This window comes from Botrytis deweyae (genome assembly GCF_014898535.1).
Source record: "Botrytis deweyae strain B1 chromosome Unknown BDEW_001, whole genome shotgun sequence".
Taxonomy (NCBI): domain Eukaryota; kingdom Fungi; phylum Ascomycota; class Leotiomycetes; order Helotiales; family Sclerotiniaceae; genus Botrytis; species Botrytis deweyae.
The window spans coordinates 1,416,628-1,963,897 of NW_024066208.1; the positions used below are offsets into that span (position 1 = coordinate 1,416,628).

General features: G+C 42.2%; 167 protein-coding genes across 167 annotated transcripts; 87 read left to right on the plus strand and 80 right to left on the minus strand.

Moving 5' to 3' along the window:
* Nucleotides 1–22,010: 22,010 nt before the first annotated feature.
* On the plus strand, nt 22,011–23,516 carry EAE98_000418 (uncharacterized protein; the record flags this gene model as incomplete). The annotated part of the gene is made up of 1 exon (XM_038948036.1): nt 22,011–23,516. The coding sequence occupies one exon, from the start codon at nt 22,011–22,013 to the stop codon at nt 23,514–23,516; it is 1,506 nt and encodes a 501-aa protein (XP_038815713.1).
* Nucleotides 23,517–24,111: 595 nt separating this feature from the next.
* On the plus strand, nt 24,112–29,196 carry EAE98_000419 (uncharacterized protein). Its single transcript, XM_038948037.1, has 8 exons — nt 24,112–25,673; nt 25,750–25,973; nt 26,036–26,310; nt 26,373–27,006; nt 27,096–27,363; nt 27,452–28,296; nt 28,398–28,553; nt 28,668–29,196. The coding sequence occupies exons 1-8, from the start codon at nt 24,720–24,722 to the stop codon at nt 29,122–29,124; spliced, it is 3,813 nt and encodes a 1,270-aa protein (XP_038815714.1). The 5' UTR covers nt 24,112–24,719; the 3' UTR covers nt 29,125–29,196.
* A 2,586-nt stretch (nt 29,197–31,782) lies between these two features.
* Nucleotides 31,783–33,286, minus strand: EAE98_000420 (uncharacterized protein; the record flags this gene model as incomplete). Its single annotated transcript, XM_038948038.1, has 3 exons — nt 31,783–32,496; nt 32,561–32,757; nt 32,809–33,286. 3 exons carry the CDS (start codon nt 33,284–33,286, stop codon nt 31,783–31,785), a joined length of 1,389 nt encoding a protein of 462 aa, XP_038815715.1.
* A 2,428-nt stretch (nt 33,287–35,714) lies between these two features.
* Nucleotides 35,715–37,969, plus strand: EAE98_000421 (uncharacterized protein; the record flags this gene model as incomplete). The annotated part of the gene is made up of 5 exons (XM_038948039.1): nt 35,715–35,793; nt 35,845–36,786; nt 36,837–37,053; nt 37,110–37,410; nt 37,481–37,969. The coding sequence occupies 5 exons, from the start codon at nt 35,715–35,717 to the stop codon at nt 37,967–37,969; spliced, it is 2,028 nt and encodes a 675-aa protein (XP_038815716.1).
* Nucleotides 37,970–38,731: 762 nt separating this feature from the next.
* On the plus strand, nt 38,732–40,438 carry EAE98_000422 (uncharacterized protein; the record flags this gene model as incomplete). The annotated part of the gene is made up of 2 exons (XM_038948040.1): nt 38,732–40,118; nt 40,173–40,438. 2 exons carry the CDS (start codon nt 38,732–38,734, stop codon nt 40,436–40,438), a joined length of 1,653 nt encoding a protein of 550 aa, XP_038815717.1.
* A 216-nt stretch (nt 40,439–40,654) lies between these two features.
* Nucleotides 40,655–41,743, minus strand: EAE98_000423 (uncharacterized protein; the record flags this gene model as incomplete). The annotated part of the gene is made up of 1 exon (XM_038948041.1): nt 40,655–41,743. One exon carries the CDS (start codon nt 41,741–41,743, stop codon nt 40,655–40,657), a length of 1,089 nt encoding a protein of 362 aa, XP_038815718.1.
* Nucleotides 41,744–42,649: 906 nt separating this feature from the next.
* On the plus strand, nt 42,650–44,985 carry EAE98_000424 (uncharacterized protein; the record flags this gene model as incomplete). Its single annotated transcript, XM_038948042.1, has 6 exons — nt 42,650–42,730; nt 42,795–42,874; nt 42,931–43,679; nt 43,732–43,888; nt 43,944–44,105; nt 44,157–44,985. 6 exons carry the CDS (start codon nt 42,650–42,652, stop codon nt 44,983–44,985), a joined length of 2,058 nt encoding a protein of 685 aa, XP_038815719.1.
* A 461-nt stretch (nt 44,986–45,446) lies between these two features.
* On the plus strand, nt 45,447–46,631 carry EAE98_000425 (uncharacterized protein; the record flags this gene model as incomplete). The annotated part of the gene is made up of 3 exons (XM_038948043.1): nt 45,447–45,625; nt 45,683–46,122; nt 46,177–46,631. The coding sequence occupies 3 exons, from the start codon at nt 45,447–45,449 to the stop codon at nt 46,539–46,541; spliced, it is 984 nt and encodes a 327-aa protein (XP_038815720.1). The 3' UTR covers nt 46,542–46,631.
* A 1,211-nt stretch (nt 46,632–47,842) lies between these two features.
* Nucleotides 47,843–49,471, plus strand: EAE98_000426 (uncharacterized protein; the record flags this gene model as incomplete). Its single annotated transcript, XM_038948044.1, has 1 exon — nt 47,843–49,471. One exon carries the CDS (start codon nt 47,843–47,845, stop codon nt 49,469–49,471), a length of 1,629 nt encoding a protein of 542 aa, XP_038815721.1.
* A 558-nt stretch (nt 49,472–50,029) lies between these two features.
* Nucleotides 50,030–51,806, minus strand: EAE98_000427 (uncharacterized protein; the record flags this gene model as incomplete). Its single annotated transcript, XM_038948045.1, has 2 exons — nt 50,030–50,196; nt 50,249–51,806. 2 exons carry the CDS (start codon nt 51,804–51,806, stop codon nt 50,030–50,032), a joined length of 1,725 nt encoding a protein of 574 aa, XP_038815722.1.
* Nucleotides 51,807–54,075: 2,269 nt separating this feature from the next.
* EAE98_000428 (uncharacterized protein) lies at nt 54,076–58,636 on the minus strand. The gene is made up of 4 exons (XM_038948046.1): nt 58,369–58,636; nt 55,486–58,317; nt 55,325–55,437; nt 54,076–55,275 (listed from the first exon to the last, which is right to left on the minus strand). The coding sequence occupies exons 1-4, from the start codon at nt 58,395–58,397 to the stop codon at nt 54,410–54,412; spliced, it is 3,840 nt and encodes a 1,279-aa protein (XP_038815723.1). The 5' UTR covers nt 58,398–58,636; the 3' UTR covers nt 54,076–54,409.
* A 597-nt stretch (nt 58,637–59,233) lies between these two features.
* Nucleotides 59,234–59,618, minus strand: EAE98_000429 (uncharacterized protein; the record flags this gene model as incomplete). The annotated part of the gene is made up of 2 exons (XM_038948047.1): nt 59,234–59,368; nt 59,430–59,618. 2 exons carry the CDS (start codon nt 59,616–59,618, stop codon nt 59,234–59,236), a joined length of 324 nt encoding a protein of 107 aa, XP_038815724.1.
* A 381-nt stretch (nt 59,619–59,999) lies between these two features.
* Nucleotides 60,000–62,570, plus strand: EAE98_000430 (uncharacterized protein). The gene is made up of 4 exons (XM_038948048.1): nt 60,000–60,265; nt 60,331–60,699; nt 60,890–61,135; nt 61,266–62,570. Exons 1-4 carry the CDS (start codon nt 60,217–60,219, stop codon nt 62,087–62,089), a joined length of 1,488 nt encoding a protein of 495 aa, XP_038815725.1. The 5' UTR covers nt 60,000–60,216; the 3' UTR covers nt 62,090–62,570.
* Nucleotides 62,571–63,356: 786 nt separating this feature from the next.
* Nucleotides 63,357–65,348, minus strand: EAE98_000431 (uncharacterized protein; the record flags this gene model as incomplete). Its single annotated transcript, XM_038948049.1, has 6 exons — nt 63,357–64,165; nt 64,218–64,284; nt 64,337–64,689; nt 64,739–64,806; nt 64,853–64,951; nt 65,005–65,348. 6 exons carry the CDS (start codon nt 65,346–65,348, stop codon nt 63,357–63,359), a joined length of 1,740 nt encoding a protein of 579 aa, XP_038815726.1.
* Nucleotides 65,349–68,946: 3,598 nt separating this feature from the next.
* EAE98_000432 (uncharacterized protein) lies at nt 68,947–70,953 on the plus strand (the record flags this gene model as incomplete). The annotated part of the gene is made up of 3 exons (XM_038948050.1): nt 68,947–69,026; nt 69,157–69,765; nt 69,867–70,953. 3 exons carry the CDS (start codon nt 68,947–68,949, stop codon nt 70,951–70,953), a joined length of 1,776 nt encoding a protein of 591 aa, XP_038815727.1.
* Nucleotides 70,954–72,188: 1,235 nt separating this feature from the next.
* On the minus strand, nt 72,189–73,677 carry EAE98_000433 (uncharacterized protein; the record flags this gene model as incomplete). Its single annotated transcript, XM_038948051.1, has 3 exons — nt 72,189–72,953; nt 73,066–73,304; nt 73,659–73,677. 3 exons carry the CDS (start codon nt 73,675–73,677, stop codon nt 72,189–72,191), a joined length of 1,023 nt encoding a protein of 340 aa, XP_038815728.1.
* A 537-nt stretch (nt 73,678–74,214) lies between these two features.
* EAE98_000434 (uncharacterized protein) lies at nt 74,215–78,838 on the minus strand. Its single transcript, XM_038948052.1, has 4 exons — nt 78,147–78,838; nt 76,118–78,048; nt 75,148–76,062; nt 74,215–75,093 (listed from the first exon to the last, which is right to left on the minus strand). Exons 1-4 carry the CDS (start codon nt 78,352–78,354, stop codon nt 74,671–74,673), a joined length of 3,477 nt encoding a protein of 1,158 aa, XP_038815729.1. The 5' UTR covers nt 78,355–78,838; the 3' UTR covers nt 74,215–74,670.
* Nucleotides 78,839–80,070: 1,232 nt separating this feature from the next.
* Nucleotides 80,071–81,346, plus strand: EAE98_000435 (uncharacterized protein; the record flags this gene model as incomplete). The annotated part of the gene is made up of 3 exons (XM_038948053.1): nt 80,071–80,185; nt 80,238–80,357; nt 80,412–81,346. 3 exons carry the CDS (start codon nt 80,071–80,073, stop codon nt 81,344–81,346), a joined length of 1,170 nt encoding a protein of 389 aa, XP_038815730.1.
* Nucleotides 81,347–82,154: 808 nt separating this feature from the next.
* Nucleotides 82,155–85,197, plus strand: EAE98_000436 (uncharacterized protein). Its single transcript, XM_038948054.1, has 7 exons — nt 82,155–82,363; nt 82,510–82,584; nt 82,681–82,704; nt 82,991–83,028; nt 83,152–83,220; nt 83,272–83,888; nt 83,957–85,197. Exons 2-7 carry the CDS (start codon nt 82,550–82,552, stop codon nt 85,010–85,012), a joined length of 1,839 nt encoding a protein of 612 aa, XP_038815731.1. The 5' UTR covers nt 82,155–82,363; nt 82,510–82,549; the 3' UTR covers nt 85,013–85,197.
* Nucleotides 85,198–86,683: 1,486 nt separating this feature from the next.
* Nucleotides 86,684–88,446, minus strand: EAE98_000437 (uncharacterized protein; the record flags this gene model as incomplete). Its single annotated transcript, XM_038948055.1, has 2 exons — nt 86,684–87,861; nt 87,933–88,446. The coding sequence occupies 2 exons, from the start codon at nt 88,444–88,446 to the stop codon at nt 86,684–86,686; spliced, it is 1,692 nt and encodes a 563-aa protein (XP_038815732.1).
* Nucleotides 88,447–89,504: 1,058 nt separating this feature from the next.
* Nucleotides 89,505–92,986, minus strand: EAE98_000438 (uncharacterized protein; the record flags this gene model as incomplete). The annotated part of the gene is made up of 2 exons (XM_038948056.1): nt 89,505–89,825; nt 89,882–92,986. The coding sequence occupies 2 exons, from the start codon at nt 92,984–92,986 to the stop codon at nt 89,505–89,507; spliced, it is 3,426 nt and encodes a 1,141-aa protein (XP_038815733.1).
* A 648-nt stretch (nt 92,987–93,634) lies between these two features.
* Nucleotides 93,635–94,681, minus strand: EAE98_000439 (uncharacterized protein; the record flags this gene model as incomplete). Its single annotated transcript, XM_038948057.1, has 1 exon — nt 93,635–94,681. The coding sequence occupies one exon, from the start codon at nt 94,679–94,681 to the stop codon at nt 93,635–93,637; it is 1,047 nt and encodes a 348-aa protein (XP_038815734.1).
* Nucleotides 94,682–95,213: 532 nt separating this feature from the next.
* Nucleotides 95,214–97,362, minus strand: EAE98_000440 (uncharacterized protein; the record flags this gene model as incomplete). Its single annotated transcript, XM_038948058.1, has 4 exons — nt 95,214–95,326; nt 95,380–96,972; nt 97,031–97,218; nt 97,268–97,362. The coding sequence occupies 4 exons, from the start codon at nt 97,360–97,362 to the stop codon at nt 95,214–95,216; spliced, it is 1,989 nt and encodes a 662-aa protein (XP_038815735.1).
* Nucleotides 97,363–99,683: 2,321 nt separating this feature from the next.
* On the minus strand, nt 99,684–104,064 carry EAE98_000441 (uncharacterized protein; the record flags this gene model as incomplete). The annotated part of the gene is made up of 10 exons (XM_038948059.1): nt 99,684–99,801; nt 99,855–100,332; nt 100,375–101,144; nt 101,193–101,316; nt 101,372–101,671; nt 101,720–101,882; nt 101,930–102,678; nt 102,733–102,966; nt 103,019–103,298; nt 103,354–104,064. The coding sequence occupies 10 exons, from the start codon at nt 104,062–104,064 to the stop codon at nt 99,684–99,686; spliced, it is 3,927 nt and encodes a 1,308-aa protein (XP_038815736.1).
* A 2,273-nt stretch (nt 104,065–106,337) lies between these two features.
* Nucleotides 106,338–107,527, minus strand: EAE98_000442 (uncharacterized protein; the record flags this gene model as incomplete). The annotated part of the gene is made up of 3 exons (XM_038948060.1): nt 106,338–106,440; nt 106,525–107,230; nt 107,344–107,527. The coding sequence occupies 3 exons, from the start codon at nt 107,525–107,527 to the stop codon at nt 106,338–106,340; spliced, it is 993 nt and encodes a 330-aa protein (XP_038815737.1).
* Nucleotides 107,528–107,780: 253 nt separating this feature from the next.
* On the minus strand, nt 107,781–109,633 carry EAE98_000443 (uncharacterized protein; the record flags this gene model as incomplete). The annotated part of the gene is made up of 2 exons (XM_038948061.1): nt 107,781–109,516; nt 109,579–109,633. 2 exons carry the CDS (start codon nt 109,631–109,633, stop codon nt 107,781–107,783), a joined length of 1,791 nt encoding a protein of 596 aa, XP_038815738.1.
* Nucleotides 109,634–111,834: 2,201 nt separating this feature from the next.
* On the plus strand, nt 111,835–112,410 carry EAE98_000444 (uncharacterized protein; the record flags this gene model as incomplete). Its single annotated transcript, XM_038948062.1, has 3 exons — nt 111,835–111,889; nt 111,953–112,138; nt 112,235–112,410. The coding sequence occupies 3 exons, from the start codon at nt 111,835–111,837 to the stop codon at nt 112,408–112,410; spliced, it is 417 nt and encodes a 138-aa protein (XP_038815739.1).
* A 435-nt stretch (nt 112,411–112,845) lies between these two features.
* On the minus strand, nt 112,846–113,989 carry EAE98_000445 (uncharacterized protein; the record flags this gene model as incomplete). Its single annotated transcript, XM_038948063.1, has 2 exons — nt 112,846–113,454; nt 113,507–113,989. 2 exons carry the CDS (start codon nt 113,987–113,989, stop codon nt 112,846–112,848), a joined length of 1,092 nt encoding a protein of 363 aa, XP_038815740.1.
* Nucleotides 113,990–114,637: 648 nt separating this feature from the next.
* Nucleotides 114,638–116,166, minus strand: EAE98_000446 (uncharacterized protein; the record flags this gene model as incomplete). Its single annotated transcript, XM_038948064.1, has 3 exons — nt 114,638–114,847; nt 114,902–115,752; nt 115,845–116,166. 3 exons carry the CDS (start codon nt 116,164–116,166, stop codon nt 114,638–114,640), a joined length of 1,383 nt encoding a protein of 460 aa, XP_038815741.1.
* A 246-nt stretch (nt 116,167–116,412) lies between these two features.
* Nucleotides 116,413–117,834, plus strand: EAE98_000447 (uncharacterized protein; the record flags this gene model as incomplete). The annotated part of the gene is made up of 1 exon (XM_038948065.1): nt 116,413–117,834. The coding sequence occupies one exon, from the start codon at nt 116,413–116,415 to the stop codon at nt 117,832–117,834; it is 1,422 nt and encodes a 473-aa protein (XP_038815742.1).
* A 1,047-nt stretch (nt 117,835–118,881) lies between these two features.
* On the minus strand, nt 118,882–120,264 carry EAE98_000448 (uncharacterized protein; the record flags this gene model as incomplete). Its single annotated transcript, XM_038948066.1, has 4 exons — nt 118,882–119,274; nt 119,323–119,521; nt 119,568–120,025; nt 120,109–120,264. The coding sequence occupies 4 exons, from the start codon at nt 120,262–120,264 to the stop codon at nt 118,882–118,884; spliced, it is 1,206 nt and encodes a 401-aa protein (XP_038815743.1).
* Nucleotides 120,265–122,131: 1,867 nt separating this feature from the next.
* EAE98_000449 (uncharacterized protein) lies at nt 122,132–124,236 on the plus strand (the record flags this gene model as incomplete). The annotated part of the gene is made up of 5 exons (XM_038948067.1): nt 122,132–122,485; nt 122,552–123,046; nt 123,096–123,316; nt 123,365–123,528; nt 123,623–124,236. 5 exons carry the CDS (start codon nt 122,132–122,134, stop codon nt 124,234–124,236), a joined length of 1,848 nt encoding a protein of 615 aa, XP_038815744.1.
* A 1,826-nt stretch (nt 124,237–126,062) lies between these two features.
* On the minus strand, nt 126,063–129,536 carry EAE98_000450 (uncharacterized protein). Its single transcript, XM_038948068.1, has 7 exons — nt 128,953–129,536; nt 128,599–128,844; nt 128,318–128,408; nt 127,319–128,242; nt 127,229–127,262; nt 126,984–127,152; nt 126,063–126,922 (listed from the first exon to the last, which is right to left on the minus strand). Exons 1-7 carry the CDS (start codon nt 129,070–129,072, stop codon nt 126,425–126,427), a joined length of 2,082 nt encoding a protein of 693 aa, XP_038815745.1. The 5' UTR covers nt 129,073–129,536; the 3' UTR covers nt 126,063–126,424.
* A 589-nt stretch (nt 129,537–130,125) lies between these two features.
* EAE98_000451 (uncharacterized protein) lies at nt 130,126–132,695 on the plus strand. The gene is made up of 6 exons (XM_038948069.1): nt 130,126–130,454; nt 130,517–130,581; nt 130,650–130,843; nt 130,896–131,654; nt 131,711–131,808; nt 131,862–132,695. Exons 1-6 carry the CDS (start codon nt 130,341–130,343, stop codon nt 132,048–132,050), a joined length of 1,419 nt encoding a protein of 472 aa, XP_038815746.1. The 5' UTR covers nt 130,126–130,340; the 3' UTR covers nt 132,051–132,695.
* A 1,908-nt stretch (nt 132,696–134,603) lies between these two features.
* EAE98_000452 (uncharacterized protein) lies at nt 134,604–135,771 on the plus strand (the record flags this gene model as incomplete). The annotated part of the gene is made up of 3 exons (XM_038948070.1): nt 134,604–134,829; nt 134,964–135,636; nt 135,717–135,771. 3 exons carry the CDS (start codon nt 134,604–134,606, stop codon nt 135,769–135,771), a joined length of 954 nt encoding a protein of 317 aa, XP_038815747.1.
* A 2,669-nt stretch (nt 135,772–138,440) lies between these two features.
* Nucleotides 138,441–139,908, plus strand: EAE98_000453 (uncharacterized protein; the record flags this gene model as incomplete). Its single annotated transcript, XM_038948071.1, has 3 exons — nt 138,441–138,821; nt 138,881–139,194; nt 139,641–139,908. 3 exons carry the CDS (start codon nt 138,441–138,443, stop codon nt 139,906–139,908), a joined length of 963 nt encoding a protein of 320 aa, XP_038815748.1.
* Nucleotides 139,909–143,205: 3,297 nt separating this feature from the next.
* On the plus strand, nt 143,206–145,456 carry EAE98_000454 (uncharacterized protein; the record flags this gene model as incomplete). Its single annotated transcript, XM_038948072.1, has 3 exons — nt 143,206–143,524; nt 143,607–145,187; nt 145,236–145,456. 3 exons carry the CDS (start codon nt 143,206–143,208, stop codon nt 145,454–145,456), a joined length of 2,121 nt encoding a protein of 706 aa, XP_038815749.1.
* Nucleotides 145,457–145,875: 419 nt separating this feature from the next.
* EAE98_000455 (uncharacterized protein) lies at nt 145,876–146,964 on the minus strand (the record flags this gene model as incomplete). The annotated part of the gene is made up of 4 exons (XM_038948073.1): nt 145,876–146,092; nt 146,223–146,384; nt 146,499–146,574; nt 146,709–146,964. 4 exons carry the CDS (start codon nt 146,962–146,964, stop codon nt 145,876–145,878), a joined length of 711 nt encoding a protein of 236 aa, XP_038815750.1.
* A 785-nt stretch (nt 146,965–147,749) lies between these two features.
* EAE98_000456 (uncharacterized protein) lies at nt 147,750–151,985 on the minus strand (the record flags this gene model as incomplete). Its single annotated transcript, XM_038948074.1, has 5 exons — nt 151,481–151,985; nt 148,938–151,422; nt 148,634–148,890; nt 147,910–148,577; nt 147,750–147,840 (listed from the first exon to the last, which is right to left on the minus strand). The coding sequence occupies exons 1-5, from the start codon at nt 151,520–151,522 to the stop codon at nt 147,750–147,752; spliced, it is 3,543 nt and encodes a 1,180-aa protein (XP_038815751.1). The 5' UTR covers nt 151,523–151,985.
* Nucleotides 151,986–152,038: 53 nt separating this feature from the next.
* EAE98_000457 (uncharacterized protein) lies at nt 152,039–153,079 on the plus strand. Its single transcript, XM_038948075.1, has 4 exons — nt 152,039–152,269; nt 152,338–152,351; nt 152,424–152,449; nt 152,509–153,079. Exons 1-4 carry the CDS (start codon nt 152,261–152,263, stop codon nt 152,823–152,825), a joined length of 366 nt encoding a protein of 121 aa, XP_038815752.1. The 5' UTR covers nt 152,039–152,260; the 3' UTR covers nt 152,826–153,079.
* A 400-nt stretch (nt 153,080–153,479) lies between these two features.
* Nucleotides 153,480–155,243, plus strand: EAE98_000458 (uncharacterized protein; the record flags this gene model as incomplete). Its single annotated transcript, XM_038948076.1, has 2 exons — nt 153,480–153,629; nt 153,690–155,243. The coding sequence occupies 2 exons, from the start codon at nt 153,480–153,482 to the stop codon at nt 155,241–155,243; spliced, it is 1,704 nt and encodes a 567-aa protein (XP_038815753.1).
* A 3,196-nt stretch (nt 155,244–158,439) lies between these two features.
* Nucleotides 158,440–160,575, plus strand: EAE98_000459 (uncharacterized protein; the record flags this gene model as incomplete). Its single annotated transcript, XM_038948077.1, has 3 exons — nt 158,440–158,463; nt 158,888–159,248; nt 159,322–160,575. The coding sequence occupies 3 exons, from the start codon at nt 158,440–158,442 to the stop codon at nt 160,119–160,121; spliced, it is 1,185 nt and encodes a 394-aa protein (XP_038815754.1). The 3' UTR covers nt 160,122–160,575.
* A 6,432-nt stretch (nt 160,576–167,007) lies between these two features.
* EAE98_000460 (uncharacterized protein) lies at nt 167,008–168,072 on the plus strand (the record flags this gene model as incomplete). Its single annotated transcript, XM_038948078.1, has 3 exons — nt 167,008–167,181; nt 167,248–167,313; nt 167,374–168,072. The coding sequence occupies 3 exons, from the start codon at nt 167,008–167,010 to the stop codon at nt 168,070–168,072; spliced, it is 939 nt and encodes a 312-aa protein (XP_038815755.1).
* Nucleotides 168,073–168,339: 267 nt separating this feature from the next.
* EAE98_000461 (uncharacterized protein) lies at nt 168,340–172,194 on the minus strand. The gene is made up of 2 exons (XM_038948079.1): nt 170,078–172,194; nt 168,340–170,028 (listed from the first exon to the last, which is right to left on the minus strand). Exons 1-2 carry the CDS (start codon nt 172,162–172,164, stop codon nt 168,639–168,641), a joined length of 3,477 nt encoding a protein of 1,158 aa, XP_038815756.1. The 5' UTR covers nt 172,165–172,194; the 3' UTR covers nt 168,340–168,638.
* A 1,033-nt stretch (nt 172,195–173,227) lies between these two features.
* On the minus strand, nt 173,228–174,940 carry EAE98_000462 (uncharacterized protein). The gene is made up of 3 exons (XM_038948080.1): nt 174,685–174,940; nt 174,413–174,622; nt 173,228–174,358 (listed from the first exon to the last, which is right to left on the minus strand). Exons 1-3 carry the CDS (start codon nt 174,889–174,891, stop codon nt 173,582–173,584), a joined length of 1,194 nt encoding a protein of 397 aa, XP_038815757.1. The 5' UTR covers nt 174,892–174,940; the 3' UTR covers nt 173,228–173,581.
* Nucleotides 174,941–175,173: 233 nt separating this feature from the next.
* On the plus strand, nt 175,174–177,809 carry EAE98_000463 (uncharacterized protein; the record flags this gene model as incomplete). The annotated part of the gene is made up of 3 exons (XM_038948081.1): nt 175,174–175,374; nt 175,424–177,100; nt 177,159–177,809. 3 exons carry the CDS (start codon nt 175,174–175,176, stop codon nt 177,807–177,809), a joined length of 2,529 nt encoding a protein of 842 aa, XP_038815758.1.
* Nucleotides 177,810–179,257: 1,448 nt separating this feature from the next.
* EAE98_000464 (uncharacterized protein) lies at nt 179,258–181,870 on the plus strand (the record flags this gene model as incomplete). Its single annotated transcript, XM_038948082.1, has 4 exons — nt 179,258–179,356; nt 179,411–179,788; nt 179,847–181,493; nt 181,556–181,870. The coding sequence occupies 4 exons, from the start codon at nt 179,258–179,260 to the stop codon at nt 181,868–181,870; spliced, it is 2,439 nt and encodes an 812-aa protein (XP_038815759.1).
* Nucleotides 181,871–183,590: 1,720 nt separating this feature from the next.
* On the minus strand, nt 183,591–184,473 carry EAE98_000465 (uncharacterized protein; the record flags this gene model as incomplete). Its single annotated transcript, XM_038948083.1, has 5 exons — nt 183,591–183,707; nt 183,763–184,008; nt 184,078–184,280; nt 184,382–184,397; nt 184,453–184,473. 5 exons carry the CDS (start codon nt 184,471–184,473, stop codon nt 183,591–183,593), a joined length of 603 nt encoding a protein of 200 aa, XP_038815760.1.
* A 2,117-nt stretch (nt 184,474–186,590) lies between these two features.
* On the minus strand, nt 186,591–188,183 carry EAE98_000466 (uncharacterized protein). The gene is made up of 4 exons (XM_038948084.1): nt 187,709–188,183; nt 187,576–187,628; nt 187,373–187,527; nt 186,591–187,317 (listed from the first exon to the last, which is right to left on the minus strand). Exons 1-4 carry the CDS (start codon nt 187,872–187,874, stop codon nt 186,864–186,866), a joined length of 828 nt encoding a protein of 275 aa, XP_038815761.1. The 5' UTR covers nt 187,875–188,183; the 3' UTR covers nt 186,591–186,863.
* Nucleotides 188,184–188,629: 446 nt separating this feature from the next.
* EAE98_000467 (uncharacterized protein) lies at nt 188,630–190,176 on the plus strand. Its single transcript, XM_038948085.1, has 3 exons — nt 188,630–188,948; nt 189,026–189,297; nt 189,352–190,176. Exons 1-3 carry the CDS (start codon nt 188,765–188,767, stop codon nt 189,961–189,963), a joined length of 1,068 nt encoding a protein of 355 aa, XP_038815762.1. The 5' UTR covers nt 188,630–188,764; the 3' UTR covers nt 189,964–190,176.
* A 244-nt stretch (nt 190,177–190,420) lies between these two features.
* EAE98_000468 (uncharacterized protein) lies at nt 190,421–191,626 on the minus strand (the record flags this gene model as incomplete). The annotated part of the gene is made up of 1 exon (XM_038948086.1): nt 190,421–191,626. One exon carries the CDS (start codon nt 191,624–191,626, stop codon nt 190,421–190,423), a length of 1,206 nt encoding a protein of 401 aa, XP_038815763.1.
* Nucleotides 191,627–192,041: 415 nt separating this feature from the next.
* On the minus strand, nt 192,042–193,316 carry EAE98_000469 (uncharacterized protein; the record flags this gene model as incomplete). The annotated part of the gene is made up of 2 exons (XM_038948087.1): nt 192,042–193,058; nt 193,113–193,316. The coding sequence occupies 2 exons, from the start codon at nt 193,314–193,316 to the stop codon at nt 192,042–192,044; spliced, it is 1,221 nt and encodes a 406-aa protein (XP_038815764.1).
* Nucleotides 193,317–194,239: 923 nt separating this feature from the next.
* EAE98_000470 (uncharacterized protein) lies at nt 194,240–196,045 on the plus strand. The gene is made up of 3 exons (XM_038948088.1): nt 194,240–194,958; nt 195,086–195,330; nt 195,494–196,045. Exons 1-3 carry the CDS (start codon nt 194,896–194,898, stop codon nt 195,555–195,557), a joined length of 372 nt encoding a protein of 123 aa, XP_038815765.1. The 5' UTR covers nt 194,240–194,895; the 3' UTR covers nt 195,558–196,045.
* A 481-nt stretch (nt 196,046–196,526) lies between these two features.
* On the minus strand, nt 196,527–198,311 carry EAE98_000471 (uncharacterized protein; the record flags this gene model as incomplete). Its single annotated transcript, XM_038948089.1, has 1 exon — nt 196,527–198,311. The coding sequence occupies one exon, from the start codon at nt 198,309–198,311 to the stop codon at nt 196,527–196,529; it is 1,785 nt and encodes a 594-aa protein (XP_038815766.1).
* A 273-nt stretch (nt 198,312–198,584) lies between these two features.
* On the minus strand, nt 198,585–198,874 carry EAE98_000472 (uncharacterized protein; the record flags this gene model as incomplete). The annotated part of the gene is made up of 2 exons (XM_038948090.1): nt 198,689–198,874; nt 198,585–198,633 (listed from the first exon to the last, which is right to left on the minus strand). Exons 1-2 carry the CDS (start codon nt 198,832–198,834, stop codon nt 198,585–198,587), a joined length of 195 nt encoding a protein of 64 aa, XP_038815767.1. The 5' UTR covers nt 198,835–198,874.
* Nucleotides 198,875–199,447: 573 nt separating this feature from the next.
* Nucleotides 199,448–200,626, minus strand: EAE98_000473 (uncharacterized protein; the record flags this gene model as incomplete). Its single annotated transcript, XM_038948091.1, has 6 exons — nt 199,448–199,534; nt 199,585–199,839; nt 199,890–200,309; nt 200,368–200,409; nt 200,463–200,500; nt 200,554–200,626. The coding sequence occupies 6 exons, from the start codon at nt 200,624–200,626 to the stop codon at nt 199,448–199,450; spliced, it is 915 nt and encodes a 304-aa protein (XP_038815768.1).
* A 1,186-nt stretch (nt 200,627–201,812) lies between these two features.
* EAE98_000474 (uncharacterized protein) lies at nt 201,813–204,078 on the minus strand (the record flags this gene model as incomplete). Its single annotated transcript, XM_038948092.1, has 4 exons — nt 201,813–202,988; nt 203,045–203,788; nt 203,898–203,960; nt 204,070–204,078. The coding sequence occupies 4 exons, from the start codon at nt 204,076–204,078 to the stop codon at nt 201,813–201,815; spliced, it is 1,992 nt and encodes a 663-aa protein (XP_038815769.1).
* A 353-nt stretch (nt 204,079–204,431) lies between these two features.
* Nucleotides 204,432–205,998, plus strand: EAE98_000475 (uncharacterized protein; the record flags this gene model as incomplete). Its single annotated transcript, XM_038948093.1, has 4 exons — nt 204,432–204,698; nt 204,775–204,949; nt 205,005–205,852; nt 205,903–205,998. 4 exons carry the CDS (start codon nt 204,432–204,434, stop codon nt 205,996–205,998), a joined length of 1,386 nt encoding a protein of 461 aa, XP_038815770.1.
* Nucleotides 205,999–206,334: 336 nt separating this feature from the next.
* Nucleotides 206,335–206,735, plus strand: EAE98_000476 (uncharacterized protein; the record flags this gene model as incomplete). Its single annotated transcript, XM_038948094.1, has 3 exons — nt 206,335–206,366; nt 206,477–206,591; nt 206,658–206,735. 3 exons carry the CDS (start codon nt 206,335–206,337, stop codon nt 206,733–206,735), a joined length of 225 nt encoding a protein of 74 aa, XP_038815771.1.
* A 534-nt stretch (nt 206,736–207,269) lies between these two features.
* EAE98_000477 (uncharacterized protein) lies at nt 207,270–210,380 on the plus strand. The gene is made up of 7 exons (XM_038948095.1): nt 207,270–207,451; nt 207,503–207,652; nt 207,717–207,784; nt 207,833–207,961; nt 208,013–208,243; nt 208,296–208,748; nt 208,808–210,380. The coding sequence occupies exons 1-7, from the start codon at nt 207,418–207,420 to the stop codon at nt 210,038–210,040; spliced, it is 2,298 nt and encodes a 765-aa protein (XP_038815772.1). The 5' UTR covers nt 207,270–207,417; the 3' UTR covers nt 210,041–210,380.
* A 1,288-nt stretch (nt 210,381–211,668) lies between these two features.
* Nucleotides 211,669–214,698, minus strand: EAE98_000478 (uncharacterized protein; the record flags this gene model as incomplete). Its single annotated transcript, XM_038948096.1, has 9 exons — nt 211,669–211,848; nt 211,997–212,074; nt 212,357–212,637; nt 212,690–212,826; nt 212,896–213,980; nt 214,037–214,156; nt 214,214–214,428; nt 214,496–214,577; nt 214,642–214,698. 9 exons carry the CDS (start codon nt 214,696–214,698, stop codon nt 211,669–211,671), a joined length of 2,235 nt encoding a protein of 744 aa, XP_038815773.1.
* A 1,185-nt stretch (nt 214,699–215,883) lies between these two features.
* On the minus strand, nt 215,884–216,240 carry EAE98_000479 (uncharacterized protein; the record flags this gene model as incomplete). The annotated part of the gene is made up of 2 exons (XM_038948097.1): nt 215,884–215,992; nt 216,041–216,240. The coding sequence occupies 2 exons, from the start codon at nt 216,238–216,240 to the stop codon at nt 215,884–215,886; spliced, it is 309 nt and encodes a 102-aa protein (XP_038815774.1).
* Nucleotides 216,241–216,506: 266 nt separating this feature from the next.
* EAE98_000480 (uncharacterized protein) lies at nt 216,507–219,737 on the plus strand. The gene is made up of 6 exons (XM_038948098.1): nt 216,507–217,250; nt 217,357–217,854; nt 217,902–218,689; nt 218,740–218,935; nt 218,985–219,311; nt 219,369–219,737. Exons 1-6 carry the CDS (start codon nt 217,083–217,085, stop codon nt 219,414–219,416), a joined length of 2,025 nt encoding a protein of 674 aa, XP_038815775.1. The 5' UTR covers nt 216,507–217,082; the 3' UTR covers nt 219,417–219,737.
* Nucleotides 219,738–220,497: 760 nt separating this feature from the next.
* On the minus strand, nt 220,498–221,400 carry EAE98_000481 (uncharacterized protein; the record flags this gene model as incomplete). The annotated part of the gene is made up of 1 exon (XM_038948099.1): nt 220,498–221,400. One exon carries the CDS (start codon nt 221,398–221,400, stop codon nt 220,498–220,500), a length of 903 nt encoding a protein of 300 aa, XP_038815776.1.
* A 1,291-nt stretch (nt 221,401–222,691) lies between these two features.
* Nucleotides 222,692–223,467, plus strand: EAE98_000482 (uncharacterized protein; the record flags this gene model as incomplete). The annotated part of the gene is made up of 2 exons (XM_038948100.1): nt 222,692–222,986; nt 223,058–223,467. The coding sequence occupies 2 exons, from the start codon at nt 222,692–222,694 to the stop codon at nt 223,465–223,467; spliced, it is 705 nt and encodes a 234-aa protein (XP_038815777.1).
* A 931-nt stretch (nt 223,468–224,398) lies between these two features.
* Nucleotides 224,399–226,366, minus strand: EAE98_000483 (uncharacterized protein; the record flags this gene model as incomplete). The annotated part of the gene is made up of 2 exons (XM_038948101.1): nt 224,399–225,949; nt 226,010–226,366. The coding sequence occupies 2 exons, from the start codon at nt 226,364–226,366 to the stop codon at nt 224,567–224,569; spliced, it is 1,740 nt and encodes a 579-aa protein (XP_038815778.1). The 3' UTR covers nt 224,399–224,566.
* Nucleotides 226,367–227,111: 745 nt separating this feature from the next.
* On the plus strand, nt 227,112–228,685 carry EAE98_000484 (uncharacterized protein; the record flags this gene model as incomplete). Its single annotated transcript, XM_038948102.1, has 2 exons — nt 227,112–227,939; nt 227,984–228,685. 2 exons carry the CDS (start codon nt 227,112–227,114, stop codon nt 228,683–228,685), a joined length of 1,530 nt encoding a protein of 509 aa, XP_038815779.1.
* Nucleotides 228,686–230,167: 1,482 nt separating this feature from the next.
* EAE98_000485 (uncharacterized protein) lies at nt 230,168–233,310 on the plus strand. The gene is made up of 3 exons (XM_038948103.1): nt 230,168–230,734; nt 230,789–232,789; nt 232,881–233,310. The coding sequence occupies exons 1-3, from the start codon at nt 230,314–230,316 to the stop codon at nt 233,027–233,029; spliced, it is 2,571 nt and encodes an 856-aa protein (XP_038815780.1). The 5' UTR covers nt 230,168–230,313; the 3' UTR covers nt 233,030–233,310.
* A 5,781-nt stretch (nt 233,311–239,091) lies between these two features.
* Nucleotides 239,092–240,303, plus strand: EAE98_000486 (uncharacterized protein; the record flags this gene model as incomplete). The annotated part of the gene is made up of 1 exon (XM_038948104.1): nt 239,092–240,303. The coding sequence occupies one exon, from the start codon at nt 239,092–239,094 to the stop codon at nt 240,301–240,303; it is 1,212 nt and encodes a 403-aa protein (XP_038815781.1).
* A 1,366-nt stretch (nt 240,304–241,669) lies between these two features.
* On the minus strand, nt 241,670–243,201 carry EAE98_000487 (uncharacterized protein; the record flags this gene model as incomplete). The annotated part of the gene is made up of 2 exons (XM_038948105.1): nt 241,670–242,720; nt 242,795–243,201. The coding sequence occupies 2 exons, from the start codon at nt 243,199–243,201 to the stop codon at nt 241,670–241,672; spliced, it is 1,458 nt and encodes a 485-aa protein (XP_038815782.1).
* Nucleotides 243,202–243,619: 418 nt separating this feature from the next.
* Nucleotides 243,620–245,347, minus strand: EAE98_000488 (uncharacterized protein; the record flags this gene model as incomplete). The annotated part of the gene is made up of 5 exons (XM_038948106.1): nt 243,620–243,685; nt 243,738–243,991; nt 244,055–245,026; nt 245,088–245,166; nt 245,228–245,347. The coding sequence occupies 5 exons, from the start codon at nt 245,345–245,347 to the stop codon at nt 243,620–243,622; spliced, it is 1,491 nt and encodes a 496-aa protein (XP_038815783.1).
* Nucleotides 245,348–247,450: 2,103 nt separating this feature from the next.
* EAE98_000489 (uncharacterized protein) lies at nt 247,451–256,157 on the plus strand (the record flags this gene model as incomplete). Its single annotated transcript, XM_038948107.1, has 6 exons — nt 247,451–249,881; nt 250,040–250,353; nt 250,597–252,189; nt 252,441–253,581; nt 253,637–253,853; nt 253,994–256,157. The coding sequence occupies 6 exons, from the start codon at nt 247,451–247,453 to the stop codon at nt 256,155–256,157; spliced, it is 7,860 nt and encodes a 2,619-aa protein (XP_038815784.1).
* A 647-nt stretch (nt 256,158–256,804) lies between these two features.
* EAE98_000490 (uncharacterized protein) lies at nt 256,805–259,161 on the minus strand. Its single transcript, XM_038948108.1, has 3 exons — nt 258,679–259,161; nt 258,027–258,628; nt 256,805–257,976 (listed from the first exon to the last, which is right to left on the minus strand). Exons 1-3 carry the CDS (start codon nt 258,952–258,954, stop codon nt 256,980–256,982), a joined length of 1,875 nt encoding a protein of 624 aa, XP_038815785.1. The 5' UTR covers nt 258,955–259,161; the 3' UTR covers nt 256,805–256,979.
* Nucleotides 259,162–259,232: 71 nt separating this feature from the next.
* EAE98_000491 (uncharacterized protein) lies at nt 259,233–263,397 on the plus strand (the record flags this gene model as incomplete). Its single annotated transcript, XM_038948109.1, has 2 exons — nt 259,233–259,580; nt 259,642–263,397. Exons 1-2 carry the CDS (start codon nt 259,506–259,508, stop codon nt 263,395–263,397), a joined length of 3,831 nt encoding a protein of 1,276 aa, XP_038815786.1. The 5' UTR covers nt 259,233–259,505.
* Nucleotides 263,398–264,242: 845 nt separating this feature from the next.
* EAE98_000492 (uncharacterized protein) lies at nt 264,243–265,097 on the minus strand (the record flags this gene model as incomplete). The annotated part of the gene is made up of 2 exons (XM_038948110.1): nt 264,243–264,793; nt 264,857–265,097. 2 exons carry the CDS (start codon nt 265,095–265,097, stop codon nt 264,243–264,245), a joined length of 792 nt encoding a protein of 263 aa, XP_038815787.1.
* Nucleotides 265,098–265,531: 434 nt separating this feature from the next.
* EAE98_000493 (uncharacterized protein) lies at nt 265,532–265,986 on the plus strand (the record flags this gene model as incomplete). Its single annotated transcript, XM_038948111.1, has 2 exons — nt 265,532–265,700; nt 265,793–265,986. The coding sequence occupies 2 exons, from the start codon at nt 265,532–265,534 to the stop codon at nt 265,984–265,986; spliced, it is 363 nt and encodes a 120-aa protein (XP_038815788.1).
* Nucleotides 265,987–266,921: 935 nt separating this feature from the next.
* EAE98_000494 (uncharacterized protein) lies at nt 266,922–268,591 on the minus strand (the record flags this gene model as incomplete). The annotated part of the gene is made up of 3 exons (XM_038948112.1): nt 266,922–267,291; nt 267,340–268,265; nt 268,337–268,591. The coding sequence occupies 3 exons, from the start codon at nt 268,589–268,591 to the stop codon at nt 266,922–266,924; spliced, it is 1,551 nt and encodes a 516-aa protein (XP_038815789.1).
* Nucleotides 268,592–272,279: 3,688 nt separating this feature from the next.
* On the plus strand, nt 272,280–273,877 carry EAE98_000495 (uncharacterized protein; the record flags this gene model as incomplete). The annotated part of the gene is given in 2 exon segments (XM_038948113.1): nt 272,280–272,513; nt 272,531–273,877. 2 exon segments carry the CDS (start codon nt 272,280–272,282, stop codon nt 273,875–273,877), a joined length of 1,581 nt encoding a protein of 526 aa, XP_038815790.1.
* Nucleotides 273,878–275,174: 1,297 nt separating this feature from the next.
* EAE98_000496 (uncharacterized protein) lies at nt 275,175–276,440 on the minus strand (the record flags this gene model as incomplete). Its single annotated transcript, XM_038948114.1, has 2 exons — nt 275,175–276,316; nt 276,380–276,440. The coding sequence occupies 2 exons, from the start codon at nt 276,438–276,440 to the stop codon at nt 275,175–275,177; spliced, it is 1,203 nt and encodes a 400-aa protein (XP_038815791.1).
* A 2,486-nt stretch (nt 276,441–278,926) lies between these two features.
* On the minus strand, nt 278,927–281,252 carry EAE98_000497 (uncharacterized protein). The gene is made up of 2 exons (XM_038948115.1): nt 280,292–281,252; nt 278,927–279,618 (listed from the first exon to the last, which is right to left on the minus strand). The coding sequence occupies exons 1-2, from the start codon at nt 280,544–280,546 to the stop codon at nt 279,130–279,132; spliced, it is 744 nt and encodes a 247-aa protein (XP_038815792.1). The 5' UTR covers nt 280,547–281,252; the 3' UTR covers nt 278,927–279,129.
* A 3,482-nt stretch (nt 281,253–284,734) lies between these two features.
* Nucleotides 284,735–285,935, plus strand: EAE98_000498 (uncharacterized protein; the record flags this gene model as incomplete). The annotated part of the gene is made up of 2 exons (XM_038948116.1): nt 284,735–285,228; nt 285,284–285,935. 2 exons carry the CDS (start codon nt 284,735–284,737, stop codon nt 285,933–285,935), a joined length of 1,146 nt encoding a protein of 381 aa, XP_038815793.1.
* Nucleotides 285,936–286,744: 809 nt separating this feature from the next.
* Nucleotides 286,745–287,551, minus strand: EAE98_000499 (uncharacterized protein; the record flags this gene model as incomplete). Its single annotated transcript, XM_038948117.1, has 1 exon — nt 286,745–287,551. The coding sequence occupies one exon, from the start codon at nt 287,549–287,551 to the stop codon at nt 286,745–286,747; it is 807 nt and encodes a 268-aa protein (XP_038815794.1).
* Nucleotides 287,552–288,930: 1,379 nt separating this feature from the next.
* On the plus strand, nt 288,931–291,175 carry EAE98_000500 (uncharacterized protein; the record flags this gene model as incomplete). The annotated part of the gene is made up of 4 exons (XM_038948118.1): nt 288,931–290,055; nt 290,108–290,270; nt 290,326–290,545; nt 290,605–291,175. The coding sequence occupies 4 exons, from the start codon at nt 288,931–288,933 to the stop codon at nt 291,173–291,175; spliced, it is 2,079 nt and encodes a 692-aa protein (XP_038815795.1).
* A 525-nt stretch (nt 291,176–291,700) lies between these two features.
* Nucleotides 291,701–294,416, minus strand: EAE98_000501 (uncharacterized protein; the record flags this gene model as incomplete). The annotated part of the gene is made up of 3 exons (XM_038948119.1): nt 291,701–292,602; nt 292,652–292,754; nt 292,872–294,416. 3 exons carry the CDS (start codon nt 294,414–294,416, stop codon nt 291,701–291,703), a joined length of 2,550 nt encoding a protein of 849 aa, XP_038815796.1.
* A 577-nt stretch (nt 294,417–294,993) lies between these two features.
* On the minus strand, nt 294,994–297,154 carry EAE98_000502 (uncharacterized protein; the record flags this gene model as incomplete). The annotated part of the gene is made up of 2 exons (XM_038948120.1): nt 294,994–296,985; nt 297,032–297,154. 2 exons carry the CDS (start codon nt 297,152–297,154, stop codon nt 294,994–294,996), a joined length of 2,115 nt encoding a protein of 704 aa, XP_038815797.1.
* Nucleotides 297,155–297,566: 412 nt separating this feature from the next.
* Nucleotides 297,567–298,099, plus strand: EAE98_000503 (uncharacterized protein; the record flags this gene model as incomplete). Its single annotated transcript, XM_038948121.1, has 3 exons — nt 297,567–297,587; nt 297,700–297,889; nt 298,029–298,099. 3 exons carry the CDS (start codon nt 297,567–297,569, stop codon nt 298,097–298,099), a joined length of 282 nt encoding a protein of 93 aa, XP_038815798.1.
* Nucleotides 298,100–298,912: 813 nt separating this feature from the next.
* EAE98_000504 (uncharacterized protein) lies at nt 298,913–301,497 on the plus strand (the record flags this gene model as incomplete). Its single annotated transcript, XM_038948122.1, has 5 exons — nt 298,913–299,042; nt 299,177–299,200; nt 299,290–299,964; nt 300,014–301,175; nt 301,227–301,497. The coding sequence occupies 5 exons, from the start codon at nt 298,913–298,915 to the stop codon at nt 301,495–301,497; spliced, it is 2,262 nt and encodes a 753-aa protein (XP_038815799.1).
* A 990-nt stretch (nt 301,498–302,487) lies between these two features.
* EAE98_000505 (uncharacterized protein) lies at nt 302,488–305,954 on the plus strand (the record flags this gene model as incomplete). The annotated part of the gene is made up of 4 exons (XM_038948123.1): nt 302,488–302,498; nt 302,582–303,461; nt 303,514–304,546; nt 304,606–305,954. The coding sequence occupies 4 exons, from the start codon at nt 302,488–302,490 to the stop codon at nt 305,952–305,954; spliced, it is 3,273 nt and encodes a 1,090-aa protein (XP_038815800.1).
* A 1,341-nt stretch (nt 305,955–307,295) lies between these two features.
* On the minus strand, nt 307,296–309,597 carry EAE98_000506 (uncharacterized protein; the record flags this gene model as incomplete). The annotated part of the gene is made up of 2 exons (XM_038948124.1): nt 307,296–309,503; nt 309,562–309,597. The coding sequence occupies 2 exons, from the start codon at nt 309,595–309,597 to the stop codon at nt 307,296–307,298; spliced, it is 2,244 nt and encodes a 747-aa protein (XP_038815801.1).
* A 2,911-nt stretch (nt 309,598–312,508) lies between these two features.
* Nucleotides 312,509–314,297, plus strand: EAE98_000507 (uncharacterized protein). Its single transcript, XM_038948125.1, has 3 exons — nt 312,509–312,741; nt 312,868–313,482; nt 313,538–314,297. Exons 2-3 carry the CDS (start codon nt 312,915–312,917, stop codon nt 313,681–313,683), a joined length of 714 nt encoding a protein of 237 aa, XP_038815802.1. The 5' UTR covers nt 312,509–312,741; nt 312,868–312,914; the 3' UTR covers nt 313,684–314,297.
* Nucleotides 314,298–318,318: 4,021 nt separating this feature from the next.
* Nucleotides 318,319–322,077, minus strand: EAE98_000508 (uncharacterized protein; the record flags this gene model as incomplete). The annotated part of the gene is made up of 3 exons (XM_038948126.1): nt 318,319–320,940; nt 320,994–321,251; nt 321,304–322,077. 3 exons carry the CDS (start codon nt 322,075–322,077, stop codon nt 318,319–318,321), a joined length of 3,654 nt encoding a protein of 1,217 aa, XP_038815803.1.
* Nucleotides 322,078–323,574: 1,497 nt separating this feature from the next.
* On the minus strand, nt 323,575–325,155 carry EAE98_000509 (uncharacterized protein; the record flags this gene model as incomplete). Its single annotated transcript, XM_038948127.1, has 2 exons — nt 323,575–324,589; nt 324,638–325,155. The coding sequence occupies 2 exons, from the start codon at nt 325,153–325,155 to the stop codon at nt 323,575–323,577; spliced, it is 1,533 nt and encodes a 510-aa protein (XP_038815804.1).
* A 1,049-nt stretch (nt 325,156–326,204) lies between these two features.
* EAE98_000510 (uncharacterized protein) lies at nt 326,205–327,290 on the plus strand (the record flags this gene model as incomplete). Its single annotated transcript, XM_038948128.1, has 1 exon — nt 326,205–327,290. One exon carries the CDS (start codon nt 326,205–326,207, stop codon nt 327,288–327,290), a length of 1,086 nt encoding a protein of 361 aa, XP_038815805.1.
* Nucleotides 327,291–327,824: 534 nt separating this feature from the next.
* EAE98_000511 (uncharacterized protein) lies at nt 327,825–330,025 on the minus strand (the record flags this gene model as incomplete). The annotated part of the gene is made up of 3 exons (XM_038948129.1): nt 329,697–330,025; nt 328,203–329,435; nt 327,825–327,994 (listed from the first exon to the last, which is right to left on the minus strand). Exons 1-3 carry the CDS (start codon nt 329,890–329,892, stop codon nt 327,825–327,827), a joined length of 1,599 nt encoding a protein of 532 aa, XP_038815806.1. The 5' UTR covers nt 329,893–330,025.
* A 1,563-nt stretch (nt 330,026–331,588) lies between these two features.
* EAE98_000512 (uncharacterized protein) lies at nt 331,589–333,681 on the minus strand (the record flags this gene model as incomplete). The annotated part of the gene is made up of 2 exons (XM_038948130.1): nt 331,589–333,546; nt 333,609–333,681. The coding sequence occupies 2 exons, from the start codon at nt 333,679–333,681 to the stop codon at nt 331,589–331,591; spliced, it is 2,031 nt and encodes a 676-aa protein (XP_038815807.1).
* Nucleotides 333,682–334,382: 701 nt separating this feature from the next.
* On the plus strand, nt 334,383–336,080 carry EAE98_000513 (uncharacterized protein; the record flags this gene model as incomplete). The annotated part of the gene is made up of 6 exons (XM_038948131.1): nt 334,383–334,495; nt 334,560–334,693; nt 334,758–334,959; nt 335,120–335,205; nt 335,347–335,952; nt 336,025–336,080. 6 exons carry the CDS (start codon nt 334,383–334,385, stop codon nt 336,078–336,080), a joined length of 1,197 nt encoding a protein of 398 aa, XP_038815808.1.
* Nucleotides 336,081–336,404: 324 nt separating this feature from the next.
* EAE98_000514 (uncharacterized protein) lies at nt 336,405–337,259 on the minus strand (the record flags this gene model as incomplete). Its single annotated transcript, XM_038948132.1, has 3 exons — nt 336,405–336,552; nt 336,651–336,989; nt 337,153–337,259. 3 exons carry the CDS (start codon nt 337,257–337,259, stop codon nt 336,405–336,407), a joined length of 594 nt encoding a protein of 197 aa, XP_038815809.1.
* Nucleotides 337,260–337,927: 668 nt separating this feature from the next.
* On the plus strand, nt 337,928–338,985 carry EAE98_000515 (uncharacterized protein; the record flags this gene model as incomplete). Its single annotated transcript, XM_038948133.1, has 3 exons — nt 337,928–338,218; nt 338,280–338,666; nt 338,719–338,985. The coding sequence occupies exons 1-3, from the start codon at nt 338,114–338,116 to the stop codon at nt 338,983–338,985; spliced, it is 759 nt and encodes a 252-aa protein (XP_038815810.1). The 5' UTR covers nt 337,928–338,113.
* Nucleotides 338,986–339,708: 723 nt separating this feature from the next.
* EAE98_000516 (uncharacterized protein) lies at nt 339,709–341,480 on the plus strand (the record flags this gene model as incomplete). Its single annotated transcript, XM_038948134.1, has 3 exons — nt 339,709–340,007; nt 340,064–340,286; nt 340,341–341,480. 3 exons carry the CDS (start codon nt 339,709–339,711, stop codon nt 341,334–341,336), a joined length of 1,518 nt encoding a protein of 505 aa, XP_038815811.1. The 3' UTR covers nt 341,337–341,480.
* Nucleotides 341,481–342,836: 1,356 nt separating this feature from the next.
* EAE98_000517 (uncharacterized protein) lies at nt 342,837–345,446 on the minus strand (the record flags this gene model as incomplete). Its single annotated transcript, XM_038948135.1, has 5 exons — nt 342,837–344,407; nt 344,460–344,935; nt 345,077–345,194; nt 345,249–345,313; nt 345,436–345,446. 5 exons carry the CDS (start codon nt 345,444–345,446, stop codon nt 342,837–342,839), a joined length of 2,241 nt encoding a protein of 746 aa, XP_038815812.1.
* A 4,376-nt stretch (nt 345,447–349,822) lies between these two features.
* EAE98_000518 (uncharacterized protein) lies at nt 349,823–352,055 on the plus strand (the record flags this gene model as incomplete). The annotated part of the gene is made up of 3 exons (XM_038948136.1): nt 349,823–349,898; nt 349,967–350,590; nt 350,668–352,055. 3 exons carry the CDS (start codon nt 349,823–349,825, stop codon nt 352,053–352,055), a joined length of 2,088 nt encoding a protein of 695 aa, XP_038815813.1.
* A 3,259-nt stretch (nt 352,056–355,314) lies between these two features.
* On the plus strand, nt 355,315–358,194 carry EAE98_000519 (uncharacterized protein; the record flags this gene model as incomplete). Its single annotated transcript, XM_038948137.1, has 1 exon — nt 355,315–358,194. One exon carries the CDS (start codon nt 355,315–355,317, stop codon nt 358,192–358,194), a length of 2,880 nt encoding a protein of 959 aa, XP_038815814.1.
* Nucleotides 358,195–358,871: 677 nt separating this feature from the next.
* Nucleotides 358,872–360,119, plus strand: EAE98_000520 (uncharacterized protein; the record flags this gene model as incomplete). The annotated part of the gene is made up of 1 exon (XM_038948138.1): nt 358,872–360,119. The coding sequence occupies one exon, from the start codon at nt 358,872–358,874 to the stop codon at nt 360,117–360,119; it is 1,248 nt and encodes a 415-aa protein (XP_038815815.1).
* A 1,054-nt stretch (nt 360,120–361,173) lies between these two features.
* Nucleotides 361,174–361,908, plus strand: EAE98_000521 (uncharacterized protein; the record flags this gene model as incomplete). Its single annotated transcript, XM_038948139.1, has 1 exon — nt 361,174–361,908. The coding sequence occupies one exon, from the start codon at nt 361,174–361,176 to the stop codon at nt 361,906–361,908; it is 735 nt and encodes a 244-aa protein (XP_038815816.1).
* A 747-nt stretch (nt 361,909–362,655) lies between these two features.
* EAE98_000522 (uncharacterized protein) lies at nt 362,656–364,128 on the plus strand (the record flags this gene model as incomplete). The annotated part of the gene is made up of 1 exon (XM_038948140.1): nt 362,656–364,128. The coding sequence occupies one exon, from the start codon at nt 362,656–362,658 to the stop codon at nt 364,126–364,128; it is 1,473 nt and encodes a 490-aa protein (XP_038815817.1).
* Nucleotides 364,129–364,245: 117 nt separating this feature from the next.
* On the minus strand, nt 364,246–364,863 carry EAE98_000523 (uncharacterized protein; the record flags this gene model as incomplete). Its single annotated transcript, XM_038948141.1, has 1 exon — nt 364,246–364,863. One exon carries the CDS (start codon nt 364,861–364,863, stop codon nt 364,246–364,248), a length of 618 nt encoding a protein of 205 aa, XP_038815818.1.
* Nucleotides 364,864–366,410: 1,547 nt separating this feature from the next.
* Nucleotides 366,411–367,707, minus strand: EAE98_000524 (uncharacterized protein). The gene is made up of 2 exons (XM_038948142.1): nt 367,339–367,707; nt 366,411–367,277 (listed from the first exon to the last, which is right to left on the minus strand). Exons 1-2 carry the CDS (start codon nt 367,425–367,427, stop codon nt 366,557–366,559), a joined length of 810 nt encoding a protein of 269 aa, XP_038815819.1. The 5' UTR covers nt 367,428–367,707; the 3' UTR covers nt 366,411–366,556.
* Nucleotides 367,708–369,851: 2,144 nt separating this feature from the next.
* EAE98_000525 (uncharacterized protein) lies at nt 369,852–370,691 on the plus strand (the record flags this gene model as incomplete). Its single annotated transcript, XM_038948143.1, has 3 exons — nt 369,852–369,857; nt 369,996–370,391; nt 370,515–370,691. The coding sequence occupies 3 exons, from the start codon at nt 369,852–369,854 to the stop codon at nt 370,689–370,691; spliced, it is 579 nt and encodes a 192-aa protein (XP_038815820.1).
* A 287-nt stretch (nt 370,692–370,978) lies between these two features.
* EAE98_000526 (uncharacterized protein) lies at nt 370,979–372,856 on the minus strand (the record flags this gene model as incomplete). Its single annotated transcript, XM_038948144.1, has 2 exons — nt 370,979–372,677; nt 372,771–372,856. 2 exons carry the CDS (start codon nt 372,854–372,856, stop codon nt 370,979–370,981), a joined length of 1,785 nt encoding a protein of 594 aa, XP_038815821.1.
* A 392-nt stretch (nt 372,857–373,248) lies between these two features.
* On the plus strand, nt 373,249–376,936 carry EAE98_000527 (uncharacterized protein). Its single transcript, XM_038948145.1, has 2 exons — nt 373,249–374,149; nt 374,198–376,936. Exons 1-2 carry the CDS (start codon nt 373,708–373,710, stop codon nt 376,570–376,572), a joined length of 2,817 nt encoding a protein of 938 aa, XP_038815822.1. The 5' UTR covers nt 373,249–373,707; the 3' UTR covers nt 376,573–376,936.
* A 1,249-nt stretch (nt 376,937–378,185) lies between these two features.
* Nucleotides 378,186–379,157, plus strand: EAE98_000528 (uncharacterized protein; the record flags this gene model as incomplete). Its single annotated transcript, XM_038948146.1, has 1 exon — nt 378,186–379,157. The coding sequence occupies one exon, from the start codon at nt 378,186–378,188 to the stop codon at nt 379,155–379,157; it is 972 nt and encodes a 323-aa protein (XP_038815823.1).
* A 438-nt stretch (nt 379,158–379,595) lies between these two features.
* On the minus strand, nt 379,596–380,375 carry EAE98_000529 (uncharacterized protein; the record flags this gene model as incomplete). Its single annotated transcript, XM_038948147.1, has 2 exons — nt 379,596–380,191; nt 380,306–380,375. The coding sequence occupies 2 exons, from the start codon at nt 380,373–380,375 to the stop codon at nt 379,596–379,598; spliced, it is 666 nt and encodes a 221-aa protein (XP_038815824.1).
* Nucleotides 380,376–382,154: 1,779 nt separating this feature from the next.
* On the minus strand, nt 382,155–384,578 carry EAE98_000530 (uncharacterized protein; the record flags this gene model as incomplete). The annotated part of the gene is made up of 3 exons (XM_038948148.1): nt 382,155–382,576; nt 382,631–384,269; nt 384,330–384,578. 3 exons carry the CDS (start codon nt 384,576–384,578, stop codon nt 382,155–382,157), a joined length of 2,310 nt encoding a protein of 769 aa, XP_038815825.1.
* A 753-nt stretch (nt 384,579–385,331) lies between these two features.
* Nucleotides 385,332–386,063, plus strand: EAE98_000531 (uncharacterized protein; the record flags this gene model as incomplete). Its single annotated transcript, XM_038948149.1, has 3 exons — nt 385,332–385,587; nt 385,640–385,653; nt 385,722–386,063. 3 exons carry the CDS (start codon nt 385,332–385,334, stop codon nt 386,061–386,063), a joined length of 612 nt encoding a protein of 203 aa, XP_038815826.1.
* Nucleotides 386,064–387,163: 1,100 nt separating this feature from the next.
* Nucleotides 387,164–388,349, plus strand: EAE98_000532 (uncharacterized protein; the record flags this gene model as incomplete). The annotated part of the gene is made up of 3 exons (XM_038948150.1): nt 387,164–387,616; nt 387,686–388,168; nt 388,293–388,349. The coding sequence occupies 3 exons, from the start codon at nt 387,164–387,166 to the stop codon at nt 388,347–388,349; spliced, it is 993 nt and encodes a 330-aa protein (XP_038815827.1).
* A 511-nt stretch (nt 388,350–388,860) lies between these two features.
* Nucleotides 388,861–389,812, minus strand: EAE98_000533 (uncharacterized protein; the record flags this gene model as incomplete). The annotated part of the gene is made up of 3 exons (XM_038948151.1): nt 388,861–388,933; nt 388,996–389,422; nt 389,506–389,812. 3 exons carry the CDS (start codon nt 389,810–389,812, stop codon nt 388,861–388,863), a joined length of 807 nt encoding a protein of 268 aa, XP_038815828.1.
* Nucleotides 389,813–390,376: 564 nt separating this feature from the next.
* Nucleotides 390,377–392,314, minus strand: EAE98_000534 (uncharacterized protein; the record flags this gene model as incomplete). Its single annotated transcript, XM_038948152.1, has 4 exons — nt 390,377–390,937; nt 390,990–391,364; nt 391,418–391,865; nt 391,923–392,314. 4 exons carry the CDS (start codon nt 392,312–392,314, stop codon nt 390,578–390,580), a joined length of 1,575 nt encoding a protein of 524 aa, XP_038815829.1. The 3' UTR covers nt 390,377–390,577.
* Nucleotides 392,315–393,743: 1,429 nt separating this feature from the next.
* Nucleotides 393,744–396,178, minus strand: EAE98_000535 (uncharacterized protein). Its single transcript, XM_038948153.1, has 6 exons — nt 396,001–396,178; nt 395,912–395,950; nt 395,810–395,862; nt 395,638–395,752; nt 395,357–395,586; nt 393,744–395,304 (listed from the first exon to the last, which is right to left on the minus strand). Exons 1-6 carry the CDS (start codon nt 396,001–396,003, stop codon nt 394,425–394,427), a joined length of 1,320 nt encoding a protein of 439 aa, XP_038815830.1. The 5' UTR covers nt 396,004–396,178; the 3' UTR covers nt 393,744–394,424.
* Nucleotides 396,179–396,399: 221 nt separating this feature from the next.
* EAE98_000536 (uncharacterized protein) lies at nt 396,400–398,230 on the plus strand (the record flags this gene model as incomplete). The annotated part of the gene is made up of 5 exons (XM_038948154.1): nt 396,400–396,447; nt 396,502–396,553; nt 396,604–397,259; nt 397,308–397,427; nt 397,508–398,230. The coding sequence occupies 5 exons, from the start codon at nt 396,400–396,402 to the stop codon at nt 398,228–398,230; spliced, it is 1,599 nt and encodes a 532-aa protein (XP_038815831.1).
* A 487-nt stretch (nt 398,231–398,717) lies between these two features.
* Nucleotides 398,718–400,622, minus strand: EAE98_000537 (uncharacterized protein; the record flags this gene model as incomplete). The annotated part of the gene is made up of 1 exon (XM_038948155.1): nt 398,718–400,622. The coding sequence occupies one exon, from the start codon at nt 400,620–400,622 to the stop codon at nt 398,718–398,720; it is 1,905 nt and encodes a 634-aa protein (XP_038815832.1).
* A 693-nt stretch (nt 400,623–401,315) lies between these two features.
* On the plus strand, nt 401,316–404,247 carry EAE98_000538 (uncharacterized protein; the record flags this gene model as incomplete). Its single annotated transcript, XM_038948156.1, has 6 exons — nt 401,316–401,426; nt 401,500–401,576; nt 401,635–401,923; nt 401,996–402,660; nt 402,740–403,875; nt 403,988–404,247. 6 exons carry the CDS (start codon nt 401,316–401,318, stop codon nt 404,245–404,247), a joined length of 2,538 nt encoding a protein of 845 aa, XP_038815833.1.
* Nucleotides 404,248–404,524: 277 nt separating this feature from the next.
* Nucleotides 404,525–405,061, minus strand: EAE98_000539 (uncharacterized protein; the record flags this gene model as incomplete). Its single annotated transcript, XM_038948157.1, has 1 exon — nt 404,525–405,061. One exon carries the CDS (start codon nt 405,059–405,061, stop codon nt 404,525–404,527), a length of 537 nt encoding a protein of 178 aa, XP_038815834.1.
* A 782-nt stretch (nt 405,062–405,843) lies between these two features.
* EAE98_000540 (uncharacterized protein) lies at nt 405,844–407,376 on the minus strand. The gene is made up of 2 exons (XM_038948158.1): nt 406,765–407,376; nt 405,844–406,686 (listed from the first exon to the last, which is right to left on the minus strand). Exons 1-2 carry the CDS (start codon nt 407,026–407,028, stop codon nt 406,123–406,125), a joined length of 828 nt encoding a protein of 275 aa, XP_038815835.1. The 5' UTR covers nt 407,029–407,376; the 3' UTR covers nt 405,844–406,122.
* A 1,425-nt stretch (nt 407,377–408,801) lies between these two features.
* EAE98_000541 (uncharacterized protein) lies at nt 408,802–410,428 on the plus strand (the record flags this gene model as incomplete). The annotated part of the gene is made up of 6 exons (XM_038948159.1): nt 408,802–408,876; nt 408,932–409,063; nt 409,147–409,464; nt 409,522–409,554; nt 409,621–409,773; nt 409,841–410,428. 6 exons carry the CDS (start codon nt 408,802–408,804, stop codon nt 410,426–410,428), a joined length of 1,299 nt encoding a protein of 432 aa, XP_038815836.1.
* A 552-nt stretch (nt 410,429–410,980) lies between these two features.
* Nucleotides 410,981–414,814, minus strand: EAE98_000542 (uncharacterized protein). The gene is made up of 8 exons (XM_038948160.1): nt 414,312–414,814; nt 414,022–414,251; nt 413,654–413,962; nt 413,329–413,602; nt 413,151–413,275; nt 412,850–413,103; nt 411,956–412,799; nt 410,981–411,899 (listed from the first exon to the last, which is right to left on the minus strand). The coding sequence occupies exons 1-8, from the start codon at nt 414,460–414,462 to the stop codon at nt 411,252–411,254; spliced, it is 2,835 nt and encodes a 944-aa protein (XP_038815837.1). The 5' UTR covers nt 414,463–414,814; the 3' UTR covers nt 410,981–411,251.
* Nucleotides 414,815–415,432: 618 nt separating this feature from the next.
* Nucleotides 415,433–416,532, minus strand: EAE98_000543 (uncharacterized protein; the record flags this gene model as incomplete). Its single annotated transcript, XM_038948161.1, has 2 exons — nt 415,433–416,099; nt 416,150–416,532. 2 exons carry the CDS (start codon nt 416,530–416,532, stop codon nt 415,433–415,435), a joined length of 1,050 nt encoding a protein of 349 aa, XP_038815838.1.
* Nucleotides 416,533–417,159: 627 nt separating this feature from the next.
* EAE98_000544 (uncharacterized protein) lies at nt 417,160–417,639 on the minus strand (the record flags this gene model as incomplete). Its single annotated transcript, XM_038948162.1, has 3 exons — nt 417,160–417,300; nt 417,350–417,495; nt 417,567–417,639. 3 exons carry the CDS (start codon nt 417,637–417,639, stop codon nt 417,160–417,162), a joined length of 360 nt encoding a protein of 119 aa, XP_038815839.1.
* A 1,374-nt stretch (nt 417,640–419,013) lies between these two features.
* EAE98_000545 (uncharacterized protein) lies at nt 419,014–420,072 on the plus strand (the record flags this gene model as incomplete). The annotated part of the gene is made up of 2 exons (XM_038948163.1): nt 419,014–419,121; nt 419,173–420,072. The coding sequence occupies 2 exons, from the start codon at nt 419,014–419,016 to the stop codon at nt 420,070–420,072; spliced, it is 1,008 nt and encodes a 335-aa protein (XP_038815840.1).
* A 1,423-nt stretch (nt 420,073–421,495) lies between these two features.
* Nucleotides 421,496–422,320, minus strand: EAE98_000546 (uncharacterized protein; the record flags this gene model as incomplete). Its single annotated transcript, XM_038948164.1, has 3 exons — nt 421,496–421,787; nt 421,858–422,059; nt 422,209–422,320. The coding sequence occupies 3 exons, from the start codon at nt 422,318–422,320 to the stop codon at nt 421,496–421,498; spliced, it is 606 nt and encodes a 201-aa protein (XP_038815841.1).
* Nucleotides 422,321–423,212: 892 nt separating this feature from the next.
* EAE98_000547 (uncharacterized protein) lies at nt 423,213–427,382 on the plus strand (the record flags this gene model as incomplete). Its single annotated transcript, XM_038948165.1, has 4 exons — nt 423,213–423,369; nt 423,833–424,216; nt 424,361–426,378; nt 426,429–427,382. The coding sequence occupies 4 exons, from the start codon at nt 423,213–423,215 to the stop codon at nt 426,999–427,001; spliced, it is 3,132 nt and encodes a 1,043-aa protein (XP_038815842.1). The 3' UTR covers nt 427,002–427,382.
* An 855-nt stretch (nt 427,383–428,237) lies between these two features.
* Nucleotides 428,238–429,365, plus strand: EAE98_000548 (uncharacterized protein; the record flags this gene model as incomplete). Its single annotated transcript, XM_038948166.1, has 1 exon — nt 428,238–429,365. The coding sequence occupies one exon, from the start codon at nt 428,238–428,240 to the stop codon at nt 429,363–429,365; it is 1,128 nt and encodes a 375-aa protein (XP_038815843.1).
* Nucleotides 429,366–429,863: 498 nt separating this feature from the next.
* Nucleotides 429,864–432,037, plus strand: EAE98_000549 (uncharacterized protein). The gene is made up of 5 exons (XM_038948167.1): nt 429,864–430,084; nt 430,247–430,305; nt 430,365–430,674; nt 430,731–431,233; nt 431,282–432,037. The coding sequence occupies exons 1-5, from the start codon at nt 430,070–430,072 to the stop codon at nt 431,763–431,765; spliced, it is 1,371 nt and encodes a 456-aa protein (XP_038815844.1). The 5' UTR covers nt 429,864–430,069; the 3' UTR covers nt 431,766–432,037.
* Nucleotides 432,038–434,468: 2,431 nt separating this feature from the next.
* Nucleotides 434,469–435,272, plus strand: EAE98_000550 (uncharacterized protein; the record flags this gene model as incomplete). The annotated part of the gene is made up of 1 exon (XM_038948168.1): nt 434,469–435,272. One exon carries the CDS (start codon nt 434,469–434,471, stop codon nt 435,270–435,272), a length of 804 nt encoding a protein of 267 aa, XP_038815845.1.
* A 762-nt stretch (nt 435,273–436,034) lies between these two features.
* On the plus strand, nt 436,035–437,172 carry EAE98_000551 (uncharacterized protein; the record flags this gene model as incomplete). The annotated part of the gene is made up of 2 exons (XM_038948169.1): nt 436,035–436,654; nt 436,719–437,172. 2 exons carry the CDS (start codon nt 436,035–436,037, stop codon nt 437,170–437,172), a joined length of 1,074 nt encoding a protein of 357 aa, XP_038815846.1.
* A 1,169-nt stretch (nt 437,173–438,341) lies between these two features.
* EAE98_000552 (uncharacterized protein) lies at nt 438,342–442,703 on the plus strand (the record flags this gene model as incomplete). The annotated part of the gene is made up of 4 exons (XM_038948170.1): nt 438,342–438,567; nt 438,716–438,855; nt 438,966–440,319; nt 440,368–442,703. 4 exons carry the CDS (start codon nt 438,342–438,344, stop codon nt 442,701–442,703), a joined length of 4,056 nt encoding a protein of 1,351 aa, XP_038815847.1.
* A 919-nt stretch (nt 442,704–443,622) lies between these two features.
* EAE98_000553 (uncharacterized protein) lies at nt 443,623–444,807 on the minus strand (the record flags this gene model as incomplete). Its single annotated transcript, XM_038948171.1, has 2 exons — nt 443,623–444,584; nt 444,639–444,807. 2 exons carry the CDS (start codon nt 444,805–444,807, stop codon nt 443,623–443,625), a joined length of 1,131 nt encoding a protein of 376 aa, XP_038815848.1.
* Nucleotides 444,808–445,104: 297 nt separating this feature from the next.
* On the plus strand, nt 445,105–446,362 carry EAE98_000554 (uncharacterized protein). Its single transcript, XM_038948172.1, has 3 exons — nt 445,105–445,397; nt 445,450–445,665; nt 445,730–446,362. The coding sequence occupies exons 1-3, from the start codon at nt 445,234–445,236 to the stop codon at nt 446,139–446,141; spliced, it is 792 nt and encodes a 263-aa protein (XP_038815849.1). The 5' UTR covers nt 445,105–445,233; the 3' UTR covers nt 446,142–446,362.
* Nucleotides 446,363–448,086: 1,724 nt separating this feature from the next.
* Nucleotides 448,087–449,930, plus strand: EAE98_000555 (uncharacterized protein). Its single transcript, XM_038948173.1, has 7 exons — nt 448,087–448,298; nt 448,426–448,606; nt 448,756–448,839; nt 448,918–449,037; nt 449,089–449,145; nt 449,213–449,415; nt 449,479–449,930. Exons 1-7 carry the CDS (start codon nt 448,177–448,179, stop codon nt 449,747–449,749), a joined length of 1,038 nt encoding a protein of 345 aa, XP_038815850.1. The 5' UTR covers nt 448,087–448,176; the 3' UTR covers nt 449,750–449,930.
* A 416-nt stretch (nt 449,931–450,346) lies between these two features.
* On the plus strand, nt 450,347–451,144 carry EAE98_000556 (uncharacterized protein; the record flags this gene model as incomplete). Its single annotated transcript, XM_038948174.1, has 4 exons — nt 450,347–450,498; nt 450,635–450,899; nt 450,999–451,045; nt 451,096–451,144. 4 exons carry the CDS (start codon nt 450,347–450,349, stop codon nt 451,142–451,144), a joined length of 513 nt encoding a protein of 170 aa, XP_038815851.1.
* Nucleotides 451,145–451,402: 258 nt separating this feature from the next.
* On the plus strand, nt 451,403–452,132 carry EAE98_000557 (uncharacterized protein; the record flags this gene model as incomplete). Its single annotated transcript, XM_038948175.1, has 5 exons — nt 451,403–451,431; nt 451,484–451,516; nt 451,571–451,695; nt 451,748–451,844; nt 451,904–452,132. The coding sequence occupies 5 exons, from the start codon at nt 451,403–451,405 to the stop codon at nt 452,130–452,132; spliced, it is 513 nt and encodes a 170-aa protein (XP_038815852.1).
* Nucleotides 452,133–454,033: 1,901 nt separating this feature from the next.
* On the plus strand, nt 454,034–456,852 carry EAE98_000558 (uncharacterized protein; the record flags this gene model as incomplete). Its single annotated transcript, XM_038948176.1, has 5 exons — nt 454,034–454,466; nt 454,522–454,976; nt 455,037–455,067; nt 455,131–455,435; nt 455,485–456,852. 5 exons carry the CDS (start codon nt 454,034–454,036, stop codon nt 456,850–456,852), a joined length of 2,592 nt encoding a protein of 863 aa, XP_038815853.1.
* Nucleotides 456,853–458,821: 1,969 nt separating this feature from the next.
* Nucleotides 458,822–460,108, minus strand: EAE98_000559 (uncharacterized protein; the record flags this gene model as incomplete). Its single annotated transcript, XM_038948177.1, has 1 exon — nt 458,822–460,108. The coding sequence occupies one exon, from the start codon at nt 460,106–460,108 to the stop codon at nt 458,822–458,824; it is 1,287 nt and encodes a 428-aa protein (XP_038815854.1).
* A 649-nt stretch (nt 460,109–460,757) lies between these two features.
* EAE98_000560 (uncharacterized protein) lies at nt 460,758–461,599 on the minus strand (the record flags this gene model as incomplete). The annotated part of the gene is made up of 3 exons (XM_038948178.1): nt 460,758–460,953; nt 461,016–461,369; nt 461,418–461,599. The coding sequence occupies 3 exons, from the start codon at nt 461,597–461,599 to the stop codon at nt 460,758–460,760; spliced, it is 732 nt and encodes a 243-aa protein (XP_038815855.1).
* Nucleotides 461,600–462,057: 458 nt separating this feature from the next.
* Nucleotides 462,058–462,744, plus strand: EAE98_000561 (uncharacterized protein; the record flags this gene model as incomplete). The annotated part of the gene is made up of 3 exons (XM_038948179.1): nt 462,058–462,362; nt 462,431–462,560; nt 462,622–462,744. 3 exons carry the CDS (start codon nt 462,058–462,060, stop codon nt 462,742–462,744), a joined length of 558 nt encoding a protein of 185 aa, XP_038815856.1.
* Nucleotides 462,745–463,106: 362 nt separating this feature from the next.
* Nucleotides 463,107–464,524, minus strand: EAE98_000562 (uncharacterized protein; the record flags this gene model as incomplete). The annotated part of the gene is made up of 2 exons (XM_038948180.1): nt 463,107–463,917; nt 463,971–464,524. 2 exons carry the CDS (start codon nt 464,522–464,524, stop codon nt 463,107–463,109), a joined length of 1,365 nt encoding a protein of 454 aa, XP_038815857.1.
* A 634-nt stretch (nt 464,525–465,158) lies between these two features.
* Nucleotides 465,159–468,546, plus strand: EAE98_000563 (uncharacterized protein). Its single transcript, XM_038948181.1, has 4 exons — nt 465,159–466,179; nt 466,249–466,855; nt 466,995–467,432; nt 467,561–468,546. The coding sequence occupies exons 1-4, from the start codon at nt 465,778–465,780 to the stop codon at nt 467,695–467,697; spliced, it is 1,584 nt and encodes a 527-aa protein (XP_038815858.1). The 5' UTR covers nt 465,159–465,777; the 3' UTR covers nt 467,698–468,546.
* Nucleotides 468,547–470,118: 1,572 nt separating this feature from the next.
* Nucleotides 470,119–471,672, plus strand: EAE98_000564 (uncharacterized protein; the record flags this gene model as incomplete). The annotated part of the gene is made up of 4 exons (XM_038948182.1): nt 470,119–470,278; nt 470,332–470,522; nt 470,581–470,827; nt 470,876–471,672. 4 exons carry the CDS (start codon nt 470,119–470,121, stop codon nt 471,670–471,672), a joined length of 1,395 nt encoding a protein of 464 aa, XP_038815859.1.
* Nucleotides 471,673–473,769: 2,097 nt separating this feature from the next.
* On the minus strand, nt 473,770–476,000 carry EAE98_000565 (uncharacterized protein; the record flags this gene model as incomplete). The annotated part of the gene is made up of 4 exons (XM_038948183.1): nt 473,770–474,298; nt 474,461–475,538; nt 475,583–475,702; nt 475,763–476,000. 4 exons carry the CDS (start codon nt 475,998–476,000, stop codon nt 473,770–473,772), a joined length of 1,965 nt encoding a protein of 654 aa, XP_038815860.1.
* Nucleotides 476,001–477,532: 1,532 nt separating this feature from the next.
* On the minus strand, nt 477,533–480,313 carry EAE98_000566 (uncharacterized protein). The gene is made up of 6 exons (XM_038948184.1): nt 479,841–480,313; nt 479,714–479,788; nt 479,183–479,661; nt 478,724–479,058; nt 478,459–478,665; nt 477,533–478,402 (listed from the first exon to the last, which is right to left on the minus strand). The coding sequence occupies exons 1-6, from the start codon at nt 479,923–479,925 to the stop codon at nt 477,691–477,693; spliced, it is 1,893 nt and encodes a 630-aa protein (XP_038815861.1). The 5' UTR covers nt 479,926–480,313; the 3' UTR covers nt 477,533–477,690.
* Nucleotides 480,314–480,677: 364 nt separating this feature from the next.
* Nucleotides 480,678–482,580, plus strand: EAE98_000567 (uncharacterized protein; the record flags this gene model as incomplete). Its single annotated transcript, XM_038948185.1, has 3 exons — nt 480,678–480,937; nt 481,068–481,291; nt 481,346–482,580. The coding sequence occupies 3 exons, from the start codon at nt 480,678–480,680 to the stop codon at nt 482,578–482,580; spliced, it is 1,719 nt and encodes a 572-aa protein (XP_038815862.1).
* A 716-nt stretch (nt 482,581–483,296) lies between these two features.
* Nucleotides 483,297–484,105, plus strand: EAE98_000568 (uncharacterized protein; the record flags this gene model as incomplete). The annotated part of the gene is made up of 2 exons (XM_038948186.1): nt 483,297–483,660; nt 483,693–484,105. The coding sequence occupies 2 exons, from the start codon at nt 483,297–483,299 to the stop codon at nt 484,103–484,105; spliced, it is 777 nt and encodes a 258-aa protein (XP_038815863.1).
* Nucleotides 484,106–485,252: 1,147 nt separating this feature from the next.
* On the plus strand, nt 485,253–487,352 carry EAE98_000569 (uncharacterized protein; the record flags this gene model as incomplete). Its single annotated transcript, XM_038948187.1, has 8 exons — nt 485,253–485,460; nt 485,511–485,543; nt 485,591–485,830; nt 485,887–485,982; nt 486,034–486,109; nt 486,164–486,347; nt 486,400–486,493; nt 486,544–487,352. 8 exons carry the CDS (start codon nt 485,253–485,255, stop codon nt 487,350–487,352), a joined length of 1,740 nt encoding a protein of 579 aa, XP_038815864.1.
* Nucleotides 487,353–488,933: 1,581 nt separating this feature from the next.
* On the minus strand, nt 488,934–489,833 carry EAE98_000570 (uncharacterized protein; the record flags this gene model as incomplete). Its single annotated transcript, XM_038948188.1, has 2 exons — nt 488,934–489,528; nt 489,592–489,833. 2 exons carry the CDS (start codon nt 489,831–489,833, stop codon nt 488,934–488,936), a joined length of 837 nt encoding a protein of 278 aa, XP_038815865.1.
* Nucleotides 489,834–490,443: 610 nt separating this feature from the next.
* EAE98_000571 (uncharacterized protein) lies at nt 490,444–491,285 on the minus strand (the record flags this gene model as incomplete). Its single annotated transcript, XM_038948189.1, has 2 exons — nt 490,444–490,811; nt 490,988–491,285. 2 exons carry the CDS (start codon nt 491,283–491,285, stop codon nt 490,444–490,446), a joined length of 666 nt encoding a protein of 221 aa, XP_038815866.1.
* Nucleotides 491,286–495,895: 4,610 nt separating this feature from the next.
* On the minus strand, nt 495,896–497,770 carry EAE98_000572 (uncharacterized protein; the record flags this gene model as incomplete). The annotated part of the gene is made up of 4 exons (XM_038948190.1): nt 495,896–495,911; nt 495,966–496,879; nt 496,933–497,522; nt 497,584–497,770. The coding sequence occupies 4 exons, from the start codon at nt 497,768–497,770 to the stop codon at nt 495,896–495,898; spliced, it is 1,707 nt and encodes a 568-aa protein (XP_038815867.1).
* A 1,257-nt stretch (nt 497,771–499,027) lies between these two features.
* On the plus strand, nt 499,028–499,619 carry EAE98_000573 (uncharacterized protein; the record flags this gene model as incomplete). Its single annotated transcript, XM_038948191.1, has 2 exons — nt 499,028–499,037; nt 499,099–499,619. The coding sequence occupies 2 exons, from the start codon at nt 499,028–499,030 to the stop codon at nt 499,617–499,619; spliced, it is 531 nt and encodes a 176-aa protein (XP_038815868.1).
* Nucleotides 499,620–499,821: 202 nt separating this feature from the next.
* Nucleotides 499,822–501,783, plus strand: EAE98_000574 (uncharacterized protein; the record flags this gene model as incomplete). The annotated part of the gene is made up of 1 exon (XM_038948192.1): nt 499,822–501,783. One exon carries the CDS (start codon nt 499,822–499,824, stop codon nt 501,781–501,783), a length of 1,962 nt encoding a protein of 653 aa, XP_038815869.1.
* Nucleotides 501,784–502,333: 550 nt separating this feature from the next.
* Nucleotides 502,334–503,251, plus strand: EAE98_000575 (uncharacterized protein; the record flags this gene model as incomplete). Its single annotated transcript, XM_038948193.1, has 1 exon — nt 502,334–503,251. One exon carries the CDS (start codon nt 502,334–502,336, stop codon nt 503,249–503,251), a length of 918 nt encoding a protein of 305 aa, XP_038815870.1.
* A 1,512-nt stretch (nt 503,252–504,763) lies between these two features.
* Nucleotides 504,764–507,206, plus strand: EAE98_000576 (uncharacterized protein; the record flags this gene model as incomplete). Its single annotated transcript, XM_038948194.1, has 10 exons — nt 504,764–504,974; nt 505,085–505,221; nt 505,278–505,360; nt 505,565–505,662; nt 505,713–505,833; nt 505,887–506,265; nt 506,322–506,452; nt 506,527–506,860; nt 506,949–507,054; nt 507,139–507,206. The coding sequence occupies 10 exons, from the start codon at nt 504,764–504,766 to the stop codon at nt 507,204–507,206; spliced, it is 1,668 nt and encodes a 555-aa protein (XP_038815871.1).
* Nucleotides 507,207–508,079: 873 nt separating this feature from the next.
* Nucleotides 508,080–508,721, minus strand: EAE98_000577 (uncharacterized protein; the record flags this gene model as incomplete). The annotated part of the gene is made up of 1 exon (XM_038948195.1): nt 508,080–508,721. The coding sequence occupies one exon, from the start codon at nt 508,719–508,721 to the stop codon at nt 508,080–508,082; it is 642 nt and encodes a 213-aa protein (XP_038815872.1).
* A 1,515-nt stretch (nt 508,722–510,236) lies between these two features.
* EAE98_000578 (uncharacterized protein) lies at nt 510,237–513,195 on the plus strand (the record flags this gene model as incomplete). The annotated part of the gene is made up of 2 exons (XM_038948196.1): nt 510,237–510,848; nt 510,910–513,195. 2 exons carry the CDS (start codon nt 510,237–510,239, stop codon nt 513,193–513,195), a joined length of 2,898 nt encoding a protein of 965 aa, XP_038815873.1.
* A 2,310-nt stretch (nt 513,196–515,505) lies between these two features.
* Nucleotides 515,506–516,582, minus strand: EAE98_000579 (uncharacterized protein; the record flags this gene model as incomplete). Its single annotated transcript, XM_038948197.1, has 4 exons — nt 515,506–515,661; nt 515,807–516,124; nt 516,297–516,454; nt 516,537–516,582. The coding sequence occupies 4 exons, from the start codon at nt 516,580–516,582 to the stop codon at nt 515,506–515,508; spliced, it is 678 nt and encodes a 225-aa protein (XP_038815874.1).
* Nucleotides 516,583–517,121: 539 nt separating this feature from the next.
* On the minus strand, nt 517,122–519,193 carry EAE98_000580 (uncharacterized protein; the record flags this gene model as incomplete). The annotated part of the gene is made up of 2 exons (XM_038948198.1): nt 517,122–519,096; nt 519,144–519,193. The coding sequence occupies 2 exons, from the start codon at nt 519,191–519,193 to the stop codon at nt 517,122–517,124; spliced, it is 2,025 nt and encodes a 674-aa protein (XP_038815875.1).
* Nucleotides 519,194–519,489: 296 nt separating this feature from the next.
* Nucleotides 519,490–521,326, plus strand: EAE98_000581 (uncharacterized protein; the record flags this gene model as incomplete). The annotated part of the gene is made up of 3 exons (XM_038948199.1): nt 519,490–520,267; nt 520,313–521,207; nt 521,257–521,326. The coding sequence occupies 3 exons, from the start codon at nt 519,490–519,492 to the stop codon at nt 521,324–521,326; spliced, it is 1,743 nt and encodes a 580-aa protein (XP_038815876.1).
* Nucleotides 521,327–522,185: 859 nt separating this feature from the next.
* Nucleotides 522,186–522,636, plus strand: EAE98_000582 (uncharacterized protein; the record flags this gene model as incomplete). Its single annotated transcript, XM_038948200.1, has 4 exons — nt 522,186–522,204; nt 522,267–522,369; nt 522,418–522,554; nt 522,617–522,636. The coding sequence occupies 4 exons, from the start codon at nt 522,186–522,188 to the stop codon at nt 522,634–522,636; spliced, it is 279 nt and encodes a 92-aa protein (XP_038815877.1).
* A 646-nt stretch (nt 522,637–523,282) lies between these two features.
* EAE98_000583 (uncharacterized protein) lies at nt 523,283–524,101 on the plus strand (the record flags this gene model as incomplete). Its single annotated transcript, XM_038948201.1, has 3 exons — nt 523,283–523,425; nt 523,480–523,773; nt 523,867–524,101. The coding sequence occupies 3 exons, from the start codon at nt 523,283–523,285 to the stop codon at nt 524,099–524,101; spliced, it is 672 nt and encodes a 223-aa protein (XP_038815878.1).
* Nucleotides 524,102–537,005: 12,904 nt separating this feature from the next.
* On the minus strand, nt 537,006–539,881 carry EAE98_000584 (uncharacterized protein). Its single transcript, XM_038948202.1, has 10 exons — nt 539,275–539,881; nt 539,094–539,138; nt 538,883–538,978; nt 538,718–538,825; nt 538,376–538,613; nt 538,196–538,289; nt 537,883–538,100; nt 537,676–537,783; nt 537,401–537,571; nt 537,006–537,202 (listed from the first exon to the last, which is right to left on the minus strand). Exons 1-10 carry the CDS (start codon nt 539,509–539,511, stop codon nt 537,015–537,017), a joined length of 1,503 nt encoding a protein of 500 aa, XP_038815879.1. The 5' UTR covers nt 539,512–539,881; the 3' UTR covers nt 537,006–537,014.
* Nucleotides 539,882–547,270: the final 7,389 nt, after the last annotated feature.

The following is a 547,270-nucleotide window of genomic DNA, read 5'->3' on the forward strand; positions in this document are numbered from 1 at the left end:
TTAGATTACTAAATTCTTTAATACACAAGAATAAATATCCTTTACTTCTTATCAATAAAATACTTATACAATTTATTAATATAAAGATATATACTAAATTAGATATTCAATAAGCATTTCATTATATATACATAAATCCTACTTTTAAAAAATATATTATCTTTTGTATTCAATATAATTTCTATAAATATAAAGTTCTACCTTTTAGATTGATAAATAGTTTTATGACTTATTAATAATATATAAATAATATTCTATTCAATTATTTAAATGATTTTTGTATTACCTATCTCAATAATATATTAATATATTCTGAAAATAAAGATAAATATAAAGAATACGTTAAGTATATTTTCGAATAACTTGAGTTTGTTAAATTATAAACAGATTTCAAAAAGTATAAATTCAATATTAAATATATTAAGTATTTAGATTTTATTATTTCTATTAATAAAATACAAATCGATTTAAAGAAAATCAAAGTAATTGCTATTTAGATTTATTCTATTACTATAAAAGGTATTCAATTATTCTTAGATTTTTATAATTTTTATTATTGATTTATTAAAGATTATGGTATAATAGCAAAATCTCTTTATAAATTTATAAAAGCAAATATCAAACTCTATTTTGATAAAATCTATCAGAATATATTTGATATATTCAAAAATAGATTTATCTTTGTTTTTCTTTTATAGTATTATAATTATATATTATTCTATATACTGAAAATCAATGTATCCAATAATATAGTTATTAGTATATTCTCTCAGAAATATGATAATAAATAGTTATTAGTTATCTACTTTTCGAAAATGATAATTGTTGTTAAACTGAATTATGAAATTCATAATAAAGAAATACTTATAATTATCAAATTCCTAGATTATTGGAAAATCAAACTTGCCGGATTCCTATATTAAATTAAAGTATATATTAATTATAAAGCTTTTGAGTATTTTATATTTATTAAATAGTTAAATGCTTGATAAGTATATTGGGTAAAATTATTTATTAATTATAATTTCCTTATTATATATTGTACTAAAAAGAATAATTTATTTATAAATATACTTACCCATTGTACTAATAAATTAGATTAATAAAACAATATTAAAAAAAAGAATTGATTATAATAATTTATAAAAAATAATCAGATAAATACTAGGATTATATATAAATTTCTTTGATAAAAACCAAATACTATTACAAATCTCGATATAAATGTAATATCCCTGTTTTTCGATATAATTAATTATATTATTAAAGCAAATAAATCTTATTCAAATTTAGAAATTTTATATAATTATATGATTAAATTGTATAAACATTTTATTTTTATAAAAGAACTATTGTTTTATAATAATTACCTATATATCCTAAATACCAATAACTTACGAATTTATTTAATTTATAAAGTTTATGATTCAGTCTCTATTATATATCCTAGCATAAAGAAGACCTATTCTCTCTTAATTAAGTAATACTATTGAAAGAATATGATTTTTATAATCGATTAATATGTATAGAATTATTATAAATATAAGTATAACTTTGTTTTTAGAAATTATATCCCTGGTTTATTTCATCTACTCTCTGTTTCTATAAGAATATAGTAATATGTTACTATGAACTACTATAGTTTCAATAAAAATAAATACGATTATAACAATATATTCATTATTATCAACCAATTAATTAAATAGACTATTTCGATATTCTATTATAAATCAATTGATTTAAGAAATCAGGCCTACTTGTATTTATATCATATATACAAATACTATAGTGTTTTAGAGTCTATAATCTCTAATTACAGTCCTCAATTTATATTAATCTTTTGATAAGAATTCAATAATATCTTAGGAATATAAGTTAAATAATTAACTACTCATTATCCGCAAACTAATGATCAAATCGAGATTTATAATCAATATCTTCAATAACACTTATAATCCTTTATAAACTATTATTAAAACAATTAATCTGAATTTCTATTAATAATAGATTACACTTAGTTTACATTTTCTTATAAATTATTAGGTAATTAATCTTTATATAAAACTCTATATAACTATCTATCCCATAATCTCTGAAATTAGAAACTCGATTCTACTATATCTATCGATAATCTGAATATAACTAATACTAGAGAGTATACTAAATATAATAAATTAATATTTAATCAAGTAAAAAAGAATATCTTGTATATACAAGAAAAGATATTTTGATTAATTAATTTATATTATTATTTAATTAATTTTGATATAAGAGATTATATATAACTCAGTATAAAGAACTTTTCGATATAATAATCTTTAAAAAAACTAGATTATTTAATCTAGAATAGATTCAAGATTATTAGTTAAATTAGAGATTCCTTTTGATTAGATCTACCATCTACTATAAAAGTCCATTTTATATTTTCATCTAGCAAATTCTATAAAGTAATAAATAATTCATTTTCTAAATAAATTATCAAATCACCACTTTTAATAAATATTACTAATAATACTGAATAGGAAATGAAATATATTCTAACTATCAAAAAAATATACTAATAGCTCAAATATAGAATATTATAACTAAATGCTAATAACAACCTTACTTGATATCCCATTTCCAATCTCAAAACTATTCTATATTTCCTTTGCGATTTCTATTTATAAAATCCCTCTCTACTAAAACCTCCTGTATACCTATTTGAATAGATTTGTTTTTATAAGAATAAAAAGAATAATTATAATTTCATAAATAATAATTAATATATAAATAAGAAAAATCAAAAAAACTTTTTTTATATATCAAAATAATAAAGAAATTATATTTTTATAAATAATGGAAAAACAATTGAATAAAGACTAAATTACTAAAACAATAAAACAAAGAAAGTCTTTTTTCCTATCTTAATAGCTTTAAAGCAAGCTAAAAAGAAAGCCTCTACAGATATTAATAATTATAATTGAATAAAATACAAAAGTAAAAACTAAATGATTTAAATTGAAATATTAACTAAATCTTTAATTAATAGTAATAATAAGAATATACAGAATAATTATAAGCCAAAAAGCAAAATAACTTTTAGTTATAATATATATAATAACAAAATCGAGCTTATACTCAATTATTTATAGTTATTTATAAATTACTAAAAGCTTTATTTCTATTCGTATTATAGCAAGCTAATACTATTACTCCAATTTATTTCCTTATTTCATAGTTTTAATTATATAATATTCTATATTCTTTTGAGTAAGGATAACAAAAAGCATTTTTTTCGAAATATGGTTTTTTAATGTTTTCTGTAAATTAAACTATCAAAAAAGAGTTAATTTTGCTAAAAACCGATAAAGTTATAACTTATTTCTATTATACTATTATATTTAATAATAGCTATTTGGTATTAAAAAAATATCTTATAAGTTTTTTTGAAGGGTAAATATTTATATTTATATTTATTAATGAAATAAAGTAAATAATAAGCTTAATTAAATAATTAATTAAAAACTTAATAGTATATACTATTCTTTTTACTAAAGATATAGCTATATATATAGTTTATATAAATCTAATTATTTTTCTGAATATATTATTCCTATTATAACACTATCTTTTTTAATAACCTTTTATTTAAAGATCCTAGTTTATTAATATCAACAAAATTAATATTTCTATAATAAAATATATTAAAATTATAACCAGATTGATTTTGATATAAGATCTTTATAATCTCTTTTTTAATAATTTCTTATCTATTATTTTCGATATTATTAAAATAATATACTACTATAACTAACTTGTTAGTAAACTTTCTTTTATAATTATTAATATAATCAATCAAAGAATTATATTTTTTCTTCAAATTCTATTTGGGAATATAATAAAATGGATATATTTAATAAATAAATCAAAGATTGATTCTATTTTTAAGAATATTATTCTCAATAATTATAATTATATTTGTTAAACAAGCTGATTATATACTGAAGATAAATAAATGAAAAATCTTATTTATATTCTTTATTAGAATTTAATTTATTATTTACTTTATTAAAATCATAATTATTTTTATAAAGGGACTTTTTCTTTTTGATAAACTGTTTGCCTCGTATAATAAAAAAAGTAATTATTTTCTTTTCCATAAACTAAATAAAAGAATAAATTAATAAAGCAAATACAGAAAAAACTATAAATAACTTATTGTTATATATATATTCTCTTATTACTGAATCTACATTAATAATAGTTTACTTTTATTATTATATCTTCTTTTTAGAATTGAAGGTATATTAATTAACAAATATAAAAGAATTAATTAACTAAAAAAAAAATTTGAAAAAGAAAAAGGATTCAATCGATCTATATACTTTATAGGATTCAATTGATTATTAAACTATAGAATAGTTTTTTTTACTTTATATATACCTTCCCATTACAAAAAAGAAAAATCTATACACATATCTATTTATCATATTATTCTAATTAAATAATAATAATACTATCTCAAGATTACTGATTTGATAACTAAAATAGATAATTATAAAACTTAAGGATAAGCTTTTTCAAAAAAAGAAATAATATTACAAATCAACATCTAATTATAATTGCAATCGTTTATATATACATACATATACATATACAATTATATATATATAATTGATATATAAATGCATTCAACAAATACTTTACTCCTAATTCTATAATTGTAGATTTTAAGAACAAATTATACTCTGCTCTTATAGTTCTTCTAAGGCAAGACGTCACAGAATACCCTTAAATAATAAATGGTTTTATTATATTACTAGAATATATTTATTAATTAGATTAATATAAAATATATAATAAAAAGAGATTCATATCTAAACTTTTAAACTTTTAATTCTATATCTTTAATAACAAATTATAATAAATTAAGATCATCTCTCTCAATATCTTCTTCTTCTATTATTACCAACTCCTAAGTCTTATAATATAATACAAAATCATTTGGAATATTGAACCCTTTAGAAAGCTTATTATACCCTTTTCATTACTCAGCTAGCCCTGAAAATTCAATCCATTCTGTATTTGAGAATAAATGAATATATAATAACTCTAAATACTAAGATATTAAATTATTTTATAAATTATATTCTAAATATATGAAATATGTATATAGATATATAAGTTAATAAATAGATCTATTAATATATCAAAATAAAAGATTAAAATAAAGATTAGAGTAAAAATATAGTGATTTTAATACCTAGTTTTCAATATATTCTTTAAATATAAAATCCCCAAATTGAAAATATTAGAATCTAAAAAGCTTTCTATCTCTTTGATATTTTTTGATTTAAGTTTTTCGAGTTTTACTCTCAATAAACAATAGATTTGAAACTAATAATACTACTATAATCAAAATATAATGTAAATTAAAGGCTTTAAATCAAGATTTTAGAATTTCTTTAAATTTTGAATCTCATCTCCTATTCGAACAAATAATTTATGATTATTCAATATATTTACTTCTATTACTAGTACTTTATCCTCAATATTTTCTTTTAATTTATTAAAAAACAATTCATTATCCCACACCAGATTTCCATTATCTTAAAAAGCAAATACTTTATCAAGATTATCAATATCAAGATTTTTAATTATAAAATCAGTATCTTTTTGAGCTTTTTGTTTACTAATATCAATATAACAGGTTGAAGCTTAATAATAACAATTCATTTACCTTTTAATCTTAACCTCAGATATAATTATCTTTTTTATCTATATTTAACCTTATAAATCTGCTTATTAAAACTCTAATAACTAATACAATTTCTTTATATAATATTAAATAGCATTTTTATCATTATTCCTCACTTTTTTGATTTATAATGTAATAAAATCTAGTGTATTTTTCCTGTCATATATTTTTTTAATATTTGAATTCTATAAAAGCTTCGAAAAAGCTTTTCTTTTCCGATTCGAACTTATTCTAATATACTACAAAACGAATTAGATTCAAAAGAATATAAACAATAAGAGTATTGAAGATAATTCATAAATAATAAAAAAATAATTTATATATAAATAGATAGTTATATATATATTTGTTTATATATTTATTTACTTTTTATAAATAACTAATCATTAATCTTTTTATATAACCTTATGATTTACCTCTTTTTAAATTAATTTTATTATATAAATCAATATCTATAATAATTATTGAGATACTAAAAGTTTATCTATTTAAGACAATCTCTATTTTAATGCTTTAAAATCTCTAAATAAATTATAATTTTAAAGAATCATTTATATAAAGATTTCCTATACAAAAAAAGGAATATTACTTTTATTTATTGAAAAGATAAAATTATTAATAAAACTTTTTAAAAAAATCCTTTTAAATTAATTATTAATAACAAAGAATTACTTTCTATTATTAGTAAGATAAAAGTAGGTATTATTAAAAAAACTTGCTAATACTAATCAAAAAGTAAGTTGATTATAAAATTAAAATAAAAATTAAAATAAATTATTGATAATTATTTAATTATTATATTCCACGAAATTCAGAAATAATAAAAATATTCAGAATTAATTATACTACAAATACTATTTCAATACTTTGTATATAAAATTATACATAATAAAGGAAATACCACAAATCTTTAAATTTAATCTAATATTTTAGTAGCTCTTCAAAAAATCACAAAGGCATTTATAATTACTAAATTTAATAATAAGTTTAATTCTATAATATAAATTATATACTAATTAATATCAATAACCAATCTATATACAATTTATACTCATAGAGTTACCATTATAAATAAAGATATACATTTGATACAAACACTACAAAAGTATATAACAGAATTTAAAATTCCTGGGGATAATAAAAGGGAATAATATAAAATAGAAAAATTTCTTTTTCAATATCAATCAATAATAAATATTATATTTAATATAATATTGAAATCAATTCAAATTTCATTAAAACCTAAACTTAATACAATCTACCTTCAAATAAAAATCAATACAATCTATTTCGAATATAAAGAAATATTTATTATTCAATTCTATACCTCTCGATCTTTTAATATTATTTTCATTTATTCATTATTTCTCTATTCTATATTCTATAATATCCTTCTTTACAATTACTAATCCAAAATATTATTATCCTTAATCTTTTTAATACCCTTATTACAAAGTCTAATAATTAACCTATCATTATCTTTAAATAATTGAATTAAGAATCGATAAACTTCGAGGCTTATAGAAAATATATTCTCTCATTAGCGTTTTTTGGTATCACAAACTTGATTAGAAATATAGAATATTAAAGTAATAGCTCCAAATACATTATTTCGAAATTGGAGTATAAAAGATTTTGGATTTGAACTTCTTGAACTTGGAATAGGGATTCCAGAGTTGGAATCTTGATTAACACTTGATATAAGATTAATACTTGTACCAAATCAAATAAATAATCGATTTATCTCATTCTCTTTATTATCCTATTTTATTTTCGATTTCTAAACTACTTCTTTCTTGATTATTTCCTTCTTAATTACTTTTTTCTTAATATCTTTTTTAACAAATACTAAAAGTTTATTATCATCGGAAATTGTAAAATCGATCATCTCATTCCTAATAAATAACCTAAATATTCTAGATACAAACTTGTAAATATCTTTCTTAATCTTAATCTTGATTGAATACTGAAATATAATATCAAATTTATCCTCTATATAATCAAATAGTCTCTTAACTATCTTATATATTATTTGATATAAACTTTGATATATACTTTGATATATAACCGATTAACTAGATCTAGCTTTATCGATTATTAAAAACTTTATATTAACTATAGGAACTCGAATATACAGCATAATTGCAGTATTCTTCTCTATATCCAAATATATAGTTGTCAAATTATTAAAAATCTTTCAATATAACTATAGTATTAACTTAATGAATCCTTTGTATATCTTTCCTATTATTGAAATCTTAATTATAAAGATACAATAATTATTCAAATTAATTATAATATTATACTTTTTTTTATAATTATTCTAATTAATAGATTAATAAACCCTTTTACAAGCACATAAATATCAATTAGAGATAAGCTTATCGAAATAAAAAGTCTGTAAATTATTATATTTAACTATTTTTTCCCTAAATTTGTCCTCGAAATCCTTTGTTATATAAATTACAATATTAACAGACTTAATTCAAGCGAATTTATTATATATAATATTGTATTTACCCACTCCTATATTTCTATAATAAATATCTTTTTGATTCACTTTAACAACTAATACTCTATAATCTAATAATTCTTTTAAACTTTATAAAGCTATTAAAGGGACTACAATCAAACCATAAGCTATTGTCGATTATGTAGATAATACATTATATTGATTAGAGTAAGGGATAATACTCCCATTCCAAGAACCCTATAGAGATTTATTATATATTATATATTTTGATTGTATAAATAGAGCTTTAAAATCGATTTCTATTAAAGTCTTTATTCCATAATAATAATACAAAGTGTCAGAAATACGATTAACTTGATCTTAAAAAAGTAATAAAAATAATATCGACATCTTGAAAGGAAATAAATTATTTTTAAAATCTCAATAATTAAAGAGAAAATTAATGTATATAAATTCATTACAATTATCAGGATCTTCAAGCTTCATAATATACATTTGTATTTACTTATTACTATATCAATATAACTCTTTTAATATTTAAAATTAAATAATTAAACAAGTAGCAAATAATAAATAATAAATAAATTAATTAATTAATTAATCAACAAATAAGCAATAATATATCTAAATAACTAATTAATCAAATAATCAATAATTCAAATATTTGATTCGAATTTTTTTTCTTGAAAAAAATAAATAAATCAAATAAAGAGTATAAATCTAGAAACATTCTACCTGTTAGAGTAGATAATAGCAATAAATCAACTAGGTGTAATGTAGTATAAAGACTTTTCATTAATCCTTCTAAACTATGAAAATTCTACAATTTATAATTGTGCGCGGGTTGGCGTCGGCTTGAAGTAGCCCTGTAGGGGCTACTCATATGCTCTTGCTAGTCTTTATACGGATTGATTGTAACAGAGCCTTCTATATTGCATATTGTGTCCTGAGATGTGTATATTTATCTCCCGAATTTAGCTTGTGTAACACAAGAAAATGGAATGCTAAGTGATTGTGTCTGTGCTATATGTCAAAAGGAAGTAAGAATACTATAAAACTACAAATAATCAATAAACAATATTCCAATATGTTTATTATTTTTATTGGCAGATTATTAGGGGTTCTATAAGTTCCCTTCAATTTCCTGAGTTCGTTTTCTTTTTTAGTAGATTATTTTTTATTATCTTTTTACTAGTTCTTATCTTATCATGGCTGTTCCTTAATCTATCAGCCTTTAGGTGATTGCGGTTTGGTTTGTAGTAGATTCTGTTGGTTTGATTATTTCTATATGTCTTTATTGTTTTAAGTGTATTATATCCTTTGCTCCCAAAGATTTCTATTATTATGATAAGGATCCTTATATTAAATATAGTTATTGTCGTATTTAGAAAAAGGTCTACCAGTTAATACCTCCCTGATACATTCCTGATATTAATTTGTTATATCAAATCCAAGCTTTTTGATAGACTACTTTTGTTAGTAGTCAAGAGAAAGAGAATACTAAGACTATAATAATATATCGAAATAAATATTACATCAGAAGTATAAAGGCCTTTTTACAAAAGGAGAATAAACAGAATGGTACTAAAAAGCCAGAGTTATTCAAGGTATTATCTCTATTTATTATAAAGAAATTGGATTGAATAAGTAATTTTATGAAGCGTTTTGTAGATTCTTATTGAGCTATCATTGGTTACCCTTTGTCTCCCTATAGTAATACTCAACTGACTTTTTTGGATTTTAGAATAATTTGCTTACACTGGATACCGCTATTCCAGACTCTATTATAAAACTAATAGCTATAGTAGATTCGGATAATAAGGGCGATTTTATGGCTTTAGTTGTTTACCCCTATACTGTCAATACCCTTGCTCCGCCCCCTGTTCCCCCAGGAGATAAGGCTTTGGGTGTTATAAATATACTAGCTGATTTGGAGAATCGTATCCCCCTTCATATTGATATTCAATCATTATTTTATTCTCATTCTTATACTTATTTCTTTATATCCAAAAAGGATTACTTTAGGTATCCTAATAAATCCCTTTTTGATTTTAATAGTAATAAAAAGGATAATCCTTTTCTTTATCAAGTTATCGATACCCTTCAATATTCTGATATTTCCCATATTTCTAAAAGTAACATTAATATTACCACCTCTTAAGCAAAGAAGTGTATTATCAGAGATTCGATAGTTTCTACTCATCAATCCATTATCAGGAGCTTGGCTATTCAAATTATTCTTTTTCTTTATAAAGCTTTTTATATAGTTTCGAAACAAAAGATAGTATTGGTTGTTATTGGTTCTCTTTCTGATTTTCGATATTGGAATACTAATATTCCACCAAAGGCTAAGGCTTTTTGTATAAATTATTCTGTTTATATTGGAAAGTCTAATGCTATTATGAATTCTCTTGAAAATATTCAATTCTGTAAATACTTGTGGATTGCCGATAACCTGTTGATAGAGGTTTGAAAATCTAATAAGATTCTTATAAAAATAAAGGAAAAGGAAAATGTGGATAAAAATAAAGTAGATATATCTTTAATAAATAAGGATAAATGAAGCGATAGTAATATAAATAATGCTATTTTTGGAATTCTCCTCTCTACATCGGATCTTTTTGATATATAGAGTAAAAGAATTAATTCTTGTTATAGGATTCTTTTAATATGCTAATATAGTAATATCTTTATAATAGTATTCTTGTGTTAATCAAAAATATACTTTTGCTAGGGATAAGGTTTTATAAAAAGAATAATAATAATCTTATTAATTAAATATTAATAAAAATTCAGATAATATCGATCTTGATATTTATAAATTAAAATCTAAAGTATTCTAAAAACATTAGGATAAGTTGATATGTTTGACAGTAGTATGCGGTATGCTGGTAAGTGAAGGATTGTGTTCTTGTTTTTATTAGGGTAGAAAGAAATGGAGGGAGGAATGTTGCGAACAGTTTCGTATTATTAGTGGTTTGCTTGTGGGTATACAGTGGAATCTTATTATCTTATAGCTTTTTTCTTTTTTTCTTTTAAGTTATATATTAATAGTTTTCTTCTTTTATTATATTTTTCTAATACTTTTTTTACATTATTAAGATTATAGGGGGCTTCCCATATATCTTCTGCTAATTAATAGTCTTTCTATTGGATTAAATATTGAATATTTCTACTTTTTTTTTTATATACTATAATCTTCTCCACTTCATATTTCAAATGATTGTTTATTTTTTCTAATAACAATAAGTCAACAGTACCCTATTGTTCATACCATAGTTTTAATAGGGAAATATAAAAAATATTATAAATCTTATAGGTAGGTGGTAGCTTGAATTCATATATTTAACCATTAGTTTTTATATTTATTATTTAAAAAGGATCTATAAACCTATCCAAAAACTTCTTTTTAAATTGAAATTACTTGATATTTCGAATGCTTAGTATTATTTTATTTCCGATATTGTATTACTAGGTTATTATATTATTTGTATCCTTTGACTTTCAGTTTATAGTTATTTATTATAATTCTCTTAATTTTTCCCTTTTTTTAATTGAGGAAGGCGATTTGCTTATATACTACTAATACCCTCTCTATAGCATTAATATTCTTGTCGATGTAGTGGAATATTAGTAGAAATTTGTATATTGCTTGAAATAGGTTTGTATTTATTATACTATATTATGTAGTATTATAAGTAAACTCTATAAATAATAGTAATAAAAACCAATTATTTTGTTGATAATTAAAATAATAATTGATATAGTAAATTAGATTTTAGTTTTATTATTCCATTTGCCCATTAATTTAAGAATAGAATGTAATAGATAACTTATATTATATTTATAGATAAAAAAGAAAACTATTCCAAAACTTATTTATAAACTGTAATCCTCTATTTGATATAATATCTTTCAGTACCCCAAAGTTTTTAAATATACTCTGTATTAATATTTAAATAAATTTTAGTAAAATAATTATTTTATTAATGGGTACATATTAGGCAAGTTTTGTAAACCTATTAACAATTATTAAAACCGTATTATATATATATTTGCCTAATTTTGATAGGGATAGATCTATAATGAAATTTATAGTTATTTTTTTTTAAGATCTATAAAGAATAGGGAGGGTTTGTAATTTACTATAGGGCTTATGCCTTTTAATAGTAGTATATTGGTATATTATATATATTTTAATATGTGTTTTTATATTCTTTCTTATTAAAAACTAGAAATATTTAGATTTTAAGATTTCTAAAGTTTTAGAAATACTTCAATATTTATTTGTAGGGTTATTATAATAGGCTTTTAAGATCTCTACTCTTAAAATAGAGTTTGATAGTATATAGATGTTTTCATTATATCTAAGAAATCTATTGGTGTTTATCTATTAAAATAAAACGATTTTAGTAAAATATAGTTTTTAATTCAGATACTCTTTATTTTTTATAAAATTATTATCTGCTTGAAGATATAATAAAGTATTTTTTATTATCTCTAATACTAACTCGAATACTGTTTTGTTTTCTATTAAAATATAAGTTATTCAATATGATATTGATTATTTGTAATTAGTTTCAATTAATGAATACTTGAGTTTATAAAATAATAAACCATACCCTTCTCTTTATAAAAGGCTTATAATATTACACAAAGACTCTATCTTCTTGACAGGGGAATTTTAAAACAGATTTATAATTATTAATCTATTCTTTAGTTTATTCTAAAGAATTGAAAGCATATTATTTATATTATTTATATCAATAGTGTAATCAGAACGGTGCGATAATCCATTTATAGGATTCAATCTTCCAGTTCTATATACTATCTCAAAATTATATATAGCTAAAACCTCCGCCCACCTTGTTTATTGGTTATTCAGACTTTTCTTTATTATAAAATGCTGAAGGCTGTTGTAATCCGATTTAATTATGATAGTATATCGATTCCCTATCGTATAATAGTGTTATTATATAAAAGTAATATATATTATTAATAATTCTTAATTATAAATAAAATATTGTTACTCTACTAGATTCAGCTTTCTTGAATAGAATATAATAAAATGTTATTATTAGATTAATATCTTTTTGGTTTTTTTCAAAAAAAGCTGTAATAACATATAACTTAAAGCAAAGATTAATATATTGATTTCGATTATTATATAGAGTAAGGAATTGAAATACCAGAAAATAGGTATCAATGTAAAGGCTTTCTTTAACACTTTAAATACTTTTTGTACTTTGTTAGTTTACTTGAATTTGATTACCATCTCTCCTTTCTTTATTCCCTTTAACAATATAATTATACTATAAACCACCACCGAATAGATTCTGATAAATTGTTGATAAAAATTCATGAAACCAAAAAACATCTGTATATCTCTAAGGCTATTGGGTATTGGTTATTCTATTATAGTCTAAATACAGCCTGGTTCCATAATAATACCTGTAGGTGAAATGATGTATCCCAGGAATTCTATTTTATTAGTATAAAAGACGCATTTCTTTAATTTTGTATAGAACTTATATTCAATAAGTCGCGTAAGAATCTTTCAGATATTCGTTGTATATATAGTTTTATCTTTTAAATAGATCAGAATATTATTAAGATATATTATACAGATACTATCTGTCAAGCCGGATAAGGCTTGATTGATATATATCTGAAATGTTATAGAAGTATTAATAAGACTGAAAGGTATTACCCTATACTTATACTGGCTATATTACATACAAAATATAGTTTTCCACTTATCCCTTACTTTTATATAGATTCGATAATAAGTATTCTGTAAATCTAATTTGATAAATATAATACTTTGTCGGAATCAATTTAGGGATTCACTAATAAGAAATAGGAGAATTCGATTCTTTTTAATAATCCAATTAAGCCCTTAATAATCAATATATAATCGATAGCCTTCCCTTTTTTTTAAAACAAATATAATAGGCACCCCTATCAAGCTAATAGATCTTTTTATTTATTCTTTTCTTTAATATTCATTTAAATATTTTTGTAATATTACTGACTTTTTTTTTAATAAAGAATAAATCAGACCTCAAAAGGGGGTCGAATTGGGTTCGAGGTCAATGTAATGCTTTATTAGATAGTATTCGGGCAAAAGGCTATTTTTATTTTCCAAGAAAGCCTTTTTGTACTCCTAGAATTCTTCTAATATTTTATATAAGATTAATACAAATATTAAATAGTCCCTTTTTATTTTTGATTATAAAACTATTTTATTTGAAAAGATTGTAAAGACTATTTTGTTTTTCTTTATTTCCCAATAAAATTCTTTTACAGAAATAATCTCGAGATTATTCAAGATAAAGTGGTATTGGAGTGATATTGACTTCCAATTAATATCAGAATTGACTATTTGTAATTATGGGAAATCTAGGATAGCGTTTATTCGTGGTAGATCTAGTATTGTTGATGTGAAGCTATAAATGTAGATTCTCTTTTCTCTTTTTTTATTTTTCATTTTGATAGGAAATTTATGGTTTCTGTATAATATAATTGCGGTATTATTTGCCGATACAAAAAGAGTGCTTTTTTTGGTAGAAATCTAATTCTATTCAATATACTTGCTTTGCTGTATAATATTAGCTTGTGTTCCTGAATTAATGAGGTATTGGAGTATTATTAGCTTGCTATTATTATTAAAGATTGCTGTAATTATAAAGATTGTCCATTTTTTTTTGTATGGACTTAGTATCAATAGGATGTTTATTATAATTATTGAATCTAGGCATTTCTTGTGTAGATAGCCTTAAAAGAGTTATTTTAGCATTTGTTTTCTTTATACCTTCCTCTATAACGTTTATACGCAAAGTCATTCCAATAGTTCGAAGCGATGTGCTTTTTTTGTTAGTATTTATAGTATATAGTGATTTATATATACTCCGTATATAATATATTGGTGGAATATTTTGATATCTTAAAGGATTTCTTTTAAGAAAGTTAATTTGATTCTTGGATTTTTGTTTTAATAATTAGAGTTAAGTTGTTTTTTAGGTAAGGGCGTTTAGATAGATTTCGATATTAAAAAAATAATTAATTATACTTATAAAATCAATATAAATTTCTTATATCTTTTTTTCAGAATAATTTCTTTATATTTTTCAATCTATAGACTTATCTTATAAGTTTATTATACAATTCAGATTGTTATAGGGATTTCAATATTTTCCTAGCTATACTAAATAATAAATCTGTTAAAAACCTCTCAATCCAAACACTCTCTATTTCCTGCTCAATATCCTTTTCAAGGTCTTTTAGGTAAATTATGAATATATTTACAATTTCTTCTTCTTTTTGCCTCACATATATAATCTTTTGGATTGCTCATTGCTATCTAATCCCTTTATTTATAATAGTATTATATATATATTTTCTAAAGTTTTCCCAGTTTATCTTTTCATAACTTGATTTGCTTATATATTAACACCAAATTGCCAAAGACTATTATTTAAAGTATTAAATAATATATTCTATTTTCTTAGTATCGATAGGAAAATGGTACCCATTATTACTTCGAAACATGATTTTTGCCTGAAAAAAGAAATTCTTAGCTTTCTCAATATTCTTTTCTTTATATTATTTCAATCTCTGTAACTTTAATAGTTTTCCCCAATCAAGGTTAGTACCCTGATAGATTGTATTTAGTACGGCTGTGGGTTGGTTATGCTCGACCGGGGTGGTTGTATATAAAATGCGATTTATAGTTACCCTATAAACCTTTTTTATAATTGCCATTTCTTTTTTCATTTTTTTAAATTGTTAGGCCAATAATATATCCTTATTATTACTAGAAGAGTATAATTGGGCCGAGTAGACATCACTACCAATACTTTATAGGAATTGATTGATAGTTTCATCAAATTAGTTTTGAATCACACTACGGGTATCCCACTCTCCCCTTAGGATAAGTATTCTTCTTATTAAAATCATAATAATATTAATAATTACTCGATTAAGAAATAATTGATGGATTACTCTATATAAAAAAATGAAAAGAATTATTAAAATAAATAATAGCAATAAATCAATTAGATATAATATAGTACAAAGACTTTTTATTAATCCTTCTAAACTATGAAAATTCTACAATTTATAATTGTGCGCAGGTTGGTATCGGCCTGAAGTAGCCCCGCAGGGGCTACTCACGTGCCCTCGCCAGCCCTTACACGGATTGACCGTGACACTACCAATATATAGAATAAGAAGACCATACTTTTATTAAATAATAATACTATATAAAATAATAATTATATCCATTAGATGATCAGTTATTATATTAAATAATAATATATTAAACGAAAGAAATCATTCTGAGCAAAAATGTCCGCATGACGCGCCATACCTAGATCGCTTAACTAGCTACCTATTCGCAGGTGAAAACGCAGACTGGGATAGACCACCGGTGAAGTCCTTCAGCAATCCGATTTTTCCCTTATAGCCAAATACCTACTTTGTACTTGTAATCCCAATCCTCATTCTTTCTAGATTATCTCGATGTTCACTATTCACTAGGTATTCAGCATAGGCCCAATAAAAAATAAAAGCCAGCACCTCCAATATTCTTTCCCCAAAACCATTATTAAATTAATCTTCATCGATACCTAATATCCTGCAATTCAATATCAATATCAATATCAACATCTCCCCACCATCCAATTCGATACCAACTAACGGTCGCTCCTCCTCTGAAGAACTATATTGTGAAAATCTCGACCACGTTGTTTTTTAATTCACCACATTGTACCGCATAATATTATCATCCTGAGTGAAAGGAGATTGTATCAATTGAGTCGACAAGTATCCGTTGGTATTTGATAGGCGATGTGGATATACATACATATACATATACATATACAAACATACAAATCCTCTTTATACAAATCTACATTTAGCAAATAACGAATAGTAACATATGTACAGGCAAAGAAAATTAATCCTCACTGCAAATCATATTGCATACTCCCTCCCTCTCACCTTGTTACAACGATTCACAAATCTATATCCACCAATCTATGAAATATTACGAGAGTGATATGTCTTTGAATAAAAAAAATGTTTTACATCTTAATATAGAGGGAGTATTGTTGTTTTATTGCTACTGAGTGATAATTATATTATCTATTGTGTGTATTTAATGGAAAATTTGTATGTGTATATGTGTGTATGTGTGTATGTGTGTATGTGTGTATGTGTGTATGTGTGTATGTGTGTATGTGTGTATGTGTGTATGTGTGTATGTGTGTATGTGTGTATGTGTGTATGTGTGTATGTGTGTATGTGTGTATGTGTGTATGTGTGTATGTGTGTATGTATACGAAATAGCAGTACCTTCCAAACCAACAATAATCCCTAAGTATCACCAATCCCAGTAATCTATCAATCGATATCGTACATACAGTAACAGTAACAATAACAATAACAACAATAACATCCCACACCCCCCTCCCCAAATCCCACAATCCACCTCCATTTCATTCCTCACAAATCTGAATACTACAAACAAGAAGATTTCCAGCACCGTTAGAAACAATTTTATAACTCAACTCTCAGTTTCCAGCTTAGCCATGACATCCGTGACTTGAGATGGTGTTGTAGTTTGTGAAGAGGAGAGGGAGGGAATAGATGTTGTGGTTTTTATCGTGTTTCATGGAGTAGAGTGAATTTAAGGTTGGGGTTTCTTTCTTGGGTGATTCCTATAAGAAGGCCGGTTCTCTCCGTCTGACTTCTTCCCCGCCAAAACACACACACACACCGTGTCTCCGTTGAGGAGTAGGGTTGAGATTGAGAGGTGATGTGGTTATTGTGTTTGGCTTGACCGAGATATCTTCGCCCGTATTACAATCTACCAAACCGCTGAGCTCTCTATCTGCAAAGCTGATTGTAGAATTCTGGGTGCGAGCTATGGAATTGTTGTTTCTAATAAAAAGAGAAAATAGATTAAAAGATATAAATGACAACTATAAAAGGAAATAAACATACAAGATAGCATTCTTTTTGTCCAAATCATCAAATCCTTTCTCGATCTTCTATTCTACCTCATTCATCTGCTGTTGTATCTCTTGTATTTGCCGTTGCATCTCTTGCATTCGTTGCTGTATTTCTTCTAACGTGTGTAGAATAGCAGCGCCTTGATCGAAAGCAGGAATGGTATTTGAATAGTATCGATGGTGGTTTAGTTGTTGTGGCTGTAATTTGATGGATTATTGAGGTGGAAATAGGAGTCTATAGAGTATTCAATTGACGGTATCTGCATAACGGTGATGAGAATTGAGAGAGAAAGACGATGAAAATGGTGGGTTTGTAATGATAGTGATATATAATCTTTCGGATCTGCTACATAAGTTGAAGCAATTGAAAGAAAGAGCGATGATGAAAACAATCAATGACAGTAACCTTCACCCTGGGAAAGAAGAGAGTGACCCACGAACAGCTCGAGAGAAATCTCAGAGTTCAACCAAATCATGGATTGGTCTGGACCGTCGATAACATGTGTATGATCTCCCTTCTGCCTCACCTCGAATGTCTGGCGTAGTTTCCTTGATCTTGATCAAGACAGGATTGTTCGTACAAAGTTTATCGATTTATACATCCTTTAAGATCCGTCTTAGGAGAATTGATGTGCCGACTCCAAGCTATCTTGGGTAAAATTGTAGACCATGAAGGGCAGAAATCCCAGAGACCAAAATCACAGGATGCGAACCCAAGGAAAGATAGCATTCTGCTGTAAGTATAGATAGAGATCTTTCTTTCCCGGAGATTGTAATCTCACCTGCAGGTAAAGAAGTCTCTTGATGATACTTGAGTAAGAGTCTGGCATTGAGTTGCAGAAGTCGCTCACTTGAGAGAGTTGAACTTTTTAGCATAGTTACTTACTCAGTTGGCCTCTCAGTCTCAGTCTATGCTAACCATTATCTTCCCCATTGATTGTCCACCACATTATTATAGGTGATTGGCGAAAGGCACAAAAACACGATCTTCCGTTCAGATTATGAAGCCTTCAAAATATCAGACTTATGAGATTTGGATATATAGGCCAAAGTCAAGGTTGGACGCCAAGCCATCGCATCATTAATTTATATGGTAGCGTACTTGGAAACTTTCACATGTTGTGAGGAGCTCCATAGACCAAATAATCCGTACGATAGACTCCCAGCAATCATAAATAGAATCCACGCCGCTCAAATCCCAAATCTAGAATCCTACACATGAGCAAAGCATAAAGATCCATAGAAATCGTGAACAAAAGCTGTTCCAAAGGGTCGACCCTGAAGTTGTTGCGCGTTTCGATTTTCGGTGGAGAAGTACCGGAACTGGAATCGTACAGTGACGATTTTTGGGATGGATTTCGTGATCTTCCCTGTGGATGGAATCATGCATGTGCTCCCGGCCCTTGAAACAAATGGAACAGAGGATTTTGTTTGGCCGAATTGAATGTGTTGGATGGTGGATGTTTACATGTCTATCTATTTAGGTCCACTGCACATTTGTTTATCGTCCAGAATTTGTCGTAAATTCGTGATACAAGTATGTGTCTAAATTCATGCATCCTGTAAGATCTCTCGGCAGAGCTTGAATTTCGATGTACTCCGAGATTCTTGGAATCTGGATAATCTCCAGCTTGGGAGCTTGGCTAGGGACAGAGCAGTTATTCGCTGTGCTAGTCAGTGAAGATCAGCATGCGATCTGTGAGTGATAAGATGGAGCCATCGTTGCATCCACTTTTTCAGGTTATTTTGGAAGAAGATCCGGGACGCTGTCAGCGTATCTCTCTCTATGCTTAAATGGATAAATGGATAAGCATAAACCGACCACTTTTTGTACCCGTAGAATAGATATCTCTCGTATGGAGTAGAGGATGGTAGGGGGCTTTGAATGGAATTTTGGGGAGCAATGAAATGTTGGTGCGCTCTTACCATTATCAAATGATGTGAATGAATGTAGCAAAGCATGATGTGGTAAAGCATATTAAAGCACGAGGGATATATGAGGTCAGCCAAGGAGCAACAAGAGTTCTCCTACTTCCATTTCGAGGGTGTATTTCTACAATGTAAGTAGTAGCATTCGTAGTAGTCTATTAGTATTAGGTAGGAAGATTGTAATTGCACCTTCCAGATCACAAGAATTGCCTTGTAGATCTCGTTAATCCTTTCCTCTCCATCGGCTATGGATAACCTGATTTCTTCTACCTGAAACAAACTTTACCACGCCCTTACTGCATGTTCCCCGAAAGACTGACTGGTCAGGCCTCTTTCTGCTGCATTGATGGATTTATATCTGAATGAAATCCTCATTCTCACCAATGGTATTGTAGTTTCTAACGGGACATGATTTCAGTGTATGTATGTATGTATGTATGTATATATGTATGTATATATATGTATGTATGTATGTATATATGTATGTATGTATGTATGTATGTATGTATGTATGTATGTATGTATGTATGTATGTATGTATGTATGTATGTATGTATGTATCCATGGATGCAGGTGCCTATGGTGGCCGTGGCGCCGGGACGATTCAGTGGCTGCATGAATGAATGCCTGGGACGGAACACTACCTTGACGAGCTTGATAAATCGCTGATGTTGCTATCACTTATTATTATAATTGCCGCCAACGAAAGAAGAGAATGCGAGAGAGATGGGAAGCGCAGGCAACCTACTGTTTGTTGATTTAATTTGGTATCCCGAATTGAGTCGATCGTTTACTCAAAATGAGTGTTTGTGAAATGAAGGGTCAAGGTTACATACATGACTGATATCTGACAATATGACAACCTCGCAACCACTATCAAGAAGTTCTGATGTTTTATGAATTGTATCGCAAGGCTGATCGTACCAGCCAACATCGAATTCTCATTGGCCTTACCTAGGGATTGACGATGGCCATTTTTCCTTGAAACCGACTTGATCACATCGTACTTAGGCAGTAGGTAGTGACTTTGACTTTTATTAGTTAACCTTACCTAGCAATTCCCCACTGAAAATCCGTAAGGTCCCTGAACTCTCGAGTCTCGACATCATCACCAACAACTTATTTAGTAACCAGAACTTATTTTCATCATTACAATACTGTAGAGTAGCTCTTTCTCTCAACCCCTCAACCTCTGAACCTCTCAACCTCTCAACCTGTCAACCTCTCAACTTTCTTCTCAGGCTTTTGTTCTTGCTTCCAAGTTCCAATCATACACATACGGTGCCTCTCTACTTCCCATTGCTGGCATCAGTTTCGCTCGGCATCCATCTCTTGGTATATCTACGATTCCTAACACTGATCATACAAACACCTGTCTGGTGGCGGGGCAATCTCTTCAATATTAGATCTTCCCGTTCACTCCTCATTACAATTACATTTTGAACGGCAATTCCACATTGATCTCCTCTCCAAATCTTCTCCACGGCTGTGTGTGTTTTACACTCATCTCAAACTGATTGAATTTCACGTATTACGATCATCCCATCCCGTACAGGGTCTGAAATCTGGTGGCGTCAGTGTATTCACCTGGGGTGCATTTTCCCCTGCAGCAAGTTACATCGATCCAATTTCGAAAATACCTGTTTGTAATTCTCCATTCGTCCAATCAAAAGTACTACGACTGGGGAATCAGAACAGTTTGTCCAGCGTTCTACAGATCTGATTTGAAAAGGATAAGGACCATCCCATCCATTGACCAGACGGAACACTACATAGATGAATTATCTCTAACCTTTGACTTGTATCGTCTGGCTCCAATACACTAAAGACACAGCGACGTTTATGAGGCGCCATGTTAAGATCACTTCGAGGTTTAGTGGCGGGTCTGTTACCATATAGCAATGAACCTAACTACGAATTAATCCATTCGAATGGAAATTCTTCACCGATATCAACGATTTATACTACCAACGACGATACTCTTTCCCATTTAAAACTCTCTTTCACACGATTCCTCTTCTTCCTTATACCTTCGCCAATACAACGTCGACTTCAACCGGCTCATTTCAAGCCTCAAAGATTGTACGCAACGTCCTATCTCGATGGACTTCGTGGAGTCGCTTCCTTGATAGTGTTTTTCTGTCACTACACCGAGGGAAATGTACAATTTATGATTCCTTCATATGGCTTGCCAATAGGCGACCCAGTTCCATCCTCTTTCATGCAGCTACCTTTCTTTCGAGTACTTTATAGCGGACGACCTATGGTTCATATCTTCTTCGTCATATCCGGATTTGTTTTATCGTTGAAACCGTTGAAGTTAGCTCGAGCTCATAATTATGCCGATCTCCAAACGACCTTGTCATCATCTGTCTTTCGTCGGGGAATGCGATTGTTTCTACCTACCACCGCTTCTACGTTCATGGTCATGATATTCATTCGTATGCGTTTGGTTAGGATTGAAGGATTCGAAACAGCCTCACAGCAATTTATGGATTGGCTGCATGCAATCTGGACGATAGCTTATTCTTGGGATTGGGATAAGATCTGGTGGCCAAAATACGACGTTCATGTTTGGACGATTCCCATTGAAATGGCTCAGTCCATGTTTCTCTTCGTCACGATTACCGGTTTGGCGAGATGCAAAGTATGGATTCGTCTCTTCATGTTCGTTGTCATTATGCTATACAGTCTCAAGTGTGGCCGATGGGCTGCGTTCGAGTTCATTGGCGGGGCGCTGGTGGCAGAAGTGGGACTGATTCAACAAGCACGAGCTGAACGAAATTCCAACAAAGAGATGCCAGTCTCGGATGAAGAATCTTCCAATTCATGGCAAACATCGGTAGTTTATGCATTCTGGAGTATGAACTTTGTCTTTGCCATGTGGATAGCGGGATGGCCAAATAATGATGTACTGAGAACTCCTGGGCTCAGTGAGATCGCACCTTATACGATGGAGCCATACTGGTCTCAGAGGCGACAGGAGGAACAAGCATTCTCTTGGTTTGCATTGGGGGCCATGCAAGTTGTCTTTGCTTGCCAACAACTTCCTCTATTACAAAAGTTTTTTACCTCTGGTCCAGCGCAATATCTTGCAAACATTTCATATGCACTCTACCTGATGCATGGACCGTTTCTCGATGTATTCGCTCACCGATGGATGCCAATTGTTTGGTGGATAGTAGGTGGGCGTGAGAATAGTGGCATGTGGACACGAACCTTTGCTTGGTGGGGTGGAATGCTCGGGTTAGCAGTACCTATATTTTGGGCGTCAGATATATTTTGGAGGGCTGTGGATATCCCTTCTGTAGAATTTGCAAAATGGTTAGAAGGGAAATGTATTGTGAAGGAGGATTGATATTTCGATACGAAGTGGGATTGAAAGACAATTTTGGAAGCATTTGCGAGGCGTCATCGATATACTGGGATTTACAAACGGGCGTATGATGGATGGATGGATGGATGGATGGAGAAATCCCAATGTTTTCTGGGGGGTACGAAATAAAAGTTTAAATGTCGGCAGTACCCATCACAATATGCTTGTTAGCGGGAGTTGGGGATTATCCGATAGAGGTCGATCTGGATTCGCCTCACACATGAATATCTAAAAGGAAATAAAACCTTATGACAGAGCAAAAGGTGTGACACGGTAACTCGGTGAGACATTTATTACTTCTTTCTTATTTGAGATAGTGCCGAGTCTTATCGGTCAGCTGAAAGGCACAGAGGCTTATTTTTGATTGTGTGACGATCCGTCCCGACACGGATAATAAAATTGAGGCGGGGGATGCTTGACGGCTCGTGATTTTTATGCCGCTGAAGATGACAATCCAGGTGATTTGTACGCCACCGATCAACCAATGAACACGAGTAGATCACCAGATATCAAATTAAAATCCTTCGCAAACTTGTTTGTTTTTCGTGACCAACAACCTAGGTAAATTGAAGATATGCAATCAGCTGAGAATGGAGATGTATGAGGGGCTCCCAAGTACGAAAGTAACCTCGGGATTTGCTCCTAGTGTTGGTGTGAAGATTTTGACAAGAGGTGAGAAGGGCCATATTCGGTAGGTAGCACAAGCGATACAAGCGGGGCGATCATTAATTGTACGAGCTAGGTATGTGATGGGTTATGTTACATTTGTATCATGCTTTTGCATCGCTACATACTTGTCTCATAGGGAACAGTTTGAGATGATCTAGAACTCGGCTTGATCATCAATTAGTTTCTAGCTGAAAGTTGCAGCTTTGTGGCAGCGATGGATCGGTATCTGAGTCGTGATGGGTGGATAAAAGGGCTGAGATACCTGGCTGTGTTTGTGTGGATCATGATACCTTGCTTTTCTGCCGTACGAAGTTGTTTATAAGAACTCTAGTCGGGGTTTTCATAGGACGAGTGCAACGGGGTTTGCATCCACCATTACGCATTGCATTTTCGGGCATTGTTTTCTTGCAGTAGTAGTACAGTAACACCTTTGGTGTAAGGCTGTACGAGGGTATTTTCCTTAGTTAAAAGAAGTGCTTGAATACCAAGCATACATTGCCAGGGTGTCAAATTGTTATGTCATCGAGAGACGAGGAAAATTTAAATATGGAGGGTGTGAACGCGGGGAATGGAGGGGACGAGAAGAAATTTGTGAAGGAGAAGACTAAGTTGGGTTCAAAATACCGAAATTATTTGACGGGAAAATTTCAAGGAATATCTAGGAAAGGTGAGAAGTCGGATCAGAAACGTCCACAAGAAGGAAATACTCGATCGAATTCAGAACCAATACCAACGCCAGTACCAACATTGGAATCCAGGTCAGAACCCCCGTCAGAACCAACATTGGTACCAACATCTCAATCACAGCCTCGACCACAATCACATTCTCAACCGCAATCTCAATCCAAAACCATAACCACAGTCACAATCATGCCTCCCAAATCATCTACATCCCAACCACGTTGGACCTCCGACATTCCCAAAACAACCCCGACGGTGATTTCCGATATCGAATCCGCAACTCATAGTATTCATTCTATCTTTCATGACCTCAAAAGCATCACCCCGGAAGATGCAAACACACTTCTCCAACTGTTTTCCTCTCAGATCAAGGGTGTCCAAAATGACAATACTCTCCTTCTTGAAAAGACAGTGAAACTCCTAGCGTCTCAACCAGAAGATTCACAGATTGGAAAAAGTCTAACAGCAAGTTTTGTCAATACGCTATGGGATGCTTTGCCGCATCCACCTGTGAGGAGTTTGGATAAGAAGTTCATGTATAGAGATGCGGATGGAGGAAATAACAACATCTTAATGCCGGATTTGGGAAAAGCGGGGACGGCATATGCAAAGAGTGTTAAACCTGAGAGAATGAGGAAGAAGAATCTACCAGATCCCGGCGAGCTTTTTGATGGGTTGATGAGGAGGGGCGGATTGGATGGAGAAGAGGCTTTCAAGGGAAGTCCGACCGGCATCAGTAGTCAGCTGTTCTATCTGGCTACAATTATTATTCATGATCTTTTTCTTACGGTATGAACAAATATCTCTTGGAATTTGGGTCTCGAAAATTTGAGATATGGATTTAGGACTAACAGAATGGCAATAGGATCATGAAGATATGACGAAATCGAAGACTAGTAGTTATTTGGATCTCGCACCTCTCTATGGTTGTAATAAAGAGGAGCAAAACGCAGTCCGAACATTCGAGGATGGAAAACTAAAACCAGATTGTTTTTCCTCGAAGAGAATCTTAGGATTTCCCCCTGGTGTGGGAGTTTTCTTGATCATGTTCAACCGATTCCACAATCATGTGGTTGGAATGCTTGCTCAGTCAGTACTCTTCATTTAGTCTTATCCTCTTTGTTGAACATAAAATCTAACTGAAATCTCAGAATTAATGATAATGGCCGCTTCACAAAACCCAAAGCAGACGCGGCAAAGTCTGCATTCGATAAATACGATAACGATCTCTTCCAGACAGGCAGACTCATCACTTGTGGCTTATATGTCAACATCGTTTTGAAAGATTATGTTCGTACAATTCTAAATCTCAATCGTACAACTTCAAAATGGGATTTAGATCCAAGAGTCTCTGAGACCAAGACCCTCTTGAATAATCCTGCTGCCGAGGGCGTAGGAAATCAAGTCACTGCTGAATTCAACTTGAGTATGTTTAATCTCCCCTGAAGAGGCAAAACTCCATGATGAATATACTAATTCGGTAAAAAGTCTACCGCTGGCACTCGGCCATCTCCCAAAGAGATGAGAAATGGACCAACGCAGAATACGCCAGACTATTCCCTAACAAAAACCCGGCTGACGTTACGCTTCCTGAACTTCTCAGGGGTCTCCACTCAATGGAAGCAGAGCTTCCTACCGATCCATCTCAACGCTCTTTCGCAGATCTCAATCGTTTGCCCAATGGATCATATGATGACGAATCACTTGTCTCAATTTTCTCATCTTCAGTAGAAGATCTCTCTGGTGCCTTTGGGGCCACAAATGTCCCACCTATCATGCGCTCCATCGAGATCCTATCTATTCTCCAAAGTCGTTCTTGGAATATGTGCACCCTTAATGAATTCCGGTCATTCGTCGGATTGTCGCGTCACACGTCGTTTGCGGATATCAACCCCGATCCTGTTATTGCGAAACGACTCAAAGAATTCTATGGAAGTCCTGATGATGTGGAATTTTATCCGGGAGTCGTGGTTGAAAAGATTAAACCACCGGTGGTGCCAGGTAGTGGATTGTGCACTGGGTATAGTATCAGTTATAGTATTTTGAGTGATGCGGTAGGGTTGGTCAGGGGAGATAGATTTTATACTACGGATTATACGCCGGAGAGTCTGACTAACTGGGGGTTAGTTTCATCTTCCTTTTCTCTCCTTTCTCTTTGCATTCTCCTCCATTTTCAAGAAGACAAAAAAAGTTACTAACATGATAAAATAGATACAATGAAGTCCAATTTGACACCAATATCGACGATGGCGCTGTGCTTTACAAATTAGTTCTTCGAGCCTTCCCAAACCACTTCCAGGGGAACTCTATATACGCACATTTTCCATTCGTCACACCGGAGACTAATCGTGAAATCCAAAAGGATTTGGGAAGAGAGAATTTGTATAGTTGGGATAAACCTAAGAAGAAGGCAGATTTGCCAACAGTGGAGGGTTGGGAAGAATGCAAGAAGATCTTGGATGATAAGGCGAATTGGAAGGTTAGTTTTCCTTTCCAATCTCAATTTGTGGAATTTTAAACTTCTGGGAGGAGTTACTAGAAGGATAAATACTAACTATGGATAAAAGGTAACATGGGGTGCACCAATTGCTGTCCTAACTTCACAATCGCCTTCTGACTCCACAAAGACTACGGGACCGCCAAAAATCCCTCCGTTCTGTCTCGCAGGAGATGAATCTATAAATACTACCTCGCGCTCTCTTATTATATCTTCTTTCCACGATCTTCCAACCGGTCATGGCGACAAGCATGATAAAGAACATCCTGATTGGCAATCCTCAATTGCACAATTTTACACAGATAACACGGCCGATTTGTTTGATAAACATAAAGTTCTCATTCCAAACCTGAATGCGTACAGCAATACCAATGGTAACGGAAGTGCTACGAAGAATGGAGCTGCAGCATCCAGAAAGACTTACAGAGTCGACATCGTATCCGACATATGCAATCGCGTCTTCACTCGTTTCGCAGCCGGCGTCTTTGACTTTCCCCTTAAACTCGGGATGGGCAACACCGTCGATGTCAACGTAACTACGGATATTGAAGATGGATATACAGAAGAGGAATTGTACACGGCACTTTCCACTGGTTTCATATGCATTTTCAACAATTTTGATGTCACAAAATCTTTTGTGGTGAATCAGGAAGCAAGAGCTGTGGCTAAGAGGTTGGGTGATATCTTGATGGAGCATACCAATGGAGGTAGGATTGGAGGGGTAGTGGAGGGATTGAAGGATAGATTGCATAGTTTGGTTCATGATGATGAGACGGAGAGACATGCTGAGGAGAAGGTGGAGAAGGAGAAGGCAAGATTGGCGTTGAAGGGGTATGGGAAGGCAATGCTACAGAGATTTGTGGACAAGGGGAAGAAGGCTGGATGGGGAGTTGAGAGGGTAGTTTGGGAACAAATGTTCGTGTTCCTTTTTGTTTCTTTTATTTTTTCTTCTCTCTCATGCTAATTCACCTACCCATGCCTATATGTTGAATTTTCACGCTAACTCATTCACACAGTCTTCCAACATCGGCAGCTATGACGGCAAACCAGTCACAGCTTCTCTCCCAAGTTCTGGACTATTATCTCAGTGATGCCGGATCATCGCATCTACCAAAACTCTACACTGTCGCTCATGAAACTAGCAAAGAGTCTGACGATTTATTGTTGCACTAGTATGTTCTCCTTTCAAATCTTCGTCTCCCCCAAAATAACCTCAATCTCCCCCCCCCCCCCCCCCAAAAAAAGAAGAAAAAATAAAAATAAACATAAACTAACACCATCCAAAGCTTCCTCGAAGCAGCCCGACTCCGCGGCACCGTCGCTCTCTTCCGCCTCTACTCACCCTCCCAAGACACTCAAACCACCACCACTGCCCACGCCCCCGGAACCGTCGTACTCCTCAACCTCCCCCTCGCCCACCACGACCCCGTCGCCTTCCCCAACCCCGAAACCATCGTCCTCGACCGAAATCTCGACTCCTACCTCATGTTCGGCCACGGCCCACACGAATGTCTCGGTCGCGATATCGCTTTAGCAGGGATGGTACGCGTGTTTCGAATTATCGTCGGGTTGAAAAATCTAAGATTGGATGCCGGGTCGAGCGGGTATAGTAGGAAGAGCACGGCGGGTGAGAGTAGGGGAATGAAAACTGTAGAGACGGAGTTTGGCATGGCGTATTTGGATGATGAGTTGGCGACTCTGGGACCGTTTCCCAAGGGGTTGAGGGTTTGTTGGGATGAGTAGGAGGGAGAGGGAGAGGGAGAGGGAGGAGGAGGGGAGTTTAGTGTGTGATTGGTTGTGGGGGAGTTATTCGATTTTATTTATCTAGCTATCTCGTTATTTATTTATTTGTCTACTGGGAAAGGAAGTAAATCAAGACTAGGGTTTATAGTATTAATCATCTAACAGCAATCTGTCGTTAACTTAACAAGCGAGTTATATGTCAGAAACACACTGGATTTTTCATCCATCATCATATCTTGTCTTGTCTCCTCTCCACAGTATCCGCATTACTAAATCCCGTTTCGGATACTTCCAAGTTTCTCTCGTACTAATTATTCACTATCTACCTACACATATCCTCTCCCGCGTTTTGTAGCTCGTGCATTCTGATTTTTAATTCGTGTGGAAGATGCATGATGCATGTGCTTGCTTACCTGTCTTTTAATCAAATAGGTATAAGTAAGATTAGGTATAAGTAGGTACCTACCTACGATATATAGCATCTGTATTTCTTAACATTTCGCCCAGATAAAAATAAAGCAACTGATAATTTTGAACCTTACAGGATGGCTCACTAACTTATGAGCTTAAGTTGCTTGTGTTTATTTGTTTATTTATCTTTCTGCAGCGGGGAGGCGGGAGATTGTATATATATACCTATGTGTATATATATATATATATATATCGGAAATAGAATGGAATGGGTAGAGTGGATGCAGTTTATGGAGAGATTGGTTGGGGTGGGAGGGTTGCTGGTGTTGCAGTAATGTTTTGTTTCTTGGTGGTGGTGGTGATTGTTGGTGGGGTGGTTGGGATGCGAGGATACGGGGAGTTGATTTATGAGGTTTTGTTGTTAGTTATTTATTTATTCATTTTTATTATTATTTACATTATTATTATTATTATTATTATTATTATTATTATTATTATTATTATTATTATTATTATTATTATTATTATTATTATTATTATTATTATTATTATTATTATTATTATTATTATTATTATTATTATTATTATTATTATTATTATTATTATTATTATTATTATTATTATTATTATTATTATTATTATTATTATTATCATCATCATCACCATTATAACTTTTCCACATCTTCCTACTTTAATCATTATAGATCATAAAACTGCAACCAGAATTGAAAATCCAGATGCATCCTTAAATTACTCAATATTCCCTTTATAGGCTATAACAGCAATATGGATTCTTAAGTTCGTTTGGATGAAACTAGCTAGCTGGTGGTTTTGGAGGATTATTGGGCTTTTATATTTGGCTTTTTATACTCGTATAGAGATAGAGTGATGCGGGGTTGAAGGGTTTGAGGGTTGAAGGGTATGGGTATGGGCTTGGGTTTGATTATGAGTGGGACTCTGTTGTAATGGGCGAGATGGTATTGTTTATAGATTCTGGGAGGAAGGATAATGATTGGTGTATGTGTATTTGTATATGCGGATTTTTCAGTTGTAGTGATGATATGTGTTGAGATATATAAATACGACATTTAATTCCCAAGAATGGCGTTAGAAATAAGAATGAATTACCATGGGTTTGAGCTATCATATTGTGACACTCTTGAAGTTTTCAAAGAATCAGAATTCTTGGTCTTTAGGTCTGGAAGAGTGTTCTTTTCTCAAGGTTTTATTGGCGAGTGAGTGCTGTTGATGTTATGGTTGACGTTGTCATTGATATGATGTTTAACGATAATGAAAGTATTCGAAGACATCTTTTCGTTGCCGTTTTGTTCTTCAAGAGTATACTGAGAAGATGCATGTACCTATAATGGATCGTCGTTTTAGATGGTAGATTTTGTCGAAGAACATGCAGATGCCAGTGGAAATAATGGAAATAGTTTTATTTTACTCGCCATGTTTCTTCTAAAACGTGGCGTCAACTTTTCCAAGATAGAGTTGATACTTGGTGGAGCTGGTGGTTTTATACTCGGAAGAGTGAGTGAGAATGGATGAAAAGAGAATGAGGTGGGAGTTTGGTATATTCACTCAGTTTGTAGTTTATCGTATTGAGTGGAAGCTAAGGCGTCAGTTAAGAGAATGTAGATATTGAAGAATAATAGAGTGTTTGATTGGTGACATCTTTTTTTTCTCTTTATCGAAGAGTGTGATCTCATTCTGAGGTGATTTTGCTTGTTGATGGGTTGCTGGGCTTTCGATACCGGTTTCTTTGAAATCGGGAGGAGGAGTTAAGGTCTTTAAGAGAAACTCTCGGGGATATGGCAGGATGAGCAGTGGATTGGGAGAGAGGGTAAGCGACTCTTTAGCGAGATGAACACCAAGTATCCAAGAAATAAGGATGAATTCTTTCCATCGTCAGGTACATACAAAAAGTTAGTATCATTAAACCAAACAACTTCTACTTATTTAGGTAGATCAAGTGATTATGACTGTTATTGAAGGAAAGAAAATGTTCATCGGAAAATAGGATTTGATATCATAGATTCGTTAACATTATATACATTATAAATAGTAGCCAAGCCCATTTTAAACACCATATGGATGACCTCTAAGTAAGAACGCCACCTCCAAACAAATACCGCTATATACATGCGCATCTAAATGCACTTTTAGTCATTATTCATTAAGCGTTACCCATAAAGACTCTCATCCCAATCCTGTGCTCTCGGTATCCAGTAGTCGACCTCATCTCTAGAATCTAACATTCAATTTCCATCCGCCACCATAACCTCTTGCACATGCCATAGCAACTGCGCTAGAAGCATAGCACAGACCAGTGAACAAGATCAATCCCCAGTAAGCACCCCCGCAGGCCTCAATTAGAGCGCCGGCAATTGGAACACCGGTCAAACATCCAATACTGACAACTGAATAACAAGTTGCATAGTATCTGCCATAATCCTTGGTATCGCACAATTGGCCTACGCAAACGGGGGTTAAACCGACATTGCTACCGCATGCAAATCCAAGTATTATGACGGTGCAAATTAAACCAGCGTAAGTGTTTCCGAAAGGAAGCCAGACGACAAAACAGGCAAATACGGTAAGAGAGAGTGCCATAATAATAGTGTTGAAACGGCCAATCATATCAGCTACCAAGCCCGGGAGGAAACGGCCGACAACAGATGCAGCAGATAGGATGGACAGAGATTGATAGGAAATTCCTGCATCAAATCCTTGATAAAGAGCGTAAGATGTAATATAAGTGACTGGAATGAAAAAACCCCATTCAAGGAGATAGACACCCAATACCGTGAAGGCGAAATCCGGCTTCTTGAAGATTTTGATATCTGGATGAGGACTTTGAGCAGTTTGGGAACGTGGGAGACGAGGTTTGATGAGGAGGTTGGCTAGAGCGGTGATGAAAACGAAGATGAAGCCCATTACACGCATTGTCCATGAGAACTAGATTGAAATCGCTTAGTAATGTTCTGTGTTGAATGGAGAAGTTTGGAGAATGAATACTTACACCAATCTTTGGAATGAGATTTTCCAAGAGAAGCGGGAAAACAATGCCACCGACAGCACCACCAGTAGCTGCAATTCCAGTGGCATTTCCACGCTTCTTATTGAACCAGTGACCAATCACTGCGACTGACGGAGTAAAGGTCAGCGAACTTGCAAAACCACCAAGTATGCTGAATACGGCGATCCAATGCCAGTACTCTGGGAACAGTTAGCTTTGCACGATCTTGCTTCTTGGATTCAAAAACTTACCAGTACACTCCCCAAAGAGGAAGATGGAAAGGACGAGTAAAATGCTTCCTGGCAGAACCAAATATCTTGGTCCATAAACGTCGAATGCAGGACCAATGTAAATGCCGCCAACGAACAAAATGAATGAGTATAATGAGAAGATCCATCCAATTTGAGAATCAGAATAAGACGCCAACTGATTCGTAGCTAGGTAGGCTTGGAATGAACCTGTGGAGTTTGCAATACCGAAACTACAAAACATGCCACACCATGACCCAAAGACAACTAGCCAAGCTTGCAATCCGCCCTCGGGGTACTTATAATCATCCTCAGAATCCGAATCGGATTCATCTATTAGTGGATCAGGGAGTGAAGTAACAGTAACAACGACTGTTTTCTCTTTCTCTAAGCCGGGAGCTCCAGTTAAGGAGCCCTCGTTTGCATTCTTTTCAAGATCGATTGTTGAAGTGGAGTTTTCGTTGACCTGGGATTGGTCCATGATATGCGGGTTGAGATGTTTGAGGGATTGTGTTCTTATCGTTGTATCTGATGCGAAAACTCTGTGCCTAGCAACAGATATGAAGTTTTAAGAATCAAACGCGAATGGGGGGAAAAGGGTACAAGATCCAAGAGAGTGGTAAGAAGTATGGGGCTAACTGTGATGCTGAGAGACTTCCTGTGTGCATTTAATGAAGATGTGATGATTTACTGTAAAATACAAAGGAAATAACGACTTCATATATGAAATTTGCGCCAGGGTGCTTCAGCTTCAGTGAGGATACTTTCTGGTTGTCAATGCCCAACGTTACCACTCAGCTTGACTGAACGCCATCCCTTTCGAGATCTAGCCCTCTTCCCCAGAGCCGACAGCAAATATGCTCTTGGTGTGTGATCACTACAAAGCTCCATTATGGCACACACTAATAACTTCACGATGCTAGCTTGCGATGGTAATACACTCAAAAAGTCTTGCCAACTCAAAATCTGGAACAAAATCCGCAGTGCCGACGCAGTACTTCGAACGCTCTGGAGCATAACGTTGGGCTTATGTCACTCGTGATACCCAAGAATAACGAAAACAGTAGACGAAATTGCGCAAAGGAGAATAAAATTTGAAGAAAAAAAGAAATAATTCTCCACCATTTTGCGGTCAACGGGGAACCTCTACTAGCTCACCGTGAAGCTTGAACTTGTCAGGTTTTGCGGGGCGGAAAAGGTTTCCAAATTTGGAAAAACAATGCGGATTTCAATAGATCACCTCCATTTCAACGGTACCGACGGTATCCATTTTCTCACAGACAAAGTCAAAAATATGATGTGAAAATACTGATGTGCTGGAGGTGACAAATGAATCGTTGTTTGACAATGGAAAGATTGTGAAGGGGTAAAATAAAAGAGAATGATTTGGCGACGCAAACGAGAGTTAGCGTGGAAATTCTCGGCAGAAGTTTCTCCGAAGAACCTTTTCCATAATCTCCACCTTCACCTCAACTCCCTCCCTCCATCCTCGTCTTCATTTTTCACTCTCAATCACAAATTCACCCAGCGCTCCAAAGTCTTCGTAACCTTAAGAGCATCTGTTCAATAAAATCTATGAACGTGTCGATCCCCTCTCATGATCTCGATCAAAGCGTCATTTCCCTGAATGTCTCGTATACCAACGTGTTTGATAAATTACCACACCGAGGAACAACGTTCTCAATGCAGTACCTCGAGTACATGCAGGGACTATGTGTATTTGTTCTAGAATGATTCGATTGGGCTGGAAAGCTTCTTTGCAGGTGAATTTGGAAGCTATTAGCAAACAGAAATTAAAAAGTCCATCTTATGAAGCGCTTAAGATGGATCCGGGTCGTGCACAAAGCGTTCTTCTTGTGGGGATAATTGACATCCCGGTTGTCATGAACACGGTTGGATCCGAGATGTCTGTCTTCTCCACTTGTTCCACTTCGCTCTGGGCACATCTATCACTTTGAATGCGAATCCAAAGTCTGAATATGCTCACATGGCATGCAAATGTCCCCTATCGGTGTAGCATTACCTACCAGTGTAAGGTTAAAGTTGCTTAGTATAGTGGAGAGCTTTTTTTTTTTTACCAGCAGAAATCTATATCAACCGGCAGGCGACCTAAACCTTAAGAAAAATATGCAAGAAAATGGACGTTCTTTTTTTCATGGTTTGCTACAGCCTACAGCCTACAGGTACGAAGAAAGCGGGCTGATACCTGGTCAGTTCCCATCTCTACTTCGGGGCTATAAGTCCCAACTGCAAATCCACAATTTTCATAGCTCACTTGCACATCTATATATATATACTGAAGCTTGGGCCAAGCAAAGTTGCAGACTCACGCTATCCACGGAAAGAACCCAAGCTCTGAAACGTTAGAAATAAACAGGGTATCTCAAAGTTTGATGGTGGCATGTGCTGTCTAGTCTCCGGTACATGAACAGTGCCATCAGTCCTACTTAGTATTTTGGATGTGAGTAGTTGAAGTAAAATGTTGATGAAGAAGATATCGTCCATATCTAAAGGCCTCTAGCAACCTGGCCCAAAGTTTAATGAGCGTCGTAACACTGTAGATGACGAGCTGTGTGACTCTTAGAATATGGGAATCACCTCTAGTATTCTCAATCGTGCGAAAATCTCTTGATTCTGTATTCCTGCCAGCCCTATGCCTTTCAACAACTTCATGAATGAAACCCCTTTATTCGCCAATTCGAATTTCGTGAAATTCGTTGTATCTCCAAATGCAGATGATTTAGGACAAAGAGGCACCGGCACGGGATGTGCTATCAGTCAAAGAACAACAACCCTTTGAATGGAATTATCACCATGAAGAATGAAAGTTTTGTTTTCCAAATGTACTTATTTTGTCCATCTTTTATACCCGCAAAGTATGGTGATATCAATAATCGAATTCAATAACAATGGAGAATTCAACAAAATTCAGCGAGTACGAAAGCAACCGAGCGAAACTGGTCGCCGATGAACAGAAGTATAGAGGAGGTGAGTCTTCCGTTCATTTTTCAACCCAAATATGGCAGACTAACGTTGTAGACTATGGGTTTGTTAAATCTCTTTCGCCTACAGCCCAAGCCGCCAGCACTATAGTTTCTCGCCTTCAACAGTTCAACCGGCAGGTTCTTTTTGATCCATTTGAGTCAATGAGTCCCTTACGTTCAGACTCTGGCTTCCCCCGCATCAAAGAATCCATGGCAAGGACAGCTTTATTAGAGATAATGAAAAAGTTACCAAAGGGAGCAATTCTTCACGCCCATCACGCTGCTTGCGTTTCGATTGATTTTATCATTGAGAAGATGATCGAGACCCCGGGCATGTATATCAGCGCTTCAAGGCCCCTTGACGAATGGTGGGCAAAAAGAGAGAAGAGAATAAAAATAAAATTCACATACAGTTCTTCGCAACCTCGACAGACTAGAAGCTCAGTGAATAATATTTGGGATCCTGATTACATACCCAACTCACTTGTTCCAGTCTCTCTTGCGGCGTCTACATACTGCGATTACCCTTCTACTGCGAACTATGACAAATATCGTATCGCACCTGGTTTTGAAAGACAACCTCTTCGGGGCAAGTCTTACTTCATCACCTGGTTGAGGACTCGATTAACGAAGACGGAGTCCCAGCCTCCATATGTCAGTGGAAGTATCAACGAAGCTTGTAATACATTCCAGAGTGGGAAAAAGCTACTTGATACGATAATTCACAACGAGCCAATTTTCCGACCATTACTCAAGCGAATTTTTGAAGGGTTGGACGAGGATAACGTTAAGTGGATAGAGATTAGGATGGTTTTCAAAGTTGAATTTCGATTAGAGTGGAGTGATAAACCATCTGGAGAGGTTGAAATGGCAAGAGTAATCTGGGAAGAAAGAGAAAAGTTTGCAATCGCGATGAAAAAGAAAAACAAAGAATGGTGGGGACTGCGGATTATCTGGACAGGCTTGAGACTGTGGAAAGATGAAGAAATCAAAGCCGGTATGTTTCCCTTATACGTATCTCTGGGAAAAGCTGACTCCATTCAATAGATATGGAGGCTTGCATGCGTGTGAAGGAACGATATCCAGATTTGATCTCAGGATACGATCTAGAGGGACAAGAAAAACTCGGTCGTACGCTCGAAGATCTCGTACCTATTTGCCTCTGGTTTAAGCAACAATACGAAAGCCGCAACTTAAACATTCCATTCTTCTTGCATGCAGGAGAATGCTTGGGTAATGGTGATGTAAATGACCATAACCTTTAGTAAGTATGCTTGAACCCTATTTCATACTCTTGAATGCTGATCGTTGGCTGTTTAGCGATGCCATTCTTCTAGGTACTCGACGTATTGGTCATGGATATTCACTTCCTAGGCACCCACTGCTGGAAAAGATTTGTAAAGAGCGACAAATTATGATCGAGTCCTGTCCACTCTCAGATGAAAGTTTGAGATTAACAAATTCTGCTAATGCTCATACTCTACCAATGCTGTTGGCAAAAGGTGTAAGTGCTAGTTTGAATTGTGATGACCCGTTTTTATTAGGTCAAGAAACAATAGGCGTTTCAATGGAATTCTTCATGTGCATCTGGTCATGGGATAATCTAGATCTGGGTGGTCTGGTATGTGTACTTCCTCTATGGATCGATTTCATCATTATGAAAGAGCCTGCAAGCTAATTTATGATAAAAGGGTCATTTGGCGCAAAACAGTGTGAGGTGGTCACAATTTGAAGATCAGACTGACGAAGATTGGCAATCGGGAATCCGATCAGGTGAGAAGTCAAGGAAAGGATTAAAGGCACAGAGAATGCGAGAGTGGAAGAAAGACTGGGAAGAATTTTGTGCTTGGGTTGTTGAAAGATACGGAGAGCCTTGGGGAAACGAAGATACTTTCAAGGCTACTTTGGAAGAGAGAGCGGAATTGGTGGAGCAAAATACGGCAGATGAAGATGCGGTAGAAAAAGAACTTGATAGAATAGCAGCCCGGTTCAAGGAAAAAGAAGAGTCGATAAGAGAATGGAGGAAGAAAGAGATAAAGAGAAGGAAGTTCATTACTAAAGCGAAGGAACTGATGGCCGAGGAAAAGTTACAGAAAAATATGTCAAAAGGCTTGAAGGAACCTCCTGACAGTCCTGATAAGACTCCAAAGATGGTGTTGAAGAAGCTACCAAAGAGTTAGAACTGGATCTCGGATGCAATTTCGAGATTCATTACCGCTCGAGGTATCAAGGAGATTTTATATATAAATCTAGAACAGCAAAGAAGACTGATCAAAGCTATGTGTATTCAAGTTCTCGATTATTATGTCAAAGATAAGAAATAGTACCAGATCACACTGCTAGCTTCTGTGATATGTATCACTGTATGATGTATGATTAAAAAGGGATACAATGTTAGTCAGGAGTTCCAACAATGAAAATGAATGTTCTTGCACCATTCGACTATGGAAAGTGGGAGATGATTAAAGTAAGGGGAATCGAAATACATCCTTTACTCCATCTGGGCAAGTTTCAATATAGCAATAAGTAGCTAAGTCTTAGGGAAGGAACGGGCCGAAATTTTAGCTTCCTTATTCAGGTTCCGGTACTTATCATTGCGGGGCAATGTTGACTGTTATCGTTGAGATGATCCACACAATTCGATTTCCAAAGCCATACTTTAAAATTGAGAGACTTTCATTTGATATAGGTAAGGCAAACTTCGATAACGATATCATTCGCTTCCGTACGTAGATCCATGTAAGTGAAATTTCATTGTATTTAAAGTCCTGTCAGCCTTTGATCTGTTTCAATATTCAGAGGAACAGACAGTTTCAAAGAATTGTGGCCTCTGTACTTAACAACATTCAAAAAAAGCTCTTCAGTCTAGACTAGGAACTTCCACAATCTTTAATTTACTACTGTAGATAAAGTTCTTCATCACCTGATGAAGATCTGGCACGATGGATGCCCAGACTGTCCCCGTTCCGCCGTCACTGATCTTGCAACAATCGAGCAACGAAGAACCAGCTTCCACCCCGAGCGAGAATGCTCTCAAGAAAAGAGGTAGACCGTTCAAAAGCGTTGTTACAGCTGCCCCTACTTCTGAAACAATCCATGAGACAGAAAATTCTAAAGCTCAGGATGGAGGAGAATATGTTCCTATGAGTGCAGATTCGACAGTTGCGCCAGCCGATGGCACGAGGCGCAGCGGAAGATCGAGAAAAGCTACACTTTCGTATCAAGAGCAACTTGAGTCAGATGGAGAGCAGCCCGTCGTTAAGCGTCAGAAGAAGAGAAATGTCACGTATGATGACGATGATCATCAGGAGCCTAGTAATCGTATCGTTCCACCAGCAGAACCTGCGACGCCTAAGAAAAAGAGAGCCCCTTCATCTTCTCCAAGGAAAGCAGCAATACCCAAGGCAAAAGGCGTCAAGGTCAGAACCGAATATACATCCGACCCTTCTGCTGTATTCATCGAGCCCCTTGTCGCCGATGCTTCAAGTGATAGCATGGTGGGATTTACTCGCAATGGATCAGGCCAATTAGCATATCATGGAGAACCAAATGAAGGGGATTCAAAGATAAAGTGGTGGCTCAATCCTCGGATCAATCCCTACACTGGCAAATACATGATGGTGCCACCAGCGTTGACGCAAAAGAAATGGCGTGCATATTGCGCTTTCCGAAAGTTGGACACTTCTGGAAAGGCTGCGGAGATGCAAGAACGACTTAGAGATTATATCAAGGCCAAAGAAGCTCAGGTGTATTCAGAGTCTTCTAGTTCATCTGAAGGCTTTGTAGTTCATTTGGTTATGGCACCCCAAGTCAGTACATCTCAACGTGAGTGGCAACAACGTAATGAGGCTGAAAAAACCAAATTATGGGAGGCATTGCCAATAGAACAAAGGCTCCAAGCTGATATTCTAGGTGTTCTTAAAGAGACTGTACTTGCTAAAAACCCTGTTCAGGATGTCTGGAATTTCAAAATTTGCTTGAAAGTTCCAACCAAAAAATGGTTGGAAGTATCGGAAGCTCTGGAGTGCAGTGACATTGGTTTTATTTTCACAACTTATCCGCAACTGCCAGACGGTCGCCCAGCTGATACAATATATCAGAGAGGTATTATAGATGGGGTTCCTTGGCTATCAGACGAAGCATCTGACTTGAAGGATCGTAAATTTCTGGGAGGAACGTGGGCCGGCAGTGGATTTGAGAAAGGAATCATTTTTGGAAGAACTCGAGCTTTGGTAAAGCAGAAAGTTGAAGAAATGTGTGAACAGATTGAATATGAAATTTTTAAGGGTTATGTCAAAAAGATCAGAGACTCGGAGAGAGAAGGAAGAGGTAGGTACCATTCGTGATTATTTTTGTCTGATCAAATACTCACCATGGAATTAGATATCCCTCCACAACGACATTCACCTGCTCTCTCAGATGATACCACCTCATCACAGAGTGAAGAAGATTGGACGGAAGAGGAAGAGGAAATTGCTCAAGCCGCCTGGGATTATGATGAATCCAAAAAGAGGACACTCAATCTCGACACATATACTTATCGACTGGGAGAGCTTTGCTCTTTCATGGTTAAAGATCCTTTTGTCGACGACGGCCAATACACATATTATTCCGATGGAGAATTTGTGGATAATGCGCCATATACCTAGTATTGACAGTTATGTGCTTAGGGTTCATCCATCCTCTCTGCTTAATGTACATCCAGAGATGAGTAAATTTTACCATTGAATACTTCGGGTGTAATTAACGAATTATTGGTGGATGCATATTCAGAACAAGGTGGAGGACTTTTTATCAGAGGATAGAATATCTAGTTAACATCTGTCTTTGGTGATTGGCGAGGGGATTCCTATTAATTTCATAGTTTACTGCAAATTAGCCAAATACATCAAACCCGTGCCTTCAGCGCAACCTATGTACTCAGCGTCCAAATCTCCTGACTTCAAAATACACAGCTCCACAAACAATACCGACTTTCCCTTTTCCAACTGACCCCCAGGTCCATAAAGATTCATAACCGTCTTTCTCAATTCCACATGACTCTTATGCGAACGACCTGCTTGCTCAAAATACGACAGATCCAAGAAATATGCAAGTTGGTTTGTCTCTGCGATAGCTTCGGTATCAAGCTCTAAATCTCCTTTGGCATCAAATTTTTCATTCACAATCTCCGGGGTGGGGTTCTCGTGGCCTATGTGTGTTGTAAATGCCACTACGCCATTTTTGTTGCGTTCAGTGTCGAGATGAGATATCCAGGATTGAGCATGTGGATTTATTTTCTTGAGCCAGGCTTCTGTTTCTGCGGGTGGGATATTTGGCTGGCGTTGTCCTTCACGGACAAAAATGAGATTATCGGGTGGGCTGGAGATGGTTACTCTGCCTAATTTTATTTTGGAGCTACGGGTCTTAGGTATATCGATAGTTTTTCTCGTGTCGTTTGGTTTTGCTTTGGTGGTAGTAATATAAGCAGAGGTAAATGTATCTTTAGGATCAGTATGTGAATCTGGCGTTTTGGATATTCGATGACGGTATACGCCCCAGTATCCTTCGTCGGAACTTTGTTTTAGGGGAAGAAGAGTGCCCATTGCTGAGGCGACGGGTTGACTTGAGGCGAACATGAAGCGCGATTTCGGGACGGTCATTACTTCGCGCCAGACACCTGCGTCTGGAGGGAGAGAATTCCAGAATTCTTGAACTGGAGAGGAGGCTTGGAATGATTGGTAGGAGGAAGAGGACAACCAATAGGCGATGAAAGTTGTGGATTTGGGTCCATGACGAGGAAGTCCGTGGCTTTCGTCTTGAAGATGGTCGACACGGTTGGCAGACGAAGAGAGCAATTTGTACAGGGTGGATATAAAAATTGCTTTTTCTGGCGTAAGTTCTTCGTGTTGGACGCCAAAAATCCCATAGGTAAAGATGTAGTCCTTTCCGTCCATATCAAGAAGAAAAACCATGATGGGCAATGTTTATGAGGCTAATAGTAGTGAATAATGGCGCGAAAATTGACACTTGTCTCCAGAAATCATGCAAAATCTTGACTTTTGAGCATTTGAGAAAGTACTAACATGAAAGCAGTAACCTTACGGAAGGATCTGAAAGATTTTTTATAATGCATTTTACTATGCCTGGGGAAAATTTGCCCATGCATGGGTGCCCCTTAATTTCAGCATGGCTGGCTCTTATCTTCATGTTGCGGATGTAGTATCCGCCCGAACGACATAGTTGTGAATTGACGATGACATCAAATATATGGTAAGACTACCTATGTTCAGATAATCTGGAGCCACTTGGCTGCGGAGATAGGCTACTGAGATTGTCCGATATTGATTCTTTGAACAAATCGCTTAAAATACGGCAATTTTGTAATGACCGTTTTTTGTATGCAGGAGATTAGAATTCAAAGAAGTTGTCCAGAATATGTACGGTATGTTAGTCCTAGGAAGTTGCCGGTACGCTTCTACACTATTGATGTCTAACTAACCACGTTTTGCATAGCTCAAGAGCTCAGACCATAAGTTTATTACTACCTATTACCTGTTGACAATGACAACGACCTGAAAAGTTGCAACAGCAAGTGATATACATACCTTGGTACCGGGAACCAGCTTTCAATGTGAATCTTTCTGTATCTCAGTACCAAGAGAAAGGTCTCCATCAATCATTAACCTTGTTGACCGCGGAAACAATTCCATTGCGGATTACAAATGTAAGGTCCACCAGTGGGGAGAAGACAATGACATTCCCACATGCATGTCATATCGTATACTAACAGCATTCATTTAGCTTATTGTCCTATGTAGCATATTTCAACTTGCAAGAAGACTATCAAACGTGCGGGTTCATGTTGTGTATCCGCAGTCATGGAATCCGTGGCTTCCAATGAGCAAACACGTCTACGAATCAAAGTTGCTTGTGAAGAATGTCGAAAGAATAAACGAAAGGTATCTATTGACACCATAATATGACCTAGAATACTCCGTAGAATTATATACTAATTGTGATTAGTGCCAAGGCCAGAGACCAACATGTGCTTTATGTGAGAAAGGAGGGAAGCTGTGCTATTACCCCCCAGAGACCTCGCGAAAGTATGTTCTCAGTTGACCGAATCAGTCCACACCACCAGCTTAACTAATGCTTACAGACGTAAACATTGTGATGACAGCTATGTCCGTAGTCTCGAAGACAAAGTGAAAGCTTTGGAGGCCCAGTTGGCAAATTACCAAAGTTCGGAGCCTCAATCTCAACACAATGAAGAATATATGGGCCATGAGATCTTGCCCGTACGCAGTCCTGCTACCACGAGTTCTCTTACTTATGAATCTGAGGCCATAACCCCAGAGAGCATTGATGAGCCCAATGATCCGCGCTCGCAGGTTGCAATGAAGGAGCTTGCTTCATTGATGCTAACCATGGATATCGAGGAGAAAGGTGAACCGTCATTTACCATCCCAAGGAACAAGTCCTCCTCTAGACAAAATTCGGTTTCAACCGAGAACTTGAATCCTGATACTAGCAGTCATGATACAGACTTAGGCAAGATTGGATTCTACACAGAAACACGAACGCATCTCGTTGAATGTTTCATGGCTGCATTCAATATTTATCATCAATTTATAGAACAAGGAGAGCTTCAAACCATTTTATTGGAGACCACATTCTCAACAGAGCTGGATTTTGACTTTCGTAATCATGCTTTACTTTCCGTGGGTGCCTTTCTTTCTCCAAAGTCGGATGCAAAGAAGTTGAGTATTCACCATTCCACATCTGCTGAGAACATCCTATTGAGATGTATACGGGAGCATCCGAGTGACTTGGTTGTTCAAGGACTTGCATTGTTATCGTGGCGAGAGTTGATGCTGGAGAATAATAGCATGGCCTACACTTACATAGGTATATCTTCTCTCATATTTTGCTCAAACATTTATTGATAGAATTATGGCAGCTATGGCCACAGGCTTGATATTGCATCTTGGGCTTCATGTGAGTAGCCTCGGACCAGGGAAGTTGCCAGACTTGACTTTGAATCGCAATTCCACGGTCGATGACTATGTTCGTAAACGCCGAATAAGGTCATTTTGGGCTTATTTTTCGGTGGATCGGTAAGTCTATCTGTACGCGGACTACGATGTATAATGTGATAACTCATGTGTGTAGCATGGTAACCTCAAGTCTCGGGATGAATTGCACCATACACTGGCAACGCATTCGAATATCCTCATTCTTCAGCGTCTTGGATCATAACCCGTCACCTGATGAATTAGCTCATGATAAGTTCTGCCAGCTATGGCATCTTTGGGACTCTTTCATGGACCAAAGGTAAGTTCTCGTATCACAATTAAAGAACAATGAACTCAAATTATTAATTAGGTATGCGTTCGAGTGGACCGGTTTGAAAGCCAAGCAACGACAAAATCTTTTGAAGCGCGCGCATCAAGCACTCACAGATTTCTATGCCGGTACCGATGATAAGCTAGCTCTGAGTAAGACTTGCATGCCTCAAACTTTCCTTCTTTTCCAGTTGGCATATCACACTGCAATATTGCTCATTCATCGTCCCTTTTTAAATGAGCCTAAAGGCTCGGAAACTCTGAGCTTTGCTTTGAGATCAGCGACAAACGCCGCTGCCTCGATAGCTCGAATTGTTCGAGCATATCGAAAACTTCGTGGTTTCGCTGATGCCAATCCTCAAGTCATAGATTACATCCTTAGTGCTGCCGTAATACATTTATTAAATGCAACTTCTGGTCGCAACTTTCTAGGGAGGCAATCTGCCAATAGCCTGCAAAGTTGCTTGGATGCTCTAGTCGAGATGCAGACTACGTGGATGCCACAAGCAAGCAGAGCGATACAAGAAATCCAAGAGCTCGCAGCCAAATGGAAAGTAGTCTGGGCATTACCATTAAAATTCAGCCAGCGCCTACCAGAAAAGGAAATTCGTCAAGACTGCAGTCGAATTATGGTACCGATACAAGAATTTTCAAATGTCCTTACTGGTGGCGCTCAAATACCCCATGTATTTGATATGGGTGAAGTCGCGAACAAGTACATACATACTGGTTTCAATAATGACTGCGTGGCTCTGTGGGATCCAAGCTTGTTTGAAAATGCTTTGGAGCATGTCAATCTGCCTGAACATATTGCGTATCAATCAAGTCTTGAGTGGCTTTTCGACGAAAGCAATCCTGGTCTGCAGTAGTAGTCGAGGAGATGTTAAAGACAAGAGAATTCCCGAAATTTGACCATCAGTCGGAAGATGGATGTAGTCGTCAATTGTGCTTGCACCCGAGTACAATTTGCTTCTCCAAGGAGAATGTAAATATTCAGGCGGAATTAGTACCGCGAAATCTTTATTTTTAGCGGTATGTCAGCAACCAAGCCACTGTCTTATCGGCCGGCGGGGGCTTCATCCGCAAGATAAGAGCTATCAAATGCGGGGAAAGCCATGTAGTATCTTACTGTACTTTGAAATTTCTCTTTTTGGGTATTCATGCACAACACCTGCATCACCTGATATAATCTCACCAAAATCATGGAGTTTCGGGATATCACAGGTTGCATATTTGGAATACATAAGAACAAAGAAAATGCTCACTGTGGTGTTCACTTTGTTCATCTTATAATTTCTCTACCAACAATTTTCATAATTCTACTAAAAGCATGACTATCTCTACTTCCACGAAATATCGCGTAGCTGTCACTCAGCATGAGCCGGAATGGTTTGATTTGCAGAAGTCGGTGGAAAAAACATGTCGCATTATCACAGAGGCTGCAGAGAACGGTGCGCAGTTAGTTACATTCGCAGAAGCATTTATTCCAGGCTATCCTGCTTGGATATGGTGAGAAACTCTAATATCTAAAACCCTATTCCAATTCCGATACTAACCGAACAGCAGGACTCGCCCAGTCGACCCAATTCTCTCTACCACATACATCAAGAACTCCCTAGTCATCGATTCTGATGAGATGAGAACGATCCAAGACTGTGCCGCGAAACATGGAATCGTCGTCTCTTTAGGATTCTCCGAAAACGATAATAACTCATTGTACATTGCGCAAGCTATCATCGATGGCGATGGAACGATAGTCATGAAAAGAAGGAAGATAAAGGCTACGCATATGGAGCGTACAATTTTTGGAGACTCTTCTGGAGACAGTCTTATGAATGTTGCTTCGACTCGCGTTGGAAAGGTTGGAACTCTAGCGTGCTGGGAACATTGTCAACCCTTGTTGAAATATCATACTTTACATCAAAGGGAGCAAATTCATTGCTCGGCATGGCCACCAATTGTCAATCATACTGGTGGACCTGAGTTATGGTCAATGTCTCTGGAAGGTAAAGAAATACAATTCTCTCAACTGTAGGGTGTCACTAACACGCATCTTCCAGGATGTCAAGCCCTTTCCCAAGTATATGCCATTGAATCTCAAACCTTTGTTCTTCATACCACCACTGTCATCACAGAAAAAGGAGTTAATGCCAATTCTTCAGAAGGAGGATTGTTGATGTCAGCGCCAGGAGGTGGTGCTTCGGTTATTATTGGCCCTGATGGCCGGGTTATGTCGACGCCTCTCGATTCTAGAACTGAAGGAATTGTGTATGGAGATATTGATCTTGATCAAGCGCTATTTGCGCGAAGTTTCTTGGATGTCTGTGGACACTATAGTCGGCCGGATCTTCTATGGCTTGGATGCGATACTCGTGAACGTAAATTGAGGGTCGAAGAGAAGCTTGAAGTTACCGAGAAGTGCTGAATTTTGTTGCACTGCTCTTTATGAAGCATCTTCACAAATGATTAGTTAATGTTTATTTATGGGTACTGCTAATTGATTCTGTTTATGATGATGTGATTTCCTATCCAATGCTAATCTGCAGGCTCTTTTGAATCCTGTATACTTGCAAGAGGAACCGGGCATGTCGAGGCTAAAATTAGATGACTTCAAGATTGTGGGAGTTCGTCTCAAGTTCCCCATATTCATCTCAAAATCTCGACTGTTCTTAGCAAGTTGAGATGACTTCGGCTGGTGGAGAGTTAAGGAGTGGGAGAAGTTTACGGAGTGATCAAGTAGGTTATTTCTAGGAGCTGTGGTCCCTTGAAAAATGCTTAGTGAACGCTGAAGATCTAGGGCTCTTAGGTATCGAGCTTTGAATCTGGCGATCCGTGCTTATTAATAATTTGTGAGGGGCTGAGCGTGACGTTTTTATATTAAACATCTTCTTCCTCCTCACCACCAACCCTCATATGTTATTCATCACCAACCAATAATTTGAGGACAGCCAGATGTTTCGTGAGAGACTAATTGTTTACCACATATCAACTGGATCAATGAGATAATCTATTGAGCTTCTCAGCTCACATTTTCCACTCGTCCCACTGTCATCTCTCGCGGTTTCGAAACCTCCAAAAAGTAATTAGATGCTTCACGAGGCATAGCTCTATCCATCACAAATGGGTTGTACGACGCTCAACTCAAATTTGAGCAAGATGATTACCGCAACAGGACAGCTGTTGTTCCAAATGGCGGGATGATATATCTGAAAGGCTCTTGAGCATGCAGAACAATATATACAGCTGCGCATGTCAAGATTGAAAAGCCACTTTCGATGATGTCTATTTATCTGGTATAAGTTTTATCTCGCCATTGCTTTACGGCTTCTCGAATCCCGGCTAATCTTTTCCCACGTGGAGGCTCGTTGTAGTCTTAATATGTATTCCAAGCCAAACTCCTCTCTTACCGAGATTCTGAATATTTTGCGCTCGCTGCTGTGTTCAAGTGGTGCTGACCATCACTGTGGCCATCCATTGGCGGTTGCTGGAATATATGCAGATGCATCGTAATAACGTCGGGCTCATGACACGGGTTGCTTTACCCCGCTCCCCCTTGTTTACTTTTGAGGGATCCAATGATGAAGAGGTACCTAGTATGTCAACCGACTTTTGGCCCCGCTAATTATACCTCATTATCTTCATATAAGTAGCTGTTTATCTCCAATCTCTCATCATTTTTCGTGTCTTTTTTGGTCCATTGACCATCGAGCCAAACACTCCCTCCCGATGGCAACACAAACCCCCACTGAAACTACCCCGCTGCTCAACCCACCACCAGAACCCCAATCTGAAATCCTCTATCCCAATGGCGATACCTCGACTACCAATTTTGCTGTCCCAGACGATCCCTCTACACTCTACGTATGGATCCTCATGATCGGACCCTTCCTTTCCGCCTTCGTAGCAGCTGTTGATTCCTCCATGATTGCTACACTCTCATCACCCATAACTTCCTCATTTGGTTCATTGTCTCATCTTCCTTGGCTTGCTTCTACATATTTCATAGCCAATGCTGCAGTTCAGCCTTTGTCAGGAAAACTTACTGATATTTATGGGAGACGGAGCGGACTTGTACTTGCGAACATTGTGTTTGCCTTTGGGAATTACATGTGCGCAAGTGCGAAAACGGAATGGGTGTTGATTGCCGGTAGAGTTGTAGCAGGGTTAGGAGGTGGAGGAATTATGGCCATTGCAACTTTTCTCTTGTCTGATTTAGTGCCTCTGAGAGATAGAGGTATGTGGCAAGGCATTGGAAATATGATATTGGGCGTAGGATCCGGTATAGGTGGTGTACTTGGAGGATGGATAAATGACTCTCTAGATTGGAGAGCTACATTTTTATTGCAAATTCCCGTCACGCTGTTGGCTACGATATGGACATGGTTCACTATACGTATACCCACCGTAGATGATGGGGAGGGGAAATCAAAGCTCAAACGGATTGATTACTTGGGTTCAATCAGTTTATTCACAACGCTCGTTACATTACTCCTTGGTATGAGTGCCGGAGGTAACACAGTATCGTGGACCAGTTCCATCGTTCTAATCAGTCTTCCTCTATCCTTAATATCCTTCCTGGTTTTCATCATCACCGAACTCAAATACGCCAAAGAACCAATTATACCACTTCCTCTTCTCTGCGATCTATCTGTTGCAGGCGGCTGTCTCACGAATGCTTTCTCCTCCGCCTCCCGCTTTGCGATGATATTCTATCTCCCCCTCTTCCTCGAAGCCCAGGGCTACACCGCCACAAAAATTGGTCTCCGTCTCATTCCCGGTTCAATCGGCACAGCCATCGCCTCTATGATTGCTGGAATCATAGTAAAAAGTACTGGGAGATTTTACAAACTCGGTATCGCATCCCAAGTCATCTATATTCTGGGAATGGCGTTTATCTGTACATTTACATTACGGACATCTGTCTGGCCCCCCTTTGTCTGTTTTTTCATCATTAATATTGGATATGGAATTACGCTTACCACGACTATTCTCGCGCTTTTGTCGTCGGTGAAAGCGAAAGATCAGGCGGTTATCACATCCGCACTTTTTGCCTTTCGTTCAACCGGAACGGTATTGGGAATTTCAGCAGCGGGACTTACGTTTCAAAATGTGCTGGGCAAATTGTTATGGGAGAAACTGGGGGATATAGATAATGCAGCAGAACGCATCCAGCGAATTATTGATGATTTCAGGGTAGTTGATGGTCTTGAGGAAGGTTTGAAAGAATCGGCTCTGCAGGCTTATATGGGCGCTGTAAGAGCTGTTTTCTTTCTAATGTTGGCATTGGGAGGATTAGCTTTGGTGTTTACGTTGTTTATTAGGGATCGGGAATTGTCTCAGAGGATGGTACGATGATTGGCTTCTTGCGTTTTGAATTTGATTGGACTATTGAAATTACCTGAAAATTAACGTTTACTCAGACACTGGAAATCTCATTTAATTCATCCTTTCAGAATACCAGACGACAGCAGTCTATCCTTGTTTATAAAAGTTGGAATCAATGTATCAACAGCTTATTACAACCTGGTGTAACTGCGGGTTAAGCATCATTAAAACTCAAGTCTGAGACCACCGATCGTTATCTAGGATTCTCTTCTAAATTTTCAATAGTATCCATATGGTCTATAGTCCCGTCTTTCGTAGCAATCAAGATAGCCAGAACAACATTCTTTCAACATACCTAAACTACCAACTCTCAAAGGCAGGATCTCTACACCATCCAGCACGCACCCCCATTAAATATATCTATCTCCCCAAAATTTCCACATCACATATTGAAATCAGGCCGCTGTAGATAACAAACATACGGCAGATTAGCCAAATTTCGAACATTAGAAGTCATATGTCGTACTTCTTAAGCCCACAATTCTCATTCGCATGGCGAGCATTTTAAAAATACTCAATGAACCGCGCTTATGCAGCAGCTGTAGGAGATGAAACCTTCTCTTTCACTACTTTTCCGAATTGATATGTGAGATCCGAACTTCTCTTTTTTGCATCCTCGCGATTCCACAGAGCTTGCGCTTGTTCTACTTCTTTCGCGGTCCACGTGCTCGTAATTGGGGACTGAGATGAGTTTGCTACTTTTAATGTTAGTTCGGGAAAGGGGATAATTGTATACATCCGACTCACCAGATATTTTTCCCGCATTTCGGAAATCTGTGATATATCTCCCAAGGATAATTTTCCTGACCTCTTCGCACATTTCCTCGAGTTTCTGCCTCACTAGTGTCTGGGTCCTCGCGAGTATCATGCCCTTTTCGAAACCGGTCGCTACCCATGTTCCTCCCCAGTAGATTTTGGAGAACGGTACTGCTACCATTTTTCCTCGCTGATATTTCATCTCGAGGGATTTATCTTCTATAAGTAGAGACTCAGGCGGAGTGGTAAACACCAATCCAATATCTAGAATCCGATTTTTCTCAAAAAAATTGAACCATTCAGCGACGGTAAACTTGGGGCGTGTATTGAAGACCCACACGTCGTGATCTTTGGAGTTAGTTATGTTCTCAGTGATGAAGAGCGATACATTTTTCTCGAATTGCTGTTCTGTGGAGAGGAGACTCCATAATCTGGTTCTTTCGGCTTCGTTTTGGATGCGCCAGGAAGGGTCACGTGGGCGATATCTTTCTTCCTCGATTGTTCCCCTTAGGCGTTCTGGTTCTGTAATTGCTTCATCTTTCTCGCTAATCTCATCTCTTTCATCCTGCTCGGTAAGTTCAGTACGTTCAACAGATTCAAAATAAGCCTTCAATCTTTCCTGCATCTCGTTTCTAGTACCGCAGGTATCCAGGCCGCGAAACGCACAATACGCACGCCATTTTTTCAACGTCTCTCTGGGTGGTTCAAAATATTCCGCTTCGGGACGGTCATATTTTTCGCAGACTACTCGGTGATTCAGGGACCAGTACAGCAGACCATCATCTTTGTTTCGTTCTCCTTGAAATACTAATTCGCCTTCTCCGTCGAGTGTAAAGTCCGGAAGGTTCCCGTGGGTAGCTTCAATGGGGTGAATAAAAACTGCTGCGGGGTTTGCGACGTATTCGGTTCTGATTATGACGCCCTTGGGAGATTTTACTTTCTCTGGTTTTTTGGGCGTGACGATTTTTGGGGGCACGGGAGTCTTCGTTTTCTTTGATTTAGGTGTGGTGGTTTTCCGTGGGGATTTAGGAGGATTAGTTTTCCTTTTCTTCGGTGTGGTGAGAGTTTTACCAGGACTAGATGATGATTTTCCATGACCTGATGCAGCGTCGCTTTGTTTCTGGCGTTTCGAAGGCGGCTCGTCTTCTTCCAAAATTGGGTTACATTTCGTTACTTCTCTCTCTTTGGAGACTGAGTCTTCCGCTGATCCCAATATATTTTCAAAGCCTAGTTGATCTTCGGATCCTAATATAGCTTCTGACCTCAATTTATCTTTTGCTCCATATGATGCCGTGATGTTCGTTGATTTTGCGCTACGCAACCAGTTCATTAGTGTTGATGTTGATGCATTGGTATTGGTCGATATCCCTCCGCGATTTGCTCTTTTTTCTTTCGAGGTAGTTGTTGCAGCTCTTTCGCCTTGCATGTGTTTCTTCTTGGGAGTATTCTCATCTGGAGCCGGAAGCAATCCTTTATTTGATGATTGGGGATCAGTTGATGACACTGAGTTCCCTCGTTTATTGGAGGCAGAAGCCTCGACAGTGTTCATCTTGGCTAGTTAATTGTGTATATAAATATGATCAATAAACAATGTGTCCGTTTCGTACGAATATGTGAACTCAACAATCCGACGATTTTTTTGTGATCCTGATTTACAAACTTAGAAAAACAGAAAGTTTGAAGCCTTCGGAGAAGGAAGTTATTTCAGGAACGCATGCAGCGGGGTACTTCAATCCGGCCTTGATGATATACTAAGCTGGTGAGCACATGAACTAGCTGACCACCCATCACACTGCGTAATGGAAGAAAGTGGGTAGATGATGCACCTTAGATGCGTAAATTCCTAGTTTCTTATAATCAACAAATTGACCACTGAAATTCGCATTGGTCAAAATACACAATTGGATGAGGCAGAAGGCAGATACTTATAATAATGCCCTACTGATCTTTGTTCACTTGTGCCTAAACATGTGGCGCTATTGTCCATCATACTCTGAGCCAGGGTTATAATATGCATACTCATGCATATATGAAACTGTAGAACTTGATACTTCATCCACACATAAGAAAGGAATAAGAGCAATGTAACACTGATAGAAAATGACTCCGAGATTGTCACGCTTAAATCTGCTTCATCGAGCAGTGCGAAAGAATCTGTGGAGGCCCGATAGAATATATACTGAGAATTTTGGCGAAAGCAGTTGAGTTAATGACATGTTTTTGAATCGAAAACGAGTAGGTATTAAGTATCTTTAGTGGGGTTAAATACTTGCTAGCCCGAGAACATGCGAGTGACAATGTGACTTGCACCAGCATGAAATAAAACCAACTCCCATTGGCCGAGAACAAATAATCCACTATTCCTACCTTACTTTCTCCCGCCATATGACCTTACTAGCTCACCGGTCCGCCCAAGCCTGTTTGTATTCTAGATAGTGTCTTCAGCAAACTGCGACACCGTCAGACTAAGATCTTGCTAGGCTCGCTCTACGTAGGAGAAAAAACAGGCCGGAATTGATTACTTTTTAATACTTTCAATAAACCAAATTCTTCTCCTTTTCTAAAATAAAATAATTTTTTTGATAAAAATCAGTATAAATAAAAGATAATAAGTAATTTGATATTTTCAGATTTATTTGTTTTGTTTGTAATTGATTTATAATTCAATTAATTCAAAGATTTCATTAAAGATTTTATATGATCAAAATCGGCCTCTTTTTTCTCTTACGTAGAGGCTCGGTACTTATTATTCGTGTTAAAAAATGCAAGATATTCTTATTCAATACTCAATAATTTATTGAGAATTTCCAAACAAGCTGACAATACATGAGATGAAGTACAACCTCAAAAGTAGAAAACATCGAATCATTGAATCGTGGAGAGTATAACCTGTCAGCCCAAATTGGTCACGCTCCACGCTACACTTTTTCAACACATCTGAATTGCATTTTTGCCGAGATGTCCGCTCACTCATCAACGAAACCTCGACTAGGCATTTGTTAACACTCGTACGAGTTGCGCATCATCTATCAAAATCGCGCTTCTGATAAGTCTATTATATTGAGCAAACGCTTCTTTTACATTTTCCCACAGGAAAAATCGCTGATGAAAGTCTGACGCAAATGTTTTCTCAGTACAGTGCGTTAAACCTAAATCAGTTGGTTGCGTTTCCTTGCCAGGTAACTAGCAGTTGATCAGGTATATATCGCAGAAAAGACCTCTTTTTCGCATCGACTTTGCCTCCAGTGATACTCTTGCGACTCAGAGAACCTTCCCACTTATACACATGCACGCTCCTACGTTTCTTATCGAGATAAATGCCTGCAGCGCAAAACTAACTATTCATCTGGTCGTCTGATATTTCCATATTTGCAAATCCAGAATATCACGCAAGTATTATTTGGATTGCATACGCAGTCTTGGAAATGAATGTCCTCTGTAAAACTCAATATACACATACTAGTTCCACGTACACATACAGTATGAGAAAAATTATGCATAGATGCCTAACCCAGACATGATCATGGGCAACCATACGATCAATTGATCGCCAAGTTATTTCACCACGAAAAACACAAGTGAGAACGAATCGCTTTCTACAAAAATCTGGAACCCAGCAAAAGGTATCGATGCAAACTTGACGTTGACACTTGTCCATTTTTGTGCTACGTTTCGATGACTGTCTTACGAATTGTGGAGATATACTTGGGGGTGTCAGACGTGACAAAAGTCCTAGACTTGATATGTAGGTGCAACGAAAAAATTGGCAAGTTCCATAAAATTACATTCGCAGGGCTTTTCAAGTGCTGCGAATTTTAGTGGTAACAGTCGCAAAGAAGCAGAAAATTGACGAGTACATATTCAGTACCATACTAATAGATGTGAGGTAAAGACATTGCATTTTGTAAGATGCTCGCTATTCTGAATTCGATGCAAGTAACCTCCGTCATTATCATCATCAAATCCCCGTAATCTAGATGCCAATATTTCACTGTATATTATAGCATATACCTATGAAGCCTTCTCGCCATATACTTCCTTTCTGTATTACATGTATCTCCACCCCGACAGCAACTACAATCCCGATATTGCTTACAGATTCGGAAATGCCACCACTGCCTGCTTTTAGTCTGCTATATGCCGCCCACCTGATCAAGGTTTTTTAGACCGCCTGCTTCCAAATATTTCTATCTTTGGGCCAACCTCATACTCGAAGTCATCATCCGCTTCGAGCTGTGCCCTATCCTCCAATAATTGCCTGCGAGTCATTGGTTCCAGCATGTCGAACTCGAGACTTAGAGATAGATTTTGCATATGAGCAATGAGATCTGAGCTTCGCGTAAGGCTCGGTAGTATTGAAAGGGGTTGAGGTGCCATGTTTATATGTAGATCATGCTGCTGTCGAGCTTGGTAGTATGGTAGTAAGGCTTTGGTGCCATCTTGATCTTCGTGTGCATCGAGACGATAAAGACTAGTCTCGTGATAGTTTGGACCTTGAACTGCACCGATAGCAGGATCTGGATTTATGGTTATAAATTTATTCTGAACAAAATGGTTTGAAATCCCAACCCCTGTGTCGGGAAATTCTTGTGTGATGTGGTTGTCCGGAGGATCAGGCTCCGGATGGTGCTTGATTAGCCTGGGACCTCTGAGATGCGAAAAGAAATGATTATTTTTGCCAGGCTGCACCCTCGATGAATCATCAGGCTCTTCGAAGTCCGAATTCTGCAATTCAGGATCATCTTCGCTTCGTGTCAATAAATGAACTTTTCCTGTTGCATCACCAATAATAAGCTTGGAAAAGTCCGAAGAAAATGCGCCGGCGCCGATCCCACCAGAAGCTGCAAGTACTTCACGAACAAATGCTTTTCCGGGCGGTCTCTTTATGTTCCAGGCTTTAACTCTGCCATCAGAAGCACCAGTATAAAATCGGTCAGAAGTTTCCCCCCAAGCAGCAAATTTAACACCGGTGTCTGCAAGTTCACGAGGAATATCATGGTAGGGGTTATCAAGTGATTCTTGGGTTCATTAGCATGCTTAATTATAAAATGAATTGTCGATCCTCACCTCCATGTGGAAGAACATGAATTGCATCGTCGCCAATGGCTCCAGTGTCCCAAACATAAGTATTGCCATCTGTACAGCTAGCTGTTACGTAGCATTGATGAAAGCTGTTTGGCCTGTGATTATATTAGTCGCTGTATCAAAGATTGAAAACGCCTACTTACATGACTGTTAATTCGTTGATATCCATGGCTGGGCAATCAAGAACTCTAATTGGATAGAAAGCGGTATAATTATCATTGTCGGTTCGTGCTGCAAATAATCTAACTTGTGTTTTTGCCTCGCTTTTGAAAAGACCGTAAGAAGAGGTGGCGGCGATGAAGGTTGGCTTGGTAGGATGCCAGACAACTTCAAACACATTCTGGGCACGAGCAGAAGCAATAGGAACCTTGGAACCATCAGATGCATTCCATAAGCATAACTCTCCGCTATTTCTCTTGTCTTCTGGGATGTCAACCTCGTCATTGCTAAATGAACGGGGTGAGTAGCCAACGAGTAAGAGATTCGAAACACTATCTGCTTTACCCCATTGGACGGTAGCAGGGTAGTATGCCCATAAATTGTTATCGTGCAACTCACGGGCTTGCTCGGCGGCTTTCTCGCCATTGTAAGTGTGGAATGTCGATTCACTTATGTTGTCATTGTCGAGGCGGTAAATACGGACAGCGTTGTTGTAAACATCAGATGCTGTAGCCACAAGATCATGGTGCTCCGAGGTTGTGACGAAATTGACTTTTCCCTCGTGCGGCCAGGTCCCCAATATATCCATTGACGATCCAGTATCAGATGGTGACACCCTCCAGACCTTCACAGTTCCATCAAAGCTTGCGGTGAAAGTGAGGCCACTATTGTGGCTATGGGATATTGCCGAAATAGAGGTGTAAAGCCAAGGATCCTGAGTTTGCCTCATAGAGTCAAGAGCATTCTCAGCATTATCTTTCACATTCACAATTGGCCGTGCAATACGATGATCTGGCATTGCATCCAGGGTCTCTTTGGAAACAGAACCAACTACGAGATTACCTGGTTTGTTGTATTGCATATTGTGGCTATCAGAGTGTGCAGTAGCACCACATACAAAAGCATCACTACTTGTCCAACTGATGGCCCAAATGTCACCGCAACAATCTGTCCACTCAACCTTTCTTTGCAATGAGTCCTCGAGGGCAGAATTAATCTCTCGTACGTATGATTTATGACCACCGCGGGATCGAATGGGGGCCATGCCGTGTACTTCACGTTGACGTAAAAGCGCTGAAAACTGTCTAGGAGACCTTTTAGGACCTACCATAAGGGTTCTTGAATTCATTGATACTTCGCCATTAGCGGCATCTCTGAGAAAAGCAGCCAGTGATTCTGGTCCACGACTCTGAATAAGGCTCTGGCTAGGATCTTCACAGGGCTGCGATATCAACAACGAGACCAGTTCAGGTATTTCAAGCGTCTGCTTTTGCATGAGTAGTGCCATGCCTGGCTTCCCTCTTAGTTGTGTTTGCGATTTCAAAACTTTGCGTACAATCGATAGTTCTTCCTCGCAAAAGTCGATGTGGTAGATACGCCCGAGAAGCACCTCTCTTTCTTGATCAGAGACGCGTTGGAGGCCGAGGCGGATTCTCTCACGGCCCCTAGCATCGATATATGGCCGAGGTTTTCCATCAATAGTTTGCCCAAATGAAACTGTATCATGAGAAGATGTTATATCAGCTAGATCAAGGGTTGTTTCAACGTGCACAGTGTTGTTGTTAGCTTGCTTGAAGGAAACAAATCTCCCACTCTCTGTCTTGGGCAGAGAGCCATTTTGCAGAAACTGAATGTCTTTTGAAGAAGAATCTAACTCTGTTTGAATATTTTGAGTTCGAGATCGCGTACCTCTTTTCGGAAGAGAAACACTACTTGTTTTATTGACTGTTCGTTCGTCCTCATATGTGCCAGAAGCATCAACATCCTTGCTGAAGGATGTTGCTGGGCCCAGACTATATGCAACAAACTCGTCTACGTAATGCTTGACTTTCTCTGATATCGCGATCTCATCCTCGTGCGACAAACCATATTTATTGAGATTTCCGAACATAGGACTGTCCACAAGTACGCCAGCAACTGAAGTGCCAATCTCATGGAGTTTCTTTGGGTCTATCGTTTGCTTGTGGCGTACCATCGCAGCATTGATATGAAGAAACACCTGGTCATGGATCGTCTCTGAGAACCTATCGTTGGCCTGTGAGGATACAGAAGTAGATTGAGAGACGGGGGATTTCAAAGACTCGCTGATGCTTGAGGTGGCTCGTTTAGGAGGTAGTATAGCTGGCATTGAAGCTCGTCGGGGTGTAGATTCTTCGATATCCCGAGTGTGTCTGTTATTGTGCTGACTGGAGTCCTGCTCCGTCATCCCTCTCGTCGACCGCCTAACTTTGGAGGCATTTTCAATCGCAGGGTGCAGCTCTTCATAAGAGACATTTTGTTGACTTCGTCCGTTGAGATGTTGAGCGTAGTCCTGACCAGCCATTCCGCTCTTTGTCCACCGCCCGGGGGCTACATCTTCGATTGTGGGTTGCAGAACCTGATTTGAGCTAATCTCCCCCGGGGCCCTCGAAATCCGCCTTCTCTTCGGGGCATGTTCTATTTCAGAGTGTGGCTCTTGGTTAGACCGTGTGTTAATGTCTTTGTTCCCTTCTCGATCTCGTCTTTTTATCGCAGATATATCGGAGGATAGTGCTATATCTCTGGGCTGAGTAGTTCTAGTTGCGACGGTAGCGCCTGGTAGTATCGGCGCATAAGTGAGTCCATTAGAGGTAGGCATTGAAGCTCCTTTATACTCTGGATTCTTTGGTAGGATTGGCGCAAAGCGATTGTCTGATTGAGAGTTTACATATGGTCGCGAATTTCCAGTTGAAGGCGCTGAAAATGTCCCAGGAATTATCAGGCCATGATTTGAAGGCAACAGATAAGGCGCATTAGAGATTTCCTCGTCGTCTCCCGTCAAATCGATCACCAAGGGACTAATATTCTATAAGTCGCGTGTGCGAAATTGAAAGGAAATATTGACTTACGGTTGTCGCGTCATGGGAGCCGGTGCCATGGAGCAAGAATCAAGACGCGGTCTGCAGGGAGATACCGAGGTCCCATGATATACGGCAGGAGCAAAAGAGATTCGCGGAATTCAAGAGTTGAATTCGAATTCAAGGGTGTTTGCAGATGTACATGGAACAATAGGGCTGAGAATCATAACACTGATGTTAGCCAATACCTTATCGTTATCGACAAATACATCTAGAAACCTTAGGGAAAGGAACCACCGAATGCGGGGATCACCTGATCTTAACGAAATGCAGCCTTGCTCTTATAAATGCAAGGCTGACAGTTCACCAATCTCACTACCAACTATTGTATTATCTACCAGGTTGTTTATGCCTTCTAGCCAGCTTGGCATTGTTATAAAAGTCTGTCTTTGGTGATGTTGCGATGGCATGTTAGATACAACTAAGTGTTGACGCAAAATCAAGACTTCGCACGATGATGCTTCTTGGCTTGGCTTTACGGTCTCTCTGAGAAATACAAATTTGCCAACACAGACAAACAGAGCGACACAATAATACCTGACCTTTTTTTCAGAGCTACCTATAACCATCAGGCTAAGGATAGTTCAGCTTGGGGATAGAAGTCAAAGGTATTTGCATAGCACCAAGAACTAGAACATTAACACTCTTATAGATTTCACAGTATTACTTCACCGATCAAAGCCTGTGGGCCAGAGATATCAATCAGAGAATCTCACATAATAGTCCTATTGCATTGACATCTCATAGTAGAAAGCTCTAATATCTGAAGAGTAGTTCTAGAGTACAAAGACAAGAGATGTATCCAGCTGTCCTTGTGACCGTATATGGTTGATGATTTGGATGCTAGGTAGATCCTTTAAGCTGGAACCTCAACTTCCTTGCTGATATCCAACTCCTCGTGTCTTCGGAGATCCATTGGTTTTCCAAGGAGTGGAACGACGTATGGGTCGAAAGTCTTCCAGTATGGGTTCTCGAGGTGGTACTTTTGACTCTGCAATGATAAATTAGTATCATGTTGATAGAGATATGGCATATGGGACTACTGCACATACACTTTCCTGTTCGAATCTCTCTACAATGGTAAATGCTCTAGGGTCGTGGACATCTTGCATGACAATCCAGTCAACAGTTTCCTTGTCCTGCTTGTAGACTCGGGAGGCTTCAATGAGCTTGGCCTTGATGCGGGGTATAGATTCTGGGTGCTCGTTGGCATAGAGATGAACGGTCAAGGTGTAAACCATTTTGAAGATGTTGCTCTGTCAGGGCTGTTATGAGCGGTTGACGGTATATGGCTCGCAAATGTTTTGAGTTCAAGAGTCGAGTTGTTAGTTTGTGGAAGGTAAAGAGAAGTTTTGGAGGGGCTGCATTAGGTTTGGGCTTGTAGCTTAAATGTGGAACAAGAAAGGAAGGGCCGATGAATGGAACACCGAAATCGAATATATACTTTGAACAGAGTATGTTTATCCCCCAAGGAGACGTCAAGCCGAATACTTTTTGCTATTCCAATGAAGATTCAGTATCAATCACGGTTCATCAAAGCTCCAAGAAAGCCTCATGCCATGTCTCAGAAAACATTCACACTTTTGGAGTCCCATGAGCCAAATCTTTAATTGTGATATCACGTGACATACAAGAACTTTTTATTCGTCGTTATTACTGCCGTCGATACTCCGTAGGGCGTGCCAAATTGGTTTAAATACCTGGGTACCTTTTTACCGTTACTCTACGTCACATACTCAAAAATTCCACAATCCCAAATGTAAAATCCTGTCTACTTCTCAGACAAGCACCCAAAAGTTACCTAGATATCTACATAATACATACGGTGACGTTATTAATATGAAGCCCAATACTTCTCAAGTACCAGAGCTTCCTGGATACTATTACGGTACCTCAACCTCATCTAATTATCACAATATCGATTGACGCGCAAATTACTAAAGTTACTTTTAGATAGCGAAAAGAAAAAGTATTTCAAGATACAGGCAAATGCACCATCAGGTTCTGCATACTCATCTCACGACGTGAAGAGACGCAAGCTTGACGACGAGAACAACAAAGCCGAATCGTTAAGGGTTCAGCGGAATGTTGGCCGTATCAAAAGAGCAAAGATTCTTGAGTCCCCTATGGCTGGCGGCTTTCTATCTAGAGAATTCGGACAGCCTTGCTTGAACACTGCTGCTGCTTCTTATTATGCTCAAAGTCTCTCCACGGCGTTTGCGGTTGATTATTACCCACAGGACAATCGAGCAAGCGGCGCCTACCTTTTCGACGTGAGTGGTTATACTAATGCGTCTGATCCCAAAGTTCTTATGTCTTATGGTAAGTTTAAATCTTCAGTGTTTCAATTCGGATTCGGCAACCAAATGGTCGTCCAGGCTTGAATGCTTCCTTCTATGTCTCAAGACAAATTTGATAATCAAACTATTATTTTGGCGCGCACTGTCACGTTCATCGCGTAGAGCTATTATAATTTCATTCATAACCTACTTCTCAGCTGACAATTCCTAAGCTGCCAATAATACAATCCTACACCTATCGTACGACTATGGAAAGAAAGCAAAAGACAAACCACGAGTGCCTAATGTGTTCGGATCTCATTTCAGATTTCAGAGGTCCTACAATCTGGGGTTTCCACCGGGCCAATCTACTTCTATCAGTGCTAATGAGTCAATTGGGCACGTTGTAACGACATGGTCAGGTGTACCCGCATCTAGAGCAGTCGTAATTAGTCCTTTTCCCCCGCCTGAACTCCGACGTAAGTCATTCCAGAACTTGTTTGCGTGTGTACAGATTGAAAGGCCAATATATTCATTACTCTGTTCCGACCGTCCGGCTTCTATTCTTAATATGTAAATTGTATGCGGACACGGTTAACATGACCTCAGCTCATCCCATGAAATCCGACATTCACCTCAGTCCTGGGACTAAGCGAGGTCCAGTCGATGTCCTCTCATCAGCCTCAGCGCCTACAAGTTCCCCAGATGCATTTGTCATTGGTACGAGCAAAGGCATCCTTCGGATCAATCAAAATATGGATATGTCCTGGATTCGAACCCTCAACACAAAGGACCAGTATTACAGCGATGTATTCGCAGTGCAGTATCAGTCAAATCACAAGGATATCCTCCTAACGGGTGAACGAAGAGGTATTCTTAGTCTCTTAGATCTCCGGACATCCCAATCTGGGCCCATAGCAAAGATTCAACACACAAGCGGCATCGCGGAAATCAGGTCTCTCGACGAACACCGCGTCCTTGTTGCAGGGTGTGCATCCGATCTTTGTCAGTACGATAGACGATTTACCAAGCCAAATACTCATCTCACACACACATTAAAACACACCAAGAACACTACAGCTCCTACAACAGCTTATCTAAATTACCCCGATTACCGAAACAACGGCCGGCTGAGCATTGGGCTAGACGTAGACCTTGAGCTTGGCATTATCGCAGCCGCAGATGACGTTTCGACAACAGCCGTCGAAGCAAGAATCAAGATCTTCTCTCTACACGGAGCGCAAGTTTTACACGAACACACGATTCCAACCGATGTTCCCAATATGGGTTGTGTAAAATTCGTACAGGATACATTCAACGAACCCAAAAGTATCTGGGCAACCTTTGCACAGAAGATCGTGCGGCTCTCGCTCGATGATAATCATAACATCCCATCGTTCAAAGCGAGCACGACTTGGCTCTCGGGATCATGAAAGCCTTTCGGAACTTACTCAGAAGATCGATGCGTGCAGAGAAGAGTAATAGATTCTCCGGAAAATAACATGGAGTTTTGGAAAATACGGAGTTTCGGGAGTTGCGGAGCGCATCGGAGTCTTTGCGAAAGAATGAAATATGGACTTCTGCTACTTTATCTATTCAATCTTGGTCCGCATTGTGTATATATTACATGCGACATATCGCACGGAACCGCAGGAGTTTCGGGAGTTACTACCTAATCACTTACTTACTTACTTGGAGGAGGATTGAGGTCTCAAAGGAACACGGAGTTCTCTTATTCCACATCCATACATGTTTCATTCACAATCTGTACATCCCTCATTTTCTCATCCCTCATTTTCTCATTCCCTCATTTCCTCATTTGCTCGTCTCGAAGATGTAGCGAGAAATGAGAATGGGCATTCAATAATTTAAAAAAAAAAAAAAAAAAAAAAAAAAAAAAAAAAAGTGTTTCTACGCTGGCGCAATCTTGAGATGTCAGCCCGGACTTGATAACAGTACATAATTTTGTATATACCCCGCTTTAGAAGGGCTCTCATGACTTCTATTACTAGAGCCTTGTACGGAGCAACTGCTTCCCATTTGTGACAATAACAAATCGAACCTTTGACGAAAAATGCAAATCCATACCTTCAGATATTTTAGTAGTGGCTGCAATCATTCAAACACCATAGCACGCACGGAGAACACGATAAAAACAACTAACTCAAATCAAACATATGCATCGAATGACACACTTCTTTACGAATATGACAATTATAAGTTTGTAAGAATTTTCAATCATTGCTGTTATACACTTTTATTTCCATGGTTGTGCATGAAATGCTGCACCTAGTCTCCATGTCCAATGTATGCTAACCATAACCGGCCCCAACCATCGTGATATCTCCAACTTTCCATATTACTTTCCACATCACTATCTGTCTCTTCTCTCTTTCTTGTCTCGCATACACCAAACGTCCATTCTTTAATGCAAACTACTATCCTCCACAGACGCTTGCCGTAGCCATTAAACAAAAGCTTGAGTTGATCCAAGTCTCCAAATTCCTCCTCTTCGTGTTCCTCTACACTGTTTCTTGATGTCATTTCTGTTTCTGCACAAAAAATTTAAAGTTCAAGAACTTGACATCCATCCGATCTTTCCAACATAGGTGATAAATGCCAAGAACATAACTCAAGGGGCATAGCCTCGCTTGTCCCATATGGTTCAGTTTTACAAAATAAGTGTATTAGTATTCGAAATTATTGAAGACGCTTTCTTTTGCGATCTTCTTCCCTGAGCATTTCTTCCTCGTGTTCTTCCGCGCGTTCCGCAGTTTCGGCTGGATTCAAGATATGTGCCATACTTCCTCGCCGAGTAGGGGGCCCTGAATTATCTCTGAAGAGACCTGGTCTTTCTCTATCCTTGGATCCGCCCCAGGACCAGCTATTTAGATGCTCTGCCGCGTTTCCGTTGGTGTATGGAGGAGTTGTTGGGCGAGATAAGCTGTGGCCATGTGTTGCTCCGGCGAGTGAGTACATGCTAAAACTATCGCGAATTCGTTGGTCCTCGTTGGCCATGTGCGTTGCTGTTCTCTTGGGAGATGACGGATAGTGTGACGACGATTGACCTGACGCGAAAGGGGATGAAGCAGGTTGCCATCCGACTACGTTACGAATATCAGCAGAAGTGTGGCGGCGTGACAAATTAGACGGTGGTGATGATGCGTTAGCGAGTGGGTGGGGTGGGGGTGCGGGTGGTGGCGCTTGGGCTCTCAGTGAACTTGGTGAGGATTGTCCCGTACCTGTACCTCCAATCGAGCCGTACCCTCTGCGGGCAGAGAGAGACAAATGCGACGGAATAGGAGGTCGATGGAAATTTTGGCGAGGTGGAACTCCAAGAAATGACGAGCGACGAGGGTCGTCTTGGGGTACTTGGCGAGGTGATGGGGGATTGTCCAATTGCAGATTCGAGAAATATGGTCGACTACTTGAGGCTGGGGGTTCGCTCACTTCTTCCATGCCTCTGATGGTTCCCATGTGTCGCTGGATCTCGTCTTGCATGGCAGCAACTACAATGCGTCAACAATCAAGGAAGTGGCTTGGTAGTCACGGAATACATACCGTCGCGATGTAAACCTGAATCTGGACCAGATAAAGAGGCTATCATCCTAGACAACTCATAATTCATCTACGCAAAATCAGTCATGGCTCCTTCTTGTTTCGGTGCCGTTGGTAGTTACATGTAGGACACGAGTCAGAATATCCATCATACCCTGATGTCTGACGTGGAAAAATTGTTGATTATCGGCTTCTCTCGACTGTTTAGCATGCATATCAAAAAGACCATGTTCCAATTGTATCAGTCTAGACTCCGTTGATTCCTGAATTGGTTGAATTGGTTCGCCTGGAGTTCCGGGTTGCGAAAGCGGTGGTTTAGGGGCAGAGTATGAGTCTCGGTGAACGAGAGATTGTCGCGAAGCCCGTCGTCTAATCTCCCTCAAACCGACGACATCTCCGCGCTTGAAGCTGTTTTGTCCATGTTTAAATTCCCATAGCGGCGTTTCCGGCGCATTTTGATGGAAGACATCACTGACTGAATTTCTATTAGCGAAAATAACCGATGACTGATATGGATAACTAACCTTTGTGAAATCCGTACATATTCAGCTGGCGTACAAAAGAGGAAATGTTGGTATGTTTGAAGTATTGTCTACAACCCATGAGCAAATGATACAGCCCAAAGTGCGTTTACTTACGAAAGGACTTTTGAGAAATCGCTGGATGGTGACATTACAAAGCTGTCCTGGGTAGCGGACCAGGAGATAAGATGTCGAATATTAACATCTTCCAACATGCTGGTACACAATCAGTACTTATAGACTAGTAGTAGCTTCTCTTGAGCTCCAACCTGTATAATTTGTGAATGAATGCAGTTTGCACTACTTTTGGCTGAATTCCTCCCCCAGCTGCAGCTGCGGCAGCTGCACTAGGAGTCGCCAAGCTGCCTGAGCTAGGTTGATCTTCCACCATCATATGTTCTGGAATGCTGTTTGCTTCGTTATCGGGACTTGTCCTCGAAGGGGGTCCCATCATCGCGCTACCGGGGGGCGTAACATCCATTGCGTCGCCAGATGGAGCGGGGGGTTGTAGAGTGGGTTGTTGAATGATTGGAACTGTTCGAGCGGGAATTTGGCCTAGACTGGGGCCATTGATGTAGGAGTGCTGTTGCGCTCGATCATCCATCACGTCCATCTTCGCAATATCTGAGTACTGCAATGTACCTCAATCTTTTGTGTAATTAATGAGGGTCGAGCTTCTAGACACATCGTGCTTGATTAAAACCAGAACGTCAAGGCGGCGCACATGAAATGCGAAAGGGGGGGGGGAACATACCTCATCGCATGCGAAAGTTAATGGAGCTCTGAATTGCCAGAAATTCCGATGATGATGTTGAGAATGGCTTCTTTGTCCGATGCTACTTGCTATCCTGCAACTTCCCGAGACACCTCAGCCTCGCTGCACGCTAAGATGGTAGCAAATGGCAAGAGATATGATATAGGATGATATGCGAGTCTTATCAAAAGAATCTTGAGTAGCGACGGCAATTAATTCAGATGTTATCAAATTGATGCTTGGAAGTGTGTGGGTGAACTATCTCATCTGGTGAGTTATGAAGTAGTGAAGTAGTAGGGAGGTCCGTTGAACAAGTGCCGATTACAGATAATGATATCCGAACTTTAATGTGCAGAGACTGCTTAGTTAGATGATAGATATTTCATTCAAATGTGGAATCAATTGAAGGGGATTATTAGAGTGAGGACAGCGATGCAAAGAAGATATAAAATATAAAGCAAATAAAACAAAATACTACAATCGAAAGCCGGATGAGGGTACGGATGGTATTTCAAAGCACTTTGGGATGCAGGTGGTGAATAAATGTTAATAAGAAGTGTAATAAATGTGAATGTCAAATGTCATTTGTAGATCTGGTACCAGACGAGTAGATGTGGATGGGTATGGATGGATGGGTGGTGTGGATGGTAAAGAACATTGAATGATGTTTAACCAGGATAAGCTATACCGGATATGAATTAAAAGCCCCGCTGGGAATAAAAAAAAAGATTGTCTAGTTCCCCGATATCGTCTTGGGTCGTTCTAGGTATTAAATTGAATGGATGGAGTGAGAGCTAGTCATTTTGTAGTAATAAATGCTGCATGTAGAAATGTATAATGTCACACTATATTTTGTAAATGAAAAGCAAAATTTGATCAATTTGATCAATTTGATGAATTCGATAAATTTGTTAAATCTCGAGAACCTCAAGGTTTATTACCACCCTAGATATTGGGATATATATATATATGTATATATCGTATATGTATACATATGTGAAAAAAAGGGGGGAGGGGGGGAAGAAGAGGAGCCTCGGTCAAAAGTTTCAATTGCCATGAAAAAAAAGTAGATATATACGAAGGATGTGTACGGAGGTTCTGTACAAATTTTAATATGGTTTATATTGTATTGTATTGTATTGGTCATGATGCGTACCATGTTAAATGTTCAATGTACATGTTCAATGTGCAAAATACCTAGTAGCCATGGTGCCGGGTGACGAGTGACGGGTTACGGTCATCATCCTTTCTCTTGCGATCGATCGATTATGCCATGCCATCGCATGAACATGCACAGAATTTTCTTTCTTTCTTTCTAGAAGCATACAAACACCATCGAATACCACATCGTACGGGACATGGAAGGAGGAAAGAAGGAAGAGGAAGAGGATGCGGCGGCTATGGTAGCTAAACGTTAAGAGCACGGATGAATAAGGGGGCTCGGGGGCTGTTGTTCCTAGACTTGCATCCATTTCTTTACATGGACTTCTTGGTGCGCGCACGCATAGAAAAGGTGGAAAATGTGGAGACGGCTGACGGAGGACGGATCGTAGCAATACTAGCACCTCGCTCTCTTTCCGTAAGGACTCAGGAGTGCGTGAGTAGCGTGAGATGGCGTGGTGGATAGGAATTCCAATCCGGACGGGATCTCATGGTCGAAAGACAAATAGGGGGATCCAAATTCTAATCCTTCAACTTTCTGGCCCCCAAAGTATAATCTACCCAGGATACCTAGACCTTTCCAGTAACATCTTACGAACATACGAACGCCCACTGAAGTTGCCGTGTTGAGTGTCGAGTGTCGAGTGTCGAGTGTCGAGTGGTGATTGAGTGCGTGTGTTCCTACAACACACCACACATCTCTACTGCCAATCTGGACAAATTAACCTTCACGATCTGTTCGTCCTACCCTCCAATCCCGAATAGCGCATTGGTCATGAAACAGCTTGGGCATCACAAGCACGGTCATCATAACGATTCCTGGAGACTAATACATGTTTTACCAGAGTGTATCTTACTCGCAATGAGATTCCAATAACTCTAATAAAGAACGGCTGGCAGGTCATCTGTGGTCATCTGTATTGCCCAGACCTCAAAGCTTAATAGAGTTCAGACCAACCGGTCTCATATTATGTTCGACGCGCCGCAATTAGAACAAAATGAAGTTCATTCCAGGTATCAACTCGGTCACATGTGTGAAACGATACAACTAGATACCTACCTAGGAAGGTACTTTACATGTCGTGCTAAACCTTCTGCAGGTCCAAATAAAGGCTCCGAATGAGATCGATACCTATGAAAGGACCTCTCTCATACACCGTACCATGTGAACTCATATGTAAGCCTGTGAATTCTCAATCACCCAATATCAGAGATAGAGTATATTTGTCGGAAGTATCAGGAGCCGTAGGTATTCAAATCTCGATCAATCGTGTAACATCTTTCTGGCGCGGTAATATGTGGAGAGTGGTTCTCCCGTCATCAATTCATTCGTAACAGGACGTAATGTTTCTGCCATTCTCGTTGGTTGCGTGGTTTGATTCAGCTGCTTCCTGATATTACATGTACTTGACATATACAGTGCTCGTCCAACAGCCCCTGGGCTGACGGTGATACTGGTATTGATTTGAACGACCGTCCTGAAGTTTGAAAAGGGGCTATGCGTCAAACATTGGTCGAAACATAATAATGAACGTGATGTAGATTGAAGTGCCAATACCTTGAACACATTAATAAGTTAGTAACTTCAAGAGCTCTTATAATCCTGTAGCTCAATATTCGGAAATCTCAATTTGATGATATTAATATCATAGTATATCCTCAACTCAAACTTTCCCGGAGCTTGGTATGCGTACACCTAGAAATAACAAGATGGTAAGGTGCACGCACATACATACATCCATACTATTTCCATCATCCGTTTCCAGCAAAATGCCAACCTTGGAGATCTCGGAATCAACTGTGGCTGTTATGCTGTTGTGGCTGTCGTGAACGTGACTGCCAAGACCACTAAGACGACTAGTGCAGTCTAGCACGTGATTTAAACCACCCCATTGTCATTGATTTACACCTAAGTGGCTTTAGGTACCTCATTAGTATGACACCTCATCGTCATTTATATACATCTCTAGCTATAGGTACCTCATTAGTATGATTGCCTAGCTAATAGATACTCGTCTAGAAAAATTTTCAACGATAGTTCGTGAATTTAAAGCTTGTCTAGTTCTCAAGTGTCAAATACAATACATATATATATATATATATATATATATATATATTGTGGGAAGCATTTGTGACTTCTAAGACACTTGACACTTCAATCTTCTTAGATATTCAATATATTTCAGACACCCAAGCAATCTCATACACCTATCAATTCATATATCGTCATCACTATACTTAACACGAAACTCTTTTAATCAGACCATCCTACATCTCATCGGTTGAACACTTCATCATGGCAAATGATTTGAGCCAGGCCCTCGACGGCATGAAACTCGAAGATGGCAGGCCAGATGTTCAGTTACGCACATCAGCGTAAGTCAAGCAGTTTATTACTACCTATACCATCAAGACAAGTGCGGAATCTGGTCAAGTGATGGGGGCTAGAAAATTTATATCATTTGCAGATGTCCTTAAAGGGAGATGTATGCTCACATTTTTATAGAATACAATATCTCCTCAATAGCTCAACCTTGACATTCGGAGAAATGCGATTACTCAAAGCCCATTTTGATCGAATGAAATTTTATTATGATGGCATTGCTCAATTACCAGCCGAGATTCTTGTGCTTGTCATGGAGTATCTCGATCTCGAGGACTTTATGTTTATGCGTTGCGTGTCGAAGTACTGGAGAGCGAAATTGTCCAGCGAACAGCTTTGCACGTCACTACTCAAGATCCACTTTCGTAAAACTTGGGAGATCAAATTCAAGTCATCGCAAGATAATAACAGGCAGCTAAAGGTTGATGATTTCCTTGGCATGTGTACCGGACGACTTAAGAGAGACCGTGGCATGTATGATCAAATAATGCACTACGATTATTTATCAGACCCAAACAACGACAGGTTCTATTCAAAATGGTGCCACGAAAGCTGTTATAGAAGGAGGTTTCAATACAAAAACGGAAGAATAGCAATGAGAGAGGATCCTAGCACCATTCAAGTCAATGATCTCCGTACACATGTTTCAAGACGCTATTTGCATGAGTCTCGATATAGCTTCGAACATTGGTTACTTTCAGATCAAATTCTCGTAGCCTATTTTGATAGTCCGTAAGTCAATGATCCCTTTCAAGAGTTGTATCCAAACTTCCACATGCTTTATATGTACGGGAAAATGTTAAGAGTTTCATACTGAAAGTTTTTGTGTACAGAAAACCACGATTCAACGTATGGCAGCTTGATGAAGAAAATGACCCAAAGGTAATTCATCTGGACTGTCGTTATGAGATATTGGGCGCCCATAACAAAGAGATTGCTTTCGGTGATAAGAGTCTTTCGGATCACCCTGTTTACGTCTGGAATGATGGCCACGTCAAAAAGCTTCCCCTTCCGGAATTCGGCGATTTATACCCTAATTATGATATTAAGTTCTGCGAAATCTACTTCCATCCCACTCAAGAGAATCACCATTTCTTATTCTATCACGCGTCTTGTTCACCCTTGGATGGAACTTCACGCGAAACCGGGAGAGATTTAATTATTGTTCAAGAATACATCGCAGGAGTACCACAAGGACAGTGGAATGAAGTGCTTGGATCATGCTTCGTGAAAACCATGCTCAAGTTTCAAATCATTAGCAACGACGGTGTTGTTGCAATTCTTTCACGAATAATTCGCTCGCCAGAAAAGAGAGCTTCCATTCATCGAACACCTTGTAACCATGATATATCATCAGCTACAAATGCTGGCGCTTACTTCCTCATGACCTTCAACCTCATAACTCAAAAGTTTGGAGCCATCTCAACTCACCTCGAGCCGTTTCTGGAACCCGTCCCTACTCCTCTAAACCCGTTGTTTTGGCGTGGTCGGGCTACTGTTCCATACGATAGTAGAAACGCCGGTACGTACGCCGAGCGTTTGGAGCCCGACACAGAAAAGATGCCATATTCTCTAGTCTCCTCAAGTATCTGCGATGCGACGAAGAAGAATCCGCAATGTGTGGGAAAGCACAACTTTACTCCAGCAAGCGGCTTGAGCGCACTTGCCGCCTTCTGTTTACCCATCGACATAGAAGCAACTACAACGTCAAATGAATTCAACAAGGGAGCTGTGTGGGGCGATGATGACTTTATAATCTATAGTCATCACAAAGGATACATTGTATGGAGTTTTAACCAAAGGAACACCTTACCCATCGGTTTGGAGGACTCCTCCCCAGTCTCCTCGACCACAGGAAAATCGATCCAGAAAATATCAAAGTGGAGTAGGAATAACGAAGTGGCAATTTTCGAAAGATGAAGAGAATCATAGTCACAACATATCTTCAACAATTGGCGTTGGCGTTGGCGTTGGCGTTGGCGTTGGCGTTGGCGTTGGCGTTGGAAAGAAACGAAGAAGACAAGAGAATTGAACAATGAATTCTGAAATGTGGGAAATGGATATTATTCGTCTTTGCTTTTTGTATAGTTACCTAGTAATGTCTAAATTGATAATCATAACATCCATAATAATAATAACAAAAATAAAAATTGCAATAATCCATCTAATAACCTTCTTCTTCTTCTTCATCACCCCCTCGAAAGTATACATATCAAATACACAATCTCTATGCTATTGCAAGTTCCATCACGACAAAAAAGGTTAATCTATAAACCTAAGATGAATAAATCTATAATCGAGACCATACTATCCTATCCTATGCTATACTTGGATTATTGTGATTATCGTGATTATTGTGATTTGGGTACTGGGTATCTGGGTATCTGGGTATCTGGGTATCTGGGTATCTGGGTATCTGGGTATCTGGGTATCTTATTATCTTCTTATTTCAAGTTTAGATTTCAAGTTTTATTCTTAATCTCAATCTCAATCTCAATCTCAATCTCAATCATATCCGTTGTAATCTTATATACAATAATATCTATACTTCAGGTTCGGGTTCGGGTTCGAATTTGGATTCTTGTGTAGATAGGTATAGATATAGATACATACAGATACAGATACAGATACAGATACAGATACAGATACAGATACAGATACAGATACAGATACAGATACAGATACAGATACAGATACAGATACAGATACAGATACAGATACAGATACAGATACAGATACAGATACAGATACAGATACAGGTTCTGTTATATTGTGAAAGAGAAGAGAGAAGAGAGGAGGAGAGAGGAGAGAGGAGAGAGGCTCTGTTTGAAAATTTAGCTGGAGTATAAAAGCATAGTATAATGTGAAGACTTGAGGGTTATCTTTATTTATGTATTGAGTGTGGGATTGAGATCATGGTATTCATGATGGATTACAACACGACGTGAGAAAAGAGGGAGATTTGTTTGATTCAATCAAAGGGATTGTCCATCTTTTATTGGGAGGGGAAAAATGATATATGTATAATTGTCTTGTATTCTTAATCTTGGTCTTCGTCTTCTGTGATCCTTCCCTACTTCCTTCCCCTTTCTTCCCATCTCAATCTTAACTCTCGTTTTTCACTTCCACCCACCCCCTCTCCTCCTCACAAGGGCTCAAACACCCACCTCCTTCAAACTCTTCACCAAATCCACAATACTCTCCTCCAACCCCCTAAACTCGATCCCCAACACACTTCTCGTCCTCCCATTATCAAACTTATAAACCCCTCCTTCCGGATAATCACCCCCCTTAACCTCCTTCCCCGGCAACTCCTTCTCATACTCCGAGAAATTCTTCCGAATAATCTCACAAATCTCCTTATTACTAAAATAACCCTGCGTGATGAAAAACCTCTTCCCCGCCGCCTCCGCAATCTCAATCGCTTTCACATGCGCCAATGCCAAATCCCTCACATCGACCCAGATAAATATTCCTGTGTCCGGTATTTCCTCTTTACATTTCCCTTGCAGGAGATTGCGCACGCGCTGATTAGACGTGTTTAACGCATCTAGAGAGTTCATATAATGCACAATGGGACCTAATACCAAAGGAGGATTCATAGTGCTAAGTGTGAAATTGGGTTTCTCTTTCTCGACGAATTCCCACGCAGCTTTTTCGGCAAAGGTTTTGGAAGCGCGGTAACCGTTGGATGGATTTTCAACCGCTTCCGATAGGGTGATGGGATTCCAGTCTTCTTCGGTGTATGTGTGATCGGGCCAGTTTCTCTTCGAGGCATCAAGGACAGCGGCGAAGGAAGAGGTTACCACGACGCGGGTTACAGAGGGGGCAAACTTTTTGATAGCGTGAAGGATCGCGGTTGTACCAATTATGGCGGGATCGAGAAGGTCTTTCTTGGTGTCGGTCACGTTGAAGTGGAACTTCAGGTTATGTCAGTGTGTCTTTCTCCTCAATGATATCACATTCACATTGAATCATCTCTCCACCATAAACCCTCATTCCCATCCCTAAAAATCGAAAATACAAACATACCGGACTAGCTGTATGCAACACAGCCTCCAATCCCTCCCCAAACTTCTTTAAGCAATCATCAAAAGCATTTTCCTTTGCAATATCTTCCACAATGAAGAAATCTAATTTGGAAGCAGGAACATCCGGATGGGCGGCTTTGATAGCATCGATTTTTTGCTGAGAACGGACGGTTGTGATGACAGTGTGACCGCGGGAGAGAAGAATATCGAGGATGTGAGCGGCGATGAAACCGGATCCACCTAAATGGAGTGAAAAATGTTAGTTTTCTGGTTTGATGCGATACGTGCTGAGGGAATAGGGTAAAGAGAGACGAGGAGATGGAGAATGAAGAATAGCTGAGCAATTAGAGGAAGAGAGTATATCTGAAACTTCAAATATTCAACTCTCTCCAAACCTCCAAACCTCTCCCTCTCAAACACAAAATCCACAAGTCCCAACCAAACAAATCCCCAATCTATACACATCCCTAACAACGCGGTATCGCCACCTAATCCCATTCTATCCCATTCCGTCCTCCATGCCCAACCCAAGCCCAAGCCCGAACCCACAGAAGACAAAAAGATCCCATATCAGAAAAGTAGATAACCACATACCAGTAAGTAAAACCCTCATATTTCCAATCAAAACTTAAAAGATCTATAATTTTCAAATCCCTTTATCTTTATCTTCAACTTTTCCAATTCCTTTGCCTTTTCCTTTCCTTTTCTCTTAATCTCTATATCTTTCCTTATTATTCCTCAATTCTACAAACAAACAAACAAACAAACAAACAATCCTTCAATTAAACAAAACAAAACAAAACAGACAAAACAAGACAAACCCAAGTGCGGAGTCCGATGACGTTTATATAGATATCGAGTACCCACCCCACCTCCCACCCCCACGCTCCATCCGTCCCTTCCCTTCTCATCTCAAATTATCAATCACATCAATCACATCAATCACATCCATCCATTCATCTTCAACTTTGAACCTCCAACGGAATTTAGCTTCGCTCTTAATCGGAGTTTGTGGTGTCGTGCTCACGGTGGGGTAGCATGTCATGTCATGTTAATAATACCCATATCGGAGATGAATATATGTATATATAGAGATCAACAATGCATTCTCACCTCAAGTGTCACCAATACATGTGTATGAAAAATCCCATTCTCAACGGTAGTAAGCGGAGATACACATTAAATCATTCATGTACCTGATTTATCTACCTAGGTACTTTCTAGCTCCCTTATCTCGGCCCATCTTATCTCATCTCATCTTTGCCCACTACTTGTACAGATGGGACTTAACATACTATCTACGTTGCCATAAATGAGCTCTTCAGAGCAGATTTTCCATATGAAAAAAAAAGGCGAATTTGTGCAAGGAAAATGTAATATGGTATCAACGCTCACAAGATTACTTTTGAAATCTCGCGTGTTGCTACCATGGCCATATCCTCAACGCCGGCGCTCAAAGATATCACAAGAGAGGCAACATTAAGAAAGAAAAAAAAAAATCAGAAGAACGAAAAAGCAAAATATCATATCATCCATCTCCAACACCCCGCCCGATCCTATCATTATTTTCCCCGGTAAACTCTGTGTAAATCTTTACAGAGAATCATTATTGTTGAAAAGCATGTCCTGACTTGCCTCTCCCGATAGTTTTGAAACTGCCTCCTGATTCCATAATATCAAAACGGCTTGCGCCCATAGCTTCGAGATCCGTCATTCCCGAGAACCAGAAGCCGACAATGACAACTAGATAACTAAGAAGAAGAATAGAACCTTTGAAATAGTTGCTCTTTCCTTCACCATACATGTAACTTAGCAAGAACACACAAAGGATGACCGTCACCATATCCCACTGTGGAAATATGAGGCTGAAAGATTTATCGACGAGTTCAGAACCTTCTAACCATTGGCCGTTGATGGCACTAAACAAAACCAGTGCCGGAATCTGTAGTAGACATACTTGGAGTGCATACGCAGATCCGATCTCCATAGACAATGCGATGTTGCCATTCATTGCAAATGAAATCGCGTTCTAGACAATTCATGTTAGCTTTTTGCATACGAGCTTGAGAGTAAAGATACTTACAAGAAACTCGGTTGTATTCGGAACAAGTGCGAATAATGTGATACCGAGGAACTTCTCGTCAATTGCTACATTTGAAAGAACTACATCGACTGTGTTGACTAAAATCTCTGCAATGAGAGCATAAAGAACAGTAGCACCACACAAGATCACTGAACTCTTCATTCGGCTCCAATTTGGCGCATCATGACCACCACTTGTAGCATGAGCCTCTGCGTTGACAGCCTCTTCAGGTTCCGTATGCACAGCAGCTGTTCTCAAAGGAGGCAACTTGTGCGCATGGGCAGTAGATGCCCTTCGATGAGGTGGTCGGGCTGCATCTCGAGCAGCAATTGTAGCAGCGGTTGCAGCCATTTCAGCTACTTCACGAACAAATGTCGTATTTTGAGCCTCTGTGAATCCCGGTATTTGAAAATCAGATTTTGTACTATCACCTGCAGCACTCTTGGGTGGCACCAAATGAGGTGTCTGTACTGAACCATTCTGATTAACGTCTTCGGGAGTACAGTCCTTAGGGTTGATGCCGGCTTGCTTTAAGGACTGGCCGAGGATGCGTTTATATAGTTGAGAGTCCCGAATTTCATTTCCACGAGTATCGGAAGCAGCCTGAGCGTGTCGTTGCGCGCGGGTTTGTGGGGCGCCACCTGAATGCTGCTGGGAAGTAGTAGTATTGACTTCCGGCTTTTGCTTATCTTCTGATTCATTATTCCATATGACTGCCGCGTGAGTTCGAAGAGTAAACCATAGTCCAATGACATACGAAAGAAACAAAAGCACTGCGGCAAACCAGCAGTATGGGCGGACAGCTTCGAGATAAAATCTGTCGTTCAATGCCGGCGATTGTGAAAAATAACAACGACGGCAATCACGACTTGTCGACTCATACGTGTCGGTGCATGAGAGACAGTTAAGTTCGTGCTGAGCATAGTAGTTAGCGAGGGGCACATGGCTATGAAGATATTCATTAACTTACGGTTCCGTATATTTGATAGAACAGAGTAGGACCAAATGCAGCAAGGACAGCAAATAGTAGCATCGTCGAAGTCACGCCAGCAGACTTAACATTGAAACGTTGAGTTTTCCTCTTGATGGCACCAAAACACATGGATAAACCAGGCAAGAACAATATACCAGCGAAAATACTACCGATAATACTTCCTTCAACAAGCTGCCCTTTACCTTGATTCAAAGCGATGCAATACAAGAAGACCTCTACCAACGTAGAGAAGAAAGCATTGATTGCAGCGCCGAGTCCCATAGATGATTGAGCAGAAATAGAAGCTACAGCTTGTCCTATGAAGTAGGCAAGAGGGATAATGGAGAGTAGGGCCATAGTGAACAAGAATGCCGGGTGAGTGATTGTGATTTTCATGTGAAGCATCTCCAGAAGAACCCAATAGTCAAAGATGACGAACAAAACGACAGCCATGAGATTTATCAAGAAAATGTTTGTCCCGTCTACTGTATATTTCCAGTACTTGCTGCCCACGGCGCGGTATGTGCAGACGAGGATCGAAGAATTTGGAATAGATCCACGAGAATATGCCGAATCTGACTGGAAAGACAAAGCTAAGGGATGTCGACGTAGGTGGTCAAATAGTAGCATTGTAACCTTACCCATGGGGATCCAAAAGACAAGGAACCAACATATACCAGAGGCGATGAAAAGTAGTGGCGTGATCAGTCCGTAAAAGAATAGAAAGAAAATAACTCGCCCAGTATTCCACTGACCCCTTCCAAAAAGTCTTCTTTTATTGGGGCGTGCTGAATCTTCTCGATGAGTACCGCGTCTTGAACGACCGAGTAAACTATCCGTCTCGCTACCACCAAACGAGTCAATGCTTCTCCGTGATCGGCCTACGATTGATCGTGGATGATGAGGCCCAAAGAATAGTCTCCCATCCTCAATATCTCCACTTTGCCATTGTTCATATTCCGTGATGGTACGGCCCTCTCCTTCATCTTCGTGAGCATAAGCTTCGTCTTGTTCGAGTCGAACGAATTTTCCAAAAGGATAGAAAAGATAGCCAGCCAGATCTAAGAGAACGCGACCATATGCAATAGCACTCGGCGCTGCTCCGAAGACGAAACATACCAATGCTCCAGTCAATGCTGCAAGTGCCAGCCACCAACCAAAAACTAGTGTCCAGATGATGTTGAAGAAGATCAGCCACTTGTTGACACGACCACCAGGAGATGAATGGATATCGCCTTCTGCTGTCTTTTGAACTGAACGGTTCTTCTTATACAGGGCAGGCTTCCAGATTCTTATACCGAAAGGATGGGTTTGGTTTATTGCTTGTTGACGATCCTTGAGTGTGAAACTTTCCGCATCACTTAGGGAATCTTCGTCCTCCTCCTCCACCTCTGCGATACCATCTTCGCCCTGCAAAGTATCTTCGCCCGATGTAGTCATTTGATCATCTTTTGTCCTTTCACCACTGGTGGAGGCCGCCGCTTCAGCTTCAGCCTCCGCTTCCGCTTCTTCTTCGTGGGAAGAATCTAGTCTTGGTAAAGTTGGTTGAGCTGGAGCAGGTCGTCTCCTCACGGTTCCAGGACCATGTCTGGAAGGTCCAAACCCGGATGCTATACCCCCAATTCCAAGTCCCGCCTGTTGCTTGTTCATTTCTTCTTCCATCTCAGTCACATCATCATCTACCGAGAATTCTTGCCCTCTATGAGGCGCTTGTACGTTCGATGAGGCTCTACGCGGCATAGGAGGTTTCTTTGGTCGCTGACCTGCTCGACCGCGATCGGAAGGTCCTAGCATGGGAGATCTGGCTGGCTGGAATGATCGTGAAGATTCTAAACTGACAGGCTGGGGTCGCTCGCCGGTCATGGACGATTCGCTATTTCTATGGCCGTCGACAAGTTGTGGAGTCTGAGGAGTCGATTGAATAGTCCCTATACTTAGCATTAGTAAATCTATAATCTAGCAAACCTGTAACAAACAATAGCTAAGGGTGGAAATTGATGTGCGGGCAAATTTCAGAGTGGCGTACCATATCCTCCTGCATTTTCTGGTCTCCGTCGAATTGTGTCCGTAGACTGAAAACTTTCGGCCAGGCCATCATTTTGTTGTGAGATAGATCTTGATAATGGATGCCGCGTATCTGTGGGACTTGTTGGTGTTGACATGCCGGAAGGAGTTGGAGTTGTGTCTTGAGTATCTTTCCCAGATTCTGAAGACTCGCCGGGAGTTCGAGACATTTTGTAACTCGAACCTTGTACACCGACTTGAATTTTATCTGCCAACCAGTCAAAGAGTATGATGCGATCAGTCGCACATCGGGTATGGAAACAAGCTTAAGGCTTGGATTAAGTTGAGTCCTTTGGTTAGTATGATTGTTAGTTCCCGCGTTTGTGGAAGCTTGAACATGCGAAGAATACGAGAGGAGTAAGCAGATGGTGATGCATTCAATATGAGAGAAAGTCTTGAGTGAATGATCGAAAAATGATATTATGTTTACGGATGTATGTGATTGTAGTAAGTAGGTATCTTCAACTATTAAGAGATTTAGAAGAGAGAGAAAAGGGAAAGGGAAGGAAGTTGGGAGGGTGAGAGGATGAGAAGATGAGAAGATGAGATGATGAGAAATATTATAATTGTTATATTATTTTCTCCAGGTTGCGGCGCTTGGGTTGCGACTTGTGCTTAGATACAGTAGCAACAATTTATTTGAATCATCCTGTGAGAAAAAAAAGATCAGGCGGATGTGGAAAATAAAGTTTGATTCTTGGGGTTCTTATCGAATGGAATGCTACTACGATACATTACATTACATCGTACTTTCCAATGTTTGGCTGAATTGTGTGTGTGGAAGCAGAAAGTCCTTCATGAGCTTGTCTGTACGATCAAGGCATCTTTTGATCATGTACGATATGCATGTATGGTAGTAGACAAGGAAAGACAAGACGGAAAGGACGTTTTCATGTGCAATGATGACAGTAATAAGTGAGGACCTACCTAGTAAGCTGGTCTTTCATTGGCGTGTGCTGAGTTGTACATACATCCTCCGCCCACTCAAACAATTGTTGATATTATTATTAATCTTCATACATCGTACATCAATATATACACTATGTCATGATATGATTATGATGTGCTACATGTATTTGTACTTAGATATCTATCTTATCCACTTATCGACAACACCTATCAAATACCTAGGGATGTATCTATCTAGATAGATCTTTTCATCATTCCCGTCACTCCAGACTATATGGATATGGATCCTGATGAAATCTGGAGTCTGGAGTGCATACTCTGTAGTGCTAGGCAAGATTTAAGAATTGAAAATCTCCGTCTCCCGTCTCTCATTTCCGTCATGATTTGTGATGTGCACGATGAATGATTAGATTGGCTTCCTTGTATCAAAAGTTTCTCTGGTGCGAGTAATACATCGTAAACGGGGATGTTTGATAATCCCACTTCTGGTGGAAATATCCGCCGGTGATACTTTGTGGATAGCTTCCAGGTTCGTTAGCTTGATTCGAGCTTCTACATATTACTAAGAGAATGTGAACCTTGGGAGTTAGGTATGAAGTTGGAAAGTTATGAAGTTATGAAGTTATGAAGTTATGCACTTGTGAAATTGAACTTGTCAACCTTGGAACTGAGGAAGGAAGGAATCCGACGCGTCTACGCTTGCTACCTAGAAAAATAAAGTGTAAGCCTTACCTTATGAGCTTACCTACGAGCCTACTTGACCCGACCGAGATTCTTAGCGTCCTAGCCTCGTGTGTGCACTGTGCACAATACCAGCAAGACGAGAGACGTACACTTGTGATACCTTAGGATAAATCAACAATTTATCAGCCTTGAAGAAACAACAACATTACAAAACTTCGAGCCACCCATAATTCCATCACCATTCGAGATCTCGTTTCCTCTTTCCAACCTCATCCCCCGCGAACTCATCCATCATGGCGTTGGATAGCTTCTTCCATAATAAGATTGAGAGCATGAAGCTCGAAATCATTCAAGGTCAAGCGGTTCTACGAAGATTAGAAGCTCAGCGAAATGACTACAACTCAAGAGGTACTTTTGCTGATCCTGTCGCATAAGAAAGAGTAGCAGCTAATCATGTTAGTGCGACTTCTACGAGAGGAGCTCGGTTTATTACAACAACCTGGATCCTATGTTGGTGAGGTGGTAAAGGTTATGGGCACAAAGAAGGTGTTGGTCAAGGTGCACCCAGAAGGCAAATATGGTATGGAATCTATCACAGACGTATAGATATTCACAATACTGATTTGGGATGAAGTCGTCGATATTGCGGATAGTGTCGATATTTCAAAACTTACCGTTGGAAAGAGGGTTACCCTTCTATCGGATTCCTATAAACTCGAAAAGATGCTCCCATCATCCGTCGATCCTCTCGTTTCCCTCATGATGGTCGAAAAGGTCCCAGATAGCACATACGATATGATTGGTGGTTTAGATCAACAAGTAAAGGAAATCAAGGAGGTTATTGAGCTTGGTCTTAAGCACCCGGAACTTTTCGAATCTCTCGGTATCGCACAACCTAAAGGTGTTCTTCTTTACGGACCTCCGGGAACAGGAAAGACTTTGTTGGCAAGAGCTGTCGCGCATCACACCGACTGTAGATTCATTCGAGTTTCTGGTTCTGAATTGGTTCAAAAATATATTGGTGAGGGTTCAAGAATGGTCAGAGAGCTATTCGTCATGGCCAGAGAACACGCTCCATCCATCATCTTCATGGACGAAATCGATTCTATTGGATCTTCGCGTGTGGAAGGATCTTCAGGTGGTGATTCTGAAGTTCAAAGAACTATGTTGGAACTACTGAATCAATTGGATGGTTTCGAGCCAACCAAGGGAATCAAGGTCATCATGGCTACCAATCGTCTAGACATTTTGGATCCGGCACTATTACGACCAGGGCGTATCGACAGAAAGATCGAGTTTCCACCTCCAACTGTTGAGGCCAGAGCCGACATTTTACGAATTCACAGCCGCAGCATGAACCTGACTCGTGGTATCAACTTGACCAAGATTGCGGAGAAGATGAACGGATGTTCAGGAGCTGAGTTGAAGGGTGTTTGCACGGAAGCTGGAATGTACGCATTGAGAGAACGCAGAGTTCATGTCACTCAAGAGGATTTCGATTTGGCGACAGCTAAGGTATTGAACAAGCATGACGACAAGGAAGTCAGTTTGGGCAAGTTATGGAAGTAGACGGTTGGGTAATGGTCGGAATGGCATTTGTACAGTACAACAGCATGAAGAGCGAAGAGATATCAATTCAAACATATTTGGTGTTTTAGCTTACCCCCCTCGAGCCTCTCGAGCCGATTTGAAGCTTCACGATTTCGGAGTTCCCCTTTTTAGTAGCCCGATCCGAACTGCAGGAAGCCGGGAAAGTTGCCGAATTTTGAACTTTGTGCTTCCGCTTGAGCGATCCTCACCTCGTTTTCAAAAGGACAAGCCCCGATCTGCGTTCTACAGTACCCTTTTGCCATGGTTTTTTTTTGCCACCAGAAATGTGAAGGATTTGAAAATGCTGCACGAAGGGTGCAAAGAGGTGGGTCTAAGTGACAATCGATTGACAGACTGCCCTTTTTTGTTGCCCATGAGACCAGATCGTGAATGCCCCAGACCCAGATAGCTACTTGATGACGAGAGATTAATACCATAGAATTGATATTGTTGTTATGGCTTTATTCAAGATCACACAGCTCCAGATTCCATAAATCTTAAATCTCACAACATGGGAATATTCGAGTACGCTCGAGTATTATATACTAATAATTCTAGCTTGGAGTCTAGAATAATGGTTGGAGAATGCTACAGCCACGATAAGGTTTGGGTCCAGTGAGGAGATTCATGAGAATTGCAGTTTCCCCGTTTGGGCAGACGGTGAGCCATTCTATACTCTATTTGGTAGGTTTACGCTTTTCAGTGGGGAAGGAGGGTTAAAAATGAAAGTGGGGTCCTATGACGATAAAAAAGCTGGAGCTTCCAACCAGGAGAGGAGACCAAGCTTCGGAGAGGTCTACATCGTGAGCTACCATACGAACACTACCAGGGACTTTCAATATAGATTAGAAATTTCTTTCCTCTTTTCTTTCTTCCTTCATACCACCATACCATTCACATCTCAACTGCCTATCTCACCGCGACGACATCATATCAATATATTTTTGAATATAGAGAATCAGATTTACGTTAACCCTCCCACATTATATCACTGATGTCCGTATTCCCCCTCTTTACCCCGCCGTGCCCAGCTCTCACATTCTTGAGACTATTGGCACACTCAACAATCTATGCCATATCCAATGGAAATAGCTTCCACCAAGGACGTCAAACGTCGTAACACGTACTAATCAGGATTGTAGAGACAAATAGACAAAAGCATTGAATACGAATACCGGCATCATGAGTCACTTGCCTTTCCGTCAAAACTACAGGAAGTAAGTGGATTCATATCCCCCTTCCAAAAGTTCTTACGCCAATACTGCTTGTATTCGCGCATTACTAGATCTTTGTACTGATTATGTATCTTTTAGACCATCGCGTCAAGCGAGTATGGAGTGAGTACTTCTCCTTTTATCAAGAATTTCAATTCGTTACCTGGCATGTTCAAATGGTTGTGCCGAGCTCGGGTATTGGATGTGGTGGATGCCCAACACATCTTTTGTTCAGGGCCCAACCAAAGCTTGAACATTTCGAATCGAGTCCCAAAAATTGGATATGGAAATATAAATTCATAGGGTGCATTGAATTGATTTGAAAAATGAGAAGCTTGGGGGTCGAATGAACACCAATTGTTGCGTCAATGGCAAGAATGGGTGGCATCTAATACTGACATGACCATAGTCCACATAACGATTTGAACCCTCATGTAGACCATTTCAGTAAGTTTTCCTCAAATTTCTTAACAAATCCGTACTCCAGAATCACTCGAAAGACGTTTCTGCCACGTTTAACACTCAGATCATTTTTACTCGTTGACATTGGCTAATTTTTGTGATAAACAGTCGGAATCGATGTTGGAACTGGATCAGCAAGAGCATGTATCATCGATGCTTCAGGAGATATCAAGGCCTGTAAGTTTTATACACCGAGAATACATTATAGCAGGCCCTAACGTTTAATAGTGGCTACAGAAAACATTGGTTTATGGCAACCGGAAGTTGGATACTATGAACAATCCACAACAGACATCTGGAGATGTATTTGCATGTGTGTGCAAAGAGCTCTCAGCCAACACAACATTGATCCAACAACAATCCGTGGTATCGGATTCGATGCTACCTGTTCCTTGGCAGTATTCTCAGAAGATACCGACGAACCAGTACCTGTCACCGGTCCAAACTTCGCAAACGATGGCAATGACCGCAATGTTATTTTATGGCTTGATCACAGACCAGTCGAAGAGGCGAAGAAAATCAACGACACAGAACACAATCTACTACGATACCTTGGAGGAAAGATGAGCATTGAGATGGAAATCCCCAAGGTTCTATGGCTTAAGAACAACATGCCACCTGAGCTCTTTGACCGCTGCAAGTTCTATGATTTGGCAGATGCTTTGACGCATATTGCAACTGGAAATGAAAGCAGATCCTATTGCAGTACTGTCTGCAAGCAAGGATTTGTCCCAGTTGGTGTTGATGGAAGTGTAAAGGGATGGCAAGAGGACTTCTACGAAGCTATTGGTTTGGGTGATCTAACCAAAGATAACTTCAAGCGAATGGGAGGAGTAGATGGAGTAGTAAGCCCGCTTCTAACTGCGAATTATGATTTTCAATCATCCGAATAAACGCTAACATAATCGTACAGAACGGCAAGTATCTCAGCGCCGGTGAACTTGTTGGTACCCTCAGCGAAAAGGCCGGTAACGAACTTGGTCTCCCAGCTGGAATTGCTATCGGAAGTGGTGTTATTGATGCTTATGCCGGATGGATTGGTACTGTTGGTGCAAAGGTTAACTTGGGACAAGATTATCTCGATACCGGAGCACCCAAGAACGACATTTCCCAAGCATTCAGCCGTCTTGCAGCTGTAGCTGGAACTTCCACCTGTCATTTGGCTATGTCTCGCGAACCTGTCTTCGTAGATGGAGTCTGGGGCCCTTACAGAGACGTTCTGCTTCCTGGCTACTGGATGGCAGAAGGTGGCCAGTCTGCGACTGGTGAACTTCTCAAGCACGTCTTGGAGACTCATCCAGCATATAATGAAGCCATGTCCATGGCAGAATCATTCAACACCAGTATTTACGATTACCTAAATTCCCATCTTGAGGAACTGAAGGAGAAGGAAAATGCTCCAACCATCTCATACCTTGGACGTCACTTCTTCTTCTACGGTGATCTCTGGGGTAACCGTTCACCGATTGCCAACCCAAAGATGACTGGTTCAGTTATTGGTCTTACCAACGACCGCAGCATGGACGGTCTAGCCATTTATTACTACGCAACCATGGAATTTATTGCAATGCAAACCCGCCAAATCGTCGAAACCATGAACAGTGCCGGTCACTCCATCACCTCTATCTTCATGTCGGGTTCCCAATGCCAGAATAAGATTCTAATGGAACTTATGGCTACTACATGCGCTATGCCAGTTCTGATCCCAAGATATGTACACGCAGCTGTCGTTCACGGTGCCGCCATGTTGGGTGCTAAAGCCGCCAGTGCAGATAAGGAGGGCAAGACAGAAGAGTTGTGGAGCATCATGGATAGAATGAGCAAGCCGGGCAAAGTAACCAGACCAGGAAAGAACGCCAATGAGAAGAAGTTATTGGATGTTAAGTACAAGGTATTCCTTGAGCAGTGCAACACTCAACAGGTATACAGAGACCAAGTTGATGAAGCAATTGAGGGCTGGAGCGAGTAAATTATCTTGATGGGAAAAGCCAAAACTTTTGATTACGAATGAATGAAACTTTGGGATGGATGGTTAGGATTGATGAGGGTAGATAGTTGGGTAATAGGTTAGCGTATTTCTGCATAGGACCTGCAGAAATACATTACGACATTAGAATAGATAGTCTTCCTTTCAAGTTTCGCTCCCCCTAAATTGAGTATGTGAAGAAAGAAAGTGATAGATGTCGAAATCAGCGGTCATCTCATTGCATCTCCGCCCAGCCCAAGCTCAAACAAACTGTAGCTACTAGGTAGCATCATCTCGACTTTATGAATGAATAGAAATCACTCAGCAACTTCAATTCTTTGAACAAAATCTAAGATTGACATTCACTCACTCTCTCACTCTCATCTCAGATAATCCAATAGAAACACGCATTCTTCCCTCCCTCCCACATGTAGACTCTACACTCATCTAATCTAATTCCTCTCCACAATATCGAAATATCAAATACATAAATGAATAGCTAACAACACCAATTCATCTACAAGAGATCTACCCCTCTCATCTCATCTCATTTTATTTCATCTCATTTCACTTTACTTTACTTTCCTTCTATTTTTCCATTTTTCTATTAGTACCTAGGTAGATAGACAATTCTATATTCGTACTGCATTACTATTGCAGCTATGCACACGTTCATTTGTTCTTCATTTCTCATTTCTCATTTCTTGTTTCTGGAATCTGGAATATGATTTGATTTGATTTGATATGATATGATATGATATGATATGATATGATATGATATGATATGATATGATATGATATGATATGATATGATATGATATGATATGATATGATGATATGATATGATATGATATGATATGATATGATCTCGCTGTAGGTAGAGAGGGAGGGAGGGAGGGAGGGAGGTAGGTAGGTAAATATTCGAAAGTGATTGATTCATTCATTACAGATATCATCGCAAGCCAGCAAGCAAGCAATTGGGAGTTCAGAACTCAATCATTCATTATTCAACTTCTTTTGATTACTTAATTACTCAACTGATTGACTGATTATTCTTACTCGTATAAATGCTAGATACCTACCCACACCTCATAATTATCATCTAGGAATCCCGATACTTGAATCCCCCCCCTCTCTTTCCATTTCTCGTTTCCCTTCTCCGTGTCTATCTCCTTGCCATCTGTATGTGTATATCTTCATCTCTACCCTTTTCAGTGAAATAAAAATAAATAAAAAAGGTGGAATAATATCCAACTATCACATCAATATATATGTGTATATACCAATGTATTTCTATCCAACCATTTCCTCATTTTCTCGTTTTCTCGCCTGTAAATACTCGTATACGCGTATACATGTTCAAACATGCATATTTCAATTCAAATCCAAATCCAAATCCAAATCCAAATCCCATATCCACTCCCACTCCCGTTTCCAACATACCACCCGAACCCCAACTCTTAAAACTTCTCGAGAAACGTACAGACACCTGCACAAATCTAGTACGCCGTTTTCATGGTACCCCTTCCCTTTCCTCATACTTGCCTTGCCGCCCAAGCTAAAATGTACGATGGGCCAATCTGATACCCATTCATCTGTTGTACCCCTTACTCCAACTCCAAAAATATATTTATACAAGAATCTTCTCCACCTCAAGAACCTTTCCATTATCCACTACCTTCTATCCCCCTCCATCTTAACGCGATACGTATCCCTCAATCCCGGAAACGCACTCGCAAATTGAGGTCCCAAACTCCAATTTTCCAAGCGTCTCAGATGTCTCTCAAAAACCGGATTAATCAACAGCTCTCCCTCTTCACTAAGCCCCAGACCCGATCCCCCACTCCCACCCCCAGAATTTAGAAGTGCATCTGTAGGTTCATACGGCCAATTGACACTCAATGTACCGGTAAAGGGAATGAAAAAGTTATCAAATAGATAATCCCGCGGATTGTAGTCTCTAACGAGAATATCCCGCATCTTAGGCCAAGGGAGATGATCGATCCATGCTGGATGCGGAGTGAAGAGCTGAGAAGGGCGAGGAGTTATCCAGGAGGGGAGACGATCATAGTTTGCTTGGCTGGGATGAATTTGCCAGCGCATCAAGAGAAACATTATATAGAGCACTGCTACTCTTTCGGGGAGAGTAGAAAGGTCGGGAAATGTGGCAAGGATATCGGTGAAGACCTTTGAGACGGGGTGGGAAGTAATGCCACGAGAAGGGTTTAAGAGGCTGGAAACGGATGGATAGGCTGGTCCTACGAGTTTAGGAGTAGGTAGACCTTCGAGAGCGGCGGCCTGACGCTCTTGAAGGAAATCCAGAAGGAGACTATCTAGAGGGCATGTAGGAGGTCCGTTTCGGATAGGAGCGCTAAATCCGTTCATTTCCGAGCCTGAACCCGAGCCCGAAGAATTATTTGGAGTGTTGTAATTCGTTGTACTGCTAGCTGTTGAATTGTTGCGCTGGTGTATGGGACTCATACTATCAGCTGGTCTTTGCATTTGCTGAAATCCAGTAGTTTCTAGTGGACCAGGAGGAGGGATGGGTATCTTCCCACGCTGTCCTTCGTCGAGAAGAAAATCTAGACCAAGTCTTTCCGGGCCCAATTCAAGATTATGTGCCATTTCATGTCGTTGTTGTGCTAATTGTTGAGTTTGCTGAGATTGGATAAAGGGTCTGGAATCTTGCGTAGGGGCAACTGGCATTGATGCAGAAGAAGCTGGCCATGAGGGTCCGGCAACGGTGTTGGGAGAGGCTATACTATTAGGCGTCGATGCATTGCGATTCGCGGAATTTGGTCGATTGGGCGGAGGATAATTTGGCTGCGGTGGTAATTGAGGAATTTCGAATCCTGCATCGCAAAGTTAGCTATCTGCTGAGCTATTTCTGCGAATTTGTTGAGTCACAAACCCATTTACTGACCATGAGCACCAAGTATTGGTGTGATAAGTGCAATGACCTGCGATAGCCTCTTCTTGATATCTAGATTCTCTTGCTCTACCATTTCCTTCTGTCGCATTACTTGCTGTAACTCCTGATAGGGCTGTTGGCTAGTCAATTCCCTGATCCTCCTCTCGTACCCCTCCATCTGATTCTTCGTCCTCTGTCTTATACTCCTCTGTGCCTCTCTATCATTCGCCCTCTTCTTCGCCAACTGCTCTGGCGTTAAATTCGCAACTCCTCTTGCACTCGACCTCCTCTCTTCCGTTGGCGGGATTTTTCTCTTCTTTGACGATTCCCCCCCACTAGTTCCACCTCCACCCACACTGCCCTCGCCTTGCTCAACCGGAGTACCTCCCTCCCCACCATCACCCGTTGCATTTACATTTTCGCCCTCCTCCCGATCACCCGGTGTAGAATGCGCGACGCTCACATGTCGCTGGTCGGACGATGGAGATGTAGATCCCTGCTGAGTTGCATTTGCATCAGGTGTCATACTGTATCTGCGAGAACCCGTGGTTCTCGCATGCGATGCGGCCTTCCGTGGGACTTCCTAATCTTAATGCTCTAAATTTCGAGAACAGACACAGCACAATTCGTCTTGCTAGCAATAGATAAGAGACATCAAGTATTTATTTCGCGTTTGGTAAAGTAAATGGGGTCGAGGGATGGAGGGGTTCTTTCATATATATATCGTCATGTACATTTGAATATCGGGGTTCGCTCGAGTCATGTACTCCGTAAATTGAGGAGAATAAACAAACATATGAAAGCTCGGAGAAAACAATGGAGAAAATCTGGGAAAATACCGGGAACGTTGATGTCAAGAAAGATCATTTTGGAAAGAGCTTACTAGGTATATTAATTGAATGCCAATCATTACGGAAGTGATCAGCAATATAACCTTTATCTACATTTGACAAATCTTTACATATCATGGTCTTTTGAGCGTTTACAGAATAGCTATCGTAGTTGTGCTATGTTATTCTAGAACCCGTATGCACTGATCTGCTATTATTTAGTAAATATTCGCTTGTATCTACCATAAGGGGTTTATTGATATCAACTTTCATATTAACCTGCCACGAGCTTGCTATCAATGCCCCCAAACCATATAAACATTGTAATAATCCCCTGCGAGAGTCATGGTGTCACCAAGCAATCAGGGGACGGACAATTCCCAGATTACTTTCTAGTGAAGATTCTGAAGAAGTATTTGCAATAACACGGGGAGATGCCCCGATTAGTATTCATTCCCGCATAGGTGTACCAATCAAAACATCACTTTGGTCATATATTTGAAAGCGAAATCTCGATGTTCTATATTCATTAACCACTCATAATTAATCTTCTAATAAACAACACAATTCATTCTTCATCTATGCATTTGCTCATGAGAAACGGTAAAAATCAACTACAAAAGTAGTAGACAGACCCCAATGTTTTCATTTCGTTCCATCCAAATTAAAACTCAAAATGCTCTTTCAATCTCTTCCCACTGTGCTATTCTAATATACATTCAAGCTTATAAGCTCATGTCATATGTTCATTCCCTTACTCCGATTGAGCCCTCGCAAGAGCTTCATGAAGAGACGCAGGAAATCTGTATCTCAATTGACTAGTATAAGTCGTCAAGTCCATGTTTTGTTGTCTCAATTGATTTATCATCAGTCGTCTGGTACCCTCATTACCTCCATATTGGGCATTCATGAGGGAAGTTCTTTGGTTGTTGCAACACAAAACTGTCCATGTCAAAAGACTAGGGATAGTGTTTGCAACTTCTTGGGAGAGCGATGAAAATTTGGTGGCATAACTTCGTACTGCACTTGGATTGCCCTCGGCGCTCAAGGGAAGAATGTCAAGATTCTGGACAACCTATAGTGAAAATAAAATTAGCTTACGATCTAAACATGTCAAAGGTCGAAACTTACATCTAATGCTTCAGCCCATTGTCTGTTTTCAACAAATTCCTTGGCACGACAGATATTCAACAAAGCCTCGCAAGCTGCACGGTTCTCTTGCTTAATCTTGTTGAGATACATGCGATTATTTGAGTAGAGCTTCGTCATGATGGTAGCCAATTCGAAAGGATCATCAATTGACGTAAGACTGAGACTGGTGTGGGCCTCTCTTCCAGATTTATCTCCAGGCCTTGGCTTGAGTGGTTGTAATCGCAACGGGCTATGGCCTACAGGCACGGCAATAGCTTCGCTAAGGGCTCTGTTAAGGATACTAACGACGGTGTCATACTCTTCCGCCAAATGATAAAGTAGGACTGCATCGGTGGTTCGCCCATTATCGTCCGCGACACTTCCCGCCTGTATCGTAACTGTTCTCATGAAATCATCCGCGCTGCTGAGATTGATAAGTTCCAGGCGTTCTTCGATAACTCCCTTTAGACGCTTTCCATCTTGTCTGATATCTCCAAGCAACAAAGCAAATTCTCTGCTTTCCAAAATCAGCTCTTGGAGAGCTTCGTGGCATAATGCGACTTGTTTTGAACCAGCATCGCCTTTAAGGTCACTGTTAAGACAGATCAAGGTGAGATAATCCACGGCAGCACTGACATTAGCAGCTCTGAATTCTGCAGTGTAAAATCCCATCATTAATCCAAATGCTATCTGAGGTTGCTGTCTTATTGTGTAACTTAAGAATCCACCCTCCGCAACATCTGGATCTGAGACTCGGAGCAAACCGTAAAAGTCAAGTGCCGTGGCGAAATGAACACAATCAGAAATACTATGGCGATAAAGAAGGTCGATTGCATCTTCGAATAAGCCTGAAAGTACCAACAGCACAAAGTACACACTAAATGGTCCACTATTTTCATTTCCCTTGGAAAACATACGGGCACCAATATCTTTGAAAGTCTTTTGTACATTGGCGAGTCCATATGCATCGCTGGCAATTTCATCGACTCGGTTGGCTTCGCGCGCAAGGACAAATTGTATCCAGACAAAGTCATCCTGGTTCTGGACAATGTTTTGATCCAGAGCGCGAACGTGGAGTTCGCAGCGACCGATTATCTTGTAGCATGCCATTCTGAAAGGATCGATAGAACCCTCAGGGGAGATTCGATTTCGCTGGCTGTATTCGCTTTGAATACGATTTTGAAGATCATGACTTAATTTTCTGTCTGGACTATTGGCATATTCTGCGATATAAAACATGAAGCTTCGGTCAATTACTCTAAATGCTTCCCTATTCCCTTGGACATAAGCATTGGCTTCCTCAACGTGGCCAGATCTTAGGAGATAAAAGACAACTGCCCAGACGTAATCATCATTGACAATTTGTAGAGCGGAGATATCTGTAGCAAGGTCTTTACGGGCTGAGCGCAGACGAACATAACCTTGGATTTTTGTGAGAGGACTAGGCTTACCACCCACAAGTGCTTCCCTGGGATTTTTGGCAACAATGGTTTCTACGTTCTCGAAAAATTCCTTTTCAAGATATCGAAGTGATCCACTGAGTATCCGCTTTTTCAAATCGGCCGCTTGAGCTGAGTTTGTATTGTCATCCAGGTATGCAGCTGCAAACTGTCTCTGTTTGACGGCGCCAGGGAGTTGTAGTCTGTCCGGGTCGGGATCTTCGCCAACGATTTCCATCAAGCACCTATATGCCCTGTAAACATCTGCAGAATGCTGTTCACCACCTTGGGCCACAACAGTTGAGAATTCGTTCGCAATTGGGAAGTGAAGATTCTTTAGTCTAGCACCATTGAGATTCTGGACTTTCTCGATATATCGAGCCTGCTTCTCGCGAATAAATCGGTCACTTGGAACTGGTGCCGACCCATTCGTATCTGCTTTCTCTATATCGGTAAATAGTGTGCGGTTTGCGGTTCCGCCTGGAGTAATAGCTCCTATGACAGATCTCTGCATGCTTGATTTTCCAAAAACACTAGCCCGCGGAATTCCAGGTCCTTTAGATGCTCCAGGAGCAAGTCCTTTGCCGCGTCTTGATCGACCAAAACCGCCCATAGATTCTGTAGCTGTAGCTGCAAAGCTTACTGATGGCCCCGTTGTCTGTTCTCTTCTGGGCTTAATTCCAAAATGTTCGTATATTCTCTTGCGTTGTGCGCTCCATTCCATGGCAACATTCTCCTCCAGGAAATCATCAAAATCTCGAACAGATCGTGCCAGCCCTTCAGATATCATGCTCATTGTGGTTTGCGTTTCCAGGCGTGTAAGGTATGCTTCGACATCCGCATCAACGGGTGCTTCTGCAGGCGCTGTCCTATCGAGTCTTCCCGTGGCAGCGGTGAATAAATTCAAATCTCTGAGCGCAGCGCCTGGATCTACGCCAGAAGCTGCCAATAGATAATGAGCTCGTCCATCGACAGAGCCATCTTGGGTACTAGGAGCCAGTCTCTTCATGCGCTGGCGAATATCCCCCAAACCTAATTGTAAGCCCAAAGAATCCTCATCGTGTGCTCTCTTACGACTCTTCTCCAATATAGCATCAAAATAGGCACCGCTCGTTCCATTTTGTTGTCGAGATTGCGAGAGAGGTTGAGTTTGTGGAGTAGGTCCGAACATTGATCCTGAAGGGTTGGGCTGTGTGGTAGTATTTCCGAAAAGTCCACCAGTGTTTTGTTGCGGCTGCTGTTGTGGTTGTGCCAAAGAATTACCAAAGAGACCTCCGGTTGTGCTGCTTGTAGTTTGTGGTTGTGTAGTCGCACCAAAGAGACCGCCTGTTTGTTGTGGTTGTGTTGCTGCTGGAGTTGCTCCAAGTCCTCCAAATAAACCACCGGATCCTGTCCCTGATTGTTGTTGAGGTTTAGCTGCACCAAAAAGGCCGCCAGTTGATTGAGGTTGGCTTGTTGTTGTTCCAAAAAGGCCTCCAGTCGATTGTGGTTGACTTGTAGCTCCCATTCCACCGAACATTCCTCCCGATGATGGCGCCTGACTAGTCGCAGTCGTTCCCAAACCACCAAAAAGACCTCCTGCACTCGCACCTGTAGCCGCTCCTGTTGTCTGCGGTGCACCAAAGAGTGATGGCTTGTTTTGATTCGTATTCCCGAAGAGCGACATATTGACGGATTCCAATTCGTTACAAAGTTCTAATTGAGATGAACTTAAAGGGAAAAGAAAGAACTCTTGATGAGTGATAACAAATCAAGAAAGAGCGCAATTTAATGCTCTTGGAAAGGGAAAAAGTTAAAGCTTAGAATAAGCTTATAACTTTTTGGTAGAGACGCGACTTTTTTTGAAGCTGTTGATAGAAATTAAGTTTTGCGCTAATGTTTACAGGCTCCAGCTTCCTACTTACCCTGAAATCTTTGATTGGTTGTCGCCAAGGAAACAGAACTACCTATCAATATCAATATTCACAACTCGCAGTCTTTGAAACATGACAATTGTATCAATTGATGATGTTTTCAGATGTTGCTTCTCAATCGAAAGATTATAAAGTGTTAAAATTCATGTCATTAGAAAGTTTAGAGGATCTTAAGTTTTTTGATTCTTTTTTGATTTTTGATTTTTGATTTTTGATTTACCACCTGTGGCAGTGTGTATGCAGTACCCGTGGGACCGTATTCAACAATTCAAAGCAATTCCATCTCGACTTTACAAGGCGATTCAAACGCCAATCCAATGTATTCACACCAAGGTATGGCAACGTTCCATGTTTGCCTCCCACCAAAACGCCGAGCAGATCTCAAAGCAAAAAGACCTATCCTAAAAGACTTCCGTTCCCACTGAGCTTCCAAACCATGACCCCAGCTCATCCGTATCCTTATCTTTGTCCGCACTGAAGAAATCCGTTAACCTACTCGTCTCGTCGTCTTCCTCAATTGGCCAATCGACTTTAGCCGCAATCCCTTTGAGATCTAACATGTCTTTCGTCGTCCCCCAACTAAAACGACATTCACTACCCCATCCAAATATGGGATCCATGTTGCGTTTTAGCCATGCAGTTGCTCTAGCATCAGATGGATATCCCGAGCCCCAACTGTCCTCTTCCGTTCCGCCCATCTGATGATCCCCGTCTTCATTCACGTAGCTTTCATAAAGTGACTCTAGGGCAGCATCTCTGGTAACCTTTGCACATACACTTGCCGCGCTCACACATGGATACAAACTATCCGCCTTCTTAGCAACTGTGATTTGAGCTGTCGGGAAGATCCGTTCCAATTTCTTCTGATATGTAACTGTATTTCCCAATGCATCGATATAAATTTCCTTCACATTGACACCTTTATCCATCACACCCTGAATCAATGCGATAGTAGAATCCATAGCCTGGGCATTCAGATTGTATGTTGCCGGTTTCATCATGTTGGCACCAATATCTCTCGCCGACATAACGTCGACCGCCCAACCACACTGTGTATACAGATCTGAACCTGGCGTGCAGAGTTTCTCCATAAGCTCGGATCGAACGGTCGGTGTAAGGACTTTACTATCATCGAAATGATGTGTATTTCGTAGCAAAGGATCGGAGAGAGGTAATGGTAAATAAAATAGTCCGTATACCATGGGGCCAAGAACAGGGCCACGCCCAGCTTCGTCAATTCCTAAAGCGCATGGTGGGCCAGGAGCTGGAGGCGCATTAGGTTTCGAAGCATCAGTATTGGGTATAGGAAGAAGTGACGGAGGAACATCTGAATAATGTTGATATGAAGCACCGGATAGTAGTAAAGATTGGTTTATCGAGGGGGCTATGAATACATCGGATGCGGGGGTTTCAAGGGCAACATCTACTTCCATCTGGGAGTCTGCCATATTTGAATTGATTCTGGTAAGTTGCAAAAGTTTGTCGATTTTGGCGTTCTTTTGATTGGGAATCTGAGGAAGACGCGTTTCGCGATGATTTCGCGTACATTACTTTATTTCATGAGTCTACAGGGGTTGGCGAGCGAACAACTCCCGGGGCTCAGGTCATGGTTACACGTTGATTTTAACACCCCAACACCGCCTATTGCACCCATTAATTTCACGTCCAATCTAGCATGATGTCATTATAAAAATAAACGAGGCATTTACGTTGTGAGACGTTTCTAGAGTTGGGTAAAATCCCTTCATTCGCTACATAGACACCCCAAAGGATGGACATATCAGTGCACTTGATGTCCATATGACAATGCTGACGATGATTAAGAAGCATGGTATCATCAAAAAACCTTCAACAATTAACTCCCCAGCCAGACGTGAGAACATAAGCCCATTTTTCCACCCTGTCATACCACAAACGTGAAAGCACAAGTTGCAAAAAGACGAGGGAAAACAAGTAGACACCAATTACATTATTTGTACATTACTGACTTGCAGGTGGAGCAGCGCCGCCTTCCGAATCTCCAAGTTCACAACCTTGCGCGAAAAATATTCTCGCTGGTTTGTCGTAATCGTTGGTGATGCTATAAAAGTTCCCTGCATTGTCTTAGTATTTGAGTAAATGAGTAATTAGTGAAGTTGATGCTTACCTCGAGGGACTTGCCACTGTCCACCTTTGCCGATTCTGAAAGTCGTCTCGTTGACCGAAACTTCAACTCTGCCATAGAACACAAAAAACACCATCTGCATCTTCCTCGAATTCTTTGGTTTCTTGACAGCGCCAGGTTCGAGGTCAACCATACCTGAACCGAAAAAGGGCAATGTAAGGGTTTTGGCAAATTTGAACGAAGCATTTGGAATATCGCGAGTCTTGATTGCAGCTGACGAAAAAGCGACATCTTCCACTTTCTCTGCAGCATTTTCTCCAACTTGATCTTCCGGATCCCATATTCGTACTGAGCCCTCAATGCGACCAGGTTGGGATTCCCATTCTTCTGTCTCCGAATCTTCATCCAATTCCTCTCGCGCCCTCTTCTTTGATTTGCTTTTGCTAGATTTTTGATATTTCGGTTTCGAACGCTTTTCTTGCTCTACTTCATCTACACGAACAACCTCCTTAATGCTAGGTAACAGAATCTTTGCACCGTGGGTTCCATCTGGCACCGTTCCGTCATCGTCATATTCGACGTGTTCACCCTTCCAGAATGCGAGAGGCTTCATTGAGTTGCGGCCAGATCTTGTTCGTAGCATACCAGTACCACCCAATGCGGTTTCGCGCCGAAGAATATAGAGGCCATTTTTCCTGGGAATAGGGGGACCACGATGAACTAGAGGCGAGTCCACCTCAGATATTGGGGCCATTTTTGGTCGACCTTTCGGTTTCGCCGCTGCTTTGGGTACAGTGGTTGATTTCGAGGCATTACTCGGTCTTCCAGGTTTTCCAGGGTTTTTCTTTGTAGGTTCGGGTGCTTCGACAGCTTCTGCGGATCGTCGTGCTTTCTTTGTAGGTCTTTCTTTAATTTCCTTTCTTTCTTCCTCCACAGGTTCGATTTGTGGAGCCGAATTCTTCGGTTTCCTGCCTCTGCGTTTTGGTGCGGGCTGCTCTAGTTCCGGTACTTCCTCTGGCTCTGGCTCCTCAACCACTTTCCCTTTCCCTTTCCCTTTGTTCTTACTTGCTACTTTTCTGGGCGGGGAAGGTTCCGGTTCTGGCTCATCCTCTCGTTCGATCTCTTCTTCCTCTTCTTGTTCTTCATACTCTTCTACTAAGTCTGAGTTTCCCTCGAGCGCATCGACAACAGCATCGTCATCATCGTCATCCGGAGCGTTGTTTTGATTTGAATCATCTTCGAACTCCAATGCACTGTCGTCTTGATTCTCCATACCGTCGCTACTCTGGTTTAAAGTTTGCGGAGGGCGTCTGCCAGGTGACAGTCTAGTGCCATTCGTGAGATTACCTAGTGCTGGGCGTCCTGGCTTTCCTCGTCCATTGGGAGCACTCGTTGCCTGTTTCCTTTCGACTGCTATATCTTCGGCTGAGAAATCTAACTTTCGTCGGACAGGACCCGTATTATCGGCTTCACTAGACGCTTCTTTGGCGGGGGAAGATATGCCGAATGATGGATGCCTGCGGGCTGGCGACTGTAGGTGTGTTTTTAAAGGCGACCTCGATCTCGGTATAGGCAGAGCCAATCGCGCATCTTGTCTTCGTTGATTCAAAACTTCAGTAGGTTCCGGGGCTGTATCTAGAAGAACATCAATATTGCCAATCGCGCTGGCGCGTTTCTGGTTATGTAAACATACTTTCTCCATCCATATCCATATCCTCCTCACTAGATATTGTCGCGTCTTCCAGCGCGTTTCTCCGTGGTCCATTTGCGCTTCTAGCAGTCTTAACACTTTCAGGTTTATCGGGAGAAAATAAATCATCCATTGGCTCCAAGCCATTTGCATCGCGAATTCCAGTATCTGGGAGTTCAACACCAGTTTTCCTAATCCTATTTTAATAATGTATAAACAAAATAACAATTAACCACTAACCTTCCCTTGACTCCTAAGTTAAACAAATATTGATTCTCCCTATTTGCACCTGTTCTCCGCCTTCCTGGCGGTGATGCGGACTGTTCGGGTGCCATCTCGAAATCAAAGTTGAATGCTACGCGTAAACAGACGAAAGGGAGAACGCGTTTTTAGCTATCGTGATTGTTAAGGTGAATGTTATCAAAATGCTATAGAGCCATATGCGACAGTGATTCTGTAGGAATTTCCTAAGATTTCACACCTTCGAAGGATGTGTGGCGTGAAGTATTTTGTTGATGAGGGGAGTTGTAAATTGAAGATATGCCAGATTCCTTAGTGTCCTCGAGAAACAAATCCCGGCTAAGTGACCCCAGGTTCAAGGGAAAATCACTGAAACCGAAACTCACCAATACCACCTACCTGCCTATATAAAATGACCTTTTAAAACATGCTATTATATTTATTTTTCATGTATATAAATGTGTTATAATTATTACCTATCTACAGGTGAGTTTCAAATGACGAAGTTTATTGATTTTGATATCTGATAATAAATACGTAGTCACTTGTTATATTTTATTCCCAAAGTTAATAAGTTTAATTAATAGCAAAATATCTACCTACTTCCATCAAATAAACGAGGTTTCTTCGTCCCGAGGTCGTTATTGGCACGGTTTCACTACTAAAGAGTGAATCATTCTATCAATCACCGAATGACGGGGGTATGATCGTGTCGGTGTCGACAGTGATGGTAGTTGATGATATGATATCGTCACAATGTTTGAAAATGAAAGCAGCCAAACGGCAAGATTTCCATATTGGAACGAAATGACAGAGTAGCTCCTGCGTAGCACGTGAACTATACTCCAATCTAGTTCGGGACTACTGTGTGAGTATCTTGCTAAGGGAACTTCGCACGGAGAGGCTATTCCTGTACATGCATTATTGTCTTCTTCTCTCCCCCATGAAGAATTCCGCTCCAAAAAGGTTCTTTCCATCTGTCTCGTTCAATGAAGAATTTGGCTCGAGTCCACTCCTCTGCACCACAAGTGAGCAAAAAGCCTCGAGATTCGCAGAACCTATAATGTCAAAAATCGTCATATTAGCTCTCGACTTCCTCGAAACTAATCTTAGAGCTCCATGACAAGCAGCGAATCGACATAGTACTCGTAGAATGGTATCGAAGTATCGATATTCTCGGTCGGCACCAACAATGGAGGGTACTACCTGAGCTGGCTCGGGTCGCCACACCTGCACCTGCACATCCCATGGGTCTGTGGGTGTCGACACGTCCTCGGGTCGTGAGCAGATCAAGAAAGTTGACACTGGCTGATTTGACTTTGATGTCGATCTCCATTGGACCCAGTGGGTGGTTTGTTGGGGTTTTCAACCTGGGAAAATAGAATGAGTCAAGAGACCCGGGAGATGTAATTTTCAAAGTGAGTGGCGATCCAGACTCGAAAGATTTTGGCTTCAATTCTTGAGGCTGTGTCTTTTCAATCGAGCTCTGAGCTAAAGCAGGCGAGACAAAAAAAATATTCTGTGTACTTGGAATGCTGCCCAAGGCTGTTATTCGGGACTCGGTCCTTGAAAATATGAGATGATCGTTGAAGCCTGAGATCTCACTGACGTCTGAAGGTCTTGGAGCCACAGGGTCACCACTGAAAACTTGGTTGGCTCGCTCACAGCGCGATCCGCGGTGCAAAAGTGCAGGTGAAGTGAAAGAGAGAGAAGCCTACATATAAAGCCAGTCTCGCTACACTTCCGACCCACCTAGTAGCGAGTCCAGTCAATCCAAATTCCTAGGAAGTTCATTGAAGGGTGAATGCTGTCAAGCTTCACGCCGTCTTATCATGAGGGAATTGATGCACGAAGTCGAAAAGTCATGGACTACATTTCAACTTGCACTTAGAGTATGAGCTCTTCCTGCAGTATGGATACCCTGAGTTGGGTTTGATAGAGCGTCGCTGTAGTTTTCAGTAATATTAAAGGAAACCCCACTGCTTTTGGCGAGTCTCTCTGCAAGTTGTTTTAGTGGCAGCATTTTTATTTCACCCAATGGCTCATTGTGATACGTTAACTCATGATAAATCTCGATTGGCAAGGTTACCCACAACATTCTACGCTATAGAAATACGAAATAAATCTCTCTAGTAATCCTCATAGCCCAATTCCCTCGCGGTCTTGGACGTCTTGAATCACTCAAAATCAACTACAATAGTTCTTCTGCAAAAACCCAACCTACCTTGAGGGACAAAGAGTAAATATTGGGCCCGCTCAATAATAACTACAAATGTCGAAGAGATACAATTTTGTTCGTATGCTAACACAACATCTTCCGAGCTCAACTTCCGTTTCTAAAAGAAGAAAATAAATCAGAATCTCTAATAACCTCTTCTGGAGGTCCAAAATGTGCCACTTCGCCCTTCTCCAATATCTAAATTTTGTCAAATTCAACAGCGGCCTCGAGGCGATGTAAAACTGAGATCACGGTCTTTCCTTGCAGTCTTTTGGCGACGATATTCATTATTTTCCGCTCAGTGTCGACATCAATGCTTATCAGTCTGTTAGTTCCCACTAATTTTCAATGAAATTGGTGGTCTCTTACCTGCTAGTGGCTTCATCAAGTAGTACGACACCTCCTTTATTAGAGTCCTCGATTCCAAGAATAGTTCGGGCCAGGACAAAAAGTTGGGTTTCGCCAACCGATAGATTTACATCACCCAATTTGGCAGAGAGAGATCCTGATGCATTGATTTTGTTCAGCAAAGCACAATCACGTAGGGCGTCGTTGATGGTCTCATCAGACAATTTTCCAGCCGGATCTAGTGCATCGCGAATAATTTCTCTATCTGTGAACGCGTCTTGCGAGATAACATGGAGTTTAGATCGTAAAACATATCGTTGAACTTTTGAGATGTCGATACCATCAAGATATATGGTACCTTTTGTTGTTTCAATCAGGGCCAAGAGAGATAGTAACAAAGTCGACTTTCCAGAACCACTACGACCACAAATCGCAATCTTCTCACCGGAGTTGATTTTCAAAGTTATTGCTCGTAAACTCCACGAAGGCTTTTCTAAATCTAGATTATAGCTTGTCCAGACGTTTTCAAAACTCAGCTAACCCGAAGTTGGCCACGTAATGGGTACATCAGTTGGCGATGCAACTTCTGGCTCTACAGGTGTTTCTTGCTCAAAGGCTTCAATTCTGGCGATAGCTCCAAGAGACGTCTCCAAAGCTGTCCAAGATTGAATAGTCTGTGTCAGTGATTCTCCCAAACTCACCAGATTCAAAAATGCTACTCCAATTCCTCCGGCACTTGTCTTGTGGCGCAAACCAATAGCCACACCAACCATTAGTACTGCAAGTCCGGCAACTACTAAATTCAGCGTCAACTGAAGCCAAGTTTGTACCATGTAGAGAAGATATATTGGCTCTTGTGATCTGTCCAGCTTCTCGTAAAACTCCCCTTGCATGGTGTTCTGCCAGCCATGGGCCCTAATCGTTACCAGTCCTTCATATATCTCTGCGATCATTGTGTGGAAGCCAGCCTTAGACTCTAAATCAAGTTGTCGCAGTTGTTTTGATGTTCGTAAGTAGAAGTTTTGGATCAAAAAAAGCACAGCTACCAGAACAGGAAGGATAGCAACGATATAAACAGCAGAAATGGTAATCAAGATTGCCTGGAGAATGGCGGCAAATAATCCAGAAACAGTGTTCAGAAGTTGGAATGGAAGTTGGGTATCAACAAGCATAAGGTCTTGGTTGAACCTGTTTATGAGGCTTCCGGAATCGATGGTGCTGATGAAGGTGAAAGGTGCATCGAGGACAGATCGGAGTAGTTTACCGTGTAATCCAACACCTGAAGTTGGAATAATTATGAGCATGAGGTGACTACAATGAATTAGTTTAGAAGCATTTCTAGGCCAGGGATAAACGCACGCCGCCCAAAGGCTTATGGTGACCAGTGGAAGCAGATTTAAGAATGCGTAGATACCCATCCAGTATTCGACGCTTTTTGTCGAGCTACCAGTACTTGCATCAGACCACCACTCTGCCCATATATCTTATTTCTGTTAGTGGATATGATAATTCAAGTAATCGCTCAGAAAAAAACCTACTTGGGAACCTAAAAGTGAAGGCAAACATGATGGCACCAATGAAGAAGATGATTATGTTTGAACGCCCGATAGAAAGGAGATACGTTTGATAGACCCTTTTATCTGCGATTTTAGTTGGGTTCGCATGATTACTTTTCAATCGGGATTGAGGACCAGGGCGGGACTCTGTAGCATTGATTGGTTTCCCCTCAACTTTGTCTTCCAGCGCGGACTGAACTGTGCAAGCTACGGGCTGCAACTGCTGGAGGTTTCCTGCACCGTCTATTTGAAGAACCATATCGGCAGCTTCTATGAATTGTTCTACAGAGGATTAGGAGATGGCATAATTTTCGTCAAAGGCCTGCTTACGGTCTTGAGTAACATGAACAACTGTAGTTCCTTGCTCGCGTAAGATACCTTTCCGTCCGAACAACTTTTCTTGCATAGAAGTCTTTGTAGTTTTATCTATAGCACTGAAAACGTCATCTAGTAGTAAGATTGCAGGTCGAGTTGCAATCGCACGTGCTAAAGCCTAAACTCTGTAAGCCGTTGTCTCATTCGTGCAAGAGAGCGACTTACTATTTGCTGGCGTTCACCACCACTTATTTTAGCTCCACCACTTCCGACAGTCTGATGCGAACTTTCTATACTCAATAAGCCGCCGAGATCACAACTATCAGCAACCAAGTTCTCCCATGATTTGTCGCTGGGTGCGCTTCTAAATGCATTTTTGTGCGCGGAAACATTTTCCAACCACGGATTTTGGCTGCAATACCCGATGCCTACACCTCCAACGTGCATAGTTCCAGTCTTAAGTTCGACTTCACCAAGTATCGCTTGCAACAAGAGCGACTTACCGCAGCCGACAGGACCAGTCACGGCGACGTGTTGGCCTGCAGCAATTTCAAAATTTATATCGTGCAGACTTATTTCAGTGCCCCAGCCAAAGCTCGCGTGCTGCATGGATAATACTGAAAGATCTTTTGACTTTACCGCATATTCTTCCTTTTCCTTGTTTAATACTTCTTTCCCATCTGAAAGCTCAGTCTTGCTGTCACCTTTTCCGTGCTTGGTCCCATCGACTACAATCACTCTGGGGTCAATGACGTCTGACTTCTCAAAGAAGTCTTCTACACGAGAGAAGCATCCAAGCGCGGCCCCAAAATGCGGGAGAATTTGTAAAATGCGTATGAGTGGTGATGCAAGCAGATTGATGAGAATAAGAGAACCAAATAATCTTGAGGCATTAAAGTCCCCATTTGTAGCTCTAATGGAGCCGATATATGTTCCAAAAGCAACAACGGGCGCCAATGTGAGACTGGAGTACGCTTTTGACAAATGTTAGTCGACGCCTCAAGAAGCCTGAGTATCGATGCACTCACATGAGATTAAACTTCCGATCAAAAGTGTACGAAATGACTTGGAGGCCACGAATTCGAGATCCCGAAATTTCTCGATGGTCATTCGTACACGCTGACTGGCACCCATCATTTTAATTGCCTTTAGAGAAGACAGCATTTTCCTTGTTGCTGCAATTCTCTTCTCTGTGCCTGCGAGCCAAGTTTGCTGTGCCTTGCCAAGGTGCTTTCCGAGAAAGATTGATCCCATGGCACAGACTAATAGAGAAATGTCAGAAGATACACATGTTTTTAGGTGATGGAAACTAACTCAACGCGACTGCCAGGACAGTCAGGCTCGAAGGTCCAATTTGTCTCCAGAGCAGCCATGTTGCTAAGCCAGTTTCTAGAACCGCCGCCCATATTTCATGTATATATGCGGAAGCACTGATTATTTTATCGACATCTGCGATGACGAGAGTGAATACTTTCGACTCAAGACCTGTCTCATGCCTGAGCCTCATCAATTTGTCAGAGATTCTTGCAATTAAACCACCACGGAGTCTTGTGGCATATTTGTACGACATATGCCAATACCATCCAGTAGATATCTATTCAAATCGATAAGCATCATGCTAATCAGAAAGAGCGGATACGCCTGCCTACCGCAATTCCAGCATATGTAAGGAAGGAAGCTCCGATCAATCCATACCCCGCATTCAAAGTGGTGGATCCTTGATTTTCAAAATACGCAATCAACGATGTGGCCAGGAATGGTTGTGCAAAGCTGAAGCCAGTGAGACAAATTCGTGGTAGCACAGGAAAGAATATGGATGCGCCCGAGCATTGTAAAATTATGCCTAGAAGACCGAAGCGCCTAACTGGGTATGAAAGGTCAGGGGTGGTGATCAGAGGAAATGGCTCAGATGGGTACTCACGCTTTGGACGCTTCTGGATGTCATGAAAGTCATTCGCTAGGTGGAATGTACCTAGGGTTTGATCAAGCGGTTGTAGATCAAGCAATGTGAGGTTTTGTCTATATCCGTGAAGGAGTAGCTTGTCAAGCCAAACGAATAGCGAGCGATCCACAAAGCTAGCCAACTCTTCGGCCGCAATTTTTGCATTTTCAAGAAGACAATGTTCCTTGCTCCAGCTTTCAAGAACGATGATAATAATTTGGATGAGGAGTGCAACCGAACTCGCCTCGGCAATGTGTATGTAGCCTGTGTCAGTGTTGGCAAGGAGCCAATAAGTCCGCGTAGTTACAGCTTTAAGCAGGACAGTGGTGCACAAGTATGAGCCAATTGTGAATGAGGGAGAAAATGAACGCGTATGCTCAAAATGCGACAAAAGCGCCAAGGAAATCGCGGCAACCATTGACAATGTGGTCGCGGGTATCGAAAGAAAAGTTCTGACATGATTACTGCAAATCAATACTAGAGTGGCGAACTGAATTATCGCGAAGATTATAACTGCGATCTTTAAATATATTAGCTACTTCCAATTGGAGTATAATATGACTATCTACTAAAAGAAATCTGAGGGACTTTGACTGACAAGCTTAAGGGAGTGAAGTGTACCCCGTCGGACTATGAGAGGTTTGTTGTGAATTATAAACACTCTTATAGTGGCAAGAATTAGAAAGAGACATGACGGGAGTATTGTGAAAAAGATTTCCTCAAAAAGAAGAGTGAAGTCGAAAGGTCTGCGACACTGAAGAACGGCGGGCCCGTATGCCAACTCCTGTGTGAATGAACACGGCATTGTGACAACAAACTAATACACTTGGCAGTTGTCAGAGTATACATATTGTCCTGTGTTTGAATGGCTGCTTGTTTATTTAGTTGCTATCTGAAGCTTATCCGAACGAGGATCCGATCCATGCACATAAAGCTCGCTAAAGCACCAGGAAGCTTGATAGACGCAAAGAAATCTCGCTTGTACCTGGCAGCTAATGAATTTGTAACCGATTGTTTGGTTCTTATCGCTGTCCAATAGAAGACACAAAACACTACCTGCCTCTTCAAGAGAGTTGTATCAGCTTGTGTTGGTCGCTTCTTTTGTTGTCAATCAATAATGTACGATACAATGTACGAAGTATAAATGACACTATTCTTACACATGAGCTGCTATCAAAGATCCCTATAATTAAAGATTTCTTTTGTAATTCGTTTCATACAATATGTCACAGCGGACCGACAGCGGGTGTTGGGCGTGTCGTTTACGGTGCAAAAAGTGCAATGAGGGTGGTCCCCTGTGTGTGTGTATTGAGAAGCACGGGCCATGAATTGTCATGGATAGGTATGGGTTGACTGGAAAGACGGAGGCAACAAAGAAAGACAAGAAGCAAACCGCCAGAAATAGCCGGGTTTTTAAACAATCCTCGGATGAGTTTTGCAGAAACAACGGCTAAAATTACCCAAAAAAATTCCGACAAATTGCCGATAGCTGCCACAATTGTTATCAATCAAGCATCTGAAACAGATAAATGCAGGAAAGGTGTCTGGCACAGTCAGTGCTAAAAAAGCTTGAATAGAGCTGGCTGACAAACTCACGAATGAGGATGCTCGATCATCGATGAAGAAGTCAAGAATTACCTCAAGACTCGTCAGCCAGGACTGCCGGTGACAATTAAAGTGTTTTGTGTGTCGATTGTAATCTTTCCTGCCTTTGATAGTGGCAATATCTTTCACATACGTCCCTGCAATCGGGCAACTACAATCGCATATACCAATCATATATACCAATTCTTCTCATTTTCATACTCTACATTGTCTCCATTGTTCCAGAAAGATTACACGAGCACTTGAGCATGAAATCAATGCGATTGATGGAAAGTGTGATTTTAATGAGCAGATCGAGCACTGTTCAGGGTTTATCGAAACAAAATGGATGGAAGAATCTGTTAGGCCAACGAAGCCAGTGAGAGGAGAATATAATCTGCTCTACTACGACTGTGTTCCGCTTAGAACACTTCGATAGATTTAGTTTAACAGAGTGGAATAGTGGCTTGTTCGATGTCACTTGAGATGAAATAGTTTTTGCAATAAGAACATCCTACAAACGCTATTTCCTTGAATCCCCGCTACTACTTGTAGAGCATTTTTTTGTGAACAGAGTCTGGAGGTAATTCGATGCAGGCATCATCAAGAGGAACAAGAAAATCTAGGGTTTCTTGGAGATAGTAGCAGCAGAAGTGAGCAAAATTTTGTTTAGTTGCGCGGGGGTCACTACAACTTCTAAGCGGTTACCATTTGGTTGACTCAACTTTCTAGGTATTTAGAGAAAAGACATTGGTGCCAGCCAGTTTTGATTGAATGCCAAGTGCCAGGTTTGAACTACACTTGGTTACGATTCAGCATCACCTGATCTTCAATACTGATAGCTCAATAACCCATGTTCAGTGTCCATCACTTCATGCATTAGACAGGAATATCGATAATAGATTTTGCTTAAATCAAAAAGCTGTCCACACTCGCGTTCTCCCCTGGAGAGTTACAGCTTCTATGCAGCTACATGGTTCATGGCGAACTTTCTTTCCATGTTTCTTTCGGGTTTCAAATTTTTTTTGAATGTCTTTAGATTTTATCTGAAATATTGTTACTTCGTTGTGACAAAAGATTACCACTTAATGAGTGCTGATTCCTGTATCAAATTTTCTCTCCATACTTGTGCAAGAGTCTCCTCATAATATTCATAGCACCCCCCTTATATCCACCTCCAAACATTGCATAATGATTTAGATGATGATACCTAGATCACGAATCAGCAACTTTGATCCACTTTATTCCCAACCCACAAATTACAAATCACAAAAACGAAAATCACTATACTCACAATTCATACAACGCACACCTATCATCCCACTCCTCTTGCGGCTCATCCTTCGGCCTAACCTCATGATACTCCCTCCAAAACGCACTCCCAAACCCTCCAAACATCCTCATGATTCCCGCCTCAAACTCCGCATGACTCCAACTAGCACTCGAATCATAAACCACTTCCTCCACTCCTCCCTCCCCAATCCGCCCAGTCCCATGATTCCCACTCCACAAATCCCCATGCACAACCACCGGTTTGATCTTCTCTCCATCACTCCCTCTCAAATGATTATCCCCTAGCAATCTCGGCACAACACTTTCCACAACCTCTTCCACCAATTTCCTTAACTCTCCATCTTTCCCAGTATCATTCTCCGCCTTCTCAACAATCCCTTTCAGCCTATTATTTCCATAAAACTCCGCCCAACTCTCCTTAAAACTATTGTCTTGTTTTGTCTCTCCACAACACGTCGTAACAGGAAATCCAAATTGCGGCTCCTGATATCCTTCTGGGATCGGTGCAGAGACACTATGCAACTTTGCCAATTTTCTCGCTAGAGATTGACCTGAACCAGGCGTAGATTTTGCATTTCGTGGGTTCAAATCCAAGAAATCTGTCGCAAGGAAGAATCCTCCTCCAGCTTCTAGGGGTCCATGGGCATAGGATTGTGGACAGAGACTTGGAACAATGGAGTGGATTGCGTTGAGGGAGGCGTGTTCTCCTTGGATGAATTGTGAGCACGTGATTGAGATGCACATCGAAACGTTGAGAAGTTATAAAATTTGGCCCAGAGACTGGTGGACCAGAAAAAAAGTAACGAGTTTGCATACATACCCGTAAACATCTCTTCACTATCCGTCCCCCCAGTCTTCACAAAGAATAATTTTTGCATTCCATCAACGGTACCACTTATCTTGAATGTTTTGGCGAATCCACCGCCGCCATGTTTGGATATCGTTGCCGAAGAAGGATCGAGAGAGAGAGCTTTTAAGATGGCTGGGTCGACTTCTGAAGACATGATTGTATGTTGTTGACATGCTTTGATTTCTGAAGTTCAGAACTAATAATGAAATCATGTCATGTGAATATGACGTAAGGGGTCCGTCTAATTTAAGGTTCCGGAATTGGTACAGGGCTCGCCAATCTTTCACGTCTAAAATTTGTTGAAAGGGAATCAAAAGCAATCACAAGTGACTTGCGACGGGCACATGTTAAATATATACAATTCAACTCTAGCTATGCAGTCTATATGTTCATATATACTATTAACCCTAAGTTCTAGCTCGCCTAGGATCCATCGCGTCACCCTTCTTATAATCTCTAACCTCCTTAGTCCCCATACTTCCCATTCCACCTTCAATTCTTCTCTCCCAGCCCCCAAGCCTAACAACCAAGCATGTTGCATTATCTCCTTCTTTACTCACTTCTGTGGAAAAACTAACAATATCTTTCGCCCCTTGTTCTGGTGTTTTTGCCTCCTTCACAACATCCACAATTTCTTGGTCGCTCAATGTGCCACTAACACCGTCGGAAACCAAGACCAAAAAGCTGTATTCAGCTGGAGATATCTCTACACGTCTAATTTCCGGCTCGGCAGAAACACCTATGCGCTTGGAACGCATATCACCGAATGCTCTTGTATTAGCCAATCCAGACATGCGCTCTTCACCAAATGAGTCTGTGACAAAGGTCGCAGCATATCTTCTTAGTCTTCCTCCTTCAACTGGTGAACTTGGATGATGATTGGTAGTCACAGGTTTGGCCAACCCGGTCAAAGTCTCACAAAGTATTATACGAGTATCGCCAACGTGGGCGACCATCAGTGTCGAAGGAGAAGATGGATGCCAGAAAGGAGTCGGCGTTGGAGTAGATATCATAGCAACTGAAGCAGTTGAGCCGCCAACAAAACGCGTAGGCCCTCCAATTCGATGTGGAGAGGAATAACGCGCAGGCTCCCCTAGGATTTCATCCGCATTCAAAGGCGAATCGGTGTTATTATCATCCGGACTAGGTTTCCGAGCTTGTGCTGATATAAAATCTAAATCTGCTTTCAAAAAAGCATACATTAAGGCTGCTTCGATCGAGACAGGTTTCCTTATTGGCTCTCCTTCCATAGAATCAAGGAGATCGAAATATTCCGGTTTGAAGCGGCGGAAATATCCACCGACTGTTATTTTCCAATCTGAAACAAGTGATTTTTCCAACTCAATTGCTTTAATTTTATTAGAAATTTGCTGAGAGATCGGTGTTCCTGATCCATCATCCTGCCCTTCTTTGCTTGCCACAGACGTGCCCGAACTGGGAATTTTCGCCTTCTTGTCCAAACTTGAAGGAAGCTTAAATATTTCTGCAGTCGACTCGATGTATTTGTGTAACTCCTCCCTCAAAAAATCACTACACTCATTTCCCCCATGCCCATCAAACACACCAAAGTAGAATACTTGCGGATCTCCACTCGCACCATCTGCCGATGTACCACCACTTGTGATGCTTTTGGAATTCGAGCGATTTAGACTTATAGGAGCTCGCTTTGCAAATGCTGGGATCTCTATCGTTCCTGCCTGGTATGCATCTTCATTGTATGGTCTCGTACCACGGGAAACAGAAACTCCAAAATGATGTTTTGCGCTCCGTAAAGGTATTCGCACAACCGTAAGTTCTCTAGATGTTCCAATGGTTGGAGGAGCGGCAGCTGGAGAAGGACCTGAGCCGGGCGTATGTGGTGTTGAGGCCGATCTTGGCAATTTGTGATGCGGGCCGCTCGACCGAGAATCAGGATGAAGAGATGAAGAGGGAAGATGCGTTGTGAAGTAGTCGTGAAACCATCTGTTCTGTCCTTCCTGATGCAGACCTGTTTGTTTGTCTGATCTGCGAGATCTGATACGATGCCTGGGAGATGAGTGTGACGTGCTGAATGCCAGTCTACCAACTTGTGTTACGGTACTGGGGCTCGCGGTCGAAGGACATCTGCGGGTTATGGATCCGTTGAGGAAGGTGGATATGAAGTCTGTAGATGCATATTAGATGCGGTGGTTGGGAATCGCATAGAACAGCAATTAACAAACATACCATACGAATCTGCCAAGGACCATGGGCCCCGAGCCATTGGCTTTATTCTTCCCATGATCCACCGTCAAGCTCTTCGAAACCCAAGAGAAAACTCAAGCACAATTGATTGATGTTTTGAAACTCTATACCATCAAACGAGATCAACGATGTCTTATGAAGAGTTGAGAGGAGCAGCCGAGGTCGGCAATATGGACATATTTAGGCACAATCCAACAACAGCACCTAATTTCCCCAAATCGATTACCGTATTCGATGTTTTTCAATGAGTAACTCAGAAACGGGGCCCGCGAAGAAATTGATATAATATATTGGGATATCTTATTGAAGTTACTCAGATCATGTTAAAGGAATTGTTCTTTTGTCAAGATCTTGTCTAGCAAATTCAACATCATCGCAATGTTCATATGCTCAAGTTGGCGATGGATGAACATAAGGTTTTCCCCACAATTTCCGGTACTAGACAGGGGCACGGATAAGTAGCCTTGCCTTGTTGTTCAAACTGCATCATCATTTCATGCCACTCACATTTTCATACAATACCCACGCAATATCTGATATTGGGAATCCTACGATATGATCTCGAGATAAATATCTTGCGAAACCCAGTGATCGTGTCATTGATGTGACGACATGACCTTATTGAGTTGTTGGCCATACACATGGCGTCGTCACTAAATATCATTTGGTGACGGGCATAAACGATTTAGAACCCCTACTTTACCTACCGCAATATACGACGGCAGGTTGGCCAATCTGTTAATATATACTTTAGCGGACCTCTTACAATATGTTATCCTCCTTTCCTCCTCATCTTCCTTGATCATAATATATACTCCATCGCATAGCCATTGAGATAATTTGCCCTTTTGGCAACAGCACATGAAGCCGTCCTACCACGTAGACTATAAACTATGATGTGGTGCGAGACGACGACCACACAACCCCTTATTGAAAGGCCTGGCTGAAAAGGTTTTAACTGAAGTAGTTCAAACCGTGCCCATCCTCCTGAGACTAATTAGATATATCAGCAATAAAGAAACAAAAGGTCGTTCTCATTTGGAAATTGTCTAAAACACCATATGAAGGTGGTTTGGTGGTACTTGAACACCGTCAGACTTTTCGCCCACGGAGAGTACTAGTATGTACTTTACTTCATGCTCAAGGTGTTCAACTCAAAAACATACTTTGAAGAACATCAAGGAACACTATATCTTTATAGCTAACCAATTTACAATACAATTTATCATTCAGCTCTACCCTGTCCTCTACCTTCCTCTCACCTCCTCGATTCTAAACCTAACAACTCCTCTAGCCGTAAACCGAGAAGACAATCCTGACAGGAACAATAATAAGCCACATTCGAAACAGTTTGGAATATCATTCCATCTTACATCTGAAGTAATTACTTTGGTCTTCCTACAATATCAAATAGTAAGCTTACCTCGCTTACCATCTAATCCCTATCCTACCTACTCGTAGTAGTACCTAGGTAGTTATTCTTAGGTTTGACATGAGGCTGAGGTCTCCTAACTTGCAGATATCTATCACTCTCCGCATTTCATACCAATGAATCTCTGTTGCATACCTTTATCGATTTCTGTGGCAGTGAGCAGTGAGCATAAATTGGAGAGTAACACGCCATGTTATCGTCTCTCCCTGCCAACCATCTAATCAGAGCTGTCTGCTGTGAAGTGCAGGTACGATAATAATAAAAACTTATCATAAGTTTCACAAATATTCCTTTTCCGGCCCATCCTTCAAGCAGAAAGCCGAGTACAATAATCAGGGGCTCATGATATTCAAAGCAACACCAATAATTGATTGGACCCCCAATCCTTCACTCCTTCGCTTTATGCACCAATCCCAGCCCCCGCTCCCGAAATGAGAACGAGGCATTGCTTTTCAGCCTTACTACACCTTTCCAACTGTTATATTCTTTTTATAACTTTGCCCTTGTGTGAGATGCATTCACTAATCTGGTGGAGATTTTCTTCTGCTCTAATTGTGAAGCCCAGTGCATCAGCCATGCTGTATATGGAGGTGAATCCTTCATGTAATGCCTGTATGGGAATGTGTAGTTGACTTCAAATATATAACCTGTGATCCTCCATCTTCGATTTTTTCTAATTCCCTCAGACAATTTCTTCGCAGTACATAAACTTCTCTTCCTTCATCAATCGCTCGTTGATATTTCTTCTGCAACTTTACGTACAACTTTTAATACAACCTCCACATCACAATTCTCTCATTACCACCATGCCTACGGAATACAAGAACTCTTTCTGGGCTTGCTGCTCCCCATTCGATCTCTGTACGTTTCCCAATCTCAATTCCAAGTACCATTCCAAATCAACATACTAATAACCCATTCCAGGCCTCAAAGCATGCTGCTGTCCCTGCTTCGTCTCCGGTCGCAACCACCATCGTATTGAACATGGAAATGATGATGATTATTCGACATGTAATGGCTGGTGCTGCGGTTGGTACGGTCTTGCTGCCATCGGAGGATTCTCATTCGTATTGCAAATGCTTGATCGTCAAAAGATGCAGAAGCAACATGGTTAGTTCCTCCTTATTCATGTTTCCACTTCGTCCATAGCTCTCCTTTCCCATACCCGCCTTCCAATCAAGAAGTCAAAACTAACACAACCCCAAGGTCTCGAAGGAAACGCCTGTACCGGCTGCATGGGGTCCTGTTGTTGTGCCTGCTGTGAATTGATGCAAACGAGCAAGGAACTGGACTACATTCTCCTCGAGAAAAATGCTGGTGCAAATGGGTACCAACCTCAACCTGGAATGGTTGCCGGTCCCCAGGCTGGTGCTTATAACTAAGCTTCTGATGAGTAGATGATTTTTGAGGTGTTTCTTTCCGGTTAAATTCTTTTCTGGGCTGCTTAGGGTTAGAGAAATATGGGGAAAATACCATTTTGTGATAAATAAGGAGTTTGTTTATACCATAATTTTATTACACTGAAGTTCAAACTTATTCCTTAAAAAGGCTGGCTGCTCGTTAAAATTGAAGTATGAAAAAAAAAAATACTAACCTAGTCACAATCAACGAGGTGTGAATGCAATATAAATCATAGGTGTAAAAGTGTCTTAATGTATAGGATAATTCTAATTGGAAAGAAGCCTGAAGACTCTTGAAAACAGGAGGGAATTAAGCACAATGGACTCTCGATGCACCAAACGAGTGGAAGCTATCACAAACGCTGTTCAAAACCATGCAATTCTCCACTCCACACTCTGACATATACACAAACAAAATTACGAGACTGCCGCAATTGGTTCGTCTTCGTCCAACCCTTTTCGTCTACGAACCTCGCTTTCTTCAACGCTGATCTTGATTTTGCCATTGGCACCAGTGCTCTTCATGGCAATAGCTTTGTCCTTCTGTCTGCCTTCTTTGGCGGGCTGGAATCTCTTTCTAACGGCCTCGATCATTTTTCCGAACCAGTAAAAGTTCAAGGTGTTGAGCACAAGATTGCTTCCCAAATACGTAAACCCTAACCAAAGAGGAATAAATTCGTCGTCGGCGAAGCGCATAATGTCATTTTTGAGTGGAGCCGCACTATGACCTGCTGCTGCATCAACTGCAGAGGCAGTCCCATTTGTGAGTGCATCAATGTTGATAGAAGCAGAGAATGCAGGCTGGTTATGCATAGATCTCCATACATCTTGGTAAACACGAACTGACTGATATGTTCCCCACACAAGTCGGCAGCAGAAAAAGGTAAAGAGGAGGGCAATTCCATTGTAAAGTTGGGGCTTAGATCCGGTCATATCGAGTTTGTCGAAGAACCAATGGAAGTTGAGGAAGGGCGAGGAGAGCTCGTAAAGAATAAATGTGCAGCCATAAAAGTTAACAAATGGTCTCTGTAGGGAATCTGTTAGCAATGTTCATTTCTTGGGAAATGCGTGGACTTACAAAACCAAAAGAGAAAACCAATAGAGCACTAGTCGCATGTGCCAGCATTCCTATTCCAAAAACTCTGAGATTCTGGAGGGTGATCATCAGATCCCAGAGGAAATAGCCAGTCGCAAGACCTTGGATCATGCCAGCAGCACCCGTATATCCGTGAACACGTTCCTGTGCTGTCATGTTGCTGCGCTCCTCATCCGCAAACATTACCCATAGGGCGAGGACATTGATAAGAGAACTCTGGCATAGTGAGACCACATGTACATCCCAGTTGAGCTTTCGTTCTGCCGAAAATTTGGAGTACTTGTCGGGGAACAAGAGCATGGAAACTTGGGGTGCGATGACTTTATTTATAAAAGTGTATGCTAAAAATGATCCGACAACTTCGTGAACATGGAGAGGTAGTGTAGTTAGGTGGAAGTAGTCGGCGAAAGGCTGAACGGCCTGGCTAAGCCATTGCCATGGTGGGATAGGGAATGGATCATGCATCGAAAAATGATGTGTCGAAAATTAGGGTAAATCTGAAAGGGACGACAAGATAGTAACCTTAACACACAACGAGTGTGTTTAGGAGCGAATCTAACTCTCCTCGTTGTAATGCGGAAATCGAGATATTTATGTACCTATCTATGTACGGTATGTATGATGAAGTAGGCAGCTCTGTAACGACCGACCGAGAGTGTCAAATAGTAATAAGGTTCCACTTTCCTGTCCCAACAAATCGAAGGTGTACTCTGTAAGATCCGGGAGAATTAACCAATTACACTTTAAAGTTAAATCTTAGCATCTTTAACCGAGACAGATAAGTGGAACAGGGGTGATGTGTATAATCTTTGTATGGGGTATTTATATTGAACTTACTCGAGAATACTGCAGAACTATTCTAGATGTTTATATTACGGTTTGTATTACGGCCAGGTTCAGTTGTAATAGACTAATAACCATGTTGTTGCACTTGATGAATCATTGCCTTGTATTTTATCATGTTTCAAATTTCTCTCAAGACCCTATCATGAATCAATTGACTTCAGCAACAAATGTCTTGCACGGTTGCACACGTGAATGAAATGAATGATTAGACTGCCACGTGGAATCGATATACACATGATATGATAACGAGATGAATGATCCGTAGCATCATGTAGAACTGACCTCCTTTCCTTCAAAAATAGTCGTTCGTTCAACGCCTGCATCATACACCAGCTCCTGTATTGACTTTCTTGCTCTGAAATCCCGGGCTCCGTTCTTACCGAAAATAATGAAACTCGCAGGAGCTCCAACCTCCAACTTAAGACTGCGCGTGATATCAAGACCTATTGCTGCTCTTGCTCTTGTAGATACACATTCCTATATTTCCTGATTAGTGGTATTCTGAATTGCTGTCGAACGAGGTACCATTACCAATAAGATCTCGGCATCTGCCTTTGTGCCTGTTTGATAAATGCCCATACCCAGACTTGTGAGACTCATAGGGTCACAACTACCGTAAGGGGTGAAGGCATTGCCGACGTTATTAATTCCTATAACTGCGTTGAGATCGTATTTCCTTATCATCTCAATCACTTGAAGTGTGCCCCTTGCTCTGCTACTCCCACTGGCACCCTTCGCAGGCCGACCCATCATGAATAAATCCGATGTAGGTAATCCGACAAACGCGATAGGTAAATCGCCAATCTCAAGACGAAGATCCCGCCAGGCATTCTCATCAAAGAGTGTGAGTCGGGTGCAATGTCCAAGCACAACAGTTCGAAATTTCAAGCCCGCGATATTTCTGTCGGTAAGCCACTGGACCTTACGGAGTTGTTCAATTACCGTATGAACGGCAGGCTTTTGGTTTGAATCTAGATTGTAGTCGAGGTGAAAATCCAAATGTAATGTGTGTGATTTCGCCGTTTCAACGGCCCATTGAATGTTTTTCTCTTGGAGGGCAAAACTTTTCTCGACGTATGGGGTACTTCCAAGCACCTCGACCCCGGGTCGTTTGATTGCTTCCTCGAGCAAATCTGACATTGATCGAGGTCCATGGTCGTGACTGAAGATTGGGTCCTGGGCAAATACGCATATCTGAATATGACACTTGCCATTAAATTCCGCTTTCAATGCCAATCCAGCATCCAAGCATTTCATCCCAACACCAAAGTCTACTTCAACAAAAGCTCGCATATGAGTGACACCGAATCGAATGCTCTCCTCAATCAAAGCCCTCCCCCTTTCCACAAGATCATCATGTTCGAAACGTGACTTGGCTTCACCTAACACATACAGAATTTAGAACAAGTCAAGAATGTGTTTATGGTGGCAATATCAACTTGATGATTGACGAAACATTCAGAGAGAGACAAACTAGTTAATTTCATTGCCTCGGAAAAATCACCGTCGTTGATTTCTAGATCTGCATATTTTGGATGTGATAATAAGAAGCATTTATCGAGATGGATGTGAGGGTGACACAAGCCAGGGACTATGAGGCGATAGTCCTTTTGCTTCGCGGAATCTGATGTAGAGTTGTCTGCACATGTAATTGAGCGAATAGAACCTGTCAAACAGTCGACATCATGACATGAATCCGAAGGATCTCCAGGAATATGAACATCTTTGAAGCTTGAGATTTCATTATCCTGTAGCTTCTTCGGTTGCTCAACATTTGGCATGAGGGTTTCTGACATTTTGAACATATTTTCGAAGTGATGATTTACTCCTCTCCATTGGCAATCCGCAGATTTAAAGAAAGCGATGTGGGGAATTGTGAAGGTCCCGCCCGCCAGGTCTCGGAGTGCAGTAGCGTACTTTTGGAGCTCTTGGAGTGAGCATCGATCATTGCTCTAACATTTTATTTTATTGTATGTACTCGTACATCAACCACGAAACAAAACTACAAAACAACCTGAGCCGGTGTCATTTTTGGTGTCAAAATGGCAGATCCGTTATATGAGCTTCTCATTCCATATTTTGATAAACCGTCGCCACGACCAGCACCACCGTCGACTGATCCCACAACTGCCACCTATTTGAATCGACTCTCTACCCTTCCCCTCTCCTCACTAAATACTTCCGAGCCTCAATCGCTTTCCCAAACATCCCACTCTCTTCTTCTATCTCTACAAGCTCTGTCCAAGCGCTCTCATAAATCAGTCATCGCATCTTCCGACCATTTATCAACACTTACTACTACTCTCCCTACCCTTGCAAAAGCCACCGCAGACTTACGAGATGCCCTTCCCAAGCTGGACGATGCAGCTATTCATTTCAGCGAAAACTACAACAATCGAATTGAGAATGACGTCCTCGATCGACGTCGTAAAGCTCTTTTATTATCACGGAACGTAGACAGACTCGCGGACGTGCTCGACTTACCTACCTTACTCTCTACCGCGATATCCTCTTCGAACACAATTCCTAGCGGTACGACTGGTAGAGAAAATAACACTTTAAATTATGCTTCTGCATTAGATCTGAATGCACATATCAGACGACTACACGCATTATATCCTACATCCCCCCTCATAACGAGTGTATCCTCACAAGCGGAGGAGAAGATGCAATTTATGGCCACAAATCTCATATACTCCTTGCGACAACCCTCTCTCAAACTTGCAGCTGCTATGCGTACAATCTCTTGGCTACGGCGTGTCTCCCCTGAACTCGATCCTTCTACATCCATACCAAGCTCTTCACAAACACGAGAAGGGGCGTTAGGCTCTTTATTCCTTGTTTGTCGCCTTGCCAGTCTTACAGCTATGCTTAATGCACTCAGTCCTTTGCGGGATCTCGCTGATCAAGAATCATTGCGGTTAATTTCGTCGACTGGAAAGGCAGGAGGGAACAAATTCGATGCAGGGCAACAGACAGAAAAATATTTAAAACGCTACATTGAGATATTCCGGGAGCAGAGTTTCGCAATGATTTCCATGTTCCGTTCTATATTTCCACCACCGACAGCTCAAGTCACAATAGAGGGGCTTAAAAACAATACGGAAGGGAAAGAAGATAACGATTTACTGGGTCCATTACCCAGTGCCTTGACTACTTTTCCTCTTCAATTGGTGGGAATGTTGGAGGAAACTCTGAAACTTTATCTGCCTAATGTCAGGGACAAAAGTGGTAGAGATAGTTTGCTCACTCAAGTTCTTTACTGTGCCGGTAGTTTGGGACGATTGGGGGGTGATTTCAGTCTTGTTCTTGCTGGTATGGGAAGTAAAGTCGACCAGGAAGAAGTAGCCGAGGGGGAGCCTGATGAGGATGAGGATGATGATGAAGAATGGGCAGAGGTTATCAAAAAGCATCGGGTTTTGGCGGGCAAGCTGGAATCTATGGTAGGGTCCAGAGGAGACTAAAGACCATGTGGTATGGATTCAGGCCATTTCGACCAAGTTTATGATTTTATATTTTCCAAGATACCCAAGTAAATTAGAATTGTCGCATTTATTAGTACTTTTACAATGTACATTATTAATACATCAGACTGACAACTAGGTATCCTCCAAATAAGTGAATATCAACATCTAGAAGTAACAATCCCATAACTGGTCGGAACCGAAGCCACGCTAAGCATGGTCTTGGCCAATTAGATAATCCTTGATTGTCATCCCTCAACTTTCAAATTATCAAATCCCTTCCTTACCTACGTACCTAGGTAGGTACCTGAATTATCTCATAACAACAACAATACACCATCTTTCCCTCCAGACGGTCATTCAAGCTTAACAATATGCACACACACTACATCCAACAATGGCTCATTGAATTCACGAATCTTAAACTCCAAGTCTCGTTTGGCTTCCATTAATTATCATAGGGTTCCAAGGTTCGTATACCGAGCTCTCGATCTGGGTACATATACGTATAATAGTATATTTCTGATTTTCGATGATCGGTAGTCAGTAATCGAGTTGCTTTCTAGAATGGGTGTTTTGAGGTATATGTATATCCGGATGGCAACTTGCATTTGGAAGATTCTCATAAGCGATGTATAGATTCAGTGGGGATAGTGGGTATGCTTTATACATTTCTGGTTCAAATAGGCTCTTTGTGAGTTGGGCTCGTGTCTGAGGATGTTGAGGATGATGTAGCGATAGATCGACAGTTGATGGAGGTTGCAGTTGTTTGACTTGTATGGAGCTTGAATAGGTTCGACAATGAGTGCTAATGCTCATGTAGTATGCAGCACTCAATCTCTGGGGAAAATCAACATTTTGAACACATGCATGTCATGGAGGTTCTCAATAATATGTTCCATCATCTCTGAATATGGTTCAGTGTTTCATTAATATTCCCCAACTTCATCATTGCAAGATTCTGTATCCGAGAACTTAGCTAGTGCTACCAGATCCAAATTTCACGCACAGGGTAGCTTTCATATGTTCCCCGAACAGCCAAGCCATTTAGTCCGAAATAGTGCGGACTGGTACCTCTCTCACTGTATCTATAGCCTTCTCAGGATCTTTAGCCACCGATGAAGTTTCACTGCTGGTTCTTCTATATTTCTGAACATCAACGCTCGGTGTGACCTTTTCATCCTTGTAGATGGCGCGTTGCTTCATGTTTGCGATATGTCCCTTCACAGTTGTGATGGGTGCAAAGTAAGGTCTTAGTGTTGGGGCAAGTGGGAGATGGCCCTTCACTTCCTTATATCTCATTAGAAGGAACCCAACAATGACCACAAGCCAATAGAGGTTGTATGAGATGACGGAGCCATAGGTTGCGGAGTTCTGCCAGCCGAGAATGGCATTGAAGATTCCCCATCCGCCACCACCATTTAATTCAGGGTTGCCAAACTAGAAGTGTCAGTAGATGCGTATACTGATAGTGTCGATTTAACTTACGTTGACATGCCACACACTCTGCCTAATATCATAAGAACCCGGACCTGCTCCAGTCTCTGCTGCGTCGCCTCCGGTAGCATCATTCCAATTCTGTGCTTGAAAGAACCATACTGCTCTTGAGAAAAGACCGGCAGCTACGAGATATAAGAGACATGTTGATATAACCAAGAAGAATTGAAGTTTCGATGTTGCTCCACCTCTGCGTCGTGTTAGTCTGACCAGCAGGATTGACGAGCTTGACTTACTTATATATGACATATCCTGCTGCTAATCCAGCAATCAGTCCAATGATGACTGGGAGTGGGATACTTGTTGCAGGCGTAGAGAAAGAAACACCTGCCACGAAGACGACGGCCTCAAGTCCTTCTCTAAGAACGGTAATGAAGGGAAGAACAAACATGAAGTGTTTCTCTCCCCATTTCTTGAAGTCAAGCCAACTAGCGTACCATCTTCGTTTTCTTGTATCTTCTGATGGCTCTAAATGTTGACGAAGCTTAACCGTCCACTTTTCCTTCATTTTTGACACACGGAGTAGCGCAGCTCCCATCAAAGTGATGATAACAGAGGCGACGATAGCAAATGAGCCCTCCCAATAGTATTCAGTAGTGGACCAGGCATCTTTACCAATTCCATAGAAAGCCCCGATCAAACCACCGCCGATGATCAAGCATAGGAGGAGTCCTGATAAAGCTCCCCAAATGACCTAGAAGCTATTCGTTAGAATCATGATCAATATTCTAAGCCAATATGGGAAAGATCAAGCGGATGGATAATCAGATATCTTACCTGTCGAAACAGCTTCTTGCGCAATGTCGCATCTTGATCAGAATTGCCCAAACTCTGCTTGATGAATGCAAGAAGAACGGAAACGATGACGACCGTCTCTAAAGACTCTCGAAATACGACGAAGAATACTGGTACCGAGAAAACGCTAGCAGTCATCTTCGCTATAATTACCTGTTGTATTTTCTGTTTCTCTGAGGGATTGTGGAGTTCCAATTGCGCGCTGCAACAAAGGGAGAGAAAAGACAACTTTTTGAAGAGAAATCAAACTCTCAAATCATGGAAGGATGATGCCGTTTATCCAGTATTTCCATCAAAATCGAAAGATGGAAAGAGGGAAAGGGCGGAAGGATCTGATAAGAAGAAACGAGGATCTGATAACAGTTAGACACTAGGGAGGGTCTGAGCGATCGAGTAAAATTCTTCAATTTTAAGCTAGCTAGTAGCTAGTGAATTGCTCTAATCTTTATTAGAAAAAGAACCCCCGAGATGAAATCCAGGGTTTTATTGGTCGGATACGGAAACTTTAAAGTTTGCTAGCCTGGTATTGGCAGGTTGTAGATTTGGAATGACACCCGGGAACCTTGATTGGTTGGTATAAAGAGGTCGAGGTTACAAGTCATTATTACTCTTGGTATGGACTCCATGTACATACGAGGGCGGTACGACTTGTTACTTGTTACGAATTCAAATCGATACCTACATGTGTGTACTTGGATGAACTTATGTATGGAAAGTTGTCACATTTATTGATGATCGTATTATCAATAACAATTCATGTCCACCAGTCCTATCGTTTTCCTTTTTGCGGAACTATCTGGGTTATTTCCGCAGTAGGCGTTTAAGCTTTACGGTTAGGTAATACTGTACGACCCGAAAGCTTGAGCTAAAAGCTTGTACGCCCGTGGGGTTATAGCTGGTATCCTGGCTCGAGCCTGGTTAGTCTAACCGTTTTCGTACTTGGTCGCACAAGCTAGGTAATTCGATGATTTCGATGAATTCCGAGTCTGTAAGGTGAATGAATAATTTTTGGTACGATGGGGAGAAATGAAACGAAACGATGTTTATCAGATCATCAAAGATTTCATAGATAAGGACTCGATGTGGATTCAATTTGGCTGAAGCTGGGTTTGAAGTTTGAATATACCTAGGTAGGTTGTATGTAGTAGGTACGAGTTATTGGACACCACTTTGCATCGAACATCAAGGGTTTCTCCCTGCAGCTACCTATTCCTTCTCTTTCTTTCTTTCTTTCTCTCTTTCTCTCTTCTCTGTATGATTTTATCACTCAATTTGCCTCCACTTCTACGTTTCATACTGATCGTCCGAGGCGTTGGAACAGCAATCGTTGATCTATCAAATCACATCAACACATGCTTCCTTAATTCCGTCTCATCGAGTTACATTTCGGCCTGAGTGACTTCCGGGATATCTGATCATATATCATCAAATACAGCCGTGATATCGATCACTTCAGCTTTTCTCTCGCACACGTATTCGGCTAGAGCTTTGCCGTATGATTTTCTCTTGTCATTTGACTGCAACGACCGGGGGTAAAAAGCTTCTTGCGATTAAGAATATTTACCGCGACTTGGTAAACAAGCTTGGAAAGCCTAGATTTTCTCTTAGCTCGATATTCTCTACTACGCCTGCCCTGATTCGGAACATACTCCACTCAAGCTCGTGTCACCCGTGACCCATCAATTACGGTACAATATCGTTTGATATTTAATCAGATCATCTTATCAATCATTAGCTTTTCTTAGGTAGCTACCTAGCCCTTGCGAATTTACTCCCCTCTTCAACAGGGCTTTCGGGTATCCACTTTCTTACTTCACTCCATCCATCCGTCGACAGCTACCTTCTCTCATTACCTTGGTTATCTGGTTATCAATCTCTGTTTTGGGTTGATATTGGGAGCTCTCGAGTATTCACTTGCAAGATAATTTGAAGTCTTGAGGAAATTATCTCGACCAAAGTTTGATCCTCACCTCGTTGGCAATTTCACTCATTACTTGATTTGAAAATGGCAATTTCTCTATCATTTTTCCCCATCTTATCGGCGCTGCTTCTTGCATTTTCCCTCCTCGCAGAAGCAGCGACGGTTACTTATGACTTCAACATTACTTGGGTACGAGCAAATCCCGATGGCGCTCATGAACGTCCAACCATTGGCATTAATGGACAATGGCCATTGCCTATTATAAGGGCAAATGTTGGGGATCAAGTAATTGTTAACGTTGATAATCAACTTGGCAATCAAACTACAACACTTCATTTTCACGGTCTTTTCATGAATGGCAGTACTCATATGGATGGACCTGCACAAGTATCTCAATGTGGAATTCCCTCTGGTTCACAATTTGTTTACAATTTTACTGTAAGTTGGCCATAATATATGAAGAACACATACGGTTAACGTGAGCGCTCACTAAACTTATCTCAGGTTAACCAGCCAGGTACTTACTGGTATCATTCCCACGACAGAGGGCAATATCCAGATGGACTTAGAGCGCCATTCATTGTCACGGATCCAGACTTTCCATATGCGGATGATGTTGACGAGGAATTTGTCCTCTCGGTCTCAGACTGGTACCACGAGGAGATGCAAGTCTGGATTCCTAAGTTTATCGGAGTTGCAAACCCAACTGGAGCGGAGCCTGTTCCTCAAGCCGTTCTTCTAAATGATACTCAAAACCTTACTCTATCCGTACAACCCGGGAAGACCTACCTATTTCGCATGGTCAATATTGGTGCTTTCGCTGGCCAGTACATTTGGTTCGAAGGCCACAATATAACCATTGTCGAAGTTGATGGCGTCTATACTGAAAAGGCAGAGGCAGAATCTATATATATTGCTGCAGCTCAGAGATACAGCTTTTTACTCACCACCAAGAATGACACTTCGGCGAACTCTGCTTTTGTCACAAGCATGGATACGGTAATTACAATGTTTGATTAAAATTAGAGTCTTTGCTAAAACATTCTAGTCCCTTTTTGACACAATTCCTGACGGCTTGAATTGGAACGGCACGGGATGGCTGGTCTATGACGATAATAAAGCCCTCCCGGATGCCGCATTTGTTGACGAATATAACGATTTCGATGATTTCAATCTAGTACCTTACGATCGCATGGCGCTACTTCCAGAACCTGATCAGGTTATTAGTCTCGATGTAGTCATGGACGTGCTTGGAAATGGTAAACCATAGTAGGTGATTTCGTATCATTTTTATATCGCAATTCTGACTCTTGATAGTGCATTCTTCAACAATATTACATATGTTTCCCCCAAGGTTCCCACCCTATATTCAGTTATGTCCACTGGAGATGATGCTGCAAATGCTGCTGTTTATGGAGAGTTCACTCACTCTTTTGTTCTTAATTACCAACAAACAATTGAAATCGTCGTAAACAACCTTGGTAAGTACAAAAACATGATGAGCAAAACCGACCACGTGGTATCCATCCTGTCGTCGCGAACATCACCTCCGAGTACTCCGCTAATGCTCTCTAGACTCCGGCAAACATCCTTTCCATCTCCACGGTCACAACTTTCAAGTAATCCAGAGATCCGATGAAGATGCTGGCACATTCGACTCTACCAACACAACAGAGACATCCTTTCCAGCTGTTCCCATGCGTCGCGACACAGTCGTTCTTCGTCCATCCGGCTACCTCGTTCTCCGTTTCCAATCCGACAACCCGGGAGTTTGGCTCTTCCACTGCCACATCGAATGGCACGTCGACCAGGGTCTCATCGCAACCATGATCGAAGCCCCTCTGGAGCTCCAAAAATCTCTCACTATCCCAAAGGATCACATCACGGCTTGCCAAGCTCGTGGTGTACCATATGCAGGTAATGCGGCTGGTAATACGGAAGATTACTTGGATCTGAAAGGTGCCAATGTAGCCCCTGGCCCGCTGCCTGCAGGTTTTACGGCAAAGGGAATTGTAGCTATGGTGTTTAGTTGCTTGGCTGCGCTTTTGGGTCTAGCTACCATTACGTGGTATGGGCTTGCTGAGATGGGGGATGCGGATAAGGAGGCGGAGAAGAAAAGATTGGCGGGAGATGGAAGTGAGAGTCGTGAAGGCGTTTTTGTTCCGGAGAGTGTTATGGTGGAGAAGTAAGGTGATTTTGTAGAAGTATGTGGTTTGGCTTGCGACCCTAGGGGGGGGGGGGGGGTTATAGTGGGAGGAAACGAATAAAGACTCTGAAATAATTTTCGAGATGAACATCGATTTCATAGAGTTAACGAGGAAATGTACATATGATAAATGATTAATACCCTGCTGATACCAATGATTATCTTTTTTTGTTCAAATACCACCAAACCTTTCCATGCCTAGGTCCATGTAAAAATTCTGATCTCTTTACATGTATCCCACTTTGAGAACCACGCTGCTTACCAGCTACCAACTAGCATTTTTCGAAGTTCCATCTCTAAAGATGGGAAGGGATGTTATAGTTTGTAAGATTACTTGTTTGCGTTTCACCATCACATCGTGGAAATGAATGAGACTGTGAACTTTGAGCTTTAAAGAGTCTTGTTAATGAAGAGGTATATATACCTCTTCAACGAACTATTCCATCATAGCATGAACCCTGGGGTGAGACTACGAATGGAACATGGGTCTGCTTTCTTTAGGTTGACGCGAACTAGAACCACATAGAATCCAGTGAGAACTACTCTTTTCCCGAAAATGACTCTGTAAAAGCTACTTAAATTCTCAACATTCCTGCTCTCCAAACTTGGAATCGAAATCGCTATACGATATGAGATAAGGTAGATGAAATTCAACGGTCATGATACGTGAGAATGAGGAATGCTACTACTACATGCATTGATGCCGTTACGTTTTCGGGATATCTGATTCTATAGCCAGGAAAGAAGTAGTGTGTTGTATAGACTGTAGGTACTGTGACAATAATACGTAGTCGTGCAAAAAGAAACAACAACAAAAATACAAATCCAACTCATATTGAATTTACTCACCACTGGGCCATATCGACAGTAATACAAACACCCCTTATCTGAGGAACCACCAGTTCAACCCGCACCATTTCCTAGTAGAGGAATCACTTGATGAAAAGTTTTTTTCACGTGAAAATTGAAAGATTGGTTGGTCTCCATGATAGATTGGTTGGTCTCCATGATAGATTCTGCTCTTCGTATTTTGAAGTGCATATGAACAAAAACAAATGTGATATTGAGTCCTTGTATACCAACCTCCAGGATAATTCGACGGCTAGTAAGAGCCATTGACTTGACAAAGAATACTCTATCTCAACTCGACATCTCAAAGGACAATCTCACAGAGTGTGCCACATCACTTACTTTCACTTGCGAATTTGTAGTATATAACATCTCCATTCTCCTTCCTTTCTCTTTCTCTTTCTCCAAAACTTTTATAAGATGCCAGAAAAGCCCCCAGAAGGTGAATATGAGTGGGATGGACGATTAAACCTTACCAAACACTAAATCACCCCTCTAGTCACAAGACCGAAGCCAAGAGAAATAACAGAACCAATGAAGAAAAATAAGCCTGAATCTGATGTTGAGTGTATGAATGAAACAGGAGTGACAACAACAGCTACTCAGCACTCCAACTCAGAGTAACAACAACAAAATTCTCGACGATCAAAACAGCCAAATGGTAAGAATATCGGAAACAGACACTTCAGTTCTTCGCCCCTGCAGAGGACTATCTGCGTCGAGTCGTGTTGATCTCCGAGGATACACTACGCCTGTCTACATGGCCTTCAAATTCTCGGCTGTCTTCGTTTCTGTTTCCTGAGTTGTGAAAGGAAATCCTGGGCTCATTTTATATAGCAACTACCCTAGTGCAGATAATTCAAAAAGTAAGGGCTCCACCGTCCCCGCCACTCACCAGACATTCACAAGGCTGGCCTATTGGCCTAGAATTTTCACAAGCTCTTTCATTGAATCACTATAGCACATAAAAGTGTTCATAAAATTGGGTATTCGTATTAAGTACACACCAGAAAAAGGCACCAAGCTAGCTACATAAACGAGAAAGAAGAAGAAAAACAATAAACGCAAGAAGTGTACATATGTGCCGTGTCGGTCACCCAAACAGTCCACTGCCCCAACTTGCTGATTACTATAATGATCCTGTTTGCTCATGAATTCAAGACCCTGAGTTTTTGTTTTCGAGGTGGCAAACCAGAGCCATAATCGAGGTATCTTGAACGCCTAAACGCCACAGAAATGCGTGATATGAATCGTGTCAATAAATTACCAAAGGAATTGTTGTGCGAATCGCCAGCACCATGAAACTCATCATTTGAGATGAACTATGTTCCTGGTGGAGGTGGTGGAGGTGCGCCTGGGAAAGTGAATCCTGGAGGAAACATTGGCATTCCATTAGGAAGTGTTGGAAGAGGATAAGGGAACGAGCCTAACGGGAATGGAGGCATGACTGGCGGAACAGTATTGGCAGGGAATTTATGACCTTCATCCCGATGGTCATCCCGACGATCTTCTCGATCACGACGATAACGAGGTCTCTCATCCTCCTCGTAATCGCGAGCGCCAGATTTTGGACCATTCTTTCCACCGTTGTCGGTTTGCATGCGACGGCTAATTGCCTTGGACGAAACACCTTGACCGATTTCAATATCAGGCTCTTCGACAACCATACCAGGTTCAATTTCTTGGCCACCACTGCCACCAAATTCTGCATTGAGCATCCACTTTCGGTCGGCATCCGTGAGTTTGCTGATCGGAATGATGCTGATACCTGTTTGGTAATCACTGCAATCACGTGGTCCGAAGCCAACACCCCAACGAGTCTAGAATTAAGAGTTAGCAAATTGTTTGAGTATGGATGGCATTTATATGTAATGTACATACTCTCAATGTAGACTCGGGACTTCTGTTCTTTTCCATGGCCTCCTTAGCTTTGACAGCATGCTCGCGACTGACCATCTTAACGAAAGCGTGGCGCTTTTCTTTGTTAACAATGCAAGTTTGCACATCACCATATTGATTGAAGAGTCCTTTCAATTCATGCTCGGAAGAACTATAGATAGTCAGTATGAACGGCAAACTTTCGAAAAAGGACAATTCGAATGATAAAGACTAATGGCTTGACTTACGTAACTCCACCAACAAACAAAGTGCGACTGAGAACTGTAAGTTTTGTTAGAATAACTTCAAACATAAATGCAGACAGATTGATAATTTACCTTTGATATTTCCTTTACCAATTGAAGCATCGTGTCCAACCCATTTAGGTCCACTAGTATTTGTTCTAGGAGGTGTATTGCTGCGACGGCGTTGGGGGCTACGTTGGCGGTATTCATTACCTCGGCCGCGTCCACCTCTACCACGATCATCGGAACCTCTCATACGTGCTGGAGATTCCCTATCAAAATCATCACGACGACGAGCATTTGGAGAATCACGACCACCCCAGCCACGTTGAGGAGATGGGGATCTAGAACGACGACGGTAACGTCCAGGTGGTGATCTCATAGAATCTTGGAAACCATTTCGGTCACGTGCATCATCTCTGACACCCCAATTATTTTGAGCATGAGCATTTTGATTTTGAGCAAATGGAGGAGGAGCAGCGGCTGCAGCTCCTTGATTACCCATGGCTGCCAAGATACCAGCAATCTGTTCGGCTGGAACACCCGTAGCTGCAAGTGCCTTGATTAAAGCTACCTGTTGTTGCGTAGCTGGGTCGAGATTACCGGGAGGGTTCATTGGTGCTGCACCTGGGAAAGGATTTGGATTACTGGCAAAGTTCGGCATTCCATTACTTGGACCTTGACCATAAGCAGGCATCGAGGTAGCTGGGGCATTTACAGGTTGAGGAGCAACTGAAAATGGCAAGCTTTGGTTTACTGCTTGAGGTGGTTGAATGGGATTATGCTGCGCATGTGACACATTGTATGGATTAACAGGTGGGGTAGAAGCAACTGGCGTAGGTGTGGCATTTTGACGGGCAGTGTTTGACATATTTGCGAGAGCTGCTAATATCGAAGATGTATTAGGGGGCACAGAAACTTGTTGTGGGGGCGCCATGGTCGAAGTTGCTGAAGTTGGTTGTAAACCTAAGGCTCCTTGAAGATCTTTTGGGGGACTTCCTGGAGGTGTTGTAGATTCTACATGGCCGATAACATTATGGTTAGATATACGGCAACATTATTTTCTCTCGGGATTATATGTGACAATCTTACCAGCATTCAACTTGTCTTTAAAGCCATTCAACATTTGCGCAGGGAAGGTTTGTCCCTTCTCCCAAATATCAACTAATTTTTTAATCTTGTCCTACAAAAAACAACAAATGTCAAGTAAGTAGGAATTCATATGGAGGATTGGTGAATATAGAGAAGGTGCACAATGATATCTCGGGTTGAGGAACATATATGATATCTTGGAAGCAAATTTTCACGCAGACATAGAACATAGCTATGCTGGAAACGACTCAGTTCGAGCATTTTGAATATACTGGGCGTACCTTTTGATCATCGGGAGCAGTTTGGATTATGTCGTTCATAAAAGCGGGGAGCAATTCCTTTACTTTATGTACACCAGCAGCATACGTGCCATCCGGAGCAGAACTATTTATGGTTTGTTGAGCAAGTTTGGCTTGTTCGGTCCATTTTCGAGTTACAGAGTCTACGACGTAGAGGGTGCCAAGCTTGTGTGTGCCAGGTGTCTTTTTAAAGTGCACATATAATTTCTGAACCAAAGCGGATTCTTGCTGCAGAGAGAATGAGATGTTAGTTAGAGCTCGCAGGCAAGGAGGGAGATGGGGAGAGATGCAGCCGTGGTGGCAATGGAAGCAGCGGAACATGAGACTATCGCATACCTGGATATTTTGGGTGCAGAGGTTTGTAAGGCCTTGAATTCGAGATCCTGATACACCAGGAGGTCTTAATTGTACCATGGCTTGAAGGCCGGCTTCTAATTCTGCTACTGCGGAAGACATGATGGATATGACTTCTCAACCACTGAAGATATGAACTCAGTTCTTCAAATCAACGCGACGAATTGTTATCGACGAGGTGACAATTAAATCTAGATTACTCTCTATGATTTGATCTTCACCAGCTCGATTCCAGATTATGGGCTACGATGAAAAATTTGATGAACGGATCTATCGCGACTACGGATCTGCGACCGTCACGTAAGGTCTAGAGCTCTTCAGAACTCTGATAATAAACTTGGAGAGAGTTGTGGCAGAAGGTAGAAGTCGCTACTAATGTAACGAGATTTTGATTACTTTGATTTACCTCAGATTCAAGTAGATGGAGATTAAATGAGTTAAGGGATGTTCGAAGATGTTGAAGTTGTCGAAGTTATCCGAGTTGAAAAAGGTTGGGGTTTATGTGTAGGAGCTTCGATCATTCGATTAATCATGGAGCTAAAAGGCAAGGTCTTGTTTTTTACGCCCTAGTTAGTCATCCATCAGCTGTAAAGTCACGTGTGGGACACGAAATTATCAAATTACGGTTTCTTTGACAGAATCTCATTTCTTGTTTCACTTCTCCGAGGCAAATGGGGTGAATGGAGAATCTGATTGGTTAGATGGAAGGATGTGAGAAGCAAAACACAACAAAGTGAATCCTGACATTGGTTGAATGGAAGGTCATGAAATATGAACAACATGGAGAAGAAATATGAATTATAATTAACTTGTGAAACCTACCTATTTATGTCGACGTGCGTACCTACCTACCTACTTATGAATCAATTGCCGACCTCTTTCGTCGGTGCCCGAGGCAAAGAGCACAGAACTTGGAAGACTTGAGAATTGGCGGGGAGTTACCGATCGGGTATTGCCCAGGTATAACCGCCCTCGAGCCGCCCATATCTACTTTACCACGTGTTTACCTCCCTAGCTGGAGTACTCTGTTAATTTCGCCCCGCCATATCTATACAGTAAGCCAGATCTCCAGTTGAATGGAGTGAATTAATCCATATCATTCATTCGCGTAACCAATTAAACTAATACAATTATTGAAATCGGTGGGGATTTCCGTCTTACATTCTCGGAATAACTCGCGTTTATCAAATACTAAGGTTGACGTAGTTAAGGTAGGGGAAGCTTTCTGCATGTATTGGTGCATTGGTCGGCCTCAACACTAGCGGGTCTCCGACCATTTTTTCCGTCCACGAGCCGGAATCTGTTCTTAAATTTCTATTCTATCATACCTACATTTTTGCATTTCTACTGCAATTACAACATCTCTCACGATGGCATCCCTTCGTATTGGTCAAACCGCTCTTAGAGCATCTATGAGAGCTCCAACATTCGGTGCTAAATCCGCCGCCTTCAATGGCTTGCGATGCTATTCATCGAAGACTCAGGTATACTCCAAACTTTTCTCCATACGGCACAAGCCAGCTTTACTGACTATTCTTCTTTCTAGACTTTGAAGGAGCGTTTCGCCGAGCAGCTTCCAGAGAAGATTGAGCAAATCAAGGCTCTCCGCAAGTAAGAAATATCTTATCGATTTAAAAAATCGACACTCACTTTACATCTACATATACTTATTTCCGCAGGGGTTACGGAAGCAAGGTCATCGGCGAGGTTACTTTGGACCAAGTCTACGGTGGTGCTCGTGGTATCAAGTCATTAGTTTGGGAAGGTTCAGTTCTCGACTCTGAGGAGGGTATCCGTTTCAGAGGAAAGACTATCCCAGAGTGCCAGGAACTCCTCCCAAAGGCACCAGGTGGACAAGAGCCTTTACCAGAAGGTAAGACCTCATATGACGCTTGCTGTTATGCGCAATCACTAATTTAACCAAGGTCTTTTCTGGCTCCTTTTGACCGGTGAAGTTCCAAGCGAGCAACAAGTTCGCGATCTCTCTGCCGAGTGGGCCGCTCGTTCCGATGTACCAAAGTTCGTCGAAGAGCTCATCGACCGATGCCCAAGCGATCTCCACCCAATGGCACAATTCTCCCTCGCTGTCACTGCTCTCGAGCACGAGTCCGCATTCGCCAAGGCTTATGCTAAGGGAATGAAGAAGACCGAGTACTGGGGTCACACTTTCGAGGATTCCATGGATTTGATTGCCAAGCTCCCAACCATCGCCGCTAGAATCTACCAAAACGTCTTCAAGGGCGGTAAGGTCGCTGCTGTCCAAAAGGACAAGGATTACTCCTTCAACTTTGCCAATCAACTCGGATTTGGCGAGAACAAGGACTTCGTTGAATTGATGAGATTGTACCTCACCATCCACACCGATCACGAGGGTGGTAACGTTTCTGCCCACACCACTCACTTGGTTGGATCTGCTCTCAGTTCCCCAATGTTGTCCCTTGCTGCCGGTTTGAACGGTCTCGCTGGTCCTCTTCACGGTCTCGCCAACCAAGAAGTCTTGAACTGGCTCACAAAGATGAAGGCTGCTATTGGTGACGATCTCAGTGATGAGGCCATTAAGAACTACTTGTGGTCTACTCTTAACGCCGGTCAAGTCGTTCCAGGTTACGGTCACGCCGTTCTCCGCAAGACTGATCCCCGTTACATGGCTCAGAGAGAATTTGCGGAGAAGCATTTGCCATCGGGTAAGTTTAACCGAGCACGTGATTTGCGTTTTCAACTCTAACATTATAATTTACAGATCCTATGTACAAGCTTGTTAGCCAAGTTTATAAGATTGCTCCAGGTGTTCTCACCGAGCATGGCAAGACCAAAAATCCGTTCCCAAATGTTGACGCCGTGAGTACTTCAACTACAAATATATACAATTTAATAACTGACGCTTTTCATAGCACTCTGGTGTCTTGCTCCAATACTATGGTTTGACTGAGGCCAACTACTACACCGTTCTCTTCGGTGTTTCCCGTGCCATTGGTGTCCTCCCACAATTGATCATCGACAGAGCCGTCGGTGCCCCAATTGAGCGCCCCAAGTCCTTTTCCACCGAGAAGTGGGCCGAGATTGTTGGAGCCAAGTTGTAAAAAGGATTTCAAAAGTGTAGTGTGGAGGTAAACTTAGTGGTATACACATGGACGCCCTGAATTAATGACCAAAGGTGTAGACTGGATAGAGCCAACCATTATAAAATTGTAGAATCATTTTTTCAAGAAGTTGCAGTAAAGGAAACCTAGAGCAGGAATACGTACTCATACTTCTCCTCATGATGATTCAGTGTATAATATAATGATTTGCTTTTGCTAGAAGAACAAAGACGAAGGGAACTCCACTATCAATCTGGTATATCATGCATCCTTTTGCTTACTGACATGTGTCTCATGCCATTAAACATATACACGGATCAATTGCACCATTCCTTTCTTTTCAATGATTCAGATTTACTGGGACATTCAATCTCTTGCAAGTATCCAACTCTCTCAACTACAACCCTTAATCTTGACATAGGAAAGCGGCCCAAAGCGATCAAATGCCCAACCCATCTCAATCCCATCCAGATACAAATATCAACATCATCCCAACTATGTTATTCAAACCTGACTAGACATCTCTCGTACACATCTTGTTCGCGTTATTTCACTGTCGAGGTATTACTAATTCTTTATCAGATTGTTCAGTTTTATTGAGGGTTGTCGGTACGACGCTCTCTAGATGGATTTTGATGTACGTGATTGATTATAAGAAGACACCCCTGGAATCTGGCACTGGAGTTTGGAGTTTTCTTCTTCTTGGTGTTAGGATTGGGAGAATTGGGGGTTAGAAGGATGTGAGGGGTATGGGTGCATGAATTTATGAGGTGGTTTGGAATACTGTGGATTTTATGGAGGGGATATCACGAGCGAGGTCTATGGTGTAGGTTGTGGATTTGGGGCCAGAAATCAGGAGCCGTATTGGAGTTTGCCGAAAGAACAGGTCGGCATTGTTAACTTAGGTCATTGGGTTCATCAATCAATCACAAATTGAAGCATAAAAATCGAGATCAGTTGATGAAAGTTTAGCGTCTATTCACTTTCTAGTTTGTTCACAAAATAAATGTATTGTAAGAGTTGGAAGTAACGATTAATTGTAAAGAGTTCTCAAAAGTACTCGAATTCAGCCTATTATTTCGGCTACGTAGAGGGGAGGGGCTAGACGAAACTAACAAGTCATGTCAATGAGCAGGCCGGTGTGGTCGTATGCTTTTGCTACCTAGGTACTTGGTTGGCCCTTTGAAAATAGAAATCATTCCATTAGCTTGTGAAGGAAGCTACAGTCCTGAGACTTAAAGATGTTGGGGAAAATGAGTGAGATACTGTCAGTGTATAGAGAGTCGTTCAGAAAGTAAGGGATATGCTATGGCGCTTCATAGATAAAGGTCGTCGTTATCTCGCATCGCAAGACTGAAAAGTCTAAGAGTATCTGATTTCAATAAACTCAGCTATCACTCGTGTAGAAGACGGGGATGAGATCATCAACACAAACAATAAGTGTCCGAACCAAACAATGTTCGAGTCAAGAATGCATACAAAGTATACTCATTATTGACAACAAGATGTCGTACTAGCAAGCCGATCAATTCAGCTCGAGACTCCATCCAAAGAGGAAAAAGCAAAACTGATACCAAATTCCAGACCGCTTTTAAAGTCGGAGCGGACTTCCCCAATGAATCAACAACACATGCAATTCGTTGAGCTTGAACTTCTCAACAAATGGCCGAGGCTTCCAAGGTTGTTCCATTCTTTTTCTTTAGGGTTGCCCGAACGGTATTTAGTAGGCTTTAAATAGCAGTAGACCCTCTGTACGGAGGTAAGAAATAAGGTTGTGAACTTGTTATGTGTACACTGTACAATGATTGATGGGTGGAGAATGGACAAGAGACAGTGGACATATGCATCAGGAAAGCTGGGCCCGAGTATGATTGATAAGTGATTGATTGATAGAGAAGAGAAGTTTACTTTCTGGTGCTGCACCAGCTGGTACAAAACACAATCGAATTCATTCATTCATTCAAGACCAAGACCAAGACCAAGACTTTCTTTCTGCTGACCCCGATTCATTATCTTGCAGGAAAGAATGTGATAATACAAGACCGGTGAACAATGAATAATTTGGTAATTTACATAGCACAATACAAATAAAAGAGAGGTTTCTTTAAAGTAATTTTTATATAATTTCCAAATTTCCATGTAATTTCCTACCAGGTAAACTTTTTCTTTTATTGCTTTCTTCACCTTCACTCCAAATAAGTTTTCAGCATTATCAACAAATTCCCACATACCTACCCTTGTATCTTATCGGGGCCCGAAGACCCCAATACCGAGCACCACTCAAAAAATTAGGGTCCACCTGGTCTTTCATTAGCTTCCTATCTTTCGCGAGAACTGTGGCAGATCAGCTAAGCTCTCCTTTCAACAAACACATATCTCTTCCTCCTCCTCCCTCGCTCTCATTCCCTTTTCTTTCCTTCCATCCATCAAATCTTCCTTACTTGGGTACTTTCCAACCACAACAACAACCCTCAATCTCACCACCCTTTCCTTTGCGAAGAAGCAACCTATTCCCTTGGTCAGGGCCCCAATACAAACACCATCTACCTTATCATGTCCGCTGTTACCGCCAAAATGCCCATTGTCGGCAAACCAGCCGTTCCAGAGAAGAAACCCGTCAAGTTCTCCAACTTGCTTTTGGGGGCCAGTTTGAACTTGTTCGAGGTAACCACTTTGGGTCAACCGTTGGAGGTTACAAAGACTACTATGGCTGCTAATAGAGGGGATACTTTTGCGGGTGCTCTGGGTAGAATTTGGGGGAGAGGTGGTGTTCTTGGATGTAAGTTTTTTTCTTCATTCTTTTTTCATGGGTTTCTTGATTTCCACGTCAATCCTATTCTATGATTTGATTTGTGTATTTTTCTTTTTATTCCAGATCTGCAAGAATAACAGCTAATGATAATCCCACTACAGTCTACCAAGGACTTATTCCATGGGCATGGATCGAAGCCTCCACCAAAGGTGCCGTTCTTCTCTTCGTCGCCTCCGAAGCCGAGTGGTACGCTCGTTCTTTCGGTGCGGGTGATTTCACCGCCGGTATTAGTGGAGGTGTAATTGGTGGTGTTGCTCAAGCATATGCTACCATGGGATTCTGCACCTGCATGAAGACCGTCGAAATCACCAAGACAAACATGGCAAAAGCTGGTGTCAAGCCTGACGGTACCATGACCACTTTCATGAACATTTACCGCAAAGAAGGTATCAAGGGAATCAACAAGGGAGTCAACGCCGTTGCTATTCGTCAAATGACCAACTGGGGAAGTAGATTCGGATTGAGTCGATTGGCAGAAAGCGGTATTCGAAAAGTAACCGGCAAGGGTGAGAATGGAAAGTTGAATGCTTGGGAGAAGATTTTGGCAAGTGGATTGGGTGGTGGATTGAGTGCTTGGAATCAACCTATCGAAGTTATTCGTGTCGAGATGCAGAGTAAGACGGTGGATCCCAACCGACCTGCTAAGATGACGGTTGGCAATACCCTCAAGTATATTTATAGTCAGAACGGAGTTTCGGGCTTGTATCGTGGCGTTGTTCCTAGAATTGGGTTGGGCGTTTGGCAAACTATCTGTATGGTTGCTATGGGTGATATGTAAGTTTTCTTCCCCTTCCATCATCCCTTCACTACTCAACATCTACCTAACAAAACAATTACTAACACAAAATGAACAGGGCAAAAGCTTATGTCGAGAAATTGACGGGTGAAAAGGTCACCGCTAAGCATTAAGGCGTTTTGGGAATACCTGGCTTGCGTGCATACACACATATCTGGCATTGGTTTGGTTCTTCTGGTTTTTGTATGGAGGCTTGCTATGATCTTCTCAGAATAAGAGTAGAGGAAATGAGTTTAATGATCTGATATATGATGAATGCGATTGCAATTGCAATGCGAATTAATAGACAATTTTCGGGGTGGTAGATAGATGATATGATGGCGAGTGTCTACATGCGTGGACGAATTTGATTGAAATGAGAGTTTTTCAATCTCCATTTATGTGTTTGCGTGTCTATTGATGATTGTCCTTGTTATTGTGTTTGTTCTTTTAGCCTCTCGCCTCTTTGCATTTGGATCTCTAGTTGATGAGGTCATAGTCTCTCCCGAGGTCTTACACACATCAGTCTACATATATAGTAGAAGTTTTGATAATCTTTTTCATGATTGGATATGTTCTCTCTGCAAGTTTTGTTTGGATTGAATGGATGGGATGGGTGATAAGATGGGACTAGGAGTGGGATTGGAGTGTGAGATTGGGAATGGAGAGGAAGATGCTGGTGTGAGGCTGGGGTTGAAGATGCATATATGTAATCTTACATATATTTGTGAGAGGATAATGATGGGGGGCAATTAGGGCCCAAGATAAGAAATACGAGATGGGAAGAACGGAGGGTTTAGAAATATTTATGGGGATCGTTTGTACAGTGTTCTTCTGGACTCGGGGAGGGACTGGGGATGATGGGGTGTAGAGCTGTGTGTTTGCTGGCTTTGAAGGGGGGTGGGGAGAGGGGGGCAGAGGGAGGTAGATGGTAAATGTTAGATGGAAGATATGGATAAGAGTGTATTAATGGGACGGGAGTGTTGTGTGTTATATGGATTTGGATTATTTGAATTTGGTGAGCTGTATATTTCCATTAGTTTTTGAAAGTGCAAGAGTATAGATAGAACCCCAGGTGCCGGAGCTAAAGAGCAAGATGATGCGGATGAGAAATGTCCACAAGCCAGCAAGTGTCTTGGTAACGCAGGCTAGTAGAACGCAAATTGCTAACAGTGAGAGTGAGCCAAAACCGTGGAAAGCTTCAGTGATGCAGATGTATTAAGAGGAGAGGAAATTGCTATACATTCCCATGTTATGATAGAGTTGACAAACAGATTGTTATTCGAGACAAGCTCGGATTGGCTTCGATGTCGCTTGTTATACGGTAGAATGAATATCAATATTCGTTGGGTTTTCATAGAAAGGGAAATCGGTATTCTCTTTCCGTTTTAGTGAACTTGGAGTGTGGAATAGCGGTTCAATCGAAATTGGCTGGTAGCTTAGCATGCTTTACTTTTCAAGGTCAATTTCGGGGCGAGTGAACTCGCTAATGTTTAGGTGCGTGTAATATAGCTTTAATATTAATAAATTGAGCATCTAATACGCCTTTAGTATTAAGAAAATAAAAATGAAGCTTTTTTTTTCAATTCTTTTCTTTATAGAATTGAGTTTAGAAAAGGTATTATATAATTATATTATATAACTATATATAAATTGAATTCCTAAGTATTGAAAATATAATCTATATTATATTATATAAATTTATTAAAAAAACTTATTATAGAATTTTATTTAAAAAACTTATTCAAAAAACTTATTCAAAAAACTTATTCAAAAAACTTATTCAAAAAATTTATCTAAAAAACTTATTTAAAAAATTTATTTAAAAAACTTATTTAAAAAACTTATTTAAAAAACTTATTTAAAAAAACTTATTTAAAAAACTTATTTAAAAAACTTATTTAAAAAACTTATTTAAAAAACTTATTTAAAAAACTTATTTAAAAAACTTATTTAAAAAACTTATTCAAAAAATTTATCTAAAAAACTTATTTAAAAAACTTATTCAAAAAATTTATCTAAAAAACTTATTTAAAAAACTTATTAATTATTAAGAATTTTTTTTTTCAGATTTTAAATTTATCGAATTTCTCATTCTATTAATAAAAATATTTTTTATTTAAGTATATTATTTTATTTATAATAATAATATATAAAATATTAATAAAAAATCATATATCAATCATCATTTTTACTCAATATTATTCTTTATATTAAACTCATTTTAACGATTTTTATTTAATATCTTATATTTCTTTTCCTTATATTCTTTATAATTTTTCTAAAAATCTCAATCTTTATTATACAATCTCATCTATTCCTTTTCCGAATTTTTTTTAATCCTTTCAATTTGCTTTTTTTTCTAGAGTCCTTTTTGATCTCAAGAATTCCGTCGATAGCTTTATTCATATATTTAAATTCCGTAAAATCCGACGCATAAGTTTCTTCCGCTACGCTCCGAAACATATTAGAAAAGAATGATTGTGGGAGACTATTCAATAGTATCACTATCATGTCTTGAATAGATTGAAGCTTGTACTCGAGTTAAAGAGTGAGGAATTACATTATTAACATATCAGATACAAACATTGTAGTAGACTTTAACCGCTGGCTATGTGTCCTCTGTTCATTGATAGTGTTGTAGTTACACAATATGATTACACAATATAAAGTATTGAATTATCAAGGCACTGTTTTTCACATCTTTTCTCCTATGTTAAACGTAGTTTCGATAAACTCGTTTCTATCAGATATTGTCACCTACTCCTTTTCGTTTGCCTGGTTTTAGTTGCATAGTGTAGCCATGGGAGTCGATGCCGGCTTCGATATGTATCCTCGTCTGTGTAAAGGAATAGTAGACAGGCACAACTGGGGACGATTTATCGAATTGATTAAAGAGTATTACAAAGATGATACTCAGGTTGAGATAAAGCCGAATTACATCATCTTCAAAGCAGGGGAACATCCCCAGCTTCCCTTTGAGGGCCACAAGTTTCTGCGTTTTAGCTCAAAGGTATCGGGATCTATCGCATCAGATACGAATGTGGAGAGCTATATCGATACTGTGACAGGGTTCGCACAGGCAAACTTCAGCTCTCGTGTCCGATATTGGCACGAGGGTGCCGATCAGTCTGGCGTCTACAATTGGACTGAAGTTCATGAATCAATCAGGTCATATCAGCAGGTCGGTGGTACCTCCCCGGTATCGTGTCTGTGCTTGATGAACAATCTTTGACGTCTCAGTTGCAGCCAGATAAACTTGAGACTCCGTCCAGCATCGCCCAACTCCTTAGTGGCACTGATCCCATCGCGGAGCTGGGCATTGCGCCGTTTGAGATTAAGCACATCATCAGGAAAGGTAAAGGTCTCGTTGCCCGTGTCAACATATCCAAAGGCACTCGAATTATTTGCGAGAAGCCGCTTCTTAAAGCTGTGCCTATGCCTCATGATGAGTTAGAGGCATTTCTCGCGACAAAGTTGAAGGCCATGTCTAGAGAGTCACAGCGACAGTTCCTGTCTCTTCATAACAATTTCCCCTTGGCGCTGTCCCAGCTATTGTGAGCATTTGGCATGCAACTGTGGTTGATTAAGCACACTGTTGGGTAGATGCTGCCTATGGGCGACCCAGAGCTGCATGGCAGAGCGTTCGTCTTGAAGATGCCACTGAATGGGTTCTTCCCCGAGCACGAAACGATCCATGCCATCCGATCGATCGAGAGAGGAGCCGAGATCACAATATCGTACGACCATGGCGGAACGTCAAGCGAGCGACAGGCATTTCTTGAAGAAAGCTTTGGTTTCTCCTGCACCTGTAGTTGTTGCACGCTCCCCCCCTTCTTACTCCAAGCTAGCGACAATCGGCGCACATCAAGAACCTCGATGACGCTATTGGAGATCCGTTCCGCATGAAGAGCAACCCACAAGAGAGTTTGAGGGACTGTTACTCGCTGATTCAAGTCCTCGATCAAGAGTTCGATGGTTGTACTGACGGACTAATTGCTAGGCCCTACTACGACGCCTTCCAGATCAGTATTGCGCATGGGGACCAGGCACGCGCGAGTATATTGGCAGAGAGAGCTTACAAAGCTAGGGTGATCTGTGAAGGTGAGGATAGCCCCGAAACGCTGAGAGCAAAGTCTCTTGCGTTGAAACCAGCCGTTCACAATAGTTTTGGATTGTTTTCTAGGAAGTGGAAAAGCGCGAGGGATTCGGTACCGAAGGGTTTGGATACGGTCGAGTTTGACAGGTGGTTGTTCAGGCAGAAGAATTAAGCTATAAGCCTCTTCTGTTAGCGTTATTTTGTAAATTTGCGGGCCTGTAATGAAGTATACAATAGTTTTCAGGCTGTTGCCTGATCTTTTTCTCCTTAAAGACCGAAATTATCGTTTTGCAAGTCATACATACTAGCACAACATGCGATTCCCAATCGCCTATTAGTTAGTAAAGGATCGCTTATCTCAGTTTTTTGTAGATTCGAAGCTGAGACGCGTTGAAAGCACTTGTGCTTGCCGTCGTTGTGCTCGCTATCGTTATGCCTTTATTCTGTCTCTTGAGAATTGTTGCCTCTTGTCACCCTGCACGCCAGCGTCGTGATAGGCCACACCCTAGCCGCCATAAGAGTGGTAATAGCATTTTAGTATTATAATAAAGTTTGGATATCTAAACTCAATCTATTCAGATGTTTAACTGGTAATGAGAACTTAACGTTGTTGTATCCATATCAAGGGGTGTCTTGTTTTAGTACAAAAGGATACCCTCTGCAAGTTCGAATGGTAGCAAAGATGCAATAATAATTTCCGGAATTGATAGGTCGGGAGTATTTGGTAGCAGTACACGATGTAAATGAGATGAAAATGTGTAGAAAATTTTAGAGTATTCGTAGATTTCAAGTCGTATAAACTTGAAGTACCTACGATGTGTCTGGTTACAGGGGGCGTCTGAGGACGGCTGATTTGAGAAGCCCGTGGGAGTAAATGAAGTCCAGGGAGCGCAGTGGATTTCATGTCACTTGTCCGTCCAACTCACAAGTTCTCTATAGTAATGGATGGATCTACTTCTCTTCCCAATCACAAACGAGATCGTCTCCCAGCACTACCAAAATGAATGGCAACAATCACCAAAAAAACATACAACAGTAGGGATTCGCTGGTGGTCACCCACCCAACTACTAATCTACCGATCTGAGGCTTGTGTATGGCAGAGCGGACGGGATGCCCAATTCTCCTCAGTCTATGGTCGTATGTGTCAAAATTTGTTTTAGTCGAAAATATATATGGTTCAAACCAGTGACACCGTTTGGAACCCAGACCCCCACGCCCAAGCAACAAGCGAGACGAGAAAAGAATGAATACGACTCACCAAAACATAGTTTGGTTGAAAGATACAACCCCAAAAAATCTGTGATTCCATCCAAATTAACGTTGATTTTCATTACATACAGGATATGATATGAAAACAGTTGAAAGCGTGGGTTGACGAACAATAGCTCTACGATATGAGACCACTTTTGAGCCAAGACTCGTTGGCCGACGGGCAAAATATGCTTGTTTGGATGTGTGCTCCATAAATCTATGCAGGTGGATAAGAAAAGATGGGGGTGAATGTTCTTATCTGGTTGGGGGAATGTTCCTCGAAACAACAGTTTGGGGAGATGGGTCGGAGATCATGGAGATGAGAATGTACTGGTAAATGAAATGGTTGAATAGCACGGGTAATAAGAAAATAAGAGATTTTTCGAGTGTTATGAAGTGCAGTAGTCGACTCAAAGGCAAATGTAACAGTCTGGTTTAGTGTATTCTACCTCCTTCCCACAGTTGGAATCGCATTTCTCCTCCAGAAATCTTGTATTCCAATGCCAATAGCTAGTCAAATAGTGTTGAATTATCTCAACACGTCATGAGCAACGAGCGTATGCATAGTGGGTCCAAACAAATGAACCTCTGCTCAATGTTGCCAATTCTTTTGGGACTCAATATCTCAGGACTCTCATCTCCAAAGGAAGATTCACTTATGATCCCTTTTCCTAGTCATCCACTATTGGCAATTTAATCCCTAGATTTTTGATGCTGAATACATCCCACTTATTCAAAGCATACATAATCATATGAGATCGGGAGAGCCGTTCACTCATGATAGACACTCTCATGGATTAAACTCATGGCGCTCTTTCACATGTTCTGTACTGAAGATCATATGGTTACAAGAATAGATGAAGAACTGCTTCATTCCATCGCCACCAATGGCTTTCACACTACCATTCAAATTCAAAATATCATTCCATAATCCAAGAGTTCAACATCCAGACTCTCTATCGGGTACATCCTTACTGTCGGAGGCTTGCCCAAACCATTTCTAATGTTTGGCTGGGTTCAGATGCAGACATTTACTTCTCTTCTTCGAGAAAGTTCTCGTAGCATTCTATTTGGAATACTTACGGAAGAAAACGGCTTCTGATTTGGAAAACCACGAGAGCTATGGAGGATGATGAGAAACAACCGGAAATATCCGCTTGAGAGTTCTACAGCCTTGAGGAAATTCTTTACGTGCTGTTATGACGAGGAATGGGATTTGTCACCACAGTCATAGTCTCAATGTCGAACACTCGTTCGTCACCTAAATACATGAGCGGGATAATGCTATTTGAAGAGAAATCCTGCAAAAAGCCAAATATCAGACACAGCATAGCTAGTATAGACTACATCGATACATATTGAGACGGAACTCTATCGCCGAAGCCGAAGGAATAGAGTAGCGGAACTGCAACTTCACAGTACAATGAGTCAAATCAGCAGATAACAACCGACAAACAACCGCGATGCTATGAATTCCATCCGGATTGATAATAAATATCTTTATACTTTGTGAGAATGGGCCGAGAACACTTGACAGAGGCTACTAGACCTTCCTTCGGCGATTAGAGGAAAGCTGCGACGAAGAGAAAGAAATGGAAGGTTAATCGCGTCATAAAAGCTTAGAAGCAGCTGAGGACATCCCATTTATTTGAATATTTGAATTCATTGTAGCCAAGACCTCCTCGGACTATGCCATTCTCTCGTGAAAGTGATACGTTCGTCCGATAATTCTCATGCTTCTCAAAGTAAACTCCGAAACGACTAGGACTGATTCTGACCAGCATTGTAAGCACAAGGATGTATTTGACGACACTCGCTACATCAACTGCACGATGATAACACGGGCAACTCCTTTGGGCATCCTTGGCCGTGTGTTCGGATGAACTTTGGGGGAGGAAGTGTGAGAAACTGGACCAGATGGGAAATATTCTGGAACATTGGATACAACGCCATCCAACATTCAACGTCCAGAATATTGGGATAAAAACAAAAGTAATTCCAGTTTGATGTAATCATAAGTGAGATCCTAATGAATATCTTAAAGCATATACTTGTTATATATCATTAAAGAGAAGAAATACCTCCTGCCCGCGCGGGGAATGAATCGGTCAATTTGATGTTCCAAAGAGTTGCTGTTGCTGTTGCATTCATTCATTGCTATTGTTTATCAGAGCCGATAAGGAAACTCTAAGGCTAAAGTCTTCCCCCCTTCAATCGATGGATCCTCATAATTTCCAAACTTCAATTAATTCCAATGATTACTTCAATGGAGGCGCCATTGACTTACAATTACCTCAACAATTGAACAACCATCCAATTCAACCAGGGCCAAGATCCTACAAGTCGCGCAAGTATCGTCCTTGTGATTTTTGTCGGGCCCGTCAAGTAAGATGTTCGATATCTTCCGCCCCGCCTTGTCAATTGTGCATATCTCATGGGAGAAGTTGCACATTTGTAGATCGGCCAAAGAAGAAGAGGAGGCCAAATCTTGCAGCGAGCAATGGTGATCAGAGTAGTGGATCTACAACATCTACTTGTATGTTACAACACATTACACGATCATGCAAAGGTCGTGTGTATATCATGAAAGAGATTCGCTGACCTGTGTGTCTGTGAAGCTACTGCTCCTTTGCAACAATATGACGTCTCGGCGGCCCAACTTAGTCCCAGCTTCATCAGCCAATATAGCGAGCATAGCTTTCAAAGCTTGGCCGGACATGATGTCTTGACTGAATCGACTTCGTCTCCAGATCAACAGATTCTCGTCCAAGATGGCTCGCCTATATACAATATGGATCCTTACTTGAACATGATGCAAAGCACACGAATAAGGCCCCTCGATTCTCAGCATTCTACAAAGTCGGCAAGATTTGTTGGAGAAATGGGTGAATCAAATCCATACCTGCTACGTCATTACCGCTATAATGAAAACGATGAATGTACAATATCGAAGTTAACATACCGGCGAATCAAGAACTCCTCAACACAGAATAATTTTTCAGCCCAGAAAGGAGAACCTCCTGTAGTATTTATGCTAGCAGATGATAGCTTTGCGCAGAAAGGGGAGCCAAGGATAGATGATGATGTTCTCAGTAAAGCCGAATCAGATCTGAGGGGCATGTTCACAGACCAAGAAGCCCTCCGTCTTATAGGTCTTTTCTTCCGATTTGTATACCCCTATTTTCCTATTCTATTCAAGAGCCAAGTTTTCCAATCACCAGGAGTACTCTCCCCTGCGATTCTGCATACGTTACCATTTTCTCTGTTGTCGGCAATATACGCTACAGCCCTACCATTTATGTTGTATGATGATTTCCTCGCGACAACTCTTATACATTCACCTCCGACATCACATGAATTGTTTCGTTTGTCCTGGCTCTTCATTCAACAAGAATTACACATTCCACGACTTGCAACAGTACAAGCATGTCTATTGTTACTACAGAGAGCTCCCACAAATCGATATACAACCGATACACCTTGGAAAACGAGTCTTGTGGGGTGGACAGTGAGTCTCGCTCAGATTCTGGGTTTGATGAAGGAATGTAGCAACTGGAGTAGTATACCAGTATGGGAAATGAATTTGAGAAAAAGACTTTGGTATGGAGTTTTTGTCATGGACAAGTGGGCGTCTTTGGGCGCGGGAATGCCAAGCCACATACATGCTGATGATTTCGACGTCCTTCCACTTGAAGATAATGATCTTGAAGCATCAACCCCCGACCCCAACCAACCCATCACAGAATCAGAACCCGATTCAGAACACTTTCGGTTACTAACCGAGCTGACCGCCATTCTCAGCGACATTGTTGATTCCTATTACACAGTGCGGGCAACACAACGTACATCAAAAGATTTCTCGCTATCCCTCGAACTAGCAAGACCACTTCGCACACGGCTCAAGACTTGGAACGATTCATTGCCTCCTTCCATGTCCCTTCGTCAGACAGAACATTTAGATTCCCGTGGTCTAGCCCAATTAAGTGGAAATCCATCACTTTCACTCGCCTATATCATCGCAACCATGACATTATTTCGAGCTCTTCTCCGACCTCTCGAAAACTTGACAAGCGTAGAAGAAGACGCAACAGTAGGTAGTCGTCTAGCTGTGCGAGCTGGAGCTAGAGAATGCGCAAAAGAAGTTGTTGAGTTTGTAGAAAATCTTGGAAGGGGTGCTTTAGATGCTTTTTGGCATTCTTGTAAGTTTCGACTACCCTTTCTACCTATAATCGCTAATTGTATATCAGGGTCTCGTGCAAACTTCGCAATCGCATCATCGTTTCTCATGCAACTACTCGTCACATCCGAAAACGAAACCGAATCAGCCGAGATCCACGAGCTTGTGACTCGTTGGAGATGGGCCATGAGGATTGGTAGTGGCAATGCCGGGAACGGACTGATGAGTTTGGGGTTGCTGAGGTTGGATGGTTTGTTGTTGAAGAATGGTGGCGCGGAGGCAGGTGTATGATTACTGGAGACTGGCCCAAGTGATTTATTGTGGATATTTTGCAGGTATCTTGCAAAGAGTTTCCTCATACATATCATAACATCCGAGCGTGTCAAAGATTGTACTATTTAATAAGATATCCTCACATGGAACAAGGATTTTCATGGTAGTAATTTGTTTGGTGTTTCGGACGTTGAGGAGAGAACAGATGGAAAATAAAAAGGAGCGAAGAGAAATTGGAAAGGGGAGGAGCCATGTTTCAAATATTGGCGCAGTGGTGCACGAAGGGGGGTATTTTGGCAGTCTCGACCAAAGGACCAGGGGGATAAAGGAATTCTCGTTCGTTCCTGAGATGGTGGGATTATTAAAACAAGCACCAGAATAGAAATACCACAACGTTATATCTGCCACCATTACAGATCTCTCAACCCTCAGAAAATCTATTCCTTTCTCTCTTTCTTCTTCTCATGGCCATTTTCTCCTTTCCCATCTTTCCCATCTTTTTCCTCTTTTTCCTCTTCTTCCTTCTCTCTCTTTCTCTTTTGAATAGCTTCAGGGGGACTGTCCTCAATCAAATCACTCTTGTCATTCAAGCCCGTCCATTTAGGTAATCCATCAGGAATATCTACTAGGCGTCTTGAATAGAACATATGACATCTACATCACAAACACCGATCACAATTAGCATTTCCTTCATCTCATCCTCGCCAAACTTTCCCCTTCAAAACGAAAAGACCACAACAAAGTTCTGAGACCAACGGAGAAACAATTAAGAAAGGAAACTAACGTAGGGTTAAACTTCTCTTTCTCCTCTTGATTCTTGAACTTAATCAAGCTCGGGAAAAGCAATATCATATTTCTTCCCTCGTCCATGATGGGCGTACGACAGTATGCACAGCTTACTTTGCAGGGAAGCTTGTGACGGGTGGTTTTTTCTTCGGATTCGTACCTAGTTGGGGTGTTAATTGGAGAATAAGAATGACAAGTAAAGATATTGGGGAGGTTTTGAGCAAGGGAAAAAGGAAGAGGGTAGTTGGAGGAATTAGAAGATATATGTACGTACCAACCCAGATCATGATGTCCATGGGTGAAATTGATATCTTCTTTATGGAAAATCGCAGCCCATTGAAATGGTGCTCCTATAGATCCCTTGCATTAGCATTTCTCTCATTTTCATCCCCCCTCCAAGCCTATCTCATCACCTCTTTCCTCTTACTCCCCTCATCACTCTCCCCCTCTCCCAAACCCAAATCCAACCACCCAAAAAACTCACCATGCAAAACCTGACAAGTCGTGCAATGACAAAACTTCGCACTCAAGGGCCTCTCCCTACTCAACTGATACTTCACCCGTCCGCAATGACAACCCCCCTCATACAGCACTTTAAAATCCTCAGCGTTTTCATGCACTTTATACGGGACTCTGAATTTCCACTCATTGTGGTCGCCTTCAATATCCTCGTCTTTGTGACCTTGAGATCGGGCCTCGTTCTTGGCGTTGGAGGTGGAGTTGTCTGAGGAGGGAGACATTTTGAGGGGATGGTAGGGTTGAGAGCGAGTGTGAGTGTGAGTGTGGGATATGTGTTGATGGGGATAAGAGGAAGATATGGGGTTTGATTGGAATGAGAATGGGAATGTAAGGTAGATGGAAGATGATTGAGAAAGAAGAAGATTATTGAGGTTGATTTTACGTCTTAAGAAACATCCAATTGTTGACAAACAACTATTATTAGTATTATACATGGAAAGAACAAAAGCAGAAACGCAAGAAAGCACCCAACCATTTTAGGAATGTTTAAATTGATATTTGCTGTCTCATTAACCTTTCGAATTCTTAGTTAGGAACATACCTACTACATACAAGTTGCCTAATACCCAGCTAGCTACTTAGTATTCTTTCTCCTTCATATTCATATCGTCATTTGTTGCATCTATGATGGAAACACTTTCTATGCTGCGGGGATTGTACCTGAATAGTGGGGCAACATTTAGAGGACCACCAGCCAACCGAGCTAGGCTTGTACATCATGACGTGCGCTACTTTAGTCCTCGCAGGACTTCTCATCACGTGTTCATTCCTAAACCACACAAAATGCTAGAGAATTGGTGGCACATAATCCATATCCCATATCCCATATCCCATGTCTCGTACCCCATGTCTCGTACCCCATATCTTGAGCTGGTAACCTCTAAAAGGGGTGGAAGGGTTGACCTTTCTGCTCCTCGCATTTTAATACTCGACTCACGGTAAAGTATAATCTATGTCTTTTTACGATGTGTGTTGAACTTCTAGCCTAGAATGTTGATGAAGCTAATCAACGGCCCCCATAAGTTCCCGGCCCCGATGAAACTATCTGTTGACTAGTCTTTGGATCGAAACCCAGAACATTTATGAGATAATCAAGCCTAAATGTCGATTAGCGTCGGTAATGATAATATCGTGACGACCGATTGAGAGCTAGAGAAAAAGCTTACCTTGCTTCTGACCCAAGCTTTTCTTTCAAATTTTTAAAGTCCTGTAAACATTCCTCCCATTTAACGGCACGCTTCTGTGGTGAAATTGATTTAATAACCATGTGGAATAATCCAGTTACGGGCCTATGGTCAGAAACTCGAACCTCATGTCGACGGTAATCGAGCTGCTCCACACGATTGTGTCCACGGTAAAGTAATCGATCACACCAAGCGGGTGCTCTTTTCTTCTCACTCGTGTCATAATTGTCGGTTCCTACATCGTATTTATAGGTTGGCGCAAAAGTGATGGGTAGTTCGTGAAAAGCGCGTAATCGAAACCATGGATTTTTGCGTTTCGAGGCAAGAAGTTGATCTCGCTCGAGAAGTTTTGCCAAGTTATTGGCTTTTACCGCATTAACCACAGTATCTCTACCCATTGTATCGATACGGTAGTTCAAATCGCCATTCAAAATGCAGATTTCATGATCGAGGATCATTGTTCCATCACCGCCTCCCACAAAACTATCTATGCGGACGTTGTGATCGCGCTCTGCAGGCAGAACCTGGCTTTCAAGGATCATACTTATGTCTGTGTTTCTATCTTTCGTTTGTGTTTGTCCAGCAGCAAGATGACAGTTGATGAAGCACATCGATGTATCGTCCAGCATAAATCGAAGAATCAATGCGCCCTAATGTACGTCAGAAAACCCATATGACTAGCGAAAACTTTTGCGAAGACTCTTACCTTGTTCCCATGGAGTCCACCCATACCCCTCTTGATTTCAGCGGCATTGATATTCTTGATTCGTGGTAGAAGTGGAGATCGAACAAATACGCATGTGAATAGGCCAACTAGATTTGCGGTGTGAAGCAAGTGGTATATTTCACCCTGAACATAATCATCTAAGCATCGGGTAAGGAAGTCTCGCCAATTTCGATATTGGTGGCTCATGTGTTCATGATCAGAATCTTTCTCCTTCTTCTTCGATTTGAAAAAACTTTCTGCCAACCAGTTAGAAGGAGGTTTTATAAGTTAGCAGCGTACTTACTAGCGGTAGTCTTTTTATCTTCTAGATCAACTAATTCCTGGAACCCGAAGACTAATATATCCGGCCGATCGCTGTCTTGAAGAAGTTGAGGCAAGAACCTCGAATCCTGATCAGATTGTTGAAGATGATATGGAGTAGATGCGCCCGCATTCCACGTCATAACTAAAGTCTTGATTGGGGTAAGTTTGCAGAAATCTGCTTCTTGAGATTGCATCTGGTGCTCCATCCAATCATCCTGAAGCAGGCCATCCCATGCTCGTATCATATTGTCCTGGCCCAAGGAGATGACATGTTCCCGATCAAGCATCCAAAAACTGCTACGGTCAACAAATAGGCCAATAAGTGGATCATGATGAGCACGCCAGTCCTTCTTTACGACCCATGGAGTATAAGTAGTATCATATACATATACCATGCCCGTACTAAAGCCAGCCCAAAGATTACTACCTACACCCACAAGAGATGTAATTTTATAGACGCTGATATTTACTATTCCTAGGCATGCATAATCATGTCGAGAATATATGCTTACTTTTCCATCAACATGACCAAAGTATATCCGGTCAGGCTGAGAACTTATGACAGCACCCGATGTTATGTCACCTGCATCTGGTTGATGAAGAGGGCGTTGTAAAACCTGAAACTGAGAGCTTCCATCTAGTGTCGGGATGAAAATTCGTATATCTTTGCCTGCTGCATGCCACAGTTCACCATCAACAACCAGCGAAAATGTATGACCTTTCGGAAGTCGATAGCTCTGGGATGGGTTGTTGGTCAAATTAGGTTCACCAGTGTCGTCTGCAGCCCATAAATGCAATGATCCACCATCATCAAGTGTCCACAACTCGTTCAAGTGTCGATAAATTCTAACTATCTCACGACGAGTGTGGGCGTTGGACTTGCTCGCGACAATGCTTCCGCTTGAAATATCAACCTCGACCAAATCTCCAATATTGTTACCTAACCATAGCCTTGTGCCCTCATTTTGCACTTCCGCTGCTGGCTTGAAAGCCACAGATACGACTTTAATTCCCTCGGTATGGGCTAGGGTCATAACTATACCTCCGTCTAGTAGACTCCAAACCCTAGTTACGTGACCAGTGGTGCATACATATTCTCCGCAAACATCTAAAATGCGAGTATCATACTTTGTTGATATTTCGTATGCTCCTTTAGTAAAGTATGGAGGTCTACGGTTTGAATGAGAGGTATCCGGATATTCGCCTGCCTTGAAAGATAGGCCTTCCCTGATTACTGGAGTGGAGGGCACATCACTCGGAGGACGATGGTCGGTTCTAGTTGACACAGACACCACTGGAGTTCTGAACTCGGCTGGCGTTTTATCGCTTGTTCTATCAACTGTCATAGATCTCCCATGTCTAGTTGGAGTTTGTAATTGGGCCGTAGGGTTTGAAAGAACTCTTTTTGGAGGAGTCGCGAAATTTTGTCCGTTGTCAACCGGCATAGCATTAGTCACTGGTGGTCTTGATCTGTCAACGGAAGGCCGAGGAGGTGGTGGCATTGGCCGGCTAGGTAACGCAGGTCTTCGGTCTCCCCCCGTAAATTGCGGGGATATTATAGCTCGACCTAGACCATTGGTCTCCTGATCTCTCTGTCTACTTGAAACGGAATGATGTCTAGGGGGAGGCTCGAAAGATCTAGACGAAGGAGTGTAGGAGACTGGCCGTGGCCTATTTCGCGGTAATGGTGGCGCTATTGGATATTCGTTTTCGATACTTCCTCCACTACTTGGAGGGGTACTAAATGGAGATGTCTTTTCTATAGGTATTTGAACGGATATAGGTGCTAAGTTCACACTTTCTGCGCTTGAACTGAACCCTACCGGCTTACTTGATATCTTAGGTTTGTCGGCGCGATTGATCGGCGGAGGTCCAACCTTAAATGATGAATTTCTTCTTACCTCACCTGATCGTCTAGGAGGAGGTGGCGAAGGTGGAAGTGAAGATGGGTAAGAAGACGAGTTTTTGGTTTCCGTCAAAGGTGTATTCGACCGACTAGGAATTTTGAAATGGCCCTGGGAGGAACTATTGAACGAGGCCGAAAAAGGTGCATCTGTTGATAAATACGAAGAGGTGTTTGCCAATGAAAGATTCAGATTCTTTATTTTTGGAGGTGATTGGGGTGGCTGAACAGTAACGGCGGGAGGGGCAGTTGATATTGGCCTTGGAGAAGGAGTAATAACTCGAGTAGGTGAGGGAGATAACTTTCGACCGCCATTCGCACGCGGAGGCCGCAGTGTAACATCAGTCGCTTCTGCATCACGACCTCTCGCAGAGTGAACTGACTCCGTTAGATGCGTTACTGACTCCGGTCGGTTCGGTATGGTTGGCGCTACTCTGGCGGTATCTCCAGGACTAGCAGTATTCCTCAAACCTTTTGGAGAAACTCCTCTTGTTGCAGTGTTATTGGCCGGTTGGGCATTCGCCATTTGTTCGAAATGGGACCGCAGAGATGAAACTGGTTTCTAGACAAGTCAAATATTAGCAGATCATTCGCAGAGTTGTATGTTATAATATTCCTACTATGGACGAGCCATCTAGGCTCTCTTTTTCTGGCTCCTCCATGATGTATGCTTTGTGATTTGCAGACTAAGAACAAATGTCGCATGCGATTGAATATAAGAATTCTATCCTCTGTTTCATAAGAGGAGCCTCTGGTATTAGAGGACCAATGTCAAGCTCGTCGTCATTGGAAATGGGACGTCTAGCCCGTAAATTGTAGCCTCGCAGGCCAGTCAGTACTGTTGTGTCTGGAATATCTGTGGGATCTTCAACTCTCGTTGTCGTAAACATAAAAGGAAAGATACTATTAATAAGGATTGAAAGTAAACAAGGGAATGGATGATTAAGAGAGTGTTGTTGGTTTCCTCGAAAGAAGCTACAAGTAATAGAGAGGGGTCGAATTATGTTGTTGGTGTTATTCTGTGAATAATAGTATAGGGACCTGGGTATGTGAGATCAAAGGTTCATTTCCAGTGTGTACATCCCTCATTGTGGCTTCGCGGCAATTTGCAGGGGTCAGGCTGGATTGTTTGAGAGTGTTTTTATGTTTCAATGATCCGCAGAGAGATACTACCTACCGTAGAGGTGCGCAATTATCTGATCTGATCTGATCTGATGGGAAGAAGGCGACAAGGCTACCATTTCTATTATCGTACCATTATGATGATGGCATGTAGAAAGATTTTTATATATTAAATAAAGACCCCAAATTTCCCCAAACCACTTTGTCTTCTTCAATATTGCAACTTCAATAGCCACTATTTGTGTGAGAGCATTTCAGAATCCAGATACATCTTCAATATGAACACTGTAAGTGTTTTAATTGCCATTGTGGGCGAAGATGAGCCTCCTACTTGCAGATAACTAACATACTTTAGGTGAAATCGTTCTGGTACTGTCCCACATCCCACGCCTCAGATTCCAGTACATTGAAAGCAATTCTCGACTAACATAATCTACTCAGGGTTGGATGGGGCTCATTGTGCGTCGGTATGTTTGGAGAGGGGGAGAGACGTTCCCAGTGATCAAGTACTGACAAAGGATTCCAGCCGGTGGGACAGCATACTATTTCGCAAAGCAATCGATCAACGCAGATAGAGCCGCGCGATTCGAGGCAGATCAGAAACGCAAGAGGCAGCAGGAAGCCCTGGAATATTCTGGCAGAACAGATGGTTATGCGGGGTCAGGAAGCAATGGCGGGCCAGCAAAATTGGACTCTGCCGGTTCTCCAAGCCAAGAAGTATCGACAACTGAGCCTGCGCCAACAAGACATGCACCGGCGAGCGAGGGACAGCGCGTAAGGGAAAAGAGCAAATACGAACCGTCGGAACCATTCAGATCAAAGAAAGGCGATAGGTTCAGTTAAATTGAGCGACTTCATCATCGTTAGATTAACGCAAATCTACTCACGACAATTTGGTTTGGTATTGGAGTTGGCGCTGGAAACTGGGTGCTCCTATGTATGTGTATACGTTAATCTAACAAAACTCTACTCCTATCGAATTCTCGGATTATGTGAGCCCTTTGAAACTTGTTGTTCCTCTTATACGAGTAATTGTTGCTACAATCGAGCACACAATTTGTTCGCCGTAGACAAGAAAACAGAAAGATTCATTACCCTTCTAGTCAATTGATGAATAAATCGGAATTCAAAAAAACTCCCAAAAATCGATAGAATTATATTATAATTGCAATATGCAAAATAGTAAGTAGTGAATATCAACAAACAATAAAGAGAAGTGATTGGTATGAAGAACTTGCTGTATCAATTGATGATGAATTTATTGAAGGGTGATCAACCAGCATGTTCCCTTAGCACGCTCTAGCGAATCTGGACCTTTCGTCGCGAAGCTTCATTTCAATTTCATTGAATCATCCCACTTCAACAAGATAATCAAAATCACACCCAAATTCAACCACATTTCAGATCAATCCTCTTCCTTTAGATCCCAATAAATCTATTCACGAATGGCAAAGCTCTTACATACATATCGAGTCTGCTTCAAACAACTTTTCAACAATGGCGTCGCATCAGCTTGCCATAGCTAAAGCCTCGTTCTCTGCTAGTCTCCTTCGACGCGATCCAACACCAGTCTCTAGAGAGGCCATCGCAGAGTTTCACAGCCATCTGAATAACGTCATACTACAATGCTCGTCAATAAATGTCCAGGTTTGATCATACACTCTAATGGATGTTGTTATGCGATAACTAAATCGTGCCCGAGGATAGAAATGCAAGCAATGGATATTGGAACATATTGTACAATCTGCAGCAAGATTTACAGCGCTGGGAAAATATTTAACAGTTCTTACGGCATCATTCACCAAATCCTTAAACGGCGACCCTTCAATCAAGCGTAAGCGCATGCATATACTCTACCTTCTTAACGACATCCTCTACCATTGCAAGTACCGAATCAACGATGCATCTGTTTGTGGCAAGATACAACCTGTATTGGTTAATCTACTAGGAAGCACCGCTTCATTCAAAGATTGTCCAAAACATCAGCAAAAGATTCAGGATCTACTAAACATATGGGAAGAGAGAGGGTATTACTCCAATGAATACATCGGAAAGCTACGCGAAGCAGTCAAGATTGCTTCAGAAGTCGGTCAGTTTACTGAAGAATTGACTGGGTCGGCAGAAAATGGAGAGCAAGGTCTTGCGCCAAAGCTGAACAAGTCCGCACCATTTGTTATGCCAGCAACGCATGGAGACACATCGATGCCTTGGTTCGATTTACCTGCTGGAAATTTGATGCCGCATATCATTCCCAACTCAACCAGACCAATAAATCCAGATATGGTTAAACCATTACAGTTCGTTGCCGGACCTGCGGATGAGAATCTCGTGATTGCTGTGAAAGCTCTCCTGGATGATGTTCAAACGATTTTTGGTGCGGAACCTGGCCAAGACGAAAGAAGTGTGTCTGATGTGGACGAACTCGGTCAGCCAATCATCCTAGATGAGATTACTGGCGAAATACTTGATGGAGAGGGTTATTATGGATGGTCAAGAGTGTTCTGTGAGAGGATGAAGAGACGCCGGAAGGGACTGGATCCATTTGGCGAACGTGGTCAACATAGTCAAAGTGAGAGCTTGAGCCCACAGAGAAAACGGCGCTATAGCGATTCAGAAGATTCAGAGAGGAGTCGCCGGCAACGACGCTCGTACAGCTCTTCGCGCTCACCATCCCCAGGTCACGAAAATCGTTCCAAGTATGATGGTCGTTCCAGGTCGCCTTCAAAAGGCATGCGACAAGATCATGGCGCATCGGGTGGCAACGAGAAAAACCATTCTTCGAGCGGCTCTCCCAATCAATCTGTCGGAAACGGCAATCTACCAGTACCTGAGACTTACAATATTGGCGCAATACCTGCCCAACAGAGTGGCTTCTCCTCAAATCAGTCATACACAAATCCATCAATGCCGTACCAGCCGTACCAGCAAGGTTTCAATCAAGGATTCCCTCCAAATATCACTCAACATCAAGGTTCAATGCCGTGGCCACCGCCTCCTCCCCCAGGGCCTCCACTTTATCCAAACATGCCTTTCAACCCTGTTAATCCACAATGGCCGCCACCACCACCTCCTCCTCCCATGTCTAACGTTTCTTCAAATTTTCAACAAGCCCCGGGTGGTTATCCTACTGGGCCTACGGGTTGGCAACCACCGGTACAGGGAGGTCAGGGGAGAGGCTACAACAAAGGATGGAATAATTCTTATGGTGGGCAAGGTAGGGGCGGTAGAGGAAATTATAGGGGTAGAGGAGGTTGGTCATGATTCATGAAGTTTTCACACATGATTATCATTTTATTTTCTGTTGAATGTATTGGGAGGAAATTGTGTGGTTATATGAAGCCCCCACGCATCGTCATCAAAAAGCGGAGTACCCTGCTACCAAAATAATAGCATGTAAAATTTATCTCATGAACGAAAAAAATCCTAATATTGAATGAACAGTCTCCTTGTGCACCGCATCTAACCGGTGAGTGGTCAATGCGCATGATTGTAGCCGAATTGTAAGAATGGAATGCGAGAAGTGATATGATAACAGTCAAGTGTGACCCAGACCTAAATCATGTTATTCAGCATCTGATATGTTCCAAGGTTACCTATTGACAGCTGATGCTTGAGAAACCTGTTTGGTCAAGCCTCAAGATAATGTATACGGGCAGCGGCGATGACCAACCCATTCTAGGACATTCGGTCTCACTCCCGGGACAAAGATGTCGGGAGGACAAATGAAACCACAATGCCTCCGTTTTCCCTATCTATCAGCGGGGCGGCAATTGCGTTGAGAGAAAAAATCATGTCAGAGGTTTAGGTCATGGTTTTTCACGGGCATTCAACAACATCAGGTCAGGATCACCAAGTGATGGGGTAGGAGTTTGTGTGGCAGTCAGAATCTCTTAATTCTGATGATCTTTGTCATCGGACTCGACTCAACTTTTCTTGATTTCAATGTGTGGCAATCGAGATTCATTTTTCATAGGTGGACTGTCAGCAGTAGCAGTAATGTTCATCTTGAGTTGTACAGTTCACATTTCACCAACATATACATCCGAATATGCTCGAGTATGTTGTGGTGGCTTTCGTGGTGACATATTGAGCGTCCTGAGGAGAGCGGGGATATAATAATCAAAATTTGCATGTCGTGATACCGTGACAAGTATTTGGTACATATTATTATCTCGTCACCTCGAATAATGTGACGATATTATCTACGCCGCGATTTGACCTATCTGTAGTAGTTCCCCATATTGTGTGCGCCAGACTATGATCCTTTGAGATGGGCGTACGTCTCAAATCTGTACATCGTCTATTAATACCTGGGTACTACTCCTGGTGTACACCACCCACTGCAAAACATTATCCAACGGGTTTGGATTGACATGATGCTTGCGTGCGTATTGTGTGTGTGGTGGTGGTGGTGGTGGTGGTGGTGGTGGTAACCTCATTCACATGATATGTGATTCTATTCATGGGAAGGAGATAGCATAGTACCTTTGTAGTATAGTTGTCCTGGGTCTCTCCTCAACCTTGTGATCAGCTTACTCACTTCGTATCACGTAGTTGGGTATCATGGGTATCATGGGTATCATGATTCAAAGACTTCTTTCTCACTCATGAGGTGAGCGATGATGTTCTTGCAACTTCTTGGGTGGTGAGGATGAGAAGGGCTTGGCTATCCATATCTAGAACATATCTAGAATTAGTTCCAAACATCGATGTTCCAATGAATGGGCCTCTCCTCTCGCGAGTGAGCAACAACTTTTGGTCTCATCTAATCTCAATCACCTCAATTCAACCAATCATCCATCCCACTTTAGTCGTACAATCAATTAGTGAGTGATGGAAGAGGCACCCTCGCACCTACCTAGGAATTGGGAAATATGGAGATTGGAGATATAATATTAATATTCGAGGTCACTAAAAGCCATTTGTACGACTTCTTCCTTATCAACAACCCAAGACTCAAGGGACCAACACCAAAAAGATAATAATGAATGGACCGGTCCCGCTCTCCGGCTCTTTGCAATCCGTTCCATTTGATAATGTCCACGATGATTGAAAGAATGAGTCTTATTGTCTAAAGCAAAAGTTATCTGATGACTCGATGAAAACAAAGAGAATAAATAGATTTTCATCTTTTCTTCAATTGGAGATCCTATTCGTCAATTCATCTCCATTTCCCTTTTTTTTCTCTCTACATTTGTCCATTCTATCTGAGCTGGCAATTGCTGCAGGAAACAGCCAATATAAGAGTTTTTTCCCTTCCTTCCATAGGGCGCCAGTAACCTTGACAAGCCATCTTGCATATCCCGTCGCATTCTATCGCAATACCAGTACCAATCCTCGGAACACAGTTACACAAAAAGAACCCAAGGAAGACGTTGTAGAACCCACCCATCAGTACCTTACCCATATACCCTTGGGATACAACCGTCCACACACCACCACCTCACATCCCTAGCACATCTAACACATCTAACACACCTAGACCGACCTCATACCAACTTTGTACAATCCAAAGAAAACTCTCCGCTCGGGAAAGCATCTTATAAGTCCCCGCCCCTCTACGTATGCAAGCAAGATTGGGACTTTTCTCAAACTACCAACCACATCCATACCTCTCATACCTCTCACACCTCTCATACCAACCAAACATCCAATCCAATCCCATCCCATCCCATCCCATCCACGTTTCGTTTCGTTTCGTTTCGTTTTTATATTGAACCGCCCCTCTTTCCTTTGGCTCGGTTTATTGCAGGAATTCTGCAGCTAAAAAAGTGCAAGAGAACCACTTCACAACAAAATTTATATCGCCCGAAGGTACCCCCACATTGTCATTTGTTGCTTCGTTCGTGGCTTATGCAGGAGATAGAGCTTCCAGTTAAGCACTTTCAATACTACCCTAGAGTCCCTGAATATCTACTATAACTACCATCTTTTTGCGAAAAGAATAAAACCCTCCACCAACCCCCCAAACAGAGAAATTCATATTTGGGTTTTGGCCAACGTTCAGCTGAATTGAGACAAAGCTGCTGCATTTGTCTTCTTGCGCGTGGAATCCCGTCGGTATAAGAAGTGGGATGCGTTTGTGGATAGATCATCTGAGTTGCTGACCTTTCTCAATTGATTCGAAGAGACTACCCTACCCCGCTGTTGATGTTTGGGAGAAAGCGCCTCCTTTGTTCCTCTCATTTTTGTCTATGAACATATTCTCTTCATTCAATTTCGAACATTGAATTCATCAACCAATTGACTTGGAGCCCCGCCAATTCAAACCAAACTTCCTCGAAATTGAAGACAGGTTTCTTTCCGAAATTCGAAACCTCCAAGTCTTGTTGTCTTGCTTTGGTTCTCTTGCTTCGGGTGGCTGCAAGGTACTCTAGCCTAGGAGGGTCGGCTTGCATAAATCCCTGGCATTGTACCGACGGCAGGAAAGCCGAAAACTGGAGAAACGAAAAGCATCATGAATGCTCAAATATCATTTATTGTGAGTAAACTTTTATTCAATTCGTTATTGGAAAGTCAGCAGAGAATGGGAATTAGCATGTTATTGTCGGGTTGTCGCTTGTATAGGGGCTGGAGGATGGATACATCTGAATGGTGTCTCGATGCAAAGCTATGATGTACTTTAGTCGAGACTCACCATCACCTGTTTTCAAATTCACTTGAGATTTGAGGAGAAAGTGATTGCATTTCTCTTCCTCAAAGAATGTGAATAGCTTCGTCCCGAGGTCAGGTTCGAGATTAACTTCAGACAATAAGAAAGCTCTCACATAAATATTGTTCTTGCTTTCATTCCTTCCCATCTACATCTCCTTGTCAATGTAGCTATCATGGAATTATTCAAAATCTATGATAATGACACTCCAAATAATCCACATACTCTTCAAACAATTACTAATCTATACCAGAAAGGCGAATTCAGCCTAATCCACATACCACTACCTCTATACTCTTTGCTGTTGCAGCCAATTCTGAGAGTTCTGCTACCATACAAGGAAGCAGATCCAGCATCTGAGAATGAAGATGATGAAGAGAGCTTAGTGTTTGATCAAGAACATGGTTTTCTCAATATCAGTGTAACACCAATCGAATGCTCAGTTGTCTGTCATAAGTCTTGGGCGGAAAGTGTCTTTCAACCAATTATCGATGCTTTGCCCAAAGATGAAAATAATCAGGTTCAGATATCAACGGATAGCTATATTGTCTTTTCCGTAGACAGTACTGGTACTGATGCAGGCCAAAGGGTCATGGATCTCACCTCACCTCTTGGTAAGTTCATATCGCATACACATCCTTCCACTAACTACTTGACTCTATCCAAATACTAATATATCACCAATAGCCATGGCTGGCGTGCCCATATTCTTCATCACAACCTACTTCACAGATTTCATCCTCGTCCCTTCCAAAGACCGCCACAAAGTCGGCCAAACCCTTCTCTCCCGGGGGTTCGAATTCTCCGAAGAAGAATCCGCCTACGTGGTCCCCACCCCAACATCTCACTCTCGAGGCCCTAGTTCCAATTCCAACCCGCCATCCACTCCTCCCCCCTCCAACATCGCCGAACTCCAAGCCCGCACCTTCAAACATCTCAAGCGGAGAAATGTAAAACCGTTCGTGCAGCCCGGTCTCCACCTCATCCAGTGTTCCGGTCGCGACCGCGAAATCGAAGATCGTCCCATCTCAAACGGTAATGGAAATGGTACGCATACCTCTTCCCCTCTGGATAAACTCAACACCCGTCTCTACATCTCCATTATCTCGGCGCTGCTCCACCAACCCACTTTCCTCTCCCTCACCATCTCCCTCGAAGAAGGCTCTTCTCTCCTCCTCGACAAATCTCTCCTCCCTCTTTTTGGAAACTCGATTCAAGGAGACACGGACGGGGATCTCGTGCCGATTTTCCTGGATCTGGTGGATTTACCATTGGAAAGTACGGGCATTGTGTGTGGCGTGGCGGGGAAACTGGTCGATGAGATGCGCATGAATGATCGGCCGGAGGAAGAGGGCGGGTGTATGTTTGGAAGGGAATTATCATATTTGAGTACGGCGCGAGCGGGCGCAGTGGTGCTAAGTGGCGGGGGGAGTGAGAGGGCATTGGAGATGTTGGGAGGGTTGCTGGATCGGGAGGTTGGGGGGTGAGTCCACGGTGGAGATGAGGATGGGGATAGAGATGGAGATGGGAGGTTGTGATATATGTGTGTTCTAATCCTAATTTTGTACATGGAAGAATGGAAGAATGGGAGAATAGAGAATATGTGGATGGATGGATAATGGATGGGTGCATATTGACAAGGCCGGGAGAAAATTGAAAAGAAGCAAGCGAAGAAGTGCATATATACATAAGGGAGGCGAGATTTATTATTTGCCAGGCAAGGCGGGTGGCTGGTTTGCTTACTTGCTCGCTATATGATTTGAGCATGCATGTGCGATGCATAAAAGGAGTTTTTTTTATTATTAGTTTTTTTGCTTGTTATCTGCTCTGCAGTACATTTTGGGGATGGGATGGAGTGGGCAGAGGATAGGATTGGGTGGGATAGGATGGATTGGATAGGATAGGATATTATAAAAAGTTATATGGGATGGATGAGATAGGTGTGGAATGTTATTAATTTAATCTGATTTGATTTGATTTGATTTGGTCTTGCTGGTTTGTTTTTTAGGAGAGGAGATGGAATGGGATGGGTGTTGGTGATTGTGATTGTGGATGTGAAATGAGAGTCGGGGTGAATGGTGAATGGTGGGTGGTATATGGGTACCTATATATACCTAGGAAAAGAGAGGAAAAGAGAGGAGAGGAGACGAAATAAGAAAAATAGGAGAAGACGAAAGCATATAAGATGAAATAAAACGAGAGCGAGGAAAAGCAAAAGAAATGAATGAAAGAAAACGAAGCTTTACAAATTGAATGCATATGTATAGTTTTGAATAAGCAATCAAGCAACCCCCAAAACTTCAACAAACTAACTTTAAATCCCTCTCTCTCCTGGTTAATCTCTAGTTCTCTTGATTGTGTGTGTGTGTGAGAGAGAGAGAGAGAGAGAGAGAGAGAGATGATTTGTAGGTGAGGATAGATGGATGGGTATTGGGGATGATTATCTAGGTAGGTAGGTGGGTAGGTAGGTAGGTATCGATGGAGAGCTAGAATATGAATACATGTCTCTTCTTTTCCTTCTTTTCCTTCTCTGCTCGTGATTTTCTTCCTTTTCTTTCCGCTCGTGATTTTCTTCTCTTCCTTTCCGCTTGTGATTTTCATAGTATGAGATGGATATATATACAAATATCCAAATAGATACATGAATAGATAGAGATAGAAACAGATATAAATACAAACACAGAAATACAATCAATAGGCACCTACCTATATCATCTATATTATCTCTACACCTATCCACCTACCTATCTATCTAGATAGATACAATATATTCGAGTCCCAGAGAGCTAATCAATTCGATTATCTATCGAGTCACTCGCTCTAGATCTTATAACAACAATATTTGATGATTAGCTGAGTAGATAACTCAATGACTCGATACTCGGGTTCTGGAGTTGGAGAGGAGAGAGGAGATTCTACTAATATTACAAGGAGAATTGGATTTACAAAAGAAGAGATGAAATGAGAGATGAGATGAGATGAGATGAGATGAGATGAGATGAGATGAGATGAGATGAGATGAGATGAGATGAGATGAGATGAGATGAGATGAGATGAGATAAAATGAGATGAAATGAGATGAGATGAGATGAAATGAGATGAGATGAGATGAGATGAGATGAAATGAGATGAGATGAGATGAGATGAGATGAGAGATGAATATACAAAAAAAAAAGGAAATAAAAGATCAAGATTTTTGAACATCTATAGATGCAATATCTTTATATTTAATAGAAGATATTAGATATCAGATATCAGATTTCAAAAATTCCATATTTCAAGCTGGAATCTGGAATCTGGAATCTGGAATCTGGAATCTGGAATCTCAAATCTATCTAATTCAGATCTATCTAATTCAATCTATCTAATTCAAATCTATCTAATTCAAATCTATCCAATCACATCTATCCAATCACATCTACCTACCTACCTAGATAAATCAAATTCAAATCACACACACATATACATACCTACATACATATACAACCCTCCATCATCAATATTCCCATCACTAAACTTATATATATTAGATATATCTCATAACTAACCTCATAACCTCATAACTCATAATATATAACTAACAATCCCCACCATCTTCTCCCTCCCTCCTCCTTTCCCCCTCCTCCCCTCCTCCCCTCCTCCTTTCCCCCTCCTCCTTTCCCCCTCCTCCCCTCCTCCCATCCTTCTATTCAATATCTACTACTATACCGCCTATCCATATTACCTATCCCTATCCCTATCCCAATCATCTATTATCTATCCTACATATCCCTAAAAAAGAATGTAAAATTCACATCTCCTAAAGCATCAAATCTTTAATCTCTAAGTACCTCCATCCAACCAACCATAAGATTATACATATAATCTCACATTCAAAAATCCAACAAATACATCTATCTCCCTACACCAAAAGAAGAAATCTCCATTCCTACCGTACCATCTCAAAGACTTATTATTCAGAGTCCATTTGTCATTCATAATCCATCATTCATAATCCATCATTCAACAAGTATTTTCCACCTCCACAAAAACCACAATAACTTCTCACATCAATCTTGTCAACCCTCGAGAGATATTTCCACATAAACATATAAACATACCTAGGTAGCGAATAACTTCAATTACATAACCACTATATGAAAGCCCGAAACGAATTGAATTTAAAAGAGACTACCTAGCTATCTAGCTCTCTCTAGTAACCCTTATACAAGGGGCTACTATTCCCTGTACATAGGTACCTAGCTAACTCTATAGACCGAATACAAGATTGACATTTAGGACCTACCATTGTCGATGCAACGTCATCTGTTTTCTTCTCAACCCAACAATTTCTCAAAAGTTCAAAGAGTAAGTAAAGAGCCATAAACATATCTCTATCCACTCACCCTCAATACTCCACGCAAAGGGAGCCTGTATCATCTTCTATCGATCCGACTTAGATCGATTCACTCTTTCCATTCATCTGCACCCTTTTTACAGAAACTCCTTAGGTGATTTCCCCATCAGTCAAGCTTTCAATTCCCTCTAGGCATCCAGATTATTCTTTTCGCTCGCAATCATCACACCCGGATCATTCCATCCATGTATTTTTTGACTTTTTAAAAAAGACTCTCCAATCCTTCTGCAGCTATCGAGATGTATTATAATTGATGTACCATTTTCTCCGAACATGGCTTTTTGGGAGTGATATCGTTGTGAGTTATGCCCAATGAGCTAAGATGGATAATACCCCGAGTGTTCCATGTAAAGATTGTTCTGTAGAATCATCAAATACTTAGCGCTACGGAGAAGAAGTTCAGATTTTTCATATGGCCTGGATTAACTGACCTGGATTAACTGACCTGGATTAACTTTTCTTGATGTGTAGCTTTGTATCGTTTGAAAATATCCGATACTCAGTGGCTGGCACTTAAGTATCCTTTGTATAAGAAAATGATTGGATGTGGACGAAGTTTGAGGCGTTCACATCTATCTACCTCGTGAGCAATTTGTTGTTCGAGATCTGGATCCTCTTGTCTAGGGATTCGGTATATTGATGTAGAATTCGTGTGGAGTGAGTACTGCCCAGGCTGGTTCTATTCGAGGGCCTTTGCCATTTTTGTTCTATGGGTTTAGTTCATAGATGTTGATTATATCTAGATTATTGCAACTGGGGAAGTGTTTGAGACATCTTGCTTGGTAAAGTCGATCTTCTTTGCGTATGAGAAGTTCAGGCGATCAAATGAGAAGTTCAGGTAATCAAATTGGTATACGCCTACATCGTTCTTCTTAAAGGCATCAACTGATTCAAAGATCTCTATGACATTTGGGATCTTTGTAGATTCAAAAGGAATATAATCCTAATTTTTGATTGAAAGGTCACTTACCTATGATACTGAAGCAATGGCGTACCAAGAGGAAAATTTATTCTAGTATTGAGATCTCAATGCCCAGAAGATTCAGATATCATAGAACTCGAGACTCTAGAGTTCTCCTAGAAATTTCTGGTAGGGAATTTGAAGAGAGGTAGAGACGGGCAGTGTGAGCCATTATAGAGAACATTACCGCTTTGTGATCGCCTCCTCAGGCGCAATCGAAACGAATTTTTATGCAAGAACATTTTGATAAATTTAGGTGATATATGTATGCGAATAGACATTCGTGCGTTGCATTAGGAAGTATTAGGAAGCATTGCATTGCAAGATCATTGATCATGTGCTGTAACAACCTCATGTACTCCCAAGCCTTGTAACATGCCACACATGCATATACTGATACAGTGTGGATAGTCCCGAAGTAAATTTCAACTTGAAATTGATACAATCGAATGTGAAAGCATGAAGTTTGAGGACTCTTGATTCAATTGATTCCTCAAATGTCAAGATTGGATTCGAAATATTGATATTGGTCATTCAGAGTTGAGCGTACTTACTCCGAGACGGTGAGCTGCCAGCCAGCACAAATCTGAGCATGTCGATAGAAGAACAGCACCAATAAATGGTTGCAACAAGTATAACTTCAGCTCACCTCACACCATGCAATTAGTCACTCAACCCCACGCCCAGTCAATCCTCCACAAAGAGGACTGGTTGTTCAACGTCGAATCATGGCTTGCGGAAAGCAAATTAAAAAAGAAATGATGTGCAACCGAACCAGACGTATTTTGATATACTTGATACTTCAATTGCTTCATTCGAACGATTGTGTACCAAGCCAGTGTACATCCGATGCAAGTTGTTGCAAAGAGAGAATTTGGAGGCAGGAATGATCAAAGTCAAGAGTTGCAGATTATTCTTTTGATATACGAGTATTTACCGCGCAAAGCACTTGGTATTGATGGATGATGAGATGTTGGACCGGGTATATCCGTTCTGAAACAAAAAGACCAAGTTTATGATCGGAGCTAGTACTCCGGCCGCGTGTATAAAACTGGCTACGGCCTATCTAGCTAGTTGGAAATCAACGATTTGACATTTACGATATACGATGTAAATAAAGAAATCAATCAACAAAAGTTGGTCGGAGGATAAAAGATGCCCAGTCAGGTGATATAAGCAAGAATACTCCGCACTCATCGTCTCATGCGGTTGTAACTTGTAGGCGAAGGGAAGTTGATGAGAGCCTCCCGATCTTCCATGGGAAAGTTCGATTTGCCATGGTCAATTTGGTAAGAGTGGGGGAGGGAATGGAGTGAAGTGTGAAAGAAGTGTGAGAGAAGTGAGAGAAGTGAGAGATGTGGGAGAGATGTGAGAGATGATTCTGGGGAAAGGAAAGGCTGATGAGCTGATCCTTGTGTAATGTATTATGTAATCAGCATATGCATGTCATGAAATTAGGTATCACACACTCCGTAGAAAGAAATGCTACCTAGATAGTCCTAGGTGGCTAGCTGTATCAACATGATCAACTTATGGTACCTTTTCATCTCATCTATGAGAATGACTATACATATATACGGATTTATTATATATATATATATATATATATATATATATTGCTACCACTCCCATCTAATCTCATTTATTCCATATAATACAATAACACAAATAAATAACCCTAGGTATATTCAAACCTCACCTTCACCTCACTTCACCTCACTTCACTTCACTTCACTCCATTCACTCCTCACAACCGATCAATCCATGGATGTATCATGTCTCAAAGTTTTCCCAGAGGAGCTTTGACCTCAACACTTAGCAAGCTCCATGAGCCAATCAAACAAACAAAGACCTTTCAGCATTCACTCCTCCCTCCTCATTTCCCATGTTCCGATGATTCGATGACATCAATACGTCATCACCATCCTTGTTTGTTTTCCTCCCATCGGATATCGTACCCCAGAGAAAAAGGCGGTTTGAAGCGGCAAGCTCTCGATCTGGCTATTCCATCTGAGCCACCGACCAAGGTATCGTTGGAACATTTCCATTATCAATTAGAATGTCTCAGTGGAAGATGTATCAAACGATGCAGAAGAGAGGCAAAAGGAATGCGGAGATCCCATTCTACATTTCGTGTGAGTGGCTGAGATGAAACGGCTGGGTAGGTAGGGGCTGAAAGATAGGTAGGTAATAGGCAATAGGTAATAGGTAATAGGTAATAGGTAATAGGTAATAGGTAATAGGTAATAGGTAATAGGTAATAGGTAAATAAAGAATCCTGCACATTTCTTCTGATGATTTCTTCTGATGGCATCTCTTGTAGCTACCTACGCTCCTACGTCCTAGCTACCTCCGTAGGTCGTATATTCCTATTCCTTCCTACCTATTCCTGTTTAATATATGCACACACTCACATACTCGTATGCATATATTGGTTGCTGCTTTTGACCCGCATGTAAATTGACTACCTACCTACCCTACCTTGGTACCTAGTGGCTACATACCAAGTCGCTTCTCGTTCCGCTCTTTCCCTGATTTGAATGAATTGGATGAGATGATCTGGTACAGTAGATGTAGAGCGTGAAGTGAATCTGGATTCTGCATCGTACTTTCCGATATCCTCCCTTGAGTCCCTTCTCCTCCTTCTTCACCCCTCACCCCTCACCCACCAATCACAAAGCAGCATCGAACCACAACAATCAATGCTCAAACCTGACTTGGCTCGATTGGGTATATTTTAGTTCGCTTGCTAGGTAACTAACTAGAGCTTGTTATTTACCATCTACCACCTACCACCTACCTAGTACCGACTTACTCCTCTTTCCTTCCAAGCTTCGTCATTCGATCTCTTCTTCCAACTTCTTAAAAGGATTCGAATCGTCTACATCTCTGCATCTCTTCATCTCTTCACCCTCAATCAACAACACAACACAACACATTTAACTCTCCGACTTCAATACATCCCATTCATACATACATACGAGAGATTCAAGGATCCCGTCAATCTTCAATCATCATGATTGATCCAATGCAAGTCCTCGAGATGGACATTATGAAGAAGACCACTTCTCTTCTCCCAGTTCCAACAAGCACGGCGACGGCTACTCCCTCGGTCGCCCCAATCCCAACAGTCGTTCCTAATGTTCCAACTTATGAAGTTGCTGGTCAATCAGGTCAGACAACATTATGGGTAAGTTGTCTCAATCAAATGATTCCGACACATGCAACATTGTTGGCTAATTGTAACACTTATTAGGTTGTCTTTGTGATCATGTTCCTCTCAACTCTTACCTTTTTCTACTTGGCTTGGAGAGTACCAGTTGTAAGTGTCTCGCAGATTCTAACAATCAACCGATCAATATGCTAACCTATCGTGTTGTAGCAAAAACGCCTCTTCCATGTTCTGACTGCATTCATCACTCTTTTCGCCACCCTCTCATACTATGCAATGGCAATTGGTGATGGAAACGCTCTTACACACATTGTTCTCCGAGAAGTCCACAAGCACACCCCAGATACTGTTGAGCACGTCTATAGACAAGTTTTCTGGGCCCGTTATGTTGATTGGAGTGTGACTACTCCTCTCCTCCTCCTCGATCTCTCATTCCTTGCTGGTCTCAATGGTGCTAACATCTTGGTTACCATCGTTGCTGATCTCGTCATGGTTTTGACTGGTCTCTTTGCTGCCTATCACAATGATGGCGCTGCCAAGTGGGGATGGTATGCTATGGGATGCGTTGCCTTCTTGGTCATCATCTATCAACTTGTCATCCCTGGCCGTCGCGCTGTTTCAAGCAAGGATGCTAAGACCTCGAAGCTTTTCGCTGCCATTGCAGGTTACACTTTGATCATCTGGACCCTTTACCCAATCGTCTGGGGTATTGGTGATGGATCCCGCACTTGGTCGGTTGATGCCGAAATCATTGCTTATGCTGTCCTTGATGTCTTGGCCAAGCCTGTCTTTGGTCTCTGGCTCTTGTTCGCCCATGACGGCAGTTCTTCTACTTCCGTTGAGGGATGGTGGAGCCATGGTTTGTCCAGCGAGGGTGCCATCCGCATCGATGACGATGAGGGTGCTTAAATCTCCTCTGTATTTTAACCTGTACGATGCTAGTCGCGAATGATGTGACAATGATGTATCAAGGAGATCAAACAAATTGTTGCTATTGACATAAAGGATAGGAGGAAGGCGCCAGATAATGAAAGAAATGAGTTATGAGATGGTTGGGATGGACGGGGAGCTATTACTGGCTTTTTTTCTTCTTTTACTATTCGGAGGGTATTCGGCATTTGGCATTTGAGCAGGGGAAAACCTCTTGTAGTATAACTGCAGTGTAGAGGATAATAATCAATCAAATATTACTTTACAACATTCTTCATCCTCTAATTTACTCATTTGTGATTTCTTGATATTTGATGATGTATGAATCTAAATACATGCTCTGCTCTCTTGATAATGATGATAATAGTGATGCACAATAAGATATAGCATTAACGCATCTTCCTTTCCTACAGACTTGACATGAATATTAATTCGAATGTCCAAATATACAAGTATTATACAATATGATACATGAGAATTCGAAAAAAAAAAAGGTCATCTAGACCCCAAAACAATATGTAGCAAAGAAGAGAGAGAAGGAGAAATCAAGCCAAACCCAACCACTTCAGCGCCTTCCGACTATTCCCCTTGTGAACCAACCCCCTCATCTCGAGCTCATCTCTTTCCCTCGCATTCCTGCCTTCAAATGGAGCATTAACATTAGTATTATTATGATTATTAGAAAACATGCTCCGTCTCCTGGCGCTGACGGGCGAATAACAGCCCATGACCATACGATCGTAGGCATCGTCGTCGCTGTCTTCTTCGTACGTATAGTCGAGTTGGGAGTCGGCGAGCGAGAGGTGGGGGGAAGAGGATGAGCTGCTGGCGGTGGTGTAGGGTGAGGTTTTGGGGAGGGCGTATGCGAATTCTTCTTCTTCTCCTTCTCCTTCTTGTTGTTGGTGATGATGGGGCTGTTGCCGTTCTTGAATTTGGTTTAGGGTGATGGATTGAGTATGAGGGAAAAGCTCCGAGTTTGAGGGAGAAAGATTCGGGAGAGGGGAATGGGGATGAGAGAACAGTGCGGATTGACGCTCAATCGCGATAGGGATGTGGCGGATCGTCGAACCACTACCGCTATGTCCGCTAGAACTCGAATCTGCTGCGATAAGCGATGGTATTCTTGCAGTTGACCGATTGCTGTTTGGGCATGGAGATGAGGGAGATAATCTGGTCGGCGGACGTGGAAGTTCGATTTCTGAGTCACTGGGGGAATCGTAGAGGGAAGATGTACGATAAGAATCTTCGGGGAAGATTAGTGTGGGCATGTGTGTGCTGGAATCTGCACGTGGTAGTTCTTCGTTGGTGCATGTTGATGCGTCTTGCATAAGGATAGTAGAACTGGGTGTTGGTGAAAGTTGGAGGAAGTCTGGTTCGACACTGTACCAGGATAATCTCTCAACAATGTTTTTGCGGATGAGGTATAGGAAGTTTTCTATCTCCAGGGAGCAGGCGGTGGAAGGAAGATGATAGTCTGCTTTGAAGAACAGTGAGTATGAGGATGAAGGGCAATTTAGTATTTCTTCATCTGCTTCTTCGGAGGCGCCGAGAGAAGATTTAAGGACATTGCGGTCTGAAATCTCGGGACGTCTATGAGCCGTAGAGATAGCGAAATCGTATGAACGATGCGAAGAATGAAATTGGGAAAGAGGGGGTTTGGCGAAGGAAGGAGGATCGGACGAAAGCGTATCCAAAACCCCAGCTACCTTGACGAGATCTGAACCTAGGAGGCTGCGAAGAGCAATTACGGTTGCGATTTGATCAAATGGAAAACTAAGAACAAGAAATCGAACTAGCGAGTTCGTAGCTAGATACAGTTCGAGATGGGGAACTATCAGATCGGCAAGCAATCTGGGATCGTTCATGGGATCTAAACCTTTACGCGCAGGAAGTGGTTGAGACATGAACGTTTGCATGGCGCTTGCAATTAGAAACCTACTTTTTGTTAGTTCGTGAGAAGGCACAAAGATGGAAGTCAAAATACCTGAGATCAATTCTACCACTTCGGCTCTCGCCACTTTTTTTGACACCAATGTGTTCAACTTGTCCAAGAAGTTGAGCACAGAAAACATTACTTATTCCCTTCTCGCACCCAACCGCAAGAATCTGATCAACAGCAGGCCCCTCGTAACATGTCGAATTGCCATTACTAAACATATCTTTTAAGAATGGACCCAATCCAGACATTAACGAATTTTGATGTTTGCTAAGTGCTGCGGCCTCATTTGGGAAGTGAAAATTCAAAAAGGAACGGAATTCATTTTGGATGTCCATTGACTTATTCGTATAGGCGCCCGAAAATTCGTAGAAATTATCAACTTTGTCTTCGTGGATAGGAAACGTAGCTGATGCGGGCGTTGGTAAAGGTTGATTGGTCACAACATTGACGTTTTCTGACGCCCTAAGTTGCTCCATCTCTTCGTGAACAGGCGACTCGCTTAGAAAGAATGGATCGAATTCGACATGCTGTTGATAGTCCCAGTGACTTTTAACCCTCTCTTGATTTGCGAACTGTCTTGAATTCAAAGCTTCATCAGCCATGTTTGCTGTACTGGGAGGCGTGGGTAAAGGTCGCGGTAAATTCGGTGGCGGTATTGGGAAATTGCCGCTTCTATACTCTGATATCGATCGCATGATCTCTCTTGGCGAGTTATCCGTGAAATGAATCACTACATCCTCAACGATATCGAATACCGGCTCATTTGAACTGAAATCCTCCTTAACCTCATAATCACTGCCCTTAGTTATCCTGGGTATACTTTTTGAGCTTGAGCACATCGAATTGTCTGACAAAGGAGTGCTTGCAATCGAAGGGCTCCTGATCATAGTCCTGGAGGCCTTTACAAATGCTGTTTTGGGCAACTGCTCAAAAGTTGAATCTCTAATGGAAATTTTCCTCGATATGTTTAAGGCATTCTTAAGATCACTTGCTGATGCTGCACGTTTAAATTTCCTCAGATCTTTCGAGCTATCATCCACCAACAGGTCCCCTGCTGACTTCGTCCATCCCATAGGTGTGGAAGGTGTTGGCAAAGCAGATTGCATATCCACAACACATGCTTCACCATAGACAACGTTGGGTATAGAAAATGAGGCATCTTCGTCTTGCGAGATGTATTCAAAGTAATCCTCATCCTCGTCAATGTCCGTATTTTGTTGCGTTGAATATCTACTTCTCGGCACTGGAAAAGATGGCTTCGAGCTCGACGGAGGTTGAGGGCCGAATGTGCCACTGTACTGGCTAAGTCGACTGCCTTCTCTAGTGGGTTGACTTAACATGGGCTCAGGAGGTATCGAAAGAATCGTCGTCCGGATATCATCGCCATTTTGGAATTTCCACGATGATGGTTCTGGTGTAATTGTTCTAGACTCTCCAGAAATATGTATAACTTGAAGGCCACTATCATCCCTACTTCTCAAACCATTGGCTCCATGTATCCCTTTCCCATCAATATTGTTCTCGTGCCCTGGTAGGTCTTTTGCGCGTAATGTCGCTGCGCTTCTCGTACTTCTTAAATCCAACATCTTCGGTAACTTCGCGCGAGTTCTCACTGCTGTTTTTGCCGTTCCTGGATCAGGAACAGGATTGGAAGATTTGGCATTTTTGAAAAGACCTGCTACTCCATCCTTGACAATATCATGAAAGATAGTCTCTGCTTCTGCGAAGTTTCCATACGTGAGCCTTTGGGATATTCTAGCAACGCATATTGCTCGAGCACTAACACTACCGCCATTCAAAAATGCCAATTTTGATTGAGGTGATGATCGTAGAAATGACCTCGCTTCTTCGTTTCGTTGTGCGAGAGCGATATAGACATCGCGGACAAATGCTCGAGCTTCAAATGGCTCTTGCTTGTGATCTTCACTTAAATAATGATCGAGAGGCGCAACGATGAGAATCATGTGCGAGTGTGGAAGAAGTCGTAGTTGTGTTGTGATGGTATTTATGTTTCCTTCTAATGCAACCAGCTTTCCAACACTCAGGTTCTCGTCCGAGGTTATTGGTGTCATTTTGGAGATCGAATTATGAGTCTTGGTCTCCTTCGTTGATAATGTTTGCCACACATCCATTCAGGAAACTCAAAGTACAAAATAGTTTATGGACACAAATGAACAAGAGAAGTATATAATTTTTACAGTCAACGGTAGGAAATGAGATAGCTAAACAGGTAAAAAAAATATGATGTGAAAGTCTGTGATAAATTGGAATTTGGAGACAGTGGAGGCCACTAGACCTCTTACCACTGCCACCATCCGAGGACGGAATCACACGCTACCAAGAATGTAAGGGGCCCGGCGTTTAAATGGCGTAAGTGATACCGAGGAGATACATCTTGACTCTTTGAGGCCATCTTGATTCCATTTTGGTACCAGTTGAGTCTCGACTGATCTCCACCAGGATGTAGATTAAGGTTTGAAAGTCTGAAATTTTGAACGATCATTGGCCAATCATCAATTATTGGTCGATCGCTTCTTATACTCCGTGCGCTAATAGATTGGATCGGCACGGAACCAAAACTAGCTGGAACGGACCGTATTGGTGGGATATTACGGAGAGGGAGTACACGCACGAAATCTTCGTCGGCTGTGCTTGCTTGTGATGTAGATGGACAATCCTTTCACTGCCTGTTGACTGATACAATCTGCAATCTTCTGTCACGTTTCTAACAAATTACTCTTTCAACCTTCCAATCCAACTTGAGCTTCACGTTAGGTGTACACACAAGTGCACCGCAAAGTCAAGAGGGCAGACAGCAAGAAGCTACCGATGAGGCAGGTACCTCACTAACTCACTCTGCTGAGGTACTTTCGGTCGTGCGTGAAGGTCTAAGTTATCATAATGCAAGGACAAAGAACACTAATCGCACACCGAGTGTTTTCTTGGCTCTATTGCGGGAAGGTTCTCCCCAGTGATGCTATAATTGACTGACTGAATGAGGAAGAGTCCAGTCTCACACTATTTATCGATTTAAATAATGAGACTAGGGGCAAGGATTCGAAATCCGGAGTACATCAGTAGCTCACATGTTCTACAGCTTGTTTGCACATCATGACGCAGGGGAGTGTGAAAAAGGAAATGTTGTAAAGTTGATATGAGATAGTTAACGGGGAAGTGTAGCCCTATGGTCATTTAATCGCGTGAAGTTTTGCATATATCAAAATGGTTTATTTCACATCAGATAGCAAAAAACATTGCGTCTGCTGTTTCCCGATGCCAGGAAAGGAGTCGATGATAATGGCCAACCGATGATACTGCAACTGTGGCAGAGGAACAATACACCCGCTGACCAATATGGATCAAGGTACACAGAATTAGCCATCAAGCTTGTCGAATAAACTTTTTATCACCAAAGTAAAAATTACATAGCCTGAGATTTCAGACTTGAAACATCCGATCTTGGCTATCCGGAATATTTAGCATATAGTCGGAGATTTTTTTTAAACAAGCGACTAACTAGATAAATTGGACCTAGTCGTTCAATCGTCTTTAGTCCTCGTCCGAGTCTAATAGCTCTGCTAACTCTGCTTCTTCTTCTGCAGTCATCAGGCCCTTTTTAGGCTCGACTTTCTCCTCCTTCACGACTCCTTTAGCATTCTCTTCGCGCTCGAGGCGTGCCTTCTCGAGCTCCCCTTTGGTGAGTCCCCAAATTCTTACGGTACCATCGATACTGGTACTAATAGCTTGCTTTTCGCCCTTCAGAACCACCAGGCCCGTAACTTCCTCATAATGACCATCATAAATATGCCATAATTTCCCAGTTGCCTTGTCCCAGATTTTCACATCCTCGTCTCTACCTGCAGTCACAACCCACGTATCGGTGACAGCTACAGCACGAACATAGTCTCCATGCTCGTACGTTTCTTCTGTGCTCCAATTCTTCGCTCTTGATAAGCATTTAGCTGTACCATCGGCACTTGCAGTCCACAAATCCGTCTCTTCGTCATCGCCAGCAAATATGACCTGGTAGACGCTTGTTTCGTGCTCAAGGATCGTATCTCTAGTAGGCTTGCTCTGTGCCGGAACGTCTTCGGTAGCGTCTATTATTTGAGATGCAGATGACAGGCTAATGCGCCATCTTCGAATATGGGGATCACTACTTGAAGAAACGAGAACAATGGCGGTGCTTGTAGAATCTTCGGGGTCCAGAGCGAGGTCTTGTACTGCCATCATGGATTCACTCTTATCTCGCAGGGTATGCAATCGTTCACCAGTGGCGGTGTTCCATACCATGATTTTGGCATCAGCACCACCAGATATTAAGCACTTGAAAAGGAGTCAGTACGCACATCTAACCTCAACCAAGGCGAAGAAGCTTACATCCGTTCCCTCGATGTTCACGCAGATGATTGCTTTAACAAAGTCTGAATGGCCCTTGAATTTCTTGCCCAGCTCTTTGCTTTCCCTATCCCAACTCCAAATTTGTTTGTCCCAACATCCCGCGAAAACTGTATTACCACCATGGCCGCCGATGGCTACTGAAGTAACTGGCGCAGTTGGACCTCGATAAACTGTTTTTGTATCTCTAGTCTAATGGCGAGGTTAGATAATACTTAGAAATATGGCATAACCCTAGATAATATCGTACCTACTTCAGTATTGACCTTCTGTACGCAGCCAGCACTTTCCGCGATATAAATACATTGGGAGGAAAATGGGTCTGGAATCAAGCTCAGAATCTTTGATTGTAAAACAATAGGGTTTCCATTCTTGTTGCCCGACTTTGCAGCTCTACGTGCTCGTGTAGATTCAGATGCGTCAGTCTGGAAAAAATGGCCTGGATCAGTTGAACGAGACATGATTGATATTAAATGTAATCAAGGAGCAGTTTGCATGTTAATTATATGCATATATTGACACAGCAAATATAGTGCGGGTTCATTACCACCCTGGGCATTCGAAATTCAATCATATCATACCTAAATTACAGGGGTAGCGACGCGTAAAGTGGAATTTACGCCGACACGCGATTCCCTTATCCAAGTCGCGTAATCTATTCAGCATTCACAACTTCATAGGGGTCCATTTTGATCCATAACAAATGTTCTGAAAACTATCCTGCCTGCGACATCTCAATTAAGATGGCTTCCACAACCCAGATTAACCTACGGCCCAGGCCGGCTCATACTTCTGGGCCAACTTATCTTTCGTATACCCCAAATGGAACAAAACTGGTTACAATTGGTTCCAATAACACAATTAGAGTATACAAGACCGGGTCTGATGGAGAACCTACAAATATTGATGACTGTCAAGAGCAGAACATGGCAGTTGATTCAACAGTAGGGCTCCAAAAATCTGTGAAGAATGGCATGCTAATTTTGCTTCAAGAATGAATTTTTCATCGCAGGCTCTGAAGATGGAACTGTTAGCAAATATTCCCTCGATTCGATGTCGTTCGACAAATTCCTTATGCGCTGTTCGTTGCCAGTCCGAGACATTGCGATATCACCGAACGGGAAATGGTGTGCCGTTGCCAGTGACGAACTGACCGTCAAAATCGTGAATACAAACGATGTAAACCATACAATGTACCTCAGAGACCAGCAGAAGCCTGTGAAGCACGTATCCTTCGACCCAAGCAATAAATTTATAACTCTATCATGTACGGACGGTATGATCTACGTTTATTCATTGTTAAACGAGGATCCTGAACTCGTGAGGACAATCGATGGAATTATTAGGGCCGTTGAGACGGATGATGAGATTAGTTCAAAAGTCGCATGGCATCCAGATGGCAGAGCATTCGCTGCACCGACTGCGACAAGAGATATTCAAGTCATGTCCAAGAGTGACTGGGAGAAACAGCGTATCTTCGCAGATGGTCATACTGGAGATATCACAGCATTGGCTTGGTCGCCAAACGGAGCAATGCTTGCATCGGCTGGAAAAGATAAAAAAATATTACTTTGGGAGACCAAAACACAAAAGATCATCGCTACTTATGACCATGCAAATGTTATGGATTTAGCCTGGCATCCCACAGATAACTTGCTCTCATTCACGAACTCGGATGGAGAAGTCTATATATTTCAAGATTTTGTACCCAGTGAGCATGCTCATCTAGTCAAATTAGGACGCCAACCAGCCCCTTTTGTACATGATCCCTTGTCAGAAATATCAAATAATGCACGGCGACCAAACACAAATGGCACAAAAGATATGCCCCTTCGAGGCGTCCGGCGTGGCTCCCCCGACAGTTTGGATGATATCCTTGGATCTGACATATTGGGGGATGAAGATGACTTTGTTATCGATGACGATGGCGCTGGTTACGCACTCGGGTTGAATGGTAATGGCAAGAGACCCGCAGACGATGTCGATTCTTACGGGGTCTCTAGGAATAAGAGGCATGCACAATCATGGGAGCCACAGTATCACGAGTCATTTCAACCTGGTAGCACTCCCTGGCGAGGAGACCGAAAGCATCTTTGTCTCAATCTTATTGGGTTTATCTGGACGATTGATCAGGGTGATTATCATCAAATAAGCGCAGAATTCTACGATCGCGAAACCTACCGCGATTTTCGCTTTACGGATCATTTACTGTATGATAAAGCCTGCCTGAACGAGAATGGCTCCCTTTACTCTTGTCCTTCCGGTAATGGTCATCCAGCAACGGTATTATATCGCCCTCATGAATCCTGGACTAGTGGTACAAATCGTGTGGAATGGCAAACAGAGCTCCCTAAAGGTGAGGAAGTGAGTGCCATTGCACTTAGCGATTCTTTTGTCACAGTCACTACCACCAAAAATTACGTACGCATATACACACTTTTCGGAATACCGTTCAGAGTATATAGACAAAAGAGTAGTCCTATGGTTACCTGTGCGAGTTGGAGGGACTATGTTCTTACCTTGGGGAATGGTCCCGTAGGTGCGGATGGTAATACCAAACTACTGTATACCATACAAAACATTAAAAGAGATGAAATTTGCCAAAACGAAGATGTCGTAGCCTTGCCAGATGGCGAGACAGTCAAAAGTGTTTTCTTCTCAGACAACGGGGTAAGCGCACATTCTGAATCAAGATAATTGTATTCACTTAACTGACTCAAATCTTCAGGATCCATGTATATATGACTCTACCGGAACACTACTAACTCTTGTCCACTGGCGTGAGCCATCACAGGCAAGCTGGGTTCCTCTCCTTGATACAAAACTTCTTTCTCGTCTCGCAAGTGGGCGTAAGACAGAGACATATTTCCCCGTGGCGGTGTCAGACAACAAATTCCATTGCATTATCTTGAAAGGTGATGACAAATATCCTTACTTCCCTCGTCCTCTACTCTCCGAGTTTGATTTCCAGATACCCATTTCCTCACAGTCAAAGCCTGATAATGGGGATGATGACGACGATGAGATGGGTGCAGATGAAATGAAGAAATTAGAAGGAGAATTCGCTCTCAAGAGTATTCTTTCAATATTAAAGTCAGATCTTGTCAAATCCACTGCAAGCACAAGGGCAGAACGAGAAGAGTTGTTAACCATGGATGTCGAAATTGACAAGACACTTTTGAGGATGATGATGGCGGAATGTATAGAAGGCGAGGAAAGAGGCATGAGGGCATTGGAGATGGTGCAATTAATGAAGGATAGGACAGGTAAATTTATCGAGGCAGCAGGCAAAGTAGCAGATAAATACGATAGGACGATTTTAGGAGAAAAGATCAGGGAGTTGGGTGAGGAAAGACTGTTGGAGATGGATGAGGACTAAATAAGCAATGGGTCCATGAAGGTATCACAAATGCATTTGCACGAATTGTAGGATAAGGAATGATTTATGTATCTAAGAAGCTTAAAAGTGATCTTCACAATAGCCGACCAGGAGCGGATACCTTCATGGTACTCCTTAAAGTCTGAATTTGAGTTCGATGATTGAATGATCGCTTATGCTTAGATGCTCCTTTAATCTCAGTCCAACGTCTATGGATGTAGAAAGTACTTGGAATAGCCTCTTTTTCACTGAAAGAAATTCAAATTCACATCGAATAGACATGAAGAGTCTAAATTCAGGTGTTGTTCAGGTGAAGTTAAGTCTCTATCGTGCGTAGAGATATATGTACAACGTATTGATCTCATTGGTCATTTTGATGTTGTCTATTAAACGTGGGGTACCTCGCGTACTCGCTTGGGTGCGATCCACCATCATCAGCATCCGTGATAACATAACACTCTTCATTATTCTTTTATGAAGATGGTTCTACGGTGTGTGTATGCATGACTTGTCTTATCAACCACTATGAGGAAAACCCTAGGCAGGAATTATGAAGCCTTATCGCATGTGTATGGAGTGGAGAAGCAAAGAACGCAATGCCAACAAGATGGGGATGCTGGTGATATGGCATTGGATCGACTAGATTCTAGACTAACTGGACCTTTCATAAGAAGACAGCAAAGCATGAGAAAAATTTTAACTTGTCCAAAATGGAAAGGTGCCCAAGTACTGGAAGAGAATTTTTGAACAAAAGATCTTGCATTAGTCGTCAAGGGAAAGTTATGATATTTAATACATTGTCTAGCACTGGATTAAGGGAGAGCACCAGGCATCTAGATAATGAAACAATATTCATATTTCCATTCATAAATTGGGTTTAGATTTTGGATTTGAATAACTGTGAATAACTACCTAGTAGTGTAGTCGGAAAGGATCAGACGAAATGGAGGGGTTGTTTGCGTGTGAAATTCTTACTCGTAGATTGGAGAGATGATTGAAGATTAATAAAGATTGAAGATCGATGATTGTACCAAATGATGATGAATTGGATTGAATAAATGAGATGAAATGATTAGATTGATTACGTACCTGTGGCGTATCGATCGATCAAGCCACACCACACTGTATGGATGTGGCTAAAACGTAACTGTAGCCGATTCTTTTCGATGCATTACCTTGGTAAATTATATGAATGAAGTGAACCCGGGAAAGAGTAAATAAATTCTATCTTCAACCTCAAATAGCTACGGAATCCCCTGCTATTGGGTCTTGATATACCAAAGAGTCTCTTTATACCTTCTTGGTTTAGATATTACCAGCACGCGCCAGACTCAGATATCATCTCTCCATCTTGTGATCGTCGACACCGAACGCGATATTTCTTAAAAACTTAGCTTCAACACCTTTCCCCTCTAGGCACATCTTGGTTACCCCTCGACAACAACGCAATGGCTGCTCTTGGTGAGGATTTGCTCGGGATAGTTAACAAGCTTCAAGATCTTGTCTTTAACACTATTGGCAATGATAGCTTAGATCTGCCACAGATTGTACTGCACTCTTTAAAACATGCTGCGAAAACTGGCACTGATATCAATTTCTAGGTAGTCGTTGGTTCCCAATCCTCTGGAAAATCATCCGTACTGGAGAACATCGTCGGTCGAGATTTCCTTCCTCGTGGTAGTGGGATTGTCACCCGTAGACCCCTCATTCTACAACTTATCAATGTACCCTCAGAGGAAGAAGATGCACCAGAAGCGCACACAGCAGCGAGTGTGGCTACACAACCAGAATGGGCCGAGTTTCATCATATCCCAAACAGGAGATTTACAGAATTTCAGGATGTGAAGAGGGAAATCGAGAACGAAACGGCGAGAATAGCTGGAAACAACAAGGGGATCAATAGATCACCCATCAACCTTAAGATATACTCGCCCCACGTTCTTAGCTTGACTTTGGTCGATCTGCCAGGTTTAACCAAGGTAATTCCTGTTATTCTTTATGTTGCAAGCAAGAGGGTGAGGTTTTGACTGTTTGCAGGTTCCTATCGGAGATCAACCCACAGATATCGAAAAGCAGACCCGAAATCTGATATCGGAATATATTGCGAAACCAAACAGTATCATTCTGGCTGTATCCCCAGCAAACGTTGATATCGTCAACTCAGAGGCTCTAAAACTTGCCAGGCATGTCGACCCTCTTGGCCGAAGAACCATTGGAGTTCTTACAAAAATAGACCTTATGGACCATGGTACAAACGCTATGGATATCCTGTCGGGCAGAGTCTACCCCCTTAAGCTGGGATTTATCGGTGTCGTCAACCGATCACAACAAGATATCCAAGGGAACAAGACACTTTCCGAGGCATTGAAGTCGGAAGCGGACTTCTTCAAACACCACCCTGCATATAGAAATATGGCAAACCGATGCGGAACCCAATTTCTGGCAAAAAGTCTCAACACTACTTTGATGGCGCATATTCGAGAGAGATTACCTGATATCAAGGCTCGTTTGAATACCCTGATGGGACAAACTCAACAGGAGCTTGCTAGTTACGGGGACATGCATTTCAGTGGCAAGGAACATAAAGGTGCATTGATTTTGCAATTGATGACTAGATTCGCATCTTCTTTCATCGCATCCATTGATGGTACCTCAACGGAGATCTCGACCAAAGAGTTATGCGGAGGAGCCAGAATATACTATATCTTCAATTCCGTGTTTGGTAATTCATTAGAAACTATAGACCCAACGACGAATCTTTCCGCCCTGGATATCCGAACGGCAATCCGAAATTCGACCGGTCCACGACCTAGCTTATTCGTACCCGAGCTCGCATTCGATCTTTTAGTCAAGCCACAAATCAAGTTATTGGAGGTTCCTAGTCAAAGATGCGTGGAACTAGTTTACGAAGAGCTGATCAAGATATGCCATACTTGTGGCTCAACTGAACTCACCAGATTCCCCAGACTCCAGACCAAGCTTATCGAGGTGGTCTCTGATCTGTTGCGCGAACGTCTTGGCCCAGCTTCTCAATATGTGGAGTCTCTTATCTCCATTCAAAGGGCATATATCAACACAAATCATCCCAATTTCCTTGGCGCAGCTGCAGCAATGAGTAACGTTGTTTCCAACAAGCAAGAAAAGGAGAGGAGAAGGTTGATCCAGGAAGAAAAGGAGAGAAAGGAGCACAGACGCCGAAAGGAGCTTGAAGCTACAAATGGCGGGGAAACTCCAGAAGAAGGGGAAGACGCTGTTCCAGAGAAGCTCGAAAACTTACCACACCGAAAACATCTCCAAAAGACATCTCGAAGCATGTCACCTGCAATCCGGGAAAATGGTACAAGCGCCATGGTATCATCAATGAACGGACTTCGTGGAGGATCACCACCAAGGTTCAACGGCCAAGCAGCTGGTGGTGCTCGTGATTCGTTCTTGAACTACTTCTTTGGCAAAGACGGTGGTTTGCCTGGTGGAGCAGGTATCCCACAAGCATCTTCGTCAGGGCAAATGATGGGAAATCCAAACCTTGGCAGACACGTGAGCCAAAGCGCAGAACCAAGTATTACACAAAGTATCAGGCGGCAGGAAGAACGTCCTGTTCAAAGAACACCAGCCCAACAAGCTCGTGAGGATGATTACGAACTCGGACGTGCACAGAGAGATTATAATTATGATTCTCCCTTCGTGAGTTCTGCATTCTATTCTATACCACTAAATTATGAATCAAAACTAACACCAAACCTTAGGGAAATAATGCCGAGCCAGCACTCACAGACCGCGAAGCCATGGAAACTGAACTCATTCGTGCCCTTATATCATCGTACTTCAACATTGTCCGTGAATCAATAGCAGACCAAGTCCCCAAAGCTGTTATGCATTTACTAGTCAATCACTCTAAAGACGTGGTTCAAAACCGTCTGGTTAGCGAATTGTATCGCGAAGACTTATTCGGCGAGCTCCTCTATGAAGATGATGCAGTGAAGAAGGAGAGAGAGAAGTGCGAGAAGTTGTTAAGGACGTACAAGGAGGCTGCGAAGATCGTAGGAGAAGTAGGTATTTAGAGTTTGGGGTTCAGAGCGCAAGACAAAAATATAGATGGATGTGACGATGACACGCAATGCAATTTCATGAACTGCTCATGATGGTTTGGTGGGCACAAAGGGATTGGTGATAGGTGATGAAGGATGGGTTTGGTGATGGATATGAAAAGAAAACAAACGCCGACGAGATCAATACTTGTAGACTACACACACAGCTCCTAATCTGCATTGTCTGCGCTACTTACGGAACATGGAACGAAAAACGAACTGTAATTTTTCCTACTTCAGAAGCATTATCTCTGACTTCTTGATACTTATGTCGTTACGCTCACTGTACTTTATGCAAGCCATTGTGTTCCGATTCTCTTCTCTCTGGGTATTCTCATGTTAGATGATTGTGGATGACAATGAATCTAATAGCGATGGTAGTTCTATACAGCGAATAAGATGTGATCAAACGCAATTTGCCCCTTTCAAGCTACAGTATTTCACTTTTGATGCAAACTAGAGTGATTTATGTATTTTGAATACCTAGTATAATGTGAACTTATACCATCTATTCAAAACTGACCAGAAGATGATGGGAACTGATAGTGCAAAGAAAAGAAGAGCAGAGCAGACTCAACAGTCTTGAGTTAACTTAAATTTCTACTATCCTTCCTCTATATTGAGGTGTACGGATGAAGATGGATGAAATGAAATGGTTGTTTTCTGAATGTATTGGTTATATCATATATATGGATAAGAATAGGTTATATAATCGGGAAATAGACATATAACATATATGATAAAACCACGGTTTACCGAACTGTAATATCAAGTATTGTACAGACTCCTCTAGGTAAGTGTGAATACCAGGACCTCACTCACTCTCTCCCCGGGAAAAGTATCTCGAAGAGAGGGATGGTTGTGAAGGGGAGGCTTCCATACCTATGTGTAGGAACAGTAGGTTCCTAGGGTAAACTCTATTAGCCTTATTGATGCTCACTCAGTAACCGAAATAAGTTGCACTGCAGAATGAGATCCTGTATTAATATCTAAGTCTGAACATAGTCCGGACCACTCTCGAGCCGCTAATCGGACTGTCATATTGGTTGCGAGGCTCAGATACATCTGGCCTAGGTGGGAACTATTCTGTCTATCAAGTCACGCTATGTAAATTTTCACGAGAGGATGAAGCAAAAGCAAGCATGAACCATAGGAAGTGACACTAAGTATTCATCACAACCTTAACATTGAATCACATATCATAATCATTGTAAGCTCAAAGTCAATACTTGCTGCGTTGGAAATCAATGAGCTTTAGAAAAATCTAGTACAGGGGCCGCGTATGGCGTGGATCGAAGCTCTCTAAGAGAAAGCAGAAAGACTTCTTAAAAGATGATCAATCAACACTCTTGAAACTTGCATGAAATTCAAAACGCCGCCGCATAAATCCATAGATGAAGAGAATTCTCCTTGAGAGATAATTCATGATTTATCTCAGAATGCAGGAAATCGTAAACCATTAAAACAATTATTTAGTATCTTGAGTCATTATCGTAGCAAAATAGCATTCGTCCATCCCAAACCCAAAACTGTACAAGGAGTGTTGCACAAATAAAAGAGACGCTTCCTTAGCAGAACGTATTGCGAGAGGCTCTAAAGAACAAGTCAGTCGCGACGAGCAATGTATATAAAGCGTTCGTACCTCAGTTGCAGCACATCTAGTAGCAGATTGAAATTCGAAAAAGATACACTCTCAGATGCCTCGAGCCCACTCATGATCACTATAACCGCCATACTCAACACTGAAATAAGAATTTTCAGAGCGGTCAAGGAGTTCCAGGCGTAACTCAATAATTGACTCCTTAATACGCTATGTAAAGTCAGCCAATAAAACCCAGGCTTGTAATGGTATGCTGTGAACTTACGTGGCGACATAACTCTGGAAATCGCTTCAAGATGAAGGAAGTGATTTCGCGTGTAGTGTAACGAGGTTGAAGTGCCTCTTGCCTGGGAACTTTGCCTTGAACCAACGGAGCATGAGTAGACATATACGCAATGCAACGGTCATGCTTGTCAGACCAACCTAATGGCAAGCCACAGCTGGGGACGCTCTTGTTGACGAGTTCAGGTCCAGGAACACGGAAATGGGTGAGTAAGTTATACGTCTTATCCTAAGCAGATATAATTGTAAGTATGGATCACTACCACAGCAAATGTTTGGCAAGTTCACTCATGCTTACCTCAGTAGGTGGTAGATGAAGACCAGGTCCAAGTGAAAGTGCTGGATTTTGAAGGAGTTTCTCGCGGGCTTCGCCAGCGCTAGCCCCGTTATAAGTAGCTTCGAGGGCGCGTCTGCGATCTTCAGATAGAACAACGGCCGCGGCTTCGGCTTCCCTCTTCTTGCGTCTACTCAAGGGACGAGGGGGAGTGCCATTCTCATTTTCTGTGACAATGTTAGATCTGGTTTGCTTGTATTGCAAAAGCTCGAATATATGACGAAGTATTGGTATAATCATAGAGAGTTCGGGTGATAAAGGTACTCACGATTGAATGGTGTCATCTAAATTTGTTGTTAGTAATCTCGGGTGTCGCGCAAAGGATGAAGAGCCACATACCGGCATCATAACTTGTGCCATGATGAAAACTTGTATTTTATAGTATTGGTTAATGGACTATAATAATATCAGATGTGGTTTAGGCGTACAGCCATGGTCCCTTATAGTTAAGACCGAGAAAGAGCTCACATACCGAAAAATGTGTTTTGAAGTTCGAGTCAGATCGAAAAAGAGGAGATATGATCTATTGCTATGCTTCAGTATGCCAAGCCAACAAACAATGAAGTTGAGGTAATAGGATGGTATATCCACGTGTACTATGTTTCGTTTTGTGCTGTTCTTCATAAATACCATGCATTGTAGTGGTGGTGTTGGTGGTGAAAGCCAGAACACAATTTCTGGAGAAACTGGGGGGCAGGAGGAGACTTACACTCTTCGAGATACTCTTGACGTATTAATTGTACGGAAAGCCGTGGTCTTTTGGTAACAAAGGAGAAAGAGCCACAAGGGAGATCACAGTTAAGAAAAAACGTTGGGCTTAATCTAGGGAAGTGTTGTGGGAGAACAAATTTGCTCGTCGAAATTGAAAATTTGAGAGGATGAACGTGGCTGTTGGAAAAGGAAGCTGAGCTGTGTTGATACCAAACACGGCAATAATATCAGATATCGACCGACGTGTAGGTATATATTGGAGAATATTATAGGATGAGGGTTCAAGAAAGGTCGAATGTACAATCTCGAAGTAATGTAGAGGCAAAGAGAAGTTAACTTGAGGTGCCTTGACGTTGAAGGTTGTAATCCACTGCTACCAATGATCAGATTGTGTTTGATATAATGTTAGGAAAACAATCACAATGGAGAAAAGTAAACAGATTTAATGTTGGGGGTTCAAAACATGAAGAGCTGAGAAGTAAACTAAGACAGGACATTCAGGTCGGCATGGCAATGAAAAAAAGTTCTTCCAACATCCTCGAGCAACGACTTGAACACTCAATGTACCTTGTTGATCACAGTGGTGACTTTTGAAAAGTAGTTTTTGAATGATCTCCTGGCAAACAACAATGAAGAAGTCAAGATGAATCTTTTAATTTCATGGTAGTCTTTCAAATGTCAAAGCTGTCTTTTCCTTCCAAAATCCTATGAAAGAATTGCAAGGTTAGAAATGAAGGAGGTAAGATACTCGATGAAACAAGCTATACGTTGGAACACATACTACATGCTGATAAGCTACTTGAAAACCATATTATGGAAAGCTCGAACTCTTCCAACTTCCTACAGTTGGAAAGAGCGATCTCGCTTTGGAGTTGTTGTTCCAAAAGGGGTAATCATCCTCATCCAACAAATTTCGAAAACGAATCGGCCCAATCACATTCTAGCGTAAAGCTTTGCATATGAACACACTAGTATTCATACCCATTGCTCGAATTCCTCTCATACAGATACAGTAGGGCCTAGCATAGTAGTTGCTCTCGAAGACCTCTTGAAGCTAGAAATAACGAACTCTTCTCAGAACATTGCATACCTCATATATATGATGCAACTCTCTTGCATAATCAGTCACCACAGCAGACTGCTTACTCTCTCTATATTCAATCATTGTCAGTCAAATTTCTAGTCTTATAGAAAGTAACTTATTTTCATTGTTGAAAGAAAGCAATAGAGGTACAGATCAAGTCGAAGACCAGAAGAAAATATACACACCATCGGCCTTTCCAACCTCCGACCTTCCTTGACCTTAATTGTCCACAAAAGGGACACAGGTGAGCTGATGAATCTCGATCTAATGATTCCTTTCTCTCTATTGCAGATACTCCTTTCTTTACCGAGTAATCCTCCAAAATACCTCAATGCTTTTCTCACTCAAATGATATATTGCACAAGAACTGCTGATATGACCGCATATATTCATTCCTACACTTTCTCTACCTGGACAGCCATCCGTTCCTTAAGGACTTCCGCAATGCGTCATCATCAGGTGAAAAACACGAAAGAAAAATTTGTTTACAGCTACACAGGTGTTCCGCGGCTTTATGCAGCCGTAACACTCATCTATCGGCGGATGCAACCCAATTTCAACCACCCAACCATTTCCCATGCTCCCTTTATGTTGGGGAACCGTGGGTTCTTTGCCAGTTTACTTTGGGGAAATGACATAGGGCGCCCCGGAGAATGTAATGAATGCATGGCAAATGAGATTGTAGAATGTGAGAAGATTTTAACTTTATTTCCGTGAAAGATTGTTCATTGACTTCATTCAATTTGATCACTTTCTAATAATCTTCAAGTGCGAGAAAACGCAGCGCAAATAATACACAGAGCCTCTAAATTGACATGGCCCCCATTGCATATCTTTGGTTGTACAAACGCCTTGCTTCCAGAAAGATTGCACTTATGCCTACTAACTTAAATGCAATTACAACTTTTTAGAACTCTATGCAAAGCTAACTTATCACCTTTGTTCATGTGTCTTTCTAAGAGCGACCGGTAATTTTGCTGAGTATCGAACCGTTAGCACCCTTTTGTTTGTCGAATACACCCAAAAGTGACTTCCAAACAGCGCCGGGCTCTTGTGAAGCGTCAATTCCACTCCAGATGCCAGTCTTTTGGTAATAACCAACGACAGGGGCAGTTTGAGCGTGGTAGGTAACAAGTCTCTTCTTTAAAGCTTCGGCATTGTCGTCGGATCTTGAGACCAATGGTTCACCAGTGATATCGTCCTTCATGTCTGCCTTAGGTGGGTTGAATATTCTGTGATACGATCGGCCTGAGGCTGGGTGCACCAAACGTCCAGTAATGCGGGATACAAGAAGACTATCGTCAATTTGAAGTTCAACTGCGTGTTGTAGCTTTTGATTGCGCTCTGCAAGCATGGCATCCAAGCGTTCTGCTTGCACGACCGTACGTGGGAAACCATCAAGAATGAATCTATGCTTCACGTCAGAACGAGCTTTTCTCTTTTGTAATCTCCGACAGCACTTACCCTCCCTTGCACTCTGAGTTGCCCTCGAGTTCGGCCTTGATCATGCCAATAACAATCTCATCGCTAACGAGACCACCTTGATCCATGATCTTCTTAGCTTCCCGGCCCAATGGTGTCTTCTTCGCAACTTGTGATCGCAACATATCTCCAGTAGCCTAAACTAGCATTAGTATTGCCTTTTCCCCGCAAGTAGAATAGCTTACCAAATGACAGCATGAGAATTTCTCCTTGATCTTAGGAGCTTGAGTTCCCTTGCCTGCAGAAAACAGTTTAGCTGATGCCTCCCATTTGCTTACACACCACGATTGCAAGACCAGAAAACTCATGAATACGTACCAGCACCTGGAGGACCCATAAGAATCATTCTGACGCTCTGAGCAGGAGATGGTGCTGGACCACCAGCCGCATGCGCAAGCTTGTCTTCGAGCTCCTTGACCCTCGACTCGAGCTTGTTGACCAAGTCATGGAGGGTCTGCGAGGCATCGTCGCCAATTGGTGCCATCTTGAATTAATGGGGTGAAGGAAAAGGAAACAAAGGTATGGGAATAATCCAAAATATACAGATTGTAGAGTGGAGAGAGTTAGAAGAAAAAGTTTCGCAAGCCTTGAGCGCGAGGGAATTGGAATGGGAATGGGAATGGATATGTTATAATGAGTATAGAGAGCACTGTAAATCTAGCTTGTTCTGCCGAGCGGCAACCGGAGGGACGGAAAAAAATCACCGGGATATCCCCTCAGTGTATCAAGATCAAGACAAGAATCTCGCAACAAGAAGAGGAAGAGAAGAAGAAGAAGAAGAAGAAGATATAAATATTTTATGAAGAGAAATCGATGGACATTTATATCACAAGGGACCCGAGTGAGGTCTTATCTTTACAGTAGCTATTTAGTATATTGAAGTATGTCTGGTTAGATATTTCACCGGACCTTTGCAAAGGTATCTTGGTGGTAATACAATCTTGAAGTTCAAGCTCCTGGAACTCCTTCTGAGTCTGCAAAGTGAAGTCCGTCCGAGGTTCTTTTTGATGATACGGGCGAGTGTTCTTACATCACCAGCAAAATCTCATAACGTCGGAAGAAAGATATACAGGACTGTATAATTTCAACCTTGTGCAGGTGGTGATCGGTATCCTACATCCGATCTATCCTTCCTGTCCATAATTTACATTTCCCTCATCGTACCTTCCTTCTTACTGCGAGACCAACTCCCGCCCTTCCGCCCGCCACTAGTCAAAGTGCCCGCCGTGTGGCACGTGATAACGTCTCGATTCGGTTTGGAGCTAAGCACCGGGTGCCAGGCAAGCTCTGGCCGCGAATACCTAAGAATATCAGCCTTGTCAACAATTGTTCCATTATTCCATAACAACTAACCTCTACATTTCAAAAATCATCATGCCTGCTACTACAGCAGAAACCCTCTCCCTCGTTTCGAGAACTGTATCAGTTGCGCCGCTGGTATTACTTTCAGCAGCAGATCATTATGGACGGTCGGAAAGTAAAGGCACGCGCAGAGTGGTTGGAGTTCTGTTAGGACAGAATGAAGGAAAGAATGTACGAGTATCAAACAGTTTTGCTGGTATGTCGACTCCCTCCAACATGTTCATTTGAGCTTGGTTTGATGTTTTATACCATACTAATAGCAATCTCAAATAGTTCCATTCGAAGAAGATGAGAAAGATCCATCAGTATGGTTTTTGGACCACAACTACGTCGAATCGATGAACGATATGTTCAAGAAGATCAATGCAAAAGAGAAGCTGATAGGATGGTATCATTCTGGGCCTAAGCTGAGAGCTTCAGATTTGGAAGTCAATGAGTTGTTCAAAAGATATACACCCAACCCATTACTTGTGATTATCAATTGTCAACCAACAGACAGCGGCGTACCAACAGATGCCTACTTTGCGGTAGAGGAGATTAAAGATGTAAGTTCATTATCTTATGAAAAGGCAATTGGTCAAGCTCTAACATTATTCAAGGACGGCACAACTACTTCCAAGACTTTCGTACACACACCAACGATCATCGAGGCTGAGGAGGCTGAAGAAATCGGAGTTGAACATTTACTTAGAGATATTAGAGATGTGGCGGTTGGTACCCTTTCAACACGAATCACAAGCCAAGTACAATCATTGCAAGGACTACACGCACGATTACGAGATATTGGTCAATATTTACAAAACGTCCTCGATGGAACTCTACCAGTCAACCACGCCATTCTAGGCAACCTTCAAGATGTTTTCAACCTCCTCCCTAATTTATCTACACCCAAAGCCTCCTCTCGCATCCCTAACGGCGCCGATGCACCTATTGAGAATAACAGCGAACTGGCACATGCTATGAGCATAAAGACCAACGATCAATTGATGGCTATCTACTTGAGTAGTTTGATCCGCGCCATTACCGCCTTCCACGACCTTATCGAAAATAAAATCCAAAATAGACAACAACAAGAGGAGAAAGATGCCAAAAAGGATGAAGCCAAAGATGAGAAGGACAAGAAGACTGAAGGAACTAATGGTGTAAATGGGGATGCCAAGGAGGGCAAGGAAGCGGAAAAGGAGAAAGAGGATAAGGAAAAGAAGAAGTGATGACGAACAATTGGGGAGTTGGTGAATATCTATGGGTGTTTATGAGGTATGGGCATTCAGATTGGGGCATGACATAGGACATTTGAGACGAGCGTGAGAATTGATATGTCATTGTATCATAAATGCATAGCTTGCGAATAATAGCAGCCGTGGAAAGTTTTCAGTGTGATTTTGACACTCTGTATGTGCTCATTGATGTTCTTCGAATCTAGAAGCAACCGAGCTGTCTGTCTTCTTTTTGCTTCTAGTGCTCGAGTTCCTAAACTCATTTTGGAAGATCTTGAACAGTTCCAACTCCCATGCGACAACCGACGCTTCAATCTTAACCTTAGGCGACACATTCCTCACCACACCGTTCTCTTCCCCGCCGTATTTACTCTACACCTCCCCCGCTCTTAACCTCTCTCCTCCTCCCATGGCCCATCTCCCACAGGCCACCCCAATCTTCCAACCCCCCTCAAACAACCAACCCACCCATTTCCTCCCTCCCCACAACCCTCTCTCGTACATACATCCCTAGCACATCACCCCACCTCTCCATCAACAAACACGCCAATAAATGTTTACAGATGGGTACTTGGGATGTTTTCGTCCAGCCTCCATATTGCCACTTTTCCTCCTCTTCCTTTCTCTTCTCCTTTTCCTTCTCCACTGAATCTGAACAGTCCTCATCGGGAGAGCTCTCCTTCGAGCTCCATGGAAAATACGAAGGAGATGAAGTAGAGGTAGAAGGAGAAGTAGAAGTAGAAATGTATGGATAGGGATGAGTAGAAGAGGAAGAGGAAGAAGAAGCAGGAAAAGCAGGAAAAGCAGAAAATGCAAAAGCGGCACAGCTACAGTTCCAGGCGTCGAGATGCACGGTGTATGTATTTTCTGAAGATGCAGATGCAGATGCAGATGCATGGCCTGTTCCTATTCCTATTCCGGATGCAGAGCGTGAGGAATGCCATTTGGGGGGTTGGGAGGAGCGCACTTGGTAGAGTATTGGTGGTTTTGTTTTGGGGGGCGAGCGGCAATTTGGGCTGGGATGGACAGGAGCGAGAGGAGAATAATTTTTGTGTGGGGATGCGAATGTGGATGGAGTGGCTTGGGGGTTATGAGCCTTGGTAGTCGTCGCTCCTCCTTCTGTATCTTCGACTTCCAGATCTCGACGACTCTCTGCCTCTTTCTTTCTTTCGCTACTAACATCCTGCTCCATGTTCCCTCTCGCACCATCTCTTCTATCCCCCCGTCCCTCCCTCTTACTAATTCCTTCCTCGATACCTCCCTCCCCTTTCAAAACTACCCGTCCCACTCCCCCTCTATCCAGCAAATCTAACGCGTGTAAGAGCAATGGCGGAGGGAAGATGACATGGAGTGTCATTAATAATGCTTTTTTCTGCGCATCTAGTTGTTTTAATGGATTTCCATTTCCATTTCCATTCCCATCCCCATCATCCCTCTCATTTTCCTTTGAAAATTTCCGAGTGTATGAGATAGAACCTGATGTTACATTTCTGTCTGAAATTTGTATTGGAGAAAAAGAAGTAGAAGAACGAGAAGAAGAAGAAGTAAGACTGTTGAAGAGAGAGGTCATGAAATCACGGGATGAAGGGAGTGAGAGGGATGGAGATGGAGATGGAGATTGAGATGGGAGTAGAGGCGCAGGGTGATTGGTAGACATGGTGATAGGATGCGAATGGGTTATGTGAGATTGTTTTCATTAATGACTTTGGAGAAGTTCTAGAATGGAAAGAAAATGTAGGAATTGGATACATAGAGTTTTACTCCGTTTAAATAGAAACTGGATATTCCCACAAGAGTTGAAGAGTTGAAGTGGTGATGAGATAAGATGTTGAAGTGTGCTCGATGTGCAATGCACGAGATTGGACAGAACAGAAAAGGAGGGGTGGAACCAAGCTCGCTTGCTCGTTCGTTTGCCTAAAAGTACTAGGTATGGGAAGCTACAAACCCATTATTTTGAACCTCACTGATATCTCTCTTATTCATTTCTTTCATCTATATCATACATGTAATTTCTAATTCGTATATACAGCAGAATTCAATCAATTGACTATTTCTATTCCCGCATCTGACATTTAAACCCATTCCCTAGGTTCTCTCAAAACATCCACCAATCTCTGTTCTCTACTTCCCTTCTCCGGCTCATACATATACCTCCAACTAGCCGTCAAAGGTAAACTCATCAAAATACTTTCCACCCTCGCACTTGGTGTATTCAAACCGAAAGCTGTACCTCTATCATGTACCAGGTTGAATTCTACATATCGACCCCTCCTAATTTGTTGCCATTCCTTTTCTTTCTCGGTATATGGCATATCCTTTCTCTTATTGATGATTGGGAGATATGAAGGAAGGAAAGCTTTCAAACAACTTTGCGCAAATGCAAACAAGTTTTCTTGATCTTTTCCCTCTTCTAAATCATCGAAGAAAATTCCTCCAACACCCCGCGTTTCCCCTCTATGTTTATTGGAGAAATAGTTATCGCACCATTTCTTGAATCTTGGATAGTATTCTTTATCATGGCTGTCGCATGCTTCTTTAATTGTCTTGTGAAAATGAATAGCATCTTCGTCGAACAAGTAACTAGGTGTAAGATCCGTTCCACCACCAAACCACCATGCGGCAGGTGAACCATCGGGGTTTTCGGTTTCGAAATATCGATAGTTGAGGTGGACAGTGGGCGCCATTGGATTGACTGGATGGAGGACCATGCTTAATCCGGCAGCGAAAAAGTCGAGGGATTGAACATCAGGGTCGATAGACTTGTGGTTGGCTCGCATTTTTTCAATTGCCGGTCGAGGTAATGTTCCATATACCACACTGATATTTACTCCTGCCTTTTCAAATACATTGCCGTCTTGCAATACACAGGAGATCCCACCTCCGCCATGTTCCCTATTCCATGTATCAACTCGAAACTTCTTGCCATCGACTTGTTCCAATTCATGTACGATTTCCTTTTGCTGTTGTTTAATGAATTCTTCCATTCGCAATCGCATGGGCGAATTCTCCGTAACTCCAGATTCACGTTTAGTGAGGGTATCCCGTTCTGCAATGGTAGGGGCATCCAACTTGGCCGGTTCTTCTGTTGCCTACTAAGGTGTAAGTGAAGCCCGCAGCATAAGTCTTGATCGCATGCTCCATACCATGTTGTAAATTAAAGCACCAATAAAGACAACGCCAACAGCGATTCTAGTTTTTGGTGCCCAAACAGTAGGTCGCCCAGAGCCTGGTCTAGGAGGCTTTTGGTGATCTGCGAAAGTTCTCCGAGGATACAAAGGTAAAGAATGTCTCGAGAAAGAAGATCTTCCCAAGCTCAAGAATCGAGCTCTTCTTATGGGAAGAGACATTGTGAAAGGAAAGGAAAGGTAAGGAAATGGTCAGCTTAGAATTGGAAAGATTTCAGTCCTATAACACAAGAAACATGCCACAAATAAGTAGATATTGTTGAGGAAGTGATTGTTTGGGTGTGATTCAAAGGACTAGATTTGTCGATATAATTTTCGCACTTTGCCGTGGTACGATTTCTATGATCATGACGGCGATGAATGGACAACTTTTAGAAAGGGAAGCAAGCACTGGCCATCATCGGAAGATTTTGGTAAGGATTTACCGGTGCTGAGCAAAACAAAACTTTAAAGACCTCCAGCTACCTCGAGACTTACGGCATTTACGGAGGACTTGCTTAGTTACCTAGTAGATTTGGTACATAGATCCGTCAGAATCCGAGAGATTCCTTGTCATGAGTTGAAGAACGACGGAAGATTCAAAAGAAAAGCTCACGGAGAAAGAGAGAGAACGTCAAGATGCGAGCGCGAGATACATACATATACATACATATTCCGGGGCCAGGCTCGCCAGGTATGAGATAATAGATTACTATGTACACCCGGGTAACTTACTACCGGCAGAACGACGACAAGTAGGGAGTCTCGAGTTTCTCTATCCATATCCATGTATACTTCGATGATAGGAGATCATTTGACACCAACCATTGGGATGTTCTCCTGGTAAGGATGTCAAGGTCCTCCTCCCACACGATACCCGTGACCTTGTTGACTCCATCTCTAGCCGCCTCTTTGCCTCTATCTCGAGTGGGGTTGCTGTCTGGGGTTTAGTCCCATCCCTCGAGCGGAAGTAGGGTAGAAAGAGAGCATTGGGTAAGTCATTGGGTAAGTAACGTAAGTTGCATTGGATGCGAACGACGGTCAAAGAGAAAGCGCATGACAAAGAAAAGGGAGGCTATGGGGTATGAAGGATGAAGGATGAAAGTATGAATGAATGAATGAATGAATGAATGAATCAATGAATGAATCAATGAATGAATGATCACTCGTATGTATCATTGTATGAGGATATTCTCATCATGTGCCCTTGGGAGTAATGTGAAACAGGCATGTCATTCATATTCCATCATTCACTCTTCCCTCTTCACCATCGTCAGCTGCGGTTGTTCCATTAGATACGTTCCTAGCTATTCCAAGGTTTACCGTAATCTCGAGTCAATCTTTGTATCTTCGTATCTATACCAACCATATCTATAATCAATCGATATTCAATCGATATTCAACCCGCCCTCTGCTCATAAAACCACACCTCTCACCTGCAAGTCACCGTACAGTACAGTATCATAATCTAGGCAAGAAGTGTGATTCACAATCAATCCCTCACCGCTTACGCTACTTAGCCACCTGCACTTAGGCAGGCTTTATAGCCTTTAATAATACCTTATTAGTCTCCCTCTCCATTACAACTCCCTCCCTACCTCCTCCCTCGCACTACCTTTCCCCTCCATCATCCATCCATCCTCCATTACATCAACAACACAACACAACACAACACTTCCAATATCAACACTTCCAATATCAACACTTTCAACAACCATCCAACAACTCTTAACCAACAAATCATCCAATAACCTATTTCAAAATGCGATCCAAGTTTAAGGACGAGCACCCATTCGAGAAGCGCAAGGCTGAAGCTGAACGCATCGTAAGTCGCATTCCAACCTCCTAACCATTACCTCCTCTTCCCCACTATCACGATCGCATCCCCCAAACCCTCAAACCGATGTATTGCACACTCCTTTCACCACAAGCCGACTAACTTTTGTATCCAGCGTCAAAAATACTCCGACCGTATCCCCGTAATCTGCGAGAAGGTCGAGAAGTCCGACATTGCCACTATCGACAAGAAGAAGTATCTCGTGCCCAGCGATCTCACCGTCGGTCAATTTGTGTACGTTATTCGCAAACGTATCAAGCTTTCCCCGGAAAAGGCCATCTTCATTTTCGTCGATGAGGTCTTACCGCCTACTGCCGCTCTGATGAGCTCCATTTACGAGGAGCATAAGGATGAGGATGGGTACGTTCTCCATTATCTACTTTTCATAACGTCATACCGCTCTATCGTCACCGTTATCGTGATTATCGCGATTAAACCAAATCGACTCCAACACATACTTATGAATGAACAAAGAAATTCCAAATGATTATATGATGTAAATGCTAACTTCACTACGAAATAGATTCCTATACATTTCATACTCGGGCGAAAACACCTTCGGTGAAGCTTTAGAAGAAGCCAACTAAATCCCGCTTCCTTAGAAACTTCAGTACAACTCATCATAGGCGTTTATAAGGCGAGGCGGTGATGGATAGGCAGGGCAGTGTGACTACGTTACAACCTGGGGCAGTTTTTCTTTTTTACTCGTCAACTTCCAAGTTTTCCCCCTCAAATACCTTGGGAGCGTACCAACCAACCATTTCTCACCTACCTCTTCGATCATCCTAAGCGCCCTCTCTTAGGGTTCGCAGCAAAGGAGATCAGCAAGAAAAGACTGATTATCTGTATATGGGATGATGGAACAGCTGTGTATGCTCTTGGGAAGTGGAAATTTCGGACTTCGATGTTGTGAATTATTCATAGGGGTTGTTATCCTTTCCTTGTTTTCATGCTTTTAGTGGGAGGGGTTTATTGGGAATAGGGACAATATGATACGATGCTTTCTGCCAACACATGCATGGTTTCACAATGTGCTAAGTACACGTGAAGTCGTTGGATTCGTGATTTACTGTCTTTCTGCCGTTTCAATGAGACTGTGATTTGAGGAGTGATTGAACATGCTTGTATTGAATCGTGAAGTTGACGAGGGTGGAGGCCCTTCATCAATTCCAACACGCATTGATGATGTCATTTGGTTCGTGATTGATCTCTTGTAATTCTGACTATCTCTCTGTCCTGTACTAATCTAACCTCTAACGAATGTGTAATTATCTCTCCATAAACCCAGAGAGCTTGATAATGACTTCAAGCTATTTGATGACCATAATTTCATACTCGATTCCAACACTAACAATACTAGTCGATAATAGAGCCCTTTGATACCTCTTCATAACCATGTTTCTTTCATTGTGAATTCTCCATCAAACGAGCACCTCACATGTCTCATGCACAACGTGCGTCCTTTTCATCTCAATAGCACGCTCTTGAGTAATAAACAATGCCTCAGTATGAGCAATTAGTAGCAACGACATCTTCAACACTCAAGCAGTCTCTTCTCATTGCGTACCCGATCTTCCAGATCTTCCAATCGTTCCGAAAACGGAACTCAACTTCTTCTTGAGAGCTTTAGGGGAACCCTCGATTCTTTTGCCAATACTGGCGAATTTATCACCAGCCCCACTTGCCCGGCTTCCTTCTGTCTTGCCTGATTGTTGACTTTGGCAGGCACCACCACCACTAAGAGTACCCGTAAGAGGGACTCCACCGACAGAACTAGCTTCAGACTTGCGTGATTGTGATTTGGAACCCGGGGTACTACTGCTGCCATCACTGGGATCATGGCTTGAGGAACTTGAGGATTCAAGGCGACCAGATTCAGATTGTGTAGTTTTAAGAGGAGTTATAGAAGGAGGATCTTGGAGAGAGAAGAAAACGTGAGAGTCAGGATTCTTTGGTGGAAGAACATAAGAACCTTTGTAAGGATAGCTCTTGGCAGCTTCGAGCGGTGAAAATGGAGGTTGGCTCATGAAACCTCTATTGGAGTTATGGGTATTCTTAGTCTCTTGATTGATCTTGAAGTAGTCGGAGCCTTCACCAGATTTGAGAAGTGGAGAGGGTGGTCCAGGTTCAATACCCTGGGAACATAAAATGTTCTTCAAGCACTTTAAAGAAACTGCCTCGTCGTGAAGGTCGGAGGCAGTTGGAGATTGATATTTTTGTGGAATTGGCGTGCTGCGGACCGGAGCAGGAGCCTTCTTGGATGTCGGAGAACCTTTCTTGTAATCATCATTCCAGAACTGGTTCTCAAATTCTTCAAGACTAAATTTGTCAACCATGAACGAGTCGTCAACGTCGGAGGAACAGTCTTGTTGGATGCAAGATCCGTCAACCAGCTTCGTATGTGACTTCCCAATTAGCTTTTCCTCGTCCTCAAAAGGGATACTGTCAATATCTTCAATTCTCATTGAAATACCTTGTTTCTGAAAGGAAACTTGTAGCTGCAGCTTCTGGAAAGTCTTGATAAAATTATCTTGCTCAATCTTGTCCATCCATTCAAACGACTCCAGATACTCTTGAGTTAGCTCAAAAGGAGAGATCCCCGCGTTTGAAAGCTTTTGGCGTGCAGCGCCCGATTTTTGAAGTGCTCTTCTATGTAGAATTGGAATGTTGGTATCCATCCACTTGGTCGTATCGTTGCCCTGACTTAACACCAACTTTACAAATTCATCCTCTGTAAGATAGGTTGGATGAAGACCTTTTGGTACAAGAATTTCCCAGGCGCAGTTCCAAAGAGGTCCTTTGCGTACGGCGTATTCGTGTCTCGCTGAATTTGAGTTAACAGTAGTGATAAGTTGACTATAATAGACGTGCTGATCTGCGTAGTCGAACTCATCGATGTCAGTGAAAGAAGGTGTGCCGAAGTTAATCGCAGTGGATGGTTTCTTGAGTCTCATTGGCAAAACAATCATATCTTCAAAGTTGAATCGGAAGTCCGATGACTGTCTTCGAAGGTTGTAATCCGAGGATTCGTAGACCATGTCGGGGTCTTGCTCATAAAGGTCAAAAGCCATACAATCATCATGATTGAGCGGTCCAACGGTTGGAGTGTCCACAGATATTGCGACATTAGAAGATTCGCCACGTCCAGCCACTGTGTTGCTCTTTTGACGGTGAGGCTTATGCGAAGGAGAAGCAGGTATGGATCGAGTATCCGCGCTGAGCTTCTTTGGAATACAGGTTGATGGTGATTTGCCAGAAACGGCTTCTCCATCGACGAAGTCATGATTGGCCTTCGAATGGCTTTTCATGTACAAGAAAGAATCTTCGCTACCTTCTGCCATTGAAGCGTTCAGAGATCAAGATTGTATGAATATTGTAAAAGTCTTTCACTATCCAATGCAAAGAAACTGCGTGAAGGATAGGAGACGGAGTGAGATTAAAGTGCTGACAGTTACACTACTGCTATTCCAGGAATGCAAAATGGTGAAATACTTGTTGTTGAATGATGAATATTTGTTTAAATGGAAAGAAAGTCTTAAGATATAGAGCATGACATGCGCCTTCCTTGAAGTATTTTGTGCATGTCGACCAATCGAGGGCTCCTTCCACAACTCTCAATTCTTTTCCGCCAAAGGATCATTCGAACGAGGAAACCCGATTCTTCTATATGACGTGTGTTATTGAATGCTCAAGAGGAATAGACTTCCGAACTACATACCTGAATGCAGAATCGATTGTTTGCTGAGTGGTGCGTCCTTGCTCCTTTTCTTCCCGGTTGATACGAGTCACCGTTGCCCCTACCCCAATAAATAGGGCAAAGATTGGATCACCAACTCTAGATATGAGATATGTTGGAGTAGGCATGATGATAATTTCACGTGTAGATTATTACGGTGTGAGTATTGGAAGATTTGTGTTTGTGGAAAGTTGATGGTTAATAAATAAGTTGAAATTTGTGGATACAGAAATCCCCGGCTATTGCCGAGATGCCATAGCTCCTTCATGGAGGGGTAATAATTAAATGATAAAGTCGTATCCATACTACTGGTAGAGAAGCCATAGAATTCTACTATTACTCTCTACCCAGATTTGTAAAATCAGACTATTGGATTCTCAGAGCCAAAAGTCTCTCCGAGCAAGTTTACCAGACAATGAGAAGTGGGAGGCTGATAAAATTCCGAATTTCAACACCACTCACAAAATACTGCTGGGTATGATATAGAATGCTCATTAGCCCAAGTCATTAATTTACACAGTGATTCACAGCAAAATACGTAACAGCAATAGGTAATTTAGGTATCTATTCCGTTTATCATTGTCATTGTCATTTGAGTCGAGTGATTTGCCCTCCCATATATCGACTCCCAGCTATCTACAAGGAGGGTACAATATATCGTTTTATATCATTAAACGCCAGTTTTCCATCCCATCCATCTTGGTATTATTACATTACGAGGCTCAATTCCACACGAACATTCTATTTGGAAAGAGCGATATCAAAAGCAGGGATTAAAGTTTGTGCAAGCCAGAAAGAGAATACCAATTTTGGTCCAGTCATCAATAGCTATTAGACGTTAGTGTTGTTACTTAACAATGAGTAAAGAGCTAGCATACCTTTGGTGTTAAACCTTTGAAGAAACTAGTCATGCCCTCATTCTTCATCATGCTTGACACAATTCTGAAACCACTTTCTGGGTTCTCGAAGTTACGGTTTTGAATACGAGTCTTGATAACATCGAGAGGTGCGGAGACGACAAGAGATGCAGAAGCACCGGCGATAGAAGCCACGAAGTTCTGGAACCAGGTGGCCTTGTTGTAATCGTTCAAATTGAAAAGGTATCCTTTGGCAAAGGCAGATCCTCCGAAGAGCTTTGAAATATATTAGCAGCCGTCTGAAGAGGAGTAGGAGGGAAACTTACAGCAAAGGATCCTGGTGCATTTCTTGCAGCAGTCCATTGCCAACCTCTGTACAATCCAAACCCTTCATCTCTAACGATTCTGACAACACCTCGTCCTCTGAAAGCCTCAGGGTTTGTCTGACGCTTGATCTTGAGAACGTCGAGGGGAAGGAGGACAATCTCTCCAATTCCAACAAGACTTCCTGCTACTGAACTCATCATCGCCTTTCCAGTCTTTTTGCCAAAGGTGTTTTCGAAAGTACTACCGTGGTGTGTAGTAAGATAGTCGCGAACAAATGGTTGTCCACCATACTTGTAGACTCTTTGTAGGACTTTGTATCCTGCAGCATATCCTAGACCCGGGAAGAGAGAAAAGAATTTGGTGCCGACAGATGCTGTTGCCTTGTCCTTGAAGATAACTTGTGCCAATTTGCCCTTGGTCTGTGGTGCAAGTAATTAGCATGGCATGGTAGAAAAGTGCATTAACGGGGGGTTATACCGATCCCTGATTGCTCATCAATCTCTTTGCGATTGTGTCGACCTTTGATGGGTCAGTAAGTTCATTTTCAATGGGGGTTCTTGGTGTGTCTATACAGGATGAAAGACAGCAAGCTCAGCAATACCGGCAGATCCTACGCATAGTGTAAGTGATTGCTTGTATATAAAATAATCCGAAGAAACTAACCTGAGCCCAACAATCTAGCCAATGTAGATTCTGACTTGTAGCCTTTAGAAGGCGATGCAGCAATTGGAGACATTATGGCGGCAATGACAAAATCAAATAGAAAATGCTTCAAAATCAACTAAATGAGTGAAGTCTTTGAAATTGTCCGAGGCTTCGAATTGTTCTATTCTTCAAAGATTGTGGAAATAGAAAAATATTTTGTCTGGTGTGATTCCCAAACTTTTTTTTTCTTTGGACCTTCAGAAAGCCCTTGTGAGTTGTCCGTGCGCACCAGGTACAATACCTGATTTCATAACGTATGTCCAAAACATAACTTTTTTTGATCTAATCAACTGTTTGCTAAATCCAATATAAAAATAATTCAATTGCTTTCAATTCAATCAATATAACTCCAAATTAGAAAAACTCTATATAGAAATATAAATCTCAATTGATAAAATCAAGAAATAAAATATAAATAGAATTAATCAAAAATTGATTGAATTAGAAATAGTTGAATGAAAATTCAATTTTCGAAAATTCAAAAACCTAAAAACTACACCAAAAATCATAATTTCATTCAATTACTTCCAATTCAATCAATTTTTGATCAATTCTATTCAGATTTTATTTATCGATTTTTTTAATTGATATCTATATTATAATACAAAGTTTTTTCAATTTGAAGCTATACTAATTGAATTGAATTTTTCAGTTTTTGGAATTTCGATTAGGTGATATTGAAAAAGTGCTTTTTCTTTTGAACACACATTATGAAATCGGGTGAATTAGCACGAAGTCGGTAGTTTGCCGTGGGGTATGAAACGTAACCGGCGAAACTGGTTGATAATATCTTTTAGATGATCAAGATAACAGGTGGGAATTGAGCCTTAAAAAGATTGATATTGTTTGATAAGACTTGAATGATTAACCTTTTTTTTAGTCATACTCCCAAGGAGTTTCTGGTGTTGATTGAAAGATATCAGGTAGGTAATTAGGTAATATTGTTTGAATTCGAGGGGGAATGATCAGAAGCGAAACAATGGCATTATAAGCTTCACACCTACTGTACTTGCTATTTGCAAATTTGGAGAATATTTACCCAAGCAACTAATCTAGGCTACGAAATGAACCTATGGTATCTCAAAGTAATGAGTCAACTGGAAATAACCATTGCTGCTCGACTATACTAGAACGCCTTTTGTTATGCAGTAGATGGCGCCGCCCCAGTGTGAAAAACCAAGAACGCTAAAGCCCCGAACCAAAACCATCCATACAAGTTAATAATCTTGAAATATGCCGACCAATTCGTCGAGTCTACAAATCTGTCCTAATAGATCTTCCTCCTTCGCCCGAACCTCACGTAATTGGTTCATCTGTTCAGGTCGAAGAAAGGCCTCCTCTTGACCTTGAACATCTGTACGCTCTGATAATGCAATGATATCTGCTTTGCGTCGCTTCTCTACATCGAGTCGTTGAAGACATCTTGACATAGCCTTGTAAGTTCGATCCAACAAAAGCGAGGTAACCCGGTCTTCATCACAAAACCACAAATGTATAGTACGCACAATCAGGCGACCAGCATCCCTGGGGACTTCCTGAATATCAACCATACCATGCATTTGCATGTTCACAAGTGTAGTACGGGAATCCTGCTGCTTGATCAACGCCAGCTTGGCAATATGTTTTTCTTCAAGCTTTCCCATCTTCCTCATAACTCGTACGAGTCGATGACCAATTTGGCCAAAATTCTCATATACAATGGAGTCAAGTTCGGATTGTCGAAGTCGGTCAATCACACGCTCAAAATCTACCGTCCATTCGCCCATTTGCCGAGCACCGCACTTTCGTAGTAGTTGGCAATCATCAGCGGCTAACAGTTGAAGATGGCTCATTACATGCATCATTCGGGCCTGGCGACTCTCTGTTGGGGGAGGAGTTCTGTCCCGGTCTTTAAAAGTGACGGCTCGCTTGCTTGTGTTAGCTCCGGGTTGGTCCGAAAATGGATCATCTTCGTCAACATCCATTGCATGCCCATTTCCATTCGTGGAAGGCTTGTGATCATCTTCCGACTCATCAGAACTCGCCACACCTTCTACTTCTGCTTCATCTTCAGCCTTTCTCTTTCTGCCGTTCTGAAGCTTATCAAGTCTGGAAGTATCGATATTTTGACTGGTAGCTTTGCCGATTCCAGTGGATACATTGATTGTCCTGCTTAAGGCATCGGTCAACTCTTGTGTTGTTATTATGATTGAAGGTCCATCAGCGTCATCCACAGCATCGTCAATTCTCGGATCAGGTCGACATCTAGGAATCTGTTCTGCCATGAGCCGAAGAAGTTCAGCGTAGATATAAGATGTGGTTACACCAATCCGGGAATTCGCAAGCTCAACAAGTCGTCGGTTTCTCATAAAGACAGTGCATTTCTCATTGTTGATTCGCAAAACTAAATTTCCCTGAAAATATGTTAGCATGCAATCACAGACAGCCATAGACAATGCAAGAAACTCACATCAAGCTTGTTACTTTCGTCGTCGCCAAAATCATACCCATTAGTTGCACCGCCATTGTGAGAAAGTCTTCTTCGTTTCGAGGCAGTGCCGTTCATATGGCCATTGGTAGATGAGCGATTGTAACCGACGGGTTTCCAATTCGGAACCTGAGCTCTCAATTCTTGTAGCTGTCCTCGAATTCTCATCCTTAATTCGTCCTTTTGCTTCGTTCCTCTCGTGGCTCCCCCATAACTATCCTGAAGAAGCGCCTTTTCAACCGCATTGTAACTATCTGTCGGACTTCGAAACATATTCTGGCCAACAGGTTGAATAAATCCTTCCTCCAACAATTGGATCAATGTATGATTCAATTGTCCTGAGGGATATGAATGAACACCATTGCCATTCGTCGCGCCATTGATTCCGCTGCCATTGGCGTGTGGTTCGTGGTTCTTGTTTAACTCTGCGATTATGTCGGATATTTTAGCGTGGCCCAAAAGTACCAATTGTCCCATAATCTCGGCCGCAACAGACCCGAATCGTTCTTCCGCAATTTCTAAGATTTTCCCAGATCTAACCAACGCATACGCGGCATCGATGTTTGCTTCATAATGGGTGTCGCTGCCTTCTGAGTTATGGTAAACCAAATTTTGTCGAACTAGGACCGTTAATCCAAGCTTCAATTGTCGCGTTGTGAGTTGAGTGTGTCTTTTGAGCGCATTCATAGGTAACCTTCCCCGTCGAAGTAAAATAGTGAAAATGCGCTACATGATGTCAGACTTTGCAACAGCAGAGATATTTTCTTCAGCCTCGTCATTTATGCAAGGCTTGGTTCAATATATTTTGAAAAGATGGAGTGAGCGGTGGACTTACAGACGACAGTTCGCCATAAATATCATCGACGAGCAGTGAGCAAAGCTCAACTGCATGTTTGGACTATCCATTGAGTCAGCTAGTTACAATATAATTCGCAGTATTGTAATATGTATCTTGATGCGAGTAGCAGGCGGCAGCGATGATTCTGACTTAAACCAATTTAACTTACTTTAGACATAATTTTTGTTGCTACTAGAGGATGATTTCAGTATCCCTAGAGCTTCCACAATTACTACCGATGTTTCATTGACAAAATGGAAGATGTTAAATAAAATTGTAGAACGGGTAGAAATTCCAGATTGTCGAATACTCAGATTATTACTTAGAAATTTTGAGGTGGGGGACCAATTGTCGAATGGGCAAATCAAAATTGGAGGGGATTGAATTACACAAAACACTAAACCATATTTAGACTAGCGCAATTGTTCCGAGATCTTCCAGCGAAAAGAACTGTAGGATATTGGTATTATTGAACGTCTTGATCTTTAAAAAATACCGAGTCTCCCCTCCTCATACCAATAAATCCAAACAATGATCTCACGGTCGGCGATTGGAAGACACGCACAGCTTGCTGTTCGCAGGCAATGCTGTGCTCAGCCAGCTAATCGTCGTGGCCTTGCTGCCGTTTCCTCCGGATCGACTTCATTCTCATACGAATCATCTGATGTTGCTGGAGTTAAAGTCGCAAGCAGAGATGTTGCTGGAGCCACCACAAAACTTGCTGTCGTTGCTAAGGCTGGAACAAGATATCAGACTGCACCAGGTTTGACATCAGGCCTGGAGCGATTTGCATTCAAGGTAAACTTCAAAACAAGCACCAACTTTCGCATTTTATTATATTGTGTAAGATACTGACTTATATTTTACAAATTAGAACACCTTGAAGCGATCCGCTCTCCGTATCTGCAGAGAATCTGAACTTTTGGGCGCACAATTGAACGCTTACCACACCCGCGAGGCACTTGTCGTTGAGGCTAAGTTTCTTCGGGAGGATTTACCATACTTCACCGAACTCCTTGGTGAAGTAATTTCCGCGACAAAGTATACTTGTAAGTCTAGAGTTGAGAAATATTTATAAGGGCGCCAACTGACTGTTCATAACAGCTCATGAATACCACGAAGAAGTCGAGCACCAGATTAAGTTGGGCCAAAAGAAACTCCTTGGAAGTGTATCCGAGCTTGCTATCAACTCAGCACACGGTGTTGCATTCCATAGAGGACTCGGAACGCCTCTCTTCCCATCTTCATCTACACCCCTCACAAAATATTTGAGCTCGGACTCCGTCAGCCAATTTTCAACTCAAGCATACTCAAAGCCAAACATCGCCGTTGTTGCAAATGGTGCCAGTCAGGCAGATTTATCGAAATGGGTAGGAGAGTTCTTCACTGGTACTCATGCTGGACAAGGTCTCTCTGGTCCTGGTGCCACTAAATACTATGGTGGTGAGGAGCGTATTGCCCATGACTCGGGTAATTCATTTGTTCTCGCTTTCCCTGGATCTAGTTCCTTTACAGCAGGAGAATCATACAAACCTGAATTCTCCGTCCTCGCATCTCTCCTCGGTGGAAAATCGAGCATCAAGTGGTCCACTGGATTCTCAATCCTATCCAAGGCTGCATCTTCATTCCCAGGAGCCAGCGCCACAGCTACTAACTTTGCTTACTCTGATGCTGGACTTTTGGCAATTCAATTCAATGGTTCTGCGTCCGCTGTTAGATCAGCTGCTATTGAGGCTGTCAAGGCCCTCAAGGCAATTTCTGAAGGCTCCATCAGTCAAGAAGATTTCACAAAGGCTGTCGCTAATGCTAAGTTCAACGCATTGGAGGAAGGCCAAAACGTTGAGGCTGGTCTTGTCTTGACTGGCTCTGGACTTGTCCACGGCGGTAAGGCATTCCAAATCGACGAAGTTGGCAAGAGCGTCGAATCTGTCAGCATTGAGAAATTAAAATCGGTATGTACCTCTTCATTGCTCACACGACGTGATACTAATGTTTATTATAGGCTGCAAAGGCTATTTTGGAGGGCAAAGCTACAGTTTCGGCAGTCGGTGATCTTTATGTCCTTCCTTATGCAGAGGAGCTTGGTCTTTCAGTGTAAAGCTAGATTTAAAGATGGGATAACGGGGTGTATTATCAAAAGCTCTTAGAGTGTATTGTAGATGTGATGCTTGCTGTGAATATATGATTGATTTCCTTTGATGCGGATGAACCAGACTGAATGCCTATCAAGTATAATATTGAAATGTTAGACTGTAAATAAAAGAAACTTTGTAGTCAGTCAATTCTGCTCTGAGCAGGCCGGCTCGGAATGTTAATATCACGTGATCTCGGAAATTTCTCCAATTCTTCCCGCGCTCCACGGAAGGTCAAAGGCACGGCAGCAACCTCTCTTCAAATTACATCGTCCCGATTCACATATCCCTCATCTTACAAAATGGCATTTGCGTGGAAAGCCTCAGGTCTCACGTACGTAGTCGCAGTTCCGCGGCCTCCTTGCAACTCTCTTGTTTGGCGCAATGGAGGGCATTGGGCGCCGCATCGGGGAAGACTTTTACTGACGTATTTCTGGATTACAGCTACAACAAGTACTTGTCCGTCGCCGCACGAACTGTTCGAAGAAGTTTGAAAGATGACAAACGATTGGCCGCTGAGCGCAGAGGAGAGATGGAATTGAGATTCGCCAAGTGGAACGTAAGTGACTCCTCGAGTCGCGGGATTAAATTGAGGGAGGTTGACTAACGAGGATTATTGGAACAGAACGGCAAGCAAGGCGAAATCAAGAACGTTGCGGAGGCCAATGCAGCATCAATGGCAGAGGCTACTTCATCTTCTTAAATATGGACACGGCACTTCTAAACGCCCCGGTGGGAGGAGGGGAAAGAGCTGTGCTAGAAACGAATGGCAGAGTGGACTTGTACATTTGTATCATTCGGGGCTATTGAGCCAAGGCAATTGAAAAGTCTCATTACTCTCGCAAATGCTCCGGTCTATTCTATATTCTGCATGATTCCATCTGGACGACTCGACATCTCCAAAGCAGTTTATATTGGCATCTTTCATACTTTATCACACGAAATGTTTGAATCCCCATAAATTCTGTTTGTGATGTATCAAGGTGACAATATTATATAGTCTGGTCTAGGTATTATACTTGTTCCTCATGCATGTCGTAGCACATATTTAACCCATCATCCTAAAGTTGAAGATATAATCAAGTAGCACAGAGACGACATTGATGTGTGTGAAACAAGATTAAATATTTAACGTCCATCATCATCATGAAATAGCCCCAATTCAATGTAAACAAACACTTTTCCAATGTTGAAAACTAAATTTCTGTATTCACCTATTGTCCTATTCCAAGGTTGAATATGAAATACCTACTGCACTCATGCCACTTTCCGTAACAAGCGAGAACTCTATCTTTCTCGCAACATTGAAACGAAGGTGACGAACATTCCTCAAAAATTATATTTCGATGCTTTGAGCGATCATTCACAGCAGCTACGGTAGAGCCATGCATAACAACGATGTAGCTGCTATCACGCAGCGTAAGTACCCTCTTTTATATGATAATACCTGTCGCTGACGGTCACTTGCAGAAGTATCAGACCTTGACATTGATCAAGGTCCCAGTGACCCAGCGGCAATGATAGCAGCGCTCAATCCGGAACTACGACCCGCTCCCAAGTTGTACAGCAAGGGGGTTAAGATTACAGATATTACTCAAATCTTCATAGATGCTGCTCACCGTGTGTTACCTATCACAAAACCGAAAGACTTTTGTGTAGATCACGTGCTAATGGCCTGCCATAGAGCTCGAAGTAGGAGACCTTGTTAAGGATCCGTTCTTCACATTGTTTGAGGCTGTTGCTGCTCTAGAGGTTTGTCTTTCATTTTTAGTGAATGGCTGAGCTGATCTTCGAGTACAGATCATGGATCCCAAAATGGATAGTGGCTATCTAGCTCCTGGAGAAACTATGGAGGATGATTATGATTTCGCTCAGGCGCTATTGCCAGAGGAAGTTTTGGGTATCATTGATCAGCTTCTTTGTCATGAGGTATGTGAATGCCAGATACAACCAGAATCTTAGCAGTCTGACTTCGAACAGATGGCTTGGCACATGGGACACCCACTTGCTCAAACAATCTTTACCAGTTTATACATTGATCGAATCCTACATCCCTCACCCTTAAGTCTCAACGAAACCCGGTTTGACAGAGACGAGAGCTGTGCCGAAGATGAGCCTTTGATGCTGCAAGTTTTGAGGGCATACTGTCTAGGTCTGATCAAAACTTGTTGGTATGTCAACAATCGAGTGAGGTCAGAGCATTTTTACGAGGTATTTACCGCTTTTCACGTAGTGATTTCTTCTCACACTAATACACGTTTAGGAAGAAGATTTTGCGACCCATACATTCCATAGAAATCTGCTCGAGGGTATAGAGTATGATGAAATTCTTAGTTTCATGAAAGAGACTGTAGAATTGGTTTTGCAGGCTCAGAGCATATCCGAGGACATGAAAGAAGCTTTGTCGACTAGACTTAACTTTCGGCAGGCTTTTTTGAAAACTGTTGATACAGTAGAGTCAAGATCTCAAGATGCAAAGGAGTCCTGGCGTGAGACGCATTCATTCATTTCGGATCTAACATCATCTAGCAAACTTGCAAAGCCCGTTCCGCAGTCATTTAGTGTGAAATTACAGAGGAAGCTTGCGAGCACGGTTCCGCCACGTCCAATTGTTGTAGTGGGTCAGGAGAGTGCCTACGAACACTTGGAGAGAATGTGTAAGGATGGTGAAATTGCAATTGATATACTTGATTATACAGATAGTCACAGTCTCATGGTAAGTGCAATATCACCTATGAGAATTATCTACTCTTTGGCTGATGATACATATGTAAGACTTTTATTTCATTATTCCAAGCACGAAAGCCTCAACCATCCGTGTATATTCGAACTTTACTCCAGTATTACATGTTTGCAGACATGATAATACTGGGTAAAATGTCCATCCGAGAAGTTCTCGATGATGATCTAGCTAGTCTTACTTTACCCGCAAACCAGCTTCTAGATCGTATCAACGATGAAGTTGAAGTTACTCATGATCCAAGATTCCACATGGCTCAAAGAATGGAGTTATTTAGATCACGCGCGGCCAACACATACATAGATATCCTTCGGACCATGTGTCAAAGCCGGTGTCGCATACGTCGAACACTCTGTCACACAATCGTTGACTGGGATAATCTCCAACTTGATGGTGAGGAGATTGATCAGGAACTGAGAGAATTTACAAAAGAAAAGCCATTCATAGATAAAACCTTATCACATGATCCAATTTACGCTTTTCCCCTATCATCATGGGCGTACTATTACAAGCTCCGCCAAATGGAATGGATAGTACAATTAGGCTTTGAACTCCAAGTTTACCAGCCAGATGAGTTATCAGGGATGTATTTTTACCTTAATCATCTTTGCAAGACGAGAAGTCGTCATCTTGAGCGTATCCGAAGCGAGGTCATGCGATCCTACTCTGCACGTCGCAATGAAACGCAGCTTGATCCTACTCAAAGAGAGGAATTCACCAATGCAATTTCATTCATCAACTTCTCCATGTTAGAAGTTACCTCGACGTATGGCTTCGCAGACGCACTATCTTCGTTGTTTGAAGCACTTCGCCGTTTGGATCTTATACCCATACCTCCGAGACCATACGGCAACGATGTAATGCGTTACGAAGTCCGCATGAAACCATTTTCTACGATTGGCCTTCCTGCACCCTTGTCGTTTGAATCTTTCACTTACAACGTCACGCAGCCCAATGAGACCACTCTCGATCTACTTTTGATTGCTGGAGAAGCCACTGCTGCTGCTAAGAAAGGATTCGAGATCCTGAGTAAACTCAATCCTAAAGATGCTTATTGTCGTGGATCTCACGAGAGCTGGCTGAAAGATATTAAGGACTGTTTGAAAGCGTGTATCTTTACTGGAATCTCGATTGCAGCGGTCAAAAAGGCCATCGAAGGTGCAGGCAAGGACAATAAAGTGAAGGTCCAGGTGGAGATACCCACAACAGGTAAAGGATATCATGATTGGTGGATCGTGCCTAAAATTCTCCCCGATCCGAAAAGGTAATGATCAGTGATTGATTTTCATGCTTCGGGGACTCGGACTCTACTTGTCTGGAAGGGTTCAGAACGTCAGCCATGGGCTTCGGATGCCTCTCTAAAACCCCTTGGGAAGGCGTCTGACAGATGCTCATCGGGATTGTCAAGATGCAAACCTTGTTACATCTTACGCAAACGCATCGGACTGAACTTCATCCTCCGCGTCTCGTCTCTTCTCTCCTCTCTTCTCAAGGGGTTCAGATAGTCTGAGTAAATTAGACTGTGTGACACAGGAATTAGATAGATAATTTATACATATGACTTCCCAAAATTTGGTAGCCCAAGCACAATGACGAAATCTCACATCTCTGCATCAACTTGATCCATCTAGTAACATCATTCCACAACGTCGAAAATGTTACACAGAAAACGTCACACCACACCAAGACAAAATTGGATACAGACCCTGACTTAAACAATCGAAATCTAATTGAGATTTCGATTCCGATGACTTCCCCAATTTCGATTGCCATAATTACGAACCAATCGCGACCCGCGAGTCTGAAGCAACAATTTTCAAAGATCACATCACGACCCCTTTTCCCTCTCCACCAATCCCACCCCCCCTTCCTCCCCAAACTCCCACCTCACCATTGGAAAAAAGTGGAAAACAAAAACCATTCTGTTGCACATCTAAAATGTCGTCGGGCAACTCGCCGACAAAAGCCATTTTTCGATGATAATATCTTTTCTCGGCACTTTACTCTCTCTCGTGCATTTTTCGGGCGGGAAAGGGGCATATTGTTCGATGGCCTGTTTCGATGGGGGATCGAGTGACGGACGCGGACAGAGCGCCGATGCGGATGTCCATTTTTCGCCGCGGGTATTGCTTTGTTGGCTTTTATGTTCGGTAATAACCTCGTGCTGTACTAAATTTTGTCATGGTCTTGCTTATGCATTGTGGTATGTCATCGTATGGTCCCTGATTTGGCTCAGGGTCTGTGGTGGTGACATGATCACTTTCAGAGACATCATGGGAAATGAGAATCATGATTTTATTATTTATTTCAAATTGAGCTTTCAGCCATCTCTCTCAGCACAAAGAGAAAACTTTGGCAATCAAATGGTGGAGATCTTGATCGGGTCCGCCATCCATCCTATCACATAAGAAGCTGAAAGGCCACGAATGACTACTGTATGGTGCCAATTTTGCATCGGTTGAGTATGACGAAGAGTTCTAAGAATGTACATATATGCATTTGTGATATATAATACTAATCAACTTTTGTTCAGACCCATAACTTCGTATCGTATAAAAGAGGGGGAGGGAGGGTATACGCAAAAGTCCCAACCAAAGAGAATCGCTCGATATTCATCCTTAATCAATCTACAACCCCAATCTTAGACATCTCTATCCATATATCCATAAAATGCTGCCAAGTTGTAAATGCCAATTGCCAACTTGTTCTAAACTTTCAAAGCCCGTATTTGACCGTCTTTCTTGCCCCCAATAATGCATACGGAATATTCAGATCATGAACTCGTTCTCTCATCCAATAACCCGTCAAAAATGCAGATTCACGCTACCCATGCAAACAATTTCTCCCTATGATGCTCCTATCTATGCACACTACCACCAACTCACATGTGTCAAATTCAGCGTCTTGGACCCGAGTTCACAAGTTGTCGTTGTTTGTTCACCCAACTTCTTGGAGCATCTTGTCTACGCTGCAGCACCACATGATTACTTTGTAATCTGTTCGTAAGATCATACCAGGCAGTGGCTATCAGGGTGTTCTCGCGAGTAAGGTTCTTCACCAAAACATCATTTGCAGCCTTCACACAAGTTGAATCAGTTTTCTGCACACACATAGTTCACATAAATGATAATCTGACTCTCAATATGGACACAATCATTGATTGGAATAAGAGGTATGATATTATTTATGATGGTGGTTGTGAGAATAAAAAGTCGATACGGTACCTTTTGCGCTTCTGGGTCTTCTGCCAGGACGAGTCTTCGTTGAAGCTCTTGTATGGTCGATTCTTTCTTTTGGAGTTGCTGGAAATTATATTAGTCGATGCCTTTAGATTATTTTGGTGAAAGTTGAGAAGGTGATGGATTTGTTTGAGAGAAAGACGACGATGGAGGTTGTGCTACTGGCAATACACCAAATGCTGCCTGCTCTCTAGCAAGTTCTTCATCGTGCTGATCATAACCTGGAGCGCTTGACGCAGGTTCCTTGAGCTTTTTATTACCGAACAACGTTCCGATTCGCTTGATTGCGGATTTCTTTTTTGGTGAAGTTGGTCTTGATGTAGAAATATTGTCCTCTTGACTTACCTCTTTCAATGCATCAAGAGCGGTTGCAGGCTCGGAGTCTTTGCCTGTTCCTTCGATAGAACCTGATGGGTGTTGGAAGATAGTCTTCAGTTGTTCTGAGAGTTTATCTTTGGATTTTAACGCTGCAAGAAGGTGAGACTGTTGGTCAACGAATTCTGTTCTCAAATCATTATGCTGTGCTTGGAGAAGCGCCAAATCCTTCTCATATGATGAGGCTACTAATTCATTGGCCTCCTTGAGCTGTTCCAATGCTGTGATTTCATCGGAATCCATAGCACTCACTATCTTTAGGTTAGCTGATGTTACACGCATACTGGAAGTTTGATCACTCACAATCTGCCCGTGCTCTTAACAAATCTCGCTCGCTGCTTGTAAGTTTGGCGGTAAGCTCGTTTATCGCGTGATTCAATCTCTCGATCTCCTTTGTGGCGTCGCGGTATAGTGATTGTCCAGAGGACTTCGCTCGTTCTCTGTGAAAATCATCGAGTGTCAGTTGAAAAGGTCCAATGTTCATCATTTTGTCGACTGCTATAACTAACGCTTCGTCTGTTGGGAGGAAAGATCTGTCGCCCATGATAGTTGAAATTTGATCCTGAGAGATGGCGTGAGCCTCTTTCAACTCTTGGGTCTTCTCGCGAAGTCTCCGGATTTCCATTTCCGCTTTCTGCAGCTCAGCTCGAAGTTCTGCATTAGCTTTACCACCTTCATTGCTTTTAAGAACCTGTAACTCCGCTTTCAGTCTGGATATTTCAAGCGATGGGTTCGGTTCGTTTGGACTATCACTTCGATTAAGCTCATCTTCAAGACTGAAACCACCACCCGACGGCTCTTCTGGCGAATGTGAGTCTACGCGCTCTTGAAGTTCGTTGATATACTTTTCATCATGTCGTTGCCTTTCAAGATGAAGTTCTATCTCCTCCATTCGCGACCTAAGTTCTTCTTCTAAAGCCATACCCTTATTTTTAAGGTCGGTTATGGTATTCTCTTGTCCTTCGAGCACTTTCATATATTCTCTGCGAGTTGTTTTGAGCAATTCATTTTCCATATGAACTTTGTCATAATCCTTTTGGTTTTCTTGTAGCACATCCAACTGCTCACGCAGTCTTGCGTTTTCCTTTTCGATAGCGTTTTGCTGGGCAAGTTTCTTTTCATAATGTTCGACCTTGTTTGCTCTCTTCAACAAAGCTGAATTCTCGACTTCGAGTTCCTTCAATCTGTCTTGAGTCTCCAAGTCTCGGGTGTTTTTAATCGATACTAACTCTTTGTTCTTTAGTTCTCTATTTACCCGAGCGTCTTCAAGCTGCTGTTCCTGGTTGGCAATTAATTGTTCCGAATCTTCAAGTCTCTTTTCGAGTCTTGAAATATACTCGCTTTTGCCTCCGTGATTAACCGTTTCTTGTAGCTGTTTGATTAGTCGGTCTTGTTCCTTAGTCTCGTCTAGTAGATGATCACGGCTTTCTGATAGATTTTCCAAACGTGTGATCAGGTCAGCATTACGTTTCTTCAATGCTGCATGTTCCATGGATACGGCAGAATACTTTTCTTCAAGATCCAGGGCGTCATATGGCTTGGCGATGCGATGAGCCTCTAAGTCCGGTAAAGCGATTGAGAGATCCTGCTCTATCTACGTAGCATCATGTTCAGCGGCATCCAATAAACCATACGAACAAATTAACTCACTGTGGCTACATGGGTCGCGATCACTGATTGCATATCATGGCTTAGCTTCGTTCGGACACGATCGATATATCTCAACTGATTAGGACCTTTCAAGGCGACCAACAGGAATATGGTTATAAGCTGGAATAACCTGTTAGTTAAGGCGATGTTGTCTCTTGTTCTCACGTTTCCTACTACCTTCGTCGATTCGGTGGGATCCGAGTATTGTGCCAAAGCATTGAAGTCGATTGGATATTCGACAACCGCTGCCTTCACCCAGTTATCACAGTGCTCATGAGCATATTTCAGGAGATTTTTGTAAACGGCCTCCAAGGTCTGTTTGGCGGAAATCCATTTTGTAGAACTCGTTGTTTTCGAAGTATCCTTAATGGCATATGCGGGGTCGAAGTCCTCTAGATCAAACTAAATTAGCATCCGTATCGAGGACCTGTGTAAGATGGTCGATCATCTAGAACGTACCCAGCATATCAGAAAATATCATGCCATCAGTCAAGTCTTCTATTGACTTGACCTTGTTCAACACGGCAGGAAAGGTCTTGATCTAATCGCGAGTAGATGTCAGTAGTGAAAGAGGAGCGCGTGAAGAATGGTGTTGAATCGCATACCCATGCCAATAGGACTGCCCTTGTGGTGTCATCGGGAGGCTCCAGACTGGAGGGCATTTTTCCTGCGTTGACAGAAACCCGTTCTGTTGTGGATTTCGGCGGTGTAAGGAGGTGCGAAGAAGTTGAGTGAGGTTCGAAGTCTTATCGTGCGTGCAGGTGCAGATGCAGGTGCACGTAAATTTCCAGATTACACGAAATTGTATTTTTAGTGATGGACCCTGTGAGACTGGATACTGAAGACTGGAGACTGGAGGCTGGGAGCCGTGGGATTTGGGATGGAAAGATTTGGCTTTGTGATGGTCCTATGTAGTGTTAAGGTTTGTGTGCAATTGAGAAAGGAAAAGCTCGCAACTGGATTCTCGCAATGGTTTTATGCCACTTATTTCCCATGTTTCATTGTCTCCAAGTACACTTTTATCCAATTGCACTTTCTTCTTGTGTTGTGAAGCTAAAAGTCCAGGCTCGAGTCCCCCCTGTTGAACATCTCTTTGACTGTGGGGTCACTCAACAGCAACAATCGATTATTTTGCGGGGGAATACATACAAAGGAAAAGGAAGTCTTCAAAGGATGCTGAGTATAGGAGTCGAGAAGAGCATGGGGAGAAGTCCGTTTGCAGCTACATACATATCAGAGAACAAGAAGTTTGGAGACATCTGAATATTTCCGCATGTACTCTAGCCCGTGAAAGTATTGGTTAAAGTGTACCTAGGTAACTGGGGGAAGTTTGCACAATTGACCGTGGCCGAAGATCTGAGCAATTGATAAGTAGGTAGATAGATGGGGAGAATTTGATCCGGTCAACTTAAGATAGAAAGTATACGTCGATTTTCACCACAGGGAATTGTATATCATACAGTCAGACACTCATATTGCACCGAGTTGTTTGATTAGACAGCATTTGATTCATGCATTTCACGTTCGGAAGTAAGAGATTATTAGATTTCTTTCTTCTGTACTGACACTCGAGTTGGCTGCCCTGATTCAATGGATTCTCAAGGACGCTGATGTTGTCCGGCCGATTACCGTTCTCCCAATCATTCTATATAAAAAAGTCCCAAGACCATTTCGACTCCATTTCCCTCATGCCTTCCATATACACTTGATCCTATTGACGAGGAACCACCAAACTCCTCGATAATACCCATATCCCTTGTGAACGTCATGTATACACCATCGATGGGTAGAATTTCCTGAATGCGCCTATTTCCAATTTCATATCGTGTCGGCATCAAATTCTGTTCTTAGTTGTTGGCATTTACAATCTGATCCTCTTCGATAACGGCATGATAATCGTTTCCCCATGCCTGAACCGTAACAAGGACTTGAGCTGGAGCTTTGGCAGCGAAGCCTCTGTTGGACAAATTAGATACGATCATAGACAATGGACAATAAGCTTACTTGATGAGGTTGTATTCGTGTGTAATAGTGCCTCCAGCCTTTTTGATCGCATCCATCGCTTTCTGTACTACATCGTTTGGAGTATCGTCCGGATACGAAACAATTACTGATTTTTGAGGTGCTGCTGTGCTCACCCCAGGAATTGCAAATAGGGAAATGGTGAGTAGAGCGAGACTCGTAAGTTTTGTAGCGAATAACATGTTGATAAAAACTTGGAATCTTCTTGTATATGAATTTTGCTGCTATTCGACTGACTGTTCATTAAACGTTGTTCTAATGATTACAATCAGAAGACGAAGAACGTGGATATGGGGTGAGGACATACGGGAATGGATGTATGACGATAGGTATCGATTAGGTGTGGCGCTAGCGGACCGATACCTAGCCACTCGAGCCACTCTACTCGTAGCGTCCACGGGTGATTAGGTAATTTATTGCAGCTGGAGGTCTCTCTTAGTGCCTCAGCCATTCACTAGTTCAATTTGCCTATAAACTTTCAGGTCAGTAGCGTGAGTGCAAGACAATTAATAAATCAACATCGTCGCGTTTCTGCAAACAAACGGCTTTGATATTCAACTTCAAAGCAACCTGAATCCGCGAACACATATCAAGAATACAACCAATTCGAACCTCGACACCATCTGCAAGGGCGACGTCGACGGAACTAATTATAAATTGCGTGAGATCTGACTTGGGGATTTGGATAGGAGGACAAAGGCGTGGGGCATCAAGCTATCTATAAGGACTGGGCCTCATAGGAAGAGAAAATTGAATACAGAGAGTTTGAGGGTTACAAAGGGTTTTCAGAGAATTTGCCAATCATCAAATACACACTTCTAGTTCTTCTCGAGTTGAATACTTTTGCATGGTACTAGTTAGCTGTTGTTTAAAAGCTCCTTCTTGTTTAATCGAGTCGTGGAGCTTGGTGGTTTTTCACGACAAAGACCTTTTTTTTTCTGTGGCTGTCTTTCTTCATCATCAAGATCATCATTACAAGTCTACGCACCTTTGCAACCTTCTGCGGCTTCCCTTATAGCCCATCATGTCATTTGGAGTCCCTTCTGATGAGGTAGCGGAGGACTACAAAAGAGCCCTTGAAGATTTGACTATGAATTCGAGATATGAGATCAGCAATCTAACCGTTATAGCAAAAGAAAACACCGAGCATGCTTTGGCCATTTCAGAGGCATTGAAGAACCATATAAAGCAGGTAGGATAAATATTCTCATTTCGTAATGCTAGTAGAGTCTAGTAGCTATAGTCGTGCTTTGCTTTGTGCCTCCCTTTTGCTTCCATTACTTACGAATTAATGACAGACTTCTCCGCAAAAGAAACTACCTGCTTTCTACGTCCTCGATTCTGTAGTCAAGAATGTTGGAACACCTTATACCCTCTTCTTCGGTCGACAACTTTATTCAACTTTCATGGAGGCCTATGCTTTGGTTTCTCATGATGTGCGAAGAAAAATGGATGAGATGCTGAAAACTTGGAAAGAGCCTGTGCCTGGCTCTATAGATACACGTCCTGTATTTCCTCCAGAAGTAACTCGCCCCATCGAAAATGCTCTCATAAAGGCTAGAACCTCAGCTCTCCAACAAGAGCAATTGAGAAGTCAACAGCAGTTAATGAATCGGGGTCGATCTGCCGTAGGTCAGGCTCCCTATCGTAACACACCAACTCCTCCAAATCAATCTCGTCAACCTCTTTATCCACCTCCCGGTCATTCTGGATACCCTCAACAATACCCTCCTCCAGCAAATGGCCAACAGTATAACAACCAGGCCAACGGTCATCTGCAGCTTGGACTTCCTCAGGTATGTGAAGCATTCTAACACTCCTGCTTGATACTGATATTCTCAAGCGACCACCTCCAACTCAATATTCTCAACAGCCAGGCAGCTCGGCATCCTGGCAGCAGTCGCAGCCTCAAGGTTATCAGCCACCAGAGGCAAGCGTAGATATGTTGAATAGGGATATCTCCAATCTCATTGCTTCTTCAAAGGCAGAATTTGCCCAGAGTCCATATGATAGTAGCATACAAACAAGACTGAAAGCCTTGCTTGATTTGCAGACCATTCTACAAACTCAAAGGCTTCCACCTGATCAAATAGCAATGATAAAAGAACAAGTTGCACAACTATCTGGGCCTCCCCAGCCAGCCCCTAAAATTCCATCTCCTAGGCCAGCACCTGTAGCTACGCCAACACCCCAACCTCAGCCGCAGCCAACCTTGAGCTCTTTGCTAGGCCCTGGTGGACTGGCTGCTCTATTAGCGCGACAATCTGCAACACCACAAATTCCCACGCCCCCTCCCCCTCAAGCTACCATCGCAATTCCGTCGCCTCAACCACAACTTGCACTACCTCTACAGCTACCCTTTCAACCAGCTTCCTCAACCCCTGTTTTGGCATCTGTTCCAAAACCTGCAGCTGATCCTAACTCATTATTGGAAAGACTTCGAGCTGCTGGTATGCTACCTGGAATACCAGCAGCGTCAAGCACACCCACTCAACCACCAAGTGCTTTAGGCGGCGCTAACCCTCCCGGCTTCCCTCCATCTCTACCCTTCATAAGTGCGCCCCCCGTGTCAAGAACGCCACTTCTAGAAATTCCCAATGATGTCGTTCTAAAGCCAGCGTCATTGAAAATGTAAGGATTTTCGCGCGATTCATACTTTACTCTCCTGCTAACAATCACAGGTTTCGCCCGCATCTTATCTCCAATCTCTACGAAAAGCTTGGCGCGCCATGTACACAATGTGGACGACGTTTCCAATCAGACACAGAAGGTCGAAAAAAGAAAGCTGCCCATATGGATTGGCACTTCCGTGTTCATCAAAGAATGGCTGAGGCTGAGAAGAGGGGCCAACATCGAAGTTGGTATGTTGATGAATTGGTAAGTAATCATGCCACTATTCCGCTTTCCAGAAGCTAATACCTTAAAGGACTGGATAAAATGGCGCGAACCAGAAGATGATCAGGTGAATGATGCATCTGATACTACTCAAGGTGTTGCTGGCTCATCTTCGGCTACGAATGCTAAGCCAAAGCTTCAATATCTAGCGGTGCCAGACGATCCTGCTCTTGCTGGAAGTGTTTGTCCTATATGCCAAGAGAAATTTGAGATGAAATGGCTAGATGATGCGCAAGAGTTTGTATGGATGGATGCTAAGAAAGTGGGCGATCGTATTTATCATGCTAGTTGTTATGCCGAAGCCACGAAAGACAGAGGCACGCCTGAGCCAACGGTTCTGGGCAAGCGGAAAGCGGAGGTGGGTTTCATGTCTTATCCTCTTTAAATTATGATTAATAATACTAACTCGCGGTAGGATCAGGAACCTCACTTAAGGACAAAGATCAAAACGGAGCCTTATTAGTCAATGTACTTTTTTTGAACCAGCCACAGGCGTAAAATAGGGATTGCAGTGGATTTCTTGCATTAGAAAAGATTAGATCGATGCATCTGCATAAAGAGAGTGTTAGGCGGAAGATTGGCTTACGAAAAGGAATAGCACACGAGTTATGTGCTTCAGATACCATACATTTGCTATTCGCAGACGAAATCAATATGAAGATGATTTCTAGACGACATTACCAAATCATCATGTTCAGATGTATTTATGTGATACTGTGTTTGTCGCTTTTGAATGCCTAGCAGATTGTGGTATAAAGATGACAATGTTCAACAACATGTTAACATACACTTCAATTTTTATCTAAAACTTCTTTTTATCTCTTCTCTTTTCCCTCCCCCATTTCACGGCTTACCTACCAACAATCCACTATAGCTGTAGAACTTATAATTTCTAACTACATCTCTTCCTCGTGAGTCAAACTTACGCGTTTTGTGATGATATTTGCATTCAATTATAGAGCTTAGAAGGTAAGATCTTGTTATCCTCTACGTAGATCATGAGAGCTCGCTATGCATATCCATTGAAGCGAAGGACTGGTGAGGGCTAGCGAAGAGCCAATCAAGGATTTCCGAGGTTGGGCAGGCTACGAAGCTGTGCCGTTGGGGTGCACCTACACGCGTTTCGGACTGAGCTATTCGATAGAAGTCTCGGTTGCAATAAACATTGTCACGAACATGGAAGGGATAAACTACTCATTCAACAGAATTTGGTGATGTACAGGCGAATCCAGACTCATGCCTCGATACTGAAAACAAACGGAGTTAATGAAAAGATCAATAACCCATCTAAACAGGGAGCCAATGTACTATTAGTTAGAATTGATTTTTCATACGAGTCTAACACTGTGGGTGGTGAAGAGATATTGTCAACATTACTACTGAATTCGTTACATTAAACCTCGCCTACAACAATCACCTTCTTGTGAGCTTCGAAATCCAAAGTATTCTCCTTGCACAATAGGCTTCAGATGTCAATGAAAGTAGTCATAAGTATCGCGATCCGAACTCCAAATAACACCCGCAGACATACATCGTTAAAATCCTTACAACCCACTCGTCTTCAACCAGTCGCCGAAACTTTGGAGTCCTGGATGCTCCTTTCTTAGAGCCTTGATATCAGCTGCATAACCCCTTTCCTCGAACCAACTGAACATCAATCCGACATCTTTAATCGCCCAGAGAAGAGTAGATCCAACGAAATTGAATGTTCTCGGGATATCCTTTCCAAGTCTCGATTCAAATATTTCATTTGCTTCTCCGAAAGTTAATTCATCGCCCGCTAGACTGATGGCGCGTCCAGTGTACTCCTTCGGGTTGAGCAATGCCTGAGCCGCAAAGTATCCAATATCTGCAGTCGCGACGAGCTGGAGTTTGGTCGTCGGAGCTAAAGAAGCACACCAAGCGGTTGGGAAAATCTTGCCTGCGAATCCCGAGGCGAAGTTCTCCATAAACGCGACAGGTCGCAGAATGGTCCATGACATTTGGGTCCCTGCACTTTTCTCCTTCAAATATTTCTCGATATTGGCTTTGCTGATGAAATGAGGAATATCCGTCGGATCATTGTCGGAATCCTCGCCGTGACGATCCACAGATGTGAATACGAAATGTTCTACGCCATGCTTGATGGACGCGTCGATAAGAGCTATGCCTTGCTCTTCTTCGCTCGCGCCGGCATTACCAAGCCCCATGCTGGGCATGGTAACGCAAAAGACGCTCTTGATGGGCTGAGGAGCCGCTTCGAAAATTGCAGGACAGTCATTAAGATCGCCCTGGAGAAGTTTGATCTTGTCGGATTTCTTGGCTAACTTCTCTGCTGCTGGTGATTCGACGTTGCGAGTCAGAGCAAATATGGTGATATCAGACGATCCAGTAGCAGAGAGAAGAGCATCGATTGCTGCTCCGCCTTGTTTACCTGTCGCTCCCGTGATGAGAAAAGTGTTTGTCATTATTTCGATTTACTGGCTTATTGACTTGATTTAGATATTTCACCAAGAGTGTTGTTGAGGTTTAAAGATTTGGTTGTTTGTTTTCATGCATATTTCTTTGTTGTTCTCTAGTCTGGTTGCTTTGGTATGCTTTGTGTCACAAATGTAGTATGACGATCAATCAGAGTTCTGGACAGCCACTAGCTCAAGAACTAGTGCACCAGTGATGTATCATACTTATCTCTATCATAAAAACATCAGATTAACTTACTCGTACTTTTAAGGTCCTGATGTATTCAACTATGTTCAACCAAATTGTCTCCTTATTGGACACAGTCGACGTAGCTCTGATGTTCATCGGTATACCAATATCAAGTACACACATGAGCCGAGACATCACAAATGCACTGCGACATTCTTCCCCCGTCCCAGATGCGGGACATCACGTGTGAAACATCTTTGGAGATCAAAAAGTTATTGGGTAGCCACTCATAGCTATTATTTCAGCTCAAATCCGATGGCTTGCAGAGAGGCTTTGCGTCAAACTTGGCATTAATTAGATCAGAAGGCAGAAATATATCTGTTACTATTTTAAATTTGATGGCTTTGGGACTCGCAAATAGCCATCCTTTCTCCTTTCTAAGACGAAAGATATGCGCCTTTTTAGTGAAGGCGCCGAGATTCGTTGCGGTCTGCCGCCGAGAGGCTATCTGAATATCTTAAGAGAATATCATAGAGCAGTCAAGTCTGAGCGGTTGTCTACTTCTTGAGTCTCATTTCAGAATTGAGAGCCTATAGGAGCTTTCAGTTCAGTATGCCACCAACATCCTCCATCGCATGTTGTCATTTGCTGTCACAAATGAAATCTCCACGCTTTGATATCACATTAATTGACGTTGGTGAAGGTTTCCGCCCAGTTTGAATCAACGGCGTTGAGTCCCTACTCCCTTCATTTTATAATCGGGTACGCCCAGAACATATCTCATTAATGGAGGCTCAACACATACGAGAATCCTTGTCAAAGAGAACTGATTTGCTGTAATATCTCAGCCGTGTTTTCAAACTTATGATGCTTCGCCTCCACTTTTGTAGCTTCCGTGAACGACAATTTTGATAGCAGGCATAGCATACATTATCTTGGAGGCTTGATACAAGGAATTGTATTTCATATAAGTAGGCAGGCTCTTCTTACTTTGACGATATCCTTTGAAGTCGTTATTAGATATCTTATTTTATCGTTTTCTATCCCCAAAATCCTATTCATCACTACCTTCGCTTGAGATTGCTGGACTTTTTTCTACAAAATCTCGAAATGTATTTGACCCATTTCATCGCCGCTTTCATTCTGGTAGCTTATGCTTCCGCAACAGCCTCAGAGGCTATGCCTTACAAGTTAGCAGCCAAATCCCTCAACCCATTTGGTAATCAAGCATATGGTCTCACCAAGCGACAATCGGGTTATCAACCCTCTCAAACTTTCTGCAGTGGCTACGGCACTTGTGCAGAAGCATGCGGAACAGGTTATGAAACCTGTCCTTCAACTGATGGAGATGTTCACTGTTTCGACCCTACTGTTAAGGAAACTTGTTGTCCAACTGGAACTGGCGGTATGTCTTCTCTTTAGCTTACAGATGTCCATCTTTCTTACATCCCCGCACAAAACTAACTTGAAAAAAAGACTCCTGCTCCGAAGGCTACTATTGCACCCAGGCCACAGATCTCACTGTCTGGTGCTGTCCAGATGGCATGGATCTTACCGCCTGCGCAGCAATCTACTCTCTAACCGGTGTTCTCCAATCCGTCACGCCTTCGTCTGTCGCATCTGTCAGTGCCTCAAATATCCCAACCACACCTGCAAGTGTTACAACTAGCGAGATTGTCAGTCTTCCAGCCTACACAACACCTACTACGCCACCGGTAGCCTCGCTTACCGCGACGAAGACAAGTGGGGGAAGCAATGCTACGTTTACGGGAAGTAGCACAGCGACAGCTACACTGTCTGTCTTTACCGGGATGGCTAGCAAGATGGAGAAGTGGGTTGGAGGCGGTGTGTTGGTTGTGGCGGTGGGAATGGGCTTGTTTTTGTAAAGCTCGATCAGTGCATTGTGCCCGGTTTCCGGAATAAGCTTCAGGATGAGTGCGAAAATAAGAGTTGGCGGGACTCTCTCTACAAAGGGTCAAAATTCGGTTTGTTGGATATAATATAATTCGATGAATGGTATTGATGGAAATAGTGATGGCTGAGTTACTTTCGACTGGATGATAATGTTTTACGGGATATGTTGAATTGTTGGACAGAAAGATACCGTTTCTACTTATGGAAGTTTGCTCTCTTTCTCCTTGGCTGTGATATCAGAAGTATACATTCTTTTCAATGTTCGATAACTATTTAAATAGTAATAAATCCATGTATGATAAAAAATTTCCGAAAGCGCTTTTACTCATTACCTATTCTATATAATCTGTGTTTCAAGATAAATTAGAACGTAAAATCACTATGAAAACTGGAACATATCTATTTTCAACAGATGATTTGAACATAGTGATTTTGTCATCTCGTCTTTTCCGTCCTGCTAAAGAGATCCTAGTCTACCAATTTTTAATTCTCTCATAGAACTTCTTCTGTACCCTTTCCCAACTCCCCATTCTCCTTCTTCGTTTTCTCCAGCTCTCAAAAATATCTCACAGATATGAGCCTTCAGACAAATTTCCCTCAAAATTTCTGCCTCCATCTCTATCCTCCCTCGTAGTCCACACATTCCCCAAATATCCCACTGTTCGCATACACAAACACAAAATAGGTATAATTGTCACAAAAAGCTTACGTCGAGTAAAGTCATTTTGCCTTTGTAGATATGAGTAATAATTCACGGGACATAGTAGCGCAGTGAAGTTACTGAAAGGAAGGAAATGCCTCTGGATTTTATATTATGAGAATCGAATTATATATATTTACAAATAGAAGTATAGTAGAAGTATAGTAAATCACTCTATGTAGTGAACTTAAACAGCCTATTTGAAATAAGAGCGCGTTGCCATTGCTGTTGCTATCATGCGACCGATATGGGTTACTGAACTTTCAGTAAGATCCACTCCCTTCCTGAAACGTCTCTTACCCCCTTATGTCTTTCTCAGCCCGGTCAAATAAAGCCTGGGCGAAGGCAAAAGCAGAAATGCTGTAAATTGATTAGTAGATAGGCGTGCTGTAAGCATCGAAGTCGTAAATCCAGCTGTCCCACGAAGCTTGGTCATAAACACAGTCGAAAGATGTGCCATTGTTCGACCACAGTGGGCGCAGAGGCCATTTGCAAAGAGTGGGAGCGGCAGTGCCAGTGTTGTTGAGAGTTGTCGGTGCGATACCGTTCTCGACCCATTCGATCATAGTTTGTAGGGTTGTTGCGGGCCACCCGCCATCTGGTTGTTCGGTGTTTACTCCGCAGTGAGCACCACCGGGAACAAGGAAGAGGCGGTAAAAATCATCCATGGCCTCTGTGCTAGAGTTGAAAGTCATGTTGGGAAACATGACGTTACGGACGGATTCATAGTAGTGGATCGATGAAGCAGTAGGGATGGAAGGGTCCTGTTCGCCATGAACATGGATGACCTTACCACCAGCGTTCGCAAAAGCGCTAACATCAGGCTCAGTGGTCTGAAATGAGTCGCCATACTTCTGCATCCCATAGATCATCCACTCCTTCAGGGTATCGTAGGTAACGTTCTCCAGGGTGCTCAGATTATCAACTTCCTGGAGCTGAAGAAATTGTGCGACCCACTGACCGCCAAGGCCTGTGATGGAAACCTCCCATTCCCCAGTCTCAGAGTTGTATGTAGTATCTGCGTCACCGAACTCGGCACCAGGTTGGTAATATATGTAGGCGCGCTTTCCATTAGAGTCATGAAGCCCATCCCAGAGTGTTTGGGCCAGCACAGCAGCTTCAGCCGTGACAGTTCCATTTTGTTCAGGGGTGGTACTCGTACTGCCAACCTGACGCTTACCTGAAACAAAAGAACTACCTGATGATGCAGCGCAGTAGTAAGACTCGCCGATGGTGCTATTCACGTTGAATTGTAGCTTGCAAAGATCTGATCGCGAGACAACACCATCAGTCTTCCCATCCAGGGGATCGCAGAAAGCTATGGTCAAGTTTAGAATCTTCTCCATTTCACAACTCGATGGGTAATAACCCAGAGTCTGCTCAGTCACGCCCGCGGTTAAGTGGTTGACCTGCTGCTGACCGTAGCGAAGGGCTGGTGCACCGATTGTAGCACCATCAAAGAGATCAGCGAAGCGCTGGAGCTGACTCCAACCTTCGCGGCCACCCTCAGAACATGCCTGGTAGTAAGAATAAACCTTATCAGAAACATTGAAGAAGTTCTTGGTAAACTCCTTTCCCAATGTTGCGAGTTCCCAGTGAGCCTGGTAGCCCATCATATAGACGGACTGCCAATTGATAGTGTCATTAGCAAGGAGGAAGACCTCATCCCAAGACGAATCGAAGGTACCGAAACCACCGTCGGTATAACCCGAAACGGCACCAACTATAACACCAGTAGGGTTCGAGACCGCACCCTAAATATTGATCCATAAATCAACGACTTTTCTCCATGAAATTTATCTTGAAAAACTTACAGCGTTGATAGAAAGACCACTACCACCGGTCGTGACATATCGATTCTGGAATTTATCTGGTTCAGGAACCCAAAAGGAGACGTGAACCAAATCATCCGCGATACCGTTGTGCGAATAGGCAATTGTGACGTTACAGTACGAAATGGCCTCGGTAATGTACCAATCGTTTGAAGCCGTAGAGTTGGTAATGATGGCTGTGGTGACTGAAGACGCGTCGATAGTAATGCCAGGCAAGAAGTCAGCTGTAGGGATTGCCTCGCTCGCGTAAGCTGTGGTACAGACATCGCTTAGCGAAAGCGCTTGGGCGGCACCTGCGATGCTGAGAGTAGCAACCGCGACCCGGTGAACGGAAAACATGGCAGACTCGGGAAGTTTTCAAGATCAATTGCGGAGAAATAAGATAGATGATAGTGAACTTAAGAGACTGTTTTTTGATAGAATGGCTAAGCCTAATGCAAGAGAAGTAAATGGTGTACTAAGGACCTATATATGCTTCCTTTATTGTGCTATTAAGATTAGTAAGTTGAAGTGAATAGGCTCCATTTCTGTAGAACTCTGCTTTTTGTGTGATACGTAATCGCGAGAAAGGTAATAATCTAGAGTGGATTGTTGTTCGCAGTGTCTCTTACGTATGCCTACAGCATAAGGACCCCTGTACGGAGGTTACGGTGATTTTGGAAAAAAAATCATAGGCTTTTTTAAGGTATAAATGCTTCAAGGTCTCCATGAAGGTACAGGCAGTGAGTGAAGATCTCTGATCTAAATCAGACTACCGACATTGCCCCAACCATGTGCCGGTGGAGAACCTGTATTGCTTGGTGCCAGTAACCCTCTGATCTTCAATATTGCTACCTTTGCTTCCTCTTGATTTCGACGTGCAACGATGAGAATAGAGCCATGCCGCGCAATCTCAACCAAATGGACATGCGTCAGCACGCCTCCTTCATCTTTGCAGTGCGGTGAGCTCTCTATATCTATTTATGTGTCATTCGTGTCGTTATACAAATGGCACACATGAGTGGCTGGCTTTCTCCTCTTTTGGAAATCCACAACCCATTCTTTCTGATTCTTTCTTTCTCCGTCAAAATCGCGGTTCTTAGCCATGCCGTGCCTTCTGCATTCCCTGGTCCCGATTGCGGCTCTGCTATGCACAGCAAGCGCCGCGCTGTACGATCAAAAGATCACAACTAGCTATGGTCCAGTGCAAGGCTACGCTGCTTTCAACAGTAGCCCTACTGGGGTCAATCTGGAGCACTGGAAAGACATTGCCGTCTGGAAAGGAATTCCTTTTGCTGCTACCACAGGAGGAAACAATCGCTTCAAAGCCCCCCAGCCAGCCACACCATGGAGTACGACTTTTGCTGCCAAAGATTTTGGTCCTGTCTGCCCCCAGACATTCCGAGCCGTGCCTGATGGCTACACAGACTCTGAGGACTGCTTGAGCCTGAACATTTGGAGCGCTGCCAACTCGACGGATGCGAAGCTGCCCGTTATCATGTGGAGTTATCCAGCTATGTCGAGTGCTCGCGACGCTCTTTTCGATGGCGGAGGCATGGCTGATAAAGGCGTCGTTTTTGTTAATTACAATTACCGGAACGGTATTTTTGGCTGGCTTGCACACCCATGGCTCTCAGCCGAGATGAACGAAACGCACCATACAAATAGCTCTGGTAACTGGGCAATTCTCGATCAGAATGCTGCTCTTAACTGGATTGTTGAGAATATTGCGGCGTTCGGAGGAGATCCTGAACATATTACAGTGATGGGCCAGTCAGCCGGTTCGGCCGCCACCTACCATATTGTGAATAGCCCGTTGACCAAGGGACTCATCGTTGGCGCCATAATCGAATCTGGTGTTCGCGACCCTAAAGATCCTTTGAGTTCCAGCCTTGCCGAGACTACCGTAGTCTCGACGTGGCCCTGGAAAATGGTGTGAACTATGTGTCGGATTATAATGTCACCTCACTTGCGGAGCTCCGTGCGTTGAACTACTCTACCTTCGCCCAGGAAGATGATTTCGGAGCGGTCCTGGATTACTACGCTGTGCCGGATACATACATGAACACCCTGATTAACGGAGCAGCCAATGATGTGCCCATTATGACTGGAAACACTAGAGATGAAAGCGGTGCGACATACGGCCTTAATATCACCCTCGCTACCTACTTAGCAGACATGAACACCACCTTTGGCGACTGGACAGACGAGTTCTTGACTATTTACAGTGCGAATGATAGCACCTCAGCTTCGGCGGCATACAATCGGCAGTGGTCAGACCGCTCCGCCGTGGGTACTTGGTTATGGTCGCAGCTGTGGGCTACGGCTTCCGACAAGCCGGTGTACAACTACTTCTGGGATCACGCGCCGCCTGGACAAACCCAGGGTGCTTATCACGAATCTGAGATCAATTACGTGCTTAACAACCTGTACGACACAGATTTGCCCTGGGTTGCGGAAGACTACGAGATCGCCAGTACCATGAATGCTTACTGGGTCAACTTCATCAAAACAGGAAATCCAAACGGGGGAAATCTCACATATTGGCCTGCCAGCAACGCCAACAGCAGTGTTGTCCAGCAAGTTGGTGATGGCTGGGGCCAGACCTCTTTGGCCATATCCAAGGAAGCAGTAGCTCTCTTTGAGAAATGGTTTGATGCTTTAGAGACTGTGTATTAATGTCATGCATGGACCGTGTGATCGCACCAATCAACAAGCAAAATCAGGATTGTGTAGAAACCCGCTAGGACCACCACTGAGCGATTGTATCACGTGACTCTGTCGGAGCATTGGTTCCGAAAGTAAAAACAAGGTCACGGGCCGAGGATTAGAGTTCGGTGCGGCCACAGCCATGGTAATGGATTTTAAGGATGATCTTGGGGATCTAGACAAATTAATAAGAAAGTGCATGTAATATCTACTTGGTAAGGTATATAAGCTAGATAGTTTCATTGGTAGATAGAGCTTGAGATTCGTCCTCGATTTTTAACAAGACTATTTTCCGTATTTTATTCCATAATTGCTTATCGTAAATATCATTTGAATACGAGTATAATATAAATCATTATATGATTACTAGGTAGTCCATGTTCAAGCTATCATAGTTTTCTCAATAAGTCGTACCCAGGTATGCACATGATACAAGATACACAGGCTCCTAATACATCTTCAAAAACCACTCAATCGGAACAATTGACCTTACTGCATCGACTCCCGCAAACGGATGAACTTGGAAGGTATCTATCTTTCAAAGGCACAGCAATTTACAAAAGTACGTACCTACCACAGGATAACGAGGCTTCAGCCTTTTTCCTTTTGGCACCCCACTTCTCGACTTTCCTCAAACCCCAACATCTATCTCATTCGATCACCTCCATCAATCCGCAAGAACGGAACGAGGAAACTTGCATTGCCCAGTGTCATCTCGCAACGTATTTTAGATATCCTTTGAGCCTACGAACCACACCCACTCTTTCTCATCCGCTTGACCGAACTGACCGAACGTTTTGAGCTCTTTGCATTATCGAATTCCTTTGTTCCAGAATACTGATCACACTCAAGATTTTCTCTGGGATTGTGGAATATTGGTGGTTTCTGACCTACGCCTCTTTCACATGCTCAGACGTTGACGACGAAATCCATCGGGCCTGGTTCCGTGATTGAAAATAGAGTATCATTTACACAAACTTTTTATCCTTGCACTTGCATCGCGTAACGGTCTCTTATTCCTTACCCACTGAAGTCTTCCTACCCTCTAAGGAAAGTTCTAAAGGCATATATACTTATAAAAAAAGGAATTTAAAGCATAAAGGTATGCAAAGCTTTACTGTCATCATACTCCCTATCGTCTCTCTTCACTGTTATTTGGACTTCAGTGCCAAGCTATCAGAGCTTCGGCGTTGCGGATATCATATAAGCTCGGAATATCATCCTAACTAGTGTAAGGAAGTGGAGACCTGTGTCCTGCATGGGCCATATGGCCGGATCAAGTTATCCAATGATATTCTACGTGAACCAATGCAGAAGGCCAGTTGCGGGGATATGGGATTCCGATCATTGCTTCATGATAGTGTATTACCTCTGCTGCGTAGATATAACCAAGGCTGTTGGTAGCTGCTTACCGTGGGAACCATTTCCTCCTTAAAAGAATACTTTCCCCCGCAGAGGATTTGATGTATCTAATGTAATGCCGTCTTATTGTCTTTACGATTGCCATTATTTCTACCGCACAGCACTGCGAGGATTGAATATTTGCACTTCTATTTCTCCATTATACGCATAAACTTAAAAGTTTTAAGCTAACCAAGATGCCTACCTCAACAACAGCCGTCCGTACATTCAGGATGCCTAAATCTTTAAATGAATCCCTAATTGCAGTAGGAGAGCCTCCTGCCAATGCTGCACCAGACGCAAATCGATCAATGGAAGGAGCAAAGAAGGTCAATGATGGCTACTCAAAGGACCAAAGAGACCCTCTTGCTAGCAATCAGCCAAAACATGAGCAAGGAATTACTTTTGCTGCACAAGACAAGTTACCAAAGCTGCCGATACCAGAGTTGGACGGCAGCATGACGAAATATCTGGCAGCTTTAAAGCCATTACAGTCACCAAGAGAACATGCAGAAACCAAACAAGCAGTGGAAGAGTTCCTGAAAAACGATGGACCGGAACTTCACGAGAGACTGAAGAAGTATGCAAATGGAAAGACTAGTTATATTGAGCAGTTTTGTATGTTGTATACCTAGGAGTTCACCGTGTCTGCCATGCTAATAGAACATCTAGGGTACGACTCATACCTCAACTTTGACAACCCCGTTGTTCTGAACCTCAACCCATTTTTCTTACTTGAGGATGATCCAACACCTGCAAGAAACAACCAAGTAACTCGTGCAGCCTCATTAGTGATATCTGCATTGTCTTTCGTACGCGCGGTTAGAAGAGAAGAGTTACCTCCCGACACAGTAAGAGGCACGCCTCTCTGCATGTATCAATACTCAAGATTATTCGGCACTGCACGTGTACCTACCGAGAATGGATGTCATATTGGACAAGATCCAGAATCAAAGCATCTTGTAGTACTTTGTCATGGGCAATTTTACTGGTTTGATGTTCTTGATGACAAATCGGATCTAATCATGACCGAAAGAGACCTTTCGATTAATTTACAAACAATCGTTGATGACGCGCAACAAACTCCTATACAAGATGCCGCTAAAGGTGCACTTGGTGTTCTCAGTACTGAGAATAGAAAAATCTGGTCAGGTCTGAGAGATGTTATGACCAGAGAAGAAGGATCAAATAATGCAGATTGTCTTGGAATAGTAGACTCTGCCTTATTCATCCTCTGCCTTGATTATGCAGAGCCCAATTCCCAAGCAGATTTATGTCAAAATATGCTTTGTGGGACTAGTCAAGTTGAGAAGGGTGTTCAAATAGGAACATGCACGAATCGTTGGTACGACAAATTACAAATTATCGTTTGCAAAAATGGCAGTGCAGGTATCAATTTCGAACACACCGGTGTAGATGGACATACCGTTCTTCGATTTGCAAGCGATGTGTATACAGACACAATCCTCCGATTTGCCCGTACGATCAATGGACAGGCACCCAGTCTCTGGGCATCGAACAGCCCAGATCCAGCTAAACGTGACCCGGCTAGTTTTGGAGATGTAAGCACTACTCCTCACAAATTAGAATGGGATATGATACCCGAACTCAGTATTGCCGTTCGTTTTGCGGAAACTCGTCTTGCAGATCTCATTCAACAAAATGAATTCCAAACCCTCGATTTCGCAGCTTATGGAAAGAATTTCATGACGAGTATGGGATTTTCTCCAGATGCTTTCGTGCAGATGGCATTTCAGGCTGCATATTATGGTTTATATGGTAGAGTGGAATGTACGTATGAACCAGCGATGACGAAAGTTTTTCTTCATGGAAGAACTGAAGCTATACGATCTGTAACGCCTGAATCAGTCGATTTCGTACAGAAATTTTGGGCTGAAAATCCTCCGGAACAAAAAGTTGAGGCGTTGAAGAAAGCTTGTCAGAAACATACAGCTAATACAAAGGAATGCGCGAAAGCCCAAGGTTGCGATCGCCACTTGTATGCTCTCTTTAGTGTATGGCAAAAAGCAGTTGATGAAGATGGCGCTGAGGCTGCTAGTAGTAATGGATTGAGCAGCAATGGATGTTCCAGCCCTGTTGAAACAGGTTCATCTAGAGACAACTCTATAGTTGGTAGTCCAGGCCGGAATTCAATCTTGAGTGATGGCGATGAAGTTGAGCGTCGCTCATCCCGCGCTCGAGGTAATTCTACCCCTGGATCATCAAATCATTCCATGCCTCTTCTTTTCGCAGACAGTGGTTGGGATAAACTCAACACAACTGTCCTCTCAACATCCAACTGCGGTAATCCATCACTTCGCCAATTTGGATTTGGTCCTACTTCCGGTGACGGATTTGGAATTGGATATATTATTAAGGATGAGGGAATTAGCATTTGTGCTAGTAGTAAGCATCGTCAAACCAAACGCTTTGTAGATGCTCTTGAGAGTTATTTGCTCGAAATTAGGAGAGTGTTGAAATCTACGAGAAGAGGCACAAGTCCAAAGGCTAGTAGAGCGAGAGAAGCTAGTGCTAATAGGCCCACTGCCGGGAAAAAGTTAAAGAGTAGAGGAAGAGTTATTAGAGCTGCTGAGTTGGGTAAGAGAACGCCCGGGACGATGACGCCGGCTGATGAGAGTGCGGCTGTTAGTGATGATGAGGGATTGGGTGGATGTATGTTTTCCTTTTCCTTTCTTCCCTTTCTCAATTTCCATTTAAATGTTCTTCATGTAATCAAAAGAGTCACACTAATACATAAATATAGATGGATTCTTCGACGCAGGCATGCTTCTTCAAGCTCTCAAGGCAAGAGGTGAAGGTCTAGATGATTCGAATACGAGACCTTCCGAACGGGCTAATGCTAATGCGAGAAGGAGGGAAATTGGAAAGAAATTAAGATTGAGCGAATATTAATTATGGAATTTAGATAGCTCTCTATGATAGGCACATATAGGTGGATGGGGTGATTTGGGAAGTGATTGGAGTTTAAGTTTTCATGTATTGCTATATTTTTATGGATTTTTTTTCGATATAAATAAGACTCTTGTATTTATTTTCAGGAATAAACGGGAATTTGAGAATAATCTATCTAGGTAGGTAGTATCGCTTTTAAATCGAGTATGTTTTTGTATGGTCGTAGTCAGTCAGTTGGTTAGTTGCATATCACATATCAATCATTCAATCCCTCTCAATGAATACTAGGCAGGTACCTACGTAGTTTCAATTCCTCGAATTCTCAAAAGAGTAGTCAACGAATCTCGTCAAGCAGTTCTCGCTCAGACTAGGTGGATAGGTGGATAGGTAGATAGGTAGATAGGTAGGTAGGTAGGTAGGTAGATACATCTCCACGTTCCAAGTATCCCTCAAATGGATTCTCAGCATAAGTAAGTATAAGCATAAGCTATAATCTCATAATCTCATGATTAATTATTTACTATCATACCTCTATTGACTCCTCGGATTAGCTGAGCTGCTAGGGACCTATAGGTGGTAGTAGGATGACGATGGATTTGAATTTGAATCTAAATCTAAATCCGAATCTTACGAATACGACGTCATGTTCCGTTGTTGGCTAGGTAGGTATGTGTAGGCTCGTAGGGTGCTGGGTAGATTGTGGGATGGGGAGGGGGAGGGGGAGGGAGAGAGAGAAAGGTGCTATTTTTGAGTATTGTTAGGGTTGGGTTGTTGGAAAGATTTGAAATTTTGAGTTTGGGGTTGGGGATGGGGTTGAGTTGATGGATGGATGATGGATGATGGATGATGGATGGTTGGTTAGAGGGTCAGATACCTAGGTAGATAGATGGCTTAGCGGATGGATGTTTGGAACGTGAACAACGTGGTAAATTCCTCAGCGGAGGAAAGGCTTTGGGTTGGTTGTGTGTATCTATGTACTATAGATAGGTAAGGTAAGGTAAGGTTAGATTGTGGATTTGTGAGTTTTTTGGTGGTTTGAAGATGTTGATCTTGATGTTGATGGTTTTTGGTGGTGCTGAGGATGACAATGGATGTGAGGTCTAGATTTGAAAATGAAATTGTAATTGAAAATGGGGTGTTCTGTTTTGTTCGGGGGCGGCTGTGTCCTGATATGTATGTCCTTGGAGCTTGATTATCGAACTACAAGTAAGATTTTATTTGTATCTATCTAGTCGGGTCTGTCTTATCATGAGGTAGGTACCTACGGAGGTACATGCCCTAATTTTTGTCTCACCGCCTTGAATTTACCATCAATCAAATCATTTTGCCTATACAAATTAATCCTTGACTTCGAAAGCGGTGAGACAAAAATTAGAGCATGTACCTCCGTACTGATAATAATCTACAGATGAACCTGGATATAAGGGCCTAAAAATTTCGAGGCCTAAATGCCCGTATATAGGGGTTTCCCGTATATACAGTTTCAGCCTCGGCATTTAGCCTCGTTTTATACCTTCAGCCTCCCCATTTTCATTAAATTTATCATGTGAATTTGTGAATTCATCATGTGATAGGCTAAAGCTTGGGCCATTCCCACCAATTTTTATAAGGGCATTAGGAAAATTAAGACCGTATGCCCTTATATAAAGGAATGCCCGTTTAAGTCAATTTTATCATATAAATTTTTGGGAAATCTAAAAGATATGCCCGTATAAAGGGGATTCCCGTATATCACGTGCCCGTATATTCAGGTTCATCTGTAGTTGGTAGATACCTAGTAGGTATTCGATACTTTCTTATATTCTTATTTAGATATCTATTCTTTAAATTTAAGTAGATATCTAATCGACAGATAGATATTAACTTACTAGATATAAGTTATATCTAATATATTTTCGTTTTCATTTTATTATATTTCTATAAATAATTCCTCTAATTTACACCTCTAGTTATTATTTCGATTCTACTACTCTACTATAACAAATCTATAGATTAATAGATTAATATAACTATTTCTATAAAAACACTCTTTAATATATTATAATACTCTATAATAGAATAAACTAATGATCTGAATTCAAATATTAATATCAACTCTAACTTCAAATCTCAAATCTCATTCACAAGAAACCCTAAAGGAATAATACAGATAGATAAAGATGAAGGTGATTGTTTGAGTAGATAGATAAGAAGTCAAATGGATATTGTAAAACTATAGATTGTAATTACGGATTATTATGAAATGTTAACAGCGAAACGCGGGGTTTGCGGATTAGTCCTTTCCTTTTCTCCCCCCCCCCCTTTTTTTTTCTTCTTTTGATTTGGAATTGAGAATTGGAATTTGGGTTGGGATCTACATACTTAGGTAGTATGATATTTCTTGTAACCATGGGAGTTGGCTGGGATTGGGATTGTTGGTGGATTTGGTGAAGTTGGTGATAGGATAGGGACCTAGCTAATTATCACATGAAAGTCACCGGTTATATGTCTACAGAGTACTGTATCTACCCATTCATCAGATGTATTGGTAACCTACAAGATAGGTCGCAACTCACAAGAAGACACTTGACCTGCAAAAATCCAAATTCAAATGTCGAGGAACCAACGGGATCTGCATGCGCGCAATGTCTTGGATTCATCTATCTATTTAGTACACTTGAGTATACTCGAGTATACCCGAGTATACTCGAGTAATATATATATGCAAAGAGATCTCTATCGAAACATCGATACATGAAAATGAAAGAGCGTGTGTGTACAAAAAGCTCGCGTTTCCAAGATAGTAGTGTTATATGAATTAATGTATCTGTGAGCATACTTTGTAAATGGATACACCAGAATATCATGCGCGCGTCCAAGGTTTCCCAAAGGTTTCCCAAAGGCTTACCATTCCTTACCTTCCCTCCTATGCGCTCGAGTCTTTGTATCTGGGTGGCTTGGTCTCTCTCTGGTCGGAGAATACGAAAAGCGGGAGAATCGGAGAAAAGAAAATGTGCAGACGGCGTGTACTTGGTAGGGAGGTGAGTGAGGAGTGAGGAGTGAGGATTGAGATAGGGAAGGGGTGGATGGGGATTTGGAAATGTAGAGAGAGCCAAGATGAGGGAGTGAGGGATTGAGTTGAGGCTTTGTTTCTTGGAACTTTCTCTTGGTGATGAGTTTTGATGAGTTTTGATGAATTGTAGATTTTTAGTTCTTGTATAATAATAAGTAGTAAAGGACATACCAATACCTAATCGATAAATACCAAGCTCAAGGTCTAGATTCTTGATAGATGATGAGATGATAGATAGAGTTTTCGTGCCCTAGACTCTGGAAATTTCGAGATTTTGCTTGTCTCTTTTTCTCACTCTCATGGTAGAATGAACGATGCCGGTCCGGTCGGATAAAATATCAATTAATACTTATTAACCTTATTACTCCGTCCGTATTTTGACTTTGATTCGTCGTCTTTGCCCCGTTTTGTGCTGCAGGCGTAAGCAGGTACCCAAGCCCGCCGACGCGGCAAAGCAAGATGCCAAAATGTTCTACGCTCCACTTGTACACGCACACGCACACGCATACGATACCATAGACTAATGATTGTTACGTCTCCTGGCCCATTTTGCTTGCGCGATTTTTCCTTTTCCTTTTCCTTGGATTGTGAGAATTGTCCGATTTGTTATTTGTGTGTTGTATACCTAAGTGGCATACCCAAGTTACATAGATACTAATAAGTACATACATACATGACTTCTGCTGTACGGTATGAGTCCTGTGTATGTAAGGGCAGTACAGAAAAAGTGTTTGTTTCGTGATGCGCTGTCTTGTTTGGATTTGCCTTCCTGCATGTAAGAATGCTGCAGGTGTTCGTATCTTCCCTTCTTTCCCCCTCCCCAATTTCCACAAATGGTCGATAAACGGAGAGATAAAACAAGCTAATTCATCGGATCGTCCACAATGTCTTGGTTAAGCTTTTGAGAATAGATTAATGGAATAGGTTACCCCTGAATCATCAATGGTGTGCACACGCCTTTAGCATGGACCAGGGAAAGGAACTTGGACTTTTTTGCCTTGATGCTGGAATCTGGATGGATGAGATGGATTCTGGATGGCTAAGTGAAGTATTTGAGTGGATAATATGGAGTAGGTATGGGTATTTGGGTAAGGAAGGATATGGAGTAAGGATATTGAGGATCCTCGAGCAGACAAAGTTCACATCACAACGTCCTTATGTGAAGATGTTTTCGGAGAAGCGGCTGGATAGATATCGGTGAAACTTCCAACATACGAAAGAGGCTCAATGTAGCTCAGCCACCGTGAATGTGAATCAAAAAAGGATTGATATCGTATTGTCTGGGGTTATTGAAAAGGACGAAACTGAGTTGAAATCCGTGACCGATTGTGCATGCCTATCTAGAGACTTGGATATTCTTGGATGTTCTGTAAATGATCAGATGGGTTGAGAAAAGATAGAAAAGGATAGGCAGAAAAAGAAAACAATACAATGCAGAGAACAAGTCATGTAGTGTTTGTAAGATCAAGATACATCCTAGTATATTTCAATATAAACAGACTGTCTCGACTGTCTAGATATGCTCGAGCCATGCAGTGATACTCTCTCACTCTGTAGTATGTACACTTTGTACAGTCACGATGGCTATGAGATGAACCGAACATCAACTAGTCAAACCATCAAACACCGGTACCTGACTATCTTTTATGCTCTGGGAAGGAGAAAAGAGAGAAAATAGAGAAAAGAGCCAATCAGAGTGGATTGAGATATATAATTATCTAATTATCCGCCCAATTAGGAGTCAGACTATGCATGAAAGCGGCCTAGTGATAATAAGTTTTAAGAACGCATCTAAGCTCGGTCTTTTATTCCTGGATTCCGTACCTGAGAGTTAACACCTGCACACCTGCACACCTGCACATCTGCACATCTGCACGTCTACTCGTTCCTGACTAAATGCAAAGTATCTAGATTCTTTCCCCGCCAATCAATATCCATCAAGAAGCTCAAGAAAGTGTCTATCACACCTAGGTAGTATCACCATTCTACACGGTCCAATTGAATGGGCAAGACAAGGTGTGTGGATACGATATTAGCAAAGATGTTGTGGATTCCCAAAGAAAAAGAAACACCGGATGAATTTCTAAGCTTCATTCTCTATCTTCTAAGTTCTGGCTCGACTTTTCAACGTGCAGACAGAAGCAGAAACATCATTTACCCTTGCACAAATCGCTCCTCATCCCGTTCCCACCCCCCTTGTCGTTTAAAATCCCACACGATGTTTCTGTACTCCTTCTTCCTATTCGTCGGCTAACTACTGGCTAGGTTTTCGAACTCGCCTCCCGCTTTCTTATCTCACATAACTAGTTCGGAAAAGAGAAAGGAAAGACAAAAAGATGTTGTCAAAATAATTCACTTGGGTCATGTAGGGTTACAATTCACCATTCACCATTCCCTTGGCAATCTACATATAGACATAAGGATCAACTCCCTCCCTCGCTTTTCTTCTTCTTCTTCTTTCCTTTCCACAGCCTCACGTTACCTCTCATTTGCAACGTCCAGTCTGGCACATCTCATCATTTCGTATCTTTGAAAGATAGCGCAGGATTTCCATCATCAAACCTCTCAACCTCGAATTTAAAAATACTGCCTACTCCTTCCATACATTCATTTGATTCATTACGACTTGACGTGATATTGACGAAATCTTAAGAATACGAATTCACCCCTACCACCAGAAGCAACCTTAAAAGTTCTTCCTTAACTTTGAGTCTCCCGCACCTCTCCTGTCTTGCTCTCACAACCCTCCCTCTCTGGATTGAAAATAAAGTCGACGATCTTGTTCTTCCTTGCATTCACTGATTGAATCATCACACTCCTTCAATTTTTCTATCAAACACTCATCGAGATTGTTTGCTCAGCAAGACCACATTCTTTCTTCGATTCAGTCATTTGAATATCAGTCAACAACAGTTCAAGTCATTCTTCACTGTCAACTACCTTTCCAGGAACATACATACACACAACATAAATCGAAATACACCCCGTTTAAACAACACCAAAAAACATCATGCGTTCTTTTGAATTCAAATCCCTCGCCATTTTGGCTTCCTCTTTGCTGGTCAAAGAAACATTCGCTGCTCCCATCTACGAAACCGAAATCCATGTCGTTACAGAAGAAGTTACCGTCACCAGAGAACTCGATGGTTCGTACGCAACTGGTCATGCTCATGCTGTAGGAACTTACACTCAACATCACTCTGCTGCTGCTTCCTCTGTTGTCGTGGTAGCATCTACTCCAGCTCCAGCAGCAGTAACAAGTGTCGTGGTTGTTCCCACCAGTTCTACAACTAGTCATGTGGCTATAGAGTCTAGCTCTGCTAAGGCTTCTTCATCTTCTTCAGTAGCCGTTGCTAAGTCTTCCACTGAAGCAGCTGCAGCTGCCGTCTTGGTTCAAACCAGTGCCAAAGCCGCTGCCACATCTATCAAAGCAGCAGCAACTACTCTCGCTACTTCTGCCAAAGCCAGCTCTGCTGCCGCAGCTGCTTCTCCATCCAGCTATTCAAGCTCTTCCTCTGGTGGAAAGCGTGGTGTTGCATACAACACCGCAGATTATGTCAAGCAATTCACCGGTTCTTCCAAAGTCGCTTGGGCTTACAACTGGGGTTCATCCCCCGATGGTCTCTCCGCTTCTGGTATTGAATTCGTTCCTCTCCTCTGGGGCTTGAAGAGTACCTTCACCGGTGCTTGGTCCGCCGCTGCCTCCAGTGCCATCGCATCCGGCTCCACACATCTCATGTCCTTCAACGAACCCGATCTCAGCACCCAAGCCAACATTGGTGCATCCGACGCCGCCGCCGGTTACAAGACCTACATGCAACCTTTTGCCGGCAAGGCCAAGCTCGGTGCACCCGCCGTCACCAACGGTGCTTCGCCCATGGGACTCACCTGGTTGAAATCTTTCTTGTCTTCGTGCTCCGACTGCACCATCGATTTCGTCTGCATCCATTGGTACGATTCCGCCTCCAACGTCGCATACTTCAAGCAGTATGTTCAGGATGCGTACACGGCAGGTGGCAACCGTCCCTTGTGGATCACGGAATTCCAAGCCTCGGGTTCGACTGATGAGCAAAATGCGTTCATGAAGGAGGTTCTTCCTTGGTTGGATGCTAGCACAATGGTCGATCGCTATGCGTGGTTTATGGCTGATACCGCGGCCGGTGGTTTGATGTCGTCCACGAGCGCGTTGAGCACTTTGGGAAATACTTTCAAGACTGCTTAGGTTTTGAATTGATTGATTGGTTATGGGGATGGAGTATTGGGATGGATGGATGGATGGATGGTAGGAATGGATATGGATATGGATATGGATACATGGGGAGGAAAAAGTAAGGGCGGTTACATACAAGATACACTGATTGAAAATGACTGAAAAAATACGCGGATCTTCGTTGTATATACTTTACTTTACTTTACACTTTACATTTAGGTTACTTATTAGTTGAGGTGCCAGACTGGAGCTGTGGTTAGATGGCGATGATATTTGAATGGAATACGTTCTAGATACCTAGTAATCTGTTGCTTTCTTGATTGAATGTGAAAATGGATGGTAGATGTGCACGATTGTGATGTTCTAATTACCTAGCCTAGGTAGTTATTTGATGTGATGATTATTAGTTGGTTGGTTAGTTGATGAATCATTGAAACTTGAAGGCTGTAATAGATATCTTCTAGATCTTTAGACAGATTAGTGGAAATACCATATATATCAATATAATAATATCGTATCAACAAATCAAATATCGAAATCCATTCGCAATACAATACATTTCATTCCCTACCTAGGCGAGCTAGATACCTAGTATACGAAATTGTAAACTCATCTCCATGAGATATTTTAGACGTTGTGCTTTGTATTCCTTCTTGTATGGGTTTTGTATTTGCTATTTGCTATTTGCTATTTACTATTTGCTATTTACTATTATCATACAGTACAGCATAGCACGACACAGTATAGTATATAAAATAGCACAGTAAGGTTATAATATACCCCAGATATCCCATTTCCCATTTATTTTTATTTTTAATCCAATTTAATTTAATTTAATCTAGTTTAATTTAATTTCTATCCGGGATTTTCTCCAGGAGGTTGGAATGGCTCGGGGATTTTAATTTATCATAGGGATTTAATATCGAGATTTAATATAGTGATAGTGATCGCTGCTAGGGTGTAGAGTTCTTGGCATGGAGATTCGGGAAGGTGGGAAGGTATGTGGTAGGGAGTGGGGTTTGGACGATGATGATGTTAATAAGTGTGGAGGAGGGTAGAGAGGGGAGAGAGGAGGGAGAATGAAGATGTAGGTAGTTATTATGGGTTTTGGATGAGGAGGGAGTTGTTGTTGAGTTTAAGGATAGATAGATACTTGGTAGGTAGTAGGCAGTTTTGTAAAAATTGTAAATATTGATTTTAGAAGTGTGTGTACTTGTTATTATACTATTAATTATTTAGTTGTGTGTATTTGATCAAAATACATAGTATCTATACATAGTATATACCAACTACCAACTACCAACTGCCGACTACCAACTTCGCATATCAGATGAGAATGAAATCTGATGCACCAATACCTAGATACCTGGGCCTGTATCTACAAAACATCCTCCCCATCATCATCAACTCCCTTTCCATGCTTAACAGCAGACATTCCCTCGCCCCTAATCTCAAACTCCACACTTCCATTCAATCCCTCTCCACTTTCCATTGCCCATCCCGCAAAAACAATTTTCATCCATCGTCTCCATCTTTTTAATACTGGTTCTCCTCTCTCTCCTTCCTCCATGATTTCATTTCTTGCTCGTCCATAGACGGGCTTTTTAATAAGTGCTATTCGACATGCTATTTGCGTGGTCCAGATTAGACCAAGAGAGGGTGTCTTGACGTTTTTGGACGAAGTGTAAGAAGGGTGTGGATCATCGCCCCAGCCTGTGAACCAGCGTTGTTGATGGTCCAATGACATAGGATCTGGTGTTATGATGGAATAATCTCGAGATCCCACTCGATTGCCAATGCTACTACCGGGGACACTTGACATGGGAGCATTCATTGAACTTGATGGTACTGGCATAGCTCCGTTTACGCCTAAGCTCCTTTTCGCAAGTGGACTGCTTTGCATGTCTCTTTCCCTTTCTCTCTTCTGACCATAAGCCATTGGACTTGCTCTTCCACTTCCGCCTGTGAACCGATCGGCTACTTGATTGGCGACTACAATAGCGACTCCGTGTTCCCTTGCCAAGTTCCTTAATAGTTGCCCCAACTTGACTAATTCTGCACTTCTCTGAGCCATATTTCCACCTCCCTTTGTCACACCAGGTCTCTCAAATTCAGCTCTGTAGTTTGCGGCTACACTGTCCAATATAAGCAATCGAATGCCATGACGTTTAATAGCAACAGGGACTTGGAAACGAAGAATATGATCCTGGGATTCGAGATCAGGTGTTGAAATTGAGATAACTCTGTCGAGAGAAGGCGGAGATGAGTGAGAAGCAAGAAGAGGGTGAGTGCGCAAGAGTTGCGATAGTCGAGTTATGGGGAGGGATGATTCGGTAGATACGTAAAGAGTGGGAGCTGCGAGACCATGGGGTGCGGGAAGTTGAGCGGAGAGAAGAAGGGTTAGGAGGAATTGCGTTTTGCCTGCGCCGCTGAAATTGTGTTAGTTGGAAGACGAGGCAGACAAGGAATAGTAGAAAATCATGGCAATGGAAATGAGATATACCTCTCGCCTGTAACCTCCGTAATATAGCCTGCTGGAATACCACCTCCTAATGCGCGATCCATATCATCATCCAACGTACTTATAACCTCCCACTCATTCACAACTTCTTTTCCCGACTTCCTTAACTTCTTCGCCTCTCCCTTTCCGTCTATATTCTTTTCGTCTGCCGCAGCGTCCTCATTTCCAGGGTTCACCTCACCTATCCCAAGGTCTCCTCTCAAGTGTTCCAGCACATCTGCACACAATCTTTTAACATCCAAGAGAGGTAAAGTCGCACGTTTGGCTATCTCAACACAATCGAGAGTGAGCAGATCAGCGACGGTAACGAGATTCTTCTCCAGTGAAGGGAGGAGTCGCACATATTTTTGTGTGGGAAATTGGGGGAGGATATCTAGGAGGTCGGTCATGGAGGCATTGGGAAAGGTGGAAAGCGCGAGAATAAATTGCGAAAAAGGAAGAAAGGCTGGAACGCGAAAAGGATCTCGCGTCGCTAGGAGTCTCGTGTTCACGTGACTAGTTATTGCTATAGACTTTTGATTTCGTCACTGTTGAACTAAATTTGGCTTCAACCTTGGAGTCATTGAAGATTTTAAAAATTTATTCGTCGAAATGATTGCTATTTTCAAATATTCAAAACTTCTGTACGTGTGTATTCTAACAAGTATGGGATTCATCATGATACTTTGCTTTGCTTGAGCAAGTGTGCCTTATCTTATCTGATGCTTTTATCACTGACCCTACTACGATAATAGCTTAGCGTTCTTCGGCCTTCGGGTGGTTCCACTAGTATCTGGTAACCTTACCTCTAGGCGGGGAATATTATATCTACTCTGCAGCCGCCACTTCTACATCGCTTCTCTTTGTCGATATTTTGGATTTTGTGAATAGGATCTAGATGCTATTAGTACTATTGATAATTCATTGATTCAATTGTTCTACTCACCACTGGTATTGCAACAGTTGCAGTCAAGATTCCAAGACTGGAAACGAAAAATATCCAGCTTCTTTCTCCAAAAGCGTAACTCGTCCAAGCAGGACCGGCAAGAACTCCCGCTGCACTAGCGCTGGTATATAAGGAGAAAACTTGACCGCTAGCTCCCGTCTTACCGAAAATGCCGGGCGTCTCCTTCTCCATACTTGCTACCGCTCGACTCAAGTCAGCACCTAATGGTGATGAACCGAAGACTCTGGCGACGCCTGTGATTCATATCAGTAACCACTAAAAGCAACGATCATACAACTGGAGTGGAACAAGATTACCATAAAGTGTAAGAAGGATAGCAAGTCCAGCAATCTGATCAGTGCTATTCCTTTGTATCAAGACGAGTAAGACTGTGAAGACAGCAGATATGATAAAGTATAATGCAGTGAGCCATCGAGAAGGCCAGACATCAGAGAGTTTACCAGCTATCGGGGCTAGAAATATGGGAAATGTTATAGTCAAGAAGATTAAGCCAGCACCGGTTGAGTCCCAATTGAACTTTCGTTCCACAAATATTGGGAGAGCTGCATCGAAACTTGCGAGCAGAAATACAGTCACCCAAACACCGTACAAATCAGCCCATATGCGTGGGGATTTTAACAGAGTTACTAAGGCTATTGGATGCTTCTTGTTGTCTGCTGGCGGAGGTTGATTTTGGTTGTTCCCAAGCAGTGGCTCGGAGGCTATGTCGCTAGTGGAAGGCGTAGACGAATTTTGTTGTTCGAAAACGGCATTGTCAACACTTTGCTGAAAAGTCCCGTACGTCTGTGTTTCACCTATAGTTTTATCTATTTTCAACCTCGCGGCAACTTTTTTCTCGATCATGAACAAACGCATAACGATATCGATCGCAATAAGGATAAACATTACGATGAATAATGATCCATAACCAAGTCCCGCATACATTATGCCGCCTATGGTTGGGGAGATCAGCATTCCAATGTTGAGACTCGAAATGACGTATCCCATCCATTGTCCAATATCCTTTGAGCCAACTGTATCTGCAAGCAGAGCAAATCCTACTGTATATACTACAGCTGCCGAGAGTCCCTGAAGAAAACGGCTGAGAGCCAGTATCCAAACATTCTGTGCAAAATATAAGACGGCCGTGGCAGCTGCATTAGAGAAGAATCCCATGAGTAAAGGTGTTCTTCGTGATGAACTTTGATCAGCATAGTAGCCAAAGAGTGGACTCGCTATCAATTGGGCAAGGCCAAATGCTGTTAAAAGCATAGAATTCCAGAATTCGACTGGGAGAAATTAGCTTGCCGACTCCAAAACTATTTTTGAAACGTGGAATTCTATTCATACGGTCCTCATCTGCAATTCCAATTCGACTTTCCAGTTCGTTTGGAAGAACAGGAATAACGACTCCATAGATGAAAGAGTCCTATGACCTGGATGTCAGCACTCGTTTTCTTCAGATGCTCGCGAACTTGAAGCCCACATACACTGAATGATGCAACACAGATTGTGCTAACAATGAACCATTTGGATGAGCGGAAGTCCAGAAACCTTGGTTCTCTACGCTCCCCCTGCATTTCAGAAGTTTGCGTTTTGAACGGCCACATAATTGAAATTGAAATAAAAGAACCCTGGCTCTTGGGACCTTTTCGAGCTCTCAGTCGTGCGAATTATACAATAATGTATGATGGGAGAACTTCCAGAACTAAAATAGGAGAGGAGCTTTTTACCGAATTGTGCTGATCGCGCGATTTACCCCTTTAAGACTTGCATACATACGAAGCGCATGGAGGTAAAAAGGGGCAATAGTTTTCAGCCGTCATACTTCAGGTGGCTTGGCATGAGGTTTTCTCCTTCTGTTGCACAATGCAGGTGGCAATGCCACCCTAGCTCAGTGCAAGGCTTTAGGTTCCCCGCACCGTACAGAATCTTCGTACGACCAAGGCTGTTTTTGACTGCATTTTGTCGCATTGCATTATTAGTCTGCCTCAATTCGCTGCAAACATGTTCCGATCTTTCGCGATAATTATTATACATCGCGATTCAAATTGATTAAACCGCATGATCAATTGCTAGGGTCTAGAGTTGCAGATCGAGAAAAAAAACAACCTCTACATGGTAGTCTGGTTTCTTTTGTTGACAATTGTTTTTTATTTCATTGTAGAGGGTTTCGATATACACGCAAGATGCGATGCTCTATTTCTCCAGAGTCAAAACAAGCGTAAGTAAGAGGATACAGTTACGTAAATTCGCGCCCGAATGATCCGAGCTTCCTTGAAGTTGATCGTCTGCAGGATTATGTTTGTCTCACAATGTTTTATGCGCGTCAATGTTTCTGGAACTTTAGCCAAGCAGACGGGAAACTCGACGATCAATAGTGATCTGTACATGGGCAAATTACACTAGGCAATTTCATTGGTTTTGTTGCGATTTGAAATTTCTGTTTTTGAGGTGTTATAACTTATTAGACAGTTTTTGACAACATCATGATGACACTCAACGTAAGTGCTCTGGAATCTGTTCATCGCATATCATGATGTTGTTTAATACAATTGTTTCAAAGCAATGTTTTCACCATTTAACGAGGAGAATAAAACGTTCATTTTTCATTTCATTTAGGAAAGGTCTGATCAACCCCAAGGTTATACGGTGATTGGGTTTCAGAACTCTCATAATTCAGTTCATATTCTACATATTTTCAGCCCGTAAATGGCCTAGCTTGATGGTGCCGAGACAACCAATGGAGCTATTTAAATAAGCGCAAGGACGTGGAACGTTCCGCCCTTGTCTTAGATCTCATTGCATCTTGCGGAGAACCCTCCTGGTTACGCAAGCCACTTAAAACGTACGCTCTTCCTCATCCAAATTTTTATATAGTGACATACACTCGCTACAAGATATATTGACATCAGAGAAATTTGATCCATGGTCTCAATGTGGCTTCATTACTGCCCCATACGGAAATGACTGCACTAGATTGTGCCATATGCGCCAGAAGAAAGAGGAAAGTCAACGAGTCATGTGGGTGTTCAGTTATGTACGATCCTAGATGTTTTGACTTGATCTTTCAGCCCCTTTCCCATATGATATAATGGATGCCGGCTCAGTACGCTATGCAGCTACCAGGAAGGAATTTTACAATGCAGATGGAATCAAGGTTAACGGATTGGAGTTACTGGAGATGATACGAATGAGCTGAAAGAGCTTCGCGAAAGAATCCCTTCCGCGCCGGGCTATGACTACATCGAGAGTTGGGTCTGTGTAGTCAAATCTTAACATTGAATGATTGGAGCACGTCATGTAGAAGTAACACTATGTTCTGAGGCTATCCAGGGCAATCTACCCTCAAAGCCAGGGCGCGTGTAAAATCGGAAGTGATACTCTCCAAGCCCGCAGGCTGGGGTTGCAGTCTATAACCCGTTGATCTATGGAGATCAGCTTCGAAAGCTATGATGGCTGAGAAAAGGTAGGGGGATGGAGGCTCGGGTAAATGATTCATAGCCCATGTCTTACACTTGAAAATCGAGTGATGTTGAAGGATAAATTGTGAAGAGATTCGTCTGCATTCAACATTGATTGAAGCTCAATTCGAAGATTACAGTCTCTGAAAGTCAAAAACGCTTCCTCTCCGTTATTTGCTTTAGGTAAGTTTTTTGACCCCTGAGATCTTTTCGCGTGCACTGATAAACTTGGATTGCTTAGAATTTATTATGACAATAACAGCTAAGCACTTCTCTCCCGACCTCATTCAGAGGGACCAACGCCAGGTCAAGGGAGACCGCGTTGAGAAATCATACTCTGCGATGGATTTGGATCTTGCATCTAAACACTATCTTTCAGGCATCCTCCACAGTGAGCTTCGTCCAGCCCAAACCACGGACACGGATAATTACCTCAGCCAAGGGGAAGGTTCTGTCAAGCCATTCTCTCTTCTAGATCCTACGCAGAGCCATGATGAAATTCGAAGACAAATGCCATCAGATGCAACATTCATCGATGTCTACCCTTGCACGGCTCTTCAAGAAGGGCTGCTGGCATTATCAATGAAGGAGTCCGGCAGTTTTACTCCTCAAATAATATGCAAGCTCCCCAGAGGCATTGATTTGAATAAGTTCAAAGCTGCTTGGCAGAGCACAGTCGATTCAAATTCGACACTTCGAACTAGCTTCGTTCAAACGCGGACTTTAGGCCTACTTCAAGTAGTTTTGGCGCCAGAACCCATCCTCTGGTCCGAAGAGATCGACCTCGAAAGCTACTTGAGCAACGACAGAATTATCTTCCCTTCATTTGGAAAGCTCCTATTGAGATACGGTCTCATTCAAAGCCACTCATCTGATTCATTATATTTTGTTTGGACTTTTCATCATGCCGTTCTTGATGGATGGAGCATGCGCTTGGTACTTCGACAAGTCGAAGAATCATACAGAGGAGAGAGTTTTCAACCGTTGGTGGAATTCAAGTGTTTCATTGCCCACCAAATGAGACTTGAGAAGCAATCACAGAAAGCGAGTGAAATGTTCTGGAGTAATCATCTAGCAAATATTTCGGGGGCACAATTTCCAGTTGTCCCATCGCAACATCAATCGCGTGCGAATGGCTACTCGGAAAGATTTATTTCCGTGAAGGAAAACCTATTAGCTGGTGCAACGACCTCTACAATTATACAAGCTGCATGGGGAATCCTAGTAGCACGACGTACCGCTGCGACGGAAGCTACTTTTGGTCTCGTGCTTGCAGGGCGAAATGCAAAGATTGTAGGTCTCGATATGAGAAGAGTAAATGGTCCAACATTCAATTCATTACCGATGCGAGTAATCATTGAGGACAAAAAATCTGCGGAAGATCTATTTGCTTCGGTTCATGATTCTCGAGTCGCCATGAAACCCCATCAGCATCTTGGCCTACAAAATATCCGTAGGCTCGGAACGGACTGCACAAAAGCTTGCAGCTTCCAGAATCTACTCGTTATTCAACCCAGATTAGAGAGAGATCCCAACAGTATATTCGGCGCCAGAGAGAATACTAGTGACCACTGGGCAAAGTTGAATGCTTATCCTCTCATGATGCAATGTGATTTGATGGGAGATGGCTTCACTGCAATGGCCAGTTACGACTCTCACGTTTTATCTGACCAAGAAGTCAATATTCTGCTGCAACAATTTGACAACATCATATCTCGTTTGTCCGATGCAAACACACTGGTTGGTAATATAGGGCTGGCAATGGAAACCCCACAAAAACAATTAGCAATTCAAGAAACCGAAGCTGAAGAGGTTCATTCGTGTGTCCACGAAGTCATTCAGCAGAGTTCGCAAAGCCGCGGATTCGATGTAGCGGTGACATCTTGGGATGGAGAATTGACGCATTCCCAATTACATTCTATATGTGATCGTCTAGCATATCTTCTACAGCTCGCTGGTGTTGGACCCGAAATCAAGGTTGCACTGATCTTTCAAAAATCTTTGTGGGCTGTAGTCGCCATGATGGCAGTGATGAAAGCAGGAGGAACTTTTGTTCCTATGAGCCCCGACCATCCTGAAGAGCGAATCAGAAAGCTGGTGAAGCAAATAGGTGGCAAGATGATCATGTGCTCCGAAAGTCTCCTCCCCTCGCTCGAGGGTATCGCAGACAAAACACTTGCTGTGGGAAAATCGATGCTCGAAACCTTGCCCGAAGGAGTGCTGGATGCAAGTGTTCAGCCAAACAATTCTGTTTATATTATGTTCACTTCTGGCAGCACTGGAGAACCAAAGGGATGCGTTATAGAGCATGCTACTTGCTGTGCTACTATGCGTCATCTCTCCAATATCTCCAAAATGAGTCCTCATAGTCGCACTCTTCAGTTATCGGCATATACTTTTGATGGCATGGTTTTCGAGATTCTTGTTACTTTGGGTGTTGGAGGCGTTGTTTGCATACCTTCAGACGACGAGAAAATGAACAACATTACATCAGCAATCAACCGAATGCAAGTTAATACTGCATTCATGACACCTGCCTTTGGGAGATTGATCCTTCCAGAATCTGTGCCAACCCTAAAAACTCTTCTTATAGGAGGAGAAAAAGTGATCCAAGAGGATTTAGATCAATGGTCCGGAAAGTTGCGGTTATTGCAAGTGTATGGACCTACGGAATGTTGCTGTAAGTTCCATTATATTTTTCTTCGCCATACTCATATCTACGTTGGGTTTCTATATTAATCTCCTATGTAATCTGGCCAATGCATTATAATCTAATTGTTTCTTATTTTCCTCTGAAGTTCTCCTTGGTTTGCAGCTACTAACTCTGGAATGCTGCAGGCATGTGCACTGCTACTGAAATCACTGGGAAAGGTGTGAACCCTGCTAGACTGGGGTCTGGTTTCGTCGGAAGCTTTATTGTGCTTGACGAGAACGACCAATTAGCTCAACGGGGAGCTGCAGGTGAATTATTGATTGGTGGAACACTTGCGAGGGAGTATTTCAAAAATCCCGAAAAGACGGAGGCGTCATTTGTCCCTACGCCTTCCTGTATCCCTGCTGAATCTACTCGATGGAAAAGGTGGTATAGGACAGGTGACTTGGTCAAAATGGATGCCGATGGATCAATCGTATATATCTCTCGGAAAGAAGCGGTAAGTGATATCCCTATTTTGAGTCTCAATTATTTTTCTTGAAATTCCTTGACATGTTGTTCATTTCAACCTCAATTTATGAAGCCCGGAAACATGGTACAACTGGAATATTCCAGCATGTTCAAGCTTGTTCAGGATCTTTCCTATCCAGTTGAAGTCCTCCGAAACTCCACAAACAACTGGGAAAAATATACCATTCAGTGACCTAGTAGTGACTGAGATCGTATACTAAACATATTGTAGGGTGCACAAGTCAAGCTAAACGGCCAAAGAATTGAGATGGGTGAAATCGAAAGTCATCTTCACAAAAATCTAGACAATGTTATAGATCTTGCCACAGTGGTAGCAACCCCTGTGGATGGCAGATCGCCATTCCTAGCAGCCTTCTTGTGTTTTAGAGATGGTGGTAATAGTAGAGAAAAGGAAGAAAGCTCACTTTTCAAGAAGTGTCTTGATGAGTCAATCGTCCGATCACTTCTTGACCGCTTGAGTCTTGTACTGCCACAATACATGATACCAAAAGTATACATACCCATATCATCGATACCACTTACTATCTCTCAGAAGTGTGATCGCCAAACCCTACAGACTCTTGCAGCTAGCTTAACGCCCTCAGAATTTGCATATTATTCTGGTCAAGATGCTACACACTCCGCTCCTTTGACCAACAACGAGCTTCAAATGCAGCGTCTATGGGCCGTTATTTTAAAACTTCCAACACGTAGCATAGGCAGGAACGATAGTTTTACACGTCTTGGTGGAGATTCCATTCTTGCTATGAAGCTCGTTGCAGCTGCACGAGAAGATGGCATAAATTTGACGGTTGCAAACATATTCCAAAGTCCGATCCTATCAGATTTGGCCAAAACACTAGTGGATGCCAATTCCTCTTCAGTTGTTGGACAGGACAATATCCCTGCATTTTCTATGATTGGAGGGCGCGTTCAGCTGCTGAAAGCAACCATTGATGGTGGTCTCAACCCAGAGCATGTTGAAGACTTGTACCCATGTACTCCTTTTCAAGGATCTATCATGGCACTCTCAATGAGCCATCCTGGCACGTATGTTGCACAACACGTTTTTGAATTATCCAAGGACATATACTCTAATATTGACAAGTTCTGTGACGCTTGGAATGAAGTTGTACGTTCGAATCCAATTCTACGAACGCGTATCAACCAGCACGAATCAGCAGGCCTGGTGCAAATGGTTATCAGAGAAGATGTTACATGGGAGGTGCAAGATAACCTCCAAGGATATTTGGAATCTGATAAAGCGCAGCCTATGGGCTTAGGGAGTCCTCTTAGCCGTTATTGTATTGTCGAAGAGACAATATCAGCCGATCACAAGTATTATTTCGTCCTTACCCTACATCATGCAGTATACGACGCCTGGAGCATAAATTTGATGCTTCAACAGGTGGGAAAAGAGTATGGAAGACTCGCGCACATTCCTAGGAATGATGCCAACTTACCTCAACCCCAAAATATTCCGTTCAATCGTTTCATGAAGACCATTGTCGATTTAGATCGTCTTGCAGCAGAAAACTTTTGGATATCAGAGCTTGCGAGTGAAGGTGCAAAGATTTCACATTTTCCAAGCATCAATTCTGGCTACCAACCTCAGCCTGGTGCAACAGCCATTAAAGATATCAAGTTAGTTCGAGAGGCTAATTCCGACTACCGAATTTCGAATATTATCCGAACAGCTTGGGCAATTGCCATAAGTAACTACTCCAATTCTAACGATATCATCTTCGGAGAGGTCTTGACAGGCCGTACTGGTTCATCAGCCGATCTAACTCGAGTAGTTGGACCTACATTAGCTACCGTTCCGGTGAGTAAATCTTTCACATTTTTGGTCTTTGACGAAATAGGATGTGGATGTGGTTGAATGTGTCGCTTTATCAATTTGTCGGCTGTTTATGTCACCTGAAATTCATGTATTCTATTTCTTTCCACAATTTCTATCGAAGAGAGTGCCTGAGAAGATTGCCTTTCAAGATGAAGTCTTGTCACCAAATTCCTGGGAGTAGAGTGGGCATCTTGTGATTTTTTGCGGCCATGTACTGACTTTCCAATTTATAGGTTAGGATCACATTGGATCCTCAGGGCACAGCTCTTAGTCTACTGAAGAAGGTTCAGGCTAAAATGATCCAGATGATGCCCTTTGAACAGATTGGTCTATCCAATATTCAACGATTAGGCGAAGGACTGAACAAGGCATGCCAGTTCCAGAATATCTTGGTCATACAACCTAGAGAAAATTCAGCCATCGACGACTCATTTATGGGACGACGTCGAATGGATCTTGTGGAAGCAACTGTATGGGATACAAATGCTTTAACTCTAGAATGCCATCTTACTGAGGAGGGAATGAAGGCCAAGGCAATCTTTGACTCGGAAATTATAGACAGTCGACAAATGGAGAGGATGCTCTCCCAGTTTCAGCACATCCTTCAGCAATTATGCCATGAAGACGCAAGAAAATCTGTCCAAGATATCAACTCTATCAGTGAAGTTGATCTAGAGCATGTTTGGGAATGGAATTCTACATTACCAGAGGTAATGAAGTCTTGCGTACATGAAGTTATCGATATCATGACAAAGCACGATCCTCATGCCCCAGCAATTGCCTCTTGGGATGGCGATTTGACTCGCGCTGAGCTAGATAGTCTATCATCTCGTCTAGCGTCTCAATTGATGAAGTATGGAATAGGGCCAGGAAGCAAAGTGCCTCTATTCTTCACGAAATCAAAATGGGCCATCGTAGCTACACTGGCAACTATCAAGTCTGGAGCTGCATTTGTACCCTGCGACCCTTATCATCCTCGGTCGCGTCTTCTTTCACTTATTGAGCAAGTCAACGCTCAAGTAATTCTTTGTTCAAACGACGTTCGGCAGTCCTGCTTAGATTTGTTTCCCTGCGGTAAAACAATTGTGGTGGAGGAAAGCGAGATCGAACTGTTACCAGAACTAACAGACATTTTAAGCAATGTTAGCCCTGTGGACCCTCTCTACATCTGTTTCACCTCAGGTACTACTGGGACTCCCAAAGGTACAGTAGTGACCCATGAAGCATATTGCTCGGGCGCGAGAGATCATGGTAAAGCGCTTCACTTTGGACCAACTTCACGATTTTTACAGTTTGCGTCCTACAGCTTCGACACCTCTATCGAGGATATTTTAACAACCCTGATGACGGGAGGCTGCCTTTGCATACCATCTGGTAAGTACTATTGATCGCCTTTTAATCGAAAAAAAACTAACCGGTACACTAATAGAGGGAGAACGGACTTCAGATATCGTGGGAGCAATAGCTAGAATGAATGTTAACACGGCAGACCTAACACCTTCTTATATAAGCTCGATCTCACCTGAATCTGTTCCTACATTGAAGAGAATAACTCTTGGTGGAGAGCCTATCACTGCTAATGTTATCAAAACCTGGGCAGATCGCGTTCATTTGATTAATGCTTTCGGAACTACTGAATGTTGCGTGTAAGTGTATACCCAATTTCGAGATCCTGGATCGAAACTTGCAATTCATATTCTTTCCTTCCTTTTGCTTGAGGCGTAGTTTCTCTGTCTTAGCTCCTTTAAAGTTAGCGCTGCATCATACTGACCTAAATGTCTTCTAGAACAAGTGTAGTGAATGCAGATATCTCTCCCAGCACATCTCCTACAAACATTGGGCGTGGAGCAGGCGCAGTCACTTGGATTGTTGATACTGAAGATTCAAACCGTCTTCTACCAATCGGTGCAATTGGTGAACTGCTAATTGAATCACCCGCCATGGCCTCAGGATATCTTGGCGACGAGGTGAAGACTAGAGCCGTTTTTATCGATAGTCCCAAATGGGCTCGTAATTTCAGCTCGAGTCACCGTCCTACACGTCTCTACAAAACTGGCGATCTTGCCCAATACAACTCTGATGGAACAATCAATTACCTCGGCCGGAAGGATACTCGCATCAAACTTCGTGGACTTCGCATAGAAATTGCTGACGTGGAGCATCACATACTCAGTCATCCACAAGTTAGAAAAGCCATGGTTGTATTGCCTACTTCTGGGCCATATGTTGATCAACTTACGGCTGTAATCGAGCTCGAAACCTCAACAGACTCGGAGATAGCCAGTGGCATTGCGGTAGTTTCTCACTTGGAACTTGAAGCTTCCGGATTCAAATGGTCCCGAATTGCAAATCACCTGTTAGATCACCTGCCAAGTTACATGATTCCTTCTTCTTGGGTCGCAATGAAGACCATACCACTTCACACGTCCGGAAAGCTGGATCGTCCTAGACTCACCAAGTGGCTTAATAGTCTTCCGGTGATCCAAAAAGCTGAGAGTTATCCCAAGAGCAGCGAAGCACCTTTGTTACCATCAGATGATCATATTGCATTTGAAATCAGCGATAAAATTGCACAGCTTGTTGCAACGAAGCCTTCATCACACCTAAATTCCGATATCATAGGTCGTGATGTTAACCTTGCTTCTATTGGAATTGACTCCATCAAGATGATGTCCCTTGCAGCTTTCATTAAACGATCGTATGGTATCACTATACCTATGCCCAAGCTCATCAACTATCAGACCGCAATTTCGGATGTTTCAAAACATATTCGGTCTGCGACCAAGTTCAAAGGCGAGAAGCCCATAGACTCAGCACCTACTCTTGATTTGATGCAAGAAATAACCGATCTAGACATACAACTAGCCTCAATGCAGCATTACTTTGGAGTTGTTTTCTTGACAGGTGCCAGCGGATTTCTGGGTACTCAGATACTTCGAGAACTTCTTGAAAGACCTGGCGTCAAGAAGGTTATTGTGCATGTACGCGCTTCATCCAATGAGAATGGCAAACAACGGATCATAGCAGCAGCTAAATCCGCAAGATGGTGGCATGAAACTTTCGCAACGAAACTCGAAATATGGACGGGAGACTTAGCTAAACCTATGTTAGGTTTGAGTTTCGGGCAATGGCAAAAACTAAGCACAGTCGATGCCATCATCCATAATGGAGCTTCAGTGCAATGGAATGCGGATTATCACACTCTTAAAGCTGCCAATGTCACGTCTACCTTTGATATTCTGAAGAATATTACAGGAGCTGTGTCGCCTCCGAGATTCGTCTATGTATCTGGAGGTCGTGATTTCGAAGGAGAGATGGATGATAATACGACCGCAATGAGATTGAAGGGACTTGATGGTTATAGCCAGACGAAGTTCGTTTCAGAGCTCCTGGTAAGAAACTTTGCTCAACGAGCCACATCTTTTGCCCAAGGCAATCATGTCTCTATCGTCAAACCGGGACTGATCATTGGTACAACCCGGGAAGGAGTGGCCAATACCACTGACTTCCTATGGAGATATGTAGCTGGCGCAATAAACGTCGGCGCATATCCTATTCCAGACAAAAATGATTGGTTGACTATTGCACATGCGGATTTCGTCGCAAATTCGACTATCAATGCCTTGGTCAATACTCCCAGTGACTCAAATTATACATTGGATATAACTGGCGGAATCGACATGCAACGATTCTGGGATATTGTCAATAAAACTATGGGGCATGAACTTCGCCCGACTACTTCAAGTGGATGGGCGAAGTTGATCCAGAAGGATATGGAGAAGAAGACGGAAGCCCATCCGCTTTGGCCGGTAGCTCATCTTATCACTGAGGAGGGAAATTTGGGCAAGAGTAAGAGACCAAGGGAATTGGATACTGTGTTTGAGAAGCAGATAGAGGAGGCGATCAAGAAGAATGTGGAGTATTTGAACGAGATTGGTTATTTTAGGTAGGGGGGTTGGAGGTTGCGAGGCAACAATGGCAGGACGCTGGTTTTCGCTTATCAAAAGTCTGGATTATTTGATGCAGTTTTTTCTACTGAACCTCAATGTCTCTTATTTGATTATAACTTCACATTCTCTCGGCTCCAATCAAATCTTGTGACCAATAGAATCTTCTGTCTTTGCATCTTGCTGGTGACTGTGTGACAATCAGTGAGCTATTTCAATATTTTCAATATCGCAAGAAGATAGAGGTAGGGACGCAGTGATTATTGGCTGTTTTGCATCCATCACATGTGCCAAATATACCAACATGTAGGTACATCATGACCAATACTGAAGAACTATGTGCCACAAATACATGACAATGTACCAAGACAAGATGCGGAAATCTAGGGGGAAAATCATAGTCTAATTTCTATTTGGTGTTCATGTTCTAGATATTAATCCTTAAACATCATGACATTCTACACGTGAAATGCTACATACTTCCCATGAGCTCCCGATGTGCTGGATAATCCATTTGAAATTGTAAAGATTCGCCCAAACAAACAGTTACTTAGGTCCCTATCACCACTTTGAACACTCAAACTATTGAATGATTAAACAAATATGTTCCTTGCTCGGTATCGAATACACAGATACCCCTCAGCAAACTACAAAAACAAAGAGCACCACTCTCACATTGGACCACAAAAGAATCATCCAGATAAAATGTACAAATTGGGTATCTACCTATTGATTCTCCTCCTTAATACAAAGCTGCAAATTCTTTTAACTCCATTCCATCTATCCCTACATACAATAATAACTTTACAATTTATACATATCTCGTTAAACCACCGGAAACTTTTTTCCTAAGCCTTCTGCCCATCGCGCATATAGTACATCAGCAAGCTGTTTTGTATGTTCCATTCCTGGCACTATTTGACCTGGTAGATTTGATTTTTCCTTTGCATCTACCTCGGGCATTGCGCTGGACTGTCGACGACGGTGACTTTTAAGGTGTGGGTTACTCGTTGCTAGTACTAGTTTTCCATTTGCGCCTTTTTGGGGAGAACCTTGAGGTGTGCCGTCTCGAAGGACCAAAGCTCTGCTTGGAGACATGTGTGAGGCGATTTTGGGTTCTTGCTCTACTTTGTCTATCAAGAGCTTGAGGAGATGATATTCGCCCTCTGGATCAATAGCGTCAAGGGCGGCCCAAGCATCGGCTAGGCGAGACAGTGCTTGTCTTTTGGCTTGATCTCCTGTTTGTGCATGCATTTCTTGGAATACTGGGTCAACGACTTTTGCATATGCACGTCGGCCAAGGTATGCTTCTTTTGTATTCGCTTCTGCTACTTGCACAAGTGCTCTGTTTTCATCACCCTGACGAGATGGAATTTCGGCTGAATCTTCGGGACTGCTTGGCCGAGATGATGACGTTGAGTTATTTGATACTCGGCGGAATAATCGGACTGTTGAACCAGTATTTCCAAAACTCATGTCTGGTGCTAGTGGAGGTCGTCTGGTTGTACCAGTTTGACTCTGTGTACTGTTACCCCGTGGCCTGGTTGGTGAAGAGTGCTGCATCGCTGGTGGTTGTCTTCTGACGGTACCTCTATCAGATGATAGTGACGGAGGTGAAGAATACTCTAAAGGTGAATCTTTGAGATCTAATTTTTTGAAAGCCTCCTCAGGAGGAGCTTGACTACCCTGGCCATTTGCATGGATGGCAGAAAGCTTTCTTCTCTTGCTTCCATTCTTTCGTGATGGTGCTACAGTGATCGTAGAAGCCTTGACTGTATCAAAGACCCATCCATCAGGCTCATATTTTGGAGTCATTGTATTGCTGGAGTTTGTTAGTTGATGACAACAAGCCCAGATAGCTTCGATACTTACAGTGTTTCCTCATAGAATTTAGGATGTGATGGCCGAGTCCTTGACCCGTCCCACTCCTGTCTTCTCTCCACTAACTCTTGCAAAGCCTCAACTTTTCCTGCAGAGCGTATGAATTTATGCTTCAATAATTCCTTTGCCGAAGGTCTTCGATCACAATCTTTAACCAAACATTGTGCCACAAAATCCTTAAAGTCCTTGCTGTAATTTGAACCTTCTAATCTTGGTGCCGGTGCTTTAGGTATCTGAAATAGAACCTTCATTGGATGTATCGAAGCATGTGGTGGTTCTCCATTGACCATCTCTATTGCGGTGATTCCGAGGGACCAAATGTCTGCTTTGAAATCGTATCCTGCTTGTTGAATAACCTCTGGCGCCATCCAGAATGGGGTACCGACGAAAGTATTTCTTTGTGATTTAATATTCGTGAGCTGTGCTGCAACTCCAAAATCTGCCAGCTTAACCTTGCCAGCAGTCGATAGTAATATGTTTGCTGCCTTTATATCTCTATGTATCTTTCCCTCTTGATGGAGATACTCGAGACCTAATAGGATCTCTCGACAAACAATCGCAATGTGGGCTTCGTGAAATGGAGCAGGTTTCAGCTGCTTCCAATTAGCAATGCATTTAGTTTCCCGAGTGAATATAATCATACCAAATCCAAACATGATCCTCCTCCCAGAAACTCCATGACAATCCATAATTTATGACCTCGCAGAAAACTTCCTTTGTATTGAGTAACGTATGGACTGGCGCAGGTGCTGAGGACCGATATCTCTTGTTGAATTTCCTGAATGTCATCTTCACTCGACTCTAAATCAATCAATTTAATTGCGCAAATCTCTCCCGTCGCTCTTTCAATGGCTTTGTAGACGACGCCAAAACTTCCACTCCCCAGTTCCTCGAGGACTTGGTACTGCGTTGTTGACATAATTTTGGGAGTGATTGTGATATTTTATCGCTGCTGGTTGTTTCCTACTTATCGGCGGCACCCTGCCCAAACAAAATGGATTTCTTTCGAGAAAATCAATCGACGTCCAAGATGAAATGCAAATACAAATGCAAATGCAAATGAAAACGAAAATGAGAAGGAAAACAAAATTGATATAGATATAGATATTAAATTAAAAACGACCGAGACCTTTTTTTTTTCTTTTATTAAAATGTAAACAAAGTACGATCGAACGTGATCAATGTCTCTTAACGAAATCGGATAAGGTTCTTTGTTTACCCAGCTCAGCCATTTCAGCGTTGCCGGGCTAATGGTGAGGTGCCAACAAACCAAAGCTATTATATGTTCCTATTCATATTACTGGGCAGATTTGCAAAAATTCAAGATCCTTTAAATTGTCTCGAGTCGAACATTTGGTTACTTTTGCCATTTCACAAAATCTTGCCATTTATTCTCAGATGCATTGATCTCGGACTTTGGGAATATTCCAACCCCAATGATTCACCGATAGAAGTCGCAACACCTCAACCATGACGCCAGCCCCGGGTACTTTGCCTACTCGCTTTCCATGCTGGTGCCGAGCTATATATTCCTTCAGCGGAGAGGTAAGTGCAATGTACATTGCGATTTTCTACAGTCGAAAGCTCTAACCATACCATTGCGCAGTCAAAACGCGACTTGGGCTTTATTGAGGGGGATTTGATAGAATGCTTGAACGCAGGAGATGGATCATGGTGGATGGGTCGATTGCGGAGGGACAAGAGAGTCATGGGATTGTTTCCTTCGAATTTCGTACAAGTGCTGGATGAGAGTTTCCGACCAACGAGTAGAACATCGAGTCCAATGCCGGATCGAAGTCCCAGTCCAAACCCCTTCAAAAACCCAACAGCTCCGACGAAGCCCAAGACAAAATCGATGCGAAAACCATTCCAAGCTTATGCTGCGCCAGATATGGGGGCATTAAAGAGGGCGGAAGCTAGGGAAAAGGAACGTCTTGCGACTTTGAATTCTCGAATACCATCACCAGCCGCCAGGGGTGGACATGATGGGGCAAGGGCGCCTTCTCCTCAACCCCAGCCTCCTCTATATCAGTCGCGGATGCGCTCGCCAGCACCATTTTCTCAGATTCCAAGCCATGTATCTCGCGCACCCTCTCCAGGCCCAAGCCATTATACATCCCGCGCTCCCTCTCCTGCGCCAAACCACTATACATCTCGTGTACCTTCGCCTGCGCCTAACCATTATACTGCTCGTATACCGTCGCCTGCGCCCAACTATTACAACCCTCGGGTACCATCTCCTGTGCCAAATCACTACACATCTCGAGGGCCATCTCCCGCTCCTAACCATTATATATCTCGAGGGCCATCTCCCGCTCCTGGCCATTACATATCTCGAGGGCCATCTCCCGCTCCTGACCATTACGCATCTCGTGCGCCCTCGCCTATTCCCAACCAATATGGATCTCGTGCTCCTTCTCCTGCTCCCTCGTTTGGTTACCAAAGTTATTCTCGAGGTCCATCGCCTGCGCCTCAATTTGACAGAGGAGGTACCTCATCTCCACCACCACCTCCACCGCCTCATCGCAGCACTTATGCTCCCCAAGCATCTAGAGATACATACGAAAACAATTCGAATACCTATAATATACCATTGGCAGTATCACCATGTCCACCATCGCCGGCGGGCACAGGACGCACTCCCTCCCCTTTGCGAAGTGCAATGGATGATGTAATGCTATCTTTGGCAGATATGGGAGTAGCTCGAGAGTCAGAAATCCCGGAAGCACCAATCGACCCATGGTCTCCTGAGGCATTTGATCAGACGTACATATCATCAAAACGTGCACCTAGATCTAATACAGCTATTGCAATTCCTGAAGAACATAATTCAACAAGTGCTGATAATTACGCCAATAACATGCAACCTTACCAACCTACAAATACTCCCCCACCACAACTTAGCAATTACGTTCAAAGAATGGAGAATAGATTAAGTAAAATGTATTCCTCGACGCCTCGTTCCCCAAATGATGATGTCCGACCAGCAGTCCCTCCTAAATCGAGTTCATATGCTTATGAGAGCCGACCAAAATCGTCTATGAGTATAAATACACAGTCAAGCAAGCTTCGCCACCGGAAATCTGCATATGAAGTTGGTAAATCTATGCTAGGGAGGACTTTCACCACAAGAACAGACAAGACAGATTCAACAAGCTCTTCCTCTGGTACTCGCAGCACCACTACCAATGGAAGCTCGAGTACTCAAATGACTGATAAAAGCCTCATGAGTGGACCTTCTGCCGGTGGTATCTCTTCAACTAGTGCCGGAAGCTTAGCCAGAAAGCGGGAATTGCTGTACGGTCGAGCTCAGAGTGCGCTCGGTTCACGAAAGGATAACTATCTAGGGATGAACAACAGTCAACCTGATTTCACTACTGGCCGATCTCAGACGCCAATGACCGGCATTTCATATCACAGTAGTCATGCTTCGGATCCTTCTCGTATGCAGTCACCAACTGGCTGGCCAGGTTCTGCAGCAGATGGCAATGCTGCTCTTGGTGGTCTCATGACACCCAAATCCAAGAAAAGCGGGTTCTTCAAAAGAATGGTCGAGTCCGCTAAAACAGGTGCTGCGAGCGCTAGGAGCAGTATCGCTGTTGGTGAATCTTCCAGGCCGCGAGTTCAGGCACATAGTTCATTTCCAGCGGGAACTACGTCAATGGGAGGTGGTGGGTTTGGGAACACACCGAACTCTAATACCTCTAATGAAGTTGGACCTGGAGGTAGTACCGTGGGAGTCGATTGGGTTCAGGTGCGACGAGACATTAACAGATCGAATTCTTTGAGTAAGATTGAGCGAGTTGAAAGAAAGGAGAGATGCCAGATGATGGATTATCCCGCTATAAGTCCTGTGGAAGAGCTTCTCGAGGGGTGCGATGGTGACGAAGGAGTTAATGGTAAACCAGTTGTTGAGCCAACCAATTTTCAAGCAGTAAACCTCAGCCTGGTTGACAAGAACACAAGATTCATCAATAGTCTTCCGCCCATGTCTAACCCTATGAGCCTAGCCACAGGCTATGTGTGTCGGCCATATAGAAGCGATATCCAGCGCTTAAGAGCAATATTCACATGGGTTAGCGAAAAGATCACATGGGAAGAGGGCTTCGATAACGATACTGCTGATTCAAGAAGGGTGATTCAGACCAAACATGGTTCTTCGGAAGAAGTCGCATTTCTAGTTATGGATATGTGTAAAGCTATTGGGATACATGCAGAGGTTATCAGAGGATATCTCAAATCGCCTGGTGAAGTACCAGATATGGGCCCAATGCCTCGACCTAATCATTTCTGGAACGCAGTCGTAATTGATGGAGAATGGCGAATAATGGATTGCTCTTTAGCAAGTCCTTCTCATCCTCGACGAAGCCAATATACCAGTGCCAGTAGCCAATATGCGGAACCCTGGTGGTTTCTGACTCGGCCAATCGAAATCTGCTGGACTCACATACCTGAGCAGCATGTTGACCAACATCTCTGTCCTCCCATGGCACATGAAATTCTGCTAGCTCTACCATGTGCTTGCCCCGCATTTTTCACCAATGAGATGGAAATGGTGGATTATGATACAAGTCTCATACGTATTGAGGATCTAGAGCTTGTTCACATCAAAATTTCTGTACCGCCTGATGTTGAGTGTGTGGCGGAGGTTGAAGCACGTGCCTTTGAGCGGGATGCTGATGGTGATCTATTCGAGACTGGCGAGATTATTACGAAGCCTGCTTTGGCACAAGCCGAATGGGTAGGCAGTCAAAAGAGATATACGATCAAGGGTCTACTGCCTGGTGATGAAGGGTCAGGTATTCTTAAAATTTATGCTGGGAAACGTGGTCTCATGCATAGTATCAAGGATATCCCACATCCGTTAGCGGTCGCATTGCCTATTATTCACTCTGGTGACAATCCTCCATACGAGTTTCTGATCCGACATCCAACACCTCATGCACAACGTCATGACCTTTATGTCGCTCAGCCACAATGCCAGCGGTTAGCCATCAATAATACCTTCGTATTCGCTGTGCGTCAGCATCCTTCCTCGCTATCCACGGGATCTCCAGATCCTGGGAGATCCTCGCCTATTCCATTTATACGACCAAACTCGGCCATGTCTATAACAAGTTCCTCGGCTTCTGGTTCAGGAACCGGTAAAAAGCCAGCCAAATTGGCAATTCAAGCGCCAGGTGGAAAAATCTTGAGATTAATGCGAAAGGAAGAGAGGAATGGGGGTGTCAATTTAGAGGGTGGAGATGGGGGAACTTGGGAGACGATAATTAAATGTGGGGAAAGGGGTGTATGGAGAGGACTAGTTTTAGCCGATCGAAGTGCTAGATGGTGCGTTTTTGCTGAATGGACTTGCGTCTAATACTACCTATATACTCTCAATTTCGAGATGAAACGAAAGCGACGATCAATTAAAAGATTGGGAAGGACGAAAAACGGGAATCGACATGAGACGAAATGTATGCATTTTATGGCGCCTTGCGGTTGTAATGGACGAATTTTTTATAACGAATAATTTGGGTTGGATTTTCGGCGGTAATAAATGGTAGGCTTAGGCTGGATGGAATGGTCGGATGGTCGGTAGGTCGGTAGGTCGGGTTTCTCGGTCGGAATTATTGTATAAAAGAATCGCATTTCAAGAGGCGTTTTTGCACATTGGGAGCATGTAGAAGTAATTTGGGGGATTAGTCGTCGCCAAATATGTTTATGCATCTTGTATCACAGGTGCTTGTAGTTCTAGTAGTGCATGCGTTCTAAAATTTAAAAATATATCATATATTGGAGTGTGTGAGTGGCTATTGTGAGTATATGGAACGCCTTTCCAAAGTCCTATGCATATCTCTTACGAGCACTGAAATTCACGTGAACGCCAGGTTCCCCAGTTGACTGCTGAATGTTTAACGTGACGGCTCTACTCAGAGATTGTAGAAACGTCAAAGGCAAATAGAACGTCTTGTACGAGGTATTTGTACCATTGAGCTCATTGATCTTGTTCACTACCACAAGCCGATTTGCGGTAAAATTTTATGTTAGAAGATCAACCTAGTTACACATCCATTTCTTCTGGATTTCCTCAATATTGCAACTGGGGCCGCCCTGATCCAGGCCCTTTCATTCAAGTTCCCATACCAAGACCAGATGAATCGATAATCATACACGCCTTCTTTCCCATTCCTCCACCTCTGAATTTTCATTCTCATCTCTCATCTATTTCTTCTTCCTACTCGACAAGCCCCTCTTCTCCGCATTCTTCGCCTTCCTCGCATTTGCCTTCCTCCACGCCGTCCATCGATCTCCCGGTTTATACAACCTCACCTTAACCTTTGCTCTCTCCGCCGCTCTTCCAATCTCCCAATTCGCCTCGCGATACATATATCCCGGTCGCAACTGGAGATTTCTGCCCTCCTCTCCCTTCCTCTCCTTCTTCTTCTTCTCCTTCTTCCCCTGCTGCTCTGCCCCCTCCACACTAACCTCCACCGCCACCGGCTGCTCCACCTCCGGCTCCTCGATCTTCGCAACCTCCATCCCTAATCTGCGTCTGCGGATGGTATTCCGCGGTAAGGGGAGAACCTGCTCGCGCTTGAATACCACGCCGATGTATTGGCGTTTGGGATGGCGCTCGGGATCTTTATAGTATTTCACATAACCGGGCTGGGTGGCATAAATGGTATGATCGCGACCCATAGCGCAGTTGTCGCCGGGGAACCAGTGGGTGCCGCGTTGGCGGAATATGATGTTGCCGGGGATTACGTATTGTTCTGAGGTGTGTTAGGACGGAGTGGGAGGATGGGGTTGGACATGACATGAGGGGAAATACATACCACCGGATTTCTTCGCACCCAATCTCTTCCCCGGTCCATCTTTCGCTTTATTGACAGCTCCTTGCGCCGCGTGCGAAGCATGACGAACGCCAATCAGAGGGGCAAGTGGAGAAGAAGATTTCTTGAACGAGAGATGCGTGAGCGCTTCGCAAAGATGCGTTTCCGCAGCCGATGCTGACGCGGTCCGCGAGAAGGACGTTATAGCGCCTCGCAATGGAGGCTGTAGGCGTTGAAGCAACATCTTGGGATGTGTGGGTTGGGAGGTGAGGAGTGCGGATATTTTTGATGTTTGGTGATCCGATGCTTTTTTTACGGGGACCGAGATGTGTGGGGGGCGCGGTGGTCGGATTGGGGGATTGGGGAGGAGGGAGAGTTGGTGTATTTTGTAGAGAATCTCAAGATTATTTAATGCAAGTAGAGTCGAAAATTTATATCTCTCATCTCATGTACTTTATTGCGTTAAAATTCCAAAAATATTTAAATCCTCCACCAAACCCCCAATTTTGTCATTTCGCCATCTTACAGTCCCCCGTAAACATTTCTACCACCTGTCAATATCAAGCTATCACTATCTGCTATCTAACACCACCACCCATCACCACCCATCACTAGATTTCCATATTCCCCTTCCAACATCACACTCCCATAACCAGATCCATTCCACCACAAGCAAAAATGGCCAAACCACTATTTTCTCTCTTCTCATTCCTATTCCTAATAATCGGCGTATCCGCACAATTTCAATTCTTCGAGCAAATGTTCAACGGTCAACAACAGCAGCAGCAACGTCAACCACAAGATGTGCCCAGTGATTCGCAATGGTATCAGGATAATTATGATCGAGGTAATAATGTTCTCCCATATATCTTCCCAGTTTCTCTCCTCCCTCTACCCCTATCTCTCCATTCCCTAAAACTAACATCCCCCTCCCCCTAGCCCACTGTACATCCTACCTCTGCCCCGGCACCCTCTCCTGCGTCGCCTTCCCACACCACTGTCCCTGCGCGCACCCAACCTACGAGGAGAAATTCGAGCTCGCAGACGGAAACGCTATTTGCATATCGAAAGGAGGATTTAAGGCTGGGGAGGCAGCGAGGAAGGTGGAATTGGCTAGGAAGGGGTTGATTTGATTTCATATGTTTTGATTGGGATTGATTCGAGTTGGGGGGGGAAAGGAGGAGTAGTTGATTTTTTCTTTTTACTTTTGAGTTTTTTGCATGGGGTTGATTGCGTGTGGGATGGGAGATGCGGAGGAGAGGAACGAGAGGGCAGGGGGGATGGGATATCGAAGATTGGCAAGCAAGCAATGGAGTTCTTTTGGGGGATTATTGGGACTGTGCAAGTGTCTGGAATGGAGGGTGTGAAACGGATGAAAAAAGATTATGAAGATAGTTGTGGGAATGAGAATAAGATGTGGATTCACGTGTACAACATTGTACTGCATTCATAGGAAAGGCCGCGGGTTTTAGGAGGATTTCCAACCTACCATCTACAGAGGGGGAGTTTACTACCCATATTTCATGCACTCCAGCGCTTGTTTATATGATAGTCAAGTATTAACGTCACACGGGATAATCGGTTATCACAGGCATAGTATGATATTTATCTAGCCCATCTCGCATAGAAAGCAGGTCCTGCAAGATATATTACAATAACAAAATATTGCAGTCGCTGACAAAAATCTCCCTTAGCTTCTGCGACTCCCAATTTTACCATCCACTGCGCCGCTCCATATCCTCCAACCATCCGAAACCCCGGGTACTTATAAAACACCGCCCAAACTAGACCAGACCCAATCCATGCTCGATTGTACTTGTGAAAATCAAGGGTAAATCATTGACGCCAAACTCCATCTATTCAGATCCATCCTTTCCAATTGTTCGTACCATTTCATCCATCATTCTCATCCGTCCACGCTAATCAGTTTCAATATGATGTACTCTGCTTTCACAATACTGTAGTAAAACGTCGGATTTGGAGAGCCACTATTTAAAGTCATAAAATATAAATATAAAAGGTCGTTCGTTATGCGAATCGTTAAAAATACTATAAATTAGTGATCATATCATGTTGTTGCTGTCGTTTCGGGCACAGTGGGTGCTTGTGCTCGTGTTCTTATTCGGAGAGTGGTTCGGAGTCGACCTGCAAGGCTAGCTCTTCTGCCTTGTTCTTCGAGTCCGTCTTGATTTGGTGCAGCCACTTCTTGTTGGGATTGCTCACGTGCAAATTCGCGAAGGGTAGCAATACTCTCCTCGGGAGGAGCATTGCGAAGATGCATAAGACGAGAAACGCGACTACGAGAGCTGGTCTCTCCGTTTTCAGAAGTACCAGCTGTGTGTTGACTAGCTGCTTCTCCTTCACCCGCATCAAGTGGAGGAGGAAGTTCATCATCTGCAGATTGGGCATGGGTTGCTGTAGGTCGGAGGTCATGGCGACTGTGAAAGTTAGTACATGTTTATACATTATAAAATAAACGAGCCTACCATAATGGACAAGTTCCTGAGACATTCAATAGCCAAGGGTCTATGCAAGCAGGATGATATTTGTGATGACATGGAAGCACTCGAACGTCTTCACCGGTAGCGAAATCTTCTGTACAAATCGAACATTGTAAAAGCTCGGTCTCCTTCGTGGCCGCCGATGCTTCGTTATCCCCTGACTCAGGATGTGCACCCAAACCCTTCTCGGAAGTTGCTGCCGCGGTAACCGGAAATTTTGATGTGTCACTGGCCGTGGCATCTGTTGTAGAAGTAACAGGAACATGGTGAACACTGCCATTCTCCAATTCAATATCAGTACTCCCTGGTTTCCCCGGTTCTGGATCCCCGAATTTCACAATGGGTAGAGTTTCCAACATAGCTCGCGCAAGACCCTTTGCTCGACTTTGCCTTGGTCTTCCTGGAGCGTTCCGTGGCCCATATCTTTCCGGATGCCTGTGAGCGCGAATGGCTCCCGTGGCTATAATTATCAAGAATAGCAAAGTGATAATTCCAGTGATACTGTATAGAATGCTCATGGCAACAGCTGTAGTTGGTGGCGGTCCTCCGTTGTTACTAGTTTGCGATGCCGAACCTATATCTGACGAGCTTTGGTTGGGTACGAATCTTGCGACCAATGAGCCGTTGGTATAATTGTTCAAAGTAACAAATAAAGCCATTGAATCGGAGGCAGACACCATGGTATAAATTGTTTTATAAGTAGAATCGCCAGTAATGCTACACTCCTGTGAGTATAAGCTATACAATAATATGGCCTTTGGCCGCGCATTTCCTGCCATGATAATAGCTTGTGTTGAATCAATGTTGGAGCTTTCGTTTGGATCACAATTCATGTATGCTATATCGGTGATGGATAGATTACTCGCATTTGACGCATCTATGGGGACAATAGGTCCGTTGATGTTAATTTGCTATACCATACAATATTAGTGGTCTGCTTCATGTTATACATATACAATGCAATTAGGAACACATTTCTTACATTTACAGCAGTCTCAGTTTGTCCTATTCCCGCCTCAGCAGTGAGCGGGGCAATGTTGTACATATTCCTGACCAAGAGATCGCTATTCCCAGACGTCAAAGACAATTCAAAATCCGGGTTCGTCATGCTAGATGGCAAAGTATCATTCGAGGGCGAGAAGGAAGCCGTGGAAGTTTGACCAGCAACCAACCCGACGAAGAGCAGGAGGATCGAAAGGCATTTCGCCGTATTCCCTCCCTTATCCGGTAGAAGCATGATTGAGATGATGCAGTTGAGGAAGGGAAGAGTGAATAGAGAACAAGAGAAAAATCCACGGAAAGTCGTAAACAAATAGCACTCTCTCAATCGAATATCACATATCCATTAATTTAAGAGGAGCAAATACTTTGTAGTTTTATCGAGGGTTCATTCCCACTACTACAAAAGATGAAGTGAAACTCTCTTCTTGGCTTGGAGCTGTTTTGGAGAGGGAGATGGTCAAACTCAAATTGGATTAGCGTGGATGGGATGTCGGCAGAATGGATCTCCGTGCGTTGAAACTGTAGGATGTACTAGGTAGGAGGGAGTGGTGGAGGTATGTAGTGTAGTTCGGATGTTGTTGGAACGATCATCGATCACTCTGCGGCGGCTTTGATTGATGTACGAAGTATGATGTGGAAGGATGATTCTGTTCCTTTGTCACAAACCCTTTGGTGACGACGGGATTGAGGGAAGAGTGGGAGATAAGGAGGAAAGAGGGAAGAAAAAGTATGATGATGTGGGGGATAACGATAAATTATACTTTGTGCTGTAAGGTTACGATAACAGGAGCAAGAAATGTCAAGTACGTAGGCGAGGTAGGTAGGTTTGAGGCCATATAAGGAAAACGGAAAACGGAACACGGAAAACGTCAAGAATGCGGAGAAGAAGCGTGGATAGAAGACTAATAAATACTAAATGCTAACGAACTCAAATAGATACCTAGGTAGTAGTTCTTGATGATTCCAAAGGGTCTACTTGATGATTACGGTACAGTACAGCCCAGCCCACCACGATGCATGCTACGATACATGACAACATCTTACAGCGACCAATGATAATGGGAATCGTCTTGACAATTGCCACGGATGAAGACTGCCGGTGCGATGATTGCCTTTCTCCGTCGTAGCCATTCATATCAAGGTTTATCAAGATTTCAAAGAATCTGGAGAGATTGTGGGTAGATGTGGGTAGTCAGTCGTACAAAGAAAAAAATAATAATAATTAACACAAATACAAACACAAATCACAAATCATTCTTCCGCGCCCCCCCGCAGCCTCAATCCATCCTCATTACATAATCTTTGATGTCGTATCTCGTATTGTTATTGATGTTAATGGTGGACTGTACTGTACTGTCCATCTACGCTCGCTACGGTATCTGTCAAATTCCGTCTACTCTGTATATGTGAGAATACTCCTCAGTAGGTACTAGGGACTCCCTAGATAGGTAGATACCTTCCTTCCTCTTTAGAAATAAACATCATCACATTATCACATCATCATAGACATAGCCATGCTCCATACTCCTTACAGCTTGCTTTCTTTCCCTTCCTTTCAATTCCTTTCAATCATAATCAACTAGGTCGGTTATTACGATGAAACTCATATTCTCCTTTTTATACATTCGTATTTTCACTCCAAACACAAAACATTATGCATTAATTGAATAATGATAAACATTAATCATTTCTTTCTCAACCATTATTCAAGAAAAGCCCAGCTAAAGCCAAGCTTCTCAAGAAATTTAAGTCGTGTCGTTTAATTGCTGTATCCAATGATGTCGCTAATTGCCACTCTCTCCTTTGTCTTGGAGGTCTTGGGAAAATCATTAATTATCAATAGTTCTTCTTCATTTCTCCCCTCAGGGCCCAATTCTAGAACACAGCCGTGTCCTACGAACCTTCTTTTTATCTGAATTTCGCTCAGCCCCCTCTTCGCCGTCTAATCGTACGTCAGTCAGTCACACTTCAAAAAGAATAACCTCAAGTAGTACTTATGGCACATCAGTTCTCGCCTCATCCAGATCTCTCTTTCTCTCTTATTCGGCTTCCTCGGAAGAACACCTCTTTCTCAGCTCTTGTCGGCTATCAAATCACATGAAAGCTTGGTGGAGACTTGGTAAATCAAAGCTCATGGCTTGGCTTACTTGGTCTACTCGAATTTGTTTTCAGCCTCGTCGTTGCCAACAGGCTTGGTGTTTTGGCTTTTTTCTCACTTACGTTTCTCCAATTCCTTGTCTAATTTTTCGCTCGTCGCCTCCCAAACCTTCTAGAGCTCGGCGTTCTGGCCTTGATTGACACATTACGTGCCGCATTGCAGCGGCACGAGCCTTCCAATAAAAGTCGGTCTGGGGTAGCGCAAACTCTATCTCCGCGAATCGAGGGGAGCGAGGTCACGTGTTGCAAACATCTTGCCATATCTTGAAGTTTCGAGATTGTTCCAGTAGTGAGGTTGTCTTGCTGTCAATAACTAGCTACACGTACACGTTTCTGTCTATTTTTGATTCGCATATCGCTGCTCAGATCTTTTCCGGTCATGCCTCATTCGCATAAGGTTGATGTTCCTAGTGAGAGGTACGCATAGCATGAGACTCCAAGAAACATCAAATGTCGGTATGTCGATATCAATCGGGTTTGTTTCGAAAGCGCGCTTTCCTAACACTGCCATGACTCTCGAGTAGATTTATCGGAAGAATACTCTTGCATGATGGATAAAGATGGAGTCGGATGGGTCGTCGTCGCGCATTCGCTTCCGATCGTCAAAACATTCGAAAATATCTCGATAATCACCCAGATCAAACCCTACCAAACCCACCATACTAGCCAGAGTTCGAAAACGGAAGAGACCTCAAACTTCAAACCCTCAAGAAATATATCAGCAAAAATACAGACGTAAGTGTTTGGGAAAATGATCGTGTTTCGCGACGTCATCATTCGCTATACTTGCCTATTTTTGACGTTACCCACTTCTAACCTCACCGACGACAATGCAAAAAAAATAAGCATGTTAGAAGGTCTGAACATCTCAAGGCAGACATTGAATTGAGACCTTGAGATTGTGTTCTTACTTCTTTTTTATTCTGTTTTTGGATATATCCACCACCTATCCATCCATCACCTCCCAACTCTCCGTCAACCATCCACCAATCATCTAATTCTAAGCTATCTATTATTTTGTTTTTATTGCCTTGTTTTTGGCTACATTCACACATGCATGTCTCACATTGTGGCAGCATACCGAGGGGTATTATCTTCGAGTGCCACGGCTCAGGACGGGCTTCTGAGGGAAGAAGTCGAATTGCACTCCTTAACCACTCTACCAACTGCCCCAAGTTGTTCTCGTTTGTATTGACGGTTATATAGTATGCCCGTCCTTGCGGGTTGTGACCGCGCCCGCCCGGTTTCTGCCGAGATGGATAAGATCGTGAGATTCACTCAAGGCTGCCCCATTTGATATCAGCAGACTTCCTATCAAAGTGAGAAAAGTGACCACCATTCTCCATTCATTGACCATTCTAATCATCACAAAAATAACCTTATCAAATAATTACCTAGGTAGGTTCATTGAGATGGTGGTTATTCTATTATACAATCTTATCTTATATTAATTCAAATCCCGAAGGATTATCAGGATACAAATTCTCATGGGAACACAACTGTTTTCCTCAAATAGGGACCAAGTTGGCCGTTTAGAAGAGCCGATTGTTATACATTGATTCTCTTCAAATCAATTGAATAAAAGGCCAGGCAGGATACTATGTAAGTAAGCAACGGCAATGTGACATTTGGAAAGACCAATCTCAGCCACCTGTAAATGTTGTGTAGCATGAAAAAGTGTGACTCTGGCTGGTGGCTTTTCTCCACTTCTGACCTTCAACTTCTATCTTGTTTCAGCAATCATCATTTTGAGATAAAAGCGCGAGATGGCATCACCCGCAGATATTATCACCTACATTGGAATTCCGCTTGCTGTTCTCGGCATTTCACCTATACTTTACAACTTTATCATTGCATTTTTTGTCAAGCTGAGATTGAAGCGACAACTGAAAACAGTGGGCTTAGTTGATGATACGGTTATTCGAAGTCGATTCATTAATGGAGTTGTCGAGCTTGAACTTCCAATTTATGAGCTCAAATTCGAGGAGGGTTGCCCAAGTGTACGAGCTCGACTTAGGTGGAAAGATTTGGGAGATATCGGGATGCATCTTGGATTAATTTTGAATGTGGTGAACGAGGTAGACAGGAGCCATATTTTCAAAGACGCCTGGTAGGCCGGGTCACTAAGACGTTCCAGATATCTTCTAAACTATCGTTACCAGAAGTTTCAGTGTCATTTGAGCATCTGCTGGGATACTTACTCCAGAATGAATGGAGAAAAGGAGGAAACATTGACCTTGATGGCTTTGGGGCGTTGAAGACCCACAATCTCAATATTCCAGTGGGAACAGTGTTAGTAAGAATTGCAACATCTTTGGAGCAGTGTTTGTTCTTGAAAACAGCTGCGTCGAGTTTGGAGAACCGAGGTTTTCTTTGTGTAAAGTTGTGCTCAAACGTATCTTACCCATTCACCTCGGAACTGTCCAAAGACGAGGATTATTTCAGCAAGATAGAGAGAAAGAAGTGGGTTTCAAAGGCTGGTCTCATCACCGAGGATAAAATTTGGATTCTGGAAAAGACGAATCGATATTTAATCCGCGAGCCATCCCCTCCAGCATCTTCATCCGCAGTTCCTGACGGTGTTGACCAGGTTGCCAATACTGCAAAACAAGATGAAAACACCTTTGATTCCCAAGCTGTCGTTCCCAGAAGGGGAGTTTATGTTTGGGTCGATGTGATGGGAATTCGGCAAGCGTTTGCCATTAATGGCTTAGGTCCTAACAATGAGCCCATGCAACTAGAAGAAATTGACAAATCTCACCACATAATGGCACCAACTGCCGGTCTCGGAAAAACGATCAAACTTGAACAACGCATTTTGGATAACCTCTTCTTGACACATGCATTCGCTTCACTACTAGAGCTTAATGATCTCCATAAACTTCCACAGTTCGAGTACAGCCCTGACGTCCTTTCCACTGCAGTCTTCGCGTCTTTCACATTTGGGAATCTCCATGAATCGGTACAACTGGCCATGTGTAAACGCCAATCTTCTCCCGATTTCGCACTTGATCAAACCAACATTGCTAATTCCCTCGAAAAAATTCCCAATCAAGCGCGAGAGCGAGAGCGAGAGCGAGAATCTCTCACCAAGATCAATCTGCTAGCTAACACACATGGAAACACAATCGTTTCTTCCATCCCTAAAACATTGATGAAACGGCGTCGCAAGCGTCATTCTATCTACAAGAACTCCCCATCATTCAAAGTACACTTTCGAATCTCGCATTTGAGATTATTATACCTCGACCTTTTCCTCTGGCAGGAGATTTGCCACACTGCCGCTAGATCTCCAGGAAACAAAGCGTGGCCGCATTTTCTATCCCGCAGCACGGTTCCTCCCATGGAAGAAATTCTGTACTAGATCTTACTTGATCAAGACTTTGCCCCCGCGGTCGTCGAGCAGCTCAAGCTAGCTGATCGAGAGAGAATCGTGCACCCCGGCCGAACTGCGAAATCTGCCTGATACACATCCGGTTTTCTTCGTTTGTGCAATTTTTTTGATGGATGGGGTGGTGGGAATGGCGGAGAATTGCGTTGATAGATGATGTTCGGTGTTGGTTGCGTGAAGAGGTTTCCGAGGGTGGATTTGCGATTGGGGGTTACTTTTTCTTTACTTTTTATGAGGTTATTATATATATTTATATATTTATTTATTTATTTATCTATCTATCTATTTATCTATTTATCTATCTATCTATTTATTTATCTGTTTATTCATCTATTTATTTATCTATTTATTTATCTATTTATTTATTTATCTATTTATCTATCTATTTATTTATTTATTTATCTATCTATCTATTTATTTATTTATTTATTTATTTATCTATTTATCTATCTATTTATCTATCTATCTATCTATCTATCTATCTATTTATCTATCTATCCCTTACACATTTTCTCTATCTGTTTATTCATTTATTATAATTACCTACCCTCGCTTTCACTTCCACTTCGATTCCATTTTAAACTATAATCATCTCTCTTCTTTTTCCTATCTATATTCTAGAATATAGTCTATAATGTATATAATAAAACACACTATATAAACTACAGCATTCTTTCTTTTCATACAAAGATCCCATTCTCCAGATAAAGTTGAGCGATCGAATTGTGGTTCCGGGCGGCAGATGGCGGGAACCCTTTCGTTCAAGTGGTAGAGGTGGTGAGATATTCTGATATTACAAGTATACAGGATATCGCATTGTAAGACTACCTATGGTATAGTATTATTTTCGTAGGGTGGTAGCATCATTTCTACCTAGAGCAATGGAAGTACACACTTTAGGCTATATCATGAATTCAATGGCAAATTACTCTCATATGTAACCCCCAAAAGTGATTTAATTATTCTCATGCCCTAAAATCCAGAGGCGATTTACTCTCTTCTTATAGAATCTATCCCCCCTTCATAAATCTACCCTCTCTCTATTATAGAATCTAGTCTAAAACCGCTGAATCTAGCCTAAAAAGGATAGATTCTATTATAGAATCTATCATAGAATCTAAGGGGCATTAGAGTAAATTGTCTACCAATTTTAGAGCATGAGAGTATTTGAATCGCTTTTGGGGGGCATAAGAGTAATGTGCCGTAAATTTAAATATAATCTTTGAGACGGGGTTTCAAATTCAACGATACGATCGCAGATGTTTCTAAATCAAGCTTTCCCATTCAAAGCACTTTTTTCATGGAAAACATCAGACTCAATCTCCTCACTATACTTCAAGTCTCCCTGTCTTCGCACCTCATCCATAACCCGCATGATCGCCTCACTCTCCCTCCAATCCAACCCCTCACTCTCCTTCTTCCCATCCCTCAAACACCTACCCACCTCATCCGCCTCCCACGCCATCCCATGTCCCCAATTCCCCCTCTCCGGATCCTGCGGAATCTCACATTCCACCGTCTTGAGATCTCCCGCCCCGTTCGCATTCTTCAAAACCTTGTACTTCAACGGTCTATACGCAGGACCAAAAACTTGGATTTCTCCCTTGGTGCCTTGGATTCTAATCGTCGGAGCTTCATCTCTACTCGCCTCCCCATGCGCATCTGGTTGCGTCGCCACTCTCATCCCCGTCGTCGCGATCCCCACACTTTTATTCTTGGAAAACTGTAAAATGATACTGGTCTGTTCATCCACACCCGTCTTGTCGTATTTCTGCACAGCGGCAAGAACGGACGGTACTTCGCGCTCGATAGAGGGACAGGATTGACAATGGTACAGAATTTGGAAAACCCATGTGATAGCATAGATACCCAAGTCAAGAAGTGCACCACCCGCCAAATCAGGATTCACCATACGGTTTTCGAGAGGAAAAGTCAGAGTGCCATCTTCATTTGCCTCTGCAATCGAGAGATCTGCAAACACGCGATGCACCTCTCCAATCTCTTTATTTCGCACCAACTCCCGGATTTGGATACTCAGCGGGAAGTAGCGGGTCCAGACCGCTTCCATGAAAAACAGATTGCGCTCTTTGGCTGTCTCGAACAGTTTGCGCGCTTGCGAGGAATTGACCGTGAGAGCTTTTTCGCACAGCACGTGTTTGTTTGCGTGCAGGGCTAACATGGCGTTTTGGAAATGGTGGGAATGCGGGGTGGCGATGTAGATGACGTCGATGTTGGGATCGGCAACGAGTTCATGATAGGAACCGTAGGCTTTGATACCTGGGGGCGCCTTGATCTCTTTCAGAAATGTTTCGGCGCGGGAAGCGGAGGAGGAGGAGGCGGCGGCGATGATGCGGTGCTTGACGTCGTGGACGTCGCGCGTGGCGGGGTTGCATAGGATGTCTTTGCAGAAGGCTGGGGGTGGTTAGTTTGAGGTTGTTTGGGGATTGGGGGCGGCGGGCGAGGGGGGGGAGGTACTGGTTGCGATGCCGCCGGTGGCTAAGATGCCCCATTTTACTTCGTATGGTTTGGATGTCATGATGTTGGTTGTATGGATTATGTTCACGTGCAAACGATGAAGAGGACAGGTGTATAAACAAGTATGGAATCGTAAGAATTTAACTGAAATCTGGTGTCGCGGAGCTTAAGAAGTAAATAATGGGTAATGACGTACAAGGCAATTCTGGCACAATGCGGGTGTTCATAAATATTTATTAAGGTTACCCCGCCATCTTATCTGATATCTTATGTCAACGTTACACCACATCCGCCACCACGCTGTGTGCAATATCGTCGGAGCTACTACATCAAGAAGTCCGACGGGACAATACAAACACATCCGGATTTCAAACGATTGGTGTGCACATGCCCAATTTAACCATTCAAGACAGGTATCACAATCCCAGTATCGCCTCTCCATTTCAACTCACGGTTGATACCCTACAGCTCTAAGAACCTAGGTACCAAATACCAATGTTTACCAATCCTCGTATTTCTCGACTCTTGATTCTCCAAGCTGTTCTTCCATGATATAGAACCAGAGGTCTCTTCCTTAAAATATCTCATCTTCCTACGCAGAAGCGTGAGTATGGTAAGGCAAATCAGCTGATAGTGGATAGGGAAACGCGAAGAGGCCGACAAGAAACACATTCGCTAGTGCGGATTGGAAAGGGGCCATGGGGAGAACTTGAATGAAGGAAAGGAATATCATATAAGCGGAGAAGATATTGATACTTCACGAGATTGGAAGAAAGATGAAATGTTCCAATTGGTACAAGAGGAAAAAGAATCGTCACAAGAGGAAAAAAAGAATCTACATCCTACCAAGAGGATACGGAATTCGCAAACGAATATCCATTTGAGGAAGTAAAAACCAATAGATCATCTGTAAACACACAGGCCAATGGGTCACCTGTCCTCGAAACTGACGTTGTCATTCGCCGCTACGAAATGTTCGGAGAAAGTCCTCAAATTCGCAAAGCTGGCTTAGTACGACGAGCCGGCCGAATAGAAGCGGAATCTAGAATTAATCGGTATTAGATGAGTTGGGTAGAACAAGAAGCTGGTTCAGTGAGGATACTAGAAGAGATTAAGAAGTAGGAAAGAGAGAACGATAGTTTGATGATGGAGAGAATATATGAAGCGTGGAACGCGTGAGGTAGAGGGGTTAATCAAAAAGGGGTTAGAGATGGGTGGATGGTAGTCTCGAAAATGGAATTAGATGGGGATGGAGAAATGGGGAAGAGGGGTGGGGAAGAGAGAGCAGAAGAAGTACTGGGAGAGGGGTAACATGATGACTTTTATGTGAATCTTCTCATTTCTTATTTCAACTCGGAGATTTTATCGGGATTATCTAAAATTGTTTTCAAATTTTATATGTAAATATTTCCCTATAGATAACCAATTACAATAGAGAAATCAAACTCCTAATAGATAATCAGAAAGGACGCAGAAAGGACGCAGAAAGACCGAGAATTTCGAAAGAAATGCGAGAAAGACGCTGAAAAGCAAATCACAAAGACAACGAATTCAAAAATACCTACCTACGGAAAAAATTCACATTAACCAATCTATCTCAATCTCCATTATCCAGCCGTATCCTCGATGTCACTGAGACCCTACCAATACATGAACTCTCAAACGCTGCTCTTACGAATCATAATAAGATTCGATTGTTCTATACATAATACAATATAATACAATACGATGAATTCACTCTCAAGATACCGCTTAGGTAGGATTAGGACTCGAAGTAGATGGTCACCCAATAGGAGAAACATTTCCAATACTGTTAGGCGGAGAATTGATAGGTGAGATGGAGATGTATATACATGTATGGTGTAGTATGTTACTATTGGGAACATATGGCAGGTATGTAAATATGATACAAATACTTATAAATATCTGATCACGCATTAAGAAGCTAGAAATAGTAGCGAGGGGTTGGAAGTGCAATGAGTAATGTGTGTGAGAATGCAACGAAAGAACGTGAGTGTAGAGGTGGAGCTATCATGGATATACCATAATAGTAGACTAGGCTAGCGAAGGAGATGATGAGATGGGTACCTAGGTAGTTATATATACACACATATATGTATTTATATATTTATAATTAAAATTCCAAAATCGACATGAATCCCATCCCACAAGTTAATTAATCAATACGCAAGAGAATGCATGAAAACAGTGAGTGTGTAGACAAAGAAAATTGGGAGATTAATATAAATACTCAATAAAAAACACTTCTGCTTTGAAAAAGATGGGAGATAGATGTGGTTTAAGTTTGCGAGAAAATCATCGTGCTGGGGATATTGCAAAGAGGGTTTAGATACCGGAAGAGTTGTATGGGAATTTCCGGTATCAAACAAGCTGCAAGTTACTTTATATGGTTAGATAACAAGAACGTATACTTAGCTGTTACATTCGTGTTCTACAATAGGTTCTTTGATGTTGGGGAAGGGAGGAGTGTTCGTCTTTTTCCTGGAGTGGATTGGGGAATATAGGGGGAGGATGAAAAGCATAAAAGAAGAAAAAGAGTTTTCGACAAGGCAGGGTTTCAAATAACGTGCGATGTACACCTTAATCAATAGAAAGATAAATTTCATACCCAAGTGAGAGAATACAAATTTAAATTTTATGCGAATATACGCCGCCTCGCGTTCAAAGGTATCTAAAAGGGATGATTCCACGGAAAGATCAATCCCAATGCAAATGAGTTGCATGCTTTCTCACATTTCCTCCATGTCCTCGAAATCGTCCATTACTGGAAAGTCTCCCACTGTCACTCTCTCAGGTCTAACAAAGACGCCGAATTTTCCATCACCATCTTTACCCCAATATCTCTTTCCAGCTATACTGCCATCATTCTTTCCGACAGGTTCATCAAGTTTAACTCCGATCCACTTTCCTGCCCCGCCAGGGATTTCTGCAACGTCACCCACATACATCACTACACCTCTTCTGGAATCATCTTCTCCAACTCTACATCTCTTGCCTACAGAGATACCTTTGGCTTTGATCTCATTATCGTAGACAGCAAGTTTTGCATCAAGGAGAGTTGGAGCATCAGGGTTGAATCGTCCGAGCTTTTCATTCTTTTTCCACGCAAGAACACTGTCGGTGCGTTTCTCGTAGGATTCTACGGGAAGAGTGTATTTCTCGACTGCAGAGACATCGGTATAATTTTCACGGAGACCAGGGGCGCGAGTATCAGTTACCTGGGAAGATTTGTGTTAGCATGTTGATAAATAGCCAAGCCTAATTGGCGGAAGTATCGCTACATAAATTTGTTGGGAGAACCCGGTGGGAAAGACATAAAATGATACGTGTCCTCCAAAGATGATTGCCAAACTTAACAATGGAGAACAGTAGGTTTGTGCTTGCAAGTATCAGGTGCCTACTAAGTTTTGGAATACAGCACACCGTGACTCAGAGTGAGACTAACGATAATGCAATAATATATCCACTTGATGGAGCTCAGACTGCGGCAAATAGTTCATGGACAACGAACAAAACTTGTCGTGTCCGTGACAAAACACTCCACTCTAAGCAATTTGGAACACTTGGCCTAGCTGTAGGGCAGGAAACTAATCCACACAAAGCAACATCAGCGAGTTGAGTAGACTATAATTTAAGATTTATCATCTCAATGGCCCAAGTATCATGGAATGAACTATTGGGGCAACCCGGCAAACATCGGCATGAACTATCATATGATGCTGAAATGAAAACCTTGTCTAGTATGGATACGATACCGAAGATCAAGTCTCATGTCGAGGAGAAAATAACATCCGTGGGATCGAGGTGGACAGACAGCCTTGCAGAACGATAAGGTCTTAGAGTACCACGACATGTTTCGCGTTACGAAGCTAAAGAAATTTCCGAACTCACGTGAATAACGGCGTGTGGTGCCAGAGGAAAGTTTGACAGTTGTGTATTCTCTTCATCCAGAGCTTGGATGTCGACAGATTGTTGATTGTTGATCCACAGAGTGAGTTTTTGATCTGAGGAAGGGATACCGGTCACGGGTACAAGTTTTGATTTTAGTTGACCAATGGACCAAGATGGAGTAATACGACGCTCTGATCCAGAGTTCTCTGACTTGACAATCATGGGGATATCCCCTGCTGTTTGCATACCACTCATGGTTGTTGAAGTTGGAAGGAATGTAGGGCGTAACGGATGAGGCTTTGATGATTGAAATTTTCCGATATAAGGCGACCAGGTACCAAGTTCCGGTTACACAATCAATAAATCTGCGAGAAAGCTCAAGGTTGATGTTAATTGCGAGTGGGATGATGATCCAATAGGATTTCCTTATCGATAGAGGGTTGGAAGGTATGGATGTGTATTTGAAATGTTCCACACGATAGTATGGAATAGTATGGACGTTTTGGGTTTTTCTTTGCCTTTTCTATGCCTTATGATGCTTGAAATAGAAATCTATCCCGGTTGACGGATCTCTGCAGCTTGCCAGGCGTAAGATGACCAGGTTGTTGTGACCAGGTTCCGTTTTGAACTTTGAAGGCGGGAGGGACAACTGCCGTTTGTTCTCGTATACAATAAGAAATGATCCGACGACTCGACGAGAGAGATTCGATGGGGGGATTCGAATTTCAATGCAGAGCCCGATGGGGAATCTGAAAGTTGGATTATGGAGACAGATGAGGTGTCACCGCACTTTTCTTGGTAGAAGTAGGATGATTATGGGTCACAAAGGAGCGAGTGAAGCGTTCATCCATGATACATCAAGTTGTTGTTGTCGACCCATAGAAAAACTGGTCTGGTTGACGCACGTGACACAGCTCCAAAAATCCATCCAGAATAGGGAATAATAATAATATTAACAAGGTGTGCAGTGCAAGTGTTCCAAGGTTCCAGATAACAATCCATCAGCCACAGTTCTTTCTTCGATGCCCCATATTGGAAGTTGCAATGGAACCTTGAAGCTGGAGTGACAAGTTACAATTTCAAATCCATATTGGGACGCTGGCATGCTGGGTGGTGGTACAGAGCACCAGTATATGTAACATGAACAAGAAATGAGGAAGGAACGTTCAACGCACATTGCCGGAAGGTATTGTCAACGTCCATCCGGGATAGAGCAGAGAGCAGCAGAGAGCAGAGAGCAGACCAATGAGACCAATGAGACCATACAATGGCACACTGGATGCATACACCAACTGTAACCACCACACAAGACAGGCGCGAGGGAAGCATCTGTTCGTTCTGTTCTGTTCATCGATAGCAAGTACTGGTCTGGTGTACCTGGTGTTTTTCACGCAGAGACAAATCAAATACCATGTCTATCGATCTATTTCCATCACACGCATATCACATTCGGTCAATCAAAATTAATGCGATGTGATTGAAAAATTTGTTCTTTTTCTTCTTCCTCTGATTTCTTCATTTACCATCATCATCCCTTGAGAAGGAGAGAAATGTGATTAAAATTAGAACATGTTTATCACGACATCTCTATTTTGGAAGCTTCATCCATAATCCATTGCATCAACCGATACATCTTCCTTCCCTCCTTTCAACACAGAGTGAGCACTTTCTTCAAATCCCCCACCAATAGATTGAAAAAGTCAATGCTTTAGAAGTTTCAAAGGGACGTTAACCTTCAGTCGATCGCTGGCTTAACTTATTGCAGTATAGCAGGATGAAGTATCTGAGTCTCTGACCCATTTATGGACCGTGGATTATGGATTATGGATGGTCTTGTCGCAAGGCTCAAACATGATGAGATGTATGAAAAATAACAAAAAAAAAGAGGATCAGGAGGAGATCTCTAACAGTTCTTGTCCCAATTGGCTGGCTAACTTTCGTTTGCAGTCTGCTTGGTGGTTTGTTGGTTTGTTGACTTGCTGACTTGTTGACCTGTATCAATGTCTTCGACGCCATTGGACAAACCTCAAAAAAGATACGGGAACTCAGCATGAATAATTCTAAGCCCTACATTGAATTTGAATAAGAGGCGATCCTCGAACTCTTCTCGGCGCGATTATTCCTGTCAAAATGACTATAGTTAGTGCTATTGTTCTTCTCTGGGATTGCATAGCATACTACACCGCTCAAACAGACATGGGTTTGGACTTTTCTGAGACGAGTTCTTTTCCATAGCCCTGCCCTGTACAGGATACGCCACTCACCGAAGTGCCACGCGACTTGCATCTTTGCATCTTTTGAATACCTATCAAAGCAAGTTAAGCTACGCAGTAGGTACATACTTTTGACTTTGGTTTGGTGGTTCGCAAGATCTACCCCCACAATGATCGGACTACATTTGATTCGGGACGAGGGAGCGATAAACACGATAGCTGCATTACTAAGCTTCCCATCTTGGAAGTTCTACACCGACGGCTAGAGAACTCACGATGAGATCATGCTTTCATGGCATAACATCGGCAGCAAACCGAGCTACGCTTAAATCCACCTATACTTGTGCATGAGGCAATTAACATAACAGTCATGTCCTAATTTGACAGCCGCCTTACTCAGGCTTTGATGGCTGCAGAATACTCCTTTCCTACAACAATGACCATTGTAAATGGAAACAAACGGGCACAGCTACATGTCGACGGATATCTGCAGAATATGTATCCTACCTGAGACACCGCAATCAACAATGACAGCACAGCTATACTATTGTTGTCAAGTGTTGCTAGCATGCTAATGCACGCAATTGGGCGAGGGTGCTTGAGGCGCTATTTTCCAAGGCCGTGCGACAGGAATTATCTGGTACTCTCGTCTGATCTGACAAATTTCTATTTTTTGAGGCTAAGAAGATAGCTCACAAAGCGTGAACTGGGCATTCACCGCCCCCAATCCTCCCGGATGGGATTATCAGGGCTGAAGGCGAACTGCAGAAAGCTTTGAGTGCCCGCCGTGTATGCCATTTGAGAGTTAGTCATTTAAGCTTTGGGCTGTGTTCATGGATACCATGTTTCCGAAAGTTCTGAAAAAGGCTCTACTGACTCAAACCGTCTACACGATTATGGCGCCGTCTCACATGACAACATGAATTTACACCGCCAGATGTTGGTATCCGAAGGTGTGCTAGAGGGAAAGGACTGGTATGTAACTGTGCTCCTTGTGATGGCTACCGACAGAAACAAACGCAGAATAGAACAACGCAATACACTCCTCTTCATTAGGCATCAAGGGTTTGGACTTTGGATGAGGCATAGCCGACCTAAACGGTCGCGTAAGCTTTATTTTCAGCCACCAACGACCCAAATAAAGGGAAATTTATTCTATGTGGCTTGATAGATTTCTTCGGTCTTTTCGGCTTGCTTGCCCCACGGAAGATCGTGGTTCATCGAGGACTTAGAGGCGCTGCAAGCCATGAAGATCATACATTATAATCCTTGAAGCAAAGCTCACCACTACCCTTGCAAACCAGACCGCCAATTCCTTCTTTTCAGACGTCCATCTTGGATCTACAGTGGTTGGCCGATTGAGGCGACGACAAGCAACCCATATCAAATCATGAGCCTTTTCATTATTGTGGCATTCCAAACCTTCATCCCACTATTAAATTTGGTGAAGTGCAGATAATTACAATCAAAGTCAAGTTTGATCACGATTACGCACAGACATGTGTCTAAAACAGCTTTGAGGGGTTGAAGGAGTATAAATCAGTTTCAAGCGCCAGCTCCCAGGTTTCAACTGTTCTTCCATAACTTTAACAATGGAAGCACTAGAATGCAACATTTCTAAAAGCATTACTATGCTCATGTTCATGTTCATGCATGAATTCGTGGCCGGCCTTCCTCCACACTAGCATACCCTGGTTTGGACCCCCCCCACTAAGGACTCTATTTGCATCTCGCATGCTCCCGACCGACTGTCCAACATTCAACCTAGTTATTTCCTGTGGGGATCAGTTCGAACAATGCCCTTGTCTTTAACAAGCTCATTAACAAACTTGACGTATTCTTCCGTTGGCGTTGGCTTCTGCTCTTTTCCATTTTCCATCCAATCTACCGCGATTGGCTGCATCAATGATATATCTTTACCAATCAGGTTTATGGCCATCACATTATAGGCGAGCCACGCATTTCCCTCTACTATGAAGGCCTGAAATAGGATCGTGGTCCTCCCGTTAGAAATAGTCCAAATCGTCTCAAGATAGTTTTTCTCGAACAATCCAAGCTACCACGTCTTACAGAATAATCTAGTCTGTTTCACGCCACTACATACTCACATCTATCAAAGACTTGTATCTCCTTTAGCATTTTATCTTTCGACCGACATACTACTCTTTTTGATTGTACCGCGCCAATTCTCCATAGAATCCTCACATCACCAGTCTTTGTGTCCAATTTGATGATCTACAAATCGAAAATCAACACAGAAACAAACCGTGCACCTCTTTCTCGCAGATCATCCGTCGACCTTGACGGTATCAGGGACTTCACCATCACCGTGGATATCTCCCTCCTCCTCAAGGACCCGGACTCTAATGAGTCCCAGACCACATCACCACCCGACAGAAACCAAACAAGATCTACATCCGTTCAGTCATCAATCACACAACCCGAAATACCAAACTACGCTGCTGCCGTTTCTGCAGCCGGCGGAAAAAGAAGTATGGGTGCCCATCCATCAGAATCTCCTGCTAAGAAGCAAAGTAAATGGTCGGCCGACGAAGATGCTCTAATCATTGATCTAAGAGGCAGTGGGATGAAGTGGGAAGATATCTCTAAGAGGCTACCGGGTCGAAGTGCTATTAGTTGTCGGTTACATTATCAAAACTATCTGGAACGTAGGAGTGAATGGGACGAAGAACGAAAGAACAAACTCGCTAGACTCTATGAAAGGTATTAATCTTTCGAATATCAACCTCATAATAATGTTATTAACATGGCTATCTAGGTTCAAGCAAGAAATGTGGTCAAAAGTGGCTGAAGAAATGGCAGTTCCATGGCGAGCAGCAGAAGCCATGCACTGGCAACTCGGCGAAAACGATATGGCAAGACGTGCTGGTGTCGTTCCCTTCTCTCTCTCAAGCGTAACTCTCGATGCTCCATCTTCTGGTTCGAGAGCTTCGCCTGCGAGAGGTCATTCATATAGTCAATCCACATCTAGCACGATGAATTCAGCATCTGGAGGTTCTCGATACAGTAGACCTGGTACCGCACAAGGAAATCCAAACCCAAGAGGTGTAGGAGCCACTCGTACAATCGCCGCCAGGAGAGAAAGCACACCTAGATCGGTACCACCCACGAGCCCAACAGATGGCCTGGCCTTGGCGGCCATTGGAGGCGGTGGGGGCATGATGATGGGTCAGGGTAGAGGAGGATATCTACCTAGTTTGTCGGAAATGACCACAGGTATGAGTCCGTATAGTACGCCTGCTTATGCGATGTCGATGCCCGCGCATTCGAGTGGCTACTCGAGTGGATATCCGAGTCCTGGCCCTGGACCCCTCCTACCGGCTATTGGCATGTTGGGTCAGAGGAACGATGGGAAGAGAAGGGGGAGTCCGGAGGGTGGGGCACGGGATAGTATTAGGAGGAGACAATGAGGGTCGCCGTGATGCTTGATGAAAGCTTGTTATGTGCAATGATATGATGGATAGATGGATGGATGGAAACGTGTGTAAATGCGATTGGCGTTGAGGAAAAAGTTAATTTCTGTTTCTACACTTGTTTTCTTTTCTTCTAGGGTAAAGTAGGGTATGGACGGGATGGATGGGTAGAGTGAGCATATGGGGATGGACCTTGCATATTGGAATGGCGCGATGTTTTGAAAAAATATCCCTTGGCTTTGGATCAGGGCTTTATGAATTGGAATTTGCATTGAATGGGATTGAATGGGGTTGAGATGGGGTAGCGTAGCACGCATTGCTTGCAGGCACGCATGGTGTTCGAAACTATACCTTCTAGATTGTATTATGATTTTTTGTATCTTAACCCTTTTATATTCTTCTAATTGCTTTTATGATTTGTGTGTCTCCGCATATATGTGTTGATAAATCTTACAGGAATGTGTTTCTAGAGCGTCATTTCTGGATATAGCCTTCAGGTCCAGTGGGTAATAGTACAGTGTTCAAGTTCTCATGATGGATTAATACTAACAGGCTGAACTTTATTTCTCGGCTGCCGCCTCTTGGAAGAAGTGGGTATTGACCTCCAGGTCCCTTTTGTACTACACAGGCGCTTCCTCGACTCGGGTCCTGTCACCTTCTCCATGGCCAGAGCAACGTCGATCATGGTTTTTGCATGTATGTATGCAGTATGACGCGTCAGCGCACATTCGAGAGGAATCAGCATGACGCTTCAGGCAGATCCCGAGTTGCTGCTGATCTCCCGTGGTCATCCCGTGGGAGCAATATCATACTATGGGGTCAGATGCTCGGGGTAAAAGTGAGTCTCCTCGAGAGCAGATAGCCCACCAATTGTCCTTCTCATACCCACTTTCTAGTACCGTGCCGCCTACGCTCTTGATGTCCTCCTCTAGTTCGCCGGCCCGATACAGATGGTAGTAGCGTTGAAAGGTTTTTTCGGAAGCTGGTTGCGTGATACTTCCATCTGGCGCGACTTTTTTGCCGGTACGCATTACCCAAGGGACCATCACATCTTGAGGATTCGTTTCGTCCCAGCCCCGGCGAGAAGAAGATTGTTCGAGGGCCCAGACGTAGATCAGCGCTTTTCCTGAAGGGGAAAGAGTGGCGAGGATGGATTGCACGGCTTCTCGACGACGATCTGGAGTAGATAAATGATGAATGACTGCTATACTTATCGCGAAGTCAAAAGTACCTTCTGGATGAGGTAATGCTAGAGTATCGGCTACGATTGCCGAATGGGGTTGGTGGGAACTAGCTATTTTTGCGAGATTTGTAGAGCGATCGGAACCGACGATGAAGACGTTGGGGTTTACGAGGAGATATTTGCCGTTGCCGCATCCGACGTCGAGGCCTATTGATCCGGGTGCGAGACCTTGGAGAAAGGATTTTACAATAGGCCAGGCTTTGTAGCGGGTGGAGGAGAAGTGGGAGGCGATTTGTTCGTAGACCTCGTGGACGTTGGTTTCTTCGTAGGTTTCGGGGGCGGCGGGGGGTGTGGTTATGGGTGTGGATTCGGGTGCTGAGGCGGGTTTGGGTACCTTGGGGTGGGTTTCTTCTGGTTGTGGAGAAGTCATGATTTCGGGGGTGAGAAGGCTGGTCTCGTGACTAGAGTTGGATTGGAGGGTTGATATAGGGGGAGTAATTTGGTAGGTCCTTGTATTTATAGATTCGGTAGATGAGTGATAGTTTATGCCTTCCCCTGAATCTGCGTTTGTGTTATAGAATCCTTTGCAATGTTTCAATTTCTTAATTGTGCATACGGCCTTGGCAATAGGATGGGTAAAATAGATATCCCCTGTAGGCGAGAAAGGGATACCGAATCTCGTGATCAGATTTTGAAGTGAAGGTTGTGTAATGTGCCGGGTAAATGTTGGTATATGAGGGGCAGAGATTTTTATCAGTCCTCTCTGGGGGTAAGCTCAGTGATGAGTAATGAAAGAGAATCCAGAGGTCAGTTTAAGGTTTTATTGTCTCTGATCAAGCACTGCCCAGGTGTTCTTTGAGACAAGGGCTTTAATGGAAAAATGGATGAATGCGACTGTGCGATATACTTTTTGCAATTTGTAGCAGGGAAGTAAACATCCAATGTGAGATGTCGGATGAGTACGATGGTGGATTAGATTCAGATTAGATAAGCTCGGAGGCTCGATAAGATCATCGCATTGTTGCAATAATTTATCCGGGCTTTCGGGAGGATCGGAGCAGTCGGCCGCTCAATGATATCTCCAGTGGCTCGAGTGGCTCGAGTGGAGTGGCTCGAGTGGAGTGGGTATGCGATGTGGATCACTGGTGGATGATGCTTTTTCGAGAAAAAAAAAAATACGCTCTTCTCAAATCCAAACCACACCTTCACCACACTCCGACGTGAATGAGAATACAACGACAACGATACATCTTATTGTATTGCAGAGAGGTCAATTAAAAAACTCTTCATAGTACATCTTGTTCACTACAAGATAAAACTACTACGCAACCTAACTACGGCGATCGCAGTTGTCCCACGAACGATACGCACTTCCACGCTCCGGACTCGATGTACAGTTCGAAATTCAACGGTTTAAAGGCATCGATCAAGTTCCAACGAGAACTCCAATTTCTTTTACAATATATACAGATTTTTACTACAAATTTAAGAGGAAGCTGAGGTGGAAAGCAAGATACAACCTATACTTGGAAATATTTCACTTTCACCTACAATATCGAACATCAACACAATATCAGAAGACATATATAACCAGCACAAGGTAGACTTAATAGCGAAACTGAGTTCTTTTAAACTTTGGTTAGCCAATCGAGTCTTACTGTCGTCGTTCACAATACACGTTCGCGTCGAGGAAAAGAAAGACAATAAGCGTATTGTCGAAATTTGCTATTGTTAAAAAATAACAATTTGACCGCGTTTTACAGCCACCGACCCGACCAAGAAGACAATAGAGGATTGATTTAATTCAAAATGGCGACTAAAGTTATGAAGATGTACAAAACACCTCTATTTCCATCATTCGATTCTTCAAATACGCCAGCATACAACTATACGGGGGCATTCAAGTACAACCCACGGTCATTCCTAATGAAGAACCCACGTCAAAACAAGCTGTACGCACAGTACTTCGCTCAATCGAAGAATTATAGAAGAAGATCTGCGCGTAGTAGGAAGATGTCATCTCCCGCAAGATCAGCATCCTCCTCTTCTAATTCGAGCTCGAAATCATCTGTTTCTCCACCACCATCAACCAAGTCTTCTAGCTCGCATCCCGCAGCGAAATCCAATTCTCGTTCAAAGACGTCTGTTTCACCTCCGAGAAAACTGTCTGTCTCTCCGCCACCAATGAAAGCCGCCGAACCTACTGTTCACCCCAAAGAAATCGATACCCCTCCGTCAGTAGAGCCATCTACTTCTACTCCTCAATCATTGGCATCTGTTTTTCCTCGAGAAAACCCATTTGCCTCCTTATCTTCATCAAAGAATCTCAACAGCACACCTACTTCTCCATCTATTTCTTCCCTATCAGTAAAGAGGTCTGACAACATAACCCCTTCATCTGTTCCTCCCACCTCTTCAAAATTACCTCCGCCTCCACCCCCTTCATCCGCTATCTCGGCTATATCAAGGACGCCTCTACCTTCATCTTCTTCATCCGCTACTCAAAGGATACCACTACCCTCGCCCCCATCGTCTGTTGTCTTAGCTCCCTCGAAGCCAGCCGCCTCCTTACCGAACAAACCACGTCCAGATGATAAAAATGAGATAACCACCAAAGTCAATCCTCTTAAGCAAACAACTTCCGAGGCAAAGAGCAACACGATCACTATCAAAAGCATTGAGCCATCAAGACCTCACCCTGTTGTTAAAGACGAAAAGATTGCTGTCAAGGTTAGCGCTCCAAAGAGATCACGGCCAGATGATGAGGATGAAGAAACTGCTGCTCAGAGTGAATCCCCAAAGAAACGACGAATTGCTGCCAAGGTCTCGAAAGTCGCTACCAAGAACGCTACCAATTCCAAGCCGGCTGCAAAGCTTTCGAAAGAAGAATTGGAGAAGGCACGCAGTGACTCGCTAAGAAAGCGAAGATACTTGGTATGTTCATCAAGTATCACTCATTTATTCATACTAACTCTCATGTTCTTAGGCCTCGAAAGTACGCAATGACTCAACACGCATGCCATCAAATGCACAGAGGGGGTTGTCCAATGTTACTGGATATGCATGCTACAGAAACAGTCTTTTACAAGGTCTTTTACATCTTCCCAAGTTCTTCAATTTCTTAATTGACCAACATCCTGTGGAAACTTGTAAGCTATTCCCTATTTGAGGGTTTGTTGATCATTAGCTCACAAAGATTACTAGGCGACATACCCAAAAGAGATTGTTTGGCCTGTTCTCTTAGCCTTCTCTCTTCAAAGTATTGGACCGTTGATGTTCCTTCCAAGGATATCACACCAATTCTGAGAAAACTCGAGGTTCAGTGCAAGCGTCTTGGGTGGTATCCTGGACCCTCTGGTCAAGGTGATCCCCATGAGCAAATTACCTGGATGTTGGAAAAGATTGAGAAACAGATCAAGGCGTCGTAAGTTTTATTTTCTCTCGTTCGTCTATATCAAAATCTTACTGACCTTGTTTGTTCAGGAGCGTTGCCAGTATGCAGTCGATAATGCAGCTTGTTTTGAGCAGCAGAATCAAATGTGATCACTGTGATAACGTCTCTGTGGGAGACTTACAAGATGAACTAGCCTTATCCATACCCCTCAAGCCGCGTATTCGAGGTGGCTCTGTTTCCTCGTACTTGCAAAAGTACTTGGATGAGACCATTGAAGGTTACAAGTGCGAGAAGTGTAAGGTAACGGGGGACGTTCATCGCGTACAGTCGATCAGTCACGCACCGGATATCTTGTTCGTACAGCTTAAACGGTTTGGTTATGATGGAAGAAAGGATAAGCTTGCTATTCCGATCGACCATACCCTCGACCTCAGTCCTTATCGCGACCCTAGTGGGAGCAAGGACTCCATGGAGTACGAGCTTGTAGCATCTGTTTCGCACTCTGGTAGCCTCGACTACGGACATTACACCTGTGATGCTCGTGGACCCGATGGTCGCTGGAGTTGCTTTAACGATTCATATTACAATGCTACGACTCTGGCAAAGGCTTTGGGGGGTAACCAACCGTATTTGCTGCTCTACCAACGCAAACAGACTTAATTGTCAATTTGAGGTCGTATGCTAGCCGCTTTGGAGCGTGCTAGATCCCTCTAAGTTTGCTGTTTGGAGAGAAAGCATCAGTTCTTGGTCGTTGTGCGAGTTGTCATTTTGTTGGCCTGGGTGTCCCTGCCTCAAACCTTCCTTGAACTGATGAGAAAGAGTCGGTGGTGCATTACTGCGTTCTTCCAGATGTTCATAATGGAGTCCAGCTCCCGCTTATGGTTTGGATGCATGTTGCGCTGGAGTTCATGTATAGATTAGGGTTGGATTATTTTTTTGATTCCTACTTTGTGGTTCCACGGAGTTTGGGATTATGTCGAGAGAAAGGGATACCTCCTCGGCGATTTTGATGTGGCGTAAATAGCGCTCGATACCAACTTTGTTTCTATCTACTTCACGATATAATGATGAAATTGTTTAAACTTCAATCAATGAACTTAGGTGAACTTATTGATTCGTGACTTGTGATTCTTGCATTACGACAATCTCATTTCCACTAAAGCTAGAACCATACGCAAACATTTATCAATACAATCCGAAATCAGCAGCCATTTTTCTGTCTCCTCTGGGCAAAGAGCCCAAGCTCTTCGGCTCTACGGGAGATTCATGTTTCACATCATCGATAGATCGTTCGGTTACTACAAGCCTAGTCATTCCTTTCTCGATCCTTTCAACCTCATTCTTGGATGACATAGATGGGATTTCTGGAGCGGCCAATTGTATATGCATATCTAGATCATCATCGTTGTCAATCATTTTGATTCCTCCTTCGTCTTCGGAGCATGAATAATAAGAAGGAGATGGCGAGGAAGGAGTGGTGGTATTTGGTGTGGCAAGTGTAGTTGTGGTTGTGGTAATGCTGGGTGATATAGTACCGTTTGAGTGTGAAGCGAAATGAGTACCTGAGATACTTTTAGTTGTACTTGTGACTGTTTCTGTCGGGGTTGCTGGCGAGCCTAACAAGTCTTCGAGATCATACGAGTTACTAGTAGTCGAAGGGATGTTGGGATTCTTGTTATTCAGTTGTCCGGATGGCAATGGAACATTGGCTTCCAGTCCCGCTACCTCTCCAAAATCAATCAATAGCTCTTCCTCTATTCCATCCTTCTTGACCCGGCCCTCGCCATCAACCATTGAAATGCCTTCTTCTCCCCCTCCTCCATTCTCCCATTTCTCCTCATCAACATTACTCATGCTGGGAAATACGTAGGTCCCTAAGACCCTATCGATGACCCCTTCGTATTTTAGGTGCGAATTAAGTTTAGAACTCACGTCGATATTGGTGACGCCTTCAATGTGCTCAATTGGTTGTAGACCGGAAATTCCGTACTGTAGGGAGGTGAAACGGTATAGGAAGGCGAGGAGAAGATCAGAGGGGTTGTAGACGTTCAAGAGGGGTCCGGAGATGACGGTGCGGAGGGGGAGAACTAGGGAGGTGTTAGAGGGGAAAATGGGCAGAAAGAAGGGGGTACTTACGAGAAAGAGTCGATGAGGGGATTGGAGAGCCGATTAGCACCACACTGTCGATGAGACCGAAGGCGTGGCGTTCGGCGAGAGAGCGGAGGCACGAGTAGATTACCTACGAGGAGAGAATTAGCTAACTTTGAAAAATTTCTTCTAAACGTGTTTCCCAATGTCTGGTCCAGCGTGAACATTTGAAAGTACGGCGACATAAAAAAGAGAAGTTGGCTCATACCCGACTCCCTAATGAGTATCCAACTAGCATAACCGGACGTTCTCCTTGAGCTTTATTGATGAGCGCGTCGGCCAGGACTTCTCCAGCTTTCTCTGCCCTCCTCTTAGCTCTCGCAAAAGGATTATCAATCCCAGTAGCCATCTTCAATAAATAAACTGGCCACAATGCTCCCCATAAAGTAGCCAAAACGGTGCGTTTCAAGATCTCCATTTTAACCATCGACCACGCATAACTCCCAACCGTATCCTTCAAACTATTTCCCAACTCTACCAATGCATTGGTTTCATGCCTCAGCGCAAAAACCTCACATCCATGCCCATTATCCTCGTCTCCCTCGCTCACAGCAAGTTTTCTCCACGGCCTGATAACATCCCTCTCCTCCCCCACCCACCCATTAACCCCAATCAGCACCCTCAACCTCCTTTTCTCCACCTCTTCTTCCTCTTTCGTCCCAAATTCCCCCCATTCTCCTTTAACGTCCAGAAACTTGAAATCCTCCACCTCCCTCGCATACTTATCCATCATTTCCCCCGTCATCCGTGCTCCGTACGCTCCAAAAAACGTTCCCACCAGCGCCCCATTCATACAAAAAACGCCCAGGAAAGACGCCAAGCCTCCTAAACCAACCGAGCCCATGAGTCCCCCGATAGCACCAGCGACTACGGGAGCCGCAAGCCCGCCGGTGACACCGATCAAAGCGGCGCCTGCTACAGAGGCAAGCCCGACTTTCCAACGACGGGAAGACGTATTCTGAGTTGCGCGAGCGGCAGTTTCAGCGTCGGCGTTGAGGGCGGCTTTGGAGGCTAGAAGGAGAGTGCGCGAGGTTTGGATTTCCTCGTGGGTGAGGAGGGAAGGGGGGGGAGAGAGAGAACTAGTGAGTATGCAGAGAAGAACGCGGGAATGGGCAGAGTAGGTTCCGAGGGAGAGAAAGATAATGAGAAGACTTGAGACTATGTGGATGCGGTCTTGAGGGGAAATGGTAGTTAGACGGGTGGGGATTGGAGGGTAGAGGGTCTGGAAAGCTAGGATGTCTTTGCTAGGTTCATTGTCGTTATTGGAAGCGGGGATATAAGGAGGCGGCGGCCTCGAAGCGAGAAACTCTTTCTTTTTTTGATCTGCACGGGGATCATCTGGGGAATTCAAAATTTTGCCTAATTGTGTGATAATTGAATCACGCCAAGAATCGAAGTAATTCAGAGCTGCTTTTTCCAAAGCTTGTAGTTTGGGCGTTGAAAGATTTTGATTTAGACGGGCTTCAAGACGGCGTTGTTGGGCTGTTTCTTGATCGAGTTCCGAAGTTGGTGTTGAAGCGGGCGAGAAGGTGTTGGAATAGTGGGCATTTGGGTAGGAAGAGACATTTGGATTAGATCCTGCAATGTTGTTGTTTAGATTGGAGTTTGGTTGATTTGAGGGGTTGGAAAAGGAATCTGTAATTGTTTTGCGCATGTGTTCTGTGATGGATCCGATTAGGATGTTGAGGGCTCTTCGACGTGCGGGGTTGAGAATAAGTTTGAGATCTTTTGGATCGGCCGCTGTGGGCGCCATCTTTGCAATTGGGTTTCGGGATCTATGATGTGTAGTGATATAACATTGGGACTGATAGTATTGGTTAGAATCAGGGGGAAAGTTAGACAATGGATTTGATGCAGAGATATATGAGGTGAGAATATGTCATGTAACAGAATCCTGGAGCCTAATATGACTTGCTCCGTGATCTAGATTTGACACAGCCCCACTGTGGATTTTCCTTCAAGATGTGCCTCTTTCGTGCAGATTAGAAGTAAAAGCCAAGAGGTAGGCGATCTGAATTTGGATTTCTAATTACGAAGGAGGTTGACCTGGAAGTTAGGAAGACAGAAAGCTTCCTGCCATGGGAGGTTATGTCAGCGTGGGATTATAATACAGGGGTAAAAGTGGACCAATTCTGCTTGGCCATCCATATCGGTGTGTTGTTGACGTCCCGTGTGTATATGAGATAGCCGAGAATTAGAAATGAATAACAAAGGAACAAAAAGCAATCATGTCGATTGTTAACTAGGGTATATTCAACGCAAAGACGCCATATCTATCACATACAGCTATCTCATCGCCTCAGCAAGTATCGCCCCCCTCTATGTCTTAATTACAACCCGTTGATGCCATTCACATCATGAGCATTTTGTGCCGATGACTCCATTCTGGCCACCAGTTTCTTGACATTCGCCCATTCCTCACTTCTGGCACTATCCTTGCCCCCAAGATCCGGACCAACCTCAAATATTGAAAGCACACCGTCAATACCACCGGTTGCGATACGTTTTCCTTCAGTTTTTTCCCAAGCGAGTTTGTTCAAGCTCTTGGACATAATGCTTCGACCACCCTTTCGGCCGCTTGGCTGGACTTTAGACACTGGGACCTCAGTGTCCACGGTTATGTCCCATACTTCTAGATTACCTGCTCCATCCACAAGTGAGAATACACCGGGTTTTATAGGTGACCAGGCTGCGTCATAGACAAGATCCTCTCTGGTAAAATCAAATAATGGAGCGACTGCCTGGCCTTCTCCTGAGATAGAAGTTGTTGCTGTCGCAGTTGGGGCCCGGACTTTCCACAATTTAACGGTCCAATCCAAGGAACTGGTAAGAACAAGATCGCCAAGATCAACAGGACCCTTTGCTGGATGGAAATTCAAAGACATGACGGGTGCTGCATGGCCACGGTAAGTGACTCTTTGATCGACACCTGCCTTGGCACCTGCTCGATCATATCTATGGCAAGAATACACAGTTCCTTCTTCCGAACCAACGAGAAAATATGTCGGATCAGTTTGTGGGAAAGCCATACAAGTTGGGCTCATATCTTCAGTTTTTGCGGGTGCTGGAGTTGTTAATGTAAGTAGTTCTTGTGGTTGCGCAAGCATATCTACAGTCCATCCACACATAACACCATCTGTCGAGCAGGATATGATATTATTTGCGTTTTGAGTTCCTACGATATCGACAGAATAGACCGGGTGAGTGTGTCCTGATCCAGTTAAAGGCGTCTTTTGAACTGGTGCTGATTTTGCTCTTGTGTCCCAGAGTAAAACTTGACCGCTGTAAGCACCTCCAATGATCAGATTGGGGTGGAAAGGGGAAAATTTTGCAGCGAGAACATCTGATTGTGCATGAAACACAAATTCTGGTCTATCGTGAAGATGCATATTCCAGACCTGAACCAGTCCATCAGGATCATGTGGTGCAGATGGATTCTTTGTATATGCTGCAAGAACGAGCTCTGGAAATTTGGGTGAGAAATCAATAGCACTGATCATCCTCTTCTTTGACCATCGTTCATCGTAGAATTGGGCAACCTCCTTTATCTTCCGTCGACCCCTTCCGCCTGTATTACCGTATTCATCGTCGTCCCCAACTCCATTTGCGCCACTTAATCCGTAATCTGCAAGCACATCGTATTCCTGATCTAATGCTCTTTCGATAACCTTACTTGATCTTTCAACAAATTCCATAAAATCTTCTGACGATGTCACAGCATTGAGCTCTTCATTCGTCAGAGTTCTCGCAGGGAAATTTTCTGTTGATAAATGCTGAGAATCTGGTCTTACAGGGCCATCTACAAGATCTCGAGTTGCCTTCAGCTCTTCCTCGATTTCCCGGCGAATGTTCTCCCTTAATTCTTCCTCTCTATTTTTTTCTCTCCTGCTGAGCCGCTTGCTTGGTGAATGAACTCCAGGGGGTTTGTCGAGTTCATCTTCCGAATCATCGAAACCTCGAGGCCTAGAGGTTTGTGTACCCCATTCTTCAGTTGTTTGTACCCCTTTACTGTATGAGAACACTTCCTTAATTGGAGATGGCGGAAACTCATAGACTGTAGATAATGGAACTGTGGAAAGAGACTGGGGAGTCGATATGGATAATGTTTGGGTCTGCGAGACTTGGGCAGTCGATATGGTCGATTCGGAAGGCTCATTACTTAGTTCACCGGCACTTAATACACTGTTTGGTCGACTCCCTCTCGCAGGTGATCCTGCTCCGCCAGGGCCAGTCGATCCAGGTCTACTATCTCCAACTAAGCTGGAAATTAGATTGTCAAGTTCCCTTCGATTATCGGCTCGTCCTGGTGTCGGTGATGCAAGCTATGGCTTGTAAGTTTAATTCAAGTATGAGGGTAAGTTTAATTACATCACTTCCACTTCCTACGCTCTGTCTGCTTACGGAAACTTCTCTCGCACGAAGTTCTCTTTGCCTCTTTAACTCTGCAAGTTTGGCTTTCTTCGCCAGAATTTCATCTCGTCGTTGTTGCATTTTGCGGGAGTTCTATGCCCATCTCATGGGCAAATACCTTTAATTTACCGCAATATCGTGTTGTTGAAAGATCCTAAAGTTCGCAGATGGTGGTTGAGTATTCCAGCAAATGTATGAACCCAAATATGAAGTTGTGTTATTACAGTTCATAAATACAAGTAGACACGCATAATAGAAGTCGCGTTTGTTGAAAGCGCATTATTGTAATTTAGATATCACGTGGAAGTCTGGTCCCGCAAAATGCCGCTGAAGCTTGCTCTCGCGATATTTCATCCGACCACCTTGAAAAAGTTTATCGCCGACAACAATCACCCTACCTGCCTTTCGTTGTGATACCGATTTCAATTGGTATTTCTTAAGCCACTACTCTTCTCACCATATCATCCCCGGCATATTCTTACAACTATTCCCGATGGCTTCAACTGGGGTAAACGTACGTCTTAAGACTTCGCGCAGTCCTTAACCCGGAGACTTCATTCCAAGTTGGAATCGATTCTTCGTAGGTCTATTGGTACAAGAATGTGCTAACGTAGATATTTCTATAGGTTCTGCGGTGGTCAGCCCTTGGTGCGGGTGTATTCTACGGATTCTACCATCAAATGAGCATATCTTCTGCAGCAAAAGCAGCAGCAGCAAGCAGGGAATTCGAGCACAAGCAAAAGTTAATTGAGCAAGCGAGAGCAGAGTACGCAAAGAAGAACTTGCCTGCGAGCCAGAAAACCGGAGGTGGTGACAGTACGTGAAGTTTTATTAGATTTCAATCTCTACCACATTTACACCTGCTCAAATCTGCAACCGAATGAGGATTTTTGAGTCCATTTCGAGACTTCGAGCCGAATTTCTTGGATGAAGCATTACTGACATTCAAAAACAGTTATACGGGATCCTATGGACAAGAATTTCGATCTCGAGGCATACTTGAAGGTTCTGGCAGCAGAGAACTAGGGGCATTCGTGGGATGGGGGTTTTAATTATGGGTAATGATAGAGGGGCATCGCTGAATGAGACCATTCGTGGTAGTTGGTATGGGCTCCGGCGATGTTTGGAGAGGGTTTCTAGGGTTTGAGCAAACACACAAAAGCCTTTAGACATCACTTAGGTGATACTTCTTGTACATTGTACTATAGACGACCAATACAGCTGGGAGCTTCTGTTGTTGGAGACCCAATTTTCACCTACGAGGACCACAGAAGAAGGAAGTACACGTCGAATGTTCCGAATTTGGATCATGAAAGACTTCCTATACTTCCTTTTGTTCACATGGAATGAGTATACCGAGGTAATCATTTTTCTCATCGACAGGCCAAACCAGCCAGGAACATATACAAACGCTTTATCTACAAGAAAACTGTAGAAGAAATAATTACAACTCATTTTTTTCTACAGAGCATAAATCGTTCGCACTGCTTAGCTTGACAATGACGGGATCAGAGAATACAGCAAGGAATACATTCTCCCCTCCAAACCGGAGCCATACAAAATTCGTTCGCGCCCCAAAACATCATTATTCACCTGGTAAAAACTTCTTGAGATGTTGAGATAAGCATCATACATTTGGTACACATCACAAATAGAGAATGAGCCATTGATGTGTTGATCTATTCACGTGATATTCAAACTAGTGCGGCGGGTCACTGAACTTAATCCCTGTGAACTGACGCGGAGCTCTGAAAGTGCGGCATTGCGAACAGATATGTGTTAATCCAGAGAATCTTTCAACCAGCGACAACTTTCCTTTTCACCATAGCTGCCATCAACATGGTTGCAAAAACTCAGGAACCGTTCTTCCAAGGGAGTACGGGAAAGAATTCTCGTGGGGTATTAAGAATTGTTATTCTTTGCTTAATTGCTGGCGCTGCAATCGCCAGTCGACTGTTTTCTGTGATTCGTAAGTACCTCAAGCTTCACACATAATGCTTCGAGCATTTTGCATTCTTCATGGCATTGAAGGGCATAACAGTTTCGTCGTGCTTTCTGCCAATGCCCAAGCTGTGGAGTAAATACTAATATAATTATGTTTAGGATTCGAGAGTATAATTCACGAATGTTAGTACCCAACGGACCCCTCAATGGACGGAGCTCTCTTTGCTCCAGATCTACCCTCAATGAATGCCTGGAAACTAACCTACATTTAGTTGATCCTTGGTTCAATTTCAGAGCTACAAAATACTTGGTCTCGAATGGATTCTACGATTTCTGGGATTGGTTTGACGACCGAACATGGCATCCACTTGGTCGAGTTACGGGAGGAACTTTATACCCAGGTCTCATGGTCACCAGTGGTGTCATCTACCATGCCCTTCGAGCTCTTACTATACCAGTCGATATTCGAAACATTTGTGTGCTTCTTGCACCTGGTTTCTCTGGTCTGACTGCCTTCGCAACCTACCTCTTCACCAATGAGATGTCCACATCCCCTTCCGCCGGTCTTCTCGCAGCTATTTTCATGGGAATTGCTCCAGGTTACATTTCGCGATCAGTTGCAGGCAGCTACGATAACGAAGCCATTGCAATCTTCCTACTCGTCTTTACGTTCTACCTCTGGATCAAAGCCATCAAGCTCGGATCTGCATTTTGGGGTGCTCTTTGCGCCTTGTTCTATGGATACATGGTATCAGCCTGGGGTGGATATGTTTTCATTACGAATTTGATCCCTCTCCACGTCTTTGTATTAGTCTGCATGGGAAGATTCAGTCCAAGAGTCTATGTCAGTTACTGTACTTGGTACGCACTAGGCACGTTGGCAAGCATGCAAATTCCATTTGTAGGATTTTTGCCAATTCGCAGTAGTGAGCATATGTCTGCTCTCGGTACGTTCAATCGCCTTGTTATGAAATGTCTATGTGCTAATCTGTTCAGGTGTATTCGGCCTTCTTCAATTGGTTGGATTCGTCGAATTTGTCCGCTCGGGTGTACCAAGCAAGCAATTCGCTACTCTCCTTAGAGGGTTTGTCCTTGCCGTTTTTACCATCTCCTTTGGTGGCTTAGTACTCTTGACCGTCTCTGGTGTTATTGCTCCTTGGACTGGTCGTTTCTACTCTTTGTGGGATACTGGATACGCCAAGATTCACATCCCTATCATTGCCTCTGTCTCTGAGCATCAGCCAACCGCATGGCCAGCTTATTTCTTCGATCTTAACCTTCTCATCTGGCTCTTCCCAGCTGGTGTTTACCTTTGCTTCTTGAAGCTTGCCGATGAGCAAGTTTTCGTTGTTGTATACGCAATTCTTGCCAGTTACTTCTCTGGTGTCATGGTTAGATTAATGCTTACTTTGACCCCAATCGTCTGTGTGGCTGCCGCTTTGGCATTGTCCAATATCTTGGACACTTACTTGACCTTCAAGTCGCCTGAAGAACCAACCACAACCGCTACTGTAACTGATGGTGCTAGCAATGGCGCCACAAAGAAGGCCGCTAAACAAGAGGAACTCCGCTCCATGCGTCAACCTTTGGTCGGTATCTATGCCAGCTTCTCCAAGATTTCCGTTGTTGGCGCCATGACAACATATCTCTTGATCTTTGTTCTCCACTGTACTTGGGTCACATCAAATGCCTACTCTTCTCCATCTGTCGTGCTCGCTAGTAGAATGCCGGACGGTAGTCAGCATATCATCGATGATTACAGAGAGGCTTATCAATGGTTACGACAAAACACCAAGGAAGATGCGAAGATCATGTCCTGGTGGGATTACGGTTACCAGATTGGTGGTATGGCTGACAGACCAACACTCGTCGATAACAATACCTGGAACAACACCCACATCGCGACTGTCGGAAAGGCAATGAGCTCTCGTGAGGAGGTCAGCTACCCTATAATGCGCCAACATGAAGTCGATTATGTTCTTGTTGTCTTCGGTGGTCTCCTTGGATACTCTGGAGATGATATCAACAAGTTCTTGTGGATGGTCAGAATTGCCGAAGGAATCTGGCCAGATGAGGTTAAGGAACGTGACTTTTTCACTGAGCGTGGAGAATACAGAGTTGATGACGGTGCCACTCAAACCATGAAGGACAGCTTGATGCAAGTAACGCTGATCATATTACTTTTGAAAATTTGCTAATCATTCAACAGGTACAAAATGTCATACTACAAGTTCAACTCCCTCTTTCCACCTGGACAGGCCCAAGATAGAGTTCGTGGCGTAAAGATGCCAGAAGTTGGACCAGTTCTTAACACGGTTGAAGAAGCATTCACTAGTGAGAATTGGATCATCCGAATCTACAAGGTGAAAGACCTTGACAATGTTGGCCGAGACCATGCATCGGCAGCATCTTTCGATAGAGGAAACAAGAAGAAGAAGACAATAAAGAAGAGAGGGCCAAAAGTTTTGAGAGTTGAATAAAGAGATGAACTTTGCTTTGTATCATATTTCCTTATTCTGGGTTGGGCGCATTGAAAAATAGCGCGAGTCCAATGTTATGTATAGAAAACAAAATGTACTCGTAAATATGGCCCTGCGTTAGGTTCAATTGACTTCAGGTATTGATGTGACAGGTATGAGATCCATTTGACATTCAGTTCCTTTCTTTCATAGTCTTCAAATAGAACTTTTAGTGCAAAGCTGAGAGATTCTTTCAACATCATGGTTTACTTGCAGCAATAATTCACTCCATTATAACATACCACCTACCTACCTACCTAGGCAGTTATTACTAATTAGTTTTAGCTGGAAAAAAACACCTGCTCTTTCCCATAATACAGCTCGAAGCATTGTTTCCCTTCACTTTTCCATCCCACGTTGTTCAACCTTTGGACAAGAGAGCTCCTTCACCTTAACTTCAAAGGTCGAAATGGGATTCTTCAATAACCGATAAGAACCCGAGGAAGCATTGCCTGCCACCTATTCATGATTATGGGTCGATAACAGTGAATGATACCTTTTGAATTATCTCTGTTTGTGTATCTATTCATCGATGAGGCTTCTGGTTGGTCAATGCCAGTGATGTTGACGATAGCCGAATAGGGAGAGCCCGAGAAACCATCATAACATAGATTGAATATCTGGTTTCTCCCATCTTCTTTTGCACACCTATACAACCAACTTTTTTAAGACAAAATTGCACTTTGAATTCTCTTTTACTTCTTTCATTGAGTCGGCTTTGTATTCAAAATTTTAATATTAATTGCTTAATGGTAGGCAAGAATCTGGTGATTTTGTGCTATCATTTTACTTCACTTCTTTCATCTACTTTTCCGACGTTTTTACTGGATTTCCATTCGTTTACTTTGTGTCGGAGCAGTAACAAGACGACAACATAAAATCCCTAGACAACAATCCTAGGACGGTCCTCGGCTGGTGAACAAATAACAATCCCCTAATTCGGTTGCCAAAATGCTTACTATGTAAGTCTTTTCTCCTTCATTCGAGCTAAGCAATTCGACTGAGGTTCTTTCTCAACGTTCTCTGTTCTAATCATTGATATCAGGTTGCGAGGAGCTGGCTCTCGGAGCGATGATGGCTCTGATACTACCGAGGAGATTGTAAGAGACGGATACCCCTATTATTTCAAGAAAAATAATGGCCGCATGGTGATGGCAAGAAAGGTTCCCACAAATCGTGCAAAGAAGAATTTCAGTTTGCTAGGTCAAGCTTTTGGAATTCATGAACCAAAGAGAAAAGCTTCTGTAGAAGCCTTGAAGAAGAAGAAGAAGAAGAGACTGGCGCGTTTTCCTATCCCACGACCCCCTTATTCGACAGCGCACCCACCACAACACTTTCCCGCTTTTGCACCACCACCAATTCCTTATGCGCCAACCATCCCTCAACAGTCTTTTCCGAATCCAAATTTCTTTCCTCAAACAACCCCCGGATTTCCTCCTTTCTACCCTGTTCCTGGATTTCCTGGATTTCCTGCTGCACCTGCACCTGCACCTGCACCTGCACCTGCACCTGTACCTGTACCTGTACCTGCACAACAACCCATGCGATGGGCGTTTCCACCAAAAGCACCAAAGCCACCAAATTTTGAAGAACTTCGAAAAGTTGAATCTGATTTTCTTAAGAGAGCGAAGTCAAAGTCAAAAAGAGACGGAGATAATGATGATCACACAGAGATAAAGACAACTACAACGACCGTTATCACCAAGCATATTTGTGTCAGCTGCCAAAGAGATCGTTCTTCTAAATATCATCTTGATAATCCAATCAAGGCTGGCGAGACTCCCACTCCTGGGTTTTGTCGCAGATGTCGTAGAAGCGCTACCTCTACTAGTGGATCAAGTAGCGATGACAGTGATGACAGTCGTTCAAATATTCATGGATATAGAGGAAGAGGAAGAAGAAGAACAAAGGCGAGAAGCTCGAAGGTCAGTTTGATTCCTCATTAATTTTGGAGGTTCCCTCACTAATATCTTTCAGAAGAATTACAGACGCAAACCCATATCTCGAGTTCGCTCTATTGAATTTCTGAGCCGAGATGATGAGAGAAGAGGCAATGCCCACTCTAACGACCATCGGCATGAAATCATCGTTGAGGAGGAAGTTACACGCGAACACAAACCCGCACCCAAAGACCCAGCTCGAAAAAGTGAGAACAACACAAGACAGTCGGCATCCAGAAGCTACACTCTTACTCGTGAAAGGGATCCCTTTGAGGAAGACTCTACTGCTAGAGAAGAGCCAAAAGTGAGAATTAATATTACAAATCGATCCTTATCAGTCAGTCCACCATCAATCGTCGATGAAATTCGAGAAAAGTCAGTCCACTTTAACCAGCAGACGAGGAAAGCAAACGCTACTTCTCAAGCCGCCTCTCGACAAGATCTCCATAAATCATACAGATACGTTGAGCCACTTCACTCTGCTGCTCCATACGAATCTCTGCCAAGATCTGTTCGTTTCTCAAAAGATTCTCTTCCAAATTTACGTACGAAAGATCATGCTCAGCGCAGACGTTCTGAGCGTGCATACCCTGAGCGTGCTTATGATCATGATATCCATGAGAAAGTACATGAGTATGTTCCTCGTCGTCGCTCCGATGAAGATATTATCGTGGTTGAAACAGAACACGAACACCCTGAATCACGAAATGAGCCAAGACACCTGCCTCGCCATCGCCCGCGCTCCTCTGACGAAGACTTCATTGTGGTCGAGACCGAACATGAACTACCCAGATCTCGAACTGAATTTAGGCATGATCTAAGAAGACCACAAGCGAGACGTCACAGTCCTCCACGTACCCCCATCAGGACTCGAGAAACATATATTACTTCTGAAGTTGATCAGCATGGCAATGAGACGCAGTATAAGTGGACTACTACAAGCCGAACAAGTTCAAGCTTAAGCTCTCTGAGGAGTTTCGTACCAAGTATTCGGCGTGCTTCTTCAGATATGTATCATACTTCAACCATTCGTCGTTCTTCAGATTCTAGCGAAGAGTTTAATAGAGCTTGTAAGTACCAGGTTATCTCTCTTATGACATCTGAAATCAACGTGACTAATTTCATCTAGATGAAATGGCCCATCAGAATTTGCCAAACCCAGGACCTCGTCGTCGTCAACGTAGCTCATTCAAAAATTATGGAAGCTTTATGGATGGCACCCAGACACCTCCCCGAGCACCAGACCCACCAACTCTGAACGGTGATTGGGACCCTAGATATGCGCCCAGAAGTAGAGATCGTTCAACTTCTCAGAGTAATTTACCTAAAGTTCCTCAACATCAGAGCACTCCTCGAAAAAATCAGGCATGGATGAATGCATCGACAATCGATCAGCTTGATCAACGCTTGGAACAGAATCGAAAATCACGTGTTCATTCTCGATCATCTGATTCTCAATCTTCCGGCTCAATGGTCACCCAATCCGATTCTTTCACAACAACCTCAACATCAGCAGGCTTGTATGAACTTAGTGCTTCGGATTCTACACGTTTATCCATAATCCCTCAACCAGTTTCTATTCGTGACACCACAGACAGTGGGAATGAAGTCGAATCGACTCTCGCCGCACCAAGCAGAAAAGCAATTCTCAAAAAGAAGCCGGTTATTGAACCTAGCCATCGTCCTCATGAACGTGCTGAATTTTCAAATTCCAAAGTCGAGGAAAATAGCCATGCTGTCCGTTCCACTTCCCAGAAATACAGGGATCAAATTGGAAGCTATACAGCCTATGTTGAGTACGGCAACGCAGCAGTGGTTCCCAACGAAACAAATCGTCTTAACGCTAACATTCGCACTCGAGACGTTGCAGGCAAAGATGACAATGCTACCATCGTTGATGATGCTACTGATCTCACTCTCCGAACAGCTCGTTCTAAGGCTGCTGTGCTTGATCGTGTCAAGCTTCGACGCCGAGTATCTTTTCAAGAGAAGCCTGAGTACTCGGCTACTCCTAAGCCATCTAGAGAAAGTTCTTGGGCCGAGACTGCCAACTATGATGCGGAGCAATCATATGGTGGCAATACTTATACCAATGATCAATCTTGGGATGCCAATGCAGATCATTCCTATAGTGCTACTAGTAACGGCTATCAATCATGGGGAGCCCAAGCCACCGAAGATGACTCTCGGGGTACCAATACCAAGACAACCGGCAACAATTTCTGGCCAAGCCCTACAGATACCGAAACTGTCCTTCCAGACATAGGCGGCTACAGTGGTGGCGCTGGTGTCAAATGTAATCCCTTAGATTTCAGCGGAGGTGGTTATGCATCTACTCCTACACCCAAGTCCAAATCCGGTACGAGAGGGAATGGTAATACTGATGGTAATGGCAGTAACAAGAACAAGAAGGAAGCTGATGATGATGATAATGATGGCTGGGGTCCCATCCCTACATTTTCTTCTCTCAAACTTTGAGCTCTTCTCGGCATTTCTTCATCCGCTTACTTCCATTGTTACTTTAGCAATGGATCAAGCACTTTTCATTTCAAGATACTACAGCACAAGCAATTGTTCGGCGAATTGGGAATCGGTTAACGGCGCACGACTATCACTCATCCTATGCTACTTATGCATACACATGTTTACAAAAGATATACAAACAACAGATGTTTGGATGTAATTGTTCACTATCAATCAATCACTCACATTCTTTCGATTTCTTCTCTCGAGTTTTCTCTCATTTTTTCTCTTTGCTTTAATTTTTTTCCTTTTCTTCTTCTTTGGTTTAGTTTTCATTGGCTTAGGTTCTAGTTTGAATGGAGATAGGAAGACCGGCTTTGAAGGAGTTACATCTGTGGTCGAATTTGATTTGCATTCATCGTTTTCTCTCTCTCACTCAAATTGAATGGATACATACAATACAATCAAGACACGGGAACACACTACCAGTACCAACACTACAGACTACAGATTACAGATTATAAGAACCCGTCGTTCATCACATCCAGAATTCCACGAGAGATCTCGATCGGGGATATGATGGGATGCGTTGGGAGATACTTTATGGGAATACTTGCTTACTTCGTTACTTTGACTTACACTCTTGCGCTCTTCCGGGGTGGAGATACGCTTATGGGATATGCTTATGGGATACACTTATGGGATACTGACTATGACTATGGATATGGATACACAGACTTGGGGATTTCTACAATGCGTGCATGCAGTACTGCTGGCTGTTATGACTTAGGTTATTTTAGTAATTGCTACGATTTGCTTAGAAAGGAACTTTGCGGTATGAGATAAAAACAGAAAAATAGAAAAGATAAATAAATAAAAAAACACTAATAAAAAAAATTAAAATGATGTGCTTTCAGTATAGTATCTATGTTTGCTTTATATCATGTGAGTGAGCTATATTTGGAAGAAGTACGAGGAGCCTTGAGAAATGTTAGATAGGGCACACAACACTGACTGAACACACCCATACTTTTAACAACGATTCTGGAGGACATTGACATGTAAGTTTGGTACTATACATGCAAGTGATGCCTGTAAATAAAGTAACCCACTTTGACACATATATCACAGCAACATTCTAGCAATTGCCAACATGAAGATACTTCTTACATTCCATTCCACAGAAAAGGCAAATCGCCTCTTCTTTAGATCTAGATTTACATACCACCATCAATCTCCTTCCCTTCGATGCTCCAAGACCTGTACAGAATATCTTTTACAAGACCCACAGATAGAGAGAAACTCTACAAGTGAATTCCAATCGATATGCATATTTAGAAATCGTTGATAATGGTGTTAGCACCTAGCAAATCCGTCCGCGAAATCTTCAACATCGATATCCATTCCCAGCCAGCCTAACCACACATTTTCCATGTTTATCACATCTTCAATATTTTCTGATATATTGAAAAGTTCTGATAAGATATCGGAAGTGGCCCTGGTATCTTCTGGCTCTGGTGGGTACTCGATAGTGCTATTGGGTGAGGATGTCATTGCATTGATGGAATCTTCAATGTCTGTATCGATATCAGTATCCGTTCCTAGCCACCCAAACCATTCATTCTCCATTTTTATGATTTCTTCGACTTCTTCTGACAGGAAAAAAAGCTGTGACAGCACTTCGGGAATGGATCTGGGCCAGATGTCTTTTGATGTATCCTCAACCATGGCGCCAGATCTTAGTGGAGTCTCCTGCATTACTTCTCCAATTTTTGCGCCGTGCCACCTCGCATCATCTGATATGTCTATAATATTTTGAGGTATTGAAACCGTTTTTGTAATGTCCCCTTTGTCTCTATATTCAATAACAGTATCGATTTCCATGTCCAAGTTCTCTGGTAGAAATCCATCATCTTTCAGGGCTGGAAGAAGTTCCCCGTCTCCCGCCCCTTCCGTAGCGCGATGTCCTTGCTCACGCTCAAGTTGTGACACTTCTCGGCTTCCATTACCAATTACAGAAGAATTATCCTGCCACGGCTTTTGAGGAGTAGATTGTGTCTGTAATGATGAACCTTGATCTGGAAGTACAGCTCGTTTTTTCACTATCTCCAAACTTCTCTTCTCCAAGACAGCGCAAATCTTGGCAGGCACACTCCCCAACTTAGTACTCTTTATTGATAATCTGATCTGTTCCGGTACCAAAATCTCTTGCTCCTGTTCTCCTTTCTTCTTTTCCACCAACTCAATGTTATCTAGTGCTGATAATCTTTGTCTTCGTTCCTTTTCCCTCTGTAATAACACTCTGATTTCAGCTGGTATTGAAGTGCTCGGTTCTCGCGCTCTCTCCACTGCAGTATTTTTCTCCTGCTGAAGCGGGGTTGCAACACCGCTTTCATAACTTCTACAAATAATCGTGGGATTGTTTTGCGTACGATGAGCAGGGGAAGCTACCATTCCATATGATTTCTGTCGATCCAATGCACTTTGTTGTGTCTGTGCTCTTATCTTATCCCTCTGCTCTCGCAGCCTGACTCGATATGTTATTGGGCTCTTGGTGATGTGCTGACTTAAATCCTTCTCCTGCGGGCTGGCTCCAAACCCAGTATTCTCGATTTCCATAGTCTCGAGAATTTTCTGCCCATTTTTCTTTTCCTGGATGTTATGAGGGTTGAAGATATCAGCTTCGGGGTTACCATCTGGGAGATTTCGAATAAAGTTCTCTTTCACATTTTGCCGAGAAGGGGACATAGGAAGAAGACCCTGTGCTTGCAGCAAAGTTTTGCGTGCCATTATTCTCTCACGTAGATTAGCTATTTCTTCCAGACGCTCTCGCTGCAGAGTAAACGCCCCAGGATTGGTTCGTTCCATAGTCATTTCCCTGCTCCCTTCCTGCTCTCTTACTTCCTGTTGGTTGTTATTTGACTCGCGACGAAGAGCTGCGCCATCACGCTGCGAAACAGTTCGATCGGTTTGCTCCTGCAAAGGCTGCGGAGGAAGAGGAACTGGAAGTAATCCATAGATTTGCAGCGACGCTTGAAGTTCTGCTGCCTTCTTCCTTCGTTTACTTCGATTTGATTTCTTTCGTCTTGTACGCGAGACATTTTCTGAAACGAGATTCTCTTCATGTATGTCCACATTCGTATCCCAATAAACATCGCCATATATATCCCCGTACTTATCTCCGTACATACCATTGTGAATAGCCTGCTCCCTTTCTTCTTCTGTCCAACCACTTGTCTCAGAAGCCACAGATTCTTGCCGATTATTATAAATTGAGTCCTGGGTCAACGGCGAAGGTACAAGAGGTAATTCTGCTTGAAAATTTCGTGTACATGCCGCTCCTTCCACGCTTCTCACACACTGCTTCCGCGCTGTTTCCCTCTTCATACTCTCCTCCCATATTTCTATTTTTGCAAGACGATCTGCTTTATCCTTGGCTTCAAATGTAGCTAGCTTGAATGCTTTGAAGTTGGGAATTTGTGGTCGCCCTTCAATCAACTCTCCTTCCTCCAATTCTTCCTCTCCCATTCCATAACATTCCGATCCTTTATGGAAGCTCAGATCCTAAGCAATATGTATTGAGTAACAACAATTTTGTGTATTTCACGTTAGCAACACTTACAATGATATTATGGATATCCTCCATTTCGGTATCCATATTGTGAGATGTCAATGTTGAGTACAGAATTTTGGTGAGAAGCAAACAAATAGAACGCGATTTGGTATTTTGCGTGGGTTTCGATTAATGCATGAGAATGAATGAGGATGAATGGAAAATAAGGTTGTGTAACTAAGAGGTAGGCGCTTCCTTCCTTCCTTCCTTTCTTCTGTGTTTGAACACAAACAACTTCTACGCAACGAAATACCACACTGGAACAATTCCTAAGCGTTATGAACTATCTAACGCTCCGATTTAGGAGTTCAGATTCAAACGTTAAGTGGTCTCTCAAGGTTTGGGAATCTTTTTACAAATCATAAAGCACCTGGGCAATAAAATCGACACTTGATCATTTGCTCATATGTTCCATAATTCAGCCCAAAACTACCTCGAATCACTCATTCACACACATGTAGTTGTCAGATGTGATTTTTCCACAAGTCGTGGGGTATGTATACATGCTAAAAGGTACCTCAGAGATAAACGCAACAAGTGTTTTGCAACGATACCCAAAAAGTTGATGCTCATATCTATTAGAGATACGTTTTTATACATCAAACCTCTATGCTTGATACAAGTGCGGTAGTGTAGCTGCACAACAAGCACACTTTGTTAAGATACACCAAAGTTGGTTGTGCTTTGAATGTTTAGTGGATGCATGATTGTTCTCCCCGATGAGTGTTCTTTTGCTCTGAATGCTGGAGGAACACATACTTCTGTACCTGTTCACTTCAGCTCGATGTCTTTTGATTACCTACCTTCATGCACTTTGGCGAGACAGACGGTTCAAATGAATTTTTCAACTAGCATTGAATATTCATAATCCAGCCTGAAAGTAATAAATGCTACCATCTTCCTTACCAAGATGAAAATGCTGTCCGTACCCAACCATCTTACATGCCAAAATATCTTGGCAAATACCAGACAGCTGGTTTTCCACTGGTATCCCAGTACTGATATTTCACTGGAAACACCAATTGAGATGTTGACGTGATATCTCGTAAGAGCGAACGCTTCTTGAATACCTTGATTTAAGCTTTCTCTTCGATACACCCGTTTCTCTGTCCACTCACCATATCCGAATATGGGAATTTCGACGAACAAATAATAGCCAGTCCAACAACACATAACGTCAACCCTGGAACAGCTCTGTGATCACGTGAGTAGGCATAATTGCTCAAGCTCCAAGACCTCGTATTCGCCACTGATGCAGAACTAGTCGTTCTTCCGAAACATTGATGGACATTCGTAGATATTGTAAATGCAAGACACAGTGTGGAGGATGTGTTAAAGTAGTGTGTATGACTATGAGAAGGACCCCTCAAAGATCTGTGTTGAACTTTTTGATGATGCAATTATTGCGGAGTTTGATGGATCTATGTTTGAGAAAGACGAGACTCCGCAAGAACAATTTTGGGTTTGGGTGAGTCTAGTCGGTGATTTTCAAGAATGTTGTTGTCAAATTTCTTGGAGCAACGAAGCATATTCAATAAATAATCAAGCCTCTTTGTGATACGCCGGACTACCGCTATGGCTTTAGTTGTTGCTAGACAGGAACGAAAGCAACCTTAATAATGAATCATGATAGATAGCTAAAAATTACCGCATGGAACCTTTTGGAAAGCGCTCAAACTTTATATCAAATCTTATTTCCATCTCGAACCTCTGCGCAACATACGATAGGTAAGCTGTGGAATTTCACCGTAACCGTTTTGGTATATCTACGATGGCACCAATCAGAAGCAGAAGGTTTGAGTCTGGGCCGCGAGGTTAATAATTAGTTGAAACTTCTGTAATATTTTAGACTTTGGAAGGTTTTTGGTTCCGAGTATCGAATCATTATTGAGGGCCTCGAGAGTGCATCTACCGGTATCTACGGAATATAATAAGGAGGACACCCCTTTCGATCTAGGCGACTTGTCAATGAATGGAGACGAGACGAGACGAGAATCGAGATAGAAGTCCGAATTGATTGCTAAGAATTTACCAAGAGTTGACGTTATTTTTGGATATGGATATGGATATGGATATGGATATGGACATGGAAAGGTATTTATGAATTACTCCTTTTTCGGAGCTGGATTTCCTTGGGAGACGGAAAAAAGACGACAAAACGCCACGATCTTACATTTTCCTACAACCTTATTAACTACAACAAATTTCCTTGGGAATGTGGAGGAATGCGATATATCAGAAAATGATGGGCTAATTGGATGGGAGAGTTGGTCGTTATGTCAATCTTTTTGAATGTCTCCTCATGTATCGTATAGAAGTGGAATATGTAATTATGTATGGACTTGGATTGGAGTCTTGGAGTCTTGGTAAGCTCTTTTGTTATTGTGTGGAGTGAAGTCGGAAGTGAAGGGGAATAATCAAGTGAAGGGTAAAAGTAGGTGAAGGTAAAGTAGAGTGAAGGTAAAGTAGAGTGAAGGTAACGAAAAGTGAAGACTGTGAAGTGAAGTGAAGTGAGGTAAAGTGAGGTAAAGAAAAGAAGTAAAGTGAAGAAAAGAAGGAACAGAATCTCAATTGATGATTGGTTCAATTGGATCATTAGCCCCCTGAACCAATTTTTCCCCGTATTTTTCCAATTTCACTAACTATCGACCTCATGCATATAACCATGTCGAAAGAACTCAATTAAAGTACGCTAAGCCAATACGGGTATGTCACGGCAGAACAAGAGCTTAGCGTGGAAAAGTCGAGGAAAATGAAATGAGCAATAAGCATTATTATCCTTGATGATCCTTGTTTATCTCTCGATTCCCCTGTTGATCATCAAATAAACATGACCCTGCCCCGCCTGTCTGCCTACTGTAGTACCCGTTAGCAGTTTGGAGGAATAATAATAATAATAATAATTATAATCAATTATTTACCCAGACTTTCCATGACAATAAGAAGAGCATTCAACCCATCTTCCATCCAATTTCCGTTCCTTCCCAATTTCATCTTCATCTTCATCTTTCGTCTTCATTCTTACTTGAAACAAAAAGACCATCATTCCCTCTCATTATATATATATTCCTTCTTGGATATTCACTGTCGTTCATCTACAACAACAACAACACCAACAACAACCCAACTTCATCAAATTATCATATAATCTTATTCTTCGGTAAATCCGTAAGTTCATTCACTCGCAAAGTAAGTAATACACATCTACCTACCCCCATCACTCACTCTTCCATCTACACTTTCGAATTCGACCTTGTTATATATCTAGTCAATCCTTATAACCAACAAACTAACCGGTTTCTTCTCTACGTATAGTCTTTTACAGTCAATCAATCGTCTTTAAGAATACCTCAATAATCAAAATGCAATTCAGTACTCTCTTCCTCGCCGCTGCTGCAGCAACTCTTGCCAGCGCTGTCCAATTGACTAACTCCGACTTCGCCGTCACCGCTGGAACTCCGTTCAACATCACCTGGTCAGATGCCGAAGGACCTGTCACCCTTCTCCTCAAGAGTGGCCCATCCACTGACCTCACCACTGTCTCCACCATCGGCAGTGGATTGACCGGAACATCTTACTCCTGGACTCCATCATCCGGTCTTGACTCCAGTCTCTATGCTATTGAGATCCAAGATTCCACCAGCACACCAAACTACAGTCAACAATTCCAAGTTTCAGGTGCTACTGCCGCTGCTTCAACTGTGACTGCTTCTTCTACAAGTGCTTCTTCCGCTTCAGGATCTTCCACTTCTGGCACTTCCACCGGATCTTCCACTGGTTCCTCCACTGGATCTTCCACCAGCTCTTCAACTGCCTCTTCTACTGGCTCTTCTTCTTCAAACGGTACCTCAACTTCTGCTTCTTCTTCCCCTACTGCTAGCGGCAACAGCAGCACCACTCTCAGCGGTTCCAGCTCTGCCTCAAGAACCAGTATGTTTTTCATTGAATTGACTTGAACAAATGAATTGTAACTAACAAATCATAGGTGCATCCTCATCCAGAACTGCTTCATCCAGCTCCACTCGTGGCACTTCCACAGCAACCTCTGCCCCAACCTCAGCAGCTGCTGAGTTTGCTTCCCCACTCGCATTCATCTTCCTTGCATTTGCAGCCATCGTCACCCTTAACTAAGAAGACAATTTTTAAGTTATGGATGCATGATTTTCCACTTCGTACCCGATTACTTTCGATTTCAATTCAAATTGTCGAAAGTTTTATTTTAATTCCTATAATGTACTTTACGCATAAACGATGATGGTTTGGAGGTTTAATTTTTGGGAATGATTTCATGGTGGAGAAGGGAAGATAGCATGAATGAATGGGTATGGTCATGAGGATTCTTGATTGCTACTTTTACATTGAGAATACATCATGTATGATTGGTTCGAAAAGGCAAAGCGTTTACAAGGCGTTTATTTTCGTCTTTCTTCTACAGTTGCGGATTATTGAGATAGAGGAGTAGAGTTTACACAGCGGTTAGAGAGATTGAATTGTGATTCGAGACTACGGGTTTCGAAGCCGATAGATTAATGGAATAGAAATATTCAGCCATTCAACCATATCTTCACTGGATTGACAATAATCATGAGATCTGACATTATGTTTGCACCGAATTACGATACTAGAGTGCGTAGGCGTTTGAGCCTCCCAAAAGTAAGCTTACACAATAGTTTCACTGCAGGCTCGTCAGTCAGTGGTTATCCAAGGATTGAGATTGGTGTTGAGATCTCCCTCGTGCTCATGTGATGTGATGCGATGCGATGCGATGCGATGCGATGTGATGCGATGTGATGTAATGTAATGCAATGCAATGCAATGCAATGCAATGCACTATGTGTGAATACTAATGGGTGATTGGGTTATGGATTGATGGATGCTTATGTTTGCAGATGCAGATGCAGATACAGATACAGATGTAGATGTAGATGCATGGTGTAGAGTTTGGGGATTATTCTGATTTGTGGGGTTGTGTGATTGTGTGTTTGTATGATTTTGGGTGTGAGGTGTGAGGTGTGTGTAGATGGAGATGTAGAAGGCGGACTGGAGTAGAGTGATATATATATAAAATAGGTGTTGAGGTGTTGAGGGGTTGAGGGGTTGAGGGGTTGAATACCTAGGTAGTGTGGTATTGATGGGGTTGGAATTGTGGATGGAATTGGAATTGGAATTGGAATTGGATATGGATATGGATTTGGATTTGGATTTGGATTTGGATTTGGATTTGGATTTGGATTTGGATTTGGATTTGGATTTGGATTTGGATTTGGATTTGGATTTGGATTTGGATTTGGATTTGGATTTGGATTTGGATTTGGATTTGGATGTGTATATAGATAGGTAGGTATGCAATATCAGGCTGTGTTACGGATTGTATTGAATTGGATTGAAGTGGATTGAAGTGAAGTGGATTGGACAGAATTGGATATCTGTAGATAGGTAGGTAGATAGGTAGGTTGGCATTGATTTGTGTATGGATGGATGGATGGATGGATAAGTAAGATTATTTTAGGTAGGTAGGTAGTTTGTGAGTGAGTGTTCTAGAATATAGAATCTGGAGTCTGGAATCTAGAATCTACAATCTACAATCTAGAATTTGTAGGAATATTGAAATGAGAGGAAGCGCCCATTCAGAGGTTTCCTCGTTTCTTTCGCTACGCTCGTCGGAATTTGCGACGATGAGATGAAGAATGGGAAGCGCTTGGGTTAGGTGAATAGATGGCTAGATGAATAGATGGGTAAATAGATGGATGAATAGATGGATGAATAGATGGATGAATAGATAGATGAATAGATGGATGAATATATGGATGAATAGATGGATGAATAGATGGATGAATAGATGGATGAATAAATGGATGAATAGATGGATGAATGGTTTGAAGATACTGAGATAATCTTAGAGAGGTAGCTACCCACCTACTAGATAGGTATGATAAGATGGTAGATATTGTAGATGAGTAAACAAACAAACAAACAAATAAACAATCCCCCGACTTTGTGTTTTGTATTTGCATTCCAGGAGTTCGAATTGCTGAGTATGGATGGATGGACTGGACTGGACTGGTAGTTGAATTTTTGAGGATGGAAAGATGGGAAAGATGTGAAAGGTAGGTAGATATCGATAGATGGGATGGGGAATCTTTAATGCTTGGTGGAAGATATTTGCTATGATTAATGACTTTGTTGGAATGTGTCTATCTTATATAAACGAATGAATAAATGAATGAATAAATAAACTAATATATGAGTAAACAAATAAACAAGCAAATATCAAATTTCAAATATTAAATTCCGGGGTTCGAGGTTCGAGGTGGTTTGAAAATAAGTAGGTAATATAATATAATTCGATATATATAATATTTATATACTAACAAATTAAGAAATCTCAATTTTTTTTGAGGAAAAGCAAATAAGTAAATAAAACTTTGTTAGTATTTAGAATTTGATAATTAGATAGCTATTTATCGAGAATAAGAATTAAAAAAAACATATAAAGAAATAAAGAAATAAAGAAATAAAGAAATAAAGAAATAAAGAAATAAAGAAATAAAGAAATAAAGAAATAAAGAGATAAAGAAATAAAGAAATAAAGAAATAAAGAAATAAAGAAAGAAAGAAAGAAAGAAAGAAAGAAAGAAAGAAAGAAAGAAAGAAAGAAAGAAAAAAAGAAAGAAAGAAAGAAAGAAATAAAGAAAGAAATAAAGAGATAAAGAAATAAAGAAATAAAGAAATAAAGAAATAAATAAATAAATAAATAAATAAATAAATAAATAAATAGATAAATAAATAAATAAATAAATAAATAAATAAAGAATAAACAAAAGACTTGAAATTCGTAACTCGAGTACTTCAATGCTATATTATTATAATACTACAATCATAAATACTCTAACCTTATTGAGCCTTGCTAAGATTGAGAATCCGATTACTACTAGGTAACCTTATATCGTATGAAAACCCGAATCTTTAAATCAGTACGAGTACTCTATACGATAATATCAGCTGGTTTAATAAGATTAACACGATTCTAAATCGAAATCTAAATCTACTAAATTCTGAATCTCATTCGTATTCACATCGCTAATCAACCATCTGCACTGAACTAACAAATCTAGATATCCATCTCTCTCCCTCTCTAATATCTACTACACATAATATACAATACAATCTCGCATACCATCCATCTCCTCCTATCTACACTTATCGATTCTTCATTACATACTCAACTCTCCATATCCCTTCTCATCTATACCTAAATACCTATATATACTTCCATATTAATCCATCTTCACACAATATAATACATACCCAACTTCCTATAAGCAAGCCGCCACCCACACAATACCCTATAGATATAATCTTACATACCTACATACCTACCTCCCGATCCAGAAAATAACAACCTACCAGTAGGTACCTAGGTATATAGACCTGATTTTCGAACCCCCAACTCCAAGCTCTTGCCCCCGCACCCGCAGCCGCACCTGCTACTAGAATTGAGATGAAAATCAAAATCAAAATCACAAGTCGAATTAAATAGACCAGGTGAGTGAGTAAGTGAGTGTGAACTACATCCTGAGTATCTCCTCTCTCCTCTCCCTATCCATGATGATTTAAACTTCTACAAGATAAGTGAATATCTAGATACTCTATTAAAGTTTTCCACTTATGATTCATTATTCATTAACCCTTTATTCACAATCCATCAATCATCTCAACTCTCATTTCCCATTTCCCATTTCCCATTTCCCATATCCCCGCTTATCCACCTAGACAATACACAAGTCAAGGTTCCAAATTTCAATTATACAAAAAATCACAAGAAGAGTTACTCCCTACAGAATATCCTATGCTTTCATATAACATCCTCATATAATATATAGATATATATAACATACAATAAATAAATATATCGTTGCTAAATAGACTTACTGGTGTTTGTTTTGGATACCTAGGTATTAGTCTGACTTTGAGTTGTTGGTGGTATATACCTACCTACCTATCTAGAAAGTTGTAACCCGTAAGAAATAGGGGGATTACTCGGTAAACAGATAGTTTTTCTGCTAACAATCAATACGATATAGGGCTGCACTTGTGGATAGCGTCAACAACTAACACTCTAGTACAACTAGAGAGAAAGCTAAAGGGAAAGCTGAATGTACCAAGAAGCTAGCCAATTCATAGTTTACCTCATCATTCATTTATTTAATATGTTGTGGTATTTTCTCGAATAATCTAAACTATATTTTTTTCTACTACAGTGTACTGAGTTCGCCCATGGTACATATCATTCATATTCCCGTTCATATTAGCAACCGGCAAATTCAGCCCAATCTGACTCTGTCTTCCCGCGATCCCACTAATATTCATTCCACCCAATATCATTCATTCATCCTCCCTCCCATACATCCATCGATCATGGTATCAAATTATCCGCCCCACTCTCTTAAAGCACCTGAATAGATTCTTGACCACATCTAAACCTCACACCAGAAGAAAAATTAGCTTGTATGGAAACAAGCAAAGAAGTAAAGCAATTCAGCCCAGGAAGCAAGCAAATAGTAAGAAGAGAAAAGAAAAGAAAAGCTAAGCTAAAGCAGATAGAAAACTCTCGTGTGGGATGTGTAAGTAAAAGATGATAGTACAAAAGAAAAAAATAGCTCTCGTGTTCATAAGAGTACAAAAGGTTGTGTTAGAAAAATATCCCGTCGAGGTGTCCCTAAGGAAGCGTTGTTGTGGAGTTGAATTGCAAAAAACCAATGGAGATCAGATGTCTACAGATTGCGTCCTTTGACGTTTTAACTCCTTGGCCAGTTTTTGCTCCTCAATCATCTTTTTGGTGCGCTCCTCAATAAAGGCAGTTTCGAGCATGTTACATACTCTGTCGACCTTTGCAATATGATCTTCTTCTTTGTACAGGAAGAATTTCGACTCGTGGCGATTATATTTACCCATACCCCAGAAACAGTCGAATTTGAGTTTCAAGAACATGTTCTTTGTCGTACTAATCGTGATGATGTCACCATTACGAATTTCTCCCCAAAACTTCGAGTCGCCCAAGGTCTCACTGATATTATGACTTGGAAGTTTTTGACCATTGATCTTGAGACCTGCCGAGGACTTGGTAGAGATCAAGAATCTGAAGCCTTGTTCTTCTTCTTCACTATGGCTCTTATTCCATACTTCCGTATACTTTTCACCGGAGTGATAGAAGTCATTTTTGAATAGTATCAGCTTGAATGCGTATCTAGGAACACCTATTCGGACATCTTCACGAGTTGCATATCGGATAGTGTTGGAAAAGCCGCGGCCCCAAGATGTGAATGCTTCCGTAATATTGAAAGCAATGGTTGGTAAACAAGAATCTGGAGTTGCAGAAAACTTTGCAAGCACGCGCTTAGGGACCTGAAAATCGTCTGCTGCAGATGCATCGATGTTTGGAATGATAGCTGATGTACCTTCCGTCGCGGCTTCAATAGAAGAAATGATTTCTTCATCATTTGTCGCGCCTATCTTGACTGGTGAAGAAGGTTCTGAGTTCTGAGCTACTTCAGGCGCAAGGGCATCGGTGTTGACGGACAAATTTTCCTTGGAAGCTATGCTCTGTTGAACAGAAGCGTCGTCGCTGAGCCTTCGTTCATCGCGCGCCAATGGTAAATGTCGTTTTGTTCCTTCAATTAAAGGTTCGGATTGAGCGCGAAACGATACATTCGAGCCAATCGAAGGAGTTTTGCTATTGCTTCTGAAGCTAACCATTACATTCTCAAATATTGTACAGCCATGCTGAAATTTCTCTCCTTTGGATTTGGCAAGCTCAACATATCGATTCCAATCCGCTGCTGACATCGGTGGATAATGTTCATGATGAGTCGACTTATCTCTAGGGTTCCAAAATGTTTCTGGGGGTACCATGACATCAATTGTTCGCGCAGACTTTCGGCGTTTTTGCGGTGGAAACTCCTCAGGTTGCCAGCCACCAACTTCTCGAGGTCTTCGAAGACTAATGTTGGCAGCTTGAGCATGCGACAGAGTTGACAAATGGGGAGTTATAATTTCGGTTGGTGAAATCAAGGGAGAATTCATCTGCAGATGACCTAGTTGGGATACAGCACCCAGAAGGCTTGAGTGATTTTGAACAACTCCATTTTCGAAGTGCCTCGCAGCTGGAGTCACAAAGCGAGGGTGAGGTGGAGGTGGAGGTGGGAGCGGTGTCTTTGGCATGGCGCTCGCAGCTTCAAGACGACTCCTAAATTTTGCGACTGGAAGTGTGTCGTCATGTTTCGAAACCTGCTGATGTTTATTATTTCCGATGTGCTGAATCGGAGTTGGGAGATCCACTGGAACAGCCCCAGAACTTCCCAAGGCAGAAGAATTTACATTAACTTCGCCAAACAAGCGACCAGCGTTTGCAGGATTCCGGATGAACTCATAGCTTTCATCTCCTTCGATTTGTTCGGCGGTTGTGAATTTTGTTCCCGTGCCAAAGTCACTCGGAATTGAGCTTGCGAGCTCCAAAGATCTCTCATCATCCGACTCATTGGTACTGAAGCTGCCCGGCATCTCACGAGGTTGGAATTGAATCGTCTCCTCACCGAACTCATCATTTTCACCATTGTTTTCGGGATCATCCAGCAAACTCAACTGAGAAGCGGGTACCTCGAGCTGTCCAACGTCTTCATCCTCTGTTTCATCAAGATCTGGGTCGTTTCCTGTCAACCAAGGACTTTGCTCTAGATCCTCGATAGTGGCACGATGCTCTGGATCGGTGTGAAGCATTTTTATGACAAACCTAATTGCATTAGGTGATACTCCACAACGTTGCAAGGGCCTAACATCCAAAGGCACTGTCATTATTCTTTGAAGTATTTGCGTATGATGCGAGGCAGCTCCAACGGGAAATGGCGGAGTTCCACAAAATGAATAGAAAAGCACACCAGCTAGCGACCAAACGTCGACAGCGTGATCATATCTCTGTTGTGTTGTTGAATCGTCACTGCGTCGGTTGGTTCTTCGACCTGTACGATCATATTGGGGGTATTCGTTATAAACTTCTGGCGCACAATATAGCAATGTGCCACAGAAAGTGTGCAAAAATGTGTCTTCCGTATCAATCATTTTCGACAAACCAAAATCAGTCAGTTTAACGTGCAGTGGATTTCGACTTTGGCAGAGAATATTGTCAGGCTTGATATCACGGTGGGTGACATTTATCGAATGAAGATATTTCAATGCGCTTAATAGTTGAATAGTCATACTCTTGACTGCATGTTCCGGAAGGAAATGGCACATTGTAACGAGGGATGTAAGGTCCCCTTCGGGAACAAACTCCATAATAATGTATAGATAATCATCCCAGTCGATACATTCGACAAACGAAACCACATTATCCTGAAGCATGTGAGCGTGTGCGTGAAAAAACAAAGGGACAAGAATAAACTTACATGATGAATCTTGCTCATGATCTTGATCTCCGAATCAATATTTTTGGCTCCATTCTTCAGAAACTTTTTCTTGTCAAGCTCCTTGGCAGCGAATGGAACTCCAGTTCGTTTATCAGTCACCCTATAAACAACAGCAAAAGCGCCTTTGCCAATCATGTCGAGCTTGTTGTACTTTGAACCACCTCTCCATTCTCGCTTTCTGAAAATTGATGAAGACTCCGCACTACCACGATTGGCAGCATTGGGGAAGAGATTAAGCTGCAATCTTTTAGTATTTGTGCTTTCCTTTAAGGGCAAAACAATCACTTACTGGCTGTCTATCCACACCACCCGCCACACGACGCCGAATTTGCCTTTCTTGAATTCGACGAACGTGAATGGCGAAGTTTGTTTCAAACGCCTCTTGAGCTTCATCACTACGTCTGGGTATCCGAACAACAAAATTGATACTGAGGGCAACAGGCTTGTTTAAAGCAAGGGATATAATAGTCCCGTTTTCGATAGTTTGTCGATAAGGCTTCCCATTGTTTTTCTTCTTGAGTCGGAGTATAGTACCATCAACAGAGATACCATTAGTAGACATATCTTCTACCATGAGGAAGCCATGTTCATTGAGATAAATGCGGAAGTGTTGATTGCTTATCTGAGGAGGTGTGCCATCTCTTATCATAAAGTCGCATCGTTCCTCACTTCGACCAAAAATCCAGCCCAAATTTTCATCCTTCAGATTGGCTGATAGTCGAAGTGCCAGGTCGCAGGGAACCTGACCTTCTGCTGTCAAGTAAGAATTACCACCCTCAAGGCTGATTGTATTCTTGGGGTGTAGTTTGTTGATTTCGGCACAAGCTTCGCGCGCCAGATCGGAATCAGGATGGAGAATGCAAACAATATCTGAAGCATCTTCGTCGGTCAAACCAGAATTTCTGTTAGCAAGGCGAATTGCTTCGTCGGTAGGCTGAGTAGCTTCATAATCAGGATCATCAGTAATTGAGCTAAAAACAAACGCTGGAGTCTTGGGAGGAGGAGGATAAGTAGAAGGAATGAAGAAGGGATCTTTACAGGGCTGGGTTGCATATTCCTCCATTTTGAAAAGAGTGCGGAGAAAACGGTCGATTCAGCAGCAAAGTTGTTTTGGACAGACTTTGAGGAGAGGAAGATGAAGAAGAATCAATTGTCCAATGATGGTAGTATAGGTGAAGTATGCCGAGAATGTTTGCCAGGCAACGGTACTTTAAGAGGGGTATATCATCTAATGTAAACTTGCGTAAACCACACCAATTATTTCTTTCAAATCTTCAATATTGAATATCTTTCTCTGCCATGCAATTGAGTTCGTCTCTTTTATGGTATAAGGTGCCCAAGTGGTGAAAAGAAGAGGCAATAACCAGGTTCCGATGCTTTCTCCAGCTTAGAGATGAAATGAAGGATAAAGATCAGATGAAAGGGTTTTAATGAATGACAAAATAACATAAATTCTTCTAATATTCACATAACCTCATGATGTTCGCAGATAGTAAAGCTTGACTATGGTGGTAATGAATGGTTCGTAGGTATTCTGAAGGGACTCGAACATTAGTAAACATCTCTCACAACAAACACATGAACATATCGACAACCTTACATAGCCGTACTCAAGACTCGCCTGCCCTTCGAGGGCCCACCAGTATTCTGTAGATCAATCGAGGATATTGGCAAATCTTCATTCATTTATATAGATGGTTGGCTCATAAGATGGTTCATAAGGTCATGGTAAGAAAAGTTCTAGACATTTTCCTTCAGTCGTTACATACCTCGAAGCTTTCGGAGCGGATTAACTTGTGCCATAGCACGCTATACTATAAATGATTTAGCGTCAGTGGGGGTTTTGGCTCGTGTCTCCTTTTTTTTTCAGGTCCCATCCACCATCTTCTCCAATTATATGCATTTCATCTATTACGTGCATTGCATCAGTTCCACACCATAACAGCATTTTACCGTGCATTTTCCCCATTCTCCATCAGAGTTCGATCTCTTTTTAAGTTTGATTATATCTTCGAAATGCGTTCTAGAAGTGGGGCGTCGTCAAGGTCTGAGGTTATTGTGGATGTCAGATTGTTATCTCCTACCCAAGACACGCCTACCTTGTAATATACACGAGGCGCACAATGCGATGAAGTGTAAGTGTGAACGATAAGTATCAAATGATGCGCCTCGAGAACGGCATAGAAGTCAGCATTGTTGCTTGCCCTTATTGAAGCTATTCGACTCATCAAATAGAGTGACACAGTGTTTGAGACCTGTGACTCCATCGTTACTCATATCACACGAGATCTGTGTCTTGCCGAGATTCCACTCACACACACATCCCACAATTCTGTTCGAAGACCCTTCACAGATTTTGTGTGACAAAGGCAAAGTCTGCTAAAATGAACAGTCAGACTAGACGGAGTGTTCAATACACAACATCCTAACTCATCTCTCTTTCTAGCTATTCTTAACTCATTGCCAGGACGAGTAGCCGTTGGAGAAGACTTTGAGCTTATCGGAGGCTATGAAGAACATACTATACTTCAAACTCAATTAACACTGCTTATCTCTAACGTTACATGCCATTCCTGATTGAATTTATCTTTATTGTTTTACCTTTTTCGCAGTTCCTTAATTTCTTTTCCAGGTCGACCCTCCACCTTCTTTGCTCTTCTAGAAGTTTATTTACGAGGACGTCGTCAAGGTCCACTTTCCGTTCATGGTTCCTCATTCCTAGTTTTCTCAGCTCAACCGTCTCGACTTTTCCATCTTTATCTGTCCATGAACCAAAATTAGTGCTCTTAATTTTACCTCGAACCGCCTCTACACAAAAATTCGCGCAATTCTCAAAAGCAGTTCTTCCAGCTTGGTTCCACGGCATGAGAGCAAAGCAATGCGGCATACCCACATACCCATCGAATATGACTGTCCCTCCGGCCTCGTGCAATCTACGCGTGAAAACCTCTGCTTCATCTTGCATACTCTCCCAACCTACACTTACGTAGACTGGTGCCACGCCAGGCCAGTGCTCTCTCTTAGCCGCAAGAGGGCTGACGAGAGGATGAGTGACCATTGGTGACTCGCAATAGGTCTCAACACGAGGTGATCGGGCTGGCCAGACCGAATCGTGAGGAAATCTGGGATGAGGCATTGTATAATCTGATGAAGGTGGTGCTATTATATCGTACTTAATGTTCCTCAATACGGAAGGGAGGGATCGGGAAATATCAAGCCAAGGCGAAGTAATGGCAAGGCCAGCAACTTCGGTCGCATCGATTGGCACATTCACTCCATGAAAATGAATATGGACAATCCTCATACGATTCAAAGTTGTCAATAGTAGCAAAAGCGATGTCGCTAATCCTGCCCCTGATGAGTCACCCGAGAAAATAATATTTTTGGGAGGAACAGGTTCATGGAAAGAGCCAGGCGGAGGCGATATCAATGATAGATAAGCGATGAACGCATCTAAAAGTGCCGATGGAAATGGATCTTGGGGTGCCAGTCGATATCGAACTGAAAAGCAACGACCACCAGTTTGTTGAGCCAACGCAGATGTTGCCGGTCGGTGAGTAACAGGATCCATGAGACTAGACGTTGAGTTCAGTTTGAGAAATCCAACATCATGATCTCCTTACCAGAAAGCTCCGCCATGAAAATAAAGAATCGTGGGACTGTTCGGAGCCACTTCTTTCATCATCATCTCATACTGTTTACACTCAGATATGTTTAGTCGACGAGCAAGAGTTGAGACTCCACTACGATGGCCTGTCCACTCAGCTTGCACATCGACAACTTCTGGTAGATCGAAAGCATTATCTCCGGTCCCAAGCTCTTTTATTGCTTTCACTAAAGCATTTCTAACACCATAGACTCTTTCGTTATCATGGCAATCATCTTGAGGTCTTGGTATGGTATACTTCGCAATCCACATTGGTCCCCATACTCCCCAGTCTATCTGAGATTGTATTTGAGATTTCAAGATAGCCGCCGGAGTGCTAAGCATAGGTCTTGCAGTCACTACTATGACTTCAGTGATAACATCCTGGACCGAAGCATTTGGGGATCGAGAAAGCAATGCTAAAACGGCTGTCTTTATTACTAGAGGTAAGTTGGGAATAACAGCCTTGGCAATTCCAAAAGGGCTAATATCCATTGTGTAAGAATGGGAAAATTAGGAGATGAAGAGAATAAGGAAAATGTTAGAGTTGTGGAAACATTTTTAGTTATCTTCAAGTTTCCGCTATGACGACATGACTTTTGGAACATTACTGGTTTTAAGAGAAGGCTCAATGCAACAGCAGTAATTGAGTAGTAAGTAAGCAGTAGTACACATGCTTCTTTTTCTTTATTCTGGCTTGCTATTAGACGGTGATACACTTCAAGAATTCTAGGATCCAGAAAGAAATGCATAACAAGAGCTACCCATTAGATAGAACCGCAATAAATACTAGTTGGATACCTAGCTACTTGGTTGCTTGGCCACTTTTGAAGACAGCTCAAGCTTAAGCAAGAGCCACGGAGTGACATAAACACATGAATCTCCACCGAACCACTCTTGTACTTGTAAGCGAAGAAAGATATACCGTAAATACCGTAAATACCGTAAATACCGTAAATACCGTAAATACCGTAAATACCATAAATACCGTAAATATCGTAAATACCGTAAATACTCCCTCGACTAGGTACCTCATAAAAGACTTATTAATCTTTAGGTAATTTCATAATCTCTTGTTTCCATATTTACCCCATTTCCCCTGACTCATAAAAAGACCCAATAAAATGTCGTAAAGTCTTACAAGTTCCTTACATACATTTATTTCCTCCAACCCACGAGCCCACCTACCTAGTACTTCCCGTCTGAACTATCGTTTGCGCAAAGTTCAAACACGTACCAAGTACTTTTACTACTTCCAACCTCTTTCGTCCAAAACAACTCAACCCAACCCAAATCGATCATTTATAAATCAAAACATTTCAGACTAAATATCTCAGCCAAGCAAATCATAATTATAACCAATCATATTCAGATACCCCACCAATCATTGCCCCCCTCGAGCCCCCACACAACTTCAAAGTTCCATTCCATTCAAACATCCCGACCTCCCGTTTTTAGAAAGGAACAAACCCAAAATCACGGACAAAAGTAATCCGACTCCGCAGCCTCATATCTCCAACGCGCGCGGGCGCAAGCAATTCGCAATGCCCATCCTCAAGATTAAAATGCCTCATCCTACAGCGTCAACTTCAAATTCTCCTCCCTCTGCAGCGCCAACTCCCGCACATTATACTTCGACTCCGACTCCCGCTCAAGGAACTTCTCCTCCTTCACATACTCACAAATCATCCACTTCGAGATCCGCCAGCCCCGAACGACCTCCCGTTTCTCCCATCACTCCTACATTATCGGCCGCGAGGCTAGCCTCAACCTCCAATGTAAATGCGAATGTGAATCTGGGAGTCGCCGCGAGAAATGGAACGGCGGGATTGGAATCGCAATCATCGGGTTACGCGCAACGAAGTCATGTCGGAGGAAAGAATATCGCAATCATGAATAATACGATCGCAGCTCAGAATAGTAGTCTTCAGCCAGTGCCAACCCATCCAGCCGTGCAAGCGCAAGCCCATGCGCTCAGAGAAACATATACCCATATACAACAAGCGCCACAAGTATCGATGCCGCAACCAAAACCGTCGCCACAAACGATCGATTTGAGTCAGAATCCAGATGCTCTGGCTGTGAAAAGTGCGATTTCGATATTACAGTTGCAGATGAGAAATGCAAAGAGGGATATGGTTACGTTGCAGAGGATTAAAGAGAGGGCGATGGAGGATCCGGAGGGATTTATAGGAAGTTTGCAGGAAGGGGAACAGAGGGAGAGAGAAGAAATTGCGAGGAAGAGGGGAAGAATGGTCGTGGATACGGAAAGTAGTAGTGATGAGGATGAAGATGAAGATGAGGATTCTGAGGAAGCCCAACAGATCAATGGAGCGCAGGCCCAAAATCCAAAGTGGGAGACCCTACCAACACCCCAGAACATAGTACGGTGTCCACCGGTTAATTGGGCAAAATATGGAGTTATGGGGGAGAGTCTAGATAAGCTGCACGCAGATCAAATCCGAACCCCAAGTCAAGGAATACCGGCTACCATTAATGCGGATTGGAGCACGACGCACAAATATGGAGATGGAAAGAAGGAGGAATACGCCATGCAGAAACCACTCGAGATAAACGAGGTGGAACCGAAACTGAAGAAAAAAAGATCACCTGCTAGTAAAAAAGATTGAGCGGACTCGATACAAGACAAGCTTCAATAGCAAACAAGAAACATATCACATGGGAAGGAGTTTTTGCATTTTATACATTTCAGCATCGGGATTGGGGCGGGTCTTAGAACATATGACATTATGAATACGAGGTTATGATAGGATTTTAGGATTGGAGATGGTATAGCGTGGCGTTTTGGTCAGGTAGCAGATGCATAGCAGCTTTGGGGTTCTCTCTCTCTCTCTCTCTCTCTCTCTCTGTATATTGACTAGATTTGGGTTGCGCGGCTAGTGCCATATAAATGGCTGGCCAAGCTGCACACTCTTATTCTTTTAATCAGCGTAAATAACACTTCGGGCATTTATTCATCAATTTATTATTTCATTTCCTCCTTTGCATTGACACGTCTCCATTTCTTTCATTCTCTTCTATATCGGTCCGTCTACGTTCTTTCACTTTCGATTGTCATATTACCATATTCATCACACTTAACCATCCTCCCCCCAAACTTATCTCTCCCCCCTTCCTTCCAACCCCCAAAGTCCAAGGAAGCCCTACTCCCCAGCAGCAAACAATCTTACCCTCACCTCATAAGGCGACATAGTCAAACTCAGTTTCTTCCCCAACATCCCATCTTCTCCATTCATATCAACCGCTTCGATTCTTTCGTATTTTTGAAGAAACCGCGCGATCACAAAACTGGCTTCGTTGAGCGCGTATTGTTCTGTGGAGAGGGGGGGTGTTAGTCGGATATCCTGTCCCGTTCTGGTCTTTCTTACGCTTGCTATTACGTTGTGCTCTATTTCGTGATTTTCTTATGTATGCGTGTACAAGTGAACTCGATAAACCACAATCCAATCAATCCAGAAAATCCGCATTATGCCTACAACCCAAAACATAAAAACGAAAAAAAGAAAGGGAAAAAAACTCACGACCAATACACACTCTCGCCCCTCCACTAAACCCCCCAAACTCCCACCCCAATCGCCTCCCCTCCCACCTCTCAGGTTTCCACTCCAACGCATCTTCCCCCCATATATCCCCCCGTCGATGCATCACGTACGTACTATAAGCTATCCTCTCACCCCTCCTAACCACTATCGGTTTTTTGCCATCACTCCCGCCACCAACCGGTAACACGGTATCGCGGGTCGCGACGCGCGAGTTCATGGGCACGATGGGATAAAGCCGGAGAGTTTCGTAGAGGATGTGGGTTAGTGTTTTACACGTTTTGAGGGTGGTGAAAGAGAGAGGGGAGGAGGAAGATAGGGGGCCGAAGTGCGCGAGGATGATAGAACGGTATTTGGTGTAGCGTGCAGGATTGCGCGAGAGGAGGAGAAGCGTCCAGGCGAGGAGCGCGGCGGTGGTGTCGCGGCCGGCGAGGAGGAGGTGCAGCATTTGATCGCGGAGTTCGGTGGGGTTACGGGTTTGGGTGGCGAGAGCGTTGAGGAGGATGTATTTTTCTTCTTTCTCGGGGTTGGGCGCGGGTGGGGAGGTATTGGGAGATGCAGACTTTGGAGACGTGGAAGAGAGAGCTCGCTGTACGAAATCGGCGGAATAATCTTTACAGATCTGGCACGCGTCCAGAAACTTCTGGGAGCGCGCCAGCCACCATAATTTGAAGAGTTTCACGCGGAAAATTATGTAGTCTTGGGAGTAAGACATCGCTTGCACGAATTTCTCCTCTGCTTGCAATTCTGTGTTGTTGCCTGAGTCAATAGACTGTAGAGCGGTCGTTTGACTGTTGACTGATTTTCCAAAGAGGAATTCTGTGCTAACGTCCATTGTGAAACGCAGTAACAGAGGAAGGAGATCTACCTCCTCTGAGCTTGTTTGAGGAAGTGCTCGATAGAGAATCTGGAGATGATGATCTGCGGCTTCTAGATCACTTATTTGATCTCTGGAAAACTGAGGCTTGAGTTGTTGACGATAGTGCGCCCATGCTTCGCCGTCCGCGGTGAAGATGCCGTTGCCGAGTAATTCAAACATGTTTTGGCTTCTGCTGGGGCCGAGCTCGAAATCGGTAAAGTTGGTGGCGAGGATCGCTTGCATGTTTTGGGGGTCGGAGGTTGATATTAGGGAGTGGAAGGGGTTGAAGATTCGGTAGGTGCCGACCCCCATTTTGAGATGGCGTGCGCGGACGTGGTCTTCGAGGATGTCCATGCCTGTGTATGGTCAGGATTGTGAGCTGGTTGATGAAAAGAAGGTCAGGTGTATGGGAGATTCATGGAAGTTTGTGTATTGTATAGAAGAAAACTAGACTTCTTGAAATGCCTGTCCTATTGACCTGAAGCCATACACACAGTCACCCAATGGCAGGCATCCAGAGAAACTTTGACTTCAAAGTAAAATAAATCCAGTATCTTCCATCCCCATCCCATCACCTATACCTTCCCAAATCATAAAGAAGCCCACAGCATACATACCCTTCTTAAACTTCAACATCCCCCAATATCTTTCTATTCCCCCAGGCAATTGATTTTTCAAGACTTTCGGTTCTTCACACCCGTGCTTCCTCCCAAACCTCCTCAATCTCAACCAAGTCACTTCATTCTTAACCCACGCATATACTATCCATGCCGTCAGAAACAGAACCGTACCGCTAAAATACGATATTGACATTGTCCTTCAAGGCTTTGGTGACTCTCAATATCAGAATGGCAAAAAGTATACAATAAACAACAAGACAAAGAAACCAAAAACAAGAGTGGCAGGTGACAAAAAGAATGAACCACTGCTTTCTTGTATGATTTATACACGACAACCACAAGCCACAATCTAACGTCCTTGCGTCAATAATCATCTCGCGAAGCCGTAAATTCCACGCATAACGAATCCTTCCCTCTCCCACAAAACAATCGTCTCCACTTCTCACCTAATCTTCATCTTTGTGTACAGCCTCACTACGCCGACGGAGTGAGAAATGTCAGACAAATCCGAATGCGGAGCGGAATCAAAACTGTAGATTATCCTACATGAGCGGAAAAGGATTGAATATTCGGTCCGTTCCCGTTCCCCCCGCCGCCGCTGCTATACTCATCGCATTCTTTATATATTTAGAAAAGTTCCTAGGGCTGTGAGATGTAACTAGTCAAAGCTAAGTCGCAGGTTGTAGTCTTATTATATCCATTGAAGCAATGCTACCGATGTGATTTGCATACCAGGTATTTACACACCACTGAATTGGTTGAATTGTCAATACCTCTCGTCCATACAACCTCAATTATAGTCTTCTTATTTTGAGAACAAGATGTGAACGATCACCCATCACATCTTACCTACCCGTACCATGAAGTATAAAAGAACGTTCTACCCAAGAGCGATGAATTGCTCCCTCCCCTCGGACAATTCCTTCCTCTCCTCCATCCGGGAATAACATCTCGGAAGTAACATTTTCCAAAATCACACTCATTCCGATCACTAGTACCTAGTCTCTCTAACTTCCCCACTTTCTTTCTTCACTTATGTCGATCAAATTCCGCTCATTCTCGTTCGTGTAACCGATATGCAACAAAACAATCTTGTCACTCATCATCTTCACGTGATATTCGGTCATAAACGACTAAATTAGGACATGGCCGGCCCCTTCGCATTCGCTAAAATTCACGATTCTGATTGGACATACATTTGCTAGTGATGAAATAAATGGGAAGGGTAAATGAAGATATTCGTAAAAAATGCTAAGGGTAGTGGGTATGCATTAAAAACGGTGTGGGTATGGAATAAGGCATGTAGAATGAGGATGAGGAGGCAAGGTAAGAAAGGAAGATGGCATTCATTTCCCTCCTGTTCTTGTTTGCATAGAGAGAAGCTAATAGGTAGACGGGTGAGCAAAGGAGCAATTATAGTATTGTACAGCATGCTGTGCTTCACCACTCACGGATACCAACACCAACATGCATGAACTGCTCGCACAAATCTTAAAGTTTACAGATCCCATGCAGATACCCTCAGCTGAAGAACCATCCCCCTCAATCAAACCTAAAAACTCACCTGTTTCGGCGTTTACACCGGCCTAGGACATACTAGCTTAGCCACTTCCCAAATAGAGTTATTAGAATCCACGTAGCTCAAATAAACGAATGCGAAATGCATCTCGACGTGCAACAAAAAAGGTTGAGACAAGATTTCCATTCATATGATACGCTGAAAAGATCAATGCTAAAGTTGACACGAATCTTGTATCCGCAGTAGAGTACAATTATCCATATATGACCCCACATATGACTGCAATATTCCAAGATGTGGTGGCCTAGACCAGTGATGGGTATTTCTTTTCCGAAGGAATAAAATGAACAGTCGTTTAGTCCTTATTAAACTAATCCGAATCGCTATCCGGTTCCGAGTCAGGGAATCCATTAAAGGTGCCTTCTTCATCCGAATCTTCCAATGAGACTTTCGAATCCTGTGATGCTTTCCCTGAATCTTCCTCATCTTCCTCATCGTCATCCTCGTCATCTTTAACACCGAAAGCACCGCTGATGTCCCATCGATCGCCTTTTGCGTTTTTACTAACGTATTTGACGAATTTCAATACACCGCTGTCTCTCAAGACAATGCTCATCTTATTCCACGAAGCCGGCATAGTGAAAAGTACTCCATCATCTTCTTCCTCTCCTGCAGCTTTGTAAATTGCTGCATCTTCGTCATCCTCATCATCGCCTGCCATAAACACTAAATGACCTCCAACATCATCTTCTTCCTCTGGTTCTGGCGTAGGTTCCTTTTTGGGCTCTGGTGCCTTCTTCTTGCCATTTGTCTTTTCTTTGCCCTTTGACTTTTTGGATTTTGGTTTAGGCTCATCCTCTTCCTCCTCCTCATTTTCCTCCCCGTTATCTTCATTTTCTTCGTCATCATTAGCATCGTCGCCCCATCCAGTTGTAGGCGTCAATCCCAAGTCGACCTCTAATCTTGGCTCTCCTTCGTAATTCTTCGCGAGAGCATAATCTGAACCCTTGCGAAATCTACGTGCCAAAAGGTCATAATTTTCAATTTGACATGATGTAGCAATCTCAAGCCATTTGCGGAATTGAGGGCTTGGAAGTAAAACATTAAGAATTTCTTCGATTGGATTCAATTCGTTTTGACCACCTGAAACTTCACTAGATGGCTTTTGATAGAGGAAACGATGTTTGTGAGGTGGCTTAGCAACCTTCCAAGAACCCTTCTCGATTTCAACGCTGCTATCTGGTAGACCTGCAGCTTCTTCCGCTTCGACATATTCTCGTACTTTGGTTGAAAATTTGACAGATAGAAGACCATCAAGAGTAACATTTGACTCCTCCTCGAAACGTTCGGTAATTTGCTCCAAGGTATCCGGTGTTAAGTAAGTGGGCGCCATATATTTGAGTAAGAAGTCCAAATCTGCCTCTTCAAGACCATTCTCATCAGCATCTTCAATCGTAGATTCCGTCACAGTAATTGGCTCTTCCTTCGGGAAGTCATATTTATCTGGGTTGCCCTGCAATTGCATCAAACTGCTATTCTTCCCCCATTTCTCTTCAGCTCCCTTGACGTATCCTTCTTCTCCAATTTGTGGAATGTGAAACCATCCACTAACAGCCATCCTAACTCTACCACCATCTTTTTCCAATTCTTCTTTGTTTGCGGCATGATATACCTCTTCAACATCGTGGAAACTCTGACCTGGTTGAACAGCAAAGAAGCTCAATTGATTCCAAGCCGGTGGAATAATCTTCGAGGTGTCAGGGCTAGGAGTAATGGTTGTCACACCATCATCCTCGAACTCTTTGGTAGGGAACAATCTCAAAGCTCCACCCCATTCTTCCTTCCAAGCCACATCCGGATCAGTTAAATACAAAATGTAGCTGACTTTTCGACTTCCAATCACATCATCGTGACACAAGAGATGGCAGCCTGGAGTATATACATTGATAGCCATATCCGTTTTCCTTCCGCTCAATTCTCCAGAGCCTGTAATCTTCGCAACATATTTTCGAAATGAAGACGAGTACAATGCATCTCGTAGCCTGAGTAAAGAAGGCAGTTTTTCCAGCGCACCATCATCCAACCCATCCAGATTTGCCAAGTCTCCAGATTGATGAATTTTATAGATGTCCGTTTCCTTCGGTGTGAAGTGCACATTTTCTCGAATTTCGTTGCGAACGGCGCGGAGCAAAGCATCGTCGATTAATGGGCTGATGACTTGATGTTTATATGGTTCCGAGTTGGCATATTCTTTGGTATATTTCTTGAGGACCTCCTTGTCAAAGAGACCCTTTCTAAAAGACTTCCTTGCATCTTCATCCGACAATGCTGTTACATAAGATTGGGTAAGTTTGTGTGGCAGATGAAGAATAGTTGATGCAAAGACATACCTTTCTTTGCACGTTTCTTCAGGATACTTTTGCCATTCTGGCCATTAGATTGAGTATCTGCCTTGCGCTTCATATTGAAAATTGTAATAATGTGTTGATGAAAGGTACCAGAATAACAATTCTCGATTGAGAAAATTAAAAGATTTTCGGGATTATCAGTTCATAATAAATTTGAAGCTTGCTTCTCCAATGACGATTTTGCCAGGGCGGTGAATCTTTTTACGGGGCCAGCTCGAAACGCTGAGGTTGGATTTAGAAGAAAGGAGTTTTGACACTTGCACAACTTCACTGGTATATCTGGAATGCGTACGAAGTATGCTGATCATATCTATCTACTATAAAAAGATTTGCATCTACGCGCTGTGGATTCAATGCAGGAAAGGTTTCTTAAGATGAGAATACCCTCAAGTTTGAGATTGAATATCAATACGTCCATCAATGCTCCTGCATTGTGTCAGGAAAAGCAGTGAGAAGATACCTCAACGTCAATTGGCTTGCGAGATTCAACGCTTTTGATAGATTGGTCAGTGTGGAAGCACAAGTGCCTCGAGACTGCACTGCATTCGGGTTATTTTCATCCGCTATTTCTGAAGAGGAAGCTCCATTGGGCAATCCTTGATTACGGCCCCTCAACCCCACGTTGCTATCCATGCCGATGATAACCATGTTATCATGAAGTAATAAGGACAAGTCAACAATCTTCTTGCCATTCCGAGTCACTTCTTCTACTGTTAAACCTGCAAGATCAACTATTGAAACCATAACACAGCGACAATGAGCTCCTTCGATATCACAGCCACAAGAAAGTGCTTCCCATCATTGGACAAGAAACAAGTGTATTTTGACAATGCCGGTGGTAGTCAAACCCTAGGGACTGTCATAGACAGGTATAGTGCACCTCTCTACTACATTGCTATGAGATGTACAACAGATAATCTCACACATATAAAGCATCCATGATTACCTCATCAATTCCAATGTTCAACTCGGTGGTTCATACAATGTGGGCAAGAAAGCAAATACAAGTTACTCTGCAGGATATGAGGCAGCGGCTAGATACATCAATGCACCCCCATCCAATATTGGTAATCCCCTTTTCCTCATTCTCCTCATCCGTTGAGTGATCTGATATCTGACGTTACCTCTTAGTCCTCGGTTCAAGCACAACTCAGAATTTCCGAAACCTTTCCCAGGCTTTTGACTTTCCACCCGATTCTGAGTTGATCATATCATCCATTGACCATGAATCAAACATTGCCTCCTGGGTTGCTCTCGCTGAATCCCAAAAGTTTACTATCAAATGGTGGACTCCACCTGCGTCAAGTAACCCAATTCTGACTCCCGAATCACTGTGTGTTTAATCCTCCTTTGGTTTCGTATTTTCAAAGATTAAACCCTGGCTGCATATTTTGTCCCGCTTGATGAACTCCTCTTGCTGCGCAATAGACGCCATAAGCATACGTTTTTCTTGTAGTCCATCCCGACTAGACAGCTGATTGATCCCATTCTAGTCGCCCCCTTCTCTCCTCAAAGACCGCTCTTGTAACCCTCACTCACGCCTCTAACATTCTTGGTACCATCCACGATATTCGCGGCAGTAAGCAATCTCATGATTTTCACACAGCACACTAAAATCTAAAATCAATCTCGAATCAATCATATATATCTCCCCATCCAACCCAACTTTCTCTCCAAGTCCTCCCAACTCACACTTCCTTCTCACTAAATTCTCCTCCAGTTTCCGACCTCGTGCACACCATCCCAGGCGCACTCCTCTGCGTCGACGGCGTAGCCTACTCTCCCCACCGTCCTCTCGATGTCCAAGCCCTCGGCGTAGACTTCTACGCCTTCAGCTGGTACAAAGTCTACGGCCCCCACATTTCCCTCCTCTATGCCTCCCCCTCCGCTCTCTCCTCCCTGAAATCCCTCGGCCACTTCTTCAACCCCAGCAAAACCCTCGCCGACAAACTCGCTCTCGCAGGCTCAAACTACGAGCTCACAGGCTCCATCCCAAAAGTCGTCGAGCATTTTGAAAATCAATCTTGGGAGGCAATTTGTCTCCATGAAGAATCGCTTCAGAAAACTCTCCTTCAGTATCTTCTGTCTAGATCCGAAATCCAGATTCTCGGTGAACAATCTTGGGATACGAAAAAGAGAGTTTGTACCATCAGTTTTCTCGTGCAAGGATTCGGAAGTAGGGAATTTGTGGAAAAGGTGGATGAGAAAAGTATGGGGGAGGTGGGGATTAGATGGGGAATGTTTTATAGTAATCGATTGTGCAAAGACGTGTTGGAATGTGGAGACCAGGGAGTGGTCAGAGTTAGTTTCGTGCATTACAATAGTTGTAAGTTCTTGCTTTTCTTTTGATTTTGTTTTAGTTGGAGAAAATTAGCGGTGCTAATATATGTGGTTTCAGTGGAAGAAGTAAACCGCTTGATTGGCATTTTTGATGAGATCCTTGGGAAAGCATAGATTCATCACGTATATACGCTTAGAAAACAATTGATTGCGCTTGCTTGCACGCTAAATAAGAAATTCAAAAACTGGACAGCAGAACCCACTGAAATGCCGAGCATTAATTTTCAACCACTGAATTCCTACTTCCGATCTCCCTCTCCCTTATTAATATAAAATATCCAGTTGCAGATTCCAAATTCAAGTCCAGGGTATAGTGCTCCGTGCTAATTTAATTGGCCCATTCATTGCACGAAAGATTTCCTTTCCTTGACCCTCCCCGATCACCGATACCAAAGCTTCGAAAACACACAAGAAAGCAGGATTTGTGCAAAAGAAATATCAACCCCGTCCCCAGAACATTCCATTACTTCTTTTCGGTGGCCTGAATTTACCAAAAGTTTGCTCCAATTCTTCTTCCGACCAGCGGCGATGAGGCTCCGTGCCTATGTATTCACCACTGTGACCTCGAGCGAAATGTTTTAGATACCTTGTAGAGAGTTGTTAATCCATGATTCATAGTCTGTGATCGATGCGCTATAAATAACGAGGATAAAGGAAGCATGACTTAAAAAATGAATAACATACTCTTTCCTCGGCATATAGACTACCTTCGTTAACTTCTTTTCCTTGTCATCTCCGTTTCTGCCCTTGTCCTTTTTCTTCTTAACAAGTCTTGAGACTAAACCTGTCTTGCTTTTCTGTGGAATAGTATCGTTGTGGCTACTGTCTGAGCCAGAAGAATCACGTCTTTCGGCGGGAATAACATCGACGACGATGGCGGGGATGATAGAATCTTCGCTTACGTGGGTATTGTGAAAGGAGGGGGCCGCATACATATGTTCAGAGTAGGTATGTGCGGTATAAGACGAAGCTGAGAGGGCGGAAAGACGATGGGAGTGGGGAAGAAGAGGCTCGTTGTCGGAGCTAGTGATAGGGGGAAGCTGTTAGTTTGGAAGATGGAGAATGTATGCAGTGGGTTCTTTCTTTCACCAAAGAAGTTCTGATTCATGACGATATTGGAGATGAGTAGTGAGGATCGTTCCTTTAGTACGATGAAATATGAAGGAGAAGGGAAGTGAGCGCTTACTCATAGAGATTGGCGGAAGGATATGTAGCGGAACTGTAACGTTGATGAGGTACAGCGAGGTCGGCTGGGTATCGATAGTATAGAAGCATTGGAGCGGCAGCCATCATGGTCGATGAATCAAACGATTATCAAGAGCACTGGCGAAAGCCTTTAAATAAGTAAAGAAAGAGGTTTCTGGCAAGACTTTGGTAGGACTCCCTACAATGAAGAGGCCGACAACGGTCCCGGAAGCTTTAAGGCTTTTCAAAATGACCTGGATGAAGGGGCGGTTGAGCAATTTATGCCCTCATCCGAGATCACATTGTACGACTGAGTGGCCACGATCTTTCAATACCTCGAGGTACTTTTGTCGGTTTGTTTGATCGATCGGTAATGAATATGTGATCAATCACAAGATGTCAACACAAACATGAGGTTATTGAGGTTATATTGCCAATCTGTATTCCCCGAAATGCGAGAAATATAAGATACACAGGAAATCAATTAGAGTCTAGACGTATGAAATCAAGATTTAGATAGGATTTGGTGTATTTATTAAGGTTTTTATTGACCGGTAATCGGAATCCCGAATGTTCGTATTTATGCCCAGGTGAGACAAGAGTTGCTTGACTTCGAGACTTCCTCGAGACTTCTTGATTAGATTTCCCCGCATTTCTTATCTCTTATCTTAGCGCATGATTTGTGGGTTGATGATGGATTGATGATGGATTGATGATGGCATGATCAAGAAAAAAACCCCACCTCCAAACCCAATATATTGAATGCCTGATATTTCAGTTGCTTAGATATTGAACTGAGCTCTCGGTGAGGGAGGGGGAGACGAGTACGAATAAAACAAATACCCCCACCATAATAAATACAACTTTGTCTGACGTACTTTCAAGATTCAAATCTGCAAAACTTATTTCAAATTTCTTATTACTCTTTCTGTCAGCATATCTGCCGAAAGATTATTATCAAAATGTCACCTCAAGCTATTATCGCTCCATCTATTCTATCTGCAGATTTTGCAGAATTAGGAAAAGCATGCTCTGATACAATCGGTCAAGGAGCAGATTGGCTCCATGTAATTGAATGCCAGCCCACAATGTTGAAATCATGCTAATCTGCGATTTTGTGATTTGCAGGTAGATATTATGGATGGGCACTTTGTGCCAAACATTACTTTTGGAGCACCTGTCGTTACGAAGATCAGAAGTCATGTCGACCGACCAACGGCTAAACATGGAAAGGGAACATTCGATTGTCATATGATGATTGCTGAGCCAAAGAAATGGGTAAAGGAATTTCAAAAGGCCGGATGCGATCTTTACTGCTTTCACTACGAAGCTGCAATTTCAAGCACTGCAGCAGAAAGTCCGGAATCGACCAGCGAATCAAAGACGAATCCAAAAGAATTAATCAGATATATCCATGACAATGGAATGTTGGCAGGAATAGCAATCAAACCAGATACAAAAGTTGACGTGCTATGGGATATTCTCGAAAACCCCGAAGAAAAGGAAAGACCAGATGTGAGCATTTTCATGACACAAACACAAGGGAACAAATCGCTGATGATTGTAGATGGTCTTGATCATGACGGTCCACCCGGGATTTGGCGGACAAAAGTTTATGGCATCTGAATTACCTAAGGTCGCCGAACTCAGAAAACGATACCCAGACCTCAATATCGAAGTTGATGGTGGATTAGGTCCTGGAACAATTGATCAAGCCGCGGATGCTGGCGCAAACGTGATTGTTGCGGGCAGTGCTGTTTTTGGAGCCAAAGACCCATCCGAAGTTATTGCAAAGCTTAGACAGGCTGTTGATAGCAGAAGGGGAAAGCTGTAATGACAATGCAATGTGACATGCAAGTTCGTACACGGAGGTCATAACGGGAAATGACGGCGGTCTCAACGGGACATGAGCGGATACATAGAAGTCGATATACATATTCGATCGTATCGCAAACGCCCAAACTTGAAAGCAAGCGGGTATTCAGACAGAAAAATAGAGATAGATTCCCAGCCAAATCCGTCCAATGTGACCTCCAACTTCCAGAAATTCAACAAAAGGAGTTCCACATGTGAATGCCATGCAACGCAAATCCTTTCGGCTTCGAAGAAAGGGAGTTCAAGAGAATAATCTCATAGTCAAATACTACTTTTGAACATCCACTTGAAACAAAATAAGCACAGAGATTCCGAGAGATCGCCGGCTGATGACTTATACCCCCTCATTATTGGCTGCGCGAGTCGACTTGCCAGGTTTAGCGGGGACCCGAGAACATGGGGATGGGATGTGCCAGAATCAAAATTGCGGGGTGAAGACGGATTCCACAGTCGGCAGTTCTGAAGCTTCAAGTATAATTGAACCCGATGTCGCTGTATATTTCATGTTGAAGTTATCTTTATATTTCAATTGAGGTGTGAACAAGCAAAATTCTGTTTAGTGTCGCGAGATACCCCTGAAGCTACTGTTATCATTTTCCTCCGGTGTTTAAATCTTGCATCGGACCCTGCAGCACATCCTTCCGGCAAAAGAAGCGGTAATTGATCATCGCTCTAGTACACAATGGCCGTTATCGATTTTCTTCTCACGCCTTATACGATTCCAATCGCATTGGTGCTCTTCTTTGCTGTCCCATATTTCACATCCAACACAGCTATTAGAGATATCCCCGGACCCTTCGCAGCGAAATTCACAAGATTATGGCTACTGCTACAAGCTCGATTGGGATATCGATATCTGAGTGTTCATGATGCGCATGCCAAATATGGAAAGATGGTGAGGATCCAACCGGATCATGTCAGTATCGCAGATGATGCTGCTATCCAGCAAGTTTATGGTCACGGCAATGGGTTCTTGAAGTCGTAAGTCTCTGATTTGGGCTGTGAAAATTTTCAATTGCTAATTTGCTTCTTTGCAGAGATTACTATGATGCTTTTGTCTCGATTCAGAGAGGTTTATTCAATACTCGAAATCGTTGCGAACATACGAGAAAGCGCAAGACTATTTCGCATACTTTTTCCACAAAGAGTATTGGCCAATTCGAACAATATATGCATGGAAATTTGGATCTGTTTGTGAATCGATGGGATGCACTGTCAGATAATGCTCACGGCCAATTCGCAAAAATTGACTGTCTTCACGTATGTTTGATTCGCTAGTATAAGCTTTCCAACCATATGCTAACGAGTTTGTAGTGGTTCAACTATCTCGCTTTCGATATCATTGGCGACCTTGCATTTGGAGCCCCATTCGGCATGCTTGAGAAAGGAAAGGATATCACGGAAATCAGAAAAACACCCGATGCACCAATCACTTATGCCCCAGCTGTCGAGGTTCTTAATCGTCGAGGTGAAGTTTCCGGTACACTTGGTTGTTTACCACAGCTTAAGCCATACGCCAAATATTTCCCAGATCCGTTCTTTAGTCAAGGTCTTGCTGCGGTGGAAAACTTGGCTGGTATTGCTGTTGCTCGTGTGAGCCAACGTCTTGATCGTGAGAAGGAAGATGGTCGCGTTGACTTGCTCGCAAGACTTATGGAAGGAAGAGACGAGACAGGTGCCAAACTTTGCCGCGCAGAATTAACCGCAGAGGCGCTCACTCAACTCATCGCTGGCTCAGATACTACATCCAACACATCCTGTGCAATCCTCTACTGGATTTGCAAAACTCCAGGTGTCCTTGAAAAGCTTCAAAAGGAGTTGGACGATGCGATTCCTGCAGGCGTCGATGTTCCCACTTTCGACATGGTAAAGGATTTGAAATACATGAATAACGTCATTCAGGAAACCCTCCGCATTCACTCTACCTCTTCTCTTGGTCTCCCACGTATCGTCCCACCTGGAGGAGCGGAAGTATGTGGAAAATTCTTCCCCGGCTACACTGTCCTTTCCGTACCAGCTTACACAATTCATCATTCAAAAGAAATCTGGGGAAATGATGCAGATGAATTTGTACCAGACAGATGGTACAACTTGACAGAGAGACAAAAGAACGCTTTCATTCCCTTCAGCTATGGACCAAGAAGTTGCGTCGGAAGAAATGTGGCAGAAATGGAATTAGCCCTTATTGTCGCGACGACATTCAGGAGATACCAATTTGATCTGTATCAGGATGTATTGGAGACCCGCGAGGGATTTTTGAGAAAACCGCTGGAGTGCATGGTGGGGATTAAGAAGAGGGCGAATATTTGATGAGGGGGTAGTGGTAGGAGGGGTTTGTATATGTTTAGCTTTTGTCTTGCATTTTAGGATAAGATTATGTGTTATTGATCTGTTGTATATTATTGAAAAAAAATTGTATTCATTCACGAACATTGGAGATATCTTTGTGGAAGGAAGTCATTTGCTTGAGTGCATGCAGTTGTTTGGTCGATGAACGAACGTGCAAGTCATTGATTGTAAGAAGAATTACATACCTAGTAGGTAGTAAAATTCCTGATGATCAATTTTAACTCACACAACTAAAACCACAATAAAGTATTAACCTCATATCTCTCCCGTAATTACATTCCTCCTTCCCCCCCCCCCCCCCAATACACACCCGTACGTACGTACATACCCCTTTCCGATAATCTCCTCTCCTACAAGAAAAGAATCCCCCAAAAAAATCACTCGTCAAATCATAGTATATATTCTCAAAAACTCGCCCTCTCATATATATCGAATAACCATCCGAATTAGTGTAGGGGTTAACATAACTCGCTTTCATCATCACATGACCACTTCATCATGCGATATAGAGCCGAGTAGCCCCGGGTTCGATTCCCGGATTCGGAAAATCTGCTTTTGCCGTTTTTTGGGCGGGGTTGAGTTTGTAGCTTTTTCTTCTACTTTTTTGGGAAGAGAAGAAAGAGATAGGAGGGAGAAGCTTTATTTATTTTGAGGTTTCTCTACATTGAGAACTTGAAGAGATAGAGGGGGAGAGGGCGGAAAAGTTTTATGCATAGCATGTCTGTGCGTGGATGGGATCCGCATTATAATGGATCGGTGGCGTGCGTGGTGAGGGGCTAGAGGGGTACTTGTTAATGTTTGACGAGGGTTTAAGCCTAGATGTACGAGTAGGTAAGGTAGTAGGTATGGATAATGTAGGGCTTTAAGAGTTGCTTCTTCGCTCTCCTGTTGAAGAAGTGATGATTAGATTGCTCGGGGAGGGGATTGCTTCATTGATGAAGTGAACTTTTTCTTGAGCGTTATGAAATTTTTCTCAACGGTTTTTAAGCATTTGCATTTTTTCACTTTTCAAAGCCTCACATTCTCTCGAAGGATCGTAAGAAACTTGTTTGGATTTGTTCTCAAGATCAACAAAACTCATTCCAATACCAGACTTAAGGCACCATTCCGTCCTAATAGTTTCCCGATTTTTTCCCTTGCTGATATCACTGTAAAGGGTTGTCGACCGATGATATGGTAGACTTACATACTAGCTAGTATGCATAGAGGTCAAGACTTGTGTTTCATGATAAATGTAGCTGAACTAACTACCGTTGCCGAAAGAGAGAGAAGAATGTGGAGAAGTGGATAAAAAAACAACTTGAACAACTTTTGCAAGCGCAAGGGAAGAATGAATTCCTGAGGGCAAAGTGGGGTGAAGATGGACTTTGAAGTAGGAAGGCTCGCGAGATTCGGAAGAGACTACTGCCATGACTGGACAAAGGCTCGAGCATATCGCCATTCCGAATCCAAGCATAGAACTCAGTTGCGATCTATATTCTTTTTCAGACAATTGATAAAATTCTTGTCTCGCCCCAGTCCAATCTCGTATGCGGTATTTGAGTGTTCGGCGACTGGAGTAAACTTTATTGATTTGATGACAGACTCGATCTCTTTCCTGCCGCAAAACTCTAAGGGATATTTCCAGCGATTGGCAACCTGGTCACCCCACCACTCCAAAAACCCTTCAATCCATTTCTGGCCGTGGTTGGCAAAATTGCTCTCTATAAACTGTTTTACATCGGCAACAATCAGGGTTGAAAGTATATCACCCGATGCTGAGCTAGCGGGACTACGCTCAGCCGATACAAAAGCATAGCGAGAAAGAGACCGAGTATCAGTTCTTGCCTTTTCTCCCTCTATGAGCTTGTAGGATTCTTCTTCAACAATCATGATAAAAGTCCACTCATTCGGAATAATCTCTCTAGTGATTTGAAAGATTCCACTTCTCTTTGAAATGCCAAAGCCCATATCGTCGCTATAAAGACCTGCGCAGAGTGGTAAAACCTTGTATCCTGGGCCGACATCGTCGTTTGGTTCCATGGCGAGGATCTTCGCCAGAGTCTGCCTTAAGTCGGAGAGCCATATGTGTCTCTTATGAAAAGAAAATCCAATGAAGCGAGCTAAGCTCTGCACAAGTAGGGAAGGGTGTCGGTTCGCTTCTTTGAACGACATAGCATGATACCCAGGATTACCAATCCCCGAGTGCGACGACGGTCTCCGAAATAGATTAATTATGTCAAGGCCACCTTCACTATCACGTATGCAATTCTTGTCAGTATTACCGCAGGTAATGTATATCATCTGTTCAATTACAGGCGAGATATAACTCAAATCGCAAAATGGTGGCATTCCGTTTTCAAGAAGATGGTCAAACTTGCTCATATCATTCATGAAGCTTTGCGGTTCTTCACTGATATCGATAGTTCGACTTGCTTCTTCGTTCTCGGGGCCGAGCTTTGGACCTAACGCTAGAATGGGCTCACTGTTGTAATTACGAGGGTTTCGATCGTTGTAGAATTTTTCGCGAGATGCGAATGGCAGTGCATACAGGTCTGTGTCGAAGAATTCCCTCAATGCTTGGCCTCTAAGTATCTTTATCTTTGTCGCAAGTGGAATCTGAGGGGTATCCAGTAAATACAAAGATCGAAGACGCGGAAAGTCATTGATTAGCTTGACTAGAGAGGCATCATTTATCTTTTGATTGCCACAAAGACTTAAGATCTTCAACACTCCAGCTTTCCTGGGCTGCTCCAGTACCTCTATTAAATGATCAGGCGATAGATCAAACGGACCCAAGTCAATGCTTTTCTCAGTTTCTAGTAATCGACTGAAAATATATCGTGCAGCAGCGGAACTTGCAAGAATTGTCGGTGTCGAGAGTATGGCTGATTTCAAATTAGGTCTAAAATCAGGCAGGAGCGTCGCACGTTCAAATTTGGCAGGCAGCTCCTTGATTGGACAATTGAAAATATCCTTCGAGAGCTTTTCCATGCAAGCTTTGCGTAGTGTCGATGGCGGAGAAAAAACTGGCAAGACGACGTCGATTGGCTCTGACATGAATTAGAACTTTGCAAACATTGCAGGTAGTATGGAATGACAGACCTTGACCAGAAACCGAGAGTCGTACAATCTTTGCACCAACACGTATTTTCCATGTATTCCTTGGCCAGACGCTGTTTAGTGTATGACTGTCAATAAGATCGAGCTTGCTCAAGTGATGAATCCATTTTTTCCAAGCCTCTTCAAACTTCTTTGGTTCGTGGCTGTAGGCCTCAATGTACTCAGTAGCACTCAGAGGAATCATACTTGGGACTCCACAATTCATAATTATTCCCCACCCTCTAGGGTCCGATCCGCAATGAATATTGACGAAACAATAGCGGATTTTGTCGATATCTGTTATATCCAAAACAGTGATCCCTTCATTATTGTCGGCGTTATCGAATTCCGTATTGAAAGATTGCGGATAACAAGAGGAAGTCGAATAACCATCCTCCTCCTTGAACGAATACCCCATGAACAGACACGTCATCGTAAATGGAAATGGGTTGGTTTCTTTCCGTATACACCAATCGGATCTGTTTGGCGGTGGGAAAGGCAGGATGTCAGTCATTACTTGCAAAGGCAAAGGTTCGGGGAGAATGGATATGAAAGGGTCTGAGACAAGGAGATAGAATCTGGCACAAGATCAGTGTGCAAACAGGGAATTAATTACGAACTCTCGAAGACGTGTAGCCCAACGCTTTTCATGCTCAAGGCCGATTCTGTTCTCAGGGCTCTGAAACAAGTGCAACACGTTGGAAAGCAGTTCGACAGCATCTGGTCCGAACAAGTATTCTAATACAAAGTAAGCTTCGAACGAAAAGTAAATGATTCGAGGGGTTTTATTACGATGATGAACCGTTGCAAGTGTTCGATATCGGCTTCCGATTTTGGAAATAACATAGACTTGATGTCTTTCCAATAGCTGTCAGTCACTGTTTCAATATGAAAGAAAAGTTAAGAGACAAAAAGAATCATAATTCTGAAAAGGATGTGCTTCTCAGTAAAGCATGAAATGAATATAACATGCACTCACCTATTACCCATGGCTTGGGATGAAAGCGATGATATTTAAAAACTACCTTTTGTTAATGTTTAGTTGAGGTGATAAGAAGAAGGAGACGCGTGGGATTATTTACATGCTCCAAAAAGCAGCACGAAGAAACGTGACATGCTAGTGGTGACCGTAAGCTTCTTACCTCAACACAGTCTTACCTCAACACACGGTTTGCAGGACTAACCCCGCACTATCATGCGGTCAGCAAATCACAACCCCAAGGACCCAAGGACTATAATATAAAGATTTCTTAATATAAGCATACTTTTCAAAGTCCAAACACGTACTAACTTAAAGAGATTGTGTGATTCCACACATCGGTTTTGCTTGTTTCCTTCGCATGTGCACGTGATCGTGATAGAGGTAATTTTGAAGGCTGCTGTGTTATAATCTTCAGAGTGATTTAGGACACACAATGCGAGATACATCAAACGAAACGAATTGAGTTCAATGTCAGGTGTTTGATGTCAGTATGTGAGTACATAATGAGGTAGATGGGTGGGTAGTTATGAAGAGCATCAGAATTTGAACAAAATACTTGGACCAAGCGAGCTGAGTGAAGGAGGAGGTAAGAAATGCTTTAATCTCTTGGCCTCTTAACCTCGAAGGAAATAGATGCACGCAAGTACATCTAAAGTCAATATACCTCATCTATCTTAAACAACCAGTGTTCAGACACTGCCGATTATTTCGACTTCGATTTGGGGCATTAGGCGTGAAGCTCTCTCTTTCCAAGCTCTATATAACTAGTTAATCGATGAGATATCTCACACTTGATACTCCCGCTATTAATGAAGTTAGACCCCTTTCTGTTCTTCTCGCGCACTCTTTCAAATCTGAGGGGAAGACTGAAAGATGGGTACTGGATTTTGAGACACTACTCCCGTTAGTATCTGTAGCCGGGAACCATCTCATTATCTCATTACAACTCGAAGGATCTCAGAGCGACTTTGTACTACCAATGCCAATTTGAAAGCTAGAATTTGAGCATAGAAGAAAGGCTCCCGTTTGAAGCCTTCCTGCCATTAGCTTCAACAATGTTAGACTCTATCACTGACACAAAATCCCAGCATTACCGCAGCTAATTTATAATTCTGTCATAATTCGTTGTATTTCGTACTAACTGGGTAGCTCCTCTACTTTTAGAATGGGGCACTCTAGGCTGTTGAGAGTGACTGCATCCCGAAACATTCATATTACATGGATGCCACATTCCCGTCCATGGTCTGAAGTCTCCCCATATGTATTATTTTCCCTCTAACACTACCATCTTGTGAAATTACCTCCCTAAAGTTATTTTTTTGGGCCCAGAGAATAACCTGTCAAAGTTGAACCGTATGCAGAGCTGTCAACATCGAAAAGCGAGCTGTATGTGCTTCCCCAATCACAGCCTATGTCTAACCGGTCTCCTGCCCGAAAACTTTCAACATCACCCTACCATTGTCATCTTTAATCCCAAATGAAAGTTTGGCCTCTTTTACAATTGCTTCTACTTCCGACTCGCTGCATCTCTGCAAATCCAGCAAGCCAGTGCCTTTCTTCCAGAAATCTCAAGCTGGCTTTATAATCATTTCGTCTTCCTCGCCTGTAACAGCCTGTTGAAGAAACTGATCAATATCAGCCACGACCAATTGCGGCTCATAGCTCTTAACAAATGCGACGGAACCTGTACATTCCTGACCGGCGTTCGCCTCGGCGTGTGCACCGTGTTCTTTCGCCTTGATAAATGCGTATCTGTGACGGAAAGAATGTTTGGCTGCTCCTGGGAACGGCTCATACGGTTGGGAAACGAATATTTTGGGGATGATTCGACAAGAGATCATAAGTGTCTCCAACGAGCACCATCCAAATGCCACGAGGCCAAGTATCACCTAGTATATGGGCATGAATGACTCTGAATTGGTCAAGAGACTTATCATAATTCTGATAAGGTGTCATGGTTCGTCTTCCTTTGCTGGCATGGTGGTCTTCCTTTGCTGGCATGGTGGTCTTCCTTTGCTGGCATGGTGTCCTCCAGCAAAAAAGACACTTGCCGATAAAGATGTCATACGCGGCGCATGCATCTGACCGAGAGAGTTCCATTTAAATGAACCCACGTGAAAGAAGCAATAACCAATATCCTCAAGGTTTGTGATGTCAAAAACAAGATAAGGTCGAGATCTACCCAAGTCGGGATCAAATTCTTTCATCGAAATCGTGTCATTTGCAGCTTCGTAACCAATAGAAGGTATGAATGTAAAGCCGATAGCGAGACAAGTTTGAATAAAAGGAAACGTAGTCTGGCGCCGGTGGTTGCTCGTGAGATCATCTCTGGATCCAATGAGTGTCGCAGATCCAAGTTCGTGCTGGATCTGGATTCTGTTTGCCGATGATGAATATATCTTGATGATGTTGGCGCAAAGATTGAATAAAACGTCGTGGATAAGACCTATACATTAGATTCTTAATTAGTATATAATCTCATGATCAAAGATCAGGTTTGCATATCGAAGAAAAAAGATGGATATTAATGAAGACGGAAGTTACTCACCATGGCGATTTTGAATACTAGCTAGCTGAAGGTAGCCCAGACTAGTCTTAGCAATTACTACCACTCTCATGTAGAATGCTTACTCCGACCTTTTGGAAAATCTGGAAGGCTTTGATAGTGTTGTTATGTTTGTGGTTGTGGAAGTAGAAGGTGGAGTAGAGAAGAACTCAGAGGTACTCGAATTATGAATAGAAAAAGATCAGGCCACAATTGACTTTCCGGATAGTCTTGACGGTGACCGTCTTGATTTTCCTGTTCTTGAATTATTATTCTAGACATAGTACAGACATGGCTAGGAGGCTAAAGGATATTCTTGTTGTTGTGATGGAGTCACAAAAGGTTGAGAGTTAGCCGAAATTCACCTCAGGGGCACCTAGAGTGTTTTGACTTTCATCTAAACAACATGTTTTACTGGGAAACAGATTCAATTGATTACAAGCGCTGTGTGAGTTTTAAAAAATGATTCAAGGAGATAGATTTTAAGAGGGTTTTAATGATTAGTATAAGAATTGATAAATGTTGATTGAGTGACAATGAGTACCCAAATTAGTTGTGTTAATATAAGTCTTGGCCACTTGGACACAGTTTCACAATCTTGTACTGAAATAAGACCTGAATCTATGAAGAACTGTCTGTTCAAGCAGATTCAAAAGAAGATGACATCTCATGTCTGAGAAAACTCCTTATACTCTCACCTACAGGCAACTGTTGTGAGGCACTTTCTGATTCTTCTCCATGTTAGTATTTAGTCACATTGTTCATCTTCATTTTGGTATCTGTATCACAAGGTAATAAAGGTTTTGTTGTATTGGACATGTTTTTTTTATAAATGAAAAAGATTTTTTCATTTTAATTGTTGTTTGTTTTTGTGTTGAAAAGTCAAGAAGTTAATACAAAGAAAGACTTCTTCTACTTATCTATTCAAGAAAGAATAGACTGAGCGCCAGCAAAGGAAATCCCAGATTACCTGTGCGAGAACCAGCCTCCAAGTCGTTGTCACCCATGAGGATGTACAAGATGGTTGGTATGAGAGAGAGAGGGTTCTCTCAGTCGTTTCCTCCCACCTAGTACCAGTTTCCCCTAGGATTCCTATATCTCTTACCTTTACGATCTTCCGCATCCAGCATATCCGCCAATTGCTCAGCATTAACTTGGTTGTTGTCGATTTTCCACTTGAGAACGAGGGTTCTCTCAACCAATTCCTGATACTCGATTTTGTAAGAAAGAATTGACTCGGATTCATCAAGCGCCGAAATATTGCCAAATTTCTTGACTTCTATGTTTGCCCTGGCGAGTATCGAAACGAATACCAATTGTACCTAATATCCAACCCTCTTCCTATCACACCAAATACTAGGTAAGTTATAGCCGGTAAAGTATCGGTAGACCCCGGCAACGATAGCCGAGATTGTGTATGCTCTATGCCACTCAGCCGATGTATAAACACCCTTGTCTTCCCGAAACAAATGGCTTCGAAATATCACATTTTCCCATCAAATCAGTATTTTGAAGAAGATTCCGTCGAATAATCAATCGATCGCAAGGTAAGCAAAATTGACATTCCACTTATTTTTCTTTGCTTTTGTGGATTTTAGGCAACTCTAGGCACTGTGCATATGCGCCTCCGTATCATTGGCTAGTCAGAAAGCTGGGCCTCAACTGTTTGTAAAGCCACAGATTGAGGCGAATTGTCGTGTTCAATATATAAAGCAAGCTTTTCCACTTTCTTGTAATTATTCCTCTTCATATGTGCTTCTGAAGATCTCCTGCGGTACACTCACGCGCGATAATTAACCCAATAAAATTATTCGAGAGGAGATAGAACAGTCGCTCAATATGGGACAAAGACACCAACTCTTCGTTATTGCCAAGGTAAATGGGCGGTATCGTGGACTAGCAGCAATACACCACCGTGAGTTTCTCTCTCTGGCCAATTTTGGCCCTTGATTTTCACCCAAATACTAAAGAACAACTTGTCAGAATGGCTCTACGGCATTACCGCCCTCGAAGCCTGCCTAAACATCCTCAAAATCTTGCAATCTCCGGCCAACAGAATCGCATTATCGCATGAACTTCGCCACGCAGCTCGCTTTAAAGAGGAAGATTGGTCACGGAAAATTGGATTCGCAAAAGTTCCTGTGGCCGATATCCCATTTCCCTTTATTCTTACATGTTTGGTTGTCGGAGCTGGCCTCCGAGCAAAGGATAGTTATCATGCTCGAGTCCACAATCTTCCTTTCAATCTATCGTTTGATGGGAGCGATAATAACGATGGAATTACGGTATTCGATATCACTGAACTGACGCAACTGCGATATTGCTTCGTCAACCTTGATTCATCTGATAGCGACGAAGAGGAAGGCGGGGCTCCTCCGATGCCCCCCGCCATGACCCCACTTACTGGACCCCAATATCTTTGGGGATATTACAGAAAAGATGACCAATCAAAACAAGAAAAATTCAAAGATCTTGGTAGAAGCTTTCAAGCTTTGCCGCTAATTGATGGCAGAGCTTTGCATAGTGCATGGCCTGACAGTTCGTGGAAGATCATGGTGCAGGATGGCGGAGAGAGTGTATGGACCCGTGTTGAACAGGTCGTGGCAGGTAGGTCTAGCTTGAGACGTCTCCATCATTTGATCATCCGCGTCACTCGATACTTTTGGCTGATCCTTTGATTACAGAAGAAGAAATTTCTGAGCAGAAGGAATCGAATCCTGTAGATTCTGAAATTTCCAGCCTTAGAGCATCCTCTCTTGTCAAGGTTCTAAACTCAGCAATTGCAAGTTCACCCTCCGAACTTCCGCAGATTCTTGAAAGAGCGTCGCTCCTTTCGGACTTCTATCCTACCGCCAAGTCAAAGCTATATGCTGATCCTACCGATGTGTCGAATTCTGCGTCGGCACGTCGGATTTTGGGCAGTATTCTTAGAAGAGAAGATACAATTGACCTTGGTCCCTTCGAACTGAGTACCGAGCAAATTTCAGAAGTATTGGAGGAAGCATCTAAAGATCCCAAAGATGTAATCAGTTTGAGCTTTTCTGGAAACCTCAACATCACCGAATCATTTCTCAAAGAAATCTTGATCAAGTTTCCTAGACTTGAAACATTGTATCTCTTGAACACCCCACAAATTTCTTTGGAGAGGAAGATTGGGCTATTAAGAGGAACTACAATTCAACTTTACGACACAGAGCTTCTTGCGTTGCCATTTGTGAAGAAAGATGACGGGATGATGCACGGCTTCAATAAATTTGAGCCAAGATTAATTCCGCTCTATGGTTACATCAAACCAGTCATTAATCAAATGATCATAATGGCATGTTGTGATACAAATCTGGTTCCGCGCGACACAGATGGAGGCCTCGATATCGAGTCCATGTTTGATAAAGGCATATTATTAGACAATTCTATGCGCGACCATGTTTGCATACCTTTTGGAGAAGTAAATCTCAAGCCATCTGCGTTGATAACCGGGATTGCCCAATACGTTCATTATGTAATGAACCAGCAGCCGTATCTCGATATTGGAATGATGAATCCCCCAGCACTGAATATCGCAAAGCAATTAGCAATGCCTCATACTTTCGAAGATAAAGAGAATTCATTTGCAGTTGGTACCATCTCTGACTATTTCGACCGTACGCCAAGCGACAGTTGGTCTCTATCCCACAGGGGAGGGTGGTGGAAGAAATATTCTAAAATTGCTCCGGCTGAATGGACTTTAGTTGTGATTGGGGAAACTGATAGTTGGGACGGCCCAAGGGAGGAATGCGCAAAAGTGCGATACGCTTTTGTGAGCGCTGCTCCTCCAACAGATACTGAAGATTCGACTCTAGACTCATATGTTCCGAAATTCATCATCCGGGATTTTCGTGGATTCCTTGACAGTGTTATCCCTGATACGTCAGATCAGCGACAGATCTTGGAAATCTGGAATAGAGCTGTAGAACGGAATACTCCAAGTTCAGCCTTGAAGTTGAGTGGAAGACAGGAGGTGGAGTCGCTGATGCGTGCGCTTGTTTATCCGGTGAATGATCCAGGAGAATTAGAAAATACAGGGACTAAATAGTCAAGATTAGCATGTCGTGCATCTTCAATATCAGTAGATTGAAGCATGGCTAATATTCTTAGTCTTTTGGGGGATGGGGAGGGGAGTAGATATATCTCTTGAGTCGAGAAATGACCATTATGTATCGACGCTTGCTGGCTCCGTTTACCGATAAATTGTGCATTCATTGTTTCGTAGTTTATGTTTCCTCTCTGTATCAACAGACCTTTCTGTGTATGAGGCCATCAAAACTGTATACCAACATTAGGACTTATAACATTATCGCACTTGGGTATATTGCACCGGTCATATGGAACCTCAAACAACAGCTGAATTGGTAGAGGATCTCGATACACTCGAAAGAACATTCTCTTCTAGTGTCACCGAGTGAGCATGAAACTGAATGCACATTTAATATCTAGTTCCCTTTGATGAGATAGAACATTCTGCCGTTAGCTGGTCCAAGAATATTGGTGTATCTGTATAATAATAGATCGATACATCCTGATTCATTTACGTCGGGCCGCATTTCGGTGGTCTGTCTAAAATGATCCAAAACATGTTCTGAAGTATTTTACATTGGCTTTGATGATGCTGGTATTCTTAGGATCTCTCAAAGTGTATGAAAATTAGAAACTTGTGAAACCTTTCGAGTCTGTGTTGCCGCCTGTCATCAAAAGAACGGGCAATTTTGATAGGACAACACCAGACTGGTGTCTGGGGACTAGCAGGCTGAGTCTATAAGCCGGACATAATCTGTTGGCCCGGTCAGATGAGAGGTCGGAACTCAAGAAGATGTCAAATATTCCCGACCACAAGGACAAGACTTGACTGCGATACACGAAGTCTCAGAAACATCTGACTACCACGTGAAAGCATTTGTGTTCCATATCTTCAAGTACCAGCCAAACCATCTGCCTATTCAGGGTTAGTCGTGCATGCATCAATATTACTTAGATGAATGCATAGCCTGGCATACAGGATACACAGCGTGGGAGTCCACAAGTACTCCACATTTGAAATGTGAAGTTAGAGCAACTCGAGAGATCAATGTCGTAAAGCACAGAAATCAAATCATGTGGGTGAGGATGAGTAATATCATCTCCGTCCAACGTAGCCCGACGCAAAGGTTCGGATTCTTCGGGTAGTTGTGAACCTGTGGAAGCGTCATTGGAGCAAAGTCGTTGACAATAGATGGAACAAGGAGTGCAGAATGCTGGAGTATGATTTTCCTCTGAGAGAATATATAGTTACCCATCCACATGAATTGGTGCCTGACTAGAGAGATTCGAGGTAGATTGAAAATGGTATTCAGCAATCGGATGTAACCTTGTCGAAAGATGTGGTTGTTAAAACATGCTACATTCCCGACCGATGGTACCAATGAGAGCAATTCAAGTGAGAATTTATAGATGGCTTGTGGATGAATGAGTTGGAGAAAGAGATTTTGGTTCATTTGGCCGTAGCACGAACGAGGGTTGATTGACCAAGCTCGCCAAGACAATGAGTGAGAGACATTGGATTGGATGATAGGAAAAAGCACGGACCATGGTAACGACACGTGACGGGATCTTTCACTTGGCTTGGCTTGGTTTGTGGAAACTCTGAGATGTTCAAGATCTCTCATTCATTCAACCATCTATGACACCTCAAGCATCTTTCGAAAACAGAGCATCAAAGATATTTGAGATAATGCAGCAACAGTCAGACGCCGAGATATATATATGTATACAAAGTATATGAATCTTCACCCGAGACTGCTTAGCTGGCAATTTTTTAATGCAGGTACCTCGATCATACCGCCAGCAGATATGAGCTCGTTCACTGTCCCTATATTTGTGCTTGACACAACCAGGTTAGCATGACTGGTTGGCAATATTCATCGGCGGATGTTTCTACTTACAGAAAGTCAAAGTATATACAGGGAGCCCACCCGTCACCTATTTCTGTCCTCATTTCTATATGGGTACTTCACGAATCATTTGTATGGAGATTGGATGGGTAAATAATATAAAACCCACCAAAAACCGATTGTGCTTTTCTCCATATTTAGAGACTTTAGCCAATTATATCATTATACTAATTAAAAATTTATATAGTAAATTCTAGATAATAAAAGTATTATAAAAGTTATATTTTATTTACAATTTATTCAAAATCACTAATTTCTTATTGAATTTTGATTCGAAATTCTATTTAGAATTTATTTAGAATCTATCAGAAGCTTCAAATACTTCGAATACTGAAAAACTATTAGAATTGATAAAAAGCAAGTAAAAGCTTTAAAGATTGAATTTTAGAGGGGAATAGTTCAATATCTATTCAAATCGCTTAAAGCAGCAATAGAATCTATAAAAACAGCAAGATTTTAGTAAAAGTGGGGTTTACATTAATTACCCTTCCAACCTCCGTATAAATCAGAACATTACATTCAGTCGTGCGAAGTTGAACTACGATCAAGTCAAACCCGGTCTAACTCGTGGTGCATTGAAATCCATCCCCATAGGTCAGTCTTGTAATCATTTCTATTTTTACGCGCCGAACTTGTGGTGTTCCCATGAATCAGCAAGGTTCTGCAGTCGATGAGCACTTTCATTGGTAGATGCTGTATGCAAGCGCTAACAGAAAACCTACCTCCTCAATTAATCGTTGCGCGCGCAATTTGCTAGAAAAATTGATTTTCTTCCCATTTCAGTCCTTGCTTGCCAACTATTCGCTGCGGGGCCGTCATCGCCATGCATTTGGGTTGAACAGCCACATCTTCTATTGGCTATACGGTCGTGAACCGACGTTGCAGTATCTTAGTCAATCTCAACCTTTTATCCTCATTTTGGATGAATCTCTTGACTAGTGGAGATCATATTGGTCTTGACGCTTGGAGAAGCTTGTGAGTCCCTTTTGGTCGGTTCTTCAATAAAAATAGTTTTCCATTGGTGCCACACCTGCTTGCTCCCCTGGTCGACTTTTGACGCTATCCAGTGACGATTGTACAAGCAATACAGGTATCGTCAGTATAAACCCTTGAGTGGCCCAGTTACCAAACGCAAGTTCTTCTCGTCTCATTCTTTTTTGTAGTGTAGGAGGTGTATTTTTCTTGTCGTTGTTAATTCCTCTCTTTTTTTTTTGGCATTGCTACAAAGTCTTCGTTGATCGAAGCATACTATCTTTTAATATCTCATTTTCCTTGCCTCACGAGACGCAGCGCGTTTTCGAAATTAATTCACGATACCCAGTCGACAAGGAACGCAATCAAAAAGGTCACGTTTTCTAGGTCTACAAAATGGCAACTCTAGATTATTTACCTGCTACAACATACCGGCCGCCAACTTCACCTGTGCAGGCACAGACAAGAAGACGGCCACTTAATACAATAATGGAAGATGAAGAAGAATCTGTACGGGGTTCAAGACACATGGAAATGCGGGGTCGAGATAGATCCCCCCTGAAGGCAGACTTCCTTTCTCCCCTCAGCGACCACTTTCCAACGCCTCGAGCCAATCAATTCATGCAACAATATCGTCCAGCGTCACCATCCTGTTCAGACTCGAGCAAAGACTCTTCTTCCGCTCCTTCATCAGCACCATGGACAAGGACAAGTTTTACAACCGATGCTACAGACTTCGATGATCTCTATGATGCTTCATCTGACGACGATAATCGAAGGAGCAGCACTATGAGGCAAAGAACTAGTGTTGGGCAATTTTCAAGGTCAAACAGGTCATCCATGGGCTCTACTCGAAGTAGAAACTCCCTAAGCTCATTGCCTTCACTTGTGATTCCGTCGAATGAAGATCCATGGGCTGAGGTCACCGCTTTCAAACGACAACTAGCCTCTCCAGTACCACCAACGCCACCCCCGAGAGTAGCAATGTCTCCCGCTGTTCTCACGTTTCTCAAGAGTCAAGAAAATCTATCAATTCCATCATCATCGACTCCGCCCTCGTTGGATGGAAGCATGGATTCAGAGCAGATGGCCCAAATATCTGCTCCACCAACTCCAGATGTCGGATACGACAGTGAAGAAGATGGCCCTCGGGCTAGCTGGGGCGTTCAACTGCAACCTGCTGCTATGGCCACCTTAGAGGCGATTTCAGGACCTTCAAATGACTACTTTGATGAACAGCAGCCGGAACAGGTCATTGATTTGAGTACCGCACCGCAAGAAATCATACCTGGCCAAGAAATGCAGCAAAGCTTGCCACCATTGAATACAAACATTCATCGCGCTAACTCGCTAATTCTTACTCCAAGTCAACAGCGAGCTATGGAAAGTTTAACAAATCTGGAGATTCCATCTCCTGGTGGCTTCTTTGCATCTTTGGGCCATGGCGCAAGACATACCTGGCACCTTGTACCCATCACGCCAGACGAACCCCTTCCGCCTTCGTCAACTACCGCCGAAAACTTTTACAACACTCCGTGGGCACCTCATCCAGTTGAGCGTATCATCGAACTTCCAGAGCCCGCTGATACTGATGGGCCACCTACTGCTAAATTCATTAGACCCGAGATCCGCCATGACAATTCTGATGAAACAATTGTTCCTGTCAGCTCTCCACCACCAAACAAAACTTATTTTGAGGAGGAAATTGTAGCTGACGAGATCTTAACGGATTACGCACCTGGATACATCAACAAGCTTGAGGATACTGCGAATGCCAATGTTGACCGCACAGCACTGTGGCTTGCAGCTCAGCATGACTACCTCTCAGAACTCATCAATCCTACAGAGGCTCGTGATGATGAAGTTGCCTTGTTGAAGCGAGCTGTCAGTGTAAGACTTTCAGCAGCAGAAATGAATGTCTCGCCAATTGAGCCTGAACAACTACCTATGCAGCGTAAAAAGACCGTTCGATTTTCCACAGACCCAATCAATCATGATGTCTCCACTCCAGAAGCTGCTACTGCTACACTTGCCACACTAGCTGGAAATGCCTGTCCGCTACCCAAAGCCCTTCCTCAAGAGTCTACATATCATCGTGCCTTCAAACGCTCAGTTCGCAAAACTCGTCGCCGTGATGTCTTCGTGCATCGTGTGCCCAGGTTTGAAGCTATCCAATCTCAACGCGTCTCCTTCCCAGCAGCTCATCGTGCCAGTCTTCTCGGTAAATACCAATTGAGCGTTCTTCCAATGTCCCCAAAGCGCCGCATGTCTTCCAACGTGGCTCGTGGCGATGATACCCCATTTGAAGATCCCGAAAAGCTCCAGCATGACAAAGAAGCAGAAGCTCTTGAGCAAATGTCACCTGCAGCCTGGAACGTCACAGCAACTAAAATGCTTAACGGGGGTCGCTTGATCGCAGCCCCGGTTGCCAAGCGTCTTGCGAGACTGTCCTCGATGGGTCCCACCATCAACGGTACCCCTCGAGACCGTGCTCGCATTCTCGATCTGGGTGGACAAGCCACATGCGATTGGGCATGGCATTGTGCTACTGAATATCCCAACTGCAAAGTCTACACTGTAACCACCAAGGCTCTACGTCAACTCTCAAACTCCAACATTCGCGGTCCTAAGAATCTTCGTCAGGTAGCTGTAGAACGTCTCGTTAAGCTTCCATGGAAAGACAACCAATTCGATCTCGTCTCCGCTCGCGAAATCTACATGATTCTCAAGGAGCGCGGTGAGAACGGTGAAGATGAATGGGGAGCTTGTCTCAATGAATGCATGCGCATTCTTAAGCCAGGCGGATATCTTGACTTCTCCATCATGGACTCCGATATCGTCAACGCGGGTCCAATGGGTTTGGCCAAAAGTGTTGAGTTTGGATTCAATCTCAAAACCCTCGGTTACGATCCATCTCCCACCAAACTTTGGCTTGGTCGTCTCAAACGCGCGGGTTTTGTAGGTATCAAACGCGCGTGGGTATTTTTGCCCATGGGTGCAGATCCTGAGCATAGATTGGACGTGGAGAGAAACAGTGTAGGGGATCCATTGGAAATGGAAGCGATGGTTAGCGGGAGCACAGGAGATGCAGCATGTGTTACTGGATTGGTCGGTGGCTGGGCTTGGGAGAAATGGTTGTTGAGATGTAGAGTTCAGACAGTGGGTGATGAGGGCACGTTGGAGGGTGTACAAAATCTCATTGAAGAGGGTAGAGCTTGTGGTGCTGGATGGAGAACTGTGAATGGATGGGCTAGAAAGCCAATGGGAAAGATGTAGAGTCAGCTACTTTCAGTGGGGAAGGACGTGCAAATTGGTTTCTTTAGATTTTTTGGTTTGATTTGGTTATTTTGGTGACGGTGATGGGGGCATGATGATGAGGATTATGATGGGATGAGCAAATGGCTGATTTCTTTTGTTGGTTCGTGGATAGTGGTTGGCTGGATGGTTGACGAGTGATGAGTGATGAGTCTTTCGGTAGTGGGGGCTGGTTGAAGGGGCTTTTGGTGGAGGTTGTATATTATCTTTCTCTTGACGTAGCAATCCATGTGTTTTAAACCCATACTATTCTCTCGTTATATCGTGAATGTAGGTTCCACGCTATTTCGTATTCGTTCCCAATGCATGGGATACGAAAGTTCGCAAAAAGAGGATTTTGACACTTGAAATTCGTCGTGGCATCTTCTCCTTTGACAAATCATTGAAGCCCGGACAGACGATTCAAGCTTGATAACAATAAAATTGTTACCTTTGTTCTTCTTAAAGAAGAAGAAGTATGCATAACATACATGGAACAGACTGTGAATAGACCTCATTTTTCGACTATATTATACTTCTGGTTTGACTTGTGTATTTCATTTCAGTACAGCTTCCCATCCTCATTCAATATTCCAAACATCTAGTTCTTAATCTAAATCTTCCATTACACATTGAAGACCCAGATTACAATCAGCAAGATGAAGTGGACACCAATTTCGATTGACTGGGATACCAGCGATAGAAGTCAAATGGATTATACCCAAGACACCATCCAATCAGTAAACACATCAGCCAACACAGAAGGTGTTTCTAATGGAAAATCCGACCCTGGTATGAGTGCCGAGATAGATTCGGTAGAGAGGTTAGTGATGTTTGGTAAATTGATTTCTTTAGCTCATAAAGAATGCATGGAGATAGAAACTGATCTTAAACTAGTCCCAGAATACACCAATTTGGAGCACTATTTAGCATATAAATACAAGGTTTCCACTCCTGGCACTCACTGCTATTGCAATCGCTGCATCGGATTCTTGGAAATGGCCCACTTCAACGTTATCAAGACCCGGAATATATTGTACAACAAGCTTGTTACTTTGGCAAAGAATAATTTGAGGTATCGCGAGAGATACTCAATACTTTACCACCAAATGACCGGCTTCAGTGTCAAGTTCTCGGATATGCCTTTTGATTTGCCAATCATTGATAATTCTTGCTACGATTACCAACGACCCAGCCCTCTGGCTATGGGAATCTGCCACTTTCGTCGTCGTTATGAACAATTGGAGACTTGCCATGTCAAAATTGTTCAGACCAAGAATACTTTACGTCAACAAATCGATGCCATGACTGTCATGAATGAAAACTTACTTGATAAATGCGATCAGCTGTTCGCGATTATGCAAGAGAAGATTTCGGCCAATCCAGAAGCATTCGATAAACAATACCAATACGACCCTGAGGATTCTTGCCCCTGTCGTCACAACTGCAGCGACTGCAAAGAGATGATAGAAGAACAGATCGAGCTGCTCTACCGAGAAAGATCCAGATACAATACCGAGTGCGAAACCACGATGGAAGAATACAAAGAGCTCGATGACAGATACAAGGCTCTAATCCTTCGGGCTACCAACTCTTCAAGGTATAAAATTTCTCGTGGTCCGAACGATAATATCTACGAGCAATATGATGATTACGTTCATCTCAGAGTTGAACCAGATGAAGTTCTCGTGGAGGAATACGAACACCTCCTTCCTCACCAAGACGAAAATTCGAATACACCTCGCGATCGATGTGGTTCGTGTTCTTACTGTGCTCTCGAGCTGAAACTCATCAATTTTGCCAAAGTCAACCGCATTTTCCCCATATTATTCGACTTCAAGCAAGAATACAGCGATTTATTCGACGAGTATTTAGATTTCAATAATAGAATAATAGGGATTTGTTAGAAGCTGGTCTTCGCGCGGATGTTTGGTTTTCTTTCTAGTTTTCCTTTGTTGATATCTAGGAGTTGGGCAATCATGAATTAATTTAAGATTTATAAAATAATTAGATGCTTATATGAATAGCAACCTTGTGAAATGAAATGGAAGTGAATGTATTGAGAAGAATATTGCCATGTAATTTGAGGTCGCGAAAATGCTAGCCATTCTGAGGTATCAGAGTCTATGTGGCTCCACATGGTTCTCCTGTGCAGCTTTGGACGGCAGTGGCAATGACTCGTTTACGCAACTAACGTATCATATAGGCGTCTTGTATCTTCGCAGAAATCGAAGTAACGAAGACTTTCTGTTCTTCAGAAGCGCGCTGGATGCATCTATGAGTCAAACTGCCTACGATATATTATAGAGTTGATCCCGAGTAGCAGTTGAGTTTATATGAATACATTGGATAGATGCTTGTTTCAGGAGCGCATAAAGCAGGATCAACGCATACACAATTGAAAGGTGTCGCAGAATTCTTCTGGCTGGTATTCTACACGCCAATCTGGTATTTTCTTGAGCATCTGTCGATAGATGGCTGGTAAAAAAAAATGTTGCTTGATAGAATATGAGAAAGATTGTGAGGTCTCGGCTGCAGTGTTAATTAGAGTCAGAGATACAGGTCAGACAAAGAATTGTGATAGAGATAAAGAATTGTGCCTCTCTAACAAAGAACTTGGACCTGCATTCTTCCAACCTGGGTATAACAACAAAGCAAAGCTCGAACAGTATGGAACAATCTTGAATAGCTCACATGCTTGCCAGATGATAGAGAAATTTGTCTTACTAAACTCAGCCGTGTAAAATTTCTTCAGGGAGTGAGCCACAAACGTCCAAGATAACAGATTCTGAACAATTGTAATTCTTAAACTATAAGATCAAGCAATATCTACCTTGTAAGCAAGACCCCATCCTCATACTCGCCATCGATCACCTATCACATCTCAAAAGTACCAATAGCACCAGTCTTAACAGAAAGAATCCAGCGAATCATTTAGGTTAGACAATCAAACCCGCTAACATGGACCAAATTTTGATGATAATTGATAGAGACCTTGCTGAAGTAGTTGAGAGACTTGAGGAGATCACAGTGACTCCGGAGATAGATGGAATTATTGATCTTATTGATAAAACCATTGCAGACATCGTGGAAATAGCCTTCGAACGCGAAGGCGAAAACACGCCATCTCCAGAGACATATATGGATCTTGAGTCAAACGATGGATGCATTTCGGATATCGTTGACAACTTGAGGATTGTCACTCCCGGTGCGGAGATCACACTAACTGCGGTATGGGAACCTAACGAAGACCAATTGGATCACGAATTCGATAGCGACTGCAGATTACTTGACTGCTATGATAACTACCATGGATACAAGTATATGTTAGAACATCAGTTTGAAATCGTCCAAGTTCAACATGCTCTCTATTCCGAACTCGTTGCGCTGGATAGAGAAAACCAGAAACTTCGCGAGAAGTACGAAGCTTTAGTCCACCAAACTCCCGGCCTCTCAAGACTTTCTCTCCCGCCCAAAGTAAAGAAGGGGTGTGTTTTTGACAATTGGGAGCATTATAGTCCTGGGGGTGAAATCTGTGAATGCGAATACTGTTTCAATGACCTCAAAGAAGAACACTTCGATTCGCTTGAAATCATAAAAAGCACACAACAGGCACTCAAAGACTCGAGAAAGGAGCATCGCGAATTACTCGAGGAGTATGGTGCTTTCAAGAAGTTCATGAGCAGGGACTCATGAGACTCGAAACTCAATCTGAAGGCTGGTCCTCATACAGGTATGTTTGCACTTCCCTCTGTCGATGTTCGCTCTTGATGTAATTGAAAAACACTAAAATACAATAAAAAATACATTTGCCCTGTAACTTGAACATGATACATACTTTGGAAACCGTGAGAATGGAAATAACAATGAACTAAAAACTTGTATGGGAAAGAGCTGGTGCGTTCATTTAGGGCATAATTATGTCTCTCCTTCCATTCTAGGAGAAATCGATGTGCAGAAGCCACGTGTCTGGACAATATGAATATTTGAGCTTTCCGCCTGACCGGCTTTCAAAAATGTTACTCCCTACTAGAATTCTACCTCCGAATAAAGACTACTTTTCAAGCTTAAGTAACGAACCATAAAGAACATTATGTTCCTCTTAGAGCTTCCCAACGAGCTTCTCGGGAAGATCATGCTTTGCCTCGAGCTTGAAAGCTTCACGAAACCCCACACCTAACGGACAGTTCTCTAAATCAACGATTAGTGATTCCCGATGAATTCTATGTGTGTAGAACCTCTTCAATGATTCCAAACGAGGAGGGAAGAAAACGAGAGAAGGCTTAGAATATTGATACTTATTAGTAATTTAGATGCGAATACGTAAGAAGTCCGGAGAGGATGATCACGTGACTATATTTAGGCTCTGCGCTAAACTGGGCGTATATATTTCCAAACATCACAAAATCTTCTCTATAATTTTGAAGCCTTATTACTTATAAAATGTCGCTTCTCAATCTACCTAACGAAATCTTGGATAAAGTCGTATTGCTTGTATTGCCCGAAGGATTTGAGAGTCTGGCTTTGACCTGCCGAGAAACTCACGCATTGTGCACACCTTTCCTCAAATGTCACAATCGACTTCGGTCACAATTCCATAGACTATCATTAGGACCGTCCTCATCGATTAAGACATTGCTGGATCTCATTCTACGAATCGATAGCGAGCCTATAATTGCCCGTTATATCATACACGCAGACTTTGGCGTTGACAGATATCATTCTTATATTCAGGATTTTTACCGTAGACATCATGGACCTCTGAAAAAGCTACTCGCTGATTCTCCTTATTTAAAGAAAGCAGGATTGGACTGGAAGGAATATCACGATCATATTAAAAGGGATCTGAGAAGGAACCGGCACTCTAGGAACTATTCACAACATGTCACTGCTTTTGTCTTGACAATGTTACCCAACGTCAAGACTCTCGTACTATCTCCTTGGCAGCCGCTCGAGGCCCCCAAAAGGCTTCTTGAGGCTATTATTGCCGAAAGCAAGCTGTCGACGTTCCCATGTGAGGATCCCAGTCTCGCTCAACTTACCAAGATCAAGATATCGACCTACACTAGACTCAAATTTGACTGGTGGAAAGACTTTCCGTTGTTAGCACTGCCAAATTTGAGGTCATATCGGGGCCCCAACTTCGTAGCAAGAGGGGACTTATCCATTATACACCCTTCCAAACCAATTCCGGAATTTCGTTGTGGTCAGAAACTCGAAACAGTCTATCTTAAAAACTGCTGTATCAGTGACGTAGCCATTGCCAATCTCCTCAAACATGCCCCGCATCTTAGGAGTTTTAAATATACCCATTCGCCTGAGAAGGAAAGCGATGATGAGGTCTGGAATATTTTCAAATTCATTGCAGCAATCGAAGGCGAGGCAGGAAGTTATCTTGAGGAACTTTCTATCAAAATTTGCGCGTCAACGTCCACTGAGGATACCTCTCTCAACGACAGACCGATAGTTTCAATCGCCCCGAACGAGGTATTCATGCGTGGCTTTAAGTGTCTCCAAAAGCTTGAATTGCCTTTGGAAATTGCGATCTGTGATCATGCCAATGCCGCATTTCGAGCTACAAATTCAGCACGCATTTTAGCGGACCAAGGACCCAGAGACTTTGAGATATTCATCAATGAGCTTTTACCTGCTTCTGTTTCCTATCTATCGCTGTCATTAGGTGGAATAGACGTAGATGCAAGAAGTAATATCGTGAAGGCCATTGGAAATCATTTTGTTACAGAACAATCTCGGTTACCTCCCACCAAAGAAATTCAACTTCTGTTGCCAGGGGATAATAGTGTAATCTATTTGTACAAAGAAAATCGTTCAGTGGCAGTTGAAGAAGTTGACAAGTTCGACATCATTTCAAACTCCACATCATGTGGTTTCTCTCTTGTCTATTTCATTTACTGATTATACTAGGATGGCAGATGTTCGAAACTATGTCAAGTCGAACTAGAGGTGTGTGGTTATAAAGCAAAGTCATGAGTCAAAAACCGTTCATTCCTCTACCACTGAACGATATATGACTCACGAGTCAATGCTGCTCGCGTTGTCCCATTTCCCCAATTCTTTGACCAAATCGTCGGTTTCAGCCAGCCTAGCGTAGGAACCATCCAAGATCCCCATCGCTACTTTATGCACCTCCTCCGCTCCTATCTTCTCTTTCTTAAAGTAATCAAATCCAAAAGACGCACACGCATCTACGACAACCACCAAGTTTAATCCTAAATCCTTCGCACCTCTCACGGTGCTGTTGATGCACTTTGCACTTTCCATGCCAATCACTACAATCTCTCTGTCTCTACAGTCAAATTCTGGAAGACTTTCCTTCAATTTACTAGATGCAAGTGCACTTCCAGTGTTCTTGATAAAGACTGGCTCATGGGGTAAAGGAACGGCGCAAGCATGTGGTGCGATGAAGCTAGCGTTGGCCTCAATCGGGTACAGTTCATCGCTGGGATCAGGCGAGTGGTGATGAACATGAAGTACTGGGAAGGATCGTTTGCGGAAGGCACTGATGAGTGTGGTCACATTTGAAGTGAGATTGGGGGTAGAGCGCGGACCCCAAGAAGATGGCGGATCGACCAAAATTTGATGGAGGTCGACGACGAGGAGAAGGGGAGGTTTTGTGGGTGTAAAGACCATATTTGCTTTTGTTGATTATAAGTTGCTATTATTCCAGTTGGAAATGTTATTTCGTCAGAAAATGATGATAGGAAAGCTGCGTCGGGTGAGTCAGACATGCCGATATTCACAAGAATGGGTCATAGTCACGTGGATTTGTCGTGGAATCTTTAGGGGCAGATTAATTTTAGGGTCACGTAGATATAAAAATTTTATTAAAAAAACAAAATGGCAAGAGTGTTGGCAGCTTTCTGCATTTGCAGCTTAGAATGATACCAGCGATTGTGAGATAATCTCAAAGACTTGAACTCTTTAATGCTCAAGAGCACGCCGTTTGATTGTGAGTGACTGGGAGATTTACCATGAAGAACTCACTTTCATAGATTGTGATTTCACAGAAAGGAGAAGCTTCTATAGTATATTCATGAAAATCGCAGGAGGATCCCTTTCAGTTCCAAACTTTACATAACTAAATAGCATGAATCGAGCAGATTGCCTCCCTTGTAACCGCGCCTGTATAGTGACGAAAACGTGAATTCTTTGGTGATGTGTGGAACATATGAGCATTTTCATGCCAATCAATGTGGTTCTCCAGTCGGAATCGTGCACAGTTCAGGAATCTTGATAGTCTATGGTCTTAACATTGGGAATATTACTGGAGGCCACACCGCGCTCCAAGAAAGCTCGTGATCATTCAGATGAATTTAACTTCAGCTTGTTGAAATCAACAATCATCTGTGTCACAAGAAAATCTTAAATGTTATTGTCCCATGGGGTTTGGATGAAACAAACTTTCACATCACAAATTGTGACCCTCGACGGGCAGAAGTCGGCAACATGATCAGCGTTGCTGCAGGATGCAACCTTTTGTACTTTGTAACTTGACGCATTCCATTAGATATTTTGCAGCTTTTTCCAACTTCCATTCATCACTGTTAAGCTTAATACAGCTATAGCTCACCTCGCCTTCATCTCCAAAGTCCACAATAACCTCATTCACTCTCCCTCGCTTCATTTCCCCCACTCAAAAATTCAACCCTTCGCTTACCACACAACAACAAGAACCAAGAGAGGATAAAAACAAGCACTTCTCTCACAATCATTAATAAATGGCAGTGATACTTTCTAAGCCATGACACAAAAAGAAAAAGCAGTCAGAAATGGCAAAACCTTGCCACCCCATGAGAGGGGCGGGAGGAGAAACCCCGCGACGGGATTTTTTTCCGATTCGAACCAGGCGTATTACCACTCCACCACCAGACCGCATTTGACCTGAACAAACAGGACTGTTTGTCGCCTTTGCGATCTGGATGGGGAAGCTTCAGTTATCGCGGTATATATAGTCGATTACGATTATCGCATTTGATAAGGTCATGAATGAACTTTGCGAGATTGCTGGGTGGTCGATGTTGAGGTTGTATTAAGGTTTGGAGGAATTAGAAACATTTCAGGATTGATAAGCCGTACTAAGGCTTTGAAATAATGGGTTTATCTTCTTTTTACTATGATTATGCCATTATAAGAGAATTATTCTTGCAAGGTGGATGTTAAAGTTCAAAGGCGCATTTTCTGTTGGCAACGTCTTTTCATTCTTTGCTACATAAACCCAATCATTCACAAAAACAAACAACACATCACAAGCCCCATCATATCAACATCGGTTTCCAATATCTTCCTCACTCTCGAAGCCCAAGCAGCTATGTTTTCAACTTCATCATGAAACAGTATAAACACCACTTGCGCTCGCGGTTGGTGCAGCGGGGAGCGTTTGCGTAACTGAGATTGCACCACTGTAGAGAGCAGGACCAGGAACAGTATAAGTCGAAAGAGATCCATAAATACTGAACTGTATACCCGGATCGGTAGGAGTGTAAAAGCTAGTCGCGGGTACACCGGCTGGTTTTGTTGTTCCAGTACCCTTGATTGCAAGATTGACACACTGTGGATAATTTTGAGCGCCATTCGTAGAGCTAGCAGCATGGAGCGCGATGATTTCGTGGCGAAGAACATAGTTTCCAGTCGCGATATTTGAGGGGATCGTGACAGTCCAGCTATTATTATTGGCAATCAATACATCAGTGCCCCATAGACCACTGGTCTCTGCCGTTGGACTGATCAATCCAACTTGATCGATCTTGAACCATTTCAGTGTTGTTTTGTCGACAGTCTCGCATGGACCATTGCAGTTGGCCAGGTAATCGATGACCGGACCCTTATGAGATACGGGCCATGGTGTCCATTGAAGTTCAACCTTTCCACCTGCCTTAACGGGAGCCTCGATTTGGGCTGGTGTTGCGCCAACGTGGCAGATAATATCGGAAGACGTGTACGCAGCTGGAGAGACGAAACCGTTGTCGAGGTCTTTAGGTATCAGCCAGCCAACGGTTACGGGGGCGGGTGAGGTATATTGATAGCTTGGATTGTATCCATCGTAACTTGATATTGTTAGCTCAGTTTCTGGAGAGATGTATCATGTTTAAGGAGGGAAAATCTTACTAAATTCCATCCGCGACGATTCCAGAGACTGTGCCATGAGCCTGTACGGCAGAGACGAGTACTAAAGCTGTGAGTTGCTTGGAAAACATGGTCACTGTCTTGATGGGATAGACTTTGGTGGTTGTATACTCGGACTGTATTTAGGGATTTGGTGGCTGATTTATACTTCGACTGCCAAGCATCGATATCTCCTCCCTTTCCTGGTTGATAGAAGCGAACACGGCAGTTCAATCTTACAAATGTACAAATGAACTACAACTATGACAGAAACATTGGCAATCAAGCTTCTAGTCACAGGAGCAAATAACTCGTCTCATGATTGATGCTGAAAGCCTCAATATGAAGCAGATCGACTCTATATTAATATATTAAGTATTAGTCGTCATATAAACTCCGCCTATGGGATTGCAAATCTTCAGCGACTCTCCTTAAATCTTGCCTTGAAACGCCCCACATGCGGTGTTCCTTCGGCAGTGTTGCCACATACCCCGGATTTTCATTTAACGAATTTCAATTTCCCGGCGAGCCGTCGGGAAGTGTATTATCACATTTTATCCGGAATCTGGGTTATGCAGGGGTGCGGGTAAAAGAGAGCATGTACGTTTGGGCGATGATGATATCTCATGATTTTTGATATGACAACGAATAGAAAGGCGAAGAACAGCATGTGTCAACTATATTGGAGCAAAAAGACGTATATGGTAAAAAATCTCTGTGGGAAAGTTTTGCTGATGTAGGAACAATTTTCCGAAATGCTTTGCAACGCTTTCGATTGATTTCATTTGGCACCAGGTGTGAAATACTCTTACAAAGCCTTTGCCATCTTTCAAACTTAGCATGCTAGAACAGCGAGGGGTTGCGAGTCACTGAATCATTGAAAATGCACCTTCTCCGAAGTCAGATGCACCTCCAAATATGGAACAATCAATCATCATTGGAGGACAACACTTTGATTTGTCCGCTCAATTTTAATGAACACTAACATTTGATTGGATTTGTTGTGATGTTTTAACGATGCTCGCTACTCAAGCTCAGATATGAACAAGCTTCATAGAGCAATATCAGAGTTTGAAGCATCCATGGAATTTTATTGAAACCCAACGTTAGAAAGATTCACAAATCACTGCAATAGTAAAATACCCCATGAAAAGTCGAGGGTGCGAGCTCCTTCGTCAGTCCCAAGTATTGCAACAAATTTCAGTAAAATCTCGAGCCTGTTTGTCAGGTAGGGGAGTAACACAAGTCACCAGTCAGTTTGGATGAAGCTGATCGAAGCAGTGAGATATCTGGAATTAAATCGGGAAATCTTCCACATATGTGACCATGAGATTGGGTGCGATATGAACGTATCTACTGCCCAGCAGCAAAAGTTGACATGGCTCGACATCTAAGATTCTGTTGCTGTGTCTAAAAGTCCGGCCACAGACTTTGTATCATAAGAAAAAACACCAATACTAAGACTATTCCAGATATTGAGATGGTCATTGATTCAAACAATCTATCTGTTGAAACGGTTTGATTGTTATCATTTTTAAGTAAGGTATCAAGAATGATTGTAGTCTAGACTACTAAATACTCAACTCTTTAAGTTGATAATCTGATTACAAAATAAGAAATACATGCAAAGGAATAAAGTGCAAATGTAAAATTGATGTTAGCTGAACTCAAATGAACCGGGACCAGGAGTTTGACTGAGACAGGCTTTGTGGTAACATATACTAGCCCTCAAACTCAACTTCAACTCGAAATCTAACATATGCATTCATTCTCAAGAACGTTTTCTATTTATGTTTCTTTGCCGAGTCGGCATGAGTCTATAACAAAGGTTCATAGTCGCTTCCTACAGAAGCAAGTGCTTTTCAAATTGCAATGGACAAGGTTCAGCGGTAAGGATACTGCTTAAATCTACACAACTTAACTTAGGGCATATTCACATGGAAAACTTTTCCAGGTGCTTGAAACAGATTGAAGTCTTGATTCGCTGATGGTCCAGCTTTTCGTGAAAGTTTTATCTCGCGCATTATGTTTCAAGGGCTGGTAGACTGGTCTGTTCCTAGCCTATAAAACTACAAGAGTAGAAAGCTCACAAACATGCTTGGGTTGAACGTGTCGAAATTAGTGAACAAATTGGACAGACTCAGATTGCCGGTGCCAGGCTGTGCACCACATGCTGAGCAATAGTAGGAGAGAAGATAGCAGAACTTCCTACTCCCGCTCTCGGCATTGGATAACTTCAGACATTACAATGGTAACTTCATCAAATTCTCCAAGACCATCTCACTCACAAGAGTCTTCCAAAATAACTTCATGCGCTTATGAAATGCCGTTGAAGTGGATATAAAGTTGTCGTTCAGCTCCACAGCGAGGTGGATCAAAAGCGTAGCTACGTCAGCCTCAGGCCAACAGATAGCTTAACCAGCCGACACCTCTCCTTGAACTGACGCAGCTTCAAGCCCCTCTACATTAACAACTCGTACACCTTTTCCCATATTTACAAACGCAAATTGTTCAATATGCCCGTAAGTATTTGATACAATTCTATGTTTCAATTCTTTCAATCGAAAAATAATATCGAGATAAACATTTCAGAACCGCTCTGATCTTCAAACACCTCACCCGTCATACCTTGGACAAAGCTAACACACCACCTCTCCTAGGCCTACAACAGCATATTCAACGAAGACTCCTCCACTCCTCTCCACCTAATTGGAAACTTCCCTCTCCTCCCTCTCCGCACAAAAGTCCGCGGACCCGCCTACACACTCCCTCTCGATCCCTCTCTCCCAGCACATCTCTCCCCAGAGCCCGATTCCGAATCCTACGATGCATTAGACGAAGTACTTTCGCTCTTCCGCGCCAACACATTTTTCCGCAATTTTGAAATCCAGGGGCCCCCAGATCGTCTTTTGATTTATGGAATTTTGTGGGTTAGCGAGTGTATTGGGAAAGTGAGACCGAAGATGGAGTTTAGGGAGGCGCAGAAGGAAGTCCAGAATATTGCGCTGGATAGCAATTTTGCCATTCCCGGAGAGCCAGGGTTTCCTTTGAATCAGGTGGGTTTGGTTTCCGTTTTACTTGTGTTGTTAGGTTTCTAGCTGTGGGCTTGGAATTGGAAATTGTGTATTGGGATAGGAGTCGGAATGAAATGAGGGAAGCTAACAGGCACTCCAAAATAGATGTTCGAGGCACCCGCCTCAAGACAAGAAGCCGAGACCCTCCGACAGTATCTAGGGCAAGTGCGTCAGGAATTGGCAAGTAGATTGTTAGCACGCATTTACGATACTGAGGACAGGATGCCAAGTAAATGGTGGTTGAGCTTCACGAAGAGGAAGTTTATGGGAAAGAGTCTGTGAGGAGGTCTGTAGATATGAATATAAGCTGCTTGAAAAAAAGAAGATGACGTTGCAAGTTGGGAGCATGCATTTGTTAGGGAGTTGGCGGTGTTATTATGGGCGATACAAAGATATAGTTGTGGTTACGAAACGAAGCCAGGTGGAGGGATGGCCAAGAGAGAAGGACAGGCTGAAGAGGTCCACCAATCTTCCAGACTACTTTACCAAATACAATATCGATTCTATACTTCACTAGATATGTGCAGTGCAAAGAAAGCGCGATATATTAATTGCATTGGAGTCTAGCTCTATATTCCCATATTTACATCTTGTTCGCCATTCGTTTGAATATCCAAACTTCCGGGTTCCAATTTAATTTTTTTATTCGCACTCCCTTCAACATCCTCCGTAGCTCCCGTACTCGTTTTCTCTACTTCAACTACCTTTGGTCTTTTCGAAAACTTCCCTCTGGCGGATACTTTCCCCTCCGCGGGAACAACTCTCGTTCCCGTAAACAAATATCCCTCAGCACCACCCTTGCTCGTCATCAAAGGATGAGTTCTTCCTGGCAGAACTTGCCACTCGCGTTTTCTACAGCTCTGTACCGATGTATTCAAGATAAGCGAGGGATTGAGAGGGAAATCTTCATTTCCTTGCCATGTTGCTATTTCGGCTTGTGACAGCCCCTTCAACTCTTCTGGGGGTGATTGAATGAATGCTGTTCTTCTGCTCGTGCTGTAAAGATCTGCAAGGGCGACTAGGGGTTCAATAGTGGGGGAGTATATGGTGATGGTAGCACTGGGTCGTAGAAGGTGAATAGTGCGGCGGATAATAGATATAGGGTCCATGTTGGAAGCTACCACTAAGCCGGTGAAGTCGCCATGTTGTGTAGTCGATACTATATGTCTAATTCTCTCCCAGCGACGCTTCTTTCGAAAATGGGTTCCTCTCTTGCCCGAACTCCATTTTGATAATTCCTCTGGAGTTGCTGAAGGAGGTGGAGATGAATACAAACCATCGCTTTCTGGCGAAATGAGTTGAAGCCAGGATATAGGTAGGAGTCGTCTAGTCAGAGGGTGCGATGCTGCAGGACTATCAATATTGAAATTGAAGTATTTCAGGAGTGAAAGATTTGGTTGAGAGTTGGTGTGTATTAGAGTCAAGGTATTAGTACTGGCATAAGGTCGATATTGACGATCGTGCTGGTGTCGAGGAGCTGGTTCTTTATCAGCTTGGGCTTCTTCTGACGCTCCTGTGAATTCCGTGGGTAAATCTTGATCTTCTTCTGGGTACAGTAGGCCCATTCTCTCGGCCATAGCTGCAACCAGTAAACCACCAGTCTCATCCACAACTAATAGTCGCCCGCCACCACTTGTATTGAGAGGGTCGTCGGTATGCTCGCTTTCTGGATCCTCGGAGAAATGTACATTTGCCCAGCTTCCAGCCAAAGCGAGCATTTCATCTCTGCATTCCATGATCTTGCTAGCATCTTTCTCTTTCATCATCCAGTAATCCATCATTGCCACATCCATTGGTAGAATTGTGAATTGCCGCAGGTATTTTCTAGTTTTCAGCAGCTTATATTTTGCTAACGAGAAAGAAGTCTTTTCGTCGAGGGCAGTGTGCGATAGCATTAGTTTGGCAATGAGATCCTTTCCTGCTGCTGCGCCGTCTCTTTTTAAGGTTTCAATTTCCTCTTGAGTTAGGGTCTGCCTGGCAGAGTCATCAATAGTTTCGCGATTCGAGCGCATAATAACTTCGCCATTTTCTCCAACAAGTTCAAATTCGACCCCATCCCCTCCAATTATTACATTTTCATCTGGAACCGGATTCGCTGCTGCATTTTCTTCTGCTATTGTGTCGGCATGGATCTCGGAAGCAGGTACAATCCTCAGATCCGAGTATTTTTGATCCTTTTGTCGGTCGATAAGTTCGTACTTGAGGTTATAGGGACGATCAATTATGAGATTGCTCGGAAATGTACCATATTTTCCCAGTGAGATTGGACTGGTGCAATTGTCAGCAAGGAGCTTCTGTCAAAATTCGAGAAAACTGTAGATAGAAGAAAATTCTCCCCCAACGCTATCGAAACTCACTCACGTATTTGGAACAACTTGTAAGACTTTGAGGTTGTCTGAAGGTAGTCTTAGTGCTACCCAAGCATTTGCTTTAACCAAGTTGTGCATATTCTGAATAGTAAGAACACTCTCTTAATCGGAGGTATTCAAAGGTATATGCAATTGGGTACCGATTGTTATCGTTGTCTATCAATCGATATTCATTTATTTTCTGAGCACAAATGATTCTGGTAGCCTTGCGTTTAGTTAATTTTTTCTTCTCCATAAGATTCCGTATCATTGGCCAAACCTTTTGTCAGATACTTCAGCCTTCCATGTGTGGCAATGCTCAGCCACATATTGAGCCACACTGAACTACCCCGGCCCCGGCCAAGTTTGACCTCAATAGCAGTAAGCTCTAAGACGCGCAAGCAATTCCTTTTGATAAATACTAAGCAAATTGAATGCTCACTGTCACCAATATATTCTTCTGTGCCAACTATCTTTACTTCAACTTTTGTGAGAAAGAAACACCAAGTTTGTCGCAATTGCTTTAACACCATCAATTCCCCAGCCGCATACGATACATTCCACATCAAAAGCGCAGATACGGATACGATACCCACTCATCTTACTAGGTACTTATCGATACCATCGATACCTAGGTAGTCTTTCAAGGAAATCGACCTTTGGAAGCTCTATTTAAAACATACGAGTGATTTCTACTTTCAACCCCTTTGAAAGGAGCTCGATTGTATCCTCTTACAAATCTAAAAGCTTTCTGAGACAAATTTAAAAGCAGAGTTGTGGTTGCATTCTGCTATCGTCTTGCTTTGAATTGGTTATGACCTCATGGTTCGCTGATACCGATATTTGAGGAATCCAGAATATCAATTTTACCCCAGATATTCAATCGACAGGAACGAAACTTCACCCCGCTCTAAATAATACTTCTTGCTATCGGAGAACTATCACTCACGATGGTCACCCGAAAGCCCGTTCCCCAATCCAGCATCCCTTCCAACAACACCTCCTCGCCGCCATACCCCATTACCCCAGTATCTTCGGATCCACATCATATCCCCCGCCCCGAAAGGAATCACAATGTGATTTATGATCATCCTGCAGATAACATAGAGCCTAATGTTTGGAATGAAGAGGAACATTCTCATCCCGATCCCAAAAGCCTTCCCGACGCTTTAAGAGTTGGGCCATCGACAATCCCTCCCAAGTCTTCTCAGGATATGCTAAAACCCAATTCCTCAATCACGAACCCATTTTTAAGAAGGCAGCAATCACAAAGTTCGCAAAGTGCAGTATCCGATGGAAAGGAAAGTAGTGCAGATATCTGGAATGAGCTCACAGAGAAACCCACACAGCCGGGTTATCCACCACCACCTCCTCCTCCTCCAATATCTCAAGGTTTGTCAGCACCCATCTAACCTGACTTTGTACTAATCTTCTTTATAGTAACTCAACAATTTTCGAACTTGGGAGTTTCTGGGCAAGACACAAACCCTTGGCAACCCATCACGAACGAAAAGCTGCCATTACAAACATCCAGCCTTCAACGCGAAGATTCAGGAAACGAAGCCTGGTCAGGCGCAAATCCCGCAAACATCGTTACCTCTTCCGGCTTGTCCCAAAATTCGCAACAATCACTTTTGGTAGATATTGATGAGCCTGAATCTCCAGCATGGGATGAGGATGATTATGACGATGGTGAAGAGGAAGAAGGAACGCCAGTTAGCCCCAAGAAGTCGACATTACCTACGCACGAAACGCAGGAGATACTAGAAGACCAACATGCATGGGACTCTACTCATGGCCAAAGTTCGAATCAGTCACAAACGATTCCAGTTCAGTCCTCTGGGAACGCACAATATTCTAACCCTCCTGCGGAAGGGTGGAATTTAATTGATCATGATACCATACCAGAGAATGTTCAGCAAAGTGGAGTAGTCGGTGCAGATGGCACAGAGATTTTTAGAATACCCTCTGAGGAAATTGCTCCAGCGCTTCCACCGCGCAACTCTCAAGAACATCCTCCTCCCCAGCCTCCGCGCCCAGTCTTAGATGCGGCAAACACAAGTACAATACCGATTACGACACCTGGTGTGTCAACAGCTGCTCTAAGACAGAAGAAAGAGACGTACGAGATTAAGAAAATATCTTGGCATGACATCAATGCCCAACATAACCCCAGAATTTCACCTATTCTGGTACAAAATGCCAATGGACCTTGTCCTCTGTTGGCTCTTGTGAATGCTTTGACTTTATCGACACCCGCAAATGTGGAAACTGCTCTAGTGGAGACACTCCGGTCGCGAGAGCAGGTCAGTCTCGGATTATTGCTCGATGCAGTTTTTGATGAACTCATGTCCGGGCGACGTGGAGATGCTGCACAAGAGCTTCCAGACGTGGGCGATCTATATTCCTTTCTGCTAACACTCCATACGGGAATGAACGTTAACCCCCTCTTCTTTCCCGTTGACTCTACTCAATCAGCGAATGACCCCAGAAACTCAATGCCACACATTCATCCTGCGCAGCGTGAGAGTTCGCTTCCAGGTACATTTGAGGAAACTCGTGAAATGAAATTATATGGTACCTTCTCTGTGCCTTTGATTCATGGTTGGCTCCCCGAGGAAGAATCGCCTGCTTACATGGCACTCAAAAGATCCGCTAAATCGTATGAAGACGCACAAAACCTGATGTTTCATGAAGAGGTATTAGAAGAAAAGTTAGTTGCTGAAGGTCTCAGTTTCGAGGAACAAGGGATCCTAGAGGATATTTCAACTATCAAAGCTTTTTTTATCTCCGCAGCAACTCAGCTTACAGCTCACGGCTTGAATCTCATAACTAAGTCTATGAGTCCAGGTGCTGTAGCCATTCTATTTCGAAATGACCACTTTTCCACAATCTTCAAACATCCGACAACTCTTCAACTATTGCAGCTCGTGACAGATTCTGGTTATGCCGGACATGCAGAAGTTGTATGGGAAGGCCTTATTGATGTTAATGGAGAAAGGGCTGAGTTTTATTCTGGTGACTTTCGTTTAGTCGGTGGACCTTCCACTCTACACCAAGGAAATGAAGAAGGTAATTGGACCACAGTCACTGGCCGTAGAAACAATAATCGAGTTGAAAATTCACATGACGCACCATTGGGGAATCAACAAGAATCGCAGAATCACGAGCAAGGTACGACCACAGAACAGGAAGATCACGATTTCGCCTTGGCACTACAACTGCAGGAAGAAGAGGACGAGCGTAACCGAAATGAAACCGCACGAAGGCAAAGAGAGTCGGAGCTTTCACAGCAGTACATTGAGCAACAGGGGAGCAGCAACAATAGTAGTAATGTCCCTGTTAACCAGCGGGGCGGTAGTGGACGGGGTAGTACCAGAGGCCGTGGAGTCAATGTCCCAGTCCGAGGAGGGTCAATTCGTGGTAGTAATAGTACACGAGGTCGTCCCGCAATTCCTCCTCGCAACAGTAATGTAGCCACTCCTGCCGTCGACCCAGAAGCAGGTATTGATGCACCACCTCCCACATACGAGCAAGCTGCTACCGAACCAGCTTACCAACCTCCAGATAATCATCCTGCACATCCAAACGCAGATCCAAGCCGGAGAACAAGTGCTTATACAGCAACCGCTGATAGTCAGCAACGTCCGCCAGCTAGCGCTACAGGTCGCCGTAATACGGCTTCTCATGGTGGCATTAGAGGGGGTAGTCAGACGCTCATAGATCAGGTTCCTGGGCGCAGGATTCAAGCCCCAAACCAAGGGCTACCGACCCCTCAACAGCCAGAGAGGCAGAAAGATTGTATCGTTATGTGATTATTGCATTTTATGAATACATGGCAACGATGGATAAGCAATTGGGACATGAAATGAGCGGAATTTTAAGCCAGGCGTTTGGGCAATAGGCATATTGATTTACAAGAAGGAATATATCACGAGCTACGGGTGGATGAGGGAAATATTCTTAATGTAAGAGTTGAGGCCCCGGCTTATCGCACACTAGCCGAAAACACACCAAAAACCTTCATTTCTTCAACTTTTGAATTATATATTATTTCAATAAATATAGAAATGAAATTATCGAAATTGATATATATTATAATTAATTATTAAAATTATTCAAAAAAATGAATGGATTATTTTTAGTATTTTTTTTGATATAGTTGTAGGTTTTCAAAGTTAGAATTTCCAAAAAATCCAAAAAAATCGATTTTTTTATATGGAAAAAGCGTTACATGTAATAAATTTCGAAAAATTTCAACTTTGAAAACCTATAATTATATCAAAAAAAATACTAAAAATAATTCATTCATTTTTTAAGATTTCAAATATAGTAATTTTTTATATAAGAGATTTTCAAATTAATTCTTCAATTATTAAATAAATTATAAAAGAAATAAATTTGTATGGGAAAACGACTTTTTTGCAGGGATTTTGTCACGAAAAAGGGTAGTGTGCGATAAGCCGGGGCCTCAACTCTTATTATACGCTTTTTTTTTGCAAGTGACTGATTTGCAGGCGATGAGTGGGAGAATAGAACGGGAGGGTGATGTGGTTGTTAATAATCAATATACTAGTACACTTTGAAATTTGTGGGCTTGATTTGATAATAGTATATAGGTACCTCTCTCTTCTGCTTCAAATAAGATCATCCAATGATCGAGATTGGCAAATTAGATGCCATTATTCAACGCTTAAATTTGACTTTATGTTCAAAATGAATTCAGGGGACTGTACTTGGAGTTGAGATATGTCGCAATTGATGAATGGGTCTTACTGTACCAGTGTACTTCAAGGAACGGATTTCTTTGGTCAGCCAGCTTTGTCGTGTCTGTAGCTAGATACTGGAACGCTGTTGGTGTGCACGACATGCCTTCATTGTATCACAATATGAGAAGATCTCCATTTCTTATCCTTGAATCAATATGTGAAAATGCGACTACAAATTCGTCTTCCACGAGGATGCTTGGAGAAGGTAGATGGAATAATTTACACATCAAGATCATGTATTTTTAGGCCCAAAACGTTCCTCAATGTTTCAATATGGGTTCAATTCCTTGGGCTTTGGTTTTTACCTTGGGCTGCGGTTGATTTCTTAGTTGCCCTGGTTTTCTGTGTTGTCTCAACATTTCTTTTCACCATTTTAAAATCGTCTTCGCCCCGTATTGTTGATGTCATTTAGATTTATGATCGCCAAGCTTGTCTATTAAGCCTACGAATCAGAATTGACGAAAGGACCGACTCTGAAAATATTTACCCCTATTTAACCGCAACTCAACTAAACTAACCAGCATTATGGATAAATGGATAAATGCAACGAGCCCCCACCACAACCTGTGCCTGCATATAATATCCCCTCCTGTTCCTCATCTTTATTTTTTTATTTCTCTCAATTGCAACGTCTAAATTTCTGATCAATTACGTACATCATGTCTGACAAAGAACCTCTTATTACTCACATCTACACCGCCGACCCATCGGCTAATGTTTTCAACAACACTCTCTACATCTACCCCTCACATGATATCCCAACCGATATCCAAGACAATGATAATGGAGATCAATATGCAATGGAAGATTACCACGTCTTCTCAATGTCCTCGATTCCCGGTCAGGTAACCGATCACGGTGTCGCTCTCTCAAATTCTTCTGTTCCCTGGGCCTCCAAACAACTATGGGCCCCGGACGCTTGCACCAAGAATGGAAAATACTACTTATATTTTCCAGCTCGCGACCATGATGGTGTTTTCCGTATCGGTGTTGCCGAGAGCGATAAACCTGAAGGTCCTTTTACTCCCGATGAGAACTATATCCCGGGAAGTTACAGTATCGATCCATGTAGTTTTGTCGATGATGACGGAGAGGCTTATGTTTATTTTGGAGGAATATGGGGTGGTCAGCTTCAGTGCTGGGGAAACCAACATGAGGTTTTCGAAAAGGAAAAATATAGCACCATGGAGCCTACTACTGGACCTGCACTGGGTCCAAGAGTGGGAAAATTGAGTGAGGATATGCATTCGTTCTCTTCTCCTGTCCAAGAAATATCTATCTTGGATGAGAAAACTGGCGAGAAGATTGGTGCAGATGATCATGATAGAAGATTCTTTGAGGCATCGTGGATGCACAAATATAAAGGAAAATACTATTTCTCATACTCAACGGGTGATACACATTACCTGTGTTACGCGGTAGGAGACAAGCCCGAAGGACCATTTGTGTATAGAGGGAGATTATTGGAGCCAGTGGTGGGATGGACGACTCATCATAGTATTGTGGAATTTCAAGGACGATGGTGGTTGTTTTATCATGATTCTACTTTGAGTCAAGGAAAGAACCATTTGAGATGTGTCAAGGTTAGAGAGATCTTCTATGATGAGGATGGTGGAATGAAGGTTGAATAATTGGCGGAAAGAGGGGTATGCTTCATTGGCGATAGCTACCCAGTACGTGCTAAGACACGAGCAACTTCTTTTGTGGTTCGCTGCTTCGTATATGTCGAGAATCAAAAAAGGAAAAAATTGAATGGCACCTTCCTCAGTAATCTATAGCGTTACTCTCATTGTGTGTACATTTCCTCTTCAACTGAAAATATATTTACGATCCACATCTATAAAATATTATTGTCAGGCCAGGATAATCTTTTCCGTAGGAAGACAAGTTTGTTTAAATAATGAGCAACGAATAGATTATTAGAACAATGGATATCTTTCTCTAAGCAACAAAAGCAAAAAGCAAAACTGTCTAGCTGATCTAAAATCCCCACACCTAATGGCTCCGCATATGCTATTTATCATCCATTCATTGACCGCGCAATCACACTTCCCATCACCTGTAACTCCCTAATTACAGATGACCGCCACTTTATTCTCCCACCTCTGTCTTTCGGCCAACTCTACCATGAATCCCGCAACACTCTTCCTCGTACATCCCGGCAAATGACCCATTCCCTTTCCCTCAGCGCCATGCTCCACAATACTCTTCTTCTCTCCCTCCTTCAACATCGCACTTCTCACAACACTGTACTCCAAGCCCGAAGCCTTCAGCACTTCCTCCGCCGCAGCGTGATCCTGAAATCCGACTTTCCCCATTGTCGAATTATTGATAAGTAAACGCATCGGTAACCAAAGCGCACCATTCGAAGAACCCACTCCAAAAGCAGACATGTAGACTATTTTCTTGACACCATGAGCAGCCATTGATTGCGTAACTGTCGAGATGACATTTTTAAGGAAATCAGGAGGAGAAGTCGATGCTGCGAAGGGGGAATCCGACGCCCGACTAGATGAGAGGGTTACGAGGACCGCGTCGATTTTGGGACCGCTGGTAAAGACGGTTGTGAGATCCGAGGAGGAGGATGGCGTGCCTTTGATGATTGTGAGGCCCGGGGCTTCGGGAATGGAAGAGGGATTGCGTGCGAGTGCTGTGACGGTGTGGTCTGGTGGGGTAGGGGTTAGCGAATGGGGATTCTTGGTAGGTTTTTATGGATGGGTGTGGGGTGGTATTGAAATGCTTGGCTTGGGACCGGGGTAAGGGGATGAGGTATACATACTTTGTGAGAGAGCTTCAGCAAGTACAAGACTTCCTGTTCTACCAGATGCACCTAAAATGAGGAAATGCATTTTTTCGATGGAGATTCTTTCTCTTGTGGTTGTTGATTATTTGAAAGTTTGTTGTTTGTGTGGAGGGGAAGCAGTGGTTTGTGTGTATCGAACACAAGAAGAAGCAGTTGAATATTGCGATTTTCACTTTCTACAATGCGAACTCTCGAATATATGTACTCGCTTCTCACAACAAAACCATGAGTAGAAAGAACGAGGCAGTGAATAAGGAGCCTCTCCTTCCATATTATTCGGATCCGGAGTCCGGACCGGAGATAACAACTCCATAGAGCGGCCTCTTCGCGAATATCCCGTTTTTGACTTTATGAATCAGCAAATTGATTGTGTGACAGATAAAGAGTGAGAGTTTACTGCAGCTGACAAATATCCAAAGCTGAGTTGGTCTTTCACAAAAGGTTGGTTGGTATGGATGCTGTGTCCCAAATTTAATGTTTGGGGGCGAGGGAGGTGAGATGACTGTGTTACGATCTCCGGACAAGGCAAATTTATATTTAACACGGTCAAGGCTGGGAAATCTCTCCTTTAATCTCTTTCTTTCACATAGATAAGTTATTCTATGACGCTTACGCGGTGCCCCATTCAGTAACCTGTGGAATGCAGGCTACTGGTATCAGTTTTCGTATGACTGCAAAAAGGGACATCGGAGAAAGACACCAACATACTCTGGAGATGAAGATCTTAATCTCCGCAACTCTTTTTTCTTTCTTCCAATAGAGTCATCACAAAACACAAACCACCTCGGTATTATTTCGTGTAAGGTCTTGTTGTTTGTGACATTTTGAAAGATAATAGCAATTGCTACGTGGAAAATGACATACGATCTGATGTACACTGCATCTGCCGCCTGCAACTAGCTCTTCGGCTGATTTAAGGAGGAGCCTATGATCAAAACAACACAATCCAAATGCCCACAATCGTCAAATCGCAACAAACCACTATCCATTTCTTCACCTCTATTACACATCGCAAATTTCAACCCAAATCCTAAAATCCTCTTGTATTTGTGAATTCACGAAGTAGGTATCCTCTTTTTCACAGCAGCACTATGATACTCGCTAGTAGAGTTATGACGTAAGTTACGAGCTAGCGTTAGTATTCGTATACTTATCAAGAACGATATTTGGGGCAATGCGCATATACACATGAGATACTACTCACTAATCACTGATATCTAAATCAACTCTCCTTTTCTCTTTAAGTTGCGTTCGTATCCTCCAAAGCACACCAGACATCCTCATCACCTCTCCACTCCACTCGCCGCCCATCAATTTGCATACCAAAGTGCCAGCAGCAGCTCGTTCAAGTGACTTTTACAACCTCCAAGTTAGCGGGTTATTGATCGAACTTGAGTCTTGAAGCATACATTTTCACCGTGGTCTGAAATATCCTGAGTCTAAGTGTACCTGTTTGGGAAATTTAGTTAAAGCCCTTTAGATTTGGCAATACTTAGTCTATCGTCACATTTTGTGGTTCATCTCGTTGGTCTAGTCAGATTTCTCCTTGAGAATAGGGCGTATATTATACATTTCAAGTGACAGCATTATGGTTAAACAAAAGAAAAACCGACAGAGGTAATAGTTTGGAAGCAGAAAGCATTTAAGAAATCTTTAAATTTAGATATAATCTAGAGGATCCATATTTGTATAAATCCTCATCGCTAACGTCAAAATTCCAAATCACACTTCGTTTTTGACCATCCATCCGTCACCTACACCTCAAAATATTGTTACATTTTCCCATTATCACCGGGGGTCTTGAAGTTTACTTCAATTTCACCAATTATTTGGCGAAATGAAGGTCATATCCTAGCCATTTTCTTGCGTTGACTTCGGGCACACTAAGGCCTGGGTAACCGTATGTCAATGGTAGGAAAAAGTACCATCCGAAAAGTACAACAGAAAGAATGACTCCAACTGCAGCCCAGGACATCATCAAGTTCTGTCCAGCGAGCTTTTCACGTGCTGGAAGATGCTTCTTGACGGCACCTGCCTTCTTTGCGACTCCTGATGGAACATCATCCATAATGGGCTCTACGTTGAAAATGAACTCAAGTAGTGCACCGGTGATCAAACATGATGCTAAGTGAGCAGGTAAATAATGATGCAAGAACAGTTGACGGCCCATAAGGTAGAATGGTAGGTAATGTGTTGCCCAAGCAAGGAAAAAGAAACCGGTAGAATTGTAAAGGCGGGATCGGGTACCTAAAAATTATCGTTAGTTAAGAAGTCTTGAAGATAAGCGAGGATAGGACTCACGGTTGTCTAATGCGTCAACTCCGCGGCGTAATGACAATTGATCAGCAGCCCAAATTCCAGCATAAACTGCAAGTAAACTACTTGCCAACCACCAACCAAGAGGGTTTCCTAAAAAGTAGATTTGTTGTCTAGTGTCATTATGAGTCCAGAAACTAACACCTCTTAATAGGAATGGCCAAACAAAAGGTTCACTAGCATATGGATGGCTGCTAGTCAAAGCATTGTTGTGGTAGAACATTGCTCTTTGCAACTCGAACCATTTCTTCAAGAATGGAACGCTCTTAACTTTACGTTCCTCCTTGATCAGGCGAGGAGAGTCCTTTGGAATGGATGGTATCTCATCCACGTACCATATGTTAGAGCTTTGAGCCAAGTTCTTGTTTCCGTTGATTTCTTGTTGTTTGTAGGCCCAATCTGGTAGAGGGGTTGTGTGTGTCCACATAGCAACCTTACTTGGCCAATGAACGAGCTTGAATTGTCCTTGGAGACTCTTGAAATCTTGGCGTGGTTTGCCGTTTTCAATTCGAAGTTCAAAGAGAGTATCATTTAGACGCTCACCCAATGCATCTTCGATGGAAACTGTTGTGAATTCTTGGTTTGTTGGGTAATATGGAGAAGCAACATCGTGGGACAAGAGCATTGTGTTTGTGATGACGTGTCTTAATCTAACAACTTCATTGTTCTTGACAGGGCGGCCTTCAACTTCTTCAAATGTGCCTGCAGGAATGATTTGCCAGTGGTTGTTGGCATCGGCATAAGGATAACCAGTGACTTGTTGACCTTGACTGGAGACTCTACCATCATCATATCTAAGAGGATATGTATCGGGATGACTGTGAAGGTATCCATGTGTTTCCTTGTGCTTGATTTGAATATTATCAAAGTAATTGATAGTAACAGCGTTTGCGGTCATGGCGTTGTCGCTAAGAGTCTCTTGGAATTCAGGAGACATGAAATCATCACCTGGACCAGACTTGGTCAAGATTGCGAAATGTACTTGGAACCAAAACAAGTAGAACAGGAAAGGCACAATGATGAGGGCAACGGCGCGAGCGGCGAAATGCTTGCCAAATTCTGGCAAGCTCAAAGCACCCTGACGGCGGTTTATATCCAGCAAACTCCAGAGGTCAATTGCGACTGCAGAACCAATTGTAACAAATGCGAATGTACCAACGTATTTGGTGGAAATGTCGCAACTCAAGGCGAATCCAGTCAAAAGGAGCCACTTCCACCACTTTCTCGAAAATGGAATGTGTCGGAGTTTATAGAATTTGATATAGCATAGAAGACTGCATGCCATTGCAAGAACAAGGGTGGCATCTAATAAGATCAAACGGGTTTGCCCAATATGCGCATTATCGAATAGTACCAATGAAGCGGAGAGGACACAGGCAGGTAGAGTGTAACCAGATTCCCACATGATGGCGAAGACAGTTGGGACTGTCAAAGCTCCCAGAAGAGCAGGCATAGCGCGGAAAGCCACATATGGCACCTTGTTGTCGATGTATGAATCCCCAATGTTTTCGAAATGGAAATGTCCATCGTATCCCACAAACCAACCCATCAGGGCGAAAAGAAGCTTCCCAAAAGGAGGATGGACATCGAAGAAGTAGGTTCGCTCAAGGTAATATGAGGCAAACTGTTGAACAATGGGTCAGAAAGGCTAGAACTATGAAGGGAGGGATATAATGCAAGTTACCTTGCCGAAATGAACTTCGTCAAACACCACCTCATTGGGATGACTGATTCCCCAGAATCTTGTGACGAATGCCAGAATTGTAATGATTGCCAGGGCGATCCGGTAATCCCATTCTGGTCCAGTTTTGGTTTGTAAATCTTTCACCAGAGCATCGAGCTCAGGATGCGGCGCCGCAACAGTAGAGGCATCTTTTGCTTGAGGTGGAACCGAACCACCTTTCCGTTTTCGAACGGAACCTTGAGAAGACATATCGAAGTGTAAAGGGTATAAGAGATTCTAAGGGACAAAATAGAGATTAGACATATGCACCTATGCGACGTGTGGTTGCAGGAGCTATGATAAGACGATGCAACTGTGTCAAAACTGGGAACAACTTACAAGAGTGCTTCACAGCAACTTTTTTCAGAGAGTGTAAGAAGATAGCATTGATCTCAAAAGAGACCAGCAGGAATGAATTGTTGTCTCTCGTGTTGATTGACTTTTTAAAGAAATCGAAGCCCCCTTGACAGAAACGGGTTGAAATTATTACTCCAAGTTTAAGCCGCGTAAGAATAGGACACTTTGTTAAGAATCTCGCCTGTTTAAAGTGAGCTTTAGCTTCATCATCATTTGTTTGATCAACTCAGGGGTATAACATAGATTTGCTCTTGAAACAGAACATTTTTGTATTGTTTTTGTACGAAGTATATGTAACTATTCAGATTTACAGATCAATATTCGAGATCAACATTTACATTTTTATATTCATACCTAGTAATTGACCGGTACTTATTAACCTTGAGACCAAGTGGGAAGGTACAAAAAGAAATATGTGAGTCTAGAATTAGCCTAATCACGTGAAGATAAGCGATGAAGATAAGAGCTCTGACAACTGCTCCAAGCAGAACTCGAGTGTCTCAGTAATCAGTCACAATAGCTGGACTAAAAATACTTTGTTGCTGTACAAGACTCCCACGATATCCCGAATCCGAACAAAAGTCATATTGATGCCACGGAGAAGATATGTTTTCAAGAATCTTACCTAGATACGGTGCCATCAGATCAACGAGTCGTTCCTCACTGGCCACTACTCTTGTTACAACACCTCAGCGAAGTACGATTTCGACGACACATACTTTGGGAGCTTGTAACACAATCTCAGCTAGAGATTGGTCGCGCTTGAGATGTGGTAGACACAACTATGCGAAAAAAGAAGCAAGTCGATGTGGTCAGTCTAAGAGGTCTATTACAACAATCAATAGCGCAAATCTCCCAGCTCGTAAGTTTTTAGATTGAGTTTACAAGACTAGATACTAATAAGCCTGCTACAGCAATTGGTCCATACGTAAGTCAGCATTGTTCAAACAGCAATTGAAATATTCGTCCGTATTAATCAGTCTCTTGGAATAATAGTCCCATGCTGTGCAGACACCTTTCGGTGTCTTTGTTTCCGGTCAACTCCCTGCAGACTTTGAAGGAAACCTCGTAGAAGGAACAATGCGTGAAAAGACGGAAGCAGTTCTCAAAAACCTACAAGAAGTTCTTGTCACCGCCAAGTCCTCTCTCGATAGGATCGTTAAGGTCCAAGTTTTCTTGACAGATATGAAAGATTTCGCTGAAATGAACGAAGAGTATGAAAAGTGGATCACTCACAAACCAGCGAGAAGTTGTGTAGCCGTTAAGGAGTTACCGAAGGGTGTCAATATTGAGATTGAATGCATCGCCATGCCCTTGAATATTGGACCCAAGGAATAAAACTTACTGATTGTACGGCGGGATCGTGTTGCTATCGGGTGATACCTATCAAGGTGCAGTGCAAATGCACAGATTTTTGTTCCGTTCTGTGCTGTTTTTCAGTCAGTGACCAGGTTCCGGGATGTATGAATGATGAAATGCGAGCTAGAGCAAAGACAGATATTCAAATGATAGTAGTACTTTCTGTTTGTCTGGCTGGAACAATGGCACAGCCATAAGCTTTTTTTCGACTTCGAGACTGGAAGTTGCAGCCATGATAGTCCGGGTATCAACGTCCGGCGAGATTCATTAAAGAATTCGGTATTATGGTCGGCTATTATACGGTTCAGATTATAGATCCGATGAGTGGAGCATAGATAAGACGAAGTATCTACCTCGTATGTACGCCCTGCAGCCTCTCTTTCAATTCACTGCTGGTGTATCCATCAAATCCCGAATAATAGCTTGGGCCCGGCTTCATTCTCTACTTCGGGGCTTCAAGAACTAACGTCCTTACATATTCACCCGATAGTTCCGTTAGCCCTCGAACTATACTATATATGATGGTAGGCATGTGACAATAAGAGTTAAAAGCGTATTAGCAGTCTCCATATTACCTTGAACCTATAAAGTATACAACCCTTCAAGCGAAACCATTTTCTCACTAGCCAATACGTGGCATCCGCGTAAAATCCACTAGCCTCTCAACTCCCGTTCAAGCGAACCGGATAAATTGAGGTAAAATCACGAGTTCATCAACTTCATCATTTCACGGCCCGTCATTTCCTAGTATTAATATCAAATCTCACATATGCACCCCAGACAGTTAAACGATAATCTGGGGAATTGTGTAACCACTTAGGTTAGACGGCATTGATTGCTGGAAATGTCTGGGCATACCTGGAGTTTTGCAGGGTATATTGCTAGGGTGGTTTGATAGTTTGTATTCACTATTTTTTAGTATAAATGGGTTGCCCCGAGATTCTTATATTGCCTGTACAATTAATGTGCGTTCTCTTCTTTGCTCAAGTACGTTCCAATCCGACTTTCAAAAAGTGCAGGGCTCTCCAGCTTGTGTTGTAAAAAGAACACCGCAACGAACCCACGCAAGCTTATTAACAATGAAGGCCAATCTCGCTCTCTCTGCTCTTTTCTCTTCTCTTCTTCCCACACTTATCAATGCTCAAGCATCCGGAAGTGGTACAACAACCCGATATTGGGATTGCTGTAAAGCATCCTGCGGTTGGTCCAAAAAAGCTACTCTAGCCACTGGTTCCAACCCCGTCAGTTCCTGCGACATCTCAAACAACCCACTCACCGACTACAATGCTGTCTCTTACTGTGCTTCTTCTTCTGGTACTTCATTCATGTGTGGCTCACAAACACCTTGGGCAGTCTCAGATACAATGAGTTATGGCTTTGCAGCTACGACGATCTCGGGTGGAACGGAGGCGAGTTGGTGTTGTGCTTGTTATCAATTGACATTCACGAGCGGACCAGTGGCTGGTAAACAAATGATTGTCCAGGCTACTAACACCGGTGGAGATTTAGGAAGTAACCAATTCGATCTTGCTGTATGTCTACATTCTCTCCTCACCCCATCACTGAAACACGTGAATATCTCACTAATTCTCCCCTACTAGATTCCCGGCGGTGGTTTCGGTATCTTCGACGCCTGCACACATCAATACCCATCGACTCCCGCATCCGCGTGGGGTGCCCAATACGGCGGTCTCTCCAACCGCACCCAATGCGCCTCGCTCCCCGCCGCCCTCCAAGCCGGCTGCTACTGGCGCTTTGACTGGTTCCTCAACGCCGACAATCCCGCCATTACCTTCAAACAAGTCGCATGTCCAGCTGCGCTCACCGCCAAAAGCGGTTGCGTACGCGCCAATGATGCGATCGACGAGACGCCCACAGGTCCAAGTGCAGTCCCTACATGGGCGAGTTCAACCGGCGCTGCTGGCTCGACATCTTCAACAACTGCGAGCACGAGTAAGAGCACGAGTGTGGGTGCAACGATCAGTACTTCTTCGACCACCAGCAGTGCTGCAAGTGGCGGAACGGGAGCCCCCGTCGTGCGTTATGGACAGTGTGGCGGAATTGGATGGACGGGTTCTACAGCTGTGAGTTGAGAATTGTTTTCTTGCGTCTTGGATTTGTTAATTGTTGATTGTTACTCGACATCTTTTATTGTTGCTGCGTGTTGGTATTGTATCGACATGACTAATGCTAATTGTTTGAATATAGTGCGCGTTGCCTTACACGTGCTCGGTGTTGAATCCTTATTACTCGCAATGTGCGTGAAGATTTGCAGGGTCGGAAGGAAAAGGAAAGAGAGAATAGTCATTAGACAAGCGAACGGATGGATGGATGGCTGGGTAGGATGTCAACATTGTACATATCGCGATGGTTCTCTGTACATAGGGAGGGGCTTTTCAATCATAGTACCCTTTTTGATGCTGTGGCTTCTGGAATGAATCATCAGATGTTGGTCTCAGTAGGTATGAACTGGTGCTTTGAAATACTGTGATAGGAAATCTTGTGGTGAAGCTCATGTGACCTCGAAACTACCGTCTAGCCCATGCTCATCAATAGGGATTGATGTGTTGGTTTCCAATGAATTTCCTTGTCAATAATGATCCATTATGGCACTTCTACTAACCAACACAAATGAAATTGTGTACAGCACAATTAAAGCATTGATTCAAGAATTAGGTCAATCGAATATTTGTTACTGGTATGAATCCAGATTATACAGTGATATTATACATATAGGTGATCCTCCCACAGGCGATCAGTCCTATCAATTTACTTCCTAGACAATAATATTATCCTCATCATCAGACGGGGTAGCCTCATATCCATCAACCTTCGAAACATAAGGAGGCCTACAAAAAACCATCAGCAGGCTCTTTAACCCCCATCCCACCTACAAAATAAGCACACTCACCTAGCCCAATTTCTCAATCCCACCAAGCCCGCCGTACCCACAGCATAAGCCCCCAATAAATTACTCCACCCCGTCTCTCCAATCTGTCTCTGACCAACCGCCAACGCTACCAAATCATACACTAAACATCCACCGAAAATCCAATCACTGTTGCTAGCCAACATACCAAATCCCAATCCTGTAACGATCTTGACAGCGGTTGAAGGACCCTCATGGTCAAAATAAGCTACAGAGCCATTGTGCAGAAGATCCAGAACACCGATTCCGGCGAAAGTTTTGGAAACTACATGGGTGAGGATGGAAGAGGTGGATTGTGTGTTCATAGCTGGCTGACGAGCAAATATGTAGTAGAGTTGTGTGAGGGAATTGATCAGGACGAATACATTTGCGGTTTTAAGGGAGGCGGAGTTCCAGAAAACCATCCAGGCTGTTTGGGTTAGCATTGGTATTTATATCATTTCGTCTAATCACCCCTCCCCCCTCCATTGTTCTAGGACAGGAAATACTCACTAGCAATACACAAATTCCCTACGCAATAAAACGGTACAAAATCCATCATCTTGTCTACCTCCTCCTTCTCCTTGATACTTTTCTTCGGATCCAATTTCCACAAGCGATATAACCATACCAGTTGGAAGATCTGTTGCGGGAAAAAGAAAAGTGCAATGGCGTATGGTTGGGGAGACCAAAATGAAAGATGTGCATCGTGGATATCTTTCATGTTTGGAGAGGAAAGCATGCCATACTGTTGAGCTGCGAAGTCGATGAGGAAGGAGAGGGGAGCGACATATCGCGCGGTGCTGTGGGAGATGCCCATTTTGAATTGGGGATTGGAGATATTTTGGTAGAGTTGTGAGATTGGGGTTGAGGAATTGGATTTCGTGGTAATATCTTATAGTAACCAGAAGGTTGTGAAGAGGCAAAGGGAAGAAGTGAGAAATATGTAATTGGTGGTAATTTATGCTATTTTGTTTTAATGGCGATGACGATGATGATATCGATTTGATAGCTCGCTCCTTCCGGATAATCCGCCCAAAAGTGATGATGTCAACGATCTAAATAAGCTTTAGGTTCGTTCCGGAGATTTTGTCCCGCGTTCAATAATTTAGGTACTACTCCATGTTTTAGTCAATCGAATAAACATGTGTATGTTTATTAAAAACCGTGTACATTAAAATCCAAGGCGAATATTCATTTATATCGATCGACCTCGCGTCTCGTTCCTTCATGAGGGGAAATAAGAGGGGTTAATTTTGTGGGACCAAGATCTTCGAAATATATCGATAGCCCCCCCCCCGTTGTTCATTTGTCTACCGTACTTGTTGTTTTCTTCAGATAGTTGGGATTGTAATTATGATGGGTATGTGAAAGATCTAAATTCGATATATACGCAGCATTAGATATTTTATCCATCAGCTTCTGATGTGCTTGATGTCTCTTTGGTCTGGATAGTCCAGATACTGTGGTTTGTACTAGCTTAAATGTCAAAGTCTTCATTAACCTTATGTCATCGTGAGACATTCGATACCTCGTTGAATCCGATCCGACATCACAGCGAATTTAGTATCATCGTAACTTTTTCTTAAACACTACTCAGCTCAATCCTCATCGGCCCTAGACCACCAGCATCGCTTCCGCTTCCTGATGCCACGCCTTCCGTCTGTGTCTCCAATCCTACCAAAATCGGTCCCTTCAGTAGCCTCCTCAACCTCATCTTGCCATTCATCTTTCTGTCAGCATTCTCATCATCATTGTCACTCTTCGTTGTAAGTCTTTGGAACCCAGCTTGGATATCCTCTAGAGACCTCAATCGCGTCTCTGGCATCCAGATAGCCATTACAAAAACGGCCAGCAATGAGAAGCCTCCAAACATGAAATAAGCACCATAACTAGAATGCGCCAAAAAGATCGGTGTCAAGAACGCCACCAACCAATTTGCGAACTATACAGCCATTAGTCATTCAACTTCATGCCCTCATGTGTTTAATACTTACAAAACTCACCCCCTGGGCCAAACTATTGGCCTCATTTCTAGTCTTCATGGGTTGAATCTCGCTGGCATAAATCTTTCCCATGACAGCCCATGTCGCACAATACGTCAGCGCAAATACAAAAATTAAAACCACGACGACCCAGCGTACAATTCCATAGGGATGGACAGAATCCGAAAGATATAGTGCGCCGATCATGAACATCGACGAAGATAGTATGATACCGCCAACAAGACCAGATGTACGACGCCCCCATCGATCAACGTAAAGGGTAGCTGGGATGGTGATGGCGACCATGAGTATGGCACTTACACCCGAAGCGAGAAATGTGGACGTGGTTCCAGGTAAACCTGCAGTTTCGAAGAGAGTTGGTGCGTACTACTTCGTGTCAGTAATCTGTAGTTGAAAAGTCTGTGAGAGTGATTGCACACATATAAAACCCCATCAATCCCGCTTAATTGCAACGCTCCCAACAAGAAAACTGCCAAGAAAGTTCTGCTCCTATACTCTTTCTCGAAAATTCTCAAGAAGCCCCTGATTCCCTTCTTTACATCCACAGCTACTGTAACTGGAACTAAAATGTCCTTCTCCGCTTCTTCCTTCTCGATCCCCAATCTTTCTAGTGCTCGCAATGCTTCTTCTCTTCTCCCCTTGTGAAGCAGCCATCTTGGCGAATCCGGCAAGTAAGCACATAAGGCTGCAAGGACAACAGCAAGCAACGATTGAATGATAAACGGCGCTCGCCACGACATGGAAGATTCCAAACGGGCAGAACCAAAACAAGTAAAATATCCCGCGCAAACACCAGCTGTGCACATGAATTGTGGTAGCGAAACGAGCATTCCTCGTGATGCACATGGTGCTATCTCGGTGATACATCTAGCTTGATGTTAGAAATTACATATCATTGAATTCAAGTCCCTCAGTCGAACTCACACACTAACACAACCCAACCACAAACCTTCGCCTAAACCAGCGAGTGCTCTTCCTGTCAACAAAACCCCTAATCCATCTGCACCAGCTTCCATTCCCGTCCCTAATGCAAAAACAAGTGATCCAGCCATAACCACATAAAGATGGCCAATTCTCTCAGCCAGCTTACCACCGAAGATAGAGGGCATAGCACCAGTCATCATGATTAATGAGACTGTGAAACCACGGAGTAGGGGTGATAGATCCCCTATTTTTGAGGTAAAAGATGACATACTGGTGATTGCACCAATGGATCCTGTATCGTAGCCATTGAGAAAACCACCTAGGGAAATAAGAGAGGCAAAGATAGTGTAGCCTTTGGGTTTTGATAGGCTGATGGGTTTGATTGAGAACATAGGGACGGATTAATATTGACTGACAAATTTGATATAAATTTTGATAATAAATAAAATGAAACAGGACGTGAATGAATGAATGAATGAATGAAAGCTCCTTTTGAAGACATCATCAAATATAACAGTTTGCGATATCCTTTCATTGACGGTGCATTCAAACCGGTGATTGTGTCGACACGCCCTTCGCTCGTCAAGCCCTTCACTTGTCAAGGCATGTAAGATCTGACATATACATATGATCGGCAAAGAATATCCAATCCCCTCATTTGCCATGATTTCGCTGCTGCCTCTATTAACCCAGCGTAATGTATTCTGATAAACTTGTTCCACTTACTAATAGTAAATACACAACCTGATCAGAAGAACGAATGTAGATTAAAGTCAGAAGAGGAAAAGAATGAGAGCATTCTCACAATATAATCATCATCCGAACCTTTGGAAGGAACCAATGATGGACTGCCTTTCCGTGAACTGGACTGCGAACAGTCAATATTGATGAAGGAGACAGAAGATGCACATTGTAGATCCAATGTGCGGATTGAGAATACGACGTATTGCTGAATTTAGTGCTTGGAAAGGAGCGCGCGAAACTCCCCTCGCGTAAACTGTACTGAGTACTACTTGATCATCATTGCTCCCACCTGAATAGAAGTTTCATCATGTGTGTAGCAGAGCCATGATCTAGTTAGACTTGTTAGTAAATTAGGTCGAATAGAATTGCAATTAGGTATCAAGTTTCTAGAGAATTTCTTATGAAAATCCGATGTTCTTGATTGATGGAACGTTGTTGTCGCTCAACCCACCACGCCGCGTAGGCCACAACCAACATCTTAATGATTCAACTACCCCCCTCAAATCTATATAAGATGATTCACATCCAGATTTCTTTCGACGTTGGTGATTTAATTTCATTAATTCATTGTAACATTTGATCATTTCCTTTTCTAATCATCCAGCTTACCGTAATTCATTTCCGTGAAAAATGTCTACCAACCTCAAGATTCGTGCCAGTGACCTTCCCTGGCTTCATTTTACACTTCCAGATAACTTCAAGGATCTTTGGAGAGAGCATCTACCAGATGACGGGTTGATTAAACTAACGCATGGGGGACTTATATCGAGGCAATATCATCGTTTCTCCCACAACGCCGCCTCGCGTGCTTGCAATCATCGACTGGGCCCATTGTGGATGGTTTCCTGATTATTGGGAATACTGCAAGGCCGCTCATACGTGTTCGTATGAAGGAGAATGGCTGAATGAATGGATCCCAACGTTTCTGACTCCAAGGGGTGAGGTGCATAGGATTTTTGTCGAATACACATATGCAATAAGAGCTTTCTAAACTTGAATGCCTTTTCTCTATGAACTGATCTTTGGTTGAAGGTTTCAGGATTTTATCTGAATCAAGGCTGTCTAGAGTTCTTTTTTTCGAAACATATTCTAAACTATGTCTAAGCCATCCGTTATCTTGAAGACGAGAAGGTTGGCGCAAACGCCGAATTTCGAGATGAGTTCTTTTGCATAATCAATTCATGGCATCCCAAGATTTGTATAGTATAGTATTGCCATTTTGTCATGAATTAATCCTACAATTGCTTTTTCCAAGTTAAACGCACATTCTTTCAGCCCAAAAGTCAAGCTTTGGCCGATTCATAACCCCTAATTCTTATTAACCAGTTAGCTGTATTGGCTTTGATAGCAGACATCATAAGCCGGTTGCCATTACTTGAGGGTACCATCTTAAAGGGCAAATATGAGGATCTAATATTGTTAGGTTGGAAGAGAGAGAAAAATGAGGACGCAATGTGTGTGACTTTTTGATCTTTATTTGCACGTCTTGCGTGTATATTAATATAGCAAAATTTGATGTCTTTGAATCGACTTTCTGATAAATTAAGCAGTCATTTAAAATGAACCAGTACAAATAAAAGCACCGGAATATTCCTGAAAATTGCAAATGTGAAGAGTTGAGAATCTCATGGCTCGTTCCTCAACTTTTGCGAAGTGGATAATTGTTTTAAACGAAGTGATCATGAATATTTGATTCATTAATGCTATCTTATACACCAACGCCAGCTAATATACACCCCTCTAGTCTTGAACAGACTTCTAGTTGTATTGCATATAAGTGGCAGTGGAGTTGAACTTCAAGTTACCCTTGATGACCTTGTCAACTGCGCTCAAGAAATCCTTTTCTGTCGCGACCTTTCTTCTAGCACGAATGGCAAACATTCCTGCTTCTGTGCAAACACTTCGAAGCTCAGCACCGGTAGAGTTAGGGCAAAGACGTGAAATCAATTCCCATCTAATGTCTCTCTCGACAGACATACTCTTGGCGTGGATTCTAAGAATGTTTGCTCGTCCCTCGAGATCTGGTAGCGAGAACTCGATCTTTCTATCGATACGTCCGGGTCTCATCAACGCGGGATCCAGGGTAGAAGGTCTGTTTGTAGCGAACATGACCTTGATGTTTCCTCTCGCGTCGAATCCATCAAGTTGGGTAATCAATTCTAACATGGTTCTTTGTACTTCGTTGTCTCCACCGGCACCATCATCGAAACGAGCCCCTCCAACTGCATCAATCTCATCGAAGAAAATGATACAAGCTTTCTTTGTCCTCGCCATTTCGAACAATTCACGAACCATTCTAGCACCCTCTCCGACATATTTCTGCACCAACTCACTACCAATAACACGAATAAATGTAGCATCGGTTCTGTTGGCGACAGCTCTAGCGCAAAGTGTTTTTCCAGTTCCTGGAGGACCATAAAGTAAAGCACCTTTGGGTGGGTCGATACCAAGGTTGACAAATCGCTCTGGTGATAACAGTGGCATTTCGACGACTTCTCGTAGCTTTTCGACCTGTTCCTTACAACCTCCAACATCACCATATGTAACATCAGGCTTCTCCTCAACTGTCATCATCGTAACGCTAGCATCGATCTTCGGAGGTAAGGGTAATAAGATTTGGTACTTGTTGCGGTCGACACTATTTGAGATAAGATTAGCTTTGTAAATAATTGAGATCGCATTCCGCATACCCAACTCTCATTCCTTCCTCAATATCTGTAGGACTGACACGGTCGCCAAGGTTTACAACGAATTTCGCGATCTGCTTAACGTTGATGACATATTTGCTCTTTTCTGTATCCTTCTCGTCTTGGATAATCTTCGTACATCTTGCAACTTGTAAAGGTTGCTCTTCTGACATCCGTTGTCTATCTGCTGCTACATCCCACAAATGAGGTGGCGCCAATCCGGTATCTGATTCCTGTTGCAAGTTTAGGCCCTGTTTGTAATGCTATAGATGCTGATCTCCTACCTTTACGCCAATCTTCTCATTCACACTTGTTTGCTTCTCTTTGATCTGTTGTTCGAGTTTCTTTAGCGCGGCACCATATGGAGCTGCGCCATAGGTTTTTAGGACTTGAATATCTCTACGATTCGTTAAATACTGAAAGGATACGATAATGCGATGACCTGGATAACCCTACTCATCTGATAAAGGTGTGATCTTCTTCTCCTCAACCTCGTCGTCGGCGAAGTCCTATGAACTTGTCAGAAAGAGTTCTAGCAGCTTGGATAATAATATATACCTTCTTATAGTTCTCCCAGTTTTGCCCCTTTGCGCTGACCTTCGAGATTGTTAGTCAAATGCATAAACACCAGACAACGTAATACGAACCATGATGAGAGCTGAGTGACGAAAGGTACGATGTTGTAAGGCTGTGTTTTAGCTGAAGATTTGATGGGTGAAGTTTCGTAGAATTGGTCGTTGGCGTAAAGATTAAAAATTCAAGGGCAATGTAATATCCTAACCCAAGTTCCTTTCAATGTGGTGGAGAAAATGTGGTTGTGAGAAGTTTAGTTTGTTGTGTTGATAATCCTCCCATAGCTCTTAGGTATCCAAAGGTACGTCGGCGTTGCTTGATAAGCTAGTCCAAGATAAGGTTAGCCGATTTTTCAAAATTCGAAATCTCAAGACAGACGCGCAGTAGGAGTAGAAACGCGACGACGTCACTTCTTAACATATTCTGAGATTAAACGTTCCAGATTTCCTACAGCCAATATCAGATACTTCAAGATGGCTCTTACACAATCAGCAGGAAATTCTACCAACAATGCCTTTAAGGTGGGACATTTAAGTAGCTTAGAGGGGTTGTTCAATAGCTAATGTGGTCTATAGGACAAGGAAAAGCCTATGGCTGTTCGAAATGCCAACATTCTGGCTGCCAGAGGTGTGTTTGGAAAAGTAAAATCATGCGGAAGTAAAGCTGACAAAATACAGCTGTCGCAGATGCATGCAGAACCTCTCTCGGTCCCAGGGGAATGGACAAGATGATTCAAGACGGCAAAGGAGGAACACTTATTACAAACGATGGAAGCACCATGATGAAGAGTATGGCAGTTATGCACCCTTCTGCGAAGATGTTGGTCGACCTTTCAGCAGCACAAGATGTAGAGGCCGGAGACGGAACTACCTCAGTTGTGGTTATCTGTGGAAGTCTGTTGGGTGCTGCAGATAAATTACTAGGAAAGGGAATCCATCCTTCAGTTATTGCCGAATCTTTCCAGAGAGCTGCTGCAGCTTCAGTCCAAATTCTCCACGATATGTCGGTCCCAGTTGCTCTCAGCGACACCGCAACTCTTTTACAAGCCGCCAACACATCTCTTTCTTCCAAAATCGTTTCACAATACTCAAATCTTCTCGGTCCTATGGCAGTAAATGCTGTCACAAAGACGATCGACATTAAGACTGCAGAAAACGTGGATTTGAAGAACATTAGAATAGTTAAAAAGTCGGGAGGTACCATCGAAGATAGTGAGATGGTTGAGGGAGTTGTTTTGACTCAGGGTGTTTTAAAGAACGGAGGAGGACCTATTAGAATGGAGAAGGCAAAGATTGGACTTATTCAATTTCAACTCAGTCCTCCAAAGCCTGATGTAAGTCATTTTGAGGACTATGGATCGAACACTGCTAACGTATTTCAGATGGAAAATCAAATCGTTGTCAACGACTACCGACAGATGGATAAGATTTTGAAAGAAGAGCGAACATACTTGTTGAATTTAGTTAAAAAGATCAAGAAGGCGAAGTGTAACGTTTTGTTGGTATGTTATGTTATAGTTCTTTCCTGAGATGTCTTGATGTGCAACCTATTTATCATTGGAGTGCTAACAACGACCTCTAGATCCAAAAGTCTATCCTCCGTGATGCTGTTAATGAACTCTCCCTCCACTTCCTCGCCAAACTCAACATCCTCTGTATCAAAGACATCGAGCGTGATGAAGTAGAATTCATCTGCAAATCCACCGGCTGCAAACCTATCGCCGACATTGACTCTTTCACCGAAGATAAACTCGGATCAGCCGACCTCGTTGAAGAAGCCCAAACTTCCGGTTCCAGACTTGTCAAGATCACCGGTACAAAGAGCGCAGGCAAGACCGTTTCAATCGTCTGCCGTGGCGCCAACTCCCTCATTCTCGACGAAGCTGAGCGCAGTCTTCACGATGCTCTTTGCGTCGTTAGATGTTTAGTCAAAAAGAAGGCATTGATTGCCGGTGGAGGAGCTCCAGAGATCGAAATCGCATCCCAATTAGCACAACAAGCACGAGAATTGACCGGTACCGAAGCTATTTGCTGGAAAGCATTCGCTGACGCCATGGAAGTAATCCCCACCACACTTGCCGAGAACGCAGGTCTCAACAGCATCAAAGTCGTCACCGAACTGCGCCACAAACATGCAAACGGAGAGAAGAATGCAGGTGTCAGTATCAAGAGTGGAGGTGTCAAGGTTGATATTGCGGATGAAAATGTGTTGCAACCACTTTTGGTCAGCACGAGCGCTATTGAATTGGCGGCTGAGACGGTGAAAATGATTTTACGTATTGATGATATCGCTTTATCCAGATAAATTGTCCATATCTAAAGCAAAAATTTAAGGAAAAGTTGATGGTTATGACATGAGATGTATATTAATGCATGGCGGCGAGTGGGATATCATTGTAGAGATGGATATTTCGCTTAACCCCTTTTGGCATCAGCTCTAATGAATGAATCATGATTGTCCTCAGGAACCAATCTATGTTTACTGGTGCAGGTTTGAAGTAATGTGAGCATATGGAATTCAAAGTGTTTTATTTGCTGTGAATTGTGATGTGAAGACCAACGCCCAAGTCTTTAAACAGAGAGCTCTGACATCTGTTTTCTTTATAATCGAAATACAGTGCAACTTTTATATTCAATATTTACACTAATCGATCCATTCATCCCAGCCCAGGGAGTATACAACCTTCTTGCATGGTTTCAGAGATCGAAAGGGTCCAAGAGATCTGTCTATAACAATCAATCTCTACCCCTTATATAATCCACCCCTTTTCATTCCCCTCCCATTCCCACATCTATTTAACACCCACAACTACCAAATTTCTCGGACTCATCCCATATTCAAAGACCCCCTCAACCCACGCATCCCTACACTCTCCCCTGTCAATCGCCTCTCGCAAAAATACGTATCGATCAACTACAATCATTGACTCTATAACCCCAGCACTAAACGCCATCAGTGACCAAATGATACTGAGTTCTTTTTTCCTCGCCAAATATTGAGACTCGTAAGTCTGGATTTCGGCATCGGTGATATCGCCGACTTTTTCCTGGACCATGGATGAGACGTCGGAGCGGGGGACTTGTGGTTCCTCGGAGGAAGAAGCTGGCGTGGCGGTTAGTTTTTGAATCGCGCCTCGCACATAGCTGGTGAAGGACTCGTAGCAAGATTTTCGGAGGGAGCCGATTATAATGGGGGTTGTGGTGATAGGCCCCTCTTCTTTGTCGTCGCAGCATTCTGTCGTGTTGCACTTTGTGGAAGTGGAAGTCCGTTTGTCGAGATGGTCGGAGGTGTCTAATGGGATGGCTTGTACAACACCGTAATCTAGGAATAGCTTTTGGAGTAAAGCGCGGTAGAAGTGGCGTGTGAAAAATGAATCACTGTCTTTGGGGGTCCAGTTTGCGGGTGCTTGGACACCCATCATTCGAGAGGTGATGTTGAGTGTGATGCCATGCTCGTTGTATGTTGATAGACGGTTGGACATGGGGAAACCGTGGGGATCTGATGCGGGGGTTGAAGAGGAAGAAGGGGGTGGAAGATTCAGAGCGCGGAGATTGGGACGGAGGAGAGGATGTTTGTAGGAAGGAGTGTTGAGACGTTCGGAGAGGAGATTGTAGCAGCAGCCTACAATGGCTATAGCGTGAACCGAAGGATTGAGGAGGAGAGAGCGGATTCCATGATGTGAGAGGTTGCCGCAGGAGTGGATGGATATAGCCATTAGATTTATTTCCGAGGGTATTGCTTCCGAGACACGGGATATGATATCTTCTTTAGCAAGAGCGGTAGAACCGGGCTCCGAAATGATGTTGAGATCACCATCTGGGGCTGAAACTTTCAAATCCTCAATTTGTGATACCACATCTGATAAATCTCCATCTTCAACTCGATGTTCCACGTATTGAATATATCCCTTCCCAACAGCTGGGGTATATATCGTCTGTAAAGCCCTCGCCGGTCGTAAATCTGCCTCTTCGTCCCTATCCACTTTCCCTTCTGCTCTTTTCGTCTTCCCTACCTCTCCCATAATCTTCTCCCGAAAAACTTTCTTATTTCTCATAACCTTTTCCCTCTCCGCCATCCCCGCCAAAATATCCATGCTCTTCGCCCCCTCAATATTCCCCCCCTTACTCTCCACCGCCACAATCCATCTGTTCCACGGCGGACTCGCCAACGCTCTCCCCAAATAATTCTGCCCACTCCCAAAATCCACAAAATGCGTGATTTCCTTTCCACTTTCCTCCTTCACCTCATCCGCAACCCGTGTCACATAATCCGCAAAATTCGTCACCTCGTGTATTTTCTTTGGAATCATGCCCACCGCCACATGTCTTGGTAACTTTCTAGCACTGAGATTCTTCTTCTCCACGCTTCGGATCAGTGAATGTTTGCGGATATTGAGGATATATGTGATGAGAGATTCTGGCGGCGGATTGGCCGTATCACGTGCCAATGAAAGATCATCCCGCATGAGTAAATCTAGAAAATCCATAGAGGGATATTCGAGTAACCAGGCGCGCCATTCTTCGGGGAGAATCTTATGATAGAGACTTGGCTCTCTGATGAAGAAATCGAGGATATGAACACCTCCGCATAGGGTTTGGAAAAGGGTAGAGGTGGTTGCGAAGTTTAGGAGTGAGTCGACGTATTCATCTGCGTTGGAAAAATCATCTGGATATGGAAGTGGTTTCTCTGGAGGCATTGTAAGGTTTGTTGAATATGTTTTTATTTGGTTTCTGATTTTCTGCGATTTTTTTCGAGGAAATTATATCAACCCTTGAATTTTTTTTCAATATCTTTTTTCACGATGATACCGACACAATGTGCGGCTAGTGTTAAAAATTCACGAGCCTCATCTTCCTTGACTTTTTGAATTTTACACATACATATATACATAAATACATACCTACATACATACAAATAATATAATATCATTTCATTAATACATCATCAATATATGTATATATCTTTCTACTCCGTAGATATCTAGGCCTATATATCCAATCATCTCCGAGATCTTCATAATTATCATTATCATCCAATTGTTTCATTCGTCATAGTTATCATTTATAAATATTGATCTTATTATTAATCCAAATTTTACCTGACAGCTAACAAGTACCGGTACTCGAGTAAGTGTATCTTGAATCATGATGGTATATACAGCATTATTAATCATCCAAAGAGTTCCACCAGTTCTGGTATTTATCTCGACGCAAGGTAAGGAGGTTAAATAATGTATGACATCTCAAAAAAGCTTAATTGTGTTAATCCGTACCAGAACTAAGGTTACTCCACATGGAAGTTCGATCCTCGATTTGGTAGTCAATACTTCAAATTATGAACTCGATCACTCGAATTTGATGCTCATATACGCAGTAATCGCTTAGCTGCCATGAATCAAGATACTGAACCTTCAAAGAATGGAATCTTCACCGCTACTCCGACTCCGTCATCTGGCGGCCGTCGACATGCCTGTGATCGTTGTCAGAGGCAAAAACTTAAGGTTTGTTCTAGTCTCGGATTAGTAGTTCGATCATGCTTCATATTGCTGGAAAGTACATGCTAAAGACATCCAGTGTGATATCGAAAAACCATGTCTCTTATGCGTTCGTTCAGGGGCTTCATGTGTAACAACACCGTCTGGAGCTTCAAGGTGTGTGCTACACAAGCTTATGGATGCTATGGAAGCTGACCAGAACGCTCGTTGAAAGAAAACCGAAGCAGGTCCGGAGAAAAGCGGCCCGCAAAAGCACTACTGCCCCTAGTGCTTCGGGGACGCCCTCCGCCGCCCCCAAAGACTGGGACTCTGGATCGTCAAATTCGCGAACTAAAGATTTCCTAGATCATCCTCACCCCCCTAGTCAAGGAGCAAAGGGTATATATTCAAGTCCAGCTTTGTCAAGCTCACTGCATGACGATGACACAATATCTCAACAAACTACACCGTTCCCCGCGCCAGATAAGTATGCTGAGATGTCCGCGATTGGACTTACAAGTAAGGTAAATAAACACCATACCTGATAAGATGACCCTTTTGGTAACCTGTAAGATCTGACTGCTAAACATGGATAGCTTTTTCACATTCACAAGCAAGGATCCATCAACTCTTTGGTAGAAAGCTATAGTACAAATGCTATTCCAGGCGGAGACTTCGTGAATACCCAAAACAAAGATCGCCAGGCGGTCGAGTCAGTTAGCTTAGACTCGCTGTTCCCAGGGTTTGCCTTTCCACCGCGGCCAATTTGCGATTTTCTTGTAGAATCCTACAGGAAGTCGGTGCATTGGTTTATGTTGCTCTTCCACGAAGCTTCGTTTAAATGCGAGTACAAGGAGGTCATGGATAGTCAAGCGGCTAGTCCCCGTCAACTTGGAAGCGTTGTACTATTTCTAATGGTATTTACTATGGGAGCGCGGTACACGACCAATGAAGAAGCATTGGAAGCCTGTGGGACGAATCTGGACCTAGAAGCACTCCAGCAGCAAATACTCAAAGAAGTTCAAGCACATCTATTTGATGTTATCGATATAGGTGGAATCGAGTCGGTCCAGATTTGTATTTTGCTAAGTTCATTTTACATGTACAACGGTAGACCAAACCTAGCTCTAGCTATTTTGGGAGCAGGGGTACGAAGCTCACAGGCAATTGGACTTCACAAGGAGTCTTTATGGGGATCCCTTATCGAGACTGCCAAGGAGGCTCGTCGCCGCACATGGTGGGCACTATATGTTTATGACAGGTAAGCCTAGATTATATACATTATTGATTCTCCGAACATCGAAAGTCTCTTGTTACGTCAGAACTAAATCTCTTCTCAGGTTTTCGTCGATTACATATGGGCGGCCCTTATCCATCAACGATTCTGATTGTGATGTGCGCATCCCCGGTAATCTGGATGATGCCTCCGACGTTCATCCATTGTTAAATTCACTAGAACTTGTGGATGCAGATTCTTCAACCCAAGTTACCTTAAGCTCGTACCATCGATTCAAATTCGCTCTGTATCATATTGCAACCCCTATTATTGGTGACATTTATAATTTGAAAAACTCAAATCCCTCAAACATGGCACAACAGGCTATATCAATCAACACGAATCTTGTGAGGTGGTTTGACCAGCTGCCATCAGAACTAAAGCTAGATTCAAATACAGATCTCGATGTTAGCAATCTTTCAGCTTCTGAGGTCAAGGTCTGCAAGTTATTTCAGCTACAAGCTCTTGTATTACAGCTAGCATATGACAATATTCAGATCATCCTTCATCGGCCATTTCTTCGATATAGTCATTGTTTGGCTGTACTTCCTAAGTCTGCTACGTCTGATTTGCGTCCCACAAGCTTGGAACAATGCAGGCATTGCGCCAGACGAACTTGTAATATTTCATCGCGTTACTCGGATCTTCTCCTGGCTGCTCGAGACACTCATGCTGTTGCATATGTCGCCATTCAAAACTTTACTGCAGGAGTTACATTAGGAATGGTGGCTTTGTCAGATCCAGGTTCGGAACAAGCACAGGATGCAAAAAGAGGGGTCTCGAATTCAATATCTCTTCAGAGAATGCTCGCGGTATCATCTATCGTTCCATTACAAACGGTAAAGGTTTTGGAGCAGCTTTTCCGGCTCATATTCAAAAGAGAAATGGAGATAATGCTTGATGGTCCCCCTTTAAATCTGGAGACTGGCAAAGTCACTTCCAACTTCTCGCAACACGAACAGGGATTCAATGAGCCACCCCATCATCCTGTGCAAAATAAGGCAACACTGCCTAAATCTCCGCCATTGCAGACTTCACAGACCGTTGTGATGGGCCCTGTGCAAGCATCCCGTCAAATTGGAGACAGACAGTCGCAAGCAGAGGAAATGAGGCCAGTGCAAGAGCTTGGTAATGGTATGGGCTGGAACAACTGGTCTTTTGATGCAGGAATTGATAATGCCCTAGAATCAATCCAACAAGGTAATTTAAATTCCATTCCAATAGCCTCTGTTATCTGTCCAATCTCATCTTCCAGCTGCAATTTTACATATTAAGAAAGGAAGTTGTACTCAGCTAATATTTTGACTCACAGTTCTCTGGCAAAATTCACATCCGGTGACAAGTTCAGAAACATTGTCTATGAATACCACTGGTTTATGTGGCAATACATGTGGGCCGCAAAGGCAGATGGCGGCTGGCGATTCTAAAGATCCAATCACTATCCCACCAGAAGAAGTTCAGTCTTTCGACATAAATGAGACTTTAGGGCAGAGTTCCTGCGATCTATATGGGCAATGTTGGATGTGGAATTGGGATCCCTCTGATGGTGATAAGGGACCCAATTTCGGGTAAGCAAAGCCTTGGCTACCTGTCGGACGATTGAAAGAAAATTTGAACTCACGGCAAACGAACTATTGTAATCATGCATCCTGTTTTCTTTTCGACACTTTCGCATTTGTCATGTTATGATCACTCGCATGGATTTGTTATTTTCGGGGGATTTTATTGTATCCAGGTATCGAGCCGTTGTATGAAGTACATATAATACAGGTGGGTGAATAGGGGTAATCCGCAGTAACAACAGCGCGCAATGTTCGATGTTCTCTTTGGGAGAAAAATTCTGTACGGCTCACCTCACAAACTGATCGACAAAATCTGCGCCCAACCCAACCTTTTCATAATGAGCTTTTGCGCTCGAAAGCTTCGAGAAAACATCCTCCACCCCCACCGGATTACCAGCAGGATCAACATAAATATAAGCACCCGTAACATGAAACAGCGTAATCATCTCCTCCACCCCTTCCGGCACTTCTAATGTATGGATATCCCCCGGCGGCTCAAACGCATGGCTTCCTTCGGTAGCCCACCAATCATGCTCCAGATAATGCCATTTTCCCCGCAGCGTCGTCGCATGTACAGGACCAGAATGACGATGTCGTGAAAGAATACCCGAGCGACGCACTCGTAGGATGTTGACGAAATAGCCCTGGGAAACGCAGAGCACAAGCGGACGAAACCAGACGTTGGGGGCCTGTGGGACCCAGAGCTTCTCGTCGCAGTCGAAGGATAGCACGTTGGGGATTACGAGATCCGAGGCGACGTGTGGGAGGGGCTCGCCTTGGTAGGGGATTGCTTCGGTGTCTGGGCGTGCGTGGGGGGTGGTCATGGTGATTGAGGGGGGTTTGTGGGGTGGTTGGTTGGTTTTAGGGAATGCTTGATTTTTTTGGTGAAAAGTTTGTTTGATTAAATCTGAATTTGAATTTGTGTCTATTGTCTGAAGTATCAAATGCATTCTATTCTATATAAATTCCCTTGAAAGAAACCCTGCATCTGATCTCATGTTTGAGCAGGTTTTACTCTGTGAGGTGATTTTCTCTACCCGGTGGACACGAGGCACTAGACCTTCCACCGGACTCCATACTGAACTAGCCGAAAAGATAATCGAGGCTCATCATATAAAACCTACTGTTATCCTCTTCTCGATATCGACGTCCTCGACAGATAGAACAGCCATTTGTTTTACATATCAATCATGCTTTAAATCGTGTAGTGTTTGAAATTTGAAGCTGGGGACATTGAGTCTGATGTGAGCGAAAATTTCTATCTATATACTTATCTCCTTTGAAGACACCTCGTCGGAAAGTTGGGAAACTAGGTATGCATATCTATTTGGGTATGATGCAGATGCTTTTCTGCTTATGTCGGGTATTCGCGATACTGTGTTCTTAATAGCATGGAGAATTTGGTGGCTTGTGAATAATGTATGTAACTATGATGCTATTTCATATACCTTGTTATATTTGATATTTTGGAGATGGGTTCAACTGGTTTTCTTTGGGTAAGAGACTCGTCAGAATATTCGAGATTTTGGGACGGGAATGCACTTGTATTAAAGTTGTTGGTTTGGATATTGTATATCAAGTGCACGAATGAAGATGTGTTTGATGAATATTCGGCAAAAACATATTTGAAAATACCATCCATCTATCTAGTTTTAATATATCCATTGCCCACCTTTATATAATAGCTATTCATCTACAACCACATTACTCAAAAACTCCCATCCAAACAATTCTATCTAACTCCAATAAAACCATTCCTCCCTACAGCTTACAACGACGCCGCAATCGTAGTCTCGAAATCTTCCGGCTCCCGTCCCAGCAATTCCCTCAACAAAGGCGACACAACCGCCGCCTCTCCAATACGGAATGCTTCAAAAGCCGTCGTTCAAAGCATCGAGAGATCAACTCCATGATATGTGAAATTTGATGAATTCTGCGGCTGCTTCGCAAACTCCTCATTGGAAACCTTACGAATGCGCACATCTTTCTTTGCAAGCTTTCCGAGAATCTCCACCGTCTCCTGCAAGGTGAGGATTTTTGCTCCAGAGAGAAGAACCGTTTGAAGACGATACTTGAATCCCGCGGGATTCTTCACAAAACGAGAGAGGAGCTCTGCAGTGCCCTCACCCAGCTCTTCTCGCTTGACCCATGCGATGCCCGGCGCGGCTCCATCATGCGGAATACAGATCTCCTCGACGGGATTCTTGGGGTCGAAAAATGAGGTGTAGAGAGGGTAGGATTCGGAATAGAGTCCCTCGCGCACAATCGTGTATGCGAAACCGGGATGGGTGCGCGTGCAATTGTCGAGGTATTTTTCGGTGTCCAGGTGAGCGCGCATGACGTGGGCGACGGATTCCTGGCTGCTTTCTTGGCCGGCGAAGCCTAGAGAGCCGTAGAAGATGTATTTGACGCCGCTGCGGAGAGCGAAGTCGATGGCGGTACGGTGACGCTGGGATTCGTTAGTGTGGGCTCTGGAGATGGATATAGAGTGGTGGGAATGGATGGCCCACCAAACTCGGAAACTTACCTCTGCTCGATGTTCATATTCTACTGATGCGTAGGAAATGAGGAAGAGAGTATCGATTCCTTGGAATGCATTTTGGAGAGAGTTGTCATCGTCATAGTCTGCTTGACGAACATCCGCGCCGGCAGATTTAGCAGACTCTAATTTTGCAGGATTGCGCGCGATGAAAACTAGATCTTGAGCTGGAAGACGGGGAAGTAGATGCTTGACTGTGCTGCCTCCAATGCCTCCTGAGGCGGGGAAAACACCAACTTTATGACCGGACATCACGAGAATGTTCTTAAGAATAACGATTTGGGATGACAGATAATAGTGGATTTTAGGAATGCAGAAGATCAATGAAATGAGATGGAACTGGTTGTTTGATTTCTGTATCTGAAGTTAACAGACAAGCTGTAGTTATATGTGTTTAGCAAAACAAAAGGGTTTGTTATCTTCTTCTTTTGAATTCGGAGTGCTTTGAAATCAGATATTAAAGGGAAAAATTCGTCTGATGAAGAGAAACTCAAAGAAGCCGCATTAATTTACTTGACGTTATCTCAATTGATGTGGAGTATCTGATGGAACCAGTCTGTATCGTCTGTGTTATACCTAAACTCCTTGAAGACATAGAATTAGGTTTTCCCTACTACGAATACACAGCCAAGGAACCCTATCGTTAACTCTGCAAGAGATCGAAGCAGAAATAAACTTTAAAACAAAGCTACTTGCCACGCTATAGCTAAGAAGCTAGCGGTTTATGCTTTTGGTCGAAGCTTTCTCTAGATATGTGTGAACTTGCATGTCTCTTGCATGTTTCTCCAAGCCTTCAATTTTTCATCCAAGTAAGCGAGTGAGGTTTCTGTTGTTTTCCTCTTTCGCTTTTGGCTATTCAAGCGACCTTTATGATTCCCAGGTTTTGACGTATCTGAAGGCTGAGAACCTACCAATAACGAGTATAGCTTCACCTCCATGCGTATTGAGCTATGTTCTGCTATGTTCTGCTCTGCTCTGCACCCATCACATAACCGTCGACTAAAAAGCGGGGGGAACAAGGGGCAAAAAGGATGAACGATTATTAAGCAAATAATTCAAAACCACCAGTGAGACCTGTCCCAGAACCTGCCCTATACAAATCCGTACTAGCGACCAAGCATCCGATCCAGTTATTCGTCCCGTCCCATACCATACCCGTCTTTGTCATCGGAATTGTACATGTTGATAGGTAGGTATTGAGATAAATTTTCACACTTCCACACGATGCTTCTTCATATCGAATCGTCAGAAATCTTCGAGCTATCATCTTAGCCCACCGGAAGGAAATATTGGCACTTTGCCCCACATCGTTAGTTGTACATCTGAGTAGCTAAGCAGTCGGAAGTCCGGTGGACCTCCACATTGCAAGAAGAAAGCTGTCTATATACCGCAGCAATGTACTGATATCACATAACATAATGAAATTGGAAGAAGGGAGTTTTCGTCCGGCTTATAAATACAATTCCATGCAAGATAACAAAAGACAGCACAGCAATTCATGGCCAAGGTATCAAGCTTACTAAGTATGAAGTGTTTATCGTTGACACTGAAGTCTGATACTATCATCGATGGTCTGTCGTTGAGACGATGGTATGATATGATATGATGCCAACTCGCTACTAGTGGTCGTGGCCATCCATCCGTTTCCACTATAATATGTTACAAGGTATGACGTATCCCTGGATTGGCTTGAGCAATAGCATTGATCATGATCGTGGCTACTCGAGTACTCACTCGTAGACGCCATCGTTCCTGCCGTAAAAATTTGTTTGATGATTAATACTATAAGGTTAAGGTTACTACCCGATCGCCTAGTGTCATCGTAGATTTCAAAGCTTCGTGATTCAGCCTCTCTCCTCATATATATAAAAGGTGCTGCACTTCGAGTTGGGGGAGAAATCATTCTAGTATCAGATCAACATCTTAGAACTTCCTTACAAAGTTCTTGTTTCAAGCATCGCGTCACATAACATAGCATAGTATACTATAACATCCGCCCACGATCCCCATACATCAATCACCACAATGGGTGCAACACGCTACTTAAATATCGACGACGAGGCATCTATCATAACCATCGTGAACGAGCCTTCACCAGATGTCAGTGATCCCCCTCTCCAAATCTCCAATTTTTCAAAATATTAACTTCACACAGGTTCCCTATTTCACACCCAAGCAAGACCCAGTTTCAGGCACAGCCATTGCCACAAAGACTGAAGGAAAAGAAATCCCACCTCTTTTCACTCCCTTGAAGATTAGAGGTGTAGAGCTCCAGAACCGTATTCTGGTACGTGTTCCCTGTTCTATTCTCTACAAATCCAAATCCCACTCACCACCTCCTCATATCACCCATAACTAACAACCCAAAAGCTTTCACCCCTCTGCCAGTATTCCGCCGAAGACGGCCACCAAACCGACTGGCATTTTGCGCATCTGGGCGGTATCATATCACGTGGCCCAGGGCTTTCCTTCATCGAAGCCACTGCCGTTGTGCCCGAAGGACGCATTACGCCCGAGGATTGCGGGCTCTGGAAAGATTCTCAGATCGCACCTCTGAGACGCATTGTGCAATTTGCGCATAGTCAGGGCCAGAAGATCGGTATCCAACTTGCTCATGCTGGACGAAAAGCAAGCACCGTGGCCCCGTGGCTGAGCATGTCGCGTGGTCCTGCTGCCCCTACAAAGAATGTATGTCTCAGATAACTTATTCATGATTTGAGAAGTAATCAATGCTGATTTCCAAAGGTCAATGGATATGAAAATGACGGGTTCACACCGGTAAGAAAATTCGAAGCCCGACGAGCCAGCTCGAATGAATGTGAATAACTGACATGAGATTACCAGGCTCATGGATGGCCAGACAATGTGATGGCACCTAGTGCCATCGCTTACAAGGACAAGAATATCATTCCACACGAGATGACCCGTGATGATATCAAGTCACTAGTCAACGCATTTGGAGACGCAACCAAGCGAGCCATCGAAGCCGGATTCGACGTAAGTTTCCAATCCTCCTTGTCAATGACTTCAAAGACAGCCACTTAACATTAACGAACGCATATAGGCCATAGAGATCCACGGAGCACACGGCTACCTTCTCCACCAATTTCTCTCTCCAGCCTCCAACAAGCGCACAGACGATTACGGCGGCAGTTTCGAGAACCGCACCCGTGTCGTCGTCGAAATTGTAGATCTCACACGCCAAATCATGCCCAAGGACATGCCCCTTTTCTTCCGAGTTAGTGGAAGCGAGTGGTTGGAACATCTTGCCCCTGAACCCAGCTGGGATATCCAAGAATCGATCAAACTCGCCAAGATCCTAGCCACCCGCGGCGTCGACGTCCTCGATGTATCCAGCGGTGGAAATGATCCCCGACAAAAGATTAAGGGGGGCCCGGGATACCAGGCTCCGTTTGCTCGCCAGATTAAATTGGCGGTAGGAGATAGTCTTTTGGTGGGAACAGTCGGATCCATCACTTCGGGTGTGCAAGCAAACGATTTGTTGAAGGACAATGGGCTGGACATGATTTTCATCGGGAGAATGTTCCAGAAGAACCCAGGTCTAGTCTGGACGTTTGCGGATGAGTTGGATGTAGATACCAAGGTCGCAAACCAGATCCAATGGGGTTTTGGTGGACATCGCAGAAAGTGATTTACTAAAAGAAGGGAAAGTTAAAAAGGATAGAACGATAGAGACGGGAGGAAAAGTAGATGATAATTGGTAAATTATCAATCATGTTATAGAGATAGAAACATTCAAGTAAATGATTCCATACTTCCGACAAATTGTTTTATTTGTGTTTGTTGATTTTATTGAAGAGCTGGCATATATGTATGTATCTTCTCCTGGATCCCCCTCCCCTCTCCCCCCTTTTCTTTTTTCTTTACCCACCTACCTTGTATGTATGTATACATACAACTATCAATGACATAATCATAATAAATACAAAGTCATACCAATGTATTCCTACCATCTCAGCTATTCTCGCAACTATATACATGATGATTTTATAGTCAGCATTACTTCCAATTTCAACCAATAGGCTTTTCACACACATCCTACTCCTATCAACCTCATTCCCACAATTAACAAAGTAAATCGTTCACATATTGTCACTTCACATCACCAGACACACCCAAGCCCAACAACACACTCAACTCACCGAATCATTCAACATTTCAATTTCTCTTTCTCTTCATCTACTTCAAGCCCAAATAAAAAACTCTTTGAAAACGTCGATAAAAATGCATTCATTGTCTGTGGTATCCTTCGCTCTAATATCCGCTCTTCAAGCCATTTTCTCTCACTGTATCTATTACAACCGTCCGATCTGAACATCAATCAACTCACAAAAATCCTCCTAGTCTCCCATCCGTCCATCCTGCCTAACACTGATTTTGTCCCAGAACCAAACTCCTCCCCAAAGATACCATGCTATCCTTTTCCCGACAAAATCTCTATTCCCAAAACCACTCTACTCAGCAAGTACACCTCTTAGCATACTCAAGAATCCCTCCTTCAACTTGTACACCTCGGCCACTTCTGGCTTGGCAGGTTCACCCGCAGTTCTTCTTAAATGATCTTGTTTCCTTGCTCTCCTTTTTCTTTCAGCAGCAATGGGGTCCAACTCATCGTCTTCCTCATCCTCATCACTACTGTCTTCGTCTTCTCCATAGTTGATATCCTCGAGATCCCCCTCGTCCAATCCAAAATCGGTACTCTTGAAGGCTAGTGCGCCAGGTATCTGCTCCGGAGCACCTGTACCTTCTGCCGCCATCTTTTGTCTTGTTTTATCAGAATGCCACTTCTTACGTGCTTCTTGCCAAGTAATCAATTGGTTTATTTCATTGATAGCAACTTCTTTATTTAGTTGATTGACGCTTACGGCACCTGTAACAAGAGCATTGATGTCAAGTTTTCCACCTTTGGGACCTTGACGGAGGAACTCGAGGATTCCCTCTATCCAACCCATCAATTGAGTAAAGAGTCCATTATCATGAGTATGTACCTCATGAACGAATTTGTAGAAATTGTGCTCGTGTCGCTGGCATAAATCGATGAATGCTTGAACTGTTTGATTAGGGTCTGCTGAGAAATCTTGTTCTCGGCACTTTTCAACAACCTGTTTCGTGTACCGTTAGTTATTTTCGTCTATCGATGGAATAGAAATACACTCACTTTTATCGTATCCTCAATGAACTCGGCAAAATCAGTGACACTGTCGTACACATTTGCTGATTTATATACTCGTACCAAAGGCTCATAGAAGATTGTGAACAAGTCGCGAAGAAGGCGTAATGTAACCGGTTCTTCAATCATGTTTAGCATCATAGCCTTATCTCGCTGTCTCGTGTACAATTTGAGGAGTTGTTTTAAGTATGAGAACAATTGTGCTCCTTGCTTCATCTCTTCGTCAACGTTCTCCACAGCATTGTTCCAAGCAACATAAGCGTTGTAGATTTTGCCGATTTGAGTCGAGTTCAGGGGCGGTTCGATATCTTCTGACCTTAGGATGGAAACAATCAAGTCCACGCCACTCTCTTCTGCATCAACTCTTATGATATTCTTGAAATCTTCAGGACTGTCAGAGAACTTCTTTAATTTGTCACAAAAGACAGGCTCATTGATCTTATTTTGGAGACCATCGATAGACTTTTGAAAACTTCGAATCCCATCATTCAAGGTTAAAGAAAAGATCCTTTGCATAAGCGATCTCGTTCCAAAAGGTTGAGCTAGGAAGATGTCTAATATGCTAGACATAACAGCCGCCGGATTAGCTATTCGAATTGCATTCTTGATAATTGTGTAGGGTATCATTGAATGAATCTTTTTAGCTTGCGCGAACAATTCCGGGGAGTTGTCTTCTGCTAGGAATAAATGATAAAGAGTCGCTGCTACTTCAATTCGTAACCATTCCGCAAATTTCTGGTATTGAATGCTGAGATCTTGAATGGTTGGCTTATCCTTAATTTCTTTGAATAATTTGGTAAGGCCATTGCTTTCCACGATGTCGCGGCGGAATCTAAATTACTTAGTGAGCGTACAAATAGAGTCTCAAACAGGGATACGTACTCTTCCATGTAGATGTCCAGTTCGGCGGCGCGCTTCCTGGCTATTTCATAAAACTGTTGTTGCTCTACAACCCTCTTTTCGTCCATTAGCCTTCTTCTCTCAACATCTTCTACATCATCATCGGTTAGTTTAATAGGTTGCTGTGACAGGAAATCCTGCATCGCTCGGGTTCCAGCTATTTGAGGATTGGCAAGAAGACCACGGAGGAATGCTCTCAAAGATATGCGTTGATTTTCTCGCCATAGAGTTATGCCCTGAGAAAAATTAGCTCGTGTTATTACAACCTATTGGCAAAACTAACATCTGAGTCTGTAACAGGGGTTGAAGGAGGTTTGAGAAGCCTATCTACTGATGGCCGTGGGGATGATGTTGATGGTCTCGGAGATGACCTTCCGAATGACGCCGCTGATCCAGAGCGACGATGATCTGATAAAATTAGTTGTGATACATCGAAACTTGTAGAAAATTAGTGAACTAACCACGGACAGACAAGTTCTTCATGCCAGATTCGGCGCCCATAGTCCCCATCGTCGAAACCGAGGACATCGAAGACGCATCGGAATCTTTGCCACCCGTAAGACCACTAATCAGGTTTGATGCAGTTGAACTCTCCTTATTTTTACGAGGCATTGGTGGAAGGACTTTGCCAGGAAGTTCTGTTCGTAGCCTCTTGTGAAGTCTACTGAAGTCACCATATCGGCGTCCGATGAAATATGGGATTTCCCCCTTCTTCTTGACTCTGAGAACGAATTCCTAACGTGGTATAAGTAGTTGTTCCACAATTTACAGCCATGATTAACTCACGGCATGTTTGTGGTATCTGATGTTTCGTTTGACTTTTGTCGTTCTCACGCCCGCCACATTTACATCCCAACCATGCAAATAATGGCCTTCTGGCAAAGTCGAAAGAACTCCGTGCTCGATAGCACCCGCATCGACAACTTCGAGTTCAGAAAACCTAATTCTCTCCTCATATCCTGAAGCCGTAGGTATACCAGATACCATCATCAACTCCACTAGCTTCTGACATTTCAATGATAGCTTTCTGCGCTTTGTTTCTTCGAGCCTATCTTCGGATGACGAGATGTGTTTCTCAGCGAACGATTGTAGAAACTTGCATAGTAGATCCGTTAGATACTTTCCCTCAAAGATCCAGACTTTCTTCAACTCACCACTTGTAATTTATCCTGCCAGAACTCCTTCTCCTTCGCTTTATCCAAAAATGGAAATTCGCGAACATGATGTACAAATATGTATCTGAGAATCGGCAGCTCGGAATCTAGAGGAGATACTTCCCCGCGATCGGATTTGAATGGGGCGCCAAATCTCTGTAATGCCGTGGGAGAATTCAACTCGGTGATTTCGAATTTCACTTGTTGCGAAATTAATTCGCGCTTTAGATCTATAGAGAATGAGTCAGTGTCTATGCCAAAGAAGAGGGGTGGGATTGTCGAATACATACAATGTTCTTGCTTTCCAGTAAGTGCTTGTCCTTTATCATCTCCAAAGACGCTTCTTGTGGGCGACAGTATGGCGCCATTTGCTGCCATCTTGGAGGGAGAGGAAGGAGGAATGATGGGATTTCCACCCTCAATCTTATTTTCGTCGTTCATCGAACTTTTGTTATTATGAGTAATTTGAGGTATATTTAGGAAGAAGATTGCGCGTCTCCTAGGTTATTGCGATGTTGTTGCAAGTTGAGGGATTTCAATGTTCCAAGTTGTTTCAAGTTTTGAGGTCGGATGCGATGGGCTATGCAATGCGTAAAGAAGCTTACGGTGCAGCGGGGTAGCTCGTGAAATGATGCTTTTTCTTCTGGTAACCTTAACAGATAGATGCTCTTGCGTCAAGGATTAATAGATTGGTATGTCACCACCATGAACGATTCTAAGAATAACGCATGATCAAATAGAAGTCAAATCACGAACATTGTCTTACTTGATACTCACAGCAGAAGCAGAAGGACACAGTCAGGCATTATATACCATGTATTGGTATTGGAATTTTGGAATCTCTTGACATTTACCATACAATACAGGGATTCATGATGGGTGGCTTAGGGAAATGACGACTGATGTCTATTGTGTGCCGGTCCACGGCCCACGGCACCATGTCACCATTCTAGAATCCAAAGTGTCTCGAGAGTGTGAAATAGATTCCAAGGTTGGTAAATGTACAGCATTTTATTATATATATATCATTGGACGTGAACCTTGTATAATCGACTCGGCATTCACCCGCGTATCCATCTACCTAGTATCAAAAGACGCGAACCCCCAAAACTACCTGTGAATACGCATGAATGTCACTCCTAATGCGTACGTACGGTTAATGTGTATGATATGTAGTGTCATGTTCAACGATGCTAAGAAGAAGATGGGTAGGTTTATGGATTGGCATGTTGATTTCGACCTTTACCAGCATCCGGTTGCTCGGCATGTCAATACTACAAGTCATGGGACCGTCGACCCACTGATTTTTTGGGTCCCGTAAGGCGTAGTATACTTGGAAAAGTGGTACTATTCATAATTAGACTTGGGCTGAGAGGTGTAAGCCCCGTATGGACATTTTCGTGCCAATAAATTATAACTCGTCGAGTACTTTAAGTCTTGGATCCTCTGCCAACTTCTCTGCTTCCTTGTTGACTTCACTCCCAGGTGTTGAGCTTTCCAATATATCGAGAGTAGGCTTCAGCATATTTCTGGTCTCATTTTGGGCCTTTTCCAACTCTCTCAGCGCGGTCGGATTCGAAATGTTGAATCTTACAGTCCCATGACCTTGCCCTTTCGAGGGAATGTATGCCAAAATGACGATGGATAGTAAAATGGTTGCGCATATCGACATCAAAATCCACATCATCTTGAGTCGTTTTCTTGTTTTGTCTTGCCATTCCTCCTCTGCTTGTTCCCAGCCTTTGACGCGCTTTCTAACAACGTCTACCCGTCCACTCAATGTGGTGACTGTATTTCGTCCTTCCTTCACACGTTTCTCCAATGCTTTGATCTTTTGTTCCTGTGCTTCGAATTCTTCAAATCCTTCAAGTTGTGCCCGACTTTCTTGGACAAGCTCGTCTCCCTCTGTGCTAAAATCCTCATTCAGCTGTCTGGTCATGGATGCCAAGTCTTTGAGGGATCCGATCGTCTTGTGAAGATCCCCTAATTTCTCCAAGACGGAATAGTATGTTGCATCTAAATGTCGGGAAGTGTTGTCCGCTACAACGTTCACATCCGTTAAGGTATTTCGCAGTTCCCTAATCCAGCGCATTAGTATCGGAGAGTAGAGGTGGTAAGTAAGACAAACGTGGCCATCATGGCGCCCTTCTGTTTCTCAGCTTCGAGTTCGCCCTCCCTCAGAGGCCTTCTCTCGTTGTTCTTAAACAAATCGAAGCCATCTACAGTAGAACCCAAGATACTAGGCCTTCGACTTCCATTCCGGCTCCCATCAGGTGAAACTCCCTCACTTTTTGATTCTACAGATGGACTGAAAACCCTCTGCAAAGTAGATTGAGACGATTTCTCGTCTTTGTCCCGACGATGTATATGCGGATGGTGATGATGATGATGGTGGTGATGAGATCGGTGAGGTTTCAGGGGAGGAGATGATACTTCAGATACCGACCGTGTGACTTGATGACGAGTTTTATTTGGAGAAACATATTTGGATCCATCACCGTTGGAAGACATGACTCTTTTAGTTTGTGATCAGATGTTGTTCCGTTTCATATTCAGGTTCCGATGAATGCATGTGCTATGAAGCTTGTATGGTGAGATTTAATGACCACTGATGCAACTAAGGTTATAGGGCGGTCGTTAGCACATGGCTGTACGAATTCATTCAAGAATGGTGCTGGATAGGTATTACTGGGTAGGTGTATACTAGGTAGGTATGTTAAAAGTACGAGTTAATAAATCAATTTAGAAGATAATGGAAGATTGAATCCTTTGGTTATTTCTGATATTATTTATCATGTATTTTGAAATAGCTAATATACCCAAGGTCCTTATACTCCTGATCGAATCTTGTTGAATCGCTGTCGAAGTTTCTGTATCGGCAATATCATAACGTCCTTCAACTTCCAAGAAGCTTCGCTCAGTCCGGGTTGACTTCATCCTCGATGATAGGAGACAGTCCTCATTGGTGCTGCTGTGTCCGACTTTTAGTAGGCATATATCGTGCCATCAAAAGCTGAATATCGCTCGACGTGCTATATGTGACTTGCGCAAATCAACCACATCATCCATATCTATCGATTGCTTTCAATGTGTTCCAAGTTATTCCATGCGCCATGCTCCGTCCCAGAAGATTGTCTATCATGACTTCAACATCTTGTTTCTCTTCTCTCTTCTCTTTAATCTGTCAACACGCTTCTGGTGCATCTTTTCGGCCATTTTCTCGTATCGTTCTCTTTCCTCCTTGTTGGCGCGCTTTTCCTTGATTTTTGTAATATGGGCCTGTGATAATGATTAGTCTTGATGCAGATAGAGCTGGAATGGCGCTGACCTGTCTTGCAGCTTCTTTCTCCTCCTTCATCTCCTTTTCTTTAGCCTTGGTGGCTGCTATAGCCTCGTCATTTGCCTTTCTCTTTTCATATGAGGTATTTCCAGCCTTTGGTCGGAAAGCTTTCTTCACGGGATGCCATTGTTTGCCTAGGTATATCGAGTCAGAGACTTGATGCTCGGGAAAGAATGAAAAACTATCAATTGGAGCGCATGCGTACCATTCTTGCGCATTCCTTGGGGAAGGACGGTCGACTCAGCTGCAGGAGCGGGAGGGGCCACTTCTGTTGACATTTTGATAAAAGGAATATTGATCAAATATTGGGCAATGATGTGAATATTCGGATGTGAGGAAAGAGGTTGAGGGATTTAATTTTTGGACGTTATGGATCGTCGTACAGCAAATTAATTGTCGACAGGAATTCCAAATTCCAAGCATATAAATTACGATGCAGGAACTTTTTTTTCTCGTTAACCATACTGATAAGCGTGATTGATTGCTTATCAGTAGTATGGATGCATTAATACCTTACTAGGTGCTAGGTACTTATTACTAGGTACGAAGTATATAATTTATTATAGTAAAGTGACTAAAACTCATCTGGACTCATCTCTTTTTTCCCAAATTCTTTGAGCCATTTTTCTCATTATTACCAAGGTAGGTAGGTAGTAGGTAGGTAGTCAGTCCACCGGCATCTCTAATCAATTGATGATTCTTTCATTGTCCGTTATGATTCAATATTCAATGTTCTATCAATTCTATTAATAATAGTAGGTATATAAAACTATATAATCAACACAATCCTCTAGACTCGGTTCAAATTTCTTCCATCACATTGTCTTGTCCATCCTTTTCATCATCATGACTGCCAATACCTCCTGATCTTGCCTGATCTATTAAATCCCCAGCTTTCTTGAAGACGCAGGACGGGACCGACTGCCAACCTGGAAGAAAAAGTTGTTTCGATTGTGGAGACTTTCGCAGATTTTCAATCTGATAAAAAAAGAGCTCCATCCTCCCCCCCACCTCACTTGGAAGTTGACAGCCCTCCGAAGATGATACTACGATAATCGGACTTCACTTTCCTATCCACGACATTCAAACCTTCGAAATAACTCCACTAGTACCACTCTCGAGCCACTACACATATATCTATTACCTTGGCACACCCAGTCTACGCTGTCTCCCATGTTCTTCTAGCAATGTGGTTGGCTTGTTGGGGATCAATTCTTCCTTCTTCGTTTGTGGGTCGCACTCTGATTTTATAATTATTACGAGTTCACGGCAATAAATTACGAGAAAGTAAGAGAGACCTGGGTGTAACCCATTGTTGGAGAGAAAATCTTGCCCGCAGAAGACCGCAGATATCTGGCAAACAATCACGCAAATCAACTGTTTTCTTACCTTGCAACGGTTACTCATTTGCAGCGTGGAACAGCAACCTCATTATCCACACGGCACACAAGGAATCCCAAATCTGCCGTGTCGCCTCAACTTATAAAGAGCTATTCCAATCCCCTTCCTCCTTTCGGGACTCATTTCTCAATTGAAGTGGCAGAAAGTCGAACCCAAAGGATACACACATTGATACAGTCAAACAACAGTTTATAACTCTACTGGAAACATCTTCCTTCACTTTCGCATAAGAAAACTACGACCCAGCCATAATGGCAGCAACTATGACAGCGGAATTCACTCCCGACACACCACAGAAAGTAGTATCCAAGGGAAAAGAGGCTCTAATGAATTCTATTGAGGATTGCCTCTACGGTTCCGTATGTTACATCCACAAAACCTGAGCAAGACAATTATTAACAAATGAGCAGATTGCCGGAGTAGCTGGAAAATATATCGAATATCCTTTTGACACAGTGAAAGTTCGATTACAATCACAACCCTATCATCTTCCTTTACGTTATACTGGACCTCTTGATTGTTTTAAACAATCGATTCGCAACGATGGGTTCTTAGGATTATACAGGGGCATTAGTGCTCCACTCGTTGGTGCTGCTCTAGAGACTAGCAGTCTTTTTGTTTGGGAACAAGCAAGTAGGGAAGCACTTCTCAAGGCTGGAGTATACAAGAGAGATCAACCACTTCCTCTGGAGGCATTGTGGATGACTGGTGCACTATCCGGCGCTCTTACTTCTTTAATCCTCACTCCTATTGAATTGGTCAAATGCAAAATACAAGTCCCGGCGACCGCGCCAAATGGTTCAGCTCCCGTCGCTGCAAAAACGGTCTCATCAGTTATTCGCGAGGTTTGGCATCACCAAGGCATTCGTGGTTTTTGGAATGGGCAGCTAGGCACTTTGATCCGTGAAACGGGTGGATGCGCCGCGTGGTTCGGTAGCAAAGAGACAGTTACTTCTCTTTTCCGAAAGCTGAACGCTAAAAATAGCCCCCAAAGTTCTTCCTCCGTTCTATCTACTGAACTAGTACCTTTACCTTTCTGGCAACAAGCTCTCGCTGGTGCCTCAGCAGGCATGTCTTATAATTTTCTCTTCTTTCCCGCAGACACCATCAAATCTCGCATGCAAACCGCCTCTACTTCATCTACAGCACCACGTACTACATTCATCCAAGAAGGTGCTCTTCTTTGGAAAAAACATGGTCTGAAAGGCATGTATCGAGGTTGCGGTATCACAGTTATGCGATCGGCACCTAGCTCTGCATTCATATTCATGATTTATGATGGATTAAAGAGCCGTTTCCATCTTTCTTAGTACTTATTTCCTCATTTGATTACTTACGGCACGACGCGCATGTACATAGAATTGGAATCTTTGCCGCTTTCCACTTTCCATATCATATTATACCATACAAGGTGGCCGGATATATAAAAATCGAACTCGGGTCTCTTTTTTGGCTTTCGGTTATGAAAATGCTGAAAATTTGTCAGGGGCGGGCGTTAGAGAGGCGTTCAGGGATATTATATCATAGATCTGTATAGTCGTTCGGTTGACTCGGAAAGGAGGGGTAGGGGTAAGAGTGAGATAAGCAGAGCTCAAGTGAATTCCTGATTAGCATTGAAGGATTCACAGCTATCGTGTCGAGTTGGAAAAACTTGAAACTGGAGCAAGTCAGCTTTTGAGCGTTGCATTTTTTATATATATCATAGACGGGACTGGATGAGATAGCATGGAGTAATGTGGGATTATAGAATTTAGAAATTAGAACTTGTTTTGAGAATGAAGTGTTTTATTTTGTTTACATTGGGTTTTCTTTTGTCTGTTTGGGTTGGTTTGGTTTGGTGTTTTTGTGTGTTTTAGATTTGATGATATTGATATTATTTTTATTAGACTGTTTGATATGATATGATAATACCTAGTTAGATAGATGATAGGCATATTTATCCATATAAAGTACAAGTAGATGTCCACGTATATAAGATCTTACGAAATCAGATAGATGTATGTATCTACATAATAGAAAATACATATACTAGGTATGTATGTATATCTAGATATCTAGATAATTGTGCTATAATATAGATAGATAGATAGATGGATGGATGTATATGATAGGATGATAGGTGTGTGAATTATGATTGTTATGGGTAGCAGGTAGCTGGAGAGGATAGAGAGGAGAGGGAGGAGAGGGAGGAGAGAGAGGAGAGAGAGGAGAGAGAGGAGAGAGAGAGAGAGGAGAGAGAGGAGAGAGAGGAGAGAGAGGAGAGAGAGGAGAGAGAGGAGAGAGAGAATAGATACTCAAATAGGCAGCGGAAGGGCGTGAGATGACTTCCCTGATCAAGAGGTTACCTCCCTAGCACTTTTTGTATTCTTTACTAGACGAGGTGAAGTTTGATGTTATGAGATGAGATGAGATGAGATGTGTATTGGCATATTCGTTTATATGTATTCAGAAGCCTGGAGTATATAGTATGGTAGATATGATAGTATTGCAGTAGAAAATAAGTAATTCATTCATGATTAAAAGCTATGGTATATTATCTGAAGACAAGACAAGACAAGACAACGAATTCAACGCCGTGCGAAAATCTGCGTGGAATAATGGACTCGGGATTTGTGGTTCGTGAGATAGATGATCGATCCATCCTTCGAAAGATGAAGGATTTGGGATTTGCACACGCGTATGAATTTTTAACGCGTGCTTCGTGGATTTTCGTTATCAGCTTGCTTGTATCCCCTATTCTTCCTTCTCGTCAACATACTTTGTCCCCTTGCCCTTGGGACTCTTCTCGACTTCCTTGTCGCTGATGTTCCAGTCGTTGAGATAGCCCACGCCGGCGCTGAGATAGGTGGCGAAGCCGAGCCAGCCGACGTAGGGAGCGAGGGCCCAGGCGGCGACGGAGTCGACTTGTCCCCAGATGTAGGTCAGGTAGGAGACGGTTCCGGTGAGGGCGACGATGTCGATGGTAGCGAGGATGGGGCGTTTGAGAGAGAAGAAGAGGGGCATCCAGATTAGGTTGAGGCCGAGTCTGTGGGAGGGGAGTTAGTGGGAAACTTGTGTCGATAATGGGAAGTGGGAATTGTGAGGGTGGAACTTACTGAATGGTATAGAGTGTAGCACCTTGTTTGAAAAGGAGATGTTTTTCGGTAGAAGCGAGAGGAGATAATCCGGTAGAGTATGCGCGGTAGGCAGAGTATCCCATCAGACCGTAGAGGAGAGTCCAGGCTGGACCGAAGACATATGGAGGTGGACGGTAAGGGGGTTGTTTAAGTGCCATGTAGGTCTTTTGAGTTTCTTTTGCTGGGAGGGGTGTTAGTGATTTGTTTGAGGGGGTCACTCGCTTCACGTTGTATATTATCGAGTCGGGGATATATGAGGAAGAGGGGTTCATGATGTATGATCTCGTCGTAGATGAATAAACAATGAAGTGGCAGAAGATCAATACTTACGTCTAACTGCGAAACCGATAGCAGATCCAAGGGTAATTGGCAAGAGAACCGAAGCCGTTGGATTGGCAAATATGGCTGCGGGCAGCGTTAAGCTGGGAACAAAGGTCGTCATGATGGATGGATGAATTGATTGAATTGCTGATTGATGATGGAGCTGTGGATGGCGGCGTGAAAGGGAGTTTTGAGTCGAAAGTTGAGTGTACGTTGTCTTTATATCGTTTTCTGGTGGAGAAATCAGTTCATCCCCTCAATGACGTACTCCTCTTGTTATGCGAACGCAGTGAAAGTGTGTGGAGTGAGAAAGTTGAGAAACCTCGGTTTGTGTGGGAGGGGATGGGGAAGGGGAATTGATTTGATTGTATGGAGGAATTAATAGTTATTTACTGCTTCTTTTGTAAGGTAACCAAGATCTATCTACTTATGATGGTCTCTACTCATGTATGCTTCAATATCGAAGATTTGAAAGATACGATAATAATTACCTACTTGTATGATGATCTAGAGATCTCCCTACCTACCTGGCTCGAGCCTGGGTACCTAGGTATCTAACACCTACTGGTAGGCTGGTAGCTGTAAGATCTCGATATGGAGAACTGCATTTGGCTGATTTCGGGAATTGGATGATTTTGATTGGCTCTTTAATATACCTTGCTTTGAATCCTCGCTGCTCTCGGGAACCCATTTTAATGATTGGTTGGAATGTGAAGAGTTGTTGATGTGGAATGGGAGAAGTCCTATCATTGGCTAGAATATTAGTCATCAAACTACGACTACCTTTGACGAGCCAGCCAATAACAAGCATTCACTGTCGTATCATGTGCTTAGCCGAGACTCACTAAGCTCCATCGGTCACACTCATCGATCCACTTTCCGCAAGTGCGATGCTCACTAGTCTCCTTCCGAGTTGGACTGTGCTACCCACTCTCGAGCCACCCTAATCACTCTTTGGGTAAAGTTTCTGATCAACACCACTCCTCGTCCGGCTAGTCCTACTATAGGTAAGCATGTCAAGACGAAGCGCGAGAGCTCCCTTTGACCAGCCGCCCGAATCCAATCCTCCTCCGACGTTGCCCTTTATTAATCAACAACATCATCATCTATCCAATATTGATTTGGTAGAGGAGCTTTCTTCAAAACAACAGTTGATCATATCTGAATCTTGTTCGTCAGTCCTATTCTTCTATTCTTCTTACACACTTTGGTCTCCCTCAAAAAGAAAATGAAAAACACAACACCACCGTCGCACCTATCATCCTTTTTCTGCCCCCATTATTATCATTGCGATAAGATCTATAGCAATTGCTTTTCTTCCTTCTTCTTGATCGATTAATTCAAAGTCCATCTTGAAATCAAATCAAGTTGATAATATCATATCATATCACATCACATCAAATTCAATTCAGAGATCGCATATCCATCAACAACAACAAGTTGTCGTCGTTTTTTTTTTACCTTGCCATCTATAGGCACTGAACTTTTTTAATCCTCTTTTCTCTACTCTGCCTATTCTGCCTCTTGTCTCCCTGTTGCTATCGCATTTTTACTTCCCCAATTCAAACATACACTTGTTGATTCTATTACATTTTTGAACAATCCTCTAACGGGCAATCATGTTATCAAACAGCAGTAGCTTCGTTGTCAACACCTCCTCCCGACAATCACCAGGTGTCACTTGACAATCGCAATCGACAAGAACCGATTACCTACATCGATTTCGTCAAAAGGGTCTCTAATAACGAAACTGTCCTACCAGAACGTCCGACTGGTCCATTACCTGAATATCGAAAGAAAGGCAAAGGCGGAGTCATTTTGGACGGCAGCAATTACATCATGGACGGCTACGGAAGTTACAGCAGAGAGCCACCACTCGCTCGCTCACCAACTGAAAGAACAAATTGGGCTGGACGTGATGATGGCTTCAGAAGTGTTAAGATTGAACGCGACGATGGCTTTAGAGGTACCAGACCCGACCGCGACCGTGAATCATTTCACCGTGGTAGATCTCCTGGTATGTCGCATTTTTTTTCTTCTTATCTCTATGATTTCACCTTCCAATGCTTCGTTATTACGATGTATCTGTTCTAGAACGATACCTTCATAAGTTGATATCCGTATTGTATTTGCTCTCATGCTTACATAGTTGTTCTTTTAGTCGGAGGTGATAGGCAACGTCGAAACACACGCGACCGCGACCGCTCCAGATCGCCTGTAGATCGTTATGAACCTGTTGGTAGAGCCAGAGAGAGAGAACACGATTACAGATCATCGAGGGACCGCGAGGACCGAAGACGAGTTGCGTCACCGGCCCCAGCCAATATTGATCGATGGGTACCTGGTCAAGATTCAGGCCCCCCTCCTCCAATTACTGTCAATCCACTTGCGGATCCAGTCATCCTACCTTTTCAGGTTGGGTTTTCATACTATGGAGAATGGTGGCGTACAAACGAAAAGATCAAGGAGGAAAAGGAGCGTGTTAGGTGTCACAAGCGCGGTGAAATTTTCAGACCTCGCGAAGAAGACCGCGATACTGAAAAAGCTCGCATCCAAGTTGCTTATGACGCGTACAAAGAAGAGCTCCAAGCCAGGATGGCACGTACATTTGTGCAGGAGCACAAAGGTGAACAATGGTTCATGGAAAGATATGTACCTGAGATGCGAGACGCTTTACGCCTACAAGTCAACGAGTTCCGCCGCGGCAACTACAGTCAATGGGAGCAAGACCTCGAATCCGGAACTTTTGATGAGTACTCCTTAGAAGGCATTCCAAAGAGCGAAAGTAACGGAACGGGTGGAGTTATCGAGAAAGAAGAGGGAGAAACAACCGCGGCCAACGAAGTTCTTGGTGTTGGTGACCTGGTTCCCTCTAGAGGCGGTGATATCCGAGACGAAAACGCTTTCCAGCCTACGTTGCTCATCAAGACGATTGCGCCACATGTTAGTCGTTCAAATCTCGAATCTTTTTGCAAGGAGCATTTGGGCGAGGATGAAGGCGGCTTCAAGTGGCTTAGTTTGAGCGATCCCAACCCTAGCAAACGTTACCATAGAATTGGCTGGGTTATGCTTCACCCTGCACCTGACTCGGTTCCGGTTCTCGATCGACCTGAAATCAAAGATGATGAGGAGGGTGATGTCCCTGCTGAACCAGCAGTTCCGCTCACTACTGCCCAAAAGGCACTTGAGGCTATCAATGGAAAAACTGTCAAGGATGAAGTCAGGGGAGATTTCACATGCCATGTTGGTGTCCATGTACCACCCAACCTCCCACGTAAGAAAGCACTTTGGGATCTGTTCTCGGCCCCCGAACGTATCGAAAAAGATCTTGATTTAGCCACCCGCCTCGTCAGCAAATTCGAAGAAGATTTCGGTTCAGACTTCAATGCTGTCTTGAAGATTGAGGAGAAAGTAGACGATTTAAAGAATCAAGGCCGTCTTCAACCACCAGTTACAGCCCCCACTCCAAAGAAAAGCAAGACATCTAAGAATGGTCTTGGTCTTGACGAAGCAATGGATGAAGGTGAAGATTTCGAGGAGATGGAAGAAGGAGAGGAAGAAGAGGAAGGCGCTTTCGATTTCGAGGATGTTGACGACGATGAACTTCTCGTCAAGAAGAAGCAGCTTGATCTCATGGTTGAGTATCTAAGACGTGTCTTCAACTTTTGTTTCTTCTGCGTATTCGAGAGTGACTCAATTCATGAACTTACTCGAAAGTGCCCTGGAGGACATCTTAGACGACCACGTAATACTCTTACCACATCGGCTAAAGCAGCTGCTCGCGCTAGTGCATTGGGAGATGTATTCCCTGGAAAGGTTAAGGTTGAGGACAAGATGGATATGGACCCCTCCTCTCCGGATGGTGAACGCAAAATCAATCCACGAAACAATATTTCCAAAGCAGAACAACAACTTCAGCGCGCTTTCAATTGGGTCAGAACGTTTGAGGATAAGATTATGCAAATTCTGGATCCAGATAATGTGGATGTGCGAAAATTGGGTGGAAAGCCAACTGAAGATGCTCTGAAGGAAGAGTTGGTCAAATTCGTGAAGCAAGAAGATGACCACAAATTCAGATGCAGAGTTCCAGAATGTACCAAATTGTTCAAGGAAGAGCACTTTTGGAAGAAGCATGTCGAAAAGAGACATCCTGAGTGGCTAGAAAGCATTAAGTCTGATGTAAGTTATTATTTCTACCCTTTCCCAACGACCTAAGCTAACCTATGTAGTTTGATCTTGTCAACACCTATGTTCTCGATCCTGCACACATTGCTCCATCGAGATCAGATGCCAACAGCAACGGGCATTTCCCTCCAGCCAATGGCCATATGCCAGCGGGTACTCCACGAGGTTTCAATCTTCAAAACTTTGGAATGAATGGAATCAATCCTATGACAGGTTTCACACCTTCTACCGGTTTCCCACCATTCCTTGCCGGACATGCTGTCCAATCACCTATGGGTTGGGTTAGTGGCTCTGATAACCGTGGCCCTGGTCCCATCAGAAGAGGTGCTGGTCGATATCAAACAAATAATCGAACTGGCCCTTATGATCGTCGACCCAATCAGAATCATCAGAACCGTGGGGATCCCAATGCTGGTAGATTAAGCCCTCTCACTGGTGGCGGTCGTGGAGGAGCACACCGTTTCGTAGGAACCAATGCCAATAACCGATGGGGTGACGGTGTAGCGCCGGGTGGTACAACTACCGGACCTCGTGAAGCAACAGCCGGTAGAAGCTTAAAATCTTATGAAGATCTCGACGCTGTTGCTGGAGCTGGATCCGGAGAGTTGAATTATTAAATTCGAGGAATGGAATTGGGGTGGTTTAAAGTGATTGAAAGAAAATTGATATCTAGTGCTCATGGTAAATGATGGCCATGAAGAATCTGACTGGGGGCAACGGAGAAAATATGGTAATGGAAAGTAGCAGTGTGCGTTTGCTTTTTCAAACTTTCCTTTTGGCGTTAAAACACATCTTGTGCAGGAAATAGCTGCTTTGCACTTTTCAAAGCTTTCATTCTTCAATTGAGAGCCTTTTTTTGCTGGTTACCTTCTTTGATGTACACTAAATTACGGACATGGACTCTTTCGTATGCTTGTATTTTTCAAAATTAATGAGATGAATTTGCGACAGTATAGATGATGACTACTTCTTGACGCGTTTTCGGAAATCGTATTAATCATTCTTTTCAATTGAGATGAATCAGGAAGACTTGTGATTGATATGTATCTGAGCTTTGGGAGTGAAGATCATTTGGAAGTTGATATTGATTTTACCCCCAACTCACAAGATGAGTAGGATGATCAAAGCCATATGAGGTTACTGTACATCCGCACGATCTTAATATTAATATTTACTGATTAGGATTGGACTGGACTGGACTGGATAATCCAATTTGCGGCACAGCACAGTACCTAGTTGATATCAACCAACGGCTGTGAGTGATGGGTGTAGGGAGGGAGGTAGGAAGGAGGAAGGAGGAAGGAGGAAAGGAGGAGAGGGAGAAAGGGAGAGGAGAGGTAGGGTTTCATATGTGTACTTAAGATAGATGTATATGTATATATATGTGTGTGTGTGTGTGTATACAGAGAGAGAATAGGAAGTCTTTGGTATATATATGTGTATATAGAGAGAGCATAGGAAGTCTTTGGTATATATGTGTATATATAGAGATACATCGTAGAGAGTAGAGTCTTTGATGATTCTCTTCCCTTTGAATTGAAGCTGTATAGAATCTCTGTATTCTTCGTGATTGTATATGTATTTGTTTGCATTCGTGTTGTATTGAACTGTATTTAACGCATAACATGCAATATCGATAACATTACCTTCACTCGTTCACACACACAACACGTGATATCAACCAACTGTCAACAACCCAATTGGCTCTAGCGTGTGTCAAAATGGCCCAAATTCTCAGGTTCTTGATCGTTTTCCCCCCTCGCGAGTGACACGAAAAATGGCACACGTGTCCTTTTAACCTCAATTCACGTCAATTACCACAACTTCAAAATTAATTATTAAATCACAACATAATGGTATCAACTCGCCGCGATCGCTATGAGGATAAAACGTATCCCCAACAGCATAATAGAACCCCTGTTAAAGCTAAAACCCAGGCTATGCTTGATGGAATAGCTGATGGAATTGTCACTACTTTCAAAGCTCGAGTATTCAGGGCCTACAATGTCGCACCTCGCACCGGATATCGACATTGGCATGATCGCGATCCAAGGCGTCTACATGATTCTACAGTACGTAAAGAGACTAGAGGAGCAAAAAAAACCCTTACTCCTCGCGATATACGTGCTATGGAGATCATGATCCAAACGGAGGGTTTTGAGGCTAGATCCCTCAATTGGAAGCAATTGGGAGAGGCATGTGGATTAGACCAATCCGGAAGGACTATTGCACGAGCTATGGGATCTATGGGATATCGAAAATGTATAGCTTGTTGCAAGGGATGGGTTACACAGAGAACAGCTGCCGCTAGACTCCAATTTGCCCGCGATATGCTAGCTAAATACCCTAATCCGGAGGATTGGAGAAGAGTTAGGTTCTCTGATGAGTGTCATTGGGGTTTCGGGCCTGAGGGAAAGTATAGGATCATTAGAAAGCTAGGCCAGAGGCTCTGTCCTGAGTGTATTCAGCTCAGAGGGGTAGAAAAGGAGGAACACCGCAATAAGCAACACTGCTGGGCGGCAGTGGGCTACAACTTTAAGAGCAATCTTATATATTACGATGTTCCTGGGAACCGGAATGGCAAGTTGTCCCATAAGGTTTATGTCGATACTATATTGGATGGGGAGGTAAAGCGATGGTTAGCTGTATCGAAGGATTTCGTACTCGAGGAAGATGGTGATTCAGGACACGGCTATGGGGGCAAGAAGGACAATATAGTGAAGAAATGGAAGAGAGATCATAGTTTAGAAACCTATCAAAACTGTCATGATAGTCCTGATCTCTCAATCATCGAAAATATCTGGCAAATCCCAAAACAAGTCGTTCGGAGGCATGCCCATTGGGACGATACAACCATGCGGGAGCTTATAAATGAGGGTTGGGAGCAAGTTACTATTGAACATATCAATAAACTAGTAGATACTATGCCTCAGAGGCTTAGGGATGTTATTAAAATGAAAGGACAGCTCACTGGGTGGTGAAAAGGTGGTCAAAAGGGTGGTTTTTAGAGTGGTTTCCCCCTCGAAACAACTCACTTTCAGAGGGAATTGAACCACAACACTACCTTATATCAATTATATAATTATATCACTCAAAACAGTACCCTATATAGCATCGATATTAATTTTTTTATCTTATACTGAATCTTAAAGCTCTGAATATAGCGAATTTAAAAGTCTCTGTCAATGGAAGCGAGTCGATCTTCCGTAATGAATTATTCTACGAATATTGCACTTAGAATCATAAAACTTATATAGAATTAATCTCTGATATCGAATTAATAAAACTACCATATTATTCTTATTATAAATATAAAAAGTGGTGGTGTTGAATCAATTGAAAGAGAGGTGTTGTTCCATTGAATGAGAATTACGAATTTGTGTGTGCCATTTTTCCTGTCACCCGCGAGCCCCCCTGAAACTCTACTTATACACCGCCGCGTTATCTCCCTATACAGACGCCCCACATTCAAAATCAACCAAGAGGACTTTGCGAAATTCGAATTTGAACACTTGCCAGCAAATCCACTCTTTCACCCAAATAATACCAATACCAGCATTGCTGAGATCGCGCAAAGGGAACATCTTTTGCCATAGCTCAACGACGTCGACGACTGCAACTTATTCTCTTCCCTCATTCTCTGCCATTGCCATTCCCATTTACTTCGAGAAAAGGATAATTCAAGATGACTCGCGGAGAGGTAAATAAACAAATCAATTCTTATTTGAACAACGCACTACACTACCTCCCTCACCAATTACTTGACTACTTCCCTGGAGTCGTGTATCTCTTCTCTCTTTCTTGATTCAATGTATTCGCGTCGCAGTGTTATGATTGGTAATTGACAAGTCATTGATTATAGATTCTTCACCTTCATATCGGTCAAGCTGGTACTCAGCTTGGTAACAGTGCTTGGGAGTTGTAAGTTGATTGGATACCTCGAGTATACTCGATTGTATGCTAATTCCCTGCTTTCCCAGATATCTTCTTGAGCATGGTCTCTTACAAGATGGTCGTCCTGATCCCGAGGCAAAGGCCGTCCACGAATCTGGTGAACTCGATACAGTCTTCACTGAAACTGGCAATGGTAAATACGTACCTCGATCCATCTTTGTCGATCTCGACCCATCTCCAATCGACGAAATCCGAACTGGTGATTACAGATCCCTCTTCCATCCCGAACTTTTGATCAGTGGAAAGGAGGATGCTGCCAACAACTACGCTCGTGGTCACTACACAATTGGAAAGGAGATCTTGGATGGTACTTTAGACAAGATTCGTCGCGTTCTGGTAAGGAAATGTTTCATGTGTTTTTTGACGGGCGTTACTAATTTTTCTACCCCCAGGATAACTGCTCTTCCCTCCAAGGTTTCTTGATCTTCCACTCTTTCGGTGGTGGAACCGGTTCTGGTTTCGGATCTCTCTTGCTTGAGCGTCTCTCCACCGATTACGGCAAGAAATCCAAGCTCGAATTCGCAGTTTACCCAGCTCCAAGAGTTTCTACCGCTGTTGTTGAGCCATATAACGCTGTTCTCAGCACCCACAGCACTATCGAAAACTCCGACTGTACCTTCTTGGTCGATAACGAGGCTGTCTACGATATCTGCCGTCGCAACTTGGACATTCCTCGTCCAGGTTTCGAGCATCTCAACAGATTGATTGCTCAAGTTGTCAGCTCCATCACCTCGTCACTCCGTTTCGATGGTGCTTTGAACGTCGATCTCAATGAGTTCCAAACTAACTTGGTTCCTTACCCAAGAATTCATTACCCATTGATCAGTTACGCTCCAGTCATTTCTGCTGCTAGAAGTTCCCACGAGAGCTTCAAGACTCAAGAATTGACCCTCCAGTAAGTTTCCCCACTTTGGTATTGATATCTCATACTAACTTCATGTAGATGTTTCGAGCCAAACAACCAAATGGTTGTCTGCGATCCCCGCAATGGAAAATATATGGCTGTTGCCCTTCTCTACCGTGGTGATGTCGTTCCCCGTGACTGCAACGCCGCTGTCGCTTCCCTCAAGGCTAAGACATCCTTCAACCTCGTCGAATGGTGTCCAACTGGTTTCAAGCTCGGCATCAACTACCAAAAGCCAATGTCCGTCCCATCTTCCGCACCAAACGATGGTGCCCTCGCCTCAGTCGATCGTTCCGTCAGTATGTTGTCCAACACCACCGCTATTGCCGAGGCCTGGTCAAGATTGGACCACAAGTTCGATCTTATGTACAGCAAGCGTGCTTTCGTGCATTGGTACGTTGGTGAGGGTATGGAGGAAGGAGAGTTCAGTGAAGCAAGAGAAGATTTGGCAGCATTGGAGAAGGATTACGAAGAGGTTGCTGCTGACAGCTTCGAGGCTGAAGAGGGTGAGGCTGAGTATTAAGTTATTCAGTCCGTATATGACATTTTGAGCCTTGCGTCATTTCGATCCATATGGGGTGGTTTGTGTTCTGCGAATATCCGAAAATGAGCGTCTGATTATTCGGTGAGGTTGGGAAATGAGAGAGATGAGATGGGATGAGATATTTTAGTTTGCTAGATGATATTATGAATAGTCAATATGCAATATAAATATAAATCTCGATGACAGAAGTGATTTTAAAAGTTGTTCAGTGTACTGTGCGGGAACTTCAAATCGCTCTTGATTAAACAATGCTTGGGCTCTAAATACTACTAGGTATGTGTTTTTGTGGTATTAAGTATTGCCCTATCTATCGTTTATCGATACATCTAGGTACATAGGTATCCTATTCAAGACATCAATCACTCGCTTATTATAGAGACTAGACGAGAGTAGGTCATTGTTCTGTTTCTTTTCTTTTTGTTTTTATATCTCAATTTGAACTTTGAACTTTGAACTTTGAACCTTTGAACCTTTGAATCTTGAATGGATAATAGTTGGTTTGTGTTCAGACTGTGGAGGTGGGAGAGATGGATTTGCTCAATTTCGCTTGTGTCCCGTTTTCAGTTGATGATACCTACCTAGGCAAAATCGATTGTAAAATATGTTCTGATAGGATGGGATGATAAACGCATTGGGACTATTCGCTCTAATTGGATTTTGTTATGCAGGAGGGAATGAGAGATGATATAAGTAGTTTTTTTGAGCTCTTGCACTAGTGTATCTACTTCGGATGAACTGATTGGATTGGTTTAGGCTTGAGGTGTTTGCTCAATGTAACTTACTCTCTATTGTATTTCTCTCTTTCTGGTATAATTATCTTGCGGAAGTAGCTTGTGCTATTCAAGTTATACTTCACGAACCACCATTACACATTGTAAGATTACCTTCGCTTTCGCGTTTTCCTTCGTTAGTAAAGTAAGTATTGATATCTGAAAAAGCAAAAGTTTTACTCGCTTAGCTAACCTTATCAATTGACGAGCAAGCTGTTGCATCATAGCTGCACGGTTATTTTTATTATTCTTTTTGTTCCCGTTGCTGACAATGGTATTGTTGGTGGGTTTCATTATGTGCTGAGATTGATGTTGTCAAGTATATCGTGATTTTCTATTTTCACTTTATTCAAGTTGTAGTGTTTTTGGAAATGATGATGATGTATCTGAATATGTTAATATCTACAGATATGGTTGTAGAGGTCATGACTAGTGATGAGTGCTACGCGACAAATATACCATGGTTACAAACAGTGGGATGCTGAATCAAAGAGAATTGGGCTGCCGATGCACATAGCACCAAGAATCAAGCTGGATGTCTATCACACAAGCAGTTGCGCGGGCTTCGAATCCAACTTTTCAAGATAGTCTAGCTACTCTCGTTCCGATATGAACTGGTGGAGGATACGATATGGACAAATGTCATTAGTTTGGTGTATCGGAAGATGTATCATTCATGCAACTCATGGACCTGAGAATTTAGAAAGAGTCCGCGAGATGGGAATGTATTCACACGAGATCTAGATACTCGCGTGTTTTTTGCTCTTTACTTGAGTTAATTCATAACTCTTTGGAGATTGTACTTACCAATCTAGCTAGGATACTTCTCCACCTCACAATTATGGGCATCTGCATCGGAAGTGGGATTACGGTATAGAATAGAAGTATCTTTCCTAGATTTTGGAAATAAATTAATAGCTCGGCCCCGGGACAAACTTCATTAATATGTATTCTGTACTGCGCTACTCGGCTCTCGATGGCTCATCCCTTTACTTGGGAATATTGGATTACTTAAATCATCTAAATCATCTAAATCATCTAAATTATAAGAATTATAAGAATTATAAGAATTATAAGAATTATAAGAATTATAAGAATTATAAGAATTATAAGAATTATAAGAATTATAAGAATTATAAGAATTATAAGAATTATAAGAATTATAAGAATTATAAGAATTATAAATATTAGGCGCTCCGAAACACTGGCGAGCTAGCTCGCCCCGAAATGCGGATGGGACGAGGAGGGAAGTTGTGGGGTGTGTTGAGAGGGGGTTTGGGGTTGATTTGTTGGAGGAGAAAGTTGCTTGGTAGGGGCATTGTTGCTGTGTTTTCTTTTGTTTAGAATGATATGGGGTTACATTATGGAGCGTTTTTGTAACTTCTTTAGAGTACTTTCATGTTTGGGGAGAGATGATATGATTGCTTTGAGGTTAGGAGGGTTGTGATGGGATAATGACTTGGATTATGTTCTGTTGAAATGGACAGCTTATGATCAGATTTTTTGTGGAACTTGACGATTTTCAAGTGTCATCTAGTATGAATGATTAGAGCGGCCCGAATCACCCAAATTGCGCAGACCAATTTTTCATCATCGAGTCCTCGTATTTTCCAAAGCTCTTCTTGTTCTTTTCCCGTCTTATTTCAGAAGCGAGGTCGTGCTGCAGACCCTTGAAGCCCCTTCTTGGCCTTTCACCACTTTCGGTAATCTTGCTATAACATGCTCAAAAAAGCTCGTAATAGCTCATGTTCAATTTTGGCTTTTACTTTTTATTGAAGTGCTCATATGCTAGTTGGGTATCATGTGCGAAATAGAAGTATAGGACTTTAAAGGAATATATAATCTCGTAGATGATACATAAAGATTCAAAGAACCAACGTAAAGATACACAAAATACTCAACATACCCAACCATGAGCGACACCTCCGAGTTAGCAAAAGGCTACACCCTCGTCAACGATACCCAATACAAAGCCGGACAGTATCTCCTCGAAAAACTCGCTCTCACCCATACCCCCAACATCCAAATCCTCGACATCGGCTGCGGGCCCGGCAATCTCACCGCGTACATTTCCTCACTTTTCCCAGACGGAAAAGTAATCGGTATCGATCCCAGTTCTTCTCGTATCGCGCTCGCTCTCTCGAGTTATGGAGATCATGCCAATCTTGAATTTTATGAAGGCATCGCGGAGGATCTTGCACGATTTGGGGATGAGAGGTTTGATGTGGTGTTTATGAATAGTACGTTTCATTGGGTTGGGGATCAGGAGGGGGCGTTGAGGGAATGTTTCAGGGTGATGAAAAAAGGAGGAAAGCTTGGGATTTCGGGGGGATCGGGGGATTTCGAGGCGCTGCATGAGAGGATTAAGAGGGAGGTTTTGGGGAGAGAACCGTATGGGGGGTTTGTGGAGAAGGAGAGTGGACCGAGATTTTTGGGAAAGAGGGAGATGGGGGAGATGCTAGGGAAGGCGGGGTTTGAGAGCTGGGAAATAGGGACGAATAGGATTGTGAAGGTGGCGAGGGATGGGGTGGAGATGGTGAGGTGGTTGGATGTTAGTTCGTCGGGGAAGACTTATGGGGGGATTCCGGAGAGGTTGAGGGAGAGTGCGAGGAGGGAGATGGTGAGGGAGTGGGAGGGGTATAGGGGAGAGGAGGGGATTAGGATGGAGATTGAGTTGTTGGTTACGGTTGCTATTAAGGGGGGAGTTGGGAACTGAGGTGTTGATGGATTATGGGGAAATTTTGTCGCTTCTTGATTATGAGATTATAGGATGTTCAGATGTATGTTGGTTATATTCTAGAAACTTGAATATGATGTGATCATTACTAGGTAGCGATTACACGAGTATAGGTCTTCTACCATTCATTTCAGTATCAGAGACCTAAGAAATATACTCGCGGATCCGACACAACCAAAAAATCACCCCATCAAGTAATTTCTACCACTTAAACAGAACAAAACTCGTAACCTTCAACTTCGCAGGAAAGAACAGTCCCCAACTTGAAAACTCTGCATACTTCCTCGCAAGCAGGTCTTTTTCGCACCATGCAATATATCCCATGTACCAACTTCCTTGCGTGGATTCGGTACTTACAGGGAATAGAGGGATTTGGAGCATATAATCTTGAACCTGCAGATAATCATAGATATTGTAATACTTTTTTGAAAATATAGTGATAGCCAAGTCTTCAGCAATGCAATATAGATGCTATTAACCAGAGGAGCTGAGCTGCAGGTGAGCACGCCCAGATGTTGGTAATTAGATCAAATGTGCTCATATGGAAGAGGGGGTTTTAGTACCGGGGGGTAGTGTGGAGATGGATGATGCATAGGAAGAAATGTTGATATAAATGGGGTTTGTGAATGCGGTTTCTTGGTGCTAGGTGTTATATCGTCGAGTTGAATATTTGGAATAGATATTCTAGATAACTCTATATTTCAGTGTACTATAAAGGCAAGCTTAGCATCACATCATACCATGCAACAAAGAGTTTCCATTCTCGGCGCTGGACCCGCCGGCCTCGCACTCGCAGCCGATCTCTCGCGCCACGGCACAAATGTCCTGATTTATTCACACCCCTCGCATACCTCCCACTCTTCTTCTATCCTCTGCAATGGACATCTCGAACTCTATTCTCCCACTTCCATTGATTCTGCAAATCCAAAACTCACCTACGATATCCAAGATGCGGTTTCCTTTTCAAAATTCCTGATTCTGACTGTTCCGTCTACAGGACAGGAAACCATCATGCGTGAATTGCGAATTTTTGATTTGGAGACTCATACTATTATTGCTATACCGGGAAATTTGTTCTCGCTTGTTTTTCGGGAGATGCTAGGCGATATGAAGGTGAAGTGTGTGCTGGAGACGAATTTATCGCCGTATTCGTGTAGGATGAGTGAGGGGAAGTTGTCTGTATCGGGGAGGAAGAGTCGATTTTCTATTGCAGCGTTGGGGAGGATTGACGGGGGGTTGAGGGAGGAGGTTAGGGGGATTTTTCCGATGGAGTTGTGTTGGTGTGAGAATGTGATGGAGGTTTGCTTGGGGAATATTAATGGGGTGTTTCATCCGGTTATGATGTTGATGAATGCTGGTCGGTGAGTCTGCTGTTCCCATTTAATGTACTTGTGAACAGTAGGGATGAGCACTGAAAATATCCAGCATCGAAAGTCCAGGATCTTTTTTCCTTTATAAAGAAGGACTTACTCGCTCGGTATCAAATGTTATTCAAGCAATCGATGCTGTGCGTCTTCAAATCGGGAGCGAGTTGGGATTTAAACTCGATTCCGTCCTGGATGTTTCGAATAAATGTTATGATCAACATTTCTTAGACTTAGTTGAGCTAGCGAGGAAATCGGAGCCGCATAATGGATTGCAAGCGCCGAATGAGATGGAGAATAGGTTCATTGCGGAGGATGTGCCGGATTTGCTGGTGCCGTGGTTGGTATTGGCGGAGGGGCTGGGGGTAAGGGCGGAGAAGGTTAGAGCGGTGGTGGAGTTGGCGGGGATGGCGGTAGGGAGGGATTATTTTGAGGATGGGAGAGGGTTGAGGAAGTTGGGGTTGTTGGGTTTGGGGAGGGGAGAGTTGGTGAAGAGGTTTGGGAGGGTTGGATGATGGGGTTTATGATATGCATATGGTAATTGTGATATATACACACTTGTATGTTGATGGATTCAACGAGATGGCAGCAACTTGACTGTTATGGATTTCCTGATACAAAGAGAAAATAAGAGATGGATATACTATTGCGCGATTGTGAGATGTATTGATCCCTATCAAATACTGTGAATAATTTAATTTCTGGATGTCACTTGACTGTTGTCTTTTCAGAAAGTATATTTTGGGTATTTCACATACTCTCAATTTTGATAAAATCAGAGAAAAACGTTCCGTGCAATATCAGAGTAATAGTTTCCTAGGTGTATTGGAAGGGGGTTGTCACTTCGGCATTATGAGTATGCGTGAGTGAATATATATTGTCAGATTGTGCACGTTTCTCCAACAATCACTAAATCATTCATGGTTCAGTGGTACCCCGACCTGATCGAGTTCACTTGATCATAACTCTCGGTCGTCTAGTTGGTTTATGACGTCAGACTGTAATTGCTCACGTGATCTGGATGTCGCGTGTTCGACTCACGCCTGAGAGACTTTCCTTTTGGCATTTTTTTTTTGATTTTTGGATTGATCTTTGATGAGGATGTTGGGATACTTTTCGTTTTGGAGGAGATGGGATGGGTCGGGCGGTTGGTGGTGGGGTATTTTGGCTTCACGTGTTGATAAGTGATAAGATAATGGATGTTGCAGATATGATAGGTTAACCTTATGTAATACACAACATACCTACATATCTATCGTACAAGTAGGTAATCTAAGAAATCTGTTTTGATTTAATTGTATATCAACTATCATATCAACTATATCAATATCATGCCTCTCAAGCTAGCTATATATCCTCTAACGCTAGCAATATCTTCAGACGCTAGTAATATCTTGCTGTCTATGTTCAAGAGCTAAATAAATTACGAGGTTGACTCTGCTCTGCTAGCGCATTATGACATTAAAATGATTCCACATTCTCCAAAAGAGGTTGGGCCATTGTAGATCATCCGACCTTCACCCGTGTATGAGTCGCACTCGCACTCATTTCACCGGCGCGGGGAAATTTAAATAATTTTTTTGTTTCCTCTTTCATCTCTAACCCCGCCATTCCCTCAAAATTATATATCGAAAATTCGAACAATTCTCGAGTTGTGCTTCATCGCACAACAGGCAGAGACAGGATGGAATACCTTAAATTGCCTGGAGATTCTTGCTTCACTCCAGCTGAGGCTACAAAGCTCGCGGCGAGAATCAATGATGTTCATCAAGTGAAGGTAGAACTTACGGGTGTTTGGATTCATTATACACATTTGAGACACTCGGATCCAGAAACTGAAGCCAAGATCAAGCAACTACTTCCAGTCTCAGGAGTGGATTTGGAGGCTAAATTGGGAAGCAAGATCTATTGTAAGTCGTCACTTATTCATTGTCCGAGATAATTCTGGGCATTGAAAAGTGGTTATTGAGGATTTCAATGCGCGCACGCCATGGCCTCTCGTCATTTTCTACATACTGCAGTGCAGTGTAAGCAAACACTAACCCTCCAATCTACTAGATGTTACTCCAAGAAATCTTTCTCCATGGAGTTCCAAAGCTACAAACATCGCACATGTCTGCGGTCTCGAATCCCAAGTTCGCAGAATTGAAAGAGGTCGGGCTATTTTGATAAAATATGCGGAGCCATCTGAGGCAGAGGTGAGCATCAGTGATTTCATCTTAGTACATGTTCCCTTGTGTGGAGACTTATTTGGAGATTCAATTCTATCTGGATGCTCAAACCAATTACTGACTTCCTAATTCTCAAGAGGGAGGATTTGCCATTCAAAGATATCCTTTACGATCGCATGACCGAGAACATTAGTGCTGAGGAGCCAGATGTGCACAAAATTTTCGAAGAAGGGGAGCCAATTCCCTTGGAGGTTGTTGATCTTTGGGTAGAGGGTTCAACACCTATCGAAGTCTTGAAAGCGTACAACGTGAAGCGTGGTCTCGCTCTAGATACCCCAGAAATGGAATACCTTGTTGAAAAATACACCCAACACGGCAGATCACCTACCGATGTCGAATTGTTTATGTTTGCGCAAGTCAACTCTGAGCATTGTAGACATAAGCAATTCAATGCGAACTGGACAATCGATGGCATGGGTATGGATATGAGTTTATTTGGGATGATTCGAAACACCCACAAGAAAAATCCAGATTTCACCGTATCAGCTTATAGCGACAATGCTGCCGTTTTACAAGGAGAGATAGCCAGTCACTGGGCCCCCGAATACTCAACTGGTAGTTGGAAGCAAACCCCTGAGGTTGTGCATATCCTAGCGAAGGTGGAGACTCATAACCATCCCACAGCAATCTCACCTTTCCCAGGAGCAGCGACCGGTTCAGGAGGAGAAATTAGAGATGAAGGTGCCGTGGGTAGAGGATCCAGCCCCAAAGCTGGTCTTTGTGGATTCTGGGTTTCAGATCTCTTGATTCCAGGACATAAGCAACCATGGGAAATGGATGTTGGCAAGCCAGCACACTATGCCAGTAGTTTGGACATTATGTTGGAGGCACCAATTGGTAGTGCCAGATTCAACAACGAGTTTGGTAGACCATGTCTTGCTGGAACCTTCCGTACTCTCCTTACAGATGCAGATGCCTCAACGGACGAGTTTCGTGGATACCACAAGCCTATCATGATCGCTGGTGGACTCGGTACTGTTAGACCAGAACACGCCATCAAGAATGGCAATGACGTCAAACCCGAAGCTCATGTAATTGTTCTTGGTGGCCCAGCAATGTTGATTGGTCTTGGTGGAGGTGCAGCTTCAAGTAACACATCTGCTGGAGAAAGCTCAGTTGAGCTTGACTTTGACAGTGTTCAGCGAGGAAATCCAGAAATGGAAAGAAGAGCTCAGATGGTTATTGATCATTGCAGAGCCTTGAAGGATGAGAATCCTATTGCATTCATCCATGATGTAGGAGCAGGTGGATTATCCAACGCTTTGCCGGAGCTTGTTAAGGATGCCGGATATGGTGGCAAATTCGAGCTTAGAAATGTCGAGAGTGCGGATGGCAGTATGAGTCCTTTACAAATCTGGTGCTGCGAAGCTCAAGAACGTTACGTCTTGATTGTCAACAAGGAAGACCTTGGTAGATTCACAAGCATCGCCAGTAAGTTACGTCTTCAAACGTGATAAATCTTATACTAATCATTTACAGAACGTGAACGATGTGGCTTCTCCAATGTCGGAACCGTCGTTCCCAAGGATCAAGATGGAGTTGCCAAAATTGTAGTAACTGATCGAGATTCTACAGAGCACCCTACACCCATCGATCTCCCTATGTCTACTTTGTTCCCCAAGGACAGGAAATTGGACAGAATCGTGCAGTCTAGGAAACCACAACTTCTCCCATTCAATGCAGAGAAATCCCTCAAAGAAGCGTACCCCCACATTCCCGATCATGATCTCTTAAGAATGGCTATCGAGCGTGTCTTTTCCCTTCCATCTGTTGGCTCCAAATCTTTCCTCATCACTATTGGTGATCGTTCCGTTGGAGGTTTGACCGTTCGCGACCAAATGGTCGGACCATGGCAAACTCCTGTCGCAGACGTAGCTGTCACAGCTAGTGCTCTTAACATTGGTGGCAAACTGAAGACTGGTGAGGCTATGGCTATGGGTGAAAAGCCTACGTTGGCTTTGATTTCGGGTGCAGCTTCGGCTAGAATGGCTGTTGCCGAAAGTTTAATGAACATTGGTGCAGCACATCTTCTCGGCAACTTGCCTCGTATCCGTTTATCTGCAAACTGGATGGCCGCAGTCAACCAGCCTGGTGAAGGTGCAGCTTTGTATGAGGCAGTTCAAGCCATTGGAATGGATCTCTGCCCTAAGTTGGGAGTCAGTATCCCTGTTGGCAAAGACTCAACATCAATGAAAGCCTCGTGGAAGGATCAAAAGAGTGGAGATTCTAAAACAGTCACAGCTCCTATGACTGTGGTTATTTCTGCCTTTGCGCCAGTCGCAAATGTTCGTAACACATGGACGCCTGCACTGCGAAGACTTGAAGATGTTGGAGAGACTACATTGATGTATGTTGATCTTGCTCAAGGTCACAAGGCTATGGGTGGATCAGCCCTCGCGCAATCTTTCGGTCAAGTTGGAGATGAAGCACCGGATGTTAGAGATACTGATCTCATCATTGACTACTTTGATGCTTTACAACAATTACACGAGTCAGGAGTTGTGTTAGCCTACCATGATATTTCAGATGGTGGTTTGTTGACTACCATCGCCGAAATGATGTTTGCTGGACGATGTGGCGCTGAGATCATGCTTGATGGAGTTTCTAAGAGCGCATCCCCATCTCACGTCATCGAAGCTTTGTTCAACGAAGAACTTGGTGCTGTTTTCCAAGTTCGTAAATCGGACGAGGTCAACTTTATGAGATGTTTTGCTACCTGTGGTCCTCCACCAGGACTCATTAGAAAGATTGGACGAGTACCAGCTGCATCGAAACAACAACTCGCCATTCGCTACGGACAGAAGCCAATCTTACACATGTCAAGATCTGAGCTTCAACAACAATGGACCAAGACATCTTACCAAATGCAACGTCTGAGAGACAATGTTGATTGTGCTGACGTCGAATTTGAAAATATTAAGGATGATCGCGATCCTGGTCTCCACTATACCCTTACCTATGAGCCTAAGGAGAACATTCTTCCATTGACGGCATCAATCACATCCACTTTCTCTAAGGCACCTCGCGTAGCTATTCTCCGTGAACAAGGAGTTAACGGTCATGCCGAAATGGCATTTGCTTTCAAGGCTGCAGGATTTGACCCTATCGATGTCCACATGACTGACATCATTTCTGGACACTATTCTCTGGCTAATTTTGTCGGTATTGCTGCCTGTGGTGGTTTCTCTTACGGTGACGTCATGGGTGCTGGTCGTGGATGGGCAAATTCCATTCTTATGCATGAACAAAAAGCTCGACCAGAGTTTGAGAATTTCTTCAAACGCCCTGATACATTTGCATTGGGTGTCTGCAATGGTTGTCAAATGCTTAGTCGCATATCTGAACTTATTCCTGGTACTTCTCATTGGCCTGTCTTCACCGACAACCAATCTCAACAATTCGAAGGCAGAGTCAGCATGGTGAAGATCCAAGACAATGCCAAGAAACCATCTGTATTCCTCCACGGTATGAATGGTAGTTCCTTGCCTATCGTCGTTTCACACGGTGAAGGTCGAGCTTCGTTCAAAAATGATACAGACTTGGGAGCCCTGAACTCTGATAATCTCATCCCAATCAGATACACAGATAACTTCGACAAACCCACAATGAGATACCCATACAATCCAAACGGTAGTCCTGAGGGTATTGCAGCAGTGAGAAGCTTGGATGGAAGAGTCTTGGCTATGATGCCTCATCCAGAGAGAACTATCATGGCAGATGTCGGTAGTTACGTACCAAAGGAGAGTGCAGAGGAGTGGGGAGAATTTGGTCCTTGGGTCAGAATGTTTAAGAGTGCTAGAAGATGGGTCGGCTGATTGGATCGTTGCGACGTGAGATGATATGAATGAGATATATGGAGAAAAAATGGCTAGAATTGGGTTAAGATATCATTGCATGCATGCTTACATTATTAGTGTCGATGGAGTTTAGGGGTGGATATTGAAATAGATAGATGGTTATCACGCGAATATTGAAAAAATTGGGTTCTTTTGCATGTTTTTGATGTACTTGAATTAGCTGTGAAAACTGAAGTATTTTGGAGCTAATTGCAACTACTTGTGGAGAACACCTTAATCCGGGACTTCCTGGATAAGAGAAACGTCATTCTACGCCCTTCGCCCTTGTTTGACTGCATCGCACTATCATCTCTTTCCTTGGGATACCCTCAACTGGAGTGAGAATTCAATCCCATGCCTGGTATTCGAATCATTCGTGGGTACGTACTGTGGTGTGTCGTCGGGGCGAAGATGGCTATACTACGGCATTGCGTCTTCTTGCCAACGATATCTGGGGTTCAAGCAACCGCCATGCTCATTCTGTTCAAGGCTCGATATTCAGTGTATTTAGTTTCGCCCATAGTAACAATCAGCAGGGTTATTTGCTAATCTTGAAGCTGAGAGCTCTGAAGGATGTATATGTAAGATGGTACGGTGTGTGTATTCGAGGGGTCGAATCAGTGAGACGCATCTATGAGAGGGTTTGGACTTTTCATTCGTGGGGTTTGTCTTTGACGGTGATCGGGAGACTCTGTCGCTAAGATCTTGAGATCTAGAGTCGTATATAAAGGTGCCGGGTGGGATGTTAGACGTGTTAGTGAGGCTCTTGTGGGGAGCTAATGCTGACTCTTGAGGCGAATAATAGTCTCATCGAAGATAGGAAGGGAGGAAAAAGGGATTGATTTGCTCGATAAATCCTGGGATGCACTTCTCCCCTCATGCCCAAGTCAACAAATTCCTAGCCAGCATTCTGAGCCCTGAGACGCTTGATGATTGCTTCATCCATATCGTGCTTATATTCAAGTTGGGTAATCTTTTGTTGAAGCTCTGCAATCTTTGTATCTTTGGTTTTAAGAGCTACGCGTGTGATATCACGACCTTTCACGATACCCGATATTTTTAGTGCATGTCTGGCTAGCATTTGACGTAGTCGAGCGGAGACTTCATCGTCGATATGTTGATCCTTGAGAAGATTCATAATGTCTTCCGTCATGTCGTAATTTTGCGGCGAATCTCCTGTGCTGCTCTTTGAAGGAGAAGCCATGAACTTGGGAGGTGGACCCTTCGTAGCATCTTTGAACCTCATGGGAGAAGGTGTCTCTGCTGGACTAAACAAAACGGATCGTTCATTTCCATCCCACATCCCGCCATTTATTCTCTTGCGGCTTGTAGAAGGAGTACCAAAAATGTCTTCGTCCCGTGTACCTTTTGTCGTAGGCGTGGGATACATATTAGCACCATTAATTTCTCCTTCGCCCCGCTTTCTTTTACTTCCGGGTGTCGCTGTCTTGCCATCTATTTTCCCCTTTCTTGGAGTCTCTGGAAAGCTTCCAGGGTCCGTTCTCTCAACAGTCTTAACCACTTTCTCCTCATCCTCTCGAGTTAAAGGCCATGCCCCAAACTCATCGTCTTCCTTCTTCCCAATATCTTCAAGCCATTTATTACTCGCAATCGCATGCCCTTCCAACGTTCTTTTATCTCTCGATGGAGTCACTGGTGAGCGCGATTCGGGTGTATGAGGCTCCGTTCTTGTGTTGTTCAGAACTGCGCCCATCTCCCTTACTTTAGCTTTATCGTCCCATAAGAAGAATCCACAGCTGGAATCTTTTGGTTCTTGACATGTGTAGAACCATCGACCTTTATTTGCTCCTTCTTTCTTGACTTGGAACCTTACGGCGGGTAGTCTGGGGTTGCAATTGCCTGTCGCTATGTTAACTAAATGATAAATAGATATCTCGTTTCGAGGTAACTTACACTGCCAGTTGCCATCAGAAAAGAGTCCATTCAGAGCAACCTTTGTTGGTGTTGCTTTGAATGATGGTGCTTTGGATGGTGACGCTCTGGATGGGGTTGCTCTGGATGGGGTTTCTCTGGATGATGTTGCGCCATTGCGCTTTTGAGGTGTGTTAAATACACTATACATTGTATATTAGTATGAGATAGAATTAGGTGTAGCAAGTCTTTCAAAGTATCATCGTCATTTCAAGAAGTGGTGGGAGTGAAACATCTCCCCTCTTGTTGACATCGTCACCATCGCAACCATTGGAGGGATGATTAACTTTATCCGTTATCTTATCGGAGAAGTCGATTTACAAACTGCATCGATGAATATCGGATTTCGGATAAAGTCAAGTACCGATCAGCAAAATAAGGGTATTATGTCATCAATTATGGGGATTCATTATCTCCAAATTAATTATTGTTGAATCTGTTGATTTGACACAACATCTAATTCAATTCTTTCCAATTGTCATTGCCAAACATTTTTTCGTGTCTATGGACTTTGTATTATACAACTTATCACGTCTGCCATTGCTGGCTTTGAATTGCCAAAACTACCACAGCCAAAATGGGTCTCGTTTCATTCATCACTGGCTATATAGCCCCTATGTTTATCATAATATCTCCCATAACGTCGTATGCGGATCAGACATACTCGATACATAGGAACAAGTCCAGTGCGGGATTTTCTTTGGATATCCCTTTGATCATGCTTGTAGCATCATTTCTGAGGTACGCCGTCCTGTAATGTGCGTTGGAAGACTGATGCTAATCCTCATCGTAGAGTTTTTTATTATCCTGGAGCCCATTTCGATACCTCCTTACTGATACAGTCATTCATTATGATTGCGATGCAAACCATGTTATTGAAGGTTGCGCTTGATCATCGACCATCGCCATCGTCGAAAGGGGGAGACGCAGCTATACCATTTGCTGGACACAGAGAAGGGGATGGAGCGTCAAGACCATATAACTTCTGGCAATGGCGTTCCCCAAAACCGTACGCATTGAATCACTGTGTTGCTTACCAAAGGGTTACATGATGCTAACGAAAAAATTCACAGTTACTGGCAATTCCTCCTTTACCTATTCATAGTTCTCATCGCATGCGAGCTTATTCTCTCTCCAGCTCCATGGTTCTATTCCGTCTACTCTGATGCAATCGGCTACATTGGACTCGGCGTAGAAGCTACCCTCCCAATTCCTCAAATAATTGCAAACTACAAATCTCGATCCTGCAAAGGTTTCCGTTTCTCAGTCATGGCCAGCTGGATTGCCGGTGATGTAATGAAGATGTTCTGGTTTTTTACGGCCACGAGTGCTATACCATGGGCTTTCAAACTTTGCGGAATGTTCCAGATGTGCTGCGATTTATTTTTGGGGTTGCAATTTTGGATGTATGGAGATGGTGATGGGAAGAAGAAGGATGACGACTTTAGAGCACCAATTGGGGAGAAAGATGCCCGGTTATCATGAGATGAATGGGCTAAGAATTGGAAGTAGGGGGAGAGCCGAACAAAATTTATAGATATCTGTTGATGAACAAGCGAGACGAACGAACGAAACTAGCGATGAAAATGACGGGAAATGTTAGTTAGAATACATAATGAAGTCGGAAGATTTTCCAAACTTATTAGAAAAATGTTAATGGTATATATTTATTTAATCAAATCCCTTTGTTGATGGGCATTTTCTCCTGAAATTAATGCGACCCCTCATACTCTTGAAATCACAATTGCTTCATCTTGGACTTGTCATGAGCGGTAGATTCCATGTCTGTGACATGATTGACTCTCGAGAGCCTGCCAGCGTGTATTTAAAGAACTCTGTCAAGTGAGAAGAATCACATCCTAGTGGTCGCTATTCAGCTTGGCACAACTGCTTCGGTTCACTTCTTGGAAGCTAGTCATCGCGTATTTAGCTAGTGCTTGAATGTTTTCGTTTAATATACGTTCTAATTCTGTCTCACTCACTGATCTTTTTCTTTTTTTGAAAGCAGATGAAAATGTACAGTGAAATTCTTGTTGTCAGATTTATATTCGAGATTATTCATTATTCACTAGGATATTGGTTATTGTGATTTTAAAATATCAGATGAGTATTCTATTATATAAGTTCATCAAATGTTTCTTTTCGATATAGTTTGATGATGATTTCCATATATCAGACGAATACTTCGAAATGCCCATACCCAAACCAAGCAATGAAAAATCTACATTGGTCAATCCTCTTGATTTCATTGCAGGATGAAATCTCCCTTGACAGTTTCATAACAGGCCTGGAAGAAGCTGGCTCCAGTCCAAACATTTATCACTAGATTTTGTTCAAACATGATTTTATTTTATATCCACCTCGACTCGTTTATTTACGGAGATAACGGCTCAAAGCAAGGGACTCGGCACTTGAAGATGATTGGAATTGAACTGTCTTGCTTATAACTTCTCGCAAACCATATAGCCACTAGATCCTGCACTCTCAATTCTCTCAACTATCCATTCACCCATAGCTCTCCCTCATATGACTGATTTACTATCACCATCATCTTCATTTATATCCTAATGTTCCGTCTCAGGGGTTCAGTTACACAGCATTTATATTGCACATACAAAACACTTAACAGCGACTCTTAAGCCCGCTCATATAGCTCGAGTCTTCATACCGCCCTGCATTCATCTTTTCGAATCATTTATGCCACTGGCCACGCTCTCTATTTTTACATCTACATGAACGTCGGACTTTTCTACAAACTATCCATCGGATGTACGTCAAATTTACCTTCTACTCACAAGCATCCATGAACATCCTTAACCGTAATATGAATAGCAAAAAAGTCTCTTTATAGTCCGTAACTAAGAGATATACAAGATGATAGGCCATTTCTCGTTAAACATTTTAGTGGATGTATATTTACCATTTATAGTCTCCCAAGCGATGAAATGGGTCTCCTCATTCCATGTCGCGTGGGCACCTATGATCTAGGTATGGAAAGATCCAAGACAGAGAAAGACATGAAAAAGAAAACTTCAAGAGCTAAAAACGACATTTAAAATTTCGAAGCATCGAATGACTTCCGACAAGCAAATGCACGAACCCCTCAGGATGTACATCAAGGTTAAACAATCCTCAACCATCCAATTGGCTGTCTCAATTCCCCAAAGTATAAACGCGTTCATACCCCTCAAAATTTGACCAATCTCACAACATCAATATTCTCTCAATGTAACACATTCAATTTTCTACAGCCTGAAACTCTCACATTCCATTGGCCACAAAGCTTCCCGCCAATAGATCCCCTCGAGATCCCCAAGCCTCGTCTGTGCGAGCTCAAATGAGGGGTAAATTTAGCGGGAATGTAACAAAGGAGGGGTAAACAACATCGAACCATAAAATTCAACTATATTGCTGAAGCTCTCTACACAATCGAAATTACTCTTGCTTTTATTTATCGCAGCTTCAGTCTCTTAAATATTCTCCATCGTGAAAGAAAAATCAATTGATCCATTGCGAAAAAATGAGAGGCGTAGTAATCAAGGACCGTAATTCCCCCTGGGAAGTCTCCAATGATCTGGAGAGACCTGTTCCGGGAAAACATCAGGTTTTGGTAAAATCGCTGGTTACAGGAATTAATCCTTTGTGAGTCCTCTATTTCTCAGATTCCACACACACACATTATCTCTCGCACTCTCTCACGCCCCCTTCTTCGTAAACGACCCATCTTACCAATTTCCCCTACGAGCACACCACTAAGTCAAAAATAAAGGGATAACATAATGCGACAAACCGGTTCACTCATCCCTTCCTACCCAATAGTACTCGGCTGTGACGCTTCAGGAGTGGTTGTTGAATTAGGCCCTGACGTTCAGAAATTCAGAGTTGGAGATGGCATTTTTGGATGTGCGACGAGAGTTGGAGAGGAGGGTTATGGTACTTTTCAGGAGTTTGTATGTTTGAGGTTCCTTTTCCATTCGGACAGGATACTTTGAATGGTGGGTGAGGCGGGTAGTCTGAGTAATGAGGTTGGGTGGGAATGAGGGATGGAGAATGGTGGGATGGAACAAGAGAGACGCTAACTATTAACTCTCTTCAATAGCATTTAATGGATGAGAAACTGGCGTTCAAGAGACCAGAGAGAGTTTCGGTTGAAGAAGCTGCGACGATTGGAGTGGGACTTTTGGTGAGCAAATCTTTCCCTCTTGCTAGTTGTCATGTTATGGTGATTGCGAATGAGCAATACTGACTGTAATAATGATAGACGGCAGCAATATGTCTAGATGAGGGAAATAATATCATGTATCCTGCCACTCGCGAGAATCAACCAGAATGGTTTATTGTGTTAGGAGGCACGTCGAACGTCGGACAATACGGAATTAAGGTTCGTGTATCCATATACAATTTGCAAATGTTGACATTGACAAATATCTAGCTTGCAAAATTGTGCGGATACCAAGTCCTTGCTTCATGCTCTCAATCTAATGCTGAGGTGAGCTTCGCAAAAGAGAATGAAGTTGAAATGATATTTATGAACTAACTAACCTATCCCACTACAGTTTGTCACATCTGTCGGTGCAGATGCAACATTTGACTACAAACAATCTACCGAAACACAATTGTCTGAGATCGAAAAAATTACATCGGGAGAGTTTGCGGGTATATTTGACGCATCAGCTGCCAGTTCCGCGGTAGGCTTAGCTGCTTTGAATACCAAATCCACAGCAAAAACACAAAAAACATTCTCGACTACGAATGATTGGTATGTAAAAGCTTCCAATCTCTTCACGCTCCGATAAAAAAACCCCAACTAAATAATAAATAGGGACGAAATCGACGAACAAAAGGACATCAAAATTTATCACGTCCACCTTGGACAAATGGGCAATTTTGGAGAGCCATTAGGCGACGCAACCAACAGCATTGTAGAGAAACTGATTCCAAGACTTGAAAGCCTGCTTTGGAAAGGATTATTAGAGCCAAATGAAGGAGAAGTAGTTGCAACGGGATTTGGAGGCGTAAGTTTTGGGGTTGATCTTTCGACGAAAAATGAGATTGGAGGAAAGAAGATATTGGTTAAACTGCAGGATTCTTAATGCGGAGGTGCATTCATCAATATGGTAATCACATGATGCCACTTATTGGTCTTTAGTTAGAACCCTCTCGGTAGTGAAGAGTTAGTTTATCTGATATGAGTTGTTGAATAAATCAGAGTGCAGCCATGTGACGGGAATAGGAAGCTTGAGTGTAACGGGATGTATTTCAAAACACATTCTGAGAACTTCTGGTTCAGCTATTTGCAGAATGATATGTGTGTAACTCGAACAACTCTTTGCACGCGGTTTCAGGTTTGATCAAAAGACCAAAAAGAGGGAAGAGGAGCATGTGATCTGTTTTAAAAGCCAAAAAGAGGGGTATATCTGATTTCGATTATTTTCTCTTTGACAAGTCTGGCCTTTCAATCAGAATTAGATATTAAGCTTACTGCTGTCCAGATCAGGTCACAGCAAGGGACAGCATGTATGTAGACCTGACTTGGCAATGTAACTCTCGGGTGAAGATCTCTTGCAGCGCTTCAGCATTTAAGCAAGACAATTGCCTACCCGCTCGTTGCTTGGTACAAGTGGTGAAAGTTCGTACTGTCTTCGCCTTTATACTGCTTCATCATGCGGTCGCTTTCAATTCTCTCAATAATGTCTTCGCTCACAATTGCGTCTCTTGGAGCTTCTATTTGTGGGAAGATAGTCGGTCGTGATACTGCACTTCTGTCTAATTATGATTTTATTGTTGTGGGTGGTGGGACAAGTGGTCTTGTCGTAGGAAATAGATTATCAGAGAATCCAGGGTAAGATTCACTCATTTTGATGCTTTGGATACCTACCTAAGAAGCTTACCATCACTAGCGACAACTGTTCTCATTATTGAGGCCGGTGAACTGTAAGTGCACGAGTAGTCTGATGTAACCATCTAATAGTATATAGTGATCAGGGAAAAGACTTCACATACATTCCACTTTTCGCAGGAATTGGGAATGGTGCGATAGGGACACAGTATGATTGGAATCTAACCTATGCTCCCCAGCCAGCTACAAATAATAGATGCATTGCCATACCACTAGGTAAAGTTGTAGGCGGTGGTTCTTGCTTGAATAAGATGACTTTCGATCTTGCTGGAAAAGAAGACTATGATCGTTGGATAGAAGTAGGAGCAGTTGGTTGGAATGAACTCTTTCCATATTTCAAGAAAGTAAGCATATTATGTGCAACACATCGAGTAATCCATGAACTAAATCTCCTGTCCATCAGTTGACTAATTTTACACCACCTGCATCTGAAATTGCAAAAGAATGGGATATTTAAACGGATCATTCAACACACGGATATAAAGCCAATGTAATGAAATCTGTGTTGAGAATTGACGTACTTGCTGACCGTGTCTATAGGTCCATTCAAGTTATCCAACATTCAATTGACCATCATCTAATTGAGTAAATTGTCCTAATTAAACTACTTTTGCTGAAATGTTGGTAGAGTACTATTTTGCGTCCATGAAATACCTCGGAATACGCAAGGCGTTTGACTCTTTGAATGGAGATGCAAATGGTGCTCTGTGGAATCCACAATCACTAGATCAAGACACTAAGACCCGCTCAGATTCTAGAACTGTTTATCGGAATAATGCAAATAATTGAACCAGTTTGCACCTCTTGAAGGGACAACAGGTGACAAAACTGATCACTAAACTAAGTAATGAAGGAGTTGCAATCATTGGTGAAGAGGTAAATATTTGTCGACCGCATTCTTTGGGTAACATTCTGACCACGAGAATAGTATGCAGCTGGCTCCAACTTTTCAAGATCAACCGTACTTGCGGCGAAGAAGGTAGTTCTCGCAGCTGGTGCTATTCATCCACCTCAGCTGCTCCAACTCTCTGGAATTGGGCTCTTCTTTACTTAAACGATTTGGTATCGAAACTGTGGTGAGCTTGCCAGGTGTTGGGGCGAATTTCCAAGATCACCCATTGCTCAGAGCTAGTACCACTTGTAGGTTGTTATAGCAAAAGTCTCCAAAATCATCCACTAACTGGATCAATAGTGGATATTTACCTTTCTGCGAACAATTTGACCAGTAATGCGACTTTCAACGCTGAGATGCAAGCATTGTATAGGCATAACAGATTGGTTCGTAAAGTGTATTAAACTTTCCAAATCTTTCCAAATCTTTCCAAATCGTTCTAATCGGGCAAAATAGGTCATACTCCAAAGAAGGGGGAGGCGAATATGCATTTGTTGGAACCCGTTCTTTCACCAATACAACTTCACAGATTGTATCCTCAGCCTCATCTATCACACCGGCATCATATTTACCATCCGATGTCGACTCCACTATCTTAGCAGGATATGAAGCTCAACACGAAATCCTCACTAGAGATCTCGCATCCAACAACATGCCAATTATGGAATTCATTTTTGGAGGATGACCAGTTTTTACTGGTCTTCAGCATCCATTTTCCCGTGGTTCGGTCGCGATCACATCCGCCGATCCTTTCACTTCCCCATCAGCAAACTCAGAATTCCCTACTCATCAGACAGATCTTCTTCTATTAAGCGCCGCAGCTAAGTTTGCTCGTAAAATAATCAACACACCAATATTCGCAACACTATCGCCAGTTGAGACAGTACGAGGCCCAAGTATACAAACAGATGCGGATTTTGAGGCATGGGTTCGTTCGACTATTGGAACGACATTTCATCCAAGTGGCACTACCTCTATGATGAAGAGATAATATGGAGGAGTTGTGGATTCCAGTTATAAGGTATATGAGGTCAGTAATTTGAGAGTAGGTGATGCGGGTACGTTTCCAATGATACAGAGTGCGCATCTGCAAGTGACTGTGTATGCCATGGCTGAGAGAGCTTCCGATGCGATTAAGAAGTCACGGAGACTTTGAGTCAGATGCTATGATAGGATAAATGTGCTGAATGAAATACGAGCAGATAGAAGGGGTAACTATGTTCATTCAAATCTTGTTGCTCTTCTTGCCGCTGGAGTGTTAAAAAAGCAAAGTATGATGGTGTATATTACCACCCCGTAAATTGGTGTCGTGATACCCAGTAGAAATCTTGAGGATATAGAACGTTGTCTACGGATTTAGTGAAACTTGAGTGTCTCTTCCAATTGTACCGGTGAGAATTTATCGAACAAATCTTCGCTTTTACGTAGTGTTCTTGAGTTTGGCAATTGTTAAATTCTGAGGTGTGGTTGCAAACGAAAAAACACGCTAGCATACTCTCCGACACAGGCACGTACGTGCCTATAAGCGAACTAAAGCCGGGCTGTCCTTTCCTTCCATCCAACTCTCCAATTACATTTCACATCGATTTCGGCATTTTGTATTTCTCCGTTGTTGATCTACATCCAGGGCACGTTTGAGAATGATGTGTTTGCTACTGTTTACTTGATAATGGCATTAACAATACTTTTTCTTCGTTGAAGACCAACGGACCCCCGGGTTTGAGAATATGACACCTATCCAGAAAATCCAAACCCTGGTAACGACAATCTTGTATTCTGCATTCTACTAACCGTCAGTTCTACAAACGAGAACTCTTCAAACACAAATCCAAGTGCATTGGTATGTCACTAGAATACCGCGGCGCGGGTTGGTTCCTCGGGTAAACGCAGTATTGACGTTGCTCGTGCGCATGTCTATAGGGGCTGGGCTGGATTCATCCGGACTTTGCTAGACTTGTCATATCTACCGGGCAAGAACCGTTTGGTCAATGACAGATCGACTGCCTCTTGATAGATTGTAAAGGGAGTTTGAGAAATTCCATCCAACGATTCTTTAGCTGAGCTGTCATGCAGCAGCCAGGAATATACTTTGCCTGGGTAACGTTCCACTGGAACCAATCATACGGATAAGCCAAAAAGCTTCTTGAGCCCTACCTATATCATGCCATACCATGCCAATGAATGCACAGCTATGGACATATCCCAGCTGCAGTGTCTACACCGTAACGTCTCACATCAGCCGAAAGTTACACATGAAACAGAGAGAGTACCCGTCAAAACGCAGATTATATCCACTGAGTCTCCATGCTCTCTTAACAACTATTTAACACACAACTCCACAATTTGATAAACATTAATAAAGACTTATTACGATCAAACTCACTCACAGCATTGTCGCCGATATTAACGGTGAACATTCACCAATCCCATAAGTTACAGCCTCAGAGGCACCCCACCAAAATCACTCCACCCGCCCAAACCACCCCACTATAGCTACGACTACCCTCGTATCTATCGTAGATACATAAACAAAGCTCTTCCTCACAGATCTTTCAAATCAACATTTCTTCCAAAATATCTCTCAACATGTCTCATTTCTTCCATGACGCCAAAGCAGCCATCGGCGACTTCGTACATGAAGTCGAGTCAGAGGTTTCGAAGGCTGCAGGAATCTCAGACGGCGAGAAACACAGCCACACTCATATCGGAGAGGCATGTCATGCACTTCATATAAATGGAAAGGAGAACAGATATGGCAGTTTCGCTCCTCCAAGAACTGGCCATGACATTAAATGGCATATTGACGGGTGTGCGTACATGTGGGCTGTATCTGTCGCCTTGGAAGAGGCACAGGAAAGTATCTGGATTCTGGATTGGTGGCTTACCCCTGAGCTTTATTTGAGAAGACCCCCATCGGCAAACGAGGAATATAGAATCGACCGCATGCTTTTGGCTGCTGCTGAGAGAGGTGTCAAAGTGAACATTATCATTTACAAAGAGGTTACTAAGGTCTTGACATGTACGTTTTATCCTCAATTCTGGCCACATGTCACGTGGACTAACCGCGATGTCAGTATGCTCCGAGCACACCAAGAAAGCTCTAGAGGTTCATCCTAACATCTCTGTATTCCGACATCCGGATCATGTTCCAAGTGGTATTCATCTCGAATCGGAACTTATTACCGACTTGAAGAATTTCAGTTTAAGAGACTTTGATCTTGCACAACTTCCTAAAGAGGGCATTGAAGCTTTATATGGAGCCCGAAATGATGTTATTCTATACTGGGCGCATCACGAAAAGCTTTGTCTGGTTGATAGCAAGGTCGCTTTCATGGGTGGTCTAGACTTGTGCTTTGGTAGATGGGATGTGAATCAGCATCCAATTGCTGATGCACACCCAAGTGACCTAGACAATATTGTTTTCCCAGGTCAAGATTTCAATAACGCAAGAGTGTATGACTTCCAGGACGTTGAAAATTGGCAAGAGAATAAGCTTGATCGCACGAAGTACTCTAGAATGGGATGGTCGGTATGTATTTTGGAAACACTCAAGTAGTTGTTGTACAATGAAATCTAATTGTTGTTGTAGGATCTATCAATGTCGTTGACAGGACCAGTTGGTAAGTTAATTAGAGATACTCCCACTATTACGCTCCCAAATTTCAATGACTAACACTTCAAAGTCGAGGATCTCCGAGCTCATTTTGTTCAAAGGTGGAACTTCATTTTCCGAGAGAAATACGACACTCAAGATACAAGATACACAGCATTGTCCTTGATTCCTAATGATATCCCTGATGGATATTATAACGAAGATGGTACAAATGTCGGTTCATCTACAGAGGGTGCAATCTCCGATACATTCCGTCGAGCGGGTACATTTTTTGGCAGATCGGGAGGTAATTCAGGGTATGGGGATGATCAAAACGGCGTTTCTATTCAGCTTGTAAGAAGTTGTACTGAGTGGAGCAATGGTGTAGCCACCGAGGTAATTACGTCGTTCCAAAAATCATGCCGCAGGATACTAATTTGGATAGCACTCAATTGCCAATGCCTACATCGAGGTGATTCAGCGAAGCCAACATTTCATCTACATCGAAAACCAGTTCTTCATCACCGCCTGTTCCGATGAGCAAAATCCTGTTGAAAACAAAATCGGAGCGGCGATCGCAGACAGAATCATTCGTGCTTATCAAAATGGCGAGCAATACAAAGTTATTGTTTGTATGCCAGCAGTCCCAGCTTTTGCAGGCGATCTCCATGCAGATGATGCTTTGGGAACTCGTGCAATTATGGAGTATCAATATAATTCAATCTGTCGTGGCGGTAACTCAATTATGGAAACAGTTGCTAAAGCCGGAGTACCCGATCCAAAGGATTATATCCGATTCTACAATTTAAGAAACTATGATAGACTTAACGATAACGGCACGATGGCTCGAACCGAAGAAGAAAGTGGCGTCAGTTATGAAAGTGCTAGAAAAGAGCACGATGATATCGTTGGCGCTGGATATGGCGGTTACGGTGAAGAAACTGGTGCTCGTAGGGGTCAAGAAAATTACGATTATGATCAATACCAAAGAGCCGCCCCTCGTTCCCAAGAACACGACACAGTAGCAGCATGCTATTTGGAAGATGGTCCATCCATTACATCCATTCCTTGGAATGGTACCCCAGAAGCCGAGCTCGATGCCTTCGTCAGCGAGGAACTTTATATCCATACCAAACTTCTCATCGCCGATGATCGTGTTGTAATCTGTGGTTCAGCTAACCTCAACGATCGCTCTCAACTCGGCACCCATGATTCCGAAATCGCAATCGTAATCGAAGACACCGAAACCGTTGATTCATATATGGACGGTCGCGAGTTCCGAGCCGCAAAATACGCCACTTCGCTCCGCAGACAACTCTTCCGAAAGCACCTCGGCATGATCGCACCACAAGATTGGACCAGACCAGATGCAAACTATATGCCCATCAACAAGGACCCCAACGATTACGACTGGGGCTCCGACTACGATATCGCCGTTCAAGATGTGTTTTCCCCCGAATTCACAGATTTATGGAATGGTCGTGCGAGAACTAACACAGAAGTTTATTCGAAAGTTTTCCATGCCATTCCTGCGGATAATGTGAGGAACTGGGATGATTATCATGAGTTTTATGAACAGTATTTTGTATCACCTAGTGATAAAGATACAAATGAAGAAGATAAGGAGCCCGCAAGATATCTCTATGGACATGTGGTGAAAGAAGAATTCCCAGGGGGCGTGGAGGAGGTTAAAGAGGAGTTGAGCAGGGTTAAGGGTATGCTTGTTGAGATGCCGCTATTGTTCATGGATGGGGTAGATTTCGCGAAGGAAGGGTTGAGTTTCAATGCTTTGACCGAGACGATTTATACTTAGAAGGAAATTTTGGATAGATATCGGGATTGGAAACTTGAGTCCCACTTCGTGGATGATTGGCAATGGTTTGGAAAGCTTTTGAAATTTTTCTAAATTCAGATTTGTCTTGAATATTACAATTAGATACAACAATTAGAGAAGCCTACTTGGTTACTAGCTACATAGATGACCTCAAAGATGAGAAGTTGGGGAATACGCATGGGTCAATCAGGGGCTTTACCGATCATCTGACTTTGAAGACATCTCCAAACGTGAGAATACGGCGCTGTGACTGGTTTACATAAAAACTTCGAAATGCGATGGCTCGGCATGGAATATCTGTATTATGAGACGTGAAACATTGTATTTGCTATACAGTATTTCCATAGCAAATCTACGATAAGCGAATCCTGCAGGCCCTTTAGCAAATTTACATCGGATTTGTGATATGCAGATATATGAGTTATAGAATGCGAATGTCATACAGAACGAGGGATAGTTATTATAAGTACTTGAATTTAATTCATGGAAGATCCAATCCAACATCGACGATGCGGAACATATTTATTCTTTTCTCTCCTCTTATAGATACCTACCTATTTCCATTCGCCACATTGAACAAACATTTAGAGCTACATGAACTTGAAAACACAAGGAGAAGCTGATTTAGATGGCGATCCATCCTTCCCATTTCTTAAGATGAGATTCTCCCTACCTACTACATCAATACATGCATATCTAGATATCTAGGTAGTCACGCACAAACGTGCTGGATAGTCAGTCGACTTGTCATATATTTTATTTCCCACCCTTTGATATCCAATCTCTTCATCCAATCTCTTCATCTAATCTCTTCATCCAATCTCTTCATCCACCACCCCAACACCTCCCTATCCAAGTCTCCCCACCCCCTCAGATCAATTTCTGAGCATCTTTCTCTATCCCGTGATTATCTCCGTCATTAATACTTCCCTTCTCCAGAATCGCATCTTCGCCCGTCCAAATATGTATAGCTGGGAATTTCGCACACGGAGAATAGTAATATGACGCAGATTGGAAATGTGTGGTATGTATGTACATGTGTGATGGATCCACGAATAAATCGCTGGTTCGAGAAGGAAGAGGGGAGAAGGAAAAGGGGAGAAGGAAGAGGAGAGAAGGAAAAGGAGAGAAGGAAGAGGGGAGAAGGAAGAGGGGAGAAGGAAGAAAGATTTGATATCATGCATGGGAATTCATCACATTGGATATTTAGAGGATGAGGGAATAGAATTGGGATTGGGATTGCGGAGGTAGGCGATTTGGTGGGATTTGTCGAGAGGAGTGAGATCTTAGGGGATTCGGGGTGGGGGGTGCACGTTGTGTTTACTTTATCTGATTTTAATATTATATATTATACTCGGACGGGAATGCGAAGATGGGAGCTTGAGATATGTGCTGCATTTCTGGTTTAGATATTTACATTGGGGTTTGAGGACGATGGGTGGAATGATCATTGAGGTGAGATTGGGATAGGTAGGGTATCCGATTAGTCTCCCTGTGCCGCTAATATGCTCTTGTTTGAATGCTGCTGTATGAAACTTGGCATACGCGGCGGAAATTGTGGAATCGGGTTGGTATGGGTTTCCTTTCGCTTTTGGGATCATTGATACTTTGTAAATTTTCTGGTAAAGGGTATATATCATGAGAAGTCGCAGTGGAGGATACTTATCAGAATAGATATTAGATAGATAGAAAGCTTGGTAAAGAGAACTGCGTGAGATTTGGATCCTGATTAGAAAGTACATACTAGGAATAACTGAGGGAAATATTCTCACCCATGTACTAGGTATGTGACTTTGATTCAGAAATTGAGAAATGTAATGTGAAGACTATTTTGTTCATTTACGCCATTGTTTACAAATCTTGAAAAGGATACCACACTAGGGACCAGTGCACCTGATATCTGAATCTAAACCTTTCCATAAATCTCATTCTTATCCATACGAACGAGTTAAGCCTTCTTGAATTTCTCCCCCGAAATCAATGGTCCGACAAGCTCTATCAAGTAAGATTTTCCCTTACCAACCTTCACCATCACACTAGGAATTCTCCAACCAAAAATCTGTCCGACACCACCTCCATTTCCGATAGGTACGAAGATTGTTTCCTTCATTGGTTTAAACTCTTGTTGTACGGGATGTCGAGTTCCAGAACCCCCAGCAAACATTTTCCATACTGAGCCCAACAATCCAGGAGCGGGCTCCGCAGGCTTCTTGACGCCGAGATCGGTGGCAATATCTACTGCGAGAGAAGAACATAGTGTTGCGAGCATAGGGTCCATTTCCAAGGCGGAATTGGAACTTCCGGCTACCATATCTCCTAATACGTAGATACCCTTCACATCGTCCGAACCATTTCCCTTGACGCGGAAATAGACATCACGTGTGATGACGCGTCCTGATTCATCGAGCCATGATTTCGATAGGAATTCACTGTTGGGTGTTCCTCCAGTAGCGTCAATGTAGATGTCGACATCGCGTTTACTACCATCGCTGAGGGTTAAGGTAGTAGGTGAAACGCCTGGCTCGGCGGGGTTGGTACTTTCAACGCGTACATCATTGATAACCTCGACGTGAACAATATTTTCGAGATAATCTTGGGCTCGTGCACTGGTTGCCGGTTTGACTCTCGAAAGAACTCTGTTGGCACCAGAGAGAAGTGTGACTTTACAATTTGGAAAATTTGTTGCGATTTCTCCTGCGGTTTCAACACCAGCTGCGCCGCCTCCGGCTACGAGGACAGTCTTTGCGTTGGGGAGAGCAGTGTGTAATGCACTCAACGCGCTCTGAGTGTGGGATTCTGAGCCGTGGAGTGTCCAGAGTGGGGATTTGGAGGTTGTACCTGTGGAGATAATGAGAGAGTCGTAGTGAATTTGTCGCGTGGCATCTGTAGTTCCATCGCCTGTTGATATGGTAACTGTTCGCGTTGCAGGATCTAGAGCTGAAGCCACGCCTTGGATTAATTCGAACTGCGAGGCGTCATATCTTGAAAAGGCCTCGGACAATGGGACGAATATTTTTTCTTGGGGAATTAAAGTTCCATTGATGAGGGCTCGTGGACTGGCGATTTTGAAGAAAAATGATGTGTTGGGAGTGATGAGTGTGATGTGATAGGATTTTGTTTGATCGAGACGATGGAGCTGAGGTAAAGTTTGACGAAGCAATTGGTGAACGGCGTTGACTCCACCAAAGTTTCCGCCTAGAATGACTACTTCATGGGCAGTGGAGTTGGAGGACATTTTGAAGGTATTCGGAAATGAATTGACAATGGGATGGGTAAGGTTGAGGTTGAGCTTTGAATGTCTGAAGGTCTGTTAGCTATGGAGATCCGGGGTCTGTGGGTCAATGTGGACTGATCATTGATTGAGTAGATAAATGACCTCCATTTGATATTCAATATAAAGAGTGTAGAGTTAAAGGAGAGTAAGTAGTACCTGATATATTCTAAGCTATTGAACGTCCACAGGTCCTTTGGATGATTCTCTAGATGAATTCTTTACAGACTTTGACCTCGAGAAATTATATTTACATTTACCAGAATGAATCGAGGGTTGACGTGTACCTCTTATTATATTATAGTAAATCGTTACTGCTCTCAGACTGGTGAAAGAACTTCGCGGGGCACGGATTGATCATTTTTCAATTGCTCGAGCGTGAAGCTATTTATATATTCCCCCTTGCTTCACAGTGAATGTTACCTACTACCTACCTAGGTCATTTATCAATGATTGTCATCGCCATATCAAGATCACCAATTTTGAACAATATAACAAACAAATCAGAAAGTCCATTGCACGACTATCTAAATGTTGTCGCGACGTTCAGCCAATCAGAAGCATTTCCGCTGAGAATCATGGTCCCCGGCTAACGCATCCTACTGCACTCATTCTACAACACCTTGCTCTTATCATTTCTTTTTCGCAGGTGTTTGAACACGATAGGATAATATAAATCGGCCAATTCAGCCGCCACAAAAAGAAATGTTGTTAAAGGTGTGCCTACCACCGTGTAGTCCTTCGGATAGTGGAAATATCTCCAGCAATACGTCAAAATTGCAGATGCTGAGCCAATGAAACGACAAAACCTATTTGTCCTGATTAGCGCAGAGAGCATGCCAGATCATCAATCATACAAGTTACAACTCACCAAATCTCAATAGAATGACCACTTGTATGACCTCTCTCCATCAACTGTGCAACTGAGGAAATCCCAAGGAACATCTGGAGAACAAACGCCGACCAGAACATTGCATCCATATCGTCGCCGTAAGTTTCCGCAAATGCCCAATGCAGAACTACCATCATTCCAATCCCTCCCCCAAGAATCGTCTTCAAATTTTGAGATATCATGGGAGCATGAGTCCACTGGGTTGGCCCAAATTTCATGGTAGTATACACAAGAAAGGCATCAATGATAAGCCAGGGAACAAAAACTAGGATTTGCGTCAGGGTGAATGGAAGGCGGAAGCCATAGACTATCTCCCACCCTATGTTTGCACAGCTGTTATCTGTTGTTAGTTGGAGCGATATGTGGAGTGATGATATTTACAGTGCAACAATAGGCATTCCATAAGATTCATCTCGATACGCTTGTCGAATGTATAGAAGATATGTAAAGGTCCAAAAGAGCCCCGTCGAAAGTATGAGAGTATCTTGGACTTGGAGGTAAGAGAGAGGAGGTTGATTGATGGTATCAATGGCATTGAGAGGAAGATGGATCTTGAAAGTCATCTTGAAGATCACGATGTAACCAGGAAATGATAGTGTCACGAATATCTATCAGTTCGTATTTGATTTCCCACTTTTGAGAAGCCTCAAAACATACGTTGCATCCGACGCATCGACCAATCATTCACTGTCAGGAATCTACCATTGATTTGGCTGTCTGGACTTGGTTATCTCTATAGCAGTATATTTTTAACCACCAGATGAATACCGCCGAGAATACAAGCAAATGTTACCCTCAAAAAAGGCCTCGCATCTGGCCCAATAAACAAATTGGAGACCTCATCTACAGAGAACAATCTAATTGGTATAAAATTCACGTGATCTGCCACGTATTTCTGTTTCTCGTGACTTCCATGCACCCCATTTATATTTCTTTCAACATATCATATCTTTGAAATATCAATAACCTCATCACATAGTTGACTTTTCACTGTTCATTAATACGCATCTTGCTATTCACGATGGCCTCCTCCGAAATATCACTCTTTTCAAACGATTTAATCTCCGAAGAATGTCAAAATACCCTCCCGGAAGGCTATAAATTCCGTGCACTCCAACGCTCGGATTTCCATCGTGGATATCTAGGTGTTCTTCGTGACTTAGCATATGTAGGGCCCATTACCGAAGAACAATGGGAAGAGAGATTCGATGCGATGAAGAAGTGTGAGGATACTTATTATGTGTTGGTGATTGTGAAGGAGAAGGGGGGTGCGGGTGATGGAGAGTTTATCATGGGGACTGGAACACTGGTTGTGGAAATGAAGTTGTGAGTGATTTTTGTTTTGAAAAGACAGTATTAAGAGGAGCGGAAGGGCTAATGTGTTTTTGGTGAAGCCTTGGAAATTTGGGACTACAAGGCCATGTGGAAGATGTGTGTATCTCGGCGGATCATCAGGGACAGCAGTTTGGAACAAAGCTTATTAAGGCCTTGGATCATATTGCTTCAGAAAGAGGTTGTTATAAGGTGAGTTTATTTTATTCCATGTCCAGTTTTTAAAACACATGAGTAGCTAATCATATCACAGAGTATACTTGACTGTGGTGCCAAAAAGGTACCCTTCTACGAAAAATGCGGTTATGAAGGGAGAGGGTTTGAAATGCATCACTACCATGATCCTGAATCGGAGGCTGCATTAAATGGAGTTTGATTCCAATAAATCCTGCAAGAGGCTTTAGGAATGGTGTTTTAATGTTCGCGGGTCCAGTGACAGCGAGGAAAGTATCAAATACTGTAAATAATGGTATTGGAACTCATTTGTCAACCTCGCCATCTCCAACAATGTCTCTTTCAATGAATTTTTGGGGTTTCGAATCATTTCCACTTTTTCCTCAACAATGACTCAGACAACTGATTCAACATATCGATTATATCTGTCCAAACGGCACACGTATTTCGTCGCAATGGACGAGAGTTCTTTAATATTATGCGGTCTGGAATCAAATGATGTTTATAGATATCTATTAACAGCTCTATTCTAAGATCATTTGCCCAGATCTTACCTCTGATATCTCAATGGAAAAAGCACATAGACGCATTTTTTTGCACTTCCCAGACTCTCAAAATCTTAGCTTCATGAGGCATTACCTCCACAGTATATGGAACATCATAAAGACCCTCTTTATGTTTCCACAAATCACGAATTCGATAACGATCCCAAGTCATAAGAATATCCCGACGAGGACTAAAACTCATTTCCGCCGTGGAAGTTCCACGATTGAGTAATGCGATAGCATAACTCCCATCCGTCAGCTCTTTAGCATAAACTTGAAGATCTCCATCAGATTCGTAGCCCACACCCACTGTCTGAGCTGATATTCCAAGCGGATCTTGATTTATCTCAATAACCTCTTGATTGGTGAGAGTTTGAAGTTCATAAGTATCCAAAGTCCTCACGTCGGATCCAATGAGTAGAGGAGAAGCTACCATCGCCCACATACTGAAATGCGTCCGATATTCAATATTTGACGCCCCCGTCCCTACAAGTTGGGTCGAATTCCCATTGAGTCCAATGATTAACATATCATAATCATTCCAATGACCCGGGCCTGAATATTGCACCAAGTCATTTCCTCGATCAATCATGTCCAAGACGTCGAAATAGTACTTTTCCCGATTTCCAGGATAGTTGAACTCATCAGAAATATCTTGACCAATGCGCCACTGATTTGCTCCTTCATCAGCGGCCCATTCCCAGATATCGGCCCAACCGCAATGACATGCGTGGTAGACGATGGGACGACCACTTGCTAGGAGCGCTTTGGACATTTTCAATACGATCTCTTGGACCACGGATTTGGGAGCATCTCCATGGGAACAACAACTGTGGTCATTAGAAAGTTTTCAAAGATATATTCGGACAGAAAAGAAGCCCACCTATCATATTTCAAATGATCAATCCCCCAACTAGCAAACATATCTGCATCTTCTTCCTCATGTCCAAGACTCCCCGTATACCCAGCACAAGTCTCATCACCCGGACCGGAATAGATACCTAATTTGAATCCTCGTTCATGCGCATAGTCGGCTACAGCTTTAATTCCATTTGGAAATTTGACAGGATCGGCTTCGAGCGGGTGAGCGGATCGAGGTCCTTTGTACCGCTGCCAACCATCATCCAGATTCACATAGATAAATCCGGCATCTTTTAGATCGTTAGAGATCATAGCATCAATGGTGGACTTGATGAGCTTCTCGTCGATCAAATCACCAAACTGATTCCAGGAGCTCCAGCCCATGGGCGGGGTGAGGGCGAGACTATTGTTCAGGGGTGGGGAAACTGGGGGATCAGGACCTGGTGAGCATTCTTGGGCGGTTGGGGAGGTTGTTGTTGAGGTTTGAGAGGATGAAGATGTGCTTAGAGCGAGAACGTGGATAAAAGATGCCGTTTGTAGAAACCATGGGATGGCGAGATTCGCGAGAAAATGCATTGCAATTATTTTGTCTTTTCACTCTGAATAATGTTCAAGTACGATTATCTCACGACTATTATGAAGAACTCTATTTCTCTCTTTCAATTCATTCTATTAATGTATCTCTCTCGATACAAGACTACTCATATACAAAGCAGAGGCAGAAGAATACAGCTCGTACCGATCATACCTAAGGAAAACACGAATGCTTTTTACAAATTAAAACATCTACCCCGCAATCCTTCTCATGCCGTACAGCATGTCAAAGTAACAGCCAAGAGCATCTTCTATATAATGGCTAGCTGTCCCTTCCCCAAACATCCGACTTTAGTACTCCGCACTTGCGGCTGAACATCCCCATGTATTTTGGCTGCAGGAAAATCGATACCAAGAATATCACCGACTGTAAGTCGTTGCATCAAGCAATAGGAAAAACAAATTGTAACGTCAAGGTTCCATACCGTGCGGACCGCTCGTAACGTATCATTGAATAGATATACGAGAGAATTGAGTTTAGCCTCTGATGTATACATACAAGTTCAATATGAACCAAGCTCCGCTCTTAGATATACTACCTATATATGCAGAAGCGGTGATGATGATAAGTAAACGTCCTGAAGACATACCCGCCTTATTCTATTCGTCAAGATATACTGCTGACTCAGACCGAATGCAAGCATGTACCCCGACTTCGATACATGACTTCAAACACGCCCAATTCAATATGTACTGAACGACCATTCCAACGTCGTCAACTCACCTACTTATCTACCTTCCTAATTTAGTTGTCCGATCCGTGATATCTATCTAGAGTTATCGGTTTGCTGGGAGTGCCAAGACCGCGGGGATTGATTGGGTTTTCCCCACATGCACTCACTCCCATCTATGGCTCTTTGGGAACGGTGCACCCACCCCCATTTTGGTAATCTGATATCATATCATAACGTCGCATCCCGTATCTGCAGAAGTATGAGTTGCAGCTTATCGTTGATAAGTATCTATGGATGGATTGATCTCTTCTGCTTTCGCAAGCGCGATAAGGATTTAAGATTTAATGAAGGGTTTCCTTAGGATTTTCATACAGTATAGCATGATTCCAACGGGTGTGTTTGAGGATACACAGTGGGTGACGATTTACGAATATTGAGTATTGGATGTTGTATATTGCGCATTAGACGACTATATCTTTCGAGATCGGTTTCACATTCTAAGGATACTGGTTTGATCTTGAAGTCTCTCATCTCCCCATCATCATCCATCCAGACATCAAGATGCGGAAATCAGAAGACATGACCACAAAACCACACCTCCAAGATGTATCTCTCCCCATCGACCCCCCGCATCTCCCTAATAAACAAACACACCTCGATGCGCAAACTGCGACGGAAATCGAGCATTCCATGTCTTTTCGCGATGCGCTTCGTCTCTACCCCGCGGCGATAGCTTGGTCTGCATTTTTCTCCCTCGGAATAATCATGACGGCTTTTGATCCCCAATTACTGGGAAGTTTATATGCGACACCTGCTTTCCAAAAGGATTTTGGATATAAATACAAGGGAGATTATATCGTGAGCGCGCAATGGCAGACGGCGTTGGGAATGGGGAATCCGATTGGACAGGTGGTGGGAGCGTTACTTATTGGGTTTCCGATGGAGTGGTATGGAAGGAAATGGGTGGGTTTTCGAGATCTTTACAACCGCGAAGGATTTGATGTGCGCTCAAGGCTAACTTGGTATTGGTAGACATATATGGCATGTGTATCCGGTACTGCAGCACTTATCTTCGTGCAGTTCTTCGCGCGCTCTCTCCCTGTTCTTCTCGTCGGGGAACTTATCGGCGGTCTCATCCTAGGCACATATACTACCATTGCCCCAACCTACGCATCGGAAGTATGTCCTATAGCGCTTCGCGGTCATCTAACTTCGTATGTCAACCTTTGTTTCGTGATGGGTCAACTCATCGCAAATGGGGTTATTGCTGGAACGTCTCGTCTCGATAATCATTGGGCATATAGTGCTCCATTTGCAATTCAATGGCTCTGGCCTCTCATCATTTTGATTGGTATCCCTTTCGCGCCTGAATCGCCTTGGTGGTTGGTCAGGAATGATAGACTTGAAGAAGCAGAGAAATCGCTGGATAGACTGTCGTCGAAGGAAATTAATAACAAATTGGTTCTGGCGATGATGATTGAGACGGATAGGTTGGAGTTGGAGATGGAGACGGGAACAACTTATTGGGATGTTTTTAATAAGACTAATATTAGGAGAACGGAAATCGCAATTGCGGTTTTTGTGACGCAGGTTTTCAGTGGGATTTATTTGGTGGGCTATGCGGCCTATTTCTTCCAACGTAAGTCTTCTTTCCTCTGGTGTTGTATTTGATTCTTCCTTGAGAAGATTCAAGATCTTTTTCTAAAAAGTACATCCGTTCTTGCTACTTGGGTACTTTGTGAAGAACTAAATGATAATCTACTAACTCACTGTTCCAGTTGCCGGTCTTGCTGGATCCAAAGCATTTGATATGAGCGTCGGATTTCTAGCCGTTGGCTTCGTAGGAACCCTTTTGTCATGGATTTTGATATCAAAATTCGGTCGACGACGCATCTACAACATCGGACTCGCGTTACTCACCACTATTATGTTTCTTATTGGGATTCTGGATTGTGTACCAAATTATGTGAATCGTCCAGGTGTTATCTGGGCACAATCGACGCTCATGATCGTTTGGAATGGTATCTTTGATCTTAGTGTTGGCCCCGTCTGCTACACGATTTTCTGTGAGGTATCAGCGACTAAAGTTCGTTCGAAAACTATTGCTGTGGCTACGGCAATGCAAGCACTTGTTGGGATAGTTATGACGGTCGCCATTCCTTATATGATTAACCCGGATCAAGCGAATTGGAGAGGAAAGATTGGATTTTTCTATGGTGAGTAAAATATTTTGCATTATCAATTTTCACAACAGAGGAATACACCGATTGGTGGAGTTATTGGTTACAATCATGCACAACGATAATGAATATCGAAAAGAGTATAGTGACTGATGATTAGATAGGTGGTTGTTCGGTATTTTGTCTTATCTGGTGTTGGCTCAGAGTCCCAGAAACCAAAGGAAGGACGTACGAGGAATTGGATCTGATGTTCGCAAGAGGTGTCAAGACGAGAGATTTCAAACATTACAAGATTGTGTAATGTATTGTATATCCACACCAATTTGACTCGTTGATGGAATTAAAAATAGCACTTTCACTTGCAGATATACTAGTTTCGTCTTATGTTTCGTTCTCATTCTCACTCACCACTGTACAGTTTGATGGACCACCTTGTGCATGGTTGATGACGATGAACTTATTTCAATTGTGTTTATCTTCAGTGAGTGCATTGAAGGACTGCTTGCATTAACCCTACAACTTATGAATCGTTCCAATTTCTGGAGACCCCTAGTTTTGTGATCTTCACAATCCCAAGACACGATGATTTGATTTTGCAATGAAAGTTGAAACCCCAGAAATCGGCAAAGAAAGGTTGAGCGATTTAATGCCAAATCAATCCAATTAGCTCGTCGACACGACACGACACGACACAACATGCACGACACAGCACGATAAATCAAATTGACATCATTTGTGTCGGCCAATCCGTCTGTCGGTGTTTTGGGTCAAATCCTGTCAATTTTGTCATTCCTGTCAATCCTGTCATCCATACTCGTGAGTCGTCGTCATATGTTCCGGGAGTCCGGAGTATTGATGGGCGATGATGTTCCAAGTTTTTGAGGATTGATCGATACCCAGGTCCAATTAGCTACGTAGATGGAAAGGTAGAGGGAAGAAAAGTAAGGTTATTCCGAGTTTCGTCCACCAATCTTCGTGTAAATGTGAAGATTTACTACCTCGAACTATGAGTTGTAATCTTATCTAGGCGGAGGTAATACTAAAGTAAGTTTCAACGGCAGATGAAAGAAAAGGGAAAAGATGTCCAAGGCCGTTGCAACCCGAGATCTGGAAAAGGCTGAGAGCCTCAGGTATATCTACATTGTTAGTCATCAGCGACGGCCATATCGGTGCTAGAACAAGCCTTTTCCGAGCACCGAGACTATGTCACGTTCTTCTCAAGGACAACGATTGGTCATGAATTTTCTTAAGTTTTCGTCGTGTTTTCTAGCGTGTCGTATCATTTCTAATCTAAGTTATCTAACGTCGTCAAATGAATATCTTATGCTGCTAATGCTGCTAATAAGAAGCTAACAATGCCTTGGTAAGCCTTACCCATGGCCAAGGCATTACCACGAGGAAATTTTATACTGCGGAATTAAGCACAAAGCATAATCTATACGAAGCTTTCTTTCACACTATGATCCCAGAAGGAAACTCCCACGCTTTCCCTCAATGGTTCTCTTCCCCCCTTCATCACGCATCGACTGCGATTCCGATGATTCCCCAAAATGAGGGGGGGGGGGGGATGACAATCACTCAAGCCACTCGAGCCACTGCGGATATCGCGTCAAGGCAGCGAGGGGTTGGGAAAATATGAGACCATTTTCATCTACTCTACCCCATAGAGAGATATGCTCATGTCTCAAAGATAGATGATCACATCTGTTTACCAATTCCGGATTCCGTCTCGGTTTTCTTATCTACGGAGTACGAATCCAGTGCGTGCTTGGTATCTTTTTTATACTTTCGCCGCAATGAACTGAAAGGAAAGGAGTGGATACAAGACGGTGAATGGATGGAAAATACACCTCCAACCATTTAAGGTTACTTTCGTCTAAAGGCGGCCCGAAGAGGCTGCGGGAGTTGTCGAATAAAGCTACTGACTCGAATGATCTGCAACGTAAGGCGAAATCAGTCAGGTACAAGCTTGAAAAAATTAATTCATTCGAATTTTTAGCATCAATTTACTCCAGATTTTGATGTTGGAGAAGAGAGAAGTCAAACGTGGTGACTTTGGGACATCGTGTCGATTACTTGCATCAGTGATCAAGTCCAATCCAACTCATATTGTTGGCAAGATTCATATCCTCAAGGTTTGGCATGCAATACCACGCACTACCCCAGATTCAATACCCTGAATTAGTCAAAACGTACATGGTCAATACCGAGATCACACTGAATTATTATCAAATTATGGCGATTTCATGGAGACCGTTGTTCACGTCGCCTCGCCAAAACATAATAGTTACTTTTTAGTGGAGTCACAAAGGAACAAATGGTCCACTGTCACTGATGAAACTCCATAGAAAAGAATTTTACTTACGTCTTAGGAACCACCTTCCAACATGGTCTTACCATTCGCACTGACGTTCCCCTCATTGAACTTACTTGAATTCAATAGAAATTGATTGTCAATCTTTGGCTTATCTCGGTGTCGAGCGTGTCTAGCCCCGTCCAGAAACCCTACATATTTTCGTCTCGTGTCCACATCTTGATGTTATTTTGCCATCTTTCAACTCTCTTTCAACACTCAGCTACTCCTTCCTCAACTGATAGCTGCAATCCTTTATTCTTGTTCCAACGTCCGTCATTAGCATCCGAAATCGACCGCAACATCTCTCGACTGTTGAGAAAAGGCTCAAGACAAAAATTTGCAAGCGAATCATAAAAATCTGCAAATATGGACCCCGAAAAGGCAACTTCGAATAAAGCCACCAAAGATGATATCACAGCCGCCAACAATGTTCGTGGTAACATCAGGGCGGACGATCAGTCCTCCGATATGAAGGTAGCAGAGGTACTCGATGCTTTTGGTAATGAGGAAGGCGCAGAGGTTCAATGTAAGCTTTTTTACTCCTTGATTGGCGAAAGAATTTGCTGACAGTATCATCAGACAAAACCATGACTTGGTGGCAAGGAGCAATCGTTATGATTGCTGAAAATATTTCCCTTGGTATCCTTTCTCTACCAGCTGTTTTGGCCAAGGTTGGTCTCATTGGTGGTCTCATCTCGATTCTTGCTCTCGGTGTTTTCACTACATATTCTGGTTACATCTTGTGGCAATTCAAAATGCGATATCCTCAGGTATGTTAGGTTCTAGGAATGGTCTTTGAATATTTACAGTTTCTAACAAATTTCTTAGGTTACAACTTATGTAGACATTGGTGGTATCTTGATGGGAACCTGGGGAAGAGAGATCTTCGGTGCTGCTTACGTCATTTATTGCATTTTCTGCATGGCATCGCATCTTTTGACTTTTACCATTGCTATGAATGTTCTCACGAACCATGCAACTTGTACCATCATCTGGGGCGTCGTTGGATTGGTTGTCTTCAGTTTCCTCTCTTTGAACAGAACCCTCAAGAATGTCTCGTTCTTGTCCATTGTTTGTAAGTTTTGCCAAGTCTATTACCGAATTTCGCTAACCACTGCAATAGCATTCACCAGTATTCTTTCCGCCGTCGTCCTCACCATGGTCGCCTTGGGTGTATCGCCAAAAGCTGACGCCGCAGACATGAAGGGAACTTACAGCCCATCTTTCCCAACCGCTTTCAACAGTATTTCCAACGTCGTTTTCGCATACGGTGGTCACGTTGCCTGGGTCAGCTTCATTGCTGAACTCCGCGATCCAAAGGACTTTCCAAAGTCTCTCGTCCTTCTTCAAACTGTCGATATCAGTCTTTACTTCGTCGCTGCTCTCGTCATTTACAGATATGCTGGTGAAGATGTCGCAAGTCCAGCTCTTAACAGCAACAGTCCTATTGTTCGCAAGGTTGCATGGGGAATCGCTTTACCAACCATTATTATCGCAGGAGTTATCTTTGCTCACGTCACTGTTAAATATATTTACATTCGACTTTTCTCCGGAACCAAACACTTGAACAGTCGAGGATTGATCGCCACCGGAACTTGGGTCGCTCTCGCTTTCGGAACATGGACTGTCGCGTGGATTATTGCCGAATCCATTCCCGTCTTTTCCGATCTCCTCGGTTTCATTTCTGCTCTTTTCGCGTCTTGGTTTTCTTACGGTCTCCCTGGTATCTGCTGGTTTTATATCAACTGGGGATCATGCATGCAAGGCTCCAAGCAAATCTTCTTGAGTTTCGTTAATATTGTCTTGATTATTTTAGCGTGCATTATGTGTTTTGCGGGTTTATACGCTAGCGGTTATTCTATGAACTTGGATACTGCTACTTCTCACGGTGCTTGGTCTTGCGCGGATAACCAACATTAATTGGTTATCTTGGGGTTATATTATAGCATTTGCATTGCATTGCGTTGCGAGGTCTTCTTTATTTTCTTGGGAAAAGCAATCGAAAAGCGAAAGGCAAAAAGCAAAAAGCAAAAAAGCATGATACCCATTAGGGAATTTCATATCGGTGGAGGCTTCTTTTATGATATCGAATTCCGGTTTATATGATTTGGGCAATTAGGTGTCTTAGGCGCGTATGTACTTTGGGAGTACGAATTTTGGGATGGGGGGCATTCTCACTTGATTGAATGAATGGATGGGGTCGAGCTGGATATGAATGACTGGCCTTTTTTGTATATTATCGGGTAATGGTGTGATGAGAATTATGGTGTGATGAATAAATTATCTAAATGAATGGAGATTGATTCATTGGAATAGATGTTTTTTTTCTTCAATGGTTTCCATGACGTGAATACATAGTGAATTTGTGATGTTGAGATGAGATTGATGTGAGGATATATTAATGAAGTTCCTGGTATCAAAAGCGGGAGATATAAACTCTCCTCGATGAGATGCGATGAGATGAGATGAGATGAGGAACTACAATCTTCTAGCTGGCGGGAATGGAACTCATCGCATACGGCAATTGCTACATTTTCCCCCAGTCTACAGATCTGAAGAGAGATAGAGAAAGAAAGCAGAAAGTTTATCACCAAGCGAATGGATGACAAGACAAAATAGCATGGAAACAAGTTGTTTGAAGATCTGAGTGACTTTGAGGAATGTCATCTATGTAGGTAGGTAGGTAGGTAGGTAGGTAGGTAGGTAGGTACATACATGTGTGCACGATGGAGTAAGGAGTACGGAATACGGAGATGAGAACTTGGAATCTCTTTACTGTATTGTATCGTACTGGATTATAATTTGTGAGTATTTAGATATCTATCTGAATTATTCTTCTCTCCCCTCCCTCCCTCTCTGCGGCACTATACATACCATACCCCCCCTATACACAACATACCCACCGATTAGATACATCATCCATACAAGAAACTCCGTACTCCATACTCTGTAGGTACTCATACTCCATACCATACCACATGATCACTCTCCCCATCTCCATCTCCATCCATCTCCCGATGCTCCCATCCCTGCGCCAGGATATGTACCTAGCATGTACGGAGTACATAATCGAATATTCCTAGCGTCTTCTCCCCATCTCGTCCTCGTGATTCTCATCATCCCACTCTAGAGTCTATGCCGCTGTCATATGTACATACGAAGTACAGGTCCTTTTCTCCGAGTACCGGGAGGTATCCATTCTGTACTTACGATAGGTACGCTAATGAATAATGAACAATAATAAAATACCCGAATGCCTAGGTAGGTATCCCTGTTTTTGTTTATGTGGGGTGGGGTTGCTCCACTTGTGCGGATTGTTGTGGAGGATGATGTAAGCGTGTGAGTAATTATATATTGTAATAGGGTTGCCGATAGTATATAAAATAACCAGGTCGCTTAGCTCAGTTGGTTAGAGCGTGGTGCTAATATCTTCTCTGATTAGGTAATCAGTAAGACAAAAACGCCAAGGTCGGCGGTTCGACCCCGCCAGTGATCATTTTTGGGGTTCTATTTCTTTTGCGTTTCAAGTTGGGGTTGTTGGTGATACATGTGAGAAAAAATATATATGTAGGGATGAAATAGATGGGAGGGAAAGGGTTTGTGGAGAGGCTGTATGTATATATGTCAATGTTAATGTGCGACGCTTTTTGGTGATAGGAAAGCTTGAGGAAGAAGAATATATCAAAACGAGCTGAAATATCAAAGTTTTGTATACGTATGTACGATATCTACCTAGGTATTTATAATCTTTTGATATTTGGAAGGTTGCTAGTATGAGGGCAAAGTAAATTTTTCCTACTTCAGATTCTCGAATTTGAGGGATCAAATGAAATAGAGAGTAGTGTATTATTAAACAGTTGTTTTGAGAAAGAACCCCTTTTTATAATGACTATCCGATAGTCAGTTGTACCATCTCTGATCAAGAAATGATGCTAACTGCTGAGCTCTTATCTTTTGTACATGGTGGTTGTGGCCGCGTGATAATCATTTGCGATTAGATGTTTTCAAATAGTGAGGTCAGACTAAGTTCATCCATTGCCGCGCTTCAGTTTGAAACAACTTTTTGGAGTCCTCAGAAGTCTTCAATCTGTAGAATCCTACTCGGCGATAATGGCTGCTATCTGACTCCATAGCAGGCTGTAGAATTAAGCCGGAGATTGGTTTGGCCTGGGCACCGAGTTTACAAAGGTTCAAAAGCCAGAGGTCTTCTCTGTCGGTAGCACATTTGTTTGTTATGTCGGCATGCTCTAGATCATATTCTTGGTCCATAACCGAAAATTTTACGCTCATGGGGTATGACTTCTTCCATACGAGCTTACCGGGGCCTTTTGAGAATGCATTCAGGCGAAGTATTGGGGGTTGAGAGTCAGTTGCAGGTATATACTCGTGATTAGATTGGTGGGAGAGCTGTTGGTCTGTATTCAGCACTTCGGAGTCTTCCATGTGGAAAATTCCCTGGTAGAAGGAGAGGTGTTGGTGAGAACACCATGACCAAGAGGGCCAGCTTGAGTCTAGGGATGAGTTTCCGAGAGGGATCCACATCAAGCTATACTTCATATTAGTCTTGAAGTGATAGAAGGAATTATAGAGTCAGAAGTCGGCCTATATAATCTGGAACAAAGATGAGAAACAAAAAGTATGTTTTTGGCACTGATTTGGATTTCGAGCACAGACTTGAATGGGATACTTCAGTGCAAATTTCACTTACCATCTAGGAAGGTCCTCAAGAAACGTGCCAAAAATATTTGTATGAAATCCAAGGCGTTTCTGAAACAAAGCAGAGCAAGCTGCAAAAGCAGCTGCTTTGTCTGAAGAGTATGATAAGTTGCGTTGACAATACTGGTCTACCATATTGTAGTAAAGCCTTACAAGTGCGTCAAAACTAAGATCATTAGAATTGAGTACAGTCGGATGCCCAAGCCGTCGGGCCTTTATGAAGCCAGCTTCTACTCGTAAGCCTGCGAGATCATTCTCTGTAAGTTCTTGCTTGGGGCTTGTCTCCATAAAAAATCCCTTTGCACATTCAAAATATATCCTACCACAGGTAAAGTGTAGAATACGGGGAGAGAGAACGCGTTCTTGTAAAGTCCACGCCCTGGTATTCCAGATACTCCTTTGATGAATGTCCCACGTCCAATCAATGGGAAATTCGTTCTGCAAATCGTACAGATCTTGACTGAACATAATGTAGGATCCAGGCTCGCTATTCATCAGGTAGAAAGGCAGTTTGACTGATGGCTCTAACGACGGATAAGGGGGTAGGAAGCCGGATTTACTATTGATGCCAGATGTGGCGCAGATACACAACGCCGCGTTCCCGTAAACATCGCCCATACGTGCGATTTCTACGGACTTGTCGGGAATGGAATCTTGAAGAATGCAAATAGAATCGATCCACAGATACTGAAATCCCAGGTCACGAGTAGCAATGATGGCATCCCTAAACGTGGCGGGCAAATCTTCCAAAGGCATTCCTTCCATCCGAGACGACAGAGTTGATGTTTGACTTGTATATTGAGCTTCGAATGGGTGTTCTTTGCATATTCCCCAGCAGTGGCTCAGAGTCACATATTTATCAACAATACCATTACCCATGACAAGCTTAGGAGGCGAGCTTCTGACATCTATAACCCTTGTGGGTAGGATACTGGGCGTCGTGCCTCGACAAGTATCATGCTTGTCGCACATTCTCAACCACATCTGCGCAATGCTGATCGCTTCATAATTCCATGTTCGTGATCCAGGACGAACCAGGAAGTACTTCGAAGCAGTGTTTCCACCGTCGCCTAGTCAAATCAGCAATACAGTCGTCCACAGGATTGGATCTTACCATATTCTGCGTACAGGACAAAACTAGCTTCAGATTGCCAAGCACCATCCACTTTAAATATCAGGTTGTTGTAAATTGGCAGTTCCAACTGACATCCATAACTTCCGGAAACATTTACTTCTATGAAGAATCAGCATGGTAAGCAATTGTTACACAAGTAAGATTGATGGACATATCTACCTCCGTTCTTTGGAGAACGGCTTTCAGCAAACCTGCGCAAGAGGACATCCCTCAAAGCCCCGCAGAGGTTGCAACCATCGTTAAACGAGACCAAAAGACCTGGGAAGTCAGGCGTTGTATCTTTTCGATGGTATGGCACTTCAACGTGATACACCCAATCTTCCTCACCACGTCCGGGTAAGCCACGGTCAACAGTGAATTCCTCGCACTGTCTGCAAGGAGTATTTACCAAAGCCATCCTACTATTGGATTGCTTTTGAAACTTTGCACTCGTCGTTGAGAGAGAGAATCGGAGATTTTGAAGAGGGGAGGTGAGGATGTAATGGTGTGGTAAGCTCGTTTGGACAGCCAATGATGTCAAACCCCTGCTGTTTCCATGTGTGGGTGTAGAGAGAATATAGATATGAGTAGTACGGTGATAATTTTCCTCGAGAATGATACATCTCTCTATGATCGAGACTCATGCCTTCCTGTTGGGTGATCTGTCTCAGAGAAATATTTTAAACCTGCAGATTGCCCACGCGAAATTCCGCGTAAGTGATTTGACTTCGAGTGACTCCACAGGGGATTATATTTCTGCTCAGTTATACAAGAGCTTGATGTTCAATAAACTCCATTTTCTGCTTCAACGTCTCCGCTCGCTTATCTCCCCCTATATTCGCATATAGGTTGATTTCATTTCGAAGCTGACATGCCTGTCGTAAAAGACATGTTGATACAACTCATACCTTAATCTTATCATGCCAAAGAAAATCGTCACATTAGTCTCGCCCAAAAAGTAGTGGACTAAAAATCGCACGATCGGAATCTGACCAAATCTGTTCCTGCGATCCCACTCGCTGCTGTGCTTCGGGCATAATGCAGTACATCGCTTAGTTTCAATATTTGAACATATTGTAATATTGAGCAGTGTCTGCCACATACGACCATAGACTGAAGAGAATTGGGCATTCCGTCCGCTCTGCCATACACAAGCTTTAGATCGGTGGATTAGTAGTTGGGTGGGTGACCACCAGCGAATCCCCACTGTTGTATGTTTTTGACTTTTTTTGTTTTCCTCAATTTTTATACGTTATTGTTGCGTCGTTTGGTGTGCAGGGTTGAGGATGTTGAAGGGAGGCAAAAGGGCGAAGATCTGGAGAAACTGTCTTTGTCATCAGATCGGGTAGTATCAACTAACCTCGATGTTGTGTCTGTATGAAGGTTTCAACTGGTACCAATTTTTGATCCCTTAGCGCGAAATACTCTATGATAGATAGATATACTTTGCAGTACATAATTTCGCAATGGGAAAGGTTCTTGAATCCCGTCTCGTGTAAACTAGTGCCTTCCTTCTTGAACAGTAATTGAGCCATCCAATCTCTTCATATCGAAGCGTTACCGAATCTTCATCACCGCGTATCATGGCGTCTTGTACCATCAGTCATTGGTGCAGGTTGAATTCATCAGATATTTACTGTACATGGTTGGCTTTGGGTGGACATCCTCGATTGGGATCGATGTAATATATACAGGATCACATCCTGAACCTGCAATGAGCCCTTTCTGAAATTTACACGGAGTCAGAACTGAAATAATTGATAGCTGAGAGACTGGGTGGTTTTTCTACTTGACTTAATTCACAATTGGACATCAGATCCAGGCTTAGATTGGATAGGAAAATGTATTGCGAAGGGAAAAAATGACATTTCGTAACTGACGAGCTAGGAGAAAGTTCAACGCAACAATTTTATGATGCAGATGACAGGTCTGGAGTATGTGGCGGGTGGAAATAATCATGGTCAGAAGACAGGGTGTTATGTTTTCTCAGAACCATTATAATACTAGTCAGCATTGATATTCCTAATCTGGTTCTTGATATATTATATATGTTTCAATGCATATTGCTATGATCTCCAGGTACAGTCGGCTCTCCTTGCAGAACCAACCTATCCTAAAAGCTCTGCAGGAACCTCAACCCACTTATCCCTCACGTAATCCGCAAATCCCTTTCCAAGACAATCCAATCGACTACTGCTACTAACACCTCTCCCCAGATACCCATAGATCACGAAATGTACCGCCATTATTGCTGGAAACTCAACTCTTTCAATTACATATCCTTCTTTCCATTCTTCGCCCAATAATTGTTGCATTTTCGAACGACTGAAATAGTTCTGAAGCCAGCTGTATAATTTAGGGTTTGAGGATGATGGGATAAATATTCCGCAGTTGAGATTGGCGCCTTTATCGCCGGAGCGAGCGAGTGCTATATCGCCTAGTTGAACACTTTTTGTAGGTCCAAATGTGGAGAGGGATTGGGGAGAGACAGTGTCGTATGTAGCGCGACAAGTGAATGGTTGATATTTTGGTGGGTGTCCGCATTTGAATGTCTGTACTTTATTGTCGGAATTGATGATATGCATTTGTTCATCAAGTTCATCTTGAGGGAAAAGCGCTGGATAATATGCCAGGAAGGGTTTGGGGATCGCAGTACGCATATCGAGGGATGCGTGGAAACCTGAGAAGTGTTGAAGAGATATTTCGGTGAGGGCTTTGACTAGGCCTTGAAGAGTTGCAGCTTCGACGGCTTCGGCGAATACACGGCAATAAGTTGTGCTGCTGAGTTGTGTCGAAGGATTCATTTCGGATACACCGATGCTGTATAATCAGTAACTCGTTTATTCAAGAAATTGCACGTAAAAAGGGACTCTTACGTTTGAAATTCCAAGAGTTCAAAAGATTTATCGATTCCAGCAATTTTTAATTTTCTTCTCATCTGCGTTTCAAATAGAGCCCATTTCTGTTTGGTACCATAACCTGTTGCGTTTACCAGAATCTGGCATTGATATCCGGCATGATAAAATATTGCTGCTTTGGTTGTTGGAGGTGGCGGAAGACCAGTAACACCGGTAACTTTGACACTTTTACCATTACATTAGTGACCAAATCTCGACATGTAGGCAAATTTTTGACACTCACCGGTTCTCAGATAATTGAGAGACAGATATATTATCAAGGACGGCAGTCACATCACTATTCAGGTAATGATTACCTTGAATCTCATACAGAAATTGGGCCACAACAGTATCAGAAGTAATCATCCCACCAGTAGCTTCATGTTTAGTGATTGTGCAAGAACCATCTGCTTCGATTTCCGCAATAGGGAATCCTGGATCAACGAAAATGTCCTGATCATATTCAGTGAAGCCAGAAAAATTGGCTCCAGTTACATAGGCTGAACATTCTATTAGATGACCGGCGATCAAAGATCCAGCAAGAGAGTCATAATCAGTTTCTGACCACGAGTGCCAATACTAAAATGTCCGGCAGTCAGTAAATATCTATGATCAAAACATTTTCACGGGACCAAAAAAAATGTTCAATAGCAAACCGAGGAAGAAAGAATGTTAAGGAAAATGGTATTAGCATTAGACTTACCCATGCAGCGGCAATCACAGGAGATGCGTCAGAAACTCGCCCGCAAATTATAATATCGGCACCTTCACGCAAACCCTTAACAATAGCATGAGCTCCAAGATAAGCACTACTTAAAACAATAGGAATTGATCTACCTTCCAAAAACGAGAAGGTATTGGCCGGTAATTGTAGGTCCTGATTCCATGAATCAAAGTGTTTCGGTAACTTTCCACGTAAGGGTGCCATATCCGGTCCGATCTGTGAAATCAGGTCATCTCCAGAGACCCAGCCAACCTTAAGAGCAATGCCGCGTTGTTTGGCAAGTTCATCAACTTTTCTTGCTAAGCCTTCGGGATTCAAAGCTCCTCCGTTAATAACAACCTTGGTGTTTTTCTCGGCTAGTAATTCAAGAGATTGAGACAATCCCTCCAAAGCAGTTGAGATATATCCTGGATGATTTCCAGCTCTATATGCCTCTGCATTCTCCGCCATATTCATCTCTTCCGAGGGTTTATTAGCTTCGTTCATGTTTCTCACACATCAATGACATACCTGCAAGGTAGTCACCGGTAACAAAATCGACATTTCCTAATGAAATCTGTTCGTACATCCTATAAGCGGGATCACCTCAGGAGAGAGTCAGTGTCTTTCTCAGGGACTCATATCAGAAATCACGAACATAAGTAACCCGAACAATTGGCAACTCTGACGGGTCTTTTGGGCTGCAAAGCCCCATGGATTGGCGTTTCATTTGTCGTCGCCATGGCATCGAAGCTGGGCACTGATTGACAAGATATTGATATGTGAAGGTAATGACGAAGCAGAGGAATGAAGAAGGGCAAATCTGAAGAGAGTAATTTCACATGAAGCCGATATATGAGTTTGGCTACATAGTTTTTCTTCAATCTCGGTGGCTTGTAGTTAGCCTCGGGGTTTGAGACTACTGCAGGTGATGCTGCGTTGGGTAATTTTTATACGAGCGGATGAAGAGGATCTGCCGTCAAGATTTGCAGCCATGACCACAACTAAGTTATGTATAGTGTTTGATATACAACACATATTTCTAGCGATCACCGTGAACCAAGCAATGATAAGTCACTGCGGTAATGACGGAAATGGCGGATCTCCTTTCACTGTGCTTGATACCAGATTGTGGGGTAACAGCATGCGGCCGATCTGCGGCTCATACTGAAAACGCAGAGTCTATTCCATCCCAATTCCCAAATAGGAAATTTCTCGTGAAAGCATCATCGGCCCAAAAGACTCAGAGAACAACACGACAGCCCAGAGCTTCTTTTGTGTCAATTGACTCACTGTCCGAATGTTTTCCTATAGTAAAAATATGGATAATGCGTGTCACTTAAGCCGAGGCCCGTTGATGGGTTCTCGGACTAAAGTTAAAAAGCTTGATAGTGTGGCTACCACTCTGTCAGTATGAGTACTCCTATAAAGAGCTTCCGGTGGAAGGTACCTTTTCAAGTATCATTTGTCACTCAATCGATATAACAAGACGATCATGTATTCTGTACCAGAAGAGACCAGAAAGGTTTTCCATCAAGGGATATTGGAAAATCCTACCATCATCCCCAACCTGCCAAAGGACTTTCAAGATCATGCCAAGAAGATCAAATTCGAAGGAGAGGATGCTCCAACTATACCAATAAACTGGCGATTCGCTGAGAGTATATCTTCAATCAAAGCTTTGGAAGCGACGGTGCTTTTATCGCTGTTGAAAAAGAAATATGATGTGGAGCCGAAAGAAGTTATCATCAACACGTGAGTAACCTTTGATCATACTAAAGCGACGCCGTCTCGTCTCCTAAATCCACACCCTTGCCCCTTCCCTCATATCACATCCACCTTCGCTTTCGCAACGACAGTTATTAACAAATTGCAATAAATACAGCGATCATGCACAACTTTTTATCATGTCTACTCTATTGTGGGAGATTAATCACGAAGGAACCAAGGTGACACTATTCAATGCCTCTGATCCGAATTCTGAAAATGGAAAACTTCTTGCAAAATGGTTCCCTTCGACCGATATTCACAGATTACAAGGAACATATCATCGTGCCTCTTGTACAAACATTTACAAGACAAAAGATGGAAAGTACTTTCATATACATGGTAAGAGTGCTTCTGAATGATTTTGGAGATGTCATATTTGCTCACTTCGTTCAGGAAGCATGAATCCAGATCCCAGCTTGGATAGTATTGGACTACCTCATGAAATGGACCAGCCAAGCGTTGAAGCGTCTTGGAATCCATTCATAGAAAAAATAGGACAAATAGATTCAGATGACATGCAAAGAATAGCATCAGATGAGTACAAACAGGCAGGAACGATTTGTTGGACAAAGGAAGAATATAAAAATAGCGAGCATGGCAAAGCCAATGCTAACGTTGGATTATTTGAAATCAGACATTATCCAAATGCCACCCAAGGTGCAAGTTGGTGGCCTGAAACAGAGCAAACAAGTGCAAAGCGACCTTTGGCTGGCTTGAAAATCGTTGACATCACCCGAGTCATCGCAGCTCCAGCAATCGCAAGGGGTTTAGCAGAATTGGGTGCAAGTGTCATGAGGATCACTCCTCCACATCTCCAGGACTACTCTCAACTGCACTGCGATCTAAATTGGGGAAAATGGAACACCCATTTGGACTTCAGGAACAAGGATGATCTTGAGAAAGCCAAGGAATTGATCCGAGACGCAGATGTTGTTGTTACTGGTTACAGACCGGGAGTCCTTGATAAATACGGGCTCGGAAATGATGGCATTCGCGAGCTAGTCAAAGGCAGAAGTCGAGGTATTATCATCGCAAGAGAAAATTGTTACGGATGGCATGGTCCTTGGTCATATCGAAGTGGATGGCAACAGATTAGCGACGCAAACTGTGGTGTCTCTATGGAATTTGGTCGATCTATGGGCAACGATGAGCCTGTCACACCTATCTTACCAAATTCGGACTACTGCGCTGGAGTTTCAGGTATTGTTGGAATCCTTCAAGCACTGATACAGCGCTCAGAAACTGGCGGCTCCTACGAAATGGATGTGGCTCTAAACTACTATTCTCAGTGGCTTGTCAACTCATGTGGCATGTATCCACAAGAAGTTTGGGAGGATCTATGGTCAAGGAATTGCAAACCTGTATTCCGACACTACCACAATATGAACTATACAATGCCCAGGCTATTCCAGACCCTAATAAAGTCAGGCACTGGCAAAACTATCTTACGCGATGAATTCTTCGAGAATAGAGAAACTAAGGCTGTCGGGGTAAATATCAAAACTGTAAAACCTATTTTAAGGTTCCCGAACAACGAGGTGGAATTGAGGTACAATGTTGGTACCAGAACAAACGGTGTTGATGCTGCGCATTGGCCGACTGATCTGATGACAGAAATAGTAGTATAAATGCCTATCAATTTTGACTATTATTCACTTGTGAGTAACAAAGCCACTTTTTTGCAACCGTAGAGACCCGTGGACTGTATCGAAAGGCGATACACCGCACAACTACTGTCTCATTCGTTAATATGAAATATCGCTGCGCCGCAATACCTTGCGTGCTTTTCCACAATGAGCTGACTGAGTTATCACCGCCACCAACTATTGGTATCTGCTAGTTCAATACTTCATCTGCTAGTTCTTTGTTAATGTTGCACATCTCTACTCCCCTACTACCTTTACTAGTTGCATAACTTTTACCTCTTCACAAGTACCAGTTGGTAATCTATCATCATGATGTCTCTCCCTGACTCAGTTTACGGCTCTCAACTTCCACAACCAGAGCTTGCACCCGAGATAATTGGGGCTCTGGCCTTCGAGCGCTCTAAGTGGGCCACCGGTTGTGTTCATAGCGATCCTTTCTATACCCTCGCTCTGAAAACAACTTCAGACTCCTCACTCCCAGGAACCCTCCTAAAAGTCCAATAAAGTGTCGATCCTACCTTGTACTCTATTCCTTCTTCCGTCTCAATCTCGCGTCTCATCTACCAGTCTCTTACTCTTACCGGAGACCCCATTCCTGTTTCCGCGTACATAACTTGGCGACTTCTCTCTTGAAGGAACTCAGATGGCAGCTCCCAAATCGTCGCCTGGGCCCATGGAACCTCTGGTATTTTCTCCGAATGCGCTCCTTCTCACCTCCGAAATCTACACCAGCACTTCCTCGCGCCCTATGCTTTAGTTTTGTTCGGCTATCCAATGTCATCGTTGCCACTGATTATGCCGGTCTAGGCGTCTCCCATTGCTCTCAGCCACAAAACCAATTGATTATTCATCACTATCTCGCCAATCCTGCCGCTGCGAATGATGTGATATGTTCGATTGTTGCGGCTCGTTCTGCGTTTCCACCCTTAGGATCAAAGTCTGTATCAATTGGTCATTCTCAAGGTGGAGGTGCAGTTTGGGCCATTGCACAATATAATTCTAAAGAAAACATCGAAGTGTACCTTGGAGGCGTTGCAATCATTCTTACAACAGATATTAGAAGTAATTTTGATCCAATTGAAGCTGTCGTCTAGGCGGGAATGATGCTAGGTCTGAAGAATGTGTTTCCCAAATTCCAGTATCCAGATGTTTTACCGAGGAGGGGCTCGCTGCAGTGAACACTTATAGAGAAGTTGAGGGAGGCTGCGCAGTGGGAATGGGTCTATTCTTATCATTGGCACTGGAGGGGACTTTGCTAAGAGATGGGTGGAGAGATAATGAATGGGTTGTCAAATATAATGATTTGATAATGAGCGAAGGCAAGGAAATTGGCGGAACGCTGTTGGTTATCCATGGAGAGAGAGACCCGATCATCGATTTTACTCTTACCGAGAAGGCTGTACATGATATAGCTATGGAGTATCCTGATTTTGAATTGGAATTCATAAGACTACCCACTACGCACGACTCGGCCATCACAGGAAGTCAGTGGTTATGGATGGATTAGATTAGAGAGAGATTCGAGAGCAAAGCGATAGAGAGATGTGGGGATATGTACTCAGAAAACGGGAAATTGAATCGGGAGACAAGTATTGATTCGGAAAGACCGAAGGAGAGTTATGGATTTGAGACTAACTGGTTCATGGCAAGCGCAACTGAGAATTATCACAAATTTTGACCGACATACTTGCGCGACTATGGGATAAAGTTTTCAATAGTCTAGTCTAGAATATGGAAATGAAAGCCTTTGAAATTATGAGCCCAGTTCAGGATGCTTACCTGAACCCTCTCATTCACTTCAGGTATTAGAGAGTTTCTTGAAGTAGAAAGTTTGAATCTAATTTAGATTTTTGAATTTCCTGTACAGATAAAATGATCGCTTATGTTTTGAGAATCATGACTAAACTTGATCAAGTATCTGAATCTTCCTAGTATTGGCTAATAATACTGGAAAAGACGTGATACTAGAGCGGGTATCAGGATGACTTGCTGACAACGGTAGGAGATAAATTCAAAGACGCCCAAAACCCAAGACCGTGGCATTGCCATCGGCTTCAAGAGACATACCATGTTACATGTTTTAGAGAGAGGAAGATAACAGATAGATCACAGAGATTGGTCAAAGTGAGTTGAGGGGTGAGACCCCTGGTCAATACCAAGTATCACACAACTTCAATTATTGGTAAGATAACGAGAGATTCATCTCAATGCAGATATATAATCTGAACCGGGACGTCATTTCTCTCAAACAATCTATTCTAGGAAATCTGATGTTGCATCGTAAGTTTTCTGTAGGTAATATGTATTGTGGTCGTTGATAACGAAATGCATGTAACCTATGACGAGCTTACAGGATTAGATCCACATCAACCACACAACTATGCTATCAACCCTAGCATCTAATACTTTCCTCACTGCCGATTGCGACCCCAGTAATGGCGCAATGAAACGGTAGAGTGTGGGATTTTATGCTGTTAGACGATTGGTCGCTCCGAACGTCGTACATTATCACGGCTGTGGTGCAATATCTCGCCAATTGTGCGAGCTGAGACAGGGAGTTGTTACGGCTTTTGACAAGCTGCTTGGTTTTGGTACTTATAGATGAGGCTCGCCGTGAGTAATGAAGATTCAACTACGGGAGGCTTGTAATCAAGATGTCGGAGACCAAGGATTCAGGAATTGTGGTAAACCGCCATACTGGAGAAGCGGAAGTCAGAGAACTTGGAGCGCTAGAGTTCATTCATGTATACGGAAATAACGGATCGAAACCATCGTATCAAGAAGCTTCAGGAGCACCAGTCGAAAATGAATCGCCTCTTGGTTTGCAAGTTACGTGGTTCACTACAATCTTTTTGAACATTGGTATTGTTCACCCCATTTACAATTCAGAAAAGACTACTAATTACCTACAGGTCAAATGATTGGCACAGGTGTCTTCTCAACTCGTACGTTGTAAAAAATATCACATCAAACTCAGGCTAATGGTTTCCAGCCGCAAGCATCTTGTCAGCAGTGGGTTCAGTCGGTCTAGCTATGATCTATTGGACACTCGGTCTACTCATCTCCGGTTGTCAATTTTCAATCTATACCGAACTCGCCAGTTTCTTTCCGAATAGATCTGGAGCTGAAGTAGTGTACCTGGAACAAGCGTATCCGAGACCAAGATATCTTCTGCCGACCACGTTCGCTGTGCAATCGGTTTTACTTTCCTTCAGCAGTAGTAATGCTATTGGTAAGTGGCTTCTCAAAGTTGCAATTAGTATCAATAAAAACTAATGACATGATTAGTCATGGGTAATTATCTATTTGCTATGGCTGGTTACACACCCTCATCTTGGGAGCAGAAGGGATTGGCAGTTGCTTGCATAACTTTCATTACCCTTCGTTAGTATTAATTCCCTCATGAAATTAAAAGCGGCTGACGTAGTATCATAGTGGTGATATTTAGCACTAAACATTCTCTCCGAATATCAAACGTGATCGGAGTGATCAAGCTCATAACGCTCATATTGTAAGTCGAGACATTCATTTTGCTTTTTTCATTTTAACTGACACATTCCTTTAGCATCTCAATCGCGGGTCTCGTGGTACTAGGTGGCCACACTAATGTTGCAAATCCCACAGAGAACTTCAAAAATGCCTTTTCCGGTACGACAAATAGTGGTTATGGACTGGCAAATGCACTAGTCAAAATAACCTTTGCCTACGCTGGATATGCAAATGCATTCAATGTGATTGCAGAAGTAAAAGTAAGATTTGAATATCCCGCAACAGGTTTAAGAAAATACTGATATTCTCAAGGACCCAATAAGAACCATAAAACGTACCGGACCCGCTTCGCTTCTCGTTGTGGCTATTCTCTACATTCTTTGCAATATCGCTTATTTTGCAGCTAGTATATAACCCCTCTAACCACCTCTAGGACCTGACTAACACACCCTCTAGTCCCTAAAGAAACTCTCAAAGAATCAAATCAACTCGCCGCCTCTCTTTTCTTCACCGCAGTATTTGGTGCCGGTAAATCTGTTCGCGCGCTCAATTTCCTCATCGCTCTGTCGGCATTTGGAAACATTGTCTCAGTCACCATAGGGTCATCTCGCATCATCAGAGAATGCGGTCGTCAAGGTGTACTTCCATATCCTCGTATGTGGGCTTCTACTCGACCTTTCGGAACTCCTCTTGCTGCTTACATTCTAAAATGGGGTTTGACTATTCTCATGATTTTGGCCCCACCTTCAGGTGATGCTTTCAATTTTATCGTGGATTTGTATAGTTATCCAAGTAATCTGTTTTTATTCGCATTGACTGCGGGATTACTCATTATTAGGAGGAACAGAAAGAAACTAGGTATCGTGGACGATGACTTTAAAACGTGGGATGTAGCGATCTATTTCTCATTGGCGGTTAATATTTTCTTACTGGTTATGCCATGGTATCCTCCTCCCGGAGGAGCTAATGGTGGCGATGTGAGCTTTTGGTATGGTACTTATTGTGCCGTTGGCTTGGGTATCATGGGTGCCTGTATCCTCTACTACGCTTTCTGGATCTACATTCTGCCGTACTTTGGTAAATACCAGATCCGGCAAGAATTGATAGTTATGGATGGTGAAAGTTCAAAAGCTCATCGGCTGATCAAAGTACCAAATGCTGAGCTGGAAGCTTGGGACAGAGAGCATGATGCGTTGGGGAGAAAAATCGATTCAAGTTCGCCATCGGAGGATGGTGGGGCTGAGAACGTTTTGGAAAAAGAGTGAAACATTGAAGGCAACTGGAAGAGTTTAGAATGCGGGATGCATTCACGACATGGAATTTCATGGAACTTGAACAGTAGATGTCATTGAGGCTTCGGCAATTAGCCGAGCCTTTGCAAAGAACAGGCCGCGCCTAGTTCGGTCTCCTAGCCAGGTTATTTGCAGCCTCTCTCAGAGTGTAAGACTTATTATTAGGGTTCTCCACGCCTTATTTATATGAAGATTTTATTGATCATTGAATGTATTGGATTCATGCCAACAGCCTGCATGTAGTGATTTGACCAATTGGGGGAAGTAATGGAGTTATTAGCCTTATAAAACGATCTTGACTTTGGAAAAAGACATCATATCCCGAAATGCCGATCTTTCTAAGTTCAATCCCAGCATCCATGGCAAAAAGCTGACACTGGTGATAAATAATGTCATTTCTTTCCCTTCAAGAATCATCCGTTGAAAAATTACTTTCTACAACAAATAATAGCTCGGCCTGTTGATGGTTTGCGAAGACACTTCATCATTTCCCTTGGATTCGGGGTTTCATATTCTCACACCATTCTTGATGATACATAAAATTTCATGAGATCCATATGGCGCCAATGGCAAGCACTCTTTGCTCTTCAAAGATTTTCAACGAAAGATGATAGATATTAGACCCGATCACTACGAGGGTGTGTTTTTGATGAATGCCGGATCTGTGCGCAGGGACATTTCCTTATCAAAATAAGCACAAACTTATCTATTTTGAAATTCAATAATAATTAAAATAAATATAGTATTTGAAAAATCTTTTTAAATTTAAATAATTTTTTATATCAAGATTTATATATAAGTTTGGTAAAATAGAGTTATTAATATTTATAAAGTTATATTCATTATAAAAATCATATTGTAAATCCAAAACAATTCAGCCTCGACTAGAGCTGACATCACGGCTATCGTAAATCACGATTGCATCGAGTTCAAAGATGAAAATCAAAATCTACGAAATGATCGAAATATAAAGAGACGAAGAAAAATTGTCTGACTTGCTCCTCATAGTAGCTTTCATTGAGGTTTTATAAAATAAATTGAGAAAGAATGAGAATAAGAAGCGCAAGTTATTCGAACGTCAGCCAGCGAGCCCGTAATAGCTCGAGTAAAAAAAGGAACAATGATAATCAGCGGATAATGATTGTAGGAAGAGATGGATAATTTGAAATTCGATGATAGATGAAATGTACCATGGATTGGAAATATGAAGGTTATCGAATTGTAGAGATGACATGGCCACCTCACCTTGTACCTGTCACATGGAAGCCGCATAAACATGCGTGTACACTATATTGTTTTATATTGGCTATGCATCGTCGTGTTGTTATATTTTTGGCGACTTGAAGGAATCCCTCAAGTAGCGAAATGGGTATTTATTTGCATAGCTCTTCTCCGACCATGAGCATTAATGGCTCAGCGATGATGTCCAAAGTGTCCCTCCTAGTGGTTTGGTTTCGGTTGTGAAAATTTTGAGGCGCCTGAATATGTGAGATAACAGGCTCAGTCGGCTTGGAACCATGTTTTGCAACTGCGGAAATACAAATTATTGCCTTCTCAATCGGTCCTTGGACGTTTGCTAGCCTCATCGCCCTCATCGTGACCATTTACTTCAGCCTCTCCGTCGACCTCATCGTGACCCCTAACCCTTCCAGCGCCTTCACCAAGTACTTCAACAGATTCTTCACCTCCAATCCAATTTCCATCTGCGTCAAAATATTCCGAAACATTCTCCGCAGTGATCCAGCCGCCACTACCTGGAAATGGAGGGGGTAATCCACCATCCGTAGCTCCTTGTTGTACTCCTGGAAGTCCAGTAACACCTTCATATCCGACATTACCTTCGAATTGAAATTCAGGACCTCCTTCTTCCATATCTTCGTCTTCGTCTGGTACAAGATTTGAGCAATTCGTCAAAGCTTCGTATAATGTTTGTGTAGTATCAGATTCGGCGGGAATAAGAACCAATTCGATAATCGATGGCATGTCATCTCCAGCTGGAGGAGGTGTCTCTAACTGCATAAATAACCCAGATACCTCTCCTTTCGATGCATCTGTAGGATCAGGTAGACGTTGAATGGCATGTAAGGATATAGAAGTATAGGGAATTGCGAGTCCAGCTGAGGTAGTATTATTGAATATAGTGACATTCCTAGATGAAATAAACAAGTCAGCCTTTGCGCAATGTGTACAATGGTGAGAGATGAACAATTACTCGGTAGAAATGTAGGCGTCCACTGTCTCTACAACAGCTGCCTCCGAATTCTGTGCTGGACCCTCTGCAAAGAATGGCAATTCTTTTATATAGTCTCCATAGGCAGCTGCACGCGCAGCTTTAGCATGATAATGTAACACAGGTCTAGCATCGTAGAATGTGGTTGGTGTTTGTGTTTGATGTTCTACTAAAGGTGTGAATGAGTCCAAAGCTGGCGCCGAGTGTATCGTTGATAGAGGCATTTTGGGTTTCGAATGGAGAAGGCAAAGTAAGGGTATCTAAAGCTTCGAGATTCCTGAATCGCTTTAATTCGACTCCGAGTTTTACAAGTTTCGTGAATAAATGACAATCGACTGCTGTCCAACAAATCCAACAGACCCCTCTAGAATTGTTTCTATAAGGCTGAATTGAGGGAAAGTGTTCGGAGAAAGCGGCCGCTCGGACCAATATTTATCCGTAGAAATTCCCACTATCAGGACTTGTGCAAGTCTCAGTTGCGTAGGTACTGGTAGCAAGTACAGATGAATATCTTTGTTCGTGATATTTGTTCGTGCTTCAACCACCATGACTCTTTCAAGTGCATATGCGTACCGGATGTCAAAGCGAGCAAACATGAGCGACCTATCATATTGCACTCCTTCTATTCAAGACATTAAACTCTCAATCAGGGAAGGATCCATCAAAAAGTAAGAAAGTGAAGCTAACTAGTCCAACAAACGAGCATCTGACAGAAGTCTGTGGTATATATGCGGACCTCCAACGAGTCCTATACGATTCCAAGCAACAAAGCAAAACTGCAAATATTATTCCCCTCCTGCACTCTTTATGTATGGTTGTACCTATAGACACCAATTACTCCGTATTTTCATCATCGCTTTCCTTCTTTTTCTCTTCGCCATTCTCTTCCTCGCTCTCTCTCTCCTCTTTCCACTTGATTCGGCCCATAACTAATTCCTTTAAAAATCCGTTTTCGCCTTCTAGTTCCTTTATTCTACATTCCATCATCTCAATCCTCTCTTTCTGTTCTTTGACATTGATTTCTAGGCTCTTTTCTCTCTGTTTCTTTTTCTGGCGAAATCGTGCTGAGGCTGCAGTCGATGCATCGCGCTTGGCATTTGGTTCCCTTGGGGAAAGCGACTGTGTGGGCGAGGAGAGTGTTTTGGCATATAGAGGTGCTGATGGTGGGGGCTGAGCGTGCAGATATGGATGCACAGGTATGGCTAATGAGAGTTAGTACCTCGAAAATCATGAACTATAATGTTCTGCGGGGAATATTGGGGTATGACGGTTGGCGTTATTTTTCCCGAGCACTTTGTGCTAAAACGCAGAAACCTTTTCAGTCGCCTGCGGGTGCGTTCTTCTGCCCACAGAGCGAAAGAGATAAATCAGAACTCACCGGCATTCTGTCTATCGACCCAATTCATTACACCCCCCCACATATCAATCGAACCCTCACTACTATCCGAGGCCGGGTATGGCGCTATTGGGGTATTATAGCTCGAATTCTGCGCCAGCCCTTGAGTGAATACTCTAAGATCATGCTGGGCCAGGGCAGGATCTAAATATGAATGCTGTTGCTGCTGCTGCTGTTGCTGAAAACTGGGTTGTGGTTGAGGATCGAAATGCTGCGATTGGTAGAGAAGCTCCGATTCTGTTGTCGGAGCGATAGACGGATATATCTGCGTGGCCGTCATGGCGACTCGGTATATGGTAAATTGTTGTGCTAATTTGATGTGACAGGACGACAAAACAAATACACCAGAAATGCAGATATCACACAATCTTCAGGGTATTTATTATAGCACCCCGCCCAGTTGACTCGAGCACAAAGCTGGAAATCGAAGTTCGACAAGTGGGATATGTTTGATTTATGGATGTCTATTGGCGGTAGAGCGTACGAATATTATGTAAGTATGCTCTATCTATATGCGATAGCGTGGAGAAACTTCCAGGGTCGTGCCGTGGAGATAGGGTGAGGCGTCGTAAGGCGCAGGTGAATGGATCCCAAGTGTGCGGAAAGGAACGCCCGAGACCAGCATCTATGGAAGAGGCAAAAAAATGCGTGGGATTTCCTCATCCAGTATGATCCCTAATGTAGAAGTGAAAAAAGAAAGGCCTGATTTGATCAATTTGTTCTGCGAATGTGTTTCAAACGACCACTTGTACTATCTAGCGAATGTGCGGAATAAGAATCCTGGCGAAGTGACACCGGCGAAATCCTACAGTGACACAAACTTCAGAGTAATAACGAATAACGAATGATGAAGACGAGATATACGGACTATCGAGTTTTACCCGAATACCTTCAACATATAAAGCTTTATATGTTCCATTCAATCAGGCTCTCTCGATTACCGAGCTATAACTCTATTCAACAAAAGGACCGAAGAAAACAAAGATATTACGAAATGTTGAACCTCTTTCAACAGACAAAGGAAGTCGAGATCGAAGAATTTTGAACCTCCTCTCAGGTAGCCCACTTTACTAACCAAGGTGACATTGACAGGATGTATTCAAATCCAATCAATCCTTCGTATAGTAATTAAATTTCCGATTTCCGATTGGACTCCACTTGAGTCGATGGCGCCTTGTATCAAAAACAATGATAGAGTGGATGAAGTGGACACGGTAGCTAAGAGCTTTCACATCTCGCGGACTGTTCCGAGTCCAAGTGCTCAATTCATGATATATAACTTCTCAATTGTCCGCTATTTCCCAATCATTATTTTCGAATACTCAGGCTGAATAAGCTACAAACCCCACTCATGCAGCTGAGAAACATCAATAAAGCCACCAAATGTATCAGAAAACCACCAGTGTCACGATTGATGAAGGGGTGGAAAGGCATCAGTACAAATTTGTACTTCTCCCGAGTTGCTTACCCGGTCGAGTGGGGGTTCCACAAAGACTTGCTAGCATGCATGCGCATTGTAGAAACAAGTATTTCTACAGGAGTTATCATTTTGGGCCATGCGTCGCTGAACTCAATTTTGTTATCACTCTCCCGCCTTTCGCCGGCAACACTCACAAACCCTTTATCAAAATGTTATAAAACACTCCTCAATAACCGTATCTACTTTTCTTCCTCTTTCTTCTCCCTTATCTCTTCTCTATGTTAAGGTTCGAGCCTCTTAGGAGCACCAAAGGAATAATTGAAAAGTTCGATTTTCCGAGGTGTATTGAGCACGCAATACAGGGGTTCGATGAGCTCTTCGATTTACGCGAGATGGACGGCTGGTAGACCAAATTTTCGAATTTTTTATCTCTCTTAAGTTTCAATGAATGCCCGCTCATGCATTTCGCAGAAGGAGCCGTTTTCTTGCAATCAGGAAATCCCCTCTCAATTATAGTGATGATGATTATGGAGATTGTCGTCAATGAGTGAAATAGGAGTTCGCTTGGCAAGTCTTCCGATATTTCTCCGTTAGTGCTCTCAGATCTCAAGTTGAGGTTCTGGTGGGAGGATTGAAATTCGCGGCGTGGGGTAATCAGCGGAAGGTGTGCCGGGTTCTTTTATGATATCATATGGTGGTATTTCGATTATCGAAGAGAGTTATTATGCTGGGAAGTTTTGTGGATATTTTCCAAAAATATGTGCCGGTTCTGATAAACAGGGAAACATTATTTTAGATCTTCATCAAGCAGTTTCATTGCGTTATCTTGCAGTTGAGTGTTCATTGTGGGTGATGATCGATCTCTTTCAAAGTTTCTTGAATACTATGTATTAGTCGGGGCTCGAAGACTTGGATTGATATAATCAATTAGCGGAGACAATCCCAGGCAGTACCCTTTATACAGGTGCTTTCTCCTCACTGATATTGTGTTCAAAGAGAATGTCGATTTTTCACACAACATTGAGCCGCGAAGTTTCATTGGAATGACAATCAAATCTACACATACGATATATCTTTTCAAATACGTAAGTCATCGAGAATAGCAATTCCGGATAGGTTACTAAGCCACCAACTTTCATTTCCATCTGAAAGATATTCTTATCTTGCTCAACACAAGATTTTTGGACCAAATTAGCTTCTTACTACTCTCGAGTCTCGAATTCAATGAGCTTTCTTCAGACAATCACATTTCTGAGCCCCCATTTTGACGCGTAGAACTTTTCATCATGGATTACAAAGCTGGATGTATTGTGTTACCTTCTTATTTATAACTATATCCACATCCACGCACTAACACCAACATTATCATCACATCTCCATCTACCACGCACGCACGCGCTTCAATAGAGTACGTAGCTCCTTATCCACATCCACGCGCACCTCCGCACAAAGCTTGATTGATAACGATATCGCGATTTGTCTCTCTCATCTCCACCTGCAACTACAGTTCTATCTCCGAGTCCTCTCCACACTATCGTTTCCTATCCCAGCGGTGAGAATGACAGATAACCTCTCCACACCAGCAATACAGCAATACAGCAATACAAAACCACCATCCAATCTAGAATTTGGCCCAGCAGATACAATCGAAGAAGTCAAAAGGAGTGGAGAACAATATATAGCGGTGAGTAGTGCGTATGCAAATCTACGTATATATGTATCTTCTATTTATTTCATCTTGTTGTAGGAGGTGGGTGATATGTGTATACATACCTAGGTACTTAAACACAGTATGGATGATACTCGGAGATGTTCATTTTGACGACCATAGTATGACGATGATGGAAATAGGAATATTGAGGGAAGATGTATAGCTTGATGATTAATGCTAGGGAGGTAGGTATGTAGATAGTGTACATGTTCATGTAGGAAAGTGAATCCTTTTAAGGTGGGAATGATGTGAGATATCTAGTATCTCCAGCGCTAGGTGGGTGTATAGATATAAACCCCTCGCCCTCCTCTTTAAGTCTTATTGATTCTTCCTTTTCTCTAGAAAATAGATGGCACAGAATTCTTCACCATTTATAGCAAGATATCTCAACCCGACCTAACGCAAGTCAGCCTCGAGCGAATATAGTAATGTCCTATGTCTCGCACAGTTCCCACATCTCCTCTAAAGTCATAACAACATATAATAAGTAGTCGTTACTATAGTTCCAACTTCCCATCTTCTTGTATCTCATCTTTCCAAACCTTATCTTCATATTTCCACATTCCTATATCCTCATATCCTCATCTCTTTAGCTCATTATAATCCACGATATCTCTACACCCACTCCAAGATTCCGATATCCACTCCCAAGATCAAGACATGCAACATCAGTTCTCTGAATACAATTCGACTTCTGCATCCTCACGTCCTCACATCCTCTATATCTAATTATTGAAATAAACTTTATACCATTCATATCTAATAATCCTCATATCCCCCCATCCCCCCATCCTCCACACAAAAACCAAACATCATCCTCCCCATCAACCTCCCTATCCATCCTCACATCCTCCCACCCCCCATCCAAGAACCAATTCCTAACCATCAGCTCCCAACAACTCCCAACACCTACCCACCCACCCAACCAAGAAAATTCAAACGCACAGCTCAAGAACCCATTAACAAATACCAAGGTACCCGCGTATATTTTACGATCCAATATACTACCGTCAAATGCTTCATTTACTTCTCCATCTCCCCATAACCCCCTTATAAACCAACTCCACCTCATAAATACCTACTTATTGACTCATATACCTCTCTACCTATCCATCCATCCACAGCACACCAGATCACACCAGATCACACCAGATCACACCAGATCACACCAGATCACACCAGATCACACCAGATCACACCCGCCCCTCTCCCCCCCCAAAAAGAAAAACCCCAGCAAAAACAAAACAACCATCCAAAACACCTAACCAAAACAACCATTTACCTCAAAAACAGCATTTTTTACTATGTACCAGAAGAAACCCATACTAATCTCGATGTATGTATACATTATAAGCGTCGCCTATATAGAACAAGTCAGTAAGGAAGTCAGTGATACCGCTTACGAAGTAACGATACCTACCTGTAGCATTCTTCCCCAAGAACAACACAACAGTCCGAATTCACACGTATACTGGACACAAGAAGCCCCAACGAATCAAGTAAAGACTCAAATCAAACAACAAATATCACGCTTCAAAACTTTCAAACATAAATTTAGACTTAACATTGTATGCAATTCATGCATCAACAGTCTAAGTACGCAAATCATTGATCAAAATGTATCTATCGACCTAAATCGATCCCCATGGCAGCTTCCCAAAGAATATCACTGAGATGACCTCCAAGACGTTATCGATTATCATAGTAGCTTCCCAAAGTGCTCCCAATTCCCTTCCTCCCTTTGTATATTTGTATCTTATTATTTCTTACGATCACTACCGAGATGTTAGCTATGGTAAGTTTGATTGGGGTCTAGGTTTGTAACTCACGTGCTAAGCCTTCTGGAAAGCAATTGTAACCCCTTGTCATTATCAGCCTCCCTCTTCGCTCTCTCCAAGGCTTGCTCTCGTCCCTCTTCATTCTGTCTCGTGACTTCTTCGTGACTAGGTGGGAGACGTTCATTTTGCAAATCAACCTTTCGTGCATCCTCAAAATTAGTAATCGCGTTCTTGATACCTTCTGCTCCAAGCATCAAAGTTCCAGCTGGAAGTCTGCCACCAGCTGCGGTCTTCAACTCGGTAACTCTCTCGGATTCTTCTCGTAGAACTTGGAAGACTCGGGAAAGACGACCGATTGCAAGAATTTTGTTCTTGATTGCCCTTCTCTTGTACTCGATGGATTCCGGATCCATTGGAGAATTGATGGGTGGCGATATAGGACCTGGAGAAGTGCTTGATGGAGTTTGATCATCCTTGAGCTCATCCTCCGAAGAAGTGCTAAGAATTGCGAGTAACATATCGGTAATCTTCTCTCCAACGAAGGGTAGAGACCAAGTGAAAACATCCATGAAGTTTGGTAGCCAGTAAGGATGAGGAGTACAGTTGAACTGTCTGATGTTCATAACGTTGTTCTCATACTTTAACACAGCGGCCTTGTTGTTATAGACATCGAGGTAATTGGGTGCTGAGAAAATGGTCATGACACTAGGAAATCCGGTTGTGCGAGTCTTTCGGTACATTCTGTAACCAGCATCTTGTGCCTCATGGGCTCGAATGATTGAAAGAAGGTTGTTTTTCTCAAGGAAGTTGCATGCAGCGGGATATGAGAAGAAGTATGAGCAACCTCGAACGTGATTGTGAATGAAGAATTCGGAAGTTTTTTCCTGTCCGAATTCCTCCAATGGATCTGCCCATAAGATATCGCACATAAGACCATGAGTGGGAGGTTCGCGGAATCGATCAATCTGCCAATTTAAATTAGTGACGTCCTGAAAAAAGTAACAGCAGGTGTACATACGCTTTTAAGATCATCCAAAGTGTGTAGCTCAGGACTCAAACCTCCATGAATACACAAGAATTGTTTGTTCATAACAGCCGCTAAAGGCAATGCACAGAATGAATCCATGCATGCTTCGTAGATTCTCTCTGAGTACTTGTGCTTACATTCAAGCTTGAATGTGAAGTAATCTGTCAAATGCCTGCATTCATGGTTTCCCCGAAGTAGCCACAAGCTGTTTGGGTACCAGATCTTCAAGGACCAAAGATATAACACACACTCAATACTGAAATAACCTCTGTCGACATAATCTCCCAAGAACAGGTATCTGGTATCAGCTGGATCTCCACCCACTTCAAAAAGCTTCATTAAATCGTAATATTGTCCGTGAACATCACCACAAACAGTGATTGGCGCATCCATCTCCAGAAGGTTAGGCTCTTGCTTCAATACTTTTGTACCCTCTTCGAGAATGAAAAGAGCTTGTTCTTCGGTCAAGCGACCTTCTCTGTAGAAATGTTGCTTCAAGAATTGTAAATTTGGCTTGGATGGATCTTGTGGCGAGAAGAATTGCTGATCTGTCGGTGGGACCATGGCAGGTGCTTGTACATCTGCAATTATATAGACTCAGCATCGCGCTCTGGCAGTTGCGCATCTTGAATTCAACCATACCTTTGCATACTCTTTCCATCGTGCTCACTTGACTTCCATCTTCCATGGTATGCAGAGTAAAATCAATCTCTGGCACAGGTTTCTTCTGATGAATTGCTCGCAAAGCATTATCAACCTGCATTCTGTTCTCAATGCCCGCTGGCGCAAGTGGGGTCAGCGGGGTTTTGGGTTGGTCCTCGCCGTCCATGATGGCGAACGGTGTAAAGGATGAAGGAATATGGAATTTCCTGGCGACTGTCGTGTCACAAAAGGAATCAGTCGTAACTGGATATTTTGCGATCGGGTTAGGAAAGCGGATGGCAGAAAGAGGCTGAAGAGAAAGGGGAGGTTGTTCAATACAGGTGAACTGGACCCTTAAAGTAAGCAGACAAATTAAGCCGTAAATAACTTGTATCAGCTCCTGAGCAAATTGAACAAATCCGAACGAAGACTCCAAGCAAGCCTTGTTGAAGATCAAAGGAAAGGGCAGAGTATATTGAACTCGCTGTCGTTGGTAGCAGTTGTCAATAAGGCTGACAATCCGATAAGTTTTAAAGGGTTCAAGTTGTTTGTGTTTCGGGGAAGGTTAAGCCAAAGCTGGAGGTGAAGTTTAATAAAAAGGCGGCAAATCCCAGGGTGCTGCCAGACTGCGAGACTGCCTAATAAATTTGGTAAGGGTGAATGGGTGAGTGAGTGGGTGGTCGAGGTGGTGGTGAATGGGTGGTGAGTGGTGGTGAGTGCCGACCTAGTAAGCAAAAACGAATATCTGTGGGGATTCTGAAGCCTCGACCAACATTCTACCCATTCACTGGTTCCACAACACCACAACTTATATTATCGTATTATCATTCATTACAAGGACAGGACACATTGAAGATTGAAGAGAACACCAGAAAGTATAAATTTCCATCTTACATATACGATACACCTACGTTGTATCGTACACATACCTGGGTATACCTCCTTCGTATACACATACACACACCTTCTTCGGACATGTCTATCAGATACATACATACTCCGTACACACATATACACACATAAATTCCTCGTCTCGAATTGCCAATATCATATGACTGTATCTCTCATTATAAGAGAAAGCATCTGATTGATCGAGAAAGACACCACCTAAGCACATCTACTATCTATATGAAGTAAAGCAACCAATCCAATCTGCAAAGCAATCCCATTCTCAGATTTCACAGTCCTCGAACCAGAACCAGATCCAGATCCAGATCCAGGGGCATAATCGATATCGCTTTTCCAAGACTCTAACCCAACCTTCTGCCCTTCCAATTCTTCGAGAACACTTCACGCAATCCCTTTTATCGGAGAAAAAAGACAAGGGTCGTCAATTGTTTGGTAAATCTTATTCCATTTAATTGTCTATTATTACTTGGAAGAAACGAAGACCAATTGATAGAAGATTACTGGTCATAGCTCTTTCCCAAGATCCATTTAAATCATGGACAACCGTTGAGTGCCCCCCTTGTACAACTTCACCGATAGAGAAACTCAAGAACTAACAATGCTCAGGTACCCATCCACTGTTAGCGCAGGTACCTCTAACGGTCTCACCGTTTGTCTCTCTTCCTACTGCGACTACTCTTCCTTACACATATAAAACTCTTCCCTCAACGTTGCCACCATCATCTACGGCAGCTGCAGCCTCGTCCAGCGACGGGAGATCTCAATACGTTGTATCGTCGTCGGGCCACGCAGCACATCCAGATGAGATAATTGCATCTTGCAAAGCACTTCAAGCTTATATACAGAAGGTTCAAGACGATGCAGACAGGGAGCTGAAGGCCTGGGAAGATGCGATAGCTGCAAGAGAATTGGCAGAGAAGCGTAGAGTAGCTCCCGGATGGTTGGACAGTGATGCTCGGATACTAGAGCCAGAGAAGAAGACAGTTGCAGGAGGTGAAAACCTTATGGATGTTGATGTGTCAAATAATGATGCTTCACGCCTCGCACAAACCCCTGTGGCTGTTCCAAATCAAGAAGGTGACGAACTCGATAGAGCGTTTGGAGGAATGGGATTAAATAAACCGTGATTATGAGACGACTACCAAAAGACGAGCAAACCATTAATTTAACAGATACTACATGTACTTTTCTTCTGTTGTGCAATTTGTGACGTAACTGAAGCTTCAAATATCGCGATATTAGCCTTGAATCTAAGGCACAAATGCCAACCTCCAAGGTTGAGCTTCCCAAAATCTTCAATCTTGTCTTGTCTCTCTTGCTTCGACCATAATGCCTCCACGAATACCTAGGGCGAGAACTGGCTGGAAAAAATCCCTTCGAACGCCAAACAATTTCGAGAAATCGCATATCTGCCCAATATGCACTCTATCTCAATATTCAGAGAGGCCTCGGAGTGAACCTCGACAACGCAAACTCTTACCCACCCCTCAATTATCAGTCCGGCAATCATCTTCTGCTCCTATAAAAGCTACAAATAATGGAAGACCTGGTGATATCTCCAAATTAGACCGCAGCTCTCTTAGAGAGGCATTACTCGACGTACAAAAACACGCCACGAATTATGTGAATATCTCTAGGTTACAACTTGCGTTGAGAGGTTTAGAACAACCAGAGGGCCAAGAGACAATAAGGATTGCGATACTAGGACTTGCAGATGGTGGTACCTCTCTTCAGAAGGCTAAAGAGCTCCTGAGACTCATTTTGGCGGACCCATTGAAAGCAGAGGAGGAATGGGAACGGCGTATAATTCACGGGGATGACATGAACCGGCCATTATTGATAAGGGTGGGACATAATGAGGAAGAAAGCTCGGAGCGGAATGGCAGGCTGGTACATGAAATGAATATTTCTTCTCCGATGTTCAATGGGCACAAAATGGAGATTTTAGTTTTGGAAATGGAGCCTCCAATAGTCAACGGAACCGAACTTTTCGAAGAAACAGTCTTAGTACCGACGATGGAGATACCGTCTAGTGCAGCCCGTTATACTCCAGTTACAACGCCCGTACATAAATCGTTCCTCCTGGGCCAAGGAATTATGGGAGCAGTCTCTCTTCTTTCGTATCCTCTGCATGCAAACCGAGAATCTATCGGAAGTGCTGTCAACGTTCCAAACTTCGAATCAAAATCTCTACCTATACCATCTATCGATATTTCATCTGGCAATGAAGCTCTGCAAACATTTCGTAAAAGCATTGAGAATGCGATGATTTACGAGCGTCAATGGTTGTCAAGCGGTATTCCAGAAGTTATTGACTGGATGAAGTCGGGTGCATCCTCAACTCAAGATACTATCAAAGAACCACTCCTCCGACTGATTTTATCTATCATACAAAATGCGGAGAAAAACCTGAAAGTAGAACAAGCAAGACAATTGTCCCTTCTTTTGTCTACTCGAATACCTTCAGCCCAGATGACATCACTACGTCACGAGCTCTCTCGTTGGTCTGAACGTGCTCATACTGAGCTTCGGGATCAACTGGATGTAGCCTTTGGTGGCCAGAGATGGCGTAAGCTGGGTTGGTGGAAGTTGTTTTGGCGTGTCGACGATGTTTCCATGATCACGTCTGATATGTTGAGCCGAAGCTTCTTGATCGAGGCCGAAAAAGAGATCATATTTCTAGCCGGACGGACAGAAGAAGCTGGAGTCTATCGAAACATACCTCTTGATTCTGACTCTACACAAAACTCTGATTGGGCTTACACACCTGTCCAGGAGGCCCTTCCAGAAGGATTACCTCCTCCACCAAATCTTCGAGATATTATCCCAATCAAAGCGGATGAGGATACACCAATGAAAATACAGCCTCAGCCTTGGCCTTTACATATTCCCATTGCTAGATCATTCTTATCTACAACTACCATTCCTGCTCTTCAAGCCTTAGCGCAGAAGCTTGTTCTGCAAACCCTCAGTACTTCATCCTTGACTTCGGCTCTTGCCGGTCTAATGTATGTGAGTAACATGTCTACAACTTTATACGAAGCAGGAGCAGTCGCCGCCTTTGGAATAGTGTGGAGTATGAGACGGATGCAAACCAAATGGGAGACTGCGCGGGCATACTGGGAAGGCGAGGTTAGAGAAGAGGGTAGAAAGGCTGTGAGAAACGTGGAAACGATTGTTGGTGAAAACCTGAACAAGGCAGAGGAAGGCAAAGGATTAGATCCAGTTATCGAACGAGATCTGGAGAAAGCACGGGAAGCCATCAGGTCTGCGCAAGATATCATACGTTGAGAATCAACGAATAATTAGCATCGATGTAACATTATTGTATTATGAAACAATACTCAGCTAATTGTAAATCAACAAATAATTACGGAACATCGTTTACAGCTTGTGGTAAACGGGTTTCTTGTAGCAAATGCATGGAACACTCAAAATATTGCATAACAAATTCTTTCTTTGTATTTTTACCCCAGTGTTTTTGCGCCAGACGCAAGAAAAGATTTGCGTATGAACACCAACTAAAAACTCATAACATTTTTTCCTTTTCACCCCCTTTTCTCCGATTCAATTCACATGTCAACTTTGCCGTTGACTTTCTCAATCACGTGTTAAGAACACTGATATATGCCTCAGGCAACCATGCTGCTCTAGCGCCTGGCTGTTCAAAGGTTCGAAAGCCATTGGCAATAAACTCTTGAATCTTCAACTTTGCGACATCAATTAACTTTAATTCTACAACATTTTGTAATCAATCTACTCCGCACATTATCTCTTGTAGCAGGCCATTCCATTTCTTTTGTCAAAAGCTCTTTCTGATGCATAATAGATCCAGTGCAATATGTCTACTCCAGATTCAGGTACCTTAGATACTCAAACGGCGAAGTTGACGAAAGGCAATGTCGAAAAATCTCTAGACAACGAGAACTCATCAATCCACGATAAAACAGAATTAAAGCATACAGAGATCGGCGAGGAAACTACAAAATCTGACAAACCAGAAAATTATGCGACATCTCAAGATTCATCAACTGGTACAGAAGAACAAGGCGTCACTTCAGATAATGATACGAATTTGAATGAGAATCAAAACGGAGAGAGCGATCCAAGGGAGAAAGATATTGCTACCGAGGGCCCGCCATTACCAGAAGAACCTCTTCCGCCCCTCCCAAATGAACAACCTCCAGTTGTCGCACAAGAAGATGATGGTTGGGCGCCAGTCTGGGATGAAACAAATCAAGCTTTTTACTTCTACAATCGCTTTACCGGAGCCACACAATGGGATAACCCTCGTGTTCCAGAGGTCTCGCAGCCTGGCCCTCCAGGCGTACCATCTACAAAGTCTGCTATTGTACCTACAGAACTCGACCCAATTTCTCGCCCAGCCGGTGGCTATGATCCTGCTATCCACGGAGATTATGATCCGAACGCCTGGTATGCGCAATCATCGGCAGTCGAAGAACCAACGCCTGTTGGGTTAGATCCAGCCGCCGCCTATGCAGCAACTGGCCAATTCAATCGATTTACAGGACGTTGGCAAGCTGCAGAAATCAATCCAGAGAATTTCAATGATGAGAACAAGAGTAAAAGGCAAATGAACGCTTTCTTCGACGTTGATGCTGCGGCAAATAATCATGACGGTAGAAGTTTGAAGGAAGAACGCAGTGGCAAGAAGTTATCCAAAGCAGAACTAAAGCAATTTAAGGAGAAGAGAAAACAAAAAAAGGAAGAGAAACGAAGAGCGTGGTTGAGGGATTGAATATACCACAAATTTTTGCATGTTATTGGCGTTGCATTGGGGTTACATAGGGATCAAATCCGGGAGTTCTTGGATGATTTTGAGCGGAAGGGGTCTCGGAAACAGACTTCAAAGCCAAGGAAGGCCCAAATTAAAATCATATTAATCTTTATGTTCCATACATTTTCTTCTCTTCTTTTACAAGACAATTGGAACGGCTACCGAACTGTGGAGGCTGACCCCTTGAATACTCCGAGTCCAGCCATCACATTTTCCAATTGTATATTTCCAGGAGTTGCATGCATGGGGTTCGGAATTTTGCCTTATTCGCTCACATCGTACTTTGACGGTCTCGGATTATCATGTTGTTGATCAAATGCGCCGCTGTAAATAAAAACAGTCAACAACGCCAACCCTTTAATTGGGCAGCAGACTACCATTATATTTCACTTTCTGCCACAAAATGTCTATTTAATTTACAATTGTTCTTAAATCTTTCAACTCTATTGTCAATTTCATGCTTCACGAGACGCAAATCTTCATCATGCGGCTGGCTTCGTTATCAAATCCATAGCCCACCAGCCTGTACTCGGTCTCATGTTGATTCGTCGAATGCTGTCCTGTAACAAAAAATCATCGTACCACCCATGAGTTACCCCACCCCCACGAAGAAACGTCTCAAGTCTGGAATCAGACGCCGCGACCTTATCCGGGCAGTCTTCCGAAAGTCCTTGATCGATATTTGATGGCGACTTTTATGCAAGTGATAAAAGCCGTCCTTAGGATAAGTGTTTGAACTTTGCGGATCTTGCAACAACGCCAGGGATGACCTTCTGGCAACTTTCCCGTATGACATTTTCTCCAATCGATTTTGGTCAAGCTATCGGTAGACTCAAAAATAAATGGAATTTCCGGTTATTTTTGTCGTTGCGTTGAGTACGGACATCAACTGGCAATGCCGCAGTTGAAAAGATAAGGTAGTGTATCATTGCTTATGCATAACAAACAATGGACGAGCAAGCCAGATAAGAAGTTGTTCTAGTTGTCTTACTGCATACTGCGGGGTGTAGAATGAACAAAACGGGCTCTTGGCGTAGTATCCCTCCTTAGCCATGAAACTTTCTGTTTTCCCGGAGTCACTCTTTCAGAGATGAAGATCGACCGATTGGTGACAATGGTTGAATATTTGCCAGATTCCTCGTAGTTGAATGGCCTCTCCCTATCAATCCTTGCCTCCATGTGCTAGTGACATGTCTGCAAGTCTTCGAACCATTTGAGGAATCACAGGATAAAAATCTAGATCTCTTTTTTAGAGACTTTTCCCTGTCCGTGACTCCACTTGTTGATTTCATCAAGGGTGCGGGAAACCATTGGATAGAAAACACATTGGATAACTTTGCATTTCATATGAAAAACTGGGGAGATGTCGTCTACTATGTATGTTCCGTAGCACTTCTCTCTTCTCCATAAATTAGACATTGCGCCATTCTTCTCCCAACTTTGTCATCGTCTCACAGTGCTTTCCTGTTAAGCATGTCAATTGTCACCAATGGAATGATTCAAAGGTCGAGGGATGATGAATCTACACCTCTTCTTTCGGATGCGAAAACCCCAGAAGTTACGAGTTACAATAAATCTTCCATTCACAGCGATGAGGAATCCACAATATGCAAGATACCCCTTGTTGATCCATCGCCGGAAAGCTCGCGTAATATAGCAGGCGTCATTTCAATTCTTCTTTTAGGTGGGTGCAATTGTTTGGACTTTTTATTTAGAGGCTCTCCAAGCCAAAGATTGCTCTCTCTCTATTTTCCCATTCTCAATATCAATATACCCAATCTCACAAATCCCTAGGCGTCTTTATAGCAAATGCAGACGGGTCACTGGTTCTTGCCACGAGTGGAACCATCAGTAGCGAGTTCAATGATCTGGGAAATGCAGGATGGCTGATCTCGTCGTATATGCTGGCTATGTGCGCTACTCAGTCTTTGGTGTGTTGTCTACGCCTTTTTCCAGAATATAGGATCACCATCTAATTAGAGACTAGTATGGGAAATTAAGTGATATCTATGGGAGGAAGAGTACGATTCTAGCTTCTTATGTGTTTTTTGCTTTGGGCTGTGCTATTTGGTAGGTGTTTTTATTTGTGAAAAGATCTCGATTGTTATGATTGTTTGGTAAGGACATCAATAATTCGAGCTTCATTGTGGGTCATTATTGCTAGCGCAAACATATGGAATGGTGGGGTATTGCGAAATTAGTCATTGGACTTGATGTTTCTCACCCAAAACTGTGTCTGATGAACTGTTTGTAATAAGCTAATATAAAACTTAGTGGGCTGGGGTGGAATCTCCCGGTAGTGGTAGTAGGACGACTTGTTGCAGGCGTTGGTGGCGCTGGTATCAATTGTCTAGTATCGATTGTCATTGCAGGTGTGTTTCTTACACATTGTTATTAACAAAACTAATCTCATATCCACAAGACATGGTTCCAATCAGAGAAGTCGCTAAATGGAGAAGCTATGTCAATATTGCAGCTACAACTGGAAGATCATTGGGGGGTCCAATTGGAGGGTTTCTGACTGATACTATTGGGTGGCGTTGGTGAGTACCTGATGCATATGTAGTATTCTACTTTCTGATTATTTTGTGTTCAGGTCATTTTTAGCACAATGTCCACCTACTATCTTAGCCTTGATGCTAGTAATCTGGAAACTGGATATCACACCGCAACAAATCTGCGGCAGACAATCGCACTTCTCGAAATTAAGGCGTATTGATTTTCTAGGCTCCATTTTCCTTTCGGTCTCAATCGTTTGCGGACTTATGGTCCTCGATCTCGGTGGCCATCGAATGCCTTGGACTGATCTTAAATTGCTATCGCTATTAGGCATCTCAGTTGCAGCTGGAATTATATTCTTTCTAGTTGAAGGCTTTTGGGCCAAAGAGCCTATTTTCCCCTTGAGATTGTTGCGTAATAGAGATGTACTTACAAGTTACGTCAATTTGGGCTTTCAATCGGGCGCTCAGATGGCGGTATGTGGTTTCTTGACTAAGTATTCGTTTAATTTTAGCGACTAATGAATGACTAGATGATGATGCTTGTTCCGATTTATTTTCAAATAACCGATCATGCGACTTTCACAACGGCTGGTGCACATCTCATGCCTTCTGTAATTGGAAATGCAGTAGGAGGTCTCCTGGCTGGATATATTATTCACAAGTATTCTCTCCCCATTCCCTCCCCATTCCCTCCCCCCTTTTTTTTCTTAAAACTGTTCCGCTAATCCCCCCTAGAACCGGACACTACAAACCCATTCTCCTCCTCGGTGCCCTCTCCTCTCTAACATCCTACGCCCTCCTCCTCCTCCGCTGGCACGGCCACACCTCTTTCCTCGAATCCCTCTACATCATCCCCGGCGGCTTCGGTAACGGAATCGCACTTTCAGCATCATTTATAGGACTCACAGCTGGTGTAGAACAAGAAGAGTTAGCAATTGCCACGAGTGGCCTTTTTCTAAGCGCGAATGTAGGATGTGTGGTGGGGGTTAGCGGGGCAGGAAGTATCATGCAAGCGGGGCTTGAAAAGGGTCTTAGGGTTGCGCTTGAGGGGTGGGAGGGCAGTCAGAAGGTGTGTGGATTTTTTCCTTTTTTCTCTTCACTTTTTTTCTGGACTTCGTGGATCTGAATTACTAAATTATATCTTCTCTCCGCTCTAGATCATCGAACGAGCACTCTCGGATATCGAATACGTGCGGAATCTCGATGGGGAATTGGGAGAATTGGTGAAGAATGTTTATGTGAATTGTTTATCTTATACTCATGGTATGTAGACTTTTGTCTGTGCTGTTTGATATTGGTGTAGTTGATGTTAGTGAATTGTGACTAATGGGATGAATTAATGAATAGCTGTTTCTGTTTTTGCGGCGGTTGTGGCGCTGATTGCGGCGTGTTGTGTGAGGCAGCATCATTTGTGAGGATTGTGGGGGAGGGGGATTGGGGGTCAAGGATGATGAGGTATGGGCAGGAGGGTAAGGTAGGAGGCTCATAGGGTATGAGAAAAACGACTTTGGGAGATAATAAAGGCGAAGATTATATATTGAAGAGCGAGAATAATTGAAACTCACGGGAGGATAATTCACAACTACCAATTTTACAATCATTTCATTGGATTCTATTTCCAAAAAATTATGATGTATAGTCACATGGCGGAATCTCGAAAGTCACGTTCTCGGGGAATAAAATCGTCTCAAGAACGCCTTTCATTTTATGAATATCTGAAATATTCTTATTGCAAGACCACTTGCCTAACTATTCAGGAGAATTGCATTTCGATGTCCAAGACCCTTCGCGTGTTGAAGTTTAAAGCTGTTGGTAGCGAATCCGTATAATATCATCGGATGCTGTCTCTGGGAGGGACTTGGAGGGATTGATAGGGAGATGAGACGGGTGAGAACTGTGTTTTTGATTGGGGAGGGAGAAGGTGAAGGAGGGGAAACAGTGCACGATTGAAATATACGAAGTACCAGAAGTTCTTTCCTTTAGTTGTATATCAGGGAGTCGGTAGAAGTTTTTTTTTCGAGACAATCACAATTATGCACTTGAAGCATTGATTTAGTTGAGTTAAGCAGTATGCAATCTAAATACAAGTAGCTTAAAATAAAAAATCAAGCCACCGCCAGTACTCATGACTCGAAATTATCGTTAAACGGATATATAAACTAGATAACAACACGAAAAGGGGTATCAGAAATGAAATCTAGTTAACATAACCTCAAATTCCAACATCGCTGAACGCTCCAAAATAAAGCAAATGCAGTATAAATCAGGAAAAAGAGACCCATAACCATCTACCACCGCCTATATTCATAAACAGACTCAGAACGCGAACGAACTTGAGGAAAGCGGACTTCTCTAGAGCCTGGCTGTTTCACTCGAATCCTTGGTTGTCTAATCTCCCACACATCTTGACATGGTGCATCGGGAGCTAAAGGAGATAACAAGTATGGCTCCTTCTCCTCTAGCTCTCGTCGCGAAGGATGTCGTCTTGGATATTCGTCCCGACGGTCGACATGTACAGGAAAAGGCAGGATATGTACTTCTTCAGAAGTAGGTGCAGGTGCAGGTGCTGAAGCCTTTTCTTTTTCTTGTGTCGGTTCATGGCTCTTCGTCCCCCCAACCGTAATACCCTCTTTCTTCCCATCCCTCTCCATTTGTAATTGTATTTCCAAGTGTGCCTTCTCGTACTCCTTCTCCATCATTCTTCTCTTATGTATGTGATGATGCCATTCATGTCGTACTTCTAACCCCGCAAGAATCAACGGAGCACTCCAGAGAACAAGCTTTCCGAGCTTCTTCACTGGATTCTCGAGTTTCTCAACTGTCTTGTAAACGCGCTTCCCTAATCCGGCTACCTCCTCTTCGACATCTTTCTTGAACCTGTCTTCTCTATCTCGTGTATGATGTCGATGTGATCGAGAGTTCCTTGACATCTTGCGCGAACGTTTTCGACTGCCTGATGAGCGCGAAGATCGGGAGGAGCTAGTGGAGGACTCCCGAGACAATGTTGATTTTCGGTGATTGTGAGGCATTCGCAGAGTTTTGGGTATTGCTGCTTCGTTCTCCAGATGTATAATGAGAAGCACAATGGTATCAGAGAATAATGAGTAAAATCTGTATAGTTAATCTCGAGTGATGATCTAGTAGCAAGAAAATAATTCGCAAAGCAAGCACTTCCACTTATGGAAAGGATTAGGTTGCTATATATTGCCATTTTAACATCTGCGACAACTTGAGGCAGTGATGTTCAGCAGTTAGAGTCATGTGTATACATAACCAGCTGACCTACCGTATGAGTCTTTTATCTCGACACAGATATGTTGCGAGACTATGTTTCGAGAAAAGATGACTCTTATTCATTGTGATTTTCAATCAAATGATTTCGAGTGAAGAGAGGTGATGAACCCTTCGTGAGTTGCTGGAAGTTCAAAGATGATGAGGACTGGAAGCGCGACGCGTTGCTAGCCAGCTAGCCTAGCCTAGCTCACATGTTCACGTGCGCTTATATAAGCGAGATATCAACCTGTAGTTCCCGAGGTCCCCCACAAGCAATGCTGCTCAAAACATGCAACTTCTGTGATTTGTCGAACAGCGTAGTATTATATATGCAAGGATTTCTAGTGAAATCTTTTCGGACATGCTATTCGGCCTTGAGCAAGTGCATCCTCAGAGGAGTACCTTTCACGTGGTTATTCTCATGATATCAGTCAGTTGATTATCTTGTCAACCGACTCAATCTATGTTTCGAAGCTCCGCGGAGTATCACTTGTGTTCTGAATTTGCACCCGGCTAAAATTAGCACCCATTATCTATTCACAAGGGTACTTCCATATCTTATCTGTTTTTTCTGATATTCGTTTACTGTTTTCTGGCCCATCGACAGGCCCTAGCATTACGTTGCGTTTTTGATCTCTGGTGACTAGCACCATGTAACTTACTGTGAATGCAACATGTAGACTTGCTAGAGCTATGAGCTAGCTTTAGCTGTCCGATGTAATATTTTACTTGCTTGTACGAGACGCTTCTTCCAGCGATGCGATACGGGTTTAAACATCTACTCCTCGTAAAACAATGTTCGTCTTCTATTGGATTTAGATAAGATATCCAAAATTATCCTTGTGTAGAACACCTACAGCTTCTCTATTGATTCGCGTGAACAAAAGAAAAGGCTATTCTTGTACGCATTAGAACTCCAATAACGAATTGCCGTCTAAATCCAGGGTAGGATTAGGACACCTGTAAGTGGCGTCTACCACCCCACCCTCAGCATATGTGAATACTTGATTTTTATTGCTTTTGCCGCAACAGTGGCGCCTAATAGTCTGAGATACAAGACTCTACACATTTCCCCACATATGAAATTGATACTTGATCAACGTCGAGCAGACAACAGCACTGAGCTCAACTATCTCAAACACTCTTAACTCTTATACATTGAATCGCACGTCATGTCTAAATACAGTTATTCTACAGACCCGCTGAATTCTGACAGTATTCGCTTGCTCGGTTTAATGCCAGCTAAAGACCTGGCCTCTCCAATACATTGCCGACTTCATGATTATTCTCTTCGAGAATCGGACAGGGGGATTCATCTATATGAAGCATTATCCTACGTATGGGGTAGCCCGGAGAGCTCTAAAGTTGTCTATATAAACAATAGCTCTCTATCTGTTACTGCAAATCTCTATACAGCACTACTACATCTTCGAGATTGCACCTTCGAAAGGATCATATGGGTGGACTCTATTTGTATCAATCAAGAAAATGACATAGAGAAGAGTCATCAGATTCAATTAATGGCAAAGATCTATGGTCAAGCGAATCGCGTAATTGTTTATCTTGGTGATGAAGCAGATGATAGCAATCAAGCGCTCGAAAGTATACGTTTTGCTGCAGAAGGTGAATCCCCAGGAGGTGAATCCCCAGGAGGTGAATCCCCAGGAGGTGAATCCCCAGGAGGTGAATTTCCAGAAGGTGAATCTCTGGATCGTCGAATCAATGAAATGAATCAGAGGGGAGTTTTGGAACTGCTCAAACGACCATGGTTTGAACGTATCTGGGCAAGTCGATCAATGTTCCATCAATGATATTACAGAAAATTACTAACAAGATTTGATGCAGGTTCTTCAAGAGGTTGGCTTCGCTCGACAGATCCTGATGATGTGTGGCTCTGCTATAGTAGACGGGTATATCTTCAGCACTGGCTTCAGCCAGCTTTTCTACAATCGTCAATCAGACTTGCTAGATCTGATCCGTCCAGTGATGTACCTAATAAGAGGAGCAATCTTCCGACCAAAACATGCAATTCGGCCATCGGGCGCACTTTCTCTAGGCACATTGGTAGATATGTACCATACCCGTAAGGCCACCAAACGCCACGACAAGGTATATGCCTTGCTCAGCATGAGTTCCGAGAGTTCTAATCTAGCTGGATTGTCGCCTGACTATAAGGTTACATGGGCAACGCTTTTGGAGCGACTTGTTAAATTTATAATCTCCCAAGATATATCTCTAAAGACTTGGGAGGACAAGGAGATAGCCTTAATTGAGAGCAAGGGCTACGTACTTGGCCGTGTACACTCAATAGAAATCGATAGTACCAGGCACGAGAGGCAGTGTGTAAATATCGAATTCAAAAATCAGCCAAGTATCAACAAGGGTTACACTCGTTGGATTCTTCAGGCTTCAGCGAAATCTATCCAACAAGGCGATCTCGTTTGCCATTTACAAGGGACTTCAAAGCCAGCTATCATTAGACCATACAAGGATCATTTTGCTATCATTTTGATTGCGGTTACTTTGCAAGATAAAAGACAGATAAAAGATGGATGTTTTGACACTCTATATGACTTGCCTCCGATCAAGAAATTCTTGCGTGATTTTCTACTTATCTGGAACTGGGAGCAAGGCCCAGACAACTTGGAAAGTCAAGCAGAATATGAAGGTACGATTGAGAGGTATAAATCTGTACCAGGAAATCTAAAGACGGATAAAAACAGAGCAGTCAATTTAATTAATGTATCACTTGTCTTGACAGATGCAGGAGACTACGAAAATGCAGAGAATATACTTCAAGAAAAGATAAAGAGCTACGAGGGAAAGCTTGGAAGAGAGAATACGCATATATTAGCATTGAAAGAGACCCTTGCATGGATGTATCATCAGAATGGTGACAGGATGAAATCAGAGAATTTCTTCTTGCAGGTAATACAGACAAGAAACGATCTTCAGGGAAAATATCATCAAGATACATTGAGAAATGTGGCAAAGCTAGGATTGGTCTATATGAAAGAAGGATTCAGCTGGAGTCTCCCAAGCCAATCTATGATAACAAGACTATCGAACCAAATTGAAAATAATCGAATTGGCGAGGAAGATATGATACAAATTGGAGAGTCTTTTAATCGGAAAATGATGAAACTTATGTTGGATCAGAATAAGGAGAATTTCCAAGTTACAGAAGATGTGGTGAAGGCTGCGGCTAGAAATACATATTTTGGTTATGAGGTTATGAAACTTTTGTTCGAGAAACGAGGTGAAGAAATAACAATCACTAAAGAGATGATAAAGATTGCAGCAGAGAATCTGAGGTGTGGATATAAGCTTATGGTACTTTTGTTTGAGAAACGAGGTAAAGAAATAACAATCACTGAAGAGGTGGTAAAAGCTGCAGTGGGAAATCGGAGTACAGGGTATGAGATTATGATGCTTTTATTTGAGAAAAGAGACGAAGAAATAACAATCACTAAAGAGATGATAAAGATTGCAGTGTGGAATTGGGATCAAGGATTTAAGCTTATGAAGCTTTTGCTTGACAAACGAGGTAAAGAAATAACAATCACTAAAGAGCTGATAAAGGCTGCAATAGGCAATAGGGATAATGGATATAATAGAACAATACTTTCATTCGAAAGACGAGGAACAAACTTGTTTTCTGTTCTTGAAATTCAGGATGAAACAGAAAGACGTCTTTGTGGGCAAAATATTGTTAAGCTTCTACTGAAGGAACGAGGGGAAGAATTAACAATTCCTGAAGAGGTAGTGGTGATAATTGCTAGCAATTTCACCGAAAAAGTTATGGCACTTCTGCTTGAGAAACAAAGGGAAAAAATAGGCATTACTCAAGAGATATTGAAGGCTGCAGCAGTAAATGCTTTTGGTGGGGAGATTATTAAACTTCTATTGGAGGAGCGAGGAAAAGAAGTAATCGTTACTGAAGAAATAATGAAGACTGCAGCAGCAAATCCTTTTAGTGGGAAAGAGATTATTAAACTTCTGTTGGAAAAACGAGGGGAAGAAGTGATAGTTACCGATGATATAATGAAGGCAGCAGCAAGTAATCAGGGGACTGACCGTAAAGCAATAATGTTATTATTGAAGCATCAAGCAACTGATGTGATCATTTGAGAGGAGATGATCAAGATCGCCACTACAGATGAGTAATTGTCTGTACGTAGATGGATAGCCTTAAGTCATTTATCTTACTATAGTAACATAAGCGAGAGCGCTCGGCTCGTAGTAATTCTCATAAAGGATTACTTATTCTTGTATATAGCTTAGCTCTAGACAGAATATACAATATTGGTAAGCGACAGACTTCCAACCAACAACATCTAGAGAGCCTACTCAACTTTCAACTTCAAAAATATCCTTGATAATGTCTCCTGGTAACGACGTACCCGTCAAATCTTCTCTCCACAGTAGCAAGGCGAGAATTGCAGTAGGTGTCGTTCTGGTCGCCTTGTTAGCCTTGTTCACATTTGAATTCTTAGTTCCGAAGTGAAGACGGGTGGCAGGAAGACAGCGGATCACATTACTGACTCCCATAATACAGACTTTCAAGCTACACTGAACTATCCAAAAATCACTTGATTCTCAAATTGAGCTATTTGTAAGATCAACAGTAGATCTTCAACCATCTCGGCTTAGTAGTCATTATTCTAGTAGCGACGAAGAAGAGCTGTGAGTACTCTCGCCTATTTTTCGAAGTTTTATCAGCTGTATCAGACTTTTTGGTTAGATCAAAAGGAAATCTATTATTTACTTCTAAATGAACTTATGTATTCCGTTTGGGATGTCTTCTGATGTCTTTTTTCTTTTTTTCGAACCTAGCAATGCTATTGTAGCATCACGGTCTAGATCTAGATGCGGTTATTTATAACCAGTTTAATATATGGATACTCATATAGATACTTGATCTACTTTGCGACATCCTTGTTAAAATTTTATGCACTAAGTTCACTCTGTTATACTTCCTATGGTGACATATTCTTCAAATTAGGAATGAAGGATTCTGAGTGTACCGAGACACCTATAAGCTCAGACTGGGCAGATTAACGCTGATAGTACCAGTATACTGAATCTCATTGAAGAGCCTATATCTTCTAAGATAATAAAATGTAGAAGATGAAAGTAGATGGATATACGCAGAGTTGAGCTCATTGTAGATGATAGGAAGTAGTTTCAACTTTTATGACGATATTTGAGCATGATTGCAGATTGCAGTGTGGAATATGAACGAAAGAGTAAACTCGCTTAAACTAAAACTTAAACAGATAAAAACCGTTTTGGCGAGCGTATACATATTGCTACTATGATGATCTTCGGCCACAGATCATTAGGTTGGGGATAAGCCGGGAACATGATATGGAGAAAACTATACTCTGGGTCCACGAGGCTGAATTGAAGATGAGAGAAAACAACTTTTGGAAGGGGGTGAACAGCCGTTTTCTGGAGTCGTGACAGAACAGGCGTGTAAGCGCTGAAGCAATATACTTAGCTATCGAGGCTGTATGATATGGTATTCAAAGCTACTGGATTCAGCAGTCCTAATAGTCGTACTTAGACATAAAGTATAAAATACGACTATGTAAAATAATACAGTTTCGAAATTATGATACTCGCCGGGGTTGGGAAATCATTTAATGGTATTTTGAAGAATAGAGAGGAAGACTGACTTGATATGTGGAGAGAATGTATTATATTAATCAAAGAATAAAATTATAGAATATTTATCCACTCATATATATATATATATATAGTTTCTATGATAATATGATTCAAGATCGTGATCGAGATTTTCATCAACACATAAAGATAATTACATCTTAGTTAGCCTGATTTGAATCTAGACTATTTGAATTAGAGAGGGTAGGAAAGTGAGAGAGAAGGGTAGAAGGATAAGAGAATGGTTGAGTAGGAAAATAGAGATGTATAGGAGAGTCAGGGGAGAGGGTCTAGGAATTTGAAACAGGAAAAGTAGAGCAGTACAAAAGATGAATACTAGTATAGATTGAGATAGTAATCGAGTAGAAAAGTGATTCTAATAGATTTAGGAAAGCTGACCAACCATAGAAATATGAAATTCGCATTAAAATGTAGGGATAAAACTAATAGATAATATTAATACCTAGATATACCATTGATTATATCTTCAGAGGGATGTTAATGTCCTAATCAGGTCATATAGACTCTATCTATTCACCTATTCTTATATCCACGCAAAATCACACCAAATCATCTGTTGAGGCAGTCAGTCTAGCCATCCATCTGATCTTCCACCAATATCTCAAAGCCCCAAACAATCTACCACTCCAACTGGCCCCCCTCATAACTCCAAAATTTCCCCCCGTGACTCTCCTTCGTACTCTTCGTAATAAGTGGCACCATCAGGGCACATGAATCTTCAACTGAAACGGCTGCTTGATCCATTCCAAACTAGACGGCACCCGCGTTACCGAGCTCGGTTTGGAACCAGCCGGGATCAAGAACGAAGGCGTTTAACGGGGGGCTCTCGACGTTCATGCGTTTGGTGAGCCAGTGGATGGCGGCCTTGGAGGGGCCATAGGCACCGTTCGGGATGGGGAGTTGGTTCTGCGTGGGCAGTCAGTGGGTTTCTTAGTTGGTTTGGGTGGGAAGGTGAGATGGGGGACAGAAAGTAGGAGATAAGTGAGGAATGGGGTGGGAAGAGAGCGATCTTATCAAAGATTAACAACAAAACTCAAAAAGAAATGCTCACAGTGATCATCCCCGCCGTACTCCCAATAATAACCCATTTTGGATCCTTACTCTTCAATAACAAAGACAAAGTCGCCTGATACAATCTCACAGCTCCATAAACATTTGGAATGAAATGGCCTTCTAGATCTTCAATCTTTAGATCGATAACAGAGGGCCACGCGTAAGATACACCAGCGTTGGCGATGACGAGGTCTATATGGTTTATTCCGAGGAGGGAAGCGTGTCGATGGCGGTTTGCGCAGAGGTGGGAGAGGAACCGTCGATTTTGATGATGACTGGGGGTGGAAATGGGGGTTAGCGGATGTGGGGGAGGGGCCTGGGAGAGAGTGGAGGGGAATTATGAGATATTGATGTATTATGGAGTGAGAAAGTCGGGTATCTATGATTAAATCCGTAAAATACGAAAGTGAAATTTTGCCATCGCAGTGAAGAACAAACAAATTCGGGAATCATGAAATAAGAAAAGAAGAAAAAATAATTATGCTCACCAAGCTTGGAATTAGGACCAGTAGGCAGCTCTGAGAGAGCTTTCGACGTTGGATGCGAAGGGTCCCGATTGGCGGCGATGACGATGTGATCGGGTTTGCTAATGTATTTGGGCCAGGAGACCTTTTCCTATTGAGCGAGACAGTTGTCAGAATGCCGTCTCTTTTGTTATGTTAAGTGGGAGTTTGGGAATGAATAAAACGAGGTAAATGAATAATATGTGAACCAAGAAAGTATTATACCTAAACCTCTGATAGCACCACTAATAAGAACGATTGTTGGAGCCATGATGATTTCATTAAAGATCAACCAACCAACCAATCAATCAATCAATCAAGAATTTAAATACAAGTATAGACTGTTGAATACAGGTTATCGAGGTAGACGAGAGTTTAAAAAGTATACATCAGTAATCTTTAAATGAACAACTACCTACACGGATTGTTGGACCAACAGCTACGTTTTCCCAAGGTCACTTGCACTAAAATCTGTATTTCCAATCTTGAATATGACAAAATTACAAATCAACAATATTGTGCTTGATAATAAGAAACAAATGATAAGGAAATTAATAGGGGCTGGAAGGATATGAGGAATTGAAGTGGCTTAATAGTAAGATGCCTATCTAATAAGCGACATGAAGATAAATTTGCTTTGCCATTTCATACATTTTGACAAAATATTGTTGACTTGATAGCGTGGATTTCAATTGGTCTCTGAGAGTTGTAACATTCGTCACATGATATAGAATCAATCCTCCCGAAGTCGCAGATCTATTTTGCCGACTCCCCTTATCTACGTTGTTCTATCAACTAGAGGCTGTTCACCTATAGTTTACTCTCCCTCCCCTTTTCACCTTCCCCATCTAGCTCACAAACCAGCACTCCCACCCCTACATCCTCCCCTCCCTCCCCCTCTTCCCATCGATCTTCCTGCCCATCCCCAAAAACCCACTTCACACACCCATCCCTCTGACTTCTAACCTCAACTTCCATTTTCATCTGTCTGATCACACAGATAGTTTGGCCATCCACTATCTGATCCCCTCTCTCGACGCAGATTTCGATGAGTTTTCCCGGGAAAGGTGTTGTGATATGGTTTGGATTTTGGGGGTTGCCGAGACGGTGGGTAGATTTTTGGGAGGTGGGAGTAGAGGAGGACGAAGTGAGGGAGAGTGTATAGGGAGTCGGTTCTGTGCTAGTGGAGGATGGAGAAGTGAATAGAATGTTCGCTTTGAGAGAAGAAGGAAAGTTGTTGCTGAGGATGCGGGTTATTTGCATATGATATGGTATTGGCGCCGAAGTCCCAGATTTTGCATTCGTATTGGAGGATTCATCAGGAGTAAGTTCAATATTCCAAGCATCTCTCGGACGGAATACCACACCTGATGAAGATGGTAAAGTCGGTAATGAACTCGTCAATACCGGTATTGCCGAATTTTTCAAGCCCTCGCTTATCTTCTTGGCGGATCTGAGTAACACCGGTAAATTCATCTCCAACCATCTTGTGTCGCACTCTTGCTTCTTAAATGCATCACTGTCGATGATTGCTCTTAATAAACCTAAGTTAGTTTCAATTCCAATGATATATGTATCATCTAATGCTCGTTTAGCTTTCGCGACGATATCTCGCCAGGTAGGTGCGGTGATAATGAGCTTTGCTAGTAGACTGTCGAAATCTGTGCCGATGACTGCAGGGGTTGAAGGATGCAGATGAGTATCTACTCGAATACCATTTCCTGAGGGAAAATAGAAAGATGAGATTTTCCCGGGACTGAGTGAAAAATTCTGAGAGGGGGATTCGGCTGTGATACGGAGTTGCAGGGAGTGAATTTGAGGTGGTGTTAATGGGGATGAAGGGAGAGATTCTATGAGCAGTGATGAGAGGGAATGCCCTTGAGCGAGGAGAAGTTGGATTTTGACGAGATCGATACCGGAAGCCAGAGATTCGGTAATCGTATGTTCGACTTGTAAACGTGGATTGATTTCCAGGAAATAGAACTCTGGCGACGATTGCAGGACCAAAAATTCGAAAGTTCCAAGCGAGTGATAATTCACCTTCCTGGCCATCCTCAACGCACTTTCAATAACCTTCTCGACAACTCCCCTATCCGCAACCGAGCAAGGAGCAAACTCCACCACTTTTTGAAATCGCCTCTGGATACTACATTCCCGCTCCCAAAGATGTCTTACCCCTCCTTTGCCGTCGCCAATGATTTGAACTTCTACATGTCTATACCCATCTACAGCAGCTTTCTCCGCAAAAACCTTCTTGCTAGGACTTTCTCTCAATGCTGCTCTTAACATCCCTTCTAGCTCGTCTTCTTTCGTCACGATCCTAATTCCACGCCCTCCGCCTCCATCTACTGCTTTAATGATGACAGGATAACCAACCTCTGATGCAAACTTCTGGAGTTGAGTCGCATCATCTGTTGGGACTTGGAGGGCCGGAAGAATAGGAACGTGACATTCCTGTGCAAGATTTCTCGCCATCAGTTTATCACCTGTTCTCTCTAGAATTTGGAATCCAGGTCCGATAACAACCGCGTTAGCTTCTCTCCACATTCTTTCTGCAAACTCAGCAGACTCGGATAAAAATCCATAGCCTGGATGGATAGTATCGATATTGTATTTTTGAACAATGGAAATCAGAGTTGAGATATCGAGATATGAAGATGGAGATGGAAGTTGAATGGAATGGGTTGAGTTCAGAGTGTGTGATGAGTCGTTGGTGGTGTAAAGGGTGTAAGTTTCTATGTTTAACTCGCGTGCTGTAGATAGAATACGCGTTGCTATTTCTCCTCTTTTGGGGGTTAGTTTGGGGGGAGATAAGAAGGGGCTGGTGGTTACCTATTTGCTATGAGAAGACGCTTGATAGGGAGGAAGGGTTGTTGTGGCATTTTCTCGAGTTCTATGTGGAAATCTGGAAGTATACCGAGCTGTATCCTCTCTGACCGAAAATGAAAGCAAAATGAATTGTAAATTTGAAATTATTGAAGCTCCATCAATGTTCGAGATGTGGCCGAGCTTCAAGGTGTGGTTAAGCTTCCCCACAAAACACGGGGCGGGGAGTAAGCCGAGGTCCAAATCATGTAGATCATTAGATCTTCATCAACAAGCTCTCGAATGTTTGCTTCTGCTTTTACAAATTGGTATCAAAGAACGAGATCTGAAAATCAAATATCACCTCATCATCATGACAAACGATAAGAAAGAAGAAAGCTCTTCAAAAATCGCGTCAGATCGAATATCTCAAGTAGCCGGTCATATCTCTAATACATCCAGTAAGCGTCGAGGGCCCAAAACAAAAAATGATCTCCCAGCCGACTATTCAGATATTCTCGGGACGATATCCTCTTTGCAAAAAATAGCCCAAACACCCGATCTCTCAAATAAAGGATATATCCGACAAAAGCAAGCTGGGAAACTCTGGGTCCGAGAACGAGTTCTTCAATTACTCGACGCAGATAGTTTTCGCGAAGTAGGTTCTATTTCTGGAACTGTTTCATGGAAAAGACTAGATCCTTCGGAAAGTCAGGGGAAGAGAGAAGAGCCAATTTCTTATATACCAAGTAATAATGTACAAGGCTTTGGCTTATTGAGAGGAAGAAAAATATTGTTTACAGCAGATGATTTTAGTATTCGTGCTGGACATGCCGATGGTGCATTGACGGAAAAAACGATTTATATGGAAAAATTGGCTGTTGCATTGAGGTTACCTATTGTCAAATTGGTGGATGGCTCTTCGGGAGGAGGGTCTGTGACAACTATTAGAAAAGAGGGGTTTTCGTATATACCGCCTATGCCATCTTTCAACCATGTGGTCGAACAGTTGAATATGGGGATTCCCAATCTAGGAGCTGTATTGGGACCGGCTATTGGGCTTGGAGCTGCGAGAGTTGTTTCATGTCACTTCTCTGTGATGGCTGCGGATGTTGGAGCGTTGTTTAATGCTGGACCAAAAGTTGTTGCTGGTGAGTGTATTGTATTGGCGGAAGGAAAATGCTAATCATCAGCAGGTGCAACTTTTGAGGAAGGACTTACTTTCACAGATCTCGGTGGCCCAAGTATGCACTGTACAAATGGCACCATTGATAACATGGCAGGAAATGAACAAGAATGTTTTGAACAATTGAGGACGGTTTTGAGCTACTTACCAAACTCTGGTGCTTCTTTACCTCCAGTTCTAAACACTGAAGACCCAGCTGACCGGCTTTGCGAAAGTCTAAGAACAATCATTCCACGCCGAAAAGCGAGAATGTATGATCCTAGAAAAATCATAAAGACTGTTGTCGATGCAGAAAGTTGGTTCGAAATTGGAGCACTTTGGGGAACTACTGCAATTGTTGGTCTTGCCAGACTTTCTGGTAGACCCGTTGGAATCATATCTATAAATTGTGAGATAAACGCTGGAGCACTTGATGCTGTTGGAAGCCAAAAGATCACTCGGCATCTCAAATTCTGCGATATTTTCAATATCCCTATACTCCAATTTGTCGATATTCCAGGGTATGCAATTGGAACAGTTGCAGAACGAGCAGCGACGATGAGGCATGGGGTAGCACTTGGGACAACATATTATTCTACAACGACTCCAGTCTTTAGTGTTGTGACGAGGAAAGCATATGGGGTAGCTGGTGGAATCATGCTCGATTGTAGAGATCCTCGTTTCCGAGTAGCGTGGCCAAGTGGAGAATGGGGAAGTCTTCCACTAGATGGAGGTATTGAGGTTGGACATGCTGCGGAGTTGAAAGCAGCAGAAGCGAACGGAAAACGAGAGGAAAGATATAAAGAGTTGGAAGAAGAATATACTCGATTGATGAATCCAGTTAGGACAGCCAATGCGTTTGGGGTGGAAGAGATTATAGATCCTGCTGTTACAAGGCAAATAGTTTGTGAATGGTTGAAGCACGTGTGAGTACCTCTTCCTCCAATGTTCGTGGTGTTGACTAATGTCATGCAGATATGAGGAATTATTGCCCATCAGACTTTTGGATCGAGCGAATGGGAAAATTCACCCAATCTTCTACTGAATTAGGACGTCGTCGCCACTGAGAATTCCTTTCTATTCCAGACTGCTCGATTACTGACCCGGCTCGCCCGGCTAAATTGAACGTGGCTACACCTCAATTATTGACTAATTCTTGGATAATCTAGATTCTTCTTCTTCATTGGTCGTGGAGAACAAATTATACCAACAGGAATGATTCTGAGCACGTGAGATGACAATGCCCCTGCATCGAATGTTCTTCCTTTCTTCGCTGGCCCACACGTTCCCATGCATTTGGTGGCGCAGGTAGTACATAGGCTCTAGGTTCTGTTGGCTAAAGGAACAACGTATCTTATGAAGATCATAACCAATGAAATCTGATTCATCTTGTACAGAATCTGTACTTGACATGTTGATGTGGCTCAGATTTGACGTTATAATAATTTGATCGACGTGACCATCTGATATTATCGCCAACGCATTGTGTATCAACCCAAAGGAGATGCCATCAAGAAAATCAAGGTAAATCAGGCAAACCACACTGTCCCTTTCAGAAATTTGCCTCGAATAAATTTCAAAACAGGGGAAAATATAATATTACTATAAAAAGAAATCATTTATTTCTGTACCTGAATCCTGATATCCGTCGTTCAAGGACTGCACTGCCTAGCATACGTCACTGACACTAAGCGAGTGAGGCATTTCCAAGATCTATATCCAAGTTCCGCATTTTAAAACGTGAATATAATATAATATTTACCCCCTCCACCAAGACTTTTTTCTCCACCAGAAAAGCAATCATACTCTGACATATTTTTGAACCATTACATTTTTGAATTTATTCACAATTTTCTGGAAAATCATATAGAGAAAAGATTTTTTTATAACACAAATTCGCAAATATGGGTGCTGTTTCAATGAGTGAGTTAATTTTATATGTTCTTTACCACTATTAATGAACAAGCGCTGACAATTCACCAAAGTACTCTTGATACTAGTCACCATCTTCATACCTCCAGTTGGTGTCTTCCTAGTATCAGGCTGTGGACCGGATCTCCTAATAAACATATGTTTAACACTCCTTGGGTACATCCCTCTTTCTCTTCACCCGAAATCAAAACTAACACCCAAAAGATACATACCCGGACACATCCACGCATTCTACATCGAATATGTGTACTATGAACGACGAGAAGCAGGTAGAGAAGGGAGATTCCAAGCGGCGAGAGCTCCGGGAATCTATTCGGATAGGGTGCAAGGAGGTGGTTACGGTACGATCGTTGAACCTACGAATTAATGGGGGGACATTATCTGAGTTCAGCTTGTTTTGCAGTTCATGAGGCGAGACCATAAATCGATTGGGAGTTCGAGACAGGGGAGGATGTAATGATTGAGTGTTTTGGGGGATATGGATGAAGATAATATTGGGTGTATAATGATGGAGATGATAGATGGTAGAAACTGCGCTATGTACTGGGAGGATCCAGAGAGAGACTTGGGGAGTTCACGAACATATACTTGGGATACCAGTTTGTCTTTTGAAAGCTATGTAAAAGCTGCGTTGGGTTGGCGATACCAAATTTGAATTTCCGTTTCATTCCTCCCCTTCGATTTGTTAGAAGAGAGAATCTTAACTACAGAAAGACTCTGCGCACAAGCATCTCTTGATGCATCTGTAATATCGAGTACACAATGCATACAATGGATACAATTTCTCGAATATCAAGTACACCGCCACACCGTATTAGAAGCTTCAGCCACATCTTACCCCACAATCCACTAATTTAGCTCAATCATGAAGCTTTGAGATTGAGACGTGTTAAACCCGAAAGTCCAGATTGCGATAATATCTCCATCTATCGATTCCGTCCACATTTGACGGAACCTCGACCACTACACTCACTACCTTCAGGATCCATACAACGACGGCGCATGTAAGAAAGGACTTCGATCGCATGTACCATACCTTCCAATTGGACGCAAAACAGTTCAAGCAAGCATGCATTCCTCAGTAGTGCGCATCCAAAATGTCTTTGGATTCTTCACCACAGTGGCATTTGTCGTCGCGGCTTTGATCGCATGTACAGATATCATTTCGCCCCGGACGCCCAGTGCCAAAGTAGAAGTGAAAGATATCCAAGTGTACGTTCTCCCCTCCCTGTCTCTTTCTCTCCAATCCCAACTAACCCTCCCCAGTGTAAAAGGACGTCCACATTACTATTCCACGAAAAAAGAAGAATACGCACACATCCGCTTCTCCCTCAATGCAGACTTCTCCTCCCTCTTCAACTGGAACACTAAACAAGTCTTCGTCTATGTTTCTGCATCATGGCCTTCCAATTCTTCGGAACCTCAAGTGCTGAATAACGAAGCGGTTATCTGGGATACGATTATTACGAATCCGAGCGCGGATCATTTGCAGAATATTGGGTCGGCTGCGAGGAAGAAGTTGATTAAGAGCAGCAAGGGAAAGAGTATTGATCCTTCGAGGTTGGCTTTCTATTTTCATTTATCTTTGTTGGAGCTTTTTCTCTCCTGAAATATATGCAATAGAAGGGATGTACTGACAATCACCATCTACAGAGGCATATTGAAACTAAAAAATCAAAAAGCGAAATACCAAATCACGCAACCGGGTGGAAAACTCGCATCAACAGAAGGAGTCGTGTTGAAGGTTCATTATAATGTGCAGCCATGGGTTGGAGCACTTACTTGGACGCCTCAGATAGAGTTTTTGAGATGGAAAAAGGTTAAGGGGGGTGTGAGTAAGGTTTTTGGATTACCGGCTTTGAAGGAGAAGAAGAAGGCTGCAGAATAGGGGACTAAGTAGAGGGATGTTTGTTGTGATCTGGAGAGGAAAGTGGTTAATGAGATAATGGTTATGGAACCATTTTTCGAGGATGGTATTTATGTATTGTTATAGAATTGGACGGGAAGAATGCGAATGCAAAATATACTACGTTGGGTTTCGGCAATGAGCCATTGTTTTTCAGAAGTCATTGTGCTGGCTCCATTTGATATACCTTTCTATTGGGATATCTATCCTCATCATTGCTTCATTCTCCAGCGGGAACGACATGCTCCATTTATAATCTACCTTGCCAAATACCTACAAGTGCATGGAGTATTGGTATAGATCCACAACAATCATCAATTCCCCTTTTCTTCTTCTCCACGCCTGTTTATAAAAAGCATGAAGAGAGCGCATAAACGATTAGATTATACTTTAATCGAAAAAATGAACGATTGCCATGGAGGGGGCATTGTTTTTCTGACGGGGGGTTGAGGTTCGTGCGTGCAAATGAAGTTGTGTGATTCAAGGTGGGAATTTGAGGAGGAGGTGAGGGGGTGGAGGTGAGGGGGTGGTTTGGTGATGGTGATGGTGATGGTGATGGTGATGGTGATGGTGATGGTGATGGTGATGGTGATGGTGATGGTGATGGTGATGGTGATGGTGATGGTGATGGTGATGGTGATGGTGATGATAACAGTAACACCACTTGAATATTTGTCTGTGAGAAACGGGATTAACAACGATGACTGGCATCACTGGTATGTACATAGGTATCTAATAACAATCTCGATTAATCAATCTAATACTATCCAACTTCTTTTCTCTATTCTCTCCATCCTCTCCACTACAATACTAATCCACATTCCTTTCCCTAGAAAAAAAATCAGAAAAATACCACATAATTCTCCATCTCTATTTCGCCACTCTTTGACTCTTTATCAGCATTTCTTCTCTCGATAGAGCGCTATTGATATGGGTAAGAGATATATGTATGTTAATACTAGGGAATGATTTAAAGTTTAATATACTGTATGTTATTTTTATCTCGGGAGTTATATTTGATAGAATTTGTAGGGGTTATGAGGAAGACGGTGGTGGGGAGAGAGATGGTGGGGCTGGTGGGAAGGGGATAGGATGGGGATGGGGATGGAGCGTGAAGATTGAAGATTGGATGGTGTGGGATTGGAGATGTGGAATTTGGAATAGTGGAATGGATGGAGTGGATGGAATGGATGGTAGAGCTGTAAGGGTAAGGGGATATGGGAAGATGTGGTTAAAGGACTGAGGTTAGTTGGCGGGACGATAGTAATATATTATGTGAGCTAGAGGGGAGAGTATAGATAGGTTTGAGAATAGAGGGAGGTGTGGAGAGTTGTTTTTGTATATTGTAGTTTAATGTTATTTTTTTTCATGGTTGTTCTAAAAAGTAAAAGGTTTTGAAGTGAATAATCATAGTAATACCGTATCTATGCTGTATAGGTACCTAACATTGCGATATAAAAAAGTCTGGTTGTTCAAGACTTTCGAATCACAGCTCTTTACGCGCATAAGAACTTGAGTCGATGGTTCTGGGTTGCGAATAGCTGTTTGAGTTATTGGAATGAGTTTTTATATGTATAGTATGGCAATATGTTTTGAGTTTTTGAGAGTTTGAAAGAGAAACTCGCTAGGTTTGGGATGCTATTTCTGGGTTACGGTGTTTGCTGTGAGCGGCAGTGATTGAATGAAATGATGAAAAGGGGTTATGATGATGATAATGAGAAGAGAATGACAATGAGAAAGTGAATAACGGTGAAAGTCTACTATTAACTGCGAAGGTCTACTATTAATTTCATACAGAATTCTATTTTCGTGACTGCATTCTGCTTCGTTTTTCTAAGAAGATCACCCCTCAAATGTTGGTGTACCGAGTCATAGGAGTGAATTGTAATGCGCTGAGGGATTGTGGAGAGAAGGAATGGACAGGGGGGGTGTCGTTTATATATTTTGGAAGTTTTTAGGGGAGGTGAAGAAGAGCAAGATTGTGGTATGATGTTCATGAGAGAAGCTCTATTAATTCAGCATCTTATAGTGAATCGAATTCTCTGTATGGCTTTCGGGTTTGATTATAGTGGAGTAGATGAAGTGTTCTCGGAGTGTGAGATTAAGTAAGTGAGGAGATGAAGACATTCACATCTTTTGCTAAGGCTGGTGTAGATTCAGAACTAGATGTGACTATAAAATGTTCCAAAATCTGAGGAAGTTCGGGTTCAACATCTGTTGGACAAGTTGTGGTCTAAAGATGAGAGGATACTAAGGCCGATTTGAATCATTTGGCACAAACCCCAAAAATAGAATTTTGTTTAAACTAAAAATATATTTAGTATTTAGATATATATAAATAAAAATCAATATCACCTACTACCATACTATCTACATAATTCTCTACCCCTCCTCCCTTTAGATTTTATTAAATCTAGTATATTATTCTTTTATAAACTTTAGATTTTCTCCTATTTTTTCTTACTTATTATATTCAATTCTATTTATACAATTATAATAGTTTAATTTCAATTTATATTAATTTGATATAAAAAGTTAATTTATAAATAATATAATAATAAATATAATATTAATAATATCAAATAATTACTTTTCTTTGAATTTGATATTAAAATTATAGTTAAAACTATAAACAAATATTTTAATACTTGAAAATTAATTCGAAAATCTAAAATCGATTATAACAACTTTATAATAAGAAATCAAATTATAATATTTTTTACTTTATTATTTAATAATCAAGAGATAAAAGTAGCTTTCAAAGCTAAAGAGTATAACATTTCTATAAATTATATTAAAAGCATATATTTATTATTAGGATTTAAAAAAAAGCTTATATTCGAAGAACAATATAAACAAGATTAACAACTTTTCAATATTTTAAAAAATAATATCGAGCTAGAATATATTCAAGGTTATAATAAAAGGTTATTATATATCTATTTTCGAAGAAAGGAGAAATTTGTTTCAAAATATAATACTATTTCTTTTATTCAAAACTTCAAAATATTTTTATATTAATATTTTATACTTGTTTTAGAAATATATTATTCGATATACTACAAGTTATAAACCCTAAAGGAATCCTCCAATATACTAAAAAACTTCAATCTATTTGTAAAAAGTATTAAGTCCCCAGCCCAAACTTTTTCTAATTCATTAATGGATATGATAAATTTACTATTATTGGGATTGAGATTTATATATATATTAATACATATTTATAATTTATTATATGGATATATATAAAAATAATTAATAAATATTCTAAATCAATTATATATCAATATTTAATACAATATTCTAAGAGTAATATTATATCAAGATTTTTTAGAATAAATAAAGGGATAAAGCTTCTCCTTATAGCCAAAGCTTACTTTATATTCTCTTATAAAGTTGATAAGAATATAAAAAAGATTAAAGACTGTTTTTGGTTTAGAAAGAATACTAAAAATCAATATATTGAGAACTAATTGTCAGGGAGCGATCACCTGACAGGGTTTATATAGTAGATCCACTATTCCGAATATATTCGGAACACTCTACGCTTTTGTGGGTTAGTGGTAAAGTGGATCAACCCTAACATTGTGTTCTGAATACAAGGGTGCCTTATTCTGAGTCTCTTATTTGATAAATCTGAGCGAGGGTAATTGTACTTTGAATTCAATCTCAGTGATTGGTTTAGCTACAGCTGTATACATTTCTGGTATAATTCTATGTTTATAGATCTATATTTATAGAACCAGCTCCTTCCTGATTAATACATACCGGATGGGTCTGCACAAAACGGGGGTGAGTATCAGAGAGCGATTATCTGACAGGGTTTATATAGTAAATCCACTGTTCCGAATATATTCGGAACACTTCACGCTTTTGTGAGTTAATAGTAAAGTGAATCAACCCTAACACTAATAGCAAAAACTTCAAATATTATTATTATATCAATAATAAGTACATATCCCTATTTCTTATCTTTTTTATAAAGATACTTGAAAAATTTTCTTGATTTATTATATTTAATTTAATTTTTTTTAAATTTTTTTGTTTTTTTATTTATTGTATAATTAATTACTAATATTATCTAGAATTATTTTAACAAATTAATATAAAATAAATAATTTTATAAAGATTAGTATAGAAATCGGATTGTAATTCTTATAATTTATATTAAATGAATAAAAGAAGAAGTAGATGGATATATGGATATTTAGAATAATTATAATATTCGAAAGGATAAAAATCGGTTTTATTATATTATAGATAAACCTTTTATATTATATTAATACCTTTAAAAAGAGTATACAGATAAAGGAAAAGTGATATCATTTAAGTTTTGTAAAAAGCTTTTAGAAGATTATAAAATCTGGGGTATATTATCTATTATATTATAAGTTGTATATTTGATTAATTTTAAAGATATTGATAAATACCTCTTTTTAGATACTATTAAGTTCTATAAGGACTTTATTCAGAGTATTAGATATAATTTGAATATTATAAAATCAAGTAATAAAATAAAGTAAGGAGAGTTTATATATATATTAATATATTATTTTCTATATAAATATCTTTAAAGATATATTGATTCAAATTAAAAACCATTTTTATATAAATCTTTAATATCTAAAAATAATTATAATAAAATAATAGAAAGAAAAGGAGTTGTGAGTAAGATAGTATATAATAATCTAGTTTTTATATAAGTTTGAAGGCAATATAAAAAAGAAATTGTTTTAAATAAGGATATAAATCATTTAATTAGAAATAAATCTAAAATTGAGATTGGGAATAATGGAATATTAGATTGAGGTTGGACTAATCTAGGCTCAAAAATTTGATTTATTTATATATTTTATATTTCTCTTTTTATTATTATTTATACAATTGATTATTTTATTTATCTTTTATATATTCATAATAAATCAATCTTTGAATTAAGATTTCAAATAGATATCTTTTTATTTTATTAATAAGAAAAAACATTATATATCTATTAGTTTCTATATTTACTATAATATAAGTAATCTGAATATCAATATCGAGGTTATATCAATTTCTTCCAGTACCTTTATTATATTGAATTCAATTTTCACTTTTTTTAAATCTTATATAAAAAGCAAAAACAATTAATAAAAAGCTATTTTACTATTAGAATACATAATGAATATATCTTGGAATAATATATAATTAGGTAAATAAGTAATTAAATATATAAATCAATAAGAAAGAAAGAAAATAATAAAAAAGAAAGAGCTATATATTAAAAATAATATTATATATTTTAAAGATATAAGTTTGATAAAAAAATTAGGCTTAAAATTCAAAAACAAAAAGGGTATTTCTTAACTTGCTAATATTAAATTCACTATCAATATATCCTGGATTAAGATTATATATCTTTATTCTAATTTTAATACTATAAAAAATGATTTCAAAATATCCTTAAAATATATATTAATAGATTAATTATATTTTTTTGTTCTTTTTATAATTCTTTTTCTTATTTGAATTAATTAAAAGAATTAGATTATACAAAAATTAATAAATATATAAATAAATTTACATCAATTTTCGACAATTATTTATTCGACAATTTATATACCTAGTTACAAAACGAAATACTTTTTTTATTTATTAAAAATACTTATTAAACATAATTATAAAGATTTAATAAATATTAGTATTTTATTAATAATCCTAAAAAAATCCAATTCAATAGTTTATCAATAACTCTAATTAGATATAAGGTACTCGTAAATCATACTTTCCAAGATATTAATATATTATATAAATTCTTAGAAAATAAAAAGATTTTTAAAGAGAAAAGGGATTTTTATTCTATATTCCTTTTAATAGAGTAGGATATTATTAATTATAGCTTTTGAAAGATGAATAAGAATTTTTATATAATTAGATAATCTTCTAATTCAGATTTTCTAATTAAGTTTGAGTTAGATAATCTAAAAAGATTAATATCGAAATCCAAGCACCTTTTCATTCCTTTAATCAAAAGAGAACCTATCAATAATATCAAAATTAAGATTAAATCAATAAAAAAGTATTTAAAAAAAAAATTAAAATAATTCCTTTAAGAGGGAATATATTTGAAGTAAATAATGCTTAAGTGATTTAGGGTATATCTAAGAATATATCTAAATCTATATTTGATCATAATATCTCAAAAAGTATATCTTTAATTATATTACCTCCATTAGTGAGTTATATATTATTAATTGATTAATTAAATATATTAATTAATATAAAGAATATATAAATTATCAATACTTTATCTATTAATAATAAAAACTTTCCTTTTGATAAATTCGAACTTTCTCAATCTTTTTTTTAAAGTAATTTAATTAATACTACAAATAATATTTCAATATTTTAAATATTATGATATATTAGATCTAAAAACAATCCATTTAGGTATAGTTTTTATAAAGATTTAATTAATAAAAAAGCTGATAGGAAAAAATAAATATAAATAGAATAAAATTTGAGTATCCTTTTTCTTTATTAATTCAAAGTTATTTATTATAATTATTTAATTTCTTGTTTTATACAATCAATATTCTATATATTTAAATAATAATTGTAATCAAATTCTATTGTTTCTTGAATAAATATAAGGAAAAAGATTTACATTTCTTATACTTTTGTTTAAACTGATTTCAATCTTTTTTTAGAAAAAAAAATTTTAATTTTTATATTTGATATATATAATATATATATTAATAAGATATTAATAATAAATAATTCAAAACAAAAGATATTAATATTATTAATAAAAGCTTGTTCATAAATATATATTGATTATTTCTATTCTCAATATATTATACTATTCCTCATTATCAATCTCAATTATTTATCTTTTGTAGCTATTAATAGATTAATATAATTCAGAACAAATTATATATTTCCCAAAGCATATTGTCACACTCATTTTAAATATCTCTAGTAATACTATAAACTCGTCAGGATCTATATTATATACAATATATACTCTATTTTTGTTTTATCTTTTATAATTTATATATATATCTCGAAATTATTCTTTTAGCTTTATACAATCTATAAAAATACCTTTCTGTTTGATATACTTTTGATAGGGATATCGTTTTATAATACCCCTAAAAAAGAGATTAATAAATAATAAATAAATATTATAGAATTATATATATATCGAGATTAGATAATTAATATTTCAATAATACAAATATCATATAGGGGCTTACTCAGGCCGTTCTTGTTTCGAAGCTGTACCTTATGCTGAATCTTCTTCTCGAGAAGCTTTAGATAATCTATATACATAAAATAATACTTTAACTAAAAAAAGATTAATAAATAATATATTAGAGATAAATAGAGAATATTGTATAAATCTAAAAGAGTAATTAACATATCGATTTTTATCAACAAAGATTGGTTCGAAGAATATAGGCTTTATTGAGTCATCTCTATTCCCTGAATCTAGGGATAAAGAAATGGATTGGTAAGGAGGAGGATTATTAATAGGAATAAAACCAAAGACTATTTTATTAAATCGATTATACAACTTAATACTAGTATTTCGGAATTGATTCGAATATTTTTTATAAAATGATTAATAAATTCAATTGTTTATTTATATTAAGTATATTTATTTATTTTAAGGTTATATATACTAAGGGGATTATATAAGCTTTATAGGAGTGATAAAAAGTAAGATTTATTTTTATATTAAAATCTAAAATATAATAATATTACTGTTGTTATCGTTGTATTCAAAAAATGAAGATATACTATTGTTGATTGTTATAGTGATATACAAGGGAAACGCAATCTGTATGGTACAATTATTTTTTCCAAGATTTCTATGTACGCACTATACAAATTATAGAAAATTTTTTTGTGTAAAGTAGAATTCTATTTTTAGGGTTTGTGCCAAATGATTCAAATCGGCCTCAGTAGAGGAACTGACCAATTTGTGGTCAATGTTATTTTTAGGAGTAAATATAATCTGTGTTTCAAATTTTTGGACTGACTGTATAATATCGGGTATCAAGCGATTATATACCAGATGTCAATAGCGATCAGATATTTGAATGACGAAAGTTCAAATTATATATGACAATATTAAGATAAATTCAACAACAATCGAAAATGATAGAAAATCACTCAATATCCACATCCCATTACTCCTCATTCTAATGTCTATAATTCTGAGTATATTTCTCAATGGCTGCCTTTGCATATCTTAGATCCACAATGGTTGTCTGATATTTCCTTAGGGGTTGGGAATGTAGAAAGGTGAAGAGAGAGCAAGGATGGATAGGTATTTATACACATCTATCACGATCCCTTTTGAAAGAAGAAGCAATATACAGAAAGTCCCATATGATTATAGGGGCTCAAGATATTCAAAGAAAGATGAGAGTGAATTGCAAAATGGTCGAGTATTATTCCGTACATGACTCTAAGTTCCATAATCGAATCCTAGATACAAAAGCGCCCCTTTTTACACTTCAACATTTGTATGTCGAAAATTGATATATCACAAATGGGACTGTTCCTAAGGGCTCCAGCGATTCTTAGAATTGAAACGGATACCAAGATGGAATGTTTAGATAGTCAGTCAAGTCCTTGACATAGCATGTACGTATGAAGAATCAAATTTGTGCAACAACAGTAAATCCGTTTCATTATATCACTCGATGACAACGGCAGTCATATATCTCAATAGCGGTCAAATGAGAATATCAAAGAAAGCCAAACTCTGAAACCTTGAATTCTCATTGAATTCGTATCTGGATTATCCTTCAATCCACTGCTTTCGCTCTGATAGCTCAGCGATCGAAATCAATTCTTTCCGCCTGAAGTTGGTGGGAATCTTTGTTAGTGGAAGTTGAGAGGAAGAAGAAGGCAGACTATAGAGGTGGCTGATTATATAGCTTTGTTTTGAAGAAAGGAGTCTTCTGGGAGATAGGTTTTAACAAGTGAGATGCAGTGCCTTGATTGCGGTCAGTGTTGTAATTAGCATTTTCCGTATTTCAGTTACGCCCCACTTTAGTGGTACGTATTGATATTTATAATAATATTTCAGTAATTATTATTGAATTATATATCACTGAAAGTATTCCATATTTCAATAATATTGAATATCACTAACAATATACCGAAATACGGGAATTTGTATATTTCTATTCAAATATTATATATTTTGAATAATCTCTTTCCTTATTAGACTTAAAGTTAATCAAAATATATAATATTCGAATTAAAATATATAATATTCGAATCAAAATATATGAATTCCTATATTTTAGTATATCTTCAGTATAGCTCTGTTTGTATGATACGTACGGATGTGGATATGATTGGCTATTATACATACTAGCGTGCATATTATACTCTCTATATCAGCCACAGTAATGTTATTGTATATTAATTACAATACTGATTGCGGTATCTTGAAATACTTCAAGTGAGATTGGTAATAGTAGAGTTGTGTAAGTGAATAAGCATATAAATATCCAGATGTGACAACAAGGATGGTACTACATTCTCATTACTCCCCGTTAAAGATTCCATAATATAATGGACCTTATTTGATAAACTTTTGATCCTTCTTTTGGTGAAGAGGTATAGTGTTAAACCAAAACCCTGCTTCGAAACTCAAGGCTCGGCTCTTCAACTCACTAAAAGTGCATATGAATTCACTTTTCTTAGCAGATCGAGTAGTGATACTATTTTATGACTCTTGATACTCTCTTTCTCTTTTGATGAGAATATTCGACAACCAGTTAAACGAGTAGCGAGTGGTCCGAGACATTGAAGATTGTTGAGTGTCGGGATATCGATCATGTGATCTAAAAGAGGGCACTGTATTGCACTAGCGTATGTACTAGCGTGTGCACTAGCGCTAGCACTTCTACTATATCAAATACTAGCTTCCCATAGTTAATAATGATCAAGAACGAATACAACCACAATAGACTAAAGTACTATACACTTTATCAACCCCAAGTTGATACCAATATTGAGGCTGGCCAGTCGAAATCTCTTTTTACTTTTCAATTTTTCCTCGTTACTTCTCTTAAGACACAGAGGTGCTCAAAATTCATAGCTTGCGCGGCCCTTGGTAGTAGCTCTCTGCTGGGAAGCTATATAACAAAGAATAATGAAGTAGATGTTGTATTAAATAAATAATCAAGGATACATAAGATGAGAGAAGAATAGGTATTTGAATCGGTCTTTATGTTTGCTTTCAGTCTCTTTGGAAAGAAGGAGGAGTATTGCACAGCAAATATCTCGAGTAGGAAATATAGTAAGGACCAGATGGATTGTAGACGCAGTTTTATTCGGCAGGAGGTAAAAGGTATATTTGAGATGAGATGAAAGATTTATATAAAAAACGGAGGCGTTGTTTTTAAAAACAATGCCAAATATGACTCAATAATTTGGTGGGAAATCTTATGTCATTAGCGAATCCTAGTTTCAAGTAGGGGGAAGCTAAAATGGTGAAAAGCCGGCGCAAGCTAAGCGAGTAAAAACGCATTCTCTTGGATTGATTGACGTTGGATTAGGGGAGACTAACTAGGTACCGGAGTGAATTCAGCGCGTCATTGATGAGCTTGAGTTGTGGAAGATTCACCAATACCATCGCTTAGTATAGTTGACTCATTTGCTTGTTTCAGGATACATCGTAGTTGCAATAGGTCACTCTGTTACACTAACGCTATGATTTGTACACCATATACAAAATTAAGCGTACCTATGACTAAGACTATGTAGCCCTAGTACCTAGGTATGTATAAAAGCCCTCCTCTTTCGAAGCGTATAAAGTCTCGGTTTTGCCCATCAAATTACCTTCAATCATACATTCAAAATACAAATAAAAACTTCACCGCAAATCTGATCATAGCATAGCTTCCCGAAATGTTTTCACATACCGAAAGACTAACGTCTGAAGAATTCCAAATCCTAGAGCAGGAAAAGATTGTTGGTCCTTCTATTGACGGAAAGAGAAAAGTCTCTACTAGTCTATTGTGTAAGTTTTCCTAGCAATATCTCTTTTTCGAAGTCCACCAGTGGGTGCATGGATTGACGGAACACTTCCCAACTTTTGATGGTTCAAGCAAATTCGTTATTCAATTGTTTGATATCCCAATTCATGTTTTGATTGTTCAATATCTATTCAATAATTGTAAAAATTCCTAAAATATATTTGAAATATCAAGAGATATTTAGAAGTCCATTCGTCCAGTGTCCCATCAGTCAGTCTACTCACTGGTGGTCTCTTCCAGCTGAAACCTACCAGTTTCTAACACCAAACTATCTAGATCCTGATAATTGGAATGAGCCTGTCCGATATTCACCAAGTTCAACAAGCTCTGGGACTTCATTGCGCCTCTGCTACAAAAATTCAACAAACTTCGTAACTTTTGATCTTCCCGAATGTCTCGAATCTGTAGCTCTCATCGAGTATCTCGGATATACCAGAGCCAAAGCCGACGAAATCTTCGCAAGGTGGAGTGCGCGTCCAGATCCAGATTCTACTCCAAATTCGCTCGTAGAGTAAGTATCTCCACGGATTTTCACTCGTCACCAGTAGCCAAATATCCTTCTTATCCTAGGAGATAAATCCTTAGCGAGTGAACTCTACTAACCTCAATTCTCAGCTACACACTTTCCGAGCTTAAAAATCTCGATCAGCCACCTCTAGAAGAATATCTTGATCGACCTGCCGAAGCAATGCGTCGGCTGGGGATTTCGGAGGATACAATAACTCGAATTACAGATCCGAAGCATAAAGATATGTTTGAGATGGAACCGCTGGCTACTTGGTTGGAGAGGGGGATGCAGTCTCGGTTTGGGACGGTGATGAGGTATCTGGATATCTTGAAGGGAAAAAGTCGAAAGCTTTTGGATTGATGTGGATGTGAGGTTGGTGATGGAGAGGAGAGGAGAATGTTTAAAGTAATTATATACATTCTCTTATTTTAATTCAATAATCTAAATCTTGATATTTTCTCCATCCTAGCTCAGCATTCAAAGTCTGTATTTTTTCATCTCCAATCACCAATACAAATCCTTATACATCTCATCCCAAATCAGACATTCCAAACCCTTTACTCTTTCACTTTAATTTGATCATTCAAATCCATACATTCTCTAGTCCTCATTCCACAATCCAAACCCATACATTTTCTCCATCCCAATTCAAAACCTCCGTATTCTCTCATTCCTATATATATTTCCAAATCCTCCCTATCTTTTCAATCGTATTCAATAATCAAACCCACACACTTTCTCCATCCCAGCCAAACACTCAACGCTCCTTCATTCTGATAATTCTACAATATTTGAAAATCCCTATATTCTCTACTCTAACCCAATACTTCAAAATTTCTACATTCTCTTACTTCTATCCAAGTATCACAAATTCTTCTCTCCTTTCAATCTTATCTAATCATTCGAAATATTTATATACTCATATACTTATATACTTATACCCTATAAACACAATAAACTTTCTATAAAATAGAAATCAAAATCAAAATCAAAATAATAATAATAATAATAATAATAATAATAATAATAATAATAATAATAATAATAATAATATAAAAAGATTATTATAACTATTAATAAATGAATATATATATGAATAAGAATGATAAGAAAAAACCAGTATTCATATTGAGATGTATGTACCTATATGTATATATCCACAAACCCCCTCCCTTCCCTTCCTTAAAAAGAACCCTTAAAACTGTACTCCTTTTTCCGATTCCAAATCTCGCTAATCTCCTTCCCCACCTTTCCCTTTCCCTTTCCCTTTCTCCATTCCCCTTCCTCTCCCCTTCCTCTCCCCCTCCTCTCCCCTCCCCCAAACCCTCCAACCTCCAACCTACAACCCACAAACCCCACTCCCCACCAACCGCGCCCTCGGGTAAAAAATCCTCGGCGCACCCCCCACAATCTGCACCGCCAAACTTCCACTCCCATCCGTCGTATACGATCCACAAGTCAAGATTTCCGTGACCTGTAATGTTGCTGAGAATCCCGTTTGGGAAGTGGTGAGAGTGAGGTTGGACGCTTTGAGAGGAAGGGGGTGTTAGTTTGAGATTCTGTTTTGGGGGGAGAAGTGATATATGAATAGAGAGATGAGGTTGAATTGGAGGTTAGATCTTGATGAAAGGATAGAGAACAAGGAAGTGATGTGAGGGATATACAGTAGAGAATAATGCAACTGCATATAACTGAGTATGAAGATGAAAAGGAATAACGACATACCACTCCCCGAAGCCCCTAAATTACTAAACACCGCAATGATTTGTTTTCCCGTAAATCCCTTTCTCATCACAATCGTATGTGAATCGCTATAGACCGGATATGCTTTATATGTAAGATAGGTGGGATCTACATAGATTGCCTGGTTGCGGATTTGGTTTACGGATGCGATGACTATGGTTGTGAGTGGTGTTAATGGAATCGCTTGGTGAGATGAAGAGGAGGATCGGAAGGTGAGGTTGGGATTAGAGAAGGATAATTGGAAGGGATAAACTCACGCTTGTAGTATACTCCTGTTTGGGAATATGAATTTGAGTTCAGCCAGAGGGCTTCGCGGTTATTGGGCACGCCGTTTCCGGATAAATGTTGTTCTTGACCTTGGTATACTGTGAAAAAAATCCCACGGTTAGTTTTGTCTCTCAAGTTTCAAGATCGAAGATGCTTATTTTCTAGAAAAATGGGAAACGAAATAGGAGGGTACTTACTGATCGGTACCCCATCCGCTAGAATCGTAAAAGCAATCGCATTTTTCGCAAGCGCAGCATCGGATGTCAAAGAGGCAAAACGAGCTACATCGTGATTTTCGATAAAGGAACCGAGAAGCGTGGTGTCTGAACAGGTAGATTTCATCGTGTTGATTCCGTTTGCGAGGTTGGAGATGCTACCGGATGTGGATTGGAAAGCTTGGGTAATCCAGTAGTAGCTAAATGAAAGTTAGCGACGGCATTTTATGTAGCTCTCATAGAAAGAAAAAGAAGGAGTAAAGAGAGATCGAGGAGAATAATCTCGAAAACTTACGCAGGATAGTTAAGAACTCCATTCATGTAATTCTGGTAAGGACATGTATATGTCGGATCACCATTAAAGATTTCTCCAACAATATATACACCCGCTATATTCACCATTAGCTTGATCCTTCCGTCATTCTCCTTCTACTATTCCTCTTCCATTTTTAAACACAAATGAAAAACAACTCACCAGCACTTTGAAAGCTCGGGAAAAATCCCACTCCCGTCTGTTGCGCACTATCAACTCTCAACCCATCAATCGAATAATTCGCCACCAACTCTCCAATCCAGGAATTCCACTCTGCCTGTACATTTGCATCTTCTGTGCGCAGATCAGGGAGTGAGACGATGTCATCGCCTTCCCAGCAGACTTTGACGGAGGTGGCATTGTTATAGTCTATGAAACAGGGGGAATGGTAGTATGATTTCTGTTTGTGTTAGATTTGGAGAGTGTAGAGACTCCATAAAAGCATTTGGGGGTGTATCCGGGGAAAATCTTGAGGAAATGGATTCAAGGTAAGGAAGAACGCACAGAATTAAATGGAGTGTAGATACTATAATCCACACTCGATCCACTACCCATATATGCCATGTGATTTGTCACAACATCAACCATCAAATACATACCTCTAGCATGTAGCTATTTCAAAATTACATCAGCAAACCACTCTCAACATATATATCAGAGAATACTCACAGCAGCAGACAACGCTTTAAGATCTGCCGAAGTACCAAAATTGGGGTTTACTTGGTAAATATTTTGGGCCCAGTAGCCATGGTAACTTGAACCATCCTAATTCGTATGTTAACATATTTCCATGAACTACGAATTCAGGGACCGATTGAAACAACCATTCAGGCTTCCTCGAGTCCAAATCGGGAACGAGCAAAAGGTGATTAGAACATACCACACTATCTCCCTCGATATTTTTCACAATTGGGGAAATCCAAATCTATCAAGATTGTATCAGCATTATTCCACTAGCTTCCTATTTTGCCATCCCCTTCCCAATTCTCCTCTGCACATCCACTCCATCCCACTTCCATCCCACATACTCCCGCGATAAAAAAACCTCCAAAAAAACTCACAGCCGTAAACCCCATACTCTGAATATAATCCAACTTCGCCACAATCCCCTTCCACGTGCCTCCACAATACTCATTCACATTACACGCCGCAGTTGTCGATCCATCTGTGCGTGCAAAGCGATCTGTGACAACTTGGTAGATAGATTGCGCGCGCCAATTTGCGGCGGAGAGGGCGGTGATGGGAGATAGATTGAGGGAGAGGAGGAGGAGATGCTGGAGGAAGATGATGGGTTTCATGGTGAGATGAGAGAGGAGAGGAGGGGGATAAAGGTCGGTATCCTATGGGATTGAATGGATGTGATGGGATGCGAGTCTGATATAAAAATCTCTCTCTCTCTCACACACAAACAGAATAGAATCGAATCCAGAATCCCGGAGCGGAGACGGAGCAGAGACGGAGCTAAGAGAAGAAGAAGAAAAAAAAATCGATATTGGTAATCCTGAGACAAAAAAAGTGAAACACAAATCCCTGTTGGGAAAATGAACTGAAAGTCAAAAAAAGCACACATCACTCGAAGAATTGCTGTCATACTTATACCCTCAAACACTCACACTCATGCAGTTGACTATTAAGTGCATATGAATGTACCCCGAGTCTGGATATATTCATGTGTACCTGGGTATGCGTCTGTATGTATGTATGTATGTATGTATGTATGTATATACCCGTCCCGTTCTCGAAGTGGCATAGTAGAAAATTCAAAGCGATGAAAAGACATGCGAGCACGAGAGATTTTTCTCACGGGAAGAGCATTCAAGGATAGGATGGTCGATATTATCGGCTGATTAACCCAAGCGTGTTGGGTCATGTCGAAGAATGAGAATAGGTACTTACCACGTTGTCATGAATCATGATAGATAGAAAGGAAGTTTCAAGTCAGTCATTATCTTGCTGATTTTTCCACGTGAGAGCGGTTTTATTTAAACTCAAATCAATCCGATGCGCGCGCAGGAAGTTAGAGTTTCGATAAGATCCATATCATCAATCAAATACCTAGACTTTGCGAACCGTTGGGAAAGAACGTATAAACTTCGGTTTACATGGCCATGCCTGGTCAATGTTAATTTCGATCAAATTAACAATAATATATATCAATCATATCATTATGATTATCATTATCATTATCACTATCATTGCAAAGTATCCATCCTCCCATCATCCATCCGATCCGTGAAAGCACATGATGATTATTGAAGACTTCTTCAATTGCCCCATCCAACCTTTGGATTCTTTCCATTCATTGTATTCGGTCCTTTCCATCTCAGGATTCATCTCAGGATTCATCATCACTCTTATCATCACGACGGATCAAGTTAAAGCCATAAAATCCTAGGTAGTTGAGTCTCCCATGCCGTCCAAAATCCATCGCACACCCCGCAACTCCCGAGGAAGAAAAGAGAGGGATGCACCCCACAATGGCGGGGTAACAGCCAAAAACAAAAATCAGATGTCAAAATGTAGTGTAAGTGTAATAAGTGTAAGTGTAGTGTAGACTTGGACATTTCCAAAAAGAACCATCTATCTGCATTGTATTCGCACTCGTGATCAAACATTTTCATTCATTGATTTCAATTGATTAAATATCTATTTCTTCTCTTCTCTTCTCTTATCTTATCTAATTCTCAATTCTCAGTTCACAATTCTTACCTCTCAAAATCAAATCAATTGAACATAAACATAATTCTCAACCCAAATTCCTTATCCATCCCGGCTCCCCCCCCCCCCAAAATCACAAAATGCCGAGGACAAATTCCCTTCCGCACCTTCCGAAAGAAGGTTTTTACGCCGCATCTTCAAACCATCCGATCCAGATCGATCATCAGTAACTGCAGATGAAAGAGGGAAAAATCACTTGGGTCTCCGAAACGGACCGAATAAACGTGGTCCATCTCCCATGACTTTCTCCCTAACATCTGCAGCATGCGCACGATGGTACCTGATCACCCGGATCATAAACCACGTGCTTTGAACCGCGTCGGAAAAGAATTTCCGTCTATGCGCTGCAATCAGGACTTGGTTACATTGGAAGAGTCTATATTGATTGTTCCTTTGGTCCAGGATTTTAAAAACGGAATTTGAATTCATCGTCGGGATAAATCGTCGCGACTTTTGAACTTTGAACGGTGCGAAGGAACGAACTTGGTTATCCCTCTCGATGAATTTTTTACTCGCCCTCACTCTCAAAAATAAGATGTGAAGGAAAATAGGTATGTAGATAACCTTGGAAGTCGAGAACAAAAAAACTTGTCATGCCAAACTTCAGCACAAAAAAACAAAGTGAAATGTAGTAAAAAAAACAATTCACAAACCCACAAAAGTACAAATACTCAAAGATAGAGATCCGACAAAATTTCACATCTCATAAACTCTCCATCGAAGCTTAGAAAGAATGGAGATCTTTGGAGAGAGATGCTCTATCATCTCAATGGGATTGATACACATCGAGAAAACATATTCTCAATCATCTCTTCTCCTCTTCAATCGCAGTACATCTATTCCTTGTATAGACATTGGAGTTTCGGTAATCGTTTTACTATCCTCGCAACAGTATCTTCCATCTATGCTACTTAGCAATTGTACGATGCGATACCATAGAAAGGATATCATATCTGTACCTGTATTTTCCGGCATTCCATCCATCCATCCATCCATCCATCCATCCATCCATCCATCCATCCATCCATCCATCCATCCATCCATCCATCCATCCATCCAGACAGGACTGAAGTATCTAGCTACCTACCTACCTACCTACCCACCTCACCAAATGAAAATAAATAGATACTTTACCTACCTACTCATACCTCTATTCTTCATCTCTCATCGCACACCACACACCACACATCACCCATCTTGCACCCTAAAATCCCACCGCTTTCCACCTACAAAAACACACCACACACACCCTCCCACGAGAAGAAACCGGATACACCTATCAAACATCGCTCATCCCATCATCCTCCTCTCCTCTCCTCTCCTCTCCTCTCCTCTCCCTCCTCTCCTCTCCTCTCCTCTCCTCTCCTCTCCTCTCCTCTCCTCTCCTCTCCTCTCCCTCCTCTCCTCTCCTCTCCCTCCTCTCCTCTCCTCTCCCTCCTCTCCTCTCCTCTCCATTTCCCCCAAAACAACCAACCCACAAAAGAAAATCCAATCCAATCCCCTACAAACCTCACCATTCCCCGAAACTCCCCGCTTCCCCTGCCATCTTCTTTCTCTCCCCATACAATTAGCCAGCGTAACTTCCTTCCATCTCGATATAACTCGCACTTTCATTACATAACCCTCATTCATCAACTCCACTCCCTAATTTCCACACACCAACCAATCTCCCCATTCCAACTCCATCACACATCCTCATCCAGCACCTCCATTCCCATCTTCACACAACCCCATACCTACTATACACTACCATCCATATCCATCCATATCTTTATTGCACATCGCATCATTCACCCACCCTTCTCCACATAACCTCTATTAATTATTAAAATGCGCTTTATTACACATCGCACCATTCACCTACCTCTATGCACCAAGCTTCCCATCTGCTTGACTGAGTGATATATACACATCCACATGTATAATCATCGCAGCGCTCACTATACTATCTACTAGATGTGCATCGCTCGCCGGATACTGATATTGAATATCATCTCATACCAAATCATGCACGTCACTCGATGCAACCTCCACCTCTTTCCCGCTACGATGCTACTGCATCATAGAAACAATTTTTTGAATGAAGCTTTAAAGAAAACCTCTCGTAGCAGAGCAAATCCAGACTCGAAATCAATTAATCCCAGGCTACTAATCTCCAACATTTCGCGCGCTGGTGCGAAATGGTGAAGGGGAGAATGTATATCGCCAAATTGTACACAAGGCTGAGTAGGTATTTATACCAGATAATTCTGGAGATGGGAAATAGATAGATATAAGTATTGAATTGAATTGCATTGAAATGAATTGACAGGGAGAGCGAAAGCTTAATGTGTGCGTTATCTTTCTTCATCTCAGGCGCTTTAGCCGACAAACCTACTCACCATAAGGATATGCCGCCTGCAATAAAACCCAACATAATAGCAAAGTCAAAGTAACTTAAAGCTCTGAAATAACCAGAGCAGCGAAGCCATAAATAAACTTAACACATCCAAACTAGCAATCAGCATATCGGCCCCCGAACTCACAATCAAGAATTCCGTTAAGATTACCAAAGCAATAAAACGCGCAACAAGCTAATCCATGAAACACCTCCAATCCAACATCCCCAAAACCCAACCCATTGACGAATCAAAACACAGCAGCTTTTCGTATTCCGGCAGCCGCCCATTTTTATCCGGAAGCTTGGGATGCCCAGTGCAAGCGTGCAAGGATGATCCAAGCACGAATGTTTTAGGTATTGAGAGGTTCGTTGGAGAGGGAAAACAACCGAGATAGTGAACCCCTGGTTCCTGTATCAACGTTGAGGTCGTTCATGGGTTACTTGGATAGATGAGGCTGGTGGGTGGTGCTTTGAGTTGAAGACTTGTGGTAGAGAGTTGAATTGTCAGCGCTTCGTCTATGCCACATGCATGGATTTTGGTGTTGCAGAAATCGATGGATCGCAACTCTTTCAGGGCTTTAATTTGTGAACGTTGCTTTGGAGAGATAATGTGATGGTCCAAGTAGACTCTATCGAAAATGTGAGCACATGTACTAATCTCAGAGTTTCGGTGTACCGTTATTCTTTGAATATGGTGCTGGATCTGGATATGTTTGTGATTCAGTTGTGCGAAAATCAATATCCATCTTCGTGAATATCTTGGGTGCGTAATTCTCATACTGAGAAAGGTTGATGGTGCTAAAAATGTGTATGCCGCACACAGAATGAAGAGTAAATAAAACGAAAAAGAGAACACTGCATTAACATTCATGACACGAACCATATCGGGTACTGCTCCTCACTGAATTGCAAAGCACTTGACTTGAAATCCAGACTTCCCTTGAACAGATGTTTCCAGATCATGGATCTAGTACGAAGTAACGCAAACACTCGATTGCTGAATTAAATGGGTTGCAAATGAGAAATTAAGGATGATGAACAAGAGAAGTATCAGAATCCCAATCCATCACCATCATCCGTAAAGCACGGCGTCTCCGAACCATTGATATCTATGTTGCAAAAGAATCAAAACCAATATCGCATAGGTGATACTATCACCATGCAGATATCCTTAGGAAGATACGTGCACTCTCCATCGACTGGTAGAAAGGAATCCAAAAATCTCGGAGGAATTGGATGGTGATAAGACTACTACACAATCACCACTGACTCGTAAGCTTGTATTTATCACACCAATACTCTATACTTCGAAGCTGCATCTTTGATTGGACAATGGCGAGTAAAATCATCGGAATCGATGCTGTAAAGATGATGCCAAGGTAATTCATGTAATCGCTTGGGTTGAAATACAGTATGGTGACGTGATTGATGGTGGTGATATTCATTCGTTGTGTTTCGGCCAAGTGACTGAACAGGCGCTTTCCATATTCTTGGTTTGACGCTTTTATTGGTGACCGGAATCATCAGTGATAAGAATAGAATGACGAAATTCCAAATTAGTCGTTTTTGAAGTCAGTGATCAGTGACTCTGGAGGAAACAAAGTCCAAGTCAAGATCAAAATCAAAATCTCACTGTCAGATCCAATCGTGAGCTTTGAGGCATGAGGCATGAGCATGAAAGGTTCATCGAAACATGATGTCTGCGGAAACCGGTGCGAACCCGAACTGATGGTAACATTAACAAAAAGGACAAATCGAGAATCTACTAGGGAGTCAGGGGGTCTAAATATCATGTAGGCAATTCCATTTTCATCATAAATTTGGTCCAACTGTCACATAAGATTTCCCCTCAAAAAATATGTGTGGAACGGCGGCTATCGCGTCAAGGTTCATTTTTATACTTTCGTTTGTTCTTCCCTTGATCAAATCTCCGAGCCGATTTTGGATGCCGTATTCTGCAAATCGAAATATGTGATGATCCGTTTGGTGATCTCAGACCTATCGAATCCTTCAAGATATGGTGGCAACGAACGAATCGCGGTCACAAGAAAGAATCCAAGGGGATCTCTCAATCGCCAGCCATTTTTTAATTTTCCTTCAAAAGAGGCATTATCAAGTCATTATCGGGACCAACGTTTTGAGATAAATAATCCCGTTATGGTTATGAACAAGTGGCGGTGGATTACAACGGGCTTGAATGGTGATCATGCTGAGTATAGTGGCACTGTGGTTCCTAATCGTATGAGAATGGGATGGAAAACTTATGGACCCCCACGATGATGTACTGTTGAATGGATAGGGGCTTCAACAGATCTTAATAAATTGAATTGCATTGCGTTGGACATTTCCCTTGGGTAATATTACCCTTTGCGTTACCGCTTGTTTTGAGCATTTGATATGTTGTCCTTTCCGATTTTCTAATTACCCATTGGTTCATCACATCTTGTTGGTTGATATGATGACTATTTGGTGAACCCGGATGGAGCCCGGGTATTCAAATATGATGATGAGGTTGTACAGGTACGGTACCGGTATGGGTTTCTGTTTGAAAGACGGTGTACCAGTTGCGTATTTTGGGTTCATTTTGGATGCAGTGGAACATCTCAGCTGAGTAATCAACGGCAGCCAAGCAGGATGGAAAGCCGTTGTAATTCATCAATTGGGCAAGCATGGGAAACCGATTGGTTGTAGGAGAATGAAAGGACCGACAGCGGTGGATGATGATAGAGGTGACTCGTGGCATCGTGGCTTTCACGCAGTGTATCGTGTTTACCACGGGTTGTACAACTACTTCAATGAAATTCCACTCTCACACAGATAGAAATGAGAAGTGCACAGGAGAAAGCTTCCGTCGCCCTGGCGGCCCCCTTGGTGATACTTTGTAGAACTGTGGATCCCCTTTTTGTTCCCGATGCTACGAGAAAAAGATATGGGTCAATTCCAGAGAAGTGGATTGAAAAAATCATCTGATCGATGCCGGTATATTGGATATTCCCATGTAAATATGGTTCCAAGCTTTACTACTCTGTACTCTGTGAATTTGGGTCAAAGTGTTGAAGATATCTGACCGGTGAATCGGAAGAAGGTAAAGGTAGCATGTATCTCGAGGTACCATACTTTGCAACTGGGTGGTAACTCGCTGGCAACGGGTTGGTACCTGGTCTGGTCTCTTATGTGGTAAAGTTATGACTCGGTAGAGATGAGCCCCCTGGGGATGATGTTTGGAACAAAAAGAAGATGTATATGTGAGACAAGGACCCATACTCTGTACAGTTTTGACAGAAATCAATAAAGATATATTTACTTATCCTCTCACGCCCCCTGGTCCGTGATTTAGAAGACCGGATAGAAGAACCGTGCAAAAAGCATAGTATGGTACCTACATACCTAGGAGGTTAGAAGAGCCAACGAGGTATCGAAGTCGTGGTAACGGTAGCTACGGAAGACTCACCGATCAATTCTTTAGGGCTAGAATAGCCGGGAAACTCAACCCTTTTTCCTCGCCTTCCCCATACTTTTTCAAGTGAAACTGACAGACAGGGAGATGGAGGAGGAGTCAGAATTGACACTTTCTAGAAGACGCATCTGAATCATTTTATATCCCATTTTGATTGACAGGTACAAACGAATCCGTTATCGACTGAGCCTGATTAGGTAAGTGCCAGTCCAGTATCAATACCAAGGTGCAGAGCACTAGGGAGGTGTTGTTGTTGACATACATGATATACTCAAGTAGGTAATGATCGATGGCAGCTAGCATGATTGGGTTAGAATGACGGACACTAGAGAGGAAATGATACCTAGGTAAGGAAGGGTAGGTGAGTGGAAGTGGAAGTGGAAGTATAAGTGCAGAGTATATTTTCCAAACCCTCTTTCGATGAGCAACTGGTGAACTGCTAGGTATAGTACAGGTACTAGACATTGCGATTTTCATCCGTCCGGAAGCTATGAATAATAAG

Excerpts from the sequence above, each read along its gene's own strand:
- EAE98_000419 (XM_038948037.1), top strand. The coding sequence starts at position 24,720 with ATGTCATCGAGAGACGAGGAAAATTTAAATATGGAGGGTGTGAACGCG. Across the intron at positions 25,974-26,035 it reads GTGGTTGGAATGCTTGCTCA|AATTAATGATAATGGCCGCT; the intron begins GTCAGTACTCTT and ends CTGAAATCTCAG. Across the intron at positions 28,297-28,397 it reads AGGGTAGTTTGGGAACAAAT|TCTTCCAACATCGGCAGCTA; the intron begins GTTCGTGTTCCT and ends TCATTCACACAG.
- EAE98_000428 (XM_038948046.1), bottom strand. The coding sequence starts at position 58,397 with ATGGCACCGGCTCCCATGACGCGACAACC. Across the intron at positions 55,438-55,485 it reads ATCAACGAATTAACAGTCAT|GCCAAACAGCTTTCATCAAT; the intron begins GTAAGTAGGCGT and ends ATATAATCACAG. Across the intron at positions 55,276-55,324 it reads TCATGTTCTTCCACATGGAG|AATCACTTGATAACCCCTAC; the intron begins GTGAGGATCGAC and ends AATGAACCCAAG.
- EAE98_000430 (XM_038948048.1), top strand. The coding sequence starts at position 60,217 with ATGAAGCCCAATACTTCTCAAGTACCAGAGCTTCCTGGATACTATTAC. Across the intron at positions 60,700-60,889 it reads CAAAGTTCTTATGTCTTATG|CTGCCAATAATACAATCCTA; the intron begins GTAAGTTTAAAT and ends ACAATTCCTAAG. Across the intron at positions 61,136-61,265 it reads TCCCCCGCCTGAACTCCGAC|CTCATCCCATGAAATCCGAC; the intron begins GTAAGTCATTCC and ends ACATGACCTCAG.
- EAE98_000434 (XM_038948052.1), bottom strand. The coding sequence starts at position 78,354 with ATGTCTCGAACTCCCGGCGAGTCTTCAGAATCTGGGAAAGATACTCAA. Across the intron at positions 76,063-76,117 it reads TCTATCAAATATACGGAACC|CACGAACTTAACTGTCTCTC; the intron begins GTAAGTTAATGA and ends TACTATGCTCAG. Across the intron at positions 75,094-75,147 it reads CGAATACAACCGAGTTTCTT|AACGCGATTTCATTTGCAAT; the intron begins GTAAGTATCTTT and ends TGAATTGTCTAG.
- EAE98_000436 (XM_038948054.1), top strand. The coding sequence starts at position 82,550 with ATGAGTCACTTGCCTTTCCGTCAAAACTACAGGAA. Across the intron at positions 82,585-82,680 it reads TTCCGTCAAAACTACAGGAA|ACCATCGCGTCAAGCGAGTA; the intron begins GTAAGTGGATTC and ends TGTATCTTTTAG. Across the intron at positions 83,221-83,271 it reads TTCAGGAGATATCAAGGCCT|TGGCTACAGAAAACATTGGT; the intron begins GTAAGTTTTATA and ends AACGTTTAATAG.
- EAE98_000450 (XM_038948068.1), bottom strand. The coding sequence starts at position 129,072 with ATGTCTTCCGCAGTAGCAGAATTAGAAGCCGGCCTTCAAGCCATGGTA. Across the intron at positions 128,409-128,598 it reads CTGCTCCCGATGATCAAAAG|GACAAGATTAAAAAATTAGT; the intron begins GTACGCCCAGTA and ends TGTTTTTTGTAG. Across the intron at positions 126,923-126,983 it reads GTCCCGAGTCTACATTGAGA|ACTCGTTGGGGTGTTGGCTT; the intron begins GTATGTACATTA and ends TCTTAATTCTAG.
- EAE98_000451 (XM_038948069.1), top strand. The coding sequence starts at position 130,341 with ATGGCATCCCTTCGTATTGGTCAAACCGCTCTTAGAGCATCTATGAGA. Across the intron at positions 130,582-130,649 it reads CAAATCAAGGCTCTCCGCAA|GGGTTACGGAAGCAAGGTCA; the intron begins GTAAGAAATATC and ends TTATTTCCGCAG. Across the intron at positions 131,655-131,710 it reads GGAGAAGCATTTGCCATCGG|ATCCTATGTACAAGCTTGTT; the intron begins GTAAGTTTAACC and ends TATAATTTACAG.
- EAE98_000457 (XM_038948075.1), top strand. Across the intron at positions 152,450-152,508 it reads ATGGGGCTCATTGTGCGTCG|CCGGTGGGACAGCATACTAT; the intron begins GTATGTTTGGAG and ends AAAGGATTCCAG.
- EAE98_000461 (XM_038948079.1), bottom strand. The coding sequence starts at position 172,164 with ATGGATGTGTGGCAAACATTATCAACGAAGGAGACCAAGACTCATAAT. Across the intron at positions 170,029-170,077 it reads AGTGGTAGAATTGATCTCAG|GTTTCTAATTGCAAGCGCCA; the intron begins GTATTTTGACTT and ends AACAAAAAGTAG.
- EAE98_000462 (XM_038948080.1), bottom strand. The coding sequence starts at position 174,891 with ATGTCTCGTTCAACTGATCCAGGCCATTTTTTCCAGACTGACGCATCT. Across the intron at positions 174,623-174,684 it reads TACAGAAGGTCAATACTGAA|ACTAGAGATACAAAAACAGT; the intron begins GTAGGTACGATA and ends CCTCGCCATTAG. Across the intron at positions 174,359-174,412 it reads TGAACATCGAGGGAACGGAT|TGCTTAATATCTGGTGGTGC; the intron begins GTAAGCTTCTTC and ends CTCCTTTTCAAG.
- EAE98_000466 (XM_038948084.1), bottom strand. The coding sequence starts at position 187,874 with ATGGCACCAATTGGCGACGATGCCTCGCAGACCCTCCATGACTTGGTC. Across the intron at positions 187,629-187,708 it reads TATGGGTCCTCCAGGTGCTG|GCAAGGGAACTCAAGCTCCT; the intron begins GTACGTATTCAT and ends TGTTTTCTGCAG. Across the intron at positions 187,528-187,575 it reads AATTCTCATGCTGTCATTTG|GCTACTGGAGATATGTTGCG; the intron begins GTAAGCTATTCT and ends ATGCTAGTTTAG.
- EAE98_000467 (XM_038948085.1), top strand. The coding sequence starts at position 188,765 with ATGCCTGCTACTACAGCAGAAACCCTCTCCCTCGTTTCGAGAACTGTA. Across the intron at positions 188,949-189,025 it reads AGTATCAAACAGTTTTGCTG|TTCCATTCGAAGAAGATGAG; the intron begins GTATGTCGACTC and ends AATCTCAAATAG. Across the intron at positions 189,298-189,351 it reads CGGTAGAGGAGATTAAAGAT|GACGGCACAACTACTTCCAA; the intron begins GTAAGTTCATTA and ends ACATTATTCAAG.
- EAE98_000470 (XM_038948088.1), top strand. The coding sequence starts at position 194,896 with ATGCGATCCAAGTTTAAGGACGAGCACCCATTCGAGAAGCGCAAGGCT. Across the intron at positions 194,959-195,085 it reads AGGCTGAAGCTGAACGCATC|CGTCAAAAATACTCCGACCG; the intron begins GTAAGTCGCATT and ends TTTTGTATCCAG. Across the intron at positions 195,331-195,493 it reads GAGCATAAGGATGAGGATGG|ATTCCTATACATTTCATACT; the intron begins GTACGTTCTCCA and ends ACTACGAAATAG.
- EAE98_000477 (XM_038948095.1), top strand. The coding sequence starts at position 207,418 with ATGCATAACAACGATGTAGCTGCTATCACGCAGC. Across the intron at positions 207,452-207,502 it reads TGTAGCTGCTATCACGCAGC|AAGTATCAGACCTTGACATT; the intron begins GTAAGTACCCTC and ends GGTCACTTGCAG. Across the intron at positions 207,785-207,832 it reads AGGCTGTTGCTGCTCTAGAG|ATCATGGATCCCAAAATGGA; the intron begins GTTTGTCTTTCA and ends CTTCGAGTACAG.
- EAE98_000480 (XM_038948098.1), top strand. The coding sequence starts at position 217,083 with ATGTCATTTGGAGTCCCTTCTGATGAGGTAGCGGAGGACTACAAAAGA. Across the intron at positions 217,855-217,901 it reads TGCAGCTTGGACTTCCTCAG|CGACCACCTCCAACTCAATA; the intron begins GTATGTGAAGCA and ends GATATTCTCAAG. Across the intron at positions 218,690-218,739 it reads AAGCCAGCGTCATTGAAAAT|GTTTCGCCCGCATCTTATCT; the intron begins GTAAGGATTTTC and ends TAACAATCACAG.
- EAE98_000485 (XM_038948103.1), top strand. The coding sequence starts at position 230,314 with ATGCCTACCTCAACAACAGCCGTCCGTACATTCAGGATGCCTAAATCT. Across the intron at positions 230,735-230,788 it reads TAGTTATATTGAGCAGTTTT|GGTACGACTCATACCTCAAC; the intron begins GTATGTTGTATA and ends TAGAACATCTAG. Across the intron at positions 232,790-232,880 it reads TGATGAGGGATTGGGTGGAT|ATGGATTCTTCGACGCAGGC; the intron begins GTATGTTTTCCT and ends ACATAAATATAG.
- EAE98_000490 (XM_038948108.1), bottom strand. The coding sequence starts at position 258,954 with ATGTCAACAACGCAGTACCAAGTCCTCGAGGAACTGGGGAGTGGAAGT. Across the intron at positions 258,629-258,678 it reads GAGGATCATGTTTGGATTTG|CTGAAACCTGCTCCATTTCA; the intron begins GTATGATTATAT and ends AATTGGAAGCAG. Across the intron at positions 257,977-258,026 it reads AAATTCTATGAGGAAACACT|CAATACAATGACTCCAAAAT; the intron begins GTAAGTATCGAA and ends AACAAACTCCAG.
- EAE98_000497 (XM_038948115.1), bottom strand. The coding sequence starts at position 280,546 with ATGAGTGGTATGCAAACAGCAGGGGATATCCCCATGATTGTCAAGTCA. Across the intron at positions 279,619-280,291 it reads CACCACACGCCGTTATTCAC|GTAACTGATACTCGCGCCCC; the intron begins GTGAGTTCGGAA and ends AAATCTTCCCAG.
- EAE98_000507 (XM_038948125.1), top strand. The coding sequence starts at position 312,915 with ATGCAATTCAGTACTCTCTTCCTCGCCGCTGCTGCAGCAACTCTTGCC. Across the intron at positions 313,483-313,537 it reads CAGCTCTGCCTCAAGAACCA|GTGCATCCTCATCCAGAACT; the intron begins GTATGTTTTTCA and ends AACAAATCATAG.
- EAE98_000524 (XM_038948142.1), bottom strand. The coding sequence starts at position 367,427 with ATGTTTTCCAAGCAACTCACAGCTTTAGTACTCGTCTCTGCCGTACAG. Across the intron at positions 367,278-367,338 it reads ATCGTCGCGGATGGAATTTA|TTACGATGGATACAATCCAA; the intron begins GTAAGATTTTCC and ends AACAATATCAAG.
- EAE98_000527 (XM_038948145.1), top strand. The coding sequence starts at position 373,708 with ATGGTCACCCGAAAGCCCGTTCCCCAATCCAGCATCCCTTCCAACAAC. Across the intron at positions 374,150-374,197 it reads TCCTCCTCCAATATCTCAAG|TAACTCAACAATTTTCGAAC; the intron begins GTTTGTCAGCAC and ends TCTTCTTTATAG.
- EAE98_000535 (XM_038948153.1), bottom strand. Across the intron at positions 395,863-395,911 it reads ACTGGGAGAACTATAAGAAG|GACTTCGCCGACGACGAGGT; the intron begins GTATATATTATT and ends ACAAGTTCATAG. Across the intron at positions 395,305-395,356 it reads GAGGAAGGAATGAGAGTTGG|TGTCGACCGCAACAAGTACC; the intron begins GTATGCGGAATG and ends TATCTCAAATAG.
- EAE98_000540 (XM_038948158.1), bottom strand. The coding sequence starts at position 407,028 with ATGTCCGGTCATAAAGTTGGTGTTTTCCCCGCCTCAGGAGGCATTGGA. Across the intron at positions 406,687-406,764 it reads AATATGAACATCGAGCAGAG|CGTCACCGTACCGCCATCGA; the intron begins GTAAGTTTCCGA and ends AACGAATCCCAG.
- EAE98_000542 (XM_038948160.1), bottom strand. The coding sequence starts at position 414,462 with ATGAACGACGAAAATAAGATTGAGGGTGGAAATCCCATCATTCCTCCT. Across the intron at positions 413,104-413,150 it reads CCCCTGTTACAGACTCAGAT|GGCATAACTCTATGGCGAGA; the intron begins GTTAGTTTTGCC and ends AATTTTTCTCAG. Across the intron at positions 412,800-412,849 it reads CTGGACATCTACATGGAAGA|ATTCCGCCGCGACATCGTGG; the intron begins GTACGTATCCCT and ends TAAGTAATTTAG.
- EAE98_000549 (XM_038948167.1), top strand. Across the intron at positions 430,306-430,364 it reads GGTAACAGTGCTTGGGAGTT|ATATCTTCTTGAGCATGGTC; the intron begins GTAAGTTGATTG and ends CTGCTTTCCCAG. Across the intron at positions 431,234-431,281 it reads ACTCAAGAATTGACCCTCCA|ATGTTTCGAGCCAAACAACC; the intron begins GTAAGTTTCCCC and ends AACTTCATGTAG.
- EAE98_000554 (XM_038948172.1), top strand. The coding sequence starts at position 445,234 with ATGGGTCTCGTTTCATTCATCACTGGCTATATAGCCCCTATGTTTATC. Across the intron at positions 445,398-445,449 it reads CTTGTAGCATCATTTCTGAG|AGTTTTTTATTATCCTGGAG; the intron begins GTACGCCGTCCT and ends TCCTCATCGTAG. Across the intron at positions 445,666-445,729 it reads CAATGGCGTTCCCCAAAACC|TTACTGGCAATTCCTCCTTT; the intron begins GTACGCATTGAA and ends AAAAATTCACAG.
- EAE98_000555 (XM_038948173.1), top strand. The coding sequence starts at position 448,177 with ATGAGAGGCGTAGTAATCAAGGACCGTAATTCCCCCTGGGAAGTCTCC. Across the intron at positions 448,840-448,917 it reads CGATTGGAGTGGGACTTTTG|ACGGCAGCAATATGTCTAGA; the intron begins GTGAGCAAATCT and ends TAATAATGATAG. Across the intron at positions 449,146-449,212 it reads GCTCTCAATCTAATGCTGAG|TTTGTCACATCTGTCGGTGC; the intron begins GTGAGCTTCGCA and ends ATCCCACTACAG.
- EAE98_000563 (XM_038948181.1), top strand. The coding sequence starts at position 465,778 with ATGCGGAAATCAGAAGACATGACCACAAAACCACACCTCCAAGATGTA. Across the intron at positions 466,180-466,248 it reads AGTGGTATGGAAGGAAATGG|ACATATATGGCATGTGTATC; the intron begins GTGGGTTTTCGA and ends TGGTATTGGTAG. Across the intron at positions 466,856-466,994 it reads TGCGGCCTATTTCTTCCAAC|TTGCCGGTCTTGCTGGATCC; the intron begins GTAAGTCTTCTT and ends TCACTGTTCCAG.
- EAE98_000566 (XM_038948184.1), bottom strand. The coding sequence starts at position 479,925 with ATGGCGACGACAAATGAAACGCCAATCCATGGGGCTTTGCAGCCCAAA. Across the intron at positions 479,789-479,840 it reads CAATTGTTCGGGTTACTTAT|GTGATCCCGCTTATAGGATG; the intron begins GTTCGTGATTTC and ends CTCTCTCCTGAG. Across the intron at positions 479,662-479,713 it reads TACCGGTGACTACCTTGCAG|AGATGAATATGGCGGAGAAT; the intron begins GTATGTCATTGA and ends AACCCTCGGAAG.
- EAE98_000584 (XM_038948202.1), bottom strand. The coding sequence starts at position 539,511 with ATGAAACCCATCATCTTCCTCCAGCATCTCCTCCTCCTCTCCCTCAAT. Across the intron at positions 538,290-538,375 it reads CCCGAGCTTTCAAAGTGCTG|CGGGTGTATATATTGTTGGA; the intron begins GTGAGTTGTTTT and ends TGGTGAATATAG. Across the intron at positions 537,203-537,400 it reads TTTAGGGGCTTCGGGGAGTG|CGTCCAACCTCACTCTCACC; the intron begins GTATGTCGTTAT and ends TTCCTCTCAAAG.